Below are 528479 nucleotides of genomic sequence, written 5' to 3'. Positions count from 1 at the left end.
TTGCTCATGCTCTCTCTCTCTCTCTCATAAATAAATACATCTTTTTTAAAAAATGGGAATAATAATAGTGGCAACCTCACAGTGTGGTGCGGACAGAATAAGGTATTGCTAAGCAAACTCACACACAAAGGAATATTTCATTAGGTCTTGAAGATCATTAGAATTATAACTAAAAATTTGTGAGTGTGAATTTTGAAGGTGTAGCAGTCTGTTAGAGAGATGATGTCTTAGGTCAGGCCCTCCAGGAGACAGATTCCGATAAGGAGATATCCCTGCATTCGGGAGTGCCCTGTGAGGAGGTGAGGACAGGTAGGACTGGGCAGAAGGAGAAATTGAAACCCAAGGCATCTTCAACAAGGTGTCAGCCTGTGCCATGCAAAGCTTTGAAGCTGGAGTGATCCTTCAGAAATCAGAGCCCAGACATTGGGTAGGGGCTGTGTTTGGGGAGGGGTCTAACCATGGGGAACGCAGCGCTGCTTTTGGCCTCCAGCAATTCCTCAGGGAGCCATCTGCTGTGAGCCTGCAACACCAATTGTACTTGCAACGGGAGTGCAGGTAGCTCAGTCCTAACAGGAGCCTGGGCTGGGTCCCACAGCAGCCACGGCAAAATGGTCGGAACAACTTAGCCACAGCGGACCAAGATTCCAAGGGAGATACTCACGATCGTGCCAAAGAGGAGATCTACGGGCAGGCAGACGAGGTGTTTTGTTTTGTTTTGTTTTGTCTCCTAGCCTGTTTTTTCACTTCCAACACAATATACTGTAGACTCTCAACAAGGATCGTTCAAACCCAGAAGGCAAGAACTACAAAAACAAATACAAGCTTCATTTCATGCTTTCCTATAACAGAGACACAGAAAACGGAAAATCAATGCCCAAATTTGGGCACTCGTATGAAAGTGTCAACAAATTTATGGCAAGAAAACATGCAGGTGCATGCGCACCCCCCCCCCCCCCCCACACACACACATACAAACACACACAGAGGCAAGTTCCCCTCTGGAACCGATAATCCCTGGCCTCCAGACTCTGTTCTTAGAGGTGCATTTTAACAACAAATCAATGGGATATAACAGGTTAAAACACAGGCAAGAGGGCTTCTTTTTTGCTTGCTGTCCAAAAGCTGACATCTTTAGGAAACCAGAGAGGACTCCTAGGAGAGAGATTTCTCCTTGCTCCTTAAAGTAGAAAAGATCCCTTTGGCCTGGGCTAGGGTAGAGGGGCCATGACATTCACAGTGTGATGATAACTGCCTTTGGAGAGTTCTGGAGAAAGGGTCCCCAGGCTGCAGTCAGAGAAAAACTCCATTCAGGGTGGCAAACTCAGGGGAAGGGAGACTCGCTGTGCTCCCTGGCTAGAACCTGGAGAGGAGAAAACCCCCCAGAGCTGGGTGGATGTCTGCATGGATGGGCTTTCGTCCATCTCTTTAAGGACTGCCTGGTGCAAAGTGGTGAGAGGAACTGAGCAAATCTCTGCCTCCACATATGGCCAGAGGAATGGAGAAGGGTCCAGATGTGAAAAGACCACCCAGACAGACACACCAGGCTTCTCAGTAGCAGCCATTGTGGTCCAAGGAGCAAGTCACCTGTCAAAAAATGTCTGCACGGATGGGTTGGAGATGCTAGGAAGACAACCCCTCCTCCCTCCGCCAAAGGGAGGGACGTGATTTTGTCCCATAATATGCATAACCTGGATTTAGTTACAGCATGACAGAAAGAGGCAATAAAGTACTCCAGATTATCAAAATTTAATTCTCCCCACCATGACAGAAGTAGATGCTTAACCGAGTTGTAGAAAAATAACAGTTTGGCTTCTGGAACCCTGGGATTTATTTGATACATATATAAAGCAAAATTATTAGAAATTTCAGGAGAAATCAGTAGTAACCTAGTAGTAGATCTTAACTTGTAGATAAGTGGGAGCAAAAAGATAAAAAGCATCTGAATAATATATTAATAAGATTGATTCATACCATTTAAGTTAATTATATAATCTTCAAAATAAAGACCATCTTTTTTTTTTTTAAGCACACGTAGAATAAATAAAACTTATGAGCCCAGTCAAATCTATATGTTGTATACCGGAAACTGATGTAATATTGTGCATCAACTGTACTGTATTTTTTAAAAGATTTTATTTATTTATTTGACAGAGAGAGACACAGCGAGAGAGGGAACACAAGCAGGGGGAGTGGGAGAGGGAGAAGCAGGTTTCCTGTGGAGCAAGGAGCCCAATGCAGGGCTCTATCCCAAGACCCTGGGATCACGACCCGAGCCGAAGGTAGCTGCCTAACGACTGAGCCACCCAGGTGCCCCTGTACTGTATTTTTTAAAAGAAAAAAAACATACAAGCCCCCCAGAAAGTCATAAGCCCCAAGAAGAAATTGGATTATTTCTAGTATCTGGGCTTTAGGCAATAAAATGTGAAAATAATCACAAAATTGTAGACAACAACAGCAATGTCAAAAATATCCTATAAAACTAGAACATAATGAAAAGAGTGATCAAAATTACATTTATGAAATCTTCAGAAAATTAATGAGGGTAAGAAATGGAGAGGATTGAGAATTAGAACAAACTGCAACCACAGGAAACTCCATTAGCCTAAATTTTTACACTCTATTCCTAAAGTTAAATAAAGTGAACTAAGAACTCAACTCAGAATCACGACAAAGGTATGGGGAAAAACAATTTTAAATTAGAAAGCATGAAAAGATTAATAATATAAATAAATGGAAAATCTCCTTTGAAAATACTTATTAAACATAATAGGCTATCTTAAAATTATAGGCAATAGCACACTTAATGATAAATACTATAATTATTTCCATGAGAGAGCAGAAAAGATCAGAATGCTTATTCTCCCCAAAGACCATTTCTATCAAAGAAGAAGGTGGTTTAGTCATCGTTTTGGTAGCTTAGTTATTGTTTTGTTTTGTGAAGGATTGGAATTGATAGGGCATGCAGATCATAATTTACTCATGATGCAATTATCTTAAGACATCAAGAGATTCAAAGAAAAAATATTAGGAATAATGTTTGAAAAGATGTTAGGTTGGGAAAATACAAATAGAAATTTTAACAGAGTTCTTAAAAACCAGTTTGGAAACAATGGAAAATATCCATAACAGCAGCAAAAATTTAAAAATACCTGCAGGTAATTTAAGGAGAATGTGAGGTAACCCTGAGGGAAAAGTAATCTATAAATTTCACTCAAAAGACATAAAAGAAAACTTGAATAAATGGAAAGGAATACCTTATTATTTTCTAGGAAAGATTAATATAATGAAGATATGACTAGTCCCCCTATGTAAATGTAACATCATCTCAAAGAAAAATCCCCAAAATATATATTTAATTTGACTATTTCAAGAGATAATTTGCAGGATAAACATGAGAGTAGACAGAGAATTTTTGACAAATACTAGCTTATCAAGAAGACCTTGCTCTCTCAGATATTTGAAACACCTTACGTAGCTATAAAAATAAAAAACGTTTGGAACTAAATAGTTTGGTGTCAGTATAGAGTAGACAAGCATATCATTAGAACAGAATACAATGTCTTTTAGAGGAATAAAAAAGAGAATTGTATCTCTTTTTTACTCTTTATTAAAAAACATTCTATAAAAAGATTTGTTTATAAAAATCAAAGAGAGAGAAAGAGAGGGAGGAGAGGATGGGATGGAGGGATGGAGGGAAGGAGGAAGGGAAGGACAGAGGGACAGAAGGAGGAAGAAACTCCACAGGTATAGGAAAAACATGTAGGTAAATATTAATAAAATGTTGGGGACTGAGACTGATCTAAGTATAATACCAATGACAAAAATATTTTTTAGTTTTGATAATACTGTCATGTAAAATATTAATGTATAAAATACTTCAAAACTTTTCTGCAAAAAGATCACATAAAGCAAGAGATAAAGAATTGGGTGGGAGCCACCTTCAATATATTATTACTATAAAGAAAACTTGAAAATCAATATAAAGTCAACCACTCCAAATGAAGAAAAAAATGACTCCTACTATTTTTCTGTTACTTGCTTTACTTGTTCAAAATAATGTAACATTCATTCACATCGATACTGTAATTTATCTTAATTTATCTATTTTCCTGCTGATGGACAGATGGGTTGTTTCCAGGTTTTTTGATATTACAAGTAATGTGACTGGGAACTTTCTTGTGCTTGTCTCCTGGTGCACCCAGGCAAGAAATTCTAAAGGATATATGTTTAGGAATGCAATTGCAGGGTTAAAAGGTTTGCATAGTCTCAACTTCACCACGTCATGCCAATTTGTTTCCAATGTATATTCCCACCTATAGGGTGTATGAAAATTTTACTTCCCCCTGAACTCTTTGTATTATCAGACTTTTAAAAAAAATATGTCATTCTGATGGGACTAAAAAGATATCTCATCGAGGATTTTGTCTGCATTTCCTAATTTCAATGATGTTAAGAGTTTTTCATATGTTTATTGACAATTCCTGTTTTCTGTGAAATGCCTGTTTATACCTTTGTCTTAGGAGTGAGTTTTTTTAATTTTCAGATGTATAGGAGTTTTTTGTTTTCTTTCAGTTTGTGATTTTTGAATCAATCTTATATGAACAGAGAATGTGATCTGAATGATACCAATTCTTTGAAATTTGTTGAGACTTGCTATACGGCTTACGGCTTTATGATATTGGTCAATTTCATAAATCTTCATGGAGCTTAAAAGCAGTAAGTATTCTCCAGTTGTTCTGTGTTGAATCAAACCTATTATCCTATGTATGTCCATTAGATCAAGCTTACCTATTGCTTATTTTATCTATTCGATCTATTCAGTTTTAATAGCAGTATTTTCAAATATTCTATTATACTGTTTCCTCTTATAGTTGTAACTTTTTATCTAATCAATTCTGAAGCTATGGTGCTAGATTTTGAAACTAGGTGCATAGAAGTTTAGAACTATTTTATCTTTCTGGTGACTTGATACTTTAATCAGCATCTAGCCACACCAGCTTTGTCTGATTAATATTTGTCTAATGTATCATTCTGTACTCTTTCTCTTACAGATATTCCTACACCTATGGTTAAAGATGTGTATATTGTAAAGATCATATTGCTGAAGATACACTGAAGAAGGTCAATGAAGTTAAATGGTAATTATGTTGAAAGTTTAATTAAATTGCTCCACCTCTGGCAAGAGTGATCTTTGTCTCTTACTGTTTTACTATTAATTATTTACCATTACTGATAAATATGGATTATTTTTACCATCTTAGTTTCTGCTTTGCTCTTTGTTCACTGTATTCCTTTTTGCTCTTTTCCTTTCTTTTCTTTTGCATTTATTGATTGTTTTTCTTCTTTCCATCTTTTCTCCTTTTGTGGTTTGGAAGTTACATACTCCATTTCTCTTCTTTAAATGGCTATTAATTTTTTAATTTTATATTTCACTTAATAAAGACTAAAGTAAATCATATATTTACATTTTTCCTAAACAATTCAAGGAATTAGAACATCCACACTCTAATCACTCACACACACACACACACACACACACACACACACGTATGCATACAAACTTCCCATCTTGATTTCTTTCTAATCCCCTACACATACATTATTATAATACGCTTATAATTTCCTTTGTTTGCCAACTCTTTTAAAGACTTCTTTATTTATTGGGATACCTGGGTGGCTCATTTGGTTAAGCATCTGCTTTCAACTCAGGTCATGATCCCAGGTCCTGGGATCGAGTCCCACAGCAAAGTCCTTGCTCAGCAGGGAACCTGCTTCTCCCTCTGCCTGCTGCTCCCCCTGCTTGTGCTTGCTCTCTCTCTGACAAGCAAATAAATAAAATCTTTTTAAAAAAGACTTATTTATTTATTATTTAAGAGAGAAAGAGAAAGAGAAAGAGAGCGAGCACTTGAGCAGGAGGAGGGGCAGAGGGAGAAGGAAAGAATCTCAAGCAAACTCCCAGATGAATGTGGAGCCCAAAGTCCTGAATCCCATGACCCTGAGATCATGACCTGAGCCGAAATCAAGAGTTGGACACCCAACCAACTGAGCCACCCAGGTGCCCCTCTCTAACTTCCCTTTTAATCATAACTTTTCTTTAGAAATATTTTTCTTCTTCCTAAAACATCTCCATGCCTTTTAGTAATTCAGTTTTATTTGTTTGAAAAATGTCTGCTTTTTGTTTTTGCTTTTGAAACATTATTTTGTAGGCTGTATAATTCTAGGTGAACAGTTATTTTCCTCAATATTTTAAATGTATTTTTTTTTTCATACTCTTCTGTCAGATTTCTGTATTTCTTTCTTTGGTCTCTAGTAGTTTCACTAATACGTGTTTAGGTAGGGATATATTTTTGTTTATCCTTCTTGGGTTTGGCATACTTTCCAAATCTGAAGATTCATGTCCTTTGCTTTTTGTCGGTTTTTTAGAAAATTTGTAGCATTAGCATTTAAATGTCAATTATTAAAAGCACAGACTCTGCTGCTAGACTGTCTAGATTTGAATCTTCACTCTGCCACTTACCAGCTATAGACTCTTGGGGAGGTTATTTCATCAATCCTTGCCCCATTTTCCATATATATAAAAAAGGATAATAATAATAATACATACACACTTGATAGAGTTAGAATACTTCCTGAGCCATTATAAATGTATGTATGGGGTGCCTGGGTGGCTCAGTCGTTAAGCATCTGTCTTTGGCTCAGGTCACGATCCCAGGGTTCTGGGATTGAGCCCCGCATCGGGCTCCCTGCTCAGCAGGGAGTCTGCTTCTCCTTCTCCCACTCCCCCTGCTTGTGTTCCCTCTCACTGTCTCTGACAAATAAATAATAAAATAAAATAAAATAAAATAAAAGTATGTATAATATGTTATTTGTAATGATAATTTTTTATTTTTATTACTATTCTGTTTATTTTTACCTTCTGAAAATCTGATGAGACTTTTGTTAGAATCTGTAGCTCTGTATTTCAAACCTCTTGAGCTCTTTTTAGTAGTTCTGTTTGCTCTCCTGTTCTTCTCTGAGTAATGTTTTCATATTTATCTTAACTTCAGCTTGGTCAGAAGACTTTTTAACGTATCTGATTAACACATCTGATGAATTATTCTGTATATAACAATCTAACATCTTAGATTTCCCTAAATCTGATTGTGCCTTTTGTTGTCTCTGCTTATTCTTATTCATGGTGCCTTGTTTCCTATGTGATATGTGTTCGTGTTGTGTCATAAACTCATGTTTTTGCAATTTTGTATGTCATAATTATTTGAGTATAGAATTGGAGGCGTATTCTGCCATGAATGAAACCCAAAGCTCTTCACATTCAATTCTCATTTTTAGGTAGTGAAAATATGGTCCCTAAACTAGTTAGAAGGATGTCATGTGGGAAAATCTCAGGGTCAAAATCATACCATCCTCTAACCCAGAGCCACGTCAGAGTCTTCATCTTTGAAGAGTGTTCCAGAGTCACCCCCTTTCCCCCCACTCCCCAATCCTCCCACACGCACAAAATAGTTCCTTTACTGAGCTTTTAGGACTCCTGCCTGCTTCAACACTTACTGCTCTGGATTGATGCTCAGATTTTGGTTTGTTTTTGTTTTTTTCATTTTGTATCTCTCCTCCCTCCTTAGATTTCCCATTCCTTTCTTGACAGATCATCCATGCATTTTTCAGTGTTTCATCTTGAAACATTGTATTGTTCTGTGTTTTATAGTTGGAGGAGATTTGAGACTGTTTCATTTGTTATATTGTTGGGATGAGAATTTGATGCTTAATGTCAAAAAACAATTTTTTTTTCTAGGAGAATTCAACCCAGTGAATATCTCAGTATGATATTAGTTTTTTAACTATGCAATTAATCAAAAAATATTTTAAAGTAAAGACATATTTATACAAAAAAAGGCTCTTGTCTTGTTTTCTGTTTGATATTGTTACTGCACACACATACATACAAAAAGGCTAGATGGATTTTCATCAGATTTGTTGAAATAGGCCCTGCTGATTGCAAGTAGGACCATGTGGAAAGAGAAAACAGTGGTTTTTAGGGAACCCCTGAAAAGTAACAAGGACCCCCATTGCAAAAGACGATAAGCAAATGCACTATTTCTCTTGTTTGGATGACCAGTAGTGACAGTATTTGTTTAATGACAGGTGGAATAACTGTTTCCTAAATGTTTTCATAATCAAGATAAGCAATCCTCCACAAAAGAGCCAATCCAATTTAATGGATGCTATGTAAGTTTTCCCTAAGCTAAAATTAAACATAATTTACCAGATTTGTAAACACAATTTTAAGGAAGTATTATTTATAGCTAACTTTATTTATAATGCTATTTTCTAAAGAGAATCTTCATGTGAAGAAGAAAACTGTATATTTTTCTGTTAAATCCTTACAACACCTAACTTTAAACAGATATGGGAACATAGTTTGGAAAGTAAATTTTCAGGAGGAAACTTTGAGAAAGGTTACACCATAATGTCTTCAATGGTTGTTTTGGTGCTACAAAAATTCACTCCTCCCAATACATAGGATTGGCTTGGTCCATTTAAAATTATCTACTCCACATGTCTGCACAAAGTGTAAAATTCTGACCTTAAACGAAGAATTAGGAAATTTTATTTTCTGAAAAGATTACCAAATTTCTAGCTCCCACATTTACAGAAAGTGACCCAATGTGTTTTGAGGACCCGTTGTATACAAAGCACTGTGGTAATCAGTTTTAAGGAGGTGAATCTACTTGTTGACCTCTCATGTATACGGTAGCATGATGAATGTGTTACAAACCACTTGCATGATTAGGAGCATGGGAGCACTACCAAAAGCAGATGTACAGTACCCAGGCAGCCTGGAGGGAGGGATGTTCTCAGCAAATTTCACAGCAATGGATTATGCAGTAAAGCATCAGTGATTTTCTAGGGAAGTCTTTGTAAAATTATGCAATCCAGCCCCACTTATGGGAGTGAATGACCATTTATCCATTGATTCTATGACTGCATCCTGATGGGAGAAGAGTTCAGCCTTAATTAAGTCAAAGCCCCATAATGCACCACTGAAATTACATAAAAGAAAGTTGTCAAAATAATCCAGACATGCACAAAGAAAAATTCCGGTGCTTCAAACTCAGCACAAGAAACCACACAAATAGAAGAAAATGTTTGATTCCAAAATATACCAATTTCTCTTACTGATCAAATATTCAAATGCCAATTTAGTTGACATGAAGAATGAAATGAAAGTTTGCAATGCAGTAAGGTAATTTCTCTGAAGGGCTCTTACTCTAAAAGTTCAGACAGTCTAATTTCCACATTCAGAATAAATTTATGATGCCAGCTCTTTTTCACATTAAAGGATAGATATTCCATCTTTGACACTCTGTTTTTTCCTACAATACTTGGTATTATTGCTCACATTCAGCAAACCAGAATTGATCATGAAATTTGAAAAAAATAGAGAGGCATTTACTTTTCAACATTGTAACCAGTTAACCCTTTTCTGACTTGATTGCTCAAATATGAGATGTTACTAGGAAATGATGAGTGTTGTTAAAATCGTTGTGTAAGAACTTACACCTTCACTATTGCAGATTTAGTATTCTTCTCTGGGAAGTAGTCAGTTGTACAAACCCTCCTGTCACTGGTCCGTGAATATTTACATTTTTCTCAGTCAGTAGTAACTCAGATGGATTTCATGTTCATTTCTTCCTATGTTGCTATATATCAGTCTTTCTTTTTGACAGGTAGTTCTTATAAGTTTCCCTTCTGTTTCACTACTCATATCCTTTTCATCAGCATCATGCTTAGCTTGACCTTCAAGCATCCCATAAGCTTGTTGCAGAGAGTTTGAGTTATTTTGTTGACTAGTACCCAATGATTAATTAATTTATTCTTCAATTAGTAAGTATTTACTAAGTGGCTACCATATCCAAGGCACTCTTCTAGGTACTGAGAATACAGAATAAAATGAACAAATCAGAAACCAACTTTCATGAAGCTTACATTCTAGTGGGAAGAAATACACTAAAAACAAATTACTAAAATTTATAGGATGTCAGATGAAAAGTGCTCTAGAGAAAAATAAGGCCAAGAATGAGAGAGTGTGCAGTGTGTAGGTAAAAGGATGCTTGCTATATGGAAAACAGAGAGAGCATCAGAAATACGGTAGTATTTGAGCAAAGACTAAAAAAAAGTGAAGGAATAGGGTATTCCATTCCTTCCACTCTCTGGGGAAAGAAGGGTCTATACCCAGGAATCAAATACAAGACTCAGAAGCAAGACTACGGCTGGTATGTTCAAGTGACAGCAAAAAATATTTAGCCTGAGTAATTTAAATGAAGGATTTTCTACTTACTGCGAGAGGGAAGACTAAAAGAAAGTTGGGTTTGGGGTGGGGGTGGGCATCAGAATTTCAGGTATGGGAGTATCTATAGTAAGATATCCCTTAGATATCCGAAAGGAGATACCAAATATCAAGTTGCATATATCCATCTGGAATTAAAGGAGATGTCTAGTCTGCAGATATAGATTTGTGAGACCTCAGTTTTTGTGTGTCCGTGTGTGTGTGTGTGTGTGTGTGTGATAGAAAGTCATGTCATGAGATTGGATAAGTGAATATAATAAGACAGAGAAATGGTCCAAGGGCAAAGCCCTGGAAACTCTATTGTGTAAACAGGATTTCTAACTGGATTACATGTATCCTGGGAATATACATAAGATTTTCTAAGGAGTATTCAGGCTGAGATAGTTTTGGGAAAATCAATGTCCACGTCCTCAACTTGATATAAGAAATCGTGACTAGAATTGCTTGACTTGACACCCTTCAGTTGAGCATGCTATGTGTCCTTATTTTCCATCTCCTTTCAAAATACTTCATTCCTGTGCACTTTACAAACAAATGATATAAATGATATCCTTTTCACACATCGTGAAATCTTATGTTTCATTACCCTAAGTGTTGATACCTTTGAACTTCAAACAAGGGGAAATTTGAAAGTATTAGTGTCTAACTGAACTCTAATGACCAAGAACATGTTTTTATGCATATCAGGTGGTTTCCAATTCTTCTATTGCTACAAAGTTGGAGGAGACTGTTATATAGTTAACACCTAAAGTATTATTAAAAGTTAATTTGTGATGATTGATCATTTAATTTGGGAGCACATAGTTTAAAGAAGTAATCAAAGGGGCGCCTGGGTGGCTCAGTTGGTTAAGCAACTGCCTTCGGCTCAGGTCATGATCCTGGAGTCCCGGGATCGAGTCCCGCATCGGGCCCCCTGCTCAGCGGGGAGTCTGCTTCTCCCTCTGACCCTCCTCCCTCTCATGCTCTCTGTCTCTCATTCTCATTCTCTCAAATAAATAAATAAAATCTTTAAAAAAAAAAGAAGTAATCAAAGAACCAAGTAACATTTTTATAAGGAAACCTCTCTCTCTCCATCTTTGTGAAAGAAGTTCCTCAGGGACTACACTTATAACAATGAAGAAAAGGAAAGGACATAAAGAAGCTGAGTAATAATACACAATATTCACTGATGGATACATGAACTTATTAAAAAGGAAGCTCTGTACAAATCATAAAGAAATTCGAGTGGTGATATCGGAGAGGGAAGAAAGAGGTTGTGATTGGGACAGTGGAGGCTCATATGTTGCTGCAAATGTTCTATTTTGTCTCCTGGATGGTGGTTTCATGAGTCTGCATTGTGATAAAATATGCAGCTGTACATGTTTGTTTTGTGAAATTTTCTTCAGGTGTATTTCACAATAAAATGGCATAAAATTATACTAGAATAAGATTCCATGATGGGAATGAAATGGAAATAATAGTCTAAGAAAAAAAGGGATGGCTTATAATTTCTTACTGCTAATGAAAGTCATATTCATGTACTTTTAAAAAAATTATTTATTTTTGAAGTATAATTAACATGCAGTTTTATATTAGTTTCTGGTATACAATATAACGATCTGACAATTCTATACACTTCTCAGTGCTCATCAAGATAAATGTACTCTTGATTCCCTTTATTTATTATCCTCTCTCCCCCCATCCACCTATCCTCTGACAACCGCCAGTTTTTTCTCTGTATTTAAGAGTCTGGGTTTTTTTGTCTCTTTTTTCTGTTTGATCATTTGTTTTGTTTCTTAAATTCCCTGTATGAGTGAAATCACAGGGTATTTGTCTTTCTTTGACTGCCTTATTTCATTCAGCATTATACCCTCTAGTCCATCCAGGTTGTTGCAAACAACAAAATTTCCTTTCTTTTTATGGCTGAGTAATTAAATGTATATATAGTTATCTATCAAGCAAATATCAAGTTGCATATGTCCATCTATAGTTGTGAGAGGTGACTGGGCTGGAGATATATATCACATCTTCTTTATTCATTCATCTATGGATGGATATTTGGGTTGCTTCCATATCTTGGCTATTGTAAATAACACGGCAATAAACATGGGGTGAATATATCCTTTTGAATCAGTGTTTTTGCTTTCTTTGGATAAATACCCAGTGGTGGAATTACTGGATCATATGATAGTTCTATTTTTAATTTTTTGAGGAAACTCCATACTGTTTCCCACAGTGATTGCACCAATTGCATTCCCAACAACAGTGTACAGGAGTTTGTTTTTCTCCATATCTTTGCCCACAGTTGTTATTTATCTTTTTTATTCTAACCATTCTGACAGGTGAAAATGATATCTCTTTATGGTTTTAAGTTGCATTTTCCTGATGACTAGTGATGTTGAGTATCTTTTCACGTTTGTTGACCATCTGTATGTCTTCTTTGGAAAAATTTCTGTTTAAGTCCTTTGTCCATTTTTAATTGAATTATTTGTTTTTTACTGTTGAGTTGTGTACGTTCTTTATATACTTTGGTTATAAATCCATTATTGGATATATAATTGGCAAATATCTTCTCCCATTCAGACATTTTGTTTTTGTTTTGTTGATGGTTTCTCTCCCTGTGCAGAAGCTTTTTATTTTGGTGTAGTCCCAATAGTTTCATTTTGCTTTTATTTCCCTTGGCAGAGGAACCATATCCAAAGAAGTGTTTCTACAGCTGATATCAAAAAATTACTGCCTATGTTTTCTTCTAGGAATTTTATGGTTTCAGGTCTCACATTTAGGTCTTGATTCCATATTGAATTTATGTTTGTGTATGGTTTAAGAAAGTGGTCCAGCTTCCTTTTCTTGCATTTAGCTGTCCAGGTTTCACAAAACCATTTGTTGAAGAGACCATCTTTTACCCATTGTATATTCTTGCCCTTTGTTGTAGATTAATTGACCACAAAAGCATGGGTTTATCTCTAGACTCTCTATTCTCTTTTATTGATCTATGTGTCTATTTTTGTGTCAGTACCATACTGCTTTGATTACTATTTGGAAAAAATTAAAAGTATTCAAATTGGTAAAGAACAAGTCAAATTTTCACTATATGCAAATAACATGATAGTATATATAGAAAACCTTAAAGACTCCACCAAAAAACTACTGGAAAAGTGAATTCAGTAAATTTGCAAGATAAAAATATACAGAAATTTGTTGCATTTCTGTACATTTATAATGAAGTAGCAGAAAGAGAAATTGAGAAAATAAAAAAATGCTAGTTGGAACCTAAAAAAAAATAGAATTTGAAAAAGAAAGAAAGAAAGAGAAAGAAAGAAAGAAAGCAATCCCATTTACAATTGCACCAAAAATAATAAAATACCTAGGAATAAACTTAGCCAAGGAGGTAAAAGATCTGTACTCTGAAAACTATAAAACATTGAAGAAAGAAATTGAAGATGACACAAACAAATGGAAAGATATCTGATACTAATGGATTGGAAGAATGAATATTGTTAAAATGTCCACACTACACACAGCAATCTACAGATTTAATGCAATCCCCGTCAAAATATGAACATTTTCACAGAACTAGAACAAAGAATCCTAAAATTTGTATGGAACTACAAAAGACGCTGAATAGCCAAAGCAATTTTGAAAAAGAAGAACAAAGCTGGAGGTATCACAATCTCAGATTTTAAGATATACTACGTGTTTATGTACTTTAAAAGAAACGATATTGAATGGAGCACTGGGTGTTACATGCAGACAATGAATCATGGAACACTATATCAAAAACTAATGATGTAATGTATGGTGATTAACATAACATAATAAAATTAAATTAAAAAAAGAAATAAAGATATGTTTCAGACTGCTATAGTGTTAAGATTTCACTGGGTATATTTATAAGTGTGATGTCATAGTTTTATGTGAAATGACCATGTTTATGATATGTTGGCACTTATATCTTTTTGCAACTACTTAATCTTAAGATGAAAATATTTTGATGTCAACTTTAAAAAACAGGCAAAGAGGAACAGGAAGAAAGAGTCTGAAGACCACAGACTTAGAGGTCAAGGGTACGAGAAAGTATAAGCAACGGATCGTGAGGTTGAGCTGCCAATGGAATAGAAGGAAACTGGAAACAATGCATAGAAGATATTTCTATGAGGAGGGCATGATCATCTCTGGCCAACACAGTACTGCTGAGAGTTTAGCTAAGATGAGGACGGAGAATTCATCACTGGACTTAGCACCTAGTGGTCATGGGTGGCCTTGACAATAGCTTCTTCCAGAGTTGTGGGGAGAAAAATCTAACTGAAGTATGTTCAAGAGAAAATAGCAGAGGAATTAAAAAGAGCAAGTGTAGAACAGTTTTTCAAGAAGCATTGCTTTAAAGGGGAACAGCTGGAAGGCAATGAGAGGGCAAACAGGTTTTTTTTTTAGTTTGTTTTTATTTGTTTAGATAAGAGAAATTAAACATGTTTATATGCTGGTGGCAATAATCCAGATAAAAGGGAAAACACTGGTAATGCTGCAAAGAGAGGGAGGTTACTGGAGCTAAATTCCTGAGTGGGTGGAAAGAGATGGCATATGGAGTATACAGGGAAGGATTGGTCTTACTTACAAGTAGCTCTTCTGTGGTAAAAAGAAGGGGCACCTGGATGGCTCGTCAGTTAAGCATCTGACTCTTGATTTCAGCTCAGGTCATGTTCTCAGGGTCTATGAGATCAAGTTCCGAGTCTGGTTCCTCACTGGACATGGAGCCTGCTTGGGATTCTCTCTCTCCTTCTCTAACAAAAAAAAAAAAAAGAAGAAGAAGGCAGATTATACAGATAGAATGGGAAGTTGAGTAGATGTGATTTGAGGTTATGTGGCAGTTCTCTCTGATTGCCTCAGTAATTCTCTTCCTCAGTATAACTGGAACAAGATCATCACCTTACAGCTAGAAGTGGGGAGAAACTTGGCAGGGGGGGTGGTTTGAAGGGAGAGCAAAGCTGTGAAATAATCATCTAGAAGAGGAAGAGTCTAGAATAAGGACATATAGTAGAGTCACTTAAGGTAAGTGGTCCTGGTTCTAAAGTGATGCTCCAGTAAACACAGTTGTCTTTTTCCCTAGCTATGTTCCCTTTTCTCTCTAGCTATAGATAGATACAGATGAAGAGCAGGCAAAGAATTGGATTTAATCAATATTGGACCTCGCTAAGCAAGTAGGTCACATGAGAAAGTTGTGAGTGAATGATCAAAATGATGGGCCCAAACTCAATGTAGGGAATGAGGATGAGGAGGAACAATGAAGAGCTCTTAGGACCACTGTAAAATACATTGTAGGTGCTAGTGGGATCAAAGGGTTGCTGAAAACTCCCTGCCCTTCCTCTCTTGTTTTTGCCTTCATTTGTTCCCACCTCTAAATGGCCTTGCACAAACTACTTAATCTCTCTGTGCCTCAGTTTCCTCATCCTTAAAATAGAATTAGTCTCATTCTATTGTTGTAAAGATAAACTATCCCTGTATTTTTATTGTAAAATATATTTAAAACAGTTGGAAGAGTGCTTGGAATCCAGTAGTCTATCAATGTTAGCTGTCAATGTTATTTAATCCTCCCTTAATGCTTTTCTTTCTTTAAATGCTTGTTAAACCTCTACTTTGTTTAAGGCACTGTGAGAGGTTCCAAAGGTGAGTAGCACAGGTTCCCTACCTCTAGGGGACTCACAGTGTTGTCCATACTAACCAAAGTGAGTGAATAGAGCACTCAGGGATCCTACAGAAGTAAGTGCTTAACTGCTCCAGTTGATTTCTTATGGATGAGAAGGAATTAGCCAAATGGAGTATTTGATGAGGACAGGAAGGGAATCCCAGGAGGACACGAGGCTGGTTTTGAAAGTAATGATTCCTAAAATGGCAATGTTAGAAGGCACAGGAATCCTCATGGTGGGTTGAGCCTGTTCTCAAAAAGGCAAATAATTTCTGAGATTCCAGTATGTGAATGGCTCACATTCCAGAACTGTCCTGATTAGTATACAACTAAAGGCTACTTATTCATAACCTACTGAGTTATTAAATGTCACTGTATTTTGTATATTAGAATTAGCTCATTTTAAAGAGTTTTCTAAAATACTCTAGTATGGTATTATACTGAGAAATCTGGCTTTTAGGAAATGCTTGACAAAGTTTCTGAGCTTCCACTGCATATATACACAAGTAGTCAGAATATTGCTTATTTTTCTTAAGATTTATTTATTTATTTGGGAGAGAGAGAAAGCACAAGCTGGGGGTATGGGCAGAGGGAGAGGGAGAGAATCTCAGGCAGACTCCCTGCTGAGTGGGGAGCCCTGCTTGGGGCTCAATCCCAGGACCCTGAGATCATTACCTGACCTGAAATCAAGAGTTGGACGCTCAACCAAATGAGACACCCAGGCACCCCAGATAGAGTATTTCTGAACAATTCAGAAAAGACACTTTGTTAGCAGTACATCAGTGTTAACTGATCAGTTTCCTCTGCTGCTATTCTTGCAAAACTTTGTATTGGTTTGGGTTTATCAGTTTCAGTTCTGTCGCAAATAATCAACCAATTCTACACTATGTGGCAACACATATCTGTATGTTTGGGAATTATACTTTTCCATTAACTAAACCATAAGAATTATATGCACTGACATTTAAATGTAATTCATTTATGTTTCTATCATTAATGAAGATATATACTCAATCTATAAATTCCTTATAATTGACTTTTTCTTGGTGATATGTTTGCTCGCACTGAACACTACTCAAAAAACTTGCAACTTATTTCAAGATAAATCGTAATAAAAACACTGGGTAACTTTTAAATTTATAGTGTATTTTGAGGCAGAGAAAGAGATATGACAATGGAAGAAATCAGAGGGAGATTTGAAGATGCTATACCACTAGCTTTGAAGATGGAGGAAGAAACTATAAGCCAATGAATGTTGTACGTGGCCTCTGGAAGTTGGGAAAGTCAATAAAATATTCTCCTAGAGCCTCCAGAAGGGATGTTTTTCCTGCCTGCAAGTTGGTTTAAAACTTCTGACCTTTAGAACTATAACATAAGTTGTGCTTTTTAAAGCAACTGTTTAAAACTGTTACAGCAGCAGAAAATTCATTCAGTCCAACTTAGAGTATTGTAATCATTAAAAAACTGAGAGGGGCACTTGGGTGGCTCAGTCAGTTGGGCATCCCAGCTTCCAACTCTTGGTTTCTGCTCAGGTCATGATCTCAGGGACGTGAGACTGAGTCCTGCCTAGAGCTGTGTGCTGGGCATGGAGCCTGCTTCAGATTCTCCCTCTCCCTTTCCCTCTGCACAACCCTCCACTCTCGTACACACATGCGTGTTCTCAATCTCTCTCTAAAAAATAAGTAAGTAAATAAATAAAAAAATTTTTAAAAACCCTGAGAACAGTCATGGCAAACATGTTTGAAAGTAGCCAACAGTGAGCCAACAGTGGACCTACTGGACACAAAGAACCATTCGAAGCCAGACTCTGAACCCATCTCTGAGGTTCAGTGATGATCAGTTTCTCTGGGAGAGAATATCAGATAGAATTATGGAATTTGCGTCTTCAGATATATAAATACATAAGTCCAGAAATATGGAATCATAAGTTGGTAAATATTTATGGAGTCATCTCTGGTTACTCAGAACCACATTCGTACTCCCATTTCCACCTTCCATGCACATGAACTGAAATAGCAGGATGGAGAGCCCCTATTCACATCCATTCCTGAATATGTTTGTTCAACTACATGAACTTTAAATCCAAACACAAGTAATTATTAATTGAATTGCATTATCCATGCCTTTTAGTCGCTCCTAAAAGTGAATAATACAGAGTTACTACACCTACCTTATGGTTTATAAGAATGAAATGCAAGTGGAATATTGTTAAGTAGGTTATTCCGGTAGAAGCCCATAAAAATGCTACTCTGTCAAAAGTCATAAGAGATAGTCTTGGCAACTCCAGTGGAGTGAATATCATGAGGTATACGTACAAATTTTTTCTAGGGCAATCCTGTGCTCTCTAGCAGTGTTCTCATCTATGCAGATCTACAGATAACTTTAATAAATCATCCAACTTCATTCCTTAAGTAAGGAATTACTGTTTTGGTTTGAAATTTTAATAGTTTAGAGGTTGAGAAATATCTAAATATTGCAAATAGCTTAACCATCAGTCCACTAAGCCTGCAGTAATGGAAATAGCATCTGATTACCTGCTCTGAATGCCTCTATGAACACATTTTAAAAACATTTTTTAAAGTCTCTCCTAGCTGCTTTCCCCAAGTTGAATATTTTAGAGGTATACTAGAGTAACATGTTTTACTTAAGAAGATGGATCTAAATGTGCTTTTAGTGAACAACCCTTTAAGAGTGGCATTACTCATATTCGTATTACTTTTTCTCAGAGATGTGTTATATGCAGTTATTGCTCAATCAAAAGTACTGGAAAGCTGACCTTCTATATTTGAGCTGGTGTCTTGGTTTCACGGCAAGTATGATTTGGACACAGGCCTGTCTCAAAGGATGAGCTGGTGCTGAATTTGGCAGTAAAACTTCTAGCTTTAGTCTGTCCATCATCCCTCGGCAAAGTTGGTTTTGCAAAAGAAAGTAACGTCAGGTATTTGCAAGTAACACAAAAAGTAACAGTCATATATTACTATGATTACATATTTTATCAAATCATCCCAAACATGTGGCTCAAAACAACAATTATTTTTCCATGTTCACACATCTAGATCAGCTGAGTATTGGCTGACCCATGCTGGCTTTGGCTTAGGCTTGGTTCCCTTAGCCAGAGCAAGCCACACAGCTAAGCTCAGTATCAACAGAATGAGGAAATGCATTGTGTCCATAGTAGGAGGGAAACGAAAGAGACTATTTGCTAAATGATAATCTAAAATATTAAAGACTCGGGACGCCTGGGTGGCTCAGTCGGTTAAGCGGCTGCCTTCGGCCCGGGTCGTGATCCCGGGGTCCTGGGATCGAGTCCCACGTCGGGCTCCTTGCTCAGCGGGGAACCTGCTTCTCCCTCTCTCTCCCTCTGCTTGTGCTCTCTCTGTCAAATAAATAAAATCTTAAAAATAAATAAATAAATAAATAAATAAATAAATAAATAAATAAAATATTAAAGATTCTGATGAACTTAAACCAAAAATCAATTTACTACAAAAATACAATGTAACTCAAAGGATCAAAGGAAAAGCTGAATAATCAAGCTTGAAAAGGAAACAGAATGGATCCACAGGTCTATGTAGGAGGAATCCAAAGATAGCCTCTGTAGGAACTGATCCCTAGGTGGATGAGCGACCATTCCCACTATGTGTCACTCTAATCAAGTTTGAAATTCCAAGGAGAGCACATCAACTTGGCCTTGGTAGATTCATGTGTGTGCTCCTGGGTTAGCTGATCAGGACTTGGTCCTCAACACCAGTGCATTTTCATTTTGTCTTTCTTATGGGCTGTACAAGATGAAGTGTCAGCTTAATTTTAAGGAGAGTGCCCCTGGAGTTTGTAGGACTGGCTGTCAGCTTTGTTAGAAGTTACCTAGGTAATTAGATGTCAACTGTTTATATCCTGTGGGAGACAGAAAACTTCTGTCCTACCATTCTAGGCATGCTGGAATTAATTCTGAATCATTGTGAGACCACGGAATTGGAAAATGATGATTTATGCAAAATAATAAGAAGCTGTCCCCAGAGTTGGTGATGATGGTCATCTTTTCTCCATTCCTGGATGCTGCATCAGGGAGGAAAATACTCAAATGAACATCTGAATATGTTTATGAGAGGAATTGATACAAGTAAGCAGTAAATTAATAATGTCAATTGTGTGTAGCAATAGCACTGTAAGTTTGGCATTTGCTAAAATCTTCCCTTGTCATTGAGAGATTTATGCAAAAAGTGTACTATAAAAAATACTACAAGAAATACCTCAGTACACAATCCTAAATATTGGTAGAAGAGCACAGATGATAACATTGAGTAAGCTGTACATGGGTTCACATGCCCAAGTTCTCATAGCTGAACAAGGCTTCTCAATATTAAAATATTCATATTACCTTAAAAATACATATGTATATGTTCTATATGTTATGTATGTATGTCTGTCTACCATACTTACAAACATACATAACATGTAAAACATGATACTGATTCTTTTTTTTTTTTTTAAAGATTTTATTTATTTATTTGACAGAGAGAATGAGACAGAGAGCACATGAGAGGGGGGAGGGCCAGAGGGAGAAGCAGACTCCCTGCCGAGCAGGGAGCCCGATGCGGGACTCGATCCAGGGACTCCAGGATCATGACCTGAGCCGAAGGCAGTCGCTTAACCAACTGAGCCACCCAGGCGCCCCATGATACTGATTCTTTATGTTGGCAACTGCTTGCGCACTGAATGCTAGAATTGCTTTTAATTTTGCTTTAAATAATTGTTACTTAAATTTTTTATTTATTTTATTTTTAAAAGGGGGGAGGGGCAGAAAGAGAGGGAGAGAGAGAATCTTAAGCAGGTTCCATAGTCAGCTCTGAGTCCAATGTGGGGCTTGATCTCAAGACCCTGAGATCATGACCTGAGCCAAAATCAAGAGTCAGAAACTTAACTGACCGAACCACCCAGGTGCCCCTTATTTTTTTTTTTAATTTTAAAATGCACCACTTATGTAGCAAAAGAGTGTATCTTTCTTTTAAATTTAATATATAATTTTGAATGTTTTAGAAAAATAACTCCTTGAAAACATAATTGTAACTTTCAATGTTTTTCATTTTCTTTCATTTATGCTTTTGGATGAAGTGTAACATTTTGTGAATTTTGAATAATAAGCTCTGTTTTATTTTTAATTCTTTAGGATGCACAAGTCGAGATTGTGATAGGAAGAGATAACATAAAAGCACAGATCAGAAAAAGAAAATGGAAAATCTTTAAAGGAGTTATCTACTTATAAAAAAACCCAGAAAGAATGGAAGTGAACTGACTCTTCTTGAGCATGCTTTGCATAAAATTTGTGATGAGGCATTACATAGTCTTTACTTAATTGAGACTTACTGATCAAAACATTAAAAATAAGCAAGAAATTTTTTTCCCATCAAATCAACAATTTAAACAGGTCAGATGAAATCCCAACTACCTCATGTTCTTTAATAACTGAAAACGTGAATATCAGCCCAAAACAATAAGAATGAAAAAAAGAGAATTGTTCACATCAGATTCACAACTTAGGAGAAACAAATACCACTCTGGTCTCCGCATTAAAGGGTGATGAAAAGTACATTTATAAAATAAGCAAATTGAAGGAAAAAGACAAAAATCTCTGGAGTGTTACTGTTTCTTGGATTATGACCCCCAAAATGGCCATCACATCCTTCTGACGGCATGAGAAGTTTTTTACCAAAACAGAATCTGACTCAAATTAATGATTATGATTTTTTACTTGGATATACATGTTAAAAAAATTAGTACTTAATTTTACAGTAAAATTATTTTAAATGGAGAAAATTGTAGACACTGGCACTCGTATTGTAAATCAATGGCAAAGAATACTGATACTGCATCTTCATGTTTCCCAACTAATCTTTAAGTTTAGCCTTGATCAATGAAGATATGAATGACTAGAGACATGTTTTTGTTTTAAAGAAACACAAAATACCACTTTCCAATAAAAAATAAAAATAATTCACAAATGCAATTACTAGTACTCAAAAAAGTCTGAGTAAACACCAATCAATAAGTAATATTCAGCAAAGATAAATAAATGCCAATATATTAATGCCAATACAGAACAGAATAATATCATATGTTCGATATTAGCTGAGCATAACAATGATTTTGGTGGCACAAAGGGAACGATATTTACAGAAAAGAAAGCAGAAAGTTTAGTTTATTAGAAATTATTTCCAAATGTGTTGCAAGCAGAGCTGATCGTGTAAAGCAGATTTTAAAAACTGTCTATGATGGTGAAGTAAAAATGAGATTACTAGTTTAATGTGTAATAAGGTAACACAAAAATTATAAATAATTATGAAAAGTACATTATAAAAAGTACTATCTAATTTACTTTGTACCAGGGGCAAAAGTTATATTGAACAACAAGCATTCATTATGATTATTGTTGAGCTCCCAGAAGAAAATAATGAGGTTGATTTCATTCATTTTACATTCCATTCATTTACATTCATACATGTAAAATGTATACATTTTGACCTAAGCACTACAAAACAATTTTCAATTTTCAGCATTGATATAAAAGATTTTCTATGCCTATGATACTGGTGCTAACACAATTGATAATTAAAAGTGTATACAAGTTAGAATCTGGGCCAAAATCCCAGGAACATGTACAGCATATATAGTTAGATTTCGTTGCTAGGAGACAGAGCCACAGATTACCAATAGTGATGATTCTAATGTTCTTTAGAAAAATCCAGAGACCACATACGGGTTTTGGTTTTGGTTTTGGTTTTAATTCACCGAAAGATGGAACAAATAACTTGATAAACAGATTGAAAACATTGACCGGATGAACACACTTGGACACATGATGATAATGCCAACTAAATACTGTTAAAGCAATTAGATTTCATTAGGCAAGATAGGAAATGTTTAGAAGATGAGAGGAAATTAACAGAAGACTAGCCCTCAAATAAAGAGTGAGACATGATCTTAGGTGAAAATTTAAATTAATACTGAAATGTGCTATAAGTTATTTGTCATGAGCTGTTGCTTATTGGTAATAAGGTTAGCAGAAGCTTAACAAAAAAGCCCTGAGGAATCTAAATTTGGCTGTTTTATTTTTAAAAAGTTAAACAAAGTACATATTAAAAATTTTTAATATGTGTTTTTAAATTAAAAAAACTACACATGAAATATGCAGCAAAAATGACATTGCAACAAAATATAAGATTTTAGAACAAGGAAGAAAAAATATTTTTAGGCCTATAAAGGAGAAAGAATATTACAAATAATCACCAATTTCTCTAAGGACTGTTTTCTGGCCATTTCTTTTCACAGATGTATTGAGATAATTTCACATATCATAAAATTCACCCATTCAAAGTGATCAGTTCAATGGTTTTTAGTATGTTCAGAGTTGTGCGACCATCACCATAATCTAATTTTTGTCATATTTTTAAGTAACAACTTTATTAAGATATAATTCACGTACTATAAAACTTACATTTTTAAAATGTACAATTCAGTAGTTTTTAGTCTATTCAGAGTTGTGCAATCATGTCCACCATTTAATTTCAGAACATCTCCTCACTCCGGAAAGAAACCTTTGCCTATTCCTCCCTCCACCTCTGTAAAATACTAGTCTACTTTCTGCATCTGTGGATTTATCTTTTCTGAACACTTCATATAAATAGAAATATGGCCTTTTATGTCTGCACTAAATGTAATGTTTTCAAGTTGCATCCATTTTGTAGCATGTATCAGAACTTCTTTTGATGAACTAAACATATTTAGTTATATGGTTATACCACATGTTATTTACCCATTCATCAGTCGATAGACATTTTGGTTGTTTCCACTTTTTGGTTATTATGAAAAATGTTATTATGAATATTTGTGCGCAAGTTTTAGTGTGGACACGTATTTTCAGTTGTCTTGGATTTATACCTAAGAGTGGATTACTGGATCATATGATAACTCTATTCTAGCTTTTTGGGGAACTGCCAAACTATTTTTTAAAATAGTTGTATCATTTTACATTCCCACAAGCAATGTATGATAGTTCCAAGTTCTCCATATCTTTGCTAACCCTTGTTAAATTGTTTGTCTTTTTGATTATACCCAACTTAGTGCTTATAAGTGGAATGTCATTGTGGTTTGGATTTGCATTTCCTTAATGACTAATGATGTTGAACATCTTTTCAAATGCTTATTGGCAATTAGTATATCTTCTTAGGAGAAATGTTTATCCAAATCCTATCCCCTTTATAATTGGATTATTTTTATCTTTTTATTGTTGACTTATATTTCTTGCCATTTTAAGATGAAAATATAGTCTTTTTATGGAATAAATTTGACATAAAAATTGTGTCAGTTTAAGGTACACATGTGTTACTTTGATATATTTATATATTGCAATATGATTGCCACTGTAACAATATTTATCACATTATATAATTCTAGTGCAATATTGTCTATATTCATTAAACTATGCATTGTATTTCTTTTTGTTTGTGTGTACTTTGTACTTCTAAGACTTACTTAATACTCTTTGCAAATTTATACCTTTAAACAACAATTAAAATATAGTCTTGATAAAATAGAACAGAATAGAAATTTGATAAAATTGAACAAACAGCAATGTTCTTTTTGGTTTGCTTTGTAACATCCAACTTTTAAGATTTTGAAAGGACTTAAGTAATACAGTTGGATATAAATACAAAAGATGATGAAATTACAATAGAAATGATAGCAATTAAATACATAAAATGAAAATATTTTAAATATTTTCTGTGATCTGATCATTCATCTATGGGGCCTCTTTATATTGTTTGAACATGACATATAAAATCCATAGCTCTTTCTGAATTTAAGTACTGCTTTACAAAATTTGATGAAGATTTCAGTTACTACTGTTTCTGCAGAGCAAAATTTTTCAAAGAAGAAATTTATACAGGGAAAGAAAATACCTAAACACTATATGGTAATTTAATTTGAGATTACTGTCAGTGATACACAAATTATGTGGAAATTTTTTACTGTAACAGTATTAGTTAAGGGAAAAACGATTTTCTCTCAAATTATGTAATATTTCATGAATTATATATTTTTATAACTAATGTAAACATATCCAGCCCATCAGCAAAGCTCTCAACCACAATCCGTAATAATTAATACAGTTATCCTTGTTATTTTTCCTTATTTCAATCAATGAAAACCACAGTTTCACGCATGTTTTTCAATTTTGCTGTATTAATGTCAACGTCAAGATATGAGGATGTGGTATATTTAGTTAACAGTTAGCTTTATTTATAATTTTAAATTATCTATACATGTCCATTTGTTCTCTTGTCCTAGACTAGCCTGGTCATGTTTATTGTTAATGGATTAATTTAACATTTTGTTAAGTGTGAGTGGATTATTATGGTGTATATTTTACAATTATACAAAAGAATCATTGAAGAGAGGCTAGATATGAGTCTTTCCTTCCTAATCCTAGAAGGCCCTAGTTTGCTACCCATAATTATGTTGAAAGTGGGAGGTGTGAGTATGAGGAAGCAAAAAAAACCCACAACCAATCTAAAAGTCTATCAAGAAATGTGAGCAGCCATCACCACATGTTGGCAATGGCACCAAATAGATTAAAAGCCCTAGAACATTATTAAGAAAATTACACAGAGAAAATATAATCCCAAATAATACATGCCTGAGACTGTTAGAGACTTAAAATGACCTTCAGTCCCCTCTTTCAGGAGGCATGCAGCAGAGTGAGAAAGTCATTCAACCCATAAAGAAAACTTATTCCTATCTAATGCCCACTACAGATGGGGCATATAGTGTAGAGCCAAAGACCTTGGAGAAAAGTAATCAATTTGAAACTCTGCCAGGAAGCAAAATCAGTTTCTAATCAAGGAACATTCCCATTCCATTCTCCCTTCCCAAGGTGGAAGGTCCTCCCCATCTCTGCCAGGCAGGACTTCAGAATTATTGTGGATCAGATTAGTTTCTCCCGTGTACCTGCTCTTCGTCCTCTTCTCAAGTGGGAGAGTTTAGTGCAGTTACTCTGTCCCTGTACTACTATTATGTATTTGGAGAGCATGGAAAAGTAACCTATCTTTTGAGTTCATTAGTATCCAGAGCAAGAGATTCACACTGGAGCTTAATGTGGAGTCTACTATTATGGACCCAGAAAGCCTAGGCTTCGAGCTTGATGCAATGGCAAAATGAGACCTTTGGACTGACTTCTTTAGGAAAGAGTTGAGTATATTTTGCACATGGGAAGTAGAGTGGGTTGAATATTTGCTGACCTGAAAGTGCTAATCTGTAATGCTGTTCTCTAAGTATTTCCAGCTTTCAATCTCTTACCACAGGGAGCATTATACATCCTCTCCTACCTGTTATTGGGTGGATCATGTGGCCAATCTGGCCCATGGCTTATGATGAAAGTGGGACGTCACTTTCAGGATGGAGCTTTTTATTGCTGTGGAAAACTCCATGATGACCCGCAATGTTTGAGACAGCAGATGCTCCATCAGCCTGAGACCAGAGAGAGTGACTAAGGATGAGGCAAAGCTCGCTGCCGACCCCCAACAGATAGGTAGAGGAGAGAGAAAAAGTTTTTGTTGTTATGAGCCATAAAGAGAGGGGAGTTGTTTATTACATTATAGTGTAGACTTTCCCAATGGCTACAGTGACTGCAGTGACTTTTTTTTTTTTTAATAAAAGTAAGTCATTCCTCAAACTAAATGGTTAAACATTTAATGCTTACACTGGTGAGGAAATATTATGAATCATGAATACTATCTCAAATTTATTTTTGAAATTTGTTGGTCTTACTGAAGTTCAGACTCAGAAAAGTGTGATACTTTTCCCAATGAAAAGCAGGTTAACTTCAAAACTTGAGGTCTTTTACTCCATTTACAGTATTTACAGTGACTGCTGGTAGCACAATGATTTTAGAATAATGGAAGCTAATGTGACTCTTTACTCCCAATTTCTCCCCAGGATACTTGGCAGTTTCTCTCAATCTTCTGGTTGCTTTCTCAAAACAGCTGGGACTTAATTCTGAAAAGGCAGAGAGACAACATTGTCCTACAGCTTTTAATTGCCAATTAAGCAGGTTTCAATTTATGAATCCGTCTCATCTGTGATTAAAATGGAGTCTTTTTTAAAAAAGGTTTTTAAACACCATGAGTACTTCTTCCCATTCCTTACTTGAGCAGATAGAGTTAATAAGTTTTAATCTACAGCCATAAATAAAAATAAATGTCTTTATCTAACAGTTGAAGGAAAGCAAACTATCTGTACTGTAATATCTCATATCTGTGCAAATGTTAATAATATTACCTTATGTTTATAGTAATATCAAGCAGATAGTTACATGAAAAAATCATCATTGTAAATTAATTAAAAGATACTGACTAGGCAAAATGCATAAATATCAAAATATCATATACCTATAAAATATATATATCATATATATGCATATCAGATATATTTGTCAGATATAAGTACACACATGAAATTCTCAAATGGAAATTTTCTTAGAGAAAAAGCAATGGTATACATATGTCTGTGTTCAAAATAATGTTTTAAGAAGCATTTTTGTAAAGGACCCTTGACTCATATTTGGATTTCATTGTCAGTCTTAAGTAAATTAAATTATTTCAGTCTCTATTTTCCTGTGTGGGTGGGGGAGTGATGTTTATTCATTTAATTGGCTCTGGAGTAAAGATTTCTCATTTGGCTCCTGCTGTACTTCCAAAGTTAAAACATGTATTATATTAAGAGAAAATAATGTCTGAGTAAATTATTATTGAACATGGCTCTTTCGGTTATTAATGGCATATTGATTTGTAGATTGTCCCCCCCCGCCCGACCTATTTCTCTCTGTCTCCATGGACTCCAAATTGGAGGAAGAAAGAGGATTTATTTTTCCTCCCTATATTCAGTATTAAGGCTAGCAAATCCTGATACTAAGATGGTCAGGAAGCTGGGCGGGGGAACCCTGTTTGCTAAAGTAGGAAATCCTAGTATCAGTCTCCACATTCCCCAAGTCTCCTGTATGGGACACCACCCTCTTGCACAGTGGTTCTCAATCTTGGCTGCACAGTAGATAGATCATGTGGGAGCTTTAAAAAATTCTGGTGCCCAAGCACACCCTGAATCAATTAAGTATAAATACTTTGGAGAGTGTGTCAACTTGACTGGGACATGAGGTGCCCAGACATTTGGTCACCCGTTATTCTAGATTTTTCTGTGAGGATGTTTTTGGATGAGTTTAACACTTAAACCGATAGACCGGGTAAAGCAGATTGTCCTCCCTAACATGGGAGGGCCTCATCCAATTAGTTGAAGGCCTGAATCCAACAACAAAGGCTGACCTTCCCTCGAATACGTGAGAATTCCTCTTTCATGACTGCTTTGAGCTAGAACATTGTGTTTGTTTGTTTGTTTTCCTGCCTTCAGACTTGAACTGAAACATCTGTTCTTCCCGGGTCTTGAGCCTGCTGGCTTTCAGATTGGAACTCACACCCTCAGCAATCCCGGGTCTCCAGCTTGCTGACTGCAGATCTTAGGACTTGTCAGCCTCCATAATTGTATGAGTCAATTCCTTATAATTTCTTATAATAAATCTCGCTCTCTCTCCCCCTCTCTTTATATATATATATATATATATTCATGTGACTTTATATAACCAAAGAAATGTGAGAAGTCATGGATATCACCTGTATGTCATGTTCAAGAGCCAGAGGGTGAATCTCCATGTAGTTTTTTCCTCTGCTGTAATGATCACAAATGTTTTAGGGACAGGATGCTCAGAGGATCTGGGGGTCCTGAAGTGATGTGAAGAAAACATGCAGTAGAGCACAACTGACCCACAGTGGACATGAAGCATGAGTGAGAGAAGTAAATATTATTATGAATTTTCTTTAAGAGTTTTATGAAATCGTGTTGATACATATATATATATATATATATCTTATCTACCTGCTTTATCAGCTCTGGGGCCATTCTGCCTCAGAGTGTGTTATGTGAGGTAATATATTTTCTTATGGGATAAAAGATTTGGTCATGGTTTTATGTTGTTTATATCTATAATCATTCAAATTGTGCACCAGAAATACCCCTCTCAATCATTCAAACCCTACTCATTGTCCTGTCTTCCCTGGCATCACAGGGCAGCATTGTGCTTGTTTCTGTCAAACTGCTATACATGTTTTTCTCATCACATGCTTCTGAGTGCTTTCTAATGTCTTATTTTTTATATTGTCTATCTACTGGCCCATGGGCTCCCCAAGGGGAAGATTTATATCTTTTCTATCTCTGTCTCTCCGGCATCTATCCCAGTACCAAGTACCAAACAGGGCTCAATATACATTTTTCTTTTTTTCTTTTTTTAAGATTTATTTATTTATTTGACACAGAGAGAGAGACAGTGAGAGAGGGAACACGAGTGGGGGTGTGGGAGAGGGAGAAGAAGGCTTCCCGCCGAGCAGGGAGCCCCACGCGGGGCTCCATCCCAGGACCCTGGGATCATAAGCCGAAGGCAGAAGCTTAATGACTGAGCTACCCAGGCGCCCCTCAATATACATTTTTCTGAAGTAAGTCACATAATCCCTCAATGCTGCAGTGGTAAGATACTTTCTATAAGTATTGCACGCTATAGTTACCGTTGTATAAGCAGCTGTGCTTTTACTAAGTTTCTTCTTTTACACTCCTGTAATTTTTATCTTTTGTTATAAAGATCATAACCTTAGTTCAAAAAGTTATTTAGAAAAGAGTGTCAAGGGGCACCTGGGTGATTTGGTAGGTTGAACCACCGACTCTTGATTTCGGCTCAGGGCTCAGGCCCTTAGACCTGGTAGTGATTGTACATGATATGGATCCCTCTGAGCTGGTTGTCTTCCCCCCTGCCCTGTGTCATAAGATGGGGGTTCCCTACTGCACAATCAAGGGGAAAGCCAGGCTGGGTCATCTGGTCCACAGGAAGACCTGCATAACTGTCACCACACAGATTAACTCAGAAGACAAAGGAGCTCTGGCTAAGCTGGTGGAAGCCATCAGGACCCAATTATAATGATGGATATGATACGATCTGCTATCACTGGGGAGGCAACATTCTGGGTCCAAAGTGGGTGGCTTGCATTGCCAAGTTGGAAAAGGCAAAGGCTAAAGAACTGGCCACCAAACTGGGCTGAGTGGACACTGTTGGATTTTCTGCACATAAAAGTGATAAAAAAGTTCTTTATCAAAAAAAACCCAGAAACAATAACATGTATAAGAATCATTATATCTATAATATAAAATTTATCTTTAATTATGGATAACATTCGATGAGGACTTTGTGCCTTGCCACACTCTAAGCAATTGACTTACATAAATTCACTTAAACATCAAAATAATCCCTTGAAATAGGTACTATGATGATCCCAGTATTAGAGATTAATAACAAAAAAAAAAGAGGAACATTTAAGCCAAAGTCATAAAACTATTATGTTGTATAACCTAGATTGAAATTTGGGCAAATCAAGTACAAAGCCGTGTTTTTAATGACTATACCATAACCACCTTCTAGACATTGACATTGTTTTTAACTTTTTTATTTTGAAATAATTATAAATTCACAGGAATTTTCAAAGACAGTACAACAAGCTCCTATGTACAATTCACCCAGTTTCCCTCAGTGGTTACATCTTAATTGCATGACAGTATTAAAATCAATATGGTACAATATCAAAATCCATGCACACATTTTGTACAGTGTGTGTGTAAAGCTCTATGGCATTGATTTGTATAATCACCACAGCAATCAAGATACAGAACTATTTCATCACCACGAAAAGCTCCCGTGAGCTGTCCTCAATGTCCCGCTCCTCCTCCTAATCATTCCTAGCACTTGGCAAGCACTGATTTACCCTCCACTTCTTTAATTTTGTCATTTTGAGAACATCCCTTAAATTTAACCATAGAGTATATGGCTTTTTGGAACTAGCTTTTTCACTCAGCCTAATGCCTTTGAGACCCACCCATGTTGTTATATCAATAGTGTGTTCCTTGTTATTGTTAAGTAATATTCCGTGGTGGGGATGTATGACTGTTTAACCCTTCTTCTGTTGAAGACCATTTTGGCTGTTAACAGTATTTGTCTACTACAAATAAAGCTGCTATAAAAAGTTTGTATACAGGCTCTTGTGTGGAGGTATGTTCTTATTTTGGGGGGATAAATACCTAGGAATGTGATGGCTAGATGGCATGGTCAGTATTTAGTTGTTTTTTTTTTTTTTTTTAAGAAAATGCTAAACTATTTTCTAGAGCAGCTGTACCATTTTACATCTCACAAGCAATGCATGTGTTCAATTTTTCTGCATTCTTTCCAAGCTTGTTATTATCTTTATGTTTTATTTTAGTTGTTCTAATTCATGTATAGGGATATCCCATCATGGACTAGCATTGTTTTTGTGTAGACAAGTCTGCTTAGAGGTGGTTCAAACCACTCTAGAAATTAAGGCATCTGAATAGCCATCCTGGCTTTGCCTATTCTTAGTTCTAAAATCTAAAACAGATTTTTAAATTATATGAATTTCTATTTACTTTACTGAAAAATGGGAACAATGACATCCTTGTCACTGTGAAGATGAAGGGATGAATTATCTGTGTAAGTATAATTAAATATCACTCTCTCTGGCAACATAATCCCATTGTTTTTAATGCAGGGAAACTTTTAAAATATTCAGCAACTCAGATTTTTTCTTCTTTTTAGTTGTTCCCACTAACCTACCACAACCCAGCCCTTGCCCAGTTTTTGCTTTTCCTAAAGTGAAAAACCACAAACTATTGAAAACATTTTAGTCTTTGTTGTTATCAATGATGTTAAAATGAAGAAACATTCTAAACACATTTTCCCTGTTTGTTCCATGTAGTGGAATTAGCTGTACTTAAATCATAGACTGCTACAGCTTGAATGATATTAGAAAAATCATCTCACCATTTCACAGATCAAGAGCCAAAGGCTCAGCTGGCTTCAATGACCCACATAAGTTCCCATAGCTAATTGAGAACAGTTACAGGCATAACCTCTAAATGTGTAGAGTTCTAGCTACAGTAGCTTTCTCACTAAAAGCTGTTGGGCCATCTATGACTGTCCCCCTCTTCCTCCATTATTTTACTACATCTATCTCTGATTACTGTTCATCTCTTTGTGCACACATTTCCTTTATATTTCTCCTGCACAATTCTGGTTCCCATACCATCCACTCAAAATGGCTGACACCATTTCTCCCTTCTGGAAATCTTTCCTACATCTTTCAAAACCTTTTTTCCCTACCCCCCCCCCCCCCCCCACACACACACGCTCCTCATATTCTTCCCAGTTAGTCTTACTTCCCTTCCTCCAATTACTGCCTTTAGCCACCTTCATACCCTGGTCTTCCTCCCTCTCCATAAGTAGTTCCCCACTCGGGATCTTTAACACCTTTCTCTCTTTCTCTCACAGCCCATAGCCCAAACCCCATACTTATGACTCCTTAAGGACTTTCCCTTCTCCATCCCTCAGTATCTCTTTCTGCAATCCTTAGCCCTACATACTGTTTAGGAATAAAGACTTTTAGTTTTCCTTCTTATACTTTCAATAATGTTATACAGATGGAATAATTCAGTATGTAACTTTTGGTTCTTGACTGTTTTTTCAATTCATAGGAAGATGCAAAGAATGTGGAGGGAGGTCCCATGGACTCATCACCCTGCCTCCCCAATATTACCATCTTACATAACTAGGGTACAATATCAAAACCAGAATATTAACACTGGTACAACACACAGAATTTATTCATATTTCACCAGTTATACTTCATTTGTATGTGTGTGTGTGTAACTCTAGGCAATTTTATCACATGTGTAGGTTTGTGTATGTAACCACCACCACAATCAACATACTTTACTGAACCATCTCCATAAAGCTCCCTCTTATTACTTCTTTATAGTTGCATCCGTTCTCCATCCCCATGTATTTCCTTCACCTCTCTCAACCCTTCTCAACCACTAATGTATTTTCATCTCTATAATTTTGCATAAATATTTTGGAATGTTATGTCTTCTTGGTGGGTTGACCCTTTTATCATTATACAGTGTCCCTCTCTGTCTTTAGTAATTTTCTTTGCTCTGAAATCCACTTTATCTGATATGTATATAGCCACTCCTACCTTCTTTTGATTGAGGTTTGCATGGCATACATTTTTCCATCCTTTTACTTTCTACCTACCTATTTGTAGTATTTCAAGTGAGTTTCTGACAGACAGTGCATAGTTGAGTCATGATTTTCAATCCACTCTGCCAATCTGTTTCTTTTCATTGGCACATTTAGATCACTTATATTTGGTGTAATCATTGAAATATGTTAGAGCCTAGGTCTGTCATCCTATTTGTTTTCTATTTTTTTTGGTGGTTTTCCTTTCTGTTTTATTTTTTTTTTCCTGGCTTTTAATGGGTTATCTGAACATGTTTTAGAACTCCATTTTGATATCTCTATAGTGTTTTTGAGTATATCTCTTTGCACATTTTTGTGGTGATTCCAGGTATTACATTGTATAGACATAACTTATCACAGTCTGCTAATGTTGACATTTTACCAGTTTGAGTGAAGTGCAGAAACTTTACCTCCCTTTCTCCTTACTCTCACCTGTTTATGATACTATTGTCTTCAATATTTCTTCTACAAACACTGAGAATCACATAATACAGTGTGATAATTTCACTTTAATCATCGAACATGATTTAGAAAGTGCAAGGGCAGAAGGAAAATATACTGTCTGTACCTCCATTTTTACTCTTTTCATTGTTTTTTTTCTTTCTTCCCAATGTTCCAAGATTCCTTTCTTTATTGTCTCCTTTTGTCTTAAAGAACTTCCTTTAGCCATTTCCTTAGGGCAGGTCTGCTGGCAAGACAAAATGTTTTCCTATTTTTTCACCTGAGAATGTCTTAATATCCTCTTTCACCATCTGATTGACATCAGTTAATTGTCTTTTCTCATTCAAATTGTGGTTTTCTCGGTTCTTGGTAGGATGAGTGATTTTTCCTACTGCATCCTGGACATTTTGGTTATGTTAGGAGAATCTTGATCCTATTTAAATCTTCTATTTTAGCTTGTCGTCGCTGTGTTTAGATTTAGCATGTAGGTCCTGGCCTACTTATGTGGACTTTAGTTTTCAGAGGCTTTGCGATGCAATTCTGGTCTGTTTTGCTATCCTGGTGCTGCTTGGGCTCCTGCTCAGTCCCTACTGTGTTGCCTGCAGGAGCTGAAGGAATATCCTGGGTCATCTTCTGCTGGGGGGCCCAGGGGAGGGGGCACCACAAGGGGACAGTGGAGAGCCAGAAGACACTGGGCCTGGCTCTCTCATGCCACTGAGTGCAGGGCGGGGAAATGCTGGGTTCTGCCAATGCTTCCCTGGGGGTGGATCAGCTGGCCTGCTGGTGTCCTGATGATTGCACAGCTGCAGTTGGGAGGTGGATCTCAGCCAGATGATGCCCTAGGTAGGGAGCAGGGGTTCAGGTTCCCCACTAGGTCTCTCTCAGGCTTGTCCTTTCCTGGCCCTATGGGAAAAGAAGGAAAAACCAGGAAACTCACAGCTCTGTCATTCCTCAGTCCTGAGCTTCTCAGCCAGTCCATCTTCTTTTCTTCCTAGCTCTCTGAGCCCTTTTATCATTGCCTGTGGAATTAGCTGTACTTAAAGAGGAGTGGGACTAGGTGAGCCAACGCCATCTTGTTTCAGAACCTGAAGTCTCCAAGTGTTTTATGTATTAACTTACTTAATCTCCACAACTTCTTTGAGGTAGGACAATATATCATCTCTTATTTTCCACATATAATAGTTTAAGGAAGAAAAATAAAAATTAAAATTAAGACCCTGGCAAAGACATCCTCAGAATATAAGGTGAAACTTAGGAATGCACACACGAAAGAGTTATGACTGTAATTCTGAATAGATTTATCTCCAGATAAAGCTATTTGGACTGAAGGAACAAGCTTTTAGAAGTTACTTTATTTTGATATACTCTTTAAAATGGCATTAGAATTCACATTTAATTTTTCATAATCTTTCATTATATTGCTTGAGCAATCATATATAAGACTATTTTGCAGCTGTGTTATCTTACAATCATAAGGAAGAGCACACAGCTTTGAGTTGATTCTTCTTACACAGATATGACTAGTTAGCAACACCTGAAGTAGAATTTCTATTTCTTCAGGCATTGTACTGCTTGAAAAGTTAAACTTTTTCTATACTTACAGATTCTTCTTTACATAATGTTTTTCCTAAATTTACATAGAAAATATGTTATAGAATCTCCATGTCATTTTAGTGTAAAAATATCCCTTTTGTTTTATTCCTTTTTATATAAGGACAGTGTATCCCAAGTCATGAAAGAGAAATGAAAGAATCCCATTATTATGGAAAGGAGCTAAAAGGGTTGGCTCAAGTCAGATTATATTCACCCCAATGATTCTTCACTAAATGTTTGTATGTTGTTTTTTGCATTCACCATCCTCAATTAAAAATAGTCACAGTGCAAATAAGAATATTAATACATTATTTTACAGTTAATGTAGTTCTTTCATATGCATAGTTTTCATTTTATTATCGTGAATTTCCTAGGATTCATGGATTAGTAAGAGGTCTAGTGCTTTGGCCCCTGGTTGCTTGGGTTGAGATCCTAGCTTTCTCTACTCTTTCCTAACTGAGCAACCCTATACAAGTTATTTAATCTTTCCTGACTTCATTTTACTCATCCCCACAGTAATGTGGGCAAGTTACTCAACCATTCTGTCTCTCAAATTCCTCATCTCAGGTAATACAGTTTTCAAGGAGGAGTAAATGAGAATATAAAGTAAAACACTTGGAATAATGCCTGCACACAGTAAATACTTAATAAATGTTACTCATTCTTATCTTCATTCTATATGTGAGGACCATCTGGTTCAACAGATAAGCACGTGGAAGAAATGGATATGCAACATATCTTGTACTAATTTATTTTATATTAAAATGAAATGAATTTAAATTTTCGTTAAATGCTTTTGCAGAATTGCATTTCAGAGCTGAAGAACTAGAGACAGCAGTAGATAATACTGAGGAAGACATTTACTGCTTGTCACAGCAGCCACTTTGGAGCTCAGAGCTTTTATCTTTACAACAACCCTTTGAATTTTAACATAACCCTTTAGGAAACTATGACCTCGCACATCGAATAACCACCTTTTTTGGACTGAGGCCAAGTTGGATCTGTCACATATTTTTTATTGTCAGTGAGCTAAAAACGATTTTTGTATATTAAACTTAGCAGTTGATTTGATGATAGGAAATACTTACTTGGACCCCAATTAAATGAAATGTTATCCCTCTAAAAATAATTCCATAATTCCCATTAAGTAGATCTATATTACAAAAACAATTATAACCAATTGTTATATATTTAATTACATCAGTAAAACATTTGTGGAAATTTGTTTTCTCTTTATTATATTGGAGTCTGCATAATATCCTTAATTTTGCCCATTGGCTTGCAAAGCCTAAAATACTTACTGTTTCTTTACAGAAAAAGTTTGCTAACTCTTCGACTAAGACACTAATGTGACTCTTTCTCTGAGAAAATGGCTTTTTTGGCCATCAGGCAGCCATATACCTTGAACTACAATTTTCTAATGGTGGTTATGAATAGCCTCTGCTAATCAGAGTATTATTATCTAAAATTATAATATTTAGCGTTGGGATTTGAAAATATTTTATTTTGAGTTTATGTTAGACTAGAGCAAATTCTTTGTAATTTTAGCCTGATATTATGACCCCATAGCAGGAAGGTCAACTTTTTTTAAATGAGCAGGAGCCTGCAGAAGGTGTGAGGGGTTTCTCTCCCTTCGTTCCCAAGTAACACAGGAAGATTTTTTTTTTTCTTTCATGAAAATCCAGGAGGCACATTTTTAGACTTAGTAGAGTCAAAAGATCAGGCAACTAAAAATCATTTACAATAGTATTTCCTTTTCCCTTGATGGTTAAATTCTTGCAAATTTATTTTAACCTCATAAAACCATTAAAATGTTTCTGTATATTTTCCTTTGGGCTCTTCAATGTTAATGTGTTTTTTTAACCTGCATCATTGAGTATTAACTATTCCTTTTACTTTTTTGTTGTTGTTCTTGCCCAAGTATATTATATATTTAATGTTCAAATGCCTCTTTACTCCAACTTTACCTCCCCTAAAACATTTTGGTCTTAATTACATATAGAACAAATCATTACACTCTATACTTAAATGATAGAATTTGAGAAACAGTGTATCGTGATGTTTATAAAATGAGATTTGGGGTGTCAGATCAGAACTCTTATTTCTACTTTGCTACTTATTAAGAACATGATCAACTGAATGAGTTCCTGTGAATCCACGTTTTCTTAAGTATAAATAGGGGATCAAAATAGTCTCTAACTCAGATTGTTGTGAGCTGAAAGGAGCTAAGTGTTTGGAACACAGACATTACTTAAAATAAATATATTATTACTAAGCTCTGGGAAGTGTTTATGGTTCAACTGGTCTAATCCCAACATTATATAAATGAGAAAAACTATGGCCAGAAAAATCTAAGGGACATATCCAAAGCTTCCCAAGCATTCCCACTTAGAAGCATATCCAGGTTTTAGACTTTTCATTTTAATTTTATCAAACCATCAACAAGTTATTTTATCATGGCAATGGAAAACCAACTTCACGCCTTCAAAGGGTATCATGGGATAGAAGTGTCTTTTTTTTTTTTAAAGATTTATTTATTTATTTTGAGAGAGTGAGAATGAGAGAGAGAGAGAGAGAGAGTACATGAGTGGGGGAGGGTCAGAGGGAGAAGCAGGCTCCTCGCTGAGCAGGGAGCCCGATGCGGGACTCGATCCCGGGACTCCGGGATCATGACCTGAGCCGAAGGCAGTCGCCTAACCAACTGAGCCACCCAGGCACCCCGGGATAGAAGTGTCTTGAAACTAACTATATCCATCTCTACTCTTTCACTCATGCAATGCTGTAGGCCGGGGCAGGCCATGGTCTTTCTTCTACTCTTAAAGTATAGCCCCAGGGTTTCCCAGAGCTCAGGACAAGAAGTTACCTGATCATTGTAATAGTTAATGGAAATACCTAATCTAGTCTTACAATAGCAATACAATGTTTTAGAAATATTTACCTAGTAATAGCAGTAGTAAGGATGAACAAAGTGATTCTGCTTTTTATTTAATGAACACTTCGGTCTATGCCAGGCACAGTGCTGTGTCAGTTTGACAAATACTATCTTAATCTTCACCATAATCACGAACAGTGGATATCATTATTTCCATAATATGTAGTATTAAACTGGAAAAAAAATAAATATGGCAAATTTTTTTAACTGGCTGAATCATAATAATTAGGGCAGCTTGCTGAGATTGAAGCTCTTTCCCCTTCTTCAGGCCGTTTCTTTGGAAAATGAGCCTAAGCCTTTGTTGCCTCTGTGGGGCTGTACATAAAAATATTTTGGTGCCCCCTAGAGGTTATCAGGAATGTGCGGTTGTCAAATGCCCAGCAAAGAGAAGGCGAAGCCGGCTCAGCAGGCACCGTCCATCACTCAGTGCTTCTTAATTCTCTATACTTAAGTGGCTCAGATGTAACCACAAAGTAGCTCTAGAAATCAGTGGTTCTCAAATTTCAGTGAGCATCAAAACCACTTGGAGGGCTTGTTAGAACCAGATTGCTGGCCTTCACCCCCAGAGTTTCTGATTCTGTGGGTCTGAGGTGGGGTCTGAACATTTACATTTCCAGCTACAGTCTCTGGCCTTTCTGATGCTTCTGGTCCAGGAACCATACTCTGAGAACACTGCCCTAGAGAATCATCTCAAAGTTTAAGTCAACTCCAGAAGCTGTTCAGGTATTAATATCCTTGGGGTGCTGCTGCTGTGGGCCCTAGCTCTCCCCTCCTCTTTTTAGATGACCATAAATAGACTGTGTGGAGAGATGTGAACATCTCCTGTATAATGGTGAGAGTACCTGATGAATTATAGATTCCTTGATCCCTGAGAGTTTCAGAGGGTCTCTAGATATTGTGTGTAGGAGAACCAATTGAAGTTTGAGGTCAGGGAACTCAGGTTCTGATTTCAGCTCTGCCACTTAATCAGACCTAACTGAAGACCAGTGTCCTCACCTGAATACAAGTAAAATAGCAACCATATACAGCTACACTGTGGTTTTAACTCCAACAAATAGCTTGGCACTTGGGATGCATGGAAAAATATTTAGTTAAATCTCAATCTCTTTGGGGGCGCCTGGGTGGCTCAGTTGGTTAAGCGACTGCCTTCGGCTCAGGTCATGATCCTGGAGTCCCTGGATCGAGTCCCGCATCGGGCTCCCTGCTCGGCAGGGAGTCTGCTTCTCCCTCTGACCCTCCTCCCTCTCATGCTCTCTGTCTCTCATTCTCTCTCTCTCAAATAAATAGATAAAATCTTTAAAAAAAAAAAGAAAAAAAAATCTCAATCTCTTTGACTCTGGAGTTCCATATCTGTATTTCAAATGCAAAGATATTGTAAGAAAAATCAGGAAATTAACATGGGCACATTTTGCAACAATGGAAGATAGTAGCATGAAAGCCGTTAAAGACAGGTAATTTTTCTGTTAACTTCGTGAATTTGATCAATGCTATTACTGTTATTATCTTTGTTTTCACTCATATTTACCTCTTTTTCACTAATTCTTTATCTTATTCCCTTCCTCCATAAGTCCCAATTTCATAAAGTTTTTTTCTCCAAAGAAAATGCAAATTGAGAGAATGTTTGCTTTTTATTTTTTTTAACTGTATGAGGTTTTAATTGTCTAAATTGTTTTCAAATTATCATAGCAACTGGATTTTTTTTTTTTTCCCTCAAGATAATAGGAGACTTGGATGTTGACTCCAGTGGTTTCCACTTCTGTTTCATTCAGGTCAGGATTTATGGAGACCTCATGTGGTGACAAGAGGCACCACAGAAGGCTTTCTTCAGGATGGGTATAACGCGGTCAAAGAGAAATTCAAATCTCATTTGGGAGCAACATAATCCAGGAAAATGAAGACCTAGAAGTTAATGGTACTGAAGCATGCAAGGCCTCCAAAAAACACACTACAATAATACTGAAGGATACTATAATAATAGCTTTAGAAATGAGAAACCTGGCCAGTCATGTATAAATTTCCCTTTATTAACTGAAAAGTTGATAACACAGAGAAATTAATGTGCCATGTTGCTCAGGAATTGGTTGCAGTCTTCCTTTTCTTCTTCATGAAATCCTTGGACATAACTTCTAATATAAATGTTCATCAAATTTAAAAATGTGTTCCAAAAGGCATGTGGCTACAAATGTTATTTTCAGTTCTTTTCTTGACTTTACACAGAATGGAAAGTGAAGCAGACAAATAATCAAACTTGAACTCATGTTTATGACTTTCGTTGGTGCAACAATATAAATAGCATTATTTGCAAATATTGGAATGCAAGATATGTTTTTGCAATTAAAATACAGAATAATGATTCTAGGTGGTACATAAAGTTGAACATAAATACATCTTGTTGCTGACAAGGTATCAGAGTTATAAAATTAAATTAATTAGTGTGGTAGTAAACATATTTCAACCACATAATTTACGGGTACAGATTAAAGAAAATTCACTGGGTTTGGTGTAGGGTGGTGGAAGAATCCTTGGTCATTCAAGGCACTTATTCTTTAACTCATTATCTTTACAAGAAAATGTGAGTATGCCTTCCACTTTTTCCTTCTTAAAGAAGTTACGTAACAGACCTTTAAGCTAAAATCTAGAAGGACAAATGAGTTAATAAATGTTAAATGTTTTGAAGTCTTTAAAAGAACAGAGCAACATAAATCTATGGCGTTAAGATGAGTAATCCAAAGAGTTCCAGTTTTGTTGTCTAATAGGTCCCCTGTCTTTGGAAATGTCCTCAGAATAGCTTAGGATTTCCAGACCCGGCAAAATGAATAGGTAGAGATAGTCTCATTAAAAGACATTTTGGAAAATATAAGTAGGAAAAAAGTTAATAGGGATATTCGTGAAATTTCAGGTTGAGTACATTCTTATAAGAAAAAAGGGGTCAATTTTCAGGGCGCCGACTATGTGGTAGGCATATTGTTAGATGTTGGAAATACAAAAGTGAATTGGACAGATCCTCTTGCTTTCAAGGGGATGACAGATAATGACACAAATAATTATCACACTGTGAGATTGGCATTAAGCTGGGGGCTCGCACTACTTCCTGTGAAAGCTTAGTAAGATGGAATGGGACAAGGAAGAATGAGATGAGGGGCTTTAAAATCAAGCAAAGGAGCTCACACCTCTAGTAATCATTACTCAATAGTCACATTGGTTTTTGCTGGGAGAGTAGTGGGGAGCAGGCGAGTTGTAGCAGTTGCCAGACACCCATCACACTAAAAAGACAAGAGGAAACGAGGAAATTCTCCTTCAAAACATAGTGGGGGGAAAAAAATCCAGATCTTCCCCTAAATAAAGGAAACCTTCTGGTTACAATGTGCGTTGCTAGGGATTTAGTTTTCCCTCCTAAGAGAGTAAAATCAGACAGACACATTCAAGCCCTTAGGGTTTTGCGAGCATATTGTATATCCAAGACATCCACTGAGCCTGGTGTTAAGTGTGGGACTATAAAGAAAGGGTTAAACGGAAGGGGGTGGCTCAGAGATGGGAAGGCTGGCGAGAAGGCTGGAAAACTTGCAAAAACTCTGAACTTTTAAGCTCCCAAAAATACACATGTGTGTGTCTGTGAGCCCAGGCAGATCTATTTCGGTAGAATATTTTTTTTTTTTTAAATCACAATCTCTCGGGCTCTCTCTTGCTGCGCTGCAAACACACTGAGCAGCCCCTCAGGATCGTGGCAAAAGCTGCAGCAAAGGCACTGGCAGCGCTATTTATTTATGAGTCGCGTTCAAAGCCGCCCCCTCCCCATTCCTCCGCTGCGAACAACCAGCTCAGAGGCTGGGGCACCTCCCGGGCCCTGGAGCTGGGGGCGGGAGCCCGGGAACCTCCTTCCTCGGGCAAACTTTGTCGGGGCGTGGGAGCGAGGGAGCGAAGGCGCGAGCCAGGGCGCGCGGGAACGCGCCGCCCGCCGCCGCCTCCGCCTGGCGCTGGCAGCCGGGGCCTCACCTCTCCCCGGCGAGGTGCGGGCGCCCCGCGCGCAGCCAGTGGGCGGTGCCGGGCCGCGCGGGGCGGGGCCGAGGGGTGGGGGCTCCGCTGGGTATATAAGGCCGGCGCCGGCTTAACTTCTGACTTGGGGTTATTTATTTGGGGAGCGTGCGGACGGCGGAGGCTGGCAGCAGCGGTGGTGGCGGCGGTAGTTGCCGCAGACGGTGGTTAAAAAAGGCGGCGGCGGCGGCAGCGGCGAGCGATGGGAGCGCTGTGGCTCCCGGGCGCAGGCGGGAGCTGCCAAGCTTTCCGAGCACGGCGGGAGTGCTGAAGAGAAAGGGGAGCGTCCGGGGGCCCGAAGCCGGCTCCAGAGGCGCGGGTCGGGTTTTTGTTTGGCTGCGCCCAGGGCCAGGCGGCCCGAGCGAACAACTCCAGTTACAACAACAACCCACCTTCCCGCAGCCGAGCGAGACTAGGGCTGCTGCGTCCGTCCTATTGTTTAGACACTTGCCAGGAGCTCGGGAGCCAGCAGAGCCACCGAGTCCCCGCTGCCTGTCGCCGCTTTTCCCCTCCGCCACTTCCCTCCCTAGAGAAGGAGGCGCGGAAAGCAGCCAGGAGAGGGGAAAGGGCTGGAAGGAGACTGGCTGTTCTGGACTGCGGCCGCCGAGTCAGGTGCAGCACCGGGAGCCGGGCGGCGTCGCGACGTCGGCGGGAAGACTGCCACCGTGGCCGTGGGGGACAGGATTCAAAGCCTGGGAAAAGTTCCTGCACTTTGAGAAGGAGGGCTCACTTGCGGGCGGCTGTCCGGGGGGCGGCCGAGGGGCTGCGTCCGCCTAGGAGCCTGCTCTGGTTTCGTCCACCTTTGCCATCAGGTGTCTGCTGCGGAGCTGCGGCGTATCCGGGAGACGCGAGGGGCTGACACACGCGCGCACACAGGACTGCCATTCAGCCGCCTCCTGGGCTCTCCTCGGAGTAGCGGATCCCACCGGCCCACTGCCACCTCGTCATCTCCCTCCCGGGCAGGACCCAAGACCCGGACACCTCCACCTTGGCCTTTGCACTCCTTCTGGCCTGCCTGCCAGCCAGCCCCGACTCAATCCTCTGAGGAGCTCTGGTCCTCAACTTGGCCTCTTGGATTTCCTCTGTCGGGGTGGTGACTAGTGGATATTGCTGCTGGCTGCGGCGGCCCCATTGCCCTTTTGTCTTTTCTGCGTGACCTCGGGAAAGGCCCTGGTGCGGAGCGTCGCCAAGGACGCTGGGCAAGAGGCGGGATTGCCGAGACGTCCTTCGGTGAAGTGCATGTGTGTTTGCAAGCCGCCCTCGGCTGTCGGGAGACGGCGAGGATCTGTCCGGGTTGCGGAAGAGCCGCAGGCTGTCGGGAGGCCGCGCGAGTGAGCGGCGCCAGAGCCCCGCAGCACCGCCCCGCGCCCCCCGGGCTGCGCCCCCGCCCCGTGCGCCCCCGCGCGCCATGCCCAGTCGTCCGGCGCGCTCCGCTCCCCGCCCGCTGGGCTCTTGCGCCTTCTAGCTTCGGAGAGCCCACTTTGATCGAGGCCACCATTTCTACTGAGCACCTCTCTTGTCTCCTAGCCTCCCTACTGGAATCGGATTTGCAGAGGGAGTCAGTGGAATCGGAGCACTCCCTTTTCCGCACAACCGGCCCCTGCATCCCCAGCTCTTTTACCGCCAAGTTGATCTTTCTGAGACAGACGACGCGTGATCTCACCGCAGCTTTGGGGTCTCCTTGTAGCCTTGGCCTGGCCGATTGATCTTCAGGACCTAAAGTTGCCGGAGAAGCGCCTGCCCTGCTGGAGGAGGGTGGAGGGGAGGTGGGAGGCGCGTACCTGTGTCAGCTCTACTGCCCTGAATATTATTACTGTTACTTCCATATTATTTTGTGTACATTTACCCGGACACGCTGGGTTCCTAGCCCCGCGCCAGATACTGGGCCTCAGACACAGCGCGATTCGCGCGGAGCAACGAGCTAAAGAGGAACCCCCCGCGCCGGCGAGCGAGGAGGCGGCGGGGGAAGATGCGTGGCGTCGGCTGGCAGACGCTGTCCCTGTCGCTGGGGTTAGTGCTGGTGATCCTGAACGAGGTGGCGCCGCAGGCGTGCCCGGCGCAGTGCTCCTGCTCGGGCAGCACAGTGGACTGTCACGGGCTGGCGCTGCGCAGCGTGCCCAGGAATATCCCCCGCAACACTGAGAGACTGTGAGTATGGGATCTTCCACCGCCCCCCCCCCCCCCCCACCAACACACTGGGTCGCGCGCATCCCCTTCGTCGAGACTGGAGGGATCAAACGGCACAGGGACATGTGCCTGGGTAGCTCTCTTGCACGCGCATCCTGGGCTAGAACTCCCTGGGAGGGCGAAGGATAGGAGGGCGCTGCACAGGGAGGGGCCGCTGCCCAAGGAGGGGCGGGCCCGCTGGCAGCTGTGCTTGGTCCCTTCTTCCCACACTTGCATCCCAGGGCAGGATACTTCTCTGGGGCTTGGAGAGCCGGGGACGTGGGGGACAAGTACTCGCTAGTGCCCCGGGCAAGGGAGACGCGACTTCGTTCCCCAGACTGTGTAAACGGAGTCACCTTGCAGTTGCCAACACTGGCGGGTCGATTTCAGGGCCAAATCCCAGCTTTTGTCGGCGCGGGGTGGCGCGGGGGGAGATTGGCGGAGGGGACTCAGAAGGGAGAAACCTCTGCTCCCCGGCTTAGTGTCACCCTCCTGGGGACGGAGGGGGTGAAGAGAAGGGATCATGGGGCGTCTGGGTCCGCCCGGGGGAGCTTCTGCAGGCCTCAGAGGGAAGGATGCCCCAGGACCTAGGCAGCTCGCTCGGTCGCCGCACGCCGCCCCCGCGACTCTTCCCCCCGTCCCCCACGTCCCCAGGGAGGAGGCGGCGGCGGCCCGCCCCAGGAGACGTGTCGGAACCGGTGACTGAAGAGGAGGACCTTTTCCCCCCGTGTAGGCTAAGTTAGGGCTGGCTCTCTAACTCGAACCAGCCGAGCGGGGTCCTACTGCTAAGGCGACCCTGCCCGCTGCCCACCCCCCGGCCCTTCCTGCTGAGCCCTAGGGCTCCCGTACACCTTTCTGGCAGTTTCTGCGCCCATTCACGTGGCCTCAGTTCTCCTTCCTTCCCTTCTTCGCGCTCTGCTGCCCGCAGACATCCCCGCCTCCCTGTCTCTGCGAATCTCTAATGAAGAAGTAATCGCAGACCCCGTGTTGACGGCCCACGCGCTCCTTGTGGGGCACTTCCCGAGTTCAGCGAAGTGGAGCATGGAGGCCATTCCCTTTGTGAACGCCGAGGCCGCCGCCCCGCGTTGCCCGAGCGCCCTGGGCGCGCTCCACTCGCCCTTGCGCGTGGGCCCGGCGTGCGCCGGCCGCGGGCGGCGGGGGCAAGCGCGCCCCGACTCTGCTACCGCGACCTCTGCGCCCCCCGGGTGTTAGGGTTGCGCGCCGCGGAGGGGACCCGCTGGGACCCGCACGTCTCCACCGGCGCGGCCCGCAGCTCCTCGAGTCGCTCTTCTTATCTAACCCAATTCGTTCTCCCTCAGTTTAAAGGCCAGAGTTGAGCCCTTTCTTCCTTTGCAAATGTCTCCCACACACCCAGCCTCTCTGGCCTGCCCCCCACTTCAACTCCCTCTAGCGCTGGGCTAGTTGGGGCCCTACCAAGGGTGTCTTGTCAACATGTGATCTACCACATTTGTCTGGAGCTGTGGGTAGGGATTCATGTTATGTCAAATAGCCCATAAAAGACTCCCAACAATTGTAGGAACAACTTGGTGGTACTTTGCTAGGCATGGAGAGTGGGTTGGGGAGAAAGCAATGCAGAATTCTGTGTTAGCACTTGTCCTTTCGTGCTGTTTAAAAACAGTTAAAAGTTTAGGCACTAACATGTCTTACTCAACAAAAAGGGAATGCACTCAGAACAAAATAGTAATTGAGTTTCGGGTCCTTGAAAAAAAAAATATCCCTATGAGGGATCAATACAGTTTTCAGAAAATAGTATACTCAGTGCTAGCTTATAGAATTCTATCATTGACAAAATAAGCACTTTGCATACAAATTTCCAAGATGGTGTTTTCTACTCAGAGGTAAAAGAAAACTTACTTCCGTGAAGGCGAACATTCAAACAGCAACACAGCCTGGTTTTACTTGAAATGATTGGAACCAGGGCAAGTTTAGATCTTGACCTAAGATGCCAGAAAAGGGGGTGGTGACTTGAAGGAAACGTGGTGCTGAAATCCGAACAAAAATGTCAGGGCCTGAATCTATTTGCATTATTGCCCCTGCTAGTAGTTTTGACTTTACCATCACAGCGGGGTTCCCTGAGCTGCAAATGAAGAGTTTAGTTTTCATACAAACATAGAATTGTTGGAAGGTAAATGCCTGTAAATGCAAGTCTTTGAAGTGCAGTTCTTTTGATGGCAATGTAAGCGTTTTTTTTGCCTTAGGAAGTTTAGCCACCCTGCCACCTAAGGATAGGGTTCTGAATTTTTAAAAATTTCTTCCTGGGTAGTATTAGAAAATTGTTCTTCTTAACTTCCTGAGGGGAACTTTTTCGGGGTGTGCCTAACAATAATAGTTAACTTAGCAGAATACTTGTGAAATTAATAAACACATTCTCATAAAAACAAAAATTGAAAGCACTCCCCTACAGACACAAAAGAGGACTTCTGATAACATAATCACTTCGTGTTCTTGTCAGATGCCAGTAAGCAAGGACTCTGTAAACTTGCTAAGAATCATTAATATATATATATATATGTATATTTCAAAGCTTACTACTTCCTTCTCTCTTTTTCTCTTTTACTTTGCAAACTACTTCAGTAACTGGAACTGATCTTTGACTTTAAAGTTCTTATTAAATTTTTATTTTTCTTTGTTTAACTAGATCTTGATAGAAATAAAATGGAACTTTCATTTTCTTGTTTTTTCTTAGGGATTTGAATGGAAATAACATCACACGGATTACCAAGACAGATTTTGCTGGTCTTCGACACCTAAGAGTCCTGTAAGTATGTTCTTCTGTATTTTGAAGAATTTTCTTTTGTTCTTAAGGTTGAATATTTTGTACTGTTACTGGTCTCAGATTGAAAAACTGTCCCAATGACAGAAACGTAAAATTTTAAAAGGTTTTGGTTTCCTTTCTCTTTTTTTGGTTTATCATTGTGTTACAGCTTTTGATGAAAATGTAGGCTTTTATTTTAAGGTTGGATGCTTGCCATTGAAACAATATTATAGAAATGACCTCAAATGTTTGCTATACCATACCCTAAGTGCCTTATGCATATAAATGTGTAGAATAATTGCTTTCACAATATGAATAAGTAATGTGAGACATTTGATACACTTTAAGGATTTGAGATTAAGAAAGAATTTAAGTGGGTCTGCATTTAACTTTTCTAGCAAACAACGCTTAGATGTAATTTCTAACATTAAAATCAAGCAATCCAACTTTCCTGCAGTTTTTGATGGCAAATGTTTCTCCTTAAAAATACACTGGTCATATTTTGAATTGTTTATTGTATTTTACATTTCTGTAGTTTTTTTAATATTGTTGCACTATGATTACTTCTTTAATTAGTGGGTAAAATTTGTTGTGAGGGAACCATCACTGGAGATTCAATGTAATGTAAAACTGTTTTTACCCACAGATTTGTAAATATTTACATTGCAATGAACATATACTTTTGATCACTGTGTGTTGGGTGTTGATCTTTTAAAGGACACATTTTGGCCATTATGAAATCTTCCAATTTCTGATGTATATCCATAAGTGAATTAAAGTATGTGTATGGTGACATGCTGTATATTGATTCTTTCAGTTAAGAACTCAGTCCAAAATCAGTTTACCAAAAATAGCTATCAAAACTGCAGTGTCATGGGTTGCTCCTCAGGATAACTGTAGTGGGAGGTTCAGAGTTTTGACTAGTAAATTTTGTGAGAAACTACATTAGTATTTTCTATCGAAGTTTTGTGCTGTGGATGCTGTTTGCCCTCTGTGATTTCTCTCAAATATATCATCATTAAATTTACTATTAATTCTCAAACCAGAGCATTGCTTAATTTTATAAAGGGAAAGAGGTTACAAGTTTTCAGTTGCTGAACTGAAACTCGCTCAGATGGGGAGTGGTAACATTAAGACCCTATTATACTTTGCATTTCAGTCAGCTTATGGAGAATAAGATTAGCACCATTGAAAGAGGAGCATTCCAGGATCTTAAAGAACTGGAGAGACTGTAAGTATTTTTAATTCCAAAGTTATGACGACATAACTGTATTTTTAAAAAATACTTGAATTTCAAGGGCCATGTCTTCAATTTCATGTCTTAGTCTTTGAACGTTTTACAGAAACAAGAGGTCGAACAAGTGGCTTTCAGGCTAACTTACAATTAGAAATTGTGGAATTTTGCACAAATGGTACTAAATTTTAATAAAGATAAAAAAAAAAAAAACAGACTTCCTTTCCTGAGACATTGATTTCCTTGTGAATAGCCATTGCTTTATTTGGTACTTAGAGAGGTACATGTTTTCCTTATGGTCTATCTAGTTTTTTATTTGCTTTTATAGGAAGAAAGGTAGTGATTTTATTTGCATTTATAGTATATTCTGGAAAAGAAAAGTTTACTAGTATTTATTTTAATTTTCATGCTGTTGCTTTGTGTGTCATTAAGTGACATTTGAGGACATATTTTAAATTCTTAGTGTTACAAATTTGCTTTTTGATATTTATCACTTGTGGTGAACGTTGTTAGTAACAGCTATTCACAACTTTCATTATTTTATAGTAGCTTTCTAAATATTTCTCCTGGAAGAAGAATTTAAAGATTAGTAGAAATGGAAGCAAGAATTATATTATCAAAACATGGTCATTTTAACATCGAATTTTTTTTTTCTTCCCAAGAAGATCATATGGACTTCAGATTTTAAAATATATTTTATTTTTTCAGACACAAAATCTCACGGATTGGAATATACTACTTGAGGGCCATTTTTAATTTATATCTACAGTATACATCTACAAAGGACAAAATCTTTTGTCTGCAATAATTAAAATAAATTACACACTTTGTAATTTGAAGTATGAATTACATGTCTCATATGTCTTGATAACTCAAGTTTAATAAGTTTGCATTTTAAGGGCAAATAACAGCTCTATTAAAAGTAGCAACAATTTCCATGCCTGCTTTAATAGGCACTTTAGGTAAAAATAAAAATTTTATTTAAAATAATGAAATATGAAGTTCATTTTAGGCATAGCACATACTCAGATTCACTGGGCCCAAGGGCAAAAGTTAATTCTGTGTAATTGTAAGTAGAAAAAAAATGGCTTGTCAACTTCTAAGATATTTGTAAATATATAGGCTCCATTTTTATCACCACAAGTAAAATTAAACCCAGAGGTGTCTATTTTACTGTAAAATTTTGTCCATGATAAATATTACAATATAGGGAATATATCTGTGGAATTCAAAATAAATGGAAAGTCACTACTTTGAGCTAATTTTCAGAGAGAAGTAAAAACAAGGTAAACATTTGTTTAAGTTCATTACAAAGTTCATAAGTTCATAACCTGTCTCTTAGTTTATGAAAATACTCTGAAAATATACTTTGATTACTTTCATAGGCTTTTATGAATAGTTAATTCCTATTGAGTATCTTGTAAAGGTGTTTTTAATTCATCTATTTACAAAGTATCAATATAATTTAAATATTTGTAAGATGAATAGATAATTTAAAATTATAATTCAAACATAACATTTTTTCATGAACAATTTTTAGTTATCATATGGAAATATATACATATGTATATATATATATATTTTAAAGATTTTATTTACTTACTTGACAGAGGGAGACACAGCAAGAGAGGGAACACAAGCAGGGGGAGTGGGAGAGGGAGAAGCAGGCTTCCCGCCCAGCAGGGAGCCCAATGTGGGACTTGATCCCAGGACCCTGAGATCATGACCTGAGCCGAAGGCAGACACTTAAGGACTGAGCCACCCAGGCGCCCTGTATATATATTCTTAAGCAACATCCAGTTGAAGGTATTTCAGTGACTTTTCATGCTGTCTCTATTTGGGTTATATTGTAGTTTTAAATATTTTCAGAAATGCTAGAACAGACCAAACTTTCTCATTGTTTTTCAAGTCACTTCAAATATCATTTGAACAAATAACTTTTTTCTAAAAATTATTAACCAGATGGCTTGTGATCTGAAATTTGATTAGAGTTGTAAGTAGGTACTATTTTTTGACTTTTACTTCTCCTGAGAATGTCACTTTATCTCAGAACAATTTTCAGTTATACTAAGATGCAGTCAGATGTTTCAGAGTGGGAGGAGGATTTGTAATTTTGAATGGAAACTAATATATATGCAGGACTTCTTTAAATCACCCCAGCTGTTGGCCGAAAGCAAATATTTCATATTTGTGAGGAAAAGCTGAGAAAATTCCTTTTGTTTACAACTGCCAAGTCCATCTGATGGAAGCACATTGTTATCTGACAGCCAATTCATCTCCTTGGGACTCTGGAATTCAAAACCATTTCTTAGGAACATTGTGGATACACTTTTCAAATATTTATTTTTTTTTTAAATACATTAAATGGTAGGGCAGTTGTGTTAAAGAATACATTCAAGTTGTCATGAAATAAACTATTATAAATTTTGTTCAGTATATTATTTAAAAAATAAAAATAAAAAAGCTAACAGGGGGATTCCATAGCAAATTACTATGGCCTATGGGCATATATTCTTATTTTAGTGGGTGGTCATCAACATCACAAAAATTTGCCTTTTTTTCCCAAAAAGTTTCAAGAGACAATGTAAGGAACAGGAAGTGATCAATGAATTAACTTTTAACTAATCAGATATTGTGCAAGCTCATATGATTTTTAACAATTTAGACGTGCATTTTTAAATTCAAATTCTAAATAATGAAAAGGTGTGTAAATGCAGGCTTATGTTACAAATGCCATTCATATAATATTTATAGTAACATAATTTTCATTCTTTGTGTGAAGAACAAAAAATAAAAATATTAGTTTTATTTGTGTGTAATTTGTGGTTCTAAGTATTTTTCATTTTAAAATGATAAAATTAAAACAATTCCAAAGTGATATTTTGTGAACATTTCAAAATTATAAGTTTTTTCTTTTTGTTTTATGTTGATAGAGTTTTAGTTTGGTCTAGAGAAAGAAGACAAGTCTGAAAACAGAAGATAAGATCTGTGCCCTTTTAGAAATCTAACTTTTAATCTGTAAGAAACAGATGAGGCTGTTGTTATTGCTGTTGTTAGATTGAATTTAATTTTAGCTTAGAATGAGAAAGTCATTATTTGTAAATCAAAGCATTATTGCTACAAAAAGAAGGATTTATTTTTGCACTTCAAAGAATCAGTGAAATACAGGGTTATCAGTCAAATGTCAAGAAATAGATGGATATTAAAAACCTTCCTCCTGAAAGAAAGAAAACAAAAAACCAAAAAACTTCCTCCTTCCACACTCCCTCCCCTTCTCCTTCCCTCTCTCCTTTCTATTGTGTGGAAAACGTCAGATAATAGGATCATCACCAGAATGTGGTTATGATTCACTGTAAAAGGAGTATATCTTAATCACACTTACACACCATGACCACACATTACTTCCTGTTTTGACAGTTTCGTACTATACTCCCAGACCTAACATGTGCGGTGGCAGATTTCCATACTCTGTGTTGCTAGTAGTACCTGCTTATCTGGGAATAAAATGAAGCCTTGAGAAATGTGCCTCATGTAGATGTATTAGGAGGTCTCCCATTTGTTTAATCGAAGTGTTCAACTGAAATCTAATTTAGTTAAGTAACTAGTTAATTCAATGGAAATTCATTAAGGAAAACAAACTACAAATAAACTACAAGAAAGAATTGGAACATTTATGGCATATACTCCTTTATCCTTCAGAGAAGATACCTGTGTATATCTGCAATAAAGTCTCCATGCAAAATTGTTAATTCAAAGTAATTCTTGGCTGGTGCGTAATGTCTTTGAGAGTTAAAAAAAAAAAAAATCAAAAAAATCACATTGGGGCCCAGAACATTTGTGGGCTGGTGTAAAAAAATTCTGTTGCTCACTTATAGTTTATGGGATTATGCTGCAGTCATTAAAGTTCTATTTTATGGCCTTTTAAGGAGACCCAGGCCACTTCAGTTTCCACTAGTGGAAATCATCTGTATTTATGGGTTCCTTCCTAAAACAAAAGCATGAGTATGAGAAAGTTTTGAAACTGTTTAAGGTTGTCAAAAAAATGTTAGGACATTAAGTCCTAAATGCAGTGGAACACTTACATGCGAAATAAAATGCTGATATTCCTAAATTATGTTAATGAAAACCAATAGTATACCATAGAAAATCTTGGATATCAGCCTTTGCTTTAACTTTACTATCATCTTATACCCTTACGATAAGGAAATTACAGTAGGTGATACAGGCAGAGGCTTGGACTGGTTTTCTTTTCATAACGATAACATGTGAGGATGTTCTTTTAAGACAAGTATTGCGTTCAACTCTCCAAGTCTTAGTATCCTTAGGTTTGAAATTATATTTTGCCTACTATGTCATTTGATACGCTTTTTTCTTTAAAAAATGAGTCCTGAAGTATTATGATGAAGCCATGTAGGGAATCCTGGAAAAGAAAGCTGTCCACTAAGACATTTTCAAGTTTCTATCAAGGAGATATAAAAAATATACTCATTTTAGTTTAGAAAAGTCTAAATCCCTTTACATCAGAACCTACATTTGACCAAACACTGCACTCCCAGGAGAGGATATCTAAAGGACACATTACTTTTTTTTTAATGTGGTGCTGAATTAGTTCTCCTGTGTGCACACACCATTCATAAGCATGTGACAGCCAGTGGGAGGTGGAGCAATTACGGTGCTCTAGGAATTTTGTTGTAGGTCTCTACACATGAGTTCAAGTAGAGAATATTTTGTGGAACAGGTCTGAAGGAAAGCACCACTTATCCCCTGTTCATCAAGGATGTAGAGAATCCCTCTTCTGACTAATCCTACAAGTTTACAGGCAACACATAACACATTCCTTTTCTTAAAGTAAGGGCAAACCAACAGTGCTAATCTCCTTGGAAAAGAATGCAAGCTCATCTCAAAAGAATTGTTCTCTGGCTGCTTTATACTACCAAGTTTAAAATCACAGCAGTTATTTTCTTGGGAAATACACTTTGTCTTTCAAGAACATATCAAACTTACTCACAGGGGCCGAGTATATACCCTGCATGAGATGAAATTGCCGTAGGTGATCAAGTGTGTATCACTTAATCTGCAATATCTATTAAATGTGAATTATTCTCATTTGCTTATAAGCGAAACTGGACTATTTTAATTTACACTGACTGATCATAGAAGGCTTTAATGCACGTGCATTATGGAAAGTTTAGCAGAACATTGAGTCCATCTTGAGAGGGTTTCTCATGCATCGTTTTTTATGGGTCTTGAAGTTGAACAGTGGCAAGAAGGCCTGTTTGCTCTTTGTGGACCATTTTATACATTCTGCAGCAGCAAGGCTGTTTATTTTTCCCACATCTGTTTTGGGCTCATCCTTTGTGATAGTGTTTGCTGGATGCTGTGTCCTTTATACCTCCTCTGAAATGAGTATTTTAGTTTGCACTGTTACAATGTATTTGCGGAAGCAGTGAATGTCAAATATTTTACATTGAATTCTGTCTTTCATTCATGTTGGATACCTCTCTGCTTGAATTATGCCTGCTAGACCGAATTCACAACTTTACGTGGAAGGAGAGCTTTTTCTGCATGGACTTTTATATATCGCTCTTACCTTTTTTTCAAAGCAATTTATATCTGCCAGACTGCAGGCAAGATTGGTGAGAATGCTTGCAGAATGACAGTTTGGTAACAATGGGGATGATTTGGTATTGATGCATTTGGAATATTACTTTACGAGAACATGTATAAAAAAATTATCTGATTGTCATCTTTGCAGTATCTGTCTACTTTGGATGCAGGTGGGTAGTTCTGGAGCCCCCCACTATGTGCTGCTGTTCTAGCTTCTGGCAGTGAGCAGAGGGTGCAGAGAACCTCGACTCCCCTCTGCTTAGGCACTTTGTAGTTTTATATGCTATTGCCTGGCATTCTGTAGAACGTGGCAAATACTCATTGATTGTATTGTTGTTTATGCTTTCTAAACAGACACAAACACCTATACCCCCTTTTAAAATCAGAAACTCTTGAGTGACATCAGAAAACTCTTGCTTTGAGTTAGCGATAATCATGCCTCCGATAAACCTCATTGTCTATTATACTGCTACTGCACAAAACTGGAAAACCTTTGGTTTCAATTCCATCATGAGATATTGATCAGATTGCTTGATCTTTCCAAACCTGTTTCCTCCTCTTTGGAACAGAGATAATTATACTAGCAGTCCACGGTTTAAGTAAAATAATGTACATATAGTTTCACAAAATGCTTATCACATGGTTGGCATTTAAAGAACTATTATCATGCATTTCAACAACTCTCCTCTTTTTCAAAGTTCAGTTTAGGCATTATTTTATCTTGTTGAGCTAATAAAATGTGTACATAATAAATTTGACTTTTGTACATTCATATTTACTATCGTTTTCCTTCTGATTTTCTTATCATGGCATATGGCAATAGAAGAGATGTGAAGAATGTACAAAACTTCCTTCAAGTTTTGTTTCAGAGTATTTCTCATAATTGCTCTGAAGATGTAGAGAAATGCCAAGAAGTAAGGAGAGTGAAGAGGAAGCAATATTTTTACAAAAAGTTTGATTTATCCATCTAAATAATGCATAAATGTTAAAAATCTTTGCCTTAAAAATGTTAGAATAAAAACATTAGAAGAAACAAGTAGAAGTTTACCTGAAAAGAAGGCATTTTTATATGACAAATAGGAGCTTGTACATGATAAGCCCATGAAGGCAGTATTTACTGAATGCGTATTACAGACTGGGCACACTGCTAAAATACTTTACATTCACAACAACAGGAAAAATTGTTTCCATTTTACATTTTGAATTGGGTTGAAGGCTGCACATACTCATGGAATTGAGGTAAAAGTTGAAAAAATAAGAGACTGTCACTTTTACCAATGGACAAGACATAGAAGCCGCTGACAGATCATTTAAAGCAATGCTTGTCCATGATGCTCAGGCTGCCCTTCGCATTGAGGTTAAGAATCAGCATTTCAGAGGCCAGTGGTGTTTTGTGCGACACAGAAAGATCCTTTACCCCACTGAAGGTCATGCTCAAAAATAGCTGTAACACAGAGGAAATGGTTATTGGGATCCTGTCATCTTTGCCCTAAGAAAAAATGTCTTTGAGATACACTTGACACCTTTCTGAAGTCCTGAATTGCCATCCAGAGGATCTCAGTTAGCCCTGAGATCTTGTGGGCAGATTCCATCTAGCTGGTGATGGCTCAAGGGCTACATGTAACTGTCTTTCCTTTGACACAACGGAGTGTCCTTGCTCTGAACAATAGGTAACTGACCCACCTAGTCAGCTTAATGGAGCCAATGTAGGCTGGCTCCCATAAATCCTCCTCAGAGATACATTTAGTTCACTACATGCAGTTTTTCTGTTCTGGGACCATCAGATTTTAGTTTCTTTAACTCATTTACATGAGGATTATTATGGCACTGTCCTCGTCAAGCTACTGAGTATTCTGTGCCATTCGAAGATGCTAGCTAGGTTATTTATTTTCCAGCCCTGTTTAGAAATTGTTATGCACCTTAGTGGTCTTTAAAATAATTCTGGATTTTAAAAAAATTCCTCTTGAACTTAGGAATTTAATTTCTGGTCATTTTACAAGAAATCCCTGCTTTAAAATTTTTCCCTTCATTGAATATTTTGGGAGAATTTCACCTTTTATTTTAATGTTTGTATTTCCATTTATTCTTAGCACTGATGGAAGAAAGAACAGGAACCCCAAGTGTACTGATACTCATTTATAGGGGAAAAGGATTCGTACTGTTGTTTCTATGCCTGTTATCACATCACTTACTATCTGCCCTTCTGGTATACTACCCTGTCTTATGCTCCTGTTTGGTTTAGACAATGTTAAGATCATTCACAATAATTTTCATGAAACGATAAATTACCTGAATTCAGAGAAAATGATTTTATACACATTTTCATTTTGCTCTCAAACTTCAGGCATTTTAAACAGAACTTTAAAACAGTGAGTTGAATATCGAGTTCGTTTTTTTTTTTAATTGTTTTTTTTTCGAGTGGTTCATTCATAGATATTAAAGAAATAGACTCTATAAAGCTATGTTTTTCCCAAGGAAAGGTTGATGAGAAGTACAGTTTCAGTATTATATTATTTTGAATTAATGTTTAGAAATGTTTGGTGTGTGTCTCTTTGATAGAAGTGATTCAGAGGATACATTCTCGAATCACCCTACCTGAATTCAGAGTTTAGCTCTACTTTTTATGAGCTGTGTACCCCTTTCCAGGATGGCAGTAACAACAGTACCTGCTGTTGGGGTTGGTTCTGAAGAATGAATGAGATAATTCATGCAAACCTCTCAGAACAGTGATCATCACGTAGTAGCTTCGTATATGTTAGCTGTTGCTCTTAGAGTGAGTTAAGAATGGCTGGGAATATGAAAGGAATAATTAAGAAAAGACACTGCTTGTACCCAATCCAAAATATCTACTTCTCAGGATCTCTGAATTTGTTTAGACATACTGGATTCCTTCCAACTTCTAGATGATGTTGAGGATAGCAGGGGGAGGGAGGTTGATGGGAGGGAAAGGGGGTAATTGCTGTATAGGGCCCATGAAAGCAAGTTTGGTGGTGGGGCTTTGGTTAGCTAGAGAGCAGCATAAAAACTAAGGCAGGAACCTCAGAAAGCAACCCAGAGGAAAGTTGGCTGAATATAAAATGAATATGCTAGCGTTTTGCTGAACTATATCAAAATGCAAAAAGAGAAGAATGTTCTCATTTAGCATTTCCTAAGAACCCACTGAGTGCCAGAGAATAAGGGAAAGGATACAAAGATGTGGTCTTTATACTTGAAGAGCTTACAGTCTACTGGGAAACAGACGAGTATGTGAATAAATACAATACAGTGTTAAGGGCCCTTATTTATCAAATGCCATGGGGGTATGGGGATACAGCCAAGGGAGGAACTACCTCTGTGTAGGGGAATCAGGGAAGCTTCACATAAGATGTAAGAAAGTACCATCTGAAAAAGGAAAGCTCCCCAAACAGCAGGGACTAGGGGCTTGAAGGAGCATCCTAGTTGTGGCTGGAGAATCCTGGAGGATATTTGATAGTCCAGTGGTTTGGGTGAGATTACGATAGCCCATGTTGCCATTTTAGAAATCGAGATTGGCTCTTTGAATAATGGGAGTCTTTCCAAGAGTAGTTGCTTCCCTGGAAAAATTCTAATTGCTACAAATATTGAGTATTTGTAGTTGATTTTTTGAGAGAAAAATGTAACAAGGTCATAATTAAGTTGCATTTTATCAGAATTGTATAATAGTAGATTCTGGAAGTACTCCTTCCTCAGAAGTACTCCTTCCTTTCTCCATGCCCAGCAGAGAAAAATAAATGAGTAATAGCTTTTGGTTTCACTTTAAATTTAACCTTGTTATATGCTTTATTTATAAAAATTAGTGTAAGTGGGAAGAAATTCCACCCTTTCACCACTAATTTTATTATTTTCCCCCTAATTGTCTTGGCATACTTTTTTATGAGTGTGCATTTTATTAAGTGTTGAGAATGTTTCTGTAGGTGATCAACTTCTTCCTAATAGGAGTTTATGTAGTAAAAGTTACAGTTTTCATCATTGCCTCATGGCATTTTGGAGTTAGAAGAAGTTCTGGAGTTCACCTGGTGCAATTTTTCACCTAATGCAGGATTTCTTTTATTATGTCCTTTGCAGGAAAAACACACAAACAAACAAAACACAAAGCCTCTCCTTGAATGTAAGTGGAATGAAGAGTTTAGAGTTTCTCAAGGCAGATCATTCCATTTCTTCTAATCCTTGGAAATTCTCTAATTCTTAGAAAGGTCTCCCTTATCATCTACTTTCTTAAGAGTTTATAATCACTAGTGCCATTTCTGCCCTCTGCATATTAAATAAGTATAATTTTGCTCCTATCTGATGACCATTTATGTATGTCAAGATTGATATGCCTTCTTTTCCTGTCCTTTTAACATTATATTTAAGACTCAGGAAATACCTGTAGTTTCCTCAAAGTGACATTAGTTTTCTGGACCTTCTTACTCTCATCTACAGCTATAGTGACCTGTAAATCATTTAAATGTACATTTTTGCATCAGCTTGTCATTATTTTATTCAAATTTGGGAAAAGCAGAGAGATGTACATTTATTTTTACTGAAATGTTAAATTGTCCACTTAAAATGAATGGGGTTGGGAGATTAGTACATCAGCGCCAGAATCTACCCGCTGTTAAACAAGCATGCACACTCCAGAAGAACTTAGTTACATGGCATCACGGCTTAATTGAGTTAGGGTTGCAATCACGTTTTTTTCCTAAATTCTAAATTTAACTTCATATCAGGCAAACATTTAAAAAAGCATTATCTAAACATATTTAGCCACCACAATTGGTTATAACCTAGCCTTATTTTCAGTGAATGCTCAAGAACTGTGGGTTTAGGTTTGGAGTTTGCAGTTTTCCTCTGCTTTCGCCCATAGGGACAAATCGTGCTGACATTTTCTCACACTTTTTTTCCACAACTAAGCAAGATGCTAACAAAATTGAAATTTCCATCTCCCCCACTATGCCTTGGCTGAAAATTTAGGTCATCCAGGACAGCATGTGAATTATTTTAGGGCACCGTTTACTGTGTACAGCACTCGCCTGACCTAGACACCGGAGTCTGAGTCAAGACATCTTTTTTCACTGTGTGTATTCTGGATGACTGATGTTGCACACACAGGAGGTTAGGGTTTAGGCCCAGGGAATCATCTGAGTAAGCGTAATGGAAAATTGCTTTTAAAGAGTCAGGTAACAAAAGGTATAAGCAACTTCTGATTTGCAATGCTTTATTTCTTTTGAATGTCATTTCTTTCTTTCCCGAAATACAGGATGAGGCATGACACGACCAAATCACAGACTCATTGTTGGGTATTTTCTGTGTAACATACGCTTTGTTTTTGTTTTTCTCCAAAGGCGTTTAAACAGAAATCACCTTCAGCTGTTTCCTGAGTTGCTGTTTCTTGGGACTTCGAAGCTGTACAGGCTGTAAGTAAGACAGAAATAGTTATTGTTGCTTTGGGTAGTACCTTGTATTTTATTAAATGTATTTTGGATCTGTTTCCTTGGGCTTTCCTGGAATCTATTCACCGATAGATTAATGGATTAAAAGTTTGCCTTTTTTTTGTCTTATGGAAATTTATGATTAGTTTTCCAGTGATTCCCGTTGTTTTATTTGGTTAGCATTTAGTGGTTTATGTATGCGTTGTTGTAATTGTATTATTCTTTCTGGGTTATGTGATAATGAGGAGATTTACCTTATTTCTTTACGGAAACTTCTGATTAAGTTCTGAAGGGGAAAATTGCCACTGTACTTCCTCTTCAGAGGAAGTGTGGCGGTGTTTTCTTGTAAAGTAGGGTTCTTAATGTCAGCTTTCTTGACATTGTTTCTGTACTGGGGTGGTGTTTATTAGTCTGGAAATATTATTATAAGGTATTTAAAGAGGGCTGTAAATTTCCTCTTAAATGTTCCCTTTAAAGCCAGAGTTCCAAACTCTGCAATAGGAGTGACTGTAAAGGTTTCCCAACAAATACTTCCTAGACTGTTAACGGAAGTACTTCTTTGGAAGGAGCATAACATGAGTTTTAGGCAGAATTAGTTTTTCCTCCCTGGAATGCTTGTTCTCTGACCTAATATGTAATAGTGGAAACACATTTTCAAAAGCTTTTAAAATGAGATTTTCCACCATATGAATGATTTTGTGCAGATGGGAGATAAGCTACAAAGTGTTGGAAAAATAAATAACAATGATTATTGACGTTCATGGACGTTGTGACAAAACTGTTGGGATATACAGAATAAACTGCTCAGCATGGCTCCCACCGGGATGATGGGGATGTCCCGTAGCTTCGTGTTTGTAGGGAAAGTGAGCATGTTGCTTTTTTCCGAATTTGGCTTCATCGTAGCCTGTTAGTTCAATATTGTTGTTATCAGTTCCAGAAGGAGGAGGACTGTCCTCTCAGAGCCCTCCCTGCCTTGTGGCCAGGATCTTTGTTAGGTCCTCCTGATGCCTTAGCTCACTATAGACAGAACTGTCCCAGTGGGCAAATGTGCAGCCAGCTAACACACGCCGTCTCCTCTCTAGAGTTTGACCTTCTTGGTATTGTTCCTCTAAGGATAGCCAAAGTCACCTGGCAGGATTTCTCCTTCTGTGCTCCCTGCTGGTTAACTGGCTCAATTTAAGTAAATTAAAAAAAAAAAATCGAAGAAACCTGAAGATTGACTTTAAGTAAGAATTCCGTAAGGACTATTTTGACCAAGGAAATAGGATCTAGGCTATTATAAAGATTATATACATGATATATATGTATGTAAGTTGATACTTATATTTAAATATTTCTGCCTAGTTTCCAAGAAGGGCCACAGAGATGGTTTTAAGAGTCATTCTACTTTGTGCTTTAAGTTTTTGTGATTGAGGAGACTGAAGCCTAGTGTAAAATGAGGCATATGAAACTACCACTTTGCTGAGTGTCCATATAAAAGGAATCCACACCAGTCTAGGTAATTTTACATTTTCTATGTAGCTATGAAAATATAACTTAAATGAATGACTGTCATCTACAATTAAAAGTATTACGCTAAAGAAGGGAAAATTCTACACTGTCTCTGAGGAACAAGAATATGTGGTTTTTAGTCTAGAAGTACTTGGATTAATTTTCTTAGGAGGCTTCAGGTGGTGTAATCCAGTGCAGAATTCTCTTATCAGCAAATTATATTCTGTTGATCATTTTTTCCTCTTGGACAATATCACATAGTGGACTGACAGATTTCGTCTTTTATGTTGTTGTGATTTTGTAACTTTAGGAAGCCACTGTGTGAAGAGAGAACTGACATCTTCAAGAAGTAAATTATAGAAATAGAACCCATAAAACTCTCAGGCAGTATTTTCTAGTTAATTAAAAGCATGTAAAAAAATGGGAAAATGGGCAGCTAGAAAATGCATTCAGAGTTATGATTTACCTGTTTGGCTCAAATGATTTCCTCTGGGTAGTTTTGGAAGATAAAGTTTTATTTCTTAGGGTTAGTGGCAAGAGGGACTCGAATGCTTTGATGTTCCCAAAGTTACAGATTGATGGCTTAATGTTTAATATTGACTGGGAATTAACACCTGACATAAGCACTAAATACATGTGAAACATAGTGGTGTAATTTTTTTCTGCATCCTCACGTCAGGAATCTTCTTTTGAGTTGAGGCACTGTTGTCCCACCTGAATTAGATTTAGTGAATTGTTACCAATGATACTTCTCTTGAGAGGATAAGTTATAAACTACATGTGACCACTTTTTTATGATTAATTGGATTAATTAATTGGATTAAAAAAACACCATTAAATGTGTTTAATAAATAAAGGAACAAAAGCTTGTGAGCCTAATTGCCTGGCCAGTGTAATTTCCAAGAGGAAGGATTCAAGTTCAGATTTTTCTTCATGTGATATAGATGCCTAGTAGTTCACCCGAAACAAATGTTCTAACAGATGGAAAAATGTGCATAAATCTACAAACAAAAATGTCCTCTAAAATGTTCATTGAAAAATGAATCTTTCTGGGATGGCTGGGTGGCTCAGTCAGTTAAGCGGCTGCCTTTGGCTTGGATCATGATCCCAAGGTCCTGGGATCAAGTCCCGCATCAGGCTTCTTGCTCAGTGGGGAGTCTGCTTCTCCCTCTGCCTGCCACTCCCCCTGCTTGTGCTCTCTCTCTCTCTGACAAATAAATAAATAAAATCTTTAAAAAAAAATTTAAAAAAGGAAAAATGAATCTTTCTTTCACAAGAAGGATAAGTGACAGAACAAAGGACTTCTGATAAATAATAAAGAAAATATGTCAGGGCAGGGAAGGTATTTGGCTGGTTGTTGCATATACAAATTAAGCAATCCATAATTGCCCTGCTAAATAATTTAGTAGAGACAGATACATCTAGAATTCGTGAAAGAAACGAATTTATAATTTATTTTCTCTTTATCAGTTGTTGCGTAATTCTCATTAGTATCTCTGTTTCTTTTTCTAACTTACTGTACCAGTTAATATTTTAACCTTATTTAATACTTGTTATCCTAGTATATAACTAGTGAAGAAGTTTACTAGATTATTTAATGGGTAGCTCATACTATACTGATGTCTGATTTTTAATCATTATTTACTTAGATTAAAACTAGTCCGATGTACTGGACATTATGCAGATTTTCTTTGCACTTTTTAACAAATAATCACCATTTGACTCCTGGCTGAAAATGAGATGCCGGGTGAAGAAGCACACATGCTTTTTTTGGACTCTAAATGCAATATAAAAGAAAAAGAGGGTACGCTGTATATGAGTTATGATTTGACACGGTTGATTGCTGCTAGCGGCCAAACATGCTTTTCCTTTGCTGTCTGCTCCAATTTCTCTTTGGACGGGTTGAGAAAGCACTACATGTTCAGGTCAAGATGTTTGCTCAGAAATAGTAGTACAGTTGCAGCTGTGTTTGTTGGAGCAGGAGACTAGTTTAAATAGCATTACCATTTATCCAGTCCATTAACAGAACTCCGTAAAATAATACCGACTCTGCATAAACTACAGGACAGTGTAATAAAATTACAAGCACTTGTTGACAGATGGAAAGTGTAAGTAAAGGGAAAGTAAAGGGCTGTAGGTTGGAGGTTAAAAGAGACAGCACACAGTTTCCTTAACTTATGTAGAAACGCCATTCTCCGTTTTACTCCTCCTCCAAAACCGGGGTTGCATTTTTATTACCAATTTAAGAGTGGAGAAGATTATTTTTGGAACAATCTGGAGCTGGTTAACTGTCTGAGGTTTTAGTGACTTTTGAAATGGGCGATCGTGATTGATTGAAATTTATGAGTGGCAATTATATATATAAGTAGCATAAACAAGTCTTCCTGATAAATGTAACCTTAAAGTGATTTACCAGTGAGTGATTCACACTTTTTAACTTGAGTTTGCAGCTACTAATCCAGGCTCGTTAGAGAGGAATCTCATTGGTACGACTGCGGTCGAACATTTGGTTATAAATATTTGTTTTGTGGTTTTCGGTTTATTTCTTTGAGTATCATTATATTTACCCAGACTTCTAACATAAGTTTAAGTATCCAAGGCGTATTGCAGAAACTCATTCTTCACTCGTGTCTACTGAAACAAAACAAAACTAACAAATGAAATTAAATGCATGAGTCCCAATGATCCATTTTCTCTACCTCTTTGAATGAAACCTTTTTATTTCTGGTTCACAAGTGGCATTTATTATTCCCCAGCGAGCTTTGGAACCTCTAAATTATCTAACATTATAAATAGTATTTTTAAACTCAAGGACTCTTTTTAGGGCCTAGTGACTACTTACCTGAGACAAACAGATTTTGACCACTTAATTTGATTGGTCAGGTCACAGTCGTTGTCAGATAAGATCTCAGATGCTCAAAACTGTTTCTGATAATAATAATCGCGCCTTTTTTTTTAGAAGAAAACAGATTTGTGAAGTAGAGCAAATACACAGTGAGGCTGTCTTTATTTGCCTTTCGTCTCATCCCATAGAAGGAGCTTTAGTGTTTATTTTTGGTTTGTAATGGTTATGAGAGTAACGTATCCTCATATTAAAAAGGTTTGGATTCAGAAAAATAGAAAAGAGGAAGTGGAAATTATTCATTATCCCGCCATCCAGACATAACCACTAGTAAACTTGTCGGTTATTATTAACCTAGTTTTCTTTTTCTATGATTATGCGTGTAAATGCTGACATACATTTATTATGAAAACATGTTTTGTTTTGTTTTGTGTTTTTATGTCCCCAGGGTCTAGTATTAGGCTTGACCTTTAGAAACCTCTCAGTAAGTGTTTGATGTATTGAATTAAATCTCTGTTGGGCTCAGGGTTTGTAATGTGAATGAGCAAACAGTTAACGCTGGGAAGGTATTATGAATAATAGAGAGCCAAATTAAACTTAAAGGGTAACTTGGCTAATGAAATGTTTAGTCCCCTAAACCTTGGAGGGTTTTGGTAGACAGAGCAAAATAAAAACAACCCAGTTTTCACTTATGCATAATATTCGTTAACTTAATATAATACTGCATTTCTAGAACACTATGTAAGTTAGTCTCGTAGGATTCATGTATCCAGGGATGAAAGCGGCAGAGCCCCTGTCAGAATTCCTCTTGAATTAATTTCTGCCAGCTCTGATTCAAGTGTGGGCCCCTAGAGGTGTCAGGTGCCATAGTTTCCTGCTCCGTTTTACTCTGGGCCTGTTTGGCCCCTGCCACAATAAATCCGACAGTGGTTGTGCAGGAATTGCAGGTTACAGTTGCTACGGTTACTGTTGTCCGGCCGGATCCACATCATTACTCATCTAGTGAGCTGCCATGATGCTTTCCGTTGCTGCGGCTGCCGAAGGGCTTGGTGTGCAGAGGGGGAAAGTTCCTGAGAGGTCGTGTCACTGTGTTACCATTCGGTGCAAGGGCACACTCTCTGCGCTGTTAATACCGATATTTTGCAAAGGGGAACAGAGTGACTTTGAAAACCAGGAACCCGTACGTGAGATAAAACTTAGAGACGCGTTCACTGTCCTTGATTAAAACACCAGGTCCCATTCTTTGTCCAGTATCTTATTAATGACTTATTATTATTGGGCCCAAGGGACTCTGTTCTTACCATTTAAAGAATAGAGATATAGGAGGACCATTTAATTTCAAAAGATTCCTATTAGATAACCAAAGGTTTGTTTTTAAGTAGATAGACAAAAGCCTTGATACACAGATATTAGCCATTACCACTTGACATGAAGAAAAGAGGTGCGACATTAAGTAGGACTTACTTTTGATTTTGTTTTAAAATCCACATGTAGGGGTGCCTGGGTGGCTCAGTCGTTAAGCGTCTGCCTTCGGCTCAGGTCATGATACCGGGGTCCTGGGATCGAGCCCCGCATCGGGCTCCCTGCTCCGCGGGAAGCCTGCTTCTCCGTCTCCCTCTGACCCTGCTTGTGTTCCTGCTCTTGCTGTGTTTCTCTCTGTCAAATAAATAAAATCTTAAAAAAATAAAATAAAATCCACATGTAATCCTATGATTTAGAAGTTATAAACACAAGGAAGATTAACATCGTACTTGAGATTTTTGCCGGGCCCCATGCTGATAGTTTTATTTCAAAGAGATTACAAGTAGAAGGTTTGCTGCTGAAGAAAGTCAGAAGTTGGTAGGTTTCTGCAGCTTCCCACCCACAGAATATACTCTGCGAGTGTGAAATCCACAGCATAATTAATTGCATCGAGTGCAAGAATCTTTCCCCTGCCAGTGTACTTGTTTAAATGGTTGCTTTCTCAAATGTAAATGTTTTTATCGCCACCAACAAGTACTGATGGTAGGCCAGTTTGAATTTGGAGAAGACTGTGATAGATGCTGGTATGTGGTATTTGTGGGCCTCAGCCATTGCTAACATCTGACCTGTGATATGTAAATTAAAACTTAGTTCCTCAAGAGTGGTTGTGTTTGCTGACACCTGAATTTAAGTTTATGGTTTTCATGTCAAAAAGACATTTTTCAATACACATCATCAGGGCAATATTTTAAAATTTGGTGGTAAATCATAAAAATGCCACTGCAGTCTCAAGGTTATATAATTCAGTGACTGAAGTTTACATAAATAATTCTAGGAATAAGTATCCATAGGATTTTAGTTCTATTTAGCTAATTTTAATGTATTTACATTAGGTTTTAAGACACTGAAATCAATTAATTTATAGCATAAGAGAGGGGACATAAAGCACTAGTGTTTAAATACCTACTCCGATATTAGCAACTCTGCTATTTTTGGAAACCAGGTGACACCTCTGGAGTCAAGTTTCCTTATCTTTAAAATGGGAATGATCATATTTTCCTCATGGGGATATTTCAAGTCATACTATAGATTCTGTATTCAAAAGAACATTGCCAACTTTCCAGTATGATAGAAATTGTATTGTATGATTATTATCTTGTCTTGCAAAGTAAGATGAAATAATAGTCACACAGATGTCTTTGCAACTTGCCCAGTCAGCAAATCTCCTTGTTCTGTTTCACCTCTGCCTTGCAGTTATTCTCAGTGTAATAACACATACATAAGCATAGCCACATTAATTTTTTTACCACTACAAATTAACATAAAATTTGCACTTGCATCATTTTGTTTCTCCTTACTTGGCCACACAAGGTACATTAAGGCCAGAATGTTCTTAATGAGATCTCTTACCCTCTCCCAGTTGATGATTCATGTGGTTTTAAAATTCCTATATAAAATGAATTAGCTATAGGAACAGAGACTGTGACTCAGAAACTAGTGTTAATGTACATATTTGGGTGTTTGTTTTAATGATGTTTTTTCCTAAATAAATGAAGTAAAAGTATGAATTAGTTCGAAAAACTGCGTAAACTCCTTAAACTATGGGTTAACTGTTCCAAAAGTTATCAAGAAGATTTGCGCATGTTACTAAAGAACATTTTTATTGCTAATTAAAATTTCAATTTTTAAAACAATCTAAGATAATTAACCCATTGATCTTGTAATATGCAAATATGATGTGATCCGTGGAACATTCTGTCATCTTTACATAAACTGCATATGTGATTGTAAGTGCATTTTTAGATTAAACATATGTCAAAATGCAGTGCAAATTGCAAATCGCTTAGCACTTTGGATTTAAACAGTATTTGATAATGAAGTAGATCTGAGCCAGAAGCTATTTTTGTTTTGTTTTGTTTTTATTATAACTCCAATACTTTTCACATGTACATAAGCTTTGCAGGCAGAGGCAATGTGATGTGTATCCTCTTTATTACCTGTTACCCATAACCAAGTTAATTGTTGTCTCTGAATTCTCCATAGGAAGTTGAAAAATTGTGATAAATATTTGATAAATTGTGATCTGTATAAGAAACTTTTGGGAAGACGTGTTCCCCCCCCCCTTAAAAACTAAATTCTAGAGAAGGAAGCAATGAAAAGTAAAAAGGCCTGTTGGTGGCAACACCCGTGGCGTAGGGTACGACATGGCTGTGTGAAATGTTATTAAGAGAACATCTGCGCCTCTTGAAATCTCCCCCAAATGAATGTGTACAGCTAAGTATGGCAACTTGATTTAAGTGTTTAAAAAAAAAATCTTAAAGAAAAGAGAAATAAATACGTCTGGAAACAGAATGGGAAAAGATAGCTTTACCCCTTCATGATAGGTTTCTTCTACTAGTGAAAGATTAAAGCTTGAAGTATGTGAATAGCTGAGAACAGCACAGAGAAAGGTTGATTGCTTCCCCTCCAACAGTTCCAATTGATTGAAAAAAGCCTAATTTAAAGTTCTGTTTGTTCTATGTCTTAAACCATCAGAATTCTCTTTTAGGACCGGAGGAATGCTCTGGAGGAAAAAGAATCCAAGGATAAAAAGTCATTGCAAGCCAACAATTGTTCCTAATCCTCACAAAATGCTGGAGAAATTAAATTTATTCTTTATTGCTCAAAGTGTTACCTAGGTCACTGGGCGATGGGAAAATTGGACTGGAAGTTGAGTAGGCGCAAGCTTTGTTTTGTGTCTAGATGCTTAACCTTAGACACGACAAGGCATCTTAGAGTGTGGTGGGAACTTGGTTCAGAGCGTTAACACCAAGACTTTTATTACCCCGGATTTATAATAGGCTGTGCTGTCAGGAGATGAAAATGTTGTGTTTACATTGCAGTGTTAAATGATCATTTAATTAACACCTAAGGGAAAAAAAACTTGTGAAATTCTTAGCAGCTTTTATTGTTAGTTTCCTGGGAGGTTTTAATATCCAAGTTTCATTGAGATTTCTTTTTGTAAGTAGGGACACAAAAGACATTATAAACTTTTTAAGGAAGACAAACAGTTTAACCTTGACCCCTTTTTCTAAAATATTAATTTAAATTACATTTTAAATCTGGTGTGCTTATTGAAAAGGTTTCTAGACTAATATATTAAAAATATGTCTTAATTAAACACTTTATTTTTGTGTCAACGTGTAACATTTAAATATTATTTATAGTCTACACTTTCTACTGCAAAACATCTGTAATTGCCCATTAGTTTTTTGTAAGAAGTTTAAATATGTTTAGCCTACTAATTATACAAATTTTTACATCTTTTAAGCCACTGCCATAGTTACATTATTTTAAGAATTGGGGTCAAAATATGTAATCACAAGCAAGCAAATTATATGGGGAAAAAGCTCTCATTTTATATTCAGATAAAAAAGTTTACGGGTAGACAGGATGAATGACATCATTAATATGAAAATTCAGATGCACTTCATTAATTATGAAAAGATTAGATGTTATCAAATTCCTTAATTTATTTTTGATCTTTTATAAAAAACAGTTACCTAAAAGGAATGTTTTGAGGCAAACTGATAACATTTGGAAAATATGATATGTAGGGCCAAGGGCAGCTGCTCACTCACAGTAGTTTTTCTAAAAGTATTCCTAGAATTTATATCTTAACTCTTTTCATTTTATCTGTATATGCAACTGCATAATCAGATATATGAAACTTTAAAAATTATTTACGGTTATTTGCTGTTAAAGTAAAATCTTTCTTTATTTTTCCAGAAATAAATGTGCTGTTATAGTGTAGTTTTTCTAGGGACACTACTTTTATTCATATTGAAACTAAACATGTTTATTCCTCTTTTAAAAGTTTAAATTCAGATGCCTCAGGATAAAACCTATTTTCTGTATTATTCATGGTAAAAGAGTGCAAGAAGGATTGAATGTTATTAAAATCTCTTAATAGAAAGCCCTGCTTTGAGCCAAGAATTACATTCACAAAATAACTGCTGAACATAGTATGAGCACTTTCTACAAGGTTATATGTTCTCCTTCTATCAAATTTCAGCTTTTCTCCAAAACTTTACTCTTTTTTTTTTAACCCACATTGATCTTTTTCTTCTCAAAGCTCCTTCTCCACCCAGAGTCAAGTAACAAAAACCAACAAGTAGGAATATTGCTTAAATTGTATTTCTTCCACATAAGGATCCACCTTTTAGATTGAGGTAGTTGCAAGACACAAAATGCTCAGAAGTTAAAAATTATGAAAGAGAAAGAGAGAGGTAACAAATTTTGGTTATTTAACATAATGGATAGCTAGTATATTCTAAATGATATAGTTCATTATACTAATAACTGTTCCAAGCCAACCAGGTGTTGTGTGCTTGTGGGGTGTGTGTGTGTTTGGGAAGTGGGGATAGCTATCAGTGAGAGGTAGAGAATCATAAGCATTTTGTGAATGTTCAAAATGCTTGAGGACTAGAAATTTTTAGGACATGAAACTAGAAGTTTTAGGACATTTCACTTAATATAGATAATTATGTTGCTTCTATGCTAAAAAAAAAAGGCAATGTTACGCTCTTATATTGAGAAAGTCAGTGTTAAGGTTTATACATTAACTATTTGGAATCCCTGACTAATAAATAAAAAGAAAGATCTTAGGATTTATTACAGGTAAAGTCGCCAAGTTTCTTCTTAAAAAATAGGAATAACTGCTCTAAATACAAACGATTGGGCGCCTGGGTGGCTCAGATGGTTAAGCGTCTGCCTTCCGCTCAGGTCATGATCCTGGGGTCCTGGGATCGAGTCCCGCATCGGGCTCCCTGCTAGGCGGGGAGCCTGCTTCTCCCTCTGCCTCTGCCTCTCTCTCTCTCTCTGACTCTCATGAATAAATAAATAAAACATTTAAAAAAATAAATAAATACAAACGATTATGCTGTAACAAATATATTTGATAGTTATTCTATTGGAACCATTGCATATAATGAGATTGGGAGATAGGATACCTAGAAATACTCTGTATCCTACTCCACAGGGATTGGATGAGTTAAAATTAACTTCCCTTTTGCATAAAACTCTCTTGCCTGTCTTTCAAGACCAATTATAATTTAGTTCTATATTACTTCTTTCACTTTATACCTGCTATCACAGCTTGCACGCTATATCCTGGGCAAGCTGATTTTGCGGTTACTCGCCAGAAGTTCTCAGCACATTTCTGGCCTCCATTCTTGCCTCCAATTTAGAGTAGCATAGTTTACTTGTTCATATAATAAGCCTCACCTCCTTTATGAAACCCTTCTCAACTGCTTCAGTAAATTACATCCCAATGATCATTGATTATAAGATAGTGGTTATGACTATAGATTGTTGACTGCATAGGAGTGAATCACTTAATGTGTAGCCTTGAGAATGTCATTCAATTACCTGTCCCGTGCCTCAGGTTCCCCTTGTGTAAAAAAAGGGAGGAAAATAGAATTTACCTTATGGAAGTGCTGTATGGAGTAAATTATTCGCTAAATAAACAAGGATTAGTAGGATGCTTGATATACCAGTAAATGTTATATATTTTATGTTATTTTTATTTTTGTTTTATTTTTAAACTGTTATTTTCTGTGTCCTATAATATGTGGTTACATATTATTCTTTAATCATAATGTGTGTGTTAACAGAGAACCCTGTGTCATGTTTTACTTATAGGATCTAGCCTAATGTAGGTTGCTTAATCAGTACTTTCCAACTGAATGCTTGTTGGAAATTAAGCCTGAAAAAGATTAACAACAGCTTGAACTTGGAATGAAATATATTGTGTTGTGAAGAGAACACTGGATCAGAAGTCAGAAGATATCCTAGTTACATTCTTAGCTCTTTTGGTCACCACCAGCTGCAGATACTGAGCAGAGGTACTTGATTTCTTTTTTTGAAGATGAGTTTCTTTGCTTATAAAAGTGTATAGTAAGTCAGATAAGAGAGTGACCACATCTGGTGTGTTCACCATCCTATCACCAGAACCTAGCACAGACTTCCTGGTCTCTAGGGGATGCTCAAACATAATGCAGAGAAGGGAAGGAGATTGAAATATATCCCATAATTCTAGCTCTTTTTTAAAAAAATGTATAGGAAACTCTTCACAGGACTTGCAAGAATTATGATGGTGGAATTATTCATGGTAATAAACCAGGAATTAGATAATTATATTGTGGATGAGTGATTTCTAGATTGTTCTCTCCCCTATTAGCAATTTAAAAAATAAAGGCAGTTTCTTTTCTAGATAAATACAGCCTGCTTATATTTTGCATGGCTTTGGTATTAAATGTGAATTGTTTGAAAGCTTAGATTAAAAAAAAAAACAATTAAAGGAGATTTTATGGTTATGTGTTATTAAGTGGTTATCCTGATACATGGTAATCCCTCAATATGAGGATAGTGGTGTACAGTTGAAGTAGTTTCAATAATCACCCGCCTTTCAAACATCACTAATGGTAGCATGAAGAGATGAGTTAAAAATCAAACAAGGCAAATCAAAGGAGAAATTGGCATTGGTTGATGCAGGTTATGTTCTTGTTTGTGTTATCAGCTTTTGATTGTAATAGGTTTGAGAGTAAGAGCCATCATTGTCTGTAATTCTGCCTAGTAAATGCATTGTGCACCCTGGACATTTCCCTGACCTTTTGAGGAACATAGAAGGTATAGAACCTGAATACCCTGAAGGCAACTGAAATCTGGAGTCTTTTTCCAAAAGGCGAGCTCACTTTCTGAGTTGGTATGGTTTTTTTTCCCTGTCTTTAAGCGGAATGAATTCCACACCTAATTAATAGTTTCAAGGAAAGGTGTTAATCAGGTACTCCAAGTGACCACCCTGGATTCTTCTGTTATTACATGGGAACGTGATGGAATGAGAAAGCAACATAGTTACATTTGATAAAAGGAAATACCTTTTTTCCTCTCCCCACCCACCATGTAATCCCCTGGAATTTACTTGATGCGGGAAATTACTGCGGCAAATAGTGTGATTAAAAAAGTGAAGTTGTGTGAACAAGAATAACACTTGTAGTTATAATAATTACTTGAAAAATCATGACATATATCAATTATCATATTTCAGGGCAAGAGTTTTCACCTAAGGGTGTATAGAAAGAATTTTTCTTCATTCTTTTCAGTCTTACAGGGAAGCTCAACTATTACTAACGTTACTTTTTGTTCTTTTCTGAGTTATCAGACATCTTTCTATTGTCCTAAGATGGGATACTAGATGAAAATCGGATAAAAGCTTGAACTAAGTATGACAGAGGGGCAAAGAAGAACCATAAATATTAACAGAATGTTTTTAAAATAGACAATCTTATTCTCCTTCTTGTTCAGAAACTATACATTGACTTAGAGAGAACAAAGTGGTTTAAAACAACAAGAAATCCAGATATTGGTTTATTTTTATAAATTGAGTACGCTGAACTATTAAGCTGTAGATAAATATGTTATTTCCAAATGTTATATCCATATCATGAGTGTGATGTCTATTGCAAGGTAGTTACTTTTGTTATATTCTTATAAGATGATTCAGGTTTAGATGTTTTATAAGTATAGTTGTTTTCCCCAGTTCTCAAGCATATTTTACTTTAGTGCCTTGTATTTATTTCTACACTGATTATTTTATGTTTATTATATTTCAAAACAGCGATTCCTAATGTGTGCTCTCCAGTGATCTAAGAGAAATGTATTCTGTGGTCAAATGTGTTGGAAAATAATGAAAGTCCTATCCCCTTGGTGACTGCATGTACATTTGTATATTTATCTACAGGGTATACATTTGTATACCCTGCAGTAAAGAAATCTGTTTAATGTTTAAAAATTTGCTTCTCAAAGTTATTTGACAAAGCTATTTGACTATATCCCCCTCTTACCATCCTTCCCCTATTTATACCAATTAATTCAAATAACAACAATCTGTAGCTTTTCTGAGGAATGACTGCTTTTCCAAAAGTAGTTTTTAAAAATGTTTTAGGTACAACTTGTGGATGATCAATGGACTTTGAATCAACATACAATTTCATTTGTTGAGTATTTCTTTCCAAAACCTATCTCTCTGGGACTAAATGACAAAACAACTTAGATATGATGGGTTAGAGACAGGAATAAAAGGAAAAAAGAATTAATAGTATTATAAATCTCCTAAGACAACTTTTTTCATATATCTGATAGGATCTTATCCTGATCTGTACTGAAAATTATGGTCCCTTCTCTTAGTTCCATGGAATGCTACTTTGACTGCCAATTCTTAATTAAATATTGAGGGATTTCAAAGAAAATACCATGGTATGGCTAAAACAAAACTACTTCAAAGCCTGATATTAAATGGGTTTAATAAAATAATTTACTTTACATCTTATCCGGTATTTACAAACACATTTACTTTCTGGATTTTATTAAAAGCATAAAATAGAATGCATTTTGTAATAGTTTAGGTTCCCTCTGCCTAAGTAAGCTCAGTACCCTAACCCTCTCTTCCCACTTCTCCATGTTCTTTTTCTCTTTAGGCTCCATCATCACTATCATGTTGTATGTTCTATTTATTTATTTGGTTGTCTTTCTCTCCCAATTAAAATACAAGTTCCACAAAGGCAGAGAATGGTAGTAGATGCACGAGAAATATTGGTTGAATGAGTGAATATAAGCTTTGCAACAGTCTGCCAGAATTTGAATCCTAGCTTCCAAGCTTCCTGGCTGTGTGACTGGGAACACGTTACTTAACCTCTCTAACTCAGTATCTTCTTCTTTAAGATGGAGATAATTAGAACATCAATGTCAGAGAGTCCTTGACAGGATTAGAAGATGTAATGCACCTGCCACAGAGTTCAATGGATGTTAAATATTTTTCATAAATCAAACATTTCTTGAATTGGTTGAAGAAAAATTACCAAACATTTGCCATCATCTATTAAAATCATGTGTCATTGCTTTCTGGTTTTTAGCTGAGACCCTCCCCACCCCCTACCGCCACCCCAGTTTTAGAATGGGAAACTGAACCATGCAGAGAGACACATTAGAAGCTACTTGTTCTTTCCTTCTTTCTTTTTTCCCATGCTTCATGAGCTCTCCATTTTCAGAGTTCTCTGTCTTCCCAGTTCTGCTTCTGGAATGTTGAAATCACACCTGGCTTTTCCACTACCCAGGCCCTGCTGCCATTCGGAGGGCGCCTCCACCCTGCTTGGTTGGGGGGGGAGGTCCCTTCCCTTGTGGGGCTGTGAAAGACCAAACACTAGCCACCTTCCAGTATGCAGATGTTTTCACTTACTTTTGGACATGATCGATTCACACACCTCTAGCCTAGGAAATTAAAAGTATTTGACTAAGTCTAGTATATATAATATTTATATATTGTATTGTTTGATACAATTGTTGTTTGTATTGTTTGATATCTATATTGTAAATATTAGTTTGTTCACAAAATCACCTCTCTAGGCTGTACATGCCTTGAGGGCTTGGGCATATCCATCTCTTCACCGTAGAGCAGTATTCCCATATCTGGACACTCAAATACTCATCGGCTGAAGGTAAAGTGCAGATAGTACGAAGGATCCATAGAGCCATCTTTCACGACACATGAGCCTCAGAGAGCATTTGAAGCTTTAACCTCTTAATATGTTTGCATTTGTTGTCCCTTCATAGTGTTTGTTTAAAGAGAGTAACAGTAAACTTGTTCAATCAATATCTCTTGTATCTTATATCAATATAAGATATGCACTGATACGTGGGTGGCTTTTAGTAACAGTTTACTCACTGTGATATAAAGTGTCTGTTCTATTTATGGAAGCCTGAAAAAAAGATTTCTCTATGCCTTTTATAGTATGTATCATTATTTCCTAATATTTTGACACATTTGTGTGCCTGTGTGATTTTGTTTAACTTGCAAATAAAACAAGAGTGCTATAAAATGGCTACAAAGTTGAAATGGCTGATTTGAAAGGAAGCAACTGAGGCAGCTGGTTTAATGTCGTCACTTTGTATCCTTCCAGGAGTTGCTAAAGCCCAGCGTACATCATTCAGTGCACTTCCACAATTCTTTGCCATCCTAGAGTGTGTACTTCTGACATTTTTATTAGGCTTTTGTGTTTGGTCACTGTATTAAATCCAGCAATTTATTCCTTTCCACTTAAATTGTCTTCCCTGTCCAAGGAGTGGAGAGGAATTCACAGCGCCTGCACATAAAAGGCCATTATCTTATCTTAGCAAATCCAGCCCTACAGAGACAGTGAATCATGACAGCTCAGCTGGGCACCTGGGAAACGGGGAAGTGCATGAGGGAGGGTAAGGCAGGCAAGGGAGTCAGCAATGAGGCCTGCGGTGTAGGGCACGGGTGAGTCTCTGGGAAGCAGCCCTTTGCTGATCCTGGCCCCATAGACTATTTAGCGGACGGACTTTGGAAGTTGGCATCGAGGGCGTGTGCTCTGCCTATAATCTTGAGTTAGTTGAAGCTTGTAGAAACTACTCAGGAGACCGTACTACCCATTGTTATTTTTCTGGCCACAAATCAAAGCACTTTTTTTTTTTTTTTAATAGGTTAAACAGAGACATTTGTGTGTATTGCTAGAGGCAGCCTATAGAGCAAATATGTAGAGACTTTGGTGCCTTACTCTCATACAGCCTTCATTCCACGAAGATAAATATTTTCTGATTGGAGGGAGAGATGGTGATGAGGAGGGAAGGGTTGAAGTCAGCTGAGTAGCTCCCAACTAGGTTCTTCATAGATTGAGTACGTGACCAGAGAGCTCTTCCAAGCACTTTACTCATATTCATAGTTGCTCATTTGATCTTCAACAATATGAACCAAATTACAGATGAGAAAACTGAAACCCAAAAGATGGTGTAATTTGTCCCAGTGGCAGGTAGAGGGCTAGTAAGTAAATAACAGAACTATTATTTTTCTCTAAAGCTGTACTAACACCTAGTGTCTGTGGTCTAAACTCCTGCTGTGATCATTCTCATTTTCTGATGTTTTCTTATTATACCATGTACTTGAAGAGTTACACAGGTAGGTTAGCTGTCCTTGAGCCTCTGGAGTTTTGCTTCTGATATTTCCTCCGCCTTTTTCCCCCAGGCAAACTTCTGTTTACTACCCAAGATCCAGACCATGCATCCTCCACTAGGAAGGCCTACCTGATTTCACAGAGGAAAATGTGACCCCATGTACTCAGTGCCTCAGGCGAATAGCACTCTCCATTTAGAGGTCTCACACACTAGGCTAGCCCACATGAGCCTTCTTCTCTGGAGTGTTTGTTCCTTATCCTGTGCTGCCTAACAAAATATCTCCCATCTGCTTTTTTGCTGGTAGTATGCCTTGTATCTCAAGAGGATGTTATAGCAGGGGTCATATTTTATTTATCTCACTACCACCTAAGGTCCTGGCCCATGGTTGGAACTGCTTTGTTGGCTAAATGAGCTTACTTTAGGACTGACCATAATGAACTCCAATGTGTCTTTCTTCTGTGAGTCTTTTTTGGGGGAGAGCTTCATCTGAGCCTGCTCCTTTTCAGCCATGCCTCAGAGTCCTTCTTATGCCACCGTTAGTTTTATGGAACAGCTGTTTTATAGCACAGTGAGTGTGTTCTTCTCTCTCCTTGAATTCAAGCTTCTGGTGGCAGGTCCTAAGTCTTTTTCACTTCTGCGCTTCCCAAAGCACCTACCGTTGTGTTAGGTGCATAGTAGGGGCTCCATAAATAAAGTCTATTTATTGTTAAATAGACTTAATGAGGACTTTTCATTCTTTTCCTCCAGGCCAGATTTCTATCATTGAAACAGAAAAATTCAGTCTGAAAAAAAAGAGTAAAGTTGAAGTAACACTCTATGTGATTTTTAAATAGTTCATATTTGAAACAAAAAACACAGCATGTGTAGATGTTCAGGTAAACAAGTCTTGCAGTTCTAGAGTTTCATCATATTTATTATGGGAACATGTTGTGTTAATTTATTTTAGAATTTTAAAAAATGGTGTGTGAGTCAGCATGCTGTAGTAAAAAGAGCCAAGTTTCAGTGGCAGACAAGATGGTGTTCAAACTCTGGTCTGCTATTAGCAGTGTGCTTGGTGGGAAACACCCTTCTGGCCTGGTTTCCTTACCTGTTACATGTGCTTGAAAATTAGAACATTTCATTTAAATTTTTGAAATGCTGGGATGATGATCCTATACCCAGAATAATATTTCATGTCAGCTGGCTTATTGTGAATGCCTGCAGGAAAAGCTCTTTGATACTAAGGTCTTGTTTTCTTTAATGTATCAATGAGACATAAATCATTTAAGTATAGAAAATAGGTGGTCATGATTAACGGCTTAGTTATATGCTTTTGGTTACAAATAACTGATACCTGTCTGAATCTGGCTTCAAATAGAGAAAATTGTTATTTCTCAGAGCAGGAATTGCCGAGGTAGGTCCAGCCATAGCTTTTAATTTCTTTCTATTTCTCCATCCTCAGTGTCAGCTTGTCCTACGACTTTGTCCCGGTCTCAAAATGGCCATCCGTGCTAATTAAGGCTCCTTGCTTCCTGGTTCATATTCAGTGGGAGAAAGAGAGGGGGGAAAAAGGTGTAGAGAAAAGGAAGAGAAAGTGGGAAACAGGAAGGGAAGGAGATATCTCTCCCACTATCAAATGAATTCTAAATCCCTTTCTTGAATCAGTTGAACCAACTTAGATGAAGTGCATAACTTTAGACCAGGGGTTGCCAAAGAAATGCCATATAGTGATTGTTTTAAGTGTGTTAAGATATCTTTCTGGACTTTTGGATGGTTGGGTGACTGAATCAGATCAGGATTCTATTAGGAAAGAGGAGGGGATGCTGACTGATGTGAGGAAGTAGCCAACAGTGTGCACCACAGTTAAGAACTTACATTTTAATTTTTCATTTGATTTTACCATAGGAATTAAGACAAAAATTGTTTTTATAGCAACTTTTAGTTTAGGTGTGTAAAACTGAACCTTTTAGAATTGTTTATTTTTTTGGGTTTCATTTTCACATATCAGGGTAATAAAACCTACATTTCATGTTTTTGAGGTGATTAAAAATAAAATTTATGCAAGGTACAGTGCCAGACCCATAACACAGGTTTGCTTTAAGTAGCTGCTATTGTTGTATTTTCTTGGTTAGAATTTCTTTATTTCATCTTTGCCTTATCTGTACTCCAGTTTCCACTTCCAAAGTTTCATATTATGAATCCACAGGTGCCTCATTGCCACATCCTAAGTTAATAGACCCAAGAGAAAACTCATAAAAGTCTTTTTTTTTTTTAGCATAGCAGTTTATAAATATCTGATCATACAGTCTTACAGGATCCTCAGAGAAACCCTGCAGTGTAGAAATAATTTATGCCATTTTACAGATTTTTAAAATCTGTCTTCTCCTCAATCTGAGCTTCATGAGGACGGAGATCCTGTTTTCTTCATGGTTGTATCCTCAACATTCTAGATAGTGCATCATGTGTGGTAGACTGGTAGATGATTGATCAGTGTTTGTTGAAGGAAAGGAGAGATGGGAGGGAAGTGGGGGGGTTGGGGGGGTTGGATGTGACCTGCAGAGGTTGAAGGGCTCTCTTTGTTCATGACCTTGCACTGAAGATAGAAACCCCCATTCATAGTGGGCCAGTGAGACCCTGCACAGGCTGCCCCTCATGCTTTAGCTTCATTCTGCTTTCTTCACTTTCCTCTCCTCTCTGTACATTCTAGCTGTATAAGCATTTGCAGTCCTGTATGTGTTGCTTTCAATTCCACAGGGCCTTTGCATATGCACATTCCCAGGCCTATCGCTCTACCTACTCAGCCACCTGCTGCCTTCTTATTCCTGGTCATTGTCCCATAGTATCCCTGTTTGATTCTGTTGAGATCTTCATATTTCAGTTCAAACACCACTTCCTCCGGGAAGACTTCTATGATCCTCTAGGATAAATCTTCTTTTTATACATCTCCACAGTGTAACGATTACCTGGTTTTAAATATATGTGTATTGTATGATTATTTTGCGAATGCTTTTTTTTTCACTAGAGCTTCTTGGAAACGGGATGGATTTTTACTCATTATTGTTTCTCTAAAGCTTGAGCAGTGTCTGGCATATCGTTAAGTACTCAGTAAATGTGTTGAATGAATGCCACCAAACATTGTCTTGTCAGCCTATTTTCATGTGTTTCTCACAAGATTCCACTTATGGTTTGTAGAAAAGGGGTTAGTGTTCCTTATTTAGTTCCTTATTTTTTATATAGTTCCTTATTTTTCATATGTCTTATTTAGAACCTAAATACTGGAAAACAGTAAAGTCTTCAGGAACGGCCACTGTTTTCCCTGCCTGAAATCCATATCCCCATTTCCTTCTCTTATTATAGGGCTCCGATTAGACTTTACCTTCACTGGGCTTCACTTCACTGAAGCTAGAACAGGTGTCCCTCATCTGGACAGCCCCAGCACCCTGTTAATATTGTCATCACTCATCTATTTCTCTCATCTGTGTCTCTGTTGACCTGAAAAATAGACTGAATATAGTCTTGAGATGCTTGCCCAGTGCTTAGCATAGTACTCGGCTTGGGTAGGGCCCAGAGAGACTTTTTCTAAACGATTAAATGTATTTCTTGCACTTCCAAGATACTTTCCAGATATCTAAATCATTCCTGAAAAAGCATTCTGTAAACAGTTGTAATTTAATTCAGTGTCTTCAGTGTGGCATACGCATCCTTCAAGGATTGCTTAACATAATCTATGTTTTAGTGATCTTATAATTGTGGTGCATATTGCACATTGCATGCCACTGCCTGGCTGATGAGAATGGGGGATGAAATCCAGCCTGCTCCCTGCTACCTGTGCTCTGTCTGCCTCTAAGAGGCATCCTTTAGAATTTTTTCACAGAGGCATTATATGTAATAGTATGGCCCGAGACAGGAAGAAAATGTTAAAATTTTCTATTTAAATCTCTATTTAAAATTTTCTCTCGATTCTGAAAACTTTCTACCTTTGTCTATATTTTAAATATTCATAGTATATTATATATAGACATAGCATATTGGTAAAGTAACACTAATTTAAAAACACATGAATAAGTTATAAATGGGAGGGGTGTGCTCAAAACATTGTACTGATGGTGATCCATGAACAAAATAATTACGGAGAACTTTGATTTCACGAATAATTCCAATGTCATGGTAGTTTCCAAGCTGATTTGCAGCTTTTTCTTGATGTCATTTTCAGATGCCTTAAGAAAGGGACGAGTGAACTCTGGGTAATGACATCCGGGACGTCCTATGCCACAGTGTGTGTGTGTGTGTGTGTGTGTGTGTGAGAGAGAGAGACAGAGACAGAGACAGAGACAGAGACAGAGTCACATGTTTACCAGCTATTCCTATGCATGTGCTGTGGACGAGAATGGTTGGACTGTGGCTAAGGTTTATCTTTGATCCACACTCGCATCCATCTCCATGTCTTCCTTTCTGGGAAAGCAGATACACCGATATCAAGATTCATTAGCCAATTCCCCTTTCAGATGAGTAGTTTATGATGAGCCTTTTCTTCCTTGTTCCTTGGCATCCTCTAAAACTGCAGGTGTAAAGCAACTACCTCATTTCTTCTCCACCTCCAGGACATGGTACTAATGCATGGATGGTAGGATTCTAATCATAAAATAGACAGATAGGCTTGGAGTCAGAATATCTGAACTGGAACCATGGCCCAGCCACTTTCTAAAATGTGTGATTTGGGCGAAATTATTAACCACTCTCAGCTTCAGTGTCTTTCTCTGTAGTTTGAAAATAATAATTAATTCAAAGATTTGCTATAAGAAAGAAATAAGGATATGTGGAAGTGGTTGGCAGAGTTCCAAGTAGACCGTGTTTATGGAATTTTTTGAGTTTCAAACATATTAATTGCAGAATCCTTTTTCCTATTTATTAGCAGTAATAAAATCACAACTGTTCGTATGAGGTCTAATGTGATGATTACTGATTAAAACAAAAGTTTGTTCCTTCTCTGTATTATACTAGTTAGAATGTGACTATTTGGTTAGACGATTGGCTAATGGACTAATCTATTTTCCGAGGAAACAACAACCTCCTAATCTTTTTTCGACTACTATTATGTGATTGAGTGATGAGAAGCTCCATTAGTGTCCTGGATAATGTTGAGTCATTCGGGTGCTACAAGGCTCTAGAAGAGTAAAAATCATTTCTGACTGCAGAACTTAGGAAAGCAACACAGGGATTCCTTTTTAAATGGATTTCTGTACTTTCCAAAAGCATAAGACAGAAAAAAAAAAGCATTCTTATGAAGAGAATGACATCAGTTGAAATGGTTAAAAGATATGTTTAGCAACTAAGAAAAATTTCATGCATTTGTGGTATTGAACTAGGGAGAGGTAATCTATGAAATATAAATTGGGACCATTTTAAAGGCTTTGAAATACTAGGCTAATAAGGACCTCATTCAGACTTCATTTGGTAGGCAGGGGTCATCTGACCAACGTAATGTTTTGGGGAAGGATTAGGATTGTGACTTGAAGTCAAGAGAGGCTTGAAGCCTGGAGATCAGTCACAAAAATAATGACATATTCCAAAGTCCCAATCCAGGGTAATGCTATTTTAGGAAAAGAGAAAGATAGATCTTTTATAAAGGGGTATTTACAATGAAATTGCATGTGGAGTCATGATGGTTTTAGGTAGAGAACAAGATTTTAAAATTTTTTAAAAAGCCTATATAAACAATGAAGAAAGCCAGTTCCCTAAGTGTTTTGATTAATTGAGTACAAATGATTATCAAATGAAGTTCTTAACCTATAGTAGTATTAATCTTAAAAATAAAATGGCCGGTTATTTTACCAGCAAGAAGTATTTATTCAGGAATAACAGAGAATTGCAGGCAAGCTATGGCAAAACCATAGCCAAGTCCAACAAACCAAGGGGAAGAACCTTATTTTATGGAGAAGAGGATGGAGTTGGGAGGGGTTATTTTGACTGAAAGTCCATTGGAGGAAAGAGGGGGGTTCTCATAGGATGAGTTGAAGGGGTAGTCAATTTCTTGTAGAAGATGCAATATACATCTTTCCTTGTTGCCGCCTGTAATTGATGATTCTTGTTGCTTATTCTTCTGTTGGGGTCTGTAATTGACAGTTCTTCCTGTAATGTTAGAGTCTACTGCTCCCCCTGTGTCTACTTTAGTGAGTCTTCCCTTTATTCATTTTCACAGTAGCATGAAATAGAATCATGAATAGAAAAGCATTACTGCTGTTTCAGGGTTTGGAATCACTTCTTACCTTTATTCCTGACACATAGACCTATTTCCCTTATTCTGTTGTCCAAAGAACTAGGAGATATATTAATGGGGTCTTCATTTTTCAAATGAGAATACAAAGATGATATAATTCCCATGCTGAAAAGCACCTCAGAAACTATGCCAGAAGAAACAGGTGCCAGAAATGTTATGTGACCTGCCCAGGGTTGCCCAGCCTATGGGAGAGGAACCTTCCCCATGGCTCATGGGTCCAGGCTCCCCATGTAAAGGTCCTCTTGAGACTTTATGCTGTCTGGTCCAAACCTGCTCCAGGGCCCAAGACCCTTTTTCTTTCCTTTTCTTACCATTTTGTACTGTTTTCATTGCTATTTAAAGGCATCTTCCTGAAATTCACAGAATTGTACATGATGCTTTTCATTATTTTTTTGTCTTTAGAAAGTACTTATGTGTTAATGGTGCTATGCTGGGCTCTGTATAAAACCAGGTGAACATACAAAGGCCTTAGCTCTACTGTGTCTCATGTTTCATACACTGAGGTTTTTATCCTGAGGCCACTGGGTAAATGTTTAAGTTCTCTCTCATAAATTCTCCATTATTACTTAGAAGGTTTTTGTTTTGTTTTTAATTCTGGCTAATAGTTTTGGCTCTAAGGAAAAGGGAAAGGAAATTCACATGTGTTTGTCTTTCCTAAGAAGCTGTAATACATGGATTTTCAATTTATACATGTAACATGCTTTTAAGAAGGAGCTGTTAGAGGGGCAACTGGGGGTGGCTCAGTGAGTTAAGCTTCTGACTCTTGATCTCAGCTCAGGTCTTGATCTCAGGGTCGTGAGTTCAAGCCCCACATTAGGCTCCACACCCAGTTTTATATATATATATATATATATATATATATGTAAAATAATATATATTAAAAATATGTATATATAATGTGTATACAAATATATAAAATAACATATATTTTAAAAAGGAGCTGTTATATCCCTTAGTTTATAGATGCAAAAGCTTAAAATTGACTAGCCTCACTATAAAAGGTAAAGCCATGTTTGGAATTCATATTTTCCATAAAATAGGCCATTTCATATTGAGACATGACATTATAATATAAACTGAAAGACATTCAGAGAACAACAGAAGGTATCAAAAGGCCTGAATGATATATGAGAATCAACTGAAGAAACTTGAATTATATAGAAGAAAGAAATAGTTACCTAGTTACTACTTCATCAAAAAATTTTTAAAACCTCAGAGGTGTTATCCTCTCAGAGAAGAATCAAATGCTAGGTATAGATAGCTCAACCAAAGTAATTTGGTGTTAGAAGTGACTGCTTGAGAAGGCCCTTGCAGAGGGATTGGCAGCCACATATCTCTCACTACTCCATTATTGGAAAATTGCATAAGAACTGTGTCTTAATGTCTTAAATGTTTCTTTGTGTGTGTGTGTGTGTGTGTCTTACATGTTTCTAATTTTAATTTTTCTGTCCCTGAATTCCATTTAAAAGTGAACCTGGGATACAAAATGACCATATATAACATAGATTAACCAAGATTTCTCTGAAGGAAGGCTGATACAGACACCCCTACTTTGGAAAGCTCCTGAGGCTCTTTGAAACACTGTGTATGCAACAATCTTAATTTGAACACCTCTGGGGCAAATAATTTCCAAATTCCATTTCAATGGAAAAATATTAATTTAACTTTAATTTAGAACAAGGTCAATTCGTGCAAGTGACTTTCTTTTAAGTTGAAGTATAATTAACATACAATATTATATTATTTTCAGGTGTACAACATATTGATTTGACAATGCTAAACATTATTCAGTATTCACCACGGTGAGTGTAGGCACCATATAATATAAACGTTATTACAATTTTATATTCCCTATGTTGTACTTTTCATCTCTGTAACTTATTTATTTTATAATTGGACATTTGTACCTCTTAATCCCCTTTATCTCTTTTGCCCATCCCCTCACCTACCTCTCCTCTGGCAACTCTTGATTTGTGCATGACTTTTAGGGAAAATTCTTACTCAGGATTGTACTTGGGCAGAAGACACATCAACTGTCTTAATGGCTAGTCAGTCCAACTCTATTTATTGCCTGTTCAGTCTAAGTCCTCCCTCAAACCCCTTGAAAATTATTTGAGCTGCCCGAGAAGCTTTTTATCTCAATAAAGTGAAAAAGAAAAAAAAAATCATCTGCAAAGAGTGAGAGTTTGACTCTTCTTTGCTGATTCGGATGCCTTTTATTTCTTTTTGTTATCTGATTGCTGTGGCTAGGACTTCTAGTACTATGTTGAATGGCAGTGGTGACAGTAGACATCCCTGCTGTGTACCTGACCTTAGGGGGAAAGCTCTCAGTTTTTCCCCATTGAGAATGATATTCGCTGTGGGTTTTTCATAGATGGCTTTTATGATATTGAGGTATGTACCCTCTATCACTGTACTCTGAAGAGTTTTGATCAAGAAAGGATGCTGTACTTTGTCAAATGCTTTTTCTGCCTCTATTGAGAGGATCATATGGTTCTTGTTCTTTCTTTTATTAATGTATGTATCACATTGATTGATTTGTGGATGTTTAACAACCCTTGCAGCTCAGGAATAAATCCCACTTGGTCATGGTGAATAATCCTTTTAATATACTGTTGGATCCTATTGGCTAGTATTTTGGTGATGGGAATGCAAGCTGGTGCAGGCACTCTGGAAAACACTATGGCAGTTCCTCAAAAAGTTGAAAATAGAGCTACCCTATGACCCAGCAAATGCACTACTGGGTATTTACCCCAAAGATACAAATGTAGTGATCCAAAGGGGTACAAGCACCCCAATGATTATAGCAGCAATGTCCACAATAGCCAAACTATGGAAAGAGCCAAGATGTCCATCAACAGATGAATGGATAAAGAAGATGTGGTATATGTATACAATGGAATATTATGCAGCCATCAAAAGGAACGGAATCTTGCCATTTGCAACGGTGTGGATGGAACTGGAGAGTGTTATGCTGAGCGAAATAAGTCAATCAGAGAAAGACAAGTATCATATGATCTCACTGATATGAGGGATTCTTAATCTCAGGAAACAAACTGAGGGTTGCTGGAGTGGTGGGGGGTGGGAAGGGTGGGGTGGCTGGGTGATAGATATTGGGGAGGGTATGTGCTATGGTGAGCGCTGTGAATTGTGTAAGACTGTTGAATCACAGACACGTACCTCTGAAACAAATAATATATTATATGTTAAAAAAAAAAAAAGAAGTTAGCAGGAGGGGAAGAATGAAGGGGGGACTGGAGGGGGAGATGAACCATGAGAGACTATGGACTCTGAAAAACAAACTGAGGGTTCTAGAGGGGAGGATGGTGGGGGGATGGGTTAGTCTGGTGATGGGTATTAAAGAGGGCATGTATTGAATGGAGCACTGGGTGTTATACACAAACAGTGAATCATGGAACACTACATCAAAAACTAATGATGTAATGTATGGTGATTAACATAACATAATAAAATAAATTAAAAAATAAAAAAAGAGCAGTTATCAAAAGTTATCAAAAAGAAAACCCAAAAAACAAACAGATGCCATGATACTTTATGTGGAAAACCCAAAAGACTCCACCCCAAAACTGCTAGAACTCATACAAGAATTCAGTTAGGTGGCAGGATATAAAATCAATGCACAGAAATAAGTGACATTTCCATACACCAACAACAAGGCAGAAGAAAGAGAAATTAAGGGGTCAATTCCATTTACAATTGCACCCAAAACCATAAGATACCTAGGAATAAATCTAATCAAAGAGGCAAAGGATCTGTACTGAGAAAACTATAAAATACTTATGAAAGAAATTGAGGAAGACACAAAGAAATGGAAAAACGTTCCATGCTCATGGATTGGAAGAACAAATATTGTGAAGATGTCAATGCTACCTAGAGCAATCTACACATTCAATGCAATCCCCATCAAAATACCATCCACTTTTTTCAAAGAAATGGAACAAATAATCCTAAATTTTGTATGGAACCAGGAAAGACTTCAAATAGCCAGAGGAATGTTGAAAAAGAAGAGCAAAGCTGGTGGCATCACAATTCCGGACTTCAAGCTCTATTACAAAGCTGTAATCATCAAGACAGTATGGTACTGGCACAAAAACAGACACATAGATCAATGGAACAGAATAGAGAGCCCAGAAATGGACCCTCAACTCTATGTTCAACTAATCTTCGACAAAGCAGGAAAGAATGTCCAATGGAAAAAAGACAGTCCCTTCAACAAATGGTGTTGGGAAAATTGGACAGCCACATGCAGAAGAATAAAACTGGACCATTTCCTTACACCACACACAAAAATAGACTCAAAATGGATGAAAGACCTAAATGTGGGACAGGACTCCATCAAAATCCTAGAGGAGAACATAGGCAGCAACCTCTTCATCCTCAGCCGCAGCAACTTCTTCCTAGAAACTTTGCCAAAGGCAAGGGAAGCCAGGGCAAAAATGAATATTGGGACTTCATCAAGATAAAAAGCTTTTGCACAGCAAAGGAAACAGTCAACGAAACCAAAAGACAACCGACAGAATGGGAGAAGATATTTGCAAATGACATATCAGATAAAGGGCTAGTATCCAAAATCTATAAAGAACTTAATCAAACTCAACACCCAAAGAACAAATGATCCAATCAAGAAATGTGCAGAAGACATGAACAGACGTTTTTCCAAAGAAGACATCCAAATGGCCAACGGACACATGAAAAAGTGCTCAACCTCTCTCAGAATCAGGGAAATCCAAATCAAAACCTCAGTGAGATACCACCTCACACCATTCAGAATGGCTAAAATTAACAAGTCAGGAAACGACAGATGTTGGCGGGGATGCGGAGAAAGGGGATCCCTCCTACACTGTTGGTGGGAATGCAAGCTGGTGCAGCCACTCTGGAAAACACTATGGAAGTTCCTCAAAAAGTCGAAAATAGAGCTACCCTACAACCCAGCAAATGCACTACTGGGTATTTACCCCAAAGATACAAATGTAGTGATCCAAAGGGGTACGTGCACCCCAATGTTTGTAGCAGCAATGTCCACAATAGCCAAACTATGGAAAGAGCCAAGATGTCCATCAACAGATGAATGGATAAAGAAGATGTGGTATATATATACAATGGAATATTACACAGCCATCAAAAAAATGAAATCTTGCCATTTGCAACGAAGTGGTTGGAACTGGAGGGTATTATGCTAAGCGAAATAAGCCAATCAGAGAAAGACAAGTATCATATGATCTCACTGATAAGAGGAATTCTTAATCTCAGGAAGCAAACTGAGGGTTGCTGGAGTGGTGGCGGGTGGGAGGGATGGGGTGGCTGGGTGATAGACATTGGGGAGGGTATGTGCTATGGTAAGCACTGTGAATTGTGTAAGACTGTTGAATCACAGACCTGTACCTCTGAAACAAATAATACATTATATGTTAAAAAAAAAAAAGTAGGAAGGGAAAGGCGAATGGGGGAAATTGGAGGGGGAGATGAACCATGAGAGACTATGGACTCTGAGAAACAAACTGAGGGTTCTAGAGGGGAGGGGGGTGGGAGGATGGGTTAGCCTGGTGATGGGTATTAAAGAGGGCACGTAGTGAATGGAGCACCTGGTGTATACGTAAATAATGAATCATGGAACACTACATCAAAAACTAATGATGTAATATATGGTGATTAACAAAATAAAATAAAATTTTAAAAAGATTTAAAAAAATCTTATATTACTTTCAGGATTTTAAGGAGGTATCTACAGACATCCTTACTGTGCACAATGATCTTTTCTCTTCTAAAAATCTTAAATCTATGTTCAGTTGAGAAGGCATAATTGTAAGTAAATCTACTTAAATTTATTGGCTTGACTTTTCTTAACAGACCACTTTTGAGAAGTAATGGAGAATAAGGAAGAACATATATTATTAAATAAGGTGTAAACAGTTATTACATGCTCAGATTACCATGTTCTTTGATGCAGAATTTTTAGAGGAAACTGCATTTTCACTTTATTTGTGTGATGTTTCTTGTCATACATGAGATCTCTTCAATCCAAGAAAATGTCTAAAAACCGGTAGCACATTCAAACAAATTTTCTTGTCCACTGACCTTTTACATACTCTAGATATTCTAAAATAGCAGCAAGTCAAACAAAGGTCCATCAGTTCCTCTTGTGATGTTTATGAGAATAAACTAGTATTATGATTCACATTCTTTCACATTGAACACAGAGATATTAGTTAACTTATTTTATTACTCCACCTACTTAAAATGTCAAATGTTAAAAAAAAAAAAAAAGGTATGGAGAGTGGAATGTTGCATAACAAGGAGGATAAACCAAAAATAAACCAGTGACCTGAACTGGAAACAAGTGGAAAAAATGTATTTTTTCAGTTGCACAATAGTTTCCATGGCATTACCTTTCCTTTTGTGTCTGCTGGTGATTTAATTTAGTAGTTTGAGAAAAAGTGTCTATGGCTGTGTTTAAAATTTCTAATTACAGCTATTGGTAAAAAAGTTTCCAAGTACAAGGGGTATTTGTACAGCACTGGTGAAACTGACAAGTGATTGACGTGTAAACAACCCCACTGTGCCCTTATATTCCATTCCCTGATGCTGGACTATAGATACTGAGTAAGCCTCAGGAAGTTACCACTATCCAAGTTTTATTAAATGCGTGGCTTCCTGGATGTAAACGGCATTGTGCTTGAGCTGCCTGAATGTGCCACTTTCTTTTCCGAGGCCACGCCGCCCTCCCTCAGAGTGGTGGAATATCTGTGAAGTGAACAAATGGGAATTTTCCTTCAATATGTTTAACTAAATTTAAACTCTGAAAAGGAAAGCGAAGTGAAGATTTCATCAAGTAGATTGAAACCACCTAAAAGTGAGTGAAAGGGATAGCTTTTCTAACTTGAGATTTTCTATTTATGACTTGCTGGGGTCAGTGTGAAATTGCCCTGTGCACACAGCATTATTTATGTTATGAGCAATCAGAAACTCTTGTAATTGTCCTTGGAAGTGGTTTACTCTTAATATATCTTGATTTTCAGAGTGACGTTTTTTTTTTTTTTCTATCTTGGATCAAGGCTTTTTTTTTTTTGCCACTTCTTTATGTTTAATTCACACACATTTCCTTACTGTACTTCTTAGTCCTCATTTCTTTTTAATTTTTAAAAATGATTTATTTATTTTAGAGAGAGAGAGTGCATGCATGAGAGTGGAGGGGATGGGCAAAGGCAGAGGGAGAGAGAGAATCTTAAGTAGACTCCATGCTGAGTGCTTGGAGTCTGAGTGGGGCTGGATTCCAGGACCCTGAGATCACAACCCTGGGATCATGACCCTGAGATCATGACCTGAGCCGAAACCAAGAGTCAGGCGCTTAATCAACTGTTCCACCCAGGCGCCCCCATCCTCATTTCTTTTAAAAAAAAGTCTTTATTACACCCTGCTTTGATAAACTATTTTGAAATAGTTAATAAAAAAGTACTATTATAAATCATGATGTTTTAAATGTGGTTCACATTTTTTGTAATAAATTCAAAATTAAAGGATTTATCTGAAGTGAAACTTTGTTTTCCTGAATTTTAAAGTTTGCAAGAAATTCTTCAGTTTGTAACCATTCTGTATTTCTAAATGTTCTAATAACTGCCTCAGAGTCTAGAGGCAAAATGTTCTTTTTTTTTTTTTTCCCTCTTCAACTTGAATGCTAAGAACTTGGATGTTTTAAATGAGCTATTTGCCAGCAGATGATGATTCATTCCAGATAAAAGAGAAAACAAGTATAGTAAAATCTGTGTTTGCTAACCAGCAAAATCTGGAAGATTGCATTTTTGAGATTCCCCAGGCAAAATCCTCAAACCAATACATGTCAGTAGAGCTAACTGAAATAGGGTAGGGTTGCTATGGTGGAATTAGATTAAAGTTGCTAAAGATTTTTATGTATTCTTGTTGCAAAAAATTATATACCTGTGTAAATCATGGCATTTGCGTTCCTATGCCATCCAGAGGAGGAAGAGTGGGAGGTAAAAAAAAGTTATCATGAATTGAATCCAAGTCAACTGTAATCTATATCCTGTCTTCATCATGTGTCTCTCAACAACCAAAAAAGTTCTATCAGTATATTCAAACCTTTGTAAGTTATTTAGAATTTGGAACATGTTTTCCCATAGAAACAATGTTGTAAACATTGGTTCAGTTCCCAGGCCAGTGCATTCAGCCTATTTAATCCATATGTATCTAAGATACAGTACCAATGTTTGCTAGAGTGCTGGGTCCTAAAGGCATATGCGCAAGAAGGAGAGCATTGATGGGTATTTTCTCTCAGTTTTCTGGAAAGAAAATGGTCCCGTAGGAATTTTCAGAAGAAACTGATACTTGTACCTGCCTTCTGTGCTGCTTAATCAGCAGTCCCTGAGCCTTCCAGGGACCCTGTAGTGAAGGCAGGGACCACAGTTTTAGCTCACCTGCTCTTTAAAAGGAAAGCAATCAGCTTTCACAGATTCGCTCTTATGTCATGACATTGGGACCCCTTTACTGCTCTGGACATTTTGATAAGGCTTATTAACCTTAACTTTCTAAATGACCAACTTTAAGAAAAGTAACAAAATAAAGTTAAAAAAATGACTTATGAAGAATGAAAAAAGAAGTAGGATATGAAAGAAATATCTTGATACGTTGCTGGATATCGAAGGTCTTTAAGGCTGACTTGTGATTTTTAACTTTCTTTCATTTTTGTCCCCCTTCAAAATACCTCATTTGTATAAAAATCTTGTTGTATTTTACAGTAGCCCTCATAAGGATGCTGGTAGAGCCTTTACTGAGGAGAGGAGTGTGGTGTCATGGAGGTTGATAAATATTTTGCTTGCAAATTGGGATTGTAAATTTTTACTTTCACTAACATAAACTTGTTATTCATAGTTGTAATTTCACATTGATTTCAGTGGCTGTACTACTTTGTGTAATATGATTCCCCTCCTGCACCACGTTGATAAGCAACTAGGGATTTTGTCTCTTTGCTCTATAGGAATTTCCACTCTTGTCCTACAAGACCTGCTTGGGCAGGCAGGCTAGACAGCCCTCCCACGGGCTGAATCATGGCAGCCATTCCTAAGAGATGTAACAGTTTCTTAAGAAAGATAAACCTCTGCATTGCTCTGAGCAACAAGAATGTACCATTTATTTTTATTTTATTTATTTACTTTTTTTTATTATTATGTTCAGTTAGCCAAATATAGCACATCATTAGTTTTTGATGTAGTGTTAAAAAAAAGTTCTTTACATATGGACAAAGGTAAAAACAAATTTCATTACAATAACATTATTTCAGACCATATTTTGAGTGTAGGAATAGCTGTTCTGTTTTCTTGTGTGTATTTGAAAGGATGACATGTGGGGTTTTTTTTTTTAAGATGATGAAAGAACACAATAACATTCATGAAATTATATACCTCATTTGGACATTTTGTCTATTTCACAAAATTGAAAATTAATTCCGATTTTCTTCAGTCACCGTATGTTGATTTTCATGATTTCTTTTTATCTAAAAACAAATACAAATAAAATAAAATAAAATCTATTTAAAAAAACATAGATGTCCAATGTACTTGTAGATCTTTAATTTTGTTTACATTGTTCATTTTGCTTTTTTTTATTATTATTTTTTAAGAACTAGGATGTGTTGGCCAAAAATGTGAACTTTTCAGGCCCAACAGGGGGAGCCAATTCCATATTCTATTGAGGTTGCTTGGCATCATTGCTGTTGCCCATTTGTCAAAGCAAAAATACTTTCTTTGCCTTGGGCATTTACAGAACCTTGTAAAAGATACTCTTCATTAAAAATGATGCAGTATTAAAAAAAAGATGCAGTATTTTATACTGATTATCTTTTAACCTGTAATACTAAAATTATTAATCTATTATGGTCATGCCTAGGAAAGTCTGAAAAAAAAAGGTTATTATTTTCAAATGTATGATTTTTTTTCAAATGTATGATATTTTTTATTCAAGATAATCTTACAGTCTTTTCACAAAATCAATGTAGAAAATACAGAACATTTTAATGCTAACAAAAGTCTTTTGGATACAGTATATTATGATTAGGTTAATAAGGATAGAAAATAGTTTTTCTGCTTTTTGAACTCATCAAATTTATAAAATAATTAAAATTACATGATACTGTTATATGAAGTCTTTTTAAAAACCCACATACCTTGCTTTCTTTACAATAAAGATTTTCACCTGAGTTCGGCGTCTGGAATGAATCATTTAAGGTGGTTTTGAATTTCCATAATTGTTTGGTTCTGGGTTCTAGTCTCAAGGAAGAAAGTAGAGTAGTTTTGCTTATTTGAATTAGGTTAGGGTATATTTTGTCAAAAAACATTTTCAGAGAATATAAAAATTTCCAGTTTGATATTTACATTTATCTTGACAAAGGACATAAAATTGTGCAAGGACATTGTTTTTACAGTTTAAAATACATGTTTTATAATTTTCTGTGGAAGTATAATTTTTTAAATCTTATTTCACTAGTTATCTACATATCTTTATATTCTAGGTGATAATGTATAATTGTATTTGGATTGTCTCAAATTTAGACATACACACACAGAAATACACAGCCTTGTGGTTCTCAGTTACAAAAAAACTTTGGTCTTTATTTCCTTCTTATTTGGTGGTGAACATAGTAATAGATGTATATTAGGTGCTAAATACTTAATTAATTGCTTTTTTAAATTTCAAGAGAAGTAAATCTCCAGCTTATTGTTTGATTTTAGCAAAAAAGGAAATTTACATATATTTTCCCCTATAAAACTTGCTTTTTTTTTTTTTTTCTTTAAATTTAGCCTTTGTTGTGCCTAGATCTTCATTGGAATATTGTTATGCTATTAGGGAACTAAAATACAATAACGCTTAGTGAATTTGCAGTTTAAAAAAAAATGGATCTGCTACATGATTTTCTAATGAAAAGATTAGTCTCCTTAGTCTTTGTATTCTGTCAATGTATAGTACAGTGTTGGCCACATAGTGATACTTTGTAAAAGGTGGATAAATGAATGAATGGTAAGTGAGTGAATTCTTACTGGCTGTGGACCTCGAAGAGTGGTATTTACCTGTTTTAAATTAGAGGCTCACTGCCCTGTTTGCTCACAAAGTTGTATGAAAAAACTTTAAAAATTATAAATATTTTAGGGACACCTGGGTAGTTCAGTCAGTTAAGCTTCCGACTCTTGGTCTGGGCTCAGATCAGGATCTCAGGGTTCATGTTCAGCCAGGCATCTGCTTGAAGATTCTCTCCTTTTCCCTCTGCCCCTCCCCCCACTCCATGCACATGCACTCTCTCTCTTTCTCAAATAAATAATCTTTTAAAAATTATAAATATTTTATAATTGTGATCATATGAATAATGATAACACTACACTTTTATGATTCAGAATATTGACTATTTTGTATATATCTTTATTACAGTCTTAAAGAGATAAGCATATTGTTGCCTATTTAAAGTTTCAATATAAGAATGCCTCCTTTTTGCAGTGTTGCAATGAATCATGCTTATAGGAATGGCCATGTAGATTCATGTTTGCTAAAATGAGATCCCTGATATATCCAATTACCCTTTTGTTCTTCATGCCTCAGGATGTCATTTTGCCCCAATGGCCAAGCATTAATGGGGCATGCTAACTCTATTGTGCTTGCTACTTATGTAACATTAGTTCCAGACTCCCTGCTTTTAATTGAAGTGCTACATAGTTAAATTCTCATGCCACGAATTCTAATTCCCTAGGAGAGCTAAGGAAGAGAATTCTATTGAAACCTTCCTCAAATAACAATTATTTTAAGTTGTTGAGAGTATTTTGAGTAATGAGATATTAATAAGGATGAAGTGTTTTCATTCGTAAATAAGAATTGAGTTTTAAAAAATTGTTTAAAAAGACCATTTTAGAATAATCCTATCCCTCATGAGAAAAGTTGTCTTGACAACAGTACCATTTATAATTAGAAATGATGAATATTTTATTTCTCAAAGGAAAATTCTCCCTAAGTATGCTAGACAGTGATTGGGCTAAATGCTCATCATGCTCAATCATTTCTAATGCAAAAATATACTGTATATCAACTTTTTGACTCAATAAAAAAGAAGGTCTTTACATTTTAGCTCAAGGAAAGAATTTTCATATGCATTTTCTTTTTTTTTTAAGATTTTATTTATTTATTTGAGAGAGAGAATGAGAGAGAGCACTTGAGAGGGGGGAGGGTCAGAGGGAGAAGCAGACTCCCTGCCGAGCAGGGAGCCCGATGCCGGACTCGATCCAGGGACTCCAGGATCATGACCTGAGCCGAAGGCAGTCGCTTAACCAACTGAGCCACCCAGGCGCCCTCATATGCATTTTCATATGAGGAATCTGTGAGGTAAGAAAAGGAAATATTGTTGACCTCATTTTACAGAAAGATTTCATATCTAATAAGTGGCAAAAATAGAACTGGAGAAATGCAGATTAGTTCTTTCTTTTCATCCTTTTGCCAAAGGGTGCAGAAGCATATGACACATTTTAGAATTGTGCTTTCACTCATATTATAGTCTATTTTTTCATATCCTATAATTTATATCCTTTCCATTTGTAATATTTTATTCTAAAGTATATGAATGAAGACTTAGCTAAAGTTAAAATATCCAATACAAATGTCAGTCCTTTTATTGAGTTTTCATGATTTAAGTAAATGACTATTCAAACTGAAAGACAAGATTCAAACTTCATTTTATGCAGTCATTTGTTAGATCGGTCATCAAACATTTATCCCATGCCTATGACATGCCAGGCAGTGTGGACTGTTCAAATTAAATAAAACGCAGACCCTATGGGAGGGATGGAAGGACACCTATACAAAACAGTGGTCAACCTTCAGAGTATTGAAATCAAAACTGCTGCATGATGTTGAGGATAGAGCTTCCATTTACAGATAAAGGGTTCATGAGGGCTACCCAGAGGAAATGACACTTGAGATGGGTCATGAAAAAGGAGTTGTATTTGTAGAAGGAGGTTAAGGTGGGGGTGTAATATCCACTAGAAGAGATGACATCTGCAATCCGATGGGGTGAGGGAGCAGGAGAGAAGAGCAAGTGATTGGGGAAGAAGATGGAATGTTAAATGGGGCCTGACCCCAGAAGGTCTTGTGTTTCTAAAGCCAACATTTATCATCCAATAAGGTCTATTACCTTACCATGAATTCACTGGCTGATTGAATTACCCAATTGTTTGTATCTGATTACATGTGATATAGAGCTTGCCATGATATAAATTCACATTCTGTCATCATCTATATGACTATGTTAAAAATCCATTCACTTATGGAAATCTTTTAACTACATTACAATTAAAGCTGAATAGGAGACATATTTTATCATTAATTCAAATATACATTTGAAAACTTCAATGGATATATCCTTATGATGAATTTAAAATGAAACTAGCATTATATGGGATATTTTAGTTTTATACTATGTAAGGCCTGCTTTTAATATAGGTTCACTGTTTAGGTTGTCTTAATGAAGATGTCAAATTTAATTCAGAAGTGTTCAGTGGCAGTTTTAGAGAGCATGCCCTTATCTTATCAGCACCCTTGGAAGTCAGCCATCTTTCTTATTATAAGGCATTGAAACAGGTATAGTGGCTTTTTATATTTCCATTTGATTGATTGATTGACTTTCACTGAACAGGAATTTATTAGCCTCCATTTTTCATTAGAGCACATTTCATCCTAGAGAAACTCTCAGGTCCTAAATTGATATGTAACTACAACTGTGATATTTTTATTTTGAAGATAGTGAAGAAAAGAGAGTACATTTCATAGAAATGAAAGAAATTAAGAGATCTTTTTCTTTCCTCCTACAAACCAAGCTGTATTAGTAGAAAATGCCAAGTTGTATAACTGTGAAGATAGTGTCCTCAAAGAGTCTACAGTCCCTGGAAAGGACAAACGTGCAAACCACACGGAACAGCACCGGTATTATGTTAGAGATATGTTTGCAGCCTGTGTAGGCATAGATGTGTGATTTGTTCTTTTTGTCTTTGTGAAGATCTCATAGAAAAGTACTTAAGTGTGGATCTGAAGAGAAAAATTACATGTTCCTGGAGCTGAGGACTGGAGAAGAGCATTCCAGCTAGATGCAATGGCAGGAAAAAAGACATGGACCTACAAAAGGGAGGAAGAGGCACGCTGAGGAGAAGTGGTAGGAGATAAACCTGGAAAGGGTAGTTTGAGGGACCTTCCATGATGTGCTACAGAGTTTGGGTCTCATCTAGCAGGCTGGAGAAAACATGGAAAATACTTAGCAGGGTTGTGACATGTTGAAATCTGGAAAGTAGGAGGGCAGATTTGAGGGACTGGGGGCATCTGTTAGTAGGGCGTTAGCTGTGAGGGCAGAGGAAGAATTGTGTTCAGTCTCGTGTCACGTATGGTTCCTAGTACAGCGTATTCTTCACTACTACTAAACACATGTTTACTCATTGAATGATTGCTGTTGTTCTTCCCCCAACCTTTTTTAAAAGCCCAGCTAGATTTCAGCAAAAAAAAAAAAATGGGGGGTGTCGCCTGGGTGGCTCAGTAGGTTAAGCATCTGCCTTCGGCTCAGGTCATGATCTCAGGGTCCTGGGATCGAGTCCCGCATTAGGCTCCCTGCTCAGTGGGGAGTCTGCTTCTCCCTCTCATTCTCCCTCTGTGCTCTCTCTCTCTCAAATAAATAAATAAAGATTTTTAAAATAAAAAAAGATGAAAGAAAGAAAATGAGAAAGAGAACTGCAGATTGAACTAAGGACAACTCAGAGGTACTTGTTGGTGAGGGAGAGGGGGAACTTGTGGTAGACTGTTCTAGTCACCCTGAAGAAACACACTTCCCAGTATTCATGGCCACGTGTAGTCCCTTTAGTTGAATCTAAGTTTGGCCATGTGTCTGTCATTGGTTAGTGAAACATTAGCAAGTGAAATGCAAGCAGAGACTTAATAAACACTTGCCTTTTGGAGATTGTCCTCTTGGAATGTTTGTGGTTAAAGTGCGCCTTCATAGAGCAGCTCCCGTGCCATGAGGAAACCCAGGAATTGATGTAGAGAGGCCTACGTGGAGAAACCCCCAGGTCCCCAGCCAACAGCCCCAACTTCACTCCTAGCCTCTCGCCTGTCAAGCCTTTCTGCCACTCCCAGCCATCTCAGCACCCAGCTACTCCATGGGAAGCATACAAGCTGCCTGAAGGAACCACAGAATTTAAAGAGATAATGATTGGTTGTCATTTTAAGTCCCTAACTTTTGGGATGCTTTGGTATGTGGCGATGTGTAACTCAAAGAGGAATCTAAAAGGATTATAATGCCTTCATTTAGCTATGAACAGAAATGCAAGAGTTGTAGCCCTCTTGCTAGTACACTAGACTGAACCGAGAAGACGAATAAACATTTTTACTGCATTTTAGCACATAGCAGGTACTCAAAACTGTTTGCTGATGCGGCATTGAAAGAAAGCCCTACTTAAGATAATGGTGTGCTGTTTGATCCCTGTTAGACTGAGAACTTTCCAAATGGCTTTCTTTTTTATTTCTGTTTTTGATTATCATCAATCCTTGTGACCTAACATACTGTATAGTAACAGGAAGTATAAAGAAACCACACACAAACACACAGAGCCCCAAAAAGAAGACAAAATACTTGTTAAATTGAAATTAGCTGGATCACAACACAAGGAAAAAAAAGACTTAAGTTCCGTAGCATGTGTTAAGAAGCTAAAATTAATGAACAAACTTCAGTAAAGTAGGATAAGCCAGGCTTATCCTTTGTATTTTATGTAATCTAACATATGCAGAATACCATCTATGGGAAACCTAATCATGAACACAGATTATATACTTGGACTCGAAAGTTTGGGACTCCATTTAAATGAGAGGCAAATGGTGTGTTTGGGGATTGGTTACTACTTTCTGATGAACATGTACAACGGACAAGTCCTAAATAAGTTATGATGTCCACATAGGATTACTTACATGTGCTCGACTTTCCTCCTGCCACGTTTTGCATCATTCTTTTACTTTCATTGCTATCAAAATTTCATTTGGCTAAGAGCCAAGCACCTAAAATCTTGGTCATCATGGGAAAAAAGAAGGGGGGGTGGGGGAGGAAGAAAGTGAAATGGTGTAATCAGTTAAATCAGTGAAAAATGAGGAGAGGAATATTTTGGTTTTGTTTTAAACTTCAGAAACTTAAAACAGCAACTGCTGTAAAAAAAAAAAAAAATAGGGAGCGGGGCAGTAGAAGATTTTGAGTATGTAACCGGGAAAGGACTGGTCAGTGGAGAAAGACATTGGTGTCTCTCAGGAAGCATTTTTGTCTTATTTTTACTTTATTTCTTATGCAAAAGACTCTCTTTGATCATACTCATTTTTTTCTTGTTCTCACAATCCTGCAAGCTGGGGGTGAATGGTTGGTCACATATCATCAACACAAATGGGAAAGGAGACTCACCCATTTAGAAAAATAGCCTTTCCTCCTGTCTCAACTAAATCAGTAAATAGAACTTGCTTCCATGCACAGTATACAATACCAATTTGCGTTTTAATTCCCCTTTCCTCTTGTGTATAACTTTGTTTGAAAATCCTGATAAGTGGAGTAGAGGGGCTCAAATCAGGAAGCATGAGAATTAGTAGCCAGATAATGAATCAAGTGTTTAATTTTTCAATACATGTGCAGGTTTCTTTTCTCTGCAGTTTGTCTTTATCCTGTAAACTTTCTCATGCTTCTTGTGCTTTGGCAAGTCATACCAACCAGTCTCCGGTCCCAGGGAAATCCTTTGCCATCCTACCTCTGTGCCTTTCTTCACACTGAACATTTTCCCTAGGATTTCCTCTCTTGCATACCCATGACTCCAACTTATAGTCACTCCTTCAAAATTTATTTCAGGTTCCAGATGTTTGGGGACCACTTCTGGTTTCTCCCCAACCAAAGCAGCTGCACCCGCACGCTGGATTCCCCATAGCAGCATCCATGCACTTAGCTTATAGTACTCAATTTTCCACCTTATTAAAAAAAAAAAAGGTCATCATTTGAACAAAATTATTTTCCCCACAGGATTGTCAATTCTTTGCAGAAAGTCACCTTTCTGACACATGCACACAGAGTCTACTAGAGTTTCTCATTCTTCTTACACATTTGAGCAAGATTTGTTCCATCAGTAAATGCACGTAGCCTCATTTGTTCAATCAGTAAATGAGCTCTTGCCTATCCTGCATTTAGGAATTCAGGAAGGTGGAGGGGAAAGGACAGGAAACTTACGTTTATTAAGTACTTAATTGCATATTAGGGATTCCAATTTCTGAGTCGGTTCTCTTTAGGTCATTGTAGCAACTCTTGAAGATAGGTAATCTTATGTCCGTGCAGATGAGGACATGAGGCTCACAGGCAGTAGCTTGTCCAAGCTCACACAGATAGTGTGAGACCCACCCACCTCTCCCCTCACCCCCTCCAAAGCCCACGGTGTTTTCTCTCCACAGCAGACAGTTATTTATTATCTACTATGTGCCACACACTGCTTTATGCACTATTGATTCTACATTGAATAAAATACTGTCTCTGTCTTGGAAAGGCTCACATTCCAGCAGGGGAGAGATTAAAATAATTATTATGATTCTGAGTGATAAGTGCTTGAAACGTGCCCTATGGGTACAAGGCGAGGGGACCATTAGCTCTGCCTGGTGAGAGATGAGCCTCGTGCAGAGCTGGAGGTCGGATGTGGGAGGTGATGGGGCTTTGGATGATTAGCACTTTACCAGGTGGAAAAGGTAGGAAGGCTGCCCAGGCGGAGGCATGAGTCTAAGGTCAGGGAACTGGAGGGCACAGCGTGAATATATCAGTTCACAGACTGGGAGTGGGCTTGACAGTTTGGAAGTAGTGAAAAGAGAGTGGAAGTTGCCCTCACCCTGCACTCCCAAGGGGCCGGCGGAGAACTGACTGTGTCACCTCACAGTGCAGAGGGTTACAGTCTGTGGCTTAGGTATCAAGGTGGTGGTTTCTACTGAATCTGCAGGGTCAGCCATGAAATACATGAGAGGAAGAAACATGGTGAAGAAATCACGGGCTCTGAAGCCAAACAGAAGACCCGAATCCCAGCTCTGACATTTTTTAGCTACATATGTGATCTTGACTGAGAGCCCAACTTCTCTGAGTTTCAGCCATTGCCTTTGTAAAATGGGGATATTAACTCTCTCAAGACTTGTGGTGGGGATTGGACAGACAGATGCAGCGCCCATAGACAGTGGAGTTAGTAAACATGGGCCTCTGTGTAGGCTTCACTTTTCTGCATATCAGTATACTTGTAGAAATATTGGGAAAGCAGTTTTAAGTTTCTGGGCTATATATTCTTTATACTGACACATAAAGTAGTTCCAAGGTGCTAGTTATATACATACATACATATGTGCATAAATATACAAAAAATGCATATATTTATTTTTATGTACTTTAGTGAAATTCTGATGTTGTAAAAGCCAGGAAGTTCACACGCTTTTCATTTTCTTGCATTTACTAGCATGAAATAAAAGTGATTTTGGCATTCTTCATTGAGTCATATTTTGGGGAGTTTTGAGAATAAGTCTAACTTTGTGCCATTCCTAAAACATTGAGGCTTCTAACAGCAGATTCAACATTATTATCATTATTAATTCAAAATTATAAATTATATGATTTTTCATATAAAAAATTTCATACTGGCTTATAAAACAGTTTCCTTGGTTTTCAAGTATGGATAATTATCAATAGTATGGGGCCTGTAACTCAAATAATGTCTCATCGAAGTCCTATTTGAATTTTTTTTTTTAAGTTAAAAGAGTGAACGGTCTTTTTTTTTTTTTTTTTTAAGAGAGGGAAAGAAAGGGAGGGAGAAGGAGAGAGAGTGAATCTTCAGCAGGCTCCTTGTCCAGCATGGAGCCTGATGGGCGTGGGGGTGGGGGCAGGGGCTGGATCTCACAACCCTGAGATCATGACCTGCGCCAAAATCAAGAGTCCCATGTTTTTGGGCTCCATGCTCAGTGGGGAGTCCGCTTGAGATTCTCTCTCTCCCTTCCCTTCTGCCCTTCCACCCCCCCCCCGAATACATAAATACATCTTTAAAAAAAGTCAGATGTTTGACTGAGTCCCTCAAGTGCCCCAAAAGTGTGAATATTCTTATTACAGTGAAGCTATCCTTATGTATTTCACAAACAAGTGAAGGTTCTCAAATAAGATACCTGTGAAATTATGCATGTGTTCAAGTAAGAATTCCCTGGGCTAAGAACTTCTCCACACACTGAATGTCCCTACTTTCTATCTCGAATAGAGCAGTGTACCCTCTTTTGCTTATAATTAATCTTTTTTTCTTGATGCCCTCTGGTTTATTTCTCACCAATTATTACTATTTGTCTTTTACTTTTAACTTACTACTTTTTATGACCTTTTCTCTTCTGCCTGTGCATATGGTCAAGATTCTTCAGTCCTTAGGAAAAGAAAAAGGAAACAGCAAGTAAAATCTCTTTTTTTCCCCAGTGTTTTTCTTTTTGTTAAAACCTTATAGCTGGGGCGCCTGGGTGGCTCAGTCATTAAGCGTTTGCCTTCAGCTCAGGTCATGATCTCAGGGTCCTGGGATCGAGCCTCGCATCAGGTTCCCTGCTCAGCATGGACCTGCTTCTCCCTCTCCCACTCCCCCTGCTTGTGTTCCCTCTCTCTCTGTGTATCTCTCTGTCAAATAAATATATAAAATCTTAAAAAAAAAAACCTTATAGCTCTCCACTCTACAGCTAGACATGTGGGTATAATTTATTTACTCTATCGACTACCTAATTTCTAATTAATTTTTCAATCCACTGTGAGAAACCTCTGCCCTTCGCCACACTGCTTCTGCTCTTTTTATATCAAAATCATTGGTAATCTCCCCAGTCCCCACTTACGAAATGCAGTGACCCAATCTCAGTCTTCATCTGCTACACTGGACATGATTTACCATCATCTTCTCATACATGCTTCAGTGTTTTCTCAGATTTTTCTTTTTTCTCTCTTCCTTTCCCATTCTGTACATGTTTTCTAGACAAGCTCACCAATTTTCAAGTTTTAAACTACTACATCAACTGAGAGCCCTAAAATGTAACTCTTCATCCCAGAACGTCAGATTCACACATGCAAATAGCACACAAATTTGGATGAAACATGAGCAACTCAAACCTAACCAGCACAAAAAGCTCTCTCTCTTTCTCTGTCTGCGCTGCTCTTCTCTTCTTTCATCCTTGTCAAGAATGTGCTCAGTTCCTTATATTTTCTTTTGCATTTCCCAGCACCTTCATTCTCAAAGTTATCTAGGACGCAAATCTGGGTGTCATACTCAGATTTACTCTCTTTCCCTCAACCAATAAACCTTTGTGCCTGTCCATTCGACTCCTAATTACTTCTTGAATCTTTCTCCTCCTCTCCTATCCTGTTTACTGTTGCCCTGGATTGTTCACTGGTCCCAAATCTTCTTGCTTGCTAGAGAGATGCTGTCCATCAGTGAATTTGCTGCAGAGTACTGTGTCCCAAACCCATGTAAATATCCTGAAAGCTCTTTCATGCTACTTGGCCTCATTGTGTAACTGAATTTTCCAAGTCAGTTTCCACTTACAGATCTTCAAAAGAAGGGAATATGTTTATTATTTATATTCTCAGAAACTAACACAATATAGGTAGTCCATCATATATAATAGCTATATATATTATATAACATATATTATATATATATATGTAGTCCATAAATCCTTGTGAGCTAAACTCAATATTTTATACTAAGATAATTTTTTAAAGTTTTGATTTAAATTTCAGTTAGCTAACATACCATGTAATATTAGTTTCAGGTGTACAATTTATCAATTCAACACTTAGGTACAGCACCCAGTGTTAATCACAAGTGTACTCCTTATCCCCATCACCTGTTTAACCCATCTCCCCCACCCACCTCTCCTCTAGTAACCATCAGTTTGTTCTCTATGTTAACCAACAGTTAAGAGTCTGTTTCTTGGTTTGCCCCTCTCTCTCTTATTTTCCCTATGCTCATTTTTTTCTTAAATTCCACATATGTGTGAAATCATACGGTATTTGTCTTTCTCTGACTGACTTACTTCGCTTAGCATAATACCCTCTACCTCCAACCACATCATTGCAAATGGCAAGATTTTGTTCTTTTTTATGGCTGAGTAATATTCCACACACACACACGCACACACACACACACACACCACCCACCATGAAAGACCCTGAGTAGGCAAAGTGACCTTGAAAAAACAAAGCAAAGCTGGAGGCATTACAATTCTGGACCTCAAGCTCTATTACAAAGCTGTAATCATCAAGACTGTATGGTACTGGCACAAAAATAGGCACATAGATCAATGGAACAGAATAGAAGACCAAGAAATGGACCCACAAGTATATGGTCAATTCATCTTCGACAAAGCAGGAAAGAATATCTAATGGGAAAAAGCCTCTTCAACAAATGGTGTTGGGAAAACTGGACAGCCACGTGCAAAAGAATGAAACTGGACCACTTTCTTACACTATCCCCAAAATAAACTTAAATTGGATGAAAGACCTCAATGTGAAAAGGGAAACCATTAAAATCCTAGAGGAAAACACAGGCAGTAACCTCTTTGACATTGTCTGTAGCAACCTCTTACTAGATATGTCTCCAAGACAGGGGAAGGAAAAACAAAAATAAACTATTGGGACTTCCTCAAAATACTAAGATAATTTTGACAAAAAAGTGAATGTATAGGGAAAGTTGGAACATTAGAAAACAGTTTTGAACTTGAAATTCTACATCCCATTTTCAAACCATGCTGTTATAACAAAATTATCCCTCAGATATTATGTTTACAGGTAAATATTTAAAACAACTTATTGAATGTATGATGAAATACTGTGGAATATATTTCCATTGTATTTAGATGGTAGTGTTATAAATTTAACATGAGGTGATAGTATAGGATTCAGTGCATTGTAGATAGACATTCTTATTGTATTTTAAATACAAGTTGGTATGGAAACATTTTGATAAGTTTTAAACTTTTTATAGATTTTTTTCAAACCTGTATTACAAACTATTACTAGCAGTGAATAGTACTAGTTTGGTTGAAAGCTTTTGTTTGTTGTGTTTTACTATTATAAATCAGAATGGACTATTCTTTGTAGAATATTTAGTAAATTATACAGAATATTGAGGCTTGATTGCTTGCAAAATTAATGTATTTTTGTTTGAAATATACTCTATTAAGTCACTATAAATGTGTATTCAGTGATTTATTTGAATTTGTGCTCGGATGAAAACATATTGAGTTTCTCTGGGCTTTCAATATCAGTTCTATTTCTGTATGACTTTAGGTTTCTAATACAAGGAATGTAATTTGAATTGTTTACTGCTATAAGCCACTGGTTATTTTCAGGCATAATGGAATAATGGTGTTTAGCCACAATGTGGTATTTTCTAAAAGCACATGAGATATTTCACGAATAAGATTAGTGAAAGAATTTAGTCTCATTTTATGACCATGACAGTTTAGGTGTGCAACATGAGAAGTTTGTATTTTCAGAACAGTTTCTCAGAGTGTTATTTTAAAGAAAATGAAACTCTTTCTTATAGGATCAGATATTGGGTTTCCACTAACTGTGTTAAATGTCTGGTTTTAAGTTACAGTATGGAAAATTTAGGTTACTCACTTATTTAGGCATTTTAATGTGAACCAAGAAGAGTTTAATAATTATAATCTAAAGCTGTCATGCATATATGATAGTGTGACTGCAAATTATTCTTTAGTGAAATACTAAGGATTTTATAATTTCATCTTCCTCAGAATGTCTTGGGGACTTTGTTTCTTGCCATCCTCTCTTCTCTCCCCACTTCCTCCTACATACAGTTTCTATGGAAGGTCTGAGCCAGACGGTTGGAGGAAGCATGGCAAAGGAGGGGATCAGTTCTGGGATGGCTGGGCCAGAGGTGAGACTCTGGAATATTCTCTTCTCTAAGGCAACAAGATCTCAGCAGTTTCTTTCCATCAAAAAGAAAATATGCCTCAAAGAAGCAAAGTTTGATATGTCCTATCATGATTGAATTTTAGAAATGGCAAATTTGACTCTATTTAAATTCTGGTAGTCTGTAAAATAGATGTGTCTCTGCTATTGTGAACATTTTTTAAAAGCACAAAGAAAGAAAGTACTTTTATAAAAACATTCATAAAACTCCTAGAAACATCTTCTGGGAAAGAATATTACAGCTTTAGTCATATCAGTAGTTTATTAAATTGACACTATTTCATAAAAAGTAAATGAATGCCCTTGTGATAAAATATTAGAATAAATATGAGAAATGATTTATTTTATATTACTAGATAGGCATTTCTTTTCATGATTAAATCATATTATGAGTTCCTCATTTAACAAATGGAAAATTGCCTTTTATTTGTCTCATATATACTTCATAACTTTACATTGAGAAGTTATAAACATTTTGTGGTTATGTATTATATCCTTTGAAAATAGAAATGCTGGGGCGCCTGGGTGGCTCAGTTGTTAAGCGTCTGCCTTCAGCTCAGGTCATGATCCTGGTGTCCTGGGATCGAGCCCCACGTCGGGCTCCCTGCTCCGCGGGAAGCCTGCTTCTCCCTCTCCCACTCCCCCTGCTTGTGTTCCCTCTCTCGCTGTATCTCTCTCTGTCAAATAAATAAAATCTTTTTAAAAAAAAAGAAAATAGAAATGCTTGTATGCCAGATAAATATAAATTATTTTAGATTATCATTTTCATTAACATTTGCCCAACATTCTCTTGAGTAATTTCCATTCATAAAATCATATAGATTTATATGTTATAGTTTTAGATAAAGTTAAAATACATATTAAGAGGAAAAAGTATTATTTAAAGTAGAACTTATAGTATTTTCATCTCTCTTCAAATGACAAATTTATAACAGGTTTTCTCGGTTTTTGATAGCCGTTATTCTGGTAGTAATCTTAATGGGGTTCTGTCTATAAGAAATTATGATTTTTGATGCTAAATTTTCAACATAGAGATTACTATTCAACTATTTAAAATGTATGTGGTTAACATTAACCTTTAATCCAAGCTTTCTTTGTTTTCTAACAATGTTCTTTCACACAGAAGATTGACAAAAAAGAACTCTAACCCTAACCCAAGAATAATGCCAAACGTTTTGGATTGCCACAGCTAACTGTGACTTTTGGATAGGAGCGATTTTCATTCAATAGTGTTAGTCAAATGATTCCATGGTAATATCACTTTTAGCAGTAATTGTATCCCCTGACCCCCAGACATGATAACCACTGGTGTTTTGCTTGCTCTTAGTTGAGAGAATTGTATTTTGATCTAAACAGAGGGTGCTGAGTCTGGAATGTAAAATTAAAAAAAAAAAATCCAACGTTTTTGCCTATAGAAATTTTTCTACCGTATCTGCTAACTATAAAAACATAGGTTAACTTGTGATAGCCAACACTAATAATCCCTGGCAATTGTTATGGCAAATAGCATTTAAAAAAATAAAAAGAAAAAACTTAATGATTCCACTACATGAATAAGAACATTCTTGAGTTACAGAAAATAGTCCAATCAATGATAATCAAATTTTATTCAGTAGAAATTATTAAATTATGACACTTAATATAAGTTGGAAGATTTTATATATATACACATATATATATTTTACAACGTCCCTGTAAATAATTCAGATTTAATTCACATACACGCACACAAACTTGGTTAATGAACTTTTTGTATCTTTCAAGTTATTTTAAAATTTATTTTGTAGCCAGAGATGCTTTTAGGCTTTTGCTGTTAAAAATGTGTATTTGACAATCTCTATATGATTGTGTTACAATTTGACGTGATTAAGATACTTTTCAGTTCTATGATTGGGATAGTGTTTCTGGACTGGTTTGCAGGATTTTGTTCCTAAAACACATTGATTTAGTTAATCACATTCTCCTGTAGTCTCTTGGGATGAAATTTGGCTTTTTGTAGAGAGCAGCCTTCTGATTGCTTTCTGCCTCCTATTTCTTTTTTTATTTTTAAATTTATCCACTTCATTGCTTAAGTGTTTTAGAGCCCATGTTTTTATAGCTATTTTTAGGGCCACAAAACCAAATATTTTATGTATTATGACTACAAATAGAATGCTATTCTTGGTTCATAGATCTTAGATTATTTCTCAGTCCCAGGGCATTTGAAGTTGAAAATTAGATGATAAGCATATTTCTCCCAGCCCCAGGTCAGATACTCATGCTGAAAGGCAGGATGACATAGTGGAAAGTATCTGTCTCTGTTGTCAGAATAACCTGGATTTATGTCTCAGCTCTCTTATTTATTGGCTGTGTTATCTTGGACAACTCTCTGAGTCTTGATTTTCTCATCTGTAAAACAGAAATAAGAATATCTGCCTCTCAAGATTAAGTGGGATGTTTGGATGTGCTAAAAATTAGACACACAACCTTCCTTCCCATTTGGAAAATGAATATTTTATAGTGTTAGAGGTTGATACACAGTTGACCCTTGAACAACACGGATTTGAACTCTGCGGGCCCCACTTGGATGTGAGTTTTTTCCGATGATACAGTACTGGAAATGTATTTTCTCTCCCTTCGGATTTTCTTAGTGAGCTTTTCTCTTCTTTGTTTTGTTGGGAGACTACAGTATATAATATATATAACATACAACGTATGTGTTAGTCAACTGTCTATGTTATTGGTAAGGATTCTAGCCAAGAGTAGGCTATTAGTGGTTAAGTTTTTGGGGAGTCAAGAATTATATGTGGATCTTCAACTGTGTGAGGGATTGGTGCCCCAAACTCCTCAGTGTGGCTCAACGGTCAATTGTGTGTACACAGACAAACACACACACACATTTATTCAACAAATTTTATTGAATAAATGTAAGTAGATATTTACTGAGTTCTTACTATTTGCCACCTCTGTTCTAGATTCTTGAGACACATGGTTTAATGAAACAAAGACTCCTGTCCTTGTAGAGATTAATATTTTAGAAAGTGAATATTGCAAACTTCCCTTCAATGTCACTAATATTTATTTTAAACCATTCCAGCAGTCTTGGCTATCGGTTTCGTTGGTTCACATTATATGCATGTTCCCATAAACTCATGGAAAGGAGAAAATGTAGCACAGGATGGGAGTTATTTATTTCTCATATTAAAAGAGGTCTTATAAATCAACTCAAAAAGATAAGCAGTGAGCATAGTGTACTCAATAAAGGGTCATTTCAACACGAATGCATTAGTGTATGAAAAATGTCTCCAAGGCTGTTCTTCATCAGTGTTTGTGAAGGCAAAAAATGGAAAAAAATCGTAAGTTTTCATCAATAATGGAGTAGTTCAGCAAATTATGGGGAACCCAAAGTATGCAGCATTATATCAATATTAAAAATGATGAATTAGAGCTATCAGCATTGACTTACATGGATATATATGATCTATGAAGAGAGAAAAGCAAGTGGGATTGTGACAGACTTATTAGTATGACCACATTTTTGTATTAATATTTCACTATGTATGGTTATTTCAAATTTGACGATGTTTTATGAACATAGAGAAAGATAGGGAAGAATGTACACAAAGTGTTACACAGTTTACCTCATGTGGGGGTTATGGTGGGAGTTGTTGATGGGAGGTGGAAAATCACGGTACTTGAACTTCTTTGTGATTTCTTTTTTTTTTTTTAAGATTTTATTTATTTGAGAGAGAGCACACGAGAGAGAGCACGAGGGGGGTGGAGAGGCAGAGGGAGAGAGAGAAGGAGGCTCCCCACTGAGCAGGGAGCCCATGCAGTTTGATCCCAGGACCCCCCCCACCCCGGGATCATGACCTGAACCGAAGGCAGCTGCTTAACTGACTCAGCCACCCAGGCGCCACCCTTCTTTTTGATTTCTACGAGTTGTTACCATTATCATGTAGAATGTTGTAATAAAGAAATAAAAAATACAAAAACTAAAATTTCAAGCTATTAAGAATGGTCTATTTAGGGTTTCATTGGTATATCCCTTATCAGTGTGGAGGTTAATACAGAATCTACTGTAATGCTTTGTTTCATAGCAGGTATTTACTAAATATTTCAAACATTCATTCATTGAAATGTATTGAGAACTCTGAGGGCTTTTAACACATACGTGTATAAGTGTATCATTCTATATATAATATTTATTACTTAAGGTTATATATATAATTATACATTATATATTATTGTATATCATTATATTATATAATTATATGTTATATTATATATTATATGTTATATATAATTGTATATTATATTTTGCTTATGATTATATATATTACAAATAATATATATATTACATATATTATATATATTACATATTGTGTGTTAATATATTATTGTATATTATATTTTGCTTATTATATATATATATATATATATATATTACAAATAATACTTTGAGGGCAATTGTTTGCAAGATACCTTTGTCTAGAAATGATTTTCCTGCTTAGTTTGGACTTTTATTTTCTTGGTAGTGGGAGTGAGCCAAACAAGGACAGCAACAGAGCCCATAATAAAGTCACCTCCTCTGGTTTCCTCCTACTCCCCAAAAACGTGAGCTAGGCAAAGCATAATGAACTTTATGCATTCATTCACTCAGTTCTTCCAAGTTTTATTGCTTGCTAAGCCTTGTGGGGGAAACAGAGATTTATTCATGGGTCTTTTACCTACAAGGAGTTTACAGTTCTGCGGGTTATAAACATGTCATCAGTTCCTTCTCACCTAATTTTTTTCTCTTTAGCATAGATTAAGGTTTTATTACATACTTATTATCAACTTTTACAGAAAAATCAAAAACCCCTTCATTCCTAACCATGAAATACAAACTCAGTGAAGGAACTGAAGCAAGGTGTGATCTCACTCAGAAACAGCAGAAGATATGTAAAAAAAAATAATAAGATACAGAAGGCAGTTTAGGCATACTATCAAAATGGCTATGGGGCGCCTGGGTGGCTCAACTGGTTAAGCGACTGCCTTCAGGGGCGCCTGGGTGGCTCAGTTGGTTAAGCGACTGCCTTCGGCTCAGGTCATGATCCTGGAGTCCCAGGATCGAGTCCCACATCATCCAGCTCCCTGCTTGGCAAAGCGTCTGCTTCTCCCTCTGAACGGCCCCCCCCATGCTCTCTCTCTCTCTCTCTCATTTTCTCTCAAATAAATAAATAGAATCTTTAAAAAAAAATGGCTATCATGGGCATTAACCTCATTGGGTCCTAATACACTCAGGAGCACATTCTAGTTTAATAAGCCTCCCTTAGATTCATCTGCTAAAAATCTTCCATCTAATAAAAGTTTCACTCTTTAAGTCCAGAATTCTCAGTAGAAAAAAGCATTCTAATAGACAGTTATTCCTAGGATTCTAGTGTGAAAGTATTGGCTTTTACTATACTTTTAATTTTTGTATGTTTATATTTAAATGTATAGTAACCAAAATATATTAACATTATATCAAATATTGCATCAAATAGTTTAGATATTTTCTATAAATTTTATTTTATAGAAGTTATATAATATATATTTATATAACCATTTAATATAATTTAATAATATAATATTTAATAGTTATTTAAAATAATAATAAAATTTCTAGTAAAACCACCTTTTTGCACCAAAAATAAAAAAACAATGTTATCTTTATGTTTATATTTATATCTTATTATATATTTTTTTGTAATGAATCTACTAATGCTAGAACAAGTGCTATGTTTTTTTTTATTTACCTATGCATTTGGGCCTTTGGTATATTATGCATTTTTAATTTTTGTGAATGTTTTTGGATAGCATTGTTCTCTCTTCTTTCTGGCCAGACTTGCGATTTTTCATTATTGCTAGGAATTCTTCCTGTTTTCTAATTCACTATTTTTAGTGTACTGTGAGCAAAGAAAGCAAATAACGGAGTTTGCTGAATCATGTTTAAAAGACCTGTTACTAAACCCAGAAGGCGGGCCTGCAGTCTTCTCCTCTGTGTGAAAGGCACAGCCCTTCATTGACAGAATGTGTGGAGTATTTGGATTGCCAGGGGGCTTGTTATTTAATTTGTTGTTTGCTATTTGTTTTACTTACCAATTTTCAGCGATTTCCTGAAGAAGTAAAGGTAGTTGCCACAGATACATGATATATTATAAGGAGACTTTACTATCTCCTTGAGCTTAAGGTGCTACAAATTGTGAGGTTCCTTCCACGTACCACACGGTATCAGTGATGGCACGGTATATTTAGAGCTAATTTACGTACACCGAAAAGGCGCTTCATTGTTGAGCTCACATTTGTAAAGGAAAAAAAAAATTGTCTGAGAGGCTTCAATTCCCTGTAGAATTTTGCTGGTAACTTATTAAAATGTTGTTCAACTTAGAGGAAAGTCTCCTGTCCTTGGAAGGCGCAGTGGAAAGGGGAGGTGCCTCAGCTGTAGGTTCCTTCCAGACCTGAGTGGGAATCATCGTTTCTTTAGTAGGTGATGGAGAGTGAGTTACTTAACCTCTCGGAGCCTCAGTCTCTCCATCTGTAAGATGGGCTATCAATACTTCTGAGTGTGTTGTGGAAAATGATACTTGTCGCATATGGTTAGCCCTGGACCAGTCCCTGTTTCTGTCAGTAACTGGTGGTTTAGCATTTAGTTAACACATACCGATACTGTTTGTAATGAATTACCACTGTAAAGGGTAAAGTCTGACACTGGCTATGGGAATGGAGGTTTCAAAATCATTCTTTTTCTTCTCATTAGAAGATAAAAAAGCACAAACGGTGAGACAGTCCTAAAGAATGCACATCTCCATGTTGTGACTGATTCTCAACAGAAGGGCAAAGACATTTAAATAAAGGATTTCTATTGGGTTTTTAGTTGTAGACAAGAAGCCATTTCCAAATCGTGGATATGTTATAATTTAATGATTCGTTTTTTGGGGAGATGGTCCATTTTTTTTTTTTTTTTTTGCGTATTCATCACGGCTCTAAAACTGAGTAAGGATGAAAAGCATGTAGTGCCTGCCTTGTTCTTACATCAGAAGAATTTTTTCTTTTGTCCATATTATGCTTGTTTCCAAAGGCTTAAAATGAAAGCTTTGTTTCTGCAATAATGGCTTAGTGTAGGCTTACATTGTTGATCCCCTCAGTAGATGCAATGTAATCCACTTTGGTAATGTGAATTTTTAAACAATCACCGGCCTTTGCCATTAACCCTTCTCTACTAATGATAATACTCTACAAAAACTACAAAGGAACGCGGGCCCAGCTTAACGTTAGACTTGGAGCACACTTAGCTGAATTTGCATTTCTTATTTTAGTAGCAGTGAATTGCTGAGCATATGTTGAACTTCATCAATACCAAATGTAGAATAGGTGATTGTGAAACTAATGTTCAAGTGCAAGCATTCAAATACAAACACGGGAAACAAGAAGAAAATAATGATGAAACGAAGCAAAAGTGCTTTCCAGCCCAAAATTCCCCTTGAAGGGGCTTCGGCTGCTGTGGCTTTTTGGAATATTTTTTAACATGACCTGTTGCTTTGCTTCGTTCATTGTAGTGCAAATGTCTCAAATAAAGCTGTACATGAGTCATTTTTTTTTCCTCCTCAGTTCAGGCTACTTGGATAATAGCGCACTTTGAACACAAGCATGGGAACCTATTGAATGTTTCCTGCATTAAGCCTTCAGAGCTTTGCTCAGCAGCTTGACATGTTTCTTTAGGAAAGAGAAATGGTAAATTAGCTAAGAGTAATTTTATTCCATGACATATTTCCAAACTAACTTTGAGAACACATTTCCCACTTAGTGTTTGGATTCCACTTTGGGGACTTAGAAAAGGTTTCCTGCATTTGGTTAAGTAATATAGATGGTGGATGGCTAAATTAAGATGTTCTTTGGGGATTTGTAGATATTTAAAGTTTTACCTAAAGTAGAGAGGACTTTACTGCAATTCGCATTGGAGCTGTATTGAAACTGCGGTACTGTATGCCTTCAGGGCTGTGGATTTAATAAACAAAAGATCTGTCACTGAGCTTGGTGCACAGTAGGGGGTAGATGTAATTATATACTTTAAAGGGGAAAAGACTGTTGTTATTATTTTACATTTATTGAGTGCCAACATTTTGCAATGTGCTGTACCTAACATAGAATTAGACACAGTCCTTGCCCAGTGGACTATCTATTTAAATTAGACACAATCTAAATATTTCTCTTAAGTAGTTCCTGTGTTTTCAAATTCGTTACCCAGTGCATTGTACAAGTAGAGAAATATTATTGTACTTGCAAATGTTATTTGAAGCTATAAAGGCTTTCAAAGACAGGTGGTAGAATGAGATGTGATTATTAGACTATAAAATTGCTCATGTTTTTCAGGTCTTTTCCTTTAACTGTTATTATAGAACCGACTTTAAATGGGGAACGGGAGAGGTATTAAGTTCAGGAAATGATGGATACCTCCTTTTGATTTTTGCCTTGGAAAAAATGCAGTTTAACGATTAAAAATGTCACTTCCATATTTAGTTCAGTTTGGAATTACACTTATTTGTGTGGATTTTAATTAATTCCAGTCTGAAATTCCATGACGGCCAGTACTCCATTGTCTGGCCCAGTGCGTCGCGTGTGTTAGGCACTCACTAAAAATTGTGGAAGGGTTGAATGAAATGGGTTTGCCAGTGGATTTCCATGTCAGCCATCCTTTTCTCTGCACTCTCTTTTCTGATTGTAGAAGCTGAGGAGGCAGGGCTGTTCTGGCTTAGGGCCAGCACTAAAAAAAATAAATAAATAAAAAACAAAAAAAACCCCGAAATCTTCCTGGAAATACCTTCTAAGAGCCCTGGTCTGGAGCGTCTTCTTTCTGATAAAGATGTTTCTCATCTCTCAGCAAGGCCTAGATCTTTGAGAGCCATGAGAGGCCTCAGAATTACCCAGATCCCTGCCAGTGATCAAAGGACCCTTTCACCCCGGACGCCTGGTTTCAAGGGAGCTAGCCACCTTTTACAGCCGTCAGCTTACTGGTCTGGGATGCAGACACACACAGTCCCAGCACCTGTATTACAAGTCAAACTGGGATTAGGGAAAATGTGCAGATGAACAAAGAGAAGCATATATAACTTGGTCTCTTCATGTATTTGTCCTGAGTATTGGGACCATTTTACACTGGCTGCTGAGTCCCCGGCTCCAGAATGTGCACTTGGTCTCTGGTCTCCTATTCATCTCATGTGTTGCCTATCAATTCTCAGCTGCAAGACTGTAGCTGTTCCCTCAGGAAGCAGAAAGGAGGATCCCTGATAACCACAGTGGTAGTCATCCAGTCCTGAGTTTGCATCTCTGGATTGCCACTTACTATCTCTGTAACTGAAATCAATTCTTTTAACTTTCTTAAGCCTTGGGCTCCTCGCATGTGCAATGGCATTAATGAGAGTACTGAGCTCTTAGAATTCCTGTGGAAATTAACTAGCTGTGGAAAGTGCTTTGAACATAACTATCATTATTATAGGCAATCTATCTATCTTATATTGTCATGGTCAACTATAAATATAAAAAATTCTATTGCATGTATCTTACTATTTTTTGCATGTACCTTATTATTTTAATGTAAAATACAAAACGTTGATACTTGAAAGCACTTTTATAAGCAACTATATTTCTGATCTACCAGCAGTGTAAGTGGAAAGCTTAGGAAATGGGGACACAGGCCCCCTTTTGACCACAACATCCACGCTGCCCACACCCTCATGCATATGTCACCTGTTCCTTATGTTCATTATGACTCTGCTCCTTCCACGTGTCCTTCCTGTTCTAGCTCCCACCTGCCCTGAGTCGCCTTCTGACCCAGCGAACCGTGATACTTTTCCACGTAAGCCTTGACTTCTTACTCCCAGGATGGGCCTCACTTTCTACTGTGATGAACATCTGACCTAATTTCCTGAAGTATTTCTTCCATTTGCTTCAAACTTTCTTCCGTGTTCCTCTATCCCTTTTGTCTTCCCTCCTGTTTCAGAACACAGAGTGTTTCCGTGACAATCAAAATTGGTGATTATGTCTTACGTCTTCTGTCCATTGCCCCTGTAGTCTTTGCATGTCCTTTTTCCCCCCTTTCCACCTAGTCTCTCTCTTTTGCCCCCAAGAGTCCCTTGATGTACTTGTATTCCATACACTCATCACACGCTTGCTCTTCTTTCTGCCTCTTGGCTGAGATTGTGTTCCCCAAATTCACTGTGATGTTCTCATCGCCAAGCCTGAGGGTCTCTGTTCTCAACTTGCCTTTCATCACCCTCCTTGCTCCCTGCTCCCCACCCCTGCTTTTGTAAGTTAATGGAAGGATTTTCCTCTTAGCTTTTGAGCTTGCTTTCACTCTTCCTTCAACCTTCACCAACATGTAGGCCTTAAATATCAAGTATTATGTTTATGTACATGACGTACAGAAGTGTACATCCCAGTCCAATCTATATTTCAAGTTCCAGACCTTTTATCTCCAGTGGTGCTAGACACACCCACCTGTCTGCATTTGAGGTAACTCCACCCAACCACTTAAAAGCCAAACTTATCACCTTTTTTCCAAACTAGCTTCTTCTTGTGGTTTTCCCATTTTTCTTAATGGTCCCCAAATTCTCCTTAGACGAAGTTCAGGCTACAGACCACCAAGTCATTTGATAGTCAATTAATTGCCAGAATTCTGCTGATTTTTCCTCCATATCGTCCTTCGTATGTACTGCTTCCCCTACTTTCTCTCTCACCAACCCATACCACTTCTTGCCTCTGCTGGTCAGCCTGAAATTCCTCCCTGGCCCCTCCATTTCTAGTCTTTGTGGAAAATGAGAAGCCATAAAGTCCAAATGATTTTTAACAGCCATTCAAGGTGCTGGTCTGCAGTGACTAACTTCTGACCCAGTGGTGAAGGGACCTAAATACATGGAGAATATTCCCTAACTCTAGGGCCCGATTAAGCTTCATAGATGAGATACCTTTCTGTGAGAAATCAAGAGAAATACCGTATACGGCTCCCCACTGGATTGGAATCATGAGGAAGGATTCACAAAGTGTAAGGAACACACGAAGCATCCTCCTCAGTACAGGCCAACCAGATCCCAGCTTGTTTCCAACTCTCCTCTCTCCCCAGAAGCTCTCCTTCACAATTTAGCCCTTTGTGAACATAGGCACCTCTATGCCTATCATGTTATATCCATCTTCCTTTCTGCATTTTAAATCCAGTCATTTCTTCGTAACCTTGGCTTATGTCTCACTTCCACAAAATTCCTTTGAAATTAAATCCTATAGTGTTTATTCAATAGTGATACTATTTCTTTAAGAGTGATCATGCATTATTCCCCTTAATCATTGTATTTTATGTCTTAGCCCCAAAAAAAGCTCTAGGAAAAAAAAGTCAATGCCCAAGCTCCATTGCAATTCCCTGTAGTGTCTCGTGTAAGGCTTCTTTATAGTCTTTGATGATGAATTTTCAAGACTATGCAGACTAATGGTATTGAGCATTCTGGGCTCTTTATTACCCCTTGTCAATATGATGTCACCTCTTAACAACCGGCTCTAGAGACACTATGTTTGTAAGAGAGATCTTTTGGGACAGTGGATTAGGTGGATAAGTACCATTTTAATGTCATCTCCTAACCACCAGCTCTTAGGGACACTATGTTTGTAAGAGAGATTTTTATGTCAGTGGATTAGGTGGATAAGTACCATTTTAAAGATGCTTCAGAGTTTGCAAAGTTCTTTCATAGAAATATGTCATTAGATCCTCAAAAAAATTCTGGGATATGAATGCTTTCATTATCCCTATTTTGCAGACGAAAGCACTAAATATCATTGTATTTGAAAGTGTTATCCTCTATGTGAGAATGGAAGGACAGTGGAATTTAGACCAGGAATCTCCCACATAGGCCAAGATACTAACAATTCAGTTTTTTTCTTTTTTTTTTTTTTTTTTTTAAAGATTTTATTTATTTATTTGAGAGAGAGAGAATGAGAGACAGAGAGCACGAGAGGGAGGAGGGTCAGAGGGAGAAGCAGACTCCCCGCCGAGCAGGGAGCCCGATGTGGGACTCGATCCCGGGACTCCAGGATCATGACCTGAGCCGAAGGCAGTCGCTTAACCAACTGAGCCACCCAGGCGCCCTCAGTTTTTTTCTGTAGAAGATTTCAGCTGAAAAATATAATGCGGCCTTGGATTTCCAGAGTGTTTTATCCATTTCAGGATTCTGATGTCTTGCTTTCCAGGCAAGAGTAGCCTATCCTTTTGAGGTAAATGTTGAAAAGGGTCATAGAAATGGAGAAGAGAATGGATTCTGTCTTTGGATAAAGACATTAACATTTAAAGGATTGGGAAATAAATACAGGTAAATAAATATCAGAAAAATCAGACTGTGAGCAATTATGGGGGAAAATTGAAAAGCAAGTCAAAGTGCAAGAGTAGAGACAAGTGGAGCTTGCTAAAATTATCTGGTTGGCCAGTCGTCATGGGACAAACAAACCAATCCGAGGACCGAATCTTGTGGCATTTGAGCTCTCTGGAGTAGAAGTTGTGGAGTCCCTGCCCAGGCATGACAGCTTGGGTTGTACTGTTTTCATGTTCCCAGTTCATAGAGGCTATTTGGATGGACTGGAATGTTCTGTCAGTCAGCCACTGCAACCCTCACCAGGACTTCCTTGCTCTCCTTCCATTAGTGTTAAAGCACAGGCAGTGATTATGGGGACAACAGTTCTTTTTTAGAAGCTCCTTAAAATAGCAGAAAGATGTAACTCAAGGGCAAAAAAACTGCAAGTCCTCAGGAAGTTCTGAAAATAGACTCATGGATTGAAAAGCCAGTGAAAACCAGCCAACCTTTTCTTTCCTTCCATTCTTCCTCCTCCTCTCTTCCTCTGCCTTGCCTCTTTCCTTCTCCTCCCCTTCCTGAGCTCTTTTCCCTCCTCTTTCCCTCACTCTTCTGCCCCTTTCCTCCCTTTCTTCCCCTTTTCCCCATCCTAATCTTCCACCAGGTGCATAGAGAAGCATTGGTAGAAGATGGCTTTCTAACTGCTCTCAAGTTTATCTCATTTCTGCTTGAAGGAACAGCACCAGTTCATTGAGAGTATTTCAGAACATGCTGTGGTCTAAAACAAAGAAAGAAAAACAAACAGAAAAAACCCTTACAGGTCAGTGACTCAGCCCTTTATGTTAGAGAAGGTAGGGATAAGGTGGGACAGATTTTTTTTAGAAAAGAAAGAAGAAGAAAGAAGAAAAAGAAAAGAATACATGAGTTTGGGCTCAGCAAATATCCTGAAAAGTAGCTGATATACCATCCATTCTCCCAAATTACTATATCAGATTGCCAGAATGAAGCTTACCTACATCATTTGCCTTTATAGAAGTATAACCAGATATTTTGTCCTCAGCTTTATCAAAGTTGGTTATAAGCCCTAAGTAGAACATGTACAGTTTTTGTAATTTTGGTATAAGGATACCATTTATTCTTTGAATTCTGGTACCAGATTACTAAAATGGAGTATACCTGCATTATTTATTTTAAAATGTTGCCTTTATGTAATACACACACACACACACACACATATATGTATGTATGTATATATCTATATTTTGCCTTAAGTTTTATCAAAGTTTAAGAAATAATCCTCACTTAGAGCAATTTCAGTTTTTGTGTTTTGGTCATAAAGGATATCATTCCTACCTCACACTGATTGGGATCTCTCATTTAAATATCAAAACAGATTTCTCTTTGAATTCAAAACTAGAAAGAGATTAGCTATTGATGAACTAGTCTTTTTCCTTATTTTGGACCATAATTTTGTACATGCTATGGGATCAATAAATATTTGCTTCTCGATAAATTAAGGAATGGAAGAATTTGTCTTTCTTAGCTTGTACTCTGGCTACCAAAAATCCACTGCTCAGTTTTGTGTTAAATGGCAGTGGCTTTTCTTAGTTAAGTGTTCCTGCTATATTCTTGCTCACCCTCATTTACTGTTTTAATGTTCTTTTATGATTTTACTCTGTGCCCTTCAAAAATCTGTTTTGGAAGTAGCTGGGGTATAAATAGCATAAAAATAAACTGCATATTCTGACATTTACAGTTGTAAGGATAATTCTGTGTTAAGGATGATTCAGTCTGCAAGTAAAGTCATTGGATGTCTATCTAAATGTGTTTTGGAATAATTGTGACCATCCCACAGCTCTCCTAAGGCACCAGTGTTTCTTGTTCTGTTGTTGTTGTTTTACCCATCAAAACATTTCTCTCTCTACCCAAAAATGCACGATGACTCAGATTGGCTAATTTTATCAAACTGTTTTGAAGGGCATTTCACTCTCCGGAATCCTGTCACAGGTCCTACATTTTCTTGATTGTACTAGCCCCAGTGTGGATTGCTGTATCCCAGAAAGCATTACTGCCCATCTTGCTCATTTCCATCTTTGAGATTTATTCTTTCTGGCTCTCTTTGCATTTGCTTGCAGCTTTTTCTTAGCTTTTCACCCACTGCACTTCTGCCTTGTCTCTCAAAACCTGGCTTAGGTCTAACCTCTTTTGGTTAAATTTACTTAATGAACTCCAAGTGACTCCTATTGCACGTCTCCTTGGAATTATCTACTCAGTTTTTACTCTATTAATTTGCCCTTATTTATATGACATGTTGAAAGCATTCTGAGCCTTTTTTTTTTTAATTACGAGAATGAGTTCTGGCTCTCCAGTTAGAAAATTTACTAATTGTTTCTTAGACTGTGTCTTCTTTTCCTTTTTATATTATCCCTAAACCACAAAATTCAATGTTCTTTGGGATGAAGGAATGCCATTAAATGATGTTGGCTCCTAGACTCTCAAATGAAAACATGGAATATTGATTGTTTGTCTTAACAAATATTTTATTAGGGATTAAGATGGGAATTGTTTCCAGAACATTTAAATATAACTCAGAGAGGTGCAGCACAGTGTTGGATATGGTTATACATTCAACCATTTCAAACAACAGTTTTCTAAGCTGGTTTCTTTGTTTCTCCTCTATTATTCATATTCTTTCCAGATTGATGGAGGCATATGGCTTTAATTATCAAGTATATGCTGAGTACATGCAGAGCTACAGCTTTTTCCTGACTTTTCTAATGAAGCTAGTTCCTAACAGCAACATTGGCCAGATTATTTTATTGTATTATGACATTAAACATGGACCAGCAGAGGTCTGGCTAATTGGGAATGATACCTTTTCCCCTCGAACTGCTTATTTATTTTCCAGGAAACTAATTTAGTTTGGTTATAAAATGAAACCTCATAATTCAGTATAAATGAGTTTGGTCATGCAATATCGATAGCCAGGCTGGGTGAAATCCTATAAATAAACAAAGATGCTGAAAAAAATTGTATTTAAAAATGAATAAATGCAGCCTTATTGCTTTTGTTTACTACCTATGCAACTGAACATAACACTGAATACTCATTGCTCTTCCTTCTTTTAATGAATTGGCAAGCATTATTTGTAACTAGTGGGTTAATAATATATAGGCAAAGACTGTTGCTAAAGTGCTTTAAAATTAAAAATAGTTATTTCATTTCACTGGAAAGTAGGCAAAACTCTTATGCTTAAGTGATAAAATTAAGAAAACTTTTTATAAGTCAAATTCAGATTATAAATGTTTCAAATATAATTTAGATTTATTACGTACCAAATGTTTAAAGTTGCTCAAAACCATACAACCCTTGTCACCGACTGTTCACCCCACTCATTAGCATCGTCTATCTTATTTTTATTGTGGCTCTCTGACTTCTGTCAAGTCAGATCCTATGTTGTTCGTTTCATATATGTTGAACTTTTAAAATGAGTGATATTACCTTGAAAGATGTTTACAAATTTAGACTTTAATCTTATGGTCACACATTAATTTTATGAACAATCTCAATGATGGCATGAGACATGACATGTTTAGCTAATTTTAGAGCACCTTCTACATCAAAGAATGGTAGCATGTAGGGGCTAGGATGAAGGAATTTGCAATTGTACAGGAAAGACAGCCTAAAAACTGACTGTGAGTGATGGTGATGATGATGACTTAATGGATGCATGACTTAGAGCTGGTCCTTGAACTGAAAAGAAGTGTTCCAAGAAGAATGTATGTGGGTAGGGGAGGGAAAGAAGAGAAAGACAGAAGGAAGACAGACAGAGACACATAGAAATATTGATTAGCTGATTTGTGGTAATGTTGCTAAACCAAATTATGGAAATTGAAAATAGAGCAGAAAAAAAAATACAGTAGAAATGAAGATTAGGACATGCCCCAGATATCTGTCTCTGGACATATCCCGTAGACAGAACATAGCTCAGCATTCAGGCAAGAGATCAAAGCTGGAGATATTTGTTCGTTCGTTCATTCATTCATTCATTCATTCCATAAACATTATTGCTGTTAACTCTGCCTCAGGCATTGTAATAGGCAGTATGCTAGGGAAGGGAATACAAAGATGAAAAGACATGGATTATTTATTCAAGAAATATGTAGTCCATCATGGGGACTGACATGTAAACAAGCAGTATGCTTTAATTATTAAGCGATTTATAATAGGGGTGCCTGGGTGGCTCAGTCAGTTAAGTGTTTGCCTTTGTCTCAGGTCATGATCCCAGAGTCCCAGGATCCAGCCGGGTGTTGGTGTCAGGCTCCCTGCTCAGCTGGGAGTCTGCTTCTCCCTCTGCCCCTCCCCCAACTGACGCTTGCTCTCTGTCTCCCTCTCTGAAATAAATAAATAAAATCTTTTTAAAAAAGAGATTTATAATAAGCAATTATGTGAAATAAGAGATATAATTAAAATCTGATGTGTAATCATGATAAAATAATTATATGACTTATAATTGTGTATAACAAAATTATATTGCATTATAATTCAATAATGAGAATTGCTTTAATGGAATATTTGCTAACTCTGTTTATTGCATAGGAGGTAGAACAGCTTATAATGCCTGGAAGGCTTCACAGTGGAGGTAGCATTTTTACTGAGGATTGATGGATGGTTTCAGAAGTCACTTCTAGCATACTAATAAAACCTTGGGAGTAGATGCTATCTAAATATACCAATCAAGCATATATTTGGATTGGAAAATGGGTTTTGCTCAAACCTCTCAGACTTTAAATCCATCATAGACATTGCCTCTGTGGTTCCTGTAGTGGTCTGAGCCGACTTGATAGTATATGCATAGAACAATGCTTGCTTTTTTCATGGACAGTGAGGATAATCAGACAGATACTAATTATTTGCCTGCATACTGTGCTTATGGACATAAATAATTCCTAGATGGCAAGCCACTTTTCATTGTATCCTACTCATCTTAAGAAATTACATGGGTTGGGCGCCTGGGTGGCTCAGTCGGTTAAGCGACTGCCTTCGGCTCAGGTCATGATCCTGGAGTCCCTGGATCGAGTCCCGCATCGGGCTCCCTGCTCGGCAGGGAGTCTGCTTCTCCCTCTGACCCTCCCCCCTCTCATGTGCTCTCTCTCTCTCTCTGTCAAATAATAAAATAAAATCTTTTAAAAAAAAAAAAAAAAAAAAAAAAAAAAAAGAAATTACATGGGCTACCTTTCAGAGGGACAGGCTTTTTGTGGCTGGCCCATCTTCTTTATGGTTTTGTCAAGATCTGTGGCCACTCTAATTCTATCATCTTTTTATTTTCTTCTTTGCATCTTTATTTTCCTTTTCCAACTTAGGTTTTTGTTTTGTTTTGTTTCCCATTTAAACCATACACTGTTAGCCCTGCTCCACACACATTCTTATTTTTACCTCTGTGACCACAACTTTTGCAGCATTGGCTCTCCAAATCTAGCTAGATGGTCAGTTTATTTGGTAGTTCTCTTCTCCTCATTGACTGGTATATAGATTTTTCTTTTCAACCAGTTTAATAAATCAGTATTTCAGGAGACAGCACAGCTCATCAAATGGGTCAACCGAACTCCCCTCATAGAACTTGGTATTGGTTTAAGGTCTCCATCTTAATCTTAATCTTAAATCTTAATCTTAAATCTTAAATGTAATTGTGCAAAGCATTATAAAAATAATATATTTGGTGATAATGATGTGGTTGGTATTAGATTAGCATGATTATGAATTACTCCTCATTTATAATGCGGAATTAGTTTTGGATTTGGAGAAACCAGTTATTTTCATTTGGGTACTATCCTAGAAGATAGAGAGGGAAATAACTTGCTGATTCATGGTATGTTTGGAAGGAAAATTAATTAATAGCTTTAAAGCACCTAGAGAGCATGAATCATTATATACATAGTAATTATATAATCCCCCAAGATATTTATGTTTGTTAGCATATACTCATTAGCTGTAATTTCTCACACTTGGTTCTGGGGCTTTATTTTAGGAAGGGTATTTTCTTCCCTCTTCCAGAAGAATTATGATGTGGGATAAAACTTGTATAGTCTTGAGGATTAATTCATTCTAAAAGATAATCATTCAGAAGTTAAGATGTCAAATCATGACCTTATGGAGTTTAAAAGAATCTTGTAGATCATGTAGTCCAATTTTTGACAAGGAAACAGAAGTCATCAAGTGTAGGTAAATTTATAAAGCTGCAGAGCCAAGACTGGTCCGTCCCCATGCTTATATTAAAATTTGGTCTCCAGTGGCAGCTGTCTTTAAAGTAAGGTTATAGGAAAGTCAGCAAAAACAAACAAAAGCTCTATTAGAGCCAGTGGTTGTTTAGTTATTACTCAGTGTCTTTTATGACACCAGGCATGTTTTATAATGTGTGATTTTCGGTAAAATTCCATATGGATTTCTATACATTCACATAAGGAAAAACATTACAGAGAAAGGAAATTATGATGATACGGGGAAAATGCTGTCCTACTTGTAGACAAAAAAAAAATGTGTAGGAAGATTGTACTTTCTAGATATAAAGCTAATGAAATATATTTTACAAATGTATTTTACAACTATTGCTATGGAATGATATTTATTTGCAAAGCAGTATTATGGATTTCCAAGAGTTAAGCAATGGATAAGAATATTGAATTCATCTTGAAAAAGAGAGATTAAATGTCCTATATTAAATTACTAGAGTTTAAAAATTAATTTTGAAAAGGGCGCCTGGGTGGCACAGTTGGTTAAGCATCCGACTCTTGATTTCAGCTCAGGTCATGATCTCAGGGTCTTGAGATCAAGCCCCACATCAGACTCCACGCTGGGCATGGGGCCTGCTTAAGATTCTCTCCCTCCCCCTCTCTCTCTCCCCACCAAGAAAATTAATTTGAACAAATACATCTCTCTCTCCCCATAAAACTTAATTTTGACAAATACATTTGTTTTCTTTTTTTAAAAGATTTTATTTATTTATTTGAGAGAGAGAGTGAGAGAGCACAAGCAGTGATGGAGGTGTAATTCACATGCCATATAATTCAATTTTTAGAGTGTATAATTCGTGTTTTTTAATACACTTTTAGAGTTGTGCAGTCATCACCACCACCTAATCTTAGAACATTGTCATCATCAGCAAAAAGAAACCCAGTAACCCATTTGCAGTCACCCTGTCATTCTCCTAACGCCCTTGCTCCTGGCAGTCACTTCCTGCCTCCATATATTTGTTGATTCTCAATATTTTACATCAGTGGGATCACATATATATGACCTTTTGTGACTGGCCTCCTTAACTTAGTCTGTTTTCAGAGTTCTTCCATGGCGTAGGCTGTGTCTATATGTTACTGCTTTTTATTGAAAAATCATATTGCACCGTATGGATTCACCACATCTTGTTCGTCCTCTCATCAGTTAATGGGCATTTGGGTGGTTTCCACTCTTTGGTTTTTGTGAGCCATGCCACATTAAACATTTATGTACATCATTGTTTTTGTGTGCATCATTGTTTTTAATTGTCTCGTATATGTACCTGGAAGTATAATTGCTGGTTTATATGATAACCCTATGTTTAACATTTTGAAGGACTGTTTTAAACTGTCTTTTAAAGTGGCTATAACAGCCCAGCAAACAACGTATGAGCAGGGTTCCCATTTATTCACATCCTTGCCAACACTTGTTATCCTCTTTCTTTTTGATTTTAGCCACCCTACTCCTTGTGAAGTAGTATGTCATTGTGGTTTTGATTTTTATTTCCCTAATGACTAATGATATTGAGCATCTTTCCTGTAGTTATTGATCATTTGTATATTTTCTTTGGAGAAAATGTCTGTGCAAATCTCCCCCCCCCCCCCATTTTTCAACTGGGTTATTTGCCTTTTTATTATTGAGTTGTAAGAATTATGATTTATTTGTGTAGTATGGATACAAGTGTCTTATCAGAGATATAATTCATAAACATTTTCTCCCATTCTGGGTGTTGTCCTCTCATTTTATTGATGGTATACTTTTTAGGACATGTGTTTTTAATTTAGATGAAGTCTACCTATCTTTTTTGGTGGATTTTTAATTGTCATATCTGAGAAACAGTTACCTAATCTAAAGTCAGAAGATTTACTACTATGTATCTGCTAAAATTTTATAGTTTTAGCTCTTACATCTAAGTCTATGATCCATTTAGAGTTAATTTTTGTTTATGGTGGGGAATGGGTTCAAACTTTATTTATCTACATGTTGGATGCCAGTTATCCCAGCACCATATGTTGCAAAGGTTACACCTCTCAACTTAATTGTCTTGGCACTCTTGTTGAAACCAATTGCTTATAAATGTAAAGTTTTATTTCTGGACTTTTAATTCTATTGAATTGATTATGTATATGTGTGCATACTATATGCCAATACCACATTGTTTTGATTTCTGTAGCTTTGTAGTCAGCTTGAAATCAGGAAGTGTAAGTCCTCCAACTTTGTTCTTCTTTTTCAAAATTACTTTAGATATCCTTGGTCCCTTGGATAGCCACATGAATTTTAAGATCAGCTTGTCAATTTCTATAATAAAGGCACCTGGGATTTTGATCAGGATTGTGTTGAACCTATAAACTAATTTGGGAAATATAATATTAAATCTGATCTGGGCACAGGATATCTCTCCATTTATTCCGGTGTTCTTTAGTTTCTTTCAGTGGATATTTTGCTACTTTTAGCACACACACCTTGCACTTCTCTTGTTAAATTTACCCATTAGCATCTTGTTCTTTGCAATGCTATTGCAAATGGAATTGTTTTCTTCATTTCGTTTCAGATTGTTCATCGCTAGTGTATAGAAATAGAATTGTTTTTTGTATATTAATCTTGCATTCTGCAATTTTGCTGAATTAATCTGTCCTAATTGTGTACATGTATATTTTATAGGATTTTCTATAAACAGGATAATTTCATCTGTAAATAGAAGTAGCTTTACTTATTTCCTTCCTGATCTCAATGTCGTTCATATCTTTTTCCTTGCCTAACTGCCCAGGCAGACACCTCCAGTATAATGTTCAAGAGACATAGTGAGTGCAGACATATTTGTTTTGTCCCTGATTGTTGCTCTTTTTTACCAGGATTGGTCATGCAGCCACTGGTTTCCAAGCCTACCATGGAGCTGGGAAGAGCTCTTGCTACTTTTATTAGAAATTATTATTTTGTTCGAAACAAAAAAAAAGTATTAGAGGAGAATATTCATATTGATATTAACTTAATATGAAAGTGAAAGCTGTTAAACTTTTTAGTATATTGTTAAATTCTTCTGGAAAGAAAAGAAATTTTCAATATATTGATAATTGACCAAGACACTTTCTGTGTTTTATTTGGTGAGCTGAGAACTTGGATTTCAGAAGCTCAGAGCTTTCTGGTTGTCAGCATACTCTATTTTTAAACAATCAGAATTTCTTTGGGTGGAGTAAACCTGAAGATAAAATTCAGTTTCTTACTGCTAATCCAGAATATGCCCTTGAATCATTCTTTAAGCACTCATTCTTAAATCATCGTATGATTACATGCTCTTCACCTTTCTTTCTCTTCCCTTCCCTCCATTGAGAACAGATTGACTTTGGAACACTGTGCAGTTTGCTTTGCCAGTCACATTCCAGCAGCCGAGAAACTTACTTTGTTCTGAGTGAATCTGAACCAAGAGTGTAGCCTGTTCTCGAAATGTGTTCACTGACAGATGTTTCTCTGTAGTCCTCTGTTGCTACATAAGACAAAGAGAAAAGATGCTTTGGCTAATTGGAGTTGCCAAGAAATTGATTTTCCAATATTTGTTTCAAGCTGGGAGGCACAGAGTTTCTTTGTTAATTTGTTTTGAGAAATAATAAAGACCCAGTACCCAGTTTGGTTTCATTTCATGTGTATAGATAATGCTCGTTTAGGAGAAAACATGAAGAATGGATTCAGAAGACAACTTGATGAGGAACTAGTTAAAAATATTTTGTCATTTGCATTTATTCAAAATGTTGCTTAATAGATAATAATCGGCTTCAAAGATTGGTGCCTAGATGTTCTCAAGTTGGAGCACAAGGAAGAGAAATTGCTAGTTAAAACAATTCAGGAGCCAAAGGATCAGCATTGGCTGATCAGATTTCAGGTCAGAATAGTAGTATAGTTATTTGGATATAAGTATATCAGAGAGGGATGATAAAGCCACTCAAGGATTTTTGTTTCAAGGCAAAATTGATTTGGCCCTTTAGACTGAGTTAGACCAACAGATGGGAAAATCAAATGAATACTACCGTCACGGGATTGCTAGTATGAATTAGAAATAGAAATAATAATAATAGTATAATTAATAATACCTGCCGTTTAGGGAGGACTTACTCACCACATGCAGACATGATGCTAGATACTGTATAATTCAGATCTATGATTTTAGATCCAGTTGCCCTTGTGACCTGGAAAAGGAGTTACATTATTTTCCCCAGTTTGCAGATTAGGAATCTGAGGCTCAAAATAGTTAAGTCACTTCTCCACAATCATACAGTTACTAAGTTTTTGGAGGGAAGGCTGTCACCCATCATTCTGGATGCTGTGTTCTCCCTGATTTGCAGTACCTCCTTCCACCTCTTGCAGTCCAGCAAGCTATTAGTTTAATTCCTATCCCAGTTCACTCATCTCAATTTTAGTGTCAGATCTTACTTGTCACCTTCTCATCCCTGAAGTCAGGGATTGTGGCTGACTTCCTGGATTGTGCCATGCTGTAGCTGATAACGTTGAAAACTTCTGTTGCCTATGATTATAATTTAGGCGTGCATTCATTCAAGCCAGTATTGATTCATCTCCCATTATGTGTTAAGGATCAGCATGCTGGTTGCTTTAGACACAGAATGGACCAAACAATCTCCTGCTATCCTGTAGAGGGGCGAGACAGTAAAAAGTAAACAAATATAGTACAATATCAAGGAGTGGTAAGTGCTAGGAAGACAACAGAGATGAAGACAAGGAATCCTTGGAGATGCTATTTTAGCTAGATTAGACAGGCAAGGACCTTTTGAAGAAGTGATATTTGAGAAAAGAAAGTATGTGAATATCAGGGGAAGGAGCATGTAAGGTTGAGTGAACAAAATGTGCAAAGGCCTTACTTAATGTAAGACTTGCTTAATTTCTCTGCTCACATCCTTAAGGTGGGGACAGTACTGCTGTGCTATACAAACAGCATACTTCTAATATGTGACAGATGTAGAAAGAGATGGAAAGCTGAGTTTAGCTAACCAATATGCCCTTGATATATCTAGGACAGAGATGATGATGTCAAAAATCCATCAAGTTGTATTCTAACATATAGGGTGATAGTGTCTGCCTTCTCGTCCCAAGGTGACATGTAAGCACATCAAGGTTTGCACAGAGCTCACGCAGTTCATCAGCATATTGAGTTTTTGTGTTACCTCTCGAGCCCCCACTTCTCTCTTCTAATGATCTGAAATTAGTTTCCCCTTTAAAATGTTTAGATGTGGACCTATACATAGAAGCGAAAAACACAACTGAGGAGTAGTTTTCAACGTGTGAAAGGGCTGCCTGCTCCTGGTTCACCTTTCAGCTACTTCCTCGTTATTACTCTGCTCATTTGTTCAACATCCACAGTATCTTTAATTCAAAAGTGTTCACACCATTTAGGACTTCGACATTATTCTCTGAACAGTTTTAGTGCCTTATAAATTTTTGTTTGGGGTTGTTTCCTGATAAAGGAATTAAGAGTTTTACACAATTTTTTTTCAGGGGTCTAGTTCTTCACTGTTTCTCTCACAAGAATTTTCAAGGCATCTTATTAGAATTATTTCAGTAAACGACAGTAATAGAAAATATGGCTATTATTTCACTTTTTAACAAAGGGTAGGTTAACTAGCAAAGAGTTTAAGTAATAGCCACTAGACCAGCTGGGTAGTTAGTTGTAGAGTCAGGACTGAAAATGAGATAACTTGGCATTTAATTTAGTTGTCTTTTCCGGAGCTCAGTGCTAACACGTAGTGACAACACCACGCAATCAAGCCAGAACTGAATGACTAGATACCATTAGGTGAATATAAACCTGCGTGGGCAAGAAGCAAAGAAGTAATCTCAACAGGCAGCCCATGGCTTCTGTATCCTTTTCTTTTTTTCTTTTTTTTTTTTTTTAAAGATTTTATTTATTTGACAGAGAGAAACACAGCAAGAGAAGGAACACAAGCAGGGGGAGTGGGAGAGGGAGAAGCAGGCTTCCTGCTGAGCAGGGAGCCTGATTCGGGGCTCGATCCCAGAACCCTGGGGTCATGACCTGAGCTGAAGGCAGATGCTTAACGACTGAGCCACCCAGGCGCCCCTCTGTATCCTTTTCTCAACTGATCAAACATTGACCTTTTCCTCTTTACTTCTGGGTTAAAAAGAAACAAAACCTGTAGAGGTCCCAGTCAACTTATATTTTCAAAGAAAAAAAAATGATGCCATGACATATGCCAGATTTTTCAGTGGATCAAAAACCCTAAGTTCGGAGTGGTTGCCTGAAAGCCGCTTAATCAATTAATTGTAAATCCAAGGGAGAGGCAAGAAAACCACTCGTGTGAAAAAAAGATGCTCGTTTTGGATAAATTATTAGGTAATTGTTCAAGGATATCACTCACAAGTAAGGATTTTTTTAGTGTATTTGAATGATTCATTTTCAGTATCTCATAAATGTTTAAATTTTGCTCATTCACATTGTCACAGCCTGAAGGGTTGCTCGTAAGGGTTTATCTTCCCTTGTATTAAGATTACAAAGGAAGAAAGTACTTTTAAATATCTGTTGCTGGGGGGCAGGTGCTGTCTAGTGTGTGATGGTCACTTTTACCCTATCAATACGTTGTGGTCACAGTGACTCCCTTTCTTATGGCAAAAATTACTTTGATGATATTAAAGTGGATGAAGCGAGTGCCACCGTCTGTCCCTAAAAGATTCAGAACATGATCCTTTGATGACAGTTTTGGGGCAGAATATTCCCAGCATCACATTTAGTCGGAAATATGGAGGGTATATGTTAACATGATTTGCATATCTCACTCCTGTGGAGTCTTGTGGTAAATAATAGAAATGGGCAAGGAGTCCTGTATCAAGGCAAATTCACATTATTTCTTGACACACACAGTGAAGCTTATTTTGGGATAATGGCTACATATGTTCAGAAAAATTGGGCTCAGGAGCCCACTGTCTGAACATTTTCCAGAAAAAAAATGGATGTATTATTTGAAAACATCAGGAAGGGGTGCCTGTATTATTTATACACTCCGTTTGTATAAGAACAAATACCAACAATCTGTTGTTCCCTTCATCAATAAATGGACTATTGTGACTAATTTAATATTTTGACAAAATGACCTACATTATACATTCCATGTGGATTGCAAATGTTTATAATATTGAAAAGATAATCACCAGCTCTTTCCCATGGCAATGCAGCTGAACCTGATTTAAGTCTTATTTTAGGGGGTTAGTGAGGTTTCTGAAAAGGCAGTTTAGAATTTTACAGTTTCTCAGGAGTCTACTTGCTCACTTGCTCAAGAAATATTTGTTAAAAGTCACTGCATGCCAGAAAGAATCTAAGTACCGGGGATGTGAACCGTAATTGAACACACTCCCTACTCTCCAGCAGCTCAGATGTAATATCAAGACAGGCACACAAACATGGAATTCAGGAGAAAGGAAGGATGTTCCTAATTCTACTGGTGCTATTTGGAGGGGTCTTTAGAGGGAATGTTTAAAAACAAATCTGTTCTTAGCCAATGAATGCATTTGTATGTGGTTTGCATATGGTCTCTGGGGCAAAGGGCATTCTAACAAAGGGGGACAAATGCAAAATTAAAGACATGAAATAGCATTACCCTACTCTAGGAACCACAGCGGATTGGGTGTGGTTGGAGCATAGATGGTTTTGAAGGAGTGACAAGGTCTGAATCTCCAGTCTCAAGACAGGCCAAGAACTTATCCTGAAACTGCTTGCTTGTATTCCCTGCCAGCATCTTGGATTTTGATCCTGAAGGCCCCAAGTCATTGAAAAACTTGGAAATCAGTGTAAAAAATCTCTAGCTGAGGTTCAGGAGTACCATTCTGGTTCTTCCCACATTGCATATTGTCATTATATAACACTGTCACTAGGAGCATGCCTAACGAGAGTGTCAAATGAATCTAAGCATCTTTCTAATCATCGTCAGATTTTAGTAATTTGTTCATACTGCATTGCTAATCCCCTTTCCCGAATTCTGAATACCTTGCCCACTAATCTTGCCTTTTCTAAAACCTTGTTTTCTCCTTTATCCTGTTTCTCTCTTAATCTAAGTTTGTCCCTTCATTGCTACCTTCTTTCTTTCATATTCTTCCAATTCGGGGAGGAGAGGGAGATATGACAACCAAACCCCCAAAATTCCCTTGACATATTCAGTTGTGTATTACAGTTATTCATTCATTGATTATCATCTCTTTTAAACCAAAGGAGCATCTGTATCTTGCTCATTAAATATTTATTGAAAATCTTCTAGCATTGCTTCTCTTTGGATGCTTAGGATGTAATGATGAACCAGATAACCAAAGACGCCTGGCCTCATGGAACTTCCTTTCTGGCCAGAGGAGATAGATGATAGACAGGACCAATAGGTAAATTGCATAATATATTAGAACATGGTAAGTTCTATGGGGGAAAAAAAAGATATTACACTGAGTCCATGTTTGGACCTCAACTTCTTTTCCCTCAAGCAGATAGTAAACTAGATGCTAAAGCTGCTTACACAGCTCCACCTATAGTTTTGTTTACTGTAACTTTTGGAGCCTCATAAACACATTTCCCTGTGCATTTTAATCACCTTGTTTTCAAAGAGAGTGAAGGGAAATGTACTTAGGGCATTTGTCATTGCTTATTCGACACAAACCTGGTACAGGGCAGAAGAGAGTGGATAAATCCTTCTAAGAGTTAATCTAGTGGAACACTAGTGAGCGCGATTATTTGACAGAAGCAATTACGGCCTGGGACAGCGTTCAGGCCTTCACTTTATGGTAATCGTCCTGCTCTCTAAATTTATATGAATTTGAAAAATAACAGCAACATCAACAAAAATTTCACTCCAATGAGTAATTAACTCTTTATTGACAGATGAACTATTTTTTAGAGGTTAGTAGGAATTCAGTCTGCTGCTTGCCCACACGAAATACAGTTGTGGCTTCTTTGGGTATAAGGTAGATTCTCTCAATTGTGCCTTCCACTCCAAATTTTAAAATCATTTATAAATTTACCGATTTTAGATTTCTGTTTTAGTTAATATGTCAAACAGGATGTTAAAATTTTTTGTATAAAATTGCACTTTGTCCAGATAGTTTTCTTCAGTTTTTTCTTATTTCAGAGTCGAAATCAAAGATAAATTTAGGGCGCCTGGGTGGCTCAGTTGGTTAAGCAACTGCCTTCGGCTCAGGTCATGATCCTGAAGTCCCTGGATCGAGTCCCGCATCGGGCTCCCTGCTTGGCAGGGAGTCTGCTTCTCCCTCTGACCCTCCCCCCTCTCATGTGCTCTCTCTCATTCTCTCTCTCTCAAATAAATAAATAAAATCTTTAAAAAAAAAAGATAAATTTATTAGTAATGGTATTAAGGTGGAAAGGCCATAGAACAAATTTTGTGTTCAGGGGGTTGAATTCAGTTGCTATATTCTTAGTATAAAAAGGCAGATCGGTACATGACTTTTAGAAACATGTACAATTTATAATTACTAATGATTAATCACATTTCTAGGAAATTAGTGTTTTCTCTTAACTTTTCATCTACTGTGCCTTTAAGTTATATGAACATCTGTTTAATACTATGCCCTAAAATCTATAGTTAATAATGTAGATTGTATAGGAACTGTTTTCCCTGGTTGGGAGAAACATTAAAAATAATGGAAATAAAGGCAAAATTTCCAGTATTTTTGATAATATAATCAATAATTCGATGCTAAAATGACAAAATGAAGAAATATAGTGTTGTTTATTTCAATCTTGAAAAAGAATAATCAAGACCCATCACATATGTTAACAAGGTTGTACCATATCATCCTCCCTTCATAGGTTTTCTGTGTAACTTTAGATGTGAGGAGGGAAGGGTGTAGCGTTTGAACCATACAATAGATGTGAGGAGGGAAGGGTGTAGAGTTTGAACCATACAATATCTAAGTCCAAGCTATATATCATAACAAAATTTCATCAAAATTTCAACAAAATTTCACCAGCTAATGATTAAAGGCTTAATTAGAATTTAGCAAAAATTCTAACTGATCTAGGGTCTAGGACCAGAATCCAAATTTGAATGTGCTGCTTTAAAATAAAAATATTGATTTATTTCATTTTTTTCCTAAGCTTTAAAATAGCTATCTTATGGTTATTGGAATTAGTCCTGCCATTCAGCAAATCTTGACTGAGTGCCTGCCTCTTCTAGTTGTGACTCCAGTTTCTGGATAAACAGGCATGATCAACAGCACAGCTGCAGATAGACCAGCTAATGATTAAGGGCTTAAATATTTGGGGGGCCTGGGTGGCTCAGTCGGTTGAGCATCTGACTCTTGACTCCAGGTCAGGTCATGATCTTGGGGTCATGGGATCCAGCTCCATGTCGGGCTCCATGCTCAGTGGGGAGTCTGCTCAAGTTTCTCTCTCTGCCTCTTCCTTTGCCCCTTCCCGAACCCGCCCTTTCTCTCAAATAAATAAATAAATATTAACAAGGTGGGGGAATAGGCTTAAATGTTTGTTAGGAAATCAGTCAATTCTCTATTTCTGATCATGGATTTCATCATCAGAACCACACAACTTTATCTATAATTTTGCATTGACATTCATTCAGTAATCTTGTTTGTTTGTTTAAGACTTAGTCTGTGCAAAGTATCTTTTCAAACATAATCCAAACCTCAAAGAAATAAACCTAGAGTCTTTTTGCCCTCATAGCTTACAGTCTAGCAGGGCAGGGTTGATGGACATGGAGAGAGCCCCCTCTCATTAAGGTGACAGTGATGTAAGTGTTATAAAGAGAGAATAACTTGCTATGGATTTGGGAGAAGAGAGACTTCATTCTGATAGGGCAATCTGGGAAGATTCTTAGAGAGATTTTCTTAAGTATTATCCACCTTTCCGTGATCTTCAATATTTTGATGATCTTCTCCCTCCCCACCTCCTGCATTGAAACACTGCTAGCAGAAAGTGTGCACATTGCCTGGGCAGATGAGATGAGGGTTTAGATTTGTAGAATAGCCATATGTTGTCACTGATTGAAGCAGGGAGAGTGGATGTATAGTCAACATTTCCTCTTTGCTTTCCTTTTACTGCCAAACTCCGCACACATGGTTTGCATCCTTTGCTTGTTTCCCTCCTTTACACCCTGGGGACTTTCACTCCATTCACTCTAGTGAACTGTTTTCTGAATGGCCGCCCTTGACATCCAGCTAGCCAAATTTAAGAATGTGTAATCATAGTAATTCTGCTTAACTTCTGTGGGTGAAGAGGCACTGTGGTAATCCGTGGCTTCCTAAAATCCTTTTCCCTCTTAGGAGAGTATCTTTCACATATCTGTTCTTGGCTTTTCATTTGTTTAAACATGAAATGTTTTTTTTTTTTTTTTCTCTACTATAATACATGTTTTGGAAGGAAAAGGGACCACACTTAATTTTATTTCCTGTAATGCCTACCTTGCCAAGAATATAATAGGTGCTCCATAAATACATGCAGATTCATTTTGGGAGGGATTATATTGGTGGCACTCACCATTAGTTATTGCTTGTAGAATGTGTAAGAGACGTGGATAGTATTTCACTCATTTTTGTAAGAAATATCACTGTCTATCTTGAAAATCAAGTTAGAGTTTAAAGCCACATCCCACAAGACAGATGGGAGGTTCAGTCTCAGTCAAGATGGCATCCCCCAGGATCCTGTAATAATGGAGGGCATAAGGCAGTCCCAGAGAAATAATGGCAGGGCCTCTCTCTTTAGTTCATCTTGGTCACTGGTGTATTTTCCCCCCAGATCCCGTGGGTCATTGAAAACCCGTGGCTCTTTGGCCCTGTGCCTTAATTAGGGTACACAAATTTTTGCCAATGCTGAGAGCTTGAGTGTCAGGGTCAGCATCCCATTGCACATGTGGACCTTTTCCCTGCAGATGTCCTACCCCTCCCTATGGGTGCTTTAAGGACCTTCGGCCCTTTCCTCACGTGGAATAAACTCTCCTTCCTATGTGAGTGCTCTTGACCCTGTTTCTTCTAGCTTGATGGAGCAAGCTTTCTGGGATGAGATGCCTAGGAACAAGAAGTCTGCAGACAAATTCTGCATTTGTCCCTGCAACCTCAGGCTTCTCAACCTCAGCCTTATAGACATTTTGGATCAGATCATTCTTTGTTGTGAGGGGCTGTCCTAGTAATTGTAGGATGTTTAGCAGCATTCCTGGCCTCTACCAAATAGATGTCAGTAGCATCCCCCAATTGTGACAATCAAAAATGTCTCCAGATATTGCCAATATCCTCTGGGGGGCAAAATGCCCCTAGTTATGAATCACTGTTATAATTCAAGCTTACTTAAATATGAAAGACTCTTAATAAACTATATTGTGACAAATATGTATTTAGGGGATATTCTCCTTTAGAAAAATATTAGAAATTAGTTGGATTAGTAGCCAAATTGGGGTGGGGGGTAGGTAATGAAAAGGAAGGGGAATAGCATTTATGTGTCAGCAAGATATTATTCACATTTTACAGAACATGGAGAGACTGCATCCCCGAGCTGCTTATTTATTTGGCAGAGGAGGCAGGCTTCAAACCCACATCCATCCAACCTCAGAATTCAAGTACTTTTCATGATACAATATACTATTCTAGCTCTGCAGTTTGCTTTGCCAAATATTTTAGGGCCCTACTTAAGAAGGCTGCATTCTTTGCTTTATTTTGTAATGCTTTCTTTTGTAGTGGGCACGAGGTTACAGGCATAGAAATACCTCACTAAAGATAAGTTAGCATATGAAAGGCCCATCAATTCATTCAAATGTGAGTACCAGATCTGCCAGGGAATCTTAGGGGCTACAACTTTTTATTTTATTTTATTTTATTATGTTATATTAGTCAGCATACAATACATCATTAGTTTTTGATGTAGTGTTCCATGATTCATTGTTTTCGTATGACACCCAGTGCTCCATGTAGTATGTGCCCTCCTCAATACCCATCACTGGGATAACCCATCTCCCCACACCCCTCCCCTCTTAAACCCTCAGTTTGTTTCTCAGAGTCCATAATCTCTCATGGTTCATCTCTCCCTCCGATTCCCCCCCTTCATTTTTCCCTTCCTTCTCCTAATGTCCTCCATGCTATTCCTTATGTTCCACAAATAAGTGAAACCATATGATAATTGACTTTCTCTGCTTGACTTATTTCACTTAGCAGGATCTCCTCCAGTCCCATCCATGTTGATGTAAAAGTTGGATATTCATCCTTTCTGATGGCTGAGTAATATTCTATTGTATATATGGACCACATCTTCTTTATCCATTCATCTATTGAAGGGAATCTCGGCTCTTTCCACAGTTTCGTTATTGCGGACATTGCTGCTATGAACATTGGGGTGCATATGGCCCTTCTTTTCACTACATCTGTATCTTTGGGATAAATACCCAGGAGTGCAATTGCTGGGTCATAGGGTAACTCTATTTTTAATTTTTTGAGGCACCTCCACACTGTTTTCCAAAGTGGCTGTACCAACTTGCATTCCCACCAACAGTGTAAGAGGGTTCCCCTTTCTCCACAACCTCTCCAACATTCATTGTTTCTTGCCTTGTCAACTTTTGCCATTCTAACTGGTGTAAGGTGGTATCTCAATGTGGTTTTGATTTTAATTTCCCTGATGGCTAATGATGATGAACATTTTTTCAAGTGTCTGTTAGCCGTTTGTATGTTTTCTTTGGAGAAGTGTCTGTCCATGTCTTCTGCCCATTTTTTGACTTGATTATTTGTTTTTTGGGTGTTGAGTTTGAGAAGTTCTTTACAGATCTTGGATACCAGCCCTTAATCTGTAGTGTCATTTGCAAATATCTTCCCCCATTCTGTGGGTTGCCTTTTTGTTTTGTTGACTGTTTCCTTTGCAGAAGCTTTTTATCTTGATGAAGTCCCAAAAGTTCATTTTTGCTTTTGTTTTACTAGCCTTTGGAGATGAATCTTGAAAGAAGTTGCTGTGGCCGATGTCAAAGAGGTTACTGCCTATGTTCTCCTCTAGAATTTTGATGAATTCCTGTCTCACATTGAGGTCTTTCATCCATTATGACTTTTTTTTATAGAGTATCTGCCTAAGAAACATCAAACTTAGCTCAGAGCCCAAGCTATTTACTATCTTGCTAGATTCTGGTTCTTTTAGGACAAGTAAGGCAACTGGAATAGAAAGTGAGGGACTTCACAGCAAGTCAAGATTGGATCGTAGAGGACTTCTAAAGGGAAAGAATGGTGTATAGAGACGGAGCAGATGATAACCACCGAGTATGCAAAATGGCACATACAACAAATACAAAGGATGCAACGAGGGACATGAATCTGTAGGGTTTGGAGGTGGGGTCTTTTCATGCTACACTAATGAGCTCTGACTTCATTCTCTAAGCACTAGGGAGCCACTGAAGTATTTTAAGCAATAATGTTTCATGAACACATCTGTGTTTTATGGGAAAAATAGCCCCCAACTATTACTGTTATAATTCAAACATTGGATATAAGCAGGCACAAGTCTCCACACCAAGATAGTGTCAGTGGTGAATCTCCACTTATTTATTGATTGATACTGTCTTTTCTAATTCCCAGGATCTCAGACTTTAGTGTGCATTCAAATCACCTGTGAAAATGCAGATTCAGATACAGTAGGGTCGGAATGAGGCCCAAGAGTCTGCATTCCTTACAAGCACAGATGTTGTGGGGGTTACCAGTTCATGGACAGTATTGTGGATATCCAGGTTCTAAATGAGAACCGCTGTGCTGGATACTGGAAGGAAGAATAAGATAAAGGCAGATAGTGTTGGCTATGTGGCCCCTCGTGCCTGGAATATGGGTGTTCTGACTCTGTCATTAGGAGTTCCTTTGTCTCCCTCTCCAGCTTCATTCAACCTTCCTTTGTCCGCTGTACTTTCTGGCTCCACGCAGTAGCCTTTTACAGCTCTGGGATCCCTGCCTCCCGGGTTCAAGTTTGGTAGAAATACATTACTTGCCTCTTCCCCAACAGTTGTACTGAAAAGTCTTCTGGCATTGGTTTGGCTCCAATGAAATCATATCTGCTTCTGAACAAGTCACTGTGGTAAGAGGAATGTGATCCTCCAATTAGCGTGGCCTGAGTTTGCCCAGGCCTGGGATCAGTAGCAACGTCTCCTCCATCCAAAGTGCTTGCGTGAAAATTGAGGAAAGTGTGCCAGTCCCAAGGGAAACATCAGAGCACTGAATTGAAAAGGCAATTAGATTTCCACAATATACAGTGATTGGAGCTGTATCAGAAGTTTCCAAATGTTCTTGATTTCTTAGGAATTTTTTCATAGTGCCCCTAGTCCAAAAGAAATACCTAAGAGTTAATTTATTTGGTAGTTAGATCCTAACAACTTAACAAGGATTTATGTTGTGACAACTTACTAAAGTTCTATTTATTAAGTAGTTAAGTCCAAACAACTTAATAAGATTTATGTCCCAACCATTAAGTAGCTGTTTGATAAAATAATACATGTAAGTCGAGAGAAAAATATTTTTGTTTCATTCTTTAAAAACCACAATCACTTCCTAAGGGGATGTGTATACCTGTTGGGTTCAACACAACTTCTTGACCTCAGATTAAGATTAGATGCTGCTAACCTCATTTCCTGTTCTCTGTTGACTTTTGTGTAGTGATTTCCCTTTATTCTAAATAGCATTCCCTAAATCCCAGCTTTACAAGATAGGATATCACTGAAAGGAATGTAGTATGAATGCCATGTTCTCGGAACTGTGAACTACCTTAAGTTAAGTGTTGGTGTTATCTCCAATAGATATTGAGTATCACTATTTCTCTAGAACTTAAAAAAAATATCACAAGAGCCCCTGTGAAGTTCCTAAGTACCTTGGTGCATAGTTTAGGAGCCATGGTCTTAGAAATTTTATAATTGAATTTCCGATTTGATGTCTTTGGAGAGATGGAGAGTCAAATGTTTGCTGTATGGGTTGAATTGAGGTAAAAGGTCTGGGCTGGTGGCCCATCTCAGCCCAAAGACTGCTAGGATGATACCACACATCTTTCCCTTTTCTTCAAGAGAAGAATGACGTATGTCTCCTCAGCTACAACACAGCTTCATAGTGCCCTATTTTACTCTTTGATGTTCTGAATCCTGAATCTGTCTAATTGATGTCCTCCATGGGGTAGCTCATCTCAGTATTTGCATTTCATGCCTGCATCTAGTAAACTGCACCAGTAGTGATTTTTTTGTCTTCTAAGCTCTGAATTGTTCAGATACTGGCATAAATAACAGAGGTGGGCATCCATCATGTATTTTTCATTCAGATTGTAAAGCCTCTGAAGTTTTAGACTCTACCCCTTTAAACTTACCCATCTGTAACATAGCTTAATTAATAAGGACTGAGTAGAACATGCTTTTGATCTTGAATGATTTTTCCTGCTTAAAGTAGTTGATAGAACATTTTCTCATTGATTATGCTTTCTTCCTTGCTTGCTTATTGTTTTAATGGTGTTGTGCCAACCTGATTTCTAAAATAACTGAAGTGTCATCTGTAACCAGTAGATTGCCCAAAGCGTATGCACATTTTGGTTTACTAGAGTCAATAATCTCCCTGGTTTATGTATGAGATATAATGGGTCATCATTATAACATCATTACCTCACTGCAGATCATCTCAATGTTACTTATCATCTGAACCTGTCACTCCTACTGATTGTGCAGAATAACTTCTGTTACCATCTCTTCCCATAGTCCAGAAATAAAATTTATTGAGAATATTAAGTACATCACTGTTATGTGACTATGTAATTTTTTAATTAAAAATCAAAAGCTACTAACAATTATTCAGTTGTCAGAAATACTGGTAAGTTTTTCTCTTTGAATATCCAGATTATGGCAACTTTTACTTATAAAAGCAAAATAATGTAGACCGCTTATTTTTTTCTTTTAAGTTCTCCTTTCAGTGTCTTTTAATCCTGCAAGTAAAATATTTGAAAAGCGATCAGCCCAACATTTATAGGCAATTGTAGTAGACATTGAAACATAACATCATTGTATGTGATTATTTTTGAGGTCTGGTGTAGTTTGTTTCTTAAGTGGCATAAACATTGCTTGGCTATGACATGCAGTCTTGATGTTATGATTTTTTTAGGACATGTGTTAGTAATGAGTGTCTGTGAGTACTTATCGTGTCACCTAAACAATGGTGCTTTAATGAGGTGTTGAAAAATACTCCTGCTCAGGGAGCTGAGTTTGTTTGTAATCATGAATGTCAACAGAGTTCCCTACATGATAAAGCAGCTTGTGTTTCGATGACTGTCTTCCTGATGGGGGCTCCTCATAGAAGTTCTTATTTCTTGTCTCAGCATTTATTCTTGATTGACATGTGACAGTCACCTTCCTGGGTCCCACTTGTGTGTGTGTGTTTTGTTTTGTTTTTTTTTTTTATCATGCAGATATTTGCATTTCTTTTATAGGAAGAGAATGACATTGCATCTGTTGCTTGTTGAATAGACTCTCAGTTTCTGCTGGCAAAATGTCAAAGCCGTATGCCTCTATGTATGTGATTTTTCTTTTGTACAGCCATTTCTCCCTTAGCGTTCCAGTGATTGGTTGAATGACTGTGTTGTAGCAGGTATTTAAGGTGTCAGTTACTGAACTTCAAATTGTTGCCATAGTTCATCACATGACACTACCCATCCTCTTTTGACCCTGTCACTCCTGCTGATTGTGCAGAGTAGAAGCCCTTCTCACCATTTCTTTTTTCTTACTGTAACAGATATAGTTCCTATGTTTTATGCCCCTGTTTTAACTGACAGTTGATCATTTCTCTGATGTTGTTTATTAGGACTTAAGATATCTTCTCACCCAGGTTAACACAAGCTAAAAAGCAGAGCAGTTTGTTAATGCATATTAGATATTGATCGCCAAGCTGGTGATTTTGGTTGTATAAGTATGTCGAATTGGGTAAACAGTGCTTAATATTTTGGCTGTTGGAAAGGGACTATTAACTTCAACCTTCATCTTTACTAGTTTTCAGAGCTTATTAATTTCATAGCCAGCATTGGAAGTCTTGCCTCTTCAGAAATATTTGATTGAGTAAACCCATTTACAACAATACAGACAAAATATTATATACTAAATACCTTTATAAAATCTGCTGTGTGATCAGGAGATGCCACATGAATGTAGTGTGATGTAATAGGGAGAAGAAGCCTCCGTTGAGTCCTCAGAACATGGCACATCCTGTCTTTGTTTAGAGTAGGTTTTTTGACTTAAAGGTGTTACAGTAGGAAAAATAAGTTTGTACGATTCAGATTTGAGATGCATCTGTGACAGGTGTAGAATTTACATGGTTTCTAACAGCAAGTTAACACTTGGCAAGGGAAACCTTTAGGCCTTCAGGAAAATGAAGGTTTTAACTTTAGAGAAAAAAAAATACTTTTATTTTAAAGCCTGATGAAATTGCTGAATCAGCGCATACTCAATTATTTCATTCTGAACTTGAAGAAGATACTTCCAAAAGGAATCCTTGGGGAAAAAAAAAAGCAAGTAAAATGACAGTGGTATGAAGCTTCATTGTGATATAATAATTTTTTTACTGTATCCAGACATGTTATATAAAAAAATTCTTTCCAAATTGCATAATCACAAAGGCAGAGGCCAGTGCGAATAATGCAGACATTTAAGAATTAAAAAAAAAAAGACAGCATTTTTACTTGGAGCAGACACATGCATCATTTACTACGCTCTACACAAAATATTTTACGACCCTATTATCGACCGTTTTTTGCACTTGGAGAGCTCAGGTAAAGACCTCAGGACCTTATGGGTCCTGAAATGCAGCTGCAGATAGAGTCTCTTAGAAGAGACAGTGCAGCTGCTTTCCCAGTCTCTTTTGTGCCAGACAAGGAAGTGACTTTCCTTAGAGCAGAGGATTACAATTATATCCTTAAATGGGGAAACTAGAACCAGATTTCTTTTGCGAACTTGCAGTGGGGTTACTGAAGAAACTTTGCATGGAACTTGGGCTTCTTCTAAACTCAAGTCACTAAGATTTTGGTAACACTGTACATTCAGCTTTGCAAAGTGATGGGACCACAGAATAATATGCACTTCCATAACTTAAAAATAATCATGCTCCCTGCCTGGGATAAAATGGTGAGTTATTCTAAAACCAGAAGAAACTGCAAAGAAAAGTGAACACTACATTAGCAGTTACTCAAATATCCTCTCAGTTGTTTCTTTAATTTTTGTAATGAATGTTTGCATTTGCCCTCAAATTAAATACCGGGCAGGCATTATTTTCTCATTTTTGTATTTTGTATAAAAGCATGTAATGCTAAATTAAGATGGAAAGATAGTGTTTTACCTTCCCTTTCTGGAAAAAAAAATCAAATATTTATTAACTGCTTTCTATTGTTGTCCTTCTCTTTAGAAAGTAATTTGTGGTCAGTGGAGCCCAGCGGGGAAGCTCCCTTTCCTCCAGATGGCTGTGACATTTGAGAAAACCTTGGAGGATTAAAGGCACTCTAGTGAGCACTCACTGCAAAGTCCTGACACAATTTGACAGTCCTAATCTGGGTCCTGAACTGATTGGATGACCAAGGGCACAAAATTCTCATCCAACTGTGCAATCACCATGCACATTTTTAAGGGCACTAAACATGTCCCAAAGTTTTGGTGACTGTTTTAAAAAATAAAACTTTTATTCATGGCATGTGCTTGGAAAGGAAGTACCTTGCATGGCTTAGAAAAAACCCCAAAAAACAAAAAAACAAAAAACCTGGCAATATTTTTGCATGAATGAGCACAGCATGCTGTAAATGTCTTTACTCTTTATTAAGTAGGGTTTGCAAACAATCTAAATGGTTAAATAGTAGAGGAAACTATAGAAATTGATCTCAGTGAGCAAAGCCTACCAAATCTAATTATATATTGTCACCATATGCTGAAATATGATAACAGAATTCATACAATTACTGTCAGAATTTCAAAGAAAAAAGCTTTTGAAAGAAACTGCATATGTGTGACGTGAAAGAGAGGAAGAGAGAGAGACAATAACAGGAGCAAGAAAGAACAGCATCTTATATGTTCCTTCTTTTTTACTTTCCTTTCTTTTGTCAATTATTGTTTAAAATATAATTGGAAAGACTTTTCCTAATTTTTGAGTTGATTAAAGTTACCAAGTTTTGGTAATGTGATTTTACTGGTTTGGAGTTTTAATTATATCCATTGCAGCTTCCAAAATTACCATGGCAACAGGTGTGTAATTATCAACATTGCACATAGCTTCAATGTGTAATGCATTTCTTCCGGTTGAATGAATATTAAATCATACTGCTTAACACCTCCTCTCCTAGTAAAGAGATAAAGCTTTGGCCATGGTCTGTAAATTGATCCTGCTTCTATAGATTCCTTTTACTACAAAGCCATTGAATAGGGTAATTTGTGCCTTTGAGGGTTTTCTGAATTTATTAGAGCCTGACAGAAAGCTAGTTTTATTTCATTTAGTGGGGGAAAAAAGTGATGTGTTTAATTACTACTCATATTTCCTTTAGTAGAATTTTCTCTGAGAGAATATACTTCTATTGTTTTTGGTTGCAAGGTATGTGTTCATGACTGATGACATCTAAAAAAAAAAGGCTTTCTTAAGAACACCTTGCATTTTAAGGGCTGCTGTTTGTAACAAATGCAGGTGGTCTTTGTATGAAGCACATAGGAAGTGAAACCTTTGAATTAAAACATAAGATACTGTGTTTTCATTATGTAAAATATGTTCTGTATGATATAATTGAAACATAAATATGTCTTCTAATGCATATCAAGTGTAAGAAGATAGTATAATCCATGATTTTTTAGTGAAGTCTAAACTTCATATTGTTTCTAATATTCCCAGGTGGTCTCTTCAGACTGATTTCCACCTGTAAAGGCCAGAGGGTGAATGATTATCTATCAGATACTGTTTTTTATATACCTCTGCTTGTTATCGAACTCAATCTTCTTCTTAAATAGCTAATAAAATAGACAACAGTTTGCTTTCATTATTATTACTATTATTTTTTGGTCATCCAATGTCATTTAATTTATAAGCCTGTTGTATACATTTGACTGAGAAAAGTGAGACTTTAAAGAGCTAGCATTGCAAGAAATCTACTTATGTTTAAAATAGATAGCTCAAATAAATGATATTATAAATTGCAGTAGCTGTTAATAATATTGTTAAATAGGAAACCAGCTAAATGATTACAAAGCTATCTGTATTGTTTTATTATTCAGTCTCCATTTTTAATGGCCATTTTATTCTGGAATGCCTTTCAAGGACTTGAAAACATTAAATGAAACATAAGTAATTGATGTTAGAACACAAGCTAGCATAAGTAGATATATTTAAAACTTGGGGTCTAGGCACTTGGGTTTCTAAAAGAAATGATTCTACGAAAGAGTACAGAAAGGCTATAGGCTATATGTGACCTTCTACTCAACTGCTCCCTTTCTATCTCAGCCAAATATCCCAGAATAGAATACTACTTAAGTATCATTAATTTTCATTTTACTCTGTTTCCATTTTCACACTGAGACATGTACCAAAGTCCAGATTACCAGCGGTCCAAGATCAGATCACCTAGTTCCATATTGGTGCTTTGTAAAAGGTAGCCTAACATGCTGTAGTCATAACATGGATTGACAACTAAGGAAGAGGTGAGTGTTTTATTCACACATATAGGTTGACCATTGCTGAAATAGTGTCCATTGCATTGAAAGCCATGAAAAGAACAGGGAGACTATACTGATTTTCTCTCAACGATTTTCTCTAGTATTTCTCTATTACTTACTGTAGCTCATATTTAAACAGTTTTTTTTTAAAGAAAGGATAAATACACACACACCCAGTGTATTTCTGTAGACTCCCCTTTAATGGATCTGTGCCAGTGTTAGGCATTGTTTCAGTTGCTTGTGGCTACTCAACTGTGCAAGGTTGCCTGGAAACGCTCCTTCTTCAGCTCAAAGCTCTTCAGCCACTTTCCATACCTCCCAGGCCAGGGCTTAAGGATTCAGGAAATCTAGCCACTGGTGTTTCTTTCGGAAATCTCTTTAGTAAACTAATGATCTTGTACATGTAGAAAATAGCTTCCCCATTTATGGGGTGTGCATGTTTGAAACAAAGCAAAAACTTTCAAAAATTTTTGACATTGTTGTTACAAGTTAAGGCAAATTGAAATTTTTCTTCTCAAGTAAACTTGATACAAAGTTTTGTGATCCTAGTATTTTGTAGTGTATAATATTGTTTCAAAATATTTAAAATTAACACCTACTGCAATCTCTCCATCTGGAAATTTGACTCTGTCCCCATCAAGGTTGCATCATATCCCCATTACCTCTTTAAGTTGCAAAAGGTTGAAAATCAGAGACTTTGATTTGGAATCTTAATGCTTTTATTATGTTTAAAAATAAGTACCAAAAAACTACCATTATTAGGTAACAGAACATGATAATTATTCACTTTCTTCCTTGGTTAAATTCATTTGAGTTAATCTTGAGGATTTTGGGAAATTGGCATGATGAATAAACAGTATTGATATAACTGTCTTAGCTGGCTTCATATTAAGTCATTTTCTCCTTTAAAGTATAACTCAGTCACTTTGACAGCAAATTGAAAATACTTTTGATTTGAATTTTTCCACTATTTGTCCAAATTCCTAATTCTGAAGTATGAAATGGGAATATTATAGCATCATGCATGAGTTAGTTATATGTTACTACATAATACCTGTATACCATTATTAGCTTTAAAAAGAAAGTTTCTTTTTTTAACATATAATGTATTATTTGTTTCAGAGGTACAGGTCTGTGATTCAACAGCCTTACACAATTCACAGCGCTCTTTTTTTAAAAGCAGTAGGCAATTTTCAGTCTTTCCATTTTGTTAAACGTAGTAAGAAATTATTGGTTTGTGATACAGGACAAGAAAGGAAAGATGTGCTCTGAAATGTTTGAAAGACATACTATCATTAGATATGTATAACCTAAATTGAAAATTAGTTAGACTTTGGTCTCCTAAGAGTTTTTTCTTTTTCCAGGTTACCTTCAAATTCTGTCAGTAATTTTAATTGTGCAATGTTAATATTGCCAATAATACACCCTTTGGCAGCTATTGGTAAATTACATAGACTAAATTAGTTATTAGATATTAAAATTTCTCTGTGATACCATGTACATTCAAATTTATTTGAAGACTTTCCCCTAACTGATTTATTACTTCTGATGCATGGATTTTAGTTGCTGAATAATGCATCTTAAGGTTATTCACAATGCTAAATTTTAGTTTTAAATGCCTATGTGACCAGTGGTTTACTGATTTGGATTTATTCATTATGTTGTTTCTGAATTTAAGAATTTATATCATTGGTCAAAAAAATCAGAAAGTCAGAAAATCAAATTCTCCATATTCTCTTTCTCTCTATCTTCTTAAGCCTAAGTGTCCCTCAGGATAGATCGTTGGATCTGCTTGTCAATTGCTGATGAAATTTTTTCAGTTAATTTAAGTTATATTTTAGATATCATAAAGTGATCAGATTACAACAGCATATTGGGAGCAAAGCAGAAGAATAAAGCAGAGACGTATTGCTACCTGTTTAAGTGTGCATCCACTTTATTTTTAATGCAGAACAATTAATTGTGGGCTACACGTTACTGTAGTAAATAGAAATGTGGTGTTCTCATTGTTATTAGGGTGAGAGTCAGATTTTCATGTGAATTTGAATTGGTAAAGCAGGTGGAATATCAAAATAAGCTTATCGTGATGATTTTGAAATAATTATCAAGGAAAAGATGAGAGAAAGAGTTCAAGTACTTACTCTTTGTAAGATGCTCTGTCTTCAATGTACTTTATTATTTTACCCTGCTCAATCCAAAGAACAGCCCTGTGATTTAGTATTGTTACCATTTTGAAAGTTGAGAAACTCATGCTTACTAAGGTTAAACTCAGATTCCTCCCTGTCATTTCTGATTCCAGAGGATATTAGTTTCCACTACATCTCTAACTACCTCATTAATATAAGAAGAGATGGGTTCTTCCATGGCATAGAAAATGATCACCTTAAATAATCTGATATTTCCATGGAAACCAGGAAAAATACTCTGGATCTTTGAGGATCATTATATGCCAAGCCCATAGCAAGAGAAGCAGAGATAAGTTAAGACATGGTTTCTGACCCCATGGAACTTCTACTTATGAGAATTAGAACTGTAAAAAGTCATTATAATCTACTATGATAATTGTGAAGGCATGGTTTAATGGGCTGTGGCAGGATGGAATGCTTCATTGAAGAGGTGGCATTTGAATAGGCTCTGGAAGGATGTGTTCACTGGGTAGTGAAAGGAAGAAGGACATTTCAGGCTGGTGCAGAGGCACAGACAGGTTGGTGAGCAGTCCCAATTGCCAACAGAGAGTGTATTTTGGTAGGTCAGGAGAGGTTCCTGGTTAGGTCTGTAGCTTGAGTATCACAAAGGGCCTTGCCTAATGCTGAAATATTCACATGCCACTTTGTTGGATAAAGAGAAGATCTATAAAGCACTTATTAATTATACACTGAAAAGTTCAGATTTATCTGTTGGGAAGATTGCATTTATGGTAATCAAGGGATATAGTTAAGGGAAAGGGTTTATAGTATGTAGTAATATACTATTACCTTTTTCTAAGGATCTTGGGCTCTAGGCAGTTATTCTGGGGCTTGAACCAAGCACAGGAATAAAACCAAAGAGGGGTATGCAGAAATCTTTTTTTTTTAAAGATTTTATTTATTTATTTGACAGAGAGAGAGATAGTGAGAGCAGGAACACAAGCAGGGGGAGTGGGAGAGCGAGAAGCAGGCTTCCTGCCGAGCAGGGAGCCCGATGTGGGACTCGATCCCAGGACTCTGGGATCATGACCTGAGCCAAAGGCAGACGCTTAACGACTGAGCCACCCAGGCGCCCTGCAGATATCTTGAATCAAAGTCATTTATATATTTTAAAAACATCTTTGACTCTTTGCTTTTAATTCTTTGAGGTCAGAGGTTGAGATGTGTCTGAAAGTGGGAGGGAAGTCAGTTCACTTTTGGGCTTGATCTTCCTCTTGGAACTTCCAAAGGGTTTCACCAGCTCATTTTGTCCCAGACCATGCAGGAGTGCCTTAATATGAGGAGAGCCTCACAAGTCCAAATTATGGATATAAGCCTTCCTTTTGACGAGCTGTTTTATTAAAAAAATAAAGAGGAAAAAGGGGAAGAAAGAATGAAGGAGAGAGAGAGAGAGAAAAAAGGAGTCTTTGAATGGCATAACATGATTTTTAAATTAGTGTACCATCTCTGAAAGTAGATCCCAGAATCCTGAAAGTTCTGTGACCTTGGTAGGCTGTTTAAACTCTCAGGACCTCAGGGCCCTCTTTTATAAAATAAAGGTAATGATTGTATTCCTATTTTGTGAAATAAGCTTTTTTCTACTCACTGCAAAGTTCTCAGTGTGAAAATACTTTGTAAATTTTAATGTGCTTTAGCAAATGGATTTTTTTCCTGCAGTGAATCCTTAAAGACAATCATTCTGACTTCTTTGTCATCTACTTTAGAGGGAACATAGTGCCTCAAAGAATTCAGGAAAATTGTTGTACAAATTGTGTAAATTATATGAAAGTATATGTGATAAGTTAAAGCCAGAATGTGCAATAGATGTTAGATTTGTTAATATAATTTACTAAAAACTGTGTAATGATACATACTGTGCCCTTAGAAGCAATCACAGTTGCAAAGGATGATACACTTAAAAAAAAAAAAATGACTGAGGACCATTTTTTGAGAGCTTACTATGTGCTAGTTACTGTTCTAAACACACTGCATGTATGAACTCTAATTTTTATAGTCAGCCTGGAGCTACATCCCTATTTTATAAACAAAGAAAATGAAGGTTAGAAAGTTTAAGGAATTGACCCAACATTAAACAGCTATTACTTATTATGTAAAAATGAATCTGTATTCTCATTTTGTTCATCAACGATCTCAGTAATGCTAATCATAGATTATTTAACAAATGATAATTCACATGTTTAATATTTGATATTTCATTTGCCTTAAGAGGCTACTCTTAATTTTTACAGATTATTATTTATTTTAATCTTCAACAGGTGTATTAATATAAAGACTCCTTAGGTGAGTGGTTTTCAAACAATGTCCCAAGGATCTCCAAGAATTTCTTGGAGAATATCGTATCTTCATCCAGATTCTTTCCAGGTACATCTGTTTTATATATTAGGTTTCATTATTAGAGCCCATTCCTTCTTTCCTTTCTTTCTTCTTCCCTCCTTCCATTCTCTGCTTCTATCTATCATGCATCCCTCCATTCAGCTATCTGTATGCACATCCAGCCAGTCAACACAATCAACCAGCCGACCAACCAGTCAACCAACCAATATAACAAATTTGTGTTGGACTCTCCATATATACTAAGCACTGTGTGTGGATAACAGTTGTGTTCTTACAAAAAAAGGGGGATCTAAAAGATTTCTTTAAGTTTTCAAAAACCACAGAGAGAGAATTTAAAGTACAATTTTGTTTAATAAAACTAAGTCCAGGTGAAATATTTTGGAAAAACATTTTTTATATTATACGTTATCCTTTTCATTAGAGTAAAAGAAACACTCTCCTAAGAGGGAGAGGTGTAAGTTGTGTCCTTCTTTGAGGAGTTACATAGCCCTGGGCTATGAGAAAGCAAATGCACTTTCCTGTATGGTACAAATGATAACTTCCCCTTTTAATTTTGTATGACCTTCAGGCCAAAAAGTGTGAAGTTTTTAAAAAACATCAGGCCTTGATGGTTTGATAGACATGATCTGAACTCACGATTTATCAATCTGAATTGACATGTGGTGGGAAGGTCATTTTTTAAAATGAAAAACAATAGTTTCTGAAGGGAGGAAAATTCAATGAACTATATTTTTACCCTTAAATATCTAAAGTATGTAACATTTTTAAAATAAACCTCAAATTGGAGAACAGACCATTTAAAATGTACCATTGCATTAAAACCTTTGGCCTCTCCTGATTGAATATATCACATTGAAATGCAATAGTGAAAAAAGACAAGACAAATGTACTAGCGAATTTTAAAGTAGATAAGACCTTTAAAGATTCTACAACAGGAAAAGTTTTTTGAGTAAGAAGTCTTAAATATCTCTCAATATTTTTTCTTTTTTTTTTATTCTTATGTTAATCCCCATACATTACATCATTAGTTTTAGATGAAGTGTTCCATGATTCATTGTTTGTGCATAACACCCAGTGCTCCATGCAGAACGTGCCCTCCTCAATACCCACCACCAGGCTAACCCATCCTCCCACCCCCCTCCCCTCTAGAACCCTCAGTTTGTTTTTCGGAGTCCATCGTCTTTCATGGTTCGTCTACCCCTCCGATTTCCCCCACTTCATTCTTCCCCTCCCGCTACCTTCTTCTTCTTCTTTTTTTTTTCTTAACATATATTGCATTATTTGTTTCAGAGGTACAGATCTGAGATTCAACAGTCTTGCACAATTCACAGCGCTTACCAGAGCACATACCCTCCCTAGTGTCTATCACCCAGTCACCCCATCCCTCCCACCCCACCCCCCACTCCAGCAACCCTCAGTTTGTTTCGAATTCCTCATATCAGTGAGATCATATGATACATGTCTTTCTCTGTTTGACTTATTTCACTCAACATAATACCCTCCAGTTCCATCCACGTTGTTGCAAATGGCAAGATCTCATTCCTTTTGGTGGCTGCATAATATTCCATTGTATATATATACCACATCTTCTTTATCCATTCATCTGTCGATGGACATCTTGGCTTTTTCCACAGTTTGGCTATTGTGGACATTGCTGCTCTAAACATCGGGGTGCATGTACCCCTTCGGATCCCTATCAATATTTTTTCTTAATATACTTATTCAGAAACTTTAAAGTGATTTTCAACCTTGACTCAAAATTCACCATCCATGATACATTTCTTGTTTTCTTTTTTGTCTCTTTTCCTGTTCAGTTCTGCCACACTACATTAAGAAAGAAATACTGAGCAAATGGCTGGTTTCCCTGAGCCAAAAGTACTTTCTGAGGAACAGGTTAATTAGCATATGCCTTCCCTCTCCCCCTCTCCCTGCCTCCTCTCTCACACTAGATGGCGACCTTCCTGAGGTAGGTTGAGAGAGTCTGAAACTACACTTGAGATTGTTAGACCAGAACAAAGGACATACTGATTTCGCATGAAGAGTTACACCATCTGAGTGACGCTGGTTCTATTCACCTAACTTAAAACTTTTGATGAGCTTGGAGTCTGGGAGTGGAGGGTGGGTAAGGGCAGAGGGGAGACCGTCATAACAAGAACATGTTACAGAATCTTGGGGAATGCAGTAAGGGTATCGGGTTCTTGAGACATGGTGGGCTCTGATTGAATACTTTTACTGGATTCTGAGGATTGGGGGGAAGATGGATCAGCTTGTTTTTCATGGTTTAATTTTTCTTTTTTTCTTTTTAAAGATTTTATTTATTTATTTGAGAGAGAGAGAATGAGAGACAGAGAGCATGAGAAGGGAGGAGGGTCAGAGGGAGAAGCAGACTCCCTGCTGAGCAGGGATCCCGATGCGGGACTCGATCCCGGGACTCCAGGATCATGACCTGAGCCGAAGGCAGTCGCTTAACCAACTGAGCCACCCAGGCGCCCCATGGTTTAATTTTTCTAAGCCAGTTTTCAAATTGTCATAATTTTGATGTGAGTTATGTGTATTTCAGTTAATTTGTATATTCTGAAAGTGCTATGTTTTAATTTTTTGTATTTTGTTTTCTCAACTTTGTATCTGTTTTCAGTCACCAGAAATGTGTATATTTTCTTTAAAAATACACATTTTTATATCTAAAGCTGTATCTAAAATACATATGCACGAACTATAAGCTTTTCTCAAACTTTATTCTGAAGATTTCGCTTTCCTGTCTACTTTTTATGAATTAATTTATTTCAACCACAAACTCCTGTTATGCAACTTAAATATTGACAGTTCTTTTTTCTTAATATTAAAATGTTTCTTTTAAACATTCATTTTCCAAAAGAATGAAAATGTTTGAAAGAGAGATTTGAATGTTTAGAAATCACTTTAGGACTCGGTCTGTAGGTTAAGTACACCTTTAAATAGTGAAAAATAATAGCACTTATGGTCTATTAAACTGTGATATATGAATAAAAGCAATGAAGTAAAAACAAACCTGGGAACTAGATTCTGCTTCAGATGTCTTATTAAGAATATGTTTTATTTAGTGGGTAATTTACAGCGAATCTCATGAAAAAGTTAATATAGAGTAAACAATCATGACTTTAAAATAAGAGAATACAAATTTGTGATTTACATTACTTTCTTAATTTGAAACATGTGGATGATCTTTATACAGCAAAAAATAAAAACATAATTAAGCCAGAATGCCATTAGCAAAACAAAACGAAGATATATTCCATTAATCTGTGGTGATAATTTAAACATAATTATTTCTGCAGACAAGAAGCATAACTTGGAGAGAATTCGTATCTATATTTGCCTAATTTTGTTTCTGTCCTTGGGTTTCACTTCTGTCCCGTGGTAATATGTAAAAGTAGGACCACCTGTTTTCCACTGGGCATTTAGTTTGAGTAAATTCTTACGACACAGCAACGTATTCTTAATCAGAGTTCTTCTGGAAATCTGAGGTAAGTTAATGATAACTATAATAATAATAATAAACTGCAGTCAATAAAATGAAAGTCTTCCAGCAAGACTCTACCCCTCAAAAAAAAAAAAGTGTGAATAGACACACAAACATGCTTCACAGACTTAAAAAGCTTTATGAATCAAGTTTATGAATAAAGATATCAGTTCACTTCCATAAGGATCCAGAAGAGAATATTTAAATGTAAATATTGATAGATACGATCTAGACAGCATGTATTTTCCTAAAACAAATTATAGGAGAACAGATCATTCTAGAGTAGTGTTTTTAATGAGCTGGAAATATCTCTGTCTTCAAAAAGATTGCTGTAAGTTGCAGAAGGTAGAGGAAAAACTGTTTTTGCTTGACAAATTGCAGCAGTATTTTGGAGTAGTGTTTCCCAGTTTCTATTTTAAGTTAGCAATAGGGGAAGTTATTTTCTGGTATATGTGTCAAAAAAAAAAAAAATCAGATCAGAAAGGCCATCTCCAATTGATTTTTCAACTTGAAAGGAACAAGGAAGGGAAAGTTGGTCTTTGCTCTTGTCCATCAGGGTATTAGTCCTGTCAGCTTGTGTGCAAATGATTTATTCTAAAAAAGTAGACTTTACACCTAGAGAAATACCAAGTTGGAGCATTTGTGTCCCATGGAGTGTTTCCGAATGGAATAATGCATCTGCAAAGCCGGCTTCTTGCTTCCCGTCCGCCTTCACTTAGGCGAGTGTAAGCATTCATTTCAAATAATGGCTCAAATAATTGAAAAAAAAAATAAAGGGTCTGCAAAAAAATAAATAAAAAAAATAAAGGGTCTGCATTTCAGGATAGTTGGACTATTCATCCACTAGCTCTGCACTGCAAAGAGGAAAAGAAAGCTTAACAGCCCAGTTTATCATTTTTTTTTAAAGATTTTATTTATTTATTCATGAGAGACAGAGAGAGAGAGAGAGGCAGAGGGAGAAGCAGGCTCCCAAGGAGCAGAGAGCCCGATGCGGGACTCGATCCCAGGACCCTGGGATCATGACCTGAGCCGAAGGCAGAAGCTTAACCATCTGAGCCACCCAGGCGCCCTGCCCAGTTTATCATTTTAGCAGTTAATTAAGAATAAGAAAGTTAAAAAAAAATCTTAATTCAAATTAAGTTGTATAACCGAAAGATCAGACAGCAACCGTTTTATCACAGCTTGCTTTCTAGTTTCCATTTCCTTTAATTGGAATTTTTATGCTTAATATTTTAACTTCCATTTTGTGTAATTATATTTGAAATTGTTTCATGTAAGATGCTTTCCCATTCCAGAGGTTATTTTGAGAAAAGCTCGAACTTCATTTTCTCTCACTCACGCATGTAAATTAGCCAATGCAAGCAAATAGCTTCTGTGAAAAGCCAGGTGTTTTCAGCCACCTAATGACTTATTCCAGGCTATGAATTTTATAACCTAAATACTCTTCAGTTAATTTTTAAAATATACTTCCAGGGGTGAATTGAGGGCCTAAGAGGTCACAGAATCAAACTGTTAGCATAGCATACTGTGAAGTTCTTCCTGGTTTACATGCTAAGGTAAGCAAATTTCCGAGAGCTCTTCTCACTCTTGCACTCAGTTCATCCATGACTATGTCATGTTTCATCCACACATATGTAGAAATGTTATAGCTTGTCTGCTAAATAAAGTTCTACTCCTCATTTGAACCTTAGGTCCCACACAATCTAGTGCCAGTCTCTTTCCAGCTCCAGACCACTTAGTTTACTAGACGTTGTGTTATTCTGAGTGGTCATCCTCAAATTATTTAACAGCCTTTTCAGCAGAGGTAAACACCAACAGAACAGACACGTGTATGCCCTGTGAGTGTTTAACTGCCAGATCTCAGCCCTGATTTTTCTCATATATATACTCTGTAGTTTCCGACATCTCTATATCAGTTAAGAATGATTCATGTAATAGAACCTACAATTTGCTGAATCTTAAACAAATTGATGGTATTTATGTCAGAAAAGTTTAGAGGTAGGCAGTAAGTTCAGGGCTAGTGTAACTCATCAGCAGTGAGTTCAGGGACCCAGGCTCTTTCTGTTTTTATGCTGTACCATCTTGAGTATGTTTGCTTTTGTCCTCATGATTCTTACCTCATGTTCACAATATGGCTGCGGCATCCTGACTTTCCTTCTATATTCCAGGCAAGGGAATGGTGAAGTAGAAAGGGGTAAGAGTAAAGGGTTGTGCCAGCCTGTTATTGTCTTTTTTCTTTGTCTTTTTCCTCTCAGTAAAGTAGAAGCTCTCTCAGAAGCCCTACCCAGCAGTCTTGGGCTCACATTTCATTGGCCAGCACTCTGTCATGGCTACTCCTATCTGGAAGATGGCTGAGGAGAAGGAAATGCCAGTGGGGACTGGCTCACTGAATGAACAGTGCCTGACACACTGCCTTTCACTCACATTCATCCCTCCACTTGGAATGCTCTTTATATCATCTCTCATGTGCCTTTCGTCCACATCATATGTACAGGCTGCCAACCTTCTCCAGTTCCATCTGAAGGCCTGTGAGCCGCTCTTTATATTTTCCTATAGAATATCACTTTGTAGCCTTCATAGTAAGAGGGAAAATGACTATAACTAGCTATGTGCAGCTGTGTCTTAACCTTAAGGTCCAAGAGTATATGAATCAGAACTTTCTCAGTTGCAAGTATCAAAAAATAATTTTAACTAGATTATCCTGTAATTCATTGGCTCATTTAACATGGAAGTCCAGGAATTGCCTGTCTCTGGGCTTGTCTGGAACCAGAAGCTGAAATGATGTGCCCATTATTAGTAATTGTTTTTATTCTCATTCTCATTGTCTTCCATCCGCCTTCCCTCCCTCCCATCTTTCCCTCTCTCTACTCTTCTACGTCTCGTTTCCCTCATTCTTTATACTGATTTTTCTGTTTTGCTCCATTCTAAAATAGGTTTTCAACACACTGTGTAAAATATAGCTATTTGTGGCTATTAACTTAACTGGTTTTTCATTATGCCAGAGTCAGGAACCCCTCTTATTCCCAAGTCCATATGTCAAATGTTTCCGGAAGACTATGACCAGCCTTTTAGTGGAAGAACATTACCACCTTTTGACTAGTCACTAGGAGGAGAATAGAGTGTTAAGATTGACCAGGCTAGGCCATGTGACCATTCTGGTGGCCCAGGGGTAGACAAGGACTGAAATGGATGATCCCACCACAACCATACCTGATGTTGGAGAAAATGCTGTGCAAGCAAAATCATAGCTAGTGTTTTTCCTATCTTTTTTCACTGCATGTGAATGCCTCTGATGAAGTAAGTAGGAGCTTGGTAGGTATTGGAAGAAGGGAATGGATAAATAGAAGAAGAACTGAGCTGACCTGTGAGCAAGAGGAGAAGACTGGGTAGCGTTTCAGTGTTTTGGGAGTTATATTTAGATCATGCAATGCCATTTTATATTTTGAATTCATATGAATTCCAAGTAGATAAGTTATTCAAATTAAAAAAAAATAAGTAAGAAAATGCAGGCCAAAATCACATGCAAAAGTGTTACTTTTTTTTTTTGCTCTTTCAGCAAATATTTATTGAACAGCCTATTCTATGCTAAGGCACAAATTGGAAGGTGTTTTATTCTTTTGGTGAAGGCAATTGAGATGTTTTTCTTTGTACTTAATGAAAATGTTAATTGATAGAGAAAATAACTGGCAACACATAGTTAGCAAGTAAAGTATACCCAGGGAACCACTGGTCTCTTTAAAGTTTCTTATAAAACTGTGCAGTGTTGTGTTTAACTCCAGTGTATAAAAATAAGCTTAGAAAAATGAATTCAGATATTTATTTATTCTAACCCAATTAAAAAAGGCATCTGATGCATTTTTAGGTCTCCCAGAAAGCATCCTAAGCATAAGCATATAACTCCAAATAAAAGAATTTTATATTTGCACATACTATTTCCCTTTACCCTGTTGACCGATTTAGAAGAGTTCTGACATGGAAAATTTGAGCATTTCTTTCTCCTGACTTTTTTCTACTTACCTTGAATAACTCAGTTTGTTCAAGACCTCTGAAGGTTGCCCCCTGTCTTTGCTGTATTTGGGATGAGAAAGGAAGGGCTTGAAGCATGGTGTCCTCTTTGTCACTCCCACACCTAGTCAGTATCTCTCCAGAAATCAGGTGGACTCTGTCAGCCACACTCCCTGAGGCTGGACCCATTCAGCCCATTCTGGCAGGGATAATAAGGCTGGGAGTTTATTTCAGTCGGCTGGCCCTGGAACAGCTTTCCTCTTAGTCGTCCTTTGAAGATTGATGGGTTTGCCAAGGGAGACAGATAACACAACTCTCCTTTCTCACTTTCTCTTTTTTTCCCCACTTCTGAGAACTCGATAGTTGTATGCACTAAGAAGTCTTCCTTGGCAAATTTTGTGTCCCTGCTTTATGTAGTTCTCTAAACGTGATTCTTGAAGCTGGGGAACTTTTAATGGGACTCTTTAGCTAAGCAGAAATTGCTTATATAATCCAGCTCTGTATTGTTTGCTTTTCTGATTTTTGATACAGTGCAATGGGATGGAAGAAGCTAGAGTGGACAGGGGGCAGGAGGAGGGAGAGATGCCGAGAATTTCTAAGACTTGTCATTTAACAGACTGAAAGTTCTCAGTAGCCCTTTGGGAAGAGAAATTTCTAAACAAAATTTTTGGCCTTTTTTTAAGGTAATTAAAAATAATTATGTGTTTGTGGTCAACCACAACAATCTCCCTATATTACAGTATTCAAAATAGATGCCACAAGAACGAGTTAATGAGGAGGTGTCACGGCAATAACTTTAATTCTTGTCAAGGAAAAATCAATTCAAATAAATCCAGATAAAATTTGAACACCTTCTCTGTGTTCTGGGCTGTTGCTGGGGTCTGGAAAATTCCTTTTAAGTCATACCTGTGAATGAAGCTTCAGCCTAGTGGTAGAAGTTTAGAAAAGTAAAGAATGCTCATGACAAACTTTGACAGGAGCTCTGAGTGTGATACATATGAGGAATTAATGGAACCTCTATGTTGGACGTCATGTGCGCTGAGGAAGTATTTTGTATCCTGACCCGTTTTAGGAAGGTCCCTGCGAACTTGCAGGATGACAGAAATGGTATTTTTTCTCTTGTAATGGCGTAGATATTTACACATCACACTCAGACATATAAAAACAATATTCTGTTTTACTTACCAGTGAGTGGGGCCTGCACAAACTGATGGAGAGAGAAAATCATGTTGCTAAATAAAGCTATTCCAGCCATATTTTGTTTCTATCAGTCTCTTTCAGATGCATGCAATTGCAGTTGACTAAATGCTCAGTCAATGTGAAGATTCTATTCTATGTCAGGAATGTGTCTTCTCTCAATGAGTCCATACTCCTCTTTCTTTCTCAAGATGGCATTGAGAAACAGGACTACATTCCCATGTCCCATGATAAGAGAGGGAGATGCTTCTGGTCTGTGCGCTGTGCGTGTCCTCTTTGTTTTCCTCTGGGATCAGAAATACTGTCTGATATCGTCTGGAGACAGTGCCTTGTATTGTCTGCAAATATCTTGTATTCTTGTCCATTTGGGGATGATAATTCTTACATGGGCTGTGAAAGATGGAGGTTCTTTTGCTTCTGTTTTTCGAGATCCTCAAAAGAGAGGAGCCTCGTGGTTTATAGTAGAGGTGGGCAAACTACTGCATGCAAACAAAATCTCCCCCTCTGGGCCAAATCCAGCCACACTAATCCATTTACATATTGTCTCTGGCTGTGTCAGTTCTCCAACAGAGGTGAGTAGATTCTAGAAAGACTACATGGTACAAAATCCTAACGTATTGATTAACTAGCTCTTTACAGAAAAAGTTTGCCTATCCCTGATATGCAGAGTCCTTGGATTGACCATTCTTTGCCTGCCCTCCTTTTTGACGTATTTCATCTTTTCAAGGGCACACAGGAAGGATTGGGTCTCATGCCCAGCATCCTGGGCTAGACAGGATCAGGGAGCCATGTCAGGTGCATCTGTCCAGAGATGTCCCTGTCCCTCTCCTGCCTCACTGCTTTTGCATCACACCAAATATAAAAAGGAAGCAGAGGATCAGCCAGGTCTCAGCCTGCCCTTCTCACTCATCTTACGTGGGGGGTATTGGAAGTGGCTGTATGTTAAGTTCCTAACCCCTTGGCTGAAGGTCTTTGGGATCTTCTTAGAGACTCATACGTAATTTTCAACCCAGCTGTGTCCATTCCAAACTTCCTTCTTTCCATGACAGGCTTTCTACTTTGTATTCGGCAGGTGGTAAGAACTTCCCTTACATGAATGACCCTCGGTGTTTTCTCTGTGCCAGCAACATCACATCATATGAAAAATGGCTAGAAATGAAACCACTGAGTCAGAGCCTCTGGGGGAGGGGCCCAGCAAGCTGTGTTTCGGCAAGCCTGCCAGGTGATTGTGGTATCCCCCCGAGTTTGAGAACCACTGCCTTACACCATATCTGCAGCTAAAACGAGATGATCTGCATTATCCAGGTTTCATTCCTGATATGTGAAAGAGAGCTTTCAAAATGTAGAAAACTCCATTCTCTCTCTACAAAGATGGACTGGAGTAGACTAAAAAAAATCTTTTTTTTTTTAATTAATTTTTTCTCCTTGCATTTCTGCTCTATTTCTCATTCTTCCTGAGGCACTCAGTACGTCTAGTTAGATAGTGATATACACACAGGGAAGAAGCATAAATATCTTAGGAGGGTACAGTGTTTCCGATTACGGCTCCTGCGTGCACTCATGACACAGATTTATCTAGATGGAGTACATGCCTGGAACCAGCAGCACTATTGCCTGAGTCAGGAGTTTCGGCTCTAGGCGCTAAGTCTAACAGTGGTTCCCAGATCGGAGTCTTCAGCTTGCTCAATTTCATTTAGACCTGCCATGGGCATCTCAAACTTAGTAGGAGTGAAGGGTAATTCCTTGCCTTTCCCCTCAAACCACCCTGTTTCCTGAATTGCTGACCTTTTGGTGGCTAGCTATGGGACAGTGACTACAAGCATCAGTTCTGGGGTTGGCCTGATCTAGATTCAAATACCAATTTCATCCTATGTTAGTGTTGTGATCTTGGACAACCAAACTTTCTAAGTCTGTATTTTGCTGTCAAAGGAAGGACGTTCCAGCTCCCAGGGGTAATTCTGGAGATTTGGAGAAAACATATGACTGCTAAGTGATATTTGGTATCTTAAGCATGCCCCCTCGTCCACATCCTCTTAGTGACCAAATCACTAGATAGTACTATGTGTTCTTTTCCAGAAATACCTTTCCTTTCTGCAAATTGCCACTAGTAACAAAGACCATCTCCATTATTTGGGAGATGGTGTGGTTCTTCCTCCCTCCAGGTGAGCTCCCCTCTTAGACCTCTCGGGTACGATTATGTAGGCTCTAGAATGCACAAGAGCACCGCATAAAAGGGGCACAGTTCAGATGTCAGTGAGACTTTGTAAAGGTTGTCTACACACACACACACACACACACACACACACACACTCACATAGTGATGCATACACCACACACACTGACATTGACATTGAGATTCACACACATGTACGCCCTCACACAAACTCTGAGATCACCCTACCACACACACCCACTCACACTCATTCACACACACATTTGTATATGCATTATTCACAAATTCTTCAACAGAATACACATTTCTGTAACTGCAGTGAAGAAGGAATACCTTTCTTCAGTCCACATGGAGGTGTCATAGGGGCAGTTCTGCTGTCCTCTCCCCCTTTTTCTTTGAGAGCCTCCACAGTGGTTCTCTGAGATGCCACCACCCCTCTGGGTCCTCTGTACCCATGTTCTCCTAGCGGGCCATGCATGCTGCAGTTATAGCTTCTTGTACAGTGTATCGTTCTTACTGTCCTGCCCCTCACCCGAGACTGAACAATCCCTTGAGATGATCCTTGCTACCCCCCATTGTACCTGACCAAAAGGAAATGTGTAACACGTTATTCTCATCCATTGAATGAGCAATGAATATTGTTTTTGGAGCTGTTTTCATTATAGGTGGATTTAGCTAAAAATACTGTGTTCCTGTAAGAATTTCTTAATTTACATGGTGATTGCATATTTACTTACTTTAGTTATAAAGGGGGACTTGATAAAACATACCTAACTACTTCTTAGCTTTCATTAATGACTATCCTGGGTAATACATTTTTAGCAAAAAGAAATTCCAGTTCCCCTTCCCTGTTCTCATCATTGTGTTCCCTTGAGTGGATTAGAGGGTTCTGGCTGTCTTTTCTTTCAGCCACTTTTAGAGTCATAATATCTAACATTTACAGGGCCCTATTTATATGTCCCACCCACGATACCAGATAATTTTAAAGACTAATTTCATTTAGTCTTGAAACCAATCCGGGGGGTTGGGTGATCTTTATTCTCATTCCACACATGGGAACAAAATATTTTGAGAGGAATTTGCTTGATGTCAAATGGTACATAAAGCACAGAACTTGATCAACTTCAAACCCAGGTGCATCTGCTTTCAGAGTTTATGCTTGTTATTATCATAATTGCTGGACATTGTTTTTTGCCCTCATTAAATTTTATAAAAGTGGAAAAGGAACCCAAAGAGAAAGGGTGAAACACAGTTTAATATAACCATTCTTTAGACTTTTAAGGAGAGCGTGATTTTATATTACCTATAAAATCTAAAAATCTATGTGTATATTGATACTCCTACTTCCACAGTTAACATTGTTTTATTTGTAAATGTAAATGGTTGTTCTGAGTACTGTGTTCTATAGCATGGATCCTGCTTAATTTTGACTTTTATACTGGGAGATATCCTTATTTTCTATTTATGTGCTTCTTGTTGGTATATTTACTCTCTCTTTTGGCCATTAATTCTGCAAAGCCTGGATAGCAGAAAGCAAAGCATAGACAAGGAGATGTTTAAGCCACTTACAGCTTCAAGTCTCATAATGCCAAAATTAAAGGCAAGTAGTTTGATGTTGAGTAGTATTTATCTCTAGAGTTCAAAAGATCTCTTAGATAGTATCTCTTTAATTATGAAACATGAGTTTGTTTTAAACGTGTCTACAGGGGCTCCTCGGTGGCTCAGTCCGTTAAGTGTTTGCCTTCAGCTCAGGTCATGATCCCAGGGTGCTGGGATCAAGCCCCGCTTTGGGCTCCCTGCTCATCAGGGAGTCTACTTCTCACTCTCCCTCTGACCCTCCCTCCCGCTCATGCGCCCTCTCTCTCTCTCTCTCTAATGAATAAGTAAAAACTCTTAAGGGGCGCCTGGGTGGCTCAGGTGGTTTAGCATCTGCCTTTGGCTCAGGTCATAATCTCAGAGTCCCAGGATCAAGCCCCGCATCGGCTTCCCTGCTCAGCTGGGAGTCTGCCTCTCTCTCTGCTTCTCACTTGTTCTCTCTCTCTCAAACAAATAAATAAAAATCTTTTTTAAAATCTTAAAAAAATAATAAATAAACATGTCTACAATAGGATAAACATCTTATAAACCTAATAGAGAGGAGAAGTTGCCTTTAAAGGAACTGTATGTGGATATATTGAAGGAGCGTGTTTACATGTACAGATATTATTTTCCCATCGCCTGCTCAGTTTCTTGTAAATAATAGGTGCTAGATGCTAAATATTGTTTTCTTTATATGTGAAGCAGAATTTATACTCTCAAGTCACTTCTTTCAACTAACACATCTGTCCCTGGCCTCTCTCCCCATGGTATTTTAGAGTTGCCAGGGAATTTATAATCAAAATTAATTTGGCAGCTTTCAGAAAGATAGAACTGAGTGTTCCTCGCTGGAAGAAAATCATCAACTGACTCTGCCTCCATTATCACACTCAAGTCAACAACTTTTTGCCAGAGTTTATTCTGCTGGTGCTTTGCATTAGATCAGCTCCTCTGTATTTCAGTTTACAATGATGTGTAACATGAACCCCACCATTTGAAATGCGTAACTCATTAATGTGTGTGATGTTTCATAAACAGTCTATTCCATTTCCTTTGAAGGAAAGTTTTAAAGAAACTGAAGTGTTCCCCTTTTCATATATAAGTCTAATGATGACCAGTATTAAAGTCATGGGATGAATTGTTTTAATATATTGTCTATCTTGTCATATAGCTAATATGTATGTGCATTTAATACACGTGGGTATGTGTTTGTGTTTAATAAAGTTAGCTCCCACAAAACTCCTTAGGGCTTCCCTTGGCATTAATTTACTCATATGACAAATATGTATTGGATTCTTTTGATGTGCTAGGCTTGCTTCTAAGCACCACAAATATAAAAACGACCAAGTGTGACCCCATTCTAGTTCTTCCAGGAGCTCAGAATCGACTGGGAGAAACAAACAATTGAATAGCAATGATAATACCACGTAGTACATGCTTCTCTGGAGTAACACACAGAAGAAACACAGCCCCATTCCAGGAAAGACTCTAAGAAAGAACAGGTAGCTGGGTCCATATGAGACAAGAGGGCTTCGGCAGGGGGAACATTGAAAGGGTCTAGAAGAAAGAAGCAAACCTTGCATTTTGTTTTCTAGAAATTGTTGGATCTGTGAGAGGCAACATGTATAGTGATTAAACTCATATACTCTGAAGTAAGTAAACGATGTCAGTTTGAATCTTAGTCCTGCCATTTACAGAATGTGAGTCATTAGCATCACTGTTCTGTGTCTCAGCTTCTTCATCTGTGCAAAGCGAGTTTTAGAATCATACTTACATGATGAGGATTATATATCAAGAGTATGTGCAGGGTGCTTAGAACGGACAGCAGGTACATAGTGGGGACTTATACTAGTCTTCCAGGGCTGAGTTTCAAAGTACCGCAGACCAAGGGGGCTTAAGCAACAGAAATGGAGGCTTGAAGTCCCAGATCAGATTGCCTGCAGGGTTGTTTCTTTCAGAGGCCTGTGAGGGGAGGATCTGTTCCCGCCTCTCTCCTTGGCTTATAGATGGCCCGTCTTCTCTCTGTGTCTCTTCACATCATCTTCCCTCTGTACATGTCTCTGTGTCTGAATTTCCCCTTTTCATAAGGACGCAGGTCATACTGGATTGGGGTCTACCCCGATGGCCTCATCTTAAGTAATTACATTGGTGACAACCCTATTTCCACATAAAGTCACATTCTGAGATCCTGAGGGTTATCGATGAATTTGGGGCGGGGGGACAGGGGCACAACTCAATCATAACCATGCCCAGTAAAAAAGTGCTCATTTTTTATTGTACACTAGGTGAAGGTTATGTTTTTAAGCTATGGCGGAACATGGAGATCCGCAATTCCAACCAGCGCACTTGGAGAGCAGCGGCAGAGGAGCTTGGCTGGTGCGCCCTGACTCTCCACCCTCTGACCTCTAAGCCCCTGGAAGGCCAGAGGGTTTCAGGGGCACACAGCATATCGTGCGCTGTAGGCACTCAGGTGCCTCAGCAACTTTTACTTTGCTAACCTCCTTGTTATTTGTATGAAGAGAAAGATTGCTTACCGAACAGATGAACTGAAATTGCACTTTAATTTGTCGCCTTGTTTTACCTTAACTCATCCATGTTTGTGGACTTTTGATCTCAATTGCCATTTCTCTGTTCTTTGTCATTGAATTAGCCTCTTACTAAGCAGTTCAGTCTTTTATCATTGCCTAAGAGACAATAGTGCCCTGCTGACAGTCTAGCTGATAAATCAAATCTTTGGCTAATTGAGATCTCCTAACCCATTTCTAGTGTTCCCTTCCTGCCCCACCTTCTGCTCCCCTCTCTCTCCCTTCCCCTTACCATCTCCCCTCCCCTTTGCCCTTCCTGTCATCCCTCCTCTTCCTGTTCCTTCCACAGCCAGGAAGTAGGAAGCATAGCTTCAGGCATTCCTGAATTTTTGTGTATTAAGACCTTGAAGAAATTGTTGTATAGTTTCTTAGCTGTGACAATATATAGATTCAGAGTTTATGTACACTCAATACGTTGATCACTTTTCTGCCAGATCTAAAAGCCACAAGTGTCAATAAGCCATAGAGTTGAAATCCATTAACATCTCAGACATAAATAGGCTGTTGTCACATTTGAGATTTAGCCTTTTGTTTCTATTGCAGTTTCTTTTTTTATAGCATCATTAATGTCCTAGTTAGGAAGAATGGAGCAATAATCCATGGAGAAACATTAATTGTGACAGGGCTAGTGTATAAGTGGTTATTAAACAAATAGTCACAATTAGTGTGATTTCCCTAATTTGTAGCTTGAGGAAGTAGACCATTTTTACATTGCTTACCGTGCTTTTTCCCATTCGTATTTTAAGTGGTTTGGTAGTAGGACACACCTCCATCCGTTGTATCATTGCTGAAGGAAGACTAGCATCATCAGTCCTTCTGAGGAGTTTTGTTCCTCAGATTCTGTTGTCCCTCATTGTATGTGATGGCAGAAAATGTACAAAGAAGACTGTTGCATAACTAAAATATGCAGATTCTGTAACAATGAACATGTACAGCTTTGCCTACTTTTATTTTTTTAACCAATTTTCTTTTTCCTGGAATATAGAGACCTGAAAAATATTTAGCCCGGCTTTTTAGAAGACACTGGATTCTTCTATCTGCTTCTGTATCCAAACTGTTGTGATATCACACAACATGTAGCCTTCTGGAAGCTCAACTGTATACTTGTGATAGATTGAGAATGAAAAAGCCATGATGCTAGGGCTCCTGGGTGGCTCACTGGGTTAAGCATCTGCCTTTGGCTCAGGTTATGATTCCAGGGTGCTGGGATCGAGTCCCGCATTGGGCTCCCTGCTCAGTGGGGAGCCTGCTTCTCTCTCTCCCTCTGCCTCTCCTTCTGCTTGTGCTCTTTCTGTCTCTCTCTGTGTCTCTGTCTCTCAAATGAATAAATAAAATCTTAAAAAAGAAAAAAGAAAAAAGAAAAAGCCATGGCATCTTAAAAATTTTATGAAAATAATTTTGAACCCAAGGACCTACTGAGAAGTATCTCAGTGACCCCAAGAGGTTCTGGAAATATGCTTCAAGAGCTACTGTTCTATAATTTTTTTAACATGAGATAATTCTATTGTAGAAAGTGTGACTTCAAAATTTGGAATTTTGATGTATGATTCAGTTATTCAGAATGTCAATTTGACTTTTAATACTGAAATGATAGAAAACATCTCCTGCCTTTGCATCAGTTTTTCTAAATATATGATGAGTGACAAACTCGGCAAATACTTTTCTTCCATTTTCACCAATTTAAGAAATCTTTTCTGTTTCTGTTCTTCACTTGACCATAAGCTCCATAAGGGGAGGGAGTATTCAATACTGTAGCTTATGTATTTCACTGCTAAAAAATGTACATTAAATGACTGAATGAAAGAAAAAGGGTAGGAAGGAAACAAATGAACATATTCACATACCTTGAACAAAATGCCAAGTCTTTGCTTGAAGTAGTTCTTAGAATGTCTAAATCATTCTTGAATGGAAAAAAAAAAAGTGATCAAATTTTAATTTACGGTAAGTACATGAATAATTTATAGTCTCTCAGGTGCCATTTGAAGAAACCCACTGAAAGTGAATATATCTACTAAGAAATTTCAAATGGAATTTTAAAAAATCTCTAAAGATGTAGAAGTATATGTACCTGCCTGAAATGATGGAAATATTTACTTCTGTATATATTAGGCAAGAGGAACTATTAGTATTATAAACTAATAACCATGAGCCTTATCCTCCCCTGCTAGGCAGACTTGTATTAAGGAATCCATAAAAAGTAAATAAAAAGCACTCATTTCACTTGAAATCAGATTTCCTGGATTTTGGTGTTGATGGCACATAGTGATCTGATCAGAAACTCCTTATTCAGCCTGTCTGGATTTATGTTTTTCCACAGGAGAACTTTCCAACCATGGGAGCACTTTAAGATGTAACAGCTGCTTGTGAGGGAGATGAATTCCTTACTACAGAGGGGTTCAAGTCCAAGTAGGTAGACCAGACCTCCAGGATGTTGTTGACAGCATATAGGGATCCATGCAAGTTCGGTTGCTCAAAGTCTAACCATTTGGTTGCTCAAAGTCAACACCATTTCTGCCCATTAAGGACAATAGCCAACATTCTACATCAGAGAATAGAGGAATTGGGAGCAGAAACCAATCCACTGTCACCAAGGGCCCTTGAGATGAAACTTAGTTGAGAGCAAAGGAAAACAACGTGTCAGGCCAATGAAATCAGTGTGTAATTTTAAACGTCTGTTATAAGTCTTGTAGAATGAGGGAACCCTGAAGGTGTACATGGGTGAGGGCAAGAGGTACCTGGAGAATCTCTGTACCTTATGCTCAATTTTGCTGTGAACCTAAAAACTGCCTAAAAACCAAAGCCTGTTGAGGAATCTGGGTGGCACAGTCGGTTAAGTGTGTGACTCTTGGTTTTGGTTCAGGTCATGATTTTAGGGTCGTGGGATTGAGCCCCACACCCTGCATCAGGCTCCGTGCTCCATGCGGTGTCTGCTTAGCACTCTTTCTCCCTCTTCCTCTGCCCCACCCCTCTGCCAATGCAGGCACTCTCTCTCTCAAATAAATAAATAAATCTAATTAAAAAGAAAGAAAGAAAGAAAACAAAGCCTGTTAAAAGTTAGGGGAAATTTTTCATTACAAAAAAAAGAAAGAAAGAAAGAAAGAAAACTACAAACCAGTATTTCTCATGTATGTAGATATAAAATTCCTTTATAAGAAATTAGTAAATTAGGGGCCCCTGGGTGGCTCAGTCGGTTAAGTGTCTGCCTTGGGCTTAGGTCATGATTTCAGGGTCCTGGATCAAGCCCGCGTGCGGCAGGGAGTCTGCTTCTTCCTCTCTCTGCTCATGCTCTCTCTCTCTGTCTCTCTCAAATAAATAAATAAATAAAATCTTTTTAAAAAATTAGTGAATTAGTATAGCAACAAATAAAAAGGCCAATACATCACGACCAAGTGGGGTTTTTCCTAGGAATGCACGGTTGCTTTAACATTTGAAAAATCAGTCGCGGCAGTTCAACATATTAACAGATTTTTTTTTTTAATTTGACAAAAATTAGCACTCATTCATGATAAAACCTCTCAGCTGACTAGAAAAGAAGGGAGCTTAAGCAAACTGATAGTGGGCTTCATTGGAAAACCTATGGTTGACATCCTCCAATATTGTCAAATGCTGTACCTCTGAGTTCAGGAACGAAGCGAGTATGCCCACTCCCATCGCTCCTATTTGACACTGTTTAGAATATCCTAGCCAGGCCTGTAAGTCTCAAAAAATAATCACGCAGCTTGGTAAAGAAGCAGCAGAACTAACATTGGTGGTTTTGTAGAAGCTGTAGAGGAATCCTCGAGAAAACTACTCAAACTAAGTGGGCTTATCAAGGTTGCAATATGCATATGGTTTTCTACTCTCGGATATGTTTCTGAGAGAAGTGAAATTTTTGTCCAGACAAAAGTTGATGTGCAAGTCTTCAGAGAAGCTTTTTAAATATTAGCTGAACAAGAGAAAAGAACTCATTGTTCATCAGCTATCACCATGGTTAAACAAAGGTGACAGTATGTGCAATGGAACTTTACTACACTGTGATAAGCAGGACCCCAACTATTGCTACCTATCACAACTCTCACAAGCACGATGTTAAGTGAAAGAAGATAGATATAAAAGATCCCACACTGCAGTTTCAATATATGATATTGTAGGGGAGGCAAAATTATAACGATAGAAGTAGATCAGTGGTTGACAGGGGTCGAGGGTCGGAGGAAGGATTGATGGCGAGTGGTCATGAAGGACCCTTCCAGGGTGATGGAATAATTTGGCACCACGATAGGTTCATTGGTTACACACCTGCATACATTTGTTAGAACTCTAAATTATATACTTCAAATTAGTTTATTTCTCATGAATTATACTTCTGTGGAGCTAACTAAAAATAACACTTAAAATCTACCTTCAGATGCATCTAAACAATTATATTGACAGAGTGTCACGAAGGGTATTTTTCAGGAATTGGTTCAGAGTTGTTGGCTGGTAAATGGATTAAAGCAAACCAAGGAGAGAGCTTAATATATGATTTTAGAAAGCAACTGTTGAAAGACGGTCCTGGAATATAGCACTTAAGGACACCGGTAAACCCTAGCCAAAAGTTCAAATCTTCTGTTATTTAATGAACTTGGGCCAAACGGTGATACTTGTTAGTAATTATAATGGTGGCAGTGTTTCATAGGTATATACTTTATAGTTTTGAAAGCAAGTTAGATATGTTACTGTATTATGTGGAAGATCTTAAGGCCTGAGACATGTTTTGACCATGAAAGCAAGAAAATATGTTCACGGGTGTAAGGCAGGCATCATCCAACATTGGAATGCTATTTAGATTGCAGAAGATCTTCTCACATCTTTCCAGTCATTCTGCTTCTGCTGCTCCTACTTTCTGAGCATCTTTTTTTTTTTTTTTTGGACAGTCCACATTCTGACTCTCTGAGACAGGATTTGATTGACCAGGTCATTCTCCAAGATAGAGGATACCCACTGAGGAGAGTGTTTGTGCCAGATCTGTTCATTGCCCAGGGTAAGGAGCTGTTTGGGGGACAGTACCTGCTCTGCATAAGTGTGACAAATCATATGGCAAAAGACAATCATGACATTCTATCCCTGCCGTTTTTATCAGAAGGAATTGTAGCCTGACTGGCATTTAGTGCAGAATTTCATCTGATCCTCAAAGCAGATACTTTAAACTTTTCTTTTTTTAACAGATGAGTCTTTTTATCTCCTTGTCCAGTGAGTGGCTCTTTGTAGGCACTCAGTAAATATTTGCTGAATGAATTTATGAAGAAATTAATGAATGGACTGATGGAAGGACAAACGAATCTGTGAGGTCCACAGATGTTATATAGCTTGGCCAAGGTCACAGAGCCTGGCACACATTAAAGGGAAGGCAGTTAGAATACACTGAGCAGTTAATCATACAGGCATTGCAGTCAGATCTGGATCGTAACTTACTAAACCTTCAACTTTCTCATGTTGACATAGAAAAAACAATTGTACTTCCCTTTGGATCTTAAAAAGCATTAAGTGAGAAAATGTTTGCAAAACCATCACCACATGCCAGGCACTTAGGAACTACTACATTAAAATCCGGGACCCCTGATTATAATTTTTATGATTCTTGTTGTAACATCATGCTTGTGAAATAAGTGTTCTTATTACAAGTACAAAAATGAACAGTTTTCGCCTTAGCAGAAATAAAACCATAATTTCTTTATGTTCCTTCTGCAAGTTTTGCTCATTATGATGTATCTATTTGTGTGTCCTTTTGTATAAACTTTTTGTCACAATGGGATTGTAGATCTTCTCAAGTTTAGGAAAACCTATTTTATCTGGAAACTATTTATCACTTAATTTCAGCTTTTTAAGCAGAGCCAAAATCCAGGAAGTAAGGAAAATAATTAACCAAAAAAAAAAAAAAAAGTACTTTCACCTCTCTCCACATAAATGCCATAATGTGTATGATGTATGTGTAAGTGTATGAAGACCCACACATTTGACTCATAGGAGAATAAGTTGAGCTTTAGTCAAAGCTTGTTGACTCTTTTTAAACAAAATTCTATTAAGCTGAATTTGCTGATTTTTCCACACACAGCCAATTGAATCTAGCCAATTAAAAAGAGGCAAGAAAACTGACAACCATAAGAACTAATAATTTTTCACAGGCTATGTTCTTCATTAACCTCAATAATATAATGTTGATGACCTCATTGGATACATAAATATTATTTATACTAAACCTGTTTCTTTGATAAAGGGTTGTGTTTGTGTTAAGCAACATGTACCTTTATATCCACCCCAAACATAAATAACTCAGAGAATACTTCATTAAACAACATTCCACGTTCTACAAATTCAATTAAATGTATTGAAATATGGATAATGAGGAGGCCACAATGGAACTATCTAGAAGCACGATGAGCAGATCTCATTTTTCCATATTTAAACATAATATCAAAAATCTGTTCTTGAGTTCTCAGACACTGATTTATTGAGAACTACTTATAAGCATCATGCAGTCCAATCCCTCTTTAACAGATACTGGGATAGATTGATACCAGTCATAATTTGGAAATGTAAAAATATGAATGTTTAAGAGGATAATCTGGGATTTACCACCAATAAGGACCAAAATAATAGAGAGATAACGGTTTTTGTGAGTGAGATACATCGTGACCTCTCTTGTATGTAGTTTTAAGTATTTTGTTCTAATTGGAGGAACTGAAACGTAACATTTTCAGTGAGGCACATTCGGTGAACTCACAGAGTATGTGGTGGGTTTTTGTTATAGTTTTAGCTTCCCAGCCTCCTGTATACTTTTCCTTTGGGGGAAAAAGTGAGTCTTGGTGGACTCGGGGTGTGCCTTCTGTGGTGGTCATGTGGTGGTTCCTTTAGTATTTCCAGCTGTCTGCCTTACAAGATAGAATTTCCTAGCTGCCCTTAGGTAGGATGAGTCCGCTACTGGCCAGGCAGATATGAGCAACAGTGATGGGGTCTTCTGAGCCAGACCATCCCATTGCTGGTGTGAGACCTACTAGAGCCTTTCTTAAACTTTTTAATTGTACTTTTGTCTCAGGACCCTTTATACTATTCAAAATTTTTTGAGGGTTGTAAGAAGATTTGGCTTATGGTGGTTATATGTATATGTTATCTGTATGTTATATCTGTATTTACGCTATTAGAACTTAAAACAGAAAATGTTTAATGTGTATTAAATCATTTAAAATAGAAAAATAAACCCATTACATTATTTATGTCATAGTGTGTGGGTGTGTGCATGTGTGTGTGTGTGTATTACTCTGGAATGAATATATATTATATATTATGTTATGTTATCTAGTTATATAATTATATATTGTATGATATTATATAAATATATATATTATATGTATATATATTCTGGAAAACTCCATTGTACATTAATTAGTAAGAAAATAAGAGTGCCAAAGGAAAAATGAGGCCCAGCAGAAGAGGAAGCAGAGAGACGTGCAGGCATGAGAAGTAATTAGTGTGCTCTTGCTGGATCTCAGGTATAGGGACCCATGTGCAAGGTGCAGAGAGGGTGACCCCCAGCTGACACAGCCAGGAAGTGTGAAGACCTCAGTCCTAGAACCACATGGAACTGAACTCTGCCAACAACCTGAATAAGCCTGGAACTACATCTCCCCTGGAGCCTCCAGAATGGAATTCAGCTCTGCTGACACCTTGATTTTGATCCCGAGAGACTTGAAGTTCACTGGACTTTAGACTTGCAGGCTGTAATGTAATAAGTTTGTGTTGTTTTAAGCTGCCACCACCACCCCCATATCAAAGAATGTAATTCATCATAGTAGCAAACTAAAAAGGAAAACCATATGCTCATCTCTGTACTCATAGAAAAAGCATTTGACAAAATCCGACATCCTTTCCTGATAAAAATCTTCACAAAACCAAGAAACCAGGGGAACTTTCTCAGTCTGATAAATGGATTTTTTTAAAAAATAAGTAGAACATCATCATGTTTACTGACAGAAGACTGAATACAAAGATTTCTTAGATATGATACCAAAAGCACAATCCTAAAAGACCAAATTTAAACATTGGACTTTATTAATATTTTAAAAGTTTTGGTGTCTGAATGACACTGTTAAGAGAATGAAAACACAAGCCACAGAGTAGGAGAAAATATTTGCAAATCTTACATCTAATAATGAACTGATATCCAGAAGGTATAAAAAATTCAGACTCACAAATAAGAAAACAACCCAAAGAAAGGTAATGACTTGTGAGCTAAAATTTAAACTACACTTAGGTCATTGACAGAAAAACCAGGCAGAAAAGAAAGAAGTGAATTCCCAGAAAGAGGAAGAGCATTAGAAATATTGTGGAGATATGATCATAATGAAAGTTAAAAGACATTTAATTAGTTTGCTATAGCTTGAACTTAAATTATCTGTTCTTGGTCCCCTTATCTTTGAGGTTTGTGTGTGTGTGTGTGTGTATGTATGTGTTTATGGTGAGTAGCTATTAGTATTTATCTTTCAAAAAATACAGTAATCAAATGAGATCATTTCTTTGAGTCTAATTTATAACTCTATATTGCCATAAAAAGGTATTGTTATCATTAGTATATCATTTTAATTACTATTATGGGGTATTATTATCATCAATGTATAATTGTAATTATTACTGTGAAAGATAAGTTGCTGTATCATCAAAATGAAACAAAATACAGACAGATAACCTCTTAATGTTATTATGAGGATAGTTTGGAACTTGCAGATCCCCAGGAATCCCTGGACTCCACATGATGATCAGTATTCTAGGACTCTTTCTCTCGGACATGGCAACTAGCTCACCTGGCTGCCTTCATTTAGGTGAATACATTGTGCAAGGTCCTCAGCTAATGAACAATGGGGTGCATAGTGAGAGTGAGAAACAAAGATTTTTTTGTACCGCTGAGATTTGGAGAACGTTTGTTGTTCTAGCATAATCTAGCTCGTCCTACTACACTTTACAAAACAGAAGTGGAAAGGTCCAAACACCCACTTTTTTGAAGCTTTAGTGGCCAGAGGTGAGCACAAGCCTCATCTGCAGCCTATTAGATATTTATACCCAACATTTTGAGTTTAGAACAGATGTTAGGGAGGAGATACAGCTAAGAGTTTATCCTACGAGTGTGGTGGCTGTTGAATCACCCAGGGACCAGTGACAGCAAAACCAGTGACACCTACAGCCTTGTTCATGTCTCAGTGATTAGCAGTGGATACCTCCTTGTGGGACATTTAGTGGATGTCTGTTGTTTTTGTTTTTGTTTTTTTTTAACTAAACTTGAATATCTTTGTTTTTTTTTTTAAACATTTTTTTTTAAGATTTTGTTTATTTATTTGACAGAGAGAGATAGCGAGAGCAGGAACACAAGCAGGGGGAGTGGGAGAAGGAGAAGCAGGCTTCCCACTGAGCAGAGAGCCCGATGCGGGAATTCGATCCCAGGACCCCGGGATCATGACCTGAGCCGATGGGAGACACTTAACGACTGAGCCACCCAGGCACGCCTTGAATATCTTTGTTCTTATCTGTTTATGAGTTTGGTTCTCCAGTCTTCTGGTAAATTTCTTCCCTAATTAAATTACCCAGAGTTCTATTCTTTGCATCTAAGAACATCAGCTAGCTTTGTACAATCAGATAAATGAGATTTTGCTCTGTAAGAAGTTAGAATTCAAAACTCCCCGGGGATCTCCAAACTTCTTTGATCATATTTCCTACCAGGAAAAAAATGTGAGCATATAACCCCAATATATCTCCCTGCCAGAAAGTTAGATCACTTTTATAGACCAGCAAATCTTGCTTGATCAGTATTCATTATTCTAAAATGTAACCTTACTATTGTAATGAAATACAAAGTCAGATGTCTGATAGGAATGCAGAATTTTCTGGGCAAGTAATGTCTGAGGGGGAAAGCTGCAGTGCATTGAATAATTGGCACTATTGATCTAACCTTCACCAAAAAGCATCTTTAAATATAAAATAATACTGCAACGGTTGTGACAAATACTAACATGGAATTTTCCAGCTAAACCTTTGCTGTGGACTATAGGAAAATTGACACAGAGATAGTATTAGAATGCAAGCTGTATTGGCTTTGATATCTCCTGACAGAGGGGTTCCAGGGCTTGGACTGAGTTCCTAAAACCGTCTAGTAGTGATTTGAAAAATCTTTTGAAAAATACATCACAAAGTTACTATGGCACTGCAGGCCAATTGAAAAATGAACCACTTCAGGTTTTTGTCCTATTTTTCAACTAAGAAGTAGTGCTTCTTTAACATTTTAAACCTAAAACTTATTAAAAGGAGGTAAAATTAAAGCTTAACTTTGAAAATATCGGCATATTATTTTTCAAACTCATAACTGTTGAACATTTTGAAAAGATTTGTTTTTATAATATACTAAGTTAATTACACTATTCCTAAAATACTCTCAAAGGGTGCTTTTGTTTTTGTTATTTCATTGAAAAGTACTGAAGCTCATTACTTAATTATATGCTACAAAATTCTTAAAACAGTACCTGGTTGCTTTCAAGTTAATTTTCAAGTGAATTGATACAAAAAGCCCACATTCCCAGAATTTATAATCTTACATAATTTTGTTTCCAGCATTGCACTTTTATAGTACCCATAAATAATCCATTTAAGGATGGAAAATACACTGTACCTCAGGGAGTATCCAGACAAGTTGCTTTTATCATAAATATCTGTTTGGTTCTAAAAACCAAAAAGCCTTTTTGTAAAAACTGTCCGAGTTATTGGAGCAATTTTTTTTCTATATAAATTAAACCACAGAACTTGTTATAAAACCATACATTGGTTCTCCAGGCTTCTCTTGTTGGAGATAATCTTGTAGGTTTTGAAGTACATCAGCCACAATGCATATAAATATAACCCATCTCAGGAGCATCATGGTGTCCCTGATGCATGAAATGACTCTTTTGAACAATAGGCAATGTGTGGGAGATGGATATGTAACAGACAGCGAAATACACATGAACAGAGGCCACCAAGAGAACTGCTAGTAATTTCACTGCACCAAGTGTTTATTTAACTGTGGAAGAGATCATATTTGGCATAGAAAGTACCTTCTTTACAGAAACTGACTGCATTGTTCAGCAGATAAATTGCTTTCATGGCTAATACGTTAGACTGAAACTGGAATTTTAAGGATGCAATTAAGTTGTTGAAACCATATTGTTGAAAATCTGAATACTTTAAAGTACATGGTTAAAAATATGTTTTTGCATGATTTCTGACTTATCCAACTGTATAGTACTGATGATAGAATATTTAGGTAAATGATTGATGACTTGGTTATCTTACTGAATTGTAGGTTCTGAGAACTCCTAAACTGACTCATGTGGTCAAGAGAAGTTTCTGAATGTGGTTATTTAAAAAGATAGACTCAGTAAAGATTTCTTGGCATCTCTATACTTCTTTCCTTATTTGTTTTGAAGATTCTTAGTTTCACGAAAACATGTTCAAAGCAGGTATCCCAGACAGCACTAGTGTGCTGACCCCTAGAGGAAGAAATGGGGTACTGACTCAGAGGCACGAATGCAGGATTGTAAGGGGTGCCAACCATCATCTCTCAGTTCCATGGAGACTATAGTAAGCCTGTGTTCTTCAGGTGAAATAGATAGTATGCCCATTGTCAACATGACACATGTTTATACCTAATAATTAGGAGGCACATATAAATGCTTCCTTGCTCATACTATTTCAATTTCTTTTGACTTCTTCCATTCTGAGAATCTACAGAGCAAAGAGAAACCTGATTAGATTTCTTTGCTTCTGGTCCCCTCAGTATCCTGATACATGGGAGTGAATATGGAGGCAGCAGGGGGCATCGACCGGATGAATGGGTATAGATGTCTCCTGGCAAACGAAATGTTGCCATTATTACCTGCAGTTAGCATGTTTTTTCCCGTCCGTAGGTTATTTTTGCTCTTGAGTCTTGAAAATATTTAAAAACCCTATTTGATTTTTTTATTATATTTTCACCCTCTTGGTTGACTAGAGAAGCCACTCTGCCTTGTCTGGGGCCCCCCTGGCTCTATGTCATAGAGCTGGTGACATGGGCATGTGTCTCTAGGAATGTGAACTAAATGAGTGAGCCATTGAGTTATGAGACTTCCAGATGCCACAGTGCAGGCTCGCCTGCTTTCATCATGCTCCTTCTCCGCTCATGCTTTTCTTTCCGCAAGAGCTTCCTACATAAGAGGATAAAGCCGTCATCATTTTTTCAACTTTGAAAGCTTCTTCTCATTACTGACAATTCATGGCTTGTCAGGCTGAACCAGGATTAGCTGTTTTGCCTGGCAAACCATGTGCATCAACATTTACTATATTGGTGATCACAAGGACAGGGGGGCAGAGCTCTTTACTGGGACAGCCCTGCAGGGCTGAATCAATCACATCCTGTTGTGCATGGATCTGTATGCAGACTGCCTTTGCACACATGACTTAATAAAAGATGGTTGGGTGGTATTGTTTTATTATAATTATGATGACTTTCCTCAGCTGTATTAGCATCAGCCTCAAGTGCACAATAAAAGAATTCTTGGTGACAGGAGGAGGAAGTGTGAGAACTGCCATCATTTGACTACCTCAGAAGCTATACTAACAATCCTTAGATTAAATTCAGGCAAGTATAAAGGGTTTTTGATGAACAAAACACATGAGAAAGAAATTTGAAAATATATTGCGGCTGAGGAAAATAAAGTTTCAAATTTTTTTACAGCATAAACCCGAGCATGTTGTGATTTTTAAAAAAAAGATCTCTCTATCTTTCCTTAGACATGTGTATATAACTTTACTAAAGATTTCCTTAAAATTTTTGAAATTCTGTAAAATCCCTGCTTAGAGTGTTCATTGGATTACTGTTTCAGAATAACAAGGTTTTACCCCCATTGGTGTGTTCACAGCATTACACCTCTCCAAAAAATCTACTAGTCTTGTCTCTTCAAATTAGCATTTTTTAAATAAACTGAAGACTGCTATACACATATCCTTTTACTCTTCAAACTATAGGAGCACTTGGAGAGAAAGGTCCAAACTTTCCTAAAGTACTGTAGCTTCCGACTTTTTCATGCTGCCCAAGATGAAATCCATTAGAATTCTCCATTAGAAGGAGTGTGTTCCCATCCCTCTTGCCTGTCAGCATACTGCATTTCAGTAACCAGCCAGAGGGCATTTTTATAAAAACAGCTTTCAGGATCTATTCTTGAAAAGGCATTTGTATACGCATTATGCAATTCTATCATTTGTCAGTAAAGAGTTCTGTAAATAAAGCACTAAGGTCTCATACTGCAGTAGCTGATGGCAGTAATCTTGGACAGAGTAATTTCTTTTTCTTTGTATATCTTGATAGTTTGTAGCCGGTCATGAAATAATCTCAAGGCTTTGTTGGTGGTGGTGGCAGCTGGGCTTTTTGGATAGTAAACCGTGATGGCTCAGAGACTCTCAGAGCAAAGGGTTGTTTTTTCTTTGCATACCCACCTGTTCACCATCCTGAACATCTTTTACTCAAAGATAAGCAATATGGAAATATGTTTACCTTAAGCTTTTGACCATGTTCCCATTTTAATCACATAATTATCATTTCTCTATATACTATAAACATTAAACATTTATGAGTGGGTATTTCGCTAGATAACATAATTAGAAGGTTATTTTTGAGCTGATAAATAGACCTTTGTTGGCCCACTCCAGCATAAGGGGACACATGCGCAGATTTGGAGGATGGGGAGAACTTGTGTCTGGGGAAATGCTGTTTTGTCAGGTGCCTGTAGGGGGCAGTGTTTCTGAAGATAAAGATGATAAGGTCCTGAACCAAAATGTTTTAGATTTTATCCTGTAAGCATTAGAGACCTTGGAGGGACTTTTTTTTTTTTTCAGGAGATAAGTGATGTGGTTCAATTTACCTGTTAGGTAGAGCATTCCAGCAACAGTATAGAGGTGAGCCATTATTTTAGTCTCTTCCTTGATCAGTTAAATAAGCATTGCATCATTAGTCAGATTGCAAATAAAAATATTTATATTACCTTTGTAATAGCTGCATGTTAGCTCTTAGCATAAATCATTAATTTTTAAAAATTTTAACTGGTTAACTGTTGTCATGCAGACCAGATTTGAACTGTCAAAAATATGAATCCCCTATTAAGTCAAACCCTGACCATACGTCTTCATTAAAACTCAATTATAGAAGTTTTTAGAAGAAAACTAACAACAACAAAAACCCCACACTCTTCCAAGCAATTTATTATATGATTCTGGAATTTTTGAAACAGCTTGGACAAGATTGTTTTGGTTTTTTAATGTCAAACAATATAATTAATTAGTATAAGTAAAATAATATTTTTGAAAGATGAATCATAAGGATAAACTAACTATAGTAAATATTTAGATGTACTCCCAAACTACATTTTATTGTCCTTGCATCCTTCTATATGCGTACCTTTGAAATAATTTGGCATAGAGCATATAATAACAAAAACAAAAGTAGGTCACAGCTTTGTTTTACCTTTAGATCCCTGACTTTGAATTCAGTAGGTATTTAATAAATGTTTTATGTCTGAATGTATATACTTAGCAAATACCATGTAGGCCCCCACTGTGTACAAGATACTGTTCCTGGCACTTCTTTAGGTTAATTTATTTAATTAAAAGAATAAATGAATAAAGAACAAGACATGCTAATGAAATAGATCATTAATGCTCAAATATTTTTCCTCATTCTTGAGAGATTGATGATTCTGTTGCCTAATATGTCATACTTTCTATGGACCTCTCAGCTAGTTATAAAGGTGGGTGAAGTGTTTCATTTGGCTCTTTTCACATACATGCCATATCATGCTCATAACAATCCTGTGCCTGGGTGTCGTTATTACCAGAGAGGTTAATAGTTTGCAAAAGAGATAGAGATACAGAGAAGGAACCTTTTCTTCTGAAACCTAATCTTTTATCTTTCTTGTTTTAAATTTTATTTTATTTTAAGGACACAACAAGAGATCTACTCTCAATAAATTTCAAAGTAGCCAATATAGTACTGTTGATAATAGATACAGTGTTGCACAGTTGATCTCTAGAAGTTACTTATCTTGCTGATTGAAACTTTATGCCTTGATTAGTACCTCCCCGTTTTCCCCTTCTCCTAGCATCTGGCAACCATGATTCTATTCTTTGATCTTATGAATTTGACTATTTTAGATAACTCATGTAAGTGTAGTCATGCAGTATTTGTCTTTCTGTGACCGACTTACTCAGTGTATGTAATGTCCTTGAGGTTATCCATGTTGCAAATATCAGGATTTCCGTTTTTTATAAAGGGTGAATAATATTCCATTGTATGTGTATATGACATTCTCCTAATGCATTCTCATATCCGTCTGTTGATTGACATTCAGGTTATTTCCATGTCTTGTGAGTGGTGCCGTGAAGTAAACAAGAGAGTGCTGATATCTCTTTGAGATCCTGATTTCAGTTTTTTTGAACAAATGCCTACAGTGAGATTGCTGGATCATTAGGGCTAGTTTTAATTTCTGAGGAACTTCCCTACTGTATTCCAGCGCAGCTGCACCATTTTGCATCTTGCCAACAGTGTATAAGAGTTCCAATTTCTTCATATCCTCGTCAGTAGTTACTGTCTTTGTTTTTTTAGTAATAGGCATCTTGATGAGGTGTAAGGTGGTATCTCATTGTGGCTTTGTTTTGCACTTACCTGATGATTAGTGATGATGATAATTCTTTTTCATATACCTCTTGGCCATTTGTATATATCTTTTTTGGAGAAATGTCTATTCAAGTCCTCTTCTTTATTAGTCCATTAGTTATGATAATTGGGTTACTAGGGTTGTTTTTGCTATTGATTTATAGGAGCTCCTTATATACTTTGGAGATTAACCCCTTACCACATATGTGGTTTGCAAATGTTTTCTCCCATTCTGTGGGTTGTCTTTTTCACTCTATTGGTTGTTTCCTTTGCTGTGCATAAGCTTTTTAGTTTGATGTCATCCCACTTGTCTATATTTGTTTTTGTTGTCTGTGCTTTTGATGTCCCATCCAGGAAATCATTGCAAGACCAAAGTCATGAAACTATTCCCCTATGTTTTATTCTATGAATTTTCTGATTTCAGGTCTTATATTGAATTTTTCAAAACAATTTTGAGTTGATTTTGTGGATGGTATAAGATAAGGGACAAAATTTCATTCTTTTGCATGTTGATATGCAGTTTTTCCAACACTATTTGTTTAGTAGACTGTCCTTTCCTGATTGTGTATTCTTGGTACCCCTCTTAAAGAACAGTTGGCCCTTTATTTATGGGCTTATTTCTGAGCTCTCCATTTTGTTCCATTGGTCTATATCTCTGTCTTTATGCTGGTACCATATTCTTTTGATTCCTATAGCTTTGTAATATATTTTGAAATCAGGAAGTGTGATGCTTCCAGCTTTGTTCTTCTTTCTTAATATTACTTGGCTATTTGTGGTCTTTTGTGGTTCCATATGAATTGTAGAATTATTATTTTTTATTTCTGAAAAAATGTCCTTGAGATTTTGACAGACATTGTGTTGAATTTGTAGATTGCTTTGGGTAGTAGGAACATCTTAATATTAAATCTTCCAATCCATGAACAGAAGATGTTTACCCATTTGTTTGTGTCTTCATTATTTTTTTTCTTATTTTATTATGTTATGTTAATCACCATATATTACATCATTAGTTTTTGATGTAGTGTTCCATGATTCATTGTTTGTGTATATAACACCCAGTGCTCCATGCAGTACGTGCCCTCTTTAATACCCATCACCAGGCTAACCCATCCCCCCACCCCCCTCCCCTCTAGATCCCTCAGTTTGTTTCTCAGAGTCCATAGTCTCTCATGGTTTGTCTCCCCCACCAATTCCCCCCCTCTTTTCTCCCTTCCCACTATCTTCTTTTTTTTTTTTTTAACATATAATGTATTATTTGTTTCAGGGGTACAGGTCTGTGATTCAACAGTCTTACACAATTCACAGCGCTCACCATAGCACATACCCTCCCCAATGTCTATCACCCAGCCACCCCATCCCTCCCACCCCCACCACTCCAGCAACCCTCAGTTTGTTTTTTGAGATTAAGAATTCCTCATATCAGTGAGATCATATGATACATTTTGTGTCTTCATTAATCGTTTTACCTTTATTACATCCCAGGGGAGAGACAGGGACAAAGAAAGACCAGTTCATGGCCCTCTATGGGTGCTCCTTAACAGACTGCTTCCAAAAGAGATTTTCCTTTTTTTCCCCCCCTCTGTATTCTACACAGTATATTATTAGTCACTTAATTACACCTATTCTTTATTAAAATTAAAATTAAAAGGCCTGGGATTAAACCCTGGCTTGATTTGTGTATTATGTGATTAATTATTTTATTTCTTCAACTCACATTTTCTGAACCTTTATTTTATGCTAGTGGGTGATCCCAGGAATAAAGGATCTATTGGGTAAGACACCACTGTGTACTAAGAATTACTTAAGTGCTGTATACAGAGACTTAACGTGACAACTTTGGCCAGATCACTCAAATAATCTAAAGCTCATTGTCTTCATTTCTCATTGATAAAATGAAGACAATAACATTTGTCTTCCTATGTTGAAATAGAGTTGTGGGGCTAATTAAATAGGATGATAGATATTTAAAAATCACTCCCTGAATCCAAAAGTGTTGTGTTGAATAAATGATTTAGTAGTTCATTGCTTCTCAGAGGTTTTTGTTTACTAAATAATTTTTTCTCTTATAAGAAGCTAAAAGCTGCTTCTCTATGGTTTCATGTAATGAATCTGCTTTGCTTTCCTGGGGCCAACTGAACACCTCTACCTTTTTCCTCTCTAATTTTATAAGGCAGTTATCATGACTTATCTTAATATTTTCATGAAGATGAATATTTCAAGTGTCTATATCTCTTTTTATATGACATAGTTTTAAATCTCTCACCATTAGCATTCTCTATATTCCTGGTTTTTGTTTTTAATTAATAAACTATTTTTAGAGTGGTTTTAGGTGTACAGAACACCTGAAGCGAACGTATGGAGATACCTATATACCCACTTCCCTCATGTACAGAGTTCCACATTTATTTATTTTTATCACATGTGGTTGTCACAATTGGAAACATTATTCTAGATACAGTCAAGAACTCACTTTACATGGAGACTAAAGAGAGGGAAGAGTCAGTGATGACATCCAAGCTTCTGGCTTGTTGAACTATACGGGTGGTGCAATCATCTATTCATATAGATCTCCTGGAAGAAGAGCAGAACTGAAAAGGGTAGAGGATGCTTTCAGTTTCTGATAGATGATGTTTGAGACATCTGTGAGGTACTCCTAGGGACATGTCCATGAGGCACTGGCAGGGGTTCGAGGAGCTTAGGCGAAAAAGCTCTTGAGTGAGAGGAGACAGCCACAGTTATTAGCATGAAAGTAACTGAGACCCCGGAGGAGTGTGATTTAGCATGGAAACAAAGGGGAGCTAGCAGAGGACCTAGGAAAGGCCGGAAGACAATGGAGGAGGAGAAGGTTGCAAGAAAAATTGGGTTTTTGTTGGTTTTGTTTTGTTTCTTGCCGGGAAGTCAAAGGAGAGAAAGAATCTTTGCATTGGGTTTGTCAGTTCCAGCCAAGCATTCACAGTATAGTCTCAAGTAGGTTCAAGAGTTATGGGATGTAGCATAATCTCCTCCAGTCCCATCCATGTTGATGTAAAAGTTGGGTATTATGCTAAGTGAAATAAGACAAGCAGAGAAAGTCAATTATCATATGGTTTCACTTATTTGTGGAACATAAGGAATAACATGGAGGACATTAGGAGAAGGAAGGGAAAAATGGGGAGGAGGAATTGGAGGGAGAGATGAACCATGAGAGACTATGGACTCTGAGAAACAAACAGGGTTTTAGAGGTGAGGGGGGAGGGGGGACTGGTTAGCCTGGTGATGGGTATTAAGGAGGGCACGTACTGCATGAAGCACTGGGTGTTATACGAAAACAATGGATCGTGGATCACCACATCAAAAACCAATGATGTATTGTATGGTGAGTAACATAACATAATAAAATTAAAAAAAAAAAAAAAAGAGTTATGGGATGTAAAGAAGTAGGGACAGGTGGTACAAATGAGTCCAGAATTTGGGGATTGAAAGGAGGACAGAGAATTAAATCTTTGACAATGACACTGATTGTCAAGGAGGTAGAAGTAACAGGATGGCCAGAATTTGGGGGGAATGCTTTGTGTAATTTAAGTTGGGCCATCTTATTTATAGCTAGACTTTCTCATGGGACTTGGTGCCATAACTGCCAGAGTATTCTCTGGTTTCCTCACCCAAGTGTGCGCTGTTTTTTAAAATCCCCATTTCCAATAGAACATACTATTCATTTGTATATTGATTCTAGGTTTTAGTTCTGTTTATACATAGATTCCATTCTGCTAGTCTGAGGATTCCTGTGTCAGGCATCAATTATAATTTCCAGAAATCCTGGAACCAGGTATATTTCATTGTATAACACCTGGGATATATTTCAATTCTATTTATATTTAGCTCAATCAATAATATTCATCCTTTGGATAATACAAAATCCTAATGGTATTATGGACTAGTTTAATTATATTTTTAATTAATTGACAATTTTACCCATGATAAATATATAAGGTTATCACTGAATCAAAACATATAACATTAAATAAAGGATTAACTTTAGGATAATACAGATGCACTTTGTGGCATATGAACAATGTTATAAAAATGGTAAGTAGCTTAATGTTAAGCTAATGAAAAATATTCAGCATGGTAGAAAAAATTATAAGAAGTGAAAATATATCAAATGTTTCACTAATGGGAATTGTTAAGATTTATTCTTTTCCTACTATGGCTGGATTATAAAAGGACAGAAGTAAGTAACGTAAGTTTTCAATATTAAACTATTTGGTTTAAGAAAATATTCTGTTCAAGTTGTGAAGAATATTTATTGGGTTAATATTATAACGAGGGTACACACACTACAGTCTTAAGTCCGGAACTGGACTATCTGGGTCTCAATCCTGGCCTTAGCACTTAAGAGCTGGGCAAATCACTGAGCATTCTGACCATCAATTTCTGCATCTATAAAATGGGGCTAATAATGGTACCCATCTCATAGGAAGTTATGAATTTTGATTAGATTAATATATGTAAAGTGATCAAAACATAATTGAACATATTAAGTGTTCTGTGTTTGCTAGCATCATAATTCAATTGCATCTATACCCAGCTCTTTCGGTGTGCTTGTCATTATATGAATATCAGTGGGAATAGCATTTTGTCCTTACATGATGCCGTTCTCATGATGGGTAGCTCAAACTCAGGCTTAGAGGACTGAACTGTTTTGCCAAATAAAGTTAAATTGATGATAGAGTTCTAAAACTCAATTATATTCTATTTAGAACCTACATGAAGTATGTGTCACATAGTATGTTAGCAGTTAACATGCATTAGTTGAGTCTAATCTCTCCCCTACTTTTCCTTTTAGGGACTCAATCAACCAGTGTTCTTTGAATACCTAATATGTACCAGGCATTATACTATGATCTTAATGCTTAAAACAGGTGCAGTTGTTGTCTTGAGGCAGCTTGTATTCTGAAAGGCAAGAGTTTTATTAAACCAGTGCTACAAAGAAAAAGTTACAGTGGTATTGGATTATAAACGAGGGCATCTCTCCTAGTGCTAAGTCACAAAATCCACCCAAATGGAAGTGCTATACTGTGTTAAGCTGAGATCAAAGAACAAAAGTTTTAGCTAAATTACACTTACATGTTTAATGGGGGGGGTGATTCAATTTAACATTCTGTGCTTTTGAATTGTATGAATGTGATTTAATGAGCATTCCTATAAATCCTATAAACTGTATTTTAATGATTACTCTGACTACTATGGAAAAATTTATTGAACGGTAGATGTGGATGTGGAGAAAGCAGATAGAAGGCAATTTCGAAACCCAGGCGAGAGATTACAGCATATTGGCCCAGAAGGATGGCTGGAGGAATGAAGAAAAATCTACACAGATTTCAGAATCTTTAGGAAAGAATTTGTAAGACTCGGTGATTGATGGGTTGAAAAAGAAATAAGTATACCATGGTTATTAGGTTTCTGGTTTGAGCTTATGAAATATGAAATATACCTGATATGGAAATCTGATCAGGTGCAGCTTTGGAAATGGGAACGTTTATCAGTTTAGTACTAAAGTTTATTTTCTCTTCAGATGAAGTCTGGACTACTTATGGAGTAAGCAAAATGTTGAGATGGGTGTATGGTTCTAGAGTAAAGAAGAAAGCTCTGAACTGTCGATCTAAATCTATGTCATAAACATAACGATGCAAATTGAAGACATGGAAGTGGAGGCTGTGAGGGAGAAAAGGATATGGAAGAGTTCCTAGGAATACCTGGTGCCTGAAAAAAAGCCAGCATTAATGATTTATTAAAGAAGGAGAAACTAGTACAGGAAGCTAAAGGGAAATGCATGGGAATGGTGTGCCTTAGGTTCTATCAGGAAAGAGTGAGCCTACTGGGTGAAATACTGCTGATAGATCAAGTAAAAGGAGGGCTAAGGTATTTTCCACTAGATTTATTGAAATGGGTATTGAGGCCAAGTGATGAGAACACAGGAGGAAAAGCAATGAGAACAGAAGAAATGTTGGAATAGTGGAATGGGATATTTGACTTTGAAGGAAATGAGCAAACATGAATTTCTGGAAGAGGAAGGGGAATTGAGAAGTGTGTTTTTGTTTAAAGATGGGAAGTAAGATTTGCTCATGTATGGAGAGGATCCAATAGAGAGCCCCAAGACAGAGGAGAAAATTGCACAGTAGACATCTCCAGTATTCTGGGAAAGTAAGAGGAATGCAGAGCACAGGAAGGGAAAGAAAAAAGAGCCATGCAGAAACTGATAAATCCTGCCCAGAGGTGGTGACCATAAATTTTATATAGATGCTAACTGATTCTGAGATTCTTTCATGGACACTCAGCTGCCAAGATGCATGTACAGAGAATGTGGGGAGCTGGATTCATTTAGGGTGAGGATTTTAGGGCATGAGCAACAGAAACTCAAAGGGGCAGGTGATTTTAGGTTATTGGTGAGGACATGGTAGCAAGGATGAACCACTGAATCCAATCTGGACAGGTTTCATCTTTGTCCTTCTTATCTTTGTCCATCTTCATCTTCTGAATAAAGATGGAATTAAAGTCAGAAAGACCTGTGGAAAGGAAGAAAGTAGAAGACATGGTTGGTAAAGCGTGAATGATTTTCCCATCTCATCATGCCTCTATCACCTCTAGGACACTTTGTTGAAGGAACACTGTCTCTCCATTCAGTTCTTGGGAAGAATTGTAGTTAATCATATTGGGCAGAGCTAGACATTTGTTGAAGCAAATTTTGCTAGCAAGCCAGAATATTGTACCTCAAAAGAAAGAGCCAGTTTGGGCTGATTCTTTTGCTATTACCTACCTTCTGTTCTCCTTCATTTGCTTGCCCTCCTTTTGGTTGAATACTCCCATGCCTGCTTTTCTAGGATTGAGGCAGAGCTGGAGAGGACTTCTCCTTGGCTGGGAAAGCCTTCCTTCTGTGTATGGACTCTGACCTGCTCCATTCAGCAGACTCACATCCTCATTCCTGAAGCTGGGTGGGTGGGTTCACTTATACTCAGCTCTGTGATGTCTCTGCAGACATACCTGGGGGAGCAGTTCCAAGGTCCAGATTTAGAGTGGAAGGTAAAAGATCCCTTTCAGCTTTACGTCTAAACTTTGTTCTCCTATCTGATGTAATTGGATAGGTTATGAGTGGTGTCTGTGTCTGCATTCGATCCCTCAATATGGGACTTTGACTAAATTACTTCATTTTAAAAAGTGAGATATTAATGCCTATCTCACAGGTTGGTAGTGAAAATTGAACAAGTTAATAACATAAAGCCTTTACCCACTGCCTAGAGCATCATATTTAACAAATATTTTTCTAAATTAATGATTATTTTATCAATAGGTTCATAATGGTGGCTTAGAGGGTATTTAGATTTTTTTAAATTTTTAAATTCTTATTTAAAAATGTTTGCTTTACTCTTTTCTTATGTGATTGGTGATCTTTGAATTTGTACCTCTCCTTTTACTCTGGAGGGAAAGGGGCATAAGCTGGAATATGGGGTCACTCTGAACTGCTAACAGCAGTGGAACAATGAACATCCTGGAAGTAACTGAGCAGATAAAAGGAAGAGACAGGAAGATGGCACTGAAGGATGGGTGCAGTGAATAGTGTGCTTCCAGTCACACAGCTGGAAGATGTGAAACCCAGAATTTGAATCAAAGACTCAAAAGGCTCTCAAGTCTTTATCCCCCCCTCCCGCCACAATGCTGTTATCATGTTGTTTTCATTGCACCTAAGAGCATTGAGTTATAGTTAACTGCTTCAGTCAGAAGTGAAAACCAGATTAAATTATCTGTGTAAAACTTGAATCTTTCTAACCAGCTGTGTTTGTTTAGTTGGAATAAGAGAAAATATAGGAAAAGAATTATAACTATTTCTTATTTAAAAAACAAAATTAGGGCGCCTGGGTGGCTCAGTTGGTTAAGCAACTGCCTTCGGCTCAGGTCATGATCCTGGAGTCCCGGGATCGAGTCCCGCATCGGGCTCCCTGCTCGGCGGGGAGTCTGCTTCTCCCTCTGACCCTCTTCCCTCTCGTGCTCTCTGTCTCTCATTCTCTCTCAGATAAATAAATAAAATCTTTAAAAAAAATAAAAAATAAAAAATAAAAAAATAAAAAAATAAAAAACAAAATTAGTGCTTACACTTTCATATTTACTTATTGGTTTTCATTGTTGTTATTGCCATAGCACATTTTTAGTTACCTATAATGTTTTTAAAATGAATATATATTACTTATCTAATTGAAAAATATATAAGAATTTAGCATTATTGTTATACCAAAAATAAGCCATTTATCTGTGTACGGTGAATAAAGTGGGAGGCTAGTTTTAGCATGCACATTGCCTAACTGATAGAGCTTTTATCTCCTTCATCACACACGTCCATCCTTCCTTCCCTACATAATTCACCTTGAGCCTCCAGGATAATTCAGTGCACACTGGCATATTCATTGCTGGATTATATACCTCAGGAATGCAGTTAGTAGTCAAGAACTGAGAGGCCAGAGGTTTACTCCAGCCTCATCAGTCATCGATAAAGACCAATTCTCACCTTAGATCCTCAATTTTTTTAGGTAAAATGAAAGCAATAACATAACCCTTCACAGAGTCACGATAAAAAGAATCAAATGCCTACATGAAAAGATGCTAGTATGTTTTTTTTAATTTTTAAGTAAAGATTCTAAATGTGGAAAATTATAAGAGATCATACTTATTAAATCAAGACATAGTGAAGGATTTGATTTAGGAGCTACTTTTTTAGTTTTTAAAACAACAAAATAGTGAGATACTAAAAAATTAATGCAAGTTAGAAGTACTTAGTAAGCTCTAAATCATAAATGCAAGATGATATTGCTACTGCAAAAATATTCATTTGTATAGAGTTCTCAAATTTCTTGGGGTGCCTGGGTGGCTCAGTTGGTTAAGCATCCCTTCGGCTCAGGTCACGATCTCAGGGTCCTGGGATTCAGCCCTGCATTGGGCTGCCTGCTCAGCAGGGAGCCTGTTTCCTCCCTGCACTCTGCACCCCACCCCGCAGTGCTCTCACTCTCTCTCTCTCTCTCTCAAATAAATAAATAAATAAAATCTTTAAAAAAAAAGAGAAGAATTCTCAAATTTCTTAAGAGTTCTATCTCAGTTAATTTCATTTTAATGCCTTTAGTCATTGTTCACACTAGATTCCATTTGGACCTAAAATATGTCATTTCATAGACATATGCATTTTAAAAGTAGTTGAGATTGTTAAAAATGAAGGCTAGCTATATTTTATCTTTTGAGTTTGAACAATACACAATTGGAAAACTAGAAAGAAAACATAGTGATTTAAAATACTGCTATTTCATACCATTTTGCTTAAGTTGGTTCAGGAAGTGCAAGTAAGTGTCATTTAATGAAAAATACACATAGATGGTAAGTATATTAATCCAGGTATAAAATGATGCAATAATGCTCCTATTTTGAGTTACCATGAATCTTTGCTTAATCGCATATATGAAAATGCCATTGGCAAAACACACACCAATTTCCAGGAGTTTCCGCTGGAGACCGTGTGACAAGAGGCCATTGAACTTTACTTTTTTGAACCTTTGTTGTTGGGACATTGGTTTCTGGATTGCTATTCTGTTCACATGATGAACTAATTGACCTAGCGGGACTCCCTATAGACTAGCGGCTTCTGCTTAGTTCATCAGGAGTACAATTTGTTGTTTCATTTCCTCTTCTTGTCCCATTGGGGAAATTGAATTGTGAAAAGACTACCTACTGGGAGCATTCAGTGCTCATGGCTGAATAAGTAACTTTATTTATTTATTTATCTGTTTATTTGGTACTATCTTAATTAGCATAGAAGGAAGGACTTCATTAGGTAAGAATGTGCTGTGTTTTGATACAGATGAGTAAGTGCCGTTAGCCAAGCATGTGACTCATAATAATCTTTTCAAAATCAGGGCCCTTTGCCGATACAAGGATACACAATTTTAATTTGCTATTCTAGAGCTGCTTGAGGTTTTAGTGATTGTTAGTCACCCAGTGCAGAAGTTAAGGATAAGTCAATGTTGGATTGACTGGTTTAAAACAAAAATCTTTTTAAAAACATAGTTGTGGAGTTTGGGAGATTTATTATTTGGACCATACAGACTTTAAGTTTTAATTTTTTTCCAATAAAGATGAATTGCTTGTCCATAGCAGTGTCCAGATGTGGCCTTGAACAACTTGTCCTTAAGTTTTAAAGACTTCACATTTTTCATTAAAGTGTGTGCTTTTAGGCAGCAACAAAGATCATTAAGACCTAAACATGATAATGAACAAAGTGGGATTATATCTTTATTTTACATCTTCTTTAGAATTTAGTGCTAGTTTTGACTGTATCTTAACAAACTCTTAAGTGTAGTCGGGAAATTTTCTGGGATTTAAATATACTCTAATTAAAAACCTCAAATGTTTTCTAGAACACTAGTGCTGTAAGCTGCTTATCCTGGGTAGAGGCAGAATAGTGTAGTGATTATAAACTCGGCTCTGGAACAAGACAATCTTGACTCAAATCTCTGCTCTGTCCCTCACTAGCTTTGTACCTTAGGTGAACACCTTTAATTCTCTGAATCTCACAGGTTATAAGTTAATAAGGATAATGAGAGTTAATACAAGAAAAGTACTTGGAAGAGGGCCTAGCACACAAGAACTGCTCAGTGGGTTTTAGCAGTTATTATGTATATTTATAGGTAATTTAGCACAAAACTGGGTGCAAATTATGTGCTCAATAAAGAACTCATTAATGAATGAATTGATGAATGGGCAAGAGGAAGTGTCTAGAAAACCTAGAATCATTAAAAATCCACATCTGTCCGACACATTGAAACAAAACAGCACATTTCTGTATAGTTATAAAATTATAGACAAATGTAGGAAAGGTTCTAAAGACCTTAAAATCTATATTTAGATACTAGATTATTATCCCTAAATCATTACTATAAATTTTAAAGAATTTAAAAGTTAATTTCTATGTTCTATGAACCTGGATGACTAGAAATAGAATTCAAAGAATATACCATTATTAAAATACTGTGAAAATCTTGCAAGAACATATCAAAAACATACCTTACAGTCCCTATAAAAAGAGCTTGTTTGTACATACTTCCCTAATGTCTGAAGTGAGGAGGGTGGGGAAAGACACTTTATGGACTGAGTTCCTTATCAAATTCTGTGCCACGTACAATGAGTATTAAAACAACAACAGCAACAACCACCACAAAACAAAACAAAATAAAAACAGCAACAACAAAATGCTAAGCCATGATCCGTTCTCCCAAGGAAGGTATAATCAATAGGCAGTTAAGCACATAATATTCTTTGTGCTTGTCTGGCCTGCCTTCACTACTTTATCTATTTTTTTTAAAGATTTATTTATTTATTTGAGACAGCACAAGCAGGAGGGACAGAGGGAGAGAGAATCTCAAGCAGACTCAATGCTGAGCACAGAGCCCAACAAGGGGCTTGATCTCATGACCCTGAGATCACGACCTGAGCCGCAACCAAGAGTCAGATGCTTAACCAACTGTGCTACCCAGGCCCCCCACTACTTTATTAATTCATGGTTATCAGTGAAAAAATTGAGATTACTGTTATCACACAGTTAGAAGGTGGTATTGATGTGTGAAGTAGTTCATGTTGGTCACAATGAAACTTCCACGAGATGATATTTGAAAACCAACTAATTTGGCTAGTTATTTTGCCAGCTAATTTTAAAATATCAGTCTCTATTTGGGTTTTTCTTAAAAAAGAAGATGTTATCGTTTAATCTCCCCAATGCATAAATAGTAAAATGATTCAGAAAGCATCTTTTCCATATATGACCGAAATTATCTTGGCAGGTGAGGGGATGGGGTAACTGGGTGATGGACATTAAGGAGGGCATGTGATATGATGAGCCTGGGTATTATATGCAACTGATGAATTACTGAACTCTGCATCTGAAACTAATGATACACTTTATGGTAATTAATTGAATTTAAATAAATAAGATAAAAAGAAAACGCTTCTAGCTCAATGAATAAAGATGTTAGTTGAAAAAAAGAAATTATTATCTTGGCCAATATGGCAGCAAAAATAATATTCACAAATATTTCATTTGTTGATCTTGTGTTCTTATCGTTATTTGGGTCATGTGACTAGATCTGGACAATAGCAGGCAATGGGTGTTCCTTCTGGGAACTCGGTGTGTGTGTGACACTATAGTCTCTGTCCCTCTGCTATAAGGAAATAATATTCTTTATAATAAATAGTCCCAGGTCAATTGGAGTTACAATGAAAATATCTGTACTTCTTATTTGAGATATACACAAAAATCAATTTCAGGTAGCTTCAAGATTGAAATGTGAAGCCAAGCAATATTTCTTTTTCTTCTTTTTTTAAAGATTTATTTACTTACTTATTTTTTAAAGATTTATTTACTTATTTTAAAGATTTATTTTACTTATTATGGGGGTGGGGCAGATGGAGAGGGAGAGAGAGTCTTACGGAGACTCCATGCTGAGCGTGGAGCCTGTTGCAGGGCTTGATCTCACAACCCTAAGATCATGACCTGAGCTGAAACCTAGAGTTGGATGCTTAACTGACTGTGCCACCCCGGTGCCCCAAGCAATAATATTTCTTGAAAATGTCATAGAATATTTTCAAAATGTTTGGTTTGGCACATGTTTAAAAAATGAGACATATAAAGAACAAATCTTTAGATTAGAATATTGACAAATTGGACTCTATTAAAACTAAAAACTTACCTTTATCAGAGATACCATTGCATGAAGGGGAGTGAGAGAAGTATATTTGTTACACATAATAACTGAAAGATTTATGTACCTTTATGTATATTTTTTAAAACTCCTAAAATAGGAAAAAAAAACCAGATAACCCAACGAAACAAAAGAGAGGGGGACAAAGGTCCTAGCAGACACTTCAAAATAAAAATAGGCAAATAGCCAATAAACACATTTAAAAGTACTTAATGTCATTATTTATCAGGAAATGATTAAATTAAATTAAATCCATAGAGAGATACCATCACTTATCCATTAATATGGCTATTAAAAACAACAAAAACAAAAAACAACAAAAAATGATTAAACCAAATATTGGCAAGGACCATAGAACTACTGAAACTCTCAAAAATTTCCACTGGGGGCATACATTGGTCTAACCAACTTGGAAAACTGCTTTGTAACACACACTGAATAACTGTTTTGTAATATCAAATAAAACTAAATGTACTCATTCCCTATGGTCCAGCAGTTCTACTTCTAGGTGTAGGTGCAATAGAAATAGGTAGATTTGTAGTTCAGAAGATGTGAACCAGAATGTTCATGACAGCAGTATCTTTAAAACCTTCAGTGGAAACAACCTGTCAATCAACAATGGAACACAAAAAATACATTGGAGAATGTTTATACAATGGATGAGTCTTCAGCAATTAAAATAAACAGGCTCTGGCTACATACAACAACATGGACTCTTACCAACATAATGATGAACAAAAAATGTCAAGCACAAAGCAAAAGGTACAGACTACCTGGTACGATTTATTTTCTATAAATTTTATTTATGGAAAGTCCAAAAATAGACAAAGTCAGTCTACCATAATAAAAAATCAAAATTATGTTTTCCTTTAGGGAGATGAATGAGTCATGGGGGAGGAAGTAACTGGTAGTATTTTGTTTCTTACTGTTGTTACGGGTGTGTTCGTTTTGTAAAAAGCCATGGAACTGTATTCTTGTAACTTAGGCACTTGGACGTAAATATGTTATATTGCTATAAAACTCAACACTGAATCACTAAGCAACTTATTTAAAAAGGCTACTTTGATAATTACACTAGAAACAGTTCCTCTCTCCTCAAATCAGCCAAGTCTTACTACTTTTAAAGTCAGAATTTTGTGTGGCCTAAATTTGGTTCCCATGTGCACTGCTCATGTTCCCAAGATGCTGCTGTCTCTAAATACACAGGATTACTTTCCCAAGATCTCAAAGGGATGCAACGTATTACATGAACACTAGTAGCTTGTTTGGGGATGAGAAAGGCTTTTAAAAGCACAGACCGTCAAACTGTCTTCCAAATACTAGAATTTAATTCCCCAAACCCTGCTCTTCCACTTTAATTTCTGTTTTAGGTTGGGGTTTTGTCTTTAGGGAAAACAAACAAAGGGATCAGTGTGGGAGAAAACGGACAGACATACATGCTTAGATATGGTAACACAGAATCACCAGTTAGTATAATCTGGGTCAAAATACTTATTTTTCCAAGTTGTGAAGCACAAAACTGGACTAAAAATGTCCTAGAAATTTCTGTCACTTTTAACCAAATAATATCTTCTAGTTCCACCATCTTCTCGACTATCCTAATTCAACATTGCCACTTGGCAGACAGTAGCAGGGAATGCGGAATCTCAACAGTGTAGGCTTAGATAAGCCAGCAAAACATCAGGTCACTTGGTTGGCAGGAGCATGAACGTATCTTTAGAGGGGCGAGTGACATAATGTGAAATCTCTGTTTGCTCACTTTTTTTGTCTGAGTCGAGTCAGTGGGCAGTGATTTCAGCAGAATATGAGATGCCCCTTATTCTTTGGCTTTTGATTGAGTTCTGGACTTGGAAGTAGCTGGGGAAAACTAAAAATTTCTTTGCAAAGTTCAAGTTCTTATGTATCCAGTGGAAAAAAAAATTAGCATTATAGAGGAGAGCCAAACACCAAAGATTAGATCTCCTGCACTAGGAAAGGCCTGTCCTGTGATCAAAAGCAAAAAACAAAACAAAGCCCTTGGATTGGCAGGGTTCACGACAGCCTAGTCTTTTCAGGCAGATGCTGAGATGGGGCTAGAGATTTAAAAAAAAGCAAAGGGACGCTAGAGCACGGTGGTGATCAGCCGTGGTTCCTGATACCCACCTGCATCAAAATAGTAGGTGATCAATGCAAGCAGATTATAAAGTTTGAAATGAAGTGCAGTCAGTTTCAAGCTTGATGTTGTTAATTTTATTTTACTAATTCCTTCAACAGAGACTCATTAAATATCTTCTGATATCAGTGATTAGCTGGGGAGACACAGTATCTATAGATAACGTGGCACCTAGCTCAAAGGGCTCACAACCATGCCATAGGAGAAAGAAGTTGTATAGAAGCAAGTTCTTACCTCACTGTAATGAAAAGAAATATATTAAAAATTATAGTTAATCCACCAAGAGAATGTAGTCCCTGGATCCAGGCTCCTACCCAACATCTCTTTTCAGGTCTCCATCTTCTCTTACTTTCTCTGTTTGAACCTCAGGGCTCTTTTGCACACTCTGGTTTTTATTCCAAGGGAGAAAGTGTGAGACCTCAGCTCCTTTCTCTACTGTTTGTGCCCAGATCTCAGCCTAAGCAGTGCTTGGCCCCAACGTTGACCCTGATCCTCTTTGTCTTACAGGCTAAAATTTCAGTTTACTGGACTCTCCCCAGTGCTCTTTACTTTTACTCTCTTCTATTCCTATGAGGTTATAAATTCCTTTGGGGGCAAGGCCATTCTTATTTAATTCAATGAAGAAACCCAGCTTCTGACTCTGGAATTCAATTTATACTTGTTGCATAAATAGTGAGTGAGCTCAGTCTAGGAAGCTGAGGGGACACCATGACTCAGTCCACCTGGTAGAGCCAAGGAAAATGCAGGAAGAAATAACTTGTATCATGCAGCTCATGGCATTGCTCTAAGTGTGACCAGTGTCTTATAGGATTTTTGTCCTACACAATACATAGTGGAGAAAAAAAAGAATGCTATCCACCTCTAAAGTATGAGTTATTTTGACTCAGACTCAGCTATTTTTTCCCATGGTAAAATATATGGATGTACACACACATACTTGTGTATGCATTTATATTCAACTCTTGCAAACTAATGTTTCAGTTTTAGATTCCTTGGTTAATAAAAAATTCATAAATGCACATCTTATGGTTTCTTTAAAAACTGTGCATAACAAATTTACCTGCTCTTTGAGTCTCATTTTTCTTATACATTAGATTTGTTCTGTAACTGAATAAAATTTGGTGATTATGTTATGTGATTAATTTATGCTCCTAACTCATTAGGTATAGTTTAATGTAAACATTTGTTAAAATAATAAGGAAGAGAAAATATATTCATAGTACTGTATGTAAGTTTATTGAAAAAAATCCACACAGGTCAGCTGTATATGAAATGATCTTAAATGATCCTACACTAGAATGTACCACTGGGAGGGACAGAGACATTTTCTCTCTTAACCTGATATTTTGCATGTAGTGGGGTTTGATAATAACTCTCTATTGAAGTAGTATATGAATGAATGAATCTATACATAGAAAGCTAAATAACAAAGCAAACATCTTTTATCTGGTTTAGGAGCGTATTTTATTCCTTGGGTCGTTACTTATTTTCATTCTCTGAAGTTACACAAATAGATAAAGTGATCTGGAGAAGTTCTGAGTGATAATGGAAACTGAGGCAAAGAATCAAAATGTATTGTAGTGAATTTGCAAAATAGCTAAAACACCCATGGTTAACTAAGAACGTGCTATCTGTCATCTTACAGATATATATATATATATATATATAAGAAAATGTTTTCCTCTGTTATATTTTGCTGAAAATTCAGTAATGCTGCATATTACATTCACTCTCATTCCAGAAGTCTTGTTACAGGTTGAAGGTAACAATTAGATCTACCATGGTATATATTGAATATTTAGTTTCCTTTTGATATGTCAAAAGTGAAAGCTTGAGGATGATTTCACCAACTCAAACCTGCTGTTATGTGTCACACTGACTAAGACATCAAAGACTTTTTAAATACCAGTGAATTTCCTGGAAGAAGTAATAGCACATTAGCTTGAAGAACAACCCTTCTAAGTTGTTACTTGTTGAGCTTTGTAATTACTTATTAAAATTATGAAATTTTAATAATGAAATATTCATTTTTAAAGTCACTTCTCATATCTGGCTCAAGTTAATTGTAGGAAAAATAATTCACACACACACACACATACAATGATGTCAAATTAAATGGAGAAAACAGATGTGCGAGAACTGTGTGTTGGGAACTTTTTGCTTCCCAGGACATCAACTGGACCCATTAAACCTCAAAAGAAAAAACACTAATTAATGGAATTTCTTCATTAAAAAAAATACCAGAGTGTATTACCTTTTCTTTTCCTTAAATGCATGCCATGGTATTATCTCTATTTTCATAGTTCAGTAGCTTCCCAGTAGATGGCACCATTGTGACTCATAATGTTCCATATTTATAAGGAAGCGTTAAGAAACACTTTCAATTTGAAAACATTTGTACATAGTGCAATATAGTAACACAGTGTTGCCTTGGAAAACAAATACTCCTGCAATATCTAGAAAATAAGCCAATGTAGAAGCCAGTAAATCTCGCAAGAACCCCCCACCACAATTTGCATATCTAATGATTTCATATCTAATGACTTGGTTATTTTAAATTTTAACTATTTTAATTATTTTTAGAAAAGAATATGAATGCACGCACGTTTGTTTTTCTCTTCTCTTACAGATTCTGAAACCCTTCACAAAGATTTCTGTTAACTGCTCACATTCTTGCATGTTTTCCAAATACCTGTAGCCATGCATAGGGTAAATGTATGAGGATCATTAACGGTACCATTTTTCTATCTACGTTCTGCTTGATTTAGCTTTGTCCTACCTGTATGCACATGAATTACCTAGAGTAAAGAAGGCTTCTAGATCTACAAATCCATAAATCCCTGAAAGTTATGAGATTTATATTTGGTTATCTGTGCTTTCAATATCATAGTAATATCCAATCAGACTTTGCTAGTAACTTAAAAGCAACTCCCACATGTTATGTCTTAAAGTTTTATGGGCAATGTTCCTATTTAAAATTTGGTACACATTTTTTTTTTTTCTCTAGGAACAGCATTTTAGTGATTGGGAGGTTGTTGGGTATTCCATAATGATATCTTAAGCTGTGATCTGAGAACGCCTCCAGGATTTTGAGACAATAGGGCATTTAGTGGTTGGAAAACAAATGATTGGTGTCTGATAAATATCAGGGGATGTTAGTATCTTCCCAGTTAGCTATTAACTTATTTGCAATTATTTACTTACATTATTTACTTACTCTGTTATTAATTATTTTAACTTAATGAATATTGGAAAGTCACTCAAAGACACTGAAAATCCCCATGGGCTTCAGGGCACCTGTGGCCCCAGTTCTGGGGGTGGGGAAATGGGATAGTGATTCCAGATGTGGACAGCACTGGGCACCAACCCCAGTTCTTCTCCTTGCTCCCTGTGTAACCTAAAGCTCTTGGCTCTGAGATGGAGTTTTTCTGTCTTCAAATTGGAGGAGATGGTACCTCCCTGGCATTGATGCTGTTAAAGATAAGAAGTAAACAAGATTTATGTTGTGTGTGCATGTGTGTATGTGTGGGTGTGTGTAGTGTACAAATGTATACACCCAGTGCCTCTTCAAGAGTCGACGTTCAAAACTGATGCTGCATTACTATTCTACTTGTTCTGAAGTGAAGTATTAAAAATAGGAGATTAATTATGGGAGGTTTTATGACCTCACACTGTTTTCTCCATCTTAGAGTAAGTCCCAACTTTCAGAGATTTCCTCTGGCCTGTGTCTCTCCTTTCCTTTATCTGAGTCGTGGGAAACTCTAGTGCTTTGACATAACTCAATGTAACATGCAAACATGGCTCATGGGGGTTCAATGCAGCTGTCTGTGTGGGTCCTTTGAATAAAATAGGGCCGGGCCAGGCATTTTGAGCAGAAAATTCTAACAGTAAACAGTAACCACTTTCTCTAATATCCAAAACATTCCATGCTCATCCTTCTTCACTAGGCTCACAATTCATTGCACCATCTTCCTAAATAATTACCAAAGACAAAACCCCACTTCCCCCAGCCCCCATTTACATAGGTTTAGCAACAAGCTTTGGTTAGGGTTTCTCTGTATGTGTACTGCAATTATGGGTACATGACTGTCCAGAGTTCTGACTTGGCCCCATAGGGTTAATGCAAATTTGTAGTTCTGAGGATCCTTTGGGAACCATATTATACCTGTGGAAGTTCTCATTACATTTCTCTTTTGAAATGCTTAGTCTTTCATTCATTAAGTCATTCAACAAAGATTGAGGGAGGACTTCATATGCCAGTTACTACATCAGGCACCATGTGGTGCCCTCATGATCCTTCACCTTTGTCTAAAAATATTACCCATCATTTGTTGACCACATACTGGGTGTCAAGTGTTTTACAAATATTACCTAATTTTATCCTTGTAGAACTTTGTGAACTAGGGATTATGGATTACAGATGTGGGAACTAAGAGCAGAAGATAAGAAATTTACAAAAAATAAAAAAGAAGGAAGGAAGGAAGGGAGGGAGGGAGAAAAAGCAGGGGAAATAAGTTACAAAAGAGTGAGTAGTGGTACTACCATTCCAGTGGAGGGTCCTCTGACACCGGAGTCCATGCTCTTGCCCACTCTGTATGCTGTGATTGGGCACCATACCAGATGCTGACATCAAAGAGGTCTTCTGATGCTAGATAGTAAGGATAAGCCATATTAAATAAGTTGACATGACATACTATATACATAGATAGCAGCAAAGACATAACTGAGCTAAGTTTATTGAATATACAGGCTTACATGTGGTTGGGAAAGTTACAAGAGCTTTTGAAAATAATTTTTGACCCCTTGCCCTTAAGATGAAGTAATGAATAGGGATCAATAAATGAATAAATGACTGCATACTTACATACATAGATATGTACAGCCAAATTATTTTGAAGTCATGTGTGTAAACTACTGTTGGAAGCTATAACCTAAAGATAGTGCGTTATTTTCAATCTGCTAAAATAATTCCCAACATTTTCAAGTTAAGTTTTTTGGCTTAAGGCAAGAGTATGCATTTACTAGCTGTGTGACCTTGGGCAAGTTACTGAACAGCAATTTAGTTCTTTAGTTTCCCAGTCTGGAAAATAGGGAATATAATAGGACATATCTCTGAGGGTTGTGGTCAGCAAAAATAATGTCAGTGGATTTCTTCATGAAAACATGGTTAGTATCATAGGAGGGTTAACCATTATTATTATTTTCTTCTTTTATCTTTTAAGTGTGGTTTATTCCATTGCTTGTCTTTAAAATTCTCTCCAGAACATAGGAAAAATTCTCTTATTCATAAATGTATTCAGGTATTTCAAAGAATTGCTTATAATACATTGTAACTATTATAAAAGCCCCTGTAAGTATGTATAAGACAGATTTTAAAAATATACTTGACCAGTAGACACCAAGATTAATGAGGTTCTAGGCTAGGATAAGCATTAACGTAAAGATTTTATTTAGCCCTAGGGAGAAACAAAGATGGCTACTTTGAAGACAAAGACAAAAAGGAAATGACACAGCATTGTTTGAGGCTGAGAATAAAGTGAATCAAAGCAGAGAGCTGCTCAACAGGTGACAGTTTGATGTTGGGTCAGCTGTTCTAAAGAATCACCATTTGCTGGTAGGAAGAATGGCCAGATGCCAGGACCAGCTTAGGGGATACAAGTTGAGATTGGAAAGTCTAGGGAATATCTTAGATTGGGTCCCTTAGAAGCAGACTCTGACAGAAAAATTCATGTGCAATAATTTGTAGGAAGTGTTTTTGAGAGGCGAGAAGGAACTGGGAACAGGATGGGTGAAATATCAAGCAAAGTTGGGCAGAGGATAGCATTGGCTCAATCCCACAGGCGGGCGCTGGGGACATCGTAGGTCTGACCAAGACTGGTTCTGCCCAGGGGCTCTCGAGCTGCAGTTTGGAGTCAGTCATTGGTGAACGACCAGGTATAAGACCCATTCCAGGCACTTCCTGTTCCCTGTGCACACAGGCAAAGCATGTTCTGGCATTCAGAGAACAGTCTGTTGGAAGAGAGTCTGTCGGTTGTGGAGAAAGAAAGCATATTGAGGGAGCGCCTGGGTGGCTCAGTCAGTTAAGCGTCTGCCTTCGGTCAGGTCATGATCCCAGGGTCCTGGGATTGAGCCCCATATCAGGCTCCCTGCTCGGCGGGGAGCCTGCTTCTCCTTCTCCCTCTGCCATTCCTCCTGTTTGTATTCTCTGGCTCTATCTCTCTGTCAAATAAATAAATAAAATCTTAAAAAAAAAAAGCATATTGAGAGCTGGCATGAACAAAAATGATAAAGGGGGCCCATCTCAGGTGACATGGCAGAGCACTAATAGCTTCTGCGCCTGAGGGTGTGGCACTTTATGTCTAAATGTGGGGGGAAAACAGTTGTAAGGTACTAAGGAGTCATTGTTACTCCATATACTTTTTAAAAAATTGGCTGTGGTGACTTTTGTGATTCCATTTTCATCCCTAGGGAGAGCTCATTATGTGTTCTTCCAGTTTTTAAGGTATGTCGTTCCATGGTTTTGCTTTGGTTACTAAAAATAGGAATCAGAGAGATCCCTTGGATACGTGTATTAACTAAAGTGCTCGCAAACATATTTCCTTCTTGAACCTGTGGCAACTCTATGAACTAAGAAAAACATGACACCCTACTCTCATTTCCTGAGATGAAGTGCTAATAGAGTTAGGTAACATCTGAATCACAAATGAAACCCAGAAAAATGTCCTTCCTTGTCCAGCAACTTATGCAGACTGAGAACTGAAGGACAGCTCCAGACAGTGTGAAATGCTTAGTCGCAAGACTTTTGATTATTAGCCGTATCAATGAGTATAGAATGGATACTGTGTTTATTACATTTTAAATACAGAAAATGTGATAAGATCCAAAGTCTCTGCCAGTATTCTGTCTCCTGAAGCATTTGATGTCATTTATGTAACTCTTCAGGTACTGGGTCAATTTTGTTTTCCTAGGAAATTCAGGTCTGCTAGAGAAACCTGTATATTTTGATTGTTAAAGATAATGAGAATGTTAAACAGTTTTTAGCTGAGACCTTGGATGTTCCACTACCATCACGCAATTGTCAGAAGCCATGTTTCTGCTAGAAACCAATCACTCAGAGCAATATCAACACTTATATTCAACAGTAAGTTTTCTCAACCAATGAAGAGCAAAGTTAAGTTACAGGTGTGTTTTGTACACTCCTTATTCTATCTTAATTTTATATTGTTCTTGTCTCACTTCTACCTTTCCTAAATCTTAGGATTTTTCATAGTTTCAGCCAGTCTCTTTCATGTGCTATGGACTGAATTGTGTCCCTTTCTTCCCCGCCCCATTCAAATACTGAAGCCTGAATCCCCCAGTGTGACAGTATGCAGATGGGGCCTTGTGGGGAGTGATTAGGTTTAGATGAAGTCATGAGGGTGGGGTCCCCATGATGGGATTAGAAGAGATACCATCCTCTCTCTCCCTCCTCCCATCTGCAAGTCAGGATAGAGCTGTCACCAGAAACCAACCATCCTGACACCCTGATCTTGGACTTCTCAGCACCTAGAACTGTGAGAGAAAATTCTTCTGTTGTTTAAGCCACGCAGTCTGTGGTATTTCATATGGTAGCCCAAGCAGATTAAGACACCATTCTTGGTCTTCTGGAACTAACTTGGAACCAGAGGGAATGAAAAAGAAAAGTTCATCAGCACTGTCAGCCCCTGGCCCAGATATTAAAGTGGAGATTCCCTTCAGTTCCCTAAATTTAATGGAGAATCTGATGAATGCCATTATATTGAAATATTCATCAGACGTCTTTTGCCTTTTCCAGGAAGTCAGGCACAGCTTTCAAATCTAGAGTATGTCTGAAGGGGACTTAAGTCTGATCATTACATGCCACTCAGAATGCCCAGGCTTGCTGGTGGAACATTTTGGAGTAACATTTAAAAATATCAACATTTTATTTTTCTTTTGCAGTGAAGAGAGCTGATTCATTATGAATTCCTCTGTCCCTCTCTTTACCATCTGTCTCCTCCTCCGTGTTGATTTCCTGTTGACATTAAAAGGAGCAACACATTTTAAGAAGTTAGGGTGGAAGCTTTAAATTTGATGATTAACTTTTCAAAAAGCATGGATCACATTTTCTTATAAAGCCATTTAAAATGCATTGTGAGTCATTTAGTTCATCCTGTAGAACCACATACTGTATTGGAAACATCAATATTCCCTTTACCCCAAAAGGCTAAGAAAAATATCATAAACAGATTTATTTCTACAACGTAATGAGAGGAAGGGGATCCTGTGAGAAGCTGATAAGAGTCTTATGATTCAATAACACACAGCCTATCAAATCCAGCTCTAATGTGGAGGCTCTCTTATAATTCCCAGTGGAATGTTTCTATTGCCTTCCACCTTCTTCCTGTTCCCCATCTGACAGCACTTATGCATGCCCATGCAAGGTTATTTAGCACATCTAGTGTTGGTTTCACATTCATTTTTGTTGGATTATTCATACTTAGAAATCGACAAGAACTGTTTCAGACAATTCTGGATGACAATAATGGATACAGGCATGGAATGCCATCACAATATGTTCCTTATGCCCCTGTGCCTTGTCATTAGGAGATAGTCATATTTCAAAGGTCATTTCTTTCTCATTTTTGATCTTCCTGGATCCTTCATAAGTCCTAATACGTTTTGAATAGTCCTCTTAGTGAGATGGCCCAGATTTATATATCAATATGTCTGTATCACAAAAGGTGTCACAAACTGGATGCTTTTGAGTGTGAATTATAGATAATCTGCTAAGAAAATTTAAAGTATTTTCTCTCCCTCTCCCTCTGCCCCTCCCCACTGTGTGCCTGCTCTCTCTCTCTGTCTCTGTCTCTCTCAAATAAATAAATCTTAAAAAAAAGGGGGGGGGGGAGTTCCTGGGTGGTACAGTTGGTTAAGCATCTGACTCTTAATTTTGGCTCAGGTTCTGATCTCTGGGTCTTGAGATTGAGCCCTGCATGGGGATCTATGCTCAGCATAGAGTCTGCTTAAGACTCTCTCTCTTCCTCTCCCTCTGCCCCTCTCCCCTGTGCTCTCTCTTTCTCAAATAAATAAATCATTAAAGTATTTTCTAATTTGTCCACCTGTTAATCAAGATGTCAATATGAAATAAAAAATTAATCCAGGCATGAATTAAAGTGGTTTGGATATTTAACATGGATGGGCATAACACTTCAATCTGTCTGCCTGTTTTGGGAAAAAGAATATATGTTAGAGTGAAAATAAATGGATGAACTTCTTATCAGTGATACATTTTTACTCTTTTATACATGCGAATATTAGGGTTTGTTTAAAGATTTTATTTATTTATTTGACAGAGAGAGAGAGAGTGCACAAGCAAGGGGAGCTGCAGGCAGAGGGAGAGGGAGAAGCAGGCTCCCCACTGAGCAAGGAGTCCAATGCGATCCCAGGACCCTGGGATCATCACCTAAGCAGAAGGCAGTCGCTTAACCGACTGAGCCACGCAGGTGCCCCAGAGAATATTAGTTTTAATTATAGAAAATTGCCAATATTTGGCCATTTTAACCTAAAAAAACACACACACACACAAAACCTGTCAGTTTCCAATGATTTGATCTAATAAGATGGTACCTTTTAAAATGTGTAATTGCTGTTTGTGCTATCCTTGGGCTATTTGAACTTTGATATGCAACATTTTTTTTTAAAGATTTTTATTTATTTGTTTGTTTAACACAGAGAGAGAGAGCACAAGTAGGCAGAGCAGCAGAGAGAGGGAGAGGGAGAAGCAGGTTCTCCGCCGAGCAGGGAGCCCGATGCGGGGCTCGATCCCAGGACCCTGGGACCACGACCTGAGCCGAAGGCAGCCGCTTAACGACTGAGCCACCCGGGCGCCCCGATATGCAACATTTTTTATACAACCCTAGCTTCAAGATTTCAGCTTCTAAAAAGTCCACTACTAGGAGAACCCATAATTGAAGATGCTAAGCCATAGTTAAGAAATTTGGTAAGGAAGAGAGAGCCAATGAAAACTATTCAGTAGATAATAAACAGTCTAAATATTGATGAGATTTTTGCATTTTAAATTACAAATAATGAGTCCTTGCAACGTGTATTGTATTTCTATGTATCATTCTTGTTGGTAAGGAAAATTTGAAGATTTCCCCACTTGTGTTCCTCTCCTCCATATAGATGTAAAAGCAATTATTTTGTTTAATTGTAAATAATATGCATAAAAGTCATAGTTAGTACTTAACCTCTTTATTTCCTTCATTCATATTGTGTGGTATGTACTATTCTAAGCACTAGTCATTGATGTGGATGGATCAATCAGGGATCCTGCTCCCAAGAGTCTTAACATTCTAATGGAAACAGCTAAATACATGCAGATGTCTTCTATGTAATGAAGGACAGTGGCCAGCAGGGGGTGGAAGAAGCTCTTTCAGATGAACTGGTCAGGTTGGGCCACTCTGAGGGAACATTTGCACAGGGGCCTCAAACAGATGGAACAAACCTGCCACAGAGGTGACTTCACCTCCTAAGGGATCTGAGACAACAAGGAGACAAAAAAAATACGCTTTAGGAAAGAGAAAGAGAGCCAATGTCTATGAAGCGGGAGAAAAGTGTGAAATGAGGATGGAGGTAGGAGGTTGGAGCAAAGTGGGTGTACGGAATATTCGTTATCTTTCTGATTTCTTTTTTTTCCATCTGGAGCTATTATGTCCAGCAATTCTATTTAAAATGACTTGAAGGGAAGACAGTTTAGATAATGTGTATCTAACTTACCTTGCTTTAGCTTCCTTTCCCTTAGGTCCCTTGATGCTTTCTAAGACATTATTATCCATTTCTGCTACAGCGCAGCCATCTGGTTTACCCCATGTTCCTTTTGTGTCTCTCTTCTTTTACTCAGAAGTGACTCACAGTTTGTATGCAGTACAACCAAATTTTTAGAGTGCACTCAAAGTAAATTCACATATAAACATAAAAGGAAACATTGAGATCCGGTAGGATCTTTATTTTGTTATATTTCCCCAAAACCGACTTAATTGGGATGGAGGAGGGATATTTAAAAACTAGAAAAAGAGATTTGGGGCAGTGGAAAGATAATAGAAATCCTTAGTGAACATATCACAATACTCATTTTGTAATCTTTTGGGAACATTCCTGAATATTTACCAAAGTAAAGAACCTCTAAAGTAGGTATTCTATAGTTTATTATCTTAATGTAAATAAAACAGAATTTGAGAAATACAGCGTTTAAAATGTTTATGCAGTTTTGTCATTTAGAATTTAAATTGTCTTTCCAGGTAGAGGAGGAGAACACTGTTCTGATTATAAATAGTTAAGTGGTAGCATTGCCATTTGCCATGGGAGGTCTGCATTTGATTCTCACTGCTCATAATTTTTTTTTAAAGATTTTATTTATTTGACAGAGAGACAGAGATTGCGAGAGCAGGAACACAAGCAGGGGGAGTGGGAGAGGGAGAAGCAGGCTCCCCGCCAAGGAGGGGACCCTGGGATCATGACCTAAGCCAAAGGCAGACGCTTAACGACTGAGCCACCCAGGCGCCCCTCACTGCTCATAATTTGACAGGAGACTTTCCTCTTAAACTTCTAGTGCTATGGTTGACACTTAATTATTTACTACAGTAAATATTCACTTACTGAACGAAGGAATGAAATAGGGGAGATATAACTTACAATGTAAATACAGATGTTTAGTCACCATGCCATGTCTGAAAATTATTTTTGTGAGTAAGGATAGTTGTAAGTTTAATACGTATTTATTTACACCACGAACAAGTAATGGTGATGGGTTTGTTTAAATGTTTGGAGTTCTAAGTGTAACTTTTCCATTACATGTCTTTTTTTAAAGGAATGTAATCTTGGCTGGTGGTTGATTCCTACACTACTTGTATGGTTGAAGGAGCTCTTGGCAATATCTGTCTCTCTCTTTATTGGTTAACTTTTTTAGATTGAGTTTTCAGGCAAAGGTAATATTTTGTGTTGTTTCATTAGAATTAGTAAATTAAGTGTATAAATGAAACAATTTGTTCATTGTCAAGTTACCCATAGTTGGCATAGAAGTAAGGTAGGTACATGGACTGATGTTTTATTGGCATTGACTACTACCACTTTACAAAAATGTTAAATTGAATCAAGTGAGTATAAACTAGCCATAAGGGCGCCTGGGTGGCTCAGTCTGTTAAGCGACTGCCTTCGGCTCAGGTCATGATCCTGGAGTCCCGGGATCGAGTCCCGCATCAGGCTCCCTGCTCAGCGGGGAGTCTGCTTCTCCCTCTGACCCTCCTCCCTCTCATGCTCTCTGTCTTTCATTCTCTCTCTCTCAAATAAATAAATAAAATCTTTAAAAAAATAAAATAAAATAAACTAGCCATAAAACACTTTTATCTGCTTATCAGCTTCAGAGTACCTTAACTTCATGAAAATGACAAAGTCTCATTGTTCTCTGACAGTTCTTGGTTCCGAATTAGATTACTTACCCATTGTAATGTCTGTGGAATTCTAGAATAAAATTCTAGTAGAGAAAGATTTTGAAAAATAATTTGAGAAAATAAGTCATGAAGTGAAAAGGATTTAAGAGGCCCATGAAATTTGTCATAGCTTTAAAAATACCTACCACATTACAGTGTCTTATATAAGAAAAGTTCATATATATGGTTTTTTTCACATATTGTAGTGACCATTTATTCAAATACAGCTTGAAAAGTGGAACTATTATCCAAATCTATATTGTTATAAACTGGTATTTCTTAATGATCAATGGTATGCTTAGTTCTACTTGAAGATCTGTACATGTTATTTTTTTTAAAGATCTATACATTTTATTGTAGATTCATCCATTGGATTTCAATATTTAAAACACCCAAATACTTTAAATTAGCATTTTCCAGCCGTTACCTATTTCAAATATCATTTTATATTATTGGCTAAGTTAATTAAAATATTTAATATTAACCAAAATACAGTAGTCTGTAGAACTCAGTTTTTTCTTTGGATTTGTTTTAATACAATATTTGTCCCTAAGAAACATTTCTTTTAATTATTTATTTTAGAAAGAGCCTGCATGTGAACAGGGCGGGGAGGGGTGGGGCAGGGGGAGAAGGAGAGAGAGAATCTCAAGCAGACTCCCCGCTGATCCTGGAGCCCTAAACAGGGCTTGATTTCACGACCCTAAGATCATGACCTGAGCCGAAATCAAGAGTCAGATGCTTGGCTGACTGAGCCACCCAGGTGCCCCGTCACTAAGAAACATTTAAAGTCAATGTATTCATCTCCTTCCTGGGCATTTATATACTTATATAAGTAGTCATAGAAATGTTGATTAGGACACTGTGATACACCATCCTGCTTTCAGAAGTTTACCCCGTTTTCCACCTCCAGGTGTGGCTTGGTGGTTATTTTCATATCCATCAGTCCTCATTTGCCCCAATTCCTCAGTCGCTCAAATTTTAAAATAGCAGCGAATGAGACTTTACAAACATCAAATTTGCAAGTCCAAATAAATTATGTCTGTGTATTTCCCTTTGTTCACATATTCTTGTTTAGTACTTCAGTTGATTGGATAAGATATGATTTGCCTTATGAAAACCTTTGTCTGTTTTCCAAGGAATTTTGTTTGCTTATTTTCTCTGAATATCCTGTGTATTTTAAACACTGAAGTTGGGGACGCCTGGGTTGCTCAGTCATTAAGCGTCTGCCTTCGGCTCAGGTCATAGCCCCAGGGTCCTGGGATCGAGCCCCCATATCAGACTTCCTGCTCCGCGGGAGGCCTGCTTCTCCCTCTCTCACTCCCCCTGCTGTGTTCCCTCTCTCCCTGTGTCTCTCTCTGTCAAATAAGTAAATAAAATCTTTACAAAATAAAAAATAAAAAAAATAAACACTGAAGTTCATCATAAGTATTCCAGGAAGCTTTGTTTTAGCTCTAGCTACTTCTACATTGTTAATGACCTTCAGACTTTATGGACTTGAGCAAACTTAATGTTTTTAATAAATAGCTTTTCTTTTTATAGAAAATGATTTTTTATTTTGCCACTAAGTCTTATGCTTTGTTCTAGTTATTGTAATTTTGAAGATTTTTTGTCATTGCTTTGAGGTTTCTTTAATGTCATTTTTTTTAACCTATAGCCCATTTTATTTTATGAGTTTTTAACAATTTTTAAATATTTTTTATTATTACTTTCTAAATACTGCCCAAGCTTCTGGTGGCTTTTATTTATATAAATGAAATAGTGTCAGGGGGAAATTAAAGGTCTATAGGTGTGTGTATAGGGTATATCTATTGTAGAGAACAAAGTTTCCATTTTAAAATACCTTATATTGATTAGATACAATTAAAACTCCTCAGAAATTATTTTCTAAAGTTATGTTTCCTAAATATTCCTGTTTATAAATCAGTCTGAGAGAAAGAAAGGGCACTTTCAATTTTAAGTTTCTAGGAAGTGCTTAGAATCTTTAAAAAAAATCAAATAAGATAATAAATTTTATGTGGATACTTTATGATGGAAAGTGGCTCTTTGGCTGAAAGCTTAAAGTATTAATATGTAGAGAAAACTCAAGTTTGAGTCGACTTCCGGCGACACTGAACCATTTGCATTCCCCAGGTGGCTCCCACGTTTTTCATAATGGCTTCCTTTCCCTGAACCCCCCCCCACACACACACCATCCTTTGTACATCCATGTATTTTTCAGGATTCTTTTGGAATATCCCTGACCCCTCAATTTGGGCTTTGATGTCACCTTTGGCACTTCTCTGGAAACCTGCCTTGTCCCCTGTCATGCTTAAGTGTGAATGAGTATTTTGGTCCGTGCTTCTTTCTAGACTGTGAGCTCCTAGAGGGCAGGAATGCTGTCTTCGGGGTCTTCATCGTATTCCGATACAGTGACCCACACAGGTACTGGATAGATCCACACAGGTAGTGAATGAAGCAGCTCTGAGTCTGGGAGACTGGAGGCAATAAGGAAGGAAAGGACTGTTGAGAGGTGAGCAGTGCTGACAAAACTTTCTCCGTGTAGGAAGCAGAAGAGGAGGAATTGTAGAATGCTAGATATGAACTCAGAGTTGAAGCCACGAAAAGAATGAACATAGCAACTGGACCAGGGAATCAGGTCCTTCAGAGAAAAAGGAGTTTAGCATCAAGGAAGGTGGTAGAAGAAAAATAGTTTTCCAAAATCACCCTATTTCACTTGATTTGGCAGGGGGTTATCTGATCAGAGATAACCCGGAGAAAATTCACTGTACAATATTGTGTTAATGGAAACAACTCCGGAATCTGCTGGGTAGGGTCATTTGTATGCTGGTGATAACTAAAATTGTAAGGAACAGATAGATAGTGTCACTTTAGATGCTGCGAATTTATTGAAGAGGAGAAGTAAAAGATGGAGAACCTTAAGCCATTACCGAAGGGAAAGGAGCCGAGACCAAGAGGGCAGGACAGGACACTTGGCTGCCCAGCCACTGGTGCAAAATAAAGATTATCTGGTGTTTAGGGGCGCCTGGGTGGCTCAGTCGTTAAGCGTCTGCCTTCGGCTTAGGTCACGATCCCGGAGTCCTGGGATCGGGCTCCCTGCTCGGTGGGAAGCCTGCTTCTCCCTCTCCCACTCCCCCTGCTTGTGTTCCCTCTCTCGCTGTATCTCTCTGTCAAATAAATAAATAAAATCTTTTAAAAAAAAAAAGATTACCTGGTGTTTAGCAGTGCTAATGATGGTGACTAAAGAATATATGATGATAAATAGTGTATAGCAAGAGCCAGGCTTATGTCATTTCATTCACGCTTCGGGATCGCCATCTGGGGAAGATTTCATTGTTATCCCCAAAGATGTCAGTAGTGGCTGAGAGGCAAGTACCTTGCCCAGACTCCAAGAACTAGGAAATTTTGGAGTGTCAGGAATGACATCCAGTTAGAGAGTCTTAACCACATTCCATGCAACATTTGTGCTATAGCTGTCCTGGGCTTAAGAAGTATGTTTCCTTTATCTCATTGGATCCTCAGGAAATCAACGAGAGAAGCAGAAAGGTGTGATCATCTTCAACTGAGAGGCAAAGAAACAGACTTAAAGGAAACTGAGAAGTAGCCAGGTATCTGCAGCCTGCAAATACTAGCAGTCCAGCCTGAACCAACCAACAGCTTTTAGTCTGAATAACATCGCACTTTCCACTAAACCATGCGACCTACCTCCACAGAAGGTGCTTCTACAGGAAAATAGTAGCCACATCGGTATTTTTGTTATAAAAGAATAAGCGTATGGTCTGGTAGATACCACTTCACCATATTCAGAGGTGTTAACCTTAAAAATAAAGCTGTCAGTTATTTTTACCAATAAAATGGGTTTATTGGGGAATAACAGAGAATTGCAATTCAAGACATGTAACCTATGGGAAAAGCATAGGCAAGTCCTGCAAACAAAGGAGAGGAATGTTACCTTATAGAGAACAGGAAGGGAGGAGTTGAGAGGAGTTGTTTTGAACGAAAGCCCATTGGAGAAAAGCAAGAGCTCAGGGTGATGACGGTTTCTCCTTGGCTGAGTTGCGGAGGTACTGGATTTCTTGTAGGAGATGCAGTGTCCACCTTTCCCCATGGCCTGCAATTGATGGTTCTTTTCTGTTGATGATTCTGTTGAGTCTGTCACTGACATTAAGTGGTATGGCTCCCCCTTCCAGCTTTAACTTCCTGCCTCCTAAGTCCACTTCGGTGAGGTTTCCCTTTATTAATTTAACAGAGGAAAAATTGTATTCTTACATACTGGGTCTGCACATCCAGAGACGAAAAAGGTGTTTTGTGAAGAGTTTTTATCATTGTGGATTGTCAAAGTTGAAAGCATATGGCTGTGTTTTTAAAACCTCCGTACCTGAGGTACTGAGTACCTCATGAGTATCAGGAGTATGGTACTTTGTGTCCTAAGCTGCAGGCCAGGGTTCGTGCAGGAAACTTGGCTGTGTTCCAGAATCACCAGTGCGTTTGAACAAGGGCAGCATCACTGCATAAGGAAAGCTATGAGTTTGCATTCTCCTTTTTAAGTGAAGCCTTACAACAATGTCAGATGGTAACAATAGTCCCTTAAAATTTGCCAATAGTGATTAGATATGATCAGCAGATTATTGCTTTTTCTCTCCAGGTCTTTTTTTTTTTTTTCCCAATGCATACAGAATGTTCTCTATATCACTTCTTTTTTTTTTTTAAGATTTTATTTATTTATCTGAGAGAGAGAGAATGAGAGACAGAGAGCATGAGAGGGAGGAGGGTCAGAGGGAGAAGCAGACTCCCCGCCGAGCAGGGGGAACCCGATGCGGGACTCGATCCCGGGACTCCAGGATCATGACCTGAGCAAAGGCAGTCGCTTAACCAACTGAGCCACCCAGGTGTGTTCTCTACCACTTGTAACCATGTTTCCATTCATGTCTAAGGTTTTTGACTTAAATTACTAACTTGAAGTAGCTAAAGAAGAGAGGGCGGTTGGGCATGAGAAATGAAGAAGACCCATTCAGAGGCCAATCCATGATCCCTGTTGTGCTAATTGTCTTCACATTCATCTAATCCACACCACCACCTGCAGTCAGTATTTTTATATCCACTTACACCAAAAAGAAAACAGAAGGTAAGGTAGAACGGTAAAATAACTTGTGCAAAGTCTGCTGGGGAGTAAGGGAGGTAGATTTAAGCCCAAGTTCGGCCCTTGATGCCATGCTTTTTATCTCTATGCTTAAAGACCCTTGTGTTCAAATTCACTCTTGGTATGTATATTTTTAAAGTTCCTATTGTGAAATGTCATCGTGGTTGAAAGTAGCTAATGCCTCATGAAACACACACACACACACACACACACACACACACACTGTACGTAAAGGTACAGACTGATTTAAAACATACCTAAAGGCCCACCTTCCCAGGAAGAGATGGAAGCCTGTCATCACACTACACGTGTCCCCTGGTGTCTTTTTTTATGATGACACTCTAGCCTACCTGGAGAAAAATAATTTCTCCTAACTCATGGCAATAACTTAATTGTTTTTCGTTTCATTAAAATGTGTTTTGAAGTTTTTGTTGTTACCTAACTAAGAAAACTTAGCTGCGTCCGGGTGAGAACTGATACTCGCTAGGAAGGTATGCAGGAACATCCTTTTGCTTATGATACATCGTTTTCTGTTCTCACATTGAAGATCAAGAGTCTTAAACTTGGGACTCAGATGACCATTTCTCAGCCTTTGAGTGCCCCTAAGTGGCCAGAACAAAAAATACAGCATTTTACAACTCGTGGACTATCCTTCCAGCCAGCAGCTATGTATACTTTCTTCTGGGTTCCTTGTCTCACTTCTACAATGTTCTGCATCCCCCATCTTCCCTCTCTATTAAGCAAGGGCTCCTAGGACTTTAATTTGACTTTTCTTACAGACGGGCATTTGTGCAGTATGAATTTTAAACGGGAAATTGCTGGCATGCTGAAGTGGCCGTCTGTCCTGCTCCCCGCTTAGGACTCCATGAAAGCCTTGTCACTGCAGTTGTCATATCACTTGGGGATTAGGCAGGGGCTGTGGCCCTCAACCTGATGGTCAGCAAATATGCCTTGCTTTTCCTTCGTGTTCACGGAGCTTTGTGTCTTAGGAACAAGTCCATTTGCTGTGGTTTTGTTATGAGCTGTCAGGTCGCCTAATGCCACAGATGGATGTTTTGATTTTTATTCCCTTTTGAAGCTACTTCATGGGGATCAGGCTGCCTCTGAGCACATGCAGTTTGTGGGCATTTCCTCGGCATGGGGAGGTATTTTTAGTAATGGAAAGAAAGTAATTTAATAGCACTTTTAAGACTTATCCTTGGTGGGAATTTATTGGTTCCTCTGTCTCATAATCAAGGCAGAAATTCCTTTTTCATATGTCTCCATGGAGTCTCATATGCAACTCTTATTTTTCTAGAGGCTGAAAAAGTTTATGCTACTTTAAGTTATTACCCTATATTTTGAAAAACAAAACCTTTCTTTGTGGGAAATCTGGTTCATTCACCTACTAAGCCAATGTTTATGGAGGGATCTATCATATGCCAAAGTCATTGGCATAAACAAGACAACAAGCTTCCTGTTTTCATGACACCTAAATTCTGTAGCAGAGAACCTAGAAGTGGTGACTAAATAAATGAATAAATTAATATAGATGAGGTAATTCCAGATAACAGTAAGAAATATGAAGAAATGAAAAAAGATTCTTCAGTCAGAGAATGAGTGGGAAGACAGAAGAGCTATTTTCTTTTTTTTTTTTTTTTAAGATTTTATTTATTTGACAGAGAGAGACAGCGAGAGAGGGAACACAAGCAGGGGGAGTGGGAGAGGGAGAAGCAGGTTTCCCACCGAACAGGGAGCCCGATGCAGGGCTCGATCCCAGGACCCTGGGATCATGACCTGAGCCGAAGGCAGACGTTTAACGACTAAGCCACCCAGGCGCCCCAGAAGAGCTATTTTCGATGAAAAGCCAGGGAAGTCTGCTCTGAAAATAGGACATCTGAGTTTAGTTGCCAGTGCAGAGCGGGAACCAAGAATTGAGCAGCGTTTGAGACAGAGAGACCAGAAAATGCAAAATCGCAGCAGCGTAAACATATTTGGATGCATCTGAGAACCAGAAGATGATTAGTGAGTGAAGAAGAGAGTAGTAAGAATAAAGTTGGAGAGTGAAGAGGGACCAGGTCCAGCCCCTTCGGGCCCATGAGGGTGGTTATTCTGCAGATGGTGGTCCTTACAAGGTGCTAAACCCCGAGACACCTGTAATCGACCTCGTTTTAAATACATGGCAGTAACAAATTACATTTTCATTGTAGACTCTTAAGAGAAAAACCACAATTAATATGAAGGTTTGTGAGTTCTTTAAATCCTACAGGATGTAGGATGCTGCTTATATCACAATGAAAGAGACACAGACCAAGCAAGCCAGTAAGTACAATATAAGAATTACTATTTTTAGGTTAGCATACGTTTCCTCTATTTTTTTGGTGTTTCTTTCACATTTTCTGATGGACACGTACCCAGGTTTTGAGACTTAGATAGTATCTCACGAGCTAGTCTGCTGGAGAGTTACATGTTCACGTTCAACTGTGTGGTCTTATTCCAGTGTAAGTACTTGCTACCGTGCCCTTAGCTTTCTGGAGGGATGTCCTAAGGAGCTGCTGCTACCCTTGCTCTCGTATTTATGTAGAAATGTTCTTGAGGATTATGTACCTTCTCATCATGTGACCTCTTAGGCAGTTATATACTGTGCTGCAGCTTCGAGGGGGAAAGAGGAGTTTTTCCTGGATAGCTGGAATGCTTTTAATCTCAAAGACAGGGTGTGTTTCCTCTTTGCCAGGGACACAGAACCAAGTCCACCTGTTGCTTGGGACAGGAATGTCTGTGAATGAACATCCTTTAGCCTGTTCCACTAATTACCTACCCTCTTATTCATCTTGTTGTATCCAACACATTTCTGTGAACTACCTAGAATCCTTTCTCATCAGATCACAGAATCTAGAGATCGCATAAAACGTGCTCACCACCCCCAGGGCTGTATTCTCATTATTTTCGAATTGCTGCTAACAGGGACTTAGCACTTTCTTTAGCCCTGTAAATTTCCCTAGCGCAACAGGCCATGGCCAAGGGTGGCGTATCCTTCCCTTTCCCCACAGCCTGCACATCCTTCTCTAGATAGCAACAGCCACACAGAGTCTGCACACTGACCTCGTACACCAGAGACTGTCCGGGGGAAACCCAACCTTCTGTGTCTTCATCCGACCCTGTCACGAGAAAGGTTACAATAAGTCAAAATACACGCACTTCCTACTTGAAACATGTTAGGTTGGCAGTCTGCTATCCTTACCTGAGGCATCTGCCTTTCCTCTTGTTTGTAACATCTTTCTCAGACCTCACAAAGATGTTCAAGATGGACTCTCCTCTAACGCAGACCATATTCTTTTCAAGAGCATTTCTAAAACTATCTTTCTTGTGCTTTCAGGAACAAACAAACAAAAAAGAACGCAAGGTCAAGACACTATATTATTAATGTAAAAAAAGTTGACTTTATATGCCAAGAACATAAAAGACATTTTTTTGTAGGTCAAGTAGGGGGTTGTGGGGCGGGGGGTGGCAGCTAGGAAGACCAGATCCTTGGAGGCAGTGGCATCCTGCTTCTCTAGGTTTAAAGCAAATATTTGTTTTTTGGGTTTTTTTTTTGTGTGTGTGTGTGTGTGTGTGTGTTTGTTGTTGTTTTTTTCTGAGACGGAGTGGCCAACCCAGAGCAGCCTGCCTGGCAAAAGCAGAAATGGAAGGGCCGAACGCGTCTTTTATGGAAGTCAGATAAATTTCATGCTCTTTAGCATTGCCTCTGACTGCAGGCCTTTCACCACGGTCTGGCTCCCTCCCCAGTGGGAACAAAGAAGGAAAAGTGATTAAAGTTCCCTCAGTAATAGACAGCAGGAGGCAATGGTCTTGGCTTCTTCTACAGAGGGGAGAGAGAGTGTTTAACAAGACTTGTGAGAGTTCTTTGAAGAAAAGAAGTTAAGACTCGCAGGGCTTGGTAGAGGTCTGTAACATTTGTTCATTTCCTCTACTTCGTAAGGCTTCTTTGACTTCCTCCAATAGCGTCACCCTCTTCATTAAAATGTCTGCGATAAAAGAAGGAAAGTGAAGTTGAACTCCTAGCTGAGCCAGGGTTCAGCGTGCTCTGCTGTGAGTAGGAGCGTTCAGAACTTGACTTTTATAAGGCAATCAAATAGATACTAATGATTACTAAATCCTCCGTGTGTGTGTGTGTGTGCGTGTGTGTGTGTGTGTGTGTAAGTGTAAGAAAGAGCCAGAAAGAACATGAAGGAATGAATGAGTATCAGGAGACTATTTGTTCTGTATGTCAGGTGGCCTGGGATTTGGGATAGCCAGAATTGTCTTTCCCTCCATCCAATGAACTGGCCAGAGTACCCCCTCCTTCCCTCCTTCCCCCCTCCAGGACCAAACCGCTGGACCTTTCCCTTCCTTTAAAAAAAGAGAAAGAAAAAAAGGTTTGCAATCAGTATTCAGACATTCTTATAACTAATAGGATTAGGGACGTTACAAAGGGATTTGAACAAGATAATTAGTTTACTGCTTAGTCGACAGTGGAGCAAGCAAAATCCTTCTGAGAAAAGGCAGACAAAATAGGTCAGAAAATGTGTGGGAAATGAGGTAAGACCTCTCAACGAGGACCCTGATCAACTTGAATATTATGAAAGGGCTCCAGAGCCTTCATTCATTGCTACAGACTGTTTGCCTTTTTTTTTTTTTTTTTTTTTCTGAACTTGGCCACCAGAGGTGTGAAGAAAAGTGACTTACTTAATTTTAGAGTTAACGGGTGTTGTTCCTGGACCCAGAGTATTCTGTTGCAAGGGCATAAACGCTGCCTTTAAAGTATTTTTCACAACGTGACATAAAGGAAATGTTTTGGAAAATATGAAGAGCTCTTATCAGGCATTTTACAAGCTGGAAAAAATTATACAATTAGGAGAACTCATTTTTTTTTAATTCCTGATTTTCTTGAATAGATTCATTACTTTAATTGCTCCCCCCACCAAAAAAAATCTAGCAAACAGAAATGTGAGGGACGTGTTCCTAATTAAAGGGCTTACTTAAGTACTTTTGCTCTAATTTGGACAGTTTTCACTCTGGTAGGATATACTTAAGAAACATTTGAATTTCTTAAAAATTACAAGAAGTCATTTTTTTCTCTTATAGTCACATCACATTCTCCCATCTCCTCTCCATCTTCTTAAAAACTGGCATTAGCAACTGTACAATTACTGTCTGTGAATTAAATAATACTTCCAAAAAAATAGTAGAAGAAAAAAAACAAAACCTTCAGAGTATCTGTGTATGTGGACACCATATACTTCATTTAGTTCATGTCCGAATCTTTTAGCAACCACTGGCCAGATCAAAGCCACCAATGGTTGTTAGAAGGCTTTTTTGCCTGGCTTTGGCACAGCCTTGACTTAAGGCTGGTAGAGGAAACGACAAGGATCTTTGCCTCATGAACCGTCCATTGGCTCCTGAGATGTGGCTCTACCCAGAGGCCAAAGAAGGCTAATTGACAAAAGAACCCGTTGGACAAGGGAAGCAATCAAACCACCGTAATGACAAATCGTTAACATATGACATCATAATTAGCTTAAATAAAGAAGGCCAAATGTCTGTTTTCATATTCCCAGAGTTTGGTGTGTTTATATTCCTTTTTCCTGTTTAGACAGAATGCACTGTATGTTCTTTTCATGCCATAGTAACACATCGTGTTATTTTCCTTCTCCAAATATATGAAGCTATTTTCTGCCATCCTATCCTCAGTCCCTGGTTTAGTTTTAGGATGCAATTTGAAATTACTGTCTTAGGAAAAAAAAGAGTAGTGCAAGCCATTTTGTATGGTTGGGCCAATTACTCTCTGAATGGAAGTGCCCAGTTGGCTAGTGGGTTTTTAACTCCAACTTTCCACTGCCGGCAGAAGGAGTGCCTTTGTTAATTTATCTGTGATTTATCTGCCTCTTTCTCATTTACTCAAAGATGCTTTTGAACAGTATGATGGATTTTCAGTGATTGGTACTTATCTTTAATTATTGTGAAAGATACGTATGTTTGGAGGGTAAATTTCCTCGAATAACCAACTCTGACCAAAAATCATTGTATTAATAGCTGGTTTCAGACAAAGGTTTTCTTAAACTTCACTTAGGACTTAGGACACCAGATAACTACCTAAAATTTAAATTGAATTAAAACCATTATAAACTGTCTTGGGTATATATCCCTGTGTTTTAGACGTGGAGAAATACCAATGTGAAGAATAACAGGGTTCCCAAACTCCAGAGGAAGGCCACATGGAGAAGGCCTATACTGATCTTGTAGGTGGTGGGATTAAAATCCTTGGACTTCACCATTAAAATGAGAAAAAAGACTTGCAGCTAGTGTTGGATGGGTAGGAGCCTCGGGAAAATGTTGAGGGTTGGTGATGAGGTAGGGGAGGCAGGTTCAGTAAATGTTTGGACTGGATCATGGTTGTATGGAATCTGGTGTACTAGAAGGGGAAATGTAGGATGGACTCATTAGAACAGAAATTTAACTGTCAGGATGCTACTCTGTTTGGAGAACCACTCACCAGCTTTGGAGAAAAGCATGACTATGAGGTTCATGTTTAACAAGTGACAGCACAGTCTCTTAGATGCTTTCATTTCAGGGCTGAGGGGTAGAGATTTGAAAGAAACAATTGGAGTTAGAAAGTCTATGTAGGAAGCTAATATTATATTCCAGGTGAAAAATGGTAAGGCCTGATAGAGAGTAATGACATAAAAATAGAAACGAGTTTACAGATGCAAAGAACATCTTGAAGTTATCTAAATTCTAAAACTTGAGGACATACCACATATGGAATTGTGTCTCCCACATATTCGCCTACCATTGTAAAATGAGCCCATTCTCCTATTATTAATTATTCTTGGAATTGTTCATTTTAATTATTACCTGATTGTATTGAACTATAACTTATGTATCCTGTCATCTATTAGTAGACATTTAGCTTGTTTTTTAATTTTTCTTTATAAAAAGTGCTTTGAAGAACACATTTACCCATAAAATTTTTGGCAACATTGCTCATTATTTTGGGGGCTAGGTTCCTAAGATCATTCATTCATTATTGCACTCATTAGTTGTGAGTAGTACTGTGTGCAGCCTTTTGATAGAGAATGGATTATAAATGCTCTCTGGAGTCTAAGACATCACAGTTTCTAGTTGGTATGGCAACCAAGAGGCCATGCACACCACAGACATTGACTGATCTCTGCATTCAAGGAACTATCCTGGATTCCACCTGGAGGAAAGATGAAAAACATATGGTTCTGGACTTGAAGGAGTTTGCAGTTTATTGTGACAGTATAATTCTCTACCAAAATGAGTATGGCTTGGAGAATAAATGCTTAGGGCTATAGAGAATAGTGCTAAAATATTGTAATTAAGTGAATGCGGTTCAAAGAACAAATGCTCTAAGATTTTCGAGGAGTGGCTAAGCATCACAAACTAGAGTGGTCAAAAGGGCCACATTGAACTAGGTCTGGAAAAAAAATAGACATGCTTTCGCTTCATGGTACAACAGGATGGAGGAAATTTTGTATGGGAAGAACGTGAATAAAATCTTAGAAATGAGCTGGGGAATTTTTGATTTGAAGAATAATAAAGGATTGACCCTAACTGGATCAGAGAATTACAGATGATGTGGTATAGACTGAACGTTAGGGTCTCCTTCAAAAATTCATCTGTTGAAGCCTGAACCCCCAGTGCGATTATAGTCAGAGGTGGAGCCTTTGGAAGGTAATTGTGTTTAGATGAGGTTTTGAGGGCAGCACCCCTCAAATGATGAGATTAGTGTCCTTAAAAGAAGAGGAAGAGACACCAAAGTTTCTTCTCTCTGCCGCATGAGGAAGGACACAGCAAGAAGGCAGCCATCTACGGGCAAAGGAGAGGGCTCTCACTGTGAACTCAGTCTGTGGACACCTTGATTTTGGACGCCTCAGCCTCCAAAAGTGTGGGGAACAAATGTCTGTTTTTTAAGCCACCCAGCCTATGGTCTTTTCCTGTAGCAGCCTAAGCTGACTAGGACATGGAGCCATAGGCGTAAACAAATAGGTAAAAATGGGTTGTGGCATGCCTGGAAGGTCAGGCTCAATGTAACATTTAGTCTATTATTAAAAGTTGACCAGTGTCGATTTTGTACAGAGATCAGAAATTCAGTTTGCTGGCCATTTGTAGGATAGCTAGGAGAAGAGGGAGAAGAAAAGTAAGATACCATGGAATTGCCAAATATAACTGAAAGTTAATAAAGGTGTGGATTATAGAGTGAATTGAAAAGCTGAATACAAGATAGTCTGCCTTGAATGAGTAAAGGAACAAACAAATTTCAGGTGCCTGCTTTGTACCAGGCTGTTTGCCATGCTTCGCACAAAGTTCAACTAGGTTGAACCTAGTCTTCTTGGTTTGCTTAGAACCTTTTAACTCATGTGAAACATTCAAATCATACAAGGCCTCTGGATGTCGTGAGACTTCATATTAGGAACAGACATTTTCCAGAGTACAGGATTAAGTACTCACGTCAACACAATGATCACCCTGAACAAAATGTCTATCAGCATCTCCAAAGACATACCACCTTTTACACAACTGAAGTAAATATTGTGTGGTTGCTGAGCAGGTGGTACTCCAATACATGTACCTCTCCTCCTTCTTCCATCATATTTCCATCCCTAGAATGCTTCTGTATGAAAAATCTGGAGTACTCTCAGGTAAAGCCCAGCAGGTCATGGTTTGTTTGTTTTTTTTTTTAATGGAATTTTCTGGATTCCGGGATGCCCTGAATCTCAAGACCACCACAATATGAAATCTCTGAAAGCATCTACTTCGATATTGAACATGACTTGCTCACTGGAAAGTATTGCACTCCTTTGCTGAATATTCGTCTTCTGATTTTATCAACATGAAACAACAGATCAAATCAAGTCATTAATTTAGATCAGGGGGTCTGCAAACTACAGATCACAAGATGAACCTGCCCTTCACCTGGTTTGATAAATAAAATTTAATTGGAATACAGCCACACCCATTTTATGTCTAGTCTATGGCTGTGTCCTCACTATGACCATGGCATTGAGAGTAGGGTAGTTGTAACAGGTACTGTGTGGCCTGCAAAGCCTAGAATATTTCCAATCTGGCTCTTCGTGAGAAAGTTTGCTGACCCCTGCTTTCAATACAAAACAATTGCATTGAACTCAGTTAGGTATGATCGGTAGTACTTCTATTCATGAAAAACAGCCTTCTTTGTAAAAGTACGCAAAGTCTAAAACTTAAGGAGAATGGAAATTGCAAGCTATAGAATCACCATAGGGTTAGCAACAGGGATTAATGAGATAACATGTAAAACATGGAGAAAGTCACCTGGAATGCAGTAAGCACTTAAAAAATATTAGCATTTTTGTCCCATTCACTTAGTTATCTCATGCAGTTTTTATAAAACTTAAAATTCTCCAGGGCACAGGGTGGCAAAGTCTGTTGAGTAGCCGGTTCTTGATTTTGGCTCAGGTCATGGTCTCAGTGTCCTGTGGTCAGGCTCTGAGCTCAGCGGGGAATTGGCTTCAAGATTCGCTCTCTCCCTCTGCCCACCTTAAATCAATCAATCAGTCAATCAATCTTAAAAAAAAAAAAAAAACTTAAATTCTCTAATGACTCCCAAATTTATGTTTCTAGCCAGGCTCTGATCTCTAAATTCCAGAGTCTTGTCCCACTGCCTACCCTCCATCTCCATTTGGATATGTGGGAGGCAGAATCTCCATCTTAACGTGCAAAACTGACTCCGTGGTCCTGCCTCTCAAACTGGCTTTGCCTGTGAATTTTTTCTTCTCGTTAATGGCGTCCTCTGGTTGCTCAAGTCAAAAAACCAGGGGTCATCCTTGACTTCCCTCCTTAGCACATACCCCATATCCAGTCCTGAGGCAAATCCTGTTAGCTCTACATCCAAAACATATCCAGAATCTTACCACTTCTCCTCTCCACTGCCTAGTCCAAGCTGCTTACAGCACTCACCGAGTTATCAGGATAACTTCCTAAATGGTCCTTCTGATTCCACTTTACCTCTTGTTCTATGATTTTCCAAACAGTAACGGCTAATCCTATTAAAACATAAGTTTGAGCACGTCACCCTCCTCTGCTCATAACCTTGCAATGGCCTCTAAGCAGCCTATGGTTCCATTATTATGAGGCTGCTAGTCCCTGCCTTATCTTGACCTCCCCAGTCTCTCTGACTTCACCTGCTACAGCTCTCACCCTGCTCACTCTGCTCAACAACACTTCCCTCCTTGCTGTTACCACAGTATGTCGGTAATATTTCCACCTCAGGGCCTTTGCACTTGCTGTTCCTTCTGTCTGGAATGTTTTCCCCTCAGTTAGCCACATGACTTGCTACCTCCTTCACAGGGTTTATAAATCTTTATTTTTTCTCATTTTGTCCATACAGACAAAACTATATAAAATTTTGCTTCTTCATCTTCTTGCTTCAGATTTCCCTTCTCTGCTTTATTTTTCTCCATAGACTTTATCATCTGACATATTGCATTGTTTACTTACCTGCTATTGTCTGTCTTGTGCCCCTAGAATGTTAGCTCTGTGAGGGTTAAATTTTATTAATAGCTATTTCCCCAGAGATAAAGCAGGGCTCTGCACAAAAAAATGGGGGCAGGGGGAGTGGATGGATTGTTCAGCCATGTTTGTTGGATGGATTGTTATTTTCTTTGTCATTTTCAAGGCTACCATTTATTGAGTACTAACCGTAGAAGTGCTAATACAGTCCTAACTCAGGCTCAGTGCTGAGGTATTATTTCTGTCTCATAGATAAGACTCTTAGAGATTAAATGACTTGTTCTAAGCCAGTGTATTAGTTTGCTAGACCTGCTGTAACAAAGTATGGCAAACTGGGTGGCTTAAATAACAGAAATTCACTGTCTCACAGTTCTGGACCTGGAAGTCTGGGCAGAGTTGGTTCCTTCTGGGGGTTGTGAGGGACAATCATTTCCATGCCTCTCACCTCACTTCTGGTGCTGGCAATCTTTGGCGTCCCTTGACTTGTAGAAGAATTACCAATCTCTGCCCTCATCTTCATTTGGCAGTCTCTCTGTTGTGCATCTGTCTTGTGTCCAAATTTCCTGTCTTTATGAGGACACCAGTCATATTGGAATGGAGCTCACTCTAATGACCTCATATTAACTTCATTACCTCTGTAAAGACCCTTTCTCTAAATAAGGTCACATTCTGAGGTGCTGGGAGTGAGGATTTCACTGTGTGAATGTGAGGGAAACACAATTCAACACATAGCAGTTATTCATTTCATTAGTAGAGGTGCTGCAGTTCAAACTGGGGTTCCAAAGCTTACTGGACCAATGTCTGAACCCATATGTGTGTCTAGTCATATTTATTAAATGCCTACTTTGTGCTGTGGACACTGCTAGGAACTATAGATAGAGATTAGCCCCTGTCCTTGAGGAGCTCACTCCATAGCAGGAGGAAAAAACATAAAGATAAGACCCATGGCCTAAAAGCACCCAGAAGACAGCTTGCCTGCCATTTTTAATTATATAGAGTTTTCCATCTATTAGGTTTATTTTGCCAAAGCCTTCTAATGAAATCGTTCCACCATTTAATTTAATTCTCAATGGGGTTGCCAGAAGTGCAATTAATTGATAGAAGTTCCAGCTATGAAATTTTGCTTTGGAAAGCAGTCTGCCATATCTTTATATACCATTAAATTCAATCATATGCTTGTCATCTTGGCAGAACATCTTGATATACTTGAAGAAACATGGTAGTGGAGATAAAAAAATATATATATATATTGTCAGTACTACACTGTAGGGTTTCCAAATACAAATGTTAGCCTGATTGGGTTATACCGATCCATCATTAGGTTGCATCTCTCTGGAGCTGAAACTACATCTGAGCTTGGCAAGGATGCATTATCACCAGTCAGAGTGGGAACCATGTGTCAGTCTCCCAAAGAAGATATATAGTCTTGTGTACTCTTAGGATTGGATATGCTTATGTTGCAGACTTTAAATCAATTTCTGAAACCTTTCTACAGATGTTGACTGCTGCTGGCCTGTAAATAGCATAGTGTATTGTGAAACACAGCTGATGCACATAGCCTCAAAACGCTGAAATATGGGGCAATAGAAAACAACACAAGAATAAAACTGGGCCAGCACGAAATTTCCTGAAATGGGCTCCTCTGTTGAATGACATCCTTTAAACGGTATTACCTCCGAAGTTGGAGTTGCCATTTTCCCCAATCAGTGCAGAATCTTTGTGGTTTCTAAAGTCTAGAATATTCTTTCGTGGACCTTATTACTTAAGATGGATTGGATTTGTTTGCAAAGTTGATACATGCTGATAATTAGATACCTTTCATTTTTTAAATGTCCAAGTCAAACGTATTTAATTGTGCTCTAATATGTAGTAAGTATGCTGGGCATACTTTTAGCAGATTTACTAGTGAAAAAGTCAGAATGCCCTAAGTCAGGCCCTTACAAGGAATTTTAACTTCTTTGAACATCTGAACACAGATGTTCCCTTCAGTTAAAATTGTACCCCACACTGGACAAAAAATATCTAACTTTGCATTGACAAGACTTCTTACTTAGGGCCACAATAGGGTTATTTGAAAGTGGTTGAATCTTCCATATACAAAAAAAAAAATCCTCTTCATAAACAGCAAACTTTTAATTAACAGACAATGTGATCTTAATATAGATTTACCCCCTCAACCACAAACTGGTAAAAACCTGTGGTGGCCAGTGTGGCACGGGGTGGGGCGGAGGCGGGGAGAGCGGGTGGCTGTATCCTGGTCCAAGACAGATCCTGTTCTTTTATGACCTAAATTTTATGTCATTCACTGATGCCTTTTTTACTTAGGTTTTGTGCTCCATGCACAGATAACCATTTTCTTAAATCAGGTTTCTATGCTTCTTGTGAAGAATTTTCAACCTTTTGTTTAAATTTGCCTCAGGTACACAATTTTAATGAAGTCAACAGCATGTCTAGGTTGGTTTGCTTCCTTACAATATGTATTTGCTGCAAAATAATAGCTGTACTGATAATGGAGGGTGATGCTTCTCTCATCCAAACACACACTCCCTTTCTGTCCTCTTCTCTCTCTCTGTTTCTCTATTTCCCCTTCTCTCCCCATTCTGTTCCTTTTACACACACACACACACACACTCATAATCTCCTTTCTGTCTCTCTGAGTTCAGGATAGTATAGCCCTTGAGGGTTGCTTGGAAAAGTGTAACTTCCAAACTGAAGGAAAGCTTTTTCAAAGTGTGTCCTCCCCGCTCACAGCTCACTCACTGTGATTAATTCCCTTGCAGATTATCAAACATTCCATACAACAGTCCAGAACTGTCTTTTAACCATAGATTTTCCACTCTGTAAGGACCATAAAGGACTTTGTTGAAAAAAACATTTTCTGTGTAATTATTATGTCCCAGGCGTGATTGAGCCTCGTCAGAGAACCCAACTCATATTAAAAATAATTTTAGTAAAGCAAGAACATCATAACATCAGTAACCACGTAAATGAGTCCATCAAGGGATGCATAAATTGCTATGCAAGACAAAAAGAAAAAAAATGCACATTTTATGGTTGCAGGTGGGGAGGAAAATGGTTGAGGAAAGGCAAAGTGGGTTCGGATGGGGTCTTAATGAGCTCATGGTTTCTCTCCACCGGAGAAAGGAGGTGTGGGGGGAGGGGCAGATGGATAGAGTAGTTTGTACAAAGGCACCAAGCCAGATGGGGGGAGGCAGAGCACGTTTAGGAGTGGGGACCACTTTTGTGAGGGGTTTGGAGGGTAGATCAGGTTATAGTGTGAAACGGGGGGAAAGGTCAGAGTCACACCCGGCAGACTCTGAAACCTCTGCAGCACAGGAACGAGGTGACTGTGTTTGTGTTTTTCAAGTTCCTTGGTTAGAGATACGGACGAGGAACAAGAGAGAGCATAGATTGGAGGCACCGATTTCACGTTCTGTGTAAGATTTATCTGGAGAGTCAAGAGAAGAGAGTAGCAAGGTTCGCTGTATTGCCAACTAACTCTGTGGAATTTTCCCCGCAGTTGAAAAGATGGCTAAATTTTGAAGCCTACTTCCTATTTTTCGAAGGAATGTTTAGACATGTTATGGATTGAGACTTTTTCAGATGAGAGAGATGGCTGAGGAAAATAAATGGAAGTGAAAATTTTGCTAATAACACATTGAAATGGGAAAAGGCAACTTTTCTTGCTTCGGTAGTTTAGAAGGGACTAGAATAAGTCACTTGAATCCAACTCTTAGAATTGATATGGAATTTTGTTTCTCATAGGTCATAGCATGCCTCGGAAATCTCCAAGTTCTTTATAGCAATATATCAGGGAATGCAGTGACATTTTCAGTGTATACTGTTCACATTATTTGTGCGTCCACACACACAGCTTTGGTGATTAGAAAGTCTTTTATTAAAAGATGAAGTATTGAGTAGGGCACAGAGGATTCACTCTGGTCTTTTGAAAAGGGCTACTGAAATTTTGACTTACATTTTCCTGTGTGCAGACACAAACAGATTGGATTTAATTTCTTTGCCCATGAGAGATAGCTGCCTTCTTGGAAAAGGCTTAAAATATTTCTTCAAGGGTAGAACCTTGAAAACCTAAAGGTTCAAGAGATTGGTGCTTTAGGGGACAAGGCATGGAAATGATACATTTTCTCATAAAGTTTAAATGCATTTTGGCCCAAGCAGATAACTTTTGGCTCAAGGCGCTTGAATGGATCATTCATTCATTCATCACAGGTTTATTGAACCATGGCTAAAGTATCAAGGCATCAGTTATCGGGGGAGAACAGGAGAAAACTAAAAAAGAAACTAAAAATGTAATTTGGAACGAGACCACAAATAGCTTTGTAATCATGGTTAGCAAGTATTTGTTGAGCACTTACTATAGGCAATCCTGGGTGCTGGTAGTCCGTATTGTAGAAGTCTGCCTGGAATATCTGAGGGTAACTAAGCCTTGAAAGTAGATGAGATAACTCACCAAGCTCCGCAGAGCATCATGATGCAGCGGTTTCCGTGGAGCCGAGAAACAAATGTGAGATTGAGGCAGAAGAGTCAGTGTGTAAGAAGAGCACCAGGAGACAAAGACAGACATCCAAGGAAGACAAAGGAGTCAAAGGCATCAGAGGCAGGACTGAAGAGTGAGTTGCTTTGGCAGTGACAACACCATTTGGCTATAAAGGACAAAGGAAATACTAGTTCAGCACCTGCTGGAGGAGGTCTGAGTTGATGTGATATAAAGGGTGTGATCCTCGCAGCCCAGGAGGAGTGGGGCAAGGCTTACTGCAGGTGTAGATAACGTTTATCAGTGTGGGAAGGGAAGGGAAGTGCTCCCTGAAGGCTTCCATTTTTTTTAGCAAATTCGAAGACAGCCTTGTTTTCCTGGCTCTAGGAGACTATAGTATGAGAAGCTTAAAGAGAGTGGTCAAGCGACCCATGGCCACCAGCCACCACTGTGGCAGGTGGCAAAGGGCAAGGACAAGATGGGTTCGGGGAAGGAGGACGGCCAGGGGCCCCCCTGAAAGGGAAAGCCATAAATGTGTCATAATGTTGTTATCTGATTTGATTTTCATCCTCCTGTTTTCCCCAGAAGTGGTCTTTTGGGAAAAAAAAAAACCAACTTAATTGATATTTAAGTTTGTCTTGTTGGTTTTAGGATAGTTGTGATGGCTTTTCAGATGGGTGGACTTCCTGGTCCCCAGGCTCCAGGATCAGACACACCTGGGTTAGAATCCTGGCGGAAGCTCTAACATGGAAGACTTTATTGGCTATAAAGGGAAGATGTTTTCATCACATCACAGTATTTTCTTTTTCCTTTTCTCCTTCGCCTCCTTCTTCCCCTTCTCCTTTCTTCTTCTTCCTCTTCTTCTCCTCCTCATTCTCCTCCCTTTTTTTAAATATTAGTAATAGTGTAACAATCGATACCCCAGGATAGCACCAGTGCAATAAATGCTTCCTATTGCCTTTGTCTCTGTCATTTATACCTCCGTCTTTTAGTAACGTAGCGTTGCTTTCTTACTTCATTTTTAAGACAAAAATTCTTTCAAGTCTCTCTGCTGGCTAATCACTCAATGCTGTGTCTCTGCCTTCTGTGGCATGTAAATATCATTCAAATGGTAGGTTCATCTCCTCCATGAAGGCTTCCTTCTCTGATATTCCAGGTCTTCCAGTGCCTATGTCTCTGCAACATACCTTGAGGTTTAATTGCATTCTCTGTATGCATCCTAACCCATACTCTCTTTGTCTTTGCAATAGCATCATCGCCGTTATTTGGACACAGAAATAGGTGTCTTCACCTTATCTAACGCATGCAGAGGAGCTGCCCAGGGGAGACTCAGTAGGGCACTGGCAACACTGATCAGCCCCAGCCTGCTAACAGTCATGTCCATTCCCTCCATCCTTCTCGCCCCTTTGCCGGCCATTAATGCAGAGAACACTGCACCCAAAACTGTTATTAAATTATCTGCTATTAAAATGATAAATTGGTTTCTGCTTCAGTAATTCAATGTGCTTGAAGCCTACTCTTTCCAGAATCTTGTTTTTATATTAATGTGTTACTTTATTATTTTTTATTTTTTAGCTTTTTTTATTATTATGTTACGTTAATCACCATACATTACATCATTAGTTTTTGATGTAGCGTTCCATGATTCATTGTTTGTGCATAACACCCAGTGCTCCATTCAGTACGTGCCCTCTTTGATACCCATCACCAGGCTAACCCATCCTCCCAACCCCCTCCCTTCTAAAACCCTCAGTTTGTTTTTCAGAGTCCATAGTCTCTCATGGTTCATCTTCCCCTCTGATTCCCCCCCTTCATTCTTCCCCTCTGAAACAAATAATACATTATATGTTAAAAAAAAAAAGAAGATAATGTGTTACTTTAAAAGGAGATATTTCTTACCTGAATATCAAATTCTCCTTTTTATTTACTTATATTTACTTTTATTTTTTTTACTTTTATTATTTACTTTTTTATGTACTTTTTAATTTTTTTCTTTTATTATTAATATTTACTATTTATTTACTTTTATTATTAATTTGGACCCATTTTTAAAAGATATTTTAAGGAATGTTTTAAAATTTACTTTTTTTATTTACTTTTATTATTAATTTGGACCCATTTTTTAAAAGATATTTTAAGGAATGTTTTAAAATTAAATGCATTTTCTCCAAGTGAGAGCTAGAAGGATGCCCGTTGCAGAACATGTTAAAAAGGATTTACATAGAATCAGAAGACATCCCCTCCTTTAGACATTGCCACTTCTTTTCGGAGGTATTGTTTTCATCTTGTAAACAGGCCCAGTGTTTGTTGTTACCTCTGTTAGCAGAAGCACACTTCACTTAACAGATGATTTATTGGGATCGGTACTTCACACATCAGCCAAAAACATGTGTATGACCTTGCGGGTGTGTCCATGTGTATTTTTCCAGGATCGGGTCCACAGAATTTGTAAGACTTTCCAAAGGTTCTGAGCTCCCTTTTCTCTCATAAAATATAAGAATACCTGCTCTTGTGGAAGAGACTTTTCAGTTCCATAAAATTAAGTTCAAACACAAGTTCTACCACTTACTAGTTTGGCAACCTTGGACGCATGAAGTGACTGTCTAATCTTAGTTTCCTTTAGGGTTCCCTAAGGATGTCGTCAGTAGGCTAGAAGATGCCAGGTATGCAAAGCCCTGGCCCATGGTGGATGCTTCATAGACACTTTGGAGACGTCTTCCTTCTAGTCTAAAAGTCATCCTAGCCATGCTAGCGTTGCTCTTGTTCATTCACCATCAGAGATGGAAGCCAGCTGCTCTAGTCTCTGCGCACAACAACTGTCTGTGTGCTTAAAGTACTTCAGCAAACCGTTGCCTCCTTAACTATGGGTTAATTCCTTTGACCCTTCTTTGTAGCCAGTTGTCAGATGAGAATTTTCTCAGTGGTTTGCCCACTTACGGCGATATATCTCTGGAGGCAGGCAGTTAAAAGGCAAAGCTGGAACTGTGAACAACAGAGCTCAGCCATGAGCTTGGTGTCTTGTTTTCATGTGCTGTGCCCCGTCGCCCAGAGGGTCTCTGCTCTGTGGTAAGGGAGCGATCAACTCAGAATGATGTCACACAATTCCCATCAGCCCCGGAGACCACTGGCACCTAGAAATGGGGAGTAAGTGTGAGGGAATGTTTTTCTTTAAGGGATGCATAATAAGAAAGAAAGAGTGAAGCAGAAATAGTGGGAGAAGTTTGTGGGAAAGGCTTTGAATTGTATCCAGCATTTCCCAGCCAGTCTGGAGCCAAGAAAAGTAAAAAATCAGTATGCAAGACTAACCATCCAAATACCTCTTTCCTTACTGTCAGAAGTGAATCAGTCAGCTTTAAAAGCAAGGACTTTACAATTCCAGAATTGTAAATTAAGAACAGATAAAAAAAATATGAATTATTTTAAATGAATAGCTTCGGCAGAAAAGGCCCCTCTGCATGTTTATCTGTTCAAATAGTTAACTAAATTTTAGATGCAAAATATTACAATCCTAGGGGCGCCTGGGTGGCTCAGTTGGTTATAAGCATCTGACTCTTGATTTCAGCTCAGGTCATGATCTCAGGGTTGTGAGATTGAGCCCCGCCTTGGGCTCTGCACTGGGCTTGAAGACTGCTTGAGATTCTCTCCCTCACTCTGCCCAACCCCTACGTGCACATGCTCTCTCTCTCTCTCTTAAAAAAGAATTACAATCCTAAACTACAGACCAGCTATTCATATTATCAACTGTATGTACAGAGAGTATGACTAGGTAACTCCATCAAAATAAATGATGTTCCCAAAATCCAGCCTATACCCACCTCCTCTTTCTTATATCAAACGAGAAAATTAGATGAAAATATCTGATCTGTTTTAATTTTTGGTCTGATTTATTGTTAATATTTTTCCAAAACAAAGGCAGGAGAAAATTTAGAGGCAAAACCTAGCCGTCCATGATATATGGGGATTGTGAGCAGGACAGAAACAGAGGTGACCCTGATGAATACTTGCTGCAAGGAGGTGGCTTACAGAAGGTTAAGATATTCTTTCGAAGGCCATCCTCCTTCCATTTGAGTCACACACTATCCATAAGATTCTGACTTCCTACGACTATTAATAAAAACGCTAGGGTTTTGGCAACAACTTCCAAGCCCAGCAGTTTTCCCTGTCAGATGGGAAAGCAGTGTGGTCTCTGAAGAACCAGGATGGAGAATGAGGGATCTGTGCATCTGGTGAGCAAGGGAGAAGGGGTCAGGCAGATGTAACTGTCTTACCAGAGAAAGATCCAGACGTTCTCACTGGGCACTGCCATGATCAGTTGTGTGCTGTGTCATGAGTAAATTAAGAGTTACAATAGCCAAAGTGGCCGTATTTCAAAAAAATTACATTTTTAAAAGTTTATTGAAGGTTATCCTTATGCTAATATTGCTCTCATTTGAATCCCAACATCCTTTCTTGATTTGGGGAGAAAAAGATGGAGTTAATCACTAAGAAATTCTCATAAGAGGGTGCCATAGTCTATATTTCATGGAAAGAAATGGATTACAGATTGCTGATGGAAGCCAATAGGTAAGTGCTCTGCTCTTTCTGCATGAGAGGGGGATTGAAAAGGAGGGATGAACATCTTTATTTGCCATGGCATGGTTAGATTGAAAGAAAAAAGTAAAACCTAGAACAATCTGTCTTCCTCCCTCTCTCTCAATCTCAATCTCTCTCACACACACATGCACCTGCTAAATAGCTCCCCCCCCCAGATTCAGAACAATTACTTTGCAATAGTAATAGTGAAAATCACTGGGGTTCTCAATCACTTTGCTCACTAGGTATTTGAGGAGAAAGAAGGGAATGAGAAGTAGTAGTATAGAGATCTACAGATCTTCCTCAGTGGGAAGATATTAAGAATGAATCTGAAGAAAAAGAAATCACTAGTCAAAAGGAAATGGAAATTTTAATAGGCTGGGATTTTACCAAGCCTGTACCCACACAGTAACATTTGGAGCCCAGGAAGCACATGGACCAATCTGTGTCAATAGACTTAACCTGCTATCCATTGTCTTCCTGAGAGACTTAAGAAATCTACCTATTTCCTAATCTTTCAAAAATAGTCACTATTTAGCAGTACTATATATCCAGGTTACGATTTAAAAGTTTGCACTTTTATATGATCCAGTGGCCATAGTTGTTTAAATATCCCAGAGTGTGATTTTTAAGAGTTACTTTCCTTTCAAGAGTAACCGGTGGAAAAAATATTTCAACCATCATTAGAAGGGCTTTTAGTTTCTACTTGTGTATCAAATTGTGAAGATTCATTGCTTTTCTTGAAAATTACTTCATTTGCTTTTAACTAGGTAACTGTGAAAATAGTGATCGTCTCTATGCCCAGGAACAGAAAGAACTGTAGGCAGGAGCTTTTGGAAACTTAGTTTAGTTTTTTTATTTATTGGGAAACTTTGTCTCTGGGAAGTTACTGAATATTTTCAGTCAATGAGATTCTTTGAAAAGGATAGACAATGTATAAATTTCATTTTATTTCATTGTTTTCCAATTTACAGAAAGAAATTTTTTTGTTTTGATTTGGTTACAAAGAAGAAAATAGAACATCCATAATACCCTTATTAAATAGACTATTAAGGAATTAAAAATAACTGATAATTAGAAATTAGAAAGATTATAAGGAAACATAAGAAGTATGGGAGCTAGAGCATTTAAGTTTAAAAATAAAACTATGAAAGCTATTTTATTTATAACTGTTACTAAACAAATTAAAATACACTCTGGAACCCACTGCTATGATTTATTTTAGGATTGATGTCTCAGTGCTTTTTTTTTTTAATTCCTGAAAACATGATTTGAAATGTGAGACCCGCCAAGAATATAGTCAATAACTGAGAACCTGTGGCCCTTTTTTTTTTTTAAGTTATCAACATTGGTTTCCTGGATAGAGGCAAAGTACCTTTGATAACGTCTGAACTTGATCAAAATACAGTTCGGCAACTGAATCTTCAACATATGTTAATGCCAATTCTTTTATCTCTAGCAGACCATTAGAGAATCATGCCTCTTCAGTGTCTCCATACATAAAATAAAAATGATACCGCTTCCCCTCTCTAGTGATGCTACAAGAACGATTATGAAATCCCATCATGCCTATGCCCATGTATGTGCCCTATGGTGTTGGACTACGTTTCATTGAATGGAACATTAAAAAAAGAGCATCACAAATACACTTTCTATTAGATTTTTAGATTTTAAACCTCATTTTAGATAGTTACAGTTCTATTTTCATTTTATTCTACCTGAATTTCTCCGAGTACACCACTCTAATACCAGAAAGGGCAAATGATACTCACTGGAGCAAAAGGAACCTGGACAGACACTAATTTTGTGTTATCTTAATCTCCTTACCTACTGTCAGAGACCATGTAAGTCACTGCGACGGATAGGAGACCATGTCCTATTTTCAGAGATCTACTCTACCGAAACACTTCTGCCCATATTTCTGATGAAGGAAATCTTTGATCCCCAGTTAGGTTTGCTAATTTTTATTAATTATACAAATAATACAAATAGGATTTTTAAAAATTTTCTTCCAGTTTTAACGAGTCTTTCTGCTGAGTCAAGATGTTATGAAGAATTACAGGAAGGTATTTGCTCATGATGTGTATCTGGAAAAGCCATAGTGTAAATCTGACATTCAATTTGGAAGTGTGTTACTTCTTATAACACAGTGAAAGTTATGCTGTGCATTTGGCAATTTACAATTTAGTCAGTTGCAGCATCTGAATCCATATTTGTGGGACGGTTAACTTGAGTAAGAAAATGAAAATAAAAAGAGAGACCCCAGTATTTGTCTCAGAATAATCTCTTTTAACAGCAACAACAACAAAAGTCAAATTCAGCCAAAGCAAAAGAATAAGAACTTTAAAATACGTAGGTTTGGGGGTTTGTCTATAAATACGTGTTTTTTTAAATCTCCACCAAAGGATTTTGTTTTCTTCAATGTCAGGTGAAGCTGACAGCTCTCCCTGAGCACGTAGGTCACTGGCGTCCTCACAGACCTGGCTCTGCTCCTGTCTCACTGGCCGTAGCAGGGCTGCATGTGTGTTCCGCATTCCTGAAGTTTCCCCCACTGTCAGTAGCTGTCAATCAGTCCTGCTTTCTGATATGACCCATGGGACTAGGGGGATCAATAAAAACTCCACATATCCCCCTCATTGAAAAGGTTATGATCTTTTTGGAATTAATCCCCTGACCTTTTTTTTTAAAGATCTTATTTATTTGAGAGAGAGAGAGAGCATGAGCTGGGGGAGGGGCAGAGAGAGAGAGGGAGAGAGAGAAGCAGACTCCCCGCTGAGCAGGGAGCCTGATGCGGGGCTCGATCCCAGGACCCCGAGATCATGACCTGAGCCGAAGTCAGATGCTCAACCAACTGAGTCACCCAGGCGCCCCTATCCACCGACTTTAAAAAAAAAAAAATCTAGGTCACTGCTGCCTCTGCAGATGGTCCTTGTGTTGCCTGCTAATGCAGCTAAAAAATCCTACCGCTCAAAAAAACATGAGTTGGGACTCATGACTGGTTATTGAATTTTGTTAAGATGGATAAAATTTTCCAAGATCTTGCAAAAAGAAAACCATTCATACTTTGTTACTTAATTTCTTACTAATACACATGTAAGTGGCACGTATGTGTTACAATTACTTGATTAATGAATATTTCTCACAAACATATACAGAGGCTGAGAACCATACTCCAGTGTGAGCCCTGAATCTGCTGGGGTTAATTTTCTATGTATAATAACTAAGTATAGTTTATGCATATATCATTTTATGCAGTACTTTTGTAGCAAATTGACTTAAGTGCCTTTTTGGAACAGTTGTTGGGCAGAATTGATTTGGTGGCCAATAGATTGACTTACACAGCAAAACTGTGTCTGGGTGTATTCTGGCATCTAAATAGAGTTTTAAGCAAATGGAAGAGTCAGTAATGCTGGAGAGTGGTTCTCCATCAAGTCAAACTGAAATACTGTGACAGACATTATTAAAAGAGATTCAGTGAAGTATGGTGGGTGAAACTACCCACTGACAGCTGGCAACAGCAACCCCTCCAAAAAATATATTTGAGTTGCATTAGACATTTTCAAGGAAATTATGTCTCACTGAAATTGTATAATCTGACATGGTCAGACTAGAATTGATGAGATGTTCTAATTGCAAAATCTCTTGTCACAAGATAAGGAAACGTCTTTCCAGAGTGGACAGATGGGGATGGTGGGGTAAGGATGCATATTAGATGCATTTGTACTCTCTTTCAGTGCAAACTCGCCACATCTTTTCAAACCCAGGACAATACCAGCTTGGAGCACTTTGGGTTTAGCTTCCTGAGGGCAGAGACTTTGTTCTGTTCCCTTCTGTGTCCCCTGGACCTGTTACATGTCCCATCAGTTGGTTTAATTTCTAAAGATCTGCTTCCTCATGTAGGTTGGAGATAACCGTATCCGCCTCGTGTTGCGAACACTAAATGTGTGATGTGTGTAAAGCCATGGGACAGTGTCTCAGAGTAGAAACACATTCCTACTAAGTATCTAAAAGACCCAAGTTGGGCAGTTGAAACTGTTGGGCTCTGATTCTTTCCTCTTCAGCACAGTTGGTGTTGTCTTGCTGTTTGTTTTTCCCTGCACCTTCTATCACTGTTTCCTCTTCTCATCTCTCTGATGCTGTCCCCTCTCTGTCACATCTTCTCCTGCCCATCTTCTTTTCTCTCTCCTTCGTATTTCCACACAGTTCTCAGTCATTTCTTTCCTTTTCCATGTCTTGTCCACTTCTGTCTGCACTATGGCAGTGTTCTTTGAGTCCCTTCAAGATGGCTGCAGTGAGAAGCACCTACACAGCTGCTGGGGGTGGAGGGCTTCCTGATGGCGGCATGACGCCCACTCCCAGCAGCTGTGAAACCCCACTCCGGGGTAACTCACCGAATTTAGAACCGGAAATTGCTTTTCAGATTTTTATATCTGCGACTAATTCTCTTTTAGACAGAGTTCGGAAATCATGGTATCATGAAAATGGGGCTTCAGATCTCCTCAGTGTCTGCTCGCTGCATAATCAAGGGTGGTTTGTACATTAAGTGGAGACGTTAGCTTAAGATTGCCTTTCAAAATTTATAAAATGGCTTTTTGCATTCAGAGCATTATGACATACTTGGATATGGGTTATGAACCTCTTATCCTTCTTTGTAATTCAGAAACTGTATATGATGAATTTAAATTTCCTGAATTTAAAATGTATCTTAAAATAGCTAAGTGCTTACTGGGATTGTTTTAAGTATTTTTTGATAATGACGGCAATATAATTCCCAGATCCTGTGTTTAACTATAAAAAAGACTACTGTTTTATCCAAAATTGAACTTTGATATAGATATAATTGGCGTGCTAAAAGTTTACCTAAATTATGGTACATCTTGTGAAATCTCTTCATTGGGATGTATTTCCATATCGAAATGGTAATATGGAATCTTACTGAATATTATTAGTATGTGTGAGGTCCCGGGTTAAATATTTCATATAATCTTTTCAATAGCGCTGTGAAATGTGTTCTAAATATTAGTTTCACTTTGAAGATTAGGAAATTGAAGTTTAGAGAAGTTAAAATTTTTTTTAAAAGCCCAACACAAGGTCGTAGAGCTAATACATGGCTCATCCAGGACAAAACTCTTAGATGGTTATAGTAGAGACCAAGCCCTAGAAGTTCACGATGAAGTGGAGGTAACAGACAGAAGGCTGCAGAGTCGCACACAGCTACAGCCGGTCCAACATTTATCGGGCACTTGCTTTGCACTGAGCTCTCCACTAAGCACCGCACAAGCTTTATTTCAGCTCTTCCAAGCAACGACCTTAGGAGGGTAGTGGTTTTATTTTTGCCATCTTTCAGATAAAGTGGGTGAAGGGTTAGAGAGGTAGAACGGCTTGCTCAAGTACCAAAGCCAGTGAGTGGCAGAGCCTAGATGTGGGTCTAGATGACCTGGTGTGAGTAGAGTGGCTCTCAGACACGGTTCTCTTCTATGTGTTCACAGGGAGATGTCTGATTGTTCTCACCCAGTGCATGTCGCATTTAATTAACATTGAACTCGCCCTTCACAACCATGCTTCCTTTCTACTTCCTGTAAAACTAGCTACCTTGAAGGGAATTCTCAGGAAGGAGAGAAAACATTGAAAACTCCCCAGTCTTATATGAGTTCTTGAAAGGCAACCCTTGAGATATTCCAACAATACCAGATGATTCTTTGACTATGTAGCACAAGACTGTACTACATATAAACTAGCCTTTCTCTTGAACTAATGCAAACATCTCTCCTCTGTGAGACTCATTTTTTCTTATCCTCACACAGCTATGTGGATCTTCAGACACATGAAAATAATTCTGTTCCATTAAATGTATTATTTGATTATATATTATAACAAAGAGAGTTTCATTAAGTAAACTATACTTTTTAGCAAATTAGGGATTTAGGCTGTGGTGACTTTTACAGGTTAGCATAGTCGTTTCACACCCACATTTATATTTATTTGCTTCTCTAAGTTAAAATCTGGGCAAATACTCATTTATCATTACTCAGTAGTTTCCAAAGTAGTCCATGGAAGTACAGATTTATGATATTCCTGGTCAGACTCTAAGAGAGGTTAAACCATGGAGGAAAATAAAATTACCAGTAATTAAATTTACAGGCAGGTTTGCCATCAAAAGCAAATTTATTGCTTCATAGCGAAAGATAGTTTAGACACTTTCACATAAAGCGAATCCATTTTTACATGATATAGGTATTATACGTTGCTGTTTCAATTTATATAATTAAAATGATATCATTGCACTCTGAGGTTAATGGGATACTCAACTGGAAACCATACGTCGTGAGTAATAAAATAGCAGCATGGCATTATTGGCTCTTTTGTTAAAAGCTGGTGCAGTATTTCAGCACCATTAGATTACATTCTACCTTTTAAAAATCTTTAGAACAAAATAAGAAGCAAAGGCATGCTGATTTTAAAAAGCGCACTCTTGAAAGTTGTCTTTATTTTTTAGGAATAGAAGGATTAAATGAGGATCTATAAGGAGTGCTTAGGATGAGCATGTTTGACAATGATTTTCATTTTACCTCCTTTTAATTTTTTTTTCTAGAGACTACTCCAGAGAGTCTAAAATTATCATTGCTCCTTCCTCTCCCACTCCCTCTGCTTATGTCCTTCCATCACTGTGTCTCTCTCTGTCAAATAAATAAAGAAATCTTTTTTTAAAAAAGATTTAAAAAATAAATTGCCTTCAAAGCCTATTGCATCTATCAACTGAGGAGCAGCAGATAAACAAAAAGTGGTATATCCATATAATGTAATATTATTTGACAATAAGAAAATGAAGTTCGGGTTCATGCTACAACATGGGAAGGGAAAAGGGAATGACTGCTTGTGAATAAAGGGTTTTGAGGCACCTGGCTGGCTCAGTCAGTAGAGCAAGCAATTCTTGATCTTGGGGTTGTAAGTTCAAGTCCCATGTTGGATGTACCTGGGATCGTGACCTGAGCCGAAGGCAGACGCTTAACCATCTGAGCCACCCAGGCGCCCCTAAAAATAAAATCTTAAAATAAAAAGGTTTCTTTTAGAGTAATAAAAATGTTCTAAATTTTAGATTGTGATGATTATTACACAACTCCATAAATAATCTAAAAACCACTGAATTATAATTCAAATGAGTAGACCTTTTGATATATACATTATTTCTCAATTAAAAGCTGCTACAGTCTATTGCAAAATTTTTCCTTTTTGGGAGGATCATAATTTGTTGAGATTTGATGTTTGCCAATTTTATTTATAAATTCTTGATTTGCAGGTGTTTGTTTCAACTGAAGCTTGTCTTCCATTGACCTTTTTTTATTATCAAGAATCACTTTGCAGTTGAAATTGGTAAATTTTAAAAGGAAGTCCTGATGGTTGACTATCTTTATAGATCACAAGATTTTATAAAGTCATAGACATCCACACTGACTTTTCTTTGACAAACATACATTTAAAAACACCCAGAGGGAGAGAAAACAACACAATTTGTTGTTCTTTTTATTTTTTTTTAAGATTTATTTATTTATGAGAGAGACTGGGGGGAGGCGCAGAGGGAGAGAATCTCAAGCCAACTCCTTGCTGAGCTTGGGACTTAACACAGGGCTCAATTTGGGGCTCAACACAGGGCTTAATCTCACAACCCATGAGATCATGACCTGAGCTGAAATCAAGAATCCAGACGCTCAACTGACTGAGCCACCCAGGTGCCCCAAAACTTGCTGTTCTGAAGTAGTTAGATATTTTGCTCTAGTTCTTGCACAGATTTCTGAAGCCTTTATTTCATCTTGTTTCACTACTTGCTCATCTTGTTTCTTACTGCTAATAAGAATAGCTGAAAGCTTCATAGTCATCTTATTTGATGTTCTGGAATCCCAGCACAATCTCTTTCTTTCCTTCTAATTATTTGTTAAATGCAGCAAAATTCTTCCTGCCTACCATTCACTCCCATTGATGTCACCCTCAGGATACCTGTGCATGTTGTCTTCCCACGCTGGTCTCTTCTTTAGAAATAACTTACCTTTTCTTCTTGCCAAACCACCTCTGTCATGTTTCCTAAGACCCAGCTCAACACCCTCCTCTTTGAAAAGCATTTCCTGATTTATGTACCACCTCACTCTTGTTATACCTCATTTATTTAATTTTCACATGCATATCATTATTATTCACATATGCATGCCTGGTCTTTCTTACTATATTTGCAGTTATTCTGATGAGAAAATAGGAGAACATTTTTGATGCATCTCAGCAAAGGAAGAGTACAACTTCTGAAGGAAAGGCATGGGGTTATGTTCAGGAAATGATTATGTCTTAGTTGGCACCCCTGTTATTTGACTAAAGTATGAAACTCACACATACTCCTGCACCCAATATTGAGAGAATTAAAGGGTTTTAAAGCTCATCAGCTGAGACTAAGACTATAGTTAAGACTGAATAAATGCTTTCAATGACTGGTTTCCATTTAAAATATGTGCTACTTATACTAACACAATCATTCTAACTTTGCTATTACCTTTATCTTCTTGATCTCAGTAAAGATACTTGGATCACCAAAACAATATATTTTACCATACAATATTTTACCATATCTTTGGGAGCCAAAGAATAAATAGTACATCATGGTCTTAATTTACCATAGTAGAAAATGGTATTTTCATAAACTATATCCTAAGGAAGACATCAAGTACCTGCAGAGAACCTAAATGTCAACAAGTAAAATACTAGTTTTACTTTGTTTTGTACGTTTTTACTTATGCTTTATTGACCACAGGCTGGCACTATATTAGGCATTGGGGATACAACAATGAATTATTCAGTATCTGTTCTCCGAGAACTTTCAGCTCTCCTGGGATGTGTCAACAAGTAAGGTGTAGCAATTATAATCCAGAGTATCAGTTAAGTATAACATGTTACACAAGCACAAAGAAAGACAATCTACTCCAGTATTAGGATATTTCAGAGAAAATTTTTAGAAGAGAGAATATTTAAATTCTGCTCCAGAGGGATGAGTAGATTAACAAAGTGAGACAACATGTAAATATTCTAGGCAGAGGGAAATACGTGTACAAAAGCTTGATAGGAAAAAATGCATGTATATTAGATTGTGTCTGCATATATATTCCATGAATCCATACCTAAACATAAGAAGCACCCTAACAAAAGTCTTCCATTGTTGTCATTTATTTGCTTTTTACTGTAATTTACCATCCCAGAAGTTCAAGCAATGACAAAATGGAGTATTTCCTCCTTTGCTATTTCGGGACTTCGTATATTTTTCTACTGATATTTTTGTCAGTTCAGGAGTGTGATGATTACCTTACCTGCCTGCTTCTTGAGAGCAGATGTGTCTTATTTTTTTTTTATTTTGAGGACTAGCAATGTGCTCAGCACACTTTGCTTTTAACAAATAATTTCTGAAGTGAACTGAATTGAGCTAATGGAACTGCGGGAAAGTAACACGTGAGCACCTTTGTGGGCAAAGCACCTCATACCTTCACAGAGACTACAGCAGATTGTTCAATCCTCACAATAACCCCAACACAGTAATGCTTAGTGGTTTTCTAGAGTTAGGAAAAATAAAACATGATTTAAAAGATCTCAGTAACTTGACTGAGATCACATGGTCAGGTCACATGGTTTTAGGAAATGGGGCTAAGGATTTTTATCCAAACCTGATTCCAGGTCAGTCCCAGTAAGCCACCCTCAGGGATGCCACGTTAGGCATCTGGAAGTGTTTTCAGGCCATTGTGGTTTTACCTGTGTGCTTAGATGTGACAAAAAACATAGGTTTTCTTAAAACATGGGTTACTAGCTCAATGGTCCTTCTCAGAAAAGGTACAAAGGGAGGTTTTTGTTGTTGTTGGTATGTCCATATGAGGTATGTCCTCCTTGAATGTATTTAATAGGAGTATTTATATGTAACACAAATGGTGGCTTAAATACCACTTGGAATGATCAATGTTAATATGAAACAGTATTATGGATACTATTTTGAAGAGAAGAAATAGAAAGAGTAAAAACTACTTACATTGTGAATTCTTTATTTTTTCAAGATTAGTATCCTGGTTGGGGCACCTGGGTGGCTCAGTTGGTTAAGCAACTGCCTTCAGCTCAGGTCATGATCCTGGAGTCCCGGGATCGAGTCCCACATCGGGCTCCCTGCTCAGCTGGGGGTCTGCTTCTCCCTCTGACCCCCTTCCCTCTCGTGCTCTCTGTCTCTCATTCTCTCTCTCTCAAATAAATAAATAAAATATTTAAAAATAAAAAAAGATTAGTATCCTGGTTGTGAGATTTTTATTACATATATTTTACAACGATTGAAAAAATGGCCTCTCTTATCCAACTTTCTTCTTTGTCCAAAGAACTATATATATTCTAGGTTTTAATGGTGCTTCTCATTTTTTAATTTTCTCTTAGCATTCCCACTAGATGCACATAAATGAACACCATGTTTAAAAAACAAACAAAAGCTGGAAGATATTATTTATCAGAGATGGTCCAGTGGGCTGCTAACATGGGGTTCAAAGACAATGGGCATAACAGATACCTAGGAGACTTGTAACACAGGTTAATGGATATCACCCCTAAAGAGTCTGTCTAGTATTTCTGGAGTGGAGCTCAGAGGTCTAGTTTTTAACAGCCTCTTCAGAGGGTTCTTATGGGTGATCCTCAAATCACATTGGAGCCACAGCACCAGGGTGATGGCCCCATGAGGAGTTGCCTAACCCCTGGAAACCCTAGTTCTCTGACTCTAAATGAAAATAAAAGAGTATATCCTGATGTGATTATAGAAAAATTAAATAAACCAAAGTGTGTTGTCTGGCAGTTAGTAACTGCCCAATAAATGTTAGCTTTGAGTATTAACCTATTTCATCAATTCTAAAGTGCAAACTCTTCACACTTAAATTTCTATGGAGATTTTCAATTGTCAGTAAGTTGTGTAAAAAACCTTCTATTGACACTTTTTATTAAGAGCAAGAAAGCACTGTTATCAAAGTATATTAGAGAACAGAAGAAAAATAGATATCTATTATTACCATTATGTTCAATAAAGCTTTGGTTACTACTGAGTACTAGAAGTTATTGCAGGTTCTCAGTAACAAAACATTTAGTGGAGGAACAACTAAAAAAGACCATTCATGCATCTTGACAAACAATGATAAATGAATCTATTCTATATGGGATCATATAAAGACCTGGAAGAGAAAGGACATATGTAGAAGAGACAGCCCTGCTTATTAAGAAGCAGCAGTCAAGTTGGTGGTTAAAAACAAGATAGGGGCCCCCAGGTGGCACAGTTGGTTAAGTGTCTGACTCTTGGTTTCCATTCAGGTCATAATCTCAAGGTCGTGAGATTGAGCCCCACATCCAGCTCTGTGCTCAGCGCAGAGCTGGCTTGAGATTCTCTCTTCCTCTTCCTCTGCCCCTCCCGCCCATGCTCGCGTGCTTGTATGCTCTCTCTCAAATAAATAAATCTTTTTAAAAATACCATAAAAAAAGAAGAAGATAGCAGGAGGGGAAGTATGAAGAGAGGGAAATCGGAGGGGGAGATGAACCATGGGAGACTATGGACTCTGAAAAACAAACAGGGTTCTAGAGGGGAGGTGGGTGGGGAGATGGTTAGCCTGGTGATGGGTATTAAGGAGGGCACGTACTGCATGGAGGACTGGGTGTTATACGCAAACAATGAATCGTGGAACACTACATCAAAAACTAATGATGTAATGTATGGTGATTAACATAACACAATAATAATAAAAATGCAAAAAAAAATAAATAAAAATACCATAAAAGAAAAACAGAACTGTCACAAAGCAGTGATTATATCAGATTTTATGCTGTCAATAAATACTTTTGAAGGCATGAATGAGAGAATAGAAGGGAGGGTGGGAGAACTCGGCTGACTTTCCCACTTGCAAATAGTGAAATCTTGAGTACGCTTAGCATTGCTTCTTGGGGACGATAACCTGCAAATCCGAAATTTGTCAATGCATACCATCAGAGAGGAGATTTAGATATGCACTGCAGGTTCATTTCTCACCGTGACACAAGGACTGATTAATCTGTATTTCTTTCTCTGACCTCTTTATTGGCTCTAGTCTCATACGTTCATTGTTTTGTGGAACACTGTGGTGAATTCAGCCTCTTGCATTGCCATGATACCAGTATATATAAAAGTCCTCTCAGAAGTCCAGTTTTACTTCCTGATTTCCCCTCATTGAGTCTACAGTATTCGATGTTGCTACTCATCAGGGCTGCCACCACAGGCTTGTACATAATGAGCTCTGTCTCTTATTCATATCCATCCAGTAAGTTTTTTCTTCAGAACTTCTTTTTCAGTCCCTGCCTCCTTTACACAAACCTTTGCTTACTGAATTCCTGTCATATGCCAGGAATTCTGTAGAAATAAAATGAACTAAAATTCCTGCCTTCATTTATCATATTGTCTAGCAGAAGACAGCTATCTAAGAAAAAAATTTCAACTGAAATTTTTGAAATGTTATAATAAAGGTGTGAGCAAGTCGCCTAAAGAGTGCAGAAGAGGGAATGACTGACTCACAAATAATAAATAATTATATTTGGTAGTTATGCAATAATTAAATGACATTTAATTATTTAAATGGTAATTTGTATTAATAACAATATTGTCATTTGGACCAGGCAGATTGGCTCTAAGAGATATTTATACTAGCTCATTTTACAGATGAGCAAATGGAGAAAGAAACTAAGTGCCTTGCACAGCATCACATGGCTAATAGGTTTCAGAGATCTTGGCACTAGGTTTAGCTGGGAAATTGGAGAAAATCTATGTTGAAGGAGGTGCCATTTGCTCTGGGTCTTGAACAATTCTTAACTTTCCATTTTTTGGTGATAGGAACTAGGTGCTTAAGACAAAAAAAAAAAGATTATGCAAAAGCTGAGAGATTTGGAAAAATGATTTTAGAAAAGATGAATTGAGAACATGGAACTCATGAATGTGAAGGTCTGAAGTGGAAACAGAGGCAGAAAGACTGTTAGGGGGAGCCCCTGAGTGAGAAAATGTTGAGTTCAAGAAACTCAAGAAGGCCAGTGTGGTTGGAGAAGGGTGGATAGGAAAGAGTAGAAAGAGATGAGGTCAAAGATGACCATGTCAACCAGTGTGTTTGGACCCTGGTCAATCTTTGTGATGCTCTGTGCTTTCTCTTGTGGTGAGATGGGACATCAGAGAAGTTTTGATCAGTGATGTGGCAAGATATGGTTATTGGAAGACAAGGAGTGAAGTAGAGCGATAGCTGAAAGGCTTTTAAGATCACCCAGACAAGAAGGGTGCTGGCTTTGTCGGGGAAGCAGAGGTACAGGTAGGTCAGATTGTGGATCTATTTTGAAGAGAGAGTTAAGAGGATTTGTTGATGGGTTGGATGTCGGGTGTGGAAGAATATGGAATGACAATGAAGACTGCAAAGTTTTTGGACTGAAAACTGTAAAGATGGTGTCTCCTTAACTGAGATGAGGAAGACTCAGGGAAGAGGTGGTTTGATATGATTTCAATTTTGGAAATAAAACTGGTGCTAATGTGGAGGATGCATTGGAAAGGATCATAAATTAAGTCAGAGTTGAGTTTGAATCTCATTCATGTCCAAAACGGTGATGAATGTCCTAGCAGTGGCTATGGCAGTGGAGAATGATAGGATGGGACTTGATTGGAGACACTATTGAAGTAGTTTGGGGAATGGGTTGGATGTAGTAGAAGGGGGAGGATCTAAAATGGAAAACTCCAGGGTTTCCTGGCTGATGACCATGAGGGCCACTACTCTGGCCTGGCTCTGGGGGTCCTGAGTCTTTCCAATTGTGCAAATACCAAGAATGTAGAACCTTTTCCACTGGAACGACTTATGTTCACCCTCATTCATATCTTTCTTATCAAGATTAACTTCAGGACCAGACAGCCTTTCCAGCTCTTTTCACTTCCTTGTGATCTTGGAAAGTTGAATAAACCAGGCTTTCAAATTCAAGATGCTCAATATTTTTAATATTGAACATAGCACTTGCAATAACCTTTTTGGAGGGTGATATTTTCCCCAGTTTTACTGAAATATAACTGACATACAGCATTGTATTAATTTAAGATGTACAAGGGAATGATTTGAAATATGTATTTATTGAAAAATGACTACCACGATAAGTTTAGTTAATACCCATCACCTGACACAGTTAAAAAACTTTTCTTGGAAGGAGAAATTTCAAGATCTACTCTCTTAGCAACTTTCAAACATACTATGCGGTGTTATTAACTATAGTCTTTATATACCAGAATTTATTAATCAAAACCTGGAAGTTTGTACCTTTTGACCATATTCACCCATTTCCCCCATCCCCACCTCTTCTCTGTCTACCACCAGTCTATTCTCTGTATGTATGAGTTCTGGGGTTTTTTTAGATTCCACATATAAGTGATATCATACAGTAATGCAATATTTGTCTTTCTCTGACTTATTTCACTTAGCATAATGCCCTCAGAGTCCACCCATGTTGTCAAAAATGGCCAAATTCCCTTCCTTTTTATGGCTGAATAATATTCCACTGTATCTTTTCAATTATGTTCATTTCTCTCTCCACATTTTCTTTATCCATTTAATCATCAAAGGAATTTAGATTGTTTTCATGTCTTGGCTATTGTAAATAATCCTGTGATAATCTTGAGAGTGCAGATGCTGCTTTGAGATAGTGATTTCCTTTCCTTTAGATAAATACCCACAAGTGGAATTGCTGGATCATAGAGTGATTGTATTTTTAATTTGGGGAGGGTCCTCCACACTGTTTTCCACAGTAGCTGCACCAATTTATATCGCCACCAAAGGTGCACAAGGATTCCCTTTTCTGTACATCCTCACCAAAACTTTCTCTCTTACCTTTTTGATGGCAGCCATTCCAACAGGTGTGAGGGGATTTCTCCTTGTGGATTATATATTTCATTTGATGTGTACAGTCATGTTGAGGATTTTTTCATGTACTTGTTGGCCATTTGTATGTCTTCTTTAGAAAAAAAAGTCTATTCAATATAGATGCAAAAATTCTCATCAGAATGTTAGCAAACAGAATCCAACAAAATGCTTAAAAATATCATACACCATGATCAAGTGGGATTTATTCCTGGGATGCAAGGGTAGTTTAATACTCACAAAATAATCAACATGAAATGTCTCATCACTAAGATACCTTTTAATGAGATTGGGTTTTTTGTGTTTTTTTTTTTTGCCATTGAGTTGTATGTGTCATTCATATATTTTGGATATAAACCCCTTATCAGGGGTTATGATTTACAAATATTTCCTTCCATTCTTAGGTTGCCTTTCATTTTTTGATGGTTTCCTTTGCTGTGCAGAAGCTCTTTAGTTTGATATAGTCCCACTTATTCATTTTTGCCTTTGTTTGCCTTTGCTTTTGGTGTCAAATTGAAAAAAATATCATTACTAGGACTGATGTCAAGAGCTTACCTCCTACATTTTCTACTTGGGGACTTATGGCTTTAGGTCTTATGTTCATCTTTAATCCATTTTGAATTGATTTTTGTGTATGGTCTAATATAGGGGTTTGGCTTCATTCTTTTGTATGTGGCTTTCCAGTTTACAATACCGTTTATTGACGAGACCATCCTTCCCTATTGTATATGCTTGGCTCCCTTGTTATAGATTAATTGGATATATGTGTATAAGTTTATTTCTGGGTTCTTCTGTTACATCAGTATATGTGTCTGTTTTTATGCCACTGCCATATTGTTTTGATTACTATAGCTTTGTAATATCGTTTGAATTCAGGGAGTGTGATACCTCCAGTTTTGTCTTTCTTTTCAAGATTGCTTTAGCTATTCAGGGTCTTTTGGGGTTCTATACAAATTTTAGGATGGTTTGTCTTATTTCTTTGAAAAATGGCATTAGAATTTTGGTACGGATTGCGTTGAATCTGTAGATTCCTTTGGGTAATAAGGACATCTTAACAATATTTTTTTAAAAAGACATTTTAACAATATTAATTCTTGCAATTTATGAGCATGGAATATATTTCCATTTACATGAGTTCAAAATATCACAAAACTAAACTAGTATCCTTGTCTTCAACCCCATTTCTCTAGTTTCTACACTTGTCTTCCCCACTTTGCACTTTTGTATTTTGTTATTTCCTTAATCAGAAAATTATCTCTCCCTGAGATGAAAATAACCTTAACTTGCATTGAGGACCTTATATTTGGACCTGAGCCAAACTCAAGTTTATTACTTAATATTCACCAGAAAGAACTTTCTAGTTAACTAGAGACCCACAGTCTCTCTCCACCAACACTGCCCAATACCAGTTCTCTGCCCATTGTCCCTGCCTGCTCCAAAATTCAATTTCCAGATTAATCTTCCTAAAAATCAACTCCAGTCAAGCCATTTTCCTACTCTGAAACACATTTTTACACTCTACTGCCTAGTGATATAATTACAGACTCTTCCCTTGGCAGCTCCATCCTGCTAACTCAGTAGTTCTGACTCATTTTTTCTCATTCCACACAGTTCACAGAAAGCACACTCTCATCAGTAATGTCTCACATCGCCTGCAGTGGTCTTCAAGGAACAAAGTAGTACACTCAGGGGCACATAACAGTCTCTGAGTAAAACAGTTGTATCATGTATATAACCAACACCTCTGTGGTGCTTACTATGTGCAGGTACTTTCTGAGCATTTTTTATGAGCATTTTAAAAGTATAAACTTGGGGCTCCTGGTGGCTCTGTCAGTTAAGGGTCTGCCTTTGGGTCAGGTCATGATTCCAGGGTCCTGGGATCAAGCCCTGCATTGGGCTCCCTGCTCAGCATGGAGCCTGCTTCTTCATCTGCTTCCTCCCCCACTCATGAACCCCCCCTCTCTGATAAATAAATGAAATCTTTAGAAAAATTAAAAAATAAAAAAAGTATAGACTCATTGAATTCACCATACAGTCCTGTGCAGTAACATTATCATTATTCCATTTGCAGATGAAGAAACTGAGGCACAGAAGGGTAAGCAGTTCTTCCAAGGGCATGTGGTTAATAAATGGCAGATAGTCTAGGTCCTCACTCTATGCTCTTAAATCCTTTGACATTCTGGCTCTCTCCTTGGATTCCAGCCAACCACTTTCTACCATCCCCTTCTCCAGTACTGAAGGCTGAGAATTACTGAGCTCTGTCATTTTCATCAAGGTTCAAAAAAAATCCCATTCTATTTTGAAAGTGGCCTGAATCCATCTAACCTCCAGTGACTTACTTCTTTGATCTTCTAGATCACCTTTCTCAGCTACCACACATGTTTTACTTAGCATATACTATCTTTGTTGTCACCAAACTACGTGATATATCACATCTTTCTAACTGTATTGAAAAACTTCCCAAACCAAACTCATAATGAACACTGCAAATGGCTCTTCTGATTTCCCAATTTTATTAACACTACCTTTAATCTAAGTTCAAAGTAACTTCTGTCTCCTTTCTCTCCCTTGCTGAGTCCATATCCACCTACAATCTACTCCTGAGTTTTGTTTTTTCATGCATCCCTGATACCACTCAATATTCTCCACCTTTTCTATAGAGTAGGGGATGCTGCAGTTATTAACTGGCCCATGGTAAGCAAGTGATATATTTTTGGTTGTTTTATCACTTGATGTTCTCACTACCCTTCCCCCGACTATCATAGAAGTCTTATATCTGGTCTTCCAGACTCAAGTCTTTGACTCCACGTATTCATCCTAAATCCCATTGCCAGTTTAGTTTATCTGAGGTCCAGCCTCTGTCCTGCTCCTGTCTACCACCCTTCCCTCCCCACTATTGTGTGCTGAAATAAGAATGCACTTCTCAGTTGGTACCAAAAAATCTACTCATCACACCTTTGACTTAACCTTCTGACCTCCCTCCTATTACTCTACTGTAGATGTTGCACCTTCTAAGCAAATCAGACCAAAGGCTACTCTCATGTAAAGTTCTGGTTTTTCCCCTCCATATTTCACTTGTGACATTTATTTCACTAGAAGTGCTGTCCTCCACTCCTTCACCTTTACATCTGGACACATTCACATTACCTTTTTTAAACTTAGTGTGCTGTCTTGCTTTTGTAGACTCATGATAACTTGTTTAAATCTCTCAGTTGGCCTTCTGTTTGGCTACTTGCTTATCTTCTTTACTGGATTTGAAAATTCCTGAAGCCAGGAAATAGGCCTTACCCCAGTTCAGCAATCCTGCAACATCAGCCAATACCTTGCATGTAGTAGATCTTAAATGAATATATGTTGGATTGAAATAACTAGTAACCTCCCCCTGATTATATATAGAAAATATGAGTCATTTCTAACACAGTCCAATCTATCATTTTGCAAAGGACATAAACCAGAGGCTATGATAAGTTAAGGAAAAGCCTTTTAAGTTCTGGGGCACAAGAAGGACATATTGAGATTGATTAAGTAGCCCCTTGTGTCATCTTTAGAATTCCTCAAATCCTGACTCAGTATTTATCTGTATTTCTTATATATTTACTTAAACCATTTGTCTCATTGTTTAGAAATAATACCTTACATTTCTTTTTTATTTTTTAAGATTTTATTTATTTAACTGAGACAGAGAGAATGAGAGAGACAGAGAGCACATGAGAGGAGGGAGGGTCAGAGGGAGAAGCAGGCTCCCTGCCGAGCAGGGAGCCTGATGCGGGACTCGATCCCGGGACTCCAGGATCACGACCTGAGCCGAAGGCAGTCGCTTAACCAACTGAGCCACCCAGGCGCCCAATACCTTACATTTCTGAAGCTTAATTTCCTTTCCTATAAAAGCAGGATAATGTTACCTACTTGGCAAGATGGTTATGGGGATTAAAGGAAATACAGATCATATTTGATAATATATTATTTATAAAAAATTAACTATTGCATACTGTAGGTGCTGAAAATGTGTTGTTTCTTTCTCCTGTCATTGATGAACATGGTCCACTTAACTGAAGGTGCCTGTGATCCAGAATTGAAGTTGCCTGCCCTGGTGGACTGGACACAAACACAGAGAACCTGTAAACTAGTCTGGGAAGCAGTCTAGTTGGGGGGCAGCCACACATAGACCATTGACCTAGGGGAGTAAAGAGGCACTGAGATTGGCAGTTGACAGTTTCTCATTCTTCCATAAAAAGAAAAGATTGGTAAGTGTTAGCAGTATACAACCCTTCCACGTCCTAGAATTCTGCCTATGGGACTCAGAAGCTTCTACTAAAATCCATTTTAGAAGGAATGGTCTTCTGACTGCATTTCACTTTCTTCAGTGATATCTCTATGAACCACCTAATACCAGCCCTCTGACTTTCCTCCCATCCACCATCTCCCCATTGAGAACACGACCCTAGGAAAAACTGTGCGTAGAGACTGAGCAGAGCAGGGACTGTAGGTGGCAAATGAAATGGCCCCAGCCAGCTGGATGGGAAGACTGCAGAGCCTAGAAAGCTGGCCAGATCTGAAGAAACAGCTCTGCCATTTTTATCCACCTACAGCCTCCAAGGCAGTCTTTGTCTTAGGAGAAATAGAGAAACATAAGTGATGAGAAAACATTGACTTGACAGAGACAGCAGTAACAACATCACTGTTGGTTTCCATGGAGCATTGCAGATTCAAATTTGCTTGGGTTCAATGTTTTTTTCCCTCCTTATTTCTATTACGTTCTGATTTTTCTTTTTTCCAGTGTTTTTCTTTACTTTCTCCTTGCTCGGTAGCCTCCTTTCAACACTTTTTCCAGCATCAAAGCTGTTAAATATACACTGTTAAACATTCTTAGCCTGATGTAATTAAGGGAAGGAAGTCAGTCTGGATCAATGACAAGCTGGAGAAATAAGCAATTTTTAAGGAAATGAAGTTTTATTACTCTTAGGGATATACTGAAATTATTGAAAGCAGTAACGGAGCTACAGAACTTAGGAAATGGATGACTGCCTTAACTCCTACATAAGCACATATTATAAATTTACTGTTTGAAATAAAATGTATGTTTTGCTTTTTTCTTTTTTTCCTAAAGACCTTTACCCCTTAAATAGACGAGCATTTATTTCTTCAGAAATTGCTTAGCAAACATTTTTTATTTAGACATTGAGAATATTGAGATATGAATGCAAATATCGGTTGTTTAAAACTTGGTGCTAACAAGGTCAGGACCACACACTAAATCTCTCTATCTGCCAATTATCTCTATTGCATGGCCACAAGTATATGAACGACAAGCTCTGGTCATAAGAAGCGTTAGGGGAGAGGATGGAGATGAATCCATCCCATACACTTCCACATAATTGGAAAATGGCTCTGTTTTCATCAGCTAAGCACCCGTGGTTAGTAGTTTCATCTTTCTTAATGAGCATCAGCTATCTTAGAATTTTAAAGATAATTTTAGCACCATCATTGTGACTGTAATAATTTGTTTATTTGATATTTCAACTTTCTGCTGTGTGGTAGTGTGACTTAAAATTAGATGGGCATTTCTTTGTTTTCAGTTACATTTCCTGCACGTATATTTATATCCTACTTGTTAAGGCTAATACTATGTAAGCTCATTGAATTTGTCTGAACTCTGAGGGAAAAATAACGATCCATTTCATGAGATGAGTGATTTTTACAAACTTCTCATTCCAACTGAAAAAGTGCTTTATTTCCCCCTCGATTAAAATGTATTTCTCAATTAAATTAAAATGCAAATATAGACAGTCTGTGTTTATGGTTTTAATGGAATTATTTAAAGAAGATTTTAAATCAACCTGCTGTTAATATTTCATGCAAGAACTGTTGCTTTTATTGTTGGTCTGGTACTGCCATGTTCCATTTTCAACATTACTTAAAGCGCTGCGAAAACTTAATCATGCTGCCTAGGTTTTATCAGTTTTTGGCTGCTCTTCTCTAGGATGTTAAAATGGACTTCTTTCCTATATACTTTTTAAGTTATGCCAGTGATGTTGGAGAAATATCAAGTACTAAAACTTAAGAACCCCCTGAAATTGAGTTATGAACAATTTACTATTTTTTTGTTTGCTTTTGGGGGGGGGTATTTAAAGGAATAGTGTATAACAGAATGGAATTAACTCAAATTTAAGAGAATCATATTTTATAATTTATTATGAAATTAAAGATCTGGAAAAGTACTTCAAGAAACCACTTAGTTCAACCTTTAATCTGTATTATGAATGTAAATTATTTGTATTAGAAATTGCATCTGATGATATGGATTTAATTATGATCCTGATAGTATTTTTCCAGCTATTTTAAGAGGTGTTTTATTATTTGGCAAGCACATTGATTAAAATAATTTTTAAATGATATTTTATAACTTGACCTTTTCCTTTTTTGTCATTTTCAGTGATCTCAGTGAAAATCAAATTCAGGCAATTCCAAGGAAGGCTTTCCGTGGGGCAGTTGACATTAAAAATCTGTAAGTAATTTTTCCAACTTATACTGTTGTTTTAAAGTTATCTATTTTCAGCTTTAAATTTATATTGAATAATGTGTCAGAAAAAAAAGTGAAAGCCCTATTTATCTTTATGCTTGCTTGGAAAAGCTTGTAATAATAAGTCTTAAATTGTTTTCACAAGCTATCTGGAGAAATTCTCATGTAAAAGATGTCTTGCATCTGAAGTTGTTATCAAATTCATTCTTCAAACTTTGTGATTAATCTTGTGAAATCTCAAGAAAGGATTTGATTGAAAGGTATTTACAGCATATTTTCTTCATTTTTACTGTCAACTTACATCAATAACTCCCTTTTCTGTTGTTATCAATGTTTATTGGAAATGAAGAATATAAACTATTTTTTTCTAGAAAGAGTAGATAATATTTTCTTGTTAGAGATGCCTGGAGCCTGGAGCTATAGTGTTTTTGTTTTTGTTTTTGTTTTTGTTTTTATCACTTTTAGATCACTGTTTTCATTACATGCCAAAAGTGAGAATGAGAAAATTATGTCTTTCCCTTTGTGTGAATATTTTTCTTATGTATTTCCCCTCATATCTTTATGAAGGAATATGTGTATAGCCCTCTTTAAAAAGAAAAAAAAGCATGAAGTAAAGGAAACCATGTTTCTGAATTTTCCTTTTATAAATCCAGTGTCTTGTGTAGAAGTGTTTTTTTTGCAAGTGCCTATTGCTTTGAAGATACATATCAGATTTAAGATTTCAGTAAAAATCCTAATTTTGTCAATATGTATCTTACAAATTCTAAAATACTACACAAGTCTTTGAAAATGATTGTTTTTGATTGACTGCAAATGCTAGGACATAAAGTGTTGTCTGTAGCTTTTACATTACTTTGGAATGTAGGGGGAAAAAAGCCTCTGTGTGCTGAGATTAACTATCAGGAATTCAATATTTCTTAGCTAGTGATAAACAATGCAGGCACTTTTCAAGAATTAACTTATATTCGACATTCTCCATGGTGGGATACAACATTATTTTTCCAGTAGGAAGAGTGAGACAGATGTTTTCCGTCATCAAAGAGGATGACTGTTTATAAAGCTGCAAGTTTTGGCCTCTGCATCTTCTCCTCAGTGTAAATGATTTTTGCGTTAAATTTGTACTTTCTAAATGTACAAGACAGAAAAATATAGACTTCTAGATATAAATGTGTGGAGCCCTTAAAATTCTGGCCCTCGGTTTTCATGAATGTTTGCATGTTAAGAGGATTTTGTTTGCTTTCCTTTTATCTGCTCTTGCTAGGGTTTGAGGAGGTCTTCAGACAGATTCCGAGATGTTAAGGTGTTCAAAACTACCTTTGTGTCCTATGTCTGGTCAGAACTATATGAAGATCCCAATACAGCACCTACTCAAGTTGCCTGTATGTCACTTAAAAGGATAATCATGGCTATAGTTGACCACCCTGGGGGAATGCCACTTGCAATCTTACAATAGTATTATCTCTAAATCCTTAAAACAGGTGGCTTTTAATCTTCTCAGTAAAGATATTCAGGGAATCCAAGTCTATAAGTAGCCCATCTTCCATATTTAAGGATACATTTGGCAATGGGATACTAATCATGTTGGGATTCCTCCTTATGTCCTCTTTATTTATCCTTAAAGACTGTGATTTTAGAAGTTTAAAGATAAAAAGAAAAGTGAGATTCTAGCCAGTGTGCTATGAAGAATGCGATATTGATTTAGCAGGATCTTGAAAATCTTTTTTTCCCCTATATGCATCATTTCCCTCCAAATTTAAGGGCAGTTAATATGTATACAGAGAGATGGGTTTAGGACTGGAGAGTTGGAATCTTGCTATTTACTGGATTTGTAGGTATGACAAATCAGTAAACTCCATTGAGTCTTAGTTTCACTTTTGTAAAATGAATATGATAATTGCTTGAGTTTGATGTGGTTATTAGGGAAAGAAGATATGTGAAAGGCCTTTTAGTAAAATGCTATAAAATGGAGTGTATTATTTCATTCTGTACGTATTCACTAATCAACCACTAGAAGTTAGCCCTTAAAAAGATGTAGTAAAGATTTAGGAAAGTAGAACATGAAGTAGTTTGCAATATTGGGCATGGTTAGGGTAGATCCGTGTCTAGTATGGGTCAATTGGACATGGGGCTAATAAGTGGAAAAAGAAAATATAGCAGAAAGTACTAAATATACACCAGACCTTGATTTATAAGCAAGGTATTACATGCTACAGGTGCTGAGGAAAGAGATAAAAAATATGGCTTGAGGTAATCAGGGAATCGTAGGAAAGAGTTCCTGAAAGAAAATCTAAAGGAATCTTCAAGGATTCAAGGATATTGATTCATGTTATGTGTTGGTGAGTCGCAGCAGACAAGGGTGGATTGAGGAAGTTAGAATCTATTAAAGAATCAATGCAAAGTTAGAATCGATTTCCACTATTCTTGCTGCCTTCCACATAACAATGTCAAAGATCTTTAGAGCAACATTGAAATACCACAGCGCATTTATAGGTTTATTTAATTAATTAGGATCATAGCTACAATTTTATAGAATTTTACAGTTAAAATGCATGTTTCTATAATTGAAACATAGTTCAAACTACATTGTTCCAAAAAAAAAAAAATAGCAGTTTCATGGGGCTTTGTATGAAGATTAGTTTAACCATTAAGAGTTAAGCAGATGTCTGGTAAAATATGTTAGAACTGAGGGTAAATTTTAATCCATATTATTATTCAAGGTAACCATCAGTCATCAAGTAACAACTGAGTCAAAATGACTCAAAAATTAACATTATTAATATTCAGCATGTTTGGAGAGGTACAGTACTCTGTCCTATTTATCATTCCACTGTATGCATTTACAGTTTGCATAATCCTGCATAGTGGATGTCTACTGTTCCAACTCATTCCCAGAATAAAAGAGAAAAAAGAAGTCTAGACAGAAGAAATATGTATTTTACTGCATTACAACAATACGACGATATTTTGTATCCCCATGTCTGGTGCACTGTAACAGGTTTATTGGATTTACCACAGTCAGGCTTTATTGAGAGCAAATTCCAGTTATCAGAAGATTTTCACTGGAAGCACTTACTCTAATCTTGTGGATTGGCTAAATATGCTCAAGGCAGCAACTTGACGATAAGAAACTGATGCTGTGAAAATTTTGCAAATTAGCAGATCTTATTCCTCTTCCTCCAGGCAAGCCACACTAAAACTATTCTAGGCAGATGGACATTTATCTTGCTCTTAAACGTCTCCAGGGAGGAATTCCCATAACTTTTTCCTTATTGCTTTTAATTTCTTAACTGGAATAAAACCCTGTATATTTTATTTTGTTACCTAATTTTCTCTAGCTGCAACTTAAATCGCTTTCTTTTTCCTGACATTTTAGATGGTGAGATCTGAGAATAATAAGAATCATATTAAAATACCAACTAAATTATAGTGTTTATAATAGTCACTGGCAACTTTTCCATAGTATTTACATCTGTTTTTAAATTCCCCACTCAAGTCTGAATTAAAGTATTGATACCATATGATTACCAAGTGATGCCTCACCAAAATGGTAATCAAGGTTTATATGATTTTTCCTTATAAACTTTCTATATGTGTTTAATTTATTGAAACACTGATGCAGTAAAGCCTTCTTGCCTCCTGATCAAATTTCAAATTAAGACATGTTATATTATTTAAACTATTTTGTTTACAAGTATCTGTGAGGTATTTCCAGTTAATTGAATAATTTAGGAGAATATTTAATTTAAGCCTTGCTTTATTGCTGAGACTTGTGAGCTTATTCTCTAAGCATGCACCTTAAAGGTATAAAGATTTTCCAAGTCTCTTGTTTTTATGACAAAACATTCCTAGTTATAATTATCCCAAGATTTAAGCAAGAAACTGTACAAATATTTGAACTTAAAATTTCAATAGATTGCTAGTTGTTATTCATATCACAAAAGTAAACTTTAACATATTTTTAGTTTCTTTAGTGAGCGCAACATTAACACTTAAAACATTTAAATTCCAACATGTATTATTTTAGATATACTTGTAAGACAAATCACACCTGCTTTTTTCTTCTTTTATTTTGCAGTACGCCCTCAAAATGTACTCTATGTTCCAGGCAAACTGTAGTGTTTATTGTCTATAAATAAATACATGTCCTTCCATTTGCTTGTACTATCCCAATTCCCTTAACCCTATATGAGTCTTACCCACCTTTTGCAGGAAAACTGCCTCTTATTAAAAACAGATTAGGGAAAATATTTATATTTATCCTTTTAAAAAAATATTTAAATTCAATTTAGTTAACATATAGTGTATTATTAGTTTCAGGGGTAGAATTTAGTGATTCATCAGTTACACATTACACCCAGTGCTCATTACATCAGGTGCCCTCCTTAATGCCTATCACCCAATTACCCCATTTCCCCACCCACCTCCCCTTCAGCAACACTCAGTTTGGTTCCTAGAGTTAAGAGTCTCTTATGGTTTGCCTCTCTCTCTGTTTTCATCTTATTTTATTTTTCCTTTTTAAACGTACATTAATTTATAGACAAGTGTCAGGTTATAAGATGATTTAGTTTGGTTTTCTTTGAGCGAGTCATCATAGTATTTGGGAAACAAATATGTATGGCCCTGACTTTTTAGGAAACAAATCACTCAATTTGTGTTGCAATGATTATTGGAGATAAGAAGATTTGGCAAACGGGAAAGACAGAGTTAATCTATATGTTGTCATATAGCTATTTATATTATTTAGAAATTTCATTTTTTCTGGAACTCTGTCATCATCAATTTATTTTATTGATGGATCCATTAAAACCCGTAGAAGGAAAATCTGCCATTCTAGACTAGGGACACAGAAAGACTTCTGTATTTTACTTTATTTTTTACATTTCCCTGGTTTTAAATACTAGAGAAATGAGTATCCCACTGGATACTTCATAACAATAAAGGAACAAGTGTTGCTCACATATTATAAAATCAATATGTAACAATTAGAAGAGTGCATTATATATTTTACCATGCAAATGCAAGACTTCTTTTAGCTGTGTCTTATAAGTTGTCATAATTGCAAATTATCTGCTATAATCAGCTATTTTCATGTTTAGTTCATTATATTTCTTACCATACTTATATACTTAGTATATTATCATAAAAATAAAATTCATTGATATAAAATTTAAATTGTGTATTTTATTCCCCCCAGCTCCTTCTTAGAGTGTTTTCAGTAAACCTGAGGCTGAAGAGACTTTGAAGGGGTGGTTGGTTTCTCACTCAAGGGACCCTCTATCCTTCCCGTTAGATTAAATGCCACAGGTCTTCAGTGGGATGTAGAACCTTCTGAACAAACCTGTAGAGATGGCTCTTCATTTAGATAGATAGTAAGGAACTTAAGTTTCATTTCAGTGAACAGAGCTCCTCTTAACATCCAGAATATTGTCTGTAGACATGGGGGTAACCAACAGTTGTCTGGGTACTCAGCAGAGGCTGTAAGTACCACGGGAACTGTCCATGGTCCTGTAACCTGCCTGATTTACACTCCCTTGAAAGGAATCCTAAATTGTAATAATCCCCAACAACTATGATCAAGTTTGCTACCAACAGCCTCTCCAACTTTTCTTTTTGCTCTGTCTGCAGGGTGCCTTAGCATTTTTCTTCAATGATATCATTCTATTATGTGAAAATGAATCTATATAACATATCTTCATAAACACTTTGCAAAACAAACAAAACATAAGACTATCTGATTGAGTGACTGGGAATCCAATTCACATATGTATAAAATAAGAATTGGCATGATCTTTCTATGGCTGCCATGTTGTCCTTGAGATAGAACAGATCTTTGGTTTTCTTGCTTCCCCAACCCTAAACAGGCACACTTTGCTACCTCTGAATTATTACAGTAGTCTACTAATTGAATTTTGATCTCCAATCTATAGTCTCATTAGATAATTTTAACATTGCAGACAGATTTGTTTTTATAAAGCATTGTTTTTTTAATCCCATCACACCCTGGCTCAAAAATCATTCAGCTTATCAAAAACAACAACAACAACACATTGATTTGGCCCTATGGCAAAGCCTTGGGGATATGGCAGAATGTTGTGATAGTTTTATAGGTTCTGAAGAATGTAAACTCTTTCCTGAGAAAACAGTGGCTTTTACTGAATAGCATGCTCTCTTTAGATATTCTGCCTAGTCCTAACATTCTGACATCCACCCAGGCTCCCAGCCCCCTCTCCCAGTGAATCTGCCCACAAGCTCTTTGCTCAAGCCATAATGGCCTCTCTCTTGCAAATATTCATTGTGAACATTGTAGAACCTCTGCTCACAACTGTTCTTGATTGGGTCTTTTCCCTCCGCAGAGAATACCCACTTTATTTTCTTTCTTTCTGGATTCTACCTGTTTTTTAAGGTTCAAGATTTTTCCTTCCTCACACAAGACTGCTTCAGCCTAGGGTAATCTGTTCCTTCCCTGACATTCTATAGCACTCTTTATATGCTGACTTCGCCTTTGAAATTTGGCTAACAGAGATTGAGCTGAAGCTTTCATTTGCAGAATGAATAGCTCCTGAATCTCTTTCCCTGGACACTTATTACTGAGTGGGGGCTTCAGCAATACATAGATTTAAATTGGAATTAAGATTTCACTACATATTTATTATCTACTTTGAATAAGTTATTAAACTTCTGTGAGCTTCATATTCTCTTCTGTAAAATCAGAATAATGAGAACATTTACCTTTTTAAGTTATTGTGAGGAATAATGAGATAGCATATCTACAGACCCTGCCATTTGCTATGCATTCAATAAATGTAAGCAATTGTTATTGTCAGTTTCAGTTTCTACCACCTTTGATTAGTTTACAAGAGCTACTAGAACATGAAGGACTACTTAATTGTTGTTCCTCCATTTTCTGGTACCATGTCTCTTAGAGCTTACCCTTTGGCTTTTCCCTAATAAATTAGCAAGTGGATATAACTTTATACCATAGATTATTCCAGTAAAAACTGAGATTCTTTATTCCTAATCAAAAACAAAAAACAAAACAGAAAACAAAAAACAAAACCCACAACATTTTGCTTGAAAGATTGCAAAAGGGCTAAATTCTCAAATAAATTATTTTGCATTCCTCAGGGGATAGTCCTTACTTTGGCTGTTTCATTCACTCATACCTGGGTTAGCGCCTATGTGTTTTTATGCTGAAGTTAAATGACATGGTTGCTGAAACTTCGGCCTAGGGTGTTCATTCATATGGGTCAATTTATATTATTCTTATGTTCTTTATCCATTATAACTTAAATCTTGTACTTCTTCTTAAAGAGTCATTATTGGCATAAGATTTGTGTATTTACGCACTCGTATTGACTTGAATTTTATACATACAAGGGAAGAAATAGAACAGATTATGCCCATATCCTTAACAACATTTTTTTCTCCCATCTGACTTATATGTTTTACCAGGGTTCTTTCCAAATGGCAAAATGTTGTTACTCCCTCCTATTGATTCTAATCACTTTGATATATTATTTTAAGTCAACTAAACTTTTGGAGTTTGCCATTTATAGTAATATGAATATGAACTAAACTTCTATTTCTAGTACCTAAAAAACCCTGGAGAACCAGAGCATAGTTATAATACTTTTGTTGAAATACTGAGAGACTGTCTGGCTTTAAAGTTATTTTTTTAAGATTTTATTTATTTATTTTAGAGAGAGAGAGCACAAAGTGGGGAAAGGAGCAGAGAGGGAGGGAGAGGAAGAGGGAGAGAATCTCATGCGGACTCCACGTTGAGCTTGGAGCCCAACACTGGCTCAATCTCACGACCCTGAGATCATGACCTGAGCTAAAACCAAGAGTCAGACGCTTAACCGACTGAGCCACCCAGGCGCCCCTGGCTTTAAAGTTATTAAAGACTTTTTATGTTCAGTATTGTTTCAGAGCTAAGTAAATTTTATGGCGTTCTAATACTTACAAAAAGAAAATCAGTTGGTAACAAGATCTTATTACTTGGACCCTATAGTGCAACATGAATTTTCTATGGGTAAGGGCAAAACCAAATGAAGTTAATTCAGGAAGGTGAGTTTTATATATGTAATTCAAACACAGTATGTATCCAAATTTTAATAACTGAAAACAGGAAATCCCTGAAAAAAGCAGAAAAAGTAACAGAATGCAGTATCTCCAATTATATTTCGGGACACCAAGTAAGCAAATGCCCAACCTTTCTTTTACTTAATATGCTTATTTCTAAAATTTATACTTAGCAGCATTATATATTGTTTCTCACACCTAGAATTAATCAAAATCTGAAACTAGGCTAAATCATTTTTTGTCTTAAAGAAAATCAGATCTGCTTTAGAAACTTCATGTTTGCGAGGCTCAGAGCAACACCTCTTGATAAAGAGGTGCTGCGTTATCAAAGACTAAATTCACCAGGACTAGGAAAAATTAAAACGAGCAATCTAGTGTTATTCTAGAACAACATAAGAGAAGTAGTGACCAATGAAAAGAGAATCATAGAACGTTAATGCTGAAAGAGACTTTGAAGGTTTCTGTTCTTTTTAATATCGTCAATTTCATGAAATTAAAGATAAAGCACTTGCTTCAGAATGCACACTTACAAACTAAGACAGTGAAGGATCAGATAGAGATGGAATTTGGAACTCAAACAGAAACAGAGGAGGTTGGAGGTAGGAAATAGAGAAGAGAAGCCACAAAATTCTGTGCTAGGATACGTCGGCTGAAGGTCTAAAAGAAGTCGCCAATAATACCATCTATGCCACACTTTCTCGGCTGAAGGTCTAAAAGAAGTCGCCAATAATACCATCTATGCCACACTTTCTCTCCAGAAAATAAGAAAAGTGCTAGCTTGCTTCCCCATGGGATGTGACCCCTGTACCAGGAAAGGATCCTGAAGCTGTCCCTAATGTATCTTAGTGCCCTTATTATCCAAAGATCAACAAATTTACCCTATGTTCGGCTGAACAAATGTAATATTACTTTTTGGAGAAGTGAAAAAAAAAAAACTCTCCTCTTACTAATGCCTTAATTCAGAATAATTTCATTGTATGATTGGAAATCACATCTAAACAGAATCAGCCTGTCACTAAATGCATGGCTGAGAACAGATCCTTTCCTGTTTATAGAAAGCAGAAGTGCCTGGGCTTGGAAAGGTAGTAGAGAAGGAAGTGAACTGGGTGAGAGAAACAAGGTACTGAAAAATACCCTGAAATAAAGTATGCTTTTGCATGGTTTTGACACTCTTTATCTTGAACCATATACAGACAAATGGAGGTTTGTGTAGTGAGATTTTCTCATGAGCGGTCAAAGTGGGCACAACACTTTCCTGAAACATTCCTTTCAATATAATGAAATCCACCAGTTGATGAAAAAGTTACTCATTTTGATTGCCCTTTCATAGAAGTAACTTTTTCACACAATACCTTCGTTTTCAGAAGATCGATGTCCTGAGACATGATGGCATTCAGAAAACTTTTAAGGAAAACTTTGGTCCTATGAGAGCCAAATATTCTTAATGCTTTAGCACCAAGAAGGACTTAGATTTCTGTTAAGAATCAGAAGAAGCATGTAACCACGAGCAGTGTTGAAGAGGGGTGAAATTACCAAGTTTCCAGCAGTGTCTCAACTTCTGGTGGTATAGGGAAAGTAATCTGGTTTTCAGTCCCTGTAGAACAAGATTTGCTTGAGTGCTTTCTAGCATGCTAGGGCTTCCCTTTTGTGTATAGTATGCATGATTTAAAAGAAGCAGTGTCAGCACTGATTTATACATTGACAGCTAAGGATAATAAGATATGGGCAAACATACAGCTCACCCTTTTACAGATTAACCTGGAGACTGCATTAGGCAAATTTGATAGCATTAAAAGATTTTGCCATTTTGTCTGGAAACAATTTCTCTTTTGTGGTGTGTCAAGGGTAACACTTCATGCCATTGTACTAATTTAAATGGCTTTGATAAATTGTTCAAGAGGTTAGAGAATAGTAGTGTAGATATATATTTAGCACTTTAAAATAAAAAGGCTGTTAACTTAATTGTTAAATGAATTTAATCTGTAAAAATAAAAAGTGCTCAAGAATGTAAGTGTTTTCTTGGAACCACAGCAGCCATATTACATCATGAAGCTTTAAAAGTCTTCTTAGAAAATAAAATTATCCTTCTGCATTACTTCCTAATAAGTAGAAATGCTTTAAGCTATTACAGTAGCATGGATGGCACCTATTATTTGGGGAAAGCCTTAGTCTATAAAAGCAATAAAACCATATTTGCTCCAGAGTTGGCCTTTTTTTTAATGTTGCATGTCCTAGATTGTACCATTTGCATGACATCAGGGTAGTCTCTGTCCCCTAGAGACCTTCTTAAAAATGAGATGTATATTTCATGAGACATTCTTTATGTACATAATTTCTAAAGTAAGAATTTTGAAGAGGGCCCTCTGAAAGTCACTGGATTAAATCATTGCACCTTTATTCAGTAGCCTTGTGAGAGAAATCGTTATTTTATGGGAATGTTGAAACAATTCTTTAAGAACACACCTCAAACGTGAATTAGCCCTTTTGGTGAATTTTGCACTTGAAACGAGGACAGGATTCATTTGTATTATGATCATAGTATTAGCCCTGTATATCTGTATTCCCTCCCAATGCATGGAGAAATGACAACTCACCTGACTGTTTCATCAAGCATTTTGTTTCTGTCTCAAGTGAAGCATTAAAATACTTTTCTTTACTGGAATAATAATATCGTTAAGCATCAAGCTACTAGACTTAAACAACAACTGCTTATTTGTTAAAAAAAAGAATTTAAAATAAGATAAAGATAGGACAGATAAGACTTAGTACTTAGCTGTTTATTTCAACCAAATAAATGCCTTAACATGGATAAAGGAAATTTTAATTCCAAAATAAGTGGCAGGAAAAAGCTGACTTAACCAAGTTTGGAGTAACTTTGTCTTTTCATCTTTGAATTGTAACAAATGAGTGCTCAAACTACAAGAGAAGATTCATTTGTTTGCATTTTGTACTATTTAGAAGGAACTGATAAAGCTTTTAAACTTTCTACCATAGATACATGTAGTGTTTTAATGATGTTGCTGCAGTATGCATTCTTCGCATTTGCAGCTAAAATTAGCATCTTTGAGAAAAGCAAAAAGATTAATTTCCTAATGCTTTATAACTTATTTTCTGGAAATTTGGGGAGTTTCTTAACTGGAAAGTATGCCATATTTACAGTGCAAAGAATTCACATATAATGACACACGGTGCAAATCATGGAAATAGCGAAGCTTAATGCAGAACAAGGGCTCTCTTTCTAAAGAGTATTCCTGGTTGGGAATTGCAGGGAGGTATGTGGGACCTCATTTCTCTCTCGCTGTTGGGAGTTCTCGAAGGAAAACTGCTTTTAAAAGAAAGAAACCTAAAAGTAGTCTTGCTCTTTTTTGCCAAGGATAGTGAAATTAACATGCAGCTGGGCTTCTCTGATAAATGGATTCTGTTAGGTCACTGAGGGGGTGCATGTGACATTAAGTGATTTACAGTCCTTTACCTTAATGAAATTGTTTCAGCAAGATGACGCTGAAAGCTCTTAATGGATAGCTTTTCTTGATGTAATGAAATTGCATTCCTATGGCATTTAATATAAGGTGCAGTTATTATTTACTGGAGCTTTCCAAGGGCTGCTATTTGCACAGACAGTTCAGAACAAAAAGAGATCTCAGTAGCGGCACCAGCGAGGCGAGAATGGCTTGTGACATTCTTAAGCAGATGAGTTGAGTGTATTTGTGAGAGCATTTCAGTTCTTCCAGCCAGGGCTTCCTAGACCCTTCAGGGAACTTCCTTTCACCCAGCCCTGCTAGTCTGCAGCCTTTTACATATATCCTTCTAATCTGTTTACAGGCAACTGGATTACAACCAGATCAGCTGTATTGAAGATGGGGCATTTAGGGCTCTGCGGGACTTGGAAGTGCTGTAAGTGTTGCTTCTTTCTCTTACTCTTCTGAACGGGAGCTTTGTGTCTGGGGAGTGCTGATGTGGGAGCTTATCTGCTAGCTCAAAATCTTGTGTCAAAATGGTCTCTTATAAAGATACCTTAATAACTCCTGGGGAATACACAGAAGACTTAAAATGTGTGTGCACACAGCCGTGGGTATCATTTCTGTATGCTTAGGTAAAAACATCTCTTGCAGGAGGACATTCAGATGTTCACAATACTGTCCCTTACGTGTTTCTCCTTATAACAAAATATTCTCAGTCACAGGATTTGTGAGAATTCCTAGAATTGTTAAATATTAAGATAAAATCAGGTGTGTCGGGAAAATGACAACAACAAAAAAATAGACCTCTTTAGTCGCTGATAAGTTGGAATATTTTGTAGTTGCCATGCAATGGAAAGATGTTTTCTCATTTTAAGATGTCATTTTTAACTAGATAACATCATTTTTGAAAGGCGATTTTTGAGATCTCCTTTCTAATTGTAATAAGCTGCCCATTGGGTCCATTTTAAAGTCTTCACTACTGACTTAGTAAAGCACAGCACGCAGATCTGAATTGTAATTGGCATCCTCTCTCTTTCCTTGCTGGGTAGACATGGCTGACAGAATGGGTTAGAGACAACTGAGTAATCTCTACAGAACTTTGACTTGGTAAAATAGTTTTAATGAAATTATTATGATGAAAAATAATTTTAATGTAAACTGGAGTTACTAAAGTGTTTGAAGTTGCCTGTACATTTCTGGGATTTTATTCCAGCCAGAGATTCATATAAAATATATTTACAGATTTCTCCCCCAAGTAAAATATTTTTCTCTGCTACAGTTCATCCCTGGCTAAATTTATTCAGAATCTAAAATTGAATTAAATTTGAAGAGGTTTTGAATTTTTAGTCCCTGTGGTAAAAGTTATCTGGGAATCATGAAATCCTCCTGGAAAAAAAAATTCCAAAATTGAATTTGAGGAACAGAATGTAATTCTGAAAAAAGTTTGATGTTTTGACAAGATGGCTTATTTTAGCAATATTTCTATATGATTTTGATTTCAATTGCAAGTAAATGCCTAGAATTTCTAGCTGCATCATGTGTAAAGTTACTGATTATTTTTAAGGAGTTAACATATAAGAATTAGTTGATTGAGATAAACTGTTATAAGAATATATACTGTCATCTATCCACCTTTATTTCTGTTGATAACAGTCTAACTTTTTCTCTAGGAAAAACATTCAGAGTGCTTATCATACACACTGCAGTTATAAGACCACTTTTTATTTGTGTTCCAGACCCATTAATATACAAAGCTCACTTTGCTATTTCAGCGTCAGAATAATTAAGATACAACTATGATTTCATGATAGCAGTCTGATGTCAAAACCATAGTCAAAGTCATAAACTTGGTATATGAAGAGACTACCATGGGTGTTATTTAATTGAATGGAGCTGATCAAGCCAAAAATGTGTTACTAAGTCAGTGCTTCTAACTGGAATAGGAATGACACCAAAAATTTTATGGAAAATTTGCTGAATATTTTGGATGGACTAAAATCAGTAAAGTACTTTGTTATTAATAAAAAGAGCTTCAATACTTACTAGATATGAAATAATTCATCTACATAATATATTGAGCATATATTGAGTGTGTGTATATATATATATAGAGAGAGAGAGAGAAAGCTATACATACACCCAAGCACTGTGCTGGGCATTGAAAATTCTTTACCCACAAATACAATAACTATTCATTTGATTCATCTGCTTATTTGTTATAAACTAATATCACTGTTTTTAGAAGAGTAAGTTCATGAAAACACAATCACCGCATACATTGTGTTTGTCATATTAGCAAAATATCTAAAAGATGACTTGAAACTACTATCTTGAAACACACCAAAGAGTGAAAAATGTCTTATGATTCATGGAGTTAAAATCAAAATCCACAGTGTTGGGAACTCTTTTGAGGACCTTAATACATAGGTTTCAAAGAGATATATAATGGTGAGAGTTTGCTAAAAAGAAATAATTAAAATCAGTACGTGATACAAGAAAATGTGAATTTCTTTTGAAATGACTTAAATATTTTATATCAAAATTTGATAGTCAAGCAGACATTCTTTTACTATGTGTTAATTTTTTTAAATCCTCATAGTTCATACAACCTTTAAAGAAATTAATTGATGAAAAATTTAAGGTTGATTGGATAAAGTATTCAAAAGACTAGGATTTATCAAGCCCAAATCTCTTGTCAAGTAAATCAAAAGTTCTTCTATTGTAGACTTTGGTTGGGGGCTTTTTTTATAGAAGGTTCCAGAAAGAAAATTGTCTGTTTTGCTTATTTTTACCATGTATGACTCTTTACAATATATCTTTTTATGTGAAACTGATGAAGGATTAATTAATTTGCACATCACCCTAAATTTATAGTCCCAATGTTTCAGGGGTTTTTTTTTTGTTTTTTGTTTTTTTAATTTTTGGTTCCATGAGGCATTTGTGAATGTATAATTACACTGAGGCAAAACAAGAGAAAATGGAAGTAATCATCCTGGACCAAGGATGAAACTTTGTTAAATTAAGATATATATTAGGGTAGAGAGAGTGAATAAAGTTTAAGAAGGAGAAGTCCAGGTAAGTGAAAGCAAGGGAAGGCAGTTTATCACTTGTATGTTCATGGAAACCTGGCAAATTGTGGAATTCTGATTGACACAATTCAGAAGTGTTTATTTTTTAAAAAAATGTTTATCTTTTGAATATGAAGATACCATCTCAAAAATAACATTGGAAACTAAATCTAAATCAATGTTTTCTGTTTCTTTGGACAGCAGATTCAGAAATGAAATACATTCCTTAAGTTGCTAGTTTTGTATTTTTTTCTTTTTCCATAAAATAGGCATAATTTTATTTAATTGAGATGTAGAGATTCATATCCGAAAAATATCAGACTCTCTGCCAAATACTATGCTGAGCACTAAGGGAATAAGAGAAGAATAAATCAAGATCTAAGTCTGAGAGGACCTACATGACTACCAAGACTCACATTTTGTGTTTACACATAAAGATATCCTTTGTAGAAGAATATATTCTCATTACAAAGAGAAAATCTTGAAGTTGAACATAGAAATACACTTTCATATAGGAGAAAGTGTTCACAAATAAAGAAGTACAGTAGATAATTTTGCATTGTTTCAGAGTAGGAATTGATCATGACCATAACCGATACATGACACCATACATAATTAACACATATTTATTATTACTTTTAAAATAATTTAATTTTATTGGTTCCACATACTGCTCCATTACCAGGCATCAGTATCAATATCGTTTTGCCAGCATCAATACTGAATAAAAGACACTAAGATAATTTATTTCTTCAGTTGTGTTATGCAAACTAGTATTTTGAGAAAAGACTCCAAACTTACAGACACCAGTTTCAGCATTCAATTAAAACTCTCTTTTGTGTGGAATCATAAGGAATTATAGTTCAAAATTAATGCATGTCTGCTGCATGTGAATTACTTTTGAAAAAATGTTATCCCTAAAGTCACATTTCAGTATGTTATGGGGGCACTCTAAAGATTTTAGCCATATAAAGTCAGCATAAATTTTGAGGGTGGGAAAAGGGGTGATTTGAAAGCAAATCCCTTTGAGAAGTGAAACCTTTTAGTTCAAACATCAGGATATATTTTAATGGTGTTTGAAAAAAAAATCTCATTTCACTTGAGTACAGAAAAATGCTACAGGCTTTTAGATAACATGAGCCAACAAATTCAGTGCTTTTTAGGTTCTTCATAAAGTGGGTTTTTTTTTTTTCTTAAGCAACTTAATTCAAATCACTTGGATTCGTTCTTCTATCCTTCAATACATTGCAAAGCTGGGTAAGACAGGAAGTCTGCGTGTTCTGGATCTGTAGCCGCCGTGCGCTACTTCGCTGAGAAGTTTAAGTGCCCCCCAACACCCCTAATCACACCAGTAACAACTGCAGCTTCTGGCTGGCCAAAAGTGGCCTGGCAAACCTATCTCGCTCAGTCCAAACAGACTCAGTCCGCAGACTCTTTGAAATATCTGAATTAGTTGCCAGTATTTAAAAATTGGGAGGATAGAGGTGAAATTTTCCATTTCTGGCTTCTCCGGGGAAAATCCGATTGTTTGGCAGCCTCCCGTTACAGCAGAGCGGCTGCCCATCAGAACTGAGTAGTAGCTGGTACAGCACAGAGTATCCTCGCCAGCTTACCAAGCTCTTCCTTGTCCCCAGCTCTCTGCCTGCTCCTCTCTATCTCTCTTCCCCGTTCTGTGTCCTGTTTCTGTACATACAACCTGTTTCTCTACTTTTATGTTCCCTGCCTGGCTTCCACTGGCAAGAGAATTTGCAAAGTCTACTGCAAACCTTTCTCCATTATCGAATGGCATCCACCGGCCGTGGATCCTGGCGTCTTGCCTCCTTCAGCTACTTGCATGCTTCCCTCACCCCGCCACGCTGTCTTCTCTCTACTAGAATCATTTGCTTCTTTGCCCGTGCACAATCACAGCCCTGGGGTAGCTGTCTTCTCCCTTTCTTGTCACAGCCTGACTTCCCCGAAGGGAGGGGGAAAAAAAAAAAAAAACCCTCTTCTTAATCTCATTAACTCTAAATTTTTATAATTTGTGTACTTCATCTCCCCAGTTGGGCTATATGCTATTTTAAGACAGGTACTATGCCTGATTTATTTTTATACCATTCCATGTTGCCCTAAAATTAAGAGCCATTTAGGAAATACTAGATGAATGAATGAGTAGTAGTTGTAGTAGAAATAGCCAAAAAAATACAACAAACAATGCCTGTATTAGGGGAAAAGTAAGAACAATTTGAACCAAGCAAGAATGATGCTTCTTTTCACCATCTCTGCCTTGACCACCCATCTTCTTGACTCCAGCATCAAGAAACCGAGATCACTACCACACCACAGTAAGCAAAGGACAAGATATGTGCCTGGGATGTGAAACTGTTAGAATGTATTAAGCTTTTAATAAACTGCTCCAGCCTGACACTTTATCCCTATGCAATGCAAATACCAGATACAGATAACGTTCTTGCTACTTAAATTTCAGCAGCGGCGCAGCCAATGTCCACAGTATAGAATACTTAACAGGACTCTTTGGGAGATTTTGAATATCTTCATTTACTCATGACTCTAATTACACACAGTGCCCCTCTAAGGAAATGCAACTGTCTGATTTTACTGACTGTTGACTGCCTCGTGTTAATTCCTTAAGCAGTGTCATAAATACACATGCATTCATGCACATGGTGCATAAAGCAACATGTGAATAGTCAAAGATAATATGGCTAAAGACATAAATCTGCCATAAATATTTGATAGAGCTGAATGCATAGCAATGTGTTAAAGTATAACATTTATTTATCATCTTGCTTATAATATAGGGCATTCTTTATGCCGTCTCTACCACATAGTTGTCCTGCATAAACATAATTGCAAAGGGTTTTCTCTATATTATTAGATAGAATGATCAATGAATTTTCATTATCTAAAATGTCTAACTTTTTTTTTATTCTACAGCACTCTCAACAATAACAACATTACTAGACTTTCTGTGGCAAGTTTCAACCATATGCCTAAACTTAGGACTTTGTAAGTAGCCACAATATATATATAAAGGTCAATTTAATCAATTAAGGGTTCCTCTAAAGTACTATTTTTTGTAAACAAAGAACAGGATTCATGAGTTCATAATGGGGTAGAGAAGGAAAATGCCACTTTTTAAAAAAAGTGCTAGATATGATATTTGAATAAATGAACTATCATTCTGAAAACATGAAAGCTTTCTTTTAAATGATACGCATTATGGGAAGGTTGGGGGGGGAACGTTTACTTTGAGCTATTGTGGAGGTCACATTTCATTAAGAAATGTAAGACTCCTTGATTGGCTGTCAGAAATGATAAATGGTAAATCTTTATGATTTTATTACTGTACAGCAAGCAGACCTAATAAAGCTAAACTGAATCTCCTACATTCTTTGTAATGTAAAATTACAGCATAACCCTCCAGTCCTTCTATAACGAAGGTTGTGGCAGCATTTATATTTAAAAATATCTTTTCAAGCGATGAGCATTAAAATATTTTAGGTGAATAAAAACTTGTTCTCTAATAAAGCATTTGCTACAGCTATTTTTTTTTCTTTTGGGGAAAATTAACTTTAAAGCCCAGGGTGGGGATAGTTAGTTAAAGCATTTTCAGAGATAAATCTCGTTTGAACTGGGTTTAAGAATCACCCTGGCCTCAAAAATATGTTATATACAACATGTGGGAAATGGTGGGAAACATAAGCAAGGCATTGAGCTTCTTGAAAAAAATATGTGCTGCTTGGGGTTTCAAAATAATTTTCAGTTTATATAGTTTGTAACTGGAAACATATTACATTTATTTTTTCTCTTTAATGAAAAAACATTTAATTGCCAGCTTTTTAATGGGTAATACCAATCTAAATGTCCTCTTTTTTTGTCACTAAAATGTGATGTTCTATGTATGATACAACACATCATTATCTTTTCCTTGGAATAAGATTTAACAAAATAAAGGGATTCTGAAAGTATGCAGGTATAACATAAATTCCATTTTTTTGATGCTCCTAATCTGACCAAATGAATAGATCAGTTCACTCAGACTATATTTGATGAAATTCGTTTCTTAATCATTGACTTTAAGCTAATTTTTTTTTAGAAAACACACAGTGGACAACCTCTTTAGTGTCAAAAGCGAGGCCACTAAGAATGTGGAAGTGTCTATCATCTGCATTTCTGATAGTGTGCCTATTTTCCTATAGAAATTCATTACAGTTTGTCTTGCTAATCAGGCTTTATGTTCTTTTCTCACTTCAGATTTGTGCACACCGAATTGAATCATTGTAATGTGCTTGGTTCAGATGAAAATATTTCTAGAACAATGAGGTGGCATGTGCTATGTGGTTTCCAAAGGATGCCACTCTAACTTCCAAGCAAACTGAGCTGGAGGTGACCCAGCTTTCGCAAAATGTAGCTTTTTGTTCGGTGGCACGTCATTTAAGTTTTGATGCAAGACAGTCTGTTCCATATCTTACAGGCTCAAGGAGAATGTAAAACAGTCATCTAACTTGAAATTCCCTTGCTTTGGTTGTTTCATTATTCTATATTATCATTGCTACTTAAAAATTCCATTTTTATGGTCCAATTATCTTTCTGGACTGAGTTCCATGTTTTAATATCCATTACTGTTATTGGGTTAGAATTGAGCACATCAGCTAAAAAGGACTAAAATGGTATTACTGTGTCATAGATGATTCTGGAAATGATGCTTTGATTTATAGCTTTGGATGTCCTTTTCTTTAGTTTGAGAAAACATAAAAGCCAATTTGAAGTCATTTACCTAATTTAGTGGATACATTTGTCTGATATTTTATTAATGGAAAAGTGCTATTTGCCACTTGGAATGGATCCATGCTCTGGTGTGGATCCCTGCCAACACAGAGAGGGGGGCTCACTTAATTCCTTCACTCCCAACCATTTATGTCTTTTCATTTCAGTTCCTGCTCTTTGAGAATAGGGTCCCAAGAGCCAAAAGCAGCTAATCCCTTTTTTCTGCTATTAAACAAAAAGAAGGAAATCAGAATAGGGACATGAAAGAAGTGTTTTTTATTAAATTTTTTTTTTTTTTTTTTTTTTTTAAGATTTTATTTATTTGCGAGAGAGACAATGAGAGACAGAGAGCATGAGAGGGAGGAGGGTCAGAGGGAGAAGCAGACTCCCCGCTGAGCAGGGAGCCCGACGCGGGACTCGATCCCGGGACTCCAGGACCATGACCTGAGCCGAAGGCAGTCGCTTAACCAACTGAGCCACCCAGGCGCCCAAGAAGTGTTTTTTATTGAATTATTATTCTATCTTGTTCTGCAAAAAACGAAAGTGACCCTCTAAAAAGATTTTGCAAGCAGTTCCTCCAGAAACTAACAACAGCAGGACTAACTGATAATTCATATTGGGAGCCACAACTTCTATTAACAGGCCCCCACCCCTGCCCTACCTATTACCTCTCCTTTCCCCCACCATCCCAACTGGCTGTCAGTATATTGGGACTGCAGAGCAATTTGCCTTGGACATCTCTCTTTCTTCTTACCCTTTTGAGTGAACATAGAGAAACCATTCTTATGGTCATGTTCAAGCTCCTGGATGTTGGCTTAGCTCAGAGGTAAATGAAGAGAAATTCAATTCTGTGGTTTTACACCAGTTTAATTTTTAGAAAACTAATTAGGTTGGGATTTCCTATGCTTTGTCTACTGACATGTTAAGAAATAAAGCTATAGATTATTATTAAGACTTTCTTTTTCAATTTTTGAAGTAACCGTCTTCTGTTTTCTTGCTTTAAACTTGTCTTTTTCTTCTCTAGTCGACTGCACTCGAACAATCTATATTGCGACTGCCACCTGGCCTGGCTGTCTGACTGGTTGCGCCAGAGGCCCCGGGTTGGTCTCTACACTCAGTGTATGGGCCCATCCCACCTGCGGGGCCATAATGTAGCTGAGGTGCAAAAACGCGAATTTGTCTGCAGTGGTAAGGGAGAATGAACTTTTATGTTGTTGTCTTATTTTACGGAGAACTGTGGAGAATGCATGCTCTCAGAGTTTCCGTGTTGCTCACTAATGTGTGCAATTGTGCACTAATCACTCCATGGGAGTCCTCGGTTTTAGCGCCATTGAGAACAGGTTCTAAAATGTGTGTGCGTGATTGGCAAGGACAGGGTCCTCTGAAGTTAGGATGAAAGATTTCTAAATTTTTACTCCTGGGGAAATCGAGGAAATTCCTAGACTTTAATTCTGTTTGCTGCTTATTTTCCCATTAAGTAATAATGTCCATCTGCTTTTCTGTTAACAATTGGAAATATGGTTAATCCTGGATCGCTGCTGGGAAATTTTTAAAAAGTAGCTCAACTGTAGTTGCAGAGTGGCAAAGTACTTTTCGTGAATACTAGTGGTTCACGTCTACTTCTAAGAGATAAATGACTAGCTTTAGTGATGAAAATCTGGAAACAAAAATAAGGCATAACCTATGTAAAATATCAGGAAGTCACATTCACTTAGTTCTTTCTATCTAGGTATTTCACATATATGTACCTCATTTCACCTCCCTCATCACAACTGTAGTGAAATGTAATATTATCTTTATACTAGAGATGAAAATGCTGAGAAAAAGATGCTAAGTAGCCTTGTCCAAGATTGCGTAGCTGAGTCCAAGGATCTCAACCTAGGCAGGCTGGTTACCAATGCATATATATTGATATTTATGTTTATATTTATATTTATTTATAAAATAATATGTTAATAGTATCTGATACATATTAACATATATCTTATTTTATAAATACAGGGCTGGCTTTGCTTCAGAAGTGTCTGTTCAAAATACAGTAACACAACATTTTTAAATATACGTAATGCATCAAAATAGTTCCTTAAAGGAGGCACAAGAAGAAGTACTTACAGAGGATTCTGATTTATTGTTGTCTTTTAGAACTTTTTATGTATTTTTCCATACTTTTTATAACCCAGACAAAATTTTCCTATAATGTCATGGAATGGGAATGTTCTCTTCAGGTCTGATTGCTTTTTTAAAAAATTAAATAATGAAATGACTAACAGTTCGTTACTAACCACTTTTTTCTCTCTTCACTTTTCCCTTCCTGTTTTCTAGATGAGGAAGAAGGCAAGTTCACCTTTCTTTTTTAGACTGAGACTATTTTTTGTAAGGTTTGAGAGCTTGTTCAGAGGGCTTGGGTTAGTAAGGAGCCTGCAGCGTCTCCCTGGCCTACGCGACCGCTCAGGCCCTCTTGCTGCAGATCAGAGAGGGCTGTCCCCTTGCTCCAGTAGCCAAGTGTGTGCAGATGCCCATTCCTACAACACGGCCGACATTCTGTTGTTCGTCATCCCAACAGTGAAATCTCATTTCAAAACAGTTTTGTTTCCGAATACTGAGTAGTAAAAATATATGCCTGCAGGTAACTACTTAACGCTAACGTTGTAGGCCATGTGAAGCCGAATAAAAGAACTATCTAGATTAACAATTACGGAATGGCATGTTACAAATTATTATAATAACTTCAAAGAAAGCACAAATGTTGAACCTCTCAAGACATCCAACTTATTAGCAAGATCTAATTTTCCCCTCATTTATTGGTGCATGATTACTTACTTAGAATCAACAGTTATACCCTCCAAGAGGAAAATGTTACTGTTTTCCTTTCTTTTTTTTGAGGGTAGAGTAAGTTATGCTACTTAAGTTTAATAAAAACCGAACTCTATTTAAGCGTATCGGAAGTGAAATCTAGGTTAGTCTGAAACTGCTGCTTTTTTTGGAACTCAGAATAGTTTTGAATCAAATTCCAGTTTCAGGTCTGAGGTTAGCCTTTCTTAACAATTATTTCAACTCTGAAAAATGATCATTTTCATAGTTTTAAGAATCTCATTTGCTTCATCTGAGTGTTGGCCCAGAACTATAAATGCATGCTGCCTAAAATATATCCTAGAACTACAGGACCAATTTTATGCTCAGATATTTAGAGAAATATATTTGTGTTAAGTAACATGCTTTGGTTGTTTGAGATAAGCTCATGTGTTTCACGATCTGCAGTTTCGGAGGGAAAATATCATTGCCATCTCTTTCTCTTGCAGGTCACCAGTCCTTTATGGCTCCTTCTTGCAGTGTTCTGCACTGTCCAGCTCCTTGTACGTGTAGCAACAATATCGTAGACTGTCGTGGGAAAGCTCTCACTGAGATCCCCACGAATCTGCCAGAGACCATCACAGAAATGTATGTGCCCTGAAATTTCCTCTCATCTCTCCACCTCCACAGTGACCCAAACCCTGACTTTCTTTAGAGCTTCTAGGTTTCTCAAAGGCCAATGGGATCAATCAGTTTAGACAAATATTCCTTTCAGAATTACATTGAGCCTGACTCTGCTTAATGAAATATCTTGTTGGAGGGGCTAGGGTTTTTCTTTCTCTTAACATAGGTAGAATGAAAAGGAACGTGTTTAAAGGATAAATAGTACTTGCCCTTTCCTTGGGAAGCTGTTACCAGGCTATTTAGGAAAAATAAGAGTAGGTATATGTAGTCTGACCATTTGGGTCTATAGATCTGCTCCTCCTGTCCATGTTTAGCTTCTAGTGAGGAAGTAATAGAAGGACTGAACTGAGGTAATAAATCATAGAAACAAGATAACCTCCTCCTCAAGAGCTCGCGTTTTAAATGCAGCTTCACTATTTTGTTGGAATTATTGTATTGTCTACCACAAAGTGTAAAAAGGATAAAATTGTAAAGTCAGAATATATAAGATTTTTAAATTAGTGAGCATGTTAACCTATGTGACCCAATGGCTATCTCTATCAAAAGTTAAATTGTCTTGACAAAGTATTTCTATTTTGTATGCAACTGCTGTGTGCATTTGTTCTTGCCAAATATAAGTCATGTGGGTAAAACAAGGTCATTTAAGATGTAAAATGAACTGCTCTTTCCACCTTGAGAAGTAAGCATTGGAAAATCTTTACTTCAATATCTATTAACTAAGACAGCACCTCTTAACCTTTCAGCCTATCTTGTTATTGTTTTAGAGGCATTTTAGTTTAAAATGATAAAATAAGCCTAACTTCATTTAAGTCTACATAGTAGGCACAAAAATTAAGTTATTTTCAAAAACTATTAGTTTTTTTTTTTTAAAGATTTTATTTATTTATTTGAGACAGAGAGAATGAGAGAGACAGAGAGCACATGAGAGGGGGGAGGGCCAGAGGGAGAAGCAGGCTCCCTGCCGAGCAGGGAGCCCGATGCGGGACTCGATCCCGGGACTCCAGGATCATGACCTGAGCCGAAGGCAGTCGCTCAACCAACTGAGCCACCCAGGCGCCCCAAAAACTATTAGTTTTTTGCCAGTTTGTTGCTTTAATTTGCTTTATATGAGACTAACTAATTCACAAGACCCATTAACATTATTTAAAGTATCTAATAGGTGTTTAAAAGTATGCTTAGAGCTTTGCAGTGTAAGATCTTTCGCAGTGTAATCTGTAAAGATTCTAGAATCTGTGGAGGTTTGACACAGACATGAAATAACGTGTGCACATAATCTTATTATCATCAAAATTTTAGTTTTGCTCATCAAAGGCATTTATAAGTATTTTTTAGCTGATCTTTGGAAAAAGAATAATACATGGTTTTGGAAGAGGCAGGTGACATTCCATAAAAGAGAAACATCAGGAATGAAAGACGGAGGTGGTGGGGAGCATTATGTTTTAGAGATTGCACAGTCAAGCCTAATTAGAGTAACAGGTGCATGTTGGGGCATCATGGAAAATAATACCTCAGAAAAGACATAGCCATATAATTTTAAAGCCGCAGATTATTGAAGGACTTTTGTCTTAGTCAGAAGATGTAATATATGTAATATACGATAAACTAGATAGCAGAAAGACATAGTAAGTTTTCAAATAGGGGAATAGTATATTCATCTATTCAGGCAAGAGCATTTATTAAGAACACCCTTACTATAGGAAAGGCAGCATGAATTTTCCAGAGATTTTCCAAGTGACTAGCAAATTTGACGTGCAAATTAAAAGCTATGAAATGAGGTACAAATTAATACATGTTTGTAAGAGAGGAACAAATGAGGTTCAAGGTAGCTAAACAGAGGCGTAAAGTGGAGGTCAAGTTACAGTGGTTAATCAAAGGCAGCAAGCTTTAGTCAGACCCACAGGTCCACCTACAATTCACTACCTGTGAGACTGTAGGCAAGTTATTTATCCTCTGTGAGACTGTCTCCTCCTCTGATACTAAGGGTTGTTGTTAATTGGAAATGAAAGAACACACGTAGAGCTTTATGTGTTTAGTAAATAGTAGTAATTCAGTAAGTGATACCTCCATCGTCGAAGCCTTCATATAAAAAGTAACATCTGAGGTAGGCCTTGAAGGATGGGCAGGGAATGGAAATGCAGAAATGAGGAAAGGGCTTTCAAAATGAATAGAATATCAGAAGCATTGGCAATAAGAATGGAAATGCAAGACACAACCAAACAGGAGCTCAATGTGGCTTTTGGAACCCGAGCGAGTGCAGGAAGATAAAACTGGAAGGGTAGGTTTGAGCCAATTCATGGAGGGCCTTGTATGGTATAAGGACCTAAGTCTTTATTTGGAATGCATTCGATTACAGGAGTTTTCATCTGAATCTTCAAGAATTAATCTGACAGCTGTGTGCCAGTGGTTGGCAAAAGGACAGACTGCCAGGCTGAGGTCTCTTTAGGTGGCTATCATGTTGATGGAGGGGAGATGTCCTAAGAGCAGGAACTAAGTAGCAGTAGGAATGATGATGCAGAAGTGGGTATGGTAGTTAACACAGGAACAGAATTCATGGGATTTGGCATTTGGTGAGATGAGGGACTAATGGAGAAAAATGAACCAAAGATGATGTCAGAATTTCAAGTATTAGGGATGGGGAATTCGTGGTTTTATCATTGGATAGGATAGAAGAGGCTGAAGGACAGGATAAAAATTGGGAAAGAAGATGGTGGTGAACAAAACGTGTGAAATCCTGAGGTGCCAATGGGATTTTTAGGGGATGGTAAAATAATACAGACCATAGTAGCCTGGAGCAAGACAAGAACTTGAGGCAAAGATTTTGGAGTAATTAATACTATGAAATAAAAGTTGGTGGTTAAATCCATGAAGTAGTGAATAGAAAGGAGTGCGATAGAAGAGAAACCCAACAGAAGTAAGAGCAACGGAGGGCCAGAGTGAGCAAGGAAGAGGCTGAGTTTGGCTGAGAAAGGGTGTTTTGAAAAAAAGACAGTTGTCACTGTAAAGGACAGACTTGGATTGATTTGAAGATGCAGAAAGCTGCAATCATTAGGTAGTCAGAAACATGGGTTTAGAGAGAGAGATGAGAGTGTGAGAGTTAGTAAGATCTCTGTGGGAGCACAATCATCCTGGACACAAAAGTGTGTGGATCAAATCCTGATTATAGGAAAGAACAAAACACCACCATGCGTTGACAAAAGAACAGTGAGTTGTAGATATAACAGACCGAAAGTAATGTGTGACATTTAAAGTAGTTTATCTCATGTAGTCTATTTCATTTTTTGCAACAGAGCGTTTCTTCTATTTTGTATGCTCTATAGATTTTGTATTATCGTGAAATTTAGTAACATAAAAGTTACACTAAATAATAATGTCCCATCAGGTTTGCCTGTATTGAGGAGGTGGTGTATCAGATAAAGCTACAATAAATTAAATTTATAAGTAGAGATGACAACATATGTGAAGCTCTAGGTGAATTTCATGTCTCTGATTATTACATTATCAGCTTTATCAGTAGAGCATCTGGTAATAAATCATATTGATCTTCAACTCCAACAAAATACCCCATTACCATTCATTATAGTGGCATAACTTACTGGCTTAGTAACTCATTTCTTTTATTACTCTTTTATTTTTATTAGTATAAAGAACATCAGTTAGATTCATAAAATGTGGAAGTAGAGCTATACAACATCTTTCTTCATTTTTATAGATTCCAGTTTTTTAATACATGATGAGCTGAAAATTAAAAACTCCCTCCATATTTTCAAATAAGTTTTAATCTAGATTTTACCATAAGTTATAAGTAGAATTGCTTTACTGCAGTTTATCAGACATTCCATTCAATGCTGTTGAATTGATTTCCTTCTATGTGTGGTATGCCTTTACTCCTGCCACTGTCTCATAATAGAATTGTAACAAAAAGAAAGTATGTATGTGCTCCATGTAGGAGTGATCTACTGCCTATTATTCTAGGTAGAAAAACTTGACTCATTCTTTTCTTTCTTCTGCGTTGGACTTACAACCATAATTTCACACTTCTGGTACTTGCTCAAACAATTATTTGTTAAGGTAGATGGGAAACGTTCTTTTAAAGTTAGAATTGGAATAATTTGCCAAAGAACAAATAGGAGACCAACATTTATCTAACAGTGTTGGATGCTGTACACACATTATATCATATGATCTTCTCATTGACCTTTTTTTTTTAAATTTTATTTTATTATGTTATGTTAATCACTATACATTACATCATTAGTTTTTGATGTAGTGTTCCATGATTCATTGTTTGCGTATAACACCCAGTGCTCCATTCAATACGTGCCCTCTTTAATACCCATCACCGGGCTAACCCATCCCCCCACCCCCCTCCCCTCTAGAACCCTCAGTTTGTTTCTCAGAGTCCATAGTCTCTCATGGTTCATCTCCCCCTCCGATTTCCCCCCCTTCATTTTTCCTTTCCTACTATCTTCTCATTGACTTTTGATGCGGGTATTTATGGAAATTAAATAAAATAGGAAAATCAATGCAGGGACATATGCTAGATAAATGTTGGTGGATTTCTCCAAGAGGCCTTATCATCCTAATGATCGTACTATGCTCCAGGATCTGTCATCTCATTTGCAGGCTAGGAATCTTATTTTGACTGCACCTAGCTATTACATTTTGTTTATATATGTTTATATATAATATATACGTTACTTATATATTTTATATACATAATATTGTGTATGTTCATCTAAACGTCTGTCTTCCCTACTGAAGTAGAAGCTCTGAAGCTTCTACTGAAGGCAGAGGCAGGAATGAGTTCTGTTCTGATCACCACTGAATACCCAGCAACAAATCTAGTACATGGCACATGATAGGCAGATGATAAATATAAAATAAATATTTACTGAGTAAATGGATATTAAGCATTTACAGCAAATTGATCTTTAAAAGGAGCTAGAAGTGGCTGGCTGTCTCAGTCAGTGGAGCATCTGCCTCTTGATCTCAGGACCGTGAGTTCAAGCCCTACATTGGTCATAGAGCCTACTTAAAATAAAAATAAAATAAAATATGTTTAAAAAGTAATAAAAGGAGCCATATTAAACAAAATTAAAAATAAAAACTGAAAGAACAGGCTTTTCTCTCCCTGTAGGAAAAAGAAATGGTGCTTTTTAAGCATACAATAAGTAAGAGAAAAGTTAATTAATAGGATAGTTAATAGAAAGAGCTAAAATGGGCTATAAATACTTAAAATTCATTCATTAAATTCGCCTGTTCCCCATACTGGCTTGGATTCCACTCTCCACAGGTGTCTGAGAGCTCCTTTTTTCTCTGTTCTAGGCTGACCCAGTCAGTATGAAATGGGTAGCCTCCTTCTTTAGATACATTAATTGATTCAATCATCCTACAGATAAGTCTTAGGTGTCTTCTTTCTCTAAGGCCATATTTCTTCTGTGATGAAGCCTATAGACATTTGCCTCAAATCCCTCAAAGACTGACAACTTCAATCTGCTGGGGTTTTTTTGTTTTTTTGTTTGTTTGTTTTGTTTTGTTTTTTAATGAAGTCAGAAATGTTAAGAAATCTTGTTCAAAGTGTTAAAATTGTGAAGTGGCTAAAATGGCCTCAGTCTGAGATTTATTTGATTCCATAGCTCTCATGTTCTTTCACTGATCTAGCTGCAAAAGAAAGGTAAACATGGCATGAGCTTTTTGGGATATTGTAGAAGAGAGAATTGAAAAAATCAGAAGAAAAGGCTGACTGATACTCAGGAAAACAGGGCAAGAAAAGCTTTGAGAAACTTACATATGAAGAGAACACAGAAGGCGCATAAAGACAGGCATTAAAGGATAAGAACGTGTACAAAAGTGAGAGCTGTTTCACGTTACTTTCTACCAACAATTACCATAGTGTCGTCTCTCCTATTCTCTGTGACATATTCTCATACCTCCCTGGATTTTATCTGCATAGAACTTATCGTGGTGTAATTTGATATTGTGATTAATGTCAGACTATGCTGAATAGACTGCAAACTCAGGGCAGGACTGTCTATTTTGCTCACAATTTCTGCACCGACACTTGGTGTAGTGGTGATGGGGAAAAGGACAATGTTGGGGACAAATAAAAGGGGTCCAGAGCACACATTCTGGAGAGCCTCCAAGCCTCCATTCTTCATGGTAAACAGAAAATGTGACAAAGGAATACAGACTAATGAAGATAAAGGGGGAAAATAGAACATGTATAGAATAAAGTTAGTTTAAAAGAAAGAAGCTTTTGCCCTCGGGGCGCCTGGGTGGCTCAGTTGGTTGAGCCACTGCCTTCGGCTCAGGTCATGATCCTGGAGTCCCAGGATCGAGTCCCACATCGGGCTCCCCCTGCTCGGCGGGGAGTCTGCTTCTCCCTCTGACCCTCCTCCCTCTCATGCTCTCTGTCTCTCATTCTCTCTGTCTCGAATAAATAAATAAAATCTTAAAAAAAAAAAAAAAAGAAGCTTTTGCCCTCCCTGAGATCTTCCCAGCACTTTGCTGCTTTGAACTCTGCTGGTTAAAACCTTCTTTTCATACAGATGGAAAGCCTGAGGCAAGTCTTCAGAATCTGGCCCATGGCAACAGAATTATTAATAGCAAATTGATTTTCTATATATCACATCCTCAGAATTAATTTCTTAAATCATGTTTGAGATATAAAATTTTGAATATGAGATGATGGATTGTTACAAAGTAGACATTTAGTTCTCTTCAATCTAGTTATAGATTTTCCGTGGCAAATCACCTGTTCAGACCATTATGCAGAAGTTCCATAAATCATGGAAAATAGTAAGAACATGGGTTGTAACAATTTAGTACATCTTGTTTACTCTTCTGCCCTCCTGCCTTCACTCTTGGTGGCTTGTTTAAGGCTCAGAAGTTGGAAACCATGCAATTCTTTTGTTTAGAGAAGAAGGTCAGGAAGAAGTTCAAATTATGGGAAGGGAAAAGATGGTAGCAAAGTTCTCAGCCCAGGTCTTCTGCGGGTTGTTTCAACGTTTTCTGAGATGGATTGGAAATTCTCAGAAGCTATAATACATTTTCTTGGGCATGCCATTCAAATAGGTAAAATGGAAAGGAAGCTCATCGTTGTGTAAACTACTGGTCTGCTTTTACTCTGCCAGCAATAAAGAAGGTTCTTTCAAAGAGATTCACAATGATGGAGGTTAAATGTGAGGTTTGGGAGTACTTTTGCTTCCTTTGTTACCTCTGGATCATTTGCATGCATAAAGAAGTGAAAGAAAAGAGGGCTCCTGAATGTTATATCGTATTACAACCTACATTTATGATGCTGAATATAACTTCTAAAGTGCTTGTTTTTTCCCTCCATTTCTGTTTAGACAAACACTCTTCCCATATACATTTAACCTTTTTGCAGGCTATTTCTGTATTTGCCCCTTCCAAATTTTTGAATCCTTAATTCTAATAAATAATACTTGCCACATTGAATCCACATACTGTAGGTCAAAGTCATCTGACTTTCTATAGGTAGGGATACCGAAGTTTGATTTGATTAACATGTTTTTAAATTGTGCATTCTATACTAGATTATTATGAGAGTTATGAAATCAAGGGTGACTTTTTAATTATTTATCATGCATTTAGTAATGTCCCAGCTAGTAGGACAGCTATCATGTTGTATAATTGGCTGATTTTCTACTCATATGCCAAAATTTTGAAAATAAATTTAAAAAATGCAGCATGCAGTTCAACTAATATTACAGTACATGTAAATTACCTTGATTTTATTATCTAGGCAACAGAAACTATCTAAATAAAGCAAATGATACCATTTTTAATGTAATTTGGTGTGAAAGAAAGATATAGTCCATAATCTGAGTTTGCCTTGATAAATAAAAAGTAGGTTGATAATTTCAAAGTGGCATTGTTTTCACTGTGAAAGTATTTAATTGTTTCACTATGAAAGTATTTAAAAATTTAGAGATACATCCAACTTAAGGGTTCTTAAGTGCAAAAGAAAATAGGTAGAGTTAAGAAAATATTATGAGTGAAAATTCTAGCAGTTCTACTTTAATTGATAGTTTTACTAGAGCACTTGCTAACCACTGAAACACTCATTAGCATTTTGCAGTTTTACACATCCCCGATATTCTTCTTACTAAAGACCCACTCACAGAATTGGCTAACATATAGCATGACTGTTGGCTTTAAATTTTATGTTTACAGTTTTGTGCTTTGCAGCCTAACTGATGTGACCGCATTCTCAGTCTATGCCTAGTAGAAATATTTATGACCAAGTACTGTTGAAAAAATCATCTTGCATTGTAGGTAAGCCTTTTTTATGATAAAGAAACTTCCTTCAGACCTACTGAAACAGAAGGTAGGAAGCTATATGGTCTCTAAAGGTTAGCAGAAACCTTTTAATTCTTTTGTAATGTAGAAAATAATTTTGTAAGTTTTTACACAAACCTAATTTCAAATATGGAACTATCACTCTACATATCTACTTTGATGTAGAGAATTAGAAGTACATTTACATATTTGGTTCTGAGATCCTTCCAGTAGCACAAATTTGGTATATATCTCCCAAATCTCATAAAGAAACTAGCTTTTCTTCTACCAAGTAATAGAATTTTGTCTAGAAATGTCATTAAATAAACAATCCCAAGATCAAAATATAGCCATCATCAAAATATATACATAAATCAGTAATTCAGCTCTGATTATGTGCTAACATAGTTAACGATTAGAAAAACAAAATAGTAGGATTTCTTTCTGACAATATATTTTATGGAATGAGTAGTCATTTGATATAAAAGAAGTTGTTCATGCAAATGTTGTTCATCCTTATTTTTATTTTCTCATGTTTTTGAATTATATTTTCTTCAGTTTTCATACTATTATTCCATCATGAATTAAGCACCCAGAAAAAGACATCATAATTTAGCTTCCTACAGATTGCAGAGAGCCAATTCATTGTTCAGTATACAAAACAAAGATCTCTATCATGTTCCATCAGAACAAATATCTCATTTTCTTGGTTATCAGTAGCCATGCTTAGTGTAATCCCAACAGCTGCTCGCATGGTTCCACATAAGATAAATTACGTAAAATAGGTTTACAGATTCAACTCTACTTGTAGTTCCATAGGCCATTATTGATAATAATAATAATAATAATATTGGAGTGCTCTCATATTTATTTTGGTAGAATTTTCAATTTCATATGTGTATCTTGAACAATCTTTAATTGCTATTGAATGAAATAGTGAAATATCTTTGAAAAGCTACATATATCCATTACATGCACAGAATCAGTTTTTATTAAGAATATGTGTTCATGATAAGAAAATTATTTATTACCTATTTCTCCCAACTTCTTCCCCCCCAGTTTTATTGAGGAATAATTGATAAATACAATTGTATATATCTAAAGTGTATGACTTCATAAATGTGTTTATTGTGGAGTGATTGTCAAGATCAAGATAATTAATACATCCATCACCTCACATAGTTTATACAGTTAACTCTTTTGTGTGTGTATGGTGAGAACACTTAAGATCTACTCTCAGTATTTTATTATTAACTATAGTCACCATGCTGTACATTAGATCCTCAGAACTTAACTCTTTTTATAACTGAAAATTTATTGCTTTTGACCTACATCTTCCCATTTCCTCATCCCAACAGCCCCTGGCAACCACCATTCTATTCTCTGTTTCAATGAAATAGGCGTTTTTTTTAAGATTCCACATACAATTGATAGCATGCAATATTTGTCTTTCTCTGACTTATTTCGCATAGCATAATACCCTCCAGTTTCATCTGTTTTGTTGCAAATGACAGGATTTTCTTTCTTTTTGTGGCTGAATAATGTGTATATGTGTGTGTGTATATATATATATATTATACACATATATACACATATATGTCACCCCCACATATGTATATCACATTTTTTTATCCATTCGTCCAAGGACATTTAAGTAGTTCCCATATGTTGGCCACTGTGCAAAAAGCTGCAGTGAACATAAGGGTACAGACGTCTCTTCAAGATATTAATTTCATTTCCTTCAGATACACACCCAAGAGTGAGATTGCTAGGTCATGTGGTAGTTCTGTTTTTAATTTTTTTTAGGAACTTCTGTACTGTTTTCCGAAGGGGCTGCACCAATATACATTCCCACCAACAATGCACAAGGGTTTTCTTTTCTCCACATCTTTGCCAACATTTGATATCTCTTGTCTTTTTGATAATAGCCATCCTAAAGTTCTGGAGTGATATCTTATTGTGGTTTTGATTTGCATTTCCCTGATGACTAGTAATGTTGAGTTTTCATGTATGTATTGGCCATTTGTATGTCTTCTTTGGAAAAATGTCTATTTAAGCCCTTCGCCCATTTTAAATTGGATTATTTGCTTTTTTGCTACTGAGTTTTATTAATTCTTTATTTATTTTGAATACTAACCCCTTACCAAATATATGCTTTGCGAAAAGTTTCTCCCATTCTGTTGGTTGCCCTTTCAATTTATTTTCTTACCTGTTTGTTATTTGTGCCTAACTTCACAAAAAAAGCCATATATGTAATATATGTTAGATGTATGTATACACACATACTTTATGTGCTTTTTTGTTGAGATGTGTGATCATTTAAGCAGAAAGCTATAATGGCTTTCTTAAGAGAAAGACACAGAAGACTGAATCAAAATTTTATAATATTAGTTAAGAAGTGAAAATAAGTATGGTAAAATTATAAATAGATGGGCAGGAAAGAAATACTAAAATGACTAGAGTGGAGATTAAGGTGGTAAGGCAAGTAAGAAACTCCAACTGGTTTCTCTTAAAAAAAAAAAAAAATCCAAAGAGTCTGATGAGTATTATTGCAACAGAAGAAGAACATGTTGAAAAATAGCATTTTTTTTCATGCACTACATACTCAAAAAAAACTTTTGAGTGCCTACTCTGCATCAGTCATTATGGATGAAAGGACACACTCCCAGCCTTCAAGATGTTTACAGTACAAAGAATTGAAACCACACAAAGAGAAAATTTTAAAACCATGTGATAAGTAATAAAATACACATAGGGAATACAGAGAAAGGAATACCTTGGCTTGCCTGGGAGAATTAAGGAATCTCCAGGCATGAGGATGTGTCTGGCAGGCAGAGAAACTGAGGTCTCCATAGACAGAGGAAAAATCATGGGCAAAGTCCCGGGAAAGTTAGAGGTAGTATACATTTGAGAAATTAAAGCAGTTTTTGGTAGCTAGAACATAAAGTGGAAGCCTGATCTTGAAGAATCACCTCTCCTAATAACAATAGTATACAAAGAAGCAATTGGAGCATGGTAGTAGTGTGATGAGATATGTTAGAAAAATCACCCTAAGATGGAGTGGAGAATGGTTTGGAGGGAAAGAGTACACTAAGGAAGTGATAGCAACAGTCTGTAGGGTGTGGTGAAGGCGGGCATAGCATCAGATAGGGATGGAAGAGGATCCCAAGAAGTGGTCGATTCCCTAAAAGCTTCTACAGAAAAGAAAATGGAGACCCATCAGAGGTAAAATAAGACCTATGTAGACTTTAACATAAAAATGAAGACAGCTGGTGCATGGTCAAAGTGTTCTTCATTATCAGACAAATCACCAGCTGTGTTTTTTAGGGATTAAGTTATAGATTTATGGTGTATAATCATCTGGAAAGATTAAGTTGAAAATGCATACAGCTCAAATACTACTATTGGCCACATTGTTACCTAAACTCGAGGAAAAAGACGATGGATAACTTGGACAATGAATCAGTACAGGGGAAGAAGGGCAATTGCTATCTACTCATTGAGTAATACTGTAAACAAGCAATGTGGAAAGACAATTTGCATAATGTTTTTAAAACTAAAATTATTACCAAATGGGCAACTTAGCTCCGTGCCTGACTCAAAGTTAGTGTCCAAAAGGTTTTCATCAACAACGAAAACCAAAGCAGCAGAACATTTAACTATTTTTCTTCCTTGAATTGGTAAAGAAAAATTATATATGAAAGCTTAGTGTTATTGACATTATGAATCTATACTCTGTCCCCCTGAAGTCAGTGAACCATGTGCCTAAGCCCATTTTTCCCTCTAAGTCTAAACCATGTGATTGTGTGTTTTGAGTATATCTTTGCATTTGAATATATATCCACATGAATACCCCCATGAAAATGTTAACCTTCATTTAAGTCACTGCCTGAATACGAAGTCAGTAAGAACACACACCCTTGCGCAGACACACACACACATTTGTGTCTTGTTTTTTAAACGCTTAAAGACCAAATGGAAGAAGAGTTATTTCTTCTATGAAAACATCAATTGAATTTAACCTCAGGGGCATGTACCCTAGAATGACATCACAAAAAAATAAAATAAAATGAAGGAAATGGACAATATTCAGGAATAAGTCATCCCAAAGCAGGAATGGCTGATAATCAATTAGTATGGACACAGTCCTAATGCAGAACTGCTAGCTATATGCATAATATGTCCCTCTAGAGGCAACTATTCACCAGCTGCTGGAGATATTTATTAAACTTACAAAGTACTAGAGAGACTACAATTACCTAACAGAAATTGTATTTCAATCTAAAATATCTTTCGTCATTTTATATAGACATATGAAGGATTTCAAGGCATACATTTACTGCTAAAGCTAGAAGTAATAGTCCAGAAATATAAAATACTTACTTTAGAATTATTATGTAATAGGCAAGAGAATCCCTAATGTCAAAGGAATATAGCTGCTTCCTCCTTTTCAAATGTTGGATTGATGTTACCTATGATGAGAATATTTGGCTACACTGAGCAGTCCAAGATTCAGAAGCTAGGGTCATTCCACAACCCCCCAACACACACACACTCCATTAAATCTATGTTCTATTCTCTGGCAGCTGTTTTTGCCATTTATGTTAAAAGCAGATGGGGAAAATGCAAAGAACTGTCAGTTTTATTGCCATGTATAATCAACATCTGGGCTGTATGTTACAATCAATCCAAACTCATACTTTACTGGTGTTGTAAAACCTTTTTGAGTTCCTAAGACAGTTTCCAAATTTGAGGAAATGCTATATATTTTAATCATGTTGATCATGGAAATTACAACATTATATTTTTTTTCAGCTTCCATGTGAATGATGTATGTGTGTATGTGTTTAATATATAATTGCTGGGTTATCTGCAAATCTGTACCACTAATTTGTTAAACAATGTCTTTTGGAATCATATATATATTTATTTTGTACTAGAGATCAAATCATGTATCAGATTTATTTCTTTCCTATATAATCTATATGTGTGAAACTAACATTTGTTATAAACGTTTTATTATATAGTGCTGCTTATTATATGTGTGAGTACATATATACACATGAGTATCCTCATATTTTTATTCTTTCCCCATTTTTCGTGCAAGAAAAAGTGTTTTTTCTACATCTCATAATTTTTACAAAAACATATTTTACAGTAGGTTTTATTTTCCTCATTTTTTGGAAAGAGAAACTGAGACAAGGAAGCAAATTAATTTTTGCAAGGTCTACAGAGTCTATCAGTGGCTGTAAAGCTCATACTTTTAATCACTAAACCATACATTTTTATCTTTATGTACACACATATATAAAACATAATACCTCTTGGAGAGGTTTCAGCTCTGTCATGTGGATGTTATTTTGTATGGTTTGTCAACATAATTTAGTTTGAAAAATATTGAAAATAATTCCTGAGAAATGAAAACTAGTGAGCTGGAAATGTCATTTAAAATAAACTAATATTGTTTAATATCTCATAAATGACTTCAAACCAGTTGGAGTTTTTACTTCCCAGGTTGGACTGTGTTGTATACTCTACTGATGTGATATCTGCTCATTAATAACCATCGTAGAGTATCTTCTGTCGCAGAGCTCAGAGATACCTGTGCATCACTTCCATGTTCTAAGGGTCTGAGAGCAGAAAGATTTCTTGATAATTTTCCATTTTCTACAATCTTTAAAATAGGCACCAGAAAGGGGTATATATTGGTTGCAGTTCATTCCCTAGGAACTCTGTAAGTGTGAAGACATGCTTGATTTATTTTTTTTTAAGCAGTAATTAAAGAACAAGAGAAAAAGATGTATGCTAGTGAGGAGGAAGGTTTTTATTGGTTAAACATACTGTACTTCTGAAATTTTTGTTCGGGTAGTTAGAAAATTGTTTCCATTTCTTACCTCATGGAATGTCTAACTAAAATTTCCTTGATTCCGTGATTTTGATGAGGTGGTAACAGCAGGTTGGTTTTATATAAACTATACACACACACACACACACAGAGTGATAAAATGTTTTGGAATTACTCACATACATTCTGTGGAGAAAAAGGTTCTGGCTACTTTTACATGAAAAAGATTTCCATATAGATGTAATTGATAGAATGTTCTTCCTCCCTTATTCAGTTTTTTAAATATATTTTTCCTTTGAAATTCAAAATATGGAATCTTATGTTTATGAAGGACTAACATTTGGAAGGCTCTTAATTATGGTGGATTTTACCCACAGCATGCAAATATATCTTAGCCATGACACTATCTGTTTTTGTAATCCTGGAATGTTTTTAATTAGATTCTTCACGGAACAATGGATTCAAATTTGCACTCTATAAAATTCAGCAGATTTTATGCTATTAAAATAGAAGATTAGAGGATAGGAAAGACAGAAAATGTACATTTCATTTGCTTCTTTATTTAACCTTCACCTAAATGCTCTAATATATTTCTGCCTTATGTTTTATAATCTGGTTGAAATATGTTTCCGTCTTTTCTATAGGAGTATGAAGACCATTTGAGATGTGTGTTGCTTGTAGTTTTTAAAATATATCCTAAAGTTCTTGTAATGAAAAGTAGGGTCCTAGACATCTGAGTTTAAAGGAAGTAGACATTAGTTTATTGTTTGCCCACTAAAGAGGAGAAAATGGACATTTTGAAACATTTTAAAATTTATTGGTTGACATCTGTCAGTGGTAGAATATTTTCTTGCTTGAGAATCTGTTTGAATGAAGGAGGCAATTATATTTTGCCTTAATGGACTGCTGGTACAGTGCCATAAAAACCAATTAGCTGCTGAGTCAGTGTAAATAACCATATAAGCTCTGTTTCAAATACTTTTTTTTTTTAACAAAGGTTGGAAGCAAATAGATAAATAAAGAAAAGCAAGTAAATCCATTTTACATGTCATTGTTCAGCTTTCTGTTGCATATGTTGTAAATGAAATGGTTTTCAATGTGAAGTTTAAGTCATGGTACACTGCAAGAATGAATGATACATACAACATCACTGTATTATCTTGGAATTATTATTTTTGCATGAAAGTTTAACACTATTTCATCATGAATTGTCCTTGTTTTATAATTTTCTGTGCATGCATTTTCTAAAAAATATATAACCTCACTTATATATCATTTGTTTGCTTTAGTAGGAATATTTATCAATGGCATGAACTGTAGATTAGACACATAAATTTAGTGGTTATACTAAAATGTATTTGAGTGCCATTAGGACAGTTAGTGATCATTATAAGAATTCTGGATTCAGAGATTATAAAATAATAAATGAATTTTAAAATTTCTAAGAAAGGTCTTCAGTTATATTAGATGATAGAATTAGTTTGGCCACATTTGTGAATTAATGTTATTGATATTTCAGTGCTGAATATATCATTTTTAAAAAACTTTTATTGAACAAATTAATCAGAAGTGTAACTGCAAAATTAGACACTTTATCAATAAAACTTCCATGAGGGCATAAACATGTTTGCTTCTGATCACCATTGAATTCCATTCATATAGTATATTCTGTACAGGCAGAATACAGAGGGCGAATGAATGAATGAATGAACGATTACTGGTTTTGTTTTCATGAACTTGAAATGATATTTATGAAAAGTAATGATATAAACTAGCTTTGCATTACTGTTGCGTTGAAAGAAATCTACAAGACACTAAGAATTTAAATTTTTTCTCATCATAGCTTTATATTATTTTGAGCAAATATTAAACAAAATGAAATGATATTTCATTGCCCTAGATTTGAAGAAAGTCCTCCAGTCAACAGTGTTGTGTCTGTAGCTTGCTTTCACTGTATTTTTCATTGATTACTTTTTAAACTTCTTAAGATCTAAATACAAGAATGGATCACAGCAAAAACAAAAACAAACGTGTCTCTAAACCATCAATTTATAACATTCTAATCAATAGTGTAACAGTGAAATGATTTAAATGCCCTTTGTTATATTTAGAGCTTTTGAAAAAAAGTACCCTTTCTCAAGACCTAGATAAATAATCCAGATGCCAAATCCATATTTTCTTCATATGATTTATTTCTTGTCTTCTGGGGCAAATCTGCCCCTTAAAAGCCAACAAACCTGGTGGAGGAGAGATATGTGAAAAATGACTAGAATACAGTGAGATAGAGAAGCACAGAGAAGAGAACGCCCTTGGGTATATAGAGAAAGATAACACGTAACCATACCTGAGAAAATCAAGTCAGGCTTTAGGAGGAAGCCATGCTTCAGTCGTCTTAAAATACCTAAACAATAAAATTCATAATAACGTAAAATTATTACTAACCTAAATGGGCTAATAATAGGGAATGATTAAGGAACTGTGGTCCATTTTGATAATGAGATGTTACAAAGACCTTAAAAATAACATCTTCCAAAATATTTTTTTTAAAGATTTTTATTTATTTATTCATGAGAGACAGAGAGAGAGAGGCAGAGGGAGAAGCAGGCTCCCAAGGAGCAGAGAGCCCGATGCAGGACTCGATCCCAGGACTCTGGGATCATGACCTGAGCTGAAGGCAGACGCTCAACCATCTGAGCCACCCAGGCGCCCCATCTTCCAAAATATTTAATGATATTAGGAAAACATGTACGGTATGATATTTGACATAGGTGTACAACACAGAATTCTCTATATGATAAGACTTTAATTAGATAAAATAAATATGCATACCAAAAAGACCCCTAAAACTCACTGATCTGAGTGTTGCATTATGAGCAGTTTGAATTTTCTTCCTCATATATTTTGTAAATAAACTTAAATTTATCTTGAATGTGAACAAAATAATTTCTGCTTTTTGGAGGAAGAAAATCATAACTAGTGTTGCCGATTATAGAGAAAGGATTTTACCTTTTGTGTGAGAGAGGAAGGGATGGTAACTTGGGGAATAACTGGATTTATAGGATTAGAAAGCAAATTTGGAAATTGAGAAAAAAGAGAACAGAGGCATAGAGTGCCTCATCCATGCAAGAAGTATTGTTATGTCAAATGCTACAATGAGTTCAAGAGCAATATTGTCTGAGGAAACCCATTGCGTATAGAAATAAGGAGGTCAGGGTGAACACTGAGCCTATTGAAGAAAGCCAGGAACTGTGAGAAGGACTTTGGAATTGGATAAGACCAGAATTTAGGCATTTCTACTTAGCCTTCTGGGGATATTTACTTGTTTTGATTTGATGTTCATTAAGTGTTGGTAATACCTACATGTTCAAGTATTACTAACATTGAGTAAAAATGAATCAATGTGTATGACACAGTATAGTCAATATACGTATATATGTAGTTATTGTATTTATACAAAAATATATAAATATGCCAATATAAATATTTATACCTGTCTATATATTTGTATATATGTTTTTTAATCCAGGCAGAAAAGTGAAGCTCCTGCCAAGTATTTTAACAGAGGAATTTAATATGAGGAATGAATTCAGCAGTTGTGAAGGTGACACAGAGAATAGAAAGGTGCTTCTCCCTCCAGGGCTACAAAGATCTAAGAAGAAAAGGATATTATACAAAGTCAGGAGGTGGCCCCAGCAGGAGCTAAAATTAGGAAGGAGATCTGGGGACCACTGCTGGGGACATCCCCTGAGGCAGAGGATGGGAGGATATCCTGGCTTCTGGGCTCATCCTCCCTTCAGTCTCCACCAATGCTTCTCATTGGCCAAATTCCACCAAAGCCAAAGTGAGCCTGGGATATATGGTTCCCAAGAGTCAGTCTCTGGGATACAAAAAGAAGAGGGGAAGGGGATGGGAAATATTTATTATGATGTTTACATGGATAGAAATGAAGCTGAGAGGCAAAATTTTTGATGGATAAAATATTTACAAAAACACTTAATGAAAGTTATTTCTTTGTGTCTTTCAAAACTAAGTGGGGAAAATTGTGTCTTTCTCAATAACAGAACCAGAGAGTAGAATTATTTTCAACTCTGACTTCAGTGCATGATAAAAACACTCGTGTTTGAATGCACCTTGCTACAGTGGTTTTCACACAAAATATACAGAGTCCAGTCTTACTGAAAATACCTATGATACTTAATGGATTTGGAATTTAAGATTTACCTCATAAGAAGCTGCAAAATTATTTTTCTGAGTATAACAGTTTTTTCAACCCATAATATGCTTTTTGTAGAGGAAATAAAAGGTTTATAAAATTTAATATTCCAGCAGTAATTTCCTTTGTGAAAGAGTTATAATTATATCTAAAACATCTTGTACATCTATTCAGTGTTACTACATATTTCTCTTTCTGATATAGAGGTTATTAAAATGTACTCTGAAGTTAGTTTCTTACAGGTGCTTTCTCTTTTCTACAAAGTCCAGACTTAAATATTAATATTCCTGTAATGCCTAAAAATCAGGAGATTTTTATTCATTGTATGATTGCCTTATTTTTATTCCCAATCTTGCTCCACATTTAGGGCACAGCGTTATTAATTTTAGTAGTCATTTTTGAGAAAAAAAAAAGAATCACTCATGAAGAGCATCAACTTTGCTTCTTGACATGAATCCTGGGCTTGAATTAAACATCCCTGAGAACTCACGTTTCCATTTAAAAATTGAATTTTTTCATTGCAGACGTTTGGAACAGAACTCAATCAAGGTCATCCCTCCTGGAGCTTTCTCACCATATAAAAAGCTTAGAAGAATGTGAGTGAATAATATTCTGGAATATATGTAATTTTAAAAATTATACAGGTCATGACCATGCAGACATTCACTTACGTATGAATATTTGAGTGTTTGACAACTTAAATATTAAATGATGTGACTTCTGATTGCTGGTTGTATAATACCATAATGTTAAAAGCTAAACTATGTAATATTTTAAAGTTCTCTGAAATTTAACATACTGATTCACACCCATGTGAATGTATGTGATCAATATAGTATGCAGTCAAATCTTAGATGCTCTATTTTCAAAAATAGGACATGGCATCTCTTATAATAATTTCAGAAAAGAGCCAATAGTTGATTTAAAAGTCTGATTTTTTTTAAATTGAAGATGCTTCAGATGTTTTAGGTTGCAAATTGTATACATGTATTGATAGGTGCAAAATCGACACTTAAAGGCAGTAAATAGCTTTCTCTTGCTGTAAATCCTCCCTGACATTCTATTTAATTTAATCTACCCTATTTCTAATCTTAGTGACCTGAGTAATAATCAGATCTCTGAACTAGCACCAGATGCTTTCCAAGGACTACGCTCTCTGAATTCACTGTAAGTATTGACCACATCACTGAAAGAAAGCAGAATACACAACTAATAATGGTTCCATTTTTTAAAAAAATCTGAATTTAAGAAAAATAATCCTTTAATTTTTCCTATGAATTATTAATAATATTAATTATTATCAATCTTAATGAATTTCATCATTTTTATGGAGGACTGCTACCTGTCACTAAAATCAGCCTTCCATAAAATCAGCCCATTTTTAAAGGTATATATTTTAGGATTTGATAGTTTTGCTATTTAGAGAGAAGAGTAAGAGCCTCTTTATTATTCTATGTTGATATTATTGACAGTTTTTCTGTTTCTAAAGAGGAAATGTTTATTTTGGAACACTTTGGTCATTGTATTTATAATCCTTAAGCCGGTAGCCACTCTCTGGGGAGAATATCAGTCCCCTTTGGAATGACGTTCAGTGGTCTTACAGAGAACAGTTGAAGATGCCCTGTGGGGGCCCCCTTGACTCCCTGCTTCATCTCCTTAAGACTTCCCTGAAAGAACCACCTTTACTCTCTCAAAGAACAAAGATAACAAAGTATGACAGCTTTTTAATGTCCAAAGGATTTTCAGGCAGATAACTACATACATTACAGTGATTGTAAAAAAAAAAGGATAAATGCTGTTATTCTTTCAAATTTGTAAAAAAATCTTCAGAAGGCCACCAAGTAAGGTAAACTGTATTTCAGATTTTAACTTTAAAGTTTGACCATGGAGGGTGGCATGTATTTTTTCTAAGAGTATGCGCTTAGAGAGGGTTCTTATCATTATAAATGAAGGCAGGGCTCTCGAGAATTTCAGAAGTCAGTGGTGCCCAGTGGGAGTTCCAAGATACACATGCGGGAGGCCCAGATAAACACTGGGGGCTTATGTAACGCTTCACACTCACTCATACGTAGGGAGAATTCATCTGGGCACATGTTATTTCAGGTTGCTGTGCTGGTTTGCTCAGAAAACTACAGTTTTCTTTGAAGAAAGGAATTGAAAAACTATCACTTAACCTTTCACCTGCAGTATCTACTTAGGTTCATTTTTGTTTGTTGTTGATGTTGCTATTTTTTTTTTTTTGAGAGAGAGGGAATGGGGGCAGGGGGAGCGGGAGAGAGGGAGAATCTCAAGCAGACTCCTCACTGAGCATGGACCCCAACATGGGGCTTGATCTCACAACCCTGAGATCATGACCGGAGCCAAAATCAAGAGGTGCACGCTTAACTGAGCCACCCAGGCACCCCTCTTGTTGATGTTGCTCTAGTTAACTAGAGGAAGTCCAAGACCAGAGGAACAATTGTTGGCAGAAAATGCAGAGTGCAGACCAGTACTGCTCTTAGGATGGGCTATCAGATTCTAAAATAACAAAGTTTAATGTAAAACTCAGTTAAATTACTCGAATTGTCCATAAAGTACTGTGTATCCCATTCTGGAGAGTAACATTGTCCAAAGTAAATACAGACCACATTCCAGCCACACAAAAGGACAGAACACAAGTCAAGTCATTGTACCAATGCCTGGTCCTTCAAGTATCTGTGCCTCAAAGAAAACCAGTAAATGTCAAAAGAGAGAGAAACGGTTAGAGAATTCTTATGTAGATCTGTTTGCTTGCAGTTTACTATTAAGCTATTGCCTTAATGTTAATTGACACCTTCTGGCTGTGAGAATTAAAATAAATGATAAAAAGAAATAATAAGAAAAATAAAATAAATAATAAATAGAACATATAATTTGTTTCTATATTTATTATATTATAGATTATATTTAATATATAGAATACACATTTATTAACTACTATGTTATGTATTTTATTCTACTATATATTACATTTTATTGATATAGTAATGTGTTATATTAATCTTATATATTAGATTTATTAATAAACACATAGTTACAACTAATTTTATAAATTATTACATACCTACCCATATAAATATAATAGACTCATAGCAAATAATAAGAGAAATAACATATGTAAAAGAACATACTTGCTGAAATGAAATCTTAATCTTCCTGACCAGAGCACCATGTACACAGTTTTTCAGAAAGCTGTAACAAAGCGTTACCTTTCCCTATAGAACTGACTTTTAGTCAATGCGTTAAGTCACTGGGGAATTTCTAGTTTGAAACCTAGCAGTATGCAGAAGAGTAGGAACTGTTTTCCAGAAGTGGAATTACCCACATACTGCCCCGTAACATCAGAAAGCAGATACTTTATGAAGAGTATCAAACAGCTATACTAGAGAGAGAGTCCACATATTACAGCTGGTATCATTTTCCTCATTGTGTTCAACTTTTGAATTGACCCTTCCAAAGATTAATTTATTTACCCCTTCATAAAGTGTATAACTCTCCAGACCTGCAATAGCCTTTCTCTTCATTTCACCAAAATCATACATTCCACAGAGATGTGTAGGGACCCTGTTGTGTCCTAACCCTACTCAAGGCTCTGGGGATGCATGAGTGAACAAAGTACAAAAGTCCCTCCCTCATGGAGATGACCAACGATAAACTAGATACTGGTCAGATGATGTATTATATCTGATGATTATAAAATGCTGGGCGGCTCACTCAATTAAAAGTCCAACTCTTGATCTCAGCTCAGGTCATGAGCTCAGCATCCTGAGTTCAAGTCCCACATGGGGCTCCATGCTGTGTGTGGAACCTACTAAAAAAAAAAAAAAAGTGTTGTGAAGGAAAATAAAGCAAGCAGAAGTGATAGGAGTGCCAGTGGGGAGGAGAGCTGAAACTTTAAACAGGATGGTCAGTAAAGGCCTCCCAAGAAGGTGATACTGGGCAAAGACCTGAAGACTCCAGGAATGAGCTATGCAGATGCATAGAGAAAGAGCATTAGAGACGCAGAGAACAGCTAAATATGAAGGCTCTGAGACAAGAATGTGCTGAGGGTTTCAAGAAAGTGCAAGAAAGGGGCTCCTGGGTGGCTCAGTCGTTAGGTGTCTGCCTTCGACTCAGGTCATGGTCCCAGGGTCCTGGGATCGAGCCCCGCATCGGGCTCCCTGCTCCGCGGGAAGCCTGCTTCTCCCTCTCCCACTCCCCCTGCTTGTGTTCCCTCTCTAGCTGTCTCTCTCTCTCTGTCAAATAAATAAATAAAATCTTTAAAAAAAAAAAAAAGAAAATTCAAGAAAAAAATGTGACTGGAGGGAGGCAGAAGGTTGAACTTGAAATTATGCAGAGGTTGAAGTTGTTGATAGCGGCAAGGTCTAGGACACAACCACGAGGATGGAGGGACAAAAGATGTTGACAGATTATAGGTTTGCGGGAAAAGAGTGGGGTTGGAGAGCATAATGTAATAGTGAGCCAGGGTTTAAATCTTCCAGAAGGAGTGGAGTGACTTCCAGGGGAGAGTGTGGGTAACTGCGAGAGCCATGCAGATAGGCAGCCCTTCTTTATTTATTTATTTTTTTAAAGATTTTATTTATTTATTTGAGAGAGAGAGAATGAGAGAGAGCACATGAGAGGGGGGAGGGTCAGAGGGAGAAGCAGACTCCCTGCCGAGCAGGGAGCCCGATGCGGGACTCGATCCTGGGACTCCAGGATCATGACCTGAGCCGAAGGCAGTCGCTTAACCAACTGAGCCACCCAGGCGCCCCTAGCCCTTCTCTTTTTTAAATCAAGTGTTTGCTTGTACAGGTTTCTCTCACATGTCTTTCTAGAACTGTACTCACGCACTTAGCCATTTTAATGTAGTCACTGCATTTGCTAAAGAAGCAAAAATAATTAAAGGTGATATGATGCCAAATACCTCTAATGCATTTTACTAAATAAAAAGAACTATTTTAAATCATTACTCAATTACCAAAATAGTATATCTTAGAGAAAATCGGGCTTGATTTATTGAATGTTTTAAAGGTCTCTCCTATTAAGGGTGCCTGGCTGGCTCAGTCAGTAGAGCATATGACTCTTGATCTCAGGGTCATGAGTTCAAGCCCCACTTTGGGTGCAGAGATTACTTACATAAATAAAGGTCTCTCCTATTAAATAATTGCATTAACATTTATTTTGATTAATGTTAAAATTTATTTTATTACATATTATTACTATATATTATTGATATATTAATATATTTTATTATTAACTTAATATATTACATATTAATGAAAAATGTCATTCAGAATACATGTACTATTGGATCCTTTTATCCTCAGTGCTTTTTATTGCCCTCTTTGTGACATCAACAATATTTCTATAATATTTAATAATAATTTCTTAGGGATTCAGTATATTAGCATATTAGGCATTGTCTGTAAACATCTTTTATTGTTTTCCATTGACTGGTTGGGAAACAATTTTATAGTACAAAATAAAGAAGTTTTTTAGTAGTATAGCATAGTGGCTCAGCAAGATAGTCTTTAGGACACTAAGTGGCTGGTGTTCAAATGCTGACTCTAAGACTTCACCAGGCACATGGCTGAAGTAGTTATTAATTTCCTTGTGCCTCAGTTATCTATTTCTAAAATGGGGATAAGATCACTCACTTACTGACCTTGTTAAAGCACAGACAAAACATTCCAGAAATAACAGAGAGGGCCTTGGCAAACTCTTCTCCTGAGTAGATTTGTGTGTTTCTCAATTTTGATTATCCCAGAAAATGTGTTTGCCTCAACATAATAGTTTTCCTCTTATTTTTTTTTCATTAACCCCTTGCAAACTATTGTAGTGCTTATTCTAATTTCCCTCTTCACTAACTAACGCCCAGTTCCACAGAGGTCCACAGATGGCTGCATTTTAATTTGATTGCTCTATTAACAATCCCTATGATCTTTTCTTAAATGTTAACCGCCGAGTACTTTACATTTTACTGCTGGTTTTCAATGAAAATGTAGCAACCTCGTTTCCTCTTTATCATATTATCTTTAAACTTGCTTAGTGTTTTAATTCTCAGATATACATTGTTTTTAATGTATAAGTATAGCTCTCTGACATTTATTTGAATAATGAAGTCTGCCCATAACACGGTTTTCATGATAGCCATCTTACAGGTTTCCGTTCTGAAATTTTTTTTTTCTCTTTAGTAGTAGATCTGTTTTCTGCCAGCTTTCACCAGGGGGAGGAGATTTCAAAGACCGGCCACCAGCTGTTGGTATCTCCTACTATCTTAACCTTGAAGCTTGCAGGGGTGAAACTTGGCTTAGAATTCTTAGCCTTCCTTCTGGTAGCAGGTACAAGAGCTGCTGAAGGTTTCCTTAAGATTTCCCTATTGGTCCAATGGACTGTAAAATAATTCTCGATCAGCATACTTGTATACTGTATACAGTATGCTGAATATAACTTATGTCTAAGAAAACTGTAGAGAAGCTACCCAATTTGTCACTGTTGGCATTTGGATGATATTATCCAAATCTCTTAGGTATTTATTTTCTTTTCAGCAGAATCCATTTTCATCTTTCAATTTCTTTTAAAATTTTCTTTCCCTCATAGGAATGTAGCACAAATTCTCGCTGGCCTTCTTGCACTTTATATCTTTATGTGATGACATGTCTTTTCCCCATTTTTATGGATTTTGGCCCTATTTTTTGACTCTCATCCAGCTTCTCTGTTCTGGTCTTTGGATTTTTTATATTTTCAACTCCTTTTTTCTTGTTACCATTTTGATCTCACTGTGTGTAAGAAAACTATACCAGCTCTAGTATTGCTATACCTTTTTGTAGAGAAATCTCATTCCCATCACATTTAATATTTATTATTTTTATGATTGACAGTCCATATACCCAAATAATGCCTACACAGATTTCCTTCATCCTTTTGTGATATCCTCACATATTTCCCCGTGTACCCAAATTGTCTGATTAACAACAAACATCTATTTTTTTAACATGATCTTAAAGAAAACAATGATTTGTTGGGAAAAAACTGGTTTCACAATATAAATAAGACACACCTCCTAATTCAACCTCCATTCGTGCTATTTGAGCTAAGCTTTAAAGCAAACGTCCCAAATGAACAACCTACTAAATTATTCATCCCTTAATTCTTTTTTCCCTTTTATTTTTTTAATTTTAATTCCAGTATAGTTAAATACAGTTATTAATAATATAGTGATTCAACAGTTCTGTACATTGCTCAGTGCTCATCGTAAGTATGCTCTTGATCCCCTTCACGTATCTTACCCATCCCCCCACTCACCTCTTCTCTGGTAGCTATCAGCTTGCTGTCTGTAGTTAAGAGTCTGTTCTTTCGTTTGTCTCTTTCTATTTGTCCATTTGTTTTGTTTCATAAATTCCATGTATGACTGAAATCATATGTTATCTTTCTTTCTCTGACTGGTTTATTTCACTTAGCATTATACTCTCTAGATCTCTCCATGTTATTGCAAATGGCAAGATATCATTCTTTTTAATGGCTAATATTCCATTGTATATATAACCATCTCTTCTTTATCCATTCATTTATTGATGGACACTTGGGCTGCTTCGATCCATATTGTCGCTATTGTAAATAATGCTACTAATAAACATAGGGGTGTGTATATCTTTTTGAATTAGTGTCTTCGTATTCTTTGGGTAAATAGCCAGTAGTAGAATTACTGGATCATATGGTAGTTCTATTTTTAACTTTTTGAGGAAACTCCATACTGTTTTTCACAGTGGATACACCATTTTGCATTCCCAAGAATAGTTCATGAGAGTCCCTTTTTCTCCACAACCTTGTAACACTTGTTGTTTCTTGTCTTTTTAATACTAGCCATTCTAATAGGTAGGAAGTGATATTTCATTGTGGTTTTAATTTGCATTTCCCTGATGAGTGATGTTGAGCACCTTTTCATGTGTCTACTGGCCATCTGTATGTCTTCTTGGAGAAATGTCTGTTCATGTATTCAGTCCATTTTTTAATTGGATTATTTGGAGGTTTTTTGATGTTGAGTTGTGTAAGTTTTTTTAAATATTTTGGATACTAACCCTTTATTGGGTATGTCATTTGCAAATATCTTCTCCCATTCAGTAGATTGCCTTTAGTTTTATTGATTGTTTCCTTTACTGTGAAGAAGATTTTTATTTTGATGTAGTCCCAATAGTTTATATTTGCTTTTGTTTCCCTTGCCTCAGGAGACATACCTAGAAAAATGTTGCTATAGCTGATGTCAGAGAAATTGTTGCCTGTGTTCTCTTCTAGGAATTTTACGGTTTCAGGTATCACATTTAGGTCCTTATCCATTTTGAGTTTATTTTTGTTTATGGTGTAAGAAAGTGGTCCAATTTCATTCTTTTGCATGTAGCTGTCCAGATTTTCCAACATCATTTGCTGAAGAGACTGTCTTTTCCCCCTAGCATATTCTTTTCTTCCTTGTAGAAGATTAATGGACCATATAATCGTAGGTTTATTTCTGGGCTTTCTATTTTGTTCTGTTGATCTATGTGTCTGTTTTTGTGCAACACCATACTGTTTTGATTACTATGGATTTGTAGTATATCTTGAAATCTGGGATTGTGATACCTCCAGTTTTCTTCTTTTCCAACATTTCTTTGTTATTTGGGGTCTTTTGTGGTTGCATACAAATTTTAGGATTATCTATTCTAGTTCTGTGAAAAATGCTATTGGTTTTTTTGTTTGTTTTTTGTCTTTTTATTTTTTATTTTTTCAATTTTATTATGTTATGTTAATCACCATACATTACATCATTAATTTTTGATGTAGTGTTCCATGATTCATTGTTTACATTCCGTATAGCACCCAGTACTCCATTCAATATGTGCCCTCTTTAATACCCATCACCAGGCTAACCCATCCCCCAACCCCCCTCCCCTCTAGAACCCTTAGTTTGTTCTCAGGGTCCATAGTCTTTCATGGTTCATCTCCCCCTCCGATTTCCCCCCCTTCCTTTTACCCTTCCTACTACTATCTTCTTCTTTTTTAAAAAATATAATGTATTATTTGTTTCAGAGATACAGGTCTGTGATTTAACAGTCTTACACAATTCATAGCATTCACCATAGCACATACCCTCCCCAAAGTCCATCACCCAGCCACCCCATCCCTCCCACCCCCCACCACTCCAGCAACCCTCAGTTTGTTTCCTGAGATTAAGAATTCCTCATATCAGTGAGATCATATGATACATGTCTTTCTCTGATTGACTTCATTCACTCAGCATAATACCCTCCAGTTCCATCCACATCGTTGCAAATGGGAAGATTTCATTCCTTTTTATGGCTGCATAATATTCCATTATATATATATACCACTCTTCTTTATCCATTCATCGGTTGATGGACATCTTGGCTCTTTCCATAGTTTGGCTATTGTGGACATTACTGCTATAAACATTGGGGTGCACATACCCCTTCCGATTCCTACATTTATATCTTTGGGGTAAATACCCAGTAGTGCAATTGCTGGGTTGTAAGGTAGCTCTATTTTCAACTTTTTGAGGAACTTCCATAATGTTTTCCAGAGTGCCTGCACGAGCTTGCATTCCCACCAACAGTGTAGGAGGGATCCCCTTTCTCCACATCCCCGCCAACATCTGTCATTTCCTGACTTGTTAATTTTAGCCATTCTGACTGGTGTGAGGTGGTATCTCATTGAGGTTTTGATCTGGATTTCTCTGATGCCAAGTGAGGTTGAGCACTTTTTCATGTGTCTGTTGGCCATTTGGATGTCTTCTTTGGAAAAATGTCTGTTCATGTCTTCTGCACATTTCCTGATTGGATTATTTGTTCTTTGGGTGTTGAGTTTGATAAGTTCTTTATAGATTTTGGATAGTAGCCCTTTATCTGATATGTCATTTGCAAATATCTTCTCCCATTCTGTTGGTTGCCTTTTGGTTTTGTTGACTGTTTCTTTTGCTGTGCAAAAGCTTTTTATCTTGGTGAAGTCCCAATAGTTCATTTTTGCCCTTGCTTCCCTTGCCTTTGGCGATGTTTCTAGGAAGAAGTTGCTGCAGCTGAGGTCAAAGAGGTTGCTGCCTGTGTTCTCCTTTAGGATTTTGATGGACTCCTGTCCCACATTTAGGTCTTTTATCCATTTTGAGTCTATTTTTGTGTGTGATGTAAGGAAATGGTCCAGTTTCATTCTTCTGCATGTGGCTGTCCAATTTTCCCAACACCAGTCTCTTGTTGAAGAGACTGTCTTTTTTCCATTGGACGTTCTTTCCTGCTTTGTCGAAGATTAGTTATATCAACCATAGAGTTGAGGGTCCATTGCTGGGCTCTCTATTCCGATCCATTGATCTATGTGTCTATTTTTGTGCCAGTACCATACTGTCTTGATGATGACAGCTTTGTAATAGAGCTAGAAGTCCGGAATTGTGATGCCACCAGCTTTGCTCTTCTTTTTCAACATTCCTCTGGCTATTCGGGGTCTTTTCTGGTTCCATACAAATTTTAAGATTATTTGCTCCATTTCTTTGAAAAAAGTGGATGGTGTTTTGATAGGGATTGCATTAAATATGTAGATTGCTCTAGGTAGCATTGACATCTTCACAATATTTGTTCTTCCAATCCATGAGCATGGAACGTTTTTCCATTTCTTTATGTCTTCCTCAATTTCTTTCATGAGTTTTTTATAGTTTTCTGAGTACAGATCCTTTGCCTCTTTGGTTAGATTTATTCCTAGGTATCTTATGGTTTGGGGTGCAATTGTAAATGGGATCGACTGCTTAATTTCTCTTTCTTCTGTCTTGCTGTTGGCATATAGGAATGCCACTAATTTCTGTGCATTGATTTTATATCCTGCCACTTTAATGAATTCCTATATGAGTTCTAGCAGTTTTGGGGTGGAATCTTTTGGGTTTTCCACATAAAGTAATATATCATCTGCAAAGAGTGAGAGTTTGACTTCTTCTTTGTCGATTCGGATGCCTTTTATTTCTTTTTGTTGTCTGATTGCTGTGGCTAGGACTTCTAGTACTATGTTGAATAACAGTAGTGATAGTGGACATCCCTGCTGTGTTCCTGACCTTAGGGGGAAAGCTCTCAGTTTTTCCGCATTGCAAATGATATTCACTGTGGGTTTTTCATAGATGGCTTTTATGATATTGAGGTATGTGCCCTCTATCCTTATACTCTGAAGAGTTTTGATCAAGAAAGGATGCTGTGCTTTGTCAAAAGCTTTTTCTGCATCTTTTGAGAGGATCGTATGATTCCTGTTCTTTCTTTTATTAATGTATTATATCACATTGATTGATTTGCAGATGTTGAGCCAACCTTGCAGCGCAGGAGTAACTCCCACTTGGTCATGGTGAATAATCCTTTTAATGTACTGTTGGGTCCTATTGGCTAGTATTTTGGTGAGAATTTTTGCATCCATATTCATCAGGGATCTTGGTCTGTAATTCTCCTTTTTGATGGGCTCTTTGTCTGATTTTGGGATCAAGGTAATTGTGGCCTCATAAAAAGAGTTTGGAAGTTTCCCTTCCATTTCTATTTTTTGGAACAGTTTCAGAAGAATGGGTATTAATTCTTCTTTAACTGTTTGGTAGAATTCCCCTGGGAAGCCATCTGGCCCTGGGTTCTTGTTTGTTGGGAAATTTTTGATGACTGCTTCAATTTCCTTAGTGGTTATAGGTCTGTTCAGGTTTTCTATTTCTTCCTGGATCAGTTTTGGTAGTTTATACATCTCTAGGAATGCATCCATTTCTTCCAGATTATCGAATTTGCTGGCATAGAGTTGCTCATAACATGTTCTTATAATTGTTTGTATTTCTTTGGTGTTGGTGTGATCTCTCTACTTTCATTCATGATTTTATTTATTTGGGTCATTTCTCTTTTCTTTTTGATAAGTCTGGCCAGGGGTTTATCAATCTTGTTCATTCTTTCAAAGTATCAGCTCTTAGTTTCGTTGCTCATTTCCACTGTTCTTTTGGTTTCTATTTCATTGATTTCTGCTCTGATCTTTATTATTTCTCTTCTCCTGCTGGGTTTAGGTTTTATTTGCTGTTTTTTCTCTAGCTCCTTTAGGTGTAGGGTTAGGTTGTGTATTTGAGACCTTTCTTGTTTCTTGAGAAAGGCTTGTGTTGCTATCCACTTTCCTCTTAGGACTGCCTTTGCTGAATCCCAAAGATTTTGAACAGTTGTGTTTTCATTTTCATTTGTTTCCATGAATTTTTTAAATTCTTCTTTAATTTCCTGGTTGACCCATTCATTCTTTTTTTTTTTTTTGCTGGTGTTAACTTTTAAAAAATTTTTTTATTGTTATATTAATCACCATATTATACATCATTAGTTTTTGATGTAGTGTTCCATGATTCATTGTTTGTGTATAACACCCAGTGTTCCATGCAGAATGTGCCCTCTTCAATACCCATCACCAGGCCAACCCATCCTCCCACCCGCCCCCTCCAGAACCCTCAGTTTATTTCTCAGAGTCCATCATCTCTCATGGTTCCTCTCCCCCTCCGATTTCCCCCTCTTCACTCTTCCCCTCCTGCTAGCTTCTTCTTCTTTTTCTTTTTAACATATATTGTATTATTTGTTCCAGAGGTACAGATCTGTGATTCAACAGTCTTGCACAATTCACAGCGCTCACCATAGCACATACCCTCCGCAATGTCTATCACCCAGCCACCCCATCCCTCCCACCCCCCACCATTTTAGTAGGATGCTCTTTAGCCTCCAAGTATTTGAGTTTTTTCTGACTTTCCTCTTGTGATTGAGTTCTTGTTTTAAACCATTGTGGTCTGAAAATATGCAGGGAATGATCCCAATCTTCTGGTACCAGTTGAGACCTGATTTGTGACCTAGGATGTGATCTATTCTGGAGACTGTTCCACGGGCACTAGAGAAGATTGTGTATTCTATTGCTTTGGGATGGAATGTTCTGAATATATCTGTGAAGTCCATTTGGTCCAGTGTGTCATTTAAAGTCTTTATTTTCTTGTTGATCTTTTGCTTAGATGATCTATCCATTTCAGTGAGGAGGCTGTTAAAGTCCCCACTATTATTGTATTGTTGTCGATGTGTTTCTTTGCTTTTGTTATTAATTGGCTTATATAATTGGCTGCTCCCATGTTAGGGACATAGATATTTACAATTGTTAGATCTTCTTGTTGGATAGACCCTTTAAGTATGGTATAGTGTCCTTCCTCATCTCTTATTATAGTCTTTGGCTTAAAATCTAATTTGTCTGATATAAGGATTGCCACCCCAGCTTTCTTTTGGTGTCCATTAGCATGGTAAATGGTTTTCCACCCCCTCACTTTCAATCTGGAGGTGTCTTTGGGTCTAAAATGAGTCTCTTGCAGACAGCATATTGATGGGGCTTGTTATTTTATCCAATTTGATACCCTGTGTCTTTTGATTTCCTTTTTGATTTCAACTTGGTTAGATTTTAGTTCTTTTATTTCTCCAGAAAGAGTTTCTCTAATAACTTCCATGCTTTTTTCAAGCCCAGCTAGTATCTTTATAATCATCATTCTGAACTCTAGTTCCGACATCTTACTAATGTCCGTATTGATTAGGTCCCTGGCAGTCGGTACTGCCTCTTGTTCTTTTTTTGGGGGGGTGATTTTTTCCGTCTTGTCATTTTGTCCAGAGAAGAATAGATGAATGAGAGAACAAAATGCTAACAGGGTAACAATGACCCCAGAAAAATATACACTAAGCAAATCAGAAGAGACCTGAAACCAGGGGAAAGGAAAGGGAAAGAAAGAAAAAGGAAAGAAAAAGTTTAAAAAAAAAAAAAGAATATGATCAAATATGATCAGGCTGGTGAATAGATCAGTGCCACACACTAGATTTGGGGCATATTTTGGTCTGTTAGAAGAAACTGCCTCCCAAAATTTTAAAGAAAGAGAAGCTTATATATGTACAAAAATAAGGGTAAATATGATGAAGGAATGGAATATGAATGTAAAGATGAAAATTATCAAAGATTTTATAAAAGAATATAAGATAAGTTGGTTAAAAAAAGAAAGAAGAGAAATTAAAAAAAAAAAAAAGGAGAGAATGCCATCAGGCAGGAGACTAGAACAAAGCCATACACTAGATAGAGATTTACGGTATATTTTGGTCTGTTAGAAGAAACTGTATCCCAAAATTTTAAAGAGAGAACAACTTACATATATACCAAAAATAAGGTTAACTACTATGAAGGGATAGAATATGACTCTAAAAATGAAAAATAAAAAAGATTTTTATAAAAAAGGGATTGATAAGATGTTGGTTGAAAAAGGGAAAAAGAAAAATTCAAAAAAAAAAAAGAAAAAGAAAAAAATTAATTTTGAGAGACTAAAGAATCATGGGGAAAAAAGCCATGAATTCTATTTGCTGTATTCCCCTAGCACTGGAGTTCTGCCATTCTCATTGATCCGTAAACTTGGTCTTGGCTGGCTGTTCTTGCTGATCTTCTGGGGGAGGGGCCTGTTGCCGTGGTTCCCAAATGTCTTTGCGGGAGGCAGAATTGCCCCGCCCTTGCCAGTCTGGGCTAAGTCATCTGCTTGGGTTTGCTCTCGGGAGCTTTTGTTCCCTGCAAGCTTTCGTACAGCTTTGGAGGATGAGAGTGAAAATGGCGGCCTCCCAATCTCCACCCTGGAGGAGCTGAGAACTCGGGGGCCCCAATCCTCAGTGAGCCCCCAGAGAAAAGCAGTCAATCAATCACTCCCATCTCCCTGGTCTCTGGCCACACTCCGTGCTCACCCGGCCAGTGACCGAGCATTTCTCTCTCTGGCACCTGACCCCTTGTGGAGTCTCCAAACCCAGCAGATCCCTGCAGTGCGCTCCCGCGCCACTCCTCCCGGGGGAGGAAGGGGAGTCTCCCCAGATCTGCCCCTTGTTGGGTCCCTGCTGGAAGAGCAGTGGCCCGACTGTGCCGCGGATCACGGTGTATGGCAACCCCGAGCTGAGAGCCCACTCCTCGGCTCCGTCTCTGCAGCCGGCTTCCCTGCTCCGATACCTGGGAGCTCTGCCGCACTCAGGCACCTCTGGTCTTCCTGTGACCCTGAAGGTCCTGAGACCACACTGTCCCAGCGAGGGTTTCACCCCTGCTTAGCCACTGGAGTGACATCCCTCAGTGGAGCAGACTTCTAAAAGTTCCGATTCTGTGCTCTGCTGCTCTATCACTTGCCGGTAGCGCCTGACGGAGGTCTTGTGGTCTATCTTCCAGAATATTGCCTCGGATTCACTTCTCCACAGTCCTACCTTCCAGAAAGTGGTCAATTTTCTGTTCATAGAGTTGCTGCTATTCTTTTCTTCGATCTCCTGTTGAGTTCATAGGCATTCAGAATGGTTTGGTCCCTATCTAGCTGAATTCCTGGAACCAGACGAAGTTTAGGTCTTCTACTCCTCTGCCATAATCCTCCTCCCGGTATTGTTTTTTTGATAGGGATTACATTAAATCTGTAGATTGCTTTGGGTAACATCAACATTTTAACAATACTTATTCTTTAATTCATGAGCATGGACTATCTTTCTATTTATGTTGTCTTTAATTTCTTTCATCAATGTTTTATAGTTTTCAGAGTACAGGTTTTCACCTCCTCTGTTAAGTTATTCCTAGGTATTCTGTTCTTTTTGCTGCAATTGCAAATGGGATTTTTCTCTTAATTTCTCTTTCTGCTACTTCATTATTTAGTGTATAGAAACACAACAGATGTCTATATATTGATTTTGTATCCTGCAACCTTATGGAATTTGTTTATCAGTTTTAGTAGTGTTTTGGTGGTGTTTTCTATATATAACATATCATCTGCAATAAGTGAAAATTTTACTTTTTCTTTACCAATTTGGATGCCTTTTATCTCTTTCTCTTGGTCTGATTGCTATGGTTAGGGCTTTCAGTACTACACTGAATGAAAATCTTCATTTTCATTCTTGTTCCTGACCTTACGGGAAAGGATCTCAGTTTTTCACCATTGAGGATGATGTTAGCTGTGGGTTTTTCTTAGATGGCCTTTATTATGTTGAGATGTGTTCCCTGTAAACCTACTTTGTTGAGGGTCTTCATCATGAATGGGTGTTGTAATTTGTCAAATGCTTTTTTCTGCATCTGTTGAAATGGTCATATGGTTTTTACCCTTTCTCTTGTTGATGTGATATACCATGTTGATTGATTTGCGAATATTGAACCACCATTGTAGGGCGCCTGGGTGGCTCAGTTGGTTAAGCGACTGCCTTCGGCTCAGGTCATGATCCTGGAGTCCCGGGATCGAGTCCCGCATCGGGCTCCCTGCTCGGCAGGGAGTCTGCTTCTCCCTCTGACCCTCCTCCCTCTCATGCTCTCTGTCGCTCATTCTCTCTGTCTCAAATAAATAAATAAAATCTTTAAAAAAAAAAAAAAAAAAGAAAAAAAAGAAAAATGAACCACCATTGTATCCCAGGAATAAATCCCACTTGATCATGGTAAATGATTTTTTAATTTTTTTTAATTTTTTTTTTAAGATTTTATTTATTTATTTATTTGAGGCAGAGAGAATGAGAGAGAGAGAGCACATGAGAGGGGGGAGGGTCAGAGAGAGAAGCAGACTCCTTGCTGAGCAGGGAGCCCGATGTGGGACTCGATCCAGGGACTCCAGGATCATGACCTGAGCCAAAGGCAGTCGCTTAACCAACTGAGCCACCCAGGCGCCCGGTAAATGATTTTTTTAATGGATTCAGTTTGCTAATATTTTGTTGAAGATTTTAGCATCCATGTTTATCAGAGGTATTGGCCTGTAGCTCTCTTTTTTTGTAGTGTCTTTATCTGGTTTTGGTATCAAGGTAATGCTGGCCTCATAGAACAAATTTAGAAACTTCCCTTCCTCTTCTATTTTTTGGAACAGTTTGAGAAGAATAGGTATTAACTCTTCTTTAAATATTTGGTAGAATACACGTGTGAAGCCAACTGGTTTTGGACTTCTGTTTGTTGGGAGTTTTTTTAAATTACTGATTCAATTTCATTGCTGGTAATCAGTCTGTTCAAATTTTCTATTTCTTCAATGAATCATGGAACACTACATCAAAAACTAGTGATGTAATGTATGGTGATTAACATAACATAATAAAATAAAATCAAAAAATTTTTTATTTCTTCCTGATTCCATTTGGGAGGTTATATATTTCTAGGAATTTATTCATTTCTTCCAAGTTGTCCAATTTGTTGACATATAGTTTTTCATCATATTTTCTTATAATCCTTTTTATTTTTATGGTATGAGTTGTTATTTCTCTTCTGTTTCTGATTTTGTTTGAGTCCTCTCTCTCTCTCTCTTCCTCTCTTTTTGATGAGTCTGGCTAAAGGTTTATCAATTTTGTAGATCTTTTCAAGAAGCAACTCCTTATTTCATTGATCTGTTCTATCGTTGTTTAATTTCTATTTCATTTATTTCTCCTCTGATCTTTATTCTTTCTGCTGGTTTGGAGTTTTATTTATTTTTCTTTTTCTAGCTCCTTCTGGTGTTAAGTTAGGTTATTCATTTGAGATTTTCTCTTGCTTTTTGAGGAAGGCCTGTGTTGCTATAAACTTCCCTCTTAGGATAGCTTTTGCTGTGTCCTAAAGATTTTGGACCATCATGTTTTCATTTTCATTTGTCTCTGTGTATTTTTTTTATCTCCTCTTTGATTTCTTGGTTGACTCATTTATCATTTAGTAGCATGTTATTTTACCTCCATGTATTTGTGCTCTTTCCACATTTTTTTCTTACAGTTGATTTCTAGTTTCATAACTTGCTCCTTAATTCTTTTATGGGTCCCCCACAATTTATATGCATCCTATTTCCTTTTTATATTTCAATGGGCTCAAAATATGAAATTCCTTCAGTATTCAAAATTGCTATTTTGGGCTGCTCTTTGAAATAATACTTCATTCACCTCACTTGTATTAGTCTGGTGGCACAAGGGCAAATGATGATCATTCAACAAGTAACAGTTGGATTCAGCATAACTGGACACCAAGCTTAGAACCTAGTAAAGCTCTTGGCACATAATAAGTATATGGTATCTATTGTTAAATTAATCAGTTGAATGATATTGCATTGAATATCCTGAAACGGTGTTGCCTTGATCTGCTCATGTGTGTTTCCAAAAGCCCTCTCGTCTCTTATTTCTGACCTTAAATAATACAATTATTGTTGCTTATCCTTTTTAATTCCCTTACCTCTTTGACCCTGACAATACAGAATTCACTCTTTTATTCTTTGATTTTTTTAAATGGCTTCTTCTCTAATGATTTACCTTTTCCAAAGCATCTATATTCTGCACAAGTGAATTTTTTGTTATACTATATAACTATGCCACTGAGATCTATACAAATGGAATGCCTCCTTACACAATATAGTGTACAGCTATATTTATTTATTCCCTTGAGAATTTCCTTCCTATATTGTAATACATCCCACCTCTCACTGACATCTTAGAAGGAAACAATAGCTTTCCTTCACTCATATTCACTTCTCTTGTATTGTTATTTTCTTCCTTTCCAAACAGAAATCATGTACTGTTGCCAAACATATTAATTATTTAGATTTTATTTCAGCTTTTTCCTTTACATATTATGACATCCTTCATGTCCTTTCCAAGAAATTATTTTTCTCATTTTTAGAAGAAATAAGATCATTGCAGAGAATATAAAAATAAAGAAAAATATATAGATGCAAATTAAAATCACCTCTGAATAGCAAATTGCCTGCCATCCAGAGATTTTCTGCTTTTTCCTATGTATACATGTATATATTTTTCTAAACAAAATTAAGATCATACTATAATATACTACTTTATTATTTTTTTCAAATTTAACATTATATCAACACTTGAATGTCATTACTCTTCAAAATACAATTTTTATCAATGTGAAATATGCATTTAATACCTTTTTTGGGACTTGGAGACATTTTATTTGTGTGTATTTTTTCATTGTTATAAATTATAGTATGATTAACATTTTGTGCATAAAATATTGTGTCTTTCTCTGATTATTTTCTTAAGCTCTTAAGAGTGAAACTAAGTAAAAATTTTTATAAATGTCCTTACAGCTCTTGATATATATTGCCATATTATCCCCCTAAGGACTATAATTTCCATCTTTTCCTATTCATAATTGTGGTTCCCTTCTTTTGGGGGTTAAAAGTAGATAAGCATCATTTCAGAATTATTGTTAAGAGCCAATATGATGAGTCAACATATTTCTATTCATTTGTTGTTGAAATCCCCTCATTTCACCCAGTTTGCTAATTATTCCTTTATTTGTCCCCTTGCTAATTTATTTCTTCATCTCACTCATCCAACAATGATCACTCATCAATCCAATGTTACAATGTCACTGCATACTCAAATCAACATTAGGCGCCAGGTGTACTTGAAGGGTCTAAGCCATGTGCTTGCACTTGGTGGCTACACTTAGTGGTTGATCAGAGGTGTATACCATGAGGATGCATTCCTGTTCATATTTTTGGAGAAACGTACATTTCAAAAATGTTTCTGTAATCATATTAGTGATCACTTTCTTCACAGATCTTAACATTTCTCAAACATACACATTATGTAGCAAAAACCTTACCTTTATCTAGATTCCTTTCATTTTTTACCAATATGATAAGCCTAAAACTCATCCCTTTAATAAGTAATGAATTCCACATTTAGTGTTCTCCTTTGTTACTATAGTATGAACTCATTATATATGAACTGTGTGTGTGTGTGTGTGTGTGTTGCAAAACATGACAATTGAACAGTGGACATTTCTAAGAAAGAGCAATAAAATTATGAATTGTGTTCATTTTTGTTAATTTTTCTTATTTTTTAGTGCTTTATTTTTTTAAAAGATTTATTTATTTTAGAGAGAGAGTGTGAGCGGGAGGAGGGACAGAGGGAAAGAGAGAGAGAGAATCTTAAGAAGACTCCCCACTGAGTGTGGAGTACAACTCAGGGCTTGATCTTATGACCCTGAGATCATGACCTGAGCCAAAATCAAGAGTTGGACGCTTAACTGACTGAGTCACCCAGGTGCCCCTGTTTTTCAGTGATTTCTAAACTCTCTGCCATAAGCATATATATGATCTATAATCAGGAAAAAACACATTTGCAAATTGAAGTTTGTTTACTCAACTGTAGCTTTTATGATATATGGAGTGCTTACTAACCTCCTATATGCCTGAATACATATGTGTTGGATCAATTTGTTACACTGGCTTGATGTCTAATTTTTTTTCATTTAAATCATGTTTTTTCAGTGTCCTCTATGGAAATAAAATCACAGAACTCCCAAAAAGTTTATTTGAAGGACTGTTTTCCTTACAGTTACTGTAAGTATTTGATAGTTTCTGATCTGTTGAACCAAACGTTATATTTTAGTCAGTGTACACTCTCATGGTTTCGTGGAGACTTCAGAAAAGCTCAACCCCAAATGACATAGTTTAATGAAATGGAAAAGATTAGTATAGTGCAACTAACATTGATGGGTGTTATTTATTTGAAGACACGGCACTTTGAAGTTGTCTTAAAACCTTTCTGTCCACCCTGTCACAAATGTAGGCTTCTTGGCTACTCTGTCATTAAAAGCTTGTGCGGTCTCTGCCCTTTGTGAAACTCTCTGTTTTGATTTAACAATAGTTGGGAAGGAGAGTGACATAGTGAGAGGTTTATCCACCTTTGTCCAAAGCATCTGCAGGAGGGACAATGCTGGAATACCGTGCCCCCAACCCAGAGGTCCCAGAACACAGCAGGAGCACTCCAACTGGTGTTTACTCAGAAAATTATCTGTAAATCCCTGGCCTGCATCTTCTAAAAACCATTCTGCTTAGAGAGTAGCTACCTCTTCTTTGTCTCAAAAGAAGAATGTACCATACATATATGTATAAGAACAAAACTTGACCACAGGTGTTTTAGTGAATGCTCATATGAAAAGGAAATTGGAAAAAATACGCTAGTCTTAAGATGGTTAGTGTTAGATCATCAAATTCTCTTCAAATCACCAAACATACATAGAATTCCTCCTTTGGGGCTGCTGTGGATACAAAGATGAGTATGATGTACTGTCCTCTCTCAACTAGTTCATAGTCAGTCTACCTTAAAATTCTGAAGTTTAAAATATTATTTTCTCTTTTGGTATACATTTGTTGGTGTTGGGATTTGTATCATTGATTTGGCAAAAATTTACTCCTAATCCCACAGATTTCCCAAATGTAGATCTTTTTCCTTACTTGATCAATGTAAGTTATAATTATATCCTAATATTCATATTTTAAATTTTCATCATTATCCAGAAACATATTTTATATCACAACCCAGTTTTCCTACACAACACACAGATGCACACAAATGAAGCAAATTGTTAACAAAACAATATTTACCTTTACTATGTATAGTACTCTCCATTTTACTGCATTCTCTGTCTCTCGCTCTGGTCTCTCTTTTTCTGTCTCTTTAGTACTGTGCAACCTAATAAACTGATTTTACAACAGACCAGTAAGTCATGAAAAATACTGATCCTTATGACCTAATGTCTTTATTTGGGTTTCAAATTATTTTTTAACCTTTGAGGTGGGCTCTGCAAATATTGCTTCTGATCTTTAATAGAATGACTCTATATACATTATACACATTATAGGTATATCTAGATGCTATAGCCAGGTATTACCTGTGTGTTATTTGCTTCTCTGTCATTCTTCTACCTTTTCCTAGCACTATTATGTTTGCCATTTACTTGCAATCTCTTGCTATCGCTTGCCTGTCTAGTACTAACACTTAAATAGTACCTTCTTTTTCCTTCCACACATACTTATTGGTGGCTGATGTAACAACCAGGTTAATAAACCATGGGATCTGTATACAGATAAATCTTACTTAAAAAGCTATCTTTGTCCCTCAGCCTGATATGTTATCTCTAGATGAAGGCCAGTTCCTAAGCCTGCCAGGGCTAAAGCAACACAATTGTCTCTTTCTGGCTAGCTGAGAACTTGGTTAAGCATCTTAGATTTGCTTGAACAGATGAGGTACTAGGGAAAAGAAGTAGGTAAATGGAAAGAGCAAAAGGAAGTAGTGTGTGCAATACTTTCTTTCTCCTACTTTGCTGACCACATAATTTAAAGTAAGTACAAAATGCTCAAAACAGCACTTTCTTCAATTGTCTTCAGTGCTCCCCACTTTTTCCTTCTCCTTATTTCTGCTCTCTGACTCCTTCAGTTAGCTGACAGATTGGGGAACACCGTCAGTGTGACCTGTGTTGTGGTGCAGTGGAGAAATGGGATTACCAGTCCATACCTGAAACCAGTTCCTAAGCTTTTAAGAAACCATTATGAGGACCACAGAGAAGACTAAAGTGTCAGGTCCTAAAGGGAGGTTAAAAAAAAAAAAAGGGCGAAGAGAATTATCCCGAGGAAGTCACAGCTTTGCATGTGTGTGGATACCTAAAAAAGCAAGTAAAGCAGAAGAAATACCCTATGTTAATTAAAAATAGAGATTCTTGGTGGACAAAAGGGAAAACATTTTTCAGTGTGTTAAATAAGAAGGCATACAAATCCAAATGACAGAGCACATATTTTTTGAGCTACTAAATATTTGTTCAAGTCTTAAGTATCAAAGCAGTAAAATAAATGCTAATAGAGATAAAAGTATCAAAAAAAATTCTCTGCCCAAGGAGGTCACTAATCCACCTTTGGGCAAACACGTAGGCCTACAGAAAGGAGGTGCCAAGACTAAGTAGCACTGAATAAGTTCCTTAGGGACCTAGAGGAAGAAATACTTTAGTTGGGTAGAAGCTTCTGAAAAAGGTGAGCTTCCCGCACAGTCATGATAGGCCAGAGTGTTGAGGAAGGTGGAGGGCAAGGCAAGTGTATTCCCAAAGGGAGTCCAACATGCATAAAAACCCAGACACGATCCCATACAACCTACAAGAATGGCGTTTGCCAAAGTATGATTTGTAAACCACAGTTCCATAGAATATTGAAGTCAAATATTGATAGCATGTTGGAAAAAAAATGAGTTTGTGGCATATTGTGTTAAACCAAGTTAAATGGGTATTTATACTGCAGGACCAGGGCCTTTAATAGGGTTATGAATCATGTCACTCTCCAAGAGGATCATGAAGTGTTCAGTCAACAACATATTTATGGAGCACCTTGTATGTGCTTGGCACAAACAAAAATGCCTATCTGGGGAGAACATACAAATGGCAGCAATAATGTAATAAGTAAATCATATGTAACAGAGAGAAATACGTATTTAAGAAAATAGAAAAAAATAAACAGATCATAGTAAAGGAATTGTGTGTGCTAGAGGTTGAGGTGGGGCAAACACAGGTGATGGTATTGAAGAGAGGAGTCAGGGTAGGCTGAATTGAGACAGTAAGATTGCAACAGACTCAAAGAAGCAGAATAGTCAGACCTCAAGGGAAAGAACATTCCAAGCAGAGACCCCCACAAAGAGACATGTGTGGCTGGAGCTGAAGCAGCCAGGGGAGAGGTATATAGAGGTAATATAATTAGGTATTATATTAGAGGTATTAGAGGTATTAGGAGTTCAGAAGGGGGCGCTAATGGTCCTACTGGGCATTGAAGCAATTTGTCAGGACCTTGGCTTCCCTCTGAACAATTTGGGAGTTGCTGCCTGGCTTTGAGAGAAAGTGGCCTGTGTTTTAAAAGGCCACTCTGGCTTCTGTTTTGAAAATAGACTGAATTTCTTCACAGAGCAGCTAGAGAGACTAATGTTCTATGCAAATTTTTATGGCATCCTTGACAGGAGACGTTCGGTCTCACCCACCTTTGTCTACTGCCCTACCTCTTCATCTTCCAGAGAATATGTTGAATAATTTTTATTGAATAAATGTGTAAGTACCACTAGATTTAGGCATTCATTAAACCGCGTGACCCTTGCTTTATCTGGAATATCTTCCACCTGTGGTACCTAAATTATTCCAGTTAAAATGCTAGTGTTGAGGTTCAGAGAAATGTTATTTCTTGATTTCTTGTATTTCTCAAGAAGGACAGAATCTTGAAGGTGGGTTAACGAGATGCTACACTTTAATTCTGCAACTATTTGATCAAACAGATTATTGAATGCCAACAAGATAAACTGCCTTCGGGTAGATGCTTTTCAGGATCTGCACAACTTGAACCTTCTCTCCTTGTACGACAACAAGCTTCAGACCATTGCCAAGGGGACTTTTTCACCTCTCCGGGCCATTCAAACCATGTATGTATATATGGCTTGGATCAAATATGATGACTGCTGTCCTCACTGTGAATTTGAGAGTTGAGTTCATTGCAAGTCATGTATAAAAGTGTTCTGTCTGTGTTTCTGAAAGGCATTTGGCCCAGAACCCCTTTATTTGTGACTGCCATCTCAAGTGGCTGGCGGATTATCTCCATACCAACCCCATCGAGACCAGTGGTGCCCGCTGCACCAGCCCCCGGCGTCTGGCAAACAAAAGAATCGGACAAATCAAAAGCAAGAAATTCCGTTGTTCAGGTAATTTCTTACTTCATGTGATATTTCCCCTGTGTTACCAAAAACAGTGATTACGGAGACCTAGAGACTGCTGGTCTCCAGATGAATTACCAAACATTGTAGAATATACTTTTTTCTTCTGTCTGTAAAGAACAAAATAAAGGGAGCTATAGATACAATTCATATAGCACTCCTATAGCTAATATTTTAACACTATATCCAGCATAACAAATAGGTTACCAGCCAAGAAAAAAATGATGCTTGGATACTTCATACTGTATTTTTAGGGTTCAAACGAAACAGGGGCCTTTTAGCAAGCTCAGAATCCTTTTTATGTCTGTTAAGTCTCATGCCTATTGTATTATTCTCCACTGAGAAACTTAAGGTAATCAATCATGTTCTCATTTCTTCAGAAAGTGAACTGAGACTTGATTATGTGATTTGCTCAGGCTCAGAAGTAGGGGGGAAAAATTTCCCGATCCCTTGCTTCACACACTAAATGTGTTTACTTATTTTTCACCCTCTTATTTTAAATAGGACTGTGAGGATAATTTTTTTTTTTTTGCCAAAAGGCCATCTTTTAGCATTTTGGGAATATTATATTTATTTATAAAAAGCCAAATCTAGATCCATTATGTTACTATTATATAAAAGGCTTACTTCATTGAAATTTTCTGTTCACTTTGGTCTCATCTTTTCTGTGTTCTTATGATAAAATACATTCTGTATGTTTTGAGTAGTATGCTATCTAACTATTCCAGGGGTATTTCACATTCGGCAGTTAATTCATACTAAAAAGCTAATATCAAAACAAAGCTGTTTATTGTCCATGGTTCTAGAGACATTTACTACTCACTGTACATTATTATACTTCAGCCACTGCTGTGAATATAATTCACTTAATTATCTATAGTACCTATAGTCCATTCTTAATCTAATATAACTCATATCTCTGCTTGCTGACATTCAGGTGCATCTTCTATTTTTTTTTCTCTTTTTTTATTTAGCTAAAGAACAGTATTTCATTCCAGGTAGGTTTTGCTCGGTACTAGGACTAACTGCAGACACCCTTTCCTCACCTTATAAAATATAGCTTCTGAAACTTTGATATGCATGCGTTTGAAAGTACAGTGGGTACTCTGTAAATAGATTGACTTCTGCATAGATCACTTGTAGCTGTTTCCTGAAAACCTGACCTTTGCATGCAGCTTCTGATGTTAGACATATATATTATTAAACCCCCATCTTTTTTTTCCTCTCTCACTTTGGCACATTATCTAAAATTTCTCACAGTAGCTAAAATGTTTGAACCTATAGCCTTCTACTTAAATCATTTTCTCTCCTTATGTTGTATATCTGATCTTTCAACCTGTTTTTAAAATATAGCTTATTGAGCTGGTTTTAAAGACAGAGACCTTTCTGTTGTCAAAGAACTAGTTCTGCATGAAATCAGTTACAAACACACGGAATTCTCTTGTCGATCATGAAATTTACTTTTTTTAATATAATTCTTTATACTAAGAAAGTGTCCCTTACTTTTTGCTTTATTTTGCTTTACTGTTGCTTCACTTTTTATACAAAAACAGCAACTTACTGCTTGTTGACATGCAATTATACATTATTTGTAACATTGTTGCAGACTTGGGGTGATGGTATAACTCCACAGAAACAATACTGACCTACATCCTGAAAGCCTCAGATGTTCCTGGGCACTAAATGCCTTGAATAATTTAGGCAGATGAATGAAAAGTTTTTTAGAAAAGTAATTGAAATGTTTTACCACTACAATCTTAACACTCTCAAGTCTGATGATTCTGGAACTAGCTCTTTGAAACATGTTTACTTATTTTTTTCCTTGCCTGCCAATTGTGTAAAATGCCTCTTGTTTGTTTTAAACCATTATATAAAAATATGTGTTAGTAATTGATTGGCTACATTTACCAACTCCTGGGGATATTCTAGACTATCATATATTTTAACAGCTACCAATAAGAAGATACTTATATGGTGTTAGTATGCAAAAACCTTACTGATTTTTTAAAGAAGAGTTCTGGGTTTGGTCTCTATTTTAAGGAGATATGTGTTATTTGCCATTATTGAATTATAATTTGAATAATTTTATGCATATAACAGATTTTGTTTTATTACTTATTTTGAGCTTGAGTGATCAATAATATTTGTATGTTACATGGGCTGCATAAGAAAACATGTTGAATAGAACAGTTGATTGGCCTTCAGAGGCAATCTTTAAAATTCATTATTTTTACCTCATTGTTAAGCAGAAAGTCATCTGATAACTATTACTTACCCAGAAAAAAGCCATATTCTAAATACCAGAACACCTATAGGATAAAACATTAATATTACTAAAATCTTCAAATTATGGCAGTTGATAGAATTGTTATCAAATTATTCAAGAAATTACATTTAAATATAATGCATTAATAATTTAGAAATTAATATTTCTGATTCACAAATTAAAGATCCGACATCAGATTGTTTTCATAAATTCTGATAGAGTTTTGCCTATTTATTGACAGCAGTCAAAATAGGTTTTTTTGGAAACACACTGTATATGTGATATCATGGCTTAATTGTCAGTAATTTCTGATCATTCAATTTACATCAAAGCAATAACAATAGAAGTCAGGACTCAGAAGGATTCTTTGGTCCTTCTCTCCTTTTTCTTCCTAGATTATATTAAAATTTTAGCTTACCTATAGAGTCTTCATAAAAAAAATATCATTGTCATTACAATGAATGCAGACTATTTTAAATATAAGATACCTGATATACCTGTCATTTAGCCCTTTGTTCCCAGTATTTCTTCATTTCACTTTTAAAACGAAAGCTTAAACTACAGGACAACAGTTCCTCAGTAAATGCCCTGGCATTAATTGTCAAGTCTAATGAAATGATTATATTCAGCTTTGTGATTGTATGAGGTTCTGATTTCATTTCCACTAAGTGACATTATTTGTAAGTTGGAAAGGCCATTAAAAAACATGTAAGCCACAACAGTAAGGCTTAATCCAGATGTATTTGTTTTTGAAGATCTCCATGATTAGTTTTTCACTTACGTTTGCATGTTTACTTGCCTACCACCATTCTATATGGCATTCTAGATATTATAGTGATAACTCAACAGAAAATCTATCTTGCAGAGAGCTCATCATTTAGAGGAATCGACAAGAACTTAATTTGTGCTGTGCATCTCGTATGCCATTGCTTTTCCTGTAAGAGCACTGTGCTTCAAAAAAGTACTACAAACATTTGCAAAGCATGACAATGGCTGTCATACTCTGCCATCCCCCCTATAATTGCCATAGTAAGGAAAGAAGGAAGAGACCTTCACTAGTTTTGTATATGTGTTGATTAACCTTAATTGGGATTACTCTTTCTTTCCTTCTTGGTGATCTTTACTTTTGCAGGAATTCACCATTTTGGCTGTAAGTAAAAGTGTCTGATCTGAAACATAATGCCCTCCCTTTTCAATCCTGATGTACTTCTTCTAGTCTTGGTCTTTTGCACCTTTTTTTTTTTTTTTCCCAAGAAGCAACCACAGATCTTTTGAGCTTCTCTGTTGTCCTTGTAGCTCACCTTCAACTTCTTCCTGGATGTTGTTCCCGAAAGCTGTTGTTTCCATTCTGCCGTTCTGAGGAACAGTGGAGGCACCTTTCAGTGTAGCCCCTTCTTTGTGTTTCCAGGAAATCTTCGGTAGTAATACTCTTACTATGGTCATAAACATTCTGCGGGAAGAATGCATGTCATGTAAACAGTATTACGTTTCCAGAGCGTCTGTAGCTTTTTCTCCTGCTTCCCTTCATCTTTCCTCTCGGTCTTACCCTTGGCCTAGTGGATGGTGTAGTGATTATGTAGCGAGATTTTCTGTTGTGCTTGATCTAACCATGTGGTTGCCAGGTATGAGTAAAACATGGTTCCGTCAAGCACCATGGAACGTCACGCAGCTTTCTACAGCATGACAAGCTGCTGAGGCTTAAATCAGGATTTACTTGTCTCCTTTTATAAAATCAAAATGAAAAAAGAGGGCTTTTTTAGGCATTTCCGAAGATTATGTGAGAGGGAGAGAATAATATAAGACCATAGAAAATTTAAAAACCTGAGTACATCTATTTGCCTTGAAAGCCCTAATTTAAAATGATATATAGGAATATGTTTCTTACTGGATACATTTTAAATTCTTGACTCAGAGAAAAAAATAAACTTTGTAACAATTAATAGCCATTGTATGATTAGCTGTCAACTAGGCTAGAATGGCTCATAACTGGATCAGCAGAAAGTACAGCTGTGAAAAGCTCATCTCTATTAATGTTTTCCTGTCCTGTGAATCTGGTTACTCTTTTTTCCAGCAAATTCCAAGCCCTTGTTTTAACCCTCTCCTGACATCCATTGACCAAAAATTCCCCAAGTTGTCTCCCTGCTGCATAATCTATAGTTATCTTACTATTTTTCTTCCTACAAATTAATGACTATTCTAACCTTTAGACTCAGTATCTTTTTTTTTTTTTTTTGCCTTGAATCCTCAATAGGTACAGAAGATTATCGATCAAAATTAAGTGGGGACTGCTTTGCAGATTTGGCTTGCCCTGAAAAGTGCCGCTGTGAAGGAACCACAGTAGATTGCTCCAATCAAAAACTCACCAAAATCCCAGACCACATTCCCCAGTACACTGCAGAGCTGTGAGTTCATCTCCCAATAAAATCCGGGTTGGGAGGGAGGGAATGAAAGCATCATAGCTTTGCAATTTTTGTCTTTCCCTTTTATTTTTAAGAATTACATTGATTTTAATTAACACACATGGCCATAACTCTTCTTTGTACAAGGATATATTAGAAGCTATCTTACTTCATCTTTCTGGTCTAAGACATGACTACAGAAATTAATTTATGTCTCAAAAATTCAGTTAGTTCTTAATAATGCTAATAATAAGAGCATTCCTTTGATATTTATTTCTTGGGTATTATTTATGCCCGCACCCATTTCTAAACATGTAATAGATTTCTAAGGTATATAGTCTTTTGCAGCAACCACATAAAATAGTTGGTGAATCACCATTTTGAATCTCTGTTAATTATGAATTCAGTCAGAGAGCCTTAATTGGCTTTATTACCTCACTGAGTCGAAGGTGGTAGGATTCTGTGATTATCAGGTATTTAAAGCACAGAGGATACTTTTTCCCTGAACAATGGATAGCATTGCAGGAAAAGCTGAAAGGACAACGAGATCAGATTGATATTTATAACCCTACCTCGAGCCTAGCACATACTAGGTGCTAAAATATTTGTTGAATCATCTATAGACTCTGCCAAGTATGGTTTGCCTTTAGTGATTTTATTTATAAAAGTCATACTAGTTTTCTAAAAATTCAAGAAAAACTTGGTGAAATCTCATTGTTTTCTGAACATCTTAGCAACGTTTATGGATAGCACCATTTGGTATTTGCTATTAACTGCTTTGCAAAGTTGGTTGTCCTTTTATGCTTGTATAATCCTTTTGTCTTCAACTAGCTTGTAATTCCTTGATGATGGGGATTGTGTTTTATAGTTTATCTCCCACTGTGCCTATACTCATGCCTGTTATTTAATGAATCCTAAGCAATTTGAATAATTAAAAATAATGTAATGCTTTCAAAGAGATGACAGAAACTATCCTGTGGCTATAGTGGTACTTTTAAAAAATTATTATTATTATTCCTGTTAGTTTTTGAATCTATTTAAAAGCTCCAGGGTTTTTGTTTTTGTTTTTTGAGGAATTTTTTTTTATTATGTTGTGTTAGTCACCATATATTACATCATTGGTTTTTGATGTAGTGTTCCATGATTCATTGTTTGCATATAACACCCAGTGCTCCATGCAGAATGTGCCCTCTTTAATACCCATCACCAGGCTAACCCATCCTCCCACACCCCTCCCCTCTAGAACCCTCAGTTTGTTTTTCAGAGTCCATAGTCTCTCATGGTTCGTCTCCCTGTCTGATTTCCCCCCCCTTCATTCTTCCCCTCCTGCTATCTTCTTCTTTTTTTTTTTTTTTAACGTATAATGTATTATTTGTTTCAGAGGTACAGGTCTGTGATTCAACAGTCTTACACAATTAACAGCGCTCACCATAGCACATACCCTCCCCAATGTCTATCACCCAGCCACCCCATCCCTCCCACCCCCCACCACTCCAGCAACCCTCAGTTTGTTTCCTGAGATTAAGAACCAGGGTTTTTTGAAATGTGTGGAGACCATGCATGCAGTAAAAGGCCTGAACTTTATTGCTGTGGTATTGCAGGGAGTTTTGTATATTTCCAATATTATTACAAACAATAATGCAATTTATATCTTTCAGCATGATAACAGCTTAAATAGGCTTACTTGTCAATTAAGAATTACAGCACTAACATCTAATTTATTATTCAGGAAAATGTGTGTGTGTTTTAAGAAATTAAGGATTTTGTAAATTATGCATTTAAAAATTAGTACTGGGAGGGAAATATTTGTAAATCATATATCTGGTAGGGGACTTATATCCAGAATATATAAAGAGCTATTACAACTTAACAATAAAAATGTACATTACCCAATCAAAAAGTGCTCAAATTATTTGTATGCACATTTCTCCAAAGAAGATATACAAATGACCAATAAGCAAATGCTTATTATCATCAAGCTAAAAAATGCTTAGTATCATTAAGCATTAGGGAACCCTAAATCAAAACCACAATGAGAGCCACAAAAACAAACAAACAAACAAAAAATTGGACCCCTCATACATTGCCAGGGGAATATAAAAATGACGAATCTTTGGAAAACAGCTTGGCTATTCCTCAAATTATTAAATATAGTTTTACCATGTAACCCAGAAATTTTACACTAGTGCAACTATTCAAAGGAATTGAAAACATACATTCTCACAAAAACTTCTACTTGGTAGCAGCATTATTCATGAAAATCAAAAAGTGGAAGCAACCCAAATATGTATCAGCTGATAGATGAATGAACAAAATTGGTATACCCATACTATGGAATATTATTCAGCCATAAAAAGGAATGAGGTACTGATGTATGCTAAACATGGATGAGTCCTGTAAACATTATGCAAAGTGAAAAAAGCCAGGCAAAAAAGCCACATTTTTTTTTTTATGACTTCACTTATATGAAATGTCCAGAATAGAAAATTCCATAGAGACGGAAAGAAGATTAGTGGTTGCCAAGGACTGAGGCAGGGAGGGAAACAAATTGAAAGTGATTTCTGATGGGTATGAGATTTTTCTTTTGGGTGATGAATATGTTCTAAAGTTAGGTAGCAAGGACAGTTGCACAATTTTGTGAATACACTAAAAAACACAAGATTGTACACTGTAAAAGGGTGAATTTTATGGCATATAAATTGCATATCATAAAAGCTATTAGTAAAAAATATATAGAGCAAGTGATTCGGAAAAAATGGCCTAAAATGCTTTCTGGGGTAAAAATACCTTTGGAGGAGGGGCAATAGTGGAAAAAAGGTTTGAAAAACTTTGTTCTACAGATTACTGAATGAGAGCTGGTTTTGATTTTTGATTATTGGTTTTCTTTACTGTGTACGTCTTAATATTTTATTTTGAGCATTAAAATTCGAGTGAAATGGTGAAAAAATTAGTGCTTCCACAGATTTTCTGTGACATGTATTCTGTTTTACTTTAGAATAATCACAAAATGATCTTACATTTCTGTATGAGAAATAAAAATCCCTTCCTGGCTGTTGGTGATGAAACTTTTGTTTCTTTTTTCTCTGAGGCGTCTCAATAATAATGAATTCACAGTGTTGGAAGCTACAGGAATCTTCAAGAAACTTCCGCAGTTACGTAAAATGTAAGCTGTGCATTAGCCACCTTTTAAAATTTCTGTGGTGTTCTGTTGTGTTTTTCAAATCCCTGTGCAGTTTTATTCAGATTTCTTTGGAAATTGGAAACTATAGAAGATGTGGAGAAATTTCCGTACAATGACTACCTGTGACATGAATTTAGGGTAATTTCTGAGAGGAGCCTGAGTAATCACCTCTTTTCTGTGTATTCAAGGATGCCAGCCACTTTTTGTAGCAAAGCCCTCGCATCTTACTTTAATTCAGACAGCTGGTTTGTTATGTGGCCACAGCAGGAATTCGGCAATCTAAGCTCATTAGAAATGGGTTCAATAGTGTTTTGTAACTTCCTTTACTATTCCCTAAACCATGCTGTTATATCTCTTTCAGCACATTCATGTCAACTATTTGACTTTTTGCTTCATTAAACTTTCATTAGAAGATAGTCAAAATTAATGATTGGTAAACTGGCTTGATAGCTCATCTGTGTTACTACATATCCACAACTCATATTTTAAAATAAGTTTATAAACTCAGCAGTTCCAACATCAATCAGACAGTATTCTTCTCCCCTGAGGAGGAGGGAGGGAGGGACAGAACAGAGGTCAAGCATGTCAGGCCAATGGAACAACCTTCATACAAGAGAAAATATCAAAAGGAGAAAAGGAGTGTTGCTTTGTAATATCTGTGCTTTTCTATGTGTGAATGGCCCACGATCACATTGACTATCCGTGGCAGAGCAGACTACGTCCTGTGCATTTGACCCCCTTATTATACTGCCTCCCAAAGAGTTTCTTATTGTTTGATTGTTCTCATTTTCAGTGACATTGATTGCTCTTTCATTTTATTCATACCTTTCGATTCAACACATATTTATGGAGCAACTATTGCATGCAATGCTCTGAGAGGAATAAAATGATCCATAAAAATGACCCTTGTTCTGGGGGCATTCCTGGTCTTGGAGTGAACAATGAGAAAGAAAAAATAGAACCTATAGGAAGGTGTTACCTCACCTGGATATTTTTGCCCTTGGCCAAGCATTGTCCTGTTTTGTATCATACAAAATATGGACAGTTAAGTTGGATGTTTTGACACATGCTTACAATGAGAGGTTTAACTGGGAACAAACCCATATTCAGATACGTTTCTGATGTGATCTAAATGCTCACACACTTAACCCATCCTTCTTCTTTCTACACAACTGCCTTCTTTTAGTTATTAATTCATTCAATATTTATCAGGGGCACTTATTTTAAAAGTTCCTTATCAAGTTTTGTGCTGAATATTAAGGTTTATACAACTCAATACCAGACCTCAAGAACTTTATATTCCTGGGGACTCTTGCAGATCATTTTGACATGGATTGGGCTGGTATTTTTCACCACCCACCTTCTCCCTCAGTACTATCATCAGTTTGACTTGATAAAAAAATAGAAAGTGGTGTCTTTACAGAGCCTTGGGTGTGTTGGGCAGTGAAGAGCTTGGAAATTAGGAAAGACCTTGCTCCCTAGAAGAAAAGGATCAAACATGTTGTCTCAGTGCCCTCGTTGTTAGAAATAGCTTAAAATCTTGTTTCAACAATTTTTTTTATTTAGAAACTTTAGCAACAATAAGATTACAGACATTGAAGAAGGAGCATTTGAAGGAGCTTCTGGTGTCAATGAAATACTTCTCACGAGTAATCGCTTGGAAAATGTTCAGCATAAGATGTTCAAGGGATTAGAAAGCCTGAAAACTTTGTAAGTATTTTGATCTGCATAGTGACTTTTACCACAGCATTGTAGTTCACTGGTCATTATAATTCTGGGCTGGGGAATAGTGCGGACTTCTCACCCTCCCATCTCTGTGTCTGTCTCTCACAAACACACAAACACAAAACACATGCACACACACACATTTTGTGCATGCAAACGTTCCCTGACTCGAATACCCCTGACTTCAGTGTGTTGCTTTACAAAGATCAAAAATGTCTCCTGGCTGCTGCTGCTTTCTCAACAAAAAAGATTGCCCTTCTTCCAACGCTAGAACAGATCTCTCCCCACCCCCGCCCCCCGCCCCTTTTGCCTCAGAATGTTCATCCTCTTGCATTTTCCTCAGCCTCCATCTAACATTCGCTTTTGGCCCCCGGGCTTGAGCTTCAGAATCCAATTGAAACCCTGTGGCAGAATAACTAACAGTTTATCTGGAAACCACCTTCTTTCACTCCTGTGAAGTCTTAGTGAAAAAGAGAGACTGACTCATGGTAGATCTTGTACTATCTATTTCAAAGAAACATGCTAAGAGGTATGTCCATTTGTTCAGGGGTAGGGAAGTTAGGAAAAAGAAATTCTATATGTTTCCAAAAAAGTTGTTGGCCAAAGAGGACAGGGATTGGATTGAATAGCAAAAACAACACTTTGTTACTTGAATTTTCTACAGTGCATATATTTAGTTTTTATGATCTCTAAAGTATATATTATGTTTGACAAAAGTGGCAACCTAAAAATTGGAAAAGACACAACCCAAAACTTGGAAGCCTTTGGAAGACGTGAAGGAAACTACTTGTAACCAAGAAGCTGCTGATGGTGATTGCAGTGGAGAGAGGTCCAAGCTCCGCCATGTCTCTAAACCATCACCCCGCCCCTCAGAGCCACAATCAGGGTGACTGTAGCTGAGAAGCCCCCTGCCTGCTCAATACCAGATGCAGAAGGAGAAGACCATTTCCCCAGCCAGTGTGGATGTGTTCATAGCTTCCTAAATTCAAATCCTCCTGAAAAATCTCTGCCCGTGAACGTAGACGTGTGCTCCTTGAGCTTCACAGGGAGAGTGTGGCATTTAACTTCCAGTAGGTCCTGCCTGCAACCCTTCTACAGACTAACTTGAGCCCCTTCAAAATGTTATGCAAATATTCCTTTAGCCTTTTTATGGAGGAGATACCGAGGAGAGGGGAGGGGAGAGCAGAGAAAATGCACCCCAGGTGGATTCATCTACTCCCGCTCCCCCTCTGCCCAAAGGGCTGCCTCTGGCAACTCAGCAAAACAGGAATCCAGCAAGCAGAAGCCTCCTTTGTTGGATACTAGTTGGGGGACTACTTGTTACGGGAACCTTCTCTTTGGAAGGGGCAGCATGAGGGATGGGGAGAGGTGGGGAAGGAGGCGGAAGGAGTCTGTATCCCACCTACGTTAGTCTGCCTTGGGCTGCCATAACAAGATACCACAGACTGATGATTCAACAACAGAAATTTGTTTTCTCACAGTTCTGGAGGCCAGAAATCCAAGATCAAAGTGCTGAGAGGGCTGGTTTCTGGCAAGATCTCCTCTTGGCTTGTAGATGGTGCCTTCTCACTCTGTTCTTATATGGCCTTTCCATATGTGCGGAGAGAGTGAGCTCTTGGTGTCCCTTCCTCTTCTTACAAGGATGTGAGTCCTAACAGATTAGGGTCCCACCCTTGGGACCTCATTTAACCTTAATTACCTCCCTCAAGGCCCTCTCTCCAAATATAGTCACTTGGGGGTTAGGGTTTCAACGTATGAATTTTAGAGTCAAGTTCATAACACCAAACTAGGCAGCTCATTAAAGTGGTTTTTTCTGACTAGTTCCATTTACAGCACTCTCCCTGAGACAAGTCATCCTTCATTATATTTCTAGAGATGTTATTGTGCCTCATATTTGGCACGTAAGACAGATGCCCCTGGCTGTCTCCTTCAGCCACTCTGCTATACAAGAATAATAGAGCATTTTAGAGCCAAGCTCAGAGTATTCAAAGGACAAAAGTAGGTTTGTCTGGACATATATATTTCTCCAAGTGTTATCTCTCAGCTTGGAACTGTGAAGATTGTGACAAGGCGCCCCACTATCCCTAGACTTCTTAACTCTGTAGGACTAGTAAACCTCTTAGTAGTATGTGCACAGATTTCAGTGAGGCTGAATATTTGACCTTGCAGGCAAAATGTAGTACCTATGTGTGCTTCTGGATTTTTCTAGCAACAGAAAGCAAAGCCTTCTTCAGCTTCTCCCAGGGGTCCGTGACTTCACCAAGATTAAGAACAAGTATTCTTTGTCATTTACAGCAAATGATAGTGCTGATAGAAATACCTTTCTGTTCTGCATTTGCTTCCGAACATAAAATGATGCCTTGATAAGGATGGCATCATTCTTTCTCTCTATCTGTGACTTAGCAGATCACCCAAATTGATATTTCTTATTTATTTCTATAGATAAGATAAAATTCTAGAATTTTATTTTATTTTTTTTTAATTTATTTATTCATGAGAGTCAGAGAGAGAGATAGAGAGAGGCAGCGGCCGAGGGAGAAGCAGGCTCCCCGCCTAGCAGGGAGCCTGATGCGGGACTTGATCCCAGGGCCCTGGGATCGTGACCTGAGCCGAAGGCAGATGCTTAACCATCTGAGCCACCCAGGCGTCCCAAATTCTAGAATTTTAAAGGAACACTCTGTTATTCATTTCTTTTTGCCTCTGTTTTATATACTGCAATCTTCTAGTAGGGTAGGGTGGTCCACACATGTCTAGAAAAATTAAGGGAAATAACTTTTCAGCCTTATTTCTCAATAAGATTCATGGCAACTGTTCATTTTTACGTGGGGGTTTTTAAGGAATTTTTCACTCCTTTTCTAAGCCCCACAAAAAAACAGTTCAACAGAGAATTAAGAATGGAGCCAAAACTTCAGCAGTGACGAGGAAATGACAAGTGTTAATCCTCTTAATGGCAGTGACTAAAAAATGTTTTAAAAAGGTCAGAATTCTTTCAAGAGAAGCCTATTTAAACTTCACTGTGAACAACTGGAATCTGTTAATGATTGCCTCTTTTTAAGTTCCAAACTTTAAAACAATAATTTTCATAAATAAAATAATTTGTGCAAGAATTGTGGGTGCTCCATCTCGTTTGGGTTCCCAGCTCGTGCTAACATTAACTTGGCCTGTGAGTCCTTGAGGTGCCCTCAGTTCTTCATCTGCTGTGACTATTGATTCTTCTCTGCTCCCTCTCTGTTAAACCTCGGATGTAATGCTACCGTGAATACACAGATCACATGGCTTCAAGGGCTCAGAGAGCTGTAGGTGAATTGGGACATTATGTAATCAGGCAAACACAGTTACAGCATCAGAGGAAAGAACATCCTACCCTCATCAGATGGGAGATGGGGCCAGGAGTCCACGTGAGGCTCACTGGTCTCTTCTGTAGCGCGGTGTGATCATTGTAAGCTACACATTTTATTCTCACGCAGTTGTTGGTGTACATCTGCAGTGATTCCTAATGACAAGAAATCATTCAGAAACCAGTTAACGAATGTTGCACATTTGCAAAGAGGGGTTATTTGGGTCCTCGGATAGGCAAAGCGGATTGCTTGATGCTTTCTCTCCGTAACCATGTTCTCTTTTCCCTCAGGATGTTGAGAAGTAATCGTATAAGCTGTGTTGGCAATGATAGTTTCGTAGGACTGAGTTCTGTGCGTTTGCTTTCTTTATATGATAATCAAATTACTACCATTGCACCAGGGGCATTTGATACTCTCCATTCTTTATCTACTCTGTAAGTATGAAGGATAGTGTTCATTTATGCATGACTGACCAGTGTATTATATTTCGTACTTTTATTAATAGCATTTTAATGCATTATTAGGCATTTCACAAAAATGTAATCAAGTGTTTATGGATCGACAAAATGTGTCCATGTTCAGCTTATTTTAATTTTTCTAAAAATATTACCTACTATTTTATATTAAAATTTAGCAAAAATTTAACTATTTTTCCATTGACTCTTTTATAATAATGTGATGTGACGTCATTTATAGATTTTCATTTTATTATAACTTGATGGCACTGCACATCACAGAAATGTTGTAGATTTTCCCTGGTGTTCTCACAATGGAGTCTTTTCAGCCCAAGTATCATAAAAACAGAGCTTGATAGGGTTATTGCCAACAAACTATGCTCAGAAGGATCATTCGCGGTGACAGGAGCTACATTAGGATGACCCAGACCAACAATAAAAACTGTTCACTAGAGGGCATTTACTATGATATTAGGAAAATATTGAAGAAATAGGTTGAGCCTGTCCAAGAGGACATTTTATGTAGACAGTTAGAAAATAAAGAATATTTGTTGGTCTATAGACACTCAGAAGGTGTTTGTTTGTTTGTTTGTTTTTTAAAGCCCTCTCAACAATGTATTTCAGTTCTCCTAAATGTCGGTATCTAAAAAGCAGTATTTGAGATGATAAATCTTATAACGGATTTGATTTCCTAGTAACGATGGCATCTAAATATACTAATCTAACTCAAAAGGTGGTTAGAAAGAAAAAAAAATGTCCAACATAACTCAAGTCATTGAAGAAATAATTTGAGGGAAGCATCCATCCATCAGTAAAGTACTTAGTCCTCTTTCCACATAAAATGTGACACTTTACATTGAGTGACTAATTTGTGCATATTAAAGATAGCATGTTTATAAATAATAAGGTTGTCAGTAGGTTTGTGCTGAAGTGGTGAGATGCCAAAAGTATTGAGATTTGTAGAAGTAAATTCATTTTTATAACTGGCATTTAATCAACTCAGCTGTCAGTTTAGATGGGAAACCTATTCTCTGGAGCAAATAAGAGATGGAAATCTTGAAATGACAAATTAATGAAATAGCTGTTGTCAGGTTAAACTCAATAATATAAGGTAATCAGCCTTCATCTTTATATTAAATTATTGCATTATCAGTGAAGGGTGGTTTGACAGCAAGTCAGATCGCTGATGAGTTTAAATTATCTCTAAATGAGATCTCTATCAGGATCCACTGCATAAACCCCAAAATCGCTGCCTTTGCTTTATTTTCCACATGAAATTATTTGAAGAATTCTTGTGTAAAAGTGTTGTTATTTTTTTAAGTTGCAAACATACATATTTTAGCCAAAAAAAATGCATCCCATATGTTGTGTGTGATTATGAATGGGGGAAAGAGATGGGGAGGGGCGCGGGGAATACAAAGAATAAGAATGAATCATTCCAGCAGAAGAAGTGTGGGGAAAAATGGTAGCATGGTGTTTTGAGAAGGAACAAAGTGAAACCCTAAACTCAACCCTGCCTTGTTTGCATGCGGCTCTTAGAAACCTGTTGGCCAATCCTTTTAACTGCAACTGCTACCTGGCTTGGCTGGGTGAATGGCTAAGGAAGAAAAGAATTGTAACCGGAAATCCTCGCTGTCAGAAACCATACTTCCTCAAAGAAATCCCCATCCAGGATGTCGCCATTCAAGACTTCACCTGTGATGATGGTAAGAAAGCCTTGCTAAATCTTCCGGCACCAGGCATTCACGTGACCAGTCTGATGCTCTGGGGCCCAGCTAGAACAGTGTGTCCTAGTTCAGGCAACAGATAATTTTGTGCATTTTTTGCTTTTGTTTTGTTTTGTTTTGTTTTAGAAACAGGGCACATACTTCCTCAGACTTGCTTTTACATCCACGTCCCCTTGATTTGTGTTTCTGAATGTTTTATTTAAATTTTCCAGTTTCCAACTTGTGGTTGGTACTGTTTATGTAGTTTCATTTTAACTTTATTATTCTATGCCTCTCTTTTAGTAACTGCCATTTTCAAAGGAGAAAAGCAATTGACTTAAAAAAAATAGAAATTCTAGGAAACCTAACGAAAATAATAGTTTTCACTTTTTAATGCTCTGTATGTATCACCATATTTGATTCTTGTAATAGCCTTGTAAGGTAGCAGGTTTTGTTATTACTGCCAGGGAATGGAGAGCCCCTTTGAGCCTTATATTTTAAAATGGGGGGGCCTGTACATTTTCTGCTAAACACTTTAATCTACCCCCTTTATGTCGCTGCATGTCTGTGTCCTTATAATTTCTCCATAATTCAGTGTAAATTTACATATTCTCATTTTAAGTGTAATTTGTATAAATAACCTAACAAAGAAAATTACTGTTATGATTGGAGGGATGATATAAATTGTTGAGCTATTTTCTGGAATTCGGCCCTAGGCAATCTGAAAGCGGTGCTGTATCCAGTGGATGGCATCAATTTGTAAACATTCCATGTGCTGTGTGTACTGAAGTGAGCTTGTGGCTCAAGACTCTTGTGTTTGTTAAGCTAAAACCATAACATCCCTTCTTGCATTTTCAAAGCCACACATCTGGGTTTTCCTGTATTTCTTTTGGCAAATCAGGCAATGATGAGAGTAGCTGTTCTCCACTCTCTCGCTGCCCCACGGAATGCACATGCTTGGATACAGTGGTCCGATGCAGCAACAAGGCCTTGAAGGTCTTGCCCAAAGGTATTCCCAGAGACGTCACTGAATTGTAAGTAGAGCTTGCCTTTCTGTTTCCTTAACAATTAATATTTCAACAGGGGAAACGGAAACCAAACAAAAATCTTCAGAGTCTTATTTCCAAATTCTGTTCTACAGGCCATTAAATAGTATCATGTAAAACCCTAAACAAATAATATAAAAGCCAGTTTAGATACACTTGGGAAATGCTGGTTGTGTGTGTTTCTCTCTTATTCATTGTAGGATTTCTCAGTGTCTATATTATGCTAAGGTGCACTATGAAGCTCCAAGAGAGGGTGGTAAAATATAAAATAGCTCCCATACTTGTTTGTCCCTATAGTCCTTTTCTCATGGACCATCTTGCAAGACTCATGTTCCATCAAATACACCTTGGGAAATGCTGTTTATTTAGTTTATCTACATTGTCTGGGATAATCCATATGGTTAATTATTCTTTACCACTGTGTCCACTGGGAGAATAGCTTCCCACATGGGATACATAAATATCTAGGATGTAGAAGAAACTGGCATAATCTTTATCCTTATAAAAGACGTACTGCCCTTTGGACTTGAATTAGAATCCTTTAGATCATGAAGGGTGTGGAGCCAATTATCCCTAACATTTTCATATCTGATATATGATCACAGATGACCTGATCAGTGTATACTCATCTAGATACCAAGCACCATGCACACTTTCTTAGCTGCCTTGTGTTATATATGTGGAATGGAATAAATCCAAGGACAAGCTGCTTGAATAATATGATGCATGCGTGCTCCATTCCATTACGTAACCTGCATACTAATGTACCAGGAACAAATGCTTGGTATGAGTGCAGTTGAGTCATTTTGCCTCTGTTTATTTTTTTCTGTGTGGAACTATGCATCAAAAATGATTTAAGTTCCGATGTAATTTGTGCAGATGTGTCCCTGTAATTCATGCCCATGTGTGCAAGCATTCTAAATGAGCAGCTTTGATAAACTTTTGGCAACATGGAACATAGGTAATGACTTTCAAGAAGATGTCACTTCAGTCATCAGAGAACTTATTTGCAAATCATGTGCAGTTCTATGAACCCTAATTTGGTCCTGAATTGAACACTTAGGGGAAAAGAAGGTGTGATCTTAGCACACATACACAGAAGGTCCCTCTTAGATTTGAACAGCTGTGAAGTGTTCCATTTCTCTCTTGCACTGTAAGTCACAGTTGTTAATTGACTATAAGCACTACTCTGTGTGTGTGTAATTAAATACTTAATTCTTACTTTAATAATTATTTATTTCAGAAGATTACTCTCCATCCAGCTAGATGCCTTTAGAGTATTCTGTATGCAAAGCATTGATTCTGGGAACACCCCAGCCAAGAACACAACACTCAGCATAACCAGATTATCTTGAACTCGGAATCCCTTCTTTTTACCTGGCCCATACCTTAGTGCTTCTCCCCCCGATGCCTATCAAATAATTTTAAACGTTCTTTAATTTCCTTATTAAACTACATCTGAGAACCTTTTTGATTCATATCCTGTCTATGCCATCCATGTTTCTTCTTTCAGACAGTTGAATCTTCAATCTGTTTCTTTACAAAGTATTAAAAAGTAATATTTTTCTAAAGAAATATGTTACAGAGATGAGGAAGATATTAACTCATCTCTTGTGAATTCTAGTTTTACCTCCCCAAGAGCTTATTCTTAGAATCATACCAAGTCAACAGGATCCTTCTCTACAATCAGGTACATGCATGTATTAGAAAAATTTCATCGTGTATTATATTAAATTATTAAAGAATTTGGCAAAAATGAGGACATATTAGTGGACAGTTTTGAACAAATGGTATCTCTTATTTTTAATCAGTTCCATATAATTTCCCTCTTAGATTGTTTTACATGTAAACATCCATAGCACACATTCTGAATCCTTTTAGCTTTCTGTTATGACATTTTCCAAAATAAAGGGAGAATACTGAAGTCTATGGGATTATGCTTCCCTCTAGTGGTACCAAGAAATATGTAGGTGGAGGAGAGAAAGGAGTCAAAGAAAAATCCGAAGGCAGAAAATTTGAGCGGGCATAAGTTAGAAGTCATAACACATGCCCTCTTCTTAGTTCCATATTTACTACATACTTTGATAACTTGTGCCTTTTATATAACTTTTTATTTTGAACTATTCGAAATAGATTATTATCTGAGGCAATTTCTCAGCTACTTCTGTATCCAGCAAAAATACAAATAACCTCAACCTTAGATCTCAAGATGGGCCACAACACTGGGGGAGGAGGTACCCTCTGCCCAGTGGGTCAGAATTGTTTGGGGGCTCATCTACAGCCAGACAGCCCACGTTGCTGAAAGACATTTTAACCTTCATCATCTATATTCTGGGAAAATACAGCCTTGTTTGAGATGGAGTTTATTTTTCTTTTTTGTGACATTATGGACGGAACCTAAAGCATTCATTTATTTTTATGCCTTGGTAGTTAACCCAGTGTCTATCTATTTTCAGATTATCCTGCTGACTTTAATCAGAAAAGGAAACTTCACATATATGTGGTTATTTGATTATTACTTTTACACATATATGTTATATTTGTGCCCTTGATAAAAGTTGTGATTTTCTGTAAAACCTTCTAAAATTATTATCACAAAGCAGATACACAGTGGTTAAAAACTATTTTTAGGTTATTTTTAACTGAAATCTAATTCGAAATCCTAAGTATCTCCTTTATTTACTAAGTGTATGGATCCCAATAAGGTGGTGAAGAATGGTCTCGCCCTCAGTAGCAAGGTTCTGTCGGTAGTGAATGCATTTCATGGTATTTTCCCCACGTAAATAAGAGCAGACGGGAGGCTGATGGAAAATATGGCTGATTGAATGAACCTTCTTCTTGACGCACAAATGGTTGGACACGTGACTCGCGTCATTACATAAACCACAAAGAATTGGGCTTACCAGTCTCTCCTTGGTTTTATAATTTACACTAAGTGATTCCACAAAATAATTCTACTGGATTGGACAACTGCGCTTTTTTTTCATTTACTTCTTTTAAATAACAATCCCAGCTAGGGCGAACATGATGTCTTAAAGCCAGAATTGCAAAGGGCTTCCTTGCCTCAGTTAAAAGTGAAACTAAGTTATGCCACACCATTGTTCCTTCAAAAAAGATAATATTGTTTCCTTGTTTTTAGGTATCTGGATGGGAACCAATTTACACTGGTGCCTAAGGAGTTCTATAACTACAAACATTTAACACTCATGTAAGTAACGTATTGTATTTTTTTCCGTCTTTGACTTACTCTAGTTCACCAAAGTGGGGGTAGCAAGGGGCAGAAGATTTAGTGAACCTTTCAGATAATATAAATCATTTACAGTTAGATGCTTCCCTCCTTCCTCATTGCAGTTCTGGATCAGTAGGTGCATCTTCATTGAATATCAATCAGGCATCTTAGAGAAAGGACCTCCTCCATTCAAAGTACAAATATGATAAAGTCTAAGTATCAGAGAACTAGAGAAATGCAGTAAATTCGATACTTCTACTGATAATGAACATGGGCTATTTTATGACAGGCCAAGAAAAGAAAGAAAGAAAGTAATGGCTTTATTCTTCTTGACTTTAAGCAAAAGATTGTGGATGATAATAACTTTACTCATAATACATTTTATTAGGTTTGATTTTCTTATATAATATGCTCTAAGTTAAGTTATGGACTTCCAGTATTCAAAGTTAATTTTATAAAATTCATTTTTAATTACACAGTATTTAAGTAAACTTGACAAAGATGCTGACATTCTGAGCATAAATTTCAGACACTGACTTTTCACTTTGCTTTGATGCCCTCGTAAAATAACATCTCTCTTTTTCATCAATGCAAATGATTTTTAAGTGATAATACAAGATTATATTTAAATATACCAACATTTCGATCTAGTTATATGCACAATATTTTTAAAGAGATAATCTTACTGTATATAATGTCATACTTAGAGTAGCCTTGCTGGTAATTGATAAAGCTTCTCAAAAAACAAACAAACAAAAATAAGCAACAGGAGTAAATATAAAGGGAAATACTTTATCTTTAGTTTAAGTCCTATCTTATTTTAGAGTAAGTATGGTTGGCTGAGGAGGCCAATTTCTAGTGTTCCTACAACAAGGAGGTTGATCCCTAATTAGTGAATTCTAGAAATGTAAGTCCCAGAAAGTGTTACATTTCTCAATGTAATCTTGGCCCTAGAAAGGTTGTGGTTGGTTAAAACACTGTTAATCCTTTTCAGTTTCCCTTAAACATGTAAGAAAATCACTTGGTAGAAAGTATGTAGGACTGTTTAAATGACAAATGATTAAATTAAGAAAGAGAGAACATCCCCTAAGATGTCTTGTTCTGCCTGCCTCTCGTTACTTATTTAGTAGCAGTAGGAACTGATTACATACATTTTGTTCTGTTAAATAAACCATTAAATTGCTGCAATTTCCAGAGGGTCACTTCGGCAGAATTGGGTCATTTGTGGGACAGTATGCAATTATTTAAGACCAGTTTGGAAATGAAAAATGAGCATTTGTAGATCCAGAAATGGCTTTACCAATGACTCATTATGCTACTCTAGGCAAATAACTGCTGCTAATATAGACACACTTATTTACTTTCTGAATTTAGGGATAGTACTGCAGCAGCTGAGAGGATGGATCATGAAGCTACTATAGCATTCCTATCATTTCTCAAGTTGTATAGGTTCATTTTACTGATATTTTGGTCATTTTAATAAAGGAATGGATAATCTTTGGTTTTTCTGCATCTTACATTTATTTATATATTTTGCTTTAGGAAACAGTAGTGAATATACACACATATAGTGATCATAAACCATGACCTAGAATTTTTCATTTATTCATAAATCTTCCTTTTCTTTATGTATTTGGCATTCTGCAGTAGAGAAAAATTAGTGAATATATACATATCACTCTATGACTATGTGTATTTATATACTCACTCATTTCTTCCTATTGCAAAATCGCCAAAGATACATAATATGCCATTATATATTATATATTATTATATTATGTTATATTGCAATATAATTATAGTTACAATATGTATTACATATGTCATATCATATATAGTCACAGATATATATAATAAAAAGAAGATCAAGTTCACTGAATATAAATCACAGCCCATAGTACAGTTATACTTGGCTATAAATAGCCATATAGCATTGGTTAAAAAACCCACATCTCTCTTATTTACTTATTAATTAAAGCGATATTTATTAAGGACCTGCGTATTGTGTGCCAGTGATTTTGCCAAGGGCAAAATTTTTCATTATGGCATTGCAAATGTAACCAAATGAATGCTTTTAGTTATCAAATTTGCCTGTGTGTACCAGGGAAGCTGAAGAATGTGCAACCAATGGAACGTTCAAGAACAAAGGTGTATCTCTCACACATAAAATGGGTCCATTGTGAGGGGCCTCCCCATGTCTTTGCTCTGGGACCAGGACGTAGGCCCTGGCTGTGGAACATCACAAGTCTTGCAGAAGAGCGAGCAGAGAGCGATACGGGAAGCGTGAGCTCGTTCTAACCTTCAGTTCTGAGGTGGCCGTACTTCCTTCACTGGCCAAAGCAAAACATTCTCACTTCTAATTTCAACAGGCAGAGGCGTGAATAATTATGACTATTACAGTCCATCCCAGGGGTTATCCAGTGTTTGGTTATTTTCAGGTAAAAGCTGAGTGCTGGCAGTGCCCCTGTGACCGAGCAAGAAGAGCGTTCTCTTTGGAAGAATCACTAATATTTCACCTTCTCTGGTAACAGTTCACTCCATTTGTTTCTCTTTTCTCTTGTAGAGACTTAAGTAACAACCGGATAAGCACCCTTTCTAATCAGAGCTTCAGTAACATGACCCAGCTCCTCACCTTGTGAGTATGAAAATCTGGTCCTGAGTATTTATTAATTCACTGGACAAAATGCATTTTCCAGGCACTTGGACATTCTCTGTTAACAAGACAGATAGAGCCTGCTCTCAGGAAATATAAATATTGTTGGGAGAAAGAGACAAGAACAACCTCAATTAACAAACAACCACAGATATTTTAAAAACCTGTTGGGTTCCAGAAAAGAAACAAAGAATAATTTACGTTTGTGGTGGGGTTGGGAGAGATCCTTAAGAAGTCTGTCAGCTGAGGGAGGGAATAGCTGAGGCATTAGCATCGGCCAGGGCAGGAAGCATTCGAGACTGTATTTAGAAAGAAATAGGCTGTATTACTGAAAACACAAACAGTCACAAAATACTATACGTCAATATTCCCAGTTTATAAAATGCTGAAACAACCTTTTTCTTAGTCTTTTTATTTTTAAAATGACATTTAGCCGTTTGGGGGTATCTGAGTAAAACAAATCTGCTATGTATGCTTTCAGAATTCTTAGTTACAACCGTTTGAGATGTATTCCTCCTCGAACCTTCGATGGATTGAAGTCTCTCCGATTACTGTAAGCATCTTATGGTCAACAAAATATCTCTTATCTCAGGGATCTGAGTTTGGGCTTGTGTTTTTTACCGATTTAACTGCTTTTTGATTCTTGGGCATTTTCAGACATATATATTAGGATTTACTACAAATTTGGACATAGGAAAATTACATCTTTTCCTGTATCACTACTCTGCAGCCTTTATTTGGATGACACCACATTGTTGCTGTAGTCATTGATTTGGTAATAGATAATAGTAAGATGTATGTTTTATAAAGATCCAACTCACTTTGAACAACATACAAGAAATTTTAATTTCTTTAAAAATTACATAATCAATGAGTACATTTTTACTATTAAAATGTATTTTATTTTATTTTAAAGATTTTATTTATTTGACAGAGAGGGAACACAAGCAGGAGGGAGTGGGAGAAGGAGAAGCAGGCTTCCCACTGAGCAGGGAGCCTGATGTGGGGCTCGATCCCAGGACCCTGGGACCATGACCTGAGCCGAAAGAAGATGCTTAACAACTGAGCCACCCAGACGCCCCTAAAATGTATTTTAAATATATGAAGTGAGACATGATCCCCAATCACAATCCCCTCCCCCAGAATTAATTAACAGTTCTATGTTGTCTTCTGGTCCTTTTTTATATGCATTTGTTTTTAGATGCTGATACACGTATGCCCACAGCTCTACACTTTCTAAACAAGCGTAAATAGGATTTGTTCTTGTTCTGTCATCAGCTAATTTTTATTTAACAATATTCTTTACAGTATTTCCATTCCATCATATAAAAATATTCCTTAGCTATTTAACTCATACAAGAATATTCCATAGGATGAAGGAACCATAGCTTACTTAATCATCCCCATCTTTAACTCTCATGTGGTAGTTTTTTGGGTTTTGGGGCAGTTTTCTGTTGTTTTTTAGAGAGGGGAGGAAGGGCAGAGGGAGAGATTGAATCTTAAGCAGGCTGAATGCCCAGCACAGAGCCCGACACGGACTCAATCTCACAATCATGAAATCATGACCTGAGCTGAAATCAAGAGTGAGACGCTTAACCGACTGAGCTACCCAGGTGCCCCAACTGTCATGTGGTTTGAGTCCAGATTTTCATTATTCCATACAGTGCTAGAATGAACATCCTACACATTCATTGTACTGTCAAGTGTGTTGTGAGGATACCAAAAGTAACTGTGAGGTTTTTCCCTCCAAAACAAGAATTTGTCAGTTTACAAACTTATTTTCCACCAACTCTGTTTTAATAGAGTACTGTTACAAAGCACTCTGGAAAATACTGAATGGTATTAATTCTTTCATTTTTGTTCTGTGACAGATTGAGTACTGATTTTAATGGAGTACCTATTTCAAAGCACTCTGGCAAATATGGAATAATATTAATAGTTCTATGACAGATTGAACATTATTTTCCATTCCTGTTTTAATTTGAAATTCTAATAACTAGAGCATTTGTGTATATTTTATTTTTTTATTGATTACTTGTGTTTCTTATTCCATGGGCCTGATCATATCATTTCTGATTTTCTATTGGGTACCTTGTTTTTTCCTTATTAACATACATGTCTTTATGCATCTACTATTTGACTCTAACTTTGCAGGTCTTTTTACAAATGAATTAATCCTTGTATCTTAATTATATTGTCAATATTTTCCATTCTGTTCCTTATATGTTATCTTTCATGTTATGGATATATTTTGTGTTGTCAAAAATGTGTTACTCTTTTCCTTTATGGTTTCTGACTTTTATATGGTGCTTTGAAAGCCTTTCCCAGGGCGCCTGGGTGGCTCAGTCAGTCGAGCATCTGCCTTCGGTTCAGGTCATGATCCCAGGGTCCTGGGATCGAGTCCCACATCAGGCTCCCTGCTCAGTGGGGAGTCTGCTTCTCCCTCTGCCTCCTCCCCCTGCTCCTGATCTCTCTCTCTCCCTCAAATAAATAAATATAATCTTTTTAAAAAAAAAGAAAGAAACCCTTTCCCATCCTATGTTTATAAAAAGGAGCTCTTCCCTATTTTCTTTTCGTATATTTTTAGTTTTGTTTTTACATTTAGCTCTTCAATCTAGAATTGACTTTATGCATATGATGTGAAAGAGGAACTTTTTGTTTTCCCAAATAGATACCCAGTTACATCAAGACTGTGTATTAAATAGATCATATTTTCTGTACTGACTTAAAATGCTTATTGTAAACTAAAGTCTCACACATGTGTGAGAATTTTTCTGAACTCTCTGACATATAAGAAATTTAATACTGCTTTTTTTTTTTTTTTGCTTTTAGTTCATTACATGGAAATGACATTTCTGTTGTGCCTGAAGGTGCTTTCAATGATCTTTCTGCGTTATCACACCTGTGAGTACCTAGTTCGTGAATGTGGGTTTAGGGTCAAACTCACACACAGTCCTCTGCCATCTCTTCTATTGTCACAACATGAGATGTGGTTGGCTCCATCTTTAAAGAAAATGTGAAGATTTTCAACCTAGCTACAGGGCTTTCTGCAAGATAGCCTTCATTTATCCTTTTGGCCCTTACTCTCTATTATCTAATGGAGTTGAATTCTCTTTGCTTAGCTAAAATTGTCTTCTTACAAACATGGCTCTCCAGCTTCCTTGCTATGCCTTTTCTCTTAATGTTCTCTGATTCTAGAATACCAGCTCCCTTTCCATTCAGTCTGCCCAAATCTTGTATTTTCCAGGTGACATTCTAAGTATCATGTCCTTTACGAAGCCTATCTTGATTTGCTCAAACTGGATCCATTTATTTAGCAAATATTATTCAGTGCTGACTATGGCACCATGGAAAAATAAATTAGAGATGGTTTAAGCCTTTATAGTATGATAGCGGGGAAACTGCCAAATCCTCATACTGGGTGAAATGTTTTTTGTTTGTTTGTTTGTTTGTTTTCTTTGTGCTCTGTCTCATAACAGCCTGTTTGTATCTCCTTATTTTTGGAAAGTACAACAAAACAACATAAAAATATGTCATACACTCTTTTGGGTCAAATTCCATTATTCCGTTATTTATAGGGGTAGTGTTGAGACCACAGCAAACCTAGAAGGAGGATCCAGGAACAGATTTAGGATCTAAAACTTTCTTAGCTCAGGTCCAGTTTGGTGCCCCCTAGTGGCAATTATGCTTCAGATTAAATAGCAGGTGCTATCAGTTGCCTACCAGTTCCCCAGAAACTGCCTGCCATATTCTCTCTTGGCTTTCTCCTCCCCTCCAAAACCCAACAAATCCCAAGAAGATATGTTTAGAAAATTGAGAAAGGGGATGGGCAGAGGATAGGAGCCAGGAGTCAATCATGCTATATCTGAACGTGCTTTATGGGGCTCTGGCAATCACTGTAGGTTTTGTGTACATCTGTCTACCAGACTCTTTGGTGCCTACTGTTAATATCTCTCTCACTAAACTCTAGGGTCCCAGGAGGCAAAACCTCCACTTTTTTGTGTGTGAACCCCAGCACCTACCTCAAAGGCAACATCGCCCCCCCCCACCCCTCTACAAATTCCATGGATGTCATTTGCATGAGATACAGTGTGATTAAGCCTTCCAGGTCAGGGGTGCAGAACTCAGCACTGTCTGGGAAAGTTTGCAACATTAAGAAGAAAGTAGTCATTCTGTTAGTGTTTGGGTGATTTATCCTAAAAGGCAGCTGAAGGAAGGCGCTGCCCGAGCTGAGCAGATCTTTTCCTTCCGTGAGCGCCCCCACCAACAGTAGGAGCAGTTCGAATTGTCCTTGCCATGTGTCTTGTCTGTCCTGTGTTTCTTTTATGCATTTGTCTTTGATTCTCTAGATCATAAAGAGCTCTGCTCCATTCATTTTTTCCACTGCGTCCCTTCACATAGGAAAGACTTAGCATTAAATGACTCCAAAACATCATTTTGCTCATTTTCAATTTCATAGAAAAGTTTGAATCTGAGCATAACATTTACTACACTCCAATTCTTGATTAGAGTTGGGCATTAAAAGTGCTACCATATAAAGTATTATGGTTTCACAAGTATATTTTGGGATTTTCCTCATGAAAGAATAGGATTAATTTTGCTTGGACTACAGATCTAGAAGCATTACTATTCACAAGTTAATTATATTTATAATTAAATCAGAATTAATCTATTTTTAAATGCCACCTTATGCATCTACTACTTGCACTAAGCTTGGCAAGTTTACAAAACCCATAGGTTGATGTCTCTGGCCTCAGTTTCTCAATCTGTAAAATGAATTATTAATACTATTGGCCTCCTAGAGTTGTTATTTAGGGTAAAATGAGGTAATTCATATCAAGTGGCTCAGCACAGTACCTGCATTTTGCTGCAATAAATGTTAGCTATCATCTTGATTACTTTTTCTATTACTGCTACTGCTTATGGGAGTGGGAAGCCAAGTTCTAAAATGAAGGACTTTGTAAAGGGACAGACATCTAGTGAAGGTCCAGATCCACTCTAGTGAACTAGCTCTATGTGTCTTTATTATTTCATGCCCTTTCTTATCTTGGTCCCTTCACACTTCCTGGTCCTTTACCCTGAAACATCCTTCCCAACCTTTTCCACCTCCTTAATCTAACGATGTAAAAGCTCAGGTTTTTAACCACCAGTCTCCCAGAAAATTTACCCCTCTGTTCACAGTCACCTCGTAAATACTTTTACTGTAGCACTTACTAATGAGAATTATTTGCATGTTTGAGAATGTGTTAATCACTTTCCCAGAAGCAGTTCTTTGGTGTTAAAAATAATGTATTATTTATAATTTGGGGCCCCAAAACCTGGCATAGTGATTGGGTCCTCAGTAAATCATTAGCGAATGAAGGAAGTATTAATCTGCGTGTCAGGTACGCATGTACCCAATATAAACCTGTCTCTGCAAATACAAGAACACCTTGTGGAGCCCAGGTAAATTTTTAAGGCTAGTGACAACCCCCTAAGTCCCAGCTGCCTATAACTCAGGAAAATGGGGAATCCCCGATGTCTCCATTTTCTTCTAAATTGTTATCAATACATCTGTAGGGATTTTCTCCTGAGCACCACTTTGAGTTATGTTCCTTTAGGAAATAACAAAACATCCATACTGAGTGTGTGTGTGCTTCTGTGGTGTTGTTTTCCAGGGCAATTGGAGCCAACCCCCTTTACTGTGATTGTAACATGCAGTGGTTATCGGACTGGGTAAAGTCGGAATACAAAGAACCCGGAATTGCTCGCTGCGCCGGTCCTGGAGAAATGGCAGATAAATTATTACTCACGACTCCCTCCAAAAAATTTACATGCCAAGGTATGATTTTTAACCCTTTGCCCTCCTGTAAATAAAAGTTCACTGTATTCATTTAAAAGGAAAAACATGGCTGCTAGACCTCAAAGGTACAGCTGAAAAGCCCCTAATAAATCATGGCTAATGACTAATGACTGCTTGCACAGGACCAAGCAGTTCCCTGAGGAGCCCCAGTAAAGAACCGGGCTTTTCAAATAAAAACTGCAGAAGTGATTAATTGGAAATGTCGAAGTTTTCTTTAAAATGTATGGCAAAATGAAGAGTATGCGATTTCTGGAAATTTCTCTCATAGCCTCTAACAAGTACAATATTTTGCTTTTGGCTTGTCTGAACCTGTGCCCGGCTCCCAGGGCTGCCAGGGCCCTGTGGTTTCCTGACGCCAGGTAAGGAGAAGCAAGCCCTCCCAAGTGGTCAGGCCAAACCCTCTGACTCGCCTCCCATGTTGATGTGGGTGTCTCTTGCTTGTTTGCATCCCTCTCTTTTCCCCTTGTTTTATGTATCTGTGGATTCTAAATGGTGCCTTCGTGACAAATACGTTTTCTTCTCTTATTACAAGATAATCCGTGCCTGATATAGAAAATCCAAATAGGAAAATGTTAACGACAACAAACATTGTATGTCTTCGAGAGCTAAAATTATGCATTAATCACAATACCCAGAGATAACCACTACTGAACTTGATTTTATTAAATGTGTTTTATGTGTAAAACTATGTCCTGGTATTGTGGAACTTAGAGAGGTGTACAGTATGGTCTTGCCTTCCAAGGCTTGCAAACCTAGCTGAAGAAAAACTTTCCACACTTGAACATTTTAGGTAGGAAAAACATCTAAGTAGGTGATACTGTGCACTGGGTCATGGTGTGAGTTTCCAGCTTCACGTTCCGATAGTTAGATAACCTGAGTTTAATAGATTAACCAGCCTGTGCCTCAGTTTCCTCATGTGTAGGCAGAGATGATGATAGTACATACCTGAAAATGTTATTGTTAAGATTAGATATTACTACGTGTGAAATCAAAAAAAAAAAAGGTAAAGAAGATGCCAATGTCACAGAAACAGCATAGAATAGATTGCAGGGGTGGAGGGAGGGGGGAAATGGGGAGTTATAGGTTAAAGGGCACAAACGTTGAGTGATAAGAATAAGTTCCGAGAATCTAATGTCCAACATGATGAGTGTAGTTAATAATACGATATTACACTGGAAAGTTGCTGAGAATAGATCTGAAGCGTTCTCACCACAAGCACACAGGGTTTAACTATATGAGGAGGTGGATATGCCAAATACTTGGATCTTATTAATCATTCCACAGTGTATGTATATATCAAATCACCACATCATGCCTTTTAAATATATACAATTATATTTGTCAGTTACTCCTCAGTACAGCTGGGGAAAAAGATTAGTTGAATTAATGTGTGTAAAACACCTTGCCTTGCACACAGTAAGCACTCGAAATAGGTTAGCTGACAATTTTATTATCATAACACTTTAGAACACCAACAACACTGTGATGTAGGACAAGCAATGTTTTACTGACCAAAGAAGGAATTTCTGAAAACCATATTCCCTCGAAGCATTTTTTTAAATGGCGTCTGATGTTTTTTTTCAGAGCTATAAATGGCTGCAAATGATGTAGTTTGCAGTGCGCTGTAAATATTGACATTTTGAAACAAAACTCTTCCAGGGGCGTCTGTGTGGCTCAGTCAGTTATGTATCCGACTCTTGATTTTGGCTCAGGTCATGAACTCAGGGTCATGATCTCAGGGCTGTGGGATCGAGCGTAGGTCAGGCACTGCGCTGGGCGCAGAGCCTGCTTAGGATTCTCTCTCTTCCTCTCCCTCTGCCCCTCACCCCCACCACCCTTAAAGAAAAAACAAAACAAAACAAAACTCTCCCATTATTCTTCTAAATATATTTGATGGAATCTAAATATCACAGCTAACTTAAAAGAGACAAAAACAAGATCCTCTTTAGATTTTACATTGTTCTTTTTCCTTGAACTTCTGTTTTTCTCCTTGAGTTTCTATTTCCAGTACCTTGGAGAATTGTCTCATTTTTTGCTCCAAAAGTATATATATAATTTGAATTTTTAAAATGTCCTTCAACCAAAAATCTTTGAGTTTTTAAATTTTTCTTAAAATTGAATTGCTGTTAATACTCAGGCTCCATTGCTTGGGACAGCATAATTATTTATCAGCATGTTAATATTTTTATTAAAAATTGAAAGTAAACTTTATTGGAAATGCCTCTCCAGGATTATGTGCACTGATTGCAATTATTCTTTTGTAACCGCAGATGTTTCTTTGGGGCAGTGCCCCCAAATTTCTGGTGTGCTGAAAGGCATATCGTTGTTTTGGAAAGTGGAGGAGATTGTCAAATGGGAGATAGGGAAAGAGAAACTGGCATTAAAACTTTCTCTTAGGCATCATCATCGGGCAGATGTGTTTTAGAAAGGTGATATGGGGAAGTTGAGAAACTATAAACTGATTTTGTTATATTTCTTTGTAACCAGGGATGCTTGTTCTCCTTTCTGAAAAATGCTGGTGCTAATGTATGTTTCTCAAAGGTCAGAGTTCCCTGGAGATATTTCTTTTAAAAATATTTCATGATAATATAAATTTGAGAAAAGCTACATACTTGCATTCAATTCTCTGAGGGACATTGTTCACAGTCATTTACTACATGTTCTCAGAAGTCTGACACATACAAACGTACACACATACATAAGTGACTGTTGAACTCAAGATATAGCTAACTGATTTGACCTTTTTTTTAAAGTTTATTTATTTATTTCAGAAAGAGAGATTAAGCATGACTTGAGGGGAAGAGCACAGGGAGAGGGAGAAGCAGACTCCCCGCTGAGCAGAGAGCCCGATGTGGGACTCCATCCCAGGACCCTGACATCATGACCTGAGCTGAAAGCAGACGCTTAACTGACTGAGCCACCCAGGCACCCCAACATTTTTTTCTTTAATAGCCTCTTGCTTAGTTGTTAGTGTGGCATGAATAGAAATATGCCTGAGGGAAAATTAGTCTGGATCAGTGATGCACGATAAGACTTTCTGCAGTGATAAAAATGTTCTGTATCTGCGCGATCAAATACGGTAGTCACTGGCCATGTGTGGTTGCTGAAAGGTAGCTAATGCAACAGAGGAAGTGGATTTTTCATTTTATTTAATTTAAGTTTAACCTGAAAGAGTCAGGCGCAGCTACCAGCTCCCATGTTGGAGAGCGTGGTTGCTACAAAAGCTCAGAGGAAGAAATTGTGTCAGAGGAGAGTGGCTGTGAAAAGTTTAGTGCAGGTGTATCTAAGCCAGTTATTGGGGCGGGATGTCAAGTCTGAAGATGGTGCCACGGAAGCAGAGCTGTGTTGTAGGAAAATGCTGGAACTGTGGTTTAGTTTAGTATTCATGAAGTTCTCAAGTGAACAGATTGCATATATTTCAAGCCATACCCTAAACTGGGTAGCAGATAACGTGGGTGTAGGGCAGGTGACAAGAAGTGTAGACATTCAGAACTCAACAAACAGAGTGTAATTGCATTTAGCAGACTAAGATTTACTCAGTTTTTCTATAACTTAATCTGCTTTTAGAGTGATAGCAGATGTTGAAACTCATAATGCCTTTTGCCAGCATTTCTTGGTAGTTGTCAAAATACTGTGAAGTTTCATTGTCTTATTAAGACTCTTCTAGTTGAAGATTTATGACAGTTCATATGGCATCTTTGCCGCTACTATTACCAAGAATAATAATAACAGTAATAATAACTAACAACAGCTTATATCGAGGGTCTGCATTATGCTGAGGATTTTACATAGATCCTTATCTCTTGTAACTTTTATAGCATTCCCAAAATAAGTACCATTATTTCCCCATTTGGGAGATGCAAATATTATAATTTAGAGAGATTAAATAATTTGTTCAGAATCACTCAGCTCCTAAGACAAGGAGCCAGAATTTTTGACTCACTGACTCCAATTTTTACCACTAAAATTTACTTTATAATTTTCAATAAAAATATTCTCAAAACAAATCAATATAAGTAAGAGTGCCATTCTACTATTGAAACATACTTAGAAAATGAAAGTTTCGGACCACTTTAATATGCTTTGCTAAAAGTATTTATTGATAATAAGTGGATTGGTAAAAGGCAAAGTACTCTGATCTACTAATTAAAATAATTCACTTGAAGAAATCTACTGGGTACTGAGTTTTTGAGCTATCAGGCCTTATGAGCTTAAAAGCAGTAAAATGACACTTCTTTAAATATTTTATAATTTGAGTTTTTAATATTTTAACTTTTCCCATAGTTATGCCAGTTTAATATGTTTTATTTTATTCATGAAAATCATGTAAGTACATGCTCCTAATATTAAGATTTGTAAATATGTAATTTCAAATTACAGCAGGAAGGTGACTATCCTTTAATTGAAGATGTGCTTATATAGCTATATATAAATATAATTTAAATGTTTTCTCTGCTAAGAAGGGCTAGGCCATTATTTTGAGTAATATATTCAGTTAACAATTTTTATCCTACATTTTTCAGAGTACTTTCCTTATGGTATATTATCATAGTTTCAGGGCACAACAAATAAATAAATTGGATGAAATAGATTATCAGATAATATTTAATTAATACCGAGATTAGAACATTCTTGAGTGAGAAGCAAATGGTCGTGACTTCTCTTGATAACCCAGATTTCCAGTCTTCATCTTTTAAATATCAGGTGATGCTAGAATGATCAAGCAGTCTGTAGTAAAACAGAGATTTTTGCCTTCCCCGTGGAATGCAGAATATTGTTACTTTCTGATATTCTCTTTATTGCTCTTGGTTCAAAAAGATTTAGCTATACAGATAACTAAGTTGTTCACCTTTAATTTGATAGACATTTATTAAACACTTAAATGTGCCAAAGAATGAACAGTCTAGTGGAAATGAATGATATATTCCTTCTTTCATTCACCAAATGTTCTGTGAGTTCCTGTTACACACCAGGCACAGTTCCAAGGTATTAAGAATCTAGTTCATGTCATAAACAGGACATAGAAAGATGCTTGTCTTCATGGAGTTTATATTCTACTGATAAATACATTTAAATAGATGATTTCAAAACAATAAGGAGGTTTGGCAATAGAAATATGTATAAGGTACTAAAATGTGGGTGCCTGAGTGGCTCAGTCGGTTAAGTGTCTGCCTTCGGCTCAGGTCATGATCGCAGGGTCCTGGGATCGAGCCCCCACATCGGGCTCCCTGCTCGGCGGGGAGTCTCCTTCTCCCTCTGCCTCTCCCCCCCACTTGTGCTCACTTTCTGTCTGTCTGTCTCTCTCAAAAATAAACAAATTAATTAAAATTTTAAAAAAGATACTAAATACATATATCCAAATCAAATAATCATGGAATTGTAACTGATACCACCAGGTCCATTAGGGCTTCAGGAGAGTCTCATAGTGAGTCAAGAGGAGCCAAGAAGGGAACACAACGGAGGGGAAGAGCCCCAAATGGACAGGTGTCTGGTAGCCATGAACTCAAACAAGCAGGAATATGATGCTCAACATACTTCATTATTTCATTTATAAAAGTTAGATAAAGGGTCAGAAAACCCGGGACCTTTTCATATCTCAAGATTATCAACATTTCACCACCACATGAATCTCTTCCACTAATATTATATGTTAAGATTCCTCTAGATTCTGGAATTCCTGGGGAAAATTCCACATCTCTCAGCAGTAACACGGTAATACTGTCACCTTTTCAGCAGGATCAACATCTTCCTTTTGGAGAAGTTCTTGACAATCTTGAGGTCTTTGTTTTGTGTCTCAAAATTATTGGTTGATATTGTCTTTAGTCATTTAGGCAATTAAATAATATAGCCCAGGGGTGCCTGGGTGGCTCACTCAGTTAAGCATCTGACTCTTGATTTTGGCTCAGGTCATGATCTCGGGGACATGGGATTGAGCCCCGCGTCGGGCTCTACCCTCAGCAGGGGTCTGTTTGGGATTCTCTCCTCTCCCTCTGCCCCTTCTCTCTCTCTATTTCTCTCTCTCTCTCTCCAATAAATAAATCTTAAAAAGAATTAAAAAATAATAAAAATATAGCCCAAACTAGAAGTAATGAAAAATTCACTAGATCAGTTTTGAAGTAGTATTTAGAACTTGGTCAAATCCTTTTTACATTTTCATATTTATTACCACCAGCATATAATTATAATTTTGAAATAAACTTAGCTTTTTGGGGATTATGAATTGCTCACTGGCCAAAGAAAATATTCAGGTTTGTACGTAGTTATTTACCAAAACCACCATTTTAAAAAACAAATAAGGACTATTTTTTTCTTTTCTTTTCTTTCTTTTACTAAGGACTATTTTTCACTATACTTTTGAAAACTTAAAACACTGGGAAAATTTTAACAGACATTAATATTAATAGGTGATGAGAACCAACAATTCATATTCTGTTCTTAAATCCTGTACATTCATATTCAATCTGGTATGATAAAATTCCATAAAATAATTATTGCCCTTTTCCATTCAGCTGTGACTCAAGAAGCTCATTTATTGGCCTGAGGTCACATGTGTGTATAGCAAATAGCCAAGCCTAGTGATCCCAGAAGTGTTATATGCAACATTTGTGTTTTTGTTAAATCATTTGTGTAACTCAAATTTATAAGATTTTAACCCCCTATCATCTGTTGACCGTCCCCAACTCTACAGTGAAACTACAGGGATTCCAGCAATTTGCATCTTGCTAATTTCAATGGTTTCTTTTTAGTCCTCTTTGTTTTTCATCTTAGACGTTGGTAGCGACTGCTCCTTCTTGTACATTCTCTTTGCTCTTTCTTCATTCCTTTGCTGACATCTTTTTCTTACATTCTTTAATATTGACATATAGCGGGTTCTCTCCCTACCCCTATTAAGTTAATTGATTCCAATCCCACAGCTTCAAACGTCAGCCATGATTTTTCTAATGAACTACAGATTTAATATTTCCATGCAACTAGTGAATTCCTCCCCTGTGTAGGCTTGTAGAAACTTAAAACACATATTCCAAAACATGACTTTTCATTTCCCACATCCTCTTGCAACTGCATTCTGTAGTTGATATATACATGTCCCTAATACTGAACTGTAAGTTTTTCCAGAAACTTTGGCATTTCACTTACCTTTGAACTCCCAAAACTTAGCTGACTGCCTGGCACAAAGTAGATCCTCAATAAATACTTGATAACTGAATGACCTAATGATTGAATGTTGTTTAAAAATATGCATTTGATATTAGTGCTTAAGAAATGCAGTAATGTAATAGCAAGCAGAGCTTAGGGTTTAGGGGTTTTAAATAAAAACTTCCTTTTAGTTAATTATGCCCAACATCAAATACCCCCTATATTTTTCCTGAGCTGTCTTTGATGTACCTTTGACTTTATACAAGGGCAGTGCTAGAGGATTCTCTTATTTGACTTATGTTTCCAAGGGATGCCAGAATGAAGGCAGACTCTGGGATATAGTTAGAAATCTGTGTCTGGAGTTTTTAGTAATAAATCAAAGTGATGCAATTCTCAGTGGGTGGTGATATTGATGTCAGGTGTATAGCTAGTGATTTCAGTCAAGTAAGCAAGTCTGCCTACAAGCTTTAATAGATTTGAGGTCCAGCAGTTTGTTAAAGATTAGAGTAACTGGCAAAGACAAATTGTTAACCAAACTTTTGGCTCATTTTCCCTTTGAATTATTAAGCTAAACACACTCCCAATCCATACAGCTGATGCAAGAGGGCTCTTTAAGACCAAGTCTTACATCAACCTAGTTATTCTAGACTGCCCTCCTTCATTTCAGTGACATTAGTAAACATCTGTATTCCTGAAGCTAGATTTTTTTCTCCTCTGTGGCACACATCTTACAAGGGCCAATGGGTTGGCAACAGTTTAAAATTTCTTGAGACTAGTTAACTTTGGGCAAGTGGAAAGATTGAAGATTGGTGAGGTTGTTTCAGCAAGCAAGCTGTAGTTTCTTGCCAAGCAGCAGTGTTAAGAACAAAAACTCTCCTTCATAATGTTGTAATGTTTCTGGTGGCTGTCCATGCCAAATTTACAAATCACAGTTGCAGTCCTTAAACCCATAAGATCATTAATTCTTGGTGTTGTTACCCAGTGGATAATTATCTCTCAGTGCTCCCAGCCATTCCCCCATGATTCTGATAATAATAGTCCCTGCAGTTTTCCCAAATTTCAGCATCTCCTGGCATGGACAGAAGGTACTCAGTGAAACCTAGAATGAATGAATGAATGAATGAATGAATGAATGAATAGCAAGCTCTGGTTTGCCTTTGTCTATGCTAAAATTGGAGCAAACAAGCAGAGGAAGACTCCCTTTCTCCTTCTAAGTGAACCACTCATGTTCTCCTCAGCTACCTACCTTTTTTGAAGTCTAGGGAAGACTGTCAGAACTTGCTGTGGCTTCTGTGCTTGCTCTCACTGTATTCTGTACTCAAAACTCATGAACATTTCCTTTAATGCTTAAAGCAACCCATTGAGATGGCTACCATTGCTCTAACTCCACACACTAACAAATCTAGATTACTAACTTAGTTTGATGGACCTCAGATTATCTGTCCAAGATTACTTGCATTATGATAAAAGACTTGTCTAATTCCTATTCCTGAACATCTTTCATCTGGGAATAGTCAAGTGTGCAAAATTGTACCTGTGTTGTTTTTTTTTTCCTAAAGAGCTGTGCTCTTTTACCATTTTGTTATGACTTTAGCATCACTCTTTAGCTCTGATATCATCTCCTCGTTATAGAAATGGATTAAAGATGTCGTTCCCCTTGAATAAGAACTTTGCAGGAAAGGATCTCAGAGAAAGTGTCCTGGGTAGAAAATAAATCACAAATTGAAGGCAAAGAGAAAATAGAAGGTAGACTTAGAAGAGGAACAATATATTGGTAGGAAGATGAATGAGAGGAGAGAGCCAGATACAAGGGATATAATTCTGAGGGCTTAGAATATAGAAATGAGTAGATTTAGATAAACCAAGTGGATGTTAAAATCACATTATAGGAAGGATGTTTAGTTAGGTGGAATCATAATCTAAATAAGAAAATAAAATAAGTAATAAAAATAAATAAGAATTATATAATTTTTAGGGTATTTGGGGATATTAGAGACTATTTGGAATTGATAACTCACAAACATCTTTTGAATTACCCTTCATTCAACCTCAGGAACTAGAAATAAGAAATCATTTATGAAGCATTGACTTTAAAAGAAGGGTTTGTAAAAGAAAAGGTGAGTAGAAGGGTAGCTGTGGTAGTCAACTTTACAAACCTGAAGAAGTTAGAACTCAGTATTTTAGAATGACAATCCTAATTTTGATGCCACCAAAACAGTTTGCAGGTTTAAGAAATAGATCAAGAAAAGCCTGTGCATGTGGGAAAGGTTGTTATTTTGATTCCTTTAGATAAACTGACTATATATGAGGGAGCAATGATCTCATGTGGTTTACCCATAAGAAATTTCAGGTAATGAAAACAGTTGAGCAGGATTAATTATATAGGAAACCAAATTTGGTCCTGGAAAAAAGTGCAGAAGTTAGTGCTTATTGGTTAGTATATTAGGTATAGTTCAGTGGATATTTATTAAATAAATTTTGGCTCTGTGCTAAACTGGATTACTTCAGTCTGGCAATTTTGTTATCGGCATACTCTATTACATTCTTCAAAATGTATTTAATTGGTTTTCTTGAAACAATCTCTGGCTTCTCATCTAAACAGTCAAACATAATTTTTGAAAAATGTCACATTCCAGAGAATAAACATAGAAACTGCCAACCCTGAACTCCTCTATTCAAACAGCAGTTTTACAAGGTTGAAAGCACAGAAATAGACCAAGAGACAATTTTCCTCAAGGTCTTGGGAAGTGGCCAGATGAGTGTTTACAGTCCTCGTATTTGCTATGCGAGCAAATGTTCTATTTTGCTTGTGTACATTCTTAGCTGTTTCCCCTTACGCCTTTTTTCCAAGTTAGATTCTTCTCTCTTCTACCCGAGCTGAGGTACCCACTACTTGCTTTTCTATTGCTGATTCCAAGCATGATAAGGTTAGCAGACACAAGGCTATGGTGTGGTATTATCTTAATTTAACTTACTGCTTTAACTAACTGCCACTATTTATGTCTCCAATGTGCTGAAATAGGTAAATTTACTTGATAAACACGTTGGGGCAGGGGTGAGAAATTACATGTCTCTGAGCATCACTTTGGTATTGATCCATTAGTTACTTTGGTCACCCAGAAAAAATGAAGGGGACACTGGCAAGGCCTCTCTAGTGACTGAGGTGTCACTAGAAGTAAACACCACCCCTCTCCATTAATGCAGTTATCCCCAGGACTGTCGTCCACTTCCAGATGGTTAAAAAAGAAACAGGAGGGGTGCCTGGGTGGCTCAGTCGTTAAGCGTCTGCCTTCGGCTCCGGTCATGATCCCAGGATCGAGCCCCGCATTGGCTCCCTGCTCCGTGGGGTGCCTGCTTCTCCCTCTCCCACTCCCCCTCCTTGTGTTCCCTCTCTCTCTCTGTCAAATAAATAAAATCTTTAAAAACAAAAATAAAAACAAACAAAAAAAGAAACAGGAATCTCTTTGTAGAAAGATTTCAGGGGTTTTGTTAATAGAAAAACTGAGCAACACAGAACAGTATCCTCTTTTGGATTTCACTCCATAACCATTAAATCAATGTGGACTGGTATTTTTCAGGGGTAAAGGAATACACAGATATGAAGAGTTCTTATGCCTACCATGATAATTCACACTTTCTTTCTGTTTCTGTGAGTACACCAGTAACTCACAAACATAAACTCTAATCTGTAGAAAAAGCTGATAAACGATAGTTTATATGAGCAGAAATCCTACAATTGTGGGGTGGAGCTACCTTAGAAAGTTAGATCAGCGATAGTGGGAAGAGGGGCATGCTGAACAGTCAACTCAGATAGCTTTGCTGGAAGTTGCATGGGATGAACTATATAGCTGGGATTATCGCTGCTTGTTCCAGTGAGGATAAAGAACTACAGAAATATTGCTGATGACAGAAATATAATGAATATATTTATGTTATAAAATATGTGTATTTTATATATATTAATATGTCACCCTGATACTGTCCTCATTGGTTGCCAAGAGACAGTCTAATTAGCTCTCAGAAATATGGCCATAAGTAGCCTCAGTGGAACATAATTTTATCAAAGACAGTACAGTTTCCACATTGTTAACCATTTATGGAATGAATATGTGCAACCAAAGGAAAATGGCTGCAAATGAATCTGCCTTTAATCTAAACCTTTCATGGGTCAGGAGATTTTTAAAGTGTGTATCCCAAGAGGTGAGATTACAAGTGAAGATTATTTCGACAGTATTTTCTTCTTGGAGGGGAAGAAACAGAAATATCACCCACTACAGGCCTGTGCTAATGTGTTAACATACTGAACCAAAAGGCTATGAGGGAGAATATAATGGAAATTACCTTTTTGGTTTATTTCCAGGTGCATAAAAGTGGCACTGTTTTCTATCTCCTGTATGAAAGTAACACTACTGGACTAATGATAGCCGGGCAGGTGCATACTACTGTATTTTTAATTGCACTGACTGTTTCTATTTATGCATTAAACTTGCCCACATGTCCCCCAACCCCCCCCCCCCACACACACACACACATGCACACACACAAAGTCCTCTTTGGGATCAAAGGTATGCATTTCCATGACAGCTGGCTGAAGTTAAGATGGTGACAATGGCCATGGAATGCATCCACACAGGCTAGTTGGCCATGGGGGGATTGACCCTGGGACACTGGCATCACTAACATCAGATCCTAACCACTTAAGTTCACAGCCCATAGTCCCATTCTGACATTGGGCACTCTCACCATGCCTCTCAATGAGATGGTCTCCTGTTGCATTCTTGAACATTATACGATGATGCTGATTTCTGTTCTATTCATGGAAGAGATACACATATAGATAGGTGACCAATATTTTTTATACAAAATCTACTGTTACATTAAGGCATTTAAATAATTTAAGTGAACGAAAAGTACAAAGCATCAATTTCTTATACGTTTTAATTAATTTTCAGGTCTCGTGGATGTCAGTATTCTAGCTAAATGTAATCCGTGCTTATCAAACCCATGTAAAAACGATGGCACCTGTAACAATGATCCAGTTGACTTTTATCGCTGTACCTGTCCCTATGGTTTCAAGGTCAGTAGAAGCTTTTGAGGGAGCCCTGATCTGAAAACATAGCTTTCTTTGGTGGGTCCTCATTATTCTGTTGTGTTTTCTCTCTGTACTGAGATCTCCTTTATTTACACTTGACTTTACTTGGCCATTCCTTCTCTAGGGGCAGGACTGTGATGTCCCGATTCATGCATGCATCAGTAACCCATGTCAACATGGAGGAACTTGCCACTTAAAGGAAGGAGAAAAAGATGGATTCTGGTAGGTCATTAGTCTATAATATTCTGTCTGAAGCATTAGGGCAAGAATAACTAAGTAAACATTCGTGTTCCTTTTCAAATCAAAAGGTGTTATTCTTAAAAGAAGCCAGAAATTTATTCATAAGGACAATATGTATTAGTCCTTCTCAGAGATACTGTAATATGAAAAACAAGACATTACAGTATTCTCAGCTCAGGATGCTATAAAATCAAGAAGTTTTTAAAACATACGTGCGTGCATTATGATTCATACACTCAGATTAGGTCAAGACAAAGTAGTAGCTCTGTTATGCTAATTAATAGCCAATAGTCTCCTCTTCAAGTCATATATTCATCTGTTGCTTTGTGTATTGCTTTAACAGACAGTTTGTAATGATAAGATGTAGGTCCCACTGAAACAGAAAATTCATGATTTATTTCCAGGCCACAAAATGAATAGACAAACATGCTGTGAACATTTTTAATCTGGAGTTATTTAATCATATGGTACAATTACTTCAGATGTACTTCATGAATTATGAAACAGAGTTCTTATAACGACGGTGATAATTTCACATAAGAATGTTAATCTACTACAAAGCTTGTTGGAAATACCACTTTTTATAATAAGTATTCTTCGTTTCTGCATTCTGTTATGAAATGGTCTCTTTTTCAGTAAGACTCCTCAAAGATTATTCTGATACCTATCAAGGTCAAGTGTACAATGTGTTATTGTCATGGAAAAATTGTATCTATTGAGACTTAACGAGAACATTTACATTTTATAATGACAAGGAAGATGTAATTTTATTTTCATATTTCTTTTTTGTTTTGAGACATGGAAGACAGTATAGTTAGGGTAGGAGGTATTGTAATTTTTAAAGTCAGAACCAGTTCCTCTTTATTTATGAGCAGAGAAGCATGAATCATTTTATTAGAGCACAAGTTGAGATTAAGATACCTAGAGCTGTAAGCTTTGCTTGTGTTTTAGACCTGCCAATACATTGGATTTATTGACTTACAAGACCGTGGAGCCATTTGCCCTCTTGCAGCTAGCATAAATTTTCTTTTTCAAATTGTTTCTGATTTAGGGTATACTACCTTAAATTCATGCCTACTACATGTCATTTAAAAGCATTTTTTTTTAAGATTTTATTTATTTATTTGAGAGAGAGAGAGTGAGAGAGCACAAGAGGGGGGAGCGGGAGAGGGAGAAGCAGACTCCCCGCTGAGCAGGGAGCCCAATGCGGGACTCGATCCTGGGACTCCAGGACCATGACCCGAGCTGAAGGCAGTCGCTCAACCAACTGAGCCACCCAGGCGCCCCTGTCATTTAAAAGCATTTTAAAGTTCAGTTTCTTACAGTTAAAACCTCTGTAGTTGATGATTGTGTTTAGCTTTTTTCAATTTTTGGACCATATGGCTTTAAAATGCAACATGAACATGGGGTGTTTTTTTTTTTTTTTTTTTGCCTTTTCTCCCCCTGGTGTTCAGGTGTATTTGTGCTGATGGCTTTGAAGGAGAAAATTGTGAAGTCAATGTTGACGACTGTGAAGATAATGACTGTGAAAATAACTCTACATGTGTGGATGGAATTAATAACTACACGTGCCTTTGTCCACCTGAGTACACAGGTAGGAAGAGTAGGAAATTCTGTGCCATCAATAGTCTATCTGTCGAAAGCATCACTGGCAATGTGTTGTATATGTGTAGTAAGCCATTGTATTATTCAATAACTGGTAGGTGTTTTGAAAATTAGATGTAACGTGAATAACAGAGTTAAGAGGGTTTCAGCCAACCAAATGAAAGACCAAGCAGGCATCTACATAAAGTCATGCTATCCAGCTGAAAAAGAAGTTATCATTCTGAAGCTTTTCATCGCAGGGTTGCATAACATTTTTCATGCAAAGAATTTGTCCTGTGCAAACCAACCCACCAATACACAGGTGAAAAGAGGGGCATATTTTTCACATAGTCGAAACATAACTAAGCATTTGAGATTACTTGTGTCCATATGTGTTTCTTCACTAGTGAGTGTTTTCCTCTAATAACTCATGTCCTTCAAAATAAAATGTAATCGGGAGGATACTAAGCACTTTGGATAATCATATAATTATCACCTTTTATTCTGACATTTTGTATCTGGGGGTAACAAATTTCCTAAGTCTTTCTGAGCTGGTAAACTTCCCTGCACAAACCAATTTGCTGTAAAGGCCATGTCAAGTTTAGACCTACCTGTTATGTCAGAATATCTGTTTTGATTGATTTGGGGGGCTATGAATAAGAAGCAGAATAGTTACAATCTTGTTTCTGTAATAAACCACTTCATCTTACAGTTGATAGAGAAAAGGAGAATGTTACACATTTTATTTGTAAGAAAAGGTGGGGAAGTAGATTCTGTCACTCTATTCAAAATTACTATTTTCATTTTCATGGGTATTTTTCCTTAACCATATATTTCCTTACAATTTTAATACATAGTTAAGAATATCAGAGGGTAAAATAACTATGTAGATGACTGAGGTTAACATCTCTAAACATGAAAAGATGAGAGCACATCTGTATGATTCACCTTCCCAGAGATTTGTCAGAATAGCATTGAAATTTAATCTTTTATGGAGTACTCAAACTTTGCATTTTAATAAGTACTTTTCTTGGTAGGAATATGCTAGGTAAAATAAAAAGTGTTCTGTTTTGACATCCCAGATCTGTTTGAGTGCCTTCAAACCTGTCTTTTCCATGATATGTTTTTTTTTTTACACCAGTGAGGCGTATAATGTAATATATTGAGTTTCTAGGAGAAATGTGAACATGTTGTATCATAATTGTTCTATTACATATATGCAGCCCTTTGGCCCCTTGGTGGCTAGTTTGAATTCCTTGATATTGTGCATTAATAAAGGATAGCAAGTATATTCAATAGGTACCCATCCTAAAACTGTTGGGAAGTGTAAGTGCTACGTAGCTTTCACATTCACACTAATACTACTTGTGTCACACCTCAGACATTTGCCACTGGCCTGAACGCACAGATCCTGGAGCTCTTGGAGCTACCCTGAGAATTACTGGCTGAGCTAAGTTAGACTTATACAAGGAACCCAATGTTTGCACTAAAATCTGTTACCTAGTACCTTCTTAGGATGGAATAATTCTGTTTTCCGATCATTGTCCTAATCATTATTGAAAGGGCTTAATTCACTTAATTTTGGAAGCCTCTTTAAACCTACACCCACACTGACCTGGACAAATTGGACCCAAGCATTCCAAGCACGCTTGGGTTAGCCAATGAGCTCCTGAGCACAGAAACCAAGAATTTATGTATATCCCCTGATGAAACCCTAGGCTTGAAAGCACTGTGTATTTAGTTCTTACACACCTTTTTTATGATAATTTACATCAGGTGGCAGACTCTTCTCAGTTGATTTGGAGGGGTGCACCTGCTTTGGCTTTAGACTTGCTAGATGTTATTCCTAATCCATTTCTTTTGGGTCTTACCTTCTCTCCCTTCATTTTCCAAGCTTCCTTCTAATACCTGCTCCTCTTGAACACATTTTCTCCATCCCAAGTGATTCAGTTCAATGCCCCTCCCTCTGAGAAGTATCATGAAGCCTCATTTCCCTCTGTCAGATCTTTGAAACATATCAAAAAACCCTGAGGCTTAGCAAAAACACTTTTTAACCAAAATATGACATCTATAAAAGCCATCATGCAGGGATCTGCCATGACTATCTGTCCAGAGTCATTTGGCTCTCGACAAGAACTGAGGCTGACATGTTTTTAGTCATAGCTATTGCAAATACTGGTTTGTCTTAATTTGGGCAAAGGAGAAACAAAAACATTGAACTCAGTAGCAAGCTCACAGCATACAATACATGAAGATATTACCACTGTAACTGGGCTTGGTCTTGTGGGCAACAAAGAACTTGACAATTTGGCATCAGAGCAGATATCTATACGATGCACATTTGTAACCCATCCATTAGCTGTAGTATTTTTGTTCATATGTGAAATGAGCTCATTTACAAAATATCAAGCAACCATCTGCAGATTTTGAAATCAGTGGCGCATAAGTGGCCTTTAATTATAGGAAAGCATAAATTGGACTCTAGAGTTTCATATCATGCTTCATCCAAGTCTGTAGTGAGGGAGGAATTTTTTTTTTTTTATAATGTGGCTGTATTGTTTTAGATTTAAGATTGGAATCTGATTAATGAGTAGGAGACCTGGGAAAAGAAACCCCTGCTGTGCTCAGGGAATATAATCATGTTGTCATTGCTTAAAAATCACTCAAGTCATAAGTTGCTTTTCTGTTTGGAGATGTTTTACTCTATACTGCCAAAGGCAAACAATGAGAAAGGGAACTGTTTAGCAGGAACAAATAAAACTTCATGGGAAAAGGTTGTAAATTATTATGGTGAAAGGTTTTATATTTGGCACCCATGTCAAGAGTCAGAAATGGACATAATGTTAACAGAGAAAATTCAGAGATCTGAAAGCAGTCCGACAGAGAACTCATGATGTGATGGGCAGGCTATAAAACAGAGCTAAAAATACTCAAAACAAAATGAACCACCATTGGGAAATTAAATTTATTTAAACCCTTGTGACCAAAACATCACAGTAAAAAGTTATTGATTTATTAAAGGAGAAAACTCGCTATTCTTTCCTGCTGCAGGGATTGACAACATAAATTTTAAGGATCAATATTGTTTTTTATTATCTAATCCTTGCTATGCCTTCCCCACCTGAGCTATCGAAACTATTCTTTTCTACCTAACCCAACCCATTATCTGTCCTTCTGGTTGTATAATATGACCGTTGGTTGCTAGTATTTTTCAGATAAAATTAATTTTTGGAAAGTTTAATTCACTGTGATTTTAAATTAACCTTACTATGTTAAGGATTCAGGAAGTAGGACTCTGGAATTATTACACAAATAATTTAAAAATTCACTCTAGGGTTTTAATTTTAGCTTGCAAGATTATTTTTGTTTTTGTTTTTAATCATTAGTATATCCTTCCTAAAAACAGCACATATCTTGGAGCTATATTTTCAAGGAATCCCTCAAATTAAGCTCAAAACCTATAAAAGTGAAAATTGTAAATATGGCATCCCTGCAATGTTGACAAACTTGACACCTACTCTGAAGCTCTGGTATGAACTTTAGGTGTTGAATCAAAAAATATGTTTTTGCAAGTTTCGCAAGAGTCAGAACCCTGGATCAACTCTGTCATGATGATGTTTCCTAACACTGTTCTCATGGGACCATATACAAAGATGACAGAAAATTGATCACAGGATAAACCATGGTAGTATTAATGGGGTTATATAAATTCAGTGAATGAAAGCTTCCATACAAATTGGGCATGTAAAGACTTAGAATGTATTTGGTCAAAAATATCCAGACCATTTTAGTTTTTCCATTTTGTACCATTAGTCCTTTGTTTTCCAAATCTCCAACGCCCACACACAAACCATGAAGTGCACATCTTAAAAAGTAGAGCTGCTGGTGGGTAAATGAACTGGTTTAGACACAGACCTCTGGCTCCCTGTGATGGCGTTTACCTTTTGCCTCATTTACTCCATGTTTGTGCGTCTGGCCCGGCTGTAGGTAAGAAATCTAAGGCTTGCTTCAGTTTGCTCTCACCCTTGGCTGCTCTGTTGTTACTGCTGCGCATTGGCTTCATGTGCTCCGTTGTTGTACTGCAATGTAAAAAGTCTTTTGTCTCTTCTGTCTTTGTCGCTGCCAGCTGATAATCTGAATGAGGTGGAAAAAGGTTAGTTGCCTTTTAAGTCTATTATGATTTTCATTTTAGTTTCCCTCTTTATTTTAAAGCTACATAGATTTCATTGCGTGTACATGGTAAAAGGAATGTTGGCAAAATCTGAAATCAATATGTCAAGTCAGGCATTTGGATCCTTGACATATGGATAGCTATGCCAAACACTATAAAAAGGGCATCTGAAGTGCACTTTATCAATTTCTAGAAATCTATGAAAGAAATTCTCTGAGTGGGAAGAAGGGGTGGCTAAAAAGAAGGACTAATACTTTATACTTCCTACTTGTTTGTATGCTTTAAAGATATCACAAACAGGAATTATTTTTACAATCAAAAACATAGGTCACTCAGTATAGTTTTAGATAGAAAAATTTTTAAATAGTGGGAATTTTCCTATAACTCTAAACTAACATCTTTAGTAATTTGAAACATGGAAAATATTGGAAGATGTATATATTTATTAAAACATTTTATAAAATAAGTAATGACAAAGCCAAAGAGTTGATTTTTAGAATCACATTGTCAAAACATCATTGGATAGCATGACTATTAGGCAGTATTTTCAAATCATAAAAAGAACCATATCTAATCATTGACATCAACATGGTCCATAGAGCTCCCCAAAAACATCAGGGCCCAGGAAAGGAGGTCCTAGAGTAATTATAGTGATAGGCATTTCTGGGGAATTATCATGAAACCTTTGTGAAATTCCATCTTAAAGATTCAGAATTATTACTAATAACATTGGATTTTTGCTTATTCAGCTGACCAGACATTTCCATGTGTCACGTGCAGGCACGGCATCCTAAGAGAAGCACAACATGTGCTTGTCTTAACATTTCCGGTTGTATGCGAAGCATTTGCAGTAGGATGATAGGGCTAACATGGAATGCATTGTATAGCAGCTCTCTTTGTCTCTGCATACTACCGATTTCATTATTTTTTCTGTTGCATTATTCAGGTGATATGCTGTGTTTTGTCACTTACTATGTACAGAGTTAAGTTGAAAAACATGAAAAAAAAATGGCTGTGTATTTTAGAATCTTAAAATATAGCCTGTACAGTTCTCAGAGGATTAATGAATCCAATACTATTCTTGGGCAAATGTCCTCTTTTCTTTTTACAAGTAAAGCAATTGGTAGTCTGGTACAGGAATGTTTAAGGTTTGATTCTATCTCAGAAACACAATAGCAATTGTTCTGTTATAGGATTATGTCCTTAAATAGTTATATATACTCTCAGGAACAAGTTTGGCAGTGTGATAGTGTTTTAAATCACCATGTGGTTTCATATGTTGACTAAATTTCATGCTTATGTTTATAAAAGATGCCTTCTATTTCCAAGACTCTGCTGCTGACAGAATTTGTTTGAAAAGCAGTCAAATATTCTCTATTTTTTAATCCAAAACTTAACTAGAAATTAAATTTCAACTTCTTTATAGCAGAGAGTAGCTTTCTTAAATAAAAAGAAACTCCATAATTAAGTGACATATTGTTAATTTAAAAGAACGCTGTAGATGTGAACAATAAGGATCTAAGCAATAACTTGTATAAAATGAGAAAACATTAACCCAAGGATACATACCTTTTAAGTAAGGATCCAAATGCAAACCAGTGTCTAGCTGACCCCAAGGCATACACTGTGATTTGGCGGGGGGACCTTCCACTGGCATTAGTCCCTTCTTATCTGCTGCTATCTTCCAGTTGGAATGTTTTCACATCCTACAGTGGCTTTGCCTAATCGTTTATGGTAAACAAGCTCTTCTGCTGTCTCTTCAGCTTGCTGTATATAATTGTCTTTTATGTGCATTTGAAAAGAGTAAAGCTATAGCCACAAAATTCGAGTGCAAGCAAACAATCTATTTTATCTACACATGAAAAAAAAAAGTGCCTAATCAATGCGTGCACAGTTAATTAATTATTTCCCCCGATGATTAGACTACCTTCCATCATGTAGGGCAGGTGGGGTACTGATGAATTTGTGTAGTTAATGGGAAAAACTCAGATTTCTTATCCTGGCACTAATATTATCAACTCTGGAATCTCTTGCAGTCTTTGCAATCTTTCCCCCGCAACCCCAGGAAACAGGGATAATGACATCTGTCCCACTTCACATAGGTGTTTGAGAATAACATGGAAGGATGTATGGGAAAACATCTTACAGGGTTAAATTTCTATACTTCAGAAATACCAGTTGCTGCCATTCTAATGGCATAAGAACGCTTAAGGGAATTTTGATGGAGAAAATCCTACCTAAAGTAAATTATATGTGTGAAGGAAATTTCTCTCCCAATATTTTTCAATATATCTTTCTCTAAATTATTATTTTGTAATTCCATTTTCCATGCACATTTCAAATAGAAAGACTTTAGAAATGTCTTTGGTTCTCTTTACCCCCTCACTCGACTTTGAAGTATAAGAAAATATTAAATGCTGAAGAACTCTTGGATTTCACTGTTGTTTTTTTTTTTTTTAGGCTTTGTGTATATTTTTAAATTGTCATGATCTCTAATTAACAGTGACTCTTTCTGCTATTAATTCTGCCTCAAAATGTATAATACTTTATGTCAAAGTCAATATAGCTACAATGATGCTTGCAGTCTGTTTTAACTAGAGAGAAAATTCTGGGAGCCTAACAAGATAATATGGTTTGCCTTCATCTTCCTACCTTTCAAAGCCTTCTTAAATTTGAATCTCAGAAAACATTTTAAAGATCCTATTTGCTCTTTAGTTAGTAGGCAGGGCCCACTGAGCCCAAAACAACAGTTTAGCTTACCCAAGCCTTATTCAATCTAATTTGGATTTATTTATTTTGAAAACAGAGTTAGGGCGCCTGGGTGGCTCAGATGGTTAAGCCACTGCCTTCGGCTCAGGTCATGATCCTGGAGTCCCAGGATCGAGTCCCGCATCGGGCTCCCTGCTCATCAGGGAGTCTGCTTCTCCCTCTGGCCCTCCCCCTCTCATGTGCTCTCTCTCTCTCTCAAATAAATAAATAAAATCTTAAAAAAAAAAAAAGAAAACAGTTAAACATTTCTACAGTTTCAGTAGATGTTGGAATTGGCTACATTATTTAGCCCTGATGTTCCAATGAGGAAGTGCTAAGAAATATGTCCTTTTTTGTTTAGTTTGGGGAGAGGTAAGGTTTTCATTTTAAAAATTCAAAAGATATTTATTGAGAAAATACCTTACGCAGGACACTGTGCTAAGCATCAAACATGATTGTGTTAAATGCATAAAACATTAACCTGTCTACCAGGCAAACTGTTTGGCTTTGTTTCTTCACTTCGAGTTCAGTTTGGGTCAGTTATTTCACCAGTACAAAGCCATCCTCTCTCATATCCAAGAAAGTTAGCAGCATAATATAGTTACTTTACTATATGATAAGTAAAACAGTCTTTTCTGAATGAAAGGTAATCAAACTTTGTAGCAAACAAAGCATTATGGAGCAACCCATTTCATCCTATTTAGGACAAAAGTGAGAACATAAAATGATTTTCCTTGTTTGAAACATCTTATTATCCACATTTATAGAATATTTTCTTGAGCCTTCCTGTTTTGAATTATGATTAACTTTTTCTCATGAGATTACTCTGTGGCAGTGTACCCTTCCGCACGTGGCCCATTTTGCACACCTCTTACATAGAGAGGACATTTATCAGTGTCTATTGGATCTTCAAGAACTCACGGCCCCTCAGGACCATTTCCTTATATAGAAATATAACCAGTGGAATTAATTAAGTTTAGAGAAGTGGGGAGGATCTGGGTAGTTTATTGATCATATTTTGGAGGTCAGTGAACTTTCTAATTGATAGGATGAATTTCAGTTTAGTGAACACAAATAAGAAAGCATCATATTATTAAAAAGGATCCTCAGAAAGAGTTGGCTCTTTAAAAAGGAAGGAAGGAAGGAGAAAGAAAGAAAAAGAGAAATAAAAAGAAAGAAAGGGAGGGAGGAAGGAAGGAAGGAAGAACAACACACTCTTAGTAATGAATAAAGTCAATTATTACCATCATCATTGATAAGGATACCGAATATTCAGATTGGAGATAAGGCATCTGTTCGTGTTAATGTGCTCTGGTGCCTGGGATTATCACCTTGAGCAGAAGATGTAACAAACAGGGCTGGACTGGTTCAGCAAAAGAGGAGAAAATAGAAATGCACTTCTTTCAGGTGTAGTTCAGTTAACAGTTCCTGAGATGACTCCCATCATCCCATCCTGCCCTCTACTCAGTTCATCCATGTCCTTGCTACACTGAAAGATCTGTGGGAGGAAAGAGAATGTTTTTCTTTATACAAATAAAGAACAAATGGGAAATGCACAGTTTTTTTACAGGAATTGGTTGGAATTTTAAAAATGTTGGTCGTGAGAAACATTCAGGTCCATTTATCTTACCTTTTCAACCATGCCACTTGAGTGCCGACACAGAGACTTCTACCATTCCTGAATTCACGCTCCCCATTTCCAATCAAAACGGTCATTTTTTGGTAGATGGGATTACAGGGATATCAAAGAGTCAACAGGCTGTGCATCTAGTCCAGCTTGCAAGGGCGCCCCTCAGGCTGAGGTCTCAGAACACAGATCTGCTGCTGGGTTTCCTTATTCTCTGTTCTTCCTTACATTGTTCTTTATACCACCTGGGTCTCTTCATTAATGTTTTTAAAGTTTTTTTCCTGTGAAAAGCAATCAAGTAAGTGCTGTCTTTCACATTATTCAGCAGCCATCGAGTTTCTAGTTTGTGCCAGGCAATTTGCTAGTCGATGAATGGGAAGGAGGAGGTGTAAAAATATCAATCAAGGCATCCTTTGCCCTCAAGTAGTGTACCTATCAGAAATTAAATCTCATTTATTTCGTCCAATAGATTACTGTTTTTGATACCTTCCCTTGCTGTGCCAATTCAAATTAGGTAAAATTAGTACCATTTATTCAGGATTTTCTTGAGCCAAGCAAGAAATCTAAATGCAGATATTTGAAGAATGATGCATTTGACCCTCCAAAACTCTGTGTCCTGGGGATGCAACCAGATTTCCTCCCCTGTTACAAGTATATTTGAAAATGTCATAACAGATTAAGTTTAACACTAGAATTCTGGTTCAGTTATTCAGATTGCTGTCATAAGTTCCCTTTCTATTATTACTAATATTAATGTTGTATTTAAAAGAAAACAATTTTGGTTAAGAATTTATAAATAGGAACAAGAACAGCCTGCAGTGTCAGCCCCAGAACCCTCCCCTCCCCCTTCATACATCATGAGTCACAGAATGGACTCTGAGCCTTTTTTTGGGGGGGGGACATTCAGAGAAAAAGGAAATCTGGTTACGGTAGCAAGAACTAACAATGTCTAAGTGTTCCAGCAATGCTGTGTACCCATATCTAACATTGCTTTTGTTGTAGAAATCCTCAACCTGAATTTATAACTCTTAACTTTTGGACAAATTAAAATATGATACTTATTAAATCAAGTGTACTTTTTCCTATTGCTTTATCAGTATAAAACAAATGAATATTTTAAACAGAGTGATTTGAAGTTGAAAAATTTCAGAAATCCTAATCCAGGGACCAAATAACCAACCTCTTTTCTGCTCAGCAGGCTTTGAGGACTGAATAAGCCCAGGTGAGGCATGCTGTTGCTCAAATTTCTTGGCAGATAGAAATCAACTAATTGTCCATCTGCTAACTCTTCATAAATATCTTCTTCCTGAAAGCATAGTTTACCTTGAATCCCTTTAGGGGTAATAATGGATTTGGGGACTGTGTTGTAGAGTTTTTAATAACAAATAAAAATAATAAGTCATTCAGCCAGTTTCTAAGCCAGGATGCTGTCCATAATTTAGTCACTAAATGAAACCCAAAGAATACTGGAAAATTAGGCATCTTTTTTTCTTCTCATTTTTCCAGGTTGTAACTTCTCCAGAGTAAGGACTTCATCATGCATCATCATTCATGTCCTTTAATCATTGGCTGGGACTATCTCAAAATATTTCTCCCCAACATTTTATTATGAAAATTATTAAACTAAAACAGCTTTGTATTTTGATCAAATAAGAAATTCTCACTCCAGAGTACATGTGAATTACTCCTGTTATTAGTGGTTGATTTCCTTAATAAAACATTATTTTTAAATTAATAATAATGTAGATAGTTGGTAGTTATTAACTGTAGCTCTCTGCAAGTTCAAGCCAATCTCCGTATTCATTGTAAAGTTGATGAAACAAGACATTGGACTCACTTTTCTCCCTCTCTACAAGACACAGTTGCTTGTGATTCTCTTGGCCTTTGTCACTTTTAATACCCTAAGGGGAGGAGAATCTTCATTACAGTCCGGCTCCATCTGTCCTGCAAACCCTAACTGTTAACATCAGTTCCCCTTGTAGAGAGACTGAAAGGTTTGGTCCAGGTTCACCCAGACTCAGTGCTTTGCAGATAGACTTCCAGCCCCCACAGCAAATGTAGAGCCCACCTATTCAGCTGTGCTCTGCTGGACCTTGACTCCAGCAGTGCAGAGGTCATGGTCATGGGTTGCTTCCTATCCTTGTGCACCACTTATTCTAAACTCTATTAGAGAATCTCAGAGACCTAAAAGAAAATTTTAAGCCAAGGAGAGGACAGCCACATGAAATGAAATAAGAAATGAGACATAAGAGCCAAAAAGAAAGAAAAGAAACAATGGTATAAATTGAAAGTTTTGTTCCCCACTATAATCCTCTAATAATTTAGCATTTACCACCTGTGTTTGTTTTCTAGTGCTATTATAACAAAGTACCACAAATGGGTGGCTAAAACAACAGTCATTTAGGAAGGTAAGAAGTCTGAAATCAAGGTGTCAGCAAGATTTGTTCCTTTTGAGGGTCCTGAGGGAAGGATCCCTTGTGGACTTCTCTCCTTGGCCTGTGGATAGCCATCTTCTCCCTGTGTCTCTTCAGTCTTTTCTCTGTGCCATATTTCCCCTTCTTATAAGAACATCAGCCATAATGGATAAGGGCCCACCCTGTGACTTCATTTTAATTTGATTACCCCTACAAAGACGCCATCTCCAAATAAGGTCACTTTCTGAGCTGCTGGAAGACTCCAACATATCTTTTTTTAGGGGACAGAGAGAAGGAACACAAGTCAACCCATAATACCACATCACTATATTTTAAACTTTTGATTTTGCCCCAGAAAACCTGGTCATTTCGGTATTTTCTATGTCACTGAAAGGTACTTCCTACTATACATACCAGAAACCTAGAAGTCTGAGACTGCTCCTTCTCTCTCCCCTGCTCTCATCCAACCCATCACAAATTCCCACAAATTTTGTTTCCTAAACATCTCTCCAGGCCATTCATCTCATCTACCATCACCCGAGTGCAAGCTGAGTCATCTGTAATGTCCATTTTTATCTGCCCTTCTGTAGTCCATCCTTTAATGGAGCCAGAATGTTCTTTTCAAATGAGATTATACCATTATCTTTTCAAAGTGCAGATATCATCTGATCATCCCCCAACTTAAAAACCCTTCCAAGGTACCCATTGCCTATGGAGTAAAGACCTTCTACCACATGGCCCCTGCCAACCTCTGTGGCCTTCTCTGCTACCTTGCTTCCCCAGGCTCACTGCCAGTCTGTCAGAGCTAAGATTTTCCATGCATACAGCCTCCTGCACAGAGACTCTGCCACTGCTCTGCACTCCCCCTTCACCTTCACCTCCCAGTCTCACTTCTTCTGAAACACTTCCAGCAGGGTCTGTCCCCCTCCTAGAGCACCAGGACATCTTCTACTTAGCCTCTATCACACAAGCAATTTTATGGTTACTTTAGAAATTATTGACTAATATCTCTCCCCTCTCCCTTTCATGTATGAGCTCCAGGAGAATACGAGTATCATTTTGTCGTTGTAGTCACAGTTCACCATTTTACTCCTAGCATTAGCACAAGTCCTCGTACAGAGTTGACACTCACAGTGTATGGTGATGTTAAAAATCTGATTTGTTACCATCATCATTAGAAAAAGCTATAGGGGTGCCTGGGTGGCTCAGTCATTAAGTGTCTGCCTTCAGCCCAGGTCATGATCCCAGAGTCCTGGGATCAAGTCCCACTTCAGGCTCCCAGTTCAGCGGGGAACCTGTTTCTCCCTCTGACCCTCTCCCCTCTCATGATGTTTCTCACTCTCTCTCTCTCTCAAATAAATAAATAAAATCTTTAAAAAAAAAAAAAAGCTATAGGGAGATCACTCCATATGGTATCATGGAAGAAGTTCGTGGAATAGTTCTGAAACTACTTCAGTAAGTTTGGTAAATAAGAAATGTAAACAAAAGGATAAGTTAAGATGCCAGAAGTATAAATGCAGATAAAAGGAAGGGCCCCCCTAAGAAGGAAGGAACATTAAGATCAGCTAGGTTCATAGATCTGAAATGAAGCAGGAGGCAAGGCCAATGCCAACTGCAGGTACCCTTTACCATAACAACCATTGAAATGCATTGGGATTTCTGCCTCATTTGTGAGCTCTGCCTCACAGTATCACAACTTCAGAGGGTTCTGGGCATATGCTGACACTTTGTTCTTACCACTGAATGCAATGTTTCGTGCAGCTCAGGGTGATGCTCCCTCTGCTAACTTCCTGTCTACATTATCCATCTTTGTAGAAGCTTCTTCGCCTTCTTTTTTTTTTTTTTTAATATTTTTTAGAGCCACAGTTGACCTTGCACAACTTCCACTCCTGAAGATAATTTTACCAATGAAGAATTGGGGCCCACAACAACAACAACAACAACAAAAATAGTTCACTTTCCTGCAACCAAGTCACTGTTTTATACAGAATAAGTCACAGAAGGCCATTTTAAACAATAACTCAGCAACTCAAATATCATTTCACCCATTAAGAATACTTACTCCCCAGGATCTCTATGCTGGCTCACCCCTCACTCCAAACAAAGCATTAATTCTGATGATCTTGCTTCTACTGTTCCACCTACAAGGTGACCGTAACATTTATCATTCAAGTCAGGGCATCTGTGTGAGTGCATGGGACACTACTGATAATTACCTTGAGACAGCAGATAAAAACCAGGACAGTCCTGAGCAAGCCAGGATATGTGGGCACATGACCATTATATAAAATTCTTCAGAAAAATCACATTTACAGGTGTTCAGTAAGTAGCGATCATATTTCCTCCTCAAGAGTGGGCTTTGAGGAGCCATTCCCTTTTAGAGAAGAAGGCATCACTCTTGCCTTGCTCCCTCACAGTTCATACTAATATCACTGTGGAACTTGTCTATTTCCAAGCCCACTCTCTGCTATACTTACCTGATAGATACAATCAGGAGGAAGTGATCCAAGAACTAGATGTCACTTTCTTACAAAAAAGACACCTGTGGTGAAGATGTGATACCTTTTCTTCACAAGTTATAGCAGATCATTCACTAGCCTTTGTTACTCTGAAGAAATAATCATAGGCTTCCTGTTGGACCATTTTCCATTTCTTCTCCAAAACATAGATCTCTCTCTCCCCCTCTCTCTCTCACGCACGCGCACACACACATCTTTTTTTTTAATTCTCGCAAAAAAAAAAAAAAAAAAAAAAGGAAAAAAAAAAAGCTTAAAACTCCAAGCATAAGGCGAAATCACACTGGGAACTTCTAAGGGTATAGAGCTGAAAGCAAATAAAAACTAGGATTTCCTGGGATTTAGCAGAGTGGGTTGGAGCTAAATTATGGAATCAGTGTTTGTCTGGACCCCTGTCTCTTGAGGGGTTCATGGGCACTGAAATTTAACCAGTATTCAACTACATTGCCCTTAACCACTCCAGTGAGCTGACTTATCTTTCCTGCTGCCATGTTAAAAATATAAAGACCTGCTTACAGGATAATCGATTATAACATTAACCATGTATAGTAGAATAAAGAACATTTCCACCTTTCCTTTCTATCAGCTCATACTTTATTATCTCAGGAAGGAAGCTAGACCCAGATGATACTGTCTCAGGCAGGCCTTGGACCATCAAAAGCTCAAATACAGTTGCCTTATTTCCTATTATTCTCCCCTGACTTTTTTTTCACTAATTTGGTACTAGCTGTAACTACATATATACACAAGAAAGAAAGAAAGAAAGAAAGAAAGAAAGAAAGAAAGAAAAGAGAGAGAAAAAAAAGAAAGAAGAAGAAAGGAAGGAAGGAAGGAAGGAAGAAAGAAAGAAAGAGAGAGAGAAAAAGAAAGAAAAAAAGTAGAAAAAAGAAAGAAGAAAGGAAGAAAAGGAAGGAAGGAAGGAAGAAAGAAAGAAAGAAAGAAAGAAAGAAAGAAAGAAAGAAAGAAAGAAAGAAAGAAAAAGAAAAGGAAGGAAGGAGGGAGGGGGAAGGAGGGGAGGGAGGGAGAAAGAAAAGAAGGAAGAAAGATTGCATAATGTTCACTCAATATTGTGAGTTTTAGGAGAAATTTTTCAATAGTAACTAAAAGCGTATGAGTGAATGACTGTTAGTGAATTTTATTTCTATTCTTCATGGAAAACCAATGCAGCTTTCAAATATCCAAACTTTCTTGACTGGTTGAGAAGTAGATATAAATAAAGTTCTCCATTCATCTGTGGAGCTTTCTACAATTCCCATCTTATATTGAGCTCTTGAGTTTCACCACTGTGGGACAGTATTTGAACTTTAAAATCTGCCTTCCCCCAAATACAGCAGAATCCAATATAATTAAAAAACATTAAAGAAATAGTCCAGTGAAAACATTTGTTTTAATAATTGGCCAGAGAAAATTTAAAGTAATATTTAAAGGAAAGTTATAAGCTATTTATTATTAAGATGGGTGATTAATTATTAGGCAAAAATTAAACAAAAATATCTAAATGCTAAAATGAGATCCACGTTGAATATAGGTCAATAGGATAGAGCTCTAGTATCTTTTTTCAATAACTATCATTTTAGTATGTCATAAGTTCATACTTTATAGAGTTATGAAGACAAATATGCCCTAGAATACTGCTCTCAGTGATCTTCGAGTCAAAGAAAGGGAATGAGGTAAATGCCATAATATCCATGACATCCAAAAGAATGCAGCCCTATTACCTTTCCTTATTAAATGGTTCTCATGAACATTAAGTGACTCTATATTTGTATAATGTTTAAAACTATCTGATATATAGTAGTAAACACTATACAAATATTTATTAAGTCAATAAATACATACATACAATATGTGTGCCATAAGATAGGCACAGGCAAACATGAAAATTGTAGATTGATATAAAAATTGTAGATTGATAACAAATGGTTGAAAAGATCCAGGAAGATTTCATAAAGAAGGGATATATAATGGGTGGAAAAACTGACAACAGAACTTATTAAAGTTACTAAAACAAAAGGAAACACCATTAGTCCAGACATGAACTTGAGATAAATTCGTAAAATCATAAATAGACATAGGAGATGAGTATGGCTTGCAAGATTTGGCTTTAGAAGTGAATTAGGCAGTAGTGGGATGTAGAGGATGCTTTTGTAATATTTGTTAGTATTGTAATATTTGGTGACACTTAAAGGGAGACAAATCCTTTTTGAAGTAATCAACCAATCTTAACCAGAGTCAAATGTGTAGCTATGTATTGGTAACAAAGAACTATCATACATGACTTCAGCAATGGTTAATATTGCTGCTTTGCTATTCTTATAAGATAAATTCCTTATAAAATAAGGAATACCTATTTTATAAGAAATATTATATACTTATTTTATAAGGAAAAGCTATCAATAGTTTTTTTGTGGGTTTTTTTTTGTTTTTTGCATTCAAATTAGCATGTTTAGTGCTCGCTTCGGCAGCACATATACAAATTAGCATGTTTAGTCTTAAAGCTGTTGACTAAAGTACGGTCAATCTGTTTAGCCAACAGTTTCATAGAACCATCTCCTTTCTCACTCCTTTCCACATCAAGTTTATGGAGAAACACCTAATGGAAAATAAAGGGTCAACTCTAATTTCTTCTCTTAGAGATGAATTTCTCTTTCTGTGTTCTATCTCCAGCTCAGACTCTCTACTGGTTGACTGGGAGCTGATTGAGGGCAGAGTCCATTACATCTGTCCCTGTAGCCTCAGAATCTAGCCCAGCATCATATAGTAAATCCTTAACAAACTGTGGCTTAGGTCGGCTTGATTGGATTGGATTGAGTTGGGTTAGATTGGATTGGATCCAAGTGAATAAGATGTCAAACATTTCCCTTGTTCTTACAATTTTTAAAACAATTTCTTATTTGGGTATAGAGTGAAAAATACATAGAGTATTTTTATCTATTATATATCTTAAATGGTCCCTCTCTATCATCAGTTATTACAAGCTCCTTTGTCTATAGACTACTGTAAAAAGCCTGTATCCAACCGATTAGATTTGATTAGAAAACTAAATATGAATTCATCATGGTAGGCTGATAAATTATAATGAATGAATTCCATCAAGGGGTATTACTTAAAGTAAAACTAATTGAAAGTGAAAAGCTTTAAATAAATGCTGTTTAAAAATAGCTTATCTTGTAGATGTTGTTAAAACCTTGTTGTATCACAAATCTAGAGATGCAGATAGCCTTCTTGAAGAAATATATGAGACTTTTGGTGTAATTAGTTCGCTTTAAGAGACAGAAAAAAAACCTAACTTACCATACACCAAACTGATAGAATAACTGAGTACATTTACATATTTGCATCATGGATAAAGATCTTGAAGTATAAATAATATGCCACATTGAGTTGCTAAGCAACTCTTTCTACCAGGTAGCAAAGTTTTTCCTTAAAAGGACAGTCTTACAACAAAGGAATGAGCTGCAAACTCCTGATTTTTAACCAATACTGTTTAAATCCACACACCTTGAATGAATGAAAATTCTAATAGTTCCTTGTAAATGAACAGCTCGGTGTAGCTCTGTCACTTTATTCATTCATTTACTATATATAACACAGTTAAAAAGTGATTTAGAGCTAAGGTAGCAAAGGGGGAACTTTTAAATTTTATATCTTTCTAGTTATTATCTCACACAATGATTGGGAAAGTCTCACTGAAAATCATATTTGGCCTAATACAAAATAGACCATATTATTTGTAACTGAAGACATTTCTTAAGAGGTTTTCAGATATGGGGCGCCTGGGTGGCTCAGTTGGTTAAGCGACTGCCTTCGGCTCAGGTCATGATCCTGGAGTCCCGGGATCGAGTCCCGCATCGGGCTCCCTGCTCGGCAGGGGGTCTGCTTCTCCCTCTGACCCTCCCCCCTCTCATGTGCTCTCTCTCTCATTCTCTTTCTCAAATAAATAAATAAAATCTTTAAAAAAAAAAGAGGTTTTCAGATATGTAATTCAACATAGAGTGTCTAGAATCTGCATGGTTATGCTTTCAGCTCTCATGTATTGATAAAATTTATTCTTTATGAGCTAGCTGATACTCGGGGGGAAAAAGTGTATGTCCTTTATTCCCATTGATTCTCCTTTTGCTGTTTTCTATCTTAGTGGATATAACTAAGGAGTATTCTGTTGAATTGTTGCAATTAAGTCATAAGGGGGAAACAAAGCCTTTTTCTTCCAGACTTTATAAGACCTTGGAGACTATGAAGATATGAGGATTGTTTTTCCAAATGTAAAACAACAGGATAGGCAAGACATAAAGTGGTACCTACCAAATGATTTTATTTATGTCACATTCAGAAACAGACACAATTAATATTTGGTCCGGTTAAGATAGTTACTTACCCTTGGGGTCAGACTTCTGGGATGCTGGTGAATGGTGTGTGTCTGGATGTGGATGCTGGTTACATGAGTGGGGTGAGTTTGTAAGTATTCACTAGCTATTCATTTATCCTTGGGGTATATGCTATACCCCAATAAAAAGCCCAAATCACCATAAATAAAACAACAGAAATGAAAAGCATTCAGATTTCCTTTTCCTCATTCCAATAGTATATTCTAAAGGGGCTCATATTAGTTACAAACCACAATAGTTGTGTTGTCCCAAATCATAAGCCTGGTTAGCAGCATAACCAGCATTTTGGATCTTCTGCTTCCCTATCTTGTGATTTATTTTTTTCCCAGTCACAAGCTGTGCTAACTTCTGAGGCCCATGACAGCCTGCTGGCAGGAAGCCTGTTAACCTTTCCCTGTGAACTAACACTGTTTGCCATGTTAACAGGCGAGTTGTGTGAGGAGAAGCTGGACTTCTGTGCCCAGGACCTGAACCCCTGCCAACACGACTCCAAGTGCATCCTGATGCCAAAGGGATTTAAGTAAGTTAGAGCTGTCTGGGGCTCACAATGCAGGACACTGTTTTTCTTCAGGGAACTGTCTTCCTCACCTTCCTTTTAGGACCTCACTTCACACCTTTGCTCAGGATGAAAGAACATCCTCCAGTGTCAGTGGCATTTTTATAAACGTTCCTATGCAGCATGGACTTTTTTTTTCTTTTTTTTAGTACAGGAAAGAAAATAAAAGACAGCATTTCCATTTGTTTCCTGGCTCTTCCTGGGAAGTCATGCATGAAATAAAGTAGCCTTTGACTGTGTTTACTTAAATGTATTTGAAAGCCAAATAAATTTGTAATATATACTAGTGCTTAATTATCTGAATGTGAGTTTGTGGTAAGTAGGAAGTTTAATTGAAAGACACTGAGATTTTTTTGGCCAGCACCAATTCTTAACTATCCAAGGTGAGGAAGGTGGAGGGACCGACCGTATGTCCCAGGATGCCCAGGGACAGTCCCAGTTTATGCTTATTGTCTCAGCATTGTTATTAATAGTACCCCTTTCACCTTACATTTGTCTTGTGTGGGATGATAGAGCAGTCATTCTAGATAGAGGGCTCCCTCAAGTAAACCCAGAACTTTAAAATTACTTCTTTTTCCTCCTCAGTAATCTTCCTGAAATATGTTTGGTATCAAATTAAATTATTCTTTTGCCACAATCCTGAAATAGTTTAAGGGTCTATCAACAGCAACTTCTCTTCTTACAGTGGACAGTAGTTTAGAGATCATCTGGTCCAAATTCTTCATTTTAAACATGAGGAAAACAGGACCCAGACAGGTTGGTGGCTGTCCAAAGATCTCAAGGTTATTCATTGGCAGACGTGGGAGCTGGGTTTTCTATTTACCAGTTGGGTGATTTTTCGAATACAGGTTACCTCTAAGATGTTTTGTAGTTTATTAACATTACTGTTGGTTTGTTATAGAAGGTAAGTTGGATTCTCAGGAATGACACAACTGGGTTCAAGAGTGGAGATGTGCTCATATCAGACAACTAGCAAATAGAATGATTTTTTCTTTTACCCAGTATTGATTGAGCACCTACCATGGGTCAGGGTACGTGGTAATACTACTATCTCATGTAGTGTTTTATAGCTACTCACATTCACATACTTTATCTTCTCAGTGAAATGACCCAGGCATAGTTGCCATAGGATTCAAAGAATTAAAGATTGCTTGGGTGGGGAACAGTTTTATAAGATGGAAATTGAGCTGGAACTCTAACATTTTGATAGTTGTCCACAGATTATCAGATACTCTAAGTTGAATGGGAGGTAGGGTCAGTATCTCCAGACCTGCTTTTCAGAGATCAATCTGAATAAAATGCTTATTCTCATTTTATTTACAGAATATTTTTTATTCACTTTGGTTTAAAATATGGTTTTAGAATATGCAAACACAGTTCTAGAATATAGAAATACAGGGGTGCCTGGGTGGCTCAGTCGGTTAAGCTCCAACTCTTGGTTTCAGCTCAGGTCATGATCTCACAGTGGTGGGATGGAGCCTGGCGTCAGGCTCTGCACTCAGCATGGAGTCTGCTTCTGATTCTCTCTCCCTCTCCCTCCCTCCCTCCCTCTTTCCCTCTCTCTCAAATAAATAAAATCTTAAAAAAAAAAGAATAAACAAATATAGTTCAGTACCCACTGATTCCATTTGATACCTTATTGAAAAAGAAAAGAATATCTTTGATTCTACTTTCCATTATATTTTAGTTTACAACCCTATGCAAAAACCAGAGGTCTTATTGAAATATTTATTTATACAAGATTCTGCATTGCATTTTGTTCATCCAAGTACTGTACGTAAATTATTTTAACTCCTAATGTCTTTGATCTGCCCACAATTGAATTTAGCAAAATGAAAATCCACCACTTACCAAAAAAAAAAAAAAGAAAGAAAGAAAGAAGGAAAAAGAAAAAAAAAGGAAAAGCCACCACTTACATACATAACAAATATTATCATTTCTCAGAGAAATTCATCAGGAAAGCAAGTGGTTTTCCAGAACTGCTTATCTGCCATGCACATGCCAGAGGGCTTTGTGCATCATAATTATAAGATAAAGAATCCGTAGGACTTAAAGGAAACTATTAAAAAATAAGGGAGTTTGTCTTCAAAAAGACTACTCCTTAATTCAGTATCTTCTCTTTACCATCGATTAAATTACACACGCAGAAGTGCATCTTACTGGCTTATGGGCAAGCTGATTTGGACACCCATTATTTTCAGCAATAACTTGTGAGCTTGTTTTATAGCTGTATTAGTTTAGCAGAACGCAGGTAAAGTCACGGTGTATGCTGTTACTCTCATATTATAAGCAACTGCACATTTTGAGAGAGGGAGTTGCAAAAAAGAAAATGGGCTTAAAACCCAAAACTATATGAAGCTGCTAAAGAAACCTCTACTGACAAATGTTGTTTGGACAAACTGTACTGTTTCTTCAAATTCATTTTCTTATTACTAAGCTAACAGAGCTGGTTTTACTTTTCTTGCTTTATTATATACCTCATAAATCTCCTAAATTACTTTGAGATATTTTTAGATCGTGATTTGCCATAAGCAGTATTTTCAAGCATGCATCTTTCTTAGTCAGCTGTTGGGCTTTTCCACCGAATAACTTACACTTTTTGCTTTCTTCCTCACTCCTTGGCAGATAATAGAGTTGAGGGAGTGGGAGAGGTTTTATTGGTAATACAAACCTTAAGGAATTCTTAATTAAATATTTTCTTCTGTTTTGAAATTTGATCTGAGGAGTAAGAGAAAGACAAAAAAAATGGTGGTCATAACGTGACTCCAAGTTCTAATGGGCTTGAAAAATAGTATTTGTTGAGAAGAGAATATAAAATAGCTCTTAGCCACTGGTGGTGAGTATGTGGTTCTCTTATCTTTTACTTTGATTTCTTTTCTCAGATAAATAATTCAGAGTGTTTCAAAGCATTTCTTCTTTCTTTTAATGCCTGGCATTTCAGTGGTTCTGCTCACATTAACATTGATGGAAGCTCTCTCCCCAGACCTTGTCCATCTATTTGAGGACGTATATGGCCATTTAAGATCCATTTAACTTCAGATGTGTTGTTTACTTTGCTGTGTTATGATTTAGTATTAAAACCACTGGCTCTCGAGCAAGCATGCTTCTGCAGTGAACTCATTTTATTTCCTAATTCATACATGCAGAGCTGAAAGTCTATTCTCCTTAGAGGCTATATACCCCCATTTATTTTAATTCATCAGCCCTCTGGTAACTCTTAAATCCTGATTTTGCATTTTTTCAGAGAAAACCCTTGGTGTTCAGTAATGTCCACATTCACTTCGGCATTTTTAATTATCCTCGTTCATTTAAATCCTAATGGCTTTGAAATAGAAAACTGGAAAATTAGTCAAGACTAAACCACAAAGACTTTTATAGAATTATGAAGACTTAATAGAATTATTGTTTAAATCCTTACCATTTATTGATCATGCATTATATATCAAACCACTATACTGAGTCTTTTACAGATAGTGTTTTATTTAATCTTTTAACAAACCCATGAGATGAAAATTATTTTGTACCGTGAGGAAGATATGAACACCTAGGTTTAAGTAAAGTTAGTCAGGATTGCATAAATGTAGAGATGAAGCCAGGATATAAACCCAGTTCTGTGTAACTGCAAAGTCCAAATTCTATAAAGCTTTAAATAAACTGTAGGTTCCTGGTTTGTTTGTTTTTCTAGAGTCAGTGAGCCCTCTCTTAAACCCCAAACAGAAATGCTCATGGAAGCCCAACATGTAAAACTAATAAATCCAACAGGAGAGTGTTGCAGGAGAAAGGAGGGAAGCAGGAAGCTGCCAAAAGCCTCCTTCCCTTCTCTGGTCCCTTATCGCTCCTCAGAGCATCCTTTGAAAACCACTGCACCTGACACACTGCTTTTTCCTCCAGCAACTATAGAGTGCTTCGTCCTTCAGTGGTTAGAAATCCAGGCTCTCTTGCCGGATTGCTTGGGTTTCCTACCTGGCTGTGGCACTTACAAGTTGAATGCCCTTGGGTAAGGTCCTTAACCAGTTTGTCCTTCAATTCCCTCATATGTCAAGTGAAATAGTGGACCCTGAAGAAGGATTCAGTGAATCTATGACCCTGGAGAAGGATTCAGTGAATCCATGTACGCCAAGTGGTTAGAATAGGGCATGGCACGGAGGACGCGCTCCAAGAACGCCAGGTGTATATTATCTCTGGTTCTTCACCATCAATGCGGCTGGGACCCCTTCTTCCCTTCTGCCCCTAGAGTAAACAAACAAGCTCAGAGCTGTCAGTGGAACTGACCCCAGGAATTTTTTAATTTTTTTCCCTGTCCTACTCCATTAGGTCAGCCCAGCTCTGACATAATGATTATCTGGATTCATTATGAATTAGGGTGTCCAATGTTGACATAAATTTTTTTTCCATAAAATTCTATTTTATTCCAATACATCCCTTCTCTATGAGAAAACAAAAACATTATTTTTAAAATATGTTTAATATTCTTAGTAAATTTTACAACATAGCATTTTTTGTTTGTTTGTTTCCACTGTTCAAAGGAATCAGAGCAAATGAAAACAGAATACTATAGGCAAAAATAGTGGGGACAGAGGGAGGGAGGGGAGAGAGGATAGAGGAGGGAAGGAGGGAGAGGAAGGGAAGGAAGGTGGAGGAGGGGGGAAGAAAGAGGGAGGGAGGAGGGAAGCAGAAAAGCAAACATGATAGGGAGAAGGAAAGAAGGAAGGATGGGTGGGAAGGAGGAATACAGGTGCAATTCTGTGCTCATTGGGATTGTGGATGTTCACTATCATCAGAGTCCTAACCATCCCTCCGAAAGATCACAGTGAGAAATCATGGAATAACTTTTCTAGGCATCCATTAATTTCAGGGCTCTATCAGTCTGTTCACGTGAGTTTTGCATTTTTTGCTTTCATTTTCACTTATTTGTATTGAAGTATAGTGGACACACAATGCTACAGTGGTTTTAGGTGTACTCAATAAGTTTGTAAAGACAGTGCCTATTTTTCTAGATGAAATGCAACCCTTTTACTTACTTTGGCTCAGTTGGGTGTGAAACTATTTACGTGCTTGCTCAAACAGGTGCGACTGCACACCAGGCTATGTGGGTGAGCACTGCGACATTGACTTTGATGACTGCCAAGATCACAAGTGTAGAAACGGAGCCCACTGCACGGATGCAGTGAATGGCTATACGTGCATCTGCCCCGAAGGTTACAGGTAAAAGTAGAAACAGAGGTTTCTATTTAGAGTTCAGTCTCACAGAAAGGCTTCAACTCATCTCAGCAATTAAGTAAAAACAATGTGCTATTGCTCTGTTTTCTTTAGTGGCCTGTTCTGTGAATTTTCTCCACCCATGGTCCTCCCTCGAACCAGCCCCTGTGATAACTTTGATTGTCAGAATGGAGCCCAGTGCATCATCAGGATAAATGAGCCCATCTGCCAGTGTTTGCCGGGCTACCAGGGAGAGAAGTGTGAAAAGTTGGTCAGCGTGAATTTTGTCAACAAAGAGTCTTATCTTCAAATTCCTTCAGCCAAGGTCCGGCCTCAAACGAACATCACCCTACAGGTAAGCTGTGCCCCCGGGAGCAAGAGCTGATTTCATCCTAAACCACCTTCAACTTCAAATCATCAACATCAATGGTAGTTCATGAGTGATTCTTTCTTAAAGAGACAGTTACCATCCTCATAACACAAAGAAAATGCTCTCTGTGTGAAAAGCTCTAGTTATTCTTCTCTCCAACATTTGTGTTTTTCAAAATTACAGGGGAACCAGGTATTTTTATTCACTACTTGATTGTGAAACACAGAGAGAACAACAAAACATGTTTTGTGCTCTGGTGAATGGGGCAGGGGTTCTACAAGGGGTCGGGGCTTTTCTTAGGAGACCTGCAGGTAAGGAGAGCACAGGTGAGACCACACCTTGACAAAATATTCAGCCAGTGCCTTTGAACTCTTTACGCAGAACCTTTAAGAAGTGACATGAGAGGGGCGCCTGGGTGGTTAGGCGACTGCCTTCGGCTCAGGTCATGATCCTGGAGTCCCGGGATCGAGTCCCGCATCGGGATCCCTGCTCAGCAGGGAGCCTGCTTCTCCCTCTGACCCTCCCCCCTCTCATGTGCTTGCTCTCTCTCATTCTCTCTCAAATAAATAAACAAAATCTTAAAAAAAAAAAAGAAGTGACATGAGGGCACCTAGGTGGCTCAGTCTGTTAAGCGTCTGCCTTCAGCTCAAGTCATGATCCCAGGGTCCTGGGATTGAGCCTGCTCAGCCAGGAGTCTGCTTCTCCCTCTGTTTCTCTGTTCCTCCCCCCAGCTTTGGTTCTCTCGCTCACTCTCTTTCTTTCATAAAAAATCTTAAAAAAAAAAAAGTGACATGAATTGAACAAACTCAAATGTTATTGTAAGACTTTTCACCAAGTCACCTGTCCCTTTGAGCAAATTAGTCAGACCCGTGCGGAGGAGGTGAGACTAGATGAGGAGTTATGAATTCAGGACACATGGGGCATATTGGGGCTGCATGTTTTTGTTTTTTTTTTAATCTGGTAAGAAAAATATTTTAATGTATTTTGAATTCAAATGACTTTAGCAGATTTCCTATAGATGCCACCCCTTATTTGGTTTACCCTGACACCCCAGTGTCAGGAGGAATGGGACTCAGGAAGACAGGCAGGCTTTCTTTAAAAAGCCTGTCTCCCTCCCTTCCAACATTTGCCTCACCAGATTGTTACAAGAAGTACCTAGCGGGGTTCAGGTGTAAGTCCCAATTTTTAACAAACTGGTCCTTTAAAAGGCCAAAAAGCCGGAGAAAAACAGAGATTTTCCCCTGTTCATGCCCTCACAGTGGCGAATAGGAGCAAAAAGACCAGGTAAATGAAAACCTCCAGCAGAGAAAGTTTTAGGTACATCCCAAGGTGTTTCCTTAAGTATCTGTTACTGGTTTTGTTTTTTAATTCTTTATGAACTTATCGCATCAAAATAACTTAGGAACAGGTCACCTTTCAAGTCCTCATTTCCGCCTGCCTTGCATTATTACTTTCTCACAGCATAAGGGAAAAATCAGCTAAGAGTAAAAACCCTGCACTGAGCAGTCTGGCTGCTTTTTGGTGACTGTGCATCCTGCTAACGTCAGGGTTACTTCCTACCAGATTGCCACAGATGAAGACAGCGGAATCCTCCTGTATAAGGGCGACAAGGACCATATTGCCGTTGAACTGTACCGGGGACGGGTCCGCGCGAGCTATGACACCGGCTCACACCCGGCTTCTGCCATTTACAGGTGAAGTTCTCTCAGTTACTGGTAGAGGTGAAAAGCAGTTCAGTGAGAAGCCGTGGCTCCTCTGTTATTCTGTAATGGCGAGCGGAGGGAATAATTGGGCCATAGCAGCCGTTATGATAAGTGTATTACTTACGGGCCTGGCAGGAACAGATGTCATGCTCAAGTTGGATAATGGAGGAGAGAGTCTCAAGGGAAATTCTTATAAAGATTGTTAGCGTACAGTAACCGGGGGGCCAGTAACGAGGGATACAGCTACTCCCCTCCCCATGCTTGAAGGGGTGAGTGGGGGCAGCAGTTATGGAAATCCATGCTCAGAATAGGACTTGTGTCTCCGACTGCCTGGCAGCCGCTGTGACCTTCAATGAAGGGATGAAGTCAGTCCTCAGAGAAGGCACCGGGGTTTTAAATATCCAACCTCACTCTTCTTCTGCCCGACAAGGCCCTGCCCGGGCTCCCCTTTGACCAAATCGGATTCCAGAAAAAAAGGAATCTGCTGATTGCAATAATATAATTTGCTCATGAGCCTCCCAGGGCCCAAAGCAGGGTGAAGACAGGTGGAGAGTAGCTCTAGAGAAGAACCTGCAAGATACCCAGCACAGTGAGTCATTTAACATTACCTTTCATGCAACGCATATTTACTGAGCACCTACTATGTGCCAGGCACGGATCCAAGCTTTAAGGAACAAAGACCTTGCTCTTAGGGAGATTATACAGAAGAAGCCAATGGACACATACAGTATGTGATCGGTAATGTTATTTAATTTTTAAGTTTTCTAATAATGTAATAAGATTGATGATACTTTGAAGTTATGAAAGGAGTGGTATTCATGGGACATAAATTTTGCTGGAAATGTGCTTTTGGCATAAGATTAACCTTCAGAGCCCTCTGTTGGATCTCAACACCAATTCACCATTATCTTACACCAAGTTACCTAGTTTACTTATCCACCTGTAGAAGTAACTGACACCAGTTAGAGCAAGGTCACCAAGTCATATACGGTCAGTTTCTTTTCAGGCAGGTAGCTTAAATAAACTAATCAGGCCAGTTGCTAGAGAAGAATATGTTCTCATCATTTGACTCTTGAGAAGATCTAACTTTTTAAGTTACATTGAGGTTGGTAACATAATAGGAGCCTTTGTGTCTGGAGTGAACTAAAAGCAAACTTTTGTCAAAACAGGGCCAGACTGCATCCACCCAGTTCTCCCTGAATGCTGCCATGGGAAAATGTGGGCCCCAGCTTTACCAGAACACTTATTTTTGAAGGAAAGGCATAAATCTGGATTTTTTTTAATATAAAGTATTCCGTCCTTTGAGTATTGATTGACATTTTTGTTAAATACCGTATGTGGTGAACAAAATGCATCTGTAAGCCAAACATGATCGGCAACAAATTTCGGGGCATTGACTTGGACATAAAGTTGGAGAAACTGGCCTCTACATTATTGACGTATGTACTGATGTGCTTCAAAAGCCTTCTCATCCTATTTGAGCCTTTATAACAGTTCCAGGAAAGTAGATGCCAATTGGTGAGTCCTTTTGGTGGTGAGCTAACCCACTTGGGAATATATAGAGCATGGAAACAAACACATAATTACTGGTTTCCAAATGGAATATGAATTTCATCTCCAAATGGTGATGAATTAATGCCAACATTTTAGATATTGCTAGGCCTTAAATTATGTAGCCTCAATTTGTTTCAGCCCATCAAAAAGTTTCAGAATATTGATTTTGTGCTCCTTTTTTTTTTTTTTTTTTTTTACTTTTTTGTTCTTTTGTATGCAACGGAAGAGCATAGAACTCTCTGAAACCATAGTAAAGGTTCTTGAGGTTGGCTTATTAAAGTTAGTGTTCACATAAAATATACTTAAAATGTTTCTAGATAAGTTGTAGAAACCCACATGGTTATATCACAATGAGAAGTTACCATAAAGAGCTTATTTTGAGTTTTGAGTTTATATTCTTACCATTTTTGCTTAACAAACAGTAGAGCGTACCATGGGATGTTTACAAAAAAAGAATAATATCACATGGTATACTTTTCATTATGAACCAGAAGTCCACTTCTCTGTTTGCAGATCATCTAATGGAGACATCTTGGTTTATGGTTTATGGCACAGAAACCAAGAAAAGTCATCACATTATTTTTAAGTAAAAGAAAAGTAGCAATTACTTGGACTCAGGTAGAGAGATGATTGATTGATATGGATTATGTATATAAAATGTGCATATTACATATAGAGAGATATAGATATATTCATACACCATTATGGAATAGAAAAAATGCTTCTTCGAAATAGAAGCTATAGAGAACAATTAAATTATTTCAACACACTAGGAGATTTAACCTTTGACAAGTAAAAAAACATAGTGGCTAAGATATGTTTTCAGATCTAGACTTGGCCAATTACTAGTGGATAAATGTGGAGCAGATACTTAATCTTTCTGTGACTCAGAAATCCTGTCTATAAACAATAATACAGCACATACCTGGTTAGGTCCCTCTGAGGATGAAATTCCAAACTCAGCTCCATGCTCATTTCTCCACTCACATTGTCCTCATTCTCATCTATGTTATAGCAAGGCAGGAAAATTTTTCTGGTATCTCTTTCTGGAGTATAGCAGAGGACTTGAAAGTGTATCTTCTAGCCTTATACCATAACACGAGAAGTACAGATTGTTTACAATGTCTGTAGAGCGCCGTTTGAAAATAACTATCCAGATTACAAATACATTTACTCCCTGACCTATGAAATCCCCCTTCTGGGAATTTATGCTACAGATGGACCTGAAGATAATTGATATGTGCACATGTACTCACTGTGGCATTGCTTGTAAAAACAGAAGTTAGGAAACAGCCCAAGTTTCTATCTAAATAAACTATGGTACATCCACACAATGGAATGTACTGTTAAAAAGTAAAGGGAAGGAGGGAGGGAGGGGGAGGAGGAAGTTCTCTATGTAAGATACTGGAAGATTTTCAAGGTATATTGCTCAGTTGAAAAGGAAAAAAAAAAGGTGAAACAGTGTCAAAGATGGATAAATATATATTTTTTTATTTTTATGTATTTGCATAAAGAAAAACTAGGAATAGAGAGGAAGGAGTGGGGTGGAAGCAAGATTTGTATATGAATACCACTTTACATCATTTTGATTTTTGAACCATTTGAATGTCATTAGCACTCAAAACGAAAATTGAATAGGGGCGCCTGGGTGGCTCAGTCAGTTGAGCGGCTGCCTTGGGCTCAGGTCATGATCCCGGGGTCCTGGGATCGAGCCCTGTGACGGGTTCCCTGCTCAGCAGAGAGCCTGCTTCTCCCTCCCCCTCTGCCTGTCTCTCTGCCTACTTGTGCTCTCTCTCTGTCTCTCTGTCAAATAAATAAAATCTTTAAAACAAAAACAAAAATTGAATAGAAAAGAGCAGATGCTCTAAAGACAGCCTGCCTTGATTCAGGTCTCAGCTCTGCCATCGATTCACTGCATGCCATGAGTAAATTGCATAAGCTCTCTGGGCCTCACCTGGTAAATGGTTATAGTAAATCATACTTCCATCTTTGTACGATTGTAGTAAGAATTTTATGATTTGATACACAAGAAAATATTTAGAACAACACATACCAAATATTAAACAATGCTAGCTATTAGTATCATAAAGTTAGAATGTCCAAAATGGAGTTCATTTCCTTTGCTTCACCCAAACCCATGTCCCTGTCACATTCCTAATTTCATTGAGAGGCAGCACCATCTTCTTGGGCACATAAGTGTAATGGAGTTATTCTTACTCTTTTTCTTTCCTTTACCTCCAACTTGAAATTTGTTCCAAGTCTTAACTCTGCTCCTACTGTTTTCTGGTATTTATTCAAATGCCTCTGACCTTGCTTAGGACTTACTAAAATGTGACCTCTGATGACAGGTATTACCTCTCCATCGTTATGGAGAAACCCATCAATAACATGTTGCCATCAGCTTCCCATAAATTGCTTAATAATTATTATGCTTGGTTGAATTAAATGTTCGGATCTTGATGTGTTTCTGCTTTACATAACATTATTAAAAGTACACTAATATTTAAAAAAAAAAAAAAAGTACACTAATATTTTAAAAGGGAGTATTTTCACATATTCTTACACCAGAGAATTTGTTCAGTTTAATGGCATGATTTTATGTTATATAACATTGACTTTAGTGAAAACTCATTTTCCAAATTGCATTATTTAATGTGCTGTTGGAAAATTGCTTATGGGAATAATTTTGTGTATCAGGTTGTCTTTTCAGTTGCCTGGTTACTCTTCAACATGGATGGAAATGGATTTTGTTTATTTTAGTAAATGAAATCTGATAAAATTAGGGGAAAATAATTCTACATTAAGTTAGTTCTATATGTTTTTTTTATTTTTTATTCTTTTTGTTTTTTAAAAGGCTTCATTTTAGATGTCGATGTGTTAAATGAATTGACGTGAGAACCATTATTTCATGGAATTATGTCTAGAGAGAGTACTTAACACAGCTTTAAGTGTGTTTAGGAGAACCCAAGATGTAGTAATTATTCCTTCTTCCCAGAACTGAAGTAGCATGTGCACATTTTCTCATTTTATTTCTTCTGACAGAAGCCCAACATTTCTTACAGACCTGCATACTGCTGCTCACAAGGCCAGCTCTGCAGGCAGTGGTGAGAAGCTATTGTTTTCCAGTAACGTGCACCAGAATCACCCGAAAAGTGTGTTAAAGAACAGATGACTGGTCCACCTCTCGTTTCTGATTCAGATCTTGGATGAGCCCCCAAAGTTTCATTGTTACAAGTTCCCAGGTGATGCTCTGGTCAAGGGAGCACAATTTGAGAACCACTTGTAGAAAAGGAATATATTTGAGCTGTGCTCTGAGAGCCCGTAGTGTGCATCTCTTCCCATATCCAAATTCCAAGACCTCATGCTTGAGGTTGGCCTTGAAACCAGCCCTGCTGGGAATACGTCCACCACAGAAGTCCGCAAATGCTCCAAGTCCGGGCTCTTTTTCTTATCTCAGAGAGCCAGTTGTTATAGATTTGCCAGCACCTGCTGTCTAAGGAATCAGCAAAAACAGAGATGACATAAGCTACTTAACAAGTGAATAAAGTAGAATATCACACACATGCCGAATTTTTATAGTGCTTAGCGAATAGCATAAAGAGCAACTTGGTAATAATGCCATGAATGAATGACAGCCCTCAGATAGGGGTGGAGTAACACATTTTTTTTTCTTAAGTAGACTAATAATTGCCTTTCAAAGTGACTTTTTTTTTCATCTAAATAGGCAGAAACTTTAAAAAAAATTAATAAAAATGGCATGCTTCTTTCTTTAGATTCAGATTAATGTAAATTTCCAAACCAGACAGCTTCTTTGGAAACACAGTCAACTACTGTTTAACAATGAGGAAATCAGGCTTCCGGTTATGGAATGAATAAGTCACGGGGATAAAAGGCACAGCATGGAGAGTATAGTCAGTGTTACTATAATAACGTTGGGTGACAAATGGTAGCCACGCTTGTGAGCACAGCATAATGTTTAGAGTTGTTGGATTACTGTTTTGTACACCTGACACTAATGTAACATTGTGTCAACTAGGCTTCAATTTTTAAAAATTAATTAACGTTTTTAAATGTGGAAAAGAGATGAACCATCTTACAAAGGGGCAGGACTGTACCATTCATTGAACAGATTTGGTATTTAGGGAACAGTACAACATCAGGGGACTTTTCCCTGCCAATTGTTAGGTTTGGTTGGCTATATAGTCTCTGGGTTATGCAATTTACAGGTTTACATTAAAAAAAAAAAAAAAGGAGGAGGGGGAGGAGGAAGAGGAAGCAGAAGAAGAGAATTGAGTCTCATTGGAGAGACAGACAATAGAATACCCTTGGTCTCATGTCCAAGACACACACTCAGCCATTCTTGAGATGCCATATGGGAAGGCAGCACTGTTTGCCAGCTTTGGAACTTTGAGCAAGTTATTTCACCTCTTAGCGCTTCCATTTCCTCCCCTAAGCAGTTGGAATCATACCTGTTTTTCACATGTGGCTGGGAGAATTGGAAGTAACAAACATAAAGCCCCTGCTGTCGTGCTCGGCACAGAATAGGCTCACAGTAATTGGTGATGTTGCGGGTTTATGGCTATTCTTGATGCTCAGATATCCAGATAATGAAGAATAAGTGCAAATGTTATTGCCTTATGTGGCGCTCTTACTGTATGTTCAAACGTACAAGTCCCTTTTTATTTTAGTGCATTTTTATTTAAATGAGGTAATTTGCCTCAAAAGTACTTATTAAAATGTAACTTGACTTGATCCATCAGTCATGTTGTAAAACATCCTTTTAAAAACTCTTATGCACATGCAATTAATACCTTTAATCCCCTTTGACCTCCTATTCCTTTTGATTTGAATAGGTAGGCAGGGAAATGTTGTACTACCATCCCCACTTCACCTCATCCGGGAGGTAATCAAAATGAGATGACCAGTTGAATTTGTCTGGTGTCTGACAGAATATGCCAACAGACACTTTAAATTTTTAAGGTGAAAAGCTAGAGCTCACATAAGCCAAGTGAACTGCTTCTCTTTATTAAACTACTGAATTACTTTAAGATTTATGCCTGAGACAGAATGATAAAAATGCCACTGTTGATGTGTCCTGCATAAAGAAAGAAAGAAAATCAGAGGCAAGTTAGAGCCCCTCTTCTTTTAATCCCTGAGTTTTTAAGCTCTTTTTCTATAGCCAACCACAAGACCAAGCTTTGTTTTCATACATCCACTTAGAAATTCAAGAAACCAAAATCTCTGCTAATAGGTAAGTGTAGTAAAACTAAAGACATAATAGTGGTAATAAATTCAATGTACCTTCCCAGGGGAAAGGCTCAGTGTTAAGTGGTTCACTTGCAACTCTCCTGAGTCATCAACTGTATAGTTCCCTGGGGAGTAGTGAAAGAGAGCTTATCAATATTTCTCAGAAACCAAAAGGATGTCATGCATTGTGAGTGGATAGGTAGGAATGACCGTGATAGACTGTAAAATTGAGGATGGTTCAGTTGTATCATGTAACAACTGGTGTGTCAACCGCTGCTTTTATTTTAAAGGGCATATAGGCAAAGGATTTCTGGACATCCCCTGGTTAATCTCATGCTTTAGAAGACAGCATGAAACACTGATTTAGAATATTCTTAGTTCTCAAATATTCTATTTAGACCCATACACATGCTATCATCCTAAAACACAAAGACTCTAAAAATATTAATTTTATAATACCTATCTGTCAGAAGCCATGGTGAGGCCTCAATATCAGGGAAATATAAATGGAATCAGGCTTAGTGACAACTCTGGCCAAGTTCAGGAATGATCAGATTAGACATTTAAAACTTTGGGAAGGAAAAATATCTAATCAGTCTAAATTTCACTTATAATTGGGAAAATAGAATCCAAATCCATGTTTGAATTCTATATACCTTATATGTATTCTCATAACCTTCAAACACTTATTATGAAATTATTACCTTTTTTTTTTTTTTTTTTTTTACAATTCCATGATTTCTGGTAAATGTACCAATTTGTGCAACCATCATATAAGGTTATTTTCCATAGAACTTTATTCTTGGGCTATTTGGGAGAAAAATCACCTATTAAAGGCTTGTTAGTGGTGAGAACACATGCCATTGGTATGGTACTAGGTACTTTTCAGGTTTTTTTATTCTAAAAGTAATGCATAATAATTAAAAACACATACTCTAGAAACAGGGATTCTGGCTTCAAATCTCATTAGCCACTGGCTGTGCCACGTTGAGTACCCTAAGTGCCCAACTCTTAGGGCTGTTGTGATTCTTTTTTTTTTTTCCGAAGATTTTATTTATTTGACAGAGACACAGCGAGAGAGGGAACACAAGCAGGGGGAGTGGGAGAGGGAGAAGCAGGCTTCCCACCAAGCAGGGAGCCCAATGTGGGGCTCGATCCCAGGACCCCGGGACCATGACCCGAGCCAAAGGCAGACGCCCAACGACTGAGCCATCCAGGTGCCCCAGGGCTGTTGTGATTCTTAATGAGTTAAGACACATAAAGTTCTTAGAACATTACCTGGCCTATAGTATATGCTATGTGATTCTTTGGTCTTAGTATTTGCATTTCCCTGATGGGGAACACAGAGAGAAATGACCTGAAGTCACACCAATCCAGTGTCACACATCTAATGAGACTTGGGACAGGCTGAACAAGATGTACCTCCTAGCATTGCCTTTAGGATATGACTACTGAAAAAATCCAAATTTTTAAATAAAATGCATATTTTAGATGTCCTTCCCTAAGTATGCTTGAAGCCTCTTGACTATAACTGTAAACTGGCTAGTAATTACTAAAAAAACTCTATGTTATTCTTGGGGCACCTGCGTGGGCTTTGGGTCCAGAGACGCTATCTCTGGGTCCTGGCATCGAGCCCTGCGTCAAGCTCCCTGCTCCGTGGGAAGCCTGCTTCTCTCTCTCCCACTCCCCCTGCTTGTGTTCCCTCTCTCACTGTCTCTCTCTGTCAAATAAATAAATAAAATCTTTAAAAATAAATAAAGTAGCTTACTCTGTTGTACTGCATCAAACCACTGTCATTAATGATGACATACCAAGATTGATGGTCGAGACCAATGTGTGACCAAGAAACCATTCTCCAGTACAAATGGCCTTTTCTTTGCAAATGTAAAGGAAAAAAAGAGGTCCCACTATTAATATTTACGATTTAATCAAGGTCAATGTTCATAGAGCAGTCCTATAAAACCACTTACATGCTGTATATGATCACAAAGGAAAAGCAGTTGTTCACCCCTCTATATATATCTTCATTTTAATATTTTACTTAAAACTTTAGTAACTTGAACAAGATATGCCCCCAAAGAAGTTATTCTATTTCTGCCAGTCTTTAGCATTATTTTATAATTCATATCAAAAATCAAGCTAACTAATTTCTTCCTGAAGATACTGAAATAATACTGGATTATTTATATGATGACAGTGGTAGTGATGGTGATACTGATATCTAACATTTAACTTTGCACTTTCTATATCTGGATGTTTCACTTTGCACTTCTTAAAAATCATTTTATACAGACCTCAAATTAATCATCAGAGGGAGAAATATTTATTAGCCTTAACTGAAGAGAAGACTGAAGTGTGTAAGCAATTCAGTAACTTATCTAAGGTCAAACATTTCATAAATGCAAGACCAGGATTCAAATCCAGGTTTATCTGACTCCAAAATCTGTATGCTTAACAATTCGTTGATATTCCCATCCAGTATCTTCCCTTAGAAGAGAGTCCTATTTAAGACCACTGACAGTTGGTATGCAACTTTATTTAGTAAATGATCTTCATGTATATTGTTTCCTCTGTTGGTTTTACTGGTATAAAGTGTTGGGATAATTAAATTTGTAGAGGGTAAAGATATTCATTGGCATATTAGTATTTATCATTTAAAAAAGATGATATCTGAGACAGGTTATCAAAGATCCCTGTACATGTGGACTCTTAAAACCACTTAAGACCAGCGAACTTCAGATGTTTTCACAGTTCTGCAGAATGGTTTATACTGTGGTCGAATCACAAAAACCTTTTTAATCTCTGTTGGCAAACAAAGGAATATTATTAGACACCTGTGGTGAGAACCACACAGAAATGTCAGTACATTTTTCTATTATTTTCCAGGCTTGCCCTATTTGCAAATTTAAGTATCAGCACCCAGAAATTTAAGCCATCATCTTATGTAGGGAATACTAGGTATTCACAGTTTCTTTATCCTATGCTCCCATATTTCCATGTTTGAGCCTTTTTTTTTTTCAGACTGCTTAGTCAATATACCAGTATACTAGCTCTTTAATATTCACTATTTATTTTTGACTCCAACTTCCATTTTGCCGTATTTTTGCCTCCATGGTGAGAGGTAAGTATATCCCTGACACTGCTGTGTATGGATCCTGTTTTCTGCGTTGGTCCCGTGCTCATCTTTGCCTGCTGTTAACACTCGTGTTAGATTTATAACCACACTTCAAAACCATATAGAACCTTCCTGCTAATTGTGCCCAACTTCCTCTTATTTTCAATCCCCATTTTTCATTTACCTCAGTTTCTTAATCTTTTTGTTTTTATCCATTTTATGAATTTCCATAAGCCCTCTCAAGTTTTAGAATGACTGCTAGACCTGGCCCTGGAAGAATATGATTGGATAGTGATTAAATGTACCCATTTCCACTTCTCCCAATGGGAAAACAAGCTTAATTTGTATCCATTCCTAAGAAGTAGAAATTGATTGTATCTCCCTGAAATATCTTCTATTTTTAAATAAGCTATTGGTCTTTATCTTTATTAATGCTAGGTAGGTGTATCTTTTCCTAAGAAGTGCTTATTGGAGTTTGTATTTTAACTTCTTTGGGTTCGTAAAAGGAAAATTGAAGCATCAGCTAAGTTACTTTTTCTTTGTAGTGTGGAGACGATCAATGACGGAAACTTTCACATTGTGGAGCTACTTGCCCTGGATCAGAGTCTCTCCCTCTCCGTGGATGGAGGGAGCCCCAAAATCATCACCAACTTGTCAAAGCAGTCCACTCTGAATTTTGACTCCCCCCTCTATGTAGGAGGTAAGCTCTGTTCCAAATCCAGTAAGTCCCCAAAACCCTGTGATTCTCATCATAGACTAATTCTGAATTTGTTGATCCCTGGTGTCATGGCTGTTGACCCACAGTGATCAATCACTGAAAGATGGACAGCAAGGATAGAAAAGAAAGAGCCCTGGATGTGTGTTAAGAAACCTGTTTTGTGTCTGTCTCAACCTATTAATAACCAATGTCATGGTTGGACAGGTTCTTGTGGTTCTTATGATGATTGCAAAGTACCCATCAGCAACAAGCATCAGGAAACTTTGAAGAAAGATTAGAGGTTTATTACTTACAAGACCCCAAAATTACACAGCACACCTGTGGCACACAGCGAGGTCTTAAGGAAAAATAGAGCAAGTGAGAGAGCGCATGTGTGAGAGCAGGAACACATAGGCCTGGAGTGCTGCTTTTACTGTGTCATGCTAGAAAGAAAAAGAAAAAAGTTCTGTCAGATCTTATCATTCTAGATTGTCTGTGCTACCAGTTGCCAACTCATAGATGGTAGGAATAATTATTAACAAAATCGAATGATGAATGAATGAATGAACAGTTGAATTAAATATTCAGCTCGTATTGGGGGTAACAGGAAGTACTTCTGGTTAGCTAAGACGTTAAGGTGAGTGAACAAGACAGAGGGTTGGGAAGGTGGACTAGGGGTTGGAATGATAGAGTGAAGATTCTGGACTTCATTTGTAACCAACCAGAAGGCAGTTGAGGAACAGGTGAAGAACAGAGATGTGGGCAATGTTCTGAAGGAGCCCAGAGGAGAGGACCCACAACGGAGAGAGCTTTCCTCTATTGGGGGAAAGGAGGGAAAATGTAAACTGGAGATCCGGAATTTCAGTTTTCAGGCAAAGGAGCAAGAAAGCATATGATGTTGAACTGAGTAGCATTGAATTAAATCACATTGGATTGAGGTGAATTGAGTGATAAAATTAACTCATTTTACAGAGAAGTAAGCTGAGGTTTCTGCGCAGGTCAGTGTAACTGATTTGCTCAGCAGGACAGGCATCTTCACAATGTTTACATTAATTTTCTGCAAAATAGTAATCTTGGGATTCTACATATTTATGTTATCCCTTCAGAGACTTCCTTGAAAGTATTTTTGGAATTATCCTGAAAGTCCAGAGCACTTCTGTATTTTTGTAATTTTCAGCATTTGAAGATCTTAACACTTTGAAAGAATTTTGGATTTTTAGAGACCATTAAAAATCTTGGTTCAGTTCCATAAATATTTATTTAGTACCTACCATGTGCTGGAAATGAAGTTAACATAGGTATAAAGGTTACAACATTGAAAAAGAAATATCCCTTCTTTGCCCAGGGGAGTGGGAAAAGCCGACATGTCTTCAAGGAACCATAGTGCGTTGGAATAAAAGTATTGCATACTAAGTCTGCTCAGCAAGTTGACTGATCTCATTGCTTCATGGGAATCACAACTAGGAGATGCATTTAAAAACAGCAGCCTCCATTTCTTGCCTGCACTACTGTTAACAGCCATTACATTGGGATGGGTAAAGCAAGTCACACATAGATATACCTGTGGTTTGAAAGAAAAGAAATTATACTCACTGAACACATTTGATGTGTCCAACACAATGCTTCTTTACAGTCTTAATCCTCAGAGACTTTAGGCACCAGGTATGATTTTTGTTTCATGATCCCGAAGGGACAGCCGCAAGGACTTTACAAAACGTGTCCAAGTTCACAGAGCCATGAAGTAATAGAGACCTCATTTGAGTCCAGGTCTGGTCTGTCTGACCCCAAAGCCATCTATCTGCATTGCCACTCACTTTTTAACATAGAGCAGAAAGGGAAGCAATCTAGGTTTTGTGGTTTTTTGTTTATTTCTGGACTTGTCCTTCACTTGATTTATTGTGCTTTCATCAGAAACAATTTCACTGAATCTTTTAAAATTCCTTTACGATGAAGTGAGGGGGGTTGGGGGGACCCTACAAAATGGGAGTGCTTAGGTCAGAACATTTCTCAAAAAAGGAAAAAGAAAAAGCTTTACATTCCAAACTGAAGAGTGCCAATCTTTCTTAGGATAGAGGGTCTGGAAGAATCCAGATAGTACCTCTGTCCATCCAGGCCTGAAGGAAGCCTCACTGCCAGAGAACATAGTGGGCCCATTTCCTTCCAAATCAGAGTGCAGGGTAATTCAAATTAAAAAAAAAATACAACGTAGGGCGCCTGGGTGGCTCAGATGGTTAAGCGTCTGCCTTCGGCTCAGGTCATGATCCCAGAGTCCTGGGATCGAGTCCCACATCGGGCTCCTGGCTCAGCGGGGAGCCTGCTTCTCCCTCTGACCCTTTCCCCTCTCATGCTGTTTCTCTCTCTCTCACTCTCTAAAAAATAAATAAAATCTTTAAAAAAAAAAAAATACAACGTAATCATAAGATCCCAGCCCTGAATTCGAGGTGGCAAAGGCAGAAGAACCTGACTTAGCAAAGGAGAGGGACCTCGGTAACTAAGCTCATCTTTTTCTCCAAATTTGAAAACGCACATGTCTGAAAAAAAGACCATCCCGGTGTGGACTTAAAGTCCACACATTTATGATGAATGGATATGATAGAGTTAGAAGAACTTATCCCAGAACAAAGAATTTTCTTTTACTTGGGCTTTCCTGGAAATGGTACATTTCAGATTTTTTGAGCCCGCTCTAGAAAGCAACTCTGTTCCCAAGGCCAGACGGACATGGACTAAAAGTCTGAGGTCATGGAAGTTCAAAGCCAAGTTCAAAGCCAAGACCCCTAATTTGGTACCTGTCGAAGCGTGTCCAGGGAGCACTTGCATCAAAATCAACCAAGCTGCGTGTTAACATTTAGATTCCTGCACCCTACCCCTTCCTACCAGTTAGACTCCTAAGGCAGGAAGAGAATTTGGCCTGGAAAGCCGCCTTCTGAACATGGACCTTTGGTGGATCTCAGAAACAATTGTTCTGGTCCACCCACTCAAGCTATGGATGAGAAGACTAAGTCCCACAATGGTTAGAAATAACTGGCTCATGCCTACACAGACCAACAATAAAGACATTGACCTTGAGCCTACCTGGTGGTTTTGTACATCTACCTGTCTGATGTTGGTGCTGCTAGAACCCAAACACGGCTCCTTTGAACAGAGAAGGTGATACAGCCACAGGGAGGCCCCAGCATTGCTGAGGGTCCCGGTCTTTAGAATCAACCAGCCAACCCTCTGGAGAGTGAGGACAGAGTCTTCCCCAGCCTGTACTCTCCAGCCAGTAGCTCAGAGCCCAGGCAGAGTGAGAGGGTGAGCGCCAGGGGGGATCATCAGCCACCCTGAAGGCCTCTGGCTCCCTCCCCTTACCCCACTGCAGTCTGGATGTTTGCCTCGGGTAGGATCCCATCCAGGAACTATTTCAGGGTCTGGCTTAGGCCATGGAAAGATTCCTCAGTTTTGCCAAATGAAGGTTACCAGATGACGGTCACCAGTGGAACTTATATATGCAAAGACTGCAAATTCTGTTTTTGGAGGAATTTCTTTTGTATTCCTGATTTCTTGGCACATGAACGTTTCACTCTCAATTAGCAAGAAAATGAAAACGACGTGAATGAGGTGCTGCCATGATAGGAAGCATGGGTGAGCTTCTCAGACGCCAACCAGCACTGCTGGGCTCAGGATGTTGCCGGTGGTGAGCCGGATTGGTTGCCAGCTTAGAATTTGGCAGGGCTGGGGTGAAAGGTCACTGTGAACCCAGATCTCACCCCCTCAGACTGGATGGACGGAACCATGACCCTAGAGATTGCGAGGCTCACTCATCCACTGATCTGCAGCCCGGTCTTACTGGGTGACACTGAGCATGTCGCCCCAGGTATCACTGTGCTTTCCGGAGCTCGGCTTCCAGGGCGTGTGTCCAGGCTGAAGAGGTGGCTGGAGAGAGCGCGGAGCCCAGATCTCTCCTCAATTCCTGATCTCGCCTCTAGATACAACAGGTCTGCTTTGAGGTTTTATACATTGATGCCTCCATGTAAGATTTTATTTGAAACAAATGTGAAAAATTAAGAGACTGGCCGCCAATGAACTTAGTTCTTTATTCTAGCTGTGCATTAGAATGGCCTGGAGCATCTTCCAAAAATCAAATGCAAACAAAGAACCAGCCGTCTCTTCTCCCTTCCCCCACGCTGCCCAGATGAAGTAGGTCTGGGCAGAGGTTCCAAGCTTCAGTATTTCTCTGAAGATCTCAGGTGATTCTAATGTGCAGCCAGGTGGAGGGAGAACCACAGGCCTGGAGGCTGATGATCTCTGGTTGTCCTAAAGGAGTGTCACCCTGACTGCCGCGTTGCTGGCAGAGCTCAAAGGGTCTGGGGGGGTGGCGGGCAAATTGCTGAGGATCCCCCCAGCAAAGAGCCGAACCACTGACCCGGTGTCCCCCTGCAGGTATGCCAGGCAAGAACAACGTGGCCGCGGCCCTGCGCCAGGCCCCCGGGCAGAACGGCACCAGCTTCCACGGCTGCCTCCGCAACCTTTACATCAACAGCGAGCTGCAGGACTTCCGCAAGGTGCCCATGCAGACCGGCATTCTGCCCGGCTGTGAGCCGTGCCACAAGAAGGTGTGCGCCCACGGCACGTGCCGACCCAGCAGCCAGTCGGGCTTCACCTGTGAATGTGAGGAAGGCTGGACTGGGCCCCTCTGTGACCAGAGGACCAATGACCCCTGTCTTGGAAATAAGTGAGTTCGAGCTGCACACAAACACATATACGCCAGCCCTCAAAGCAAAAGGCAGGAAGGGAGGGAAAGAGGGACAGAGGAAGAGGGGAAGGAGACGAGGGGGAGGGGAGAGAGAGAGAAGAGAAGGAAGTCAGCCCCTTGGCCCATCTCCTCCCTACTCCTTCCATCCCCTTCCTCCATTCTTACCCCCTCTGCCTAATGCGCGTACGTTCTTGCCTTACTCCTCCACCGTAGATGTGTGCACGGCACCTGCTTGCCCATCAATGCATTCTCCTACAGCTGTAAGTGTCTGCAGGGCCACGGCGGTGTCCTCTGTGATGAGGAGGAGGATCTGTTTAACCCCTGCCAGGCGATCAAGTGCAAGCATGGGAACTGCAGGCTCTCCGGACTGGGGCAGCCCTACTGCGAATGCAGCAGTGGATACACTGGAGACAGCTGTGACCGAGGTAAGCCGACCCGCCTGGGCACCACCCTTTGAAGCAAGAGCACCCCCCCCCCCCCCACCTTTGAAAAGAGAGAGAAAGGGAGACAGACACACACACAGAGGAGTGATATGAGGAAACCGGGTCTAGGCATGGCCTATAGTTGCTGCCATCGATTGATTTCCCAGCGGCATGAAGGCACCAGATGTGAAGTGTCCTCAACCTCCATGGCCGGAATTGACACGGCCTTCAGTGACGTGCCGTGAAAAATACTCCTTTTTACCTTTTGGTGCAGCACATTTACTTCCCTGCCTTCTTACCTTTACCTGCCATCCTCATCCATTTATATAATTAATTAGTCTCTGGCACAGAGAAGAGGCAGCTCATAATTCTGCTCTAGGTTTAAGACAAAGTCACCTTTGACCGTACAGTCAACTGATTTATCACAGCTCGGCATGTAGGTGAGAGGGATGGAAACGTGCCGACTTGCTGGCCCACCTTTCTCCTTCTCCCCTGTCTGCGTGACCAGAAGGCGCCTCGCCCCCAGCTGGCAGGCCTTGCGGTGGGCGTATCGGAGGGATGAGACCAGAGCAACGTGCCCGTGGAAGCTTTGAGCACATGTCTCTTTTTGAACTGGTTCATACCAGGGTAATTTATGAAGTTAGTGGAATGTTACTTGTATTAAGTAACAGATTGAATGATATTAAACCCCAGGTCTAATAAATTAAATTGCATACTCTCTGAAATGGCTCCTTGTGGTAAACGAAACCAGCTGTTAGTAGTGTAAAAACAGAAGACGCGCATTTCTGCAATAAAGGAAAAGATTTAGGAATCCAGTTTTCTTGTCAGTCCAACAGCATAGTATTTACAGTCCACATCTATAGTATTCACTTTGCAGAAAATAAAGGCCACCCCAACAACAACAACAAAAAGTATCTTTCAAGGAACAGCAAGCTGGGGCACCCGCCCATTATATGGAGTATAAGCAGGCCTGTGACAATCACACTTACCCATGGCAGACAAAGACAGCACCTCCTGAACTGGCTTGTGTATCCACGGCCCCTTTGTTGGGTACTCATAGCGACTGCCCTGAAAATGCTTGTGCTTCTTGTTCTTTTCTAGAAATCTCTTGTCGAGGGGAGCGGATACGAGATTATTACCAAAAGCAGCAGGGCTATGCCGCTTGCCAGACAACCAAGAAGGTGTCCCGGTTGGAATGCAGAGGTGGGTGTGCGGGAGGGCAGTGCTGCGGACCTCTGAGGAGCAAGCGGCGGAAATACTCTTTTGAATGCACTGATGGGTCTTCGTTTGTGGATGAGGTCGAGAAAGTGGTGAAGTGTGGTTGTTCCAGGTGCGCCTCTTAATCGCGTCCCTGGCCCCTTGTGTCTTTGGGGAATGTTGTCTACTTCTCGACCGTGGTGGACTCATTAATGCTTCATAGTGGAAATATTTGAAATATATTGTAAAATACAGAACAGACTTATTTTTATTATGAGAATAAAGACTTTTTTTTTTTTTCTGCATTCGGGGGAAAAAAAAAATGCTTGAACTAACGCTTCCCCGGTGAGAGAGAAGTAGGAAGAGAGAGAGAACCCGGAGGCCTTGGCCCACGGGTGGGAAGCGTTGCGACGCAAATTCATCTTTGCAACATGCTGAAGACGAGCAGAAGCACAGAAACGAGGGAGAGCCGAGCTTCTGTGTGCTGCGTAACATCAGCACCCAGACCGTAAAGCCCCTGTGGCCTCGTGCCCATCTCTGTGGCTCACGAGGACACACCGAGCACCTGTGTGGGGTTGAGGATGCAAGGCGGAAGAGTGGAACTCGAGAATTCACCGAGCACGCGGTTGAGAAATATTCGGTGCAAAACAGTGTCCTTGAAGACCTGGGTTCTGTTCATGAGAGGGATGGGAGAGCTAACGTAACAGGTGTATCTTCTTTTTAAACGTCAGCATGTTAGTCGAAGCAGCACACAAAAGTGTTTATCTACCGTTTTCCAGTATTAATTTTTTTGTAATATAAATGATAAAGGAGATGATAAAGAACCAATAGATTATTGATAAATAAATTAGTAATAATATGAATTTTTGTTTCTATGAGTTCAAAACAGCCCTATACAGTATGCAGTTCCGATGAGAAATATTTATTGTATCAAAGGACATTGTACTTAACATGGTAGGCCATTCTTTTACTGTTTCTCAATGCTTTAATATATATTAATTTATGATTGTCCTGATATTTTTGTATATTTTTCAAACTTAAAAATCAGGATTGGGGTGGGGGGGGTTGGCCATAGTACTAACATAGGCTGTTATATTGGGATAAATATGTGTTGATCGGTTTGTTTACCCTGACATCTGACCACTGGTGTCACCGACCTACTGGCCTCATTCAGGACACCTGCAGAGAGTATGTAAAGTCTATGCGTGAGACGGTCTTTGTACAGAAAGAAGGGGCCAGCCCCTCTGCAGTGTGTCCTCCCAGAACAAAAACGGTGTGTAGCAATCGACACTAGAAAAGTAGATATTTTACAAATTAATATTTCCTTGACATTTGTTGCCCTTTTATGAGGGGCAGGGGGCAGAGAGAAAAGGCTGTAATGTCAAGAACTGTGATTTTTTTTTTCCAAACAATAAAGCTCCTTTATTACCTTAATGTTCCCATGTTAACATGTTTGCTGCTAAATTACAATGTAGAATTGATAATGATTTATAGTGGACTGTGCTCTTCCCTTATGAAAATCCCAGGGTACCCTGTGAAGATGCAGATGTTCCTTTCCAAAAACTTTTTTTACGCAGAAAATTAGATGTACATGTATAATTCAGTGTGCTTTGTCTTTCTCCAGACTAATATCAGTTATACTACTGATGTTTGTAAATTAAACAGATATTTACTTCACTAACAGCTTGGTGATTTTCTTAGAAATTACAAAATATTTAGAGTCCCTCCTTAAGAATCTCTTCATCAAAGTGATACAGAATGGACAGGGAAGAAAACTTATATCGTGCTGTTGACAGAAATTGTTTTACGATTAGCATATTGTCGCATCGGGGGACTTTGGAATGGCCATATGAAAGAGGTGGATAGAACACATCCTTTGCCATGAGAAAAGTACATACCCAACTAATTTCTTCCAAAAAAATTATAAGGTGAAGTCTAACTAAACTACAAACGGTATTTTTGTTTTTGTTCTTCTTTCCCCTCAATTAGAACCAGATGGAAAACAATGAAAGACAAAGAGTGCCTTTCTCCACAAGCACTGGAGGCAAAGCTTAGAACAGGGAAAGAGCATGGGTTATGTGGAATATTATTACTTAAGCACCATGCCGGAATGTCTTCATTTTCCTGTAAGAAAATCCTGCACATGCGCACACATATGCACACATGCACACATGGACACAGATGTCCGTTTATTCATTTTTGCTTAAAATGTCTATATTTTCATTGTATAAATATTATATGGTCTTGGTAAAACATTTATTTATTCCCACTGTTTCATTTTTTTCAAGGACTGGGAATCACTCGTTAAGCAAAGAAACATCTGCAAAGATAACAGATGTTAGATCTGTGTTTATAGGTATGTGTTATCTCAAGAGCCACTATTTTTGAGGGCTTATTATATTCCAGGCACTATGACAAGGGCTTTATATGAGATATCTCACTCTTCTCTCACTATACACCTATGGGATTGTTGAGCTCCCATTTTGACACAGGCATAAAGAGCTCAAAGACAGAAGAGCTGAATTCACCCGGGCCTCTCAGACCACAGGGTCCATGTTCAGGGGATAGAGGGGGCATCCTCTACCATGGGACTTTTAAACCCTGGAACCTTATTTCCACAGCACAATTATTCTCCCTATCGATCATGTCAATTGAAGCGGTCGAGATTAGAGATGTTTGGTTTTTTGTTTTTGTTTTTTGAGGGAAAAAAAGTGAAGTCTTAGTAGCTTCCTGACTGTATCCTTTCTCCTTCCTGCTTCTAAAGGCACAAAATAGAATTATGATTACCTGGGATTTGGGCTGAGTTAGCAAGTTTCTTAGGGGATCGTTTATCTCGTGATGAGACCGCATTCTGTATAGGAGCCTTTCTTTGAGAAAATCCAATAACCAAATAATTACTAGCAAATGAGACAAATTAAGGGCACTTATGCATGTTATAAAAAGCTCCTCACTTATAAAGCTTTGACCATAGGATTCCTTTAAATAAGAAACTAATCTAGAGCATTTCCAACAGAATTCAGTAGGTTAAAACAAAAAACATTTTGCCCATTTTGGAATTAAAGCTATTACACACAGCAATGGATGTTTGTAATCTGAAAAGATAAAGTGATTAAACATCCCTAATGTGTTTACTTTAAATTCTCACATGAGTTGAGGCACCATCAGGGGATTTGACGTGTGTTCATTGAATAATAAGTATCTCAATCTTTGGAATTTGTGCTCACCCTACCTTTCCTGAAATTATTTCTAAGCAATGATGCACTAACCTCAGTTTTAGAATTGCTCTGAACATTCTGGTTTTTGGGGGGTTTTTTGGATGGTTTGCTTTGTCAGCAGCAGCTCTTTCTAGAGAAATAATTGAAAGAAAGACTGTTGAAATTGATTCAGGTCTTACAGATCTTGAGCATTATGGAGTCCTCTACTCCATAGAGTGACCATTATATTAAAACTAATGTTTGTTAATGGATATAAGCTATAAAAATATGTGAAGCTTCATATAAAGCTTTTTATAAAGCCAATAAAACTATATAAAATACATAAGCTATATTCATTCTTAATCCCCTCTATATACTCAAAAGTCATTTGACAACACATTTTTATTTCTTTATCTCCTATCCTATGCAAGAAACTATGCTAAACTTTCAATGTATAGTTCAGACAAACCAGGCATCACTTCTGCCATCTTAGAGCTCACGGCTCTGTGCACTTGGAGTTGAGGCTAAAGTGAGTAATAAATATTATACAAAGGACCAAACTACATATAATTTCAGATTGTGGTTAAGTGCCCTGATGGAAATTATGAGATACTAAAAAAAGCAGAGCAGAGGAATCCAGTTAAATACATATTGGGAGGTCAATGAATGACTCTGTGAGGAAGTGATGAAGAATAAAGTAGGATCCAGAATAGAGACTGATGGAAATATGTGAGGGTGTCAAAGCTGGAGGTCAATACAGAGACAGCAACCTGTGTCTCAGCCTGAGGAGGGAAGGAACTCCTATGTGATTAAGGAAACAAAAGAAGTTCGTGTGGCCAGAGCGAGGCATAGATTTCTCTTCTGTGTATAATACAACACAGGCCGTTTTCTGTCTTCATTAACTCACCTTTAATAGTCTATATTTTTCTTTTGATAATCTGTTTGCAGTGATCTTTCAAAATCACAACAAAAATGGATTTCCATTTTAAAACAGCAAGTAGTTAGTTTTGTTTAATGTGGTTCCTCAACCTCCAAATGAAATAGCTCTGAAGACACAGAGAATATGAATACTTAAAATAGCACTGAAAATTAAGGATAATATTTCTGGAATCTCCAAGGAATTTTCATGAATTCAAAAGTGCCTGAGGCTAGATTGAAAGAAACAACTGCTGGCCAACCCATGCTTGGAGACTCGTGTGCATTCCTTTCTCTGTACACCAAGACCAGAGACTCAGGAAATGAGTCAACTGGAAAATCATCAAAAAATATTCATGCATTTAGGTGTCACTTTGTGAGTTTGCCAGAGGTCTGTGCCTCCAACCAAGGAGGTAAAATCTTCCTTCAACTATTAGGATGTTCCACTTCCTGTCAAGGAAACCAAAACAGTGCAAGAAATACTAGAAGACCAGTTGTGTTGTACCGAATACTGAGAGATGTAGTCTCTGTAAATAAATTATTGTAGATGTGCACTGAGCCTGGAAGAGCCACAGTAGTAATGCTTGCTTAGAACGGTATGGAGGGGCGCCTGGGTGGGACAGTCAGTTAAGCGTCCAACTCTTGGTTTCGGCTCAGGTCGTGATCTCGGGGTCATGAGATTGAGACCCATGTAGGGCTCTACACTCAGCATGGAGTCCACTTGAGACGCTCTCTCCTTCATGCTCATGCTCTCTCTCTCTCTCTCTAAAATAAATAAATCTTAAAAAAGAAAAAAGAAGAAAAAAAGAATGGTATGGAAAGAGGGAAGTACCTTACCGATTCAGAAGACCAGAGAAAAGTTGCATTATATTGACTCACTATTAAGCTAATAAAATGGTGAAAATTTACAGGCCATACTTGGGGATGAGGTCTACGAAGTTCAGAAAACTTTAGTGGGCAATGGAAGTCTATGAAGATTATCTCAGTAGGAGAATTGTTCACACATGTGTTATAGGAATTTTAGTTGATAGCATGATATAAAGTGAATTGTTCAGGTGGCTGTTTCTTAAGTCTGAAAAGAAGGTAAGAGCTGAGAATAAGAAAGGAAAGAAAAAAAATGGCAAATGAATCAGAAAAGACAGAAGAGACTGCACTGTTACGGTGGAAGAATAAATAATTTACGATGACGTTGGGCATGTTTGGCAAGGAAGAAGGGGAAGTCGCGTATACCTCCTTGTTTTGAGCTTCTCTATTTCTGCTGTTTCTGAAGCACAAGAATTGAAATCTGGGTGTATTTGTAGCAGAGTTTGGGTGCCTGCATGAGGCTAGAAACAGACGAGTGGCTGCTTGGGAAGCCGCAGCTTTCCACCCTCAACCCATTCTCCTGTCTGCTGAATGAAACCAATACATTCCTCCAGATGGTGTCTTTAATGTCTTTAAAGATCTTAGATACGTTCAATCAACTCCATCTATAGGATAAAATCCAAACTCTTCACTACGGTGTTCCAGATTCCCCACGAAGGGATATTTTCAAGCCTACAATATATGCTGTGAAATGGACAAAATGGTAGGAAAGGATATTTTAAAGTATTTACTTTATTTTTAAGATTTTATTTATTTGACAGAGCACAAGCAGGGGGAGCAGCAGAGGGAGAGGGAGAAGCAGGCTTCCCACTGAGCTGAACAGGGAGCCCAACACGGGGCTCAATCTGAGGACCCTGAGATCATGACCTGAGCCAAAGGCAGACGCTTAACTCACTGAGCCACCCAGGCGCCCCAGGAAAGGATATTTTAAAACAAATGGTGGACTGAGATGTCTAAAACCATAGATGTAGGATTTATCCACACGGAAGTGGTCATTGAAGCCCAGACAATAGATAAGTGGATTTAGACCCAATAGAATGGACTTGACCGCAGGAATAAGATGCATCTTTCGACAATGCTGACGTCTCTAGGACACCTTGGTCCCAGAATGGAGATGAAGAAAGAGCAGTTTTAATAACGGAGTGATAAGGTGATAGCTGGATAGCCAGGGGTTAGGAATGGAATTTATGAGCTAATACGATGCCCTCTCACTAAGTCTGATAGCAAAAGAAGAGGAGAATCAGGATAGCAACTGGAAGAGTTGCTGAGGTCCTAAGGTTTGCATTCAATGGGTCAGTAAGTGTCAGTTTATCCCCTGTAGTCACGGCTTGTGAAGGGGTGGGGCAACCACTGCAGACATGTCCTGGAGGGACTACTGAGGCCCGAGATGGAAGAGCAAACTAGGTCATCAATTACGTGAGCTGGTTAAACAATGGGAGGTAAAAAGTGGGGCCCAGCTACAAGGGGGTTGAGGAAGCAGGATGCCCAAGAGCAAGAAACCACAAAATCATCCAGAACGAAGACAGTAATATAATATATGCAACAATTATTTTCCAAACGAATGTCTCTGCCTCCCTCCTCTTTGTCCCACAAAGGGGAAACAGAGGACACTTACAAGTGTTAACTGTGTCCACAGATACAAAATTCAGCAGAGTGGAGGCATTGTCATCCTGCCTTTGGAGCCAGCTTTGTCTTTGTGTCAGTGTGTGGGCAGCTGAGTTTGGATTCCAAAGAAAATCAGACATAAAAAAAGCACATACACAAAATGAAGGAGTGGGAGAAACAACCACAGAGACAGTCATCTACAAAAACTTGCCATCATTAATCTTCCTTCCCTTCTCGAAGTGGCTAGAATTATTTTCAGGGTGTTCACATAGATTGTGGCAGAGAGATTAAGTGACTTGCCCAAGGTCACACAATCCAGCTCTGACTCCAACCATAATGCAATATTGATTTCACTGAAATTGGTAGGCACCGTCCGTGGACAGCCTCATGAGGTAATGCTAGAGGAACGACTATGTCTCAAAGGGAGTTATTTTGGGTTTTTTTTTTTTAAATGCTCATGAATAGCACTCACTTTCCCAATAAAAAACACTATAAAATCTTCTTCATTATATCTCTCCTTGGGTAAAGAAAGATAAATAATACTTTTAACTGCAGTTTTCTTCCAGGAACTGAGACTGGTCAGAAAGAATGAGTTTTGTGTGGCGCTTAAGTATTTCTGGTCATCGTTCCGGTCAGGTGTGCCTTGATAGAGTGGGCTGACGGGGAGCAATTGAATTCTGTTGCGATGATAGTCACAAGGACAGGATCGAACATGCCCGAGTCCAGCTGTATCAGTTGCAAAGTCACAGCCTTGGACTCATTCCAGGTCCTCAAGGTATTCTTTGTAAGGAAATTAAAAAAAAAAAAAAAAGACTTGGAAAAAAACTAGAGAGGAACTTCTCTTTGAATGAGCATGTCTGATAACATCTCTGTCCACTGTCTCAGAGGCCCGCATTATCCCAGAAAGGAGAGAGATGCACATCTGTGAATTTCCTAATCTCACAGTTACCTGATCCTACTTGGTTTCTGCTCGCAATATTACCATTCAATTACCTTGACCACCAGTTCTTGCTTTCAATTACATCTCCACATTGATTTTTTTCATTCCTATTATTCCTGCGTTCACTACAATTCTTCTCTTCTGATGCCTGGCAGCTCCCTTTTGGAGCTGTGAAAGGAGCAGGAACACGTTTCTGAATGGCACGCACAATACTCTGATTAGGAAATAGATCTCTTATCATTTGGCGAACAAAAGCATGGTGGTCTCATAGCTCAGGAAAGGAAGTGGAAATCCCTGTATCTCTGTCTCCTCATTTAACCTTCTTTTCCTTTTTTGCCCTTTCTTCTAAATGCTTCTGTATTTTAGAATATTAACATGGGATTGTCCCAAGAGGAAAGCGAGTCTGAGAACAGAGTTGGGAGTGTAGCGATTGACATCACAGCTGCATCAAAATGGAGGACACTCACCAGCCAAGCACACGCAGGAGGCAAGAGGATCAGTCAGTTCTGTTCAGTCACCTGGAGCTGTTCCTCGGAGCCCTGATGCACAAACACACACACACACACACACACACACACACACACTGTAATTTCCTAGAACAAAACTTCACTTACACACTCACTAATTCCAAAGTCAGAATCAATTAAGGAAAGCCCTATGATATCTTGTCACCTGAGCCTTTTGCCCCAGCTAAAGAACCTACATTTGCAGATCATTTGAAGGGCCCAACTCACAGACTGGATGACACGTCAGCTCCTGAGCTAAGGGAGACAACCAGGACTCCAGAAATCTCATCCTCCCTCACATAGGAATAAAGGTAAAATTCCTCGAGGAATAAAGATATTAAATTCCTTGAGTAATTGGCAGAGGTCCAAATCTAAAGGAATAATGGCTGTAGATTTGCTTTGCTCCCATTTTCTTTACTTGAATCGTTTTCTTTTTAAAAGTAGAATCTTCATACACAAGAGAGCAATTTCAGGAATGACTGTCGTGACACAGTGTGGAACCCGACCAGTGGGTCTGTGACAGAAAAAATGCCACATCTGGAGGCATATCCTTGACCTGAGAACATCAGGGGTTTCCTTCTCTAGGCTCCTTTTCCTCACCTCAGCTTGGATCTTGTTCTTTCACATTATAATTTAAGGGAAGTATGGATCCAACCCCCGTCCTTGGGGTATTACTAGCACGCCCCAGCCAATCTCATGTGATCATGCTATGACATATCTGCTGGAAATACTTCAGGCCCAAAGGGCTGACCCTGTCAGCTACTGGACCCTCTGCCAGTAGACAGCCCTCAGCTCTTAGACCCCCATTAGACTTGCCTTGCATGACAGAAACATCTTTTCCAAGGTCACACATTCTCTCCAGGGTGGTCTCCATGCAATGCCTAGAGGCCACAGGCATTTAAATGCCTGCTCCCCTCTTCCCAGTTTGGAGCATGTGTGAAGGACCACCCCAGCTGCAGGGCTCCCCAGGGGTCAGCCGAATCCTTCTTGAAGGTTGCATCACAGTGCGACTTCTCCCCTCTGCCCAAGCCTGCTTCCTTACTTCCTTTCCATGGGTGACAATTCTAAGAGCGCTCTTCATAGCCATCATGCATGCAGTGTCGGCTTCCTGGAGAACACAGCCCGGGATACTCCTGTCTCCACTAGGGAGTGAACAGGAGACTGCAGTGGAGCAATGAGATGGCTCTTTGAGGTGCAGAAAGTGGCAAATTTCCACCTCAGGGAAACCGGGGGGGGGACGGGTAATGGGTGGTATTTCTATAATGAGATCTGATGAGAGTGGCAGGCTGCTTGAAGGAGCCAGTCATTACTGCTTGAGCCCCCATGTGACTAGTGCTCTAGAAACTGGCAGAAGATCCCTCCTTCACTTTTGGCCTTGGCCACAGGACTCGCATACCCCTCAATAAGGGATGCAGGTTTTGGTCTTACAGATTCAGAATCCCAGTATTTTTCCCTTTCCTACTCTTCTTGCAAGGTCCAGCATGGTCTTCATTCATCCTCCCAAACATAAGAAGAAATAATTACCACCCCCTCGCTGGAGAACTAAGCTTCATTTCCCCAAAGGTCCTGAGCTTGGCAATCCAAAGGCGTCCTATGACTCAGGCTGTCTCATTCTTCCAAAAGCAAGGAAGAAATTGTCTGGTGTCTTAGCTCAGGCTGCAATAGCGAAAGACCATAGACTGGGTGGCTTAAAGAGGAACTGAAATTTATTTGTCACAGTCATTGAGGCCAGAAAGTCCAGGATCAAGGTACCAGCCAATTCAGATTCTGGTGAAACTCTTACTGGCTTGCAGATGACCATCTTCTCTCTCTCTCTCTCTCCATCTTCCTGTAAGACCTCTAACCATTGTGTTGGCCCCACCCTTATGTTCCAAGCTAATACTAATTACTCTCAAAGGCCCTACCTCCAAATACTATCACACTGCGGGTTAGGGATTCAAAATATGAAGAGCTTATTCCTCAGGCCCTCAGCCAGTTCTAGTCAAGCCTTCGGATGATAGCAGCCCACAGGACCAACAGTCTAGCCCTCTCCCAAATTCTGTACAATAGCAACCGTGAAAGATGAAAATGATTACTGATGTTTTAAGCTACTAAGTTCTGGGATGATTTGTTAGACAATTGTTGACTACACTGTCTCCATGTGAGTATCTGATTGGCCGGAGCAGTAAGCATAGAGCATTTGGCTCATTTTTTGCTCTACCTGTGGCCAACACAAACCACAAAGGATCATAGGCGGCACCAGGCCAGAGAGAATTTGATTCCAGTCTCAGCCTTGATGAGAGATATTAGGATGGAATATTTGTGTTCCCCCAAACATATGTTGAAGCCCTAACCCCACGTGATAAGTGGCCTCTACCCTTGTAGAACGTACATTCTAGTGGGGAAACCAACAAATCGAGTAAACCAGCAAATATATGCATAATTCAAAATTGTAATCAGTTCTGTGAGGGATACTGGAATAGAAAATAATAATAGGAAGGAACCTTTCTTGGGCCAGGGGTTAGAAAAGGTTTCAGTGTAGAGACAATGTTTGAACCGACCCCTGACGGAAGATGACGAGCTCAACAAAGAAGGAAGTGCATACCAGGAAGAAGGAGAATCAGCCTATGGAGCCCTGCTGTGAGAAAAGTGTGTTTGAGGAACAAAAAGAATGTGTGAAGCTAAGGTACAGAGAGGAGACAAGTGGTACCAACCGGGATAGCAGAGGGTAGCCAGGGCTGGCCTGCTTGATCATGATGGGCTTTGTAAGGGGCAGAATTTGCAATTTTATTCAAAGTCAAACATGAAGTCATTGAATATTTTTAAAATGAGAGATTGGATATTAAGTGAAAGTATAATCACTCCCCCAAATATTCCCATTTTAAGAGAAGTTATGGAGAACATCTATTTCCTTCCCTTCAGGAACCCTGCCCTTCCTTTCCCTGCACGAAGTCAAGCCAAGTCTCCTCCCCTTGGAACAAGTATTCTGTGATGAAGTCGCATGTTCTTACTGCTTTTCCGGAATGAAATGGAGATGGTAGCAGAATAAAGCTTACCTTTCTTTCTGGGGGAAAACAGGGGACCAGACTCAGGTCTTAGCACAGCGTTGCCTATTCCTCTAGAGAGACCCCATGAGTACCACCAGCTGCAAGGCACACAAAAGGTGCCCTCACAACACAGGGAGGGATTTCCTCCTCCTTTCTTCTCCTAGCCCAGACCTTACCTTCTCCTGGAGTCAACACCAGCATCATTTGCTCAAAAAAGGTTAACATGCTAGATCAGAGCCTATAAATTTTTTTCTGTAACTGGCAAGATAGTAAATATTTCTATCCTGGGGCCCAAAGGTCTCTTTTACAACCAGTCAGCTCTGCCCTTGTTAATATGTAAACGGTAGCCACAGGCAATATGTAAATAACAAGAGGCTATATTCCAATAAAACCTTTATGGGCACTGAAATTTATATTTCATACAATTTTCATTTTCATGTTTTGTGAAAAATTCTTTTGATTTTTTTTTCAAACATTTAATACTATCAACACTGTTTGTAGCTCATGGGCCAGATGAAAAATAGGCAGCAGGTGATATTTGGCTCACAGGCCAGAGTTTGCTGACCCCTATGCCCGATAATTGGGATATAAAATAAATAAGCTGTTGTTCTCTATCTTGGAAGAACTAATAGTCACATTGGAAACATGACACATGACCAAATAATTGCCCCATAAAGTGGTAAGTAAGTACCATAACGGCAATATGGCCAAACAGACATAGAAGATTAGAGAGAGAATTCTCTTCAATTCAGTAACATATTCTTGCCCCTGGGTCTTCTTCTCTGCTGTCGCCCTGGGAGAGCGTGGTGTCTGGTACAGGGATGATGCCCAATAAATATTAATTGAATAAGTAAATGAGCTAATGAAAAAAATATCTCAAGGAAGCTTACTGGGGATCAAGTAAACAGAAGTGAATACTCTGGGACAAGCATCATCAAGTAATTCTTCGTTTGGTAAGGGAGATGGGTATTTAGGAAATAAAGAATGGCCCAGTGTGATAGGTGTAGGGGAGGCAAAATTTAACCTTTACCCATCTTGGGTTTTTAGCTGGGGTTCTTTAACAAGAAGACAAATTAACAAGAGAAAAATGAAGTTTATTAGTAGGTAGAGCACACATCATGCAAGAGAAACCTCAAGGAAATGTAACTCAAAGCAGTGGCTTAGAAGTTCAGCTTATATGACATCTTCAACAGAGAACAGTATATTTGTAGAGAAATGACAGGACTGTGCAAAGCAGTGTTGGGCTCCCAAGAGCAGCAGACTGTGGGAAGGTAAATAAATGGGAGGAAACTAATAGAGTAAGGTGTTTTCGCAGCTTCCTCTAATGCTGTCGTTAGGGTATCTCCAATAAAAGGAGAATGTATATCCTGCCTATGGGCAGAAAGGGAGAGGGTAGAGAGAACTTTTCCTGCATTGGCTGCATCTTAATTGCCTTCAGCTCAAAATAATGTTTATATCAAAGAGGCATATTTTAAACTGGTATATTCTGATTTCCTTCATAGGTATAAGTAAAATAATTAGCAGTAGGAGAGACAAGGGAGTGAGTGATAGAGTCAACTGGGTCAAAGAGAGTTAAAAGAGGCTTCCTTTATTTGAGAGAGAAAGAGTGAGAGAGCACAAGCCAGGGGAGTGGCAGAGGGAGAGGGAGAGGCAGACTCCCAGCTGAGCTGAGCAGGGAGCCTGATGCAGGGCTTGATCCCAGGATGCTGGGATCATGACCTGAGCTGAAGGCAGACGCTTAACCTACTGAGCCACCCAGGTGCCCCAGTAAATAAATAAATCTTTAAACAAACAAACAAAAAGAGGCTTCCTGGAGGAGGCGGTATTCAGTCTGGCAGAAATAATGGGGAAAGGAGGAGAGATGTCATTGTTCCATATTGGCACTGAGATGAAGAGAAGGCCTTGGGGTTGGGGTTGACAGTGGGGACAGAGGCCCATTGTAGGGCAACTGCAAAGGTTGTCCACCTGGGGATGCCAAATGCAAAAATAGATGGGGAAGCCCCAGGTTGTGCTTTTAGGGCTAATTGGGGGTCATATTTCCCAAGAAAAACTAAGTGCTAAGTAAGAGGAAGGTTGTCTTTCTATTGACTTCATCCTACCCCAAGCTCTTAACATTATGCCCCATCACTGCTGCCAAGTTGGGGCCTAGAAATGTAGCCTGAAGGAGTTGGTAAATATATTCGGTGCCTTTAAGAAAGGGTGGGAAATTGATACTTTGAAGATGGACTTTAATTCAGTTATGTTTCCAGCAATATGTCAGAAAATATTTCTTTTAAATCCCTTTCATCACAAAATACCCAATATAACAGAAAAATATACAATTATCCTTTTAAATCCACAGCTGAGCATGTGAGAAAGTAAAGAAAGCACCAAGAGCCAAACCAAAGAGGAAGCTGAGAAAAGCTGTAACCACAGGAGTGCCTTCATGACGGTTGAGTTTTAAATTTGCATTACCTCTCAATAAATTAATTTAAAGTGGTCTTAAGTTGCTAGCTTTCAGGGGGCTTGGCAGAAAAAAAACACAAATTCCCTCTATAGGAGGAATCCCAGCAATTTAAACATTAGCTGAAAATCAAAATTATAGAGTATAAAACACTAGAGAAAGTAAGCCAATCAGAAGGGTTAAAAGGAGTAAGAATCAACAAAATTAAATCCATTTTAGCATTCATATATTTGAATTATAAGATATAAATATGGGAAGAATGTATCTAAAATATTGAAGAAATTAAAATATGCATGAGGAACAAGACCAGGCAGGTCTTGTTTTAGAAAGAACTGAAGAAACACAAAAAGCATAACTGTTGAAATAAAGCAACAATATGAGTTAAACAACATAGGAGATACAACTTCAAAGAAAATTAATGAATCAGAAAATACATTTGAAGAAACTACCAATGTAAAGAGACAAAGAAAGAAATATGAAGGGTGTGTCATGATAAATGGTTGATAGTATGAGAAAGTCAAACATGTCTATTCACATCTAGCATATCTACTTAAGTTTTTGGGAAAAATAAAAAGAAAGAATTGAAAAAGAGCAAATATTAAAAGAGATAATGGTTAAGAATTTTCCAGAATGGGTCCAAAATATGATTCCTTTGACTCAGGAAACACAATGAATCCCAAGCAAGATAAATAAAAGGAAATTAACTTTGTAATTGTAATCAAATTGTTAAACATCAAAGGCAATAAGAAGATCCTAAACCCAGCCAGACAGAGGAAAAAAGACTACCTACAAGGTATGCAATTATTCACAATTTTCTGAGGGCATTTTTCTCGATGATAATAATGGGATTTAGAAGACAGTGGCAATGAATTTTCCATGAGGTGGGATAGTTCAATTCAATGTGAATAGACTAGAGGTAGAGTGTTGGCCCAATGGAAAATTGTGGGTAATTACAGTACCATCCTCATAGGATTGCTACAAGCATTTAATGTGTTAGATATGAAAAAGCTCTTAGCCCAGAGAAGTGATTTTATGTTTATAATTATTATAAGTAATTAAATATTTACTATTATTAGTTATGATTACGTATTGTAGTCAAAAAGACATAGAAGTTGGAGATGAACAGATCTGGCTTCAAAGTGAATCCCTATCTCCCATTTATTGAATGATTTCATGTTTGTTATTTAGGCTCTCTGATCCCCAATTCCTCATTCAAAAAATGATACTTGCAGCCTACATCATAGTATTGGCGTCATGACTCCCTAAGGTAGGGTAAGTGAAGCTCTCAGCACAGTGCCAAGCTTACAAGAGAGACTCAGTCGCCATCACATTTCTTACCCTCCCCTCCCTCCTTTTTAGCTGTCATCTTGAAATGGTATTAATTTTGGGGCGACTTGGGTGGCTCAGTCGGTTAAGCGTCTGCCTTCGGCTCAGGTCACGATCCCAGGGTCCTGGGATCGAGCCCCACATCAGGCTCCTTGCTCAGCGGGGAGCCTGCTTCTCCCCTGCCTGCCACTCCCCCTGCTTGTGCTCTCTCTCCCTCTCTCCCCCTCTTTCTCTGTGTCAAATAAATTAAAAAATCTAAAAAAAAAAAAAAAGAAATGGTATTAATTTCTCTGAATTTAAGTGTCTTCATCTGACAAAACTTAATAATAGCACCTACTTCATAAGAATCACTAATTGTTCACTTTAGCCATTCAACACGCATTTGTTGAGCATGGACTTCCTTTGTGCCAAGCCCTGTGCTGAGTTCTGGAGATCCAAAGATGATTAGGTGAATTGGCAGCCTGGGGACTGGGGGTAAGATGAGGTGAAATAAGGCACGTAAGGTAACTAGCACCATGCCTATCATACGGAAGGCTCACATTCCAGGCTGAACCATCAGCCCTTCCTTTCCCTTGCCCTGTGTGCCAGGCATCGTACCCATCATCAGTAGATGAAACCATGTATGAGACATGGTTTTCCCGCTCAGGACTTGGGAAAGTTTTGCCATGTGGTTAAGAAGGCAAGTCTGGAAACAGCGAGCCAACTTCAAGTTCCTCTTCCCCCAGCATTGGCTAACTGTGTGCATTTATTAGTTTCAATGCTGAAACACAAAAGTTGACACAGATGTTTAGAGGCAAATAGTTTATTTTGGAGGTAACCCCGTGAAGCATAAGAGGAACCAAGGAAATGAGAGAGTGAGAGGAAAATTAAAGAAGTTAATAAGGAATATTTTATGAGCAGGTTACTGCTGGACAATTAAGAGTCACGCTGTGGTCACTCTGACTTTGTGGGGCACATCTCAGAACTGTGGCATGGAGGGACAGAGAATATTGGGTAATTTATACATTGACTATTGCCCCCTCATTGACCAAGGCTTGCTCTGGGACCATTAACTGAGCTGGCCAACCCTGCTCCCATAGCTGGAAATCTCTCTCAGACAGAGATTCTAGGAAAGTGGTACAGGAACTGTCTGTTAGGGTGTGGTGTGTGGATGGGGTAGAGACAGAATCCCCTATGATGACTTAATCTCACTAAGCCTGTTTCCCCACTTCATAAAACTGACTGAATAATGTATTACCTGTGTTACTTATATTTCCTCTAATACTTGTAACACTGAGTGCCCACCGAACTCTATTCTCTTCTTCACCCCTAGAAAGGACTTGTGCCCAGTGAGACTACATTTCCCAGACTCTCTTGGTGTTGAGTGTGTCTTAGTGACGAAGTTCTGACCAATGGAACACAGTGTGAAGGATGGGCACCTCTTTCAGATATGGGAATTCAGGTATCAGGCATATTTCCCCCTATGCTCTTTATTCTCATCTAGACAGCTGAAACACAAACAGAGACCCAGCTCTAACCATGCAGATGAGGATGATGCCCTGAAAAACCCAGACGAAAGGACCTGAACCTCTGAAAGGCCACACAGAGCAAAGCTGAGCCAGCCTATCCAGACCCCTTCAATCAGGATTATTACAGGAGAGAGAAATTATAGGGGTTTTTTGTTTGTTTGTTTTTGTTTTAAGATTTTATTTATTTATTTTGAGAGAGAGAGAGAGAATGAGCGGGGGTGGGGGTTGCAGAGGGAGAGGGACAAAGCAGGCTCCCCGTTGAGCAGGGAACCTGACACAGGGCAAGATCCCAGGAACCTGAGATCACGACCTGAGCCGAAGGCAGAAGCTTAACCGACTGAGCCACCCAGGGGCCACAGCTTCTGTGTTTTGAAGCCATGACATTCTGCAGTCCTGCGTGACAGCACCTTATTTTCACCACTGCATTCCTTCATGACATGGTTTTGGATAGTAAATGAGATAATTCTTGTACATGCGGTGCTTAGAACCATGCCTGGTACCTGGTAAAGTTCTGGTGAATAATTACTTGTTATTATTATTACTGTTTGTTAAGGTATGATCTTCTAGCATGATCTGGACCACTTAAACTCAGTGGGGGAGGAATGGGACCCCAAAGAAAATTAGAGGTGTTGCTATAAGAACTACAGGAATTAGATGCTGTAGAGACCAAATCACCAATGTCTGTCACATATTATAATGCTGACAGTGCCTACCATTATCGAGGACCCACTATGTGCCAGGTCCGCCACCAGGAGGCTCATCTATATTATTTTATTCACTCTTACAGCACTCTTACGGGGATAAGTATTCATATACAAATGTTCCTGTTGAGAAACAAACACCATGGAAATAATGGAGCATTAATCTTAAAGGCTATTATCGTCTGGGAAAAAGAAAGAAAAGAAACCCTACCTCAATCAAGATTCTCACTAAACTTTAGAATTTTGGAAATGTAGCTGACTTTTAAGAGGATACGAGAAATGACAAATGTACGGGGAGTTTCTGAGCCATCTGAGGGAATGTTAGGTAACATGCAACATTTTAATTCCATTTTGTCTGGCTCCTCCACAGCTCACTCTTAGGGGATTCTAATCATTAATCACCCAAAGACTTCGTGTCTACGCTCAGGCTGCCTTTTCTGGGAAAGTGATATATCTTGAATTTTAAAGTCACAGTAATGGTCCCCAAATGAGGCCAGAGTACTGATTTTTATCATTACCCACACAATCAATGAATCTAGTCCTACAGGACAGTAGCATTTTTCTCTCCTGGGTTATGACTTTGTATAAATATGCAGTGAACATAATAGGACTTTATAGGGAGAAAGTTTTGCAGAATCACCGCACGGACTCTCTATTTTCATTAAGGAGATACCCTGGGAGCATGAAGGCAGCTCTCAACTCTGTGGAATGAATTCTCTGATATTTAGAACTCAGGAAATATTTTACCAGAATTTTTTTTTTCCACCTCAAGGATAAATCCCCAGCTAAGCCTCCCCTCTCCTGGGCAGCCATCAAGCATTCCCACCCCCACTCTCCTTCCTCTAATCCTCTTCTCCCTGGCTTTGGACCAGCCCAGGACAAATGCAGCCACTGCCAAAGGAAGTGATCGCTCCAGGTTGCAGATTTCTCAGTCTCCAAGAGGGAGAGAAAAGGGAAAAGTTTACAGTCTCGGCTGGAAAGAAACAAGGGGAGTCCAGGGGCCCTTAGGACCTCACAGCAGTGGCCATGACAAGGACTTCTTCCTTGACCAAACTTCAGTCAGGCTCCTTTGAAGTCCTCTTCTTCACTAGGACTTGTGTGCCTGCAAATCCCAGTTTTAACAAAGAATCCTGCTAAACCAGTTTATCAAAAACACCCCCCATCCTTGATAGCCAATTAAGCTGCTCATCTCAAACCCTTCATCTCCTACCCCTCCTCCACCTGCAGTGCCCAACAAAATTCCGCCCGGTAATTTCCCATCCCACCCTTCATCCTGCCCAGTGGCCGTGAATCCCCCTTGTTCCTGTCGTATTCAAAGTTGAGTTCAATCTCTCTCCCCAGAGGCAAGAGTCTTGAATGAAGTCTTCCTGGACATTTTTAACCAGTGTCCAGGAAAAATTTTCCTTTTACAGCCTTGGCAAATAGGATTGGAAATATCTCTATTCTGTGGGACTATAGTGGCCTGTGGATTTTGTGTAAACTATCCAGATAATGTATCCTAGACGACGCTCTCAGAGCCAGGTTATTAAACACCTTGAAGGAATAACCCGAGTTTTCTTCTTCTCTCTTACTGACCTTCTGATACCCCAGGCAAGTTGTTCAACCTGGACAGGTGTTATGACTTTGTTAATCTAACAACTATTAAGTGGAGCACAGGGTGGCCGATGTTGAGTGGCATTCCACAACGAACCACAAGAGATGTTGCCATGGAGAAGTTCATTACCCACAGGAAGTACACGGCATGCTTCCAGGGGTCACAGGGGAAGACCCTGGGAGGGGAGGGAAGACTTGCTCACAAGGGCTATTGGGGAAGTCATGTCAGGAACTTACATTTGCTTGAGACTCTGTGGGCTGCTATCTGGGGCACATGAGGGTCTGCGTGAGGGGCTAGTGTCAGTTTAAGGCCCCTGCAAGCAGCTTGGCCACACAAAATGGATGCCAGGGAAGCAGCACCATGGAGTGGCTTACTAAACTCTCAACCACTGGATTTCCTCATCGGTTAGGGTAGGTAAGAGGGGCTGCCCTTCCCAAGTCAGAGAGCTGGTCCTGAGGCTCAGTGAGGAAACCGAGTGAGGCTGCCTTATGAAGACCAACGTATAAAAGGGAAGCTGTGGTATTTCCTATGGACGGAAGCAAATATTCAGATGCGACAGAGACATTTGGGGAAACCTCACAACCTATTAAGTGAATAAAGCAGGCAACGAAATGGCATAAGCAGTATTATCCTAATCTTGAACTAGACCCTGCAAAGATAAAGGTAGGAAAGAAAAACAGTCAAATGTAAAAAGTGATTCTTTGGTTAATGAGCCTATTTTATACTAGCGTGCATTTTCTATATTCTGTTCACTGAAGATTTATACTCAGGAAGAAAAATAACGAATACTATATGTGAATTGGAGTCGGTGGTTGGAAACCCTGTTTGAGGGGCTACGTATACTAGGGCTTAAAAGAGGAGGTTGAATTTCAGAGCTGGCCTTCCTTATCTCCCACCCCCCCCCCCCCCCCCCCGGCACTTCCGGCCTTCCTCTCCTCCCCCACCCCTCCAGCTCCCTTTTGCTGGTCCCCAAAGAGAAGGCAAATGTTCCTCTGTCTGAAGCAAAACTGTTTCCCTCACACCCAGGCCCCTTCCTCTGGCTCCTCTTTAAATCAGTCCGCTTCGTTCCCAAAACGCAATGCCCTTCCAGACATGAATCCTGTTGAATCCATTTTTCTCCATCTCATTATACAAGAATATTAATCCGTGCACTCCCTACCTCATGGCTATTTTTTTTTGCATGTGAATATGAAAAGGGCTATAGCATGTGAAAGCACTTTATAAACTGCAAAAACTACTAAAGTAGAAATTAGCCATTTCTCATCATTCTTGGTTACTTTCATTGTAATCCTTATGATGCTGCATTGGTTGAATTAGAACTGGAAGTTTACTTGTCTTTCTCCGGTTCCAGACCACAAGCTCTGTGAGTACCAAGGGTATTATCTTCTCTGTGATACGCTCAAGGCCTGGCATGGGATAAGTGTTCAAAATATTTGTCAAATCAAAGAATCAACATATTTGGTGAAAAATGGAATTTAACCTGAGGATCATTTCCTTCGTAAGAAATGGGATTGTGGAGCAGGTCAGAGGCTAACTGGCCAGGGTTCAAATCCCAGCCCCACCCATGCTGAAATTGTGACCTTGGGCTAGTCACTCCAGCTCCCCACACCTGTTTTCTCATTGGTGCACTGAAGATAAGGATATCTGCTGCCATCCAGGTCATTGTGAGATTATTAATTAAAATACCCCAAATGCTTAGAACAGTTCCTGGAACCCAAGTAAGTCTTCATTAAATGGTAGTTTTTATTTTATGGTTATATTTAAGGTTTTAGTACTTTCCCAGATCAGAGACACAGAGGTTCAGACATGCCCCCGCCATCTCCCTTCCATTCCTAGCCTAGAAGTCTTCCTCAGAAACCAAAATCAGAACTAATATGTCACACCCCAGCAGCTTCAACCACTTTCTACTTTTCCATTGCTCTTACTAATGTATGACTTCTTCCCTACCAAAGGATCAATGTAGTGGAGGCAGGTTTTACATCTGATTTCTGTTTGGATTGCTAGAAACATTTAGCTCAATGCTTCACACATTGTAGACTTTCAAGACTATGTGATAAATGGGGAAAATAGTGGGTGTCTGGGTGGCTTATTCAGTTAAGCGTCTGCCTTAGTCTCAGGTCATGATCCCAGGTTTCTGGGATCAAGCGCTGCAACAGGCTCCCTGCTCAGCTGTGAATCTGCTTCTCCCTCTGCCCCTCCCCTCCCCACCCTGCTCATACACACTCTCTCTCTCTCTCTCTCTCTCAAAAATAAATAAAATATTTAAGAAAAAAATTAAAATAAATGGGGGAAGTAGTAATAATGGGGCTGATTTGAGAACCCAAGGAAAGGTAGGAGTAGTTTAGGAATGTGGGTAGGAGATACTGAGTGGGCACCCATAAGGTGATGCAGGTCAGTAGTTTTCACATTGAGGCCATGGGGGGCTGTGACACTGTGGTTTACGATAACAGACATTTAGCTTTCCTCCGTTGTTCCTGGCACAGACATCCTAAAACTCTTAAAATATCCTAGTTGATGAGAATGGCAGAGTATCTTTTGTTATGTTAATGAGGTGACTTCAGGACCCCCACCTGAGGATGGGAGATTGGTTGCCAGGGAAACCAACATGTTGATCCAAGGGTTGGAACTTTCAGTCCCACCCCGTGATCTGGGAGAGGAGAGGGGCTGGAGGTTGAATCAATCACCAATGGCTAATGATTTAATCAATCATACTTATATAATAAAGCCTCCTTAAAAACTAAAAGGACTGGGTTCAGGGGGCCTACTCTGAGAGGGCACAGAAGTTACCTGTGTCTTCCCCATCCCTTGTTCTATGCATATCTTCACCTAACCAATTTATATTCTTTAATATTCTTTGTAATAGACTCACCATCTAGTGAGTAAATTGGTTTCCTGAATTCCAGGAGCTGCTCCAGCAAATAAATAGACTCCAAGGTGGGGAGGGGTGTGGGATCCCCCTCAGTCAGAGGCAGAGGTGACAACATGGACTTGTGACTGGCATCTGATGGGCATGGGGGGCAGCCTTGTGGGACTGAGCCCTTAACCTGTGCGATCTGACACTATCCCTAGGTAGACAGGGTAAGAACTGAGTTGAATTGCAGGATTCCCAGCTGGTGTCCTGAGAATTGCTTGGTGGTGTGGGGCCCTTCCCCCCACACCCTGCCCCCAACCTACACATTGCAACTGGTTGGTAGAATCCTTAAGGTAAGCCAAGGGGGTGGAGGCGGAATGAGGAAGAGGCTGACTTCCAGCACACCGCTCCCATCCTTCCCGCTTTAGTGAAGGCAACGTCATTGTTATTTTCTTCTATCTCCCTTTATAGAGGCTTTCATACCTGCATAGGAGTCTTCCACTTCACAAACATTATCACTTCATACCTAGTTGAGTGCTGGCTCAATTAGATAATATGATCCTTGGGATTCACCTCAAGTCCCCATTGCTGACTTGAGAATGTTGTAAGCATTTATTATCATGGTCTGGAATTAAGGGCAATGTGTGTTTCCAAGGAGAAGCATTTCTGATGAATTCACTGTAGACTTTTCAATACTGTTGCAGTGTGATTTTCAAAAAGGTAAACGCAAGTCTCTTGTATAAAATGAACACATGACAGGTTTTATTTAACATGTTAGCTAATGAGGGAGCCTGTAAGATATCAAAACGAGCACGTCTTTCTATTTATTTGTTTATTTGTTTGTTTGTTTGTTTGTTTGTTTAACTGAAGTATAGTCGACACACAATGTTGTATTAGTCCCAGGTGTACACCATAGTAAAACCAGCACATTTCATGTGTTCCATAGCTGCGTGTTGCTTGAGCAGTCCTACTGAACAGTGCAGATAAAGAACATTTCCATCATCACGGAAAATTGTATTGGAAATCCTTGCTCTGGATCATGGTAAGTGCTATGGATAACTGGCTGGTGAAGGAGGGAGGATGGTACCGGCAGATTGAGGAAGCTGTGTGTGGTTTCTTCCGGGAGGAAGTGGCATTTGAGTCAAATGCCAGAGAGTGCCCTTCAAATATAATGCAGGGCTGTTTACCCTGAGAGTTTGTGTCGAAGCTCTGAGTCAAGAAGAGCAAGAAAGCAGGAGGAATAGAAGGAAGGCTAGGCAGAGGGACAAAAGGAAGGTTCTAAAACTGCATGGAATTTGCTGTCTAACAGCAGCGGCCAAGTTTTCCTTTCCTTCTTTCTAGAAGGGCTCACTTTGGTAAACCTTGCTGTCACGCTCCTGTGTCAGGGATCTATTCTTTCATTTTATGGTAGTCCCACATTTCGATGATAAAATCCTAATACCAACGCTGCACACAAGAATGTTAATTATTTAGTCATGTGAAAGAGAGGGAGGGCAGATTTATTGCCCAGGGCAGTGGTGGTTCTGGTTAGCGTGGGCTTTTTTTCTATTCTGAGACATTTGGATTATTCAGATATCTCTAGATTTTTCTCTGGAGGTCTGGCATAGGGAATTGCCCTGGGAAGGAACTGGAGGAAGAGGGGACTGTGATTTGAATGGGGCTACTGATAGGGCTCTAGACATAGGAATGGCCCAATGGAAATATGTGAGATGGAACCTAGCTGAGAAACTTTCAGAGACATGAAGTCCATGTCTCTTAAAAGTTTTCTTCTTTTTGTGTTGTGATTCCCTTACTTACTCTATTTTTTTTTAAAGATTTTATTTATTTATTTGAGAGAGAGAATGAGAGACAGATAGCAAGAGAGGGAAGAGGGTCAGAGGGAGAAGCAGACCCCCGGCTGAGCAGGGAGCCCGATGTGGGACTCGATCCCGGGACTCCAGGATCATGACCTGAGCTGAAGGCAGTCGCTTAACCAACTGAGCCACCCAGGCGCCCTTACTTACTCTATTTTGATTATTACTTACTCTAAAGTCTTTAGTGATACCCATTATCTCTATGTTAACACTGACTTTTGAATAAAGTGTGGTTAAGGCAAACTAAGGAAGGCTAAAGCACCAGGGGATGAAGGAAGGATGTGACCAGGGGCAATCAAGAAGAAATCTAGGACAGTCATCAAGAAAAGGTAATTCTCCTCGGGGCACTTAGTAGTCTTGAGAGGAGGCTAGAATTCCTGCAAGATGAAGGTTACTCAGAAGGCTCTACAGCCTGATGATACTTGAGTTACATAGTAATCATTACAGTAATTACCATAATGAGTAGAATACATCCTATATCCCAGAAGCCATATTTACATGCATTGTCTCCTTTAGTCTCCACTTATGTTACATAGTAATAATTCCAGTAATTACCATAACAAATAGAACAGCTCCTGTACCCCAGATGCCATATTTATGTGCATCGTCTCATTTAGTCTCCCCAATAATCCCGTGGAGTGGATACCCCAATTCATAGAAAAGGAAATGAACCATGATAAGAAATAACCCCAAATCTCAGAAGCTTTCTGAAATAAAAGTTAATTTCTCACCCAAGGAAAATGAAAGGGGTATTCTTCATGAGCATGGAGTTTTCTTCCAAAGGCTGGCAAGGACCCAGACTCCTTTCACCTTGGGGCTCTGCCATGATCAACAGGCTGCAGTGATAATCCGCATCTCCCTGGAGGAAGGGAGGTGAGCACCGTCCAGGAGGGCTTTGTGGGCCTGCCCTAGAAGCATTGCCTGTAGCATCTGATGACAGCCATTGGCCAGAAGACAATCTCATGGCCACACCTAACTTCCGTGGGGCTGGGAAAGGAAGACTAGCTGTTTCCTTGGAAAAAAGGAAATGAGTAGGTGAAATGGGTACCTCGTCTCTCCCATATCAGGCAATTGTTCTTGCAGGTGATCTAGAAATATCAGAGAAGGGATTTAAAATGACATCTTTTGTTTCTCTAGAGTCCACATGATGTTGCTTGTACACATAAGCTTAAAATTGGGGGTTGTTTGGTTTATCCTTATTGATTTGTTGATTTATAAGCCTCTGTTTCTAAATTGGCCTTCAGGTAGTTTACCAAATTACATTTACAGCAAAAAGTGGAAAAACAACATTAGCGTTGGAGCCAATAAATCTGGTTTTCTTCATTGATAAACTATAGTGAGTAGTGTGTGCTTTACTGGGTAATTGTTACAACTATATAATGCTTGTAACATCCCTCAAAATATGCCTGGTACATAGTACAAGCTCAATAAATAGTTGCTCTTCTAATATGATTGTCCTAATCAGATAAATAAGAATAAGGTGAAATGAGGTTTAATTAATAGGAGAGAATCAAAGTATTTTTTTTAAAGATTTATTTATTTATTTGAGAGAGCGAGAATGAGAGAGAGAGAGAGAGTACATGAGAGGGGGGAGGGTCAGAGGGAGAAGCAGGGTCCCTGCTGAGCAGGGAGCCCGATGCGGGACTCCATCCAGGGACTCCAGGATCATGACCTGAGCCGAAGGCAGTCGCTTAACCGACTGAGCCACCCAGGCGCCTGAGAATCAAAGTATTTAACACATGACTGTCTTAGAACTTTGAAAAATGGTAAAGAGGTTGCACTTAAATCCCAAGATACCTGGTAGCCAAAGCAGTGGGAAATATGATCACAGCCCATGTATAGAACATGAAAACGTATCAGTTGTCTGGAAAAACCCAGAATTTCCTGACACAGAAGCTTGAGAGAAATTTTAGGATATGGACAATGGTTTGGGAAGTGGGTCACTTTCTCAACCAAAGCCCTCAAATGAGTAACAAATGTTCTAGAACCCTCTCTTATTGTCATAATTTCTCTCATGGGCACAATACCCAAACCAAATTTGGGGAGAAAAAAAGACCCAAACACCCAATTCTATAAGGATGAACAAAATGAACTCCAAGTAGCATTCCAATTATTTCACTTGACCCAAAGACAACATTCAAACATCGACAAAAATGAGTGAACACATCCTTTATGCCTTTGCTACCCCCAAAGGGGGTACAAATGCCCCAGAATGTGTGCAAAAACAATCCAGAGGGCAAGAGGAGAAAATATTGCAACTTCCAGCTGCATTTATTTTTATCCAATCCCACACTGTTTCTATTTGTTTCACAACATAAGCATTTTCCTAGTACTCCATCCATATAACTTATTAATAAATGAATGTACCAGTGTTGGTCAAATATGTTCAAAAGTGTTTCTTTTTAATTTATACGATCAAAACACATTGTGGGCCTCTGTTTCAGTTAATCATCCATAAATACTGAATTTCATTTTTGCTCATTTCATCTTTTAATGAAAATTGCAGAACAGGCCACTAAGGTTACATACTCTGACCAGAGCCTATAAGATTTTCATTTTTTTTAGTTTCCCCTGCTTTGGGGAGACACTACGATAAGTGGAAAAGGCACCAATAATAGAGTAAAATACAGTGGTCATGTTCAAATACCACCAGGGGCAAATACAGGTGAGTGTCCTGAGCTATAGGGAATGATGACGCCATCCCCACCGTATGTTCTTCACACACTGCATGGGTAGGGTGGTTGGCATTTATGTTAATGAGGGTGGTGCCCTAAAGTGGGTGTTTGATGCATAGTAGGTGCTCAGGGTAGGTCACTTGCATCTTCTTAAGTGTTCTTAAGGACTCGGCTGCTTTACCTCAGTCACTGAGCCTCCATCTTACTCATCCCTGGGGTAGCTTCTCCCCAGAGAAATATTTGGCCAAATTTGGCTAACATAATTCTGTTAAGGTGATAATCTCATCATGATATCAGGACTATGCTAAGATCTCTAAAGTCAATATTTTAGAAAGCAGAGTTCCTACCAGGTAAAAATTAAACACTATGATAAGGTAATACTCAGTTCTCTTCCTCCCCCTGGAGTGAAGTTCCCTAGTTTATTGTAAGGAGTGCTGAGTGAACAGAAGTTGTCTGAATACACCACTGCTCTAATATGCAGGCTCTGCCATTGTAATATGATGGCTAGTGGGTGGCCTCTGATGCCCAGGGTCTGATTTTCAACTCCCAACTCCAGCATACACCCACTCTGTAATCTTAGGTCAGTCAGTTTACCCCTCTGCGCCTCAGTTTCCTCATCTGTAAATAGCACCCACCCTATAGGGTTGCTGTGAGAGTAAAATGGCATACCATTATGGAGTACTGAAAATAAGTACTTATTAAACAGTCAACAAATCTTAGCTGTTATGATCAGTGATTCCGTCTCATTCCCTATGTAGAGTGTTCATGCTGAAAATGGATTTTTTTGGGGGGGGGGGGGGGGGAGAGCTCCTATCCCCTCAGAAGGGAGATTCCAAACCCGACACGAACACGTGAGAACATCTTCATCCAGGGCTTTGGTGGCTGATTTGGAGCCACTTCCCCTCAATGGTTTTCTCCTGGATCATGAACAAAAACCACCCTCCTATTTTTCGGAATTTCTGGTCAACAAAGTTGCTGTACTGACCACACGGACATCTGCTTCCTCTAGCGCATTCGGTGCTTCTAATCTTCATCCCTACCACATGTGTTGTTAAGGATGACATGAAGCAGGGGCCTCTTTCTCTGTTCAGCCCTCTGGACCACAATCCCCACGCCACACAGGCATGCTCTCTTCCTTTCCAAACCTCACCCCAAACTTTCCATTTTGCTTCACGTCATGATGGGGGCTTAGCCCTGCCCGTTTGGACTCTGTGTATTTCTCCTGCTTCTAGACTCTTCTTGAAATTATGTTGGAAGCGTCTCTTACTTCACTCTTTGTAATTTTTCTTTTGCTTAGCTTGACAGTATTTAGAGGCAGTTATTTCAGAAGGCTTCTAAGTAACCCTTTGTCTTTTTCTACTAGGGCCAGGATTAGGAAATATTTTGAATATGAAGTAAGAATTACCCTTAATGGCCAATTAAGTGTCTTGGGTCTGGCTTCATGGAGCCCCACGTGTTGGAAATCCACTGGGCACTCACATCCAGGTCAAGGGCTGGACCACAGTGATCGGTCAGGACACTTCATCTTATAGAACTCAGCAAATTGTAGAGGAAACTTTTAAGAATGTCACATTTTCTTGGGGCGCCTGTGTGGCTCAGTCGGTTGAGCATCCAAGTCTTGATTTCAGCTCAGGTCAGGATCTCAGGGTTGTGAGATTGAGCCCCACGTCAGGCTCTGTGCTAGGCATTGAGCCTGCTTAAAATTCTCTCTCTCCCTCTGCCCCTGCCCCTGCTCACTCTCTCTCTCTCTCTCTCAAAAAAAAAAAAAAGAAAAGAAAAAGAAAAAGAGAATATCACATTTTCTTTAATACCATAATAGTAGTTTCTATATCAAAGCCTTCCCAGTCTGGATTCTCAAACCCCAATATTCTAATTAGATAATTAATAAAGATTCAGAAGCTATGTGAGATTGAGACTCGAGATTCAAATCCCAGGTACTAGCTGAGAAAGGCTGAGCAAGGTTTTCCCCTTACTGAGCCTTGGTTCTGTATCTGTAGAATGGGGATAGAAATGTCTATGTCACAAGACCGGGGAAGGATTACTGAGTGCCCAGAACCACAACTGGCATATAAAATGTGCTTAATAAAGAGTTATAATTATTTTCAATAGCTCGGGACAGTATAATTTATTTTCCTGCCATGAGTCTGTACTTTCTCCCCTTTTGATTGGGAATTTATGAGCTCAGTGTCCTGACACTGGTTAGCTCATGCTGATCAAAAGCTATGATCAACAGTTATAGATGTCTGTACTTGAAGTCAAGAAAATAAATTATTTTGGGGTATACAGTGGAGTGAATCTTTCACACGATGAAACCCATAGGTGAAAAAATTATACAAGTGAGCAATGACAAGTGGGTGTTGGAGTTTTGGAGTCTCTGTCTGACCACCAGCAAGCCTTTGAACCGCTTGGAGATTTGGATTCATCATCTGAGAATGCTGATAATATACTGTGCCTTCCCTAGGGTTATTGTGTTGGAGAACATTGAGATAGTATGTAAAGTTCCTAGCCCTGGCCCGAGACACAGCAGGCTCTCCACAAATGATCGGTTTTCAGCTCTCCCTTTGTGGCAAAATGGTGGGAACCAGTGTTCTCTCCCTGTATTCTCTCATGAATGCACACATGCCTGGGAAGGAGTTTTCTTCCTGAGAATGACAGCATCATATATCATTAGTAACAGGTGATTAGGTTAGACTGCAAGCCTGGGTTCAGAAGATTCAGAGCCTGCTCTCATAGATCTAATTAATCTCACAGCGCTGTCCTGACTTCCTAAATAGGAGGCCACTCTCAAAATTCCTCTAGAACGTGCATTTCATTTTGTTCTCCCACCCACATTTTTAACTTTTAAAATGGACTTTGTTAGCTGAGTTTACCCCGGCATACTCCACTGGCCACCAACTCGCCTCTTAGCCTAATGGGCTTCTTAAATCCTCACGAAGCTTTTTTTGTGTGTCCATCAGCATCCACCATCTCCCCTTTCTGTCCTTGAGAGAAAAGTGCTTCTGAGAGCTGGGGTGGGGTAGAGGGGGAGGGGGAGTGTGCTGGGGGGCAAGCCTCAGAATTATCCTGGCTGAATTTGGTATTTTCTCCAATCTTTGATCTCGGATGCAGGGAAGTGTCAGCCAGACCAAAGTCATTTTATATATAGGCCTGCATAAGTGAAGTGGAGGGACTTCATGGTTAATTGATTAAATAAAACGTTCCAAAGAAGGTGCAAGATCAAAGGACCACTCTCTGGTTTTATATTTCTCTGGGGTCCCACAGGCCATGTGGGTCACACAAATGACCTTGGGCGTGAGAGTATTCAGAGGCTGATGTTTGTTTGTTTTATTCCAAAATGCGATTTGTGTTTCCCAGGGCTGCCTGGTGACAGGTTGTATTGTGGGCTCCCCAGGGCCCCCGGTCTGTGTTCAGAGGGGGCCTCATCTGGAACAGCATCCATGGGCAGGAGGGCATGACCTTGTCATGTTGCCACCAGCACCTCTTTCTGCCAAACCCCAAGGAAACAGACTCCATTATGTTACTGGAAGGCAAAGACCACAGTCTTCTCTCTCTCTTTTTTTCTTATTTCCAGTAAGAGTCAAGGAAAAGTTCACAAAGTGCATGGTCAGTGCCTGGCACGGAGAAAGAGAGAGACCAGAAAACTTCCCATTGTCCCAGCTGTCCTGATAAGAGGAGCAGGAATCTGCTGGGCAAACATTTGTGTAAAGGTCCTCCAGTTACAGGAAACTTAGCCCAGAAGGAAGAAGCCATGGGAGAGGAACCTGCCGGCCAGGGGAGCATCACACACCATCTTTGGTGCCACCGAGAAGAAGCCGTGGAGTTGCAGCTACCATTTATCAAGTGGCCCCTGTCTATAGGCACCAGCTCTAGATGCCACAGACCCCTGGCAAAGTCTCATCTGTCCTCCTTCACGGCAGACAGAACTGATGCTAGGTGTGGGGGTGGCTCCCCTGAGGTAACACAGTCGGGGCTGAGATTTGAACCCACGTTGGTCTGGCTCTGAGGTCCACGGCTCCTCAGTGTCACCCTGTGCGGGGCTGAGTTGTGTCCACCAAAGATTCGTATGTTGAAGTCCTAACCGCAGGATCTCCGAATGTGACGTATTTGGGGATAGGGTCTTTAAAGAGGTATGTAAGTGAAAATGAGGTCACTGGGCGGGGCGGGGGGGCTCCTGACTTGATATGACTGGTCCTTACATAAAGGGGAAATTTGGAAGAAAGACCATGTGAAAGCACAAGCAGAAAAGGGCCATCTGCCAGCCAGGCAGGGAGGCCCCAGATGAAACCAATCCCGCTGACACTTTGATCTTGGACTTCCAGCCTCCTGTAGAACCGTGAGAAAATAAGTTTCTGTTGTTTCAGCCACCCAGTCTGTGGTACTTCGTTATGGCGGCCCAGCAGACTAATACACACTCCTAGACTCCATTTGGTTTCCCACTGGAACAACCCAGAGAGACAGGTGCTAGAGAAATGCCCCCCGCTACATGCTCTATATAAGACACGCACAATGAAGTTATCAAAGACTTGCTTATTTTTAGGTACTTGAGTATATTTCCTGCTGAAACAACATTGGCTCTTGTATGGGGAAGGCCTGATCATAATATGGGACATGTAGGGTGAGAATTTTACATCCTTTGAGAAGCTTTTCATAACCCTGCAACTCCAGAATAATTGAGATGAATCTCTCTCTCTCTCTCTCTCTCTTTTTTTTTTTTGGTACCTGAAGACCTGGTGCATGCCTCCTTCTTAGAAATTAGTGCCCTTTCCTGCAATTACTCATTTAACTCATTTAACTCATTAGGTTAATACAATTAGTTCAGCACAGATAAAGATTCTTACTCTGGAGTCAAGGAAACCTGAGTTCACATCACAGCTTCAGGGCTTCCTAGCTGGGAGACTTTGAACAGGTCAGTTTTAATTCTTCAGATGTTAATTCCCTAGACATAATATGGATAGATAATAACACCTATCAAATGTGGCTTCTGTGAGAATTCAGATAAAATGTGTACCACGTTGAGCAAAGCACATGACACGGTGAGCACTCAGTGCAAGACTTTTTTTTTTTTTGAAGGTTTTATTTATTTGACAGAGAGAAAGACAGCCAGAGAGGGAACACAAGCAGGGGGAGTGGGAGAGGGAGAAGCAGGCTTCCCGCGGAGCAGGGAGCCCGACACGGGGCTCGATCCCAGGACCCCGGGATCATGACCTGAGCCGAAGGCAGACGCTTAACGACTGAGCCACCCAGGCTCCCCCAGTGCAAGACTTTTAGGATCATTTGTTATTTTTATTATTTTATCATTACCATTAATTATTCAAATAATAATATCATACTGAGTGACTTCAATATTCAAAGCACTATGATGGATGAATATGAAAATTAATAATATATTTCTTACTCTTAAATTCCTGTTTGCTCAGGCTGCTACAACAAAATACCATAGACCGCGTAGCTGAAATAGCACACGTTTATTTCTCAGACTTCTAGTGCCTGGAAAATCCAAGGTCAAGGTGCCGGCAAATCAGGTTCCTGGTGAGGACTTGTTTCTTGGCTTGCAGATAGCTGCCTCCTCACTGTGTGCCTGTATAGGCTTTTCCTCTGTGCATGCATGGAGAGAGAGGGAGAGAGAGACTGAGAAGAGAGATCTCTGTTTTCCTCTTCCTCTAAGGGCACTAATCCCATCATGCCGGCCCCATCCTCATGACCTCCTCTGATCCTAACACCACCCAAAGGCCCAGCTCTAAATACCATCACGTTGAGGGCTAACGCTTCAACATAGGGATTTGAGGGGACACAAACATTCAGCCTGCAATAGTTACTAAAACTAAAAAAAAAAAAAAATTATATCATCCACATCTATGCAGAATAATACAATGAAAACCTCAATATACTATTATCTATCAACCTTTTACTATAAGTGCTAAATTTTCTAAAATTGAACACACAAAACATTTCCCATTTTTACTTCAACTTTTTGCAGGAGGCAGCAGGGATATGCACACTCAGTAGAGACCTATTTTCTTGGAAAATGCAGGATTATTTGACCATAAGACTAGTTACACTGGCGAAGAGACAGCAAGTTAAGACATCACAGAACATACCAACTAAAAAAAAAAAAAGAAAAAAGAAAAAAATTGGCAAGCCAGCATATCCACACCAGCCTCTATTTTGATCAGAGCCTAGGTTTATTGTTCACCTCTTTCCAGGCTATGCCTTTGCGGGTAAAGTCTTCAGCTAAACATTTTAACAAGTGGTTAAAAAACTGAATTTTCAAATCTGTGAAGTTATTGCCTCTTCCCAACCCGGAGACAGGGAGGCAGCTCTGCTGTCAAAGGCTCGCTGGTGAATTCCTGGGGGTTGATCTTACAGCTCACAGAGCTATTCATCATTTTAGTGAGCATCCTCAGAGGGGGCCCCGGTGATTTACATGCTCCAGATAAATTATGATGCCTCTCATGATGTTATCATCATTTCAGCTCACGGATTTGAACACTTTCTGGGAGAGGACTTTTTTCACCCTTTCTTAAATGATGAACAACTCCCAGACAGATTATATTGTAGTTGTCAAGTAGAAAGATATAGGTATGTTTTCTCAAAGATAAACAACTCAGCCACCACAGCTAGTTGGCCTAGCAACAGGAAAACATTGCCCACTGAGAGTTCACTGTTTATCCCACCTGGAAAAGATCATCAAACTTGCATGGTCTTTTATTCTTACTCTATCTAATGATGAATTTTCTCCCATAGTTTTAGCAGAGTATTCTATCTCTATCAGGGGATGACTTAAATAAAGCAAAAAAGTCTGCTTCTCTCTTCCAATAAATCCACAAGGTATCAGTGCTCAGCTTTGAACTCATTTGACCTTGAATGGACTGGGCTTTGCCTTCAACCCTGTCCACAGACCAGTTAATGGAATGGGCATTTTCCTCTTCTCAAGTGTATGTTGTAAGATTCAAGTGGCTTCTGGGCGCCTGGGTGGCTCAGTTGGTTACACAACTGCCTTCAGCTCAGGTCATGATCCTGGAGTCCCGGGATCGAGTCCCACATCGGGCTCCCCGCTCAGCAGGGAGTCTGCTTCTCCCTCTGACCCTCCCCCATCTCATGCTCTCTCTCTCTCTCATTCTCTCTCTCAAATAAATAAATAAAATCTTTTAAAAAAAAAAAAGATTCAAGTGGCTTCCATGGGTGGTACATCTCATCAAAATCTTTTGAAACTAGACCATAAACTTTCAAAACAAATATGGCAGATAAAATAATGCCACAAAATGCCCATGTCCTAATCCCTGGGACCTGTGAATGTGTTATGGTACCTGGCAAGGGAGAGTTAAGATTGCAGATGGAATTAAGTTTGCTAATCAGCCGACCTTGAAATGGGAAGAATATCTTGGATTATCCAAGTGAGTCCTTTATAATTCCAGGGGTCCTCCAAAGTGGAAGAGGGAGACAGGATTATCTGTTTAGAGTGATGGGATGTGAGAAAGATCTGATGGGCCATTGCTGGCTTTAAAGATGGGCAGGCAGGGTGGCCACAAGCCAAGGGAAGTGGGCAGCCTCTAGAAGCTGGAAAAGGCAAGAAATTGAATTTCCCCTCAAGCCCTGGGAATGGAACGCAGCCCCGCCAACACCTTGATTGTAGCCCAGGGAGACACATTTGGACTTCTGACCCTCAGAACTGTGAGATAATAAGTTTGTGTTGTTTTAAGTCACTGTCTGCCTTAGGAGACAATGTTTTAGTTTTCTTCCACATCCAAAACCCAGCCCAGTGCTGGCCCCTGAATGAATGGTGTCCAAATGTCACAAAGCAAACTCCCTCTCTCTTTCAGGGACTCTGCTCTTGCAGCTCTTGGGTGCTCTCTGTACATGCTTCTAGTTCTCCTTTCCCCTTGCCCAAGGATTGCCTACCATGCCCTGAGCCCCGTGAGCCAGTCTGCTCCCTCTGGCAGCTCAACCCCTGCCCAGATTCCTTCAATGATCCATCGTTACTTTATTTTATTTATTGGGGGGGGGGGGGACAGAAGGAGAGGGACAGAGAATCCCAAGCAGGCTCCATGCCCAGGCGGCTCCATCTCACAACCCTGAGATCATGACCTGAGCCGAAATCCAGAGCAGGATGCTTCACCGACTGAGCCACCCAGGAGCCCCGACCCATCGTTACTTGAAAGGGAAGTCTCAGTGCTGTTCTCACCTCTGTAGCCTCATTCCTACTCTGCATTTCACACTTGGTGTTCAACATCCCTAAGATGCCTGGGGTTTCCAAATACACCGTTTGTTTCACACCTCCGTGACACATATGCTAGGTTTTTTGGTGGGGGCCAGAGGCTGAAGGGGAAATTTGGTTTTGATTTTGTCTTTGTGATGTGTATATCCTTATTCTCTCGGTTCATTGGTTCAGGTCACTAACTCATATTTGTCCTTCAAATCATGCAGTGCATCCAGGAGACTTCTTTGACTTTTTAGATATAATTATTCAAATCTTCCTGTTGGCCCTATTTTTAAACTTCCTTATCGTGGTTATTGCTGACTTAGGGCTCACTGTATAACTCTGCTTCATCCTTTTCTTCTCGCTCATGTTAGTGTCTACAACCTCATGTCCAGTAACAATATCTCTTACACAGCAGGCTTTCAATCACTATGTAATGAGTTAATAAATAAGTGTTATTTAGGAATCTAATCTTTGGAATTTTAAAGCAAGAAGATATTTACATCTATATAAGGAAGAACAGACATAATTTTCACATAGGTCAGAAAAACAACAAACAAACAAACAAACAAAACAACTGTTATAGTGCCCTGAAATGGGAAGACAAGACATTTCACTTTATTTTTTAATAGTATGTATTTTTTTCACAAATGCAAATCACCAGTATATTGTTAGAAAAAATTTTGTTTAAGTGTTTCCAGTTGTGAAGTTGTGGTTGAATTGCTTAGGGTATGGTATTTAATACAGAGTAGATGTTTTCTGTGATTAAGATTTTGTGTTGTATGCTTTTGTTTAGTAAAAAGGAAAATAAGAGGTAAAAAAAAAAGGATTCCTAAAGCTAGGAAATTGTGTTTAATGGAATCAGTTAAAATTATTGGTGTGTAAGAGCAGATTCTGAGAAAAACATTACCTCTAAAAGTTCTCTTATATCTGTTAAAATCTCTTTGAAATAAGCACAGGTTGAGAGGAGGAGGTTAAGGTCAAGTTTATATAAGTGAATCACCTGACTTGATGATTATTTTGGCTGTCCTCATGATTGATTTCTCTGTGTCATTCAGAATTAATCAGGAGAAAACTCAGGTAATCAGATCAGCTGAGCCCGAGTCTGGTTCAATGACCATATGTGACATGGCTAAGGAGTTATTTTCTTCACATGCCATGTCCACTGATCATCAACCAGAAGGGGAATTATTGGGTTTTCCCCATGGAACTGTGATTAAGGAGGGAGAAGAGACTGAGTTTTAGCTGCATTAGAGCATAAAGGAATCAGCAACTATGCACTTTGCAAATGGTCGATATCACAGAGCCTTTTTTCAGGATATTGTGGGTCCATAATTTGAAGCTAGAGTTCATAAGGTACCTCCTGAGTGCAGTAGGCAGTACGTCAGTCTCGGAGAGTTCATGACTGCATTATTTTCAGTGATGAAAACATTCCTGTGGATTTAATTATTTTATGAGCATTTATTTTATTTAATTATTTTATGAGCATCTCTTCATTAAAGGAGAATCATCCATGAATCACCTGAAATGAAACTGTTCTTAGTAACATCACTTAAAATGAATTTTGTATTAAAGGAAAGGCCCTTGCCCGAGTAGCACTATGGCTGTCATACTTAGCAAATAAAAATACAGGGCACCTTGTTAAACTTGAATTTCAGAAAAACCACACTCTTTTTTAGTACAAATATGTCCCATATATTACATGAGACCTACTTATGGTAAAAAAAAATATGTGTTGTTTATCTGATATGTAAATTTAACTGGACTTCTCTATTTTATCTGGTCAACCTCACAAGTACCCTCTGGAACATACTCTTTAATATTTTTAGCTGTAATCTTAGCAGCAAGTATGTGAACTCAACTAAATGCCCTTTTAATGACCATATTTAATTATCTGATTAGTGGAGTTATAATTTAAAGGAAATAAATACGGATGAAGGTTCACATGTGTTTACTGAAAAGTTAGTAAGTAGAATTTGGAAAGACAATGACACTAAGTAATGACTCTGGGAATCGCGCTGGAAAAATTTAGTCCTTTAGATTCTGTTTGATAAATTAGATGGGATTACTGCCATACACTGAGAAGAAAAATACACCTCTTGGATATTTTGGTAGCTATGATGATCGAGTGAACTTGTTTGAGGAAGCGTGGGGGGAGAAGCAGCCGTGTAAGGTTGGAGTTCATCAGAATAGCAATTACCCAAGTGGGTCAAGTCCTTTTTTTTTTTTTTTTTAGGAAAATAGATTTTGATAATTGAAGCCCAGGAGGGAACCACCTGGTTCATCCAAAATGACCTTCAAAATACAAATACCAAGGGATTTATGTCATTTTTAAACTCTGTATCTCCAGTTAATGGCTCTTCTCTAGATTATTTGGGGAGTAAACAGCTGGCTCTTATAATTATTATTATGGGATTTGAATTGATGAAGAGAAGACACTGCTCTCCCAAACATTTCTTATGCACCTTCATAGGCAAGTTCCGCCCCGGCCCCCTAGCTTTCAATCACTGCTCTACTTTTAACCATAGCCTGGCTCTATAGAACTGAAAAGAGGCCAGCCAAGGAGCCAAATACTTAGCCAGTCATCTGGATATTCTGTTTACAGGATTCCTCGTATCGTTTTTTTTAAAAAACATCTGGGTGTTTGGCCATAATCAAGTGAGTTGTATCTTTTTTTTTTCATTGACACTATATGGCCCCGTAAAGACAAAGACATAAATTCACAAGACCAAAGGTGCTATAAACATTATCAGAGGAATCCCTTGCTTCTCAACTGGTTAATGCCTAAATTAAGATTTCTAAATAGCAGCGCCAGTGACATTTTAGACCAGATAATTCTTTGTTTGGGAGGTGTCCAGCGTATTGTTCAGCGTTTAGCAGCCTCTTGGCGTCTACACACCGGATGCCTGAAGGCCCTTTAGCTCCTGGTTGTGACAACCCAAAAGGTCTCCAGACATTGCCGAATCCCCCCCTCCCCCCGCCGCCCCCAGGGAGGACAGTTGAAAACTAGTGGGCTAAACTATCCAACAGTGATAGTTTTATGTCTGTACCATCTAGCCTGGGGGGGTGGCAATAAAGTCGAGTCTAGGGATCTTAATAGAACCACAGGAAGGGGAAGAGGATAGGGTAGTGGAAAGTAGAAGGGCAGGTGCAATAAACTGGTAATGGCCCTAGCTATTTCGTTCACTCATTCATCCATCAGTCTTCATTCATTCAATCATTTGCCCATTCAACAAATCTGTACTGAGGGCGTACTAAGTAGAAATAGAGCACACTTAATGTCCTGAAGGCTGGGCATTCGGAACGAAGCCAAAATAGATCCTCTGTTCTCATGGAGCTTGTATTCAAATGGAGTGTGGAGGACAATAAATAAGAAGATAGCTAACGTATCTGGTATTAACAACTGCAATGATGAGAAGTCGTGCAGGAAAACATGGCAGTGCTTAGTCAGGGTCTGGTCAGGGAAAACAGAAAACACAGCAGCCATTTTAACAGTAAGAATGGCATACGGGGAATGGATTAACAAGCTCTTGGAGGATGACAGGGGCTATAAATGTGGAATGAGGACACTGAGGTCACACACACAAACTGGCCCAATGCAGATATGAGCAGCAAGCCGGCAAAAATGGGCCGGTGGCCTCCGCACCTCAGCTGCCTTGCGGCCTCCCTCCAGCACCCTCTAAGGATGGAGTTAAATAGGGAGCCAGCCAGCATAGGAACGGAGCCCCAGCTTCACAAAGGAGAGTATGGAAGGGGGACTGAAGCTGAGACAGAGCCTCAGAACCAGGGTAGGGAAGCTACCATTTTATATAGGAGTTCCTCGGAGCCTACCCTAGCCTGCTTCGGAGAATGTCTTGGTCATTTTTCTCTGCGCGTGGATGCGCTCCAGAAGAACCATCCACTGTTCTATAAACTCCTTCAAGGCAGAGGCAGCCTGTTTATCTATCTCATGTTATCACAAACTGTTTGTTAAGTGAATGAATGAATGGATGAATGAATAAGTGAAGTGATGCCTTTAACATAATGCTATTGTCATTTTCTCTGAATTACTTCATTTGATGGCTACCTCAAGTTTTTAACTGTTAAGTTTAAAATGAAACACGAATGTCATCATGGAAATTAGGCAATAAAGCTGAAATATTACTGGCCTATACCTGTTAAGACTGTGGCATTAGCAACTTTTGCAGCCTGTGTTCTACTGATGTGTGTGTGTGTGTGTGTGTGTGTGTATCTGTGGCCAATTCAATCTCATTCAGTAAATATTAGGCACCCACTAAGTGTAAATCTCTGTGTCAGATGCTACATGGGACCCAAAAGAATTGAACCCAGTCCCTAAAGGACTCAGAATATTGATTTCTATGTGTGCCATCTGGTACTTATCACTGTTTTTAAATGGTCTTTTCCTTGATTTATTGAGGCCTCTTGAATCCTATTATTTTCTGTTTTTAAAGATATTAACAATGCACGTCTACCCCCACCTTACTTCAGCCTCCAGCTTCATCTCTTTTAAGAACAGAATAAAACAGATTTCCTCCCAGAAGTAACCTTTTGGTAGTAATTGTCTAAAGGGAGAAATTAACTCTTTCAGACTCCCAGGGCACCATGGCTAAACGTTCTGTAAAACTCTTTCCTAATTACCACCTGGAGAGAGACTTGGCATCTGGAGAATAGCATCCAATATGTATACATTTGTTTCCTTTATTGTTATCCCAAAGAAGGGCATTAGTTCATCACTCCAAAGAGAAAGAAGCCTCAGAGATTCTTATTCATAAATAAGAATAGGATGGGGTTGTGGGCTGGAGAATTACAGTTTCCCAACATACTTGGAAAGTTTGGCTCCTTAGATATCCTGAGTATTGACCACACTGCTGAAAAGGGCAGAGAGAAAGCCACGGGGTTGGAGGGCTACTCCCACAAGGCTATTATGGGAGCCCTGATTGTTAAAAGTGGTCTTCCCTACCTCATCTCCAAAAATACCAACAAATACGTCAGATGCTGCTAAATTTACCCATGTATCTTGCCTCTTCTCTTTGGAGAAGCACTCTATTGAACATTATTAATCCTCTCTTCCCGTGTTGTTTAAGTACGATTTTAAGGCCCACGAATACCTTGCTCAACATTTGTGGTTTTTAATATTCCTTAGTCTAGGCTTTCAGGGAAGAAGGTCTACAGCGTTCTTTGGATTGCTTCATTATGGAGAGTCCCAAGATCTTCTCCACTTATATTGTCACAGACCCTGATGCATTTTAAATTCAGAATTTTGCCTCTGAAAGGTCTCAAAAAAAAATAGCATAATATCATCCATGTCTTGAATGATTCCTAACCGTAGCTCTACCTTAGAATCAGGGCATCCCTGAAAGACCATTATGAACCACACTGAAGGTTTTATACAGGTTAGAACAGGCTAGTGTTAAATACAATTCAAAAAACCAAGCAGTGCTAAATTTTAAATTCTGGTACCCCCAAGCAAATTTTTCTTAGATGGACCATTTTTCTGTACTCTGAGGTAAAAGTCTTCAGCAGCAAAAAAAAAATCTCTCTTGACATTTTTAAGTTCTACTAGTGTTCTTGGGAGCAGGAAGCATGAAAATGCAAATGGTCTATTATATGTGGTCAAAAACAATTTTTCAAAGCAGCTCAGCAGATGTATTATGTTATCGTCATTCCCCTCCACTTATTATTTGGTTAAGATAAACATTCCTCATCAATGCTGATTGCATTTAGCCCGATCATACTCTTTGTACATGTTTCAATGCTGATCCTATTTCCTGCTTTTAACCGTGCAAATATATGACAATAAAAAAAATAATTTTGTTAGCAATTGAATTACAAAATGTGTTCAGTTCTCCATTAATAAAACTTCTACCTTGTTCAACATCCTCAGTAAATAGCCTTTATATTTTTCCTCTCTTCAATTTGCTGGCTGACAATAGAAAGCATTAACTGGAAGACTACAAAGCAAAAGAGATGGTTAGCCAGTGCCATCTAGTGGGCAAAACAAAGTTTGACCAAAGTTTCTGGACCTTCTTTTCCTTTAGCATAGAGAAATAAATGCTGGGGCTATTTTATCTAATATTTTAAAGTATTTTGATTCTTTTAAATATTTGAATAACAACCCTAATATCCAATACATGATTAAATTTAAATGTATTACTACACTATTCATATCTCAACAATACTAAGTCAGGTAAGATGATCAATGTGGACCAAACAGTGAAAGCAAAAATTGGCAATTATCTGATAATCTTCCCAGTGAAGACAGCTAATCAAGAATGTTTCATCCTAACTGTATTTGGCTATAATCAGAAAATATATAGACATCACTAATGAAGCTAACTTAGTCATTTACCTTCACTCTGCTCTTTGGACCCATTCAATTTATTCTCAGCTTTGATCTCCTTCTTTAAACCAGTGTGGGAGCCGGAGACCAAATTCAGCCAGTGCCTTTCAACACAGAACAAGTATTTTAGAGATTCTAGGGGTGGGAGGTAGAGGCTGGGATCACAGATTAACTTTTTATAGAGCTTTGAGACTGCTTTTCAAGGCTGCTCTGTAGGGCAACTGGAATTTACTTCACAGCATGGAGAAATCTGGTGTATTATTTTCCAGAGAAACGGAACTGAGAAGATGTGTTAATATACAGATGGTCCCCTACTTATGATGGTTTGACTTACAAATTTTCAATTTCATGATGGCGTAAAAGCAATGTGCATTCAGTAGAAACTGTACTTTGAGTATTGAATGTGGATCTTTTCCTGGGCTGGTGATATGCAGTACAGTACTCTATTGCGATGCTGGACGGGACAGCAAGTGGCAGCTCCCGGGCAGTCGGGATCGTGAGGGTCAGCAACCAATTACACTTACAACCATTCTGTGCCCATGCAACCACTCTCTTTTTTTCATTTTCAGTACAGTAGTCAATAAATCTTATGAGAAATTCAGTACTTTATTATAAAAAAAAGTTTTGTGACATCATTTTGCCCAACTGTAGGCTAATGTCAGTGTCGGGACACATTTAAAACAAGCTAGGCTGAACTATGATGTTTGGAAGCTTAGGTGTACTAAATGCATTTTTTGACTTACTGTATTTTCAATTGACAATGGGTTTAGGGAGCTCTTCATAGAAACATTTATTTTAAGGAATTGGCTGATGCAATTATGGAAGCTAGCAGGTCTGCAACTGCAGGATGGCCTGGCAGGCTGGAGACCCAGGATGGATCTGATGTGGCAATTCAAGTCCAAGGGCTGTCTACTGCAGAATTTCCTTTTGCTTGGAAGAGGTCATTCATCTATTCTCCTTGGGCCTTTAACTGATTGGATGAGGCCCACCCACATTATGGAGAGCAATCTGTTTTATTCAAAGTCCATCAATATAAATGTTAATCTCATTCAAAAATACCCTTACAGGGGCGCCTGGGTGGCTCAGTCATTAAGCGTCTGTCTTTGGCTCAGGTCATGATCCCAGGGTCCTGGGATTGAGCCCTGCATTGGGCTCCCTGCTCAGAAGGAAGCTTGCTTCTCCCTCTCTCACTCCCCTGCTTGTGTCCCCTCTCTCTCTATGTGTCTCTCTTTGTCAAATAAATAAATAAAATATGTAAAAAAAAAAAAAAAACAGAAACCACCCTTACAGAAACATCCAGAATACTGTTTAACCACATACCTAGGCACTGTGGCCCAGATAATTGGATACATAAAATGAACTATCACATCAGGTGAAGTGTGCACCAGGGAAAATGAAGGATATGGGAGAATTTGGGAAAAGCTTTAAAACCTGCTTCTCATCCACTTCAATAAAATGATTACTTTGTGTCTAAACAGCATCTCTATTTGCTACTGACACCTCAAGCAACATTGGATCTGCTGTATCATATGGCCCAAGTCGTAAGCCATAAGTTTACATGGCAGCCTGGACCTGCTTTCTGGGGCCCACTCAAAACTAGCTGCTTTTCAGGTCACTCTGTAAGTGGGCCAGAGTAACACACCCAAATGACAAATATGTTGCCTCCAAAGTCCAAAGAGGCCCAGTAGGCATTGTGCCTCTTTTTTAGTTGTAGGAAGGGTCAGATGCAACAACTTAACTTCACCTCGGAAGGAATATTTTGACATGCCCCACATCACTGGACTCCTAGAAATTTCAAAGGTCGAGGCAAATGACTTACCAATAAGTCCAGAGTAGTTGTTACTTCTTGTTCACTAGGTCCAATCAGCATATTAATTGTCAGTGTAATAGACCAGTATGCTATCTTAGAGAAGGGAAATGTCCTTGGTCTGAGATCAAGATCCTTATAGACTAAATTATGTCCTGATATAAGACAGTGAAGGTATATTGGTGGCCTTGCCAAATGAAAGCAAACTCTTTCTGGTGAGCCTTATGGAAAGTATGGAGAAAAAGGCATTTGCCAGATCAATAGCTGCATACTACTGATCCCTTATTGATTCAACATATGAATCTGGGGGGAGATAAAACTCAACCCTCAACAGCCCTCACATTCACAATATGTTCTTTCAGTGTCATCTTTGGCTATATCCCTATAAAACTATGATGCATTATACCTCAATGGAGAGTTACATTCTCCCTCATTTTGATATTGTGTTTTTTATAATAATTTAACAGGAACAACTCTTTACCATAAAGGGGTAGTTTCTGCTTCTCCCTCACACATGCCTAAATCAGTGCTTCTTAATCTGTAAAATACATTTCCTCATCTGGGGAATCTTGGTAAAATGTAGAGTCTGATTCAGTAGACCTAGGGTGGGGCCTGACCTATAGAAACTAATATAATAGTTTCTATAAAAATAGTATTTCCTGCTACCTCATGACACTTTCTCCATGCAGACTACAGCTGGAGTATTTTATGCCTATTGTCTCAGAGAGGGGGACATCATTATAAAAGTACTGACAACAAGAGTCAAATTCTTGGCCTTGAAGTTTCAACAGCCAAGTCCCAGGACCAGTCGTTATTTGGAAGAGATGGAAGAATAGTCCATCATTCAGAGTCATGGTCCAGAGCTGAGTGTAAGGAGGCAGTGTGCCCTGCCCTGCCCACTTTTCAGCTGACCCCCAGGACAGTGTCTCAGAACTAATGCCCCCTGACACCCTCTAGATACTCCTGAACCTTGTAGGGCACAGGATCAGAAGAAATAGCCAGGTGATGTGCCTAGGCAAAGGACTCAAAGGCAGTCTTACAGTTTCCCATGATCCCCACCGTGTGGAAACTAACACATGAGTTTCTCTCACTTCAGATAGAAGAAAAGACTATTTCCTGGGCACTGAAGAAGAGAGTGGAATTGGCTATGAATGAGAACTTGGAATAAGAGAGATGCATGAACAGTCTACGTGGACAGAGGCTATATGACTGAGGACCAGAAAAGTCAAAGTACTTTTTGGCAGATGGTGACACAGGCAGAGGACAACAGAGGACCCGATGCCTGACCCCTCCAAGCTTCAGCACTCCCTCTCCAACACATCTCCAAGGAGAAGATTATGTTTCCTCCAAAGACAAGAAGGGAATTTGGAAAAGAAATGAAATTCCACTATGAATCATAGAGGAAGTTGTTAACTGCATGGATTCTACAGAGATTCATAAAAAATTAATTAGTTTACTATTTACATTTTGCATTGACCTTCCAACATCAAATGGTATATTCTACATGAAGTGTGTACTCTGTAACTATTCGATACACTCCATTTCTTTACTTGGCTCTATGTTTGTACAACTATGTTAGGCCATAGCTCTCTCTTCCCACTCTCCAGTCTGATCACCACCAGCCACATGTGGCTCCTGAGGAATTGTGGCTAGTCTGAATTGAGATCCTCTGTAAATGTCAAATATGTACCTAATTTTGAAGATTTAGTACGATACAAGAATGTAAAATATCATGCTAATATTTTTTGTAATCATTGCAGATTGCTAATATTTTGGACATGTTTGGCCATTTTTATATGAACAAGATATTCATTTATATAAATATGAAATATTGTAGAAAACATAATATAAAATATAATAAGTAAAATACAGTATTAAACTTAAGTTCACCTGTTTGTTTTTACTTTTTAAAAATGTGCCTGCTAGGGGGCAGTTGGTTAAGCGTCCTACTCTTGATTGGGGCTCAGGTCGTGATCTCAGGGTCCTGAGATGGAGCCCCATGACTGGCCTGTCACTGGCTCCGTGCTTGGCACAAACTGCTGGAGATTCTCTCTGCCTCTCCTTCTGCCCCTCCTGCTCGTGCTCTCTCTCTCTCTCTCTCAAATAAATAAATAAATAAATCTTTAAAAAAAAGGTGCCTGCTAGGAAATTTTAAATTTCATATGTGACTCACATTATATTTCTGTTGGAAAATGCGGCCCTTGTATCCTCATTCCTGTTGATCTCCTTTACTTTCACCTAAGTAGCTACTATTACTGCTTAATGTTTTCCATATGGAAAAAATTAAAATTAAAATTAACTTTTCCATGTGGGCTCTTGATGATTATATAATGATAGTGTCTAACATCTCCTGACAGGTTGTACTAGAAATAACATTAAAAAATAGCTTATATCTCATTGCCTGATAATTGGGAATGATCAGTTGGTCTGTAATTTGTACAAAAAGGAAAAGATTTTCTTTAAAGTAATTAAGGCCAAACCAATAATACCTCTGATATTTTCTTAAAAATGTTTGGTGACTAAAGAAGTATAATTAAGACACTTTCACAAGTGAAATAGAAATCAAAACAATGAGAAAAATATCTGATTTTTCAGTTTTGTTTAGACTTATCTAATTCATAATCTTATACAACATGTAGTGATACATTAAAATAGGATAATTAGGTGAGGATTTATTTACAAAGGGACTATTTATTAAAGTACAGGGTAACTGCAGAGACAGTGCACTAATCAAGGGCTAGTATAGCACCTGAGATTTGGTACCTGTAGTCCTGAATCTGGCCATTTAGAAAGGAACTGTGACCTTCATTCAGGGATATAGCCAGTTCCAGGGAAACTTCTAGAGATGAAGCAGAAGAATAAATCTTCTGATTTCACTCTCCCCGAATTCAATTTATTAAATACAATTTATTGTTAAGTTTCCCCATTGGCCAAACCCAAGTGTAATCCAATGGGCATGGGAGCCTTGTTGATGCCAGTCCATTGTGATCAGCTTCCCAGTATTTATACAGCAGGGTGGAGAGGAGCGGAGAGTAAATCTGTAGGGGCATAGGGGATATACGTAGTACTTACTGTCTTTTCAGAATCACTTGCCATAATCCTAGACACATAGGTCAACCATTTGCTCCCTCTATACTCTCTCCAAATAGAGAATTAAAACCCTGAAACTAGAACAGGATTCAGAGACCCAAGTCTACTACTGGCTTTCCGTTTCTTACATACTACATGCTCTCCCTGGAGTACACTAAGTACTCCTATGGCCTCAGTTACTGTCTATTCACTGATGACTGTAAAATCCACAGCTCCTGCCCCTCCACACTAGATGCGGATAGCCAACTGTCTTCTGGTCACATTCACCTGGATGTCTCACAGGTTTCTCAAATTAGTTTGTCCAAGAAAGTATCCACCATTTACTGCATGATATCCAGACAAAGCCACAATGCCATTGAAGCTGTTTCTTTACTTTCCAAAATGAAGATAGAAAATTTACAAGAGCTGATTTAATTACAATTAGGAGAGGCTCACACAAGTAATTGTGGTTATTTTTAAAAATCTGAAAAATCCATGTCACTATTCAGGGTCTCATACTAACACCAAGGCATAGTGTGATATGCCCACAACACAGTGTACTCCCAAACTTTAACTGGGTTTCACCTCAACAATTGCACTGGCAAATACTTACCAAGTTCTTCCTGTGTGTTAGGAACTTTACTTGTGCTCTTAAGTCTTACATGAACCTTATTATGGTGAGGAAATTAAGGCTTAGAGGGGTTAAATGACTTGCACAAGGTCTCATAGCTCGTAAGTGATGGAGTTGGGTTTCCAACCTAGGTGGCCTAACTTCAGAACATGTTCACTTCACTTCTCTGCAGTACTGAATACAAATTATTCTTACACTCCAGACAGAGGGCCTAAAAGGCCATGAGCTAGGTGTTGCTAAGTCTATCAGTGGGGATGCTAGGTGGGAGGAAGAGGGCAAGGAGGTATAATAAGGCATGGAGAATCTGGAGAAGAGAGCTCATAAGGTGAAAACAGCTAAGAAATAGGATCTTTTTTCTCTTTTTTTAAAACACTACTTAAGCACACATTGTGCTAATTGGGTATAGAAAAGGGATAGAGACAGTTTCAGTCACATGGGGAGGATGGGTAAATTCATCATGAATTTTGAAATTTTAGACTTGTGTGCAAGTCATTTGAAGAATTAGATATACATAGAATTCATTTGTTCGTTTCATTTATTCAAAGAGTATTTCCTGAGTCCCTGCTACATTGTGTTAGAAGGAGAATCGAAGGGAAAAGTCACAGTCACTGTCATGAAGAAACCCACAGCCTGTCGAAGAAGCTTCCACAGCAGTAATTCAGGAAGCAAGAACGGAGCTACAGGGACAAGGAGGGATTACACTGCCTGGACTGCTCGGACAGTGACAATTGTATAGTTAGTTGTTACCTGAACAAAAAGTGAAGGCTATGGGATGACAACAGAAGGAATGCAGTGCACAGATCTGAAGGGCTTGGGCTTTTTACTACGACAACCCAAATTGCTTTTGGTGGAATCACAAGGGGACGTGCATTTTTTGCAGCATCAGTTTTATTAAAATGATCTTTAGTTAAAAAGCACACGCACTTTATTGAAATATGGATGTATTATGTAGTTGAACACGACGGCATGTGAATTAGAAAGTTAAGACAGGAAACGAAATTCTACAGCTGGGCAGGCAGAAGGCTTTGGCTCCCTCCCCTGAACATCCTGGGGCTGGAGTTCATGGTCCCGAGCACGTGGAGAAAACAGGATTTTAAGTGTGCGGGAGAAGTGTTAAAGAGTTAGGTACACGGACTGGGGAAAGATTGTGGTGCAGGGAATTCGGAGTTTGTGCTCTCCTCTGCTCCCTGGACTTCTCAACAGTTCTTAAAGACCCTCCACCAGGTGCCCCTTTGTCACCACACAACGCCTGACTAGCTGGAAGCTGCCCTTTTCAACTCCGAGCGCCTCGTTGCCAGGGCAACCCTCTTCTGCTCTGCGCCTTTGCTTCCTCCCTGCGAGAGGCTTAGAGGACGCAGCATGCGTCTGACGTCATTGCGCGGCGCCGCCAGATCCGGGCACCGCGCGAAGCCTCATTTTCCCCGAATCCCGGAGGCTGGTGACGCGAGTGGGGTAGTTGGGAGAGGGCGCCGGGCAAAACTCCCACCCGGCGTGGCGGCTGGTGTGCGGATCGCCGCGGGAGAGAAACGCGGTAGGAACGGGTTGTGGGTGCCCTGGGCCAGGGGTGCGGGGATTCCGCGGTGCCGCCCGCGGTGTCATGGCCCTGCTGGCTTCCTCGCTGGCTTGTTGCTAAGGCCGCCGGACTCCCTTGCCAAGGACCTTGGAGCTGCAGAGCGCCGAGAGCGCACCCTTCCTTTCTAGGGTTCTGGCTTTGGCGGAGAGTAGCCCTCGTTGGCCTTAACGGAAAACTGGCCGTCTACCCGTCAACGCCCCCCCCCCCCAAAAAACAAAACAAAAAAACTCTTCTCCCCCCCCACACACACGTCGTCCTTATTTTCTAACTTTGACAGCACCCTGGCTTTGAACTGTTCTTAAGTATTTGGAAATGTATGGTGTTGGAGGGTAAGACGGTAGGAAAATGGAAAGCAGATTTTAAGACTCTTAATGCTGGCCCTTTGGATTTACTTTACGAACTAAGGAATTGAGATAGGTGGATATGGGGTTCTGTCGCTGCACTTTAGAATTTGAAGGAGCCCTAGGGATAGATCATGGCTTCTTTAGTGGGGTGTCTATTACACTTTTGGAACTTCCTAAACAATGGATGAGAGAGTAGGAAGAAACGTGGCCCTGCCCCCTGATAATTTAGCAAGCCCTGTAGTGAGGGCAGTGGTCTCAGAGCGTGGTGCGGGAATAAAATGCGTATGGGGAAAGAAATAGGATATGTGACCTATCCAAAATAATGAAACAAAAGTATGCTTTCCTATCATTGACACAGATCTCCACAGTCCCTTTCAGATGAGCAGATGGGCCACAGCACCTAAGGAAACTAAGGGAGAGTGAGGGTTCCACTGTGGACCCTGCTTGGGCTGCTTGCTCTCTGATATTGTGACATAGTTTAGATGTTTGGGTCAAGTGGACTGTAGTGCCTGTTTAGAATCTTTGTATTGTTTTGTAAAAGAATGAGAGGTGACTGATAATATTTGTAGCACAAAATAGTTCTTAGCTTTTCACTTCCTCTCACCATTATTATCTCTTTACACCACCCTCCATGTATTAATGGAAAAGCACTCAAGAGAGTTAAGTGTAAGATGAATAAAGCAGTTATCTTCTACAGACAACTTATGTACTAGTCTTGTTGTCAGTGGTATGCTCCCAGATGGATATATTTTTTTAAAGACTTTATTTATTTATTTAGAGTGAGAGTGCGCAGGGGTGGGGGGGGTGGAGAATCTCAAGCAGACTCTGCTGAGCACAGAGCCAGTCTTGGGGGCTCTATCTCAGGACCCGGAGCAGAAATCAAGAGTTGGACGCTTAACTGAGCGACCCAGGCACTCCTGCCAGATGGATTTTATTTTTAAAAATTGAGAATACTTAATTTGTAAGGTAAAGGGTGATACTTTTAACAATAAGTGAAAAATATTTTTTGGAAAGAAGCTCTCTGATATAGAGTGTTTTGAAAGTAGACATAGAAATGTTTGCGTCGTGTATGTGTATTTTGATGTTACTGCTGGAAGTTATGTAAGTATATTACATGTAAAAACTGCCCTGTATGCATAAAACCTTTGGACGCTCAATTTTCTGGCATGTTTTATAAAAATTTTTCTTTCTTTTTTTTTTTTTTAAGATTTTATTTATTTATTTGACAGGGAGAGAGACACAGCGAGAGAGGGAACACAAGCAGGGGGAGCGGGAGAGGGAGAAGCAGGCTTCCCGCGGAGCAGGGAGCCCGATGCGGGGCTCGATCCCAGGACCCTGGGATCATGACCTGAGCCGAAGGCAGACGCCTAATGACTGAGCCACCCAGGCGCCCCTATAAAAATTTTTCAAATGAAGAGTTTCCATGGCTTTTGGAGCTCATTCAAAAAATAATGCAGCACCTTCCTACTAGTAGCTCTCAGGAACAACTTTTTCACATAAAGGAAGATAGAAATTTGTTGTTCCAACAAAAACTTTTATAGATTTGGTAGGTGGTGTTGAAATATGTGCATCATGATTTGATGTGGCCAACTCTGCTTTTCTTATGTTTGTGGGTAGGATCTTTGTGCTTCTTTTCAGCTATAACAGTTATTAAAGTTTACGATCAAAATAAATATTAATTTATTAGTCTTAATCAACATTAAAAGTAGTTACTGTAATTACCCCCAATTACAGCCGAAGAAGCAGAGACACATTTATTTATTTAAACAGAAACTTAGATCATACTATTCCCATCAGGACCTTCTCAAAGCAGAAACCTGGTGCGATAGTAAATACTTGCTGAACATTCACTGAAGTGCAGTGTAGGTCGACATATTTAAAGCCTGCCTTACCTTATCTTAGAATATTATCTGACAAATTCAATGAGGCATTAATTACCATAATTGTGAAAAATGCCTTGGGAATGAGTGTGAAGTGTGATATTGGGAGGTAAGTCATCTGCTGGTAGTAGGATGAGAAAAATTAGGTGAATATATTAAATCAAGAAAACTGAAATTTAAAATGGTTCTGTGTATGAAACAATCTTAAATTTAATTTATCCTTACAAGGCACTTTGAAATGGTCACATCATGTTTGAAATATTTTGGGTCTGATTACGTGGAGTTTCGTCCTTTTGAAGATTTCTAATTTGTCAAGTAGATTAAAATAATCTCATGAGGAATCACTTGAAAAAAGCATCAGTGTTTATCCTGAAGAAGAGAAAACTAAGGAGTTGAGAGTCTGTCTTCAACTATTTGAAAAACTGTCATTTGGAAGTGGAAGAAGACTTCACCTGTGTTGCCTTAAAGGAAGATCCTACAGTGTAGTTGAGGGGTAGTTTATATATTTAATAACAATATTAAAGGCTTAAAGTGGGAAATGCTCTAGTGGAAGAATGACTGGAGTGCTGTGCAAGTGAGGGAATGGAGTGATCTAGTAGAAATAAGAAGGAAAGAGTGCAGGAATCAGAGTGCCGTGGAAGTGTACATTTGAGAAACAGAAAGAAGATCAGGAAAGGCTGCATGCTACTTGGGATTGGAGCTAGACCTAGAAATACCAGCAGGCAGTTGGGTATATGAATCTGGGTGCGTGTGATGGAGGGTTCTTTGGTAGAGATGAAAGTTGAGAAGTAATCTGTTTAATTAGGCAAAAAATCATCACTGCAAACTAGAGTCCTCCCATTAGCGGAAAAGAGGGACTTGTGGAAGAGGGAGAAGTGAACCATCGGTGGCTGGTTGAGCACTGGATGGATGAGCAACTTATCTACTCCTCAGGAACAGTCTTCATAGACTTGTATTATTCTCCCCTTTTAATAGGTCTGGAAATCTTGAGACTTAGGGAGATTAAATAATCTGCCTAAATTCATAATAGAGATGAGGATACAGACCCTGGTCTGAGCCAACAGCTCCTTCTACCTTATCACACCACATTGATCACATCTGTAGGGTTGAGTGCAGGAAATGAAGGGAAAGAGGATCTTAAATTTTTCAGCATGAGGGACCAGAAAATTGGTGGTACCTTGAATTAACAAGGGGTCCATAACTTCAGTGTGATAACCTTAGTTTTGGTTATGTTCAGTTTAAGGAGCTTGTAGTACATTGAGTAGGAGAGTTCATTATGTCACTTGAAAAATAGGACTTGATATGCCAATTTTAGTGTTTGGAACTTTGGGAATACGAGGCCAGAGAAGATAGAGATGCTAGGGGATGTGCCAACCACTTTCTCCTTTCAGAAATCTTTTTTTTTTTTAATTTTATTATGTTATGTTAGTCACCATACAATACATCATTAGTTTTTGATGTAGTGATCCACGATTCATTGTTTTCATATAACATCCAGTGCTCCATGCAGTATGTGCCCTCCTTAATACCCATCACCTCCCCTCTAAAACCCTCAGTTTGTTTCTCAGAGTCCATAGTCTCTCATCTAGTCCATATTTTCTGAATATAGCCAGAGGTTTGCAATTGAGTTTCTAAAAGCATATTTTGACAGTATGAATGGAAAAGAAAGTTTATTCTTATACATCTTACTTTCTTACAGATTGTTTTCCATTTGCTGTTATTGATATTATTGAAGTTGATATAATTTCATATTTTCTCATTGGTCTTTCTGGTATTTGGTTCCATGCCATACCTTTTTTGTGTATTTTTTTTATATTTTCAACTCTGTTCTGTTTTGGTCTGATGTTGTTAATGAATCCCTCGTTCCCCAAATTCTGAAATCAAGTTTCATTTGACTGCAGGAGTAAAAGGGAAGCAATGCAGAAATCAGAGTGCCATGGAGGAGTACATTTGAGAAACAGAAAGGCAGGTACAGAACATTGTTTTTTAAATGAAGAGGTGAAGTTTGTTAATGACACATTGTTATGCAGATGGATAAGAGAGAGCTTTATCTCTTTCACCTCTTTTTTTTTGGTTGAGCTTCTGTTTTTTTCCAGGTAGCTGTGATCAAAGGACATCATCAAGCATACAAATAAAACATAGGACTACAGTTCAAAAAAGCAACTCCTCATCATCAACCAGTTCTCCAGAGACTGCAAGAAAACTTCATCCTCGACCAAGTGATAAACTTAACCCTAAGACCATTAACCCGGTAGGTACAAAAGACATTCCTGACTCAGTAGATTTTTCAAAGTAATAGACATTTAGTGCACTGTTGAATCGTTCTGAATACTGTCCCAAGTTCCTTTTGTTTGTAATTTTTTTTTTTTTGCTTACATTTAAGCTAGTGACAAAGAGCATATGGTAATCATGATGAAGAATGGAAATAATGATGTGAGTGTGGAAGTGAGAAGTTATAGAGAATAACCAGTTGTGGTATATCCTATCACATTCATGGATGAGTGTACTAGAGTATAAAATGAATTGCACATCAGCTTTATTTTTTATTTACTATAGTTCTGTTACTTCCTAATATCAATGAATAAACTTGTATTCAATTGACATAGGATGAATTACGTGCTTCCATAGTTGCATAAACATCTCTGACGATGCTGCTCTGATCTATAAATTAGCTCCCCCAGAAATCCCAACTACAGTACTAGCCTTCTTTTGCCTTCTGACAGCAATTTAATCATGTTTAACAAACATGAGATTTATGCACATGAAAGTGAATAGTTATGTGTGTGGATCAGTGAATTATCCAAAAAGTGAGCAGATCTGTGCTGCGACACCAGGTGGTGTCTGCCCAGCCTTGCATAGGTTCAGATGATCACGGTTTCAGCCTTTAAGGGAATTAGGAGAGTGGCTGAGACGCTGACTTTGATGGCAGGTAAAGTACAGCAAGGATACAATGAACTGGCCGAGGGCAGAAGGAGATTGTCTGACTTTACAAATGAAAAATAGTGTAAGCATATGTGTTCCCTTGCTTCTTTCTTTAATATGCATGTCAAGTTGAATTCCTGAAGGATGCCCTGCTATCTCCTTGTTCTTGCTTCTTCCCCCCCCCCCAGTTGAGAGAATTCATGGTGACACTTGAGTCTTCTTCCTCTCTTTGAAGAACATTTTTAAGTAGTAATAGCCCTAATTTTAAATTTTATTAAAAATGAAGGAAAGTTTTGGGGTGCCTGGGTGGCTCAGTCGTTAAGCGTCTGCCTTTGGCTCAGGTCATGATCCCAGGGTCCTGGGATTGAGCCCCGCATCGGGCTCCCTGCTCTGTGGGAAGCCTGCTTCTCCCTCTCCCACTCCCCCTGTTTGTGTTCCCTCTCTCGCTCGCTCTCTCTCTCTGTCAAATAAATAAATAAATAAAAAATCTTCAAAAAAAAAAAAAATGAAGGAAAATTTTGAGAAATAATGATTTGACCTGAGAATACAGTATATTATACAAGACCATGTTTAAGATCTGTAAAAGCTACCAGTCCAAAGTAAGTCAGAGTTCACCATTGGGGGAAGAGGTAGTTAGGGATTGGGATGAGGCACTGAGGAGGTTTCTAGGGTGCTGGTAACATTCAGGTTTTCCATACCTGAGTGTTGTTATACCACTGTTTGTTTTGGAGAATTCATTGGTTTTGAATGTAAAAAAAAAAAAAAAAAAAAAATTAGTATAGTGGGGTATATTTAATAATGTTGAGTATTTTAGAGTTGAAATATGGTCCGTGATAATTGTTAAAAATTGAAGGGATAAAGTTTTTTTTTTTTTTTTTTTAAGATTTTATTTATTTATTTGAGAGAGAATGAGAGACAGAGAGCACGAGAGGGAAGAGGGCAGAGGGAGAAGCAGACCCCCTGCTGAGCAGGGAGCCCGATGTGGGACTCGATCCCGGGACTCCAGGATCATGACCTGAGCTGAAGGCAGTCGCTTAACCAACTGAGCCACCCAGGCGCCCGAAGGGATAAAGTTTTTTTCATGGTATTAGAATTTTGGTAAAATTTGGTAAACATTTATAAAAAGAACCCATTGGTAGAAAAACATTTTTGATAATGTGCAACCTAGAAGATGAAACTATGATTATCTCTAAAACGAGTTGAAAAAGAAAGGAAAGGAATTGCTTAGAATTTCAATCAGAAATATTGTCTTGGTGGGTGTTTTGGAAATTTAGGGATTATTTACATGACCTGTAGGTCCAAAAAGTAAGATCATTTGCTAATAGGTGCTAGAACTAAAAAAAGTGTCTGTGGCCCTAAGTTGTCTTAATTTTTCCCCCATTATAAGAACATTTTTTCGGGCGCCTGTGTGGCTCAGTTGGTTAAGCGACTGCCTTCGGCTCAGGTCATGATCCTGGAGTCCCTGGATCAAGTCCCGCATCGGGCTCCCTGCTCGGCAGGGAGGCTGCTTCGTCCTCTGACCCTATCCCCTCTCATGTGTTCTCTCTCATTCTCGCTCTCTCAAATAAATAAATAAAATCTTTAAAAAAAAAAAAAAGAACATTTTTTCAAGTCCCCTTATTTAATAAGATTACATGAAAACAGTTTTTAAAACATACTTTTCTTAGTAGGAATTATAATTAGATGAATGAAACATTACTATTTCTGTGAATTATTATGCAGAATGTGGATTGAAGTTTGTAAATGAATCTTACTATAATATTATATGATACTGAAATTTCATCTATGTGTTTTAACTTCAAACGTGTTTTTCTGGAGGAAAAAGAGCTAATTCTAAACTTATACCCTTAAATATATTTTTTAATTACTGCATGTGATTTTAAAATATTTTGTAGCTAGTTTTATCTTTAAAATAGGTTAATAAGTTTGTGCTTTGTAATTTAGACAACTGTATTTCATTTGATTATGTTCAAAGTACCATGTGATAAAATATTTACTTTTTGTGCCTAAATTATCTGTGTCTCTGATCAACTGTATTGAAATTATGTATGCTGTGATTGTTGAGCTGTTGTGCTTGATCACCTCTTACATGGTCTTTGGGAATAGAGTTAATTTATTCTTAAGATAATACATAGACAAACTGAAAGTTGTGAAGTTCTGTATCTGAGCAGATACATCCAGGCATATGTTTGTGAGAGCCTTGCTCTGTCTTCAGTTCTATCACCCCTGCCCATTCTAAGCCTTTCTTTTTTAGAGAAGCATAAAACAAGTTTGGGGAAATTACAGGTTCTCTGGCCATCCAGACATCTATATTTGCCTGGAGGACAAGTAGGAGATGTGCTGGAGGTTGAAAACAAATCTGCTTTCCCTGTACTTACCTCTTCTTCTCCACGGACCCCTCACCTTGAAAGGTCATAGTGGTGGAGAGTAGAATGATGTATTGCCTTTATTATATTTATTTGTGATGTTCATTCTTCATAGTATTTATCTATATTATATTTACTATACATGTGATTTCAGCTGCCTTCAAGCCTCCCAAAACAAGTTAGGGGTATAAACGAAATATAGAATGTGTGGTTGTGGTTCCAGTACTGAGAGGATTGGTAATTTTCGTCAGTTGTGTTGCTGAGTAGAGTGATGCACCTGATACCAGTGTCATGGGCTGAAAGTCAGGATGTCCATTCGCCTCTGACCTCAGCAGGATTAAAATTGATTAGGTATCATCACAAAGTGGAGGTGATAGTATATTTATCGTATTCTTGTCATTTTTTATTTCAGTTTGGTGAACAGTCACGAGCTCCTTCTGCATTTGCAGCCATTTACTCTAAAGGAGGTATTCCTTGCAGGTAAAATCAATACAGGTTATAACTGACCATATTATTCAAAATAATTGAGTAAAACCAATAACAGTAGTTAGTTTAAATGTATTGAAAATTTTATTTACTAAGGAGGTTGAAATAAAGGTGACTTATTCATGCTTTGGCTGTTGGACTGGTATAGATCATGGGACATTGTTGAAGAAGATCATTTTAATTCCAAAGTAGAATTACCAATAGATGTATAATTTAAGAAATTGAATGAACCAGTTTCTGAAACAATATAAGCCTTCACATGCTTGGGCAAGTTGCAAGTAAATAGTCCTATTTTGTTTGTAAACTGAAAGTTGACAATTTAATGAAACTGTTCATTATTTTTTGAAATGGTATTTCAAAAATTTCAAAAAATTATATTTCTAAATAAGTACATAACAGCTGTTTTTGCTCACTTTTCATACAGTTCTTGCCACCTTTCAGGATACACATCAGAACTGTTTTAAAGAAAACAATATAGTTACTAATAGAGTGATACCATTTTAAGATTTCACTACCAAGAAACATTTATTTCTTCTAGGTATATCCAGTTTTAGACTGTTCTAGATGATGGAAAGTGTCATTTTCATTGTGAAAAGAGTGATCACAACATTCTGTTGTTCTAAAATTCAAGAAATGTAGTTTTTAATGGTATTTGCAGATTTGGAGGAATAAGCTCAAGAAGCACTCTTCATTTTATTGTTAGTATTTTTTTATTTACATTCTGAGTTGAAACTGTATTTTAAGGTTCTTATACCCCCCCTTTCCCACTCCAAGCAATTATGGTTGCTAAAATAGTAAAAATGTTACCAAGGCCTCTTGCTATGAAGAAAATCATGCTAAAGAAGGTGTCAAGAAGTTGAGAATGTTACAGAAGTGTGAGGAAACATTTGAGGGTGTTGTATAAGTTCACTGTCATAATTATGATGATGGCTCATTGATGTATTCACACATCAAAACTTATATTAAATTTTACACTTTATAACCATGTACAGGTTTTTGAATGTTGGTTATTTTTTTTTTAAAGATTTTATTTATTTGAGAGAGAGAGAGAAAGCACAAGTGGGGGGAAGGAGCAGAGGCAGAGGGAGAGGGAGAAGCAGATTCCCCGCTAAGCAAGCAGGGAGCCCAACAAGGGGCTCCATCCCAGGACCTCAAGATCATGACTGAGCCAAAGGCAGACACATAACTGACTGAGCTACCTAGGTGCCCCTATTGAATGTTGGTTATGCCTCAGTAAAGGCTGTAAAAAAAAAAAAAAAAAAAAGCAGCAATGACTCTAATTGAAAGGGCTACCACTTTGTAACCTTGTGTGGGCTACTTAACCTCCTGCCCTCATTTTTCCTCTGTTTTAGCAGGGCTAAAATCCGGCTTGTCTTCAGATCATTAGGGTTAAGTGATCCATATCTGAAAAATAATGTTCCATATAAAACAAGTTACTATTTCTCATTATCACATTTCTTTGCACATCTGTAGGTTATCTATTTTGTTATAAATATGACTGAAACATGTCAAGTGTAGCATTTGTATTAAGACTCACAGACAGCAGCATGCTTGAACTCTGAAACTATAGGCTTAACAAATATGAAGTTTAGTTTTGCCATCAAACAATTTTGCTGAAAGAGTAGGAGTTTGTGGGATTATAGACATGGCTGCATAAGATGTCTTTGTAATATCCTTTCATAATTACTGCTTAGCATATAATTACATTGTCCATGTTATGTTCACTGATGTTTATTATTTTAGATTGGTCCATGGTTCAGTGAAACACAGATTACAGTGGGAATGTCCTCCTGAAAATCTTCCATTTGATCCTCTTCTTATTACTTTAGCTGAGGTAAATGTATATTCCATTTTTCCTGAATGTTTATGGAAAAAAAAAACTTTAAAAATTGTATTAGTTATTATTTTTTAATGCATCAGTGAATCTTATTCTTTACTTTTGAAATAAGAGCCATGCAATAGTCATTAAAATACCGCACTCCCTTAGGAATTAATTATCATCAGTGTATGTTTATTAGGAACTGATTAATCGGGTTTATAAACAAGTTCGTCTACACAGAAATTTGTGGATAAGTGGATGAAATATTCATACTTAATTCCAAAAATAAAAGCACTTAGAGTCATATGGAACTAGTCCTATCAGGAGAACAGTAGCGGTTTAACTTAAACTACATCAGATGATGTTTCTTAAGAAACGTGATGTTTCTTAGGGAACTGATATTAACTACTTAAACGTCCTTTTGGAGAATTCTCTGGACTTTTGCCTGCCTTTACATTTTGAGTAGAATATCATGGACATCATTTTGATAGAGGATTTTAGGAAAACTTCTGATAAATTCCTTTATGTTATTTAACATTTATATCAGGAAAAAGTTGGCAGAGTATTAGCTTGAGGTGAATCAGTGATCTCTTCTGTGAAATTTATTCCTTTTGCTAGAGTCACAAGTTGAGAAATGAATTAACCTGTTGTCTTATATTTAAGTTATAGATATTTGTCTTTTTTAAGAGCTAAGGATCATTTTTGTTGTCTTTTATTTTTAATTTATTGCAAAATCATTTTGGTATGATAGCAGTGTATTTTTATGGGTAGCCTATTTTGAAATTCAATTTTGATTAAAGTCTTTTAAACTTGGTATTAAAAGCTTAAAATATATCAGTATTTCATTTGTTCTTTTAAGAATTTTAAACCATTTTTTAGATGAATCAGTACCATAGTGACACCTTTGAAAACATGCTCCAGCTAACCACAAGGGGAGGGGAGTGCTTTAATTTGGGGAGTCCCTACAGGGAGTCTGTGTTTAGTGAAGATCACATAAGGTCAGTCCTTTAATTATTTTCCAAACACCCAATGCCTTTATTTCTGTGTTGGGTAGATTCTTAGCCTTCCCCTCTACTCATTTAATAATGGGGAAGTACTGACAGGACCACCACTATGGGAATCCACTTCACCTCTTGACCTGATTCCTCATCTCTAAAATGAACGGGATAGGGGGATAGGGGCACTCTTAAGATGCTAGAACCTGTGGTCCAAAGTGGTGCTGGTGTGCTTGGCAGCACAGTTTTCAAAAGCATCCAGGAAAGGAAGTGTTGAATCACTATTTGGAAGCAGATAGTTTGGTCCAAAGGACAAATTGGTTGAAAATTAGTATTTTTAGGCATGACTTTGTAGCCAGTTATACTTATTCACAGAAAATAATAAGTCCAACTGAGGGAGTATTGCTGTTGCTTTTTTTGTTTGATGTTTTTAAAAAAAGCCAGATGGCCCTTCTATCTTGACTCAAAGTGATGGGTTAAATCATAAAAGAGTACTAATAGTTTCTGATGCATTTAGGGTGAAAGAAATGATACAGGTTTTTTTCATATTTTTATTTCACATCCCAAAGTTAAAAATGACATTTAAAATCTTACAGTGGTTTTTGAACATAGGAAAAGATGTTTTAAAATACCTTAATGTAAAATATTTAAATATGAAGGAAATATAATACTTTAGAAACTCATTAAACAAGTTGCAAAGTCACCATAAAGGTAGGAGATCCAATAATTATGTCCATAAAGTGGTGGTTATAAACCAGCATTTGAGATTGAGTTGCTGTGCTTTCAGGCAGTATTTGGGAGTATATACAAAATGTTTTCAATATCTTAGGGTTTCTTTTTCTTTTTTCTTTTACTTATTTACCTTTCCTCTCCTTCCTTTCTCTTTCTTCTTTATTTCCTTTATTTTTCCTTTGCTTTTCCTTTCCTTTTTCCTGTTCCTTTCATTTTTAAAACATTTTTCTTCCTTGCTGTGGGTAGAAATTCTTCCTGTCTCATGTATGTCCTTTGTTCCACAATTTCTGGGTTTAATTGAAATCGTAATTATTGAAATTATAAATCATGATTAGGAAAACCATAATAAAGCTTGATTTTCACTTAGACTAGTGAGGATTTAATTTTGTTGTTAGCATAACCAGGTGCGTAGTAAGTCTTGTTTGTTCGTTTTGTCTTTGGCAGGGTTTGAGAGAGACTAAACATCCATACACCTTTGTGTCAAAGGAGGGTTTTAGAGAATTACTGTTGGTCCAAGGAGCTCCTGAGAAAGCTGTACCTTTGCTTCCAAGACTGATTCCTGCGCTTAAGGCAGCTCTGGTAATTTTCTATTCTTTTGGACTTTCTGTGGTATGTTTAGAGTATTTTATGTCTTTTTTCTTCCAAATTACATGCAAATTGGTCCTTTACCTGTGATTTTGATGTGCGTGCAAAATTAGGCCACCATTATTCAGGGACAGATGATTACTTATTTGAAGACGCCTTTAGAGGATATACGAAAGATAAAAGGGGACATTTTGAGTAATTAGAGAAAGTAATAAACCTCACATCAGGCTTGCTGCATGCTGCAATATGGTTTAGCTAGTGTTTCAGTCAAGCCGGAAATTTATTTTCTTTGTTTCTAGATGGTCTGGCATTAAAGGTTGATTCTGGGTTTAGTTGCTTATCTTCTGATTTTGAATGTTCAGTCTTACTTTTTTCTGGTTTGACCTTTCTTCTTACTTAACTTTCCTTTTCTCCTCTTTCCTTTCCTGTCCCAACTAACCCCCCAGGTCCACCTGGATGATGAAGTGTTTGCAAGAGGATTGAATGCTCTCGTGCAGCTGAGTGTCGTTGTCGGTCCTTCTCTAAATGACCATCTTAAACATCTGCTTACAAGTGTAAGTACTGAAAAGATGAGAGAATGGTTGTGTATGTGTATCATGCACTATCTCGTCATGATTCAGTGGTTTCAAATTAATCATTAACTGGTTCAGAAATCTTAAAAAAAAATCTCATCATTCTTTAAAAAAATATAGATAAGACCTAGTAGTTCATAAAATATTTTACAAATGTACAGTATTCTCTTTAATTTTTTTTTAATGGAAAGCACCTACATGAGCATAATTTAGGGTTGTAAGAAAAACCAAGCAAAAGTTGAACGGACAAAAATTAATGGACAGCACAATGGTATTATGCCTATGTTGATTAGCCGTGAATTATGAGGACGGCTTATACACCCTCCTGTGTGCTTGTGCATCGCCACAGCCATGTGTTTCATCTTTTTCTTCGGTTTTTCCTGTGAGTTTTTTAGTGAGTCTATAAATAGTATTCAGGATGAGACTTTTTCCTGTTGTGTGTAGTTTAATCCTGAGGACAAGTACAGAGTGGGATATTGGACAGTTCAGGAGTTTCCCAAGACCACCCTTAGGTTTCTAGAAGGACTCATGAAACTCAGAAAAGCTGTTATTTACTGTTTCAGTTTATTACAGTGAAAGGATACCAGTTAAAATCAGCGAAGGAAGGAGGTACATAGAGCAGAGCCTGGGAGGGACCAAGTGTGGAGCCTCCAGTTGTCCTTCTTCCCAGCGGAGTTGTGTGGACAGTGCTGGCTTTTTCCAGCAGGGATATGTGGGAACACACGTGGGGTATTACCATCCTGAGAAACTCACGTTAGCGTGGTGTCCAGGGTTCACGTTAGGGGCCTGCCGTGCCAGCAGGACTGGCTGCTTGCATGGCTGACCTTAGTCTTTGGCCTCTCTAGACGTTGAGCTGAGATCCTGTGGCCCAAGGCCCCCTGGGGAAACGAAGATACTCTTATCTGGCAGGTCATACCAAAGGCTTAGAAGTGTCCATCTAGGAGCCAGGGACAAGGGCCAATCCTTTCTTTAGGTGAAGTTAATCCTTTACTGCGCACACTGATAAACCATTAAAGTCCTTGCTGGAATAACCCACAGGTAGCATTTCTCTATGTGCATCCTTCTGTAGTTCAGAGCTGAGGCATGTATTTTGATCATAGTTCCACTGTTTTTTCCTAGACACATTCATCTGAGAGATCCTAGAACTGTATTGTTAACTTCTTACTCTTCAGAGAGACTAATACACCCCAGAAACATCTGGCCAAGCCTATAGAAAGTAGGGATGGTAGTGAATCTATCAGGATTGCTATGCTGGGGTTAGGAATGGTGGGAGATGAATTCCCACCAGCACCAGGTGTTTGGTGGGGAAAAGACACAGTGGAAATAGACTCTCAAATAATATGTGGGAAGCCTTTGGAGAGAAGGAAGAGAATCCTGGCAGGTTTTTGCTTGTAATGTTTAGGTCAGCAAGTTGTACCTGACTAACCACAGGAATTTCACCCTAATAAATAAAATGACTCATTTTAGATTGATTGCTCCAGTCAGACAATCAACAATCTGTTGCCCTCTGCCCTCCCGTTTTGTGCCAAGTATTATGCTATAGGCACTGGGACTATAATGCTGAACAAAAAACGATATGCCCTCTGCCCTTGTGGAGATTGGTTTTTGTTTTTTGGAGAAATAAGTAGCAAGGATATCCACTGAGAAGGTTGGAATGAGGTGAAGGGGATGTGATATGCAGAGAAAAGGAATCACGCTGGATCCTTCCCCGCACTCGAAGTTGAGCAAGGCCAAGAACCTCTGTTTCCTAAATAGCCTCCCAGTCCCACCCACCAGTGCAGAAAGATAAAGGCCAGTTTAACAACTGAACTACGTAAGTTTGTTTGTTTTAATTTTTCTGGGGCAGTAGCATTAATGTTTGGTCACTCACATTCCTCCCCAGAACCCTGCTTTTTCTTACACTGGACTGACTTAAAGGGGCCTTTCACCTTCCTGGAGTGTCAACACTTTGGGGAGGATCTGGATACCACACTGGCCTTTGTATGCCGGTTGGATTCCGTAGAAGAGAGACCCTCGGCAATAGGCCATGTGGGATTAAATCTTGGTCTGTTAGGTACACACCACCATGAGACAGGCACCCCTGAGGATCCATTGAGGTGCTTTGGTACTCCCTCCTTACCTCACTTACCCCTCTTAGTCAGAAAGACTCCATTTTGATTTACATATTTTTTGTTTATAGACCTCTGCATTAGATGTTATTTGAAGGGTTTCCTTGACTAGAAAAAGAATTTCAAAACCAGTTACTGAGCCCATATACAAATCATTTCACTCATATTCAAAATAAGTCAAATCCTTTCGTAGCTTCAACTCAACTTCTACTGACCCTGTGGGAAAGAGGAAATAAATCACCTGGGAATCTTGATAAAAATGCAGAAGCTAGGCCTTTGCCCTGAGATTCTGGTTAAGTAAGTATTGGGTAGGACCCTAGAATCTGTAATTTTTGAATGAATATATCAGGTGATCCTGGAGGTGATGCTTCATGGATCTGCCCATAAGCCACTGCTCCCAGGTAATGGGGTCTACAGAAAGCAAACCAGAGATCTGATTTTGCAAGAGGCACTTTTTCTTTTTTCTTTTCTTTTCTTTTCTTTTTTCTTTTCTCTTCTTTTTTCTCTTCTCTTCTCTTCTCTTCTCTTCTCTTCTCTTCTCTTCTCTTCTCTTCTCTTCTCTTCTCTTTTCTTTTTTTTTTTCCCAAGTAAGCTGCATGTCCAGCATGGAGCCCAATGAGGGGCTTGAACTCATGACCCTGAGTTCAAGACCTGAGCTGAGATCAAGAGTCAGAAGCCCAACTGACCAAGCCCCCCAGGTGCCCCAAGAGGCACTTTTTCTTGTCCATCCACAGGACTACCTGTCCTCTCATTTAGAGTTGCTTTTTTCACATTTTTTTCTTTTTTTCTCTCTTTTTTTTTTAAGATTTTATTTATCTGACAGAGACACAGTGAGAGAGGGAACACAAGCAGGGGGAGTGGGAGAGGGAGAAGCAGACTTCCCGCAGAGCAGGGATCCTGATGTGGGGCTCGATCCCAGGACCCTGGGATCATGACCTGAGCCAAAGGCAGACGCTTAACGACTGAGCCACCCAGGTGCCCCATCACATTTTTTTTCTTTTGGGGATTTTTCTGACCCTCCCTCATCTTCATTGACCTGACTGAAGGGATTGCTACTCAGTGCTCAGTGGTGGGAAGCAGTCCTGGGTTTCTTTCATCCGTGTGAAGAGGAAGAACCAGAAACCAAGTCTAGGACAGGCCCGTATAAGTATTTGATCACTGACTAATTCTTGCCTGGGCTTCATTTATATTCCCAGAAAGTGGAGCCATGAGCACGTTCTGCTCTAGGCTGAAATGTTTAGTGGGGGAGTTGAGTAACGTAGACATTTGGTGGGAGAACACTATTATAGGTTGTGCCTGATGATCTCAGTTGCTGTTTTTCCCTCTTTGTTCCTATGATTCTGTCCTCCCTCACCTTGTGCTCTCCCTTTTCAGTCAGACTTCCACCTTTCTACCTGAAGCCCATTCAAGCCATGCCTAGGGACAGGTGGTCTTGTGGTTTGTAGTCTGAATGTCCTGTCACTGTTACAGAGTTGTTCATGTGAATGCTCTCTCCTTTTTGTCTCTTCCCTTTCTTACACTATAGGAAACACATGTGTTTTAAGAGGCTTCGCTTTCCATCATGGTCCTCCAAGTGCTCTTGCAAAATACAAAATGGAAAAGTACGCGGTTTCATAGAAAACTTACTCTGGATACCATACTGTAGCAGGTTTTACAGGATTTGTACAATTTGAAATGAAATAATATGAATTCTCTTTTAACAAATATATGGTGTCTAATATATATAAGTTTCAACGAGATATTTTCTAAAAGAAGCTTTGGTGTCTAAAACATATTAAATAGTATATTTAATATTATAATATAATAATAATATATTAATAAATACTTCTATACAGTAAGGCCTCAGTAGTTTTATTTCTAGTTAGCATACTTTTTAGTGAAGTTTTACTTATGCCTATGGTGAATATTGTTACTTTTCAAATCATTTCATTCTCCCAATCTTATTTAAAAGCTTTCCAAGAGACTGAGGGATAAGAAATTCAAAGAGCCAATCACCAGTGCTTTACAGAAGCTAGAGCAGCATGGTGGAAATGTAAGTAAAACATTATTCCTTATCTTATTTTTTTTTACTTTTACACTACAAAATTGTATAACGTGTATTATTTCAGCCACAAATAATCATGTGGAGTTGATATTATTTTCATTTGAGAGCTCAGAGTTTCTATCTTGCATAGGTCACAGTTTGTAAGCATTGGGATTCAGACCAGACTGTGTAAATGCTGGGCCCCTACACTTTCTCTGTGCTTTCTATACGACACTCCATGTGGTGAGGATTTGCAATTTTTTTTTATTTTGGATGTTTTTGCTTAGACCATAGGAAAGTTCAGAAAACAAAAGGATTAATTTATAAAAGAGCTCATTGAAGAATGTACTTTTTTTTTTCTTTCATTTGCCATCTTTTTTGTCTAAAAAATTTACAAATTTCCCATCTTCCAAGATTAAATGAGATTTCCAGATGGCTGTGATACCATGTCTGGAAGTGCACATGTTCAGGAACACGTGTATGCACACGCATACACACGCAAGAATGAATCCGAGTGTTCTGACTTGTTGGAATGTGCAAGAATGGGGGAGCTCTCATTAGTATCTGTGTGGTGTCAAATAACTAAGTTAATTGAATTTTCATCGTTTAAAGAAGTGTTCACATAATCTAGTCTTGGAAGTATTTCTGTAAAGCAGTGATTCTACCTTGTTTTAGAGATTACATTTAATCAGATCTTAATGATAGGGTTGCATGTGATTATTTTAACACTGAAGAACTTAGTTTCATCGGAGGTACTTTCTAAAGGAATTATATAGAAAATAATTTGTGTGATCATATACAATTTTAAAATGGCAGATGTATTAGTTTAAGCTTTGTCTAGATTACCTAATTTGACCAATTCCGGTCACTGTTAAGATACATTATATTCTTGGGCGCCTGGGTGGCTCAGTTGGTTAAGCGACTGCCTTCGGCTCAGGTCATGATCCTGGAGTCCCGGGATCGAGTCCCGCATCGGGCTCCCTGCTTGGCGGGGAGTCTGCTTCTCCCTCTGACCCTCCCCCCTCTCATGTGCTCTCTCTCTCTCAAATAAATAAATAAAATCTTTAAAAAAAAAAAAAAGATACATTATATTCTTTCCATGAGGAATGCCTAGAATAAAGTTTAGGAGGAGAAGTAAGTCCCTAGACCACTAGATAACAGATTTCTTTGTTGTGTGGAAGATTAGCATTCAGACACCTTGTTGAGATGTACACAACCATCCCCCAGCCAATGCAGTGTCTCTCAGCAGAAAGGAAATTCTTTTTGCTTGCAAATGCGCTTCTGAGAATTGGAATGCAAAATAATTTGTCATTGTGAAATGCAAGTAAATAGATGCTAAATATTGATGGCACAGCTTTCAATCTGAAACTCTCCCCAGGATATTTTCACACATTCTGTGGAATGGGGCAAGAGGAAAGGGACAGGCCCAACATGTTAGATTCCAAGGGTGAATGTGCAGAGGAGGGAGGGCATAGTCTTCAAGTAAATAAACTTTAGAAATTGCATTCTGAGATTTAGAGGGGAACACAGAGGGATGTCGATCTCCAACCCAGGGCCACAGGGTTAGCTAGCAAGGGAGTTACTCTTACTGCCACTCAGTCTCATTAGTTTTGAATCCTGCTAATACAGACAGAATTAAAAACATTTTGAAGTTAAGTATTGCTTATTCCTTCAGACTTTTTCTCTTCTTGTTCATCTAATGTCTTACATGATATTTTAATAATTTAATAATAATATTTGATCAGAGATTTCTGTTGGCACACCATTAATAAAATAATTGATCACACTTTCTGGTGGCCTAATGACCATTGTGCTTGCTTTTGGTACTCTGTAATCCCTCATGAAATTAACAAATGCCCTTTTTTCTCTACTAAAAACTTAAATGTCTATATATCTTTCTCTTTTTTAAAATAAATAGAGATGAGTCTTTAAGAGTCCTCTCAGTATTGCAGTTTCTCATTCCTTGGGGCTTATGTGTCCACCAATGATGGAGGCACTCAGCCTCTGGGAAGACAGGAAAGTCAGCTCCAGGCACAGTGTCATTTTCTTAAAACTGATCAGTTTACTACCTGCCTTAAATAGTAGTCAGTTCACTCTTACCTTGATATAATTTTCATCCTAAGTCATAAGCACATCTGTCTTGGAAAAGGTACATACTTGGACACACCCCAATCTTGATTGAGCTCGTGGGAAGTGATTACATGTCAGGGACTCAATTGAGTACTTTTTATTTTTATTTATTTATTTATTAAAAGATTTTATTTAATTATTTGAGAGAGAGACAAAGAGAATGAGTGGTGGCTAGGGGCAGAGGGAGAGGGACAAGCAGGCTCCCCGCTGAGCAGGGAGCCCCACACCTGCTTGATCCCAGGACCCTGAGATCATGACCTGAGCCGAAGGCAGATGCTTAACCAACTGAGCCACCCATGCGCCCCTCAGTTGAGTACTTTTTGGACATGAAAGTCATTGAATCCTCACTGCAGCTCTCAGGGGTAGATTTTGTTATTATCCCCTTTTAAAGATCTAGAAACTGAGGCTCAGAAATAATTAGCCCCAGATTTGACAGTGAAGTGACTGACAGAAGCTGGATTCATATACTGGTGATCTGGTTCCTAACTACTTCTCTAATTAAATATTTTTTTAAAGCATTAGTAAGAGACAACCTATACAACCTATATTTTACTCAACTCACAAAAAAGTACCACTTCTCCTTCCATCATTTTGTTCTCATTCCATTCTGTTTGTTTTGAGTTTCAGATACTTTTTTAGGCATGCTCTTATAGATGTAATACCTGTCAGGGGAACCCTACACAATACTAATGAAGCTAATTTTTTTTCTGTTGACAGGGAAGCCTTATCATCATCAAATCTAAAATTCCAACATACTGCTCCATATGCTGTTGAAGAAGGGAGCCCACAAAAATCTTGTTACTCCGTGGTGACAGGTGTTAAATGCTGTCCATGGGTACCTAGGGAACCTTTTCAGATTCACTTCCGTTTATTCTTTTGTCAATCACAGTCACCATTCATTATTTCCTAGATTAAGATGAGTATGCACAGTTCCACTGAATCATAGTAAAAGTTATTCATCAACAAAAAAAAGAATGGTCAATGATGGAAAGCTATTAAAAACAGTTCTATAATAGTACAATTTTGTGGGGTTGGTTTTTCATATTTTTACAGTTTGGTGCGAACAACCATTATTGGGTTTATAGTAGATGTGTTTGTATTTATTTTCCAGTGCCTTTTATTTATAGTATCCCTTTCACAATCAGTTTGTAGCTATGCACTTATTTTTAAATATTTTGTCATTTCTTGGGTTTTATATTTATCAAGGCTATGGAAATTTAAAGTAGTGGACAGACATTTGTGAATTCACTGTTAATTATTGTCTGTAAATATGTATTTTATGATACAGAATACTTGGAAGAATTTCATACCAGAGTATTCTAGTTTAAGACATTTTTTAAAATGTGTAAATTCTTTTGTAAATACGTTATTTAATACAACTCATTAGAACTACCTGAACTTTAGGTGTTAATTATATTTAATTATATTTAAGTAAATGTTATTTTTGTAACCCATAGTCTGATACTCATTTCATGAAGGTATTCAGAAATTAAAATCTTAAAACTCTTAAAATGTACCCAGTGATTTTGTTGTGTTTGCTTATGTTTAACAATTAATTTAATTTAAAAAGCTTTTAAAACCTACTTTACAGGCATAGTTCTCAGTGATGACATTATAGAAGCTGAACCTGGATCATTCTACAAGAGAGAGGAATAGAGTGAGAAAGAGGAAACAGGAATAAGATTTTCCATCCTATGGGCAAGAAGGGAGGCCATAGGGACATGAGTAGTCACACCAAATCCAAAGCAGACATACTTTTGGAGGGACGGAGATCAGCGGTCACTCTTTTATTTGGGGGAACAGCCATATTATATATATCTCAGCACCACTGAAGAATACCTTCCTTGCTCCATCCCTCAAATATGTGGAATGACCTCTTTGTAATTCTCATTTCAGATACAGTCTCACAGCTGGAATTTAAAAGAGTACAAGTAATTTCTGAAGAATCATAATTGCAGAAATGCCCGTGCATCCCTCAGAGTTCTTGTCCTTCCTGGTCCTCCTATCTGAGATATTCTTTTCTTAGGTCTCTACTCACCTGTCACATCCTCAGATCCTATTAGCTAAAATGTGTGCCTGCCCACGGGCCTTGCTTTTACTTTTCTTCATTGTACTTAGCACCACCCTAAGGCAAAGATATGTACAATCCTACAATGCCGTAAGAAAAACAATATTTTTAATCTAGTACTTATAAAATTTGTTGGAATAAATACCTATAACATAGACAGTAGAGTTATAAACATTTTATTTGCTTTTATTTTTTCTTTTTGAAATACAAAATGCACATTGAGTTTACACAAACACGCGATGGCAAATTTCAGTGTACATGTATTGTACTACTCTTAATTTCTACACTGGTGATAGCAGGGCAGCTTTCAACATCCTATCTCTACACCAGAATAGATACCTGATTTATTGTTGCAAAGACAGTTGCAAATTTCCTCCTACTGTAGCCTCTTGGTCTTTATGAGATTTCTGCAAAACAGGGAGGGTGTGTGTATCCTTAGTAGTGTTGTGGCAACTTTACAATTTTGGCTTATGATCATTAAAAAGAATCTGAATTATTGGAGTTTTATGATGAGCAAAATCATAATACAGTCCAGATGAATTGCTTGGCATTTATTTTCATTTTCAGTGAGGTTTTGGTATGGTAGTTCTTGACAGAATGGACTCACTGATGGTTTTAAAGTGAATTCTGCTTGTTCTTTGTTCCCTGTAGGCATTGGGGTAGTCCAGGTCTCTTTGGCCCTGAATGGCATGTAAAAGAAAGGTACCTTGAAGGAGTCAAGGGAAAGGGGGCGGAATAGGCCTTCAATGCTGTTAGAAATTACTTGGCATTAAGTATTACCATGTACTGGAGGGCAGATATCTTGACCCTTTGCGTATGCCTATAAACATCTTTGCTTTGTTCCACACCTTCTTGGACCTCCACTTAATGACACAATAGAAAACAGTCAATCTGTAGAATTGGACAAATCCAAAATTATATACATCATGTAGGCCTTGGCTGTGATATGTATTATGAAAAATTAAGAAATGCTTATTAAATAAGCTTTATTAGGCATATGCTGACATCTGGTGATGAACTAATTTGTTTCATGTTATAAAAAATGCCAGATAAATGAATATCTTTAACAGAAGGTGGCAAATCCATAGAAATTGGAACTGTGTGTTTGTTTGTTTTTTAATTATAGTAATCTTGTTTTGTTTACTTAGTGTATAAATGGAATTACAGCATACAAACATGAAAATTAATTTCTGGAAATTAAATGCAGATGCCAATATTTTAGAAAACCATTTAAAATCCTGGGGCTGAATACATCCAGTTGAGTAGCAAAAAACACTGGTATTTTAAAATTACTGATAATGTGAAAGCTCAATAATCCCATGGCTAAAGAATCAATAAAACTATATGCCAGATTCTATTACTTTTGAATAGTCACAGGGTATGAAATGACTTGGAACATCCCATGAACTCAGTGGCATTATGAAAAGGATGCAAATTTGTAACTGGAAAACTCAGATCTTTTGGGGATTGCTTTATATTAAAACAAAGCTTGTTTGCATAATATGCCTCAGTGTAAAGCTGAGCAATCTATGCTAAGAGTGGTAGCTCCAACTTTAAGTGTGGTAGAGTAGTTCACATTTGTCTGTTTGATTGAGGATGCATTTGACAAGTTAAATCACATTTTCAAAGAGCTGCATGGAGCGCATTATGTTTTCATCCTGTAAGGGAGAAACACAGTGGGATTAAATTAAGTATCTCTGTAAGGGAAGGGACACTTTTTTGCCTCTAAGTACTGCCTCTCCCACCACTGCTTAGGCCTAAAGCTCGAATACTAAGTGTTTGCAAATATAAATATCATCCTATCCATTTTCCATATAGATAAGTATGGAGAGCCCATTTTACATTTTGTTGAGTCTGCAGGCTTTAAATATTTCATTTGAATCTTACTTGGTGTTAATAGAAAATATTTCTCAAATTGGAATGGCAGAATGAAAACTAGAGAGGCGCCAAGGGTAAGACCAAAAATAAGTGAGCAAATGCAAATTTTGGCATTCCAGGTAGATCGCGGGCCAAGTCACAGAGACTTGTACGTGTAGAAGGAAACAGGGTTTGTGTGTGAGCTAAGAGGCAACTCCATTGAGGATTAGAGGTTGGGGCTTGGGAGACATGTCTATAGTCCTTTCAGCTCTCTCTTTGGGTCTGTTAGGGCCTGTTAGGGCCTGTAGGCCCTTTAGGAGCCTTTAAAAACGCCAGAGAAGGGATTGTTTGAGAGCCACCTTGGGCCAGTGGCTGTGTTCAATTTAGCATATTCCTTAGAAGCAAGGGGACAGACTTTGAGCATTATAGAGGCACTTGAAGATTGTGAATGGCACTTGGTGAACTGTTTATAGTAATGGTAAATAGTAGCTAAACTTGTGCTGACTTCTGGTGCTAGAAGCCAAGGAACAGCATCAGCAGGTTGATGTCACCAAGTTAACGCTCTTAAAGACCACCACATCGAAATATGAGTTTAGAAGCAAGCAGGCACCAAGAAAGGGAAAGTATATCAATTTGAAAATAAAGAGAAAAGCTAAAGTATCAATAAACCTCATTGTCTCTACATTTATCTTAAGTATTTATTCTTAATTTTGGCTCTACCCAGGCATCAAATCAAATAGTTTTAGGTAAGCTAAAACTGGTCTCCCACCAGATAACGGAAAACCATTTGGATTTCTCCTCTGAATTTTCCACTCTTTATTTTTTATGACCGAAGACCTTTACTGGTTCAACCGAAAAGCCATTTCTGGTGCTCATACATTAAAGCAGTATGTTTCCTTCAGAAATTGAATGCAAACTTTGCCTGTGATGTATACTTTGCTGTACTGGAATTCTAAATCTATAGAGATAATATGTTATATGCTCAGTCTGGGCAAAGAGCAATTCAAATCTCACATATGTTTTAACCCTCAGTGATGAAGACTCTCTAATTAGGAAACAAAAATGCAGTATATGTGTAACATTGGTATGTTTAGGGCTTTCTACATGGCTCTCCTCAAGGTAGGCACTCTATAAATGTTAATTAATTGAATTATAAATTGATGCCTGTTTTCAGAGTGGTAGGCTTCTCTTAGCTGTGTACAAGTGGTAAACTTAGGTCAGCGTTGTGCTTTGCTCAGTTCGTGGTGGCTAGCTGACTCTACTTAGTCTGATTATTATGAAAGCAAAAGGGACAGTTTCTTTACTACCATTACTTACTTTTTGGCAACTTTCAATGAATTCATCTATGGTAACAACTCCATCTTTATTTTTGTCCATTTTCTGTTCAGGAAGAAAAGAACAAAAAACTTCATTCAGAGTTCTCCCTTGGTACCCTCCTTTGATAACCTCCCTTGATACCCTCACAGCTGAAGCTGATGAAGAGTCCACCTGCCTGTTTTACAGGGAGGATCTGCTTCAGAGCACGAGCTAGTCCTTTCTTAGTGATAAGAATCTTATGGCCAATGTAGGGATCCGAAGGGGTACGTGCACCCCAATGTTTATAGCAGCAATGTCCACAATAGCCAAGCTATGGAAAGAGCCAAGATGTCCATCGACAGATGAATGGATAAAGAAGATGTGATATATATATACAATGGAATATTATGCAGCCATCAAAAGGAATGAGATCTTGCCATTTGCAACAAGTGGATGGAACTGGAGGGTATTATGCTGAGCGAAATAAGTCAATCAGAGAAAGACATGTATCATATGATTTCACTAATATGAGGAATTCTTAATCTCAGGAAACAAACTGAGGGTTGCTGGAGTGGGGGGTCAGGGGGAGGGATGGGGTGGCTGGGTGAAAGACGTTGGGAGGGTATGTGCTATGGTGAGTGCTGTGAATTGTGTAAGACTGTTGAATCACAGACCTGTACCTCTGAAACAATACATTATATGTAAAAAAAGAAGATAGCAGGAAGGGAAAAATGAAGGGGGGGAATCAGAGGGGGAGATGAACCATGAGAGACTATGGACTCTGAGAAACAAACTGAGGGTTCTAGAGGGGAGGGAGGTGGGGGATGGGTTAGCCCGGTGATGGGTATTAAGGTGGGCACGTACTGCATGGAGCACTGGGTGTTATACGCAAACAATGAATCATGGAACAGTACATCAAAAACTAATGATGTAATGTATGGTGATTAACATAACATAATAAAATAAAAGAATCATATGGCCAACTGCTGCTAGGCTGTTCCCTTTTCAGTAGAATGTGGTAGACCTCTAGAATCGCCCTAGATAAAATCTGGCCCTCTAGCTATGACAGTTCAGGCAGTTTGCGGACACTTTCAGAGTTTGGTTTTCTCATCTGTAAATTGAGGCTAAAGAGTATTTATAACCATAAGGATTCTTTTGAGAATTTATTGAAAACAAACATAAAAACATGAAAAACACAGCAATTCCTTAGTGTTCTGTCTAGGATATAGTGAATGTTCAATAAGTGTAGTTATCAGTATTCTAATAAATTCAAAACCAAAATTACTAAATTAGTATGATGGTTAATATTCTATTGCTTTGTCCCTTCAGTAAAAGTGGTTTTTTTCTTTTGCTTTTTTTTGAATTATCATGACACTTTGCAAGCATTAGGAAATTTACTCTTTTTCACTCCCTCTCTGACTTCTACTTGCATTCCTACCTGGAAAAATGTTTCGACGTGTTGTCTAGGAGCATCTTCCTTGAGGACAGGATATGTGCATTTACCCATCATATCATATATTGCTTTCATTATATCAAGCATTTCCTGAAAAGTAAAAGGCACACACATGAGGCTGCATGTGCTGTATGAAGAAACCACTCTGACAGATTATTCCTACTCTATTTCAAAAATGTTTTATTATTCATTAACTGCCTTTTGGTTGTCCCAGAGGAGAAGCCAACAGTTTTGTGCCTTAAAAGCAGCAGGGTCAGAATGTAAGAATTAATTTTGGTCTTGGTTTCAAAATGAAGTAAGTAAATTCCCACATATCCAAGATGATAGGAAAATTGCTCTGGTTTAATGTTTGGATTTCCATAGACTTCCTATAGACTGTCTTTGTTTTATTGAGTTATTATATATCTTATATATTGATCATCAATTTCCTTTTACTGAGAATGAACTCCATATCAACAGCATTATATGAAAACTGATACATTTCGAAGCTTATTAGGATTTTCCTTGTTTTCTTCCTACTATAGCTTTAAGTGAAGAAATTGCACATGTAGGTTATTCAAAATAGTATGGCTATATTTCATTGAAATTCCTTGGGAATTCCTTGAAATTTCATTAATTTTTTAACTAAAACAAAATCTAGTTTTTGACTTGTCATTTTCAATCTCAGTAAAAATAATATCTAATTATCCAAACATTCAGATTTATTCACATTTGTTTCCTTCATATTGAAATTTCCATATAAAAGTCTAGATTAAGTTAATAATACAGATGTAATATACATTTACTTTTGAGATTATTCAATTCTCCTATTAATGATAAAGTAGTTTATAGCGTATAAGTCATGGGTAAAACATTTTAAGATGTTTTGAGTTTAGGTAAGTAGCAAGAAGTTTGTCTGACTTCAGAATTCATGAAATGTGTTATGTGTAAGACCAGCATGTTTGTGTTAAACATAGAGATAGAAAGGGATGGAAGGGCCAAGAGGTACCTAATATTTCCAAGGCATCCGAGTACTAAATATTTACTGTAGTACTGTACACCAGTTACAGGAGGCACTAGCTATTCAGGATATATTCAATATGCATAAACACTTAATATTCATGAGGTCTTCAGCCATCCATTGGTGCGAAACATTCTGGCCCTATGTATCTTCCGCTCAAAAAACACAAAGCCTATGGCCTTTGATCAGGCTAATTGTCACACTATACCTGTGGTCAGGTGCACTTTCTATGTCTCTTATCGAGTAAGGTCAGGTCAGTAACCCTGGGTACCTTTGGTTTGAGGGTCGTCATGCTCAAAACTCAAACTTCCGGAAAAGCAAGTGAGTCAGGGAGAAGGGACATATGAACATTGAGGATCCCCCAGGATTCATGTAATGTCTTTCAACCCCATTTGGACCCTATCCTAAATTTGTTAACTTACCCCATCCCTTTTCCCTTCTCACGGTGTTTTATACTGGTTTCATAAACCATTTGATATGAGCTTCTTAATTTGGTCTGTGGGCCTTTTTTCTTGCATAGCCTGCCTGGCAGTGTTTGGGGGCCCCACCACTCCCATCAGGTCACGTTCTACACAATACAGGTCATTGCAGTCTCTGCAATTTTAAAATTGTATTTCTTTCCACATTATATTAGAAGAAAAAAAGGTCACAGGCCAAATATTCAAGCATAATTTGTATACATTTTCTTCCTGATTCCAACCATAGTCTTTATCCAATTTACAGTATTTATTTGAATGCCATTAGGAAACAGGGGTACAATCCTTATGTGTTTTATATTTACTTTGAAGTTAGATGTACCATAAATTATTCCTAGCCATTGCAAGTTTTTTATTAGAGTATTTCACCACCACCACCACATAAAATACTTCAGATTTCTTAAAAATGCAATTTTCAAATTAATAGTTTCAATTGTTTAACATTTAAAGTTAGAAAAATGGAAAGAATCCAAAGGAGCGTTGTGTTGGTGAGGCATTTCTTACTTCTTTAGTGATGTAGCCATCTTTATTTATGTCATACAAATTAAATGCCCAGTTGAGTTTTTCTTGAACTGTCCCTCGGAGCAAAATGGAAAGACCCTTGATGAAATCCTAAAAAGAAATAAAAGTATAATTTGATATGACATTTCTAAAAAAAATAAAACACCGACTATGATAAAAGTCTCTCTCAAACGATGGAAGCAAGGGTTACAACCCTCTGGGTTTTTGAACCATTATTTAGTGAGATAATGTGTTCTTGGTCCTCTGTTTCTGAGAGTTCTCTGTGGGCATAAACCACTCCTTGGCTTTAACATTCTCATCTTTGACTTGGGAACTGTGACTTAAATCACCTGTGGAACTGGAAATGCTATGAGGACAGACACCCAAACAGCAAGATGCATGCTCTACTTGGTATTGGCTTTCTACCACAACTGCACACAATTTCTTTTACTGAAAAGAATCTGATAACACTATCTTAAGAAATACAAGCACATACATAGCAAACTTCCCATGAAAAAGATCTGCTAACAAGAAATATGGTCTGTCTTTAAGATATGGGCCAACTGTAACTGTTACTTAGGAATCAAGTTATAGCACACATGGGGCAGTGGTTAAGAGCCTGGAGTTTGAAGCCAGACTGCCTGACCTCAAATTCCAGTGATGTCACTTGACAGCTTTGTGTCCTCTGACCGTTTAACCTCCTTTTGCTTCAATCTGCATATCTGTAGAATGGGGATAATAATACCTACTTCTTAAAAGTTTTTGTGAGGATTAAAAGAGTTAAACTATAACAATGTCTAGCAAGGGCATTGGTTATGTGTTTGCCAAGTAAACGAAGCCCTTAGCCAGTATCATGGTTAGGCTGGTTTGATTGAACTTGATCAAATTCCTATATATTTGTTGTGGAGCAGAGATACCATCACAATGTGGTAATTCTGAGCTCACGCAGATCTGATAATCCACTGGTAGATGGGAACGGAAGAGCCCAAGGGGCATGCAGAAGTGGCTTTCTGGGTGAATTTGCTTTTTCTCTCTGCATTTCTATATTCCATCATTTTATAGCTGTTTTCCTGTCCCAGTTTTCTTAATTTTAATGTTTTCTTTTTTTTACTTTGAAAAGTAGGTAATATTCACATAGTTCAAAATTAAAAATATGTAAGATGTTTGGTGAAAAATCCTCTGTTCCTGGACCCCAGCTACCCTTTTTCTTTCTCCTTGGGCAGCTGGCATGGAATTTTTGTGCATATACAAGTATAAGGCATATTTATTTTTATATATTCCAAATCCCTTTGCACAAATAGTCTGACAGGCTGTTCTGTACTCCCCCCCCCCCACTTAACAATCTTAGAAATAATTCCAATCTTTTTCACATAATGTGTATGAATGCACCATAGTTTATTTAACCACTCTCCCATTGATGAGTATTGAAAGATTTCCAAACTTACTAAAAACTGTTACGAAGAGTGACCTTATATGTACATAATTCATACTTGAACAAAAATATCTGTAGAATAAATGCTTAGACATGGGATTTCTGGGTTAAAGGATTTGAACATTTGTAAACTTTAGAGTTATTTCCAACTTGTGTCCCAAACTCCCCTCTCAAAATCTATATATGAGAATTTTTTATGTATAAGAATATTATAGCTTGTCAATACTATATAGTATCAAACTTTTATGTTTTCCAATTTCATGGGAAGCTATTTCTTTCTCAAATTACTTATATTTGTATCTTAAATAAATTTGAATGTTTTTTTTTTCAAATGTCTCGATTTATAGAAACTCTTCACGTATTAGTGAAATTATCCTTTGTCTGGGATATGTCTTCCAGTGTTGTTTCCCAGTTTGTCATTTCTTTTGATTTTTCTTATATTGATTTTTGCAAAGTAGGTATTTTTTATTCTTATATTCTAGAATTTGTCAGTCTTTTAATTTATGTCTTTTGGTTTATGTCATATTGAAAAGGCTTCCCCCATTTGAAGTTATAGAAAGATACTCCCATGCTTTTTACTACTACTTCATAAGTTTTACTTTGATACATTCAAATCCTTATTCCATTTGGAATTTATCCACTGTTTTTAAATAATTATCTGGTTTCACACTATTATTTGTTACCCATTGTTTTGAGATGCAAGATTTATCATATCCTTAAATCTTTTATATATTTGTTTATATTTCTGAAATTTCTATTTTATTTCATTAGTAAATCTGTTTATCCACCTCTACTACATCAGCCCAAATATGAAAGTGGCTGTTAGGGCTATTTCCTCCTGGTCAATCTTTTTTTTCCAGCTATTTTCTCTTGCTTTAATACTGCACATGACTTTTGAAGGGTTTGAGGTAAATTTACAGATCAGCTTTGGCAGAACTGACAACTGCATGTTGGTGAGTCTTCCTAATCAAGACTATGAGAGACCTTGCCCTTGTCCAAGTCATTTTTGTCATTGAACCTATTTATCAGTGTTCTCCTGGCTACTGTAATAAATTACCACAACTTTAGTGACTCAAAATAATACATGTTTATTATCTTAACAGTTCTTCAGGTCAGAAGTCTGAAATGAGTTTCACTGGGCTGGAATCAAAATGGGGGAGCACAGGGGATGTAGAGTGAGAGTTTGCTCCCTTGCTTTCTTGAGCTTTTAGAGGCCACTTGCATTGTTTGGCTTGTGACCTCTTCCTCCATCTTCAGAGCACATCACTCTAGTCTCTGCTCCCTTTGTCATATCTTTCTTTTCTTACCCTGATCTTCCTGTTCCCTCTTACAAGGACCCCTGTGATTACATTAAACCCACTTAGGTAATCCAGGATGATCTCCCCATCTCAAGATCCTTAATCACACCCACAAAGCTCCTTTTACCATGTAAGGTAACATATTCACAAGTTCCAGAAATTAGGATGTAGACACTTGGTGGGCTATTATTCAGCATACCATACTCTGGTATGTTTTAGACCTTTTTGGTTTTTTTTCCAAGTTGTTCTTTCATGTTTCTTAGTGATACTTATTTCTAGGTATGTTAATCCTTTTGTGCTGTTTTAAATGAGGTATTTTTTTCTATTACGTGTTCCAAATTACTTTTGTTTGTATATACAAAAGCTATTGATTTCTCTATAATAATTGTGTAGGCTGCCAACTAACTGAGTGTTTCTCTTGTATATGATAGTTTTTCAATTGATTCTCCTGGGTTTTTCATGGATGCAATCATATTAGCTGCAAATGGAGTTAGTTTTACCTCTTCTTTCTAATTTTTATATTTTTAATTACTTCCTTTTTTCTAAATGTAGTGAATAATATATCCAAGACAATATTATATAATAACAACAATAATAGCCATTTTGTTACTGAATTTAATAAGGCTGTTTCTAGTGTTTCTACTTTAAGCATGATACTGACTTTAATCATGCTAAGAAGGTGTACAGTTATCATTTTATTAAAAAAAATTTAAATACCCATCACCAGGCTAACCCATTCCCCCAACCCCTCCCCTCTAGAACCCTCAGTTTATTTCTCAGAGTCCATGGTCTCTCATGGTTCGTCTCCCCCTCTGATCCCCCCTTCCTTTTTCCCTCCCTACTATCTTTTTTTTTTTAACATATAATGTATTATTTGTTTCAGAGAGGGCATGTATTGAATGGAGCACTGGGTGTTATACGCAAACAATGAATCATGGAACACTACATCAAAAACTAATGATGTAATGTATGGTGATTAACATAACATAATAAAATTTAAAAAAAAATAACCATTGACTTTCTCGCCAAAATGGAAAAGCTGATCTTCAAATTCATATGGAATTGCACAGGGCCCCAAATAGCCAAAACAATATGGAAAAAAAAAAGCAAAGTTAGAGAGCTCAAACTCCAATCTCAAAACTCACTACAAATCTACAATGTAGCACTTGCATAAGAATAGACATATAGACCAGTGCAATAACGTTGCAAATCTGGAAATAAACATCTGTGACCATTGATTTTCAACAAGGGTGCCAAGACCATGCAATGGGGAAAGAGTTATGTTTTCAACAAATGGTGCTGTGACAATCAGATAACCATACCTTACTTCCCATCTTTATTCAGGGTAAAATGTAAAGTGAGAGAAAAAGAGAATTCAACAGAAGGCCACAAAGGATTACAGTATTTGGTAGGCAGAGAGAAAAGAGCCCGGCAAGGGATCTTGAAAATAAATTGCTAAGGAAGTATGAGAGGTCAAGTGAGGAGTTCATTTTCCTAGAAAAGGATGGTTCATGGTGATACAAGATGCTGCTGGAGAATGAAAAATGTTCATTGGATCAACAAAATGGAGGTCACCAATGAGTGATGTGAGAACTTTCCGAGGAGTAGAAGAAGCAAACAATGACAGAGATTAGAAGAAAACTCATGACTCTTGGCTGGTAACGATGATAGACAGCCGGCTATATCTGAAGAGGAATATGGGATTACAGGAGAGATTTTTGAAGATGAGCACTTTGATTACTGGATGGAACTCTCTATGAAGAGATTACTAAAGGTGTGTGTGAGAGAGAAGGAGGGAGTGCAAGAGATGGGCTGATCGTTCTGGGACCCAAGTGCAGGTAGAGGGTTGAGCTCTGGAGGGAGGAGGTGCATTTTCTCAGTTAACACAGAAGAAGGGGAACATCCTGTGGATGCCAGCAGCTGATAAGAGCAAGAGGATGAGTGAGTCCCCACCTGACAGCTTCAATGGATGTCATCTGCTTGGGAGTGACAGATATAGCAGAAAGGGCAAGAATCGAAGGTTTAAGTAAATAAGGAGGCAGCCATGGTACTAGACAGGTGACTTGTGCAAATTATGAGAAGGTGGACATCCCTCAAAATACTTCATGCTATCTCCTGGAAAGTTGTTGTAATATATATAAATCTGAAATATATAACATACTATAATCAAGAGTTAATGTGCAATGTACAACTGGTAAACTATAAGCTTTGGCTTATTAGAAGCTACAAAATAGTCACTGCCGAGTATGGGAAGGTAGGCTTCTCAGAGAAAGATTGCTGAGGCCAGATGAGGTTGATGACTATCAATATAAACCTTATCCATTGCTTCAAATCACTAAGTAATAGTTATGTGCTCTTAGTTGAAAAGGGGGACTGGATACAAAGTCTTTGAAGACATGCTTAGAGCATTGGTTCTCAAAATTTAGCTTGCCACATAATCATCTGGAGGGCTTGCTAGAACACAGCTTGCTGGGCTCCACCCTCAGGATTCCTGATTCATTAGGTCTAGGTTGGGGTGCAAGAATATATAATCCTAACATATCCCAAAGGGATACCGATACTGTTGATTCAGGAATCACACTTTGAGAACAACTGGCCTACAGAAATCATCAATGGCATTGACCCTATCACCAAATGGAGCAGACAAGGGCATCAGTGAAAAGCACTTTTAAAGTCACATATGGACTTTTGTTGGTTGCCTTCCTACTAAGCCCCCACTAATTTCCACTTGGTGCTTCATCCAATTCTGCAGAAGTGCTCTCCACCTCTAGCTTTAGTGATGGAGCTGTGACCTGAGCAAAGTCAAGAGGTTCATATTATTTGGTCAAGGCAATTGGATCTGGGTTGGCATACAACTGAACTCAGTCCACGTCTGCTCGAAATGAACAGTCAAGCTTGGAGCCAAGGAGCGGCTGGCATTTTTTGTGACTATGGGAGAGCCCACCCTTAGTTGTAGCCATCCTTATCTCTGGACTTTTTCTTTCTGTGAGCCAATAAAGTCATCACATTGTTTTTGTTAGTATGTGATTTTCTATTATTTGTAAACAAAAATATCCTGATTTACAAGCTGACAGCTGATTCACATCTTCCTCTTAAGTACTATGTATCCCAAAACTACTTACATTAAAAGATGGCTGTGGACCTTGAGCACCCCTCTACCTTGTGATATACCATCTTGCAGGATGATATCAATAAGCAGTTATTTCAAAAGAAGAATGATTCCTTACTTGTGGAAAAGAAAAATGAGAAACTCAGTGTGTTTTATGTGGTTTTTGCTCCACGCTTTTCTGAATGGTAACTGAAATCTATTGAGTAGGAGACACAATGCTTAAAAAAAAAAGAAAAGAAAAAAAACAATTCTTGGAGTACTTTGCAATTACCTTTTATCTGTGAAAAAAGCTTGCATCTGTTCCCTAATGCACAAAAATGATCGGTACTGAATTGTGGTTTCCATTCTCTTATGATCGAAGCAAAAGAAGGAAAAAGGCATAAAGATTTGACTTTATAATATCCCAGCCTTGTTCAGTTGTGAGCTTTTTGGTATCTATCAAATTTTTGCTTAGTGCCTTAGTTCTGGTTGCTATGACAGGGACATTAGTCTTCCTCTGTCAGAGGAGGTCATCAAGAGGACATGACCATTGCTTGACCCACAAGCTGGCTCAGGCAATCCAAGGCTCTTACCCCTTCCCTGTCCTTGGAATGTATGGTCTGCCCACCCTTTCTGGACAAGGAGCCACTTCAAGGATGTAGCCTTGAGAAAGTAAGGTCTTGCTGAGACCATCTGGACTGTATATGTGACTGAATCCCATTAAGGCCTCCATAAAATTTTTTAAGGTTCTGGTGGGCAGTACAGAGATTTACTTGTCTTGGAGTTGCCCACGACAAGCCTCATAGGTAAGTTCCCTTACTAATTACACCTGCCACCTACCATTCTGGAGTGGCCTCTTTCTTCAGTCTCTTCTCGCTGTCTGGGTGCAGGGGGCCAGTTTGGAATTTCACCAGAGGAACTACTGAGGTTGAAAAAAAACATCCTGCCTCCCTACCTGCCACTCAAAGAGCAATATGGCTTATAATCATGTGTTTAGGGTATTTGCAATAAATAGTCCTGTTTATAGTTGGGAAAACAACATTAAGTGACTTACCAAAGGTTAGGAATGTTAACTAGCTAGTTAGTGACAGATTCGGTATGGAAAATCATACACGTGTTTGGTATATTTCTAATTTTATGCTTGCTTATGTATTTTCATGAAATTTTTAAAGGTTGTTTATTTTCTCTGGTATGACCTCCTGTGATTGGAATTAAGCTTCCACAGTAGTTGAGCCACTTTTTGAAGTATTTGAAAGACACAATTTCAGGTACTATCTGAAGTTTGCATCAGGCATCAATATGTCTAAAAAGTAATAAGTAAATTTTCTAAGATTTGTGGCCTGATTTTGTCATACAGAAGGGATAATGTACTTACCTCATTTGATATATAATATTGTCTATTTAGCTAATTTAGCGTCTTAAAAGGTGATGACAGACATATAAAGTTAGAGGAAAGTTCTTTGGTTCGATCTCACTAGAGGCCATTAAACATTAATAAACTTTTAAACAAAAATGAGTATAAATACATAAAAAATGTATACATAAATATGCTTGATTTACATAAAAAATTATAGAAAACTATACTGAAGAAAATTGCAATCACACATAATCCTATCACTTATGCAAAATGAACATTTCCATTTTTATGCATAGCATATTTATAGTAAAGGTCATGTATGTATATATAATAATGTATATTTCACTTAAAATTACAAGCATTTTCCCACATCACTGAAAATTCATTGTGACATCATTTAAATTACTACATATTAGGTTGAACCCTATGAAATTGCTGATTTTTTTTTTAAGTGGGCTCCACACCCAGCATGGAGCCCAACGTTGGGCTTGAATTCACAATCCTGAGATTCAAAACCTGGGCTGAGATCAAGAGTCAGATGCTCAACCAACAGGGTCACCCAGGAGTCCCAAATTGCTGACTTTTTTTTATCATATTTGCAAGAATATTAATTTCATATGGTTTAATCTAATGATACTATCACAGTGGTTTTTGAACACTTTGGACCCCAAACCACAATAATTACATATTAAATGGCAACCTAGAACACACACAAACACATACATGTACACCAGAAAGTAATTATTTCCATTTCTCTTCTATTAATTTTTAAACATTCTTATCATTAATCTCTAAATTAATTTTACCACATATTAATGATCATAATTTGGAGTTTGAAACACTGCTTTGTCATATGGATATACTGTGATTTACTTAACCATACTTTCTATTGGTGGCTATGTAAGTAAATTAAAATTTTTCTTTATTATAAATGATGCTGTGTAAACATTGTTCTCTATTTCCCATCATTTTGACTTGTTTCCTTAGGAAAGGAGTATAAGTCCTGGGTCCTGGGAGCACTGAAATTTAATAGTAATAATGACTACAGTTTATGGATGTGTGTGGGCCCCTGTGTTAGGCAATTTCTGTGCATTATTTCATGTCAGCCTCATGCAACCATAGGGAGTAGGTATTGCAGTCTTTATATTGTAGAGAGATGCTCAGAGGAAACAAGTGACCAAGCCAAGGCATAGTCAGTGAGCAGGGAGCTAAAAATCAAACCCAGACCTCTGACTCAAAGCTCAGGCCTCATTTTGACTAGAATTGAATCAATGGGCTGTGGTTATACACAACAGTATGATATAAACAGAGGCCATATCTCTTCTCTTGCTACTATAGGACAGAATTGTGGGGTGATGTGAAATAATGACTCATAGTGATTTGCAGTTCATCTACTTCCTAATAACATTTGTAGAAAATTATGAATGCCAGGAATTCATAATTCTTGCTATAAAATTAATTCATAAATGCATTATAAAATAGCCTTAGCTTCTTTAAAAAAAAGTGTGTCAGTATGCAAATATATGTGTGACCATGAAAGCTGTAAGAAGATCAGCTAAGAAGCCCAAGAGTTACATGTCCAGGAACACTGAGACTGAGAGAGATCAATTCTGTGAGACTGACCAGATGTCAGCCAGGGTTAACATTAACTGAGCATTTTCTATGTGCCATGAAACTTTCAAAACTCTTTAAATCCATCATTTAATCATACAACAATTTTGTGATGTATCTATCATGATTATTTCCAATTTACATTGAAGAAATTCAAGCACAGAGGGAATGAGGAACCTGCCCAAGCGTCAGAGCTAGAAGTGGTAGTATCTAGATTTGAACCCTGTGTCTGACTGAGAAGCATGTGTTCTTTTAGATGAGAAGAGACTTCTGGAGCTTCCACAGAGGCTGGATGTTAAAGTTAGAGATTAATTCAGGACTGGGGCAGGGAAGACAAAAGATGAGCCTGAAGCATCTTGTAATGCCAGAAAATAAGGATCTGATGAAAGAAACACAGCAAAAGAGAAGAAACAACCACAATGATAGGAGAATGTTGAAGGGATACAGGAGTTGACTGAAACATCTCCCAGTTGCCAAACTGTAACAATTTGAGCAACGAAATAAATAGGGTTATATTGGATTACAACTCAAAAGACAAAATAAATCTCCATTAGTCCATACTGATATAAATGACTTCTTGAATAAATTCATCAGTGGTGGAGAAGACACAAATATCCCAGGCAGAAGAATTCCAAGTAAATTATGTAAATTATATTCTACTCTCAAGGAGGTGGAACGTAACTCCTCCAGCCTAAAGTGTGGGCTGTGCATAATAACTTTCTTCCAGAGTATGGTTTGGAAAGAGGGGAAAAAGAGTTAACTCTACAGTAGAGGAATAACCAACCCTACTTCAACCAGGTGACCAATGTAGAAGTCAACAATGTTGATAAAATGTACTCTTGCTTTTATGTGATAAAATATGGCGCTTTAATTCTTTGGGCTTTCTCCCCAGAACATACATCCTTGGCCTAATTATGAGAAAAAAAAATCAAGCAAATCTGATATTCTACAAAACACCTGACCCATACTCCTCAAAACTCACAAGGTCATCACAAACAAGGAATATCTAAAGAACTGTCACATCCAAGAGGAGCCTAAGGAGATCTAGTGGCTAAATTTAATATGGTATCCTACATAGGATGGACAAAAAAAGGACATTAGGTAAGAGTTAACATAATCTGAAGAAAGCATGGACTTTAGTGGATAATGCATCAATATTAGTTCATTACTTGTAGCAAGTATTCCATTTTAATGTGATACTAATAATAGGGAAACTGGATGAGAGGTATATGAGAACTGTCTGTACTATCTTTGCAATTTTTCTGTAAAGGTATATCTGGTCTAAAATTTAAAAAAACTTTATTTAAAAAATGAATTTTAAAAAACAAATCTGACCTGTGGTCTGTCAGATATTTATTGTATGCTTTTCTTGTCTGTCTCGTAATAATCTGCTGTTACCCCACATTGTAGCATGTGCTATGAGAGGTTTAAAGGACTTGCCCTGGGTGCCTGAGTGGCTCAGATGGTTAAGCGTCTGCCTTTGGCTCAGGTCATGATCCCAGAGTCCTGGGATCGAGTCCCACATCGGACTCCCTGCTCCTTGGGAGCCTGCTTCTTCCCCCTCTGCCTCTCTCTCTCTCTCTGTGTGTTTCTCATGAATAAATAAATAAAATCTTAAAAAAAAAAAAAAGGACTTGCCCTTAGGGCCTACAGGAAATGGTAAGCAAATGCAGGAGGAACTGAGTACCCCCATGGCAAGACTAGGCAAGACCACAGGGAAGAAGCAGGCCAGAATGACGGACGACAAGCAAAAACCAGGACACATGTGGCCTGGTCAGATTCCCTGGGAATCAACAAAAAGGTATGGATGGGGCCCAGGGCAACAGAACCAACTGTGAAAACAGTTGGATTCTATGAAAATGGGAGACTATAAGCTCCATGAAGACAAAGATTTGTGTCTTTTGTTCACTGTTGTGTCCCCAGCCAGCACTTTGAAGAGTGTTTGGCACATAGTCATGCTCAATAAGTATTTGTTAGATGCATAAATGAAATGAGAAGACTTCTGAACCTACCTTTCACTTTCCTTTCAATAGCTCCCTGCAATGGGCACTAGACAAGAACAGAATTATGTGTACAGGTTGTGTAAGTGTGTGTGTTTGTGTTAAGAGATATAAGAAGGATAAACCCTAATGATTAATAAATGTGATAAAATCAGAATTTTATACTTATTGGTAACATTGCCTAAATAACTTCCACTGGTATCTGACATCTCAAAAGAAAATAGCTATTTATTTTTTTAAAGATTGTATTTATTTTGAGAGAGAGAGAGCACACAAGTGGTGGGGTAGGAGAGGGAGAGGGACAAGCAGACTCTGGCAGAGAGTCTGATGTGGGGCTCAGTCTCAGGACCCTGAGATCATGACTTGAACCAAAATCAAGAGTTTGGTGCTCAACCAACAGAACCACCCAGGTGCCCTGAATTAGCTATTTAATTTGATAAAATGAAAGAAAGTTTTGCCATAACCATAAATGATATTTGGGAGAAAAACATTTTTTTCTTATCACTGTGAATGACGAAGAGATTACTTTTTTGATTTATAACATCTCCAGGCTGTGCCACTCACATTTCATTCGTATGAATTGGATTGTCAGTGAATGGTGTTTTCTTGAAGCTTTGAACCATAGCTCTGATGTCACCTGTAGGAAGCAGGTATAGCTATTCCAGAATGTTATTTTAAGTCAGCCTCAATAATTCAAGTAAACTTGCCATTCGGGACCTGCTCAGAGGTATGCATTGCCCTGATGGTGATAATGTTTGGCAGATGGTAATTGTTGAAATGGTGGTAAAGGTTCAGAGTTGATCGTGTAGCCAACAATTGTGTCAGTAACCAGTGATTTTTGTGGATGGGATGGATTGAATGCGAATTGTGAAAGTTGGTGATAATATTCAGTAATCAGATCATAGAATGCCATCTTAGATGTCATCTAGCAAACACTGTGGCTCAAGCCCTCAGGAGGAAGCAATCTATTGTAATGGTTAAGAATGGGGTTTGGAAAACTATGGTCTGGGGAGTCAAACAGGGCTCATATTGTTTTGTAGACAAAGTTTTATTGGAACACAGCAATGCCCATTTACTTAGGATTTGTGTGTGGCTACACAGCAAAATTGAGTAGATATAATAGAGACTGTAGGGCCCACAAAGCCAAAATATTTACTATTTGGCTCTGAACGGAGAAGTGTGATGATCTCTGGTTAAAACCATAGGTTTTAGAGACTTAGGCAGAGCTGCGGTTCAATCTTGGTTCGTAAATTTGAGTGCCAAACTCATTAGTGCCAAAACTTGAAGTGAACTGACATAAAACTATTTTTAATCTATTTCTAATTATCTATATATTTATCTATCTATCTACCTATCTATCCATCCATCATCTCTCAGTCTACATATGATCTATCATCATCTATCATCTATCTATCATCTAATCTGCCTCTATCATATTAATCAGAGGACACTAACAGCTGTACCAACACTTTCAAATCTTAGTGACTTGGCACCATATAAACTTACTTCACATACAGTGAAATGGGGAGAGTGCTCTGTTCCATGCAGTCATTCAGAGATCCGGGCTCCTTCCACTTTGTTGCAGGGCCAACTGAAATATGTGAGCTCATAGTCCCCACAGATAGGAAGAGAGAAGAAGGAGATGTGGTCACTTCTACTCACATCTCATTGGTAAATCTCAGTCATGGCTCCACCTAACTGCAGGAGAGGCTGGGATTATGGCCTATTCATGAGATCACCAAGCAGAGCACATGGACATTGGTCATCAGTAGCAGTCCCTGCCATGTTTATTGTGTATCATATTTCACTGCATGAATATTACACATTTGATTATAGCATGCTGCGGACGCTACCAGAGACATTAAATAATATGGGCTAGTGTGTGCAGGGTATTACTTGTCTAAATCTGCAGGGCTGTGAATGACAAAACTCAGCTGGCTCTGAGAATTTCAGATGAGGGGCTGGGGATCTATATACATCTCTCAGGCAGGATAACAAGTTGGTAAGAGATGCATTCTGGTGCCAGACTGCCTGAGTTTGAATCCTGGCCCTCCTACTTTCTAGCTGTGTGACCTTGGGCAGGTTGCTAAACCTGTCCATGATTCCCTTTCTTCATTTGCTAAAAAGGAGTTAATAATGGTACCTGTGAAGATGAACTAAGCTAGTATATATAATGCACTCAGCACAATTGCCTAACTCATGAGTTCAAATGAGTTCTAAACAAGAGTCAGTTATTATTACTGTGTATAGCTAATACTATTTTTAAACATTTAGTATTAGTGACTGACACACAGTAATACTTATTATATGGTGAAATGCAGAATTATCTTTCATACCATCGTGGATAGAGCGATCATGTAGCTGTTGAATGAATATGTTCAATGATAGAAGATTACTGTTTAACAAGATGACCAATGTTGTTATTAATTGGCTTTGTTAGAAAAATGTCCCGTGTAATAACTACTTTGGTAACACCTTATAAATATCAAGCATGTATTTGGTGCCAGGCACTGAGCCAAGCCCTTTACTGATATTAGTACATTTTCAGTCTTACATTTCCTGTAAAGTAGCTTTGCTTGCTGATATTTTACAGAGATGAAAACACTAAGGGGCCTAGAGAGTTTAAATTCTCAGCCCGGGGTCTCACAGCCACTGAATGGCAAGGAGGGGATTAGGCCCAGCCACGGGCTAGATTCAGGTGCCACCTCACTCCCTTGTCTTATTCACTCTGCCCTTTTGGGTTTAAGCAAATTAAGTAGAAAACTTCCTTTTCTCTTTATTGTAGAATCAGAATGGTCTCTGCTATACCTCCCAGAATGCTACTGTTACTCAAAATATGTTCATTGCCTAATCATTTCTGTTTTCTAGAGGTTTTCCAGGTAGCTAATTGATTTTAGAAATTATTAGCTAATACCATACGATCCAGCAATTGCACTACTGGGTATTCACCACAAAGATACAAATGTAGGGATCCGAAGGGGTACGTGCACCCCGATGTTTATAGCAGCAATGTCCACAATAGCCAAACTGTGGAAAGAGCCAAGATGTCCATCAACAGATGAATGGATAAAGAAGATGTGGTATATATATACAATGGAATATTATGCAGCCATCAAAAGGAATGAGATCTTGCCATTTGCAACGACGTGGATGGAACTGGAGGGTGTTATGCTGAGCGAAATAAGTCAATCAGAGAAAGACATGTATCATATGATTTCACTAATATGAGGAATTCTTAATCTCAGGAAACAAACTGAGGGTTGCTGGAGTGGTGGGGGGTGGGAGGGATGGGGTGGCTGGATGATAGACACTGGGGAGGGTATGTGCTATGGTGAGCGCTGTGAATTGTGCAAGACTGTTGAATCACAGATCTGTACCTCTGAAACAAATAATGCAATATATGTTAAGAAAATAAAAAGAAAATAGCAGGAGGGGAAGAATGAAGGAGGGGAAATCGGAGGGGTAGACGAACCATGAGAGACGATGGACTCTGAAAAACAAACTGAGGGTTCTAGAGGGGAGGGGGGTGGGAGGATGGGTTAGCCTGGTGATGGGTATTAAAGAGGGCACATTCTGCATGGAGCACTGGGTGTTATGCACAAATAATGAATTATGGAACACTACATCAAAAACTAATGATGTAATGTATGGTGATTAACATAACAATAAAATTAAAAATAAATAAATAAAGTCATAAAGAAAAAAAAAGAAATTATTAGCTCATTATTTTAGAAAAACAGTTACAATAGCCTAGTGTTAAATTTGATTTTGATTTAACATTTATTAATTCAGCCATTAGTTTGCTTTTAAAGGAAAAGACATATAACCAACATGCTTATAATAGATAGTCATTACAACTAACTTTCCAAATTATAATCGTTCATCACAATTACCAGCATTTTACATAAATATTGTAATGGCAATGTTACGCATGGTCCCATATCATTAACACCAGACTAAATTTACATGTTGAAATTAGATACAATGTGCTATAGGTAATTGATGGGACATTTCTGATACAAAAGTAATTTCAAGTAATGAAATCATTAGTATTTTTTATCCTACTCGATTTTTGCAAACTAGCTATGAAAGATTTCATTAGGTGAACTGGAACCGTTGACTTCAATGTTATTGCTACACTAAGGCTGTGCTGGAATTAATCTTGGTTGGTGAAATGCAGCAAACGCTAACACCAGATTATCATGGGGTGATCCTAAACTGCCATCAATGGAAGAAATGTTACAGATGCTACCTGTGATGCTCCCACACCTCCCCCATTGCTACTGCCATATCCAGGACAAACCCAACTGCCCTCGCCTTCACCACTGCAGGTTTCTTGGTCTACTGGACCTTTGACTTGGTATTGCCGGCTTCTACTCTTCTCTCCGCAGTGCTATTTCTTGGTTAAGTTAAAAGAGATGACATGTTGAGCTTCCTGGCCTGGAGTCTTTATTTTAGGTGCACTCAGTTTCAGGAGCACCTAGTACATGCGTGGAGACACTTTGCTGCCCTGGGAACCCTGCCTCCTGGGGCTACTGACTGAGTGATAGCTTAGAAGGTGGTGCTTTCTTCTCTTATCCTGATTCAACGAAGCCCCTGCTCCCAGATAGCTGGCAATGTCTACTTGGACTTCCCCCCTTCTAAACATGGCAAATTCTGTTGAAATATAAGTCTATCAATTTAATTTTAATATCTCTTAAACTTGTCTCCTCCTTCTCATCACCAATGCCTCAATTGTAGTTTGGCTTAAGTTAGCTCCTTTCAGCATTCTTGGAATACAGAGCTACTAAATGAACTTCTTGTTTCTAGGAACATGGTCCTGATCCCATGACTTCCCTGCTGAAAATTCCTCAAGGACTCCTCACTTCCCACAAGAGAATCCAGCCTCCTTAGCATCCTGCCTTAGACAGGTCAGGAGCTGGCCTCTGCCTCCTCATCTAGTCTTCCTTCTTGGCCTTTTCCCTTTGTATTCTAACTTCTAGGTGATTTACAAATGCTTTCTCTTCATTCCCAGGCTTCTGCCTCTGACTCACTCCCCACTGCTTCTCATCCTGAGCTCTTATTCCCTTAACTAGCTCATGCTTGTCCTTCACACCTAGTTAATCAAATCCATGGGCAGGCTTCCTTCATAGAGCCTTATAAGTACCTTTCCTTATTGATCCCATTTCATCATCTGCCCTTTATCATGGCACTCACTGAAATTTCTGCTTACATGTAAGATGCACCTTCCCCTACTCCCCAAAAGTGTACCACCCCCAATTACCTTGTCTCCATGATATATATTAAAAATTCTGCGTCCAATTCCAATGTAGTGTGTGTGCATGTGTGTGTAATTGCCCCACACCACCAAGCAATTCTCTAACACCAGCTGGGTGTCCTACAATTTAACTTAGCTCTGACCTTTTCACAGCTCTGACCAGATCCCGCAGGTGAAGGTCTCAGGCCTACAAGACTGCCCTTCCCCAATTCAAATGCCAATTGCAAGTCCAGGCTGTCACCTGTGCTTCTGAATGATGGGGTTTTGAAAAGACAAACAAAATTGACAAACTCTTAGCTAGACTAAGAAAAAAAGAGAAAAGACTCAAATTAATAAAACAATCAGAAATGAAAGAGGAAACATTGCAACTGATGCCACAGAAATCAAAAGAATCATGAGACTACTATGAATAATTCTACTCCAATGGACTGAATAGCCTAGAAAAAAAAAATGGATAAATTCCTAGAAACATACAACTTACCAAGACTGAATCATAAAGTCTGAACAGACCCATAATGAGGAGATTGAATCAGTAATCAAAAATCTCTCAACAAAAAAAGCCCAGGACCATGCAGCTTCACTGGTAAATTCTGCCAAACATTTAAAGAACTAATACAAATCCTTTTCAAACTCTTTCAAACAATTGCAAAGGAAGGAATATTTCCAAACTCATTTATGAGGTTAGCAATACCCTGGAACCAAAACCAGATGAAGGTATCACAAGAAAAGAAAACTACAGGCTAATATTCTTGATAAATATACATCCAAAATCCTCAACAAAATTCCAACAAATTCTAACAGCCCATTAAAAGGATCATACAACATGACCAAGTAATCTTTATCCCCCTGATGGAAAGATGGTTCAACATATACAAATCAATTAATGTGATATCCCACATTAACAGAATAAAGAAGAAGATCACATGATCATCTCAATAGATGCAGAAAAAACATTTGACAAAGTTGAACGTTCTTTCATGATAAAAACTCTCAACAAACTAATAGAAGGAAAGCATCTTCACATAATGAAGGCCATATATGACAAGCCCACAGCTGACAACATGCTCAATGATGAAAAATTGAAAGCTTTCCCTCTGGGATTAGGAGAAAGGCAAGGACACCCAAAATTGCCACTTCTATTCAACAGAGTACTGGAAGTCATAGCTAGAGAAATTAGGTAAGAAAAATAAATCAGATGACATGATATTATACATAGAAAATCCTAACAATTACACCAAAAAACTGCTAGAACTAATAAACAAATTCAGTAAAGTTGCAAGATACAAAATCACATACAAAAATTACTGCGTTTCTATATATCAACAATGAATTATCTGAGAAGGAAGATAGGAAAACGTTCCCATTTACAATAGCACCAAAAAGAATAGAATAAAAAACTTAGGAATAAACTTAACTAAGGAGGTGAAAAACTTGCATACTAAAAACTGTGAAACACTGATGAAAGAAATTAAAGAAGACACAAACAAATGGAAAATTCATGAGTTGGAAGGCTTAATATTGTTAAAATATTCATACTACCCAAAGCTATCTGCAGATTCACTACAACTCTATCAAAATCCCAAGTGGTATTTTTTACAGATAGAAAAAATTCATATGGAACCACAAAAGACCACAAATATCCAAATCAATACTTAAGAAAGAACAGGGCTAGAGGCATCACAATTCCTGACTTCAAAGTATATTACAAAGTTACTATACTAATCTAAACACTACGGTACTGGCATGGAGACAGACATATAGATCAATGGTACAGAATAGGAAGCTCAGAAGTATATCCATGCGCATATGGTCAACTGATCTTTGATAAGGGTGTCAAGAATACACAATGGGGAAAGGGAAAGGATAGTCTCCTCAACAAATGGTTTTAGGAAAACTGGATACCCACACTCAAAAGATTGAAATTCCATCCTTACCTTATCCCATACACATTTACCAATTCAACATGGATTAAAGACTTAAACATAAGACCTGAAACTGTAAAGCTCCTAAAAGTAAACCTGGGGGAAAAACTTCATGATATTGGTCTTGTCAATGATTTCATGATAGGACTCCAAAAGCGCAGGCAACAGAGTAAATAAACAGGTGCTAAACTAAAAAACTTCTGAGCAGCAAAGGAAACAATCAGTGGAGTGAAAAAGCAACCTACAAAATGGGAGAAGATACTTGGAAACCATGTATCTGATAAAGGGTTATCTCAAAAATATATAAGAAACTCCTTCATCTCAATAGTAAATATCTAACAACTCACCAAAAAATGAGCTGAGGACTTGAATATACATTACTCTGAATATATCCAAATGGCGAGCAGGTATATGAAAAAATGCTCAACATCCCCAATCATCAGGGAAGTACAAATAAAAACCACAATGAGATAGCACCTCACACCCATCAGGATGGCTATTAACAAACAAATGAAAGATAAGAAGTGTTGAGGATAGGGGTGCCTGGGTGGCGTCTGCCTTCGGCTCAGGTCATGATCCTGGGGTCCTGGGATCAAGCCCCTCATCAAGCTCCCTGCTCTGGGAAGCCTGCTTCTCCCTCGCCTACTCCCCCTGTTTGTGTTTCCTCTCTTGCTTTTTTTATGTGAGTAAATTGGAACACTTGCACACTGTCGATGGGAATCATAACTGTGTAACCACTACACGGAAAACAGTATGGAGGTTCCTCAAAAAATTAAAAATAAAAATACCATGAATCCTACTTCTGGATAATTATCCGAAAGTATTTGATATCAGTATCTCAAAGAGATATTAGACTCCCGTATTCGTTGCTGCTCTATTCACAACAGCTACCCTGCAATATGCAACAACATGGATGAACCTGAGGACATGCTGAGCCATCAGAGAGAGACAAATACTGCATGATTCCATCTACATGAGGTATCTAAAATAGACAAATTCCTAGAGTCAAGGAGTGGAATGGTGGTTGTGGGGGGCTGGGGCAGGGAGAAATGGGCAGTGACTAATGGGCGTAAAGTTTCAGTTAAGCAAAAGGAATAAACTCTAGAGATGTGCTGTACAGCATTGTACCTGTAGTCAACAATATTGTAATATACACTTACAGTTTTGTTAAGAAGGTAGATCTAATGCTCAGTGTTCTACAATAATAGCAACAGTGATAATAATAAAGAAAAAAAGTCTCAAAAAGAAAAAAAATGTTATTAAACCACCCAAACTCAGATTTTCCCTATAAATAGACTAAATTTCTTGCAATGTGTCTAAAGTCAAATCATATATTAAAAAAAGTCTATGACTTACCTCAAAACTCACAGCTCCATTGTGGTCCGTATCAAACGCATTAAACAGAAAATGTGCGTATGTTGTCGAGTCTGAAATGTTGAAAAGGGAATATCATTAAGGCAGCGTTTCAATACCCTACTGAAGACTGGCATAGCATGCCCAAGCCTCCTTCTAGTTAGGAAAACTTACTCCATCTCTACTTGTGCTTTCTTCCTGGCTGTGCACCTTTGTTCAGTAGAGGATTATAATTTGAGATTCATGAGAGTGAGCTCCTCACACAGAGGCCATTGATGATACACATTCTCTGTAAGGTTGTTGCTGGAAATGCTCTGAGCATCTGGGAGTCTTGGGTGATGTTCCTGGCACTGAGATGAGTAATGGTACCATAGATGAGTGTGAGGATGAAGTGAGATGCATCTGGAAATTGTTTAGTGCTTGGCAGGGGCTATCTTTACAAGTAAAATAATAAAAATACTAAGAGTGCGGGATGCCTGGGTGGCTCAGTCATTTGGGCATCTGACTTGATTTGCACTCGGGTGGTGATCTCAGGGTCATGGGATCAAGTACCCAGGTGTGCTCAGCGCTCAGCGGGGAGTCTGCTTGAGATTCTGTCTCCCTCTCCCTCTGCCCCTCCCCTGCTCTCTCTCTCTCTCTCAAATAAATAAATTAATTAAAAACAATACTAACAGTGAGACACACATGAATTGACACTTTCAGTGTTGTGATTATGAGGTTGTTCATCATTTTTACAACTCAGATAAAGATAGGGACTCAAAGAGGTTAGGAAACTTGCCCAAAGTCACACAGTCAATTAGTAAAGAGGGATGAAACTGAGTCCTTCTGACTGGAAAACCAGGCTAGCCCACAGCCAGTGAAGTGGTCTGATGAACTGAGGACAGGGGTCACTTGGGAAGTTTCTGTGGCCATGGTAGGAGTGTGGGGTCCTGAGGGCCCCTGGGCCTTGGGTGGGATTCACGGTTCTGGGTAACCCTGGGCAGTTTGGGACGGGGCTCATTCTCCAGCACCTTGCAATGCCGCCTGATAACCCCGGAGTATATCTGAGATCCAACATCCACTGAGCTTGCTTCTAGGGGGTTTTCCCATTTTTCCTCTTTTACTTTTTCTCTGTTGTCTCCCTTCATCTCTGAGCTTTCTGCTTTTTCATGTTAAAAGTATATTTTTTCTTGCTATTTTCTTTTCTTAGTGCAGTTTTCATTTTTCAGTGCTTCTGTGCTTGACCTTGATCAAATTTACTTGATTATTTTAGATGTTTCATCTCATGGTTTTAGCTTTTTACCTTAACCTTTTTTATATTAGAAAAAAAAAAATTGTAACCTTTTAGCTCATTGGCTCCAGCCTTTTATCTTCTGTTTAAAATCTCATCTATTTCTATTTTATAACTTTTAACCTTTATTTTTTATTGGGATTGAACAAAATTTCTTACTCACCTTTTACTTTATAAATTGCTTTTTAAAGGCTGTCAAGAAACTAAGTCATAGTAGCAGTAGGAGAGAATCGCCCTTCCCAAATAAGGGAGGTCAGAGGTCATAGAAACTTCCCTCCCAGCTCTCAAGCACCCATGGCCCACTTATGGATGGTTTTTCCTGAATGCTTCACCCAGTGGTAAATGTTATTGAAGGCCATATATTTTACAAGGTAGACTGTACACTCAATTGAGTGTCAAAATGATTGTGGCATTGTCTTTTACCTCTCACCTTTAAATACGATATATGAAACCACTTGTTTTTATTTATTTTTTTATTTTTATTTTTTTTATTTTTTTTAAGATTTTATTTATTTATTTGACAGAGAGAGACACAGCGAGAGAGGGAACACAGGCAGGGAGAATGGGAGGGGGAGAAGCAGGCCTCCCGCTGAGGAGGGAGCCCGATGCGGGGCCCGATCCCAGGACCCCGGGATCATGACCCGAGCTGAAGGCAGACGCTTAATGACTGAGCCACCCAGGCGCCCCGACTGAGCCACCCAGGTGCCCGAAACCACTTGTTTTTAAACATAGGAATTATTAACACTGTTCTCTATGAACTAATCAGGGACCACAATTGGGTCTAAACAATACGTCCTATAATTGTACCTAGAGTGAATGTCCACACAGTATTGATGAGTTGCAGAAAGAAATCCTTTTAAATATGGGTTATTACCAGGGATTTGATTATAAACAATTTAGTGCCATTCTTGGGAAGTTCCATTATAGAGTTGTCAAGAATTGGCAGCCTTTTTTTATTCACATAGTTGTTTTGCTCTCAACAGTGCTGTTACACAGACTTCTTGAACTATTTAGTGCCCTATGGTGATAGGAATTGACAGATGGTATGTTAAACTTACTTTCCAAGGGAGAAAAAAAGAGATTTTGCATATTTTACAATGAGCTTCATTAAGCAGATCTCTTGGTATCCTATTTGACAATCAGTGTACATGCCTTTACCTTAGCAAGCAGGACTCAACATGAATAATGGCTCAGAACAAACAACGTTGGCAATTTTTTTTAATTAAAAAAATAAACTAACATGAACATACAGTAATTAGCTTTCTTCTTAAATGGGGTCACTCTAAGCTTGACACATGGGACAGACACTCTCAGGGTTTGCCCCAATGTGGTATAGAGGACTCCTTGTTCCTATAAATGTACCTTGGCAATTCCCCTGGAAGTTAAACCAGTTTTCCAGCCCAGATATACTGTGTGGACAGCAGTTGTTACCTGTGTAGTGAAATTGGACTGCCTGGGTTTGAATTTCAGCTCTCCCAAACATCAACTGCATGGCTTTGGGAAAGTTGTTTAACCTCTCTGGGACTCAGTTTCCTCATCTACAAAATAATAACACCAGTATGTACTTTGTAGGGTCATCCTAAAAAGATTAAATGAGATACTAATATGCAAAGTGCTTAGAACAGTCCTAAGCACATATTAAATTTAAATTCAATAAATATTATCTATTATAATTATTGTTTCACAGACAACCACCTTAAAGAAATGTGAGTAAAATTTTTACAGATATAATACATTTCCACCTGAAAAAGTTCCTGTGGTTTTTTTGTTTTTGTTTTGTTTTTTGTGAAATCTCTATTGTGTGTCTGGGTGACTGGAGTTCTTCCTGCTCTATAAAGACCAGTAGAATTGTATCATGAAGGGTTATTGTGGCTTCTGCAGGAGTATGGATTTTTTGGACAGGCATCTGGAGACTGTGAAAGTTTCTGAAGAAGGGGAGTGATGTTCTGAGCTTTGATTGGATGAGAGGAAGGAGCTAAGGCACTGGAAGTATCTGGCTGGGCACAGAGGTAGATACATGAATAAAAGGGAAACTGTCCACAAAAGCATCTATGGTCAGGTCTCATCTGATGGTTGTTCTTTTTAGATACTCAGTACATATTTACTTACACAATGAATAACTGGCATCCTGGATTCTAGATTTCAGTACAGTTGGGGGCTCAAAGATAGAACATTGATCTCTCTTCTCTCCACATGACCCAAAAATCTTCTCTGACCACGTTTCCTTACACATAGCAAAAACAGTTCCTGAGTCTGATATGCTGAGATTGCCTCAGTTTCTTACAATCTTACTTGTGAAGTAGAGAATTAAATGTGGAAATTTTGTGGTTGGGGGACAAAATTTATGGATGCTTAGGACAGGAAGGGATCTTAGATACCATTTAGTTGTTTATCTACATTTAACAAAGGTGGAAAACAGTTGCATGTAAATTCAGTGACTTAACTAAGATTACCAAGTTGGTTAATGATAGAGCTGGTCATGAAATCAAGACATTCCAACATCAGCTCCTAGAAATAAAGGATGTGTAGAGTAGAAAGAAAACAGGAATTTTTGTTCTACATTTTATAGATGATATGAAAGTATTGCTCCACAATTTACAGAGGAACAACCTGAGGCTCACAGCAATACGCCATTTGAGTCACCTGCCTTGGTGGTCTTACAGTCTCACAAACCCAGGACTCAACTTAGTCCAATGACTTTAACCCAATTATTTCCAACCCCCATCGATAATACCAACTAACCCCTTGATTGAAAAAGCTATCAATGCACATAAATTTCAGTGAATTTGAACAAATACACTTGATTATCATGATCCAGGTCTGTGGATTGAAATCAATCTGGCCGATTTTTTTCTTCCTACCACAAATCTCTACTCCCACTTGAATTCAAGCCCAAGGTACAGAATTAGTTTAATGCATTTGAATATACAATTCAAAACACTGTTGCTACGGGAAGGCAGGTTCATATACATGAATAATAGTTTCTGTTTGATAAGGCCTCTATAAATCACCCTGAAAATCCTTAGAAATATTGTTCTAGGATAAGAAGTATATTCCGTGGGTGGTGTTATTAAAAAATCTTTATGCCCTTGACCCCGTCCAAGTGCCTCAAGTGCCTTGCACACAGTGACAGCTCAATAGGTGTTTGTTGACTTAGAGTCTTCTGGCTGGAGCTAATTCTTCTGTTCCTTCCGTAGCTAGTAGGTGCCTGGCACAGGCAAAGTAAGTGCAGAATCCCTACAACATGAGCAGGAGGAGCCCAGGAAACTGCAATTTTCACAAGCTTTAAAAATGCTCAGTGAACTTAAGAGTGTCCATGCTAAAGCTTCCGCTGTACGTGGCGTTGAAAAAGTATTGCTGTAACGATATCAGGAAGGGCACCAACCAGCCATTCATTTCCTCTCAGCATACTTTATCCCTCACAAACCAGAAGCTTCTGCTCACTCCATTTGTGCTGCCATCCAGAACATCAAACAGGTTGTGCTTGGTAAACCATCTGGCTAAGCAGTAGAGAAAACTAAGAGCCTGACACAATACAAATTGCAGGAAGTTCTGTAGAGAAGACAAAGTCTTTTCCTAGAGGAAATGGTGAGATGTGGTGATTTATGGACCCATCATTGTTCGTGCTCATAATGGGAAACCTGTTGCTTTCAGATCTAGATAAATGGCTCCATAGAAGCGTGAGGATGGTCATGACATGAATTTGCCTCTCATTGGAGATTGTGTTCTTCCTCAGGACATTTCCCCCCTTTCTAGCAGCATGGCAAGATACAATTTGCATGTGTGATATTAATTTTTTATTATTTTATTTTATTTTATTTTTTTATTTCCAAAAATGTTTTATTGGAGTATGGTTTTGAATATTAGTTTTTTTTTGTTGTGATATAATTTTTTTAAATTGTGAGTCATCATTCTTTAAAATATGTCATTTCCTTCAGTAGTGCCTGGTACTTTTAGATTTATCCATTCAATTAACATGAATAATCAAAGAATTTTTAAGAAAGCAAAAGTGATTTTTTTCCCTCAAATCCCATTGGATTTTGCAACAAGAATCATTTGCAAAGGATTGTGCTTAAGTAGATGTTCTCTAATGCCAAAATGTTATTTTTCAAATAAAGATAAATTTTTAATGTGAAGCTGTATCCCATTTGTAGCATGCGGTAACTTTCACTTGAGATAATAAAAAAATAACTTAAAGACTTCCATTTGTGCTAGATCTTTGATACTCTTGTTTATCAATATGCTGACAGATAGTTATAATGTAAACATGATTTTTCTTCAGAAATGCCATGTTTTTTCAATAATCTAGAAATAGATGAGTTAATCAAATGATATTCCAAATTCTTTATTAAGGCAGACAACGGACCCATTACAATCTGGGCATCAGGCCCTATGACCAATAGCTGTCCTTGGGCTGTTAGTGATGAGATGGGGTAGGGGGAGAATTGTCACCCAAGAGATATCCAAATTCATGTAATAATGGGTCACCTTGTGTTTTCTCAGAATTCTTTTTTTTTAAGATTTTATTTATTTATTTGAGAGAGAGAGAATGAGAGAGAGAGAGAGAAAGCACATGAGGTGGGGGAGGGTCAGAGGGAGAAGCAGACTCCCCGCTGAGCAGGGAGCCCGATGCGGGACTCGATCCTGGGACTCTGGGATCATGACCTGAGCCGAAGGCAGTCGCTTAACCAACTGAGCCACCCAGGCACCCTCTCAGAATTCTAATTTAATTCTTTTTAAAGTTTTAGAGTTTAAACATTTTAAAGTTTAAAGAATTTAATTCTTTAAAAAAATTGTTTTTAATTTAATTCCTTTTAAAGGTCATCATGAATGAAAATGTCTATTTTGGCAATTCATGCACAGAATTGTCTTCAACCGGCTGAAATATCTAAAACCAAATGGATTAAAAACCAAAAGAGAAGCTAATTTTTGTCTGAAACTAATATTTAAGTGTTGTATACTTTCAAAATGCCTTTTGCAGATATTATTCCATTGTACTGTCCCAACCACCATGCTGTTTCGTGTCACTCGTTCATTCCTGCTTTTGCTCATTTATACAGTGCGGTCGAGTCCAACTGCTCAGTGACTTTTCCACCAACTGTGAGCACAGCAATGAGCAACACACAAACCCTTCGGTCCCTGGAAGAAGACATTCCAGTGAGGAAAGAGATGATAAACAACAACAAAAAGAGATAAAATATGTATTATTAGGTGCTCTTGAGTGCTAAAGAGAAACATAAACATAAAGCTGGCATGGGGACAGCGAAGGGGCTGCAGCTTAATATAGGGTGGCCTGGGAAAGCCTTGCTGAGAAAGTGGCATCTGAATAGGAGCAAAGGTGGTGGGCTATTGAGATGGTTATTTGGGAGAACAAGAACCCCAGGCAGAGGGAAGAACAGGTTCAAAGGCCCTAAGCAGCAGCCTGAATGGTGTGCCTGAGGAATTACAAGGAGGTGGCTGTGGCTGGAACATAGGAAGCCAAAGGGGGAGAGGGGTGGGGGAAGGAGGAGACAGAGAGGGACCAGGAGACCAGGGATCGCAGCTTACAGGTCACTCTACAGGTGTGGCTTAGATTCTAATGGAATGGAACGTTCTGAGTAGAGCAGGAACAGGAGCTGGCTTATACCGAACAAGATTATTCTGGCTCCTGTTGAGAAGAAACCACGCTGGGGGAGCAGGGAAGGGTCAGAATCAAAGACTAGTTTAGAAACTATTGCAGTTACTTTGGAGGGAAAGGACAGGGGCTCCTTTAAGCGGGAAGCAGTCAAAAAGGATGACAAGGAAACAGTGAGCTTCTCTGCAACTTGGTTTCCACATTTATTAAAAGGGGAGAGAGTCACAGCTAGGATAGTTGGGAGGCGAGGAGGTAGTGCGTGCCTGGGCTGGGCACATATTTGATGCCTCAGGAGTGGCCGCTACTACAGCTCAGGTCAGTTTGTCTGGATGCCTTCTTTTTTATGTCCACCCTGTCCTTCAGCTGGTCTAGTTGTGTCTGCACAGTATTCTCGTTAATGCTATGATTTAAACCCCTATCTTCACACTTAACGCCTTATTTTGACATTGCCCATCTGCAGCACTAAGCTGGAACATTCTTTTGGGCAGGTACCACATCTTCTTCCTCTTTCATTATCAGCACCTAACACATGGCTGGGCACACAGTAGACTGTGTTTGAGCTGGGCCTCTTGTTGAATGAAAGAGAACCTATAAGGTCCAGGGACAAATAGATACCTTCGCTCATCTCTAAAAGGTATGTGTTATCATTATGCTTTCTTTGTTTCCTTTCCAGTTAAATTAATATTTAGAGTGGTATTAACTTTCTCAGATGGGGGGGGAGCGGTGATAGCAAGAGGTCCTAAAAGAGAAAGAGCAGAAAGAACACTAGGTGAGGCTCTAGCAAAATCTAGGTTCTAAGCCATTATCTGCCACTTAGTGGATGCATGACCCTGTGCAAACCATTTAACTTCTCTAAAGCCCAGATTTCACATCTGAAAATTGACAATAATTATATTTGTCCTAATTTGAGAGTAGGGAGAATCAAATGATTCCTACAGTGCACGCTAAAGAGCTTTGTGGCATATCCTGGCCATCATTGTCCGAAGGTGCTGTGCGTTTGAGAGCCACAGTATGAGATACCCAGTAATACTGCTTTTTGTATTCAGCTGAAGGAAAAATTCTGGCTATCTGACAATTTGTAAGGAGCTCACTTTTATGATATGTTGGAAATTATATGCACTTGCATGCTGTGTATTAATTCTTTTACATAGCGATTAAAAATGTAAAATCATGCCATAAAAGATTAAGCCAAATTCAAGATTGCAAGCATAATTTTAATGGACAGTACGTTAACAAGTCCACATTTGCACTTACCTCCCTGTGGAAAGAACTGTGAGTAAATCTCTTTGAAGGTTTCTTCATTAACAACACCACTGGGACATTCCTAAAGAAAGTGGTAGAGAAGCAATATGAGCAAAGTGTTCATAAAACTGATTTTTTGCACATTTTGAAACAGAACTGTCTACTGCACAAAGCTGTACCACGGAAAGGGAACAATCCATCCATTTTTCAAAGAGAATAAAAGCACACAATAAACTCTTCTTTGTTCCAGTTCTCACAGAATGAAAACAAAATTACAGATGTAAAAATCTTTGCATATTATAAATATTAAAGCTGGGCTGACACATGAAAAAACACACTGTTGCTTTTAAGAACACAAATGTTTATTATCAACAAAGTAAGAGGAAATTACGTTGTTTTTCATATAGCAATGGTATTGCAAGATGCTTATGATGTGGTCTTTGCTGGATATTGGTGCCATGTTCCTCTGGCGATTTGCTGGACCCACATTATCTTTAGTTCAGTGAGAAAATGGTGTGCTCCATCTGGGAGTGGCCCAAGCAGGAATAGCTACTAATTTCTGTTCCCAGTGTGTTCAGGAGTGCATAACAGCATGGTTTGTGACAAGTGACCTTGAGTGAGATAGGACCGCAGATCTTTTTAACTTCTGGAGTGGAGGGTCTGAAAAGAAAGAGGTCTGAACGTAAAGAATTCCCATTTTTGTTCCATGGGTGGAGTTACTTTTTAAGACTGATGGATACTGACCTTGGGAACTCCACTAATGTTGGACCACTGACCTGGTGGGACAGAGGGCAAGGCTACCTGCCCCAGAGTGGATTGGGCATTTTCTACAAAAGGAACTGAAATCTAAAATTTTAGAAGAGGTCTGTCTTGGTGCTGAAAAGGAGGACTAAGTAAGAGAACTGTAGACAAAGATGAGATCAAAACTTCCTCCACTCTCTGGAATTAAAGAATGTTCTGGTCAGGAGTCTGAGGTGAAGAGACTAACAATCACGTAACAATCCAACGTCAAGTCACATGTGGGATGTTAATTGTACGTTGACTGTGGGAAGGTGATAAGCTCTGTCCAGTCTTTTTGAGTGGTTCCTCATGAACAGACAGATCCACCTTACCTGAGATCCCCTGCCTTAGCTGTCATGGTACTCCCATGCTGCCTGGCTCTCCCCAGAATTCACTGGGAAACATCAGGGGTGTGCCAACTTCCCTGCCCTGAGACACAAATATTCTGTGTACTTTAAATTTGACACTGTTCCTGGGATCTTAAAAAAATCATCTGATGTGGTGTTAAAGCTTCTCTTAACCCTTAAAATCATTGCCCCCTCATGAATAAACTTGATTTATTAACTTGATCTTTCTTTATTCCAATGAGCCAGTTACTCACAATTATAAGGTACCTTACATGAGAAGTTTTCTATTTTCTCACTCATTGGTTTGAAAGGTAGGACCTTCAATATATGAACACAATTTAAAATAATGGCTTCCATGTGAACTTGTGTTTACAGAGCTTGTCAATGTATATTTCTCCCATTTGATCATTATAATTGACCTATGACTGAGGGGGTCTACATTCACTGAGGCAGAACTGGAAGTTCTGTGGTCACGTTCTGGCCAGTGGGGGGGAGCTGGAATGTGGGCTTGAGACTCTCCAGATCACCTCAAGGTTTGGAATTAGATGACCTTTGTAAAAATAATGACTCCAAGGACCTAAGAGGATTGGAGCAAAGAAAAGGCAATCAAAAACAAATGAGAAGAAAAGCAAGCAAGCAAACTATTACAGTTAATTTTATGTATCAACTTGTCTGGGCCATGATGGCCAAGTATTTGGTCAAATATTTTGGATATTTCTGTGAGGGAATTTTCTTATTTATTTATTTATTTATTTATTTATTAAAGAGTGAGAGAGAGAGAAATAGCATGGAAGGGGAGAGGGTCAGAGGGAGAAGCAGACTGCCCGCTGAGCTGGGAGCCCGATGTGGGACTTGATCCCAGGACTCCAGGATCATGACCTGAGCTGAAAGCAGTCGCTTAACCAACTGAGCCACCCAGGTGCCCTGTAAGGGAACTTTCGATGAGATTTACATTTAAATCAACAACATTTGAGTAAAGTTGATTGTTCGCCATAATTTGGGTGGGCCTCATCTAATCAGCTGAAGATCTAAATAGAAGAAAAGTTAATCTCCCCTGAACAAAAGGGAATCCCACGGCACACTACCTTCCGACCTGATCTGCAACGCTGGCTTTTCTTGGTTCTATGGCAGATGGTCTTTGGACTCGAACTATAACTTTTTCCTTAGTCTCCAGCTTGCCTGCCTCCCCCATCAGATTTTGAACTGGCTAAACCTCCACAATCATGTAAGCCAATTACTTAAAATAAATCTCTTTCTATATAGAGATACGTCTACTGGTTCAGTTTCTCTAGAGAATCCTAAGATATAAATGAATAAACAACCACCAGCTATAACCTCAAAAGGAAAAAAAGATGGCATGTATCTAGCTAATCACTCAAAAGTTTTGACTACATGACTCTTAGTTGACAGCAACAGAACCAAATTCAAGAGCAAATAAGCACTTTGTAGTGAGCCTCTGACACATGGAAATGGTGATTTATTGGCTATTTAACTCTGAGCCATCTGCTTGGGATAGTAAGAAGAGAACAATTAGATGACTCTGCCATCAGATGTGAAAGGTCAAGCTGGAAACCTACCTGGGAGGTAAAATGAATCTTGCAAGAGGTGAAGATGGGAAATAAAGGGACATCTCCCCTCAACAAACTTGTCAGCTGCCAATGACCTCCAGCCATGTTTGATAGATACATCTTATAATGTGAAATGAAATTTAGAAATTGTCTCAGATGTGTTTATATTCAATCACATGTCTGTGTCAGGCAAAAACCTCTCTGCCATCTCGAAGCTCCTGGCCAAGTTTTAGGGTGGTCAGTCTTACCAGGTGAACTTGTCTTTATCCATCTTGCATTCATTACATAAATTTACATCTTTAACTGATGCATATTGTATGCTTATTTTTCTGGAACTTTTCAAGAAAGTGGGGCAGCAGCAATAAACCCATCAAAGGTCTTGCCCTCATGGGGCCTACATCCAAATAGAAGAAGAAAGTTCAAAAATAAGTCAAAAGAGATAAAAGTCCAGAGAGTGATGATCTTTTGTTTATTCTAAAGAGTTCTTATGGAAAAGCAATGCATTTTACTACCTTCAGGTGAGAAAAATGAACCGAATTCTATAAGACTCTAGAGATTTATGAAATGGTACAAATGATCTATTATCTAACTTTTCCCTCACCTCTTTTATGGAATAGTATCTCCACCTCTCCATCAAGAATGGATTTGATTAGGCTGTGTATGTATATATATATAATATATATATATTATATGTATTAGGCTATATATATATAATATATATTAGGCTATATATATATAATATATATATATTATATATATTAGGCTGATTATAGCTATATTAGGTTAACTCTTGCTGTAGTAAGGAGTAGCAAACAAGCCCCCAAATATATAACAAGTTTAAAAGAATGTAGTGTATTTCTTGCTCATCTAACCATCTAACTCGATGGTTCTCCCCAGAGTCTTAAGGGACTGAGGCTAATGAAAACTTGGCCATCATAGTGGGGCTTCTAAAGTCTCCATGATGGTCTCAAATCCAGAAGGAGAAAAGGACCTTTGAGGGGTGTCCATGGGAGGTGTCTATGGGCCAGGTCTTGAAGTGCAAAGTGCTACACATAATTTCCACTCTCATTTTGTTGGTTAGAAATCATTTAATACATCCACCCTAAACAAAGAGAGCAGTCTTGTTGCCCAGGAAGAAGACCAGACTGCGGATTTGGTGAATGGTTAGCAGTGTCTGTCTCAGAGGCTTACTTCAAAGATGCTCTATCTTACTGTGTTGAGGCATCTTATTATTTTTTTTAACTCAACAATACATCCTGAACATTTCAATTCTCATAATGACATGAGAATTATGTGCCCAGTGAATTTAACATATTGTTGGCTATTGAGGGCATTTCAGCATTAGGGGACTACATAGGAATAAAGATGTAAATAATAGTCCAGCACATACAGCTGATCGCACCTAGGGTTCTTTCTTTATGACTAACCCAGAAGAAGAATCATAAGACCTAAAGGTTTAAGCGGTCATAAGGTTCTTCACATGCACGATTGCACTGCTTTCCAGAAAGGCTGCACCGGTCTGTACCCCTGCCACATGTTTTTGAGAAAGCTTCGCATCTAGATAGGCTACTGGCCAGAATCACATGGGGATTTGACATGTACCAAATCCCAAAAACAAACAGCAATAATTTGCTTCCCTCATTCTGAAAGTTACCAGAGAGCATCAAGGCATTTGCACAGATCCCTCCAAGGGATAAAGTGATGTGTTTGTTTTCATGCAGACAAGGATGCTTTGAGGGCAATCTGCTGGACCACGTTACCACCGTCACAGCTGTTTACCAAGTGTGTATTCAAGGCCTTCTTACATGAAGTGTTTCTTTTAACATTTTCACTAACCCTGAAAGGTGGTGATTCGTTAGAGATGAGGAAAGTGAAGGTTGAGAATTTAAAACTAAGAAACTTGTTGGAATCACAGTATTTCACAGAGCCACCCATTTGCTTGTTCTTTCAACAAATACTTATTTAGTACCTTCTATGCATCAGGCACTGTTCTAGGCATTGAGGACACAGGACTGAGTTTAAAAGATTCCAGTTTGCTCTTATGGAATTTAAAGTTTAAAGTTTAGTGGAATTAAACTCATACTTCCCTGACCTTTAATTGCAATGTCTTGCCTTCTGGATTATTATTCCTTTTTCTTTTTTCTATTAGGACTGAAGGAGTGGTCTTCTGGTGATCCATCCGTAAAAATACTTCCTTTGGGAAGACATGCAGTGTTTGTTTCCTCCCAGAGCCATCTGTCATGGTTGTGTTGAAGACAGCCACATGTGAAAGGAAGCCATTCAATCAAAACCGGGGACACTGATTACAAATATACACACATGCACGCACATATATAGTGAAACTGTACTTGTGAGATTTGTGGAAAACGTTGTTAGCTTCTTTTTTTTGGAGAAATTATTGCCTTTAGTTCAGGAAGGGCCTGCACATGTCTTCCTCCTCACCATGTACAATTTACTCTAATTGTGAATGGCTTGACACTAAAGTGCTTTGGAAAAAGTTCCAGTTTTTAAGACAGGTTAAATGAACTACTTCATCAAATGTCAAGGAGTTGGAGTTTCCTGGCACTCTGCTGGCTGCCACATTAATCTGCTCTGACCAGCGAGTTTCCTTTATTGCTTCTTAAACCCTTCACCATGATATGATCAGGACGCAATAAATGTAGAATGAGATTTTCTTAGCACATAACTGCCATACATTTGTCAGGTAGTGAAGATACTTGCCTTGTGGGGCCTTACAGATGCATTCCCTGGTGATCCTTCTCAGTTCTCTTGTATAGGGCCATGATGCATGTGAGTGCCAAAATCCACTGTAAATGTACAGTGACTATTTTGCTACTGCTAATATCAATACTAATGAAGTAGTGCTTTTTATGACAATTAACACAAGGATGATGATGGTGGTGATCATGAGAAGGACTGTGATGATAAGCAAATACATGAGCACTTTCTATGTTCCAAGCACTGTATTACATGCCTTACATGGATTATCTCCCATGAATGGATAGATGCTAGGATTACCTCCATTTTTCAGATGAGCAAGCAGCCTGAGAGAGAAACTGGCCATTAGAAAGTGGCAGAGAGTCATCTCTTGATCAGAATCAGGAAACTTGAGAGTTTAAGCCACTTTGGAGAAAACCTCATTCAATGGCTTCATTTTAAAGGTGAAGAGATTGAGGCTGAGCTTGTGGGAAGTGCCCCTTAGCCCCACGGTGGGCTGCTGAGCCTTACCTTGTGTCTGGGTTTCTCAAGGTCTAAGCTGATGCACGGACTTCCAAAACCCCTTCATGTCCAAACAATAGCTGGCATGTTCTGCCTGGCAGTATTAGAATAATCTAGTGAAATGCTTCTGCTTCTGGGCTCTGGACTTAAGTAGAACTGGACTGAACCCTTGCTCTGCCACTTCAAAGCTGTATAGCTTCAGACAAATGGTTTAATCTGAGTCTCAATGTTCTCTCCTGTAGCATGGGGATAGCTATTGACATCAGAGGGCTGTTACAAGAATCAATAAGATAATGTATGTTATGTGATTATCTTAACCCCCCTCTTTGCATATCCTATTTGCTCATTAATTAGAGTTGTTAGTACAGTAGTAATAATCTCAAATTTGGTAAGCAGAAATCCATTATACAGAGTTACTATAGCATCGTTGCAGCAATACCAGAGTTAAATGGTATTCATCAAAGCAGTTGAACCTACAATAGTGTAGGTCTGCTATAATGCAATGAGCCCATAGAGCAGATATGAGTTATGCTTCCTCCTCTAACACTATAAGTTGAATGAACTCTCTAATATCATCACAGTATACCCTCAAAGGCAGGGGAATACTGCAATTATAAATGACAGCTGAGAAGAATAATGGTCACCATATTGGAAGTAAATGTTAGTAGAAACCCAGCAAACTTTTACTCATTAATTTAAGGGAAAGCTTTCCCTAGTAATGCTTACATGAGTACATTAGAAATACAGTAGTCCAGGGGTGCCTGGGTGCCTCATGTGGTTAAGTGTCTGACTCTTGGTTTTGTCTCAGGTCATGATCTCAGAGTCATGGGATTGAGCTCAGTAATGGGCTCTGTGCTCAGCAGGGATTCTGCTTGAGATTCTCTCCTTCTGCCCCTCCCTCCCCCAACTTGCATGCACTCTTTTTCTCTCTCTAAAAAAAAAAAAAAAGAAAGAAATACAACAGTCCATGACAAGTGTTGGGAAAGTATCTCCAAAAGAAATCCATGCAGGTATAGGAAATTGCTAAAGAAATTATTTTCTGAGGTGCATCATGAGTCCTTACACATTTACCTCACAAGAAAGCCTTTCAGTACTTCCTTGAAAGTTGTCAGAACTTTGGTAGAATGCTCTAGCAATGGTTGCAGTGATATGCAAATCAGATTTCTTTTCTCAGTGATATTTGTCCACTCCACTGGCTGCAATCTCCTCTTCCCATAAATCATCCTGCTCTGGTGTATGTCATCTCCTCAGGTTCAGGACTTTTATTAAACATTTCGACATACCTCTTCAAGAATCCAAAGGAAGAAGTATGGTACAAAAATATCATGAGAAAAAACTAAAACTAAATGGCCTTGTGAAGGAAATAATTCCGTGGTGACCCTTTTATGATGTCTATGATGTCATATTTTTTAAGCATCCATGTATTTCATCCACTCTTACATCCACTCCTGTTGCTAAGGAGAGTATACATGATGGTGGTTGTGAAGTGCTTACACTGCAAATCCCAGGTTTCTACCAACAGAAATGTCATGCCATCCATGTTTTGCCCAATGCCTGTTCTTTCAGTTGTTCTCCCTGACAAAGGAAGTAGACTGATACGTGTTTGAGAAGTAGCATAAGCAGATTGTGGACAGAACTACCAAAGAGAACACAAAGGCTGGACACCAGACACTCAGATCAGAGAAAAGAAAGAGGAAGACTCACATCACTACCCAAATAAGGTGAGCATCCATTCATTCCTCTGGCAAGAAGGTGGCAGGTAAGTTGGCACTTCTTAGAAAAAGTTACCTTCTTAAGCACTACAATTGTTAGTGACCATACTTACAATGAGCTGTGTGCAAGTTCATAAGCAGAGACCAGAAAGCATCCTGGACACTTAGAAGAATGTGGGACGTTAACTCATCAGCTACACCAAAAGGAAACAGCTGAAGCAGACAAGGCAGGGAAAACAGGATTTCATGTGCGGTAGACTTCAGGGCTATTTATCATAAATGTATAAATAAGAGGATTAGCCCTTCAGTTTTCAGAGCATAAAAGTTGATCACTAAGAACTAGAAGCTGTTTTAAATTTCTGTTCTTTTTTTAAAATTTAAATTCAATTAATTAACATATAGTGTATTATTAGTTTCAGAGGTAGAGGTCAGTGATTCATCAGTCTTATATAATACCCAGTACTCATTACATCATGTGCCATCCTTAATGTCCATCACCCAGTTACCCCATCCCCACACCTCCCTCCCCTCCAGCAACCCTCATGTATACCACATGGACTCTATCCAATTATTATAGTTAAGATTCTGGTGTCTGCAGTGTCCCCAAATCAGATAAGAAGTCTCTTCACAGAGGATTCTTTAACAAGTGTATTTTTGTCTGGTTGTATTATTTGCTACGGATATATCATAACATTTGGGAAATACCGGCTTTTGTTTTCTTAATTTTCAAGATGTGAGCATATCAAGCTGAGTTATAATTTCGTAGCCAAGACAACTTTTTATCCTTTGAGTTTTTCTTTCAGATTTTCAATTCATTAGTTGATTAAATTGTTAAAACAGCCCACCACCTCCAGTAGGGATGACTCCCACAGACATATAGAGTGAACTCACTGATACAATAAAAATGAAGGATGGAGTGTTTCATTTTCAGAGACCTGCAAGTGGAAAGCATGACTGGCTTTATATATTATTCCACCCTGCTTAATACCTAATCCAATTGGGAAAGCATAGGTTCTTCTAAATTAAATTCCACTCCCCACTTCCCTAGCTTGGAACGGGGTTGCTCAGAAAAGTCACTCTCTTAGTAGCATGAAAATTCAAACACGGCCTGCATTTCACAATTATGGGAGAATTTCTGAAAGTTTAAATGGTGCTATGCCATGACTTGTACTGCTAATATCCCCAGATTCTGTATGTGGATTTCTCTGTTCCTCTTAGACTTGGTAAATACTCTGTAGGCAGGGACTGATCTTTATAGAGCCCAACAGTGTTTAGAACAGAGAGTATTACAAATGTTTATCTGAAACGGATAAATGCTCAACCAGCTCTTAGCTTTTTTTTTTTTTAAAGTAGGCTCTACACCCAACATGGGGCTTAAACTCGCAACCTTGAGACCGAGAGTCACATGCTCTACCAACTGAGCCAGCCAGGTACCCCTTCAACCTGCTCTTAGCTTTTAAGAAATTAGAAAATAGGGGCACCTGGGTGGCTCAGTTGGTTAAGCGTCTGCCCTTCGGCTCAGGTCATGATCCCAGCATCCTGGGATCAAGCCCAGCATCAGGCTCCATGCTCAGCAGGGAGCCTGCTTCTCCTTTTCCCTCTGCCTGCATGTCTGCCTACTTGTGGTCTCTCTCTCTCTGTCAAATAAATAAATAAAATCTTTAAAAAAAAAAGAAATTAAAAAATAAATTTGCTCTGGCTGCTTCTTTGAAAAACTTGTGGGCAAATTTTTGGAATGCCATACACTCCGAAATACTTTTTTCTCTGTAATTTGCTGTTCTTCTCTATTTAATTGTGCTGAGGAACACTTTTGATGACTTGTGTTGTATTTTTTAAAAAGATTGATTTATTTGGGAGGGGAAGGGGCAGAGACAGAGAGGGAGAGAGGGAGAATCTCCAGCAGACTCCCCACTGAGCATGGAGCCTGAAGCAAGACTCAATCTCAGGACCCTGAGATCAAGAGCCTGAGATCATGACCTGAGTAGAAATGAAGAATCTGACACTCAACCGACTGAGCCACCCAGGAGCCCCAGATGTCTTGTGTTGTATTATTCAAAGTCCCAGTTTTCTCTTATATATATATCTCTGTCCCTAACCACCACTAAAGACCATTAAATGGTTATGAAGAATTTTTGAGGTCAAAATCTTGGTTCCACCCCCTACCCTCATCACTGTTTATCATAAACATGTTCATAGAAATTAAGAGGAAACCACCAGGGTCAGAAGAAAACATTTCTTATTTCAATAAAAATTTTAAAATCTTTACTGTATTCAATAATTGGGCTGTAAAAAGCTCATTTAAATAAGAGGATTGGCCCTTTAGTTTTCAGAACATAAAAGCTGATCACTAAGAACTAGAACTGGTTATAAATTTCTGTTCTTTTCTTTTTTTAATTTAAATTCAATTGACTAACATACAGTGTATTATTAGTTTCAGAGGTAGAGTTCAATGATTCATCAGTTGCATGTAACAGCCAGTGCTCATTACATCACATGCCCTCCTTAATGCCCATCACCCAGTTACGCCATCTCCCTATCCACCTCCCCTCCAGCAACCCTCAGTTTGTTTCCTATAGTTAAGAGTCTCTTATGGTTTGTCTCCCTCTCTAATTTCCTCTTGTTTTATTTTTCCTCCCTTCCCGTTTGATCCTCTGTTTTGTTTCTTAAATTCCACATATGAGTGAGATCATATGATAATTGTCTTTCTCTGATTGACTTATTTCACTTAGCACAATACCCTCTAGTTCCATCCATGTCATTGCAAATGGCAAGATTTCATCCCTTTTGATGGCTGAGTAATATTTCATTATATATGTATACCATATCTTCTTTATCCATTCATCTGTTGATGGACATCTGGGCTCTTTCCATAGTTTGGCTATTGTGGACATTGCTGCTATGAACATTGGGGTGCAGGTGCCCTTTCAGATCACTACATTTGTATCTTTGGGGTAAATACCTAGTAGTGTAATTGTTGGGTTAAATTTCTATTCTAATGTCATTTATTTTCTTACAGTCTAAGTTTCCTCACCTGTAAAATGGCCTCTAAGAAATACTGACATCACATGTAAAAAACAATAGAAAATTAAAATAGTGTATAAAAAAGAAAAACTTTAAAAACTGGATACAACCAACATGATGGGTCTATTTTGCTGCTTCCAAAATTTGCATTAAGAAACTTCTGCATTCTCTAATACACTCTTTGGGCTAAATATAAATTTTATATCGAAAAAAAATTGGAGAAAGACTTCCCTCCCTAATATTGGAAAAGACACAAGTGCTGGGTGATAATCAAGATTCAGTTCAGTGGTTTGAGTGTGAGGTACAGGCACATTCTGAGCCCAGTGAGGTTCCCCAGTCACCCAGGGTGTTGGAGAAATCCCAGGCACAAGGCAAATTTTCTCTGCACCTCAAACTCTCTTTTCCAACTCTGAGGAAGAGGGAAATTACATGAGATTTACAGCCAAAAAAAAAAAGAAAGAAAAGAAAAAAAATCTCAAGTTCCAGCTCTACTAACAAAGAAATCATTGAAATGTCCAGCCTCTGAGTCTCAGTCTATAAAATGTAGAAAGGAATAGAATTTTACAGTGAGGAAATGATAACTCATCTACAATATGTATATAAAGATCCTAGCACTATTCTAGAAACTCTACAAATGTTGGATGTCTTTTAATATTCTCAAGTCACTTATCACTTATGCTGATTTTGCAGAATGAAGTTGCCCAAATTCTGTAGGAAAAGCCTTTCTGGGATCAGGCCCAAGTCCCAAACCTTTATTAAAATGCATGTAGTTATTTGATTTAAAGAGTCTTCAGAAAAAGATTTCTCCAACTTTATGCAAAGAGAGGGTTTATTTGGTCAAAACTCATTTTGTCAATTACAACAGAGTTAAGTTTTTCAGGTATCCAAAACCATTGGGGGTGAGGGGGAAAGACAACAGTGACCAAAGAAAAGTCCCATATATTAGTTCTATTGTTGCACAAAAAATTGCTCAAAACTTAGTGACTTAAGACAACACAAGTTTATTATCTCAGTTCTGTGGGGCAAGAGTCTGTCATGGCTCAGCTCTGTTCTCTACTCAGGGTCTCACACTCAACATGTTAGCTGACTGGTTCTCTTGTGGACCTGGCCGTGTTCCTCCTAGCTCATTCAGATTGTTGGCAGGATTCTGTTTCTTTTGGTTGTAGGACTGAGGTCACATTACATGGTGGACTACTAGCTGGGTGCCTTGCTCAGTTTTCTTCTCACAAGTTCTGATTTCACTTATCTTTTAAAGGGCTCATATGGGGCGCCTGGGTGGCTCAGTTGGTTAAGCGACTGCTTTCAGCTCAGGTCATGATCCCGGAGTCCCGGGATCGAGTCCCGCATCAGGCTCCCTGCTCAGCGGGGAGTCTGCTTCTCCCTCTGCCCCTCCCCCCCTCATGCTCTCTCTATCTCATTCTCTCTCTCAAATAAATAAATAAAATCTTCAAAAGAAAAAAGGGCTCATATGAATAGATCAGACCCACAAGGATGATCTCTGTATCTTAAGTTCAACTGATATGGGACTTTAATTACACCTGTAAAATCTCTTTAAGGCAATACCTCGATTAGTGTTTGGTTGAATAAGCAGGAGACAGGAATCATGAGTGGGCCATCTTTAGAGGTCTGAAAACTACAGTCTGCTTCTTCTCAATATGAGTTGACCTCAGTTTTCATAGCAGTTTCTGTTTAAGTGTCTTTTCTATAGTAAAATTCACTACTTGGAACCCTAGTTTAACTAGATTTGAAAGGAATCCACCCTGTCAAGGCTGTGTTCAGGAGTGCACAGGACCAGCATTGACTGCAAAATTGAATATTCTTTTCATGATTGCTATGACACAATATTGCTATGAATCGTATTCCATATGCTGAGGGGTGTCCTGTCCTTATTCTTTTCTGCTCTATATCATCAAGGTCATTATGCAGATTTTATGAATTGATTAAATCACTTTCAAATTGGCATGACATCAGCCTACTGATATTGGAAAAAAAAAAACACAACTGAATAAAAAAATTCTACTTAAAATAATCGTGCAATGCTTCAGTTGGAAAGAATAAAACACCAATATGATGATATACACATACATCCACCACACATATATATTTATGTATATATATATATATATATGATTATATGAAGATGTATTTTTCTGCAGCTTTGCAGCAATCTTATCCTCAGTCTTCTTTTCCTGACCTACTGCATTGGCTAGATTCTGGCTCTTTGATGACTTCATTGTGCCTATCTTCTTTTGGCTTCTTATGTGAGATCATACATTTTCCTCATTGTGTAAGCCATTTTTATTTATTGGTTTTCAGTTACTTAGAGTCAAAAACACCCTAACATATGCAATGACCCTGTTGTCATTTTATTATATCTCTCAACAGAGTGGGGAAATGGAAATGAGCTCACTTTATTGTTTACTGACAAATTTGGTGGAAGTTCTGCTGGACAAAGAAGTATAATCTATGAGATTGCATATGGGTGTGTCTATGTATGTAGATACAGTTGATTTGACTTGTCTAGATTGTAGAAAAATCTGTTCTAAGATATATTCAGCTTTGAGGGAATGCAGAGGGTGCAGGATGAATAAGAGTAGCAGTTAATGATCACCCATGGTATGCTGGGCACTGAGCCAGCTTGTGTAGGAGATGCGTGTTCTCATTAAGTCCTTATAATAAGCAAAGGAAGTAGATATTTTCTTACATGGTATGTGAGAAATGAGCTCAGAGAGGTTTAAGAAACTTCCCTAAGGTCAAGCAGATATTCAGCCATAGGACTGGGATTTGAACCCCTGTTTGGCTATAAAGCTCTTTTAACTTAGTAAGTTGCCTCCATGAAAGGCTGTAGAAAAGAAAAATAAACTCATGGGGAACTTTTATCCAATATTTTTCAAACCTATTAATTCACACTCAAAAAAGAAAAATTATTAATCATTTATTCAACAAATATTCCCAGGTCAGCAAGCATGGTCCCCACCCATTTGGAGCTTACAGTCCATGGGGAAGACAAGCATTCTTCAAATATTCACACAAATAAATTCATATTAAAACCCATTAGGGCAGGCAGCGGAGTCCATTGACAATGGCCTCTAACTTTAAGAAGGCAAGCATGGCATCATCTGCCCAGCAAAAAAGGATGAGTCCTAAACCAGAGCTTACTGAAGAGCAGAAACAGGAAATCCGGGAAGCTTTTGATCTCTTGATGCTAATGGAACTGGGACCATAGACGTTAAGGAACTGAAGGTGGCACTGGGCTTTGACCCCAAGAAAGAAGAGATCAAGAAAGTGATAAGTGATATCGATAAGGAAGGGACAGGAAAAATGAACTTCAGTGACTTTTTGACTGTGATGATTCAGAAACTGTCTGAGAAGGATACCAAAGAAGAAATTCTGAAAGCTTTCAAGCTCTTCAATGATGATGAAACTGGGAAGATATCATTCAAAAATCTAAAACGTGTGGCCAAGGAGTTGGATGAGAACCTCACTGATGAGGAGCCACAGGAAATGATCGATGAGGCTGATCGAGATGGAGATGGAGAAGCCAATGGGCAGGAGTTCCTGCGCATCATGAAAAAGACCAGCCTTTACTAAAATCAGTCTCTTCATATTGTGTGAAACCTGGGTTTTGAGGACATAAACTATTTTCTCCTACTGACCTCCCTGTATAACTTTAGTAACAATCTTGAATCTCTTTTAGGTATTTGAAAGTGTTCTTTGACATTTAAGTTCTTTGTAAGGTGACCTGCTGATTGCTTCAATTCCCCAGAGCAAAACAAAAGCACATTAGGGTGGCGAAAAGGGTCTTAAAGCTTTCACGTACCTGCATTTCTGTCTTGTATCACCTCACTCTTGTCATGGCTACCCCAGAACGACTTCTTAGACAAGCACATGTTGTATCCATGCCACCAGAAGCAGGGGACATCTGTTATAACTGACACCTGAGTGCAGCTTTCTCTTTTATAAAACCCAGTGAACTTACTCATGTGCATTTGGATGTGTGTTTATGCTATTTGTTTTGTCTTAAAAATAAAGCCTTTCTTATTAAAAAAAAAAAAAAAACACCAGGGCAAAACAGCATGAAAAATCTAACTGCTTTTCATAAATTAATTCAAATGTCACAGTGAGGAGATGCAGGACAGTCATTTCATTTGCTTTCATGAGGAAGGTATAGGACACGGTCAAACCCAGCTCTCAAATACATCTTATTATATATTCCTTTCCCTCTCTTTTCTTGTTCTTAATTCTGAGAAAAGAATTCTTTGTCCCTCTTTCAGGTACTTGCTTCTCAGCAAGTTGCTGTTTAAGGAGCAGCCCTGAGTCTCTGGAGCTTGGCTACAAGTCAGAGGAATGTTTATTTTGTTTAATTAAATTCTGTTTGCTGCAAATACTTAAGAAGTCTTACCCTTCTTTGCCTCCAGTGATTCTTCAGAGGCTCTAAAGGGGACAATTAGCAAGGGTCCTTGCCTGGGAGGACAGTCCCGCCTTGACTCGCAATGCTTCTAGGTTCCCCACTGTGGGCACAGTGGCTCAGAAGGAGACTGGGCACCTACCTGGTTACTCTCAGTCAGCTGCCCAGAGAGCTTCAGAGGGGTCTACAGAGCTCAGGTGATGCGCCAGATCAGCTAGCCAGCCTCAAACATTCTGAGTGTTTTATTACAACATCGAGGCACAAGGGGGCAGCAGTGTCCTCCAGGATAGCAGGAAATCTGATTTCTAGTTCATATTCTGAGAGTTCTTTCCCTAAACTTGTTATTGGTCTAAGTATGAGTAGATTTCTTTCCAGAAAGATATTTTCCCTTTATGAAAGGGGACTGTGAGCTCCTGTTCCCGAATTTGGTAAGTAGAATTTCATTTTTTTTTAAGTAGGCTCCTCGCCCAGCATGGAGCCGAATGTGGGGGCTCAAACTCATGACTCTGAGATCAAGAACTGAGCTGAAACCAGGAGTCAAACACTTAACAAATTGAGCCACCCAGGCGCTCCCCAAATTAGGTATATAGGAACATTAACTATTTCAAGGAAAGGGGCCCAGAAACTATTAACTCCTCTATTCTGGATATTACAGTTGGAGTAAATCAGCCTAAAATTACAATCTCTTTTTTGGCAGTTGAGCCACCCCTAATTTTAGTCATTAAAAATCTGTAGGTTGTAGGTCTAAGGAAACAAGTAAATAAGCAAGACAACAACAAAAATCCCAAGTCTGAAATTCAAATAAATTTGCTTTTAAGTGCATGTGGGTTCTGAAGTCAGATTGCTTGGGTTTGCTTGGCTATATTACTGGGGAAAATTTTAAACCTTTAAAACAGAAATAATGATAATACTTATCTCGGAGTTATTATGAGGTTTAAATAATGATAACCCATATACAATGTTTAGTACAATATCTGGCATTAACTGTGATGAGGATGATTTCTATAACAGTGGGGGTGATTATTACGACCCTGTTCAGTTTTTGTTATTTTTTTAACTTAATGGAGGATGTTAGATCCTTACTAAATACTTTCTCTTTATTTAATCATAAATCAATCTTCCTTTTTCTTGTTCTAAATTGTTCTAAATTGTAGTCTCTGGAATTTGTTAGCCCCTGGCTTAAAATCCACTCATAGCACTAGTTTTGGGACTTTGAATGGGTTAACTTCTACAAGCCTGGGTTTTCCCATCATTCATTTATTCATCAAATATTTTTGAAAACATATTATATGTCAGAGAGTGTAGTAAGTGTTGGGGATAAACAATCAACAGGACAGACAAAGCCCTCTGGGGAGTTTGGAATCTATCAGAGAAGGCACATATGAAATAAGGAGTTCCAGAGATGATCATTTTGGTAGAGCAGTGGTAAGTGCTCCAGAGCAAGAATGGGAGACAGTCTAATCCAGGAAAGGTTACAGGGAAGACCTTCTTGAAGAAGTCACACTTAAGTGACTTTTAAGCAGAGACCTGAAGGATGAGAAGGATGAGAAATTCACAAGAGCTGGGGGAGAGGTCGAGGGCATATGCAAATCCTGGCATGAATTCAAGTGATAGTGACAGTCTCAGCCCTAGTTAGTTAATTCCTGGCCCACTATACATGTCAAGGATCAAGGTCTTTACCATTCATATGATGAGGATAATATACCTGTTTTATAGGGCTCTGGAGAGAATTAAGTGATCCTTTACACAAAGTGCCCAGTAAAAGGGCAAATCACGTTCTACACAATCAATATTGCTCTGTTTCTTTTTCTGTCCTACCAGAGCTGAATTTCTAACTTTGGTATATTATTTATCCAGTACATAATTATTTAGCAGCTACCACAGTGTATGAGGTTCTCTGCTTAAGCTGAATAAACAGAAGAGAAAAAACAGACATGGTCTTGCTCTGGTGGAGGTTTTCCACCAATCAGCTACTATGTTCTTTGTGTGGGTGAATTTATTTCACCCGAACAAGAGTTTCAACATAGCTGAGGATTAAGGTCTCTTGTTCCCATCTCCGTAACTGAAAAAAAAGCAAACACACAGAATAAACTCTCATTGCCATGGATTACACTGCAAATAATTTAGGATTATTACTTTGTAGGAGTTATTTCTGAATCTTTCTTTACTTTTGACAATAATTAATAATGATGATGATGATAATTTCTACAATGCATACTTGTACACGGTGCACCTGATTAGGATGGATTTTTATACTATTATAAGTGCTAATGAGGCCTCAATGATACTGTGTTAGGAGCTAGCATCTTTCCAGAGGGTTGGAAGTCCAGCACCCTAGTAGATGTAGCTCTACAGATATGTTTACCCTGATAACTGAAATAGTCTAACTCTTATTATATTTAATATATTAAATATTACACATATATTTATTTAATATATAAAAATCTTGACTTCTCAAAAGTATTCCAGGCATAGAAAAGAATCATCAAATCACAAAACTACCACTTCTACTCTTGATTTATGTCTACACACTTTTCATTTTTAGAGCTTGTCAATATTCAAGACATTCATTTTGCAAATATGGTAAAAGCATTTTTTCAATCAGCAAGAGATCCTCTTCAAAACTCATGTTATATAAGTTTGTGATAACAATTTTTATTCTCTCTAGTGGGGCATAAAGCTACAGGTTTTATGTTCTTGCCACATAATGAAGTAAAAACAATACATGTTTTATTTAGTATCTTACAGATGTTTTCATTTTCTTGTTCATCAGCTGTTAACCTTACTGCTTTCCAGAGAGAGATAAATGTTTGGATTTAAGTTACGGGAGATTTATCTCAAGTCTTCTCTGGGTTTTGTTGTTGTTGTTGTTGTTGTTTTATGTGTGTTTTTTGTTCCTTTGTTTTGTTATTTTTGTTGGAAGATGAGAAGTCTAGGATGGTTTGGCCTCTATATAACCTCTCAAAATATTCTAGACATCTCTTATTTTTTCACAGCCTAACATACCTAGTAAGATAAGGAATGTTTCCTCTGGTAGTTAAAATGCACAGTTGAAAAAGAACACTTTTCCCCAGAGAACTGGGATAATTGTACTTTATCTATCATTTCTAATTATACTTTCATTCTTATAACTAATTTTGTCCTTCTTTAAGAATTATTTCCTTAATTCTACCATTGGAAAATGATTTGTCACATCTTTCCATAAGTGTTCGATTTTTGCATTTTTCCATTTTATGCCTCTGTGTCAGGCACCGTAAGCAAACTAATCCAGGTCATTACTTCAGAATAAAATAAAAACCAAATATTATTGTAGAGTATAAATTATTCACTAAGAGCACAGTTAGTACCTGTATTATGATTTCTTCATTTTGTGACTATTATAGAGAGTAATTTTGAATGAATGGAAGCATTATTCTTTAAGATCAGAATGCAGACAAATAGATAGACTTTCTTTGGTGGGGGGATGTGGAGGGAAGTGAGTTATGGGGAAAAGATGGAAAGATGGATTAGTGCTGTTTCCGACAAATTGAAGTTTCAAGTATCTGATGGGCATCTAGTGGGAGATAGAGTCAACAATCAGGAATCAGTCTGGGTCTCAGGTAAGATGTCTAAGCTTATATCTATGGATTTATGTGCCTTTAGCACAAAAAAATCAGGGAGCTAAATACACTGTCTTGGGGAACAACAACATTTAAGAGATGGGCATAAGAGGAGTGGTCCAAAAAGGAGTAGTCAGAGAGGTACAAGGAGAAGCAACAGATAGTGATGTCAAAGGAACAAAGGACATTCAAGGAGCTCATGGCTTCTAGCTCCAGACTCAGCAGAGTTCATTTAGGTCTCAAGAGGTCATGAGAAAGAGGGGATAAAAGCATAGACCCTGGAACCAGACTGCATAGGCTTGAATTCAGGCTTTACTATTCATACTATCTGTGTTGCCTTGGGCAAGTTTATTAACTTTTCTGTGCCTTAGCTGCCTTATTTGTAAAATGGGACTAATAGTAATATTCTTACCCCATAGAATTTATATAAAGATAACACTGGCCAATATTTGTAAAACCTTAGACCAATCTTTGGTTCATAATATACACTAAATATATTTACTAAATTTAAATCAAGCAATTAATTATTTCAAGACTGGAAAGTATTCAATACATTTGCAAAGGAAAAAGAGTGTGACACACACATAACTGAGTACAGGGAAAACTGGGGAAATTTAAATGAAATCAATGGGGAGCTTCAGTGTCAGTGTCTTGATTGTGATAGTGCACTACAGTTTTGTAAGATGTTATTGTTAGAATAAAATGGTAGAGGGAGACCCCTTTGCAGTGTGTCTTGCAACTGCATGTGAAATCTACACTTATCTCAAAATAAAGGATTTAATTTTTCATAAACACTCATAACCATGAAAAAAAGTTTTGACCTAAGGAAGAACAGTTTAGATGACATAGGAGGGACAAACCTTATAGCTGGGGATTAGGTTGGAGGTGAGATATTATAGACTGAGTTTTGGTCATTCTTTTAGGAATTGTGTAAGAACAGTATAAGAATAAAATTTGCCAACAGAGAGGCCAGTGTCTGCAGATAAGTATTGTTGTTTGTAATGGTTTAGAGTATGTACTCTTACATATTTTTCTAAATGTGTAAGAGACTCGAGAAGGTTTAGAGGATATAAGGAAGCAGCAACCCCAATAGGGGGTTGGGGAGAAATTAGAGATACAGAATAAAGAGGGAGCAAGATATCAAAAGGAATGGGATTAAGAATACAGGGAAAAATGGAACATTCTTTTGTATTGGAAGGAATAAGACAGTAAATAAATATAAATCAAGTGCCAACTATGTACTAGACCCTGTTCTAGGAATTGAGGATGCGGTGGTGGCATCAGGAGAGTTTTAAATGATATAAAGGTATTTAATTTTAGCTAAGTATAGATGGAGAGATATTTGATTATGGATAAGTAAAGGGGATATCAAATTGGGTATAAAACTTGTGAATTAATGGTGACTCTTATGCCTCTGATTTTTTCCTTCTGGCAAGTAGTAGAAGAGGAAAAAGATACTGGTTGACTTCAGAGTAGGCTTTTGCTATACTGACATTATAATAGGTTAAAAAATGGTTCCCCAAAATGATATACTTACTCTAAATCCTGGAAACTGTTAATATTACCTTATATTTTAAAGATGTGATTACTTTAAGAATCTTGAGATAGGGAGATTATACTGAATTACCCAGATGGGCTCTACATGCCATCACAAATGTCCTTATAAGACTGAGGCAGAGAGATTTGATTCACATGCAGAGGGGGAAGGTGATGTGAAGATGAAGCAGAGAGATACTGGTCTTAAAAATTGGAGTGATGCAGGCACAAGCCAAGGAATGCTGGCACCCGCCAGAAGTTGGAAGAGGCAAGGAACAGATTTTCCCCTAGAGCCTCTGGAGAGAACTTCTTGATTTTGGCTCAGTGTTATTGATTTCAGACTTTGGCCTCCAGACTGTGGCAGAAAAATTTCTGTTGTTTTAAGCCACCTTATTTGTGGTATTTTGTTAAGGCAGTCATAAGAAATCAACACAGGTATGATCATAGGACAAGAGTAAAGGAGCAGGAATGCTTCAGAGGTGTTTCATGTGATCAAAGCCATATGGTCTGGATTAATGTGGAGCCAGTGAGGCTATAGCAGGGATGGTGATGACAATACTCTGGTTTTTAAAGTCAGTAAGCAGGAGGTAGTGGGAGACAGGGCCCAAGGCATTCGAACAGAGGGGAAGTTGTGGTTGAAAGGGAGAGACTAATTTAAGATTTCCAGAGTGGCACACTTTTA

General features: G+C 37.9%; 3 protein-coding genes and 1 pseudogene across 11 annotated transcripts in view; 3 read left to right on the top strand and 1 right to left on the bottom strand.

Moving 5' to 3' along the window:
- The first annotated feature begins 44204 nt into the window (after positions 1-44204).
- Positions 44205-405235, top strand: SLIT2 (slit guidance ligand 2). 4 transcript variants are annotated; one of them, XM_021679395.2, is made up of 38 exons: positions 44205-44383; positions 47109-47180; positions 48337-48408; positions 59361-59432; positions 254586-254657; positions 266577-266648; positions 272221-272292; positions 275078-275241; positions 276376-276387; positions 277353-277491; positions 296411-296482; positions 296982-297053; positions 316141-316212; positions 319955-320098; positions 320211-320374; positions 321361-321384; positions 324904-325054; positions 328140-328214; positions 329799-329942; positions 333586-333729; positions 335290-335456; positions 336358-336490; positions 339642-339710; positions 342295-342366; positions 342866-342937; positions 345217-345288; positions 348042-348205; positions 360316-360440; positions 360580-360677; positions 362150-362289; positions 380567-380660; positions 385764-385901; positions 386010-386250; positions 387829-387959; positions 398430-398584; positions 403001-403292; positions 403527-403738; positions 404837-405235. In XM_021679395.2, the coding sequence occupies exons 1-38, from the start codon at positions 44205-44207 to the stop codon at positions 405076-405078; spliced, it is 4605 nt and encodes a 1534-aa protein (XP_021535070.1). In that variant the 3' UTR covers positions 405079-405235. The 4 variants fall into 4 exon arrangements, with proteins under 4 accessions (XP_021535070.1, XP_021535068.1, XP_021535072.1 ...); XM_021679393.2 differs by lacking the exon at positions 276376-276387; XM_021679397.2 differs by lacking the exon at positions 321361-321384.
- A 47207-nt stretch (positions 405236-452442) lies between these two features.
- PACRGL (parkin coregulated like) lies at positions 452443-473018 on the top strand. 3 transcript variants are annotated; one of them, XM_021679398.1, is made up of 10 exons: positions 452443-452508; positions 456676-456743; positions 456871-457025; positions 460475-460542; positions 462292-462382; positions 464341-464358; positions 464539-464673; positions 465126-465233; positions 469311-469391; positions 472230-473018. In XM_021679398.1, exons 2-10 carry the CDS (start codon positions 456692-456694, stop codon positions 472284-472286), a joined length of 765 nt encoding a protein of 254 aa, XP_021535073.1. In that variant the 5' UTR covers positions 452443-452508; positions 456676-456691; the 3' UTR covers positions 472287-473018. The 3 variants fall into 3 exon arrangements, with proteins under 3 accessions (XP_021535073.1, XP_021535074.1, XP_021535075.1); XM_021679399.1 differs by lacking the exon at positions 464341-464358; XM_021679400.1 differs by lacking the exons at positions 469311-469391; positions 472230-473018 and adding an exon at positions 468885-469113.
- Positions 473019-474665: 1647 nt separating this feature from the next.
- Positions 474666-528479, bottom strand: part of KCNIP4 (potassium voltage-gated channel interacting protein 4) — a 1107243-nt gene continuing 1053429 nt past the window's right edge. For 3 of the 4 annotated variants that reach the window (XM_021679402.1, XM_044912762.1, XM_021679403.1), the window contains exons 3-8: positions 507620-507689; positions 499485-499555; positions 480167-480274; positions 478172-478276; positions 476755-476817; positions 474666-475238 (exon numbers count right to left, since the gene is read on the bottom strand). In XM_021679402.1, the coding sequence (XP_021535077.1) occupies positions 475191-475238; positions 476755-476817; positions 478172-478276; positions 480167-480274; positions 499485-499555; positions 507620-507689 (465 nt within the window). In that variant the 3' untranslated portion in view covers positions 474666-475190. Of the gene's footprint in view, positions 475239-476754; positions 476818-478171; positions 478277-480166; positions 480275-499484; positions 499556-507619; positions 507690-508383; positions 508405-528479 lie in introns of all 4 variants that reach the window. The other variant, XM_021679401.1, reaches the window with a different exon arrangement.
- LOC110571345 lies at positions 521337-521845 on the top strand (annotated as a pseudogene).

Source organism: Neomonachus schauinslandi, chromosome 2, assembly GCF_002201575.2.
Source record: "Neomonachus schauinslandi chromosome 2, ASM220157v2, whole genome shotgun sequence".
NCBI lineage: Eukaryota > Metazoa > Chordata > Mammalia > Carnivora > Phocidae > Neomonachus > Neomonachus schauinslandi.
This window is presented reverse-complemented; position numbering and strand designations above follow the sequence as displayed.

Excerpts from the sequence above, each read along its gene's own strand:
- SLIT2 (XM_021679395.2), top strand. The coding sequence starts at position 44,205 with ATGCGTGGCGTCGGCTGGCAGACGCTGTCCCTGTCGCTGGGGTTAGTG. Across the intron at positions 59,433-254,585 it reads ACTTCGAAGCTGTACAGGCT|TGATCTCAGTGAAAATCAAA; the intron begins GTAAGTAAGACA and ends TGTCATTTTCAG. Across the intron at positions 339,711-342,294 it reads TACAAACATTTAACACTCAT|AGACTTAAGTAACAACCGGA; the intron begins GTAAGTAACGTA and ends TTTCTCTTGTAG.
- PACRGL (XM_021679398.1), top strand. The coding sequence starts at position 456,692 with ATGCAGAAATCAGAGTGCCATGGAGGAGTACATTTGAGAAACAGAAAG. Across the intron at positions 460,543-462,291 it reads AAAGGAGGTATTCCTTGCAG|ATTGGTCCATGGTTCAGTGA; the intron begins GTAAAATCAATA and ends TTATTATTTTAG. Across the intron at positions 469,392-472,229 it reads TAGAGCAGCATGGTGGAAAT|GGAAGCCTTATCATCATCAA; the intron begins GTAAGTAAAACA and ends TTCTGTTGACAG.